This window comes from Hypanus sabinus, chromosome 16 (genome assembly GCF_030144855.1).
Source record: "Hypanus sabinus isolate sHypSab1 chromosome 16, sHypSab1.hap1, whole genome shotgun sequence".
Lineage (NCBI taxonomy): Eukaryota > Metazoa > Chordata > Chondrichthyes > Myliobatiformes > Dasyatidae > Hypanus > Hypanus sabinus.
This window is the reverse complement of record NC_082721.1, coordinates 55,863,067-56,366,648: the sequence shown is the minus strand read 5'-3', so window position 1 is coordinate 56,366,648 and position 503,582 is coordinate 55,863,067. Positions and strand designations below refer to the sequence as shown.

General features: G+C 44.0%; 4 protein-coding genes across 5 annotated transcripts; 1 reads left to right on the top strand and 3 right to left on the bottom strand.

The window, feature by feature from the left end:
* Positions 1-49,325: 49,325 nt before the first annotated feature.
* Positions 49,326-117,528, bottom strand: LOC132406318 (adhesion G protein-coupled receptor E2-like). 2 transcript variants are annotated; one of them, XM_059991820.1, is made up of 16 exons: positions 117,359-117,528; positions 87,505-87,585; positions 82,277-82,420; positions 81,157-81,267; positions 79,135-79,202; positions 75,597-75,771; positions 73,359-73,463; positions 71,846-72,021; positions 69,904-70,068; positions 67,701-67,904; positions 66,605-66,825; positions 65,918-65,984; positions 65,086-65,165; positions 63,951-64,119; positions 55,146-55,238; positions 49,326-50,215 (listed from the first exon to the last, which is right to left on the bottom strand). In XM_059991820.1, the coding sequence occupies exons 1-16, from the start codon at positions 117,387-117,389 to the stop codon at positions 50,165-50,167; spliced, it is 1,941 nt and encodes a 646-aa protein (XP_059847803.1). In that variant the 5' UTR covers positions 117,390-117,528; the 3' UTR covers positions 49,326-50,164. The 2 variants fall into 2 exon arrangements, with proteins under 2 accessions (XP_059847803.1, XP_059847805.1); XM_059991822.1 differs by having other exon boundaries at positions 82,361-82,420.
* Positions 117,529-133,876: 16,348 nt separating this feature from the next.
* LOC132406319 (uncharacterized) lies at positions 133,877-238,221 on the top strand. The gene is made up of 3 exons (XM_059991823.1): positions 133,877-136,866; positions 159,030-164,096; positions 237,673-238,221. The coding sequence occupies exon 1, from the start codon at positions 134,158-134,160 to the stop codon at positions 135,844-135,846; it is 1,689 nt and encodes a 562-aa protein (XP_059847806.1). The 5' UTR covers positions 133,877-134,157; the 3' UTR covers positions 135,847-136,866; positions 159,030-164,096; positions 237,673-238,221.
* Positions 194,413-472,064, bottom strand: LOC132406317 (adhesion G protein-coupled receptor E1-like). Its single transcript, XM_059991819.1, has 21 exons — positions 472,019-472,064; positions 418,332-418,421; positions 411,098-411,241; positions 410,426-410,572; positions 401,246-401,392; positions 399,620-399,769; positions 391,839-391,979; positions 391,321-391,388; positions 384,888-385,022; positions 373,875-374,052; positions 372,818-372,937; positions 371,563-371,735; positions 245,352-245,522; positions 238,767-238,970; positions 231,048-231,268; positions 218,712-218,778; positions 217,562-217,653; positions 215,327-215,495; positions 206,676-206,804; positions 201,669-201,720; positions 194,413-200,714 (listed from the first exon to the last, which is right to left on the bottom strand). Exons 1-21 carry the CDS (start codon positions 472,041-472,043, stop codon positions 200,701-200,703), a joined length of 2,637 nt encoding a protein of 878 aa, XP_059847802.1. The 5' UTR covers positions 472,044-472,064; the 3' UTR covers positions 194,413-200,700.
* Positions 374,007-384,532, bottom strand: LOC132406320 (uncharacterized). The gene is made up of 2 exons (XM_059991824.1): positions 376,455-384,532; positions 374,007-375,141 (listed from the first exon to the last, which is right to left on the bottom strand). The coding sequence occupies exon 1, from the start codon at positions 379,028-379,030 to the stop codon at positions 377,897-377,899; it is 1,134 nt and encodes a 377-aa protein (XP_059847807.1). The 5' UTR covers positions 379,031-384,532; the 3' UTR covers positions 374,007-375,141; positions 376,455-377,896.
* Positions 472,065-503,582: the final 31,518 nt, after the last annotated feature.

Genomic DNA, 503,582 nt, shown 5'->3' with positions numbered 1-503,582 from the left:
GAGAGGGAGAGGGAGAAGGAGGGAAGGAGGGAGGGAGGGAGAGAGAGAGAGAGAGAGAGATATGGGTGTGTTCTGCTGCTCTTTTGTGTTGTTGTCAATGTTACTTGTATTGATCTGCTGAACATGGTAAATATTATATTGGTGTCAGAATGTATGGCAACATTTGTGTGCTTCCTGCAGCACCTTCTTGGGTTGTTTTGGTTGTTAATGCAAATAATACATTTCACTGTATATTTCAATGTAACTGTGATAATAAATTAATCTGAAATCTATAAAATATGATATAAGAACTATGATTATCTGAAGTCTGGAATGTGGAATCTGAAATGTGCTGTGGGACTGAGTTACCCCAAAGGCAAATCCACTTGTGCTCAAGATGACTGAACATATTTGGCTGTTTGTTGTGTCTAACACAAACAGTGGGCTTTCACCTTACTCTCCCAGAGAATAAATCACTTTACGTACCTTTAAATCTTTCCTTGGCAAGTGGATGGTTATGTAATTCGATCCAACATTCAACAGGTTGTCCAGGAATGTCTTTGTTCTACCAAAGGTTATAGACAGCACTCTCTAATCCAGATGCAGAAAGGTGACTGTGATTGCCATCACGTTCGAAGGTGTGACATGTCTCCCTAGTTCTGTGGTTGTCATAAATTTTAGTTCTGAGAGACATTTGTAACTGGGTCACAACGGCTGCTTTAATCCACTTACACTACTCCAAAGTGCTGGTACCATTGGATGTGAGGCTGTGCATCCACAGGGTGCTTGAAAAATCTGGGACTGCAACAATATTCCAGAGTGAGGAGGAGGCCACTGAATCTGTGTAACATTAGTGGGCTCAGGAGCACACTTAAACACACCCAACTTCAGAGTTTGTTTGAAGGCTGGCTTACCAGCAGTGGTTTGAAAATACAGCACCTGCTACTCAGAGGCGAAGGATCTGTGGCCTCTCTCCCCACTAACCCTGCCCACATCCTCCTCTAGTTTGGAAAACAGCAGCCGGCCCACCAGCCAGCTGCATCAAATAGTCACCTTACAGCTAATCTAGTCAGCAATGCTGCTGCTTGAGGCAATGGGGTGGTGCTAGGTTGCCTGCAGAAGTTTGCACAGGGTGCTGAGGGATGATCAGGGGTTCTGAGTAGGGCCAATAGGTGTTGATTGGCGCCGCTGGGTGTTGAGGTGCTGAAGGGTGCTGATGTATACCAATTGGTGTTGAGGGGTATAGAGGAGTGCTGATGTGCGCTGAGAGCTGCTAAAAGGTGCTGATGGGTGCTCATGGTGCTGATGGTTATTGAGGGGTTCTGAGGGGTAAAGTGGTGTTCCCTTGAACAGCTTTCCATAAATGTGCCCCTCTGGCATGCTCCTACACAAAGCATTTGCATTATGTATGATATTTCACTCTCTCTCTTCACCCGCATATCTACACTGCCTCTGCTTCCATATTAACCTGATCTCATTCAGCTCTTCTTGGCAGCTTCAGTTGGATCTCATCTCCCAGCACTCTTGGGAGGGAGCTCCTACTTTCCAAAAACCTTTGTGTAATGCTCATTCCTCTTCAGAATGGTCTGGCTCGAGGTTTAGTCGGATGTGTTTTACTGGATCAGTTTGACTTGCCATCACAGAGTTCGTGATTTCTGCTGACCAGGGGCAAATAATGAAGAATGTAGAGAAGGCAATGAATTTCTGGGTGGAAACTGGTACAGAGAGGGTATATCTTTAACCTCAGAGGTTGAAGGGTTAGGAAGCAAATGGGGAGAACAGAGCTAGATGAATTCAATGTCAGATTAGAGACAGAAAGAGAAAAGAAGAGAGGGAATGAAATGTGGGAGCATGGAGAGAGAGAAAAATACAGAAAAAAGAACAAAGATTGAATTAAAAAACAAGTCTTGATGAAGGGTCTCGGCCAGAAACATTGACTCTTTTTTCCTCTCCATTGATGCCGCCTGACCTATTGAGTTCCTCCAGCATTTTGTGTATGTTGCTCTGGAAAAATATTACATTTTGCATTTTTAAAACTTCCTAAAACAATCACAGCATCAAGACCTAAGATTCTGCATTTATAACCACTGTGGAGTGTGGTATGAAGTCATGGACAGTTAGCATTGTGTGTTACAGTAGTTACAACACCAATTACACATTTGAATGGGAGCTGTTGCACAAGAGGAAACTGATGAAGCTCAAGGTGGATTCTTTGTGAGCAGTCATCTTTGTGAAGCTAACTTCCTCTTCAATGCTAATACGTTCAGATAATCCCTCTTCCTGAAGGACAACACTGGTCCATAAAATGACCCTGAGGATCAGAGGGACACAGGTTTGCAAGGACACAGAGGGGTCTTTGCACTCCTGGAAGTGGTCCAGCGAGATCTTCAGTGGTAGGTTCCTGTGGGCCCCAGCACTCTCTAACACCGTGACATGAAGGGTTACTGTTGCAAAGACAAGGTGGAAGCTGTTCTGATTTTTAACTCACATATTGTTTTCCTTCCTCTTTTCTTCCACTATTTCAAAATATTATCAGAAGTTTTGTGGTTTTTCTTACCAGGTCTGTGTCATAGAGTCACAAAGTCATACATTATGGAAACAGTCCCTTTGGCCCAGCTGGTCCATGCTGACTAAAATGCTCCATTCAAGCTAGTCCCATTTGCCAGTGTTTAGAAATTAGAACATAGGACAGTACAGCACAGTACAGGTCCTTCTGCCCATAATGTTGTGTCAAGCTTATAACCTAATTAGAGATCGATCTGTTTGGTCCATAACTTTCAAAATCCTTTCTAATACATGTACCAATTCAAGAGTCTTTCAAAAGATGTTAACATACCTTCATCAGTCTCTTCCTCTGGCAAATGATTCTACCATTAGTGTCAAAAACTCTGCCCCTCTTAAATCTTATTAAATCCCTCCCTTCTCACCTTGAACCTATGCCCCCAGTTCTTGATTCATTAATCTTGGGCAAAAAGCTAAGTGCTTCCACCCTATCAATGCCCCTCATGATTTTATACACCTCTAGAAGGTCACTTTGTGTTTGAAGGAATAAAGTCTTAGCCTATCCCGCCTCGCTCTATAACTCACTCTTTCAATAATATTGATACCTTTTCTGTAGGTAGGTGACCAGAATTGCACACACTTCTCCAAGCTCAGCCTCACCAACATCTTATACAATTTCAACATAGCATCCCAACTCCTGTGCTCTGTCTCCTAATTTATGAAGGCCGGTATGTCAAATGTTTTCTTTACCACCCTATCTACTTGTGGTGCTGCTGACAAAGAATTATAGACCTGTATACCCAGGTCACTTTATTCTGCTGCACTTTTCTGTGCTCTACCGTTCACTGTGTAAACCAAAGTGCAACACCTCACACTTGTCTGCATTACGGGAGTAGTAGAGATTCAAAAGAAGGACATTGTGTTCCTTTCTAACCTTGCCGAGAAGCAGAACCACAGTAGGATTCTGTGACCAGGAAAGGAGCTTATGTGGCACAGTGGATGAGGAAGACGTAGTGGTGAAATGAAGGTGACTAAGTGATCCTGAGCTGCTGAACTGTTGTGTTGCCAGGGAGTAGGAAATGAAGAATCTTGTTGTGCAGGAACTTCCAGCGGTTGGGTTAGGGAGCCTTAGAGGCAGCTACAGGTTCTCCTGAGTTTGGGTTTAGAGGTTTGGGGTTTGTTGTCCTTTAACCCTTACCAGGGTCCAGTCCACATGAGGCCCAAATGCAGACTGCAACTGCCAGTTTCTGATATTTGCCTCTGTGCCCATACATAGTTCTGCTAATCAGGCGCAGGCCAACGGGATGTTAGCCTCAAGTCCCTCAATGAGGTAGCTATATCTGAACTTGATGGGACCTGCTGTGGTGGATTGAGTGCCATCAGGGCTCTGACTTGGAACCATTGTCCTACCTACATTGCATCCAACTCCAGGATGTCCTTGGGTATCCCAAAGGTAATTTATGGGGAGGGGTTAGATCAGGAGATGTATGGAAGTTAATGGACAGATTAAATCAAGGGACAAGTAGAAATTAAGGGAGAGGTTGTCGGAAGTATGTGGAGTCTTGAAGGGAATTAGTAGAACGTTTATTCTCAGGTGGGTTTCTGTGTGAGGGCAGATTGCTGTAAAATTAGTGTTGGGCTATGTGAGGGGAAATTTAGGAAATGTTCACTCACTGAATGAATGGTCATCAAAAGGCATGTTCTTTTTGACAAAGCAGCAGAAAGCAACCAGGTAGGTGAACAACACTGAGGTACATTCCTGACAGGTTACTTGCATTATGCTCTCTTCAGTTACCCGATGAGGTAACCGTAGTCTTTGGCCAGGCGCAGATTTTGTCAAGTGGTGCCCAGCCTTCATTGAGTGTTTCAACCCTTAACCACTACACTCTCCAGTTAGTGGGTCAACAGTGGTGGCCAAGCCTCTGTCTATCTGCTCCTGATTTCCAGCTCAACTTCTCTCACCTGCTCTATGTCTAGAAAGAGCCTCTTTCTGCTTCCTTCCCCTGCTTGGTTCTTGCTCTTTTCATCAAGGCCCAGCACAAACAGCAACCTCCATGCTGACCTTGCTGGGAACCCTCAACAACTGATTTCTATGGGGAATAGCCAGGTCTGCCATCCTTTGTCCCTGCACTTCTGGACTAAGGACTGGTACTTCAGGGTCTTCCTCTAGTGAGATTCCTCATATCCTTCCTCCCATGGTACTGTGTGCTCAACCAGGATGATTTTCTTGTCTTTGATAGACTACAGTACAATGTCTGGTCAAAGTGTGGTTTGCTCCGCCTCTGGGAACTGCAGCTTCCTCCCCACATTGACCCTCATCTCCCATGATTTGGCAGTTTGCAGCAGATTGGATTTCAGCCTCTTTGATATGACTGGCGTGGCCCTCTCCTTGATGAATGTGACTGCCCTGTTTGCATCTCTGCCAGCTGGTCTCTTTTTACACCTCTCCCACTCCATTGTGTCAGTAAGAGACACCAGGTCCTTGCTGTGGTGCCATCTATACTGTCCTTGTGTTAAAGCTGTTTTGCATCCTGACAGTACGTGTGCCAGTGAACCCTGCTGACCACAAACCTTGCAGATGGAATCCGCTCAGCCTCCGTGTGTGCAACTATGATGATGTAGGTTATACACGGACCACAAGAGGAAAGAAATGTGGAAGGGCTTCGGTCTCCAAACCTCTGCCCAAGTGATCTTGTGCTTGGGATGATCCCATTTTGTCTAGGCGCCGTCACCCCATCTCCACTTCTTTCAATACCTGCCTTTCATCCTCGCAGTTCTGTACCTTTGCTTGGACCATGCCCCGCCTACCCCTTGCACACGCACTCCCCCATCATTGGAAATGTGCAGCGCTGTCCCAGGCATAGGTTGCCAATGATTTCTCTCAATTGCAGGGAGCTCACTGCCTGGTCTATGGCCAAGTTGGTTGCCCACTTTCGGCCCAATCGTGTTGTGACCCCTACTTGGTTTGTTAGCTTGTCATCAGAGACCCTCAGTGTTAATATAACTCTACACTTCCTCAACTTGAACTCCTCCACTACCAATGACAATGGGAGCTGTAGCTGTCCTAAACTTACATATAGCCCCAATGAGGAAAAACTTGGAGGGATCCTCAGCCACCTCTGCAGGTGCTTGATTTTCCTCTCAATGCTTTCTACAGTGGTCATGGGGAACTTGTACACTGTGAAAAGCCAGAATAGCCTTGGTAGACTATATAGGTACAGACATGTCTTAAATTTACCAGTGAGTTCAGTTTTGTTGATCTTTGTCAGCCACCCTTCAGTCTGCTTTACAGTGTCGGTGATGTTGGCGCTGTCTGTCATTGCTTCATTAAACCACTTTCCAAGACCCTTTACGGGTTGACCTCTATGGATTGAATGAGCTCCCCCTGTACTTGAAGACTAAACTTGCTAGTAACCTTACCCTTTCTGATCACCGTGGATCCGGACTTCCTGGCCTTGGAGGTCATCCTAGCCCAGCTGGCTACATTGTCCAGGGTTTCTAATACCCATCTTGCTTGAACATGCATTACAGTGGTTACTGTGATATCATCCATGAACCCCCATATTGCAGATTGTCAGATGCCGAGCTCCAACACTGGGCCCCGGGTTACGTCTGCTGCTGCTGACATGGGGGGTTTCATACCATGATGAACAAGATGGGGGAGATGCTACACCAGTTAGAATCACTTTTTGGAGGTCTTGCCTCCTGGTTGTAAAGTGAGTGGAAGTGAAGTGTAGTTTGGATCCTCTTTGGTAGCTGTGATCATGTCCTGCATTACTGGTGGGATATGGTAGTGGTCCAGGCCAACCTGGATAAGGACTCGTGGAATTGATCTGCAGGTGTTGGCTAGATCTAACCAGACAACTATCAGGTCACCTTTCTTCTGCCTGGCCTTGCAGAGCAACTGGCTGATTGTTGAGCTGTGTTCAAGACACCCAGAAAAGCCCAGGATGCCAATTGGTTTCAACACAGACTCCTGTGGAACACCACTTGTCACTGGCAGCCAGCCAGAAAGAACTCCCTTTATTACCACTCTTTGCCTCCTACCAATTAGCCACTGCTTTATCCATGCTAGAATATTTCCTATAATATCCTATCTCTTCTTTGTTTCTAGCATTCTCAATGTGTCTGGTCTCAGGACCCACCCCCACACCCCCAGCCTCCGGTTCTACAACTGAGTCCTGACGACTGGGATCCCAGCAACAACCCCAGAGTCTTGTTTGGTATCCTTAGACTTTTGTAATGAACAGAATTCCTCCTCCTCACACCCTTATTCATCAGACGCCCACCTCCTGAATCAGATGCATCACTCACTGGCTGTAATTCCAGCTCACATATCTCCCTGGGCACAAGGACAAATCTTGCCACTAAACGAGCAAAGACATACAAACTTTGGTCATTATCAGAAGGAAGGAAGGGTGTGTGAATGGATCACATCATGATGTAGGTGTGTGATGGCAGATGGAGGTGGAGCCAATAGGAGGTGGGGATTGCAAGTGATGAAAGGGCAGAGGATGGAACATTGGAAAGAGGGGCTAGTATAGTAGTGATGGGCTGAAACCCCTTGCTGTACAGCTCTGAGACTGTGGTATACAGTATTATACTGAGAAGTTGCAATAATGCTGTTAAGTGAAACACATTCAGATGAACAACAAGATCTGTGACAATTGAAGAAGCTCCACTGTGGTGCCGGATCTTGAGGAGGGGGAAGGGTGTCCTGTTTGAGGTTACCAGGTGGAGGAGGAGGGGGTCCTTGGTAGGATGGGCTGATGGAAAGAAGGGATGGGGATGGGGGACAGTGGGGAGAGGGGAGAATAGTGTTGTGTGAGGGTGGGAGGAGGGAGTGAGGGAGTGGGGTCCTGAGTGAGGTAGGAGGGAAGGAAGTGAGAGAGAGAGAGAGGGAAGTGGGTGGGAGGGGGCATGAGAGAGCTCCTATGAGAAGTTGGGATGTGGGAGGAGGTAGTGAAGGGGGGAAAGATGGTCCCGTCTGCGGTTGGAAGGTGGGATTGGAAGCAGGAAGCTCTGTGGTGAACGCCATTGAGAGATGACAGTGATTCTGGGGAATAGTTGCTTTGAGTAGTGGAATGGGTGAAGGTTCAGACTCAGGAGTCCGATCACATCCTCTGCAATATCAGTACCATTTCAACAGCTCGGAGTTCTCGGGGAACTCAGTGCAGTTGGAAGGACAGGACACTGGACGCAGCTGTGAATGCACCGCCAACGATAATGGACAGAGCAAAATGAAACTGGGATCAGTGAAACCTATTGACATTAAGCGAGAACACATTCTGAGGACCGGTTTTATTTGCATTATTTATCTTCATTTGCACATTAGTGGTTTGTCAGTCTTTATTTATAATCAGAATCAAGTTTATTATCACCAGTATTTGTCATGAAATTTGTTAACTTGGCAGCAGAAGTACAATGCAATACATGATAATATAGAAAAAAATTAGAAAATCTATTATAGTACTTATATACTGTATGTTAAAGAGTTAAGTTGAAAATAGTGCAAAACAAATATAATAAAACTGAGGTAGAGTTCATAGATTCAACGTCCATTTAGGAGTTGGATGACAGAGGTGAAGAAACTGTTCCTGAGTGTGTGCCTTCAGACATCTGTACATCCTTCCTGACAGTAACAACAGAAGTTGGCATAACCTGGGTGATGGGCGTCCTTAATAATGGATGATGCCTTTCTGAGACATCACTTGTTGAAGATGTCTTGGATACTATGGAGGCTAGTACCCAAGATGGAGCTGACTAATTTTGCAACTTTCTGTAGCTTCTTTCAATCCTGTGCTGTGGCCCCCCACCCCCAAACCAGACAGTGATGCAGGCTGTCAGAATTCTCTGTGGTACATCTGTAGAAATTTTCGAGTGTTTCAAGTGTCAAACCAAATTTCCTCAAACTCCTAATAGAAACATAGAAACCCTACAGCACAATATAGGCCCTTCGGCCCACCATGCTGTGTGAAACGTACTTACTTTAGAAATTACCTAGGGTTACCCATAGCCCCCTATTTTTCTAAGCTCCATCTACCTATCCAGGAGTCTCTTTAAAAACCCTATTGTATCCGACTCCACCTTCATCACCAGCTGCCCATTCCACGCACTCACCACTCCCTGCGTAAAAAACTTACTCCTGACATCTCCTCTGTACCCACTTCCAAGCACCTTAAAACTGTGCCCTCTCATGCTAACCATTTCAGCCCTAGGAAAAAACCTCTGACTATCCACACGATCAATACCTCTCATCATCTTATACACCTTTATCAGGTCACCTCTCATCCTCCATTGCTCCAAGGAGAAACGGCCAAGTTCACTCAACCTATTCTCATAAGGTATGCTTCCCAATCCAGGCAACATCCTTGTAAATCTCCTCTGTACCCTTCCACATGGCTTCCACATCCTTTCTGTAGTGAGGCGACCAGTACTGAGCACAATACTCCAAGTGGGGTCTGACCAGGGTCCTATATAGCTGTAACATTACCTCTCGGCTCTTAAGCTCAATCCCACGGTTGATGAAGGCCAATGCACTGTATGCCTTCTTAACCACAGAGTCAACCTGCGCAGCAGCTTGGAGTGTCCTATGGACTCAGACCCCAAGATCCCTCTGATCCTCCACACTGCCAAGTCTTACTACTAATACTATATTTTGCTATCATATTTGACCTACCAAAATGAACCACCTCACACTTATCTGGGTTGAACTCCATCTGCCACTTCTCAGCCCAGTTTTGCATCCTATCAATGTCCTGCTGTAACCTCTAACAACCCTCTACATGATCCACAACACCCGCCAACCTTTGTGTCATCATCAAATTTACGAATCCATCCCTCCGCCTTGCTGAAATCCATATATACTACATCTAGTGCTCTACCTTCATCAGCGTGTTTAGTCACATTGTCAAAAATTTCAATCTGGCTTGTAAGGCATGACCTGCATTTGATAAAACCATGCTGACTCTTCCTAATCATATTATGCCTCTCCAAATGTTCGTAAGTTCTGCCTCTCAGGATCTTTTCTGTCAACTTACCAACCACTGAACTAAGACTCACTGGTCTATCATTTCTTGGGCTATCTCTACTCCCTTTCATGAATAAGGGAAGAACATCTGCAACCCTCCAAACCTCTGGAACCTCCCCTGTCCCAATTGATAATGCAAAGATCATTGCCAGAGGCTCAGCAATCTCCTCCCTTGCCTCCCATGGTAGCCTGGGGTATATCTCGTCTGGTCCTGGAGACTTATTCTTGATGGTTTCCAAAAGCTCCAGCACATCCTCTTTCTTAATGTCTGTATGCTCAAGCTTTTCAATCCACTTTAAGTCATGCCTACAATGGCCAAGATCCTTTTCTGTAGTGAATACTGAAGCAAAATATTTATTAAATACCTCAGCTATCTCCTCTGGTTTCATACCCACTTTTCCACTGTCACACTTGATTGGTCCTATTCTGACACGTCTTCTCCTCTTGCTCTTCACATACTTGTAGAATGCCTTGGGGTTTTCCTTAATCCTACTCGCCAAGGTCTTCTCATGGCCCACTCTGGCTCTCCTAATTTTCTTCTTAAACTCCTTCCTGCTGGCCTTGTAATCTTCTAGATCATAACCTAGCTTTTTGAACTTTTTATAAGCTTTTCTTTTCTTCTTGACTAGATGAAATAGCTATTGAAATCTAGCCACTGTCTTGCATTCTTTATAGCTGCATCAATAAGTTGGGACCAGGTTAGATCCTCAGAGATCTTGACACACAGGTACCTGAAATTGCTCACTCACACCACTTCTGATCCCGCTATGAGGATTGGTTTGTGTTCCCTTGTCCTATCCTTTCTGAAATCCACAATCAGCTCTTTGGTCTTACTGACTTTGAGTGCAAGGTTGTTGCTATGACATCACTCAGCTAGCTGGTATACCTTGCTCCAATATGCCCTCTTGTCTCCATCTGAGATTCTGCCAACAATATTTGTATCATCATTGGCTATGCTTAACCACACAGTTATGGGTGTAGAGAGAGTAGAGCAGTGGGCTAAGCACTCATTCCTGAAGTGTGAAGTGTGTCTGTGTTGATCGTCAGCAAGGAGGAGATGTTACCACCAATCCACACAGATTGTGGTCTTCCAGTTAGGATCTAATTGTAGAGGGAGGTACAGAGACCCAGACTCTGTAGCTTATCAATCAGGACTGTAGGAATGATGGTGTTATATGCTGAGATATAGTCAATGAAGAGCATCCTGCCATAGGTGTTTGTATTGTGCAGGTGATCTAAGACCATGTGAAGAGCCATTGAGATTGTGCCTGCCATTGACCTATTGTGGCAAGAGGTAAATTGCATGGGTCCAGGTCCTTGCTGAGGCAGGAGTTGATTCTAGATATGACCAACCTCTCAAAGCATTTCATCACCATAGCCATGAGTGCTACTAGGTGATAGTTATTAAGGCAGTTCACACTATTCTTGGGCATTAGTATAATTTTCTGTCTTTTTGAAGTGAGTGGGAATTTCCAAACGTAGCAAAGAGATGTCGAAAAATTCCTTTGAATGTATTGACAGCTGGTTGGCACAAGTTTTCAGAACATTACCAGGTACTCCATCAGGGCCTGCTGCCTTGTGAGGGTTCATCCTCCTGAAAGACAACCTGTTATTGGCCTCCAAGACAGATGCCACAGGGTCACTGGGTACAGCAGGGATCTTCATAGTTGTAGTTACATCCACCCTTTCCAAGCAGGCATAAGAGGCGTTGAGTTCATCCATTCATCCAAAGCCATTCAGGCTTTGTAATTCTGCTTTGTATTAAGTAATGTCCTGCAAACCCTGCTAGAGTTGACGTGCATCCGATGTCACCTCCAATCTCACTTGGAATTATAACCATATAACCATATAACAATCACAGCATGGAAACAGGCCATCTTGGCCCTCCTAGTCTGTGCCGAACTCTTAATCTCACCTAGTCCCACCTACCCGCACTCAGCCCATAACCCTCCACTTCTTTCCTGTCCATATACCTGTCCAATTTTACCTTAAATGACACAACTGAACTGGCTTCTACTACTTCTACAGGAAGCTCATTCCACACAGCTATCACTCTCTGAGTAAATTCATACCCCTTCGTGTTTCCCTTAAACTTTTGCCCCCTAACTCTCAAATCATGTCCTCTCGTTTGAATCTCCCCTACTCTCAATGGAAACAGCCTATTCACGTCAACTCTATCTGTCCCTCTCAAAATTATAAATACCTCGATCAAATCCCCCCTCAACCTTCTACGCTCCAATGAATAGAGACCTAACTTATTTAACCTTTCTCTGTAACTTAAGTGCTGAAACCCAGGTAACATCCTAGTAAATCGTTTCTGCACTCTCTCTAATTTATTGATATCTTTCCTATAATTCGGTGACCAGAACTGTACACAATATTCCAAATTTGGCCTTACCAATGCCTTGTACAATTTTAACATTACATCCCAACTTCTGTACTCAATGCTCTGATTTATAAAGGCCAGCGTTCCAAAAGCCTTCTTCACCACCCTATCTACATGAGACTCCACCTTCAGGGAACTATGCACTGTTATTCCTAGATCTCTCTGTTTCACTGCATTCCTCAATGCCCTACCATTTACCCTGTATGTTCTATTTGGATTATTCCTGCCAAAATGTAGAACCTTACACTTCTCAGCATTAAACTCCATCTGCCAACGTTCAGCCCATTCTTCTAACTGGCATAAATCTCCCTGCAAGCTTTGAAAACCCACCTCATTATCCACAACACCTCTTACCTTAGTATCATTGGCATACTTACTAATCCAATTTACCACCCCATCATCCAGATCATTTATGTATATTACAAACAACACTGGGCCCAAAACAGATCCCTGAGGCACCCCGCTAGTCACCGGCCTCCATCCCGATAAACAATTATCCACCACTACTCTCTGGCATCTCCCATCTAGCCACTGTTGAATCCACTTTATTACTCCAGCATTAATACCTAACGACTGAACCTTCTTAACTAACCTTCCATGTGGAACTTTGTCAAAGGCCTTGCTGAAGTCCATATAGACTACATCCACTGCCTTACCTTCGTCAACATTCCTCGTAACTTCTTCAAAAAATTCAATAAGGTTTGTCAAACATGACCTTCCATGCACAAATCCATGCTGGCTACTCCTAATCAGATCCTGTCTATCCAGATAATTATAAATACTATCTCTAAGAATAGTTTCCATTAATTTACCCACCACTGATGTCAAACTGACAGGTCTATAATTGCTAGGCTTACTTCTAGAACCCTTTTTAAACAATGGAACCACATGAGCAATACGCCAATCCTCCAGCACAATCCCCGTTTCTAATGACATCTGAAAATTCTCCGTCAAAGCTCCTGCTAGCACTACACAAACTTCCCTCAAGGTCCTGGGGAATATCCTGTCAGGACCCTGAGATTTATCCACTTTTAAATTTCTTAAAAGCGCCAGTACTTCCACCTCTTTAATTGTCATAGGTTCCATAACTTCCTTACTTGTTTCCCACACCTTACACAATTCAATATCCTTCTCCTTAGTGAATACTGAAGAGAAGAAATCATTCAAAATCTCTCCCATCTCCCTCGGCTCCACAGATAGCTGACCACCCTGATTCTCTAAGGGACCAATTTTGTCCCTCACTATCCTCTTGCTTTTAATATAACTGTAGAAACCTTTCAGATTTCTTTCACCTTATTTGCCAAACCAACCTCGTATCTTCTTTTAGCTTTTCTAATCTCTTTCTTATGATTCCTTTTACATTCTTTATACTCCTCGAGCAATTCCTTTACTCCATGCTGCCTATATCTATTGTAGACATCCCTCTTTTTCCGAAACAAGTTTCTAATATCCCTTGAAAACCATGGTGCTTTCAAACCTTTAACCTTTCCTTTCAACCTAACAGGAACATAAAGATTCTGTACCCTCATAATTTCACCCTTAAATGACTTCCATTTCTCTATTACATCCTTCCCATAAAACAACTTGACCCAATCCACTCTCTCTAAATCCCTTCGCATCTCCTCAAAGTTAGCCTTTCTCCAATCAAAAATCTCAACTCTAGGTCCAGTCCTGTCCTTCTCCATAATTATATTGAAGCTAATGCTATTGTGATCACTGGACCCGAAGTGCTCCCCAACACATACATCTGTCAGATGACCTATCGCATTCCCTTACAGGAGATCCAACACTGCCCCATCTCTAGTCAGTATTTCTATGTATTGTTGCAAAAAACTATCCTGCACACATTTCACAAACTCTAAACCATCCAGCCCTTTTACAGAATGAGCTTCCCAATCTACGTGTGGAAAATTAAAATCTCCCACAATCACCACCTTGTGTTTACTACAAATATCTGCTATCTCCTTACACACTTGCTCTTCCAACTCACACTCCCCATTAGGTGGCCTATAATACACTCCTATCAGTGTTACTACACCTTTCCCATTCCTCAATTCCACCCAAATGGCCCCCCTAGAGGAGCTCTCTAATCTATCCTTCCAAAGCACCGCCGTAAGGTTTTCTCAGACAAGCAATGCAACACAAAGGCCCCTCCTACTCTATCACACCTGAAGCAACTAAATCCAGGAATAGTTAGTTGCCAATCACACCCTTCCTGCAACCATGTTTCACGAATAGCTGCTACATCATAATTCCAGGCAGCAATCCATGCTTTAAGCTCATCCACCTTTCTTACAATGCTCCTAGCATTAAAATAGATACATTTAAGATACTCTCCACCTCCTCCTCTCTTTTCATCCCTAACAATGCATTCAAATTTATTATCCTTTTCTTTCTTCTCCCCTACATCTTCGGGCTGAGCGCATCCCTTCTCCATCACCTGCCTTTCCTCCCTCACACACTGTCTACTTACTTGCTCTACTGGTGAACCAACCTCCTCTCCCATAGTTTCCTCAAATTGATTCCCGCCCCCCCCCCTTACTAGTTTAAAGTCTGCCCTGTAGCCCTAGCAAACCTCCCCACTAGGATATTGGTCCCCCCAAGATTCAAGTGTAACCCGTCCTTCTTGAACAGGTCACGCCTGCCCCAGAAGAGGTCCCAATGATCCAGAAACTTGAATCCCTGCCCCCTGCTCCGATCCCTCAGCCACGCATTCATCCTCCACCTAATTCCATTCCTACTCTCACTGTCGCATGGCACAGGCAGTAATCCCGAGATTACTACCTTTGCGGTCCTTCTTCTTAACTGCCTTCCTAACTCCCTATACTCACGTTTCAGGACCTCTTCCTCTTTCCTACCTATGTCATTGGTACCTACATGTACCACGACCTCTGGCTCCTCACCCTCCCACTTCAGGATATCTTGGACGCGATCAGAAACGTCCCGAACCCTGGCACCAGGGAGGCAAACTACCATCCGGGACTCCCGATCACCTCCACAGAACCGCCTGTCTGAACCCCTGACTATCGAGTCCCCTATTACTATGGTCCTCTTTCTTCTATCCCTACCCTTCTGAGCTACAGGGCCGTCCTCTGTGCCGGAGGCCTGGCCGCTGTCACTTTCTCCAGGTAGGCTGTCCCCTCCCAACAGTACTCAAACATGAGCACTTATTGTCAAGGGGTACAGCCACTGGGGTACTCTGTAGTACCTGCCTCTTCCCCTTCCTGACCGTGACCCACCTATCTGCCTCCCATGGCCACGGAGTGACCACCTGCCTGTAACTCCTCTCTATCACCTCCTCACTCTCCCTGACCAGGCGAAGGTCATCAAGCTGCAGCTCCAGTTCCCTAACTCAGTCCCTCAGGAGCTGCAGTTTGGCGCACCTGGCGCAGATGTGGACGTCCGGGAGGCTCGGAGACCCCAAGATCTCCCACATCTGACACCGAGAACAACAAGCTGCCCTCACACTCATACTTCCCGAATAACTGAAAATAACAAGGAGAACTAAAATATAAGCCTACTGTGCCCTCTTCCGCCTAAGCCCTTTGAGCCCAAGCCCTACACTCTGCTCCCGGCTCACTCCGCTGCCCGCAAACGAAGCTGCCCGCTGCTTAAGGCTGCATTCTTTTTATATCTTCCCTCCTTCCCAGGCCTCCTTCACGCGCCTGCACAGTCCCGCCTCTCAGAACTCCGATCTGAGAAGCAATTTGAAAATAGCCGCTGCCGCACTTCCTCTCAAAGCCTCGCTGTCTTCTTCCAATTATTTCTTCACTCTTGAAATAGCCCTCCACATATCATGCCTGGTTTTCTGTCTAGGTCGCCAGACTTAAATGTGACAGATCTAGCCCTCAGCAAATTACAAATCTCCTGGTTCATCCTGGTTTTTGGTTTGAGAATGTATAGCAAATTTTCATAGGCACACACTCATCTGCACAGGTTTCAATGAAGTCGGAAACAAATGCAGCATACTCATCCATATTCAAAGATGAATTCCTGAACACAGTCCAGTCCACTGATTCAAAGCAGTCCTCTAGGTGCTACTGTGCTTCCCTTGTCCATACCTTCTTGGTCCTCACTACTGGTGCTGCAGACTTCAGTCTCTGCCTATACTCAGGGAGTAGAAGTACAGCCAGGTGATCAGACTTTCCAAAGTGTGAGGTGCGATAGTCTAAAAGTGATCCAGAGTGTTAGATCCTCTGGTATTACAAGTAATTTGTTGATGATAATTATTTAGTGACTTTTTCAAGCTGGATATTCATAAATAGCTAGTTATTCATAAATTAAATTGTATCATTTTATTTTCATATAAAAGCCTCCAAGAAAATGAATTTCAAGGTGATCTGTGGTAACATACTTTGTTAATAAATTTACCTTGACTTTGATTTTGACCAAGCGCATCCTAGGATGACATGGGAAACCATGAAAGAAATTACTGGGGCCCTGGCAGTAGTTTCTGTATCTCCTAGCCACAGGCCGCAGGGTAGCTAATGTCATGCCTTTACTTAAGAATGGCTGTAAGGACAGTGAGTTCAACAGTGGGTTAGGTTAAAGGCAACATCAAAATCAAATTCATTGTCATGTGCACAAGTATGTGTGTGCACATGTGCAATGAAAGACTTGCTTGCAGCAGCACCACCGATTCATGAGAAAAACATAAATTATTCACAGTCTTTACAAGAAGGAGCACAATTACAAAGCAACACAAAATCAGAAAAAATCAATGTCAATTGTAATGTAAAACTTTAAAAAGGTATAGTACTGCTATACTGAGTTTGTGATTTGTTATTGAAGGGGTTTCTGAGAGACAAAATCTCTCATTTGGGAAGGCAAGTACTGATTAGAGATAGCCAGCATGGCTTTTTGTGTGGAAGATTATGCCCTACAAATCTGAGGTTTTTCCGGAGGTGACCAAGAAAATTGACAAGGGCAGGGTGGTAGAAGTTGTCTACATGGACTTTAGCAAGGCTGCTGACAAGGTTCTGAATGGTATCGCATGGGATCCCAGGTGAATTAGCTAAGTAGATGCAAAACTAGATTAGCGGAAGGAGACAGAGGGCAGAGCAGGGGTTGTTTATCCCCCCCCACCCCCACCCCCCCCCCGTGCCTGGATATAGGTTGGACTGACTATACAGGGTCAGATGACCGGCCTTCCAATTCCATCCCAGACCCAGACATGAATGGAGAAGTGCTGGATCCCAGCTGTTAGGCAACCACTTGTAATGATCCAAGGATCTGGAACTTTGAATGCTGTGTCATTGTTCACCCTTTACCTTGTCTTTAATCACCCACTCCACACTTCTCTCCACACACTAATGTTTAGTCTCCCAAACACCCCTGGAGACATCCAAGAGACATAGATTTGGCTTTAAACATTGAACACATGAACCCTAATCACAAGAGGCGGGCAATACTATGACCACTTTGAACTAATTTGGACTTTGATTTTTCTTCTAATATGTATAGTTTATATTTAAATTATATTTTTTCTTGCTAATGCTGCTTATGCTATGTGCTTGTGATGCTGCTTTTTCATTGTATCTGTGGACACACATATTTGTGCTTATGCCAATAAATTCAGCTTTCACTTTGACCTGTGTGTGTTTCAGCAGTCTGCACTTTACACTGAATGAGCTATGGTAACCTCAGTTTTTGTCATTACCCTGTGGCACTGCAGGGTACGTACCTGTATAGCTGCATTGGAGCTAATGCAGAAAGTGACCAGGAGACAGTCTGTGCCTTCTTCCAGGACATTTACAATTTACCATGTGAAACCAGGATCCAGTAATGTAAACCCAATGTTACGCAAACAAAACAGGAAACTCTCTGCAGCCAAATAACAAGCATAACAACTAGGCTATTAATCACCACGTATCTTGGCCAACACCTTACTGTCGCACAAAGAAACAAACAACAAACAAATAACTAGGCGTGGCACACAAATGCAATGAAAACACATTAGGTTGTTGGAAGCAGTTGATTAAAAATTAAAAAGTGTACATTGAAACATTCAGTGAAATGCAGTAGAGGGCAGCACTGGGTTGTCTGGGAGATTCTCTCTCTCTCTCTCTCTCTCTCTCTCTCTCTCTCTCTCTCTCTCTCTCCCCCCCCCTCTTTCTTTCTCTCTCTCGCTCTCCCACTCCCTCTCCAGCACACAGTGATTGCAAACATCACTCCCTGTTGTGATATTCTATTCCAACATAACCCCTGGCCAATTTCATCTGTATTCTGTCAAAATTAACAATTTTTTGAACACCTTGCATTTAAATGCTTGAACCTGTGCAAGTTAACAGGTCTTGTCATTGTGTAACTTTTTTTTCCTGTGTTTTTCACCTCGGCCCCAGAGTAAAGCTGTTTTGTTTGGCCCTATACGTGGGTATTCATGTATTGTTGAATGACAATTAAACTTGAACTTGAACGAAGGGTCTTGGCCTGAAACGTCGACTGTTTATTCCTCTCCATAGATTCTGCCTGACCTGCTCAATTCCATCAGCATTTTGTGTGTGTTGCTCTGGATTTCCAGAATCTGCCAAATTCCTTGTATTTATCATTCCTTGCCTTCTATGCATTTCAAACAAAGACTCAGTGATTAAATGCACCTTGTTGCAAAAAAAATCACGTGAGCCTGATCTTAGATATGGGTGGCATACTGTACATACTTTCATGAGAACAGTTTAGTAGATGGGTGGGTTACTATCTGTTCAAAGATGAATGTTAGCCTTTATCCCAGGGAAACAGCTCAGTGATAAAAGGGTAAACTCCAAAGGTTGTTGGCAACCTGGAGTGTTCAGCTGGTCAGTTAGGACAGGACCATGGGTGGAGGCATGAGGTGGCTTGGCCAGGAAGCCTGGCATTCTCTGTGGGCAGAACAAAAACAACTAATGGAACAAGGTGCCCAAAGGGGAAGCTAATATAGAGTGGTGAAAGGTCAGAGGAAGCACAAGGGGGAACTAATGGCAAGTAGAATCAGTGACCGAGGTCATTATCAGGGTAGGAAAGTCACAAGGTCACGAAGAGGTGGCGATCTTTCCAAAGCTGTTAGTGAGCAGATGGACTCAGCAGAGACAGATTCAGAATGGCTCAGCTTGTATGGGCTTCTTGGAACAGTTTGGCTGCAGTGCCTCTATCTGTGTTGATTTACTCTGACTCAACTCAATAACTGTTCCATCATCTCTGTGACCTTTTCTACAATGTGCCATTATTATGAGGTGCTAAACAAATTTTGTTGCTGTAGTGAACTGGCTGGGGTTAGCTGTGTAATTCCTCACTGATCATTAATGATTCCTTTGCCTCCCATGTTTAACTGCAAATATCCCCTTGATGAGAATAGATCTCAAAATCTGGGAAAATGAATGGAATCACCTTCCAAATGTACTGTTGTAATGGACAGGAGGATGAGGGCAGCAGCTCTGCAGAGGGGAGAAACTCACACGCTAACTGGAAATACAGCACCATACCGTTTCCCCTCACTGGGTCTAAATCTCTCTCACTAGCATCACTGAGCAACCACTTCCTCTCAGTGGTCCAAGAAGGACTACCAACATCTTCTGGGTGGAGTTAGGGATGGGCAATAGATGTCGCTCTTCCAGATTACCAACAAAACCATGAAACGGATGAGGTCCTCTGTGACTACTTTGAATCAGTGGACTGGTTAGTATTCAAGGACTCGGCAGCTAACCTCGATGAGTATGCCTCAGCTGTCATGGACTTTATCTGGAACTGCACAGAGGACTGTGTGTCTTGCAAGATGATCCAGGTATTCCTAAACCGGAAACCTTGGATGAATTATGAGGTCCAGTCCCTTTTGAAGGCTAGAGCTGCGGCTTTTAGGTCCGGGGATACCAGTAGCTACACGGAATCCAGGCGTGAACTCCGGAAAGCCATTAAGGGTAGCAAGAGGCAATATCGAGCCAAGTTGGAAGCCCAGGCTAACCAGAGGGATGCCAGTAGACTATGGCAAGGTCTAAATGAGATCACTGGGCACAAAGGAAAGGCTGGGAATATCAATAACTGTAGCGCTTTTCTTCCTGAAGAACTTAACATATTCTACGCAAGATTCGAACAGAAGAGGAGCGTCCCACCCCCTCCGGATGAACCGGACCTGATGGCATCGAGATTCATCATCACCGAGAAGGACGTTAGAAGGGCCTTCCTGAAGGTAAATCCAAGAAAGGCGACGGGCCCAGATGGCGTCCCAGGACGGGTTCTCTGGGCCTGTGTAAGCGAGCTAGCTGGAGTGTTTGGTGACATCTTCAACTGCTCCTTGCTTCAGTCTAAGATCCCTTTGTGATTTAAGAAGGCAATGATAATCCTGGTGCCGAAGAAGAGTAAGGTGGCATGCCTGAATGACTATCGACCTGTGGCTCTGACATCAATTGCTATAAAGTGCTTCGAGCGATTGGTTATGGCACACATCAACCATAGCCTACCGGTCAACCTCGACGCTTTGCAATTCGCCTTCTGAAGCAACAGGTCAACTGCAGATGCCATTTCTCTGGAACTACATTCTTCCTTGGAACACCTGGAGAATAAAGATGCATATGTAAGGCTCCTTTTCATTGACTACAGCTCTGCCTTTAGTACCATCATTCCAAATAAACTGATACCTAACCCCTTGAACCTGGGTCTTAGCACTCAGACCTGCAGCTGGATCTTCAACTTCCTCACAGACAGGATGCAGGCTGTAAAAATAGGGACAAGCTCTCCTCTACAATCACTCTGAGCACCAGTGCCCCACAAGGCTGTGTACTCAGCCCCCTGCTGTGCTCTCTGTGCACCCATGATTGTGTAGCCAAGTTTCCATCGAACTCAATATATAAGTTTGCTGATGTCACCACAATTGTAGGCCATATCTTGGGTAATGATGAGTTTGAGTACAGAAAGGAAATTAAGAACCTGGTGGTATGGTGTGAAGACAATAATCTACCCCTCAACGTCAGCAAGATGAAGGACTTGGTTGTTGACTTCAGAAGTAGTAGTGGACCGCGCGACCCCATCGACATCTACATTGGTGGTGCACAGGTGGAACAGATCAAATGCTTTAAGTTCCTCAGGGTCAATATCACAAATGATGTGACTTGGTCTAACCAAGCAGAGTCCACTGCCAAGAAGGCCCGCCAGCGCCTTTACTTCCTGAAAAAGCTGAAGAAGTTTGGCTTGTCCCCTAAAACCCTCACTAATTTTTATAGATGCACCATAGAAAGCATTCTTCTAGGGTGCATCATAAACTGGTATGGAAGTTGTCCTGTCCAATTCTGGAAGAAGCTGCAGAAGATCATGAACACAACAAGCACATCACACAAAGCAATCTTCTGTCCTTGGACTCACTTTACACCGCAGTAAATTATCCTGTTGGAACAGTGCTGCTAGGATAATCAAGGACACGACCCACCAACACACATTTTGTCACTCTTCCCTCCGGGGGAAGGTTCAGGAGCTTGAAAACTCATACGGCTAGATTTGGGAACAGCTTCTTTCCAACTGTGATAGGACTGCTGAACAGATCCTGACCCGGATCTGGGCCATACCTTCCAAATATCCGGACCTGCCTCTCGGTTTTATTTATGATTTATAATTTAAATTTTTATTATATTTACTATTGATTTGTACTCCAGGGAGCGCAAAACACAGAATCAAGTATTGCTGTGATGATTATATGCTCTAGTATCAATTGTTTGGTGACAATAAAGTAGTAGTAATAATAATAGCTGTCTATTAAATGTCATTTTAGTTAGGTTTAGACCATAAGACTGCAAGACATAGGAGCAGAATTGGGTTATTCTGTATTTCATGTTTACTCCACTATTCCATCATGGCTAATTTAATATGCCTCTCAACCCCCATTCTCCTGCCTTCTGCTCATAAGCTTGATGCCCTGACTATTTAAGAACATATCAGATATTAAATATTAATATACCCAATGATATGGCCTCCCTGCCATCCGTGCCAATGAATTCTACAGATTTGCCAACCTCTGGCTAAGTAAATTCCCCTTTCTAAATAGATGTCCCTGTATTCTGAGGGTATGTCCTCTGGCCCTACTGTAGGAAACATCCTCTCCAAATCCACTCTATCTAGGTCTTTCAATATTCCATGGGATTCAATGAAATTCTCCCTCATTCTTCTAAACTCTGGTGAGATACACCCAGAGCCATCAAATGCTCCTCATATATAAACTCTTTATTTCCCAGAATCATTCTCATGAGCATCCTTTGGGCCCTTTCCAATGCCAGCATGTCTTTTCTTAGATAAGGGGCCCAAAACTGCTCACAATATTATAAATGCAGTATGACCAATATTTTACAAAGCCTCAACATTACATCCTTGCTCTTATATTCTAAATCTCATGAAATGAATGCTCAACATTACATTTGCCTTCCTTACCATCAACTCAACTTTCAAGTTAACTTTTAGGGATTCCTGCACAAGGACTTCAAGCTCCATTTGCACCTCTGATTTTTTAATTTTCTCCCTGTTTCTACGCCTTTATTCCTTCTACCAAAACATATGACCATTCACTAACCTATACTAAATTCCATCTGCCACTTCTTTGCCCATTTTCCCAATCTAAGTCCTTCTACAGAGTACCTGTTATTTCAACACTACCTACCCCTCTGTCTATCTTCGTGTTGTCTGCAAACTAAGCCACAAAGCCATCAATTCCATTATCAAAATCATTGACATATAACATGAAAAGAAGTGGTCTGACCCCTGCAGAACACCACTAGGCATTTTCAGCCAACCTTTATTCCTGTTCTTTGGCTTGTGCCAATCAGCCATGCTATTATCTTTCCTGTAATACCATGGGCTCTCATCTTGTTAAGTAGTCTCCTGTATCGCACTTTGCAAACAGCCTTCTGAAACCCAAGTAAACATCATCCACTGACTCTCCTTTGTCTATTTTGTCTGTTATTTCCTCAAGGAATTCTAACAGATCTCCCCTTAAGGAAACCATGCTGACTTTAGCCTATTTTATGATGTGCCTTCAAGTACCCTGAAACCTCATAGTTTATAATGGACTGCAACATTTTCCCAGCTATTGAAGTCAGGCTAATTGGCCTATAATTTCCTTTCTTCTTCCTCCTTCCCTTCTTAAAGAGTGGAGTGACATTTGCAATTTTCCAGACCCTCGGAATCATTCGAACCTGGGATGTAGTCCTTGTTGAAAGACCGTTGCTAATTCCTCCACAATATCTTCACCTACCTCTTTCAGAACCCTGGGATGTAGTCCATCTGGCTCAGATGACTTACTTACCTTCAGACCTTTCAGCTTGTCTATTAGTAACAACAGCTACACTCACTTCTGCCCCCTGACACTCTCAAATTTCTGCTAGTGTCTTCCGCAATGAAGTCTGAGGCAAAATACTTATTATATTCATCTGCCATTTTTTTGTCTCCCTTTACTCTGTGGTCTAATATCCACTCATGGCTCTATTTTATTGTTTTATATCTGAGAAACACTAGGAGTCATTGTCATATTGACTTAACTGAAGTTGGCTCGCAATGTTGCGAGCACTCAGGGGTTAATTGATTTTCCCATCAGATTATTAAAAGTCAAAAACACCTGGATCTTTCCAAGCTTCACTCACTTGCAGTCTCCTTTCGTGTAGATAATAATTCACCTTTTGGTTCCTCTTACCAAAGTGCACGATCTCACACTTCTCCATCTGCCATGCTTTTGCCCAGTCACATTCAGTCTATGTTCTGTTGCTGAATCACGATAACTCCAACACAACATACCCTTTCATCTATTTTCATATCACTATTAAACTTACAAAACTTACATTTTGTTTTCTCCTCTGGGTTATTAATGTAAAAGGTAAACAACTGTGGACCACGAACCGATCCCCAGGGCACTCCTACTCTTCTGCCTGAAGAGGACCCATTTATTTAAGTTCTCTGTTTTCCATGAGACAGTCAGTTTTCAGTCTGTCCTACCACACTTCCCCTCAATATCCTGGGCCCTCAGTTGTTCATCAGTCTTGTAAGTAACAGCTTGTCAAATGCCCTGTGGAAATCTAAATATACATCTGCAGGTTCCCCTCTGTGAGCTCTCCCTGTCACATCCTCAAACAATTCAAGGGAACTTTTAAATGTGATTTTCATTCTATTCTGCTTATTTCAATGATTACTTATTTCCTCTGTGACTATTCCTTTGCAGCATCTTGTCAATGGTAAATGTTAAACTACCTGACTTGTAGTTCCTCACCTTTTGTCTTCCTGCCATTTTCAACCAGGGAGTCACATTGGCTGTTTCCACTCTTCTGGAACCTTCTGAAATTTAGAGAGTTTTGAGAATTCCCAAATATTGGGTTCACCATCTCTGCAGCCAGTTCCTAAAAACAGGATATTGCCTGGATTGGGGAGCATGCCTTATGAGAATAGGCTGAGTGAACTTAGCCTTTTCTCCTTGGAGCGACGGAGGATGAGAGATGACCTGATAGAGGTGTATAAAATGATGGGAGGCATCGATCGTGTGGATAGTCAGAGGCTTTTTCCCAGGGCTGAAATGGATAACATGAGAAGGCACAGTTTTAAGGTGCTTGGAAGTAGGTACAGAGGAGATGTCAGGGTTAAGTTTTTTCACACAGAGAGTGGTGAGTGCATGAAATGGGCTGCCGGCGGTGGTGGAGGGTCTTTTAAGAGACTCCTGGATAGGTACATGGAGCTTAGAAAAATAGAGGGCTATCGGTAATGGTAGGTAATTTCTAAAGTAAGGACATGTTCGGTGCAGCTTTGTGGGCTGAAGGGCCTGTATTGTGCTATAGATTTTCTATGATTCTGTGTTTCTAAAAACCCCTTAGGCACAGGCCATTGGGTCCTGGTGACTTGTTTGCCTTTGTCATCAGTTTCTCTAGTACTTCCTCCCTCATGACTGGGATCCCTGCTAATTGAAATTAACCCATCTGTTACCTGAGGGATATTTGCAATGCTTTCCTCTGTGAAGTCTGGTGCAAATGTTGATATTTTTTGTTAGCTGTTGTGGATTCACTAACCTCATTCTCCTTATGTTCCACACTTGCTTGAGTGGCCATCTTCCTATTTACATACCCATGGAAACACGCAGAAACTCTTGCTATTTGTAGAATATACACACATTCTCTCTCAAAATCATTTTTTTCCCTTTCTTAAGGCATTTTCAGCCTTAAGAACTCCCAAGTCCTTTGACCCACCACCATCTCGGGGCACTTTGCATGCCCTATTTTTCATTTTAATATTATCCTTGACCTCCTTTGTTGCCCATCGGTTGTGCCTCTTTCACATGGAATCCCTCATTCTGATTGGGATATATTCCTGCTGAGTGTGGTGGGCCAACAGTTTGTTCATCTACTGATCTGTCTTTTTACTCATTTTCAAAATGTATGCCAGACATCCCACATTCGCACCATTACAACTAGTCTTATTAAAGTGAAAACATCGGTTATGGATCTCTGATGTTCTCACGCAGACGCAGACTGCATGAGGTATTGTGTCATCCTGAAGGTATCTTTAACTACAAGTTGTCTGATTAATCCTTTCTTGTCATGCAAGACCAAATCTAAAATAGCCTCTTCTTGTGCAAATTTCTCAACATACTCCCCTTAGAAGGAACCTTAATGCATACCACAAATTCTTCTATAACAAAACCCTTGTCTGAAAGGTTTATCCAATCAATCCAGCAAGTAATATCTCCCATAATAATTGCTGTTACCTTCAAACAAGACCTGGATATTTTCTCATTAATGTTCCAACGTGCTGAGTGGTCAGAATCAGAATCAGAATCAGAATCAGGTTTATTATCACCGGCATGTGACGTGAAATTTGTTAACTTAGCAGCAGCAGTTCAATGCAATACATAATCTAGCAGAGAGAAAAATAGAAAATAATAATAATAAAACATAAAAAATAAATGAACAAGTAAATCAATTATAGTATACGTATATTGAATAGATTTAAAAAACGTGCAAAAACAGAAATACTGTATTTTACAAAAAAGTGAGGTAGAGTCCAAAGATTCAATGCCCATTTAGGAATCGGATGGCAGAGGGGAAGAAGCTGTTCCTAAATCACTGGATGTGTGCCTTCAGGCTTTTATACCTCCTACCTGATGGTACCAGTGAGAAAAGGGCACGCCCTAGGTGCTGGAGCTCCTTAATTATGCCTTTCTGAGACACCGCTCCCTGAAGTTGTCCTGGGTACTTTGTAGGCTAGTACCCAAGATAGAGCTGACTAGATTTATAACCCTCTGCAGCTTCTTTTGGCCTTCTCCTCCACCCCCCATACCAGACAGTGATGCAGCCTGTCAGAATGCTCTCCACAGTACATCTATAGAAGTTTTTGAGTGTATGACATGCCAAATCTCTTCAAACTCCTGATGAAGTATAGCCATTGCCCTGCCTTCTTTATAACTACATTGATATGTTGGGACAAGGTTAGATCTTCAGAGATCTTGGCACCCAAGAATTCGAAACTGCTCACTCTCTCCGCTTCTGATCCCTCTATGACAATTGGTATGTGTTCACATATCAATTGTTATTGAACCTGACTTTTTCATAGGCTTACCAGTCTACACCCACTCTTTGCCTTCTGTGGGCAAGCCAGTTCTGGATTCACAAAGAAATGTTCCTTTGGATCCCATGCCTCCTTACTTTCTCAATAAGACTTGCATGGGGTACCTTATCAAATGCCTTGCTGAAATCCATATGCCCTCCATCTACTGCTCTACCTTCATCAATGTGTTTAGTCACATCCTCAAAAAATTCAATCAGGCTCATAAGGCATGACCTGCCTTTCACAAAGCCATGCTGACTATTCCTAATCATATCATGCCTCTCCAAATTTTCACAAATTCTGCCTCTCAGTATCTTCTTACCAACTGCTGAAGTAAGATTCACTGGTCTATAATTTCCTGGGCTATCTCTACTCCCTTTCTTGAATAAGAGAAGAATATCCGCAGCCCTCCAATCCTCCCTGTCCTCATTGATGATGCAAAGAACATCTCCAGAAGCTCAGCAATCTCCTCCCTCACTTCCCACAGTAGCCTGTGGTACGTCTCGTCCAGTCCTGGTGACTTATCCAACTTGATGCTTTCCAAAAGCTCCAGCACATCCTCTTCCTTAATATCTACATGCTCAAGCTTTTCGGTCTGCTGTAAGTCATTCCTACAATCGCCAAGATCCTTTTCCGTAGTGAATACTGAAGCAAAGTATTCATTAAGTACCTCTGTTATCTCCTCTGGTTCCATACACACTTTTCCACTGTCACTCTTGATTGGTCCTATTCTCTCACATCTTGTCTTCTTGCTCTTCACATGCTTGTAAAATGCCTTGAGGTTTTCCTTAATCCTGTCTGCCAAGGCCTTCTCATGGCCCCTTCTGGCTCTCCTAATTCCATTCTTAAGCTCCATCCTGCTAGCCTTATAATCTTCTAGATCTCTATCATTACCTCATTTCTTGGAACCTTTCGTAAGCTTTTCTTCTTGACCAGATTTACAACAGCCTTTATGTACCACAGTTCCTGTACCCTACCACCCTTTCCATGTCTCATTGGAATGCATCTACGCAGAACCCCATGCAAATATCCCCTGAGCATTTGTCACATTTCTTCTGTACTTTTCCCTGAGAACATCTGTTTCCAATTTATGCTTCCAGTTCCTGCCTGATAGCTTCATATTTCCCCTTACTCCAATTAATCATTTCCCTAAGTTGTCTTTTCCTATCCCCCTCCAATGCTGTGGTAAAGGAGATAGAATTGTGATCACTGTCTCCAAAATTCTCTCCCACTGAGATCCTGACACCTGCCCAGGTTCATTTCCCAATACCAGATCAAGTACAGCCTCTCCTCTTATAGATTTATCTACATATTTGGCACAGCTTTGTGGGCTGAAGGGCTTGTATTGTGCTGTAGGTTTTCTATGTTACTATTTTGTATTACTGGAACCTGCTTTATCCCTCTAATCTGAGCTAGATTGTAGTATAAGGCAACCACCACTTCTTTGCTATTTTCCTTTGTTCTCCCTCTCCCTCTCTCTCTCTCTCTCACACACACACACACACACACACACACACACACACACACACACACACACACCCTTTCTCTTATAGTTAAGGGAGTTGATTACTGCCAGTTTTATTGTTATGAACACCTGACAAAATGCCTACAATTACAAGTCTTTCACTTCATTTTTGATTTCTGAAGAACGTGATGGATCAAGACTTCTTCAAGGAAAAACTTCTTCACACAGAGGAAAAGCTTCTTCACACAGAGAGTGGTGAATCTGTGGAATTCTCTGCCACAGGAAACAGTTGAGGCCGGTTCATTGGCTATATTTAAGAGGAAGTTAGATATGGCCCTTGTAGCTAAAGGGATCAGAGGGTATGGAGAGAAAGCAGATACAGGGTTCTGAGTTGGATAATCATACTGATCATACTGAATGGTAGTGCAGGCTCGAAGGGCCAAATGGCCTACTCCTGCACCTATTTTCTATGTTTCTAAGACATCTCCATATCCAACAGGGACATCTAGGTCACTCCCACCCATGCTTTCCTTCCTCTCCTGTCATGATTTTAACCCAAACCAACAGTACATTCCCAGTCACTGCCTCAGTATCATAGATCCAACACCACCAACACTTTCTTTGATTCGCAAGGCTATCCCACCTTGGGTTCTGACTCAGGTCTGAGAAATTTTCATTAATGGACCTCAGGCTGTAATTGCTTGTTGAATTTCATGGGAGGGCTCCTCACCAAAGAGATGTCATCGAAGAAGTAGGAATTGTGGTCAGGGATGTTGTTGGACATGTGTCTGGAGTCAGGGTTGGGAATATGTGCATCTGAAGCAAGGGGTGCGGCACATAGTTAGATTGGTGGCTAAGGCTCAAAGACCAGGGATGTGGTTTTCATTGAGTGGCTGAAACCAGTGACGTGATATAGACCCTTTCCTTTCTGGATGTCTAGTCAGTAGTTCCCTGTTATCTCTCTTTCCTTTCATAAAAGTGGGTTATATTTACTATGCTGCAACCTCAGCAACTGTTTCAGAATCTATAGACTTGAAAGGGCCCACACAACAAGATTATTAATAAACGCTTTCACTGAACGTTAGTGGCTCTAGGAGTTCTTGTTCTAGGCTGCTCAACATTTTGGTCTAACATCTCATCCATTCTCATTCCAGGGATTCCTCCTCTACAGTGTTATTACATGCCTGCTGGACATATTGATGGAAGGAGACATTGCACTAAAATGCTAATCTGCCATCCAACTATTTAAAATCCTACCATTCAATAACTGGTTCGTCAGGTACCATGTGCCCCACATCCTTTCAACTCTCTGAGATCCACGTCTTAAAAGTCATTTAAATTCACTTTGTTTTGTTTTCCACACTGCCTTAAATTCATCAGGCCAGCCAGCAACTATGGAAGAAAAAGTACAGTTGACTTTTCAGGCCGAGACTCCAGCAGGAGCAAGGTACATGACAGCTTGAGAAAAGGAAATGAGGAGCAGATGGAGCAAGGAGGAAGGAAGAAGTGTGACTGGGGGGACCCACTGGAGGGAGAGAAGCAGGAAGACAAAGAGGTGTACTCTGATATGTAAAGGAGCTGCAACTGGGGACCACTGGCTGGGGGTGGTGGGAAGGCATATGGCAAATAGAACCAGAATGAGGTCAGGGTGTGGGAGAGGGAGGGGGTGAGTGAGGGGGAGGGGTAGAGGGAGAGGGAGAGGGATGGGGACGGAGACTGAAGGGCCTGTGTCCATACTATACAGTTCCAACTGTGACTCAGTAACCCAGAGGAGATGAACGTTGTTGTGATGCTTCCACAATTGAATAGTTTATTCATGTTCCTGACAAGTCCTCTTTGTGATGCTGTGGAGAGTTCATCCTTATCACCAGCAGGATCTTCTGGATAGACGGACCTGGTTTAGCACCTGGCAATGTCCCATCCTGACCCTGCCTGTATTTTGTTGTTTCACAGGACACGGACCTTCAAGGCCATTCCCCAGTTCACTCTGTTGGGTTGCTCTTGGGTCCAGCTGAGGAAGGAGGCGGTTGTTCACCATACTGAACATCTCCAGGGTGTGTTCATTTTCCTCAGTCTCTGCTTGCTGAACTTCCAGGTAACCGGCTTTGCAGTACACATTCACATACAGTTCTCTGTCAGCAAAATGCAGTTCACGTCTGACTAGAAGTATTCTGTGACAACATACCTCGGTGTCAAGCAGTGTGTGAACTGCATGTGTACATTGTATGAGAGTTTTCTCCATCTCCTTCATGCTGTCATGATCTAATAATTCTACATGTGAATGTGTTGTTTTTGGTGTGCGTGAGTGATTGCATACTGTACAATTCTATCTCCTTTGAAAGTATGTATGTGTGTCTGTGCTTGTTGAGTATGTGTTTTGCATCTGTCTATTACAGTGTCTGTGTGCGTGTGTCTGTGAGTGTGTTTCTGTGTGAGTGTGTTTGGGAATGTGCATGTGTGTGCATGCGTGTGTAAGGTCTGTGAAGTGTATGTGCATGGTGTGTATCAATGTGCATGTGTGTAAATATAAGTGTGCGTGTGCGCGTGTGCAAATCTGCCTGCCAGGCCTGATGGAATAAATAACACAGCTTAATTTAAGTAACACCAAAGCATCTGCTTGTATCTGTTTGAGGCTTCCTATTGTGTCACATTATTTCCTGAAGTTATTACTTTTCACAGTCAGTACAAACTGACCACCACAGCTTTGTACACTAACAAAGGGTTTGAATGATATTTCTTGCCTGCTTCTTTGCCCTGGGCACATACAGAGTCCTGCAGTGATGGTAGACTGCAACTAATGACCATAATGCATACCCAATGAATGATGTTGTTTGGTGGAGAGATTCCCACTCAGTGTTGTGTGTTAAATTTACATTACTCTCGACATTTCCTTCTGCCTCCAGGTGAGGAGGGAACATTGCAGATGGTCCAACCAGATGTGCTGGCATAAGAAAGCAGAGTCAGTGGATACCATGTCCTCTCTTGTTGTCATTTCCCAGGTGATGGTCAGTGTCCAAGGAGTCTAAATTGTCTGTAGCAGACATGGGCAATGAACCCATGAACACATTCCTCCATCCTTTTCTTCTAACTCATCCAACTTCTTCGATGGTCTGAGTGTAGATGTTAGTTGTACCCAAGGCCAGGCAAGCCTTTACTGTGAAGCAGTTGAAGCATAAATATTTGGAATTCTTGCTGGAATTACATTGGGCTTCGCACATACCACTCTGGGAGTTCTGGGCTCTTCTGCAAAGCTATGGACTGTATTCTTGGATAAGATAACTGTTTGATTTGGAGAGAATGTGAAGAGTAGGTCTGGATCACAAATCCTCGAAGCTCAGGGGGATGAAAGGAAATCACTTTCTTCTTTTTCTATCAAGATGGACCAACTCTGCAATGTCTGTCGAGGTCATGGCTCAGTCTTAGTTTTTTAGGGTTGTAGGGCTGGCAAGCACTGTGGTTGAAGGTCAGTGAGTATGAGGGCTTGTGACATCTCAGACTGACAGGCCCCGGGATTGGACAACCCAGACAGGAGGGTCCTGGGATTAGACATCTCAGAATAGAGGGTCCTGGGATCAGACTGGGGGTTTGGGGTCCTGGGCTCGATACCATAGATTGAAGACTGAAGTTGGCCAGTCTGGAAGTTGAGGCCCGATGGCTGAAGCCTGCCATCTGTGAGTCTGTGTTCACTGGAAAATTTGGAGGCCCAACGTCCGTGAATCCGCAACTTCACTGGAGGTGGTGTGACCTGTGGTTGACGCCTATCTGTATATATGTGAGTGAACAGGGAGAAAAGAGGCTTGTTTTGTTCTTTCGTCCATTGTTCTGCCAAGCTCTGTGGGCATGCTGTGTTGGTGGATGCCCTAAGCACATCCTTAGGTTGTGCTGGCTGTTAATGGCACATTTCACTGTATGCTTACAAGAACATGTGATAAATAAATTAATCTAAATCTTAGTCTGAATCCCTCTGAATTAAAAAAAAAGACAAACAAAGCTAATCTTTAAATCTTTAAATCATTATGATTTTGGTGTCTCAGTCTGGAATGGGAAGAGGGCATTCTGACTGAGATCACAGAGGACTGAGATCCACTAAAGCTTCTTCATTGTGGATCCTTGGGTGGCACCTGGTTAATTGGGGTATATCCATTACTCACAGATTTCATTACAGGAGTGGTCTCTTCAGATGGTGAGTAGCAGGAAAGCTGACAAAGTGGAAGGCAGACAAAAGAACCTGTGGATGCTACAAACAGCCCCAGATAGAGTCTTGGCCCAAAACATCAATAGTTCCTTTCCTGTCATTGATGCTGCTTGAGTCATCGAGCCTGTGTGTGGCCTGCGGGAGGTAAATTTAATACAGCAGGCGGAACAAGGAATATGGAAAGGGAAGGCAGGGAAAGTGTATGGTCGCCTGATTGGCCCATGGCAGCAAGAGGCAAAAACAAAAAAAGGAAGACATAAATTAAGTTGTTGGGTTGCTAACGCTAAGCGAAGAGGGAAGATGTATGTGACAAAAGAGTCAATCCTAGAAGTTGGCAAGGATTGAGAGCGATTTGTGAAGAATGGGATAAGGGACCGAAACAGACAAAGGAGACTGAAAGAAATTGTATCAGAGACAAAACATACTGGCCATGGAAGAACAACTAAAGGAAAAAGGGAAACAAAAAATAAAAATAATTCTGGGGTACCCTGCCTCTATCCAGACATACCAACTGCTTTCCCCAAACTGATGATGATTGGGAATGAGTAGGGTGACCTAATAATCCCTCCATACTATCCACAGCTGCGTCAGCGCCTGTTTTACTGTGGTCAGGTTCCCCACCCCCATATGGTCCTCGCCCTGGTGCCTCAGTCACCAACTCGACAGTCATTGCATCGCCACAGACCGATGTAGTTCCCCCAGAGCAGTTGGGAAGCCCAATGCCTGTATGTGCAGTCAGATTGGATCTCTCCCGGATTGGACCCAGAACAAGGGCCAGTGGTTTACCGGTACCAATACAGACTTAGTATCAATCGCCACTGACCAATGTAGTTCCTCCAGAATGGTTGGGAAACCCAATACCCGTTTCTTTCCACATGCATAGTCAGACTGGATCTATCACAGATTGGACTCCTGAACAAGGGCCTTTGGTTTTATTGGGACTCAGTATCAGTTGCCCATGAGGACCGTTCCTAACCCAGAAGCTGGAGTGGCGGGACAAGCACCTACTATGCAAATCCATAAGCCCGGGACCCATTTTCAACTCTGTGGTATACTGAATGCCGCCCCTGACAAAAAGGTCAGCCCCCTAGGGTTCTGTAACTATTTAAGAGATGTCTTGACTATTAATTCCGCTAACTCCCAATATTTGTTCCCTCTGGCTATAGCTGCCCTTACTCTTACTGATCACCACTTAGCTCGTGACCGGGCAGATGATTGAAAATATATCGGATGCCTTGTCTCACATTCTTGGCCCCTCTATAGATGTAACTAAGGTCTTTACACTCTTAAACCCAGGAAAGGTGATGATTTCCTAGAATGCTTGAATGCCATTTATTCTGCATGATCGGGAGATCTGCTGTACGCAGCAGGGAACCAGTACCCACTGTACTGTGCTCTCCTCTTCTAAGCCTTGCCCAGCAAGGTGGCTGATAAGATTGAAGTCAGCAATATGAACTGGTCAGAATCCACTCAAATGCAGTTTAATCGAGGCTGCGAAGATCTTTGGTATAGTTCTGAAAATCCACCCCCCCAACCAGAGTTAAGATGGAGTTCATGCAACTGATGCACCATCAATAACTCTCCGAGACGTGAGGCGAGATATTGGCTTTTATTGACTGGAAGAAAGAACAAGCAGCAATTGACTACATCCGGGAAACTGAGGGCTGGGCTCAGGCCTCAATCGCCTTTATACCGGGGTCTGTGGGAGGAGCCACAGGAGCAGTCAGCAGGGGGCGTGTCCAGACAGGTATATGTAGTTCACCACATTCACCCCCCCCCCCCTTTGTTTTAAAAGAGATTCCCCATGGGGCGAAGTTTCTGACAAGTATATTTACAGGTTAAGTCTTTCAGGTCGTAGAATCTGTCGCTGCAATCTATGTAGCACTGGCTGTGATTGCACAGGTGCCGGTGGTGCTTGCACCGGAGATGGTGGTTGTGCTGGTACCGGCCTGACTGGAGGTGTCAGCACACTAGGTGTCAGTGATCCCTCATGCGTGGTATATGCGCGTGCGAGACGCCCTGTATAGGAGTGTCGTGAGGAGTCTGTGTAGGGCTTGGCATGCACGGTGTCACCTCGGGTACAGGGTTCATAGTTCCCGTGGAGTGTTCAGGGTAGTGGTCTGCTGCTCCTGTGGGCGCCAGGTCATGGACGGAGACCGTGTCCTCCCGCCCATCAGGTAAGACTACGTAGGCATACTGGGGGTTCGCATGTAGAAGGTGAACCCTCTCGACCAGTGGGGAGTATTTATTGCTCCTCACATGTTTCCAGCACTGGCCCTGGGGATGTTAGCCAAGCTGGTAGGGTGGTCCCAGTGGCAGACTTCCTGGGAAAAGAGAATAGGCGCTCGTGAAGGGTGGCATTGGTGGACGTACATAACAGGGAGTGGATAGAGTGGAGTGCCTCGGGGAGGACCTCCTGCCATCGAGAGACCGGCAACCCTTTTGAATTAAGGGCTAAAAGTGTGGCCTTCCACACTGTGGCATTCTCCCTCTCCACCTGTCCATTTCCCCGGGGATTATAGCTCGTGGTCCTACGATGCCAATGCCCCTAGCCTGCAGGTACTGGCGCAGCTCATCACTCATAAAGGAGGACCCTCTATCACTGTGGATATAGCAGGGATAACTGAACAGAGTGAAGAGCTGGCGCAGGGCTTTTATGACGGACCTGGCAGTGGTGTCAGGGCAGGGGATGGCAAAGAGGAACCGCGAGTACTCGTCGATAACGTTGAGAAAGTAGACATTGCGGTCAGTGGAGGGAAGAAGGCCCTTAAAGTCAACACTCAGTTGCTCAAAGGGTTTTTGCCTTTTCAGGATGGTAGAAGTGTGGTTTGCACTCAGCACAGACTTGGCAGTCCCTGGTCATTGTCCTGATGTCCTCAAGGGAGTACAGCAGGTTCCGGGCTTTCACGAAATGGTAAAGCCAGGTGACACCCGGGTGGCAAAGATCTGCATGGAGGTTGTATAGCTGGTCGAGCTGCGCACTGGCACATGCTCCCCGGGATAGGGCATCAGGGGGCTCATTGAGCCTTCCAGGCCGGTACAGGATATTATAGTTGTAGGTGGAGAGTTCTATTCTCCACCGCAAAATTTTATCATTTTTGATTTTGCCCTGCTGTTGGTTGCTGAACATGAATGCAACCGAGCGCTGGTCGGTCAGCAAGGTGAACCTTTTGCCGGTGAGATAGTGCCTCCAGTGCCTAATAGCTTCCACTGTGGCCTGGGCTTCTTTCTCCACCACAGAGTGCCGAATTTCAGAGCCTTGAAGGGTACGAGAAAAGAATGCTACTGGCCTGCCTGCCTGATTGAGGGTACCAGCCAGCACGAAATCGGAGACGTCACTCTCTACTTGAAGGGAATGGTCTCGTCCACCGCTTGCATCGTTGCTTTGGCAATGTCCCCTTTAATGCGGCTGAAGGCCGCGCAGGCCTAGACAGAGAGGGGAAATGTGGTAGACTTGACCAGGGGACGGGCCTTGTCTGCGTAATGGGGGACCCATTGGGCGTAATAGGAAAAGAAGCCCAGGCACCGTCTGAGGGCTTTGAGAGTGGTGGGAAGAGAGAGTTCTAACAGGGGCGCATACGGTCGGGATCAGGGCCAATGACCCCGTTCTCCACGACATACCTAAGGGTAGCGAGTCAGGTGGTTCTGAACACACACTTGTCCCTGTTATAAGTAAGGTTCAGGGCTTTGGCCACTTGGAAAAATCGTTGGAGGTTGGCGTTGTGATCCGACCAGTCGTGACCACAGATGGTGATATTATCCAGATAGGGAAATGTGGCCTTCAGTTGGCACTGGTCCACCATCTGGTCCATTTCCCTCTGGAAGACAGAGACACCATTAGTGACACTGAAGGGGACGTGCAAGAAGTGATAGAGCCTGCCGCCCGCCTTGAAGGCAGTGTAGGGGCAGTCCTCTGGGCAAATGGGGAGCTGGTGATAAGTGGATTTCAGATCTATTGTCGAGTACACCTTGTACTGAGCTATCTGGTTGACCATATCCACGATGCGGGGTAGGGGGTACGCATCAAGCTGCGTGAACCTATTGATGGTCTGGCTATAGTCCACGACCATCCTATTTTTTCTGCCCGGTCCGAACAACAACCACCTGGGCCCTCCAAGGACTTGAGCTTGGCTCAATGATCCCCTCCCTGAGCAGCCGCTGCACCTCTGACTGAATGAAGGCCCTGTCCCCTGCGCTGTACCTCCTGCTTTTAGTTGCCACAGGTTTACAGTTGGGGGTCAGGTTGGCGAACAGCGGTGGGGGAGGGATCTTGAGGGTGGAGAGGCTGCAAGTGGTGTCAGTAGCGCAGCTGTCAGCATGGTGCTGGGTGGGATGTGCGGGTCGGTGTGTGTGTGTGGTCAGTAGCGGGGTATATGATGAAGTCTCACAAAACTGAGGATTCCTGACAGGGAGTGGTGGGAGGGGCCCGTCAGATGCCATAGTCACACTTTCGAGGTGGCTCTGGAAGTCCAGCCCCAATAGCACAGGCGCGCACAGTTGAGGCATGACCAGTAACGCAAAGTTCCGATATTCTGTGCGCTGCACCACTGATGTCGCTACACAACCCACCCGGATGTCTGTGGAATGCGACCCAGAAGCCATGGTAACTCTCTGGCTTACCGGCCATGTCACGAGTCCGCAGTGTTGCACTGTGTCTGGGTCAATAAAACTCTCAGTGCTGCCCGTGTCAAACAGGCAGCTAGTCCTGTGCCCCTCCACCAGGATGTCCATCATTGACCTTGCAAGCTGGTGTGGGGCGCTTTGGTCGAGGGTTACGGAGGCCAGAGTTGAACTGCCATTTTGGTGCCCGGTAAGCACCGGTGGGTCGGGGGCGGGGTGAGGTGGCGCCAACAAAGATGGCTGCCCCCATGTCTCACACGAGGTGGGCAGGCAAGATGGCGTTCCCCGTGCCTCACACGCAGCGCTGCCCAACCCCGCTTGTGGTTCAGACTTACAGACCTTGGTGAAATGGCCCTTCTTCCCGCAGCTGGAGCAGGTCGCTTCTCGGGCCGGGCAGCGTTTTTGGGGGTGCTTTTCGAGTCCGCAGAAGTAACACATTGTGGACTTGCGACAGGCAGCAGCTGTGGTCGGTTTCAGGGAGTTAGTGGACTCGCGACTGGCAGCGGCGGTGGTGAATTCGCTTGCAGGTGGCGGGGTCTGAGGTGTCCACGGGACCAGTGGGGGATCGCGCGGCTGGAAAGCGTCAGCGTTGTGCAGAGCAGCCTCCAGCGTTTCAGCCGTCTTGATCACTGAGCGTAAGGTAAGATCGGTATTTTCCAGCAGCCACTGGCGCACGTACACTGACCTGATCCCTGTAATGAAGGCGTTTCATACTAGCAGCTCCGCATGTTGTTCCAGCGTCAGACCTTTGCAGTCGCAAGTTCACACGAGTGTCTGTAGGGCTCAGAGAAACTCCCCGCTCGACTCATCGGGTCGCTGTCGCCACATCGCTAAGAGATGTCTTGCGTAGATGGTGTTCACCAGCCACAGGTACTGTCTTTTGAGGGCGTCCAGTGCCCCTTCATAGGTCGGCAGGTCCCTGATAAGTGAGTAAACTTTTGGGGTGACCCTTGAGAGGAGAATTCAGTGCATAATAGCGGGCTCAGTCACACGAACTTCCTCCAAGTATGATTGGAAGCATGCAAGCCAGAGTTCAAAGGCAAGAGCTGCTTCTGAGTTTTGAGGGTCCAAGTCTAATTTTTCCGGACGTAAAATACTATCCATGTTTTAAAACTTCCAGTCAATAAAATTGATGCACCATCAATAACTCTCCGAGACGTGAGGCGAGATATTGGCTTTTATTGACCGGAAGAAAGAACAAGCAGCAATTGACCACCATGCTACATCCTGGAGACTGAGAGGCTGGGCTCAGGCCCCAATTGCCTTTATACCGGGGTCCGTGGGAGGAGCCACGGGAGCAGTCAGCAGTGGGGGGGGGGGGGGGGGAACGTGTCCAGACAGGTATATGTAGTTCACCACAGCAACGAAGGGACCTACTTCGTGTATTCTGCCAGGAGGAAGACAGAGACCCCCCCACCCCCCATGGGATCTTCACTCACAACCTCCTAATGCCCCATTCGTGCCACCTCCCTGTCTCTCGGGATGAATAGTACAATTGTGGCTGAAGGGGACACTGTAGTGGGATTGTTAGAAATCAATGAAACTTTTCTGAAACTTTAAAAATTTTTTATCCTGAATTGTATCAATCAGAATCATAAAATGATATTGTTGAGATAGAAAGGTTTTTATCACAAATAACTCTCCCAAAATTGAATTTGGAAGAACAGAAGGGATTAGATGTGCCTTTTACATTAAAAGAAGTTGAAGAATCTCTGGGATCACTTCTGAGTAACAAATCTCCAGGAGAAGATGGTTTCCCGCCTGAATTTTATAAAAAGTTTAAAGATTTATCAATTCCTCCTTTTATGGAGCTAATACACCAAGCAGAAAGAACGCATAAACTTCCAGAATCTTTTTCAACAGCTATTTTAATAGTATTGCCAAAAAAAGACAGAGATCTTTTCAAACCAACATCATATAGATGTTTGTTCTTTGTTGAACACAGATTATAAAATAATAGCAAAGATTTTATCTAACAGATTATCTAAATACTTACCAAAATTAATACACATGGACCAAACAGGATTTATTAAAAATAGACAATCGGCAGATAATGTAACTCAGTTACTTAGCATAATTCATTTGGCACAGAAGAGGGAAGAAATGAGTGTAGCAGTTGCTTTGGATGCAGAAAAAGCATTTGATAGATTGGAATGGGATTTTTTATTTAAGGTATTGGAAAAATATGGATTAGGAGTATCTTTTATAAAATGGATTAAAAACTTAAATACCAAAGCTAAAGTGGTGACAAATGGCCAAATTTCAACATCATTTCAGTTAACATGGTCAACTAGACAAGGTTGTCCATTATCGCCTGCTTTATTTGTGTTGGCGATAGAACCATTAGCTGAATTAATTAGAACTGACTCAGATATTATGGGTTTCAGAGTTAATCAGGAGGAATATAAGATTAACTTATTTGTTGATGATGTTCTGATTTATCTAACTAACCCATTACAATCGTTGTGTAAATTATCTTCTAGATTGGAAGAATATGGGAAAATATCAGGGTGCAAAATAAATTGGGATAAAAGTGAAATTCTATCCCTTACTAAAGGAGATTATAGTCAATGTCGATTAATAACTCAATTTAGATGGCCGATAAAAGGTATAAAGTATTTAGGTATAAGAGTTGATAATGATATAAAGAATTTATATAAACTAAATTATTTGCCATTATTGAAAAAAATTCAAGAGGATCTTGATAAATGGATGATGTTACCAATAACATTAATAGGTAGAGTCAATGCTGTAAAAATGAATATATTCCCTAGATTACAATATTTATTCCAAACATTACCAATACAATTACCGCAGAAATTTTTTCAAGAGTTAAATAAATGTGAGGAAATTCCTTTGGTAAGGTAAGATGTCAAGAATATCGTTGGAAAAATTGACATGGAAGTTTGACCTTGGAGGGTTACAATTACCAAATTTTAAGAATTATTACAAAGCAAATCAACTTACATTTATTGCATTTTTTTTGATGAAGATAAACCGGCATGGATTAGAATAGAATTAGACAAAATAGGAGAAGATATACCAGAAGAGTTTATATATAAATGGGAATCCAAATGGATACAGGAAAAGAAAGAATCTCTTATACTAAAACATTTGATTGATTTATGGAATAAGATAAATGTTGATGAGATAAAGAAATCTTTATTAGCAAAGAGACCTTTAATTCAAAATAAACTTATCCCTTTTACAATGGATAATCAACTTTTATATAACTGGTTTCACAAAGGGATTAGATATATAGGAGACTGTTTTGAAGGAGGTATATTAATGTCATTTGACCAATTAAAGAATAAATATAAAATATCAAATAACACTCTTTTCTGTTATTTCCAATTAAGGGCTTATTTAAGAGATAAACTGGGTCAAACAATGTTATTGCTGAAACCTAATGAAATAGAAACTTTAATTCATAAAGGAAAAATTAAAAACATTATTTCTGGTATATATAATTTGATTCAAAAGCAGGCAATTAAACAAGGAATTCGTAAGTCAAGACAAAAATGGGAAACTGATTTGAATATTAAAATTGATGAAACAAGTTGGTCAAGATTATGTCTTGACAATATGACAAATACAATAAATGTCCGACTAAGATTAGTACAATATAACTTTTTACATCAAATATATATTACACCACAAAAAATAAATAGATTAAACTCAAATTTATCTGATCAATGTTTTTGATGTAATCAAGAAATTGGTACTTTTTTACACTTGTAACCCCCTGGGTCGCCTCAGGCTCGCTCAGCTCATTTCGTCTAGGGGGAGCAGCCTTCGTCCCCGCCAAACTGGGTAATCAGCTGGTGTGGATGCTGTGTGATGTCCCCGCCTCACCCAAAAACAGACAGTACACCATATGTGATTAAATGAGTACAATTTATAAAGGTTACTATAACTAAGTGATTAATAACGATACGGTATATATGAAGAGAAAATTAAAGAAAAGGCGCCAAACTTATCAAAGTCCAAACCACTTTGTGCACAGCCGTTGGAGCTCAATTTCTGAAGTCTTCTGGCCACCATTCGATCCCCTCCGAACTCCTCGACTTGCAGCTCAGGACCCTCCGAACTCCTCGGACTCTCCAAACAGCTCAGGACCCTCCGAGTGGTCAACCAAGCACATCTAGCTTCATCCCCCCCCCTCCTCGGAGAATCTCCCGGCCTCGGACCCCCCTTTGGGGTCCGATCCTCGCCCAGCTTAGAGCATTGCGTCCTCTCTCTCGACCCCCTCGCGCCGATCTGCCCAAAAGCCCATCAACAAAAGCTTACAGACTCAGAAGAAAGAACATTAATCCCCATTTGGTTTACAAAGGAATACCATTCTCGTTATCAGTAAATTAGCATTCCTGCTAGTTAACAAAAGGAAACCCTTTCCCAACAGTAACAAAGAAAAAAAAGAAACCCCCCTTTACACACTCTACTTGGTCTTGTTCTAAAATTCAACTTTTTTGGACAAATTTAAGAGTTTCATTGGAACAAATTATTGGAATACAACTTCCACACAATCCAATATTATTTTTACTAGGCGATATTGAAGGGATAAAATTAAAATCCAATTTGAATAAATATCAGAAAGAATTCATAAAAATTGCATTGGCAGTAGCCAAAAAGGCTATTGCAGTTACTTGGAAATTGGATTCATACTTAAGTATAGATCGTTGGAAGAATGAAATTTTTAGCTGCATTCCACTTGAAAAAATTACTTATAATTTAAGAGATAAATATGAAATATTTCTGAAAATTTGGCGCCCTTATTTACAAAAAATAGGATTAAATATATAGGTGCTCTGAAGATAAAATTATTGGTTATCTGGGGAAAGAAATAAATAGACATATTAAAGCTATTATGAACTTCATGGAGCATGTGAGGATCTTCTGAAATCCAGGCATTCTTTCTTTCTTTCTTTCTTTCTTTCTTTCTTTTTTCTCTCTTCCTTTCTTTTTTCTTCTTTTTTTTTCTAGAGGGATATGTTAGAGGGGAGGGGTTAGGGGGGGGGGAGGGCCGATAATTGTCTTTTTTCTTTCTGCAACCTATTTGAAAATTCAATAAAATTTTTTTTAAAAAACTGTAGTGGGATTGGCTTGATCGCCAGAGAAACACACCTCAGTCTGTGCCTCGCCAAGCCCCTTTTTCCATTCATAGTCCCTTTTGCATGACAGACTGCTCTGGAGATGCCCATCCTCACCACCAGTTCAGCTGATCAACCCCTCTTCACCCTCACTGTCAGTGGACATCCTTTACAGTAGTGGTCGCCAACCCGTCAATCGCGATCGACTAGTCGATCTTTGAGACTTTCCCAGTTGATCCCGAAAAGAAAAGAAAAATAAATACACAAATACTGTTGAGAGATTGTTTCCGGGTTGCGGGGTTTTAGTTCCGTTCTTTCTGCCCAGTGCACATGTGTGTAGCTCTCCCGCACTACACAGAGTAATTCACTGGTTCCCAACCGCGGGGAAACAATATGAGTCAGCTGCACTTTTCCTCATTCCCTGTCAGACCACTGTTGAACTTGAACCCATGCGAAGTCATCAGGCGACTAAACGCAGTGATACCCTCACGCCAGGGATCACTGGTTGCCCTTGGGCGGCCGGTGGGAAGTGCTGTCGCTACTGGCCTGGACCTGTTTAGCACACCGAATGTTCGTGGGGAACCTGGTGCTAAAATATTCGCAGACAACCTAATTTGGACTCAGCGTTTCATAAGTATCAGAGGAGCTACCGCACTGCGATCTACTGAAACAAACATTTGTCGGCCGATAGATCCTACAAGGGGGGCGGGCAGCCCTCTGTCGCACACCCCGCTCAGTCGGCCGCGCTCTCTGGACTGTGACCGCGGCGGCCCCGGTACAAGGACCTCCAGCCCTGACCTTGTCCTCTCACCCCACCCAAGGCGTCTGGCGGCGGGTGGGCGGGAGGCTGAGTTCAGGCTCAGAGGCTGTCTAATGAGGCAATGTCTCAAAACTGCTTCAGTACCCTGAGTCCAAGCACCCAGCACTTAAAGACGAACCCGCTGAGTTTTCTCAGAGGGAAAAACGTGAGCAAGCGGGACAGAAGCCAAGAGCCACGAAAACTAGAATAGACTGGACGTAAGGAACCTGCTTTGAGTATCGCTGTATCCTGGTTGTGTTTAACAACCCCCCCTCCCCCCCCCCGCCGCTGCTGGCTGGTCTGTAAGAATATTATCAATATTAAGGCAATCCGTGGTGCAAAAAAAAGGGTGGGTACCCCCGGTGTTTATATATTATTTCTACTTCTAGGTTGCGGGGCTTTATTCCTGTTCCCTTCTGCCTTGGTGCGTATGTGTGTAAGTAATCGATCTGGGGTCGATCTTGCCTTTTACTAAGGCCAAGGTAGGGGATCTTGGGCTTAAAAAGGTTGGTGACCACTGCTTTACAGTTTATAGTCCTTGCTCCTCCATATAACAGTCAGTTGTCCATCTACCCTTTTCTGATAAGACCGTCTCCCTCCAAGGACTTGACGGTTCTGTAATTAGGTACACGCTTCCAAGCCCCTTCCCACTTCCTATAACCTAGCTTCCCCAAAGGAGGTTGAGTTCGCTGTCTGTGGCAATATTCAGGTGAATGTAGCCGCAAGGGATGTACTGTGTGGTCTGGGGTTGCAAATTGAATGTGCCAAAGAGGGCATATCAGTCTCTGGTCCAATTACAATGCGACAGTGTCCTAATATTGCCATCCCACAATGATGGGCGCTCAACCTAGATCCCTCAGTAATCCCATCTCCAGCTCCTTGAGTTCCTCATGTTACTTTGGCCTGCAATTCTTCCGGTAATGATTCAGAATCAGAATACTTCTGCTCCTCTCTATTGCAGCAGACTTTCTCTGTGCCAGTGATGGAAGGCACCCGGAGGAACTGCTCTTTTGGTAGCAATAGATCCCACCTTGTGCAAACAGCTTTTCCACATATCACCCTTACTGTTGCGCCTAATCACAAATCAAAGGATCTAGGTTTTCTAGCCTGCATCTTTGTGGACCAGGCTAACCCTCATCGCTTTACCATCCAAATTTTTCCAGAAGGAATCATTTACTACTACCTCGAACCATAATACCTTGACTGGCATACTTACTCACCATTGGTCCACTACTCCAAAGAGTGATGCAGAACCCGAACTACAGGCCTCTACTAAAATGGAGGTGGGAAGGGTCAACATCAACTCTGTCCATATTGCCATTAGGGAAGGGGGAAAGTTATCCACTATTCCAAATATCCACTCAAACCTGAGGCCATATCTGGTATTGAACCCATGATCTGTACTTTCTTACTACAGGGGATCCTAGTCCCGTGCAACTTGCCCTGAAACATGCCCATTTTCCCAGTGCCAAAGACCACTTAGTCGGAATATCATTTAGTGCAAGACCTTTAACAATGTGGTTGCACCTGTAGTGTTCAACCCAGCCACCATACTGAGTTACCTTCCATTTGATGCCTGATTCTTTTCCCTTGTGGATTTGCAAGACACTTTTATCTCCATTCCAGTAACCGAAATGTGGCAATATCTCTTTACCTTTACCTACAAAGGGCAGGAGTATACATGGAACCGCTTACCCCAGTTCTTCATTCACTCTTGGACAATTTTCTCTCAGGCCTGGTGACTCAGCTGACCATTTTCATGCCCTCTGTGGGCTCGACAATAGTCCAATATATTGATGACCTTCTGATGGCCAGCTCCAGTGAGGAAGCATGTTGGAAGGATACCACAGCCCTTGTGAATTTCCTACATCACTGTGGCTGCATTGTTCCTTCCTCCAAAGTTCACATCGCTCAGATTTCGGTGAGGCTCCTGGGTATGGTCATCTCTGCTTCTGACAGATCCCTCACCTCAGAATGCATAACCCCCATTGTTAATACCTCATCCCCCACTACACTGACCCAGTTGCGTAACTTCTTGGGCCTCGTCAACTTCTGCCGCACTTGGATTCCTGCTGTTGCCCTGCTCACCAATACCCTCATCCCTTATTCTGTGCCCAAATGTGAGACTCCCTTTCAACTCTCAGAGCAGGTCCAACAGGATTTTGCTTCCCTCAAGCAAGCCCTAATATCGCACCCCTCCTTGAGCCGGCCCCTGTATGATCGCTGTTTTGCACTCCATGTGACAATCAAGAACGGGTTAGCTGCCGCTGTCCTTTCCCAGAGCCATGGGGTTCGACAATGACCTGTCGCCTACTTCTCTAAGAAACTCGATCTGGTACTTTATCAACAACCACACTTCTATCTGATTAACATATTCCTCCACCATTCTCATTATTCCACTCAATTAGCTGACTAACTTGCTCCCCCATTGGATTTATTTATTTATTTATTGGATTCTTTATTTGCTTTTCCTCACTGTCTTATTTTACTTGTGAATTTGCCATTTTCTTATCATCCTTCTTCCTGTTTTCTTCATGAATCACAAAAGGCTGGTTTTCAGGTGCAGCAGGTTATCAAGAAGACAAATTGAGTGTTGGCCTTCTTTGCTAGAGGGATTGAATTTAAGAGCAGGTGGTTATACTGCAACAGTATAGGGTACTAATGAAGCTGCACCTGGAGTATTGTGTGCAGTTCTGGTCTCCTTGCTTAAGGAAAGATACACTGGCTTTGGAGGTAGAGCGGAGGAGGTTCACCAGGTTGATTCTGGATATGAGTGTGTTTGCCTATAAAGAGAGATTGAGTCACTTGGGAATATACTCATCGGAATTCAGAAAAATGAGAGGAGCTCTTATAGGAACATATAAAATGATGGAAGACCATAATAAGACCATAAGACATAGGAGCAGAATTAGGCCATTTGGCCTATCGAGTCTGCTCCACCGTTCAATCATGGCTGATCCCTTTCTCTCCTCCTCAGTCCCACTCCTAGACTTCTCCCCATAACCTTTGAAGCTGTGACCAATCAGGAGCTTATCAAGTTCTCTCTTAAATACACCCAATGACATGACCTCCACAGCTGCCTGCAATTGCAAATTCCACAAATTCACCACCCTCTGGCTAAAGAAACTTCTCTGCATCTCCTTTTTAAATGAGTGCCCCTCTATCCTGAAATTGTGCCCTCTTGTCTTAGACTCCCCACTATGGGAAACATCTCTTCACATCTACTCTGTCCAAGGCCTTTCAACATTCGAAAGGTTTCAATGTGATCACCCCTTATCCTTCTAAATTCTAGCAAGTATAGACCCAGAGCCATCAACCGTTCATCATATAATAACCCTTTTATTCCCAGAAATATTCTAGTGAACCTTACTTCATCCTTGTGAATCTTTCTTCTTACTTCAGTGGTTGGTAAGTTGATGGAGAAGATCCTGAGAGGCAGGATTTATGAACATTTGGAGAGACATAATATGATTAGGAATAGCCATCATGGTTTTGTCAAAGGCAGGTCGTGCCTTATGAACCTGATTGAATTTTTTGAGGATGTGGAACACATTGATGGAGGTAGGGCAGTAGATGTCTGCAAGGCATTTGATAAGATACCCCATGCAAGGGTTATTGAGAAAGTAAGGTGACATGGAATCGAAGGGGATATTGCTTTGTGGATCCAGAATTGGCTTGTCCACAGAAGGCAAAGAGTGTTTGTAGATAGGTCATATTCTACATGGAGGTCGGTGGCCAGTGATGTGCCTCAGGGATCTGTTCTGGGCCCCTACTCTTCATAAATGACCTATCTCTTTGCCACCGTTCTCATTCGCTCTCATAGAACACCACAGAACATAGAACAATGCTGCACAGTACAGGCCCTTTGGCCCACAATGTTGTGCTGATCTTTTACCCTACTCTAACATCGATCTAACCCTTCCCTCCCACATAGTCTTCTATTTTCCTATCATCCATCTGCCATATTTAAATGTCCCTAATGTATCTGCCTCTGCAACCATCTCTGGCCACGCATGCACCACTCTTTGTGTAAAAAAAAACCTTCCTTCTAATATTACCCCCTATACTTCCCTCCAATCACCTTAAATTATGTCCACTTTTATTATCCATTTCTGCCCTGTGAAAAGCTGTCTGGCTGTCCACTTTATCTATGTCTCTTATTATCTTGTACACCTCTGTCAAATCTCCTATCATTCTCCTTTGTTCTGAAAAGAAAAGCTTTAGCTCGCTCAGCCTATTCTCATAATACATTCCCTTCTGTGTTGAGGCTTTTTGTTCCTCATCTTCTGTGCCCTCAGTAGGTTGGATCACTAAGACATAGGTCCATGAAGCTGGCATTGTATATTTCTGGGAAAGATGCACGGTTCATTTCCTCCAGCTCAGAACCATTGTCTAAACAGGGAGTGCTTGTATTGCTGTAGCACACACTAAAACCTCAGTTCCCTGCAGGAATAACACAGCGAACAAAATCTAGCAGAGGCACGTAGGAGGTGTGAGGATTTGTTAAAGAGGATCTTTTAAAGAGAGATGGAAACAAGGGCGTCAGCTTATGAGGACAAACTAAGGTAGGACTTGTATTGCGGAATGCGGTATAACAGAGGGATCTGGTAATACAGATCCATAATTCCTTGAAGGGGATGACACAGGTAGATAGGGTTGTAAAGCGAGCTTTTGAAACTTTGGCCCTCATAAGTCAAAGTGTTGAGTACGGAAGTTGGGATGTTATGTTGAAGCTCTATAAGACTTGGGTGAGGCCAAATTTAGATTATTGTGTGCAGTTCTGGTTCTCAACCTACAGGAAAGAGTTTGAAAGAGTTCAGAGGAAAATCTACTGCCTGGATTTGAGGGCCTGAGTTAAAGGGAAAGGTTGAAAATGTTAGGACTTTATTGCCTAGAGCATACAAGAATAAAAGGAGATTTGATAGAGGTGTACAAAATTATGAGGGGTATAGAGAGGGTAAATGCAATCAAGTTTTTCCAGAGGTTGAGTGAGACTAGAACGAGAGGTCATGGGTTAAGAGTAAAGGTGAAATGTTTAAGGGGTTTAATGCATGTTTAATGAAATGTTTAATGCATGAGGGGGAACCTCTTCAGTCTAAGGGGTGTTAGAGTATGGAACAAGCTGTCAGCAAAAGAGGTGGATGTCAGTTGGATTTCAACATTTAAAAGAAATTTGCATGGAGGGTAAGGTATGGATGGCTGTGGTCTGGGTGCAGAACAACAGGACTAGACAAAATAATAGTTTGGCATGGATTAAGTGGGCTGAAGGACTTGTTTCTGTGCTGTAGTGCTCTATGCCTCTATAAATGCTAGTGTTCTGGGTAGCTGAAACACATCAGCAAAGTGGCAGTTTTGTTCAGAAACAGAGGGAGCAATGCGAGAGCAAACAGCCCAGACCATATGAATTAACTTATATAACCCCAATAGGCAGATGTTACTTTTTATACAACGGTGATATCCCAGTGCAGAAAATAATAAAGAAATAATGCAATAATAGTTGTATGGTTGCCTTTGACCCCATTTTGCAGTGCACTGTGTAATACAATAATTAACAGATGTTTATATAGAAATATTTATTTAATTCTGCAAGCATTTTTAAAATGATCAATGTTTCAGTGATATTAGAACTGAATCTTCAACCACATAAATATACCTCAATAATAACATCTATTCTTATTCTACTTGTACCAGATTATTTCAGTCTTTTAGTTCTAGTTCCATTATCCTTTACTGACAAATATAATTTTTATTTCTCTATACTACTGACTTATTCTGTTTTGAAGTCTGACTCATATCTGTTTCTCTATTGCCAAGTGTCAGATCCTACTTCTTTTATTGTGTCTGTTCTCTTTGTGTCACTCATGGACTCATATTAAGCGTACACCTTTAATCTGCTTACAAAGAATTAGAAGTGAATTCATAATTACACCTCATTTGAGCACTTGTTATTAAACATGGATTTACTCTAAACGGAAGGATATCAATCATACAAGTTTGACCAGTGCTGATTTATTTCAGGCCAACCCACTGGAAAATATGATTGGATCTCCTGTTGATGTCATTTATGGACCAGCACCAGATGAAGGGAGGATTGGCCTCCATCTCTGGTGTCATCTGTAGTTAAATGGCCTCTGGACAGGCATCTTCGTTACAGTGGAATAGAAGAGATTAAGCTACAAAATGAAGATATCCATTGTCAAGGAGGTTTCAGGGATTGTAGGTTCCCTGTACTTCAGGGCTTGATGAAGACTGTACCATGTCCATCAGCTACAGACCTGGTGCCCTGCCTTAGTAAAGGATTTAGCTGCTGTAGAGGCAGTACACTGAATGTAAAGCAGAATGGTTCCAGGGAAGCTGGACTTTGTTTCTTAGTTTGAAAGAATGGGAAGATATCATTGAAACTTACCAAATCCATAAAGAGTTGGACAAGGCGGTGGTAGGGAAGGTATCTCTATGGGAGAGCAGGTAGGCTAGTAAAGACTGAGAGATAGAGAAGATGGTGGTGGACCTTTGGGACTCAACCCTGCGAGCTGTGGAGTGTAAGTTCAGATCAATAGATTTCTGGATATTATGGGAATCAAGGACAGAGAATAGAGCAGGGAAATGGCACTCAGATCAGCAGTGATCCAAAGGATAGCAGGGAAGGGCTGAATGGTCCATTTCCATTTGTATTTTGATATCTTCATGACCATTCAAGGCTGCATGGACACAAATCGACAGCTTAAGCAATGAGTGTGATGAATGAGTTTATTAATTCTGGGGGTGTACACTATAGTTGGCCTGTGGTTACCCTGAGGAAGCAGTAGTGTGCTCCCTTCTCCAGATACCATGGACCATATATCCACTAGATGGGTGATGGATGCAAGATTCCTTCTCCATTGGATACTGTTGAACCAGCTGGGTATTTATGAGAAGTGACAGCACCAACCAGACTCCTGAACTCAGTGAAATTTCTCAAAACTCTCTAAAGCAGGGAGTACATTTGTGGAATCTTGAGGAATTGGATCTCCTGGTTAGTCTCACAATCCCAGACATATGAACTCCTCCAGCCACAGCAGATGTAAAACTGTAAGGCAGCAGCAACACCAAACTCCTGCACTTGAGTTTCCCCTCTGAGCTCGGAACGATTCTCCAGTTCTACCTAATCATGTACAGAGCAAAATGATGCACACTGCAATTTCTTTTGTGGGCCTGAGCATTAGGAACTGTATCTGGTGACATATGTCTGAAGTCTGGTCAATACTACAATGCTGAATATGTGGCAAGATCCTGTACACAGCAAACTCTCACAAATAACAGGTGAATAACTTGGCATGATGGGAGTGGTATCTGCTAGCTGGTGCACTTGGAGTGAATTCACTTTGAGGGGACAGATTTCAGTTCTTCCTGGGACTTGCCCGTGTCTGAAATTTAAAGGTGCAATGTAGCAGCAGCACAAAACAACCCTGTTCGACTTGAACAGTCACGAGTCAGGAAACCCAGAGGCAGGAAACCTAGAGCCAGGAAATCAGAGCACAGTGAGGGTGAGGGAGCAGTTGGCGATTGGTTTTCCTCACATATATCCTTCACTGCTCACTGTATGGCTCCTGAAGTTGATTCTGTCTCTTGGACACTTCTCCTCACCTGAGGAAAAGGAAACAAGCACTTCATTAGAGATAGAGAATCATTCACATTTTCCAAACTAATGGTCACAAAGTTGGATTACACTAAAGTTGGATGCAGTAAAAGCTGTCTTCAGCAGCTACTTCAAATTGTTGGTTTATTATTGTTGACCCTACCAAGGTGTTGGGGTAACACACACAAAATGCTGGAGGAACTCAGCAGGTCAGGCAGCGTCCATGGAAATGAATAAAGGGTTGATGTTTCGGGCTGAGACCCTTTATCGGATCTGGAAATGATGGGTTAAGAAGCTAGAGTAAGAAGGAGGCAGGAAGGGAAGGAGTGTAAGTCAGAAGGTGATAGATGAGACCAGGTGAGGGGGATGTAGATGGGTGGGTAGGGAGAGGAGATGAAGTGAGAAGCTGGCTGGGTATAAGGGGAAAAGGCAAAAGGCTGGAAAAGGAGGAATCTGATAGGAGAGGAGAGTGGACCATGGAAGGTGGAAAGGCACCAGGGGGAGGTGATAGGCAGGTAAGGAAAAGAGAAAAAGTAAGAGGGGAGCCAGAATGGGGAATGAAAAAAAAAGAGAAGTGGGAGGAGGAGTGATGGACAGTCCTTGAATTGATACTCAGGAGCTTAACCCTTACACAGTGAGCAGTTGAGCACTGAGGTGTGTAATAGAACAAAAGGATCTGGGAAAACAGATCCATAATTCTTTGAAAATTTCCTCACATGTCTACAAGGTCATAAAGAAAGTTTTTGGCACATTGGCCTTCATAAGTCAGTGCATTGAGTATAGTAGTTGGGATGCCATGTTGAAGTTTTTTAAGATGTTGGTGAGACCAAATTTGGAGCATCATGTGCAATTCTGGTCATCTATCTACAGGAAGGATATGAATAAGATTGAAAAAGGTGCAGAGAAAATTTACAAGGATGTTTCTGGGACTTAAGGACCTGAATTATAGAGAAAGGCTGAATGGGTTAAGACTTTATGACTAGAAAACAGGAGAATGACGGGAGATTTGTTAGAGGTATAGAAAATTATGAGGGGTATTGAAAGTGTAAATGCAAGCAAGCTTTTTCCACTGAGGTTTTGGTGAGACTAGAACCAGAGGTCGTAGATTAAGGGTGAGAAGTGAAATACTTAAGGGAATTTGAGAGGGAGCTTCATCACTCGATGATGGTGCATCCCCTGGATGGCAGGGTAAGTCACATATCCCATGGATTTGCTGTATCAGTGTAACCCACCTAGAATAGAGGCAGTCACTAAGCATACAGTTGTGACAGTGATTTTGCAGATTAAAAGAGAATTATTAGCTCCTGACAAACTTATATCGATGCACAGTGGAGAGAATCCCAACTGGTTCTATCATGGCCTGGTATGGAAGCATCAATGTCCAGGAATGGAAAATCCTACAGATAGTAGTGGACACAGCCCAGTCCATCACAGTCAAAGTCCTCCCCACCACAGAGCACACTTACCTGAAGCACTGCCACATGAAAGCACAATCCAGGCAATGGCCTCCTCTCACTAATGCATAGGGCAGAGGGTACAGAAGACTGAGGGACCACCACCAGTTTCAGATACAGAAGTACCAGGCTCCTGACCCAGCGCGGATAGCTTCAATCACCACTTTTCTGAACTGATTCTACCACCTACAGATTCAACCTCAAGGACTCTCCACAACTCATGCTCGTAGTATTATTTTTCATTTGCACAATTTGTCTTCTTTTGGCATTGATTGTTTGTCGGTCTTTGTTTATGTGTATTTTTTCATAAATTCTATTGTATTCAAGAACCTATCAATCTTTGTTTTAAATATACTCAATGGCTTGGCCTCCACGGCCCTCTATGGCAATGAATTCTTCAGATTTTCCACCCTCTGGCTTAAGAAATTCCTCCTCATCTTTGTTCTAAATGGAGGTCATTCTATTCTGAGGCTATTCCTTCTGGTCCTAGACACCCCACCGTAAGAAATATTATCTTGTCATCCACTCTTTTATATTCTAGTCCTTTCAAAATTAATGCTAACATTGCATTTGTCTTCCTTACCACTGACTCAACCTGCATGACTAAATCCCTTTCCACCTGAACTTTCAATTTTCTCCTCACTTATAAAATAGTCTATACCTTTATTCCTTCACCAAAGCATATGACTTCACACTTCCCTACACTACATTCCATCTGCCACTTCTTTGCCCATTCTCCCAATATGTCTAAGTCCTTCTGCAGACTCCCTTCTTTTCAACACTACCTACCCCTCCAATTACCTTTGTATCATCCACAAACCTGGACACCAAGCCATCACTTCCACCATCCAAATCATTGATGTATAACATGAAAAGAGGTAGTCCCAACACTGATCCCTGTGGAACACCATTATAAACTGGCTGCCATCCAGAAAAGGTCCCCTTTATTCCTACTCTTTGCCTCCTGCCAGTCTAGTATTTTTCCTGTTTAAGTATAGTTTTTCATAAATTCTATTGTACTTCTCCATTTTCCTGTGAATATTTGCAAGAAAACGATTCTCAAGGTAGTGTATAAGACCATAAGACAGGAGCAGAATTAGGTCATTCAGCTCGTTGATTCTGCTCCCCATTCCATTATGTATGATTTATTTTCCCTCTCAAACACATTCTCCTGCCTTCTCCCTGTAACATTTGATGCACTGACTAACCAAGAACCTATCAACCTTCATTTTAAATATACCCCATACTCTGCCTCTGCAGTTGTCATTCAGATCATTGAAACTATGTATAATGTAAAAAGAAGTGGTCCCAACATCAGCCCCTGCAGAACACCACTAGTCCCTGGCAGGTAACAAGAAGAGGTCTCCTTTATTCAATTCTTTGCTTCCTGCCAGTCAGCCAAACTTCTACGCATGCTGGTACCTTTTCTGTAATACCATGGGTGCTTATCTTGTTAAGCAGCCTCACGTGTGGCACCATGTCAAAGGCTTTTTGAACATCCAAGTAAACAAGATGCACACAAAATGCTGGTGGAACACAGCAGGCCAGGCAGCATTTTGTGTGTGTTGTTGATGCACCATCAATAACTCTCGGAGACGGGAGGCAAATGATTGGCTTTTATTAGTTGCAAGAGACCACGATTAGTAGCAAGAGACCACCACACAGCATCCTGGAGACTGAGAGAGGAGCAGTGCCTCCAACCGCCTTTATACAGGGGTCTGTGGGAGGAGCCACAGGAGCAGGCAGCAGAGGGGCGTGTCCAGACAGGTATATGTAGCTCACCACAGTTGTTGTTTGAATTTCCAGCATCTGCAGATTTCCTCGTGTTTGCTAAACAAGATCCACTATCCTTTGTTGTTCCTGTCTATTATTTCTTCAAAGAATTCCAACAGATTTGTCAGGCAAGGTTTCTCTTTAAGGGAACCATGCTGAATTTGGCCTTCTTTATATTATGTGCTTCCAGGTACCCTGAAACCTCATCCAGAATAATAGTTTACAATATTTTCCCATCCACTGAAGTTAGTCTAAGTGGCCTATAATTTCCTTTCTGCCTCTTTCCCTTCTTAAAGAGTGGAGTGACATTTTCCAGTCCCCCGCAACCATTTTAGAATCTCGTGATTCTTGAAGGATCCTCACCAATGTCTTCACAATCTCTATAGCTAGCACTTTCAGAAACCTAGACTGTAATTCATTTAGTCTGGGTGATTTATTTACCATTAGAACTTTCAGCTTCCCAAACATCATCTGCCTAGTAATAACAACTTCACTCATTTCTGCCCTCCCTGATACTCTCAAATTTCTGGCCTACTGCTAGTGTCTTCCACAGTGCTTATTAAATTCACCCAACAGTTCTTTGTCTCTCATTACCTGTTGTCCAATGTCATTTTCCAGCAGTTTGATATACACTTCCATCTCTTTTCTCGAAACTTTTTACATATCTAAAAAAAACTTTTTGTATCCTGTTTTACATGATTGGCTATCTTACCTTCATATTTTATCTTTTCTCTTCTTATATGGCTTTTTCGATGCCTTCTGTTGGTTTTTAAAAGCTTCCCAATCCTCTAACTTCCCATTAATATTTGCTATTTATGTGCCCTCTCTTTTGCTTTTATGCCTTTTTTTTTACTTCCCTTGTGAGCCACATTTGTATCATCCTCCCTTTAGAATACCTCTGCTTTCTTGGGACGTATCTGTACTGCACCTACTGAATTGCATCCAGAAACTTCAACTGTTGCTGTTCTGTCATCATTTCTGCTTGTGTCCCCTTCCAATTAAATTTGGCTAGCTCTGCTCTCATGTCTGTGTAATTTCCTTTACTCCGCTGTATTGCTAATACATCTGACTTTATCTTCTCTCTCAAAAACTGCAAGGTGAGTTCTATCATATTATGATCCCCTAAAGTGTTCCTTTACCTTCATCAAGTCTGGTTCATTACACACCAAAATTAAAACTGCTGTTATATGGCGACATATGTACTTTTCATAATAAGTTCACTTTGAATTTTGATATTGGAGGATTACTGTGGGATGGATGTTGACCTTGGTCATGATTTACTTCCTGAGCCAAAAGAAGGCACTTCAGCTTGTTCAACTACCCTTAGCCCAACATCATAGGCTAAAGGGCCTGCATTGTGCTATAGTGTTCTATGTTCTTCATTGTACTGTGTCCTCACTGTTGAGTTTATATTTGTATACAGCCTGTGAGCCATGGTGACTGGTTTCATGTGAAGTCTGACTGAGGAATAAAGCAACAAGCAATGCTGTGATCCTGACTAACCTTGTGTGGGCAGTGTGTGATTGTGATGAAGGACTTATTTTTAGAGAGGCTGCTATCTCACTGCCAAGCCAGGTGTTTAATTCCATCCTGTTACTGGCTTGATTACATGAAAGGGTTGGACAAATCTGTTGGATTGTAGGGAATGTATACTGGTGTAATACATGGACTGGCATTGCAGGGATGCGGCGAGGAGTTAAGAAGTTTTTACCTGATTTGAGCTGGAGAAGGTGGTGGAGACTGGAGACCATATAAACGGCCTACTGAAGCATTTTTTGAATTTACTCTGATAGAAGTCCCTCACCTGTGAAAGTCAAAGACAAACAATGTTTGCAGTTTAAACAAAATTTGGCTATCAAGCCCAGGCAAGACCCCGGTGCGAGTACTGCATACACACAGACTGAACGGCATAGACTTTGAATCCAAATGTCAAAAAGGGAGTAGATTTTGTAAATTATCAGCTTGGTAATTATAGGGATATTTCAATTGTTTAACAGGCCTCATAGACTTGATCAAGATTTCTGAGGAGGTGACAAAGGAGCTTGAGGAGGGTAAGGTCATACAAACTTGGGTTGTTCTCCCTGGAGTGTCAGAGGCTAAGGGGAGACAAGTCAGTGCTACTGGGTCTCTGGCACTGAGTCTGGCTCTATGGCTCAGAATGGAAGTTGGGGGGGATGTGGAAGTGGAGTGCAGTTGTGATAGGGGATTCCATAATAGACAGCAAATTCTGTGGACATGAAAGAAACACTCCCAGGTACTAGGTCAAAGAAGTCTCAGATCGGGTCCACAGCACTCTAAAGGGGGAAAGTGAAGCAGTGGCCGCTATGGTAGCATAGCGGTCAGCACGACGCTATTACAGCTTGGGGTATCAGAGTTCACTGTTGAATTCTGGCATCCTCTGAAAGAAAATTTGTACATTCTTTCTGTGTGCATGTGGGCTTCCTCCGGGTACTCTGGTTTCCTCTCACAGTCCAAAGATGCACCGGTTGGTAGGTTAATTGGTTATTGTAAATTGTCCTGTGATTAGGTTAGGGTTAAATTGGTTGGTTTATTCGGTGGCGTGGCTCGAAAGCTCAGAAGTGTTTGTTCTGTGCTGCATCACCAAATAAATAAGTAATAAAAAGAGAGCAGCTGGAAGTCATGGTAGGAAAACATAGATAAGAAAAGGCAGGAACTCCTGAAGAGAGAACTTAGGGAATTAGGCAGAAAGCTGAAAAGCAGGACCTCCAGGGTAGTAATCTCCGAATATCAGCCTGTGCCATGTGCCAGTGAGGGTAAGGATAGAATGATTTGGGAGATGATTGTGTAGCTGAGGAACTGCTGCAGGGGCTAGGGTTCAGAATCAGAATCAGATTCAGGTTTAATATCATCGGCATATGTTGCGAAAATTGTTGTCTTTGTGGCGGCTGGGCAATGCAACACATAATCATAGAAAAAACATGAATTACAGTAAATATATATATTTAATGTTCACAGGTTCAATGTCCATTGGATGGCAGAGGGGAAGAAGCCATTCCTGACTTATTAAATGCATGCCTTCAAGATTCTTATAGGAAAGATATCAACAAAATAGAGAGAGTACAGAGAAGATTTACTAGAATGTTACCTGGGTTTCAGCACCTAAGTTACAGAGAAAGGTTGAACAAGTTAGGTCTTTATTCTTTGGAGCGTAGAAGGTTGAGGGGGGACTTGATAGAGGTATTTAAAATTATGAGGGGGAAAGGCTTTTTCCATTGAGAGTAGGGGAGATTCAAACAAGAGGACATGAGTTGAGAGTTGGGGGCAAATATTTAGGGATAACATGAGGGGGAATTTCTTTAGAGAATGGTAGCTGTGTGGAACGAGCTTCGAGTAGAAGTGGTAGAGGCAGGTTTAGTATTGTCATTTAAAGTAAAATTGGTTAAGTATATGGACAGGAAAGGAATGGAGGGTTATGGGCTGAGTGCAGGTCGGTGGGACTAGGTGAGAGTAAGCGTTGGGCATGGACTAGAAGGGCTGAGATGGCCTATTTCCGTGCTGTAATTGTTATATGGTTATATGGTTCTGTACCTCCTTCCTGAAGGTAGCAATGAAACAAGGCATCTCCTGGGTGATGGGGGTCCTTAATGATGGATGCCACTTTTTTGAGGCATTGCTCCTTGATGTCCTGGACACTGTGGCGCCTAGTACCCATGGTGGAGCTGACTAAGTTAACATCTCTCTGCAGCTTGTTTTGTCCTGTGCAGTAGTTTCCCCCCACCCCTCACCCCATTCTAGATGTTGATACAACCAGTTAGAATGCTCTTCATGGTACATCTGCAGAAATTCCTCAGTGTCTTTGGTGATATACCAAATCTAATGAAACAATACCACTGTCATGCCTTCTTTGTAGTTGCAACAATATGTTCCAGGATATATCCTCAGGGATATTGACATCCAGGAATTTGAAGATGCTCACTCTTTCCATTACCTACCCCTCTATGAGGACAGGTGCGCGTTTCCTCATTTTTACCCTTTCTGAAGTCCACCATCAGTTCCTTGGTCTTACTGACATTTAGAGTAAATTTGTTGCTGTGACACCACTCAACTAGCTGATATATCTCACTCCTGTATGCCCTCTCGTCACCATCTGAAATTCTGCCAACAATTGTTGTATCATCAGCAAATTTATAGATGTCATTTGAGCTGTGCCTAGCCACACAGTCATGGGTGTAGAGAGAGTAGAGCAGTGAGCTAAGCACACATCCTTGAGGTGTGCCTGTGTCGATTGTCAGTGATGTGGAGACGTTAGTTCTGATCTGCGCAGATTGTGGTCTGTTGGGTAGGAAGCCGCAGAGGGAGGTACAGAGGGAGAAAAGTTCTGGATCTTTTTGATCAGAACTGTAGGAATGATTGTGTTAAACACTGAGTCGTAGTCAATAAACATAGGTACTTGTATTGTCGAGGTGATCTAAAGCCGCATGAAGAGCCAATGAGATTGCACCGGCCATCAACTTATTGTGGTGATAGGCATAATGCGCTGGGTTCAGGTCCTTGCTGAGACAGGAGTTAATTGTAGCCATAACCAACCTCTCAGAGCACTTCATCATCATAGATGTGAGTGCTATTGCACAATAGTTGTTGAGGCAGCTCACTCTACTCTTCTCGGGCACGGGCATGATTGTTGTCCTTTTGAAGCAGGTGGGAACTTCTGATTAGTAATGAGAGATTGAAAATGTCTTAGAACGCTCTTGCCTGTTGGTTGGCACGGGTTTTCAGAGCCCTATCAGATACTACAATGGGGCCTGTCACTTTGTAAGGGTTTACTTTCTTGAAAGACAGCCTAATGTCAGCCTCTGAAACAGAGGTCACAGGATTACTGGGTGCTGCAGGGATCCTCATAGCTGTAGTTTTATTCTCTTTCAAAGTGAGCATAAAAGGCATTCAGCTCATCTGGGAATGAAGCATTACTGCCATTCATGAAGTTAGCTTTCACTTTGTAGGAAGTAATGGCCTGCAAATCCTGTCAAGGTTGACATGCATCTGATTTCGCCTCCAACCTCATTCAATTTGTTCCTTTGCTCTTGAGATGGCCCTTTTCAAGTCATACCTGTTTTCTTGTACAGACCTGGGTCGCTAGACTTGAATGCCCTCAGCAGGCTATGAATCTGGATCATCCATAGCTTTTGATCTGGGCGTGTACAGTATGTTCTTGTACGCACACACTGATCCACACAGGTGTTAATGAAGTCAGTGACAGCTGTGGCATACTCGTTCAGAGTCGAAGATGCATCCCAGAAGACAGTCCAATCCACTGACTCAAAGCAATCCTGTAAGTGCTCCTACACCTCCCTTGTCCACGCCTTCTTGGTTCTCAGCACTTTCTTTTGAACTTACAGTCCTTTATCATCTTTGGACTATTTTTACTGTGCCCATGGTCTGTTTTTTTTTTTATCAATTATGCTATTGTTTGCATTGTTGTAACTATATGTTGTAATTATGTGTTTTTGTGCAGGTCTTGTAGCTTTAGTTTTTGGTCTTGTTTGTCTGGTAGATTTGGAGCTCCTTTCCAGGGAACGCGCTAAGATGGTAGCACAATATTAATATGCAGCAGCCTCTCCGGACTCTGGATTGGGGATTGCCAAATGTATTGTGGATTTTCTGGTGTAGTCTGTTTTGTCATATGCTTTTGTGATATCATTCTGGAGGAACGTTGTCTCATTTTTTAACTGAATTGTGTTTGTGGTTTCTAAATGACAATGAATCTGAATCTGAATCTGATACTGCAGTCTTCAGTCTCTGCCTATACTCAGGAGTGGAAGTACAGCCAGGTGATCAGACTAACTGAAGTGTGAGTGTGGGATAGCACAGTAAGTGTTCTTGATGGTGGTATAACAGTGGTCCAATGTGTTGGGTCCTCTGGTACCTCAAGTGATTTGTGGGTAATAATTATTTAGCGACTTTTTCCAGTTAAAATCCACCAAAATGATAGGGAAGGCATCAGGATGTGCGATTTAAAGCCTGCTTATTACGTCGTTCATTTTGTCAAGAGACTGTTTTACACTGGCCTGAGGTGGGAATTCAGATTCTGAATCTGAAAGTAGTGTACAGAATAAAGTAGATGATCTAGTATGATGTGGGTCAAAAAAGATCATAATAACTGACACAAAATGCTGGAGGAACTCAGCAGGCTTGGCAGCATCTATGAAAAAAGTACAGTCGACATTTTGGGCTGAGACTGTTTGACAGTACTGGAGAAAAAAAGATGAGTAGTGGATTGAAAAGGTGGAGGAGGGGAGAGAGATAAACAAGGTGATAGGTGAAACCAGGAGGGGGAGGGATGAAGTAAAGTACTGGGAAGTTGATAGGTGAAAGAGATACAGGTCTGGAGAAGGGGGGAGTCTGATAGGAAGGAACAAAAAGCTATAAAAGAAAGAAAAGGGACAAGTGCTACAGCTGTCTGTACACTTCCTCCCTCACTACCATTCAGGGTCCCAAATAGTCCTTACAGGTGAGTTGACAGTGCACCTGTCAGTCTGTTGGGGTCATATATTGCGTTTGGTGCTCTCGGTGTGGCCTCTTGTATATTAGTGAGACCTGACATAGATTGGGAGACCATTTTGCAGAGCCTATGCTCTGACTGCAAGAAGCGGGATCTCCCAATGGCACCTATTTTAATTCCACTTCCCATTCCCATTCCCATATGTCAATCCCTGGCCTCCCCTACTGTCACGATGAGGCTACACTCAGGTTGGAGGAACAACACCTTATATTCTGTCTGGGTAGCCTCCAACCTGATGGCATGAATATCAATTTCTCGAACTTCTGGTAATGCCCCTCCTTTACCATTCCCCATCCCTTCTTTCCTCTCTCATCTTATCTCCTTACTTGCCCATCACCTCCCTCTGGTGTTCCTCCCACTTTTCTTTCTTCCATGGCCTTCTCGCCTATTGGACTTCCCTTTCTCTAGCCCTGTATCTCTTTCACCTATCAACTTTCCAGCTCTTTACTTCATCCTTCCCCCTCCCGGTTTCACCTATCACCTTGTGCTTCTCTCTCCCCTCTCCCAGCTTTTAAATCCACTCCTCATCTTTTTTTCTCCAGTCCTGCTGAAGGGTCTCAGCCCGAAACATCAGCTGTACTTTTTCCATTGATGCTGCTTGGCCTGCTGAGTTCCTCCAGCACTTTGTGTGTGTTGAAAGATCATAGTTGGGAACTTAACATCCAAGGATACACATTGTATTGAAAGGACAAGCAGGTAGTCTGAGGGGGTGGGGTGGATCTATTAGTAGATAATGAAATCAAATCCTTAGAAAGAGGTGACACAGGATAAGAAGATGTAGAATCCTTGTGGGTAGATTTAAGAAGCTACAATGGTAAAAATATCCTAATGGGAGTTACAGTAGCCAGTAACATTAGCCAGCATACAAATTATAATGGGAGATACAAAGGGAATGTAAAAAGAGTAATGCTACAATTGCCGTGGAACTTTTCGATATGTAGGTAGATTAGGTTCGTGCTGAATCCCAAGAGAAGGAATTTCTAGAATGCCTCCAAGATGGCTTTTTAGAGCAGCTTGTAGTAGAGCCAACTAGGGAAAATGCAATTCTGGATTAGGTGTTGTGTAATGAAACAGATTTAATTAGGTAGTTTAAAGTAAAGGAACCCTTAAGATCAAGATGTGATAGAACATTAGCATTACAGTGGAGTAAATGGAATGAGAAAGGAGCTGGTCAAAGATGACTGGAAAGGGTAACTCGCAGGGATGGTGGAAGAGCAGCGATGGTTGGAGTAACTGCGGATCACAAGGGAAATCAAAGACTGCATGAAAAGAAAGAGCAGATAATATAGCAAAACTTCATGGAAGGTCAGAGGGTTGTGGAGCTTTAAAAACCAACAGAAGGCAACTAAAAATGCCATAAAGGAGAAAAAAGATTAAAAATGACACTAGAGAGGTAGTAAGGGGCAAGAAATTACAGATAAAGTTAATACTAATTTTGTCTCAGTTTTCACTGTGGAAGACACTAAAAGTTTGCCAGAAATGTGACAGTGTCAGGGGCCAGAAGTGAGTGTAGTTGCCATTATTAATGACAGGATCGTTGGGAAGCTGAAAGGTCAGAACATAAGTAAGTCATCTGGATGAGATGGTCTACACCACAAGGATCTGAAAGAGGTAGCTTAAGTGATTGTGGAGGCATAATTAATGATCTTTCAAGGATCACTAGTTTCTGGAATGGTTCTAGACGACTGGAAAATTGCAAATGTCACTCCACTCTTTAAGGAGATAGGGTGGTAGAAGAAAGGAAATTATACGCCAGTTATCCTGACTTCAGTGGTTGGGAGGATGTTATAGTCCATTAATGATGAGGTTTCAGAGTACTTGGAGGCACATGATAAAATGGGCCAAAGTCAGCAAAGTTTTATTAAGGGAAAATCTTGGCTGACATATCTGTTAGAGTTCTTTGAGGTAGTAACAAGCAGGATAGACAAAGGAGAGTCAGTGGATGATGTTTTCTTGGATTTTCATAAAGCCTTTGACAAGGTACTGCCTATGAGGCTGCTTCACAAGACATGGTATTTAGGAAAATAAGCTAGCATGGATAGAGGATTGGCTGACTGGCAAGAGGCATAGCGTGGGAATAATTCTGGTTGGATGCTAGTGACTAGTGGTGTTTGTAGGGGTTGGAATTGGGACTGGTTCTTTTCATGTAACACTGTATGTCTGTGATTTGGATGATGGAATTGATGGCTTTGTGGCTGTTCGTGAATGATACGAAGAAGAATGCACTTTGGCATTAGGAATAAAATGTCACGGTGCGGTCTGTGAAGTCCGCATTCTGGTTCACAGTCTGGTCCGTGGATTCTGTACTTCGGTTATTCCTTTTTCCCTTTGTTCCATTGGGCGTCTTGATTGAGGCAGCTGATCCTCGTTTCGGCTTGCAACATAAATAGTTCAGGGGTCCAGCCATTCCTTTGCTGGACTGTCCCCGTCAGAATCCCACACCAAGAAGCTTGGCATCAGAAACCCACACCAAGAAGCTCATTACAAGAAACACGTGACCCCAGCCAGTGCAGTAAGTCTGGACCATTATCGGACCTACTGAGTATCATGGACTCTTGGTTGGCCCTGTGTCCTGTGTCCAAGGAGGTTGAGCCAGCCCTGTGTCCAAGAAGGGTCCAAGTCTAGTCATGTCTGAGTCTGAGCTTAAGCCCGAGTTCCTGGTCAAGTCAAGCCTGCGTTCTAAGTCAAGAGCCAAGTCAAGACCCAGGTACTTAGTCCCTGCCAAGACCTGAGTTCTCAGTCAAGTCCAAGTCCCAACTCCTAGTCCAGGTTTTCTGGTTTGTTATTCTATGTTCACGTCCCAGGTTGAGACGTTGTTCTCGCTTCTTGGCTTCCCTAGTATTCTTAATAAACATAGTCTTATTCAGACTACTATAGTGAATGTGTCTTGCATTTGGGTCTGCTCCCAATGCCCCCTTGCGACATAAAGGGGTGGACTATTTTCTAAATGGGGAGAAAATATAAAATTCTGAGGTGCAAAGGGACTTGTGAGCCCTCATGCAGAATTCTCTAAGGTTAACTTACAGATTGAGTCGGTGGTGAGGAAGGCAAATGCAATGTTAGCAGTTATTTTGAGAGGGCTCGAATATAAAAGCAAGGATGTAGTGTTAAGGCTTTATAAGGCATTCTTCAGACCACACTTGGAATATTTTGAGCAATTTTGGGCCCCTTATCTATGAAAAGATGTGTTGTCATTTGGGAGGGTCCAGAGGAGGTTCACTAGAACGATTCAGCGAATGAAATGGTTAATGTATAAGGAGTGTTTGATGGCTCTAGGACTGTAATAACTGGAGTTTAGAAGAATGAGGGAGGATCACAACGAAACCTATTGAATATTGAAAGATAGAGTGAAGTAGAGAGGATGTTTCTTATAGTGGCGAGTCTAGAATCTAAGGCCTCAGCCTCAGAATAGAGGGATGTCTATTTAGAACAGAGATGAGGAGTAATTTCTTTGGCCAGAGTGTAATGTCCATGTAAAACTCATTGCCACCAGATGGCTGTGTCATTGGGTATATTTAAAGTGGAGGTTGATAAGTACTTGATTAGTCAGGGTGACAATTGTGGGAGATGGGAGGAGAATAGGGTTGAGAGGGTTAATAAATTAGCCATGATTGAATAGCAGAATAGACTTGATAGGCCAATTGACCTAATTCTGCACCTATATCTTATGGCCTTATGGTCAAGCCCTTCGACCCAGATTCTACAGAAAATCTGCCGATGATAGCTATGTGTCTACAACTCCATGGTTACCTCAAGCCTCAAGAGGAGAGGTGTATGTGAAATACTGGGGGATGCAGGGTTGTTGGGGAAGAATGGACCTAGACCAGAAAGACCAGTTCAGCAGGTGGATCTGAGGGATCCGAATCAGGAGCAATCTTCCAATGACAACCTCCTTTTGAGACAATTCTGCACCTTAGGAGAGGAGCCAATCACTGAAGGTTCCTCACAGTTTGAATACAACAACGTGAGAGTTAAATGAAGAAATTAAGACCAAACCTTCTTGCGCATCAGACAGTGCATGATGTAGATGAACATCCCCTGGAAACTGTTTAAGATGGTGAAGATGTACATCATTGGAACAGTTGCATTTTGGATGAAGAACCCTCCAGATATCCAGGTACAGCCCAGGATCACCAACTGACCAATTGCAGTCAGCGTAAACACTCTGTGAATGAATAGAGATTTATTGAATTATTTCCCATCTGTAATGAAGTTAATCCGAAGTGAAGTGTTGACGGACTGGTGAGTGCTCAAGTTACACTGCGATTGTCAGCCCGACAGTTATTCCAGGATTCTGGCTGACTTCTGGAGCTGTGGGGTGGGGCTTACTTCAGCTATTTGTAAGCTGGTGTGATGCACACCTACCCACAATCGCATCACTGACCTGCACGAGACTTCACTGCGTGTGGCATGCTCTCCTCTGAAGCCTCACACTTGGAGATACACAAGGGAAGGCCATGATTTAGAGGCATCAAAGAAGATGGCCATCTCAATGTTGGCAACAGATCACCTTATGTATGCAGACGCTTCTGCATGCTCACCCATGCACAAATACACGCAGTAACACACACACAAGCGGTCACATAGTCATTTCTGCACACTCACCCATGCTTGCACACATACATTCACTCACACTCATGTGCATAGTTACACCCTCACACTGATGCTTGCGTGCACACACACACACGTTCATACAATCGCTCCCCCAAACTAACTCTTGCACCTGAGCATGCATGCATACACACACAGAGTGAGGAGATGTGTTTATACAGAGCATGGATAACAGATATAACACTTGTTTCTGTGGAGATACAGGAGCAGGGGGTAAATAAAGGCCAGGGAGTGTGCCCCTGCTCCTCTCCAGCTCAGTATTATCTTCAGCTGAGAGGTCAGGAGGACCAGTCTGGCTTATCTGACAGTACAGCTGTTCCTTGCACAGATGAATCTGAACTGCACACACAGATAATGATGGATACAGTATGGACCTGAAGGATTGGTAGCAGCCAACCCTGCAAACCAAGCCTCTGTTACAATGGGGATTGTCACTGGGAGCAAGACCCTGGAAGTTTCAGTTTGTGGAAAACCGAGCAGAAGGGGGTGAAATCAGCTGGATGGGATCCGGATAACTCACCTGTTCTTGTTCAGATGAATCTGGTCAGGGATCACGCGCGATAACTTCATCAATGTTTTGAAAAGGATGTAAAAGTTAACCTGCAATTAAAGTGAAAACTAAATTGTAATCTGAGATACCCCAAAGCAGCGGCTTAAATCACCCTCGGTCTCCATCTGGCTCTGTGGGGTGACCCACTCACCAGACCACAGACCACTATTGGTCTTTACTGGGAGGGGTGACCCTCGCCACTGGCTTGATATTGTCACCTCCTCTCCCACTGAATGGTGGTGGAGTTGGTTTTTTAGCTGCTAGGCTCCTGTTCATTCTACATTCTCCTTCTGTGTCAGTGTGGCCTATCAGTACTGGGTGGGTGGCCAGTGAGGGGATGTAATACCCTGCCCTCCCACGTCCTGCTCCAGCTACTGGTCAATGCAGCCCCACCTCCCTCCCCACCCACCACCCTTGGACTCCCCTGCCTCCTACCATCCTCCATCTCCCTCATCACCCACCACCCACCTACTACCAAGCACTCTCCCTCCCCAATCAAAACCCTCCCACCAACCCCACTCCCCCCCCGATCTACCACCCTCCTTCACCTCCCACCAATCTCACTCCACACATCACCCTCCCCTCTCATTGACTACTGTCCACCCCCTTTTTTAACTCCATTTCACCTGCTCTCTCTCGGCATCTTCTCTCCCGCCCTTCACTAATTCACTCCCTCCTCCTATTTGCCCCCTCCAGCTCCATCCAGCTAACCTACCACTCCTACACCCCTGCCCTCTGTCAAGGATCACCAGGTGCCCTCTGGCTGAGGGTACTGGGAATCGCAAGCTCTGATCAAACTTACGATGCAGATAAAGATGGCGGGCACAAAGAAGCTACAGGTGAAGTAATGCTTTGGTGAGAGCCAGCACCTGGAATTGAAGATTCAGACGGTTATTACATCAGGCACTCCCATCGCGACCTCTGTCGTCCCCTCCTTGAGTGTGTCCTGGCTGAGACTGGAATGGTCAGTGAAATACTGGACAGGTACTGACCGAGGTGGGCAGGTCCAGACTTCCATGTGGACAACATCCATGCAATGAAGAGCCAACACCCCATGAGGCAGGCGATGAACCATGTAACTACAAGACCATATGACATAGGAGCAGACTTAGGCTAATCGGTCCATCAAGTCTGCTCCATTGTTCAATCACAGCTGAAATTTTTCCCTCTTTACCCATTCTCCCCATAATCTTTCACACCCTTACTAATTAAGAACCAGCTTTAAATATACCCAATGACTTGGTTTCCACAACTGTCTGGATATCCTTCCGTTCTGAAGTTGTGCTCTCCATAGGAAACACCTCGTCCACTCTATCTCGGCCTTTCAAGATTTCTATGAGATTCCTCCCACCCCCCACATTTTTCTAAACTCCACTGGGTACAGGCCCACAGCCACAAAATGTTCCTCATAGGTTATGTGATGGAGAGCAGCAACAGCGGTAATGACAGAGCCAAAGAATGTTCACAAGAGTTAGTAGAACAAACTCACGCTGTTGGGGTGCCGTATCCTTTGTGGTTGGCCGCTGCAGAAATGGCCACGATCATAAATGGAAGTCCATAGCCAGCCCAGTGCATGTATCTCGCCAGGGGAGTCTTGGTCTGAAAGACCACTTGCACCAGCAGATAGAGCTGCACACCTTCCAAGAGCATCCAGATGAATACGGCCAGGAAGAGGTAGTGGAGCACCACAGCAACAAGTCCACACAAGATCTGGAGAATAGTTACTGTCAGTGCACCAGTGAACTGCAGCTTCATACCAGTACCATGCCCTTCACAAGTCGGGGCATCCCAAAACCTCACACAGCCAGCAAAGCATTTTTGTACATAGTTATTACTCTACTGTAAGAACGCAACAGTTAAACTACACACAAGAAGGACCACAAGGCTTTCATAAGGCTGAGGTATTGCTGATCATGGATGGGGACAACTCCATTGGTGTTGAACTTGCTCTGTCTGGGGATAGATAGAATTTTCATGAACTCTCCCGATGGAAAGTGGTCAGTGTGACACAACATCTCTCTCTTGGTCTGGCACTGGACTTTAGTTGGGAACTGGCCAAAATTATGGCTGAGCCTGACATTTGGCAGCTGATGGCTTTTGATGTTGTGGAGATGCAGCTGCTTTTGTCACTCCAAAGGTGACTGGGGACCACACAGAATGACCAGGTCTTAGGGCACTCTGACCAAATGCAATGTGCTAGAGTCAGTTGTGGAGTCATAGGTTCCTACAGCACAGAGACAGACTCTTCAGCCCATCTGATTCGTAGGGATATGGCTCGATAAAAAATAGCTCCTTTTAAGAGTGTGGCTGGTGTGTGTGTGCACCCAGCACTCTCTGTGTGAAAGTTTGCCACTAAGCTCCCCTTTGAGCAATGGACACACATGCTGCTTCTGGAGACCTCAGTGACAATCAGGCATTGGAGAGTGTGGTATTAGTGTCATCATGGACCGTGCTTTAGAAGTAGAGGTGATCCCAAAGCCATCACTAGAACACTTTGTGTGTTATAGCTGGGGATAATTTCCTGGAATTTCACTCATTATACTGGGTGCCTTTAGTGTGCTGACATATTGGATAAACCTCCTTACCTTGTTGCTTGTTTGTGAAATTCCCACAAGGAAGATGAAATCAGCCATGACCAAGGAGAGGCAGAGGTGCCGGTGGATGGCACACCGTGTGTCCTTCAGGGATTGACAAGTATAAAATGTAATGATTGCCAGAAACAGACACAGTAATGAGATGCTTAACCCAATGTACGTGATGAGTTCCACCTCAAAAACCTCAGGAAGATCCTGTAGGGACAAACAGGTTAAGTGACCTCGGGTCATTTAACAATCACATTCAGATGTTTTGCCTGACAACACAAGTACTGGTAGGAAAATACTTAAACCATATCAATTAACAGGGTCTTGGCTGTCTCTACCTTCTTCATGTCTTTTTACGACCTTGAAGCTGCCTTTAAAAAGGAATCTGGTGTGTTGGTCTTCATAAGTTGGGGGATTGAGTTCAAGAGCCATGAGGTAATGTTGCACCTCTATAAAACCCCAGTTAGACCACATTTGGAATATTATGTTCAGTTCTGTTTGCCTTATTCTAAGAAGGATGTGGAAGCTTTAGAGAGGGTGTAAGGAAGAACTTACCAGGATGTTGCCTGAGGAGCATGTCCTATGAGGATAGGATGAGTGAGCCAGAGCTTTTCCTTTGGAGCAAAGGAGGGTGAAAGGTGACAATAGAGGTGTACAAAATATTAAGTGGCATAGATCAAGTGGATAGCCAGAGGCTTATTCCTAGGGTGGAAATTACAAATAAGTGAGGGCTTAAGGTGATTGGAGGGAAGTACAGCAGGGATATCAGAGGTAGGTTTTCTACATAGAAAGTTGTGGGTGAATGGAATGCACGTCCAGGGATGGTGATACATTAAGAATGTATCTACCTCTACATTAACATATAAATTAAGACAGGCACATGGATGAAAGACAATTGGAGTCTATTTGGGAGGGAAGAGTTATATTGATCTTAGATTTGGTTAAAAGGTAGGTAAATTATTGTGGGCTGAAGGGCCTATACTGTTCTATATTCTAAGTCCAAAGGTCCTGGAAGTCACTCAAAGGAGCAGGACTGGAACAGTTGATGTAAATAACCCCTGATTCATTCTTCTTAAACGAAGAAATTGTTTCTCAGTCTGGTGGCTGACTCCTAACAGTCACACTGCTGTGGCCTTTGATGCTATCAGGTAAAACAGGTTTTTGAATCTGGTTCACATTGTCTGTGGAATGAACCCACCCAAAAGGAATTCATGGACATTAAACTTCACTTCCTGACAGCTTATGAATATCTGACTGGATCTTTATCTATTTGAACCAGGTGAGTTCTCTCTCAGGTACAGGACAATTAGAACGATAGAACATTACAGCACAGAAACAGGCCTTTCGGCCCTTCTGGGCTGTGCCGAACCCTTTTAGTGCCATCTCCCACTGACCTGCACCTGGGCCATCTCATCCATATACCTGTCCAAGTTTTTCTTAAATGTCAAAGTGAGCCCACATTCACCACTTCATCTGGCAGCTCATTCCACACTCCCTCCACTCTCTGCGTGAAGAAGCCCCACCTAAAGTTCCCTTTAAACTTTTCCCCCTTCACCCTTAACCCATGACCTCTGTTTTTTTTATCCTGGCCTCAGTGGAAAAAGCCTGCTTGCATTCACTCTATCTATACCCATCATAATTTTATACACCTCTATCAAATCACCCCTCATTCACCTACGCTCCAAGGAATAAAGTCCTAACCTATTCAACCTTTCTCTGCAACTCAGTTTCTCAAGTCCCGGCAACATCCTTGTAACCCTTCTCTGCACTCTTTCAACCTGATTTGATCAAACTGGTTGTATTCCAGTCCTACAGATGATACACCACTGAGTGACGGGACTGATCTAAGGTTGGGACAGGAGACATGCCTGATCTCACTGCTATTGTCAAGGAAACAATGAACCATTATGTGACCATTTGAACTTTATTTGACCATTTCTGTTTTATTTTCTCACTCACACTCTTTCCCCTCTCTGCTCTCACTCCACAGTCACTGAGCATCGTCTTGTGTTCCCACATCATCAATGCTCGCTGCTTGTACATCAAATGACCATCACCAGTGTTGCTGCCTGTAACTCCATGACCATCACCGACACTGCCTGCACCTCCACCGACCGACACTGTTGTTCTCTACCTGACCACCACCAGTGCTCCCTGCTTGTGCCTCCACTGATCAGCTCTGCTGGCTGAGGTCCCACATTCCTACCTTTAGAGCCATTAGGACAGCAAAGCTGGATAGGTGATGGGCTTTGCAGACGGTATGTGTGTTGTTGTATTCCACCAGCTCACAGCCCTCAGGAGACCAGAAGTTTTTTGATGATGAAGTGGGATCCCAGTAGACACAGGTTATTATAAAATCATCCTTGTTTTCCTGTAGGAAGTGAAGTAAACCCATTAACAATGATTCCCATTATTTGGTATCCCGTGAGGACTTGGTGGTGTTTTTTTAAACTTTATATTTTTTTTACTTTATTAGACAAACACATAGCTACAAACAAGCATCGGCTATCGGTCCACAATTCACTGTGCCTAAATTAACAATACCAGTGGTGGAAGAGAGTAGGAGCAAGAGAAAGAAGAAATAAAAAGCACATACCTACAATTACATATATACACAAACATACACATGATCTACACACTTTACATCACCCCTCAATGTAGATTTACATCAATTTTAAATAAAATCACAGTCCTCAGTTAATCAACTCAACCCACGTTTTTCCAGGTCCTTGTATGGGCCCTTCACTGTGCTGGGTACACTATAACAGAGTTCCATCTTTCCAAGTGGGAATCCATTTTCAGCTGTAAACTTCCAGTGATATTTTCCATACAGTTCAGTTCTTTCAGTCTCTGTATCCATTGTTCCAAAGCAGGTAGGTGAGATTTAAGCCAATTAACAGTTATCATTTTATGGGCAATCAGAATCAAAACTCTTAACATATATAGTTTATTCTTCTCTATTGCAGATTGCAGGAGGTTGCCTAAAATTAAATGACTAGGTTCAAAGGGTATATTTATGTCTAAAATCCTTCTTATTTCCTCAGTGACCTTGTACCAAAATTCCTTTAATTTGGGACAGTCCCAGAATATATGTGCAAAATCTCCCACTAGGCCACATCCTCTCCAGCAAAGTCTGCTGTTTTTTTCTGCGTATAATGATATTACAAACAGGGTTTTAAAGTACCTCATACTTATTTTACAAGCAAATTCCCTCCAATTAGGAGTATTCAAGCATTTATGTCATGACTCCCAAGACCTCTCCCACTCGTCCTTTTCTACTATGGTGCTTGCCTCCAATTCCCACTTATGTTTAACATCTAACGTGTTATCCATTGTATCCAGGTGTATTTTTTTACATATACAAGATACAATTTTCTGGGATTGTGACCTACCCATGATGATCTCTATCCAAGATTTTTCCAAGTTATATGGCTGTATTTTAAGATTGTTCCATTCTTTGTGTGATGTAAGGTCATGTCTAATTTGGAGGAATCTATAAAAGTCATTGTTTTTATCCTGAGTAAAATATCCCATCAAGTCTGCCGATCTTGTGTCCCAAATGAGCATGTACTCATTTCCCATTTCCCTTGGATTCCAAGGGGTCTGTCAGGTGAATTCCCAGAAGCTTCCTCAACTGGATAGGGAGGTGGTCCAGAGAAAGGAGCCTGCAATTTGGTACTGAGATTGAGAGGCAGGATCTGTGGATGGAAATGAGCAGTCAATGTTTTGGGCTGAGACCCTTCATTTGGGCACTGAGTTGACTGTCCATTTTGCTCCACAGATGCTGCCTGACCTGCTGAGTTCCTCCAGCATTTTGTGTGCGTTGGGAGGTCAGGAGTTCATTCTATTGTCCCACCTTCCTTAATGTGGCACTCTTTGGCAGGTAGTGTTGCCAGGCTGCCAGTAGTGGGATTGGGTGTCCACAGTGTGTGTGCAGGGAAAGCTGATCTCACCCACGCCCTGACAGGAAGCCAGCCTCGTCATACTGGATCCTTTGAGCAGAAGCCACTTTGAGCTGCGTGAACCAGTCCACATCATTTGGACGAACTCTCACCAAATTACTCCCTGCTGGAGAAAGCTCTCTGTCCCTACTTGCTGCTGCCTGCTGCAGGGCATGAAGCAGAAGGACTGGATGGATATGCACTAACCTCATTGTGGGGAAAGGTGAAGATGAGGGGCTGGATGAGGGAACTGTTCTTCCTGTTGCCAATCACAATGGTTACCACCATGGAGCTCAGCTTCAATCCAGGACCAGTCTCATTATTGTTGCTCAGAAATGCAAACAGGTCCTTGTGGACAATCAGACCAGCAGTAGGCACCCTTCCTGGAGGGTGGGGGGGTGGGGAGAAAAAAAAGGAGGGAGAGGGAGAGGGAGAGGGGGAGGGGGAGGGGGAGGGGGAGGGGGAGGGGGAGGGGGAGGGGGAGGGGGAGGGGGAGGGGGAGGGGGAGGGGGGAGGGGGGAGGGGGGAGGGGGAGGGGGAGGGGGAGGGGGAGGGGGAGGGGGGAGGGGGAGGGGGAGGGGGAGGGGGAGGGGAGGGGAGGGGAGGGGGAGAGGGAGAGGGAGAGGGAGAGGGAGAGGGAGGGGGAGAGGGAGGGGGAGAGGGAGGGGGAGAGGGAGGGGGAGAGGGAGGGGGAGAGAGAGAGAGAGAGAGAGAGAGAGAGAGAATTAGCCCAGACCTTACCTCAGCAAGTTCTGTTTAGTCCCTTCACTCCCACAAAGTGGGACAGCAGATTGTCACTTCCTGCACTGTCCCAGATGCACCTGAACACCAGTACTTCATGGCTGGAGTCACGCACAGAAAGAATGGAGGTGATAGAGCAGATATCAATCCCTTCTCCCCCCCACCCCAAGACACAATTTAGCAGTTTTGAGGTCACTTTCATTTAGAGAGTCACACACCACAGACAGTCTCTTCAGCCCATCAAGCTCATGCTGACCAACACATACTTGCTACTTGTCCTACTATTTCTCCTTTATATTCCTGAACTGTTTAATTCCCAAAGTGCCAGGGTGAGATTTGAACCCCAGTCTCCAAGTCCTATCCGAGTCTCTGGGCTTTAGTGTTGGAGTTTAACTGCTTTGGGCTGAGATCCCAGGGTCTTCTGACCACTCATGACCTTTGAGCTTAGCAGAGGGGGTTCCATCAGCCAACCATAGTAGGTGTTGCTGGCTTCTGGCTGAAATTGGGAGAGTTTCACTGTGGTCAATGGAAATAAAAGGAAGCAAAATTTAGTTTGGGATTTGGGGATGGGGACTGGCAGGGAATATCACCAGCATTTGTCTCCAATTACTTGGGCAGCTGGCAGTGATGAATCAGAGTTCCGTGCACTGGTCAATCAGAGGTCCCCACACTGGTCATTTAGAGGACCCCACACTGGTCAATCAGAGGTCCGTACACTGGGTGAACTAGAGGGATTGTATGCTGCCTGGTCTCCTACATGTAAAGGGAAAGCTTGCAGGGCAGAACCAGGGGGTTTTGCTCAGAGGTTCCAGAGCCTTCTGCCCACTAGTCTGGGGCAAGGGTATTTCCACAAAATCCTTCATAAATTACACAAAGAGCCCAGCATAAATCTCTATCTAAATGAGTTTGTTTTCACAACTGGAAGAGCCCCCTGATAATCTACAAGTTACCCACTGAAACTGTTAGTGTTGCACTTTACCAGGGGTCACTTCCTTCAGAATGGCTGGGTCCACATCAACGGTGTGTCCCAATACCGATATCGTCAATGGATCAGAGGCATTTGTTTGTCGCTTTATTCCAATTTCTACAAAATGAAGATTTGGTAAGTTAATAAACTTTAACTTTATTATTCTGCAATATTAAGTGCTTAGTTAATAAAGTTCTTCTTTCTTTCTCAAGTTGTCATTTACATCAGAGTTCCTGCCATGGTGCCACTGTGACCACCAACAGTTTTAGCTCAGAGTATGTCCTTGTGAGCCTAGGGTGTCAGTCTTGGGGACACAACCTCCCTGCTCACAGTCATGGAAACAAGTAAATGGGACAGAAAAACTGTAAATGTTGCAAGTCTGAGATAAAACAGGGATTTCAGTTTGGCTTGTTCACCAGATCAGGTAGCTTCTCTCGAGACAGGAACAGAATAATGTTTCTGGGTGATGGCCAACTCTCAGACCATCAAGCTGAAGGGTTATGCCTTTGTTGGGTGAACAGTGCAAATGTGTGTCTTAAACATTTTTCTTCTGATTGCAAGACCATGTTGGATATTGAAAATACAAAATACTGCAAGTCTGCTTTGTTGGCAGGAGAGCTGTATGGCCTGAGGTTGCTTGGCTAGTCCCTCAAGCTGTTACAGTTACCAATGGCAGAAGACACTGGAGACAGTGTGGGAGAAAACAGCAGCAAATGAGTTGGAATCTGTGCCAAGTTGGGGGCTGGCTCTCCTATCGGTGCTGCTCTCCAGTGTTTGCTCTGTGGGAGACAAGCAGGATTGCTTTCATCTGTGGATGACCCAGCACGGGACAAGCTGGATTACCTTTATCTGTGGTCTACCCACTATGAGATGAGGAACTGCAATGTGTTTGTACTTGCAGAAACATGGCTCCAGAATAACATCCCTTGCACCATCAATATTCAGGCCATGTCATTCAGGAACTGTGCTAATATTATTTTTGTGTCTGTATGTGCTATTGTAATTATATGTGTTTTGTGTGACTCTCCGTATTGTGTTTTGCATCTGCACTCCTAAAATCACTGTTTAGTTTAGCTGTATACATGTGTATAGTTGAATGACAATTAAATTTGAACTTGAACTTGATGTGCAGTCTTGGTCTCCTTCCTTGAGGAAGGGTATTAGTGCAATGTCAGTGCATATGTACTGAGTATACAGTAGCTGGATGGGGTGATTGATTTCTGAGGAAGGATCAGACACAGCAGCTTTGTATCCCCTGGAGATTAGGAGTGAGAGGGTTACAGGAAGCCCCCCTTCACATTCACATCCTCACTTCATTCCACACCTTCAGCCAGCTTGGGACTTACTTTTGGTCCCTTCTGCTCAATCACTGATACAGGTCATGAATATCGAAGGCAATGTGTAGACTTCAAATTAGTGTGAAGTGTGAAACAAGAGATCTGTTTACATCTCTGTTCAGTCTTCTGTCCATCTTACAGAGAGGGGTATAATTCGACTGTTGTTGGAGACTGGACTCATTAGCTTATGGGAGATACCACTACCTGTCATGATGAAGCCACTCTCAAGTTGATGGTCACCTCATATTCTGTCTGGGTAGCCTCCAACCTGAAGGTACAAACATCAATTTCTCTAATTTCTGGTTATTTCTCCCTCCTTTTCCTTCTTTCTTTTTCCATTTCACATTCTGGCTCCCCATTTACTCTTCTCTTTTCTTCACCTGTCTTTCTTTTTTTCTCTGGTTCTCCCCCTCCTTCCCTTCATCTTTCCTCTTCCATCAGATTACTTCTTCTTCAGACCTTCAACTCTTCCAGTAATCATCCCCCAGCTTCTCACTTCATCCCCCACCCCAGTCATCCACCTTCTCCCTCACCTGGTCTCAACTTTCATCTGCCAGCTTGTGTTCCTTCCCCTCCCCCCACTTTCTTATTCTGACTTCTGTCTCCTTCATTTCCAGTCCTGATAAAGGGTCTCGGCCCAAAATGCCAACTGTTTATTCCCTTCCATAGATGCTGCCTGACCTGCTGAGTTCCTTCAGCATTTTGTGTGTGTGGCTGTTATTGCGAGTGTTTTGGATTACTGATACCTGATGGAGAAGTGAGTGAGATTCCTGTACATCCAGTCACAGAGCCCAGTGGAGCCAAGTACATTGAGTGAGATCACTGGCCAGTGAGATTGTTTGGGCCTGGTGACGGAGTTCAGGCTCATGTCACTTGTACAGACAGTGGGATTTGTGATTCATTAACACTTTACCAAATGCTTCCATTGACTGATGCTCTTCATGCTGATTTGATGGAGCTTCAACCAAAGACCTCATCATGCTTTCCGTCTTGTCCAGGAGCTGGAATACATTCCTGAGCTGGGCTGGTCGACTTCTGACTGTGGACACGCTCAGGTAGAAAGTCTGTATTTCACACGCACTAATGCACTGTAACCAGATTGAGGAAACAAGTGGTTGTTTTAAGCTTCCTGACTCCACTGGCATCTGTCACTCAATAAAATGTCAAATGTCCCCAGTGCACTGAGTTGAGTGTCATCATGGACTATTACAAATGTGGTGACTGAGCTTTCTCATCAACACTCCCACGTTTGGACTTCCCAAACCAACACGTCAGTAGTTCCCCGGGGAAGAAGTTTCTCACACAACTACACAATGCCCAAAATGACTGAACTAGTTTTGAAGAGCGACTCTTCCTGGATTCCTGCCCAAGCCCAAAATCAGCAAACCAGATTGTCTGATCATTTTCACATCTTAGATTGTGGGGTCACACTGTGCATAAACTGTGTGCCTATGAACTCTGCCTTACAACTTTTCAGATGGTCCTTTGTAAATGTTTCATAATTGTTCCTTAATCAATCTTTCTAATTCAAAACATTGAATTTTTAGGTAATCTTCAAAAAGGAAGTTTTTAAGATGCACTTGTTATTAAACCGGAGGCATTGTTCCAATCCAAATCTCATAAAACCCAGAGGGGATTTGGAATAGATCTCCTACAACACTAGAGAGTTAAGATTCAAGATTCAAGGTTGTTTAATGTAATTTCTAGTATACAAGTGTAAAGGAGAACAAAATAATTGTTACTCAGAATCTGATGCAGCACAAAAAATACAATAAGACAAAGAACAGAACATTAATAACAAAACAACTTATATACATAGATTGATTGTAAATCCATAAAGTGACGCTAGGCACAGAAGTGTCTGTACCTAATGTGACTGACAGGAAATAATAAAATAGTGGTAACAGTCTGGGACATCACGTTATAAATCATGTTTAACAAGCCTGATAGAATTCTTTGAGGAGGAGACCCGGCATATAGATAAGGGTAGTATAGTGGATGTGATCTACATGGATTTTAGTAAGGCATTTGACAAGGTACCACACGGTAGGCTCATTCAGAAAGTCAGAAAGCATGGGATCCAGGGAAGTTTGGCCAGGTGGATTCAGAATTGGCGCCTGCAGAAAGCAGAGGGATGTGGTGGAGGGAGAACATTTGGATTGTAGGGTTGTGATTAGTGGTGTCCCACAAGGATCTGTTCTGGGACCTCTACTTTTCGTGATTTTTATTAACGACCTGGATGTGGGGGTAGAAGGCTAGTTTGGCAAGTTTGCAGACGACACAAAAGTTGGTGGTGTTGTGGATAGTGTTGAGGATTGTTGAAGATTGCAGGAAGACATTGATAGGATGCAGAAGTGGGTTGAGAAGTGGCAGATGGAGTTCAACCCAGAGAAGTGTGAGGTGGTACACTTTGGAAGGACAAATTCCAAGGCAGAGTACAAAGTAAATGGCAGGATACTTGGGAGTGTGGAGGAGCAGAGGGATCTGGGGGTACATGTCCACAGATTCCTGAAAGTTGCCTCACAGGTAGATAGGGTAGTTAAGAAAGTTTATGGAGTGTTAGCTTTCATAAGTCAAGGGATAGAGTTTAAGAGACGCGGGGTAATGGTGCAGCTCTATAAAACTCTGGTTAGGCCGCACTTGGAGTATTGTGTCCAGTTTTGGTCGCCTCAGTATAGGAAGGATGTGGAAACTTTTGAAAGGGTACAGAGATTTACCAGGATGCTGCATGGTTAAAAGAGTATGCATTATGATCAGAGATTAAGGGAGCTAGGGCTTTACTCTCTGGAGAGAAGGAGGATGAGAGGAGACATGATAGAGGTATACAAGATAAATAGATAGAGTGGACAGCCAGCGCCTCTTCCCCAGGGCACCACTGCTCAATACAAGAGGACATGGCTTTAAGGTAAGGGGAGGGAAGTTCAAGGGGGATATTAGAGGAAGGATTTTCAGTCAGAGAGTGGTTGGTGCGTGGAATGCACTGCCTGAGTCTGTGGTGGAGGCAGATACACTAGTGAAATTTAAGAGACTACTAGATATAGGTATACGGAGGAATTTAAAGTGAGGGGTTATATGGGAGGCAGGGTTTAAGGGTCGGCACAACATTGTGGGCCGAAGGGCCTGTACTGTACTGTGCTGTACTATTCTATGTTCTATGTTCTATGTAGATGTACAGAGCATTGGTTAGATTTCACTTGAAGCATTGTGTTCAGATCTGGTTACCAGACTACAGGAGGGATGTGGTAACAATAGACAGAGTTTAGAAGAGGTTCACCAGAATGTGGCCTGGGATGGAGGGCTGTGGTTGTGAGAGATTGGAGAGGCTGGGTTTGATCTCACTGGAATGTAGAGGGCTGAAGGGAGACTTTGTTGAGGTTTATAAAGTTATGACAGGCATAGATATACAGGATCGTTTTCTCAGGGAGGTCTTAGAAGCGGAGGCACAGATTTAGAATGACAGGGAAGACATTGAATGTGGACCTGAGGGGTAAATGTTTCACTTAGAAGGTAGTGAATATGTGGAATGAAATGCCAGTAGAGGTACTGGAGGCAATAGACTGTAATTATGTTTAGAAGGCATTTAGTCAGGAGCTTGGATAGAAACTGTGCAGATAGATACAGGAGCAATCCAAGTAAATGGGATTAGTGTAGAGAGGGAGGAGTTGCTCGGGCAAAGGGGACATTTTTCTAAACATAAGAGATTATGCAGATACTAATAACCTGGAGCAACAGTCACAAAATATTGGAAGAACTCAGCAGGTCAGGCGCATCTTCAGAGGGAAATAAACAATTGATGCTTTCGGTCAAGATGTGGCGATGGGGTTGGATGCTGTAGGGACAAACAATGATGTCGCAGCCTCTGAGTCCACCTTCATCCTCTCCTCTTCTCACCTGCTTCCATATGCTTTTCCTCAGACCACCTATATCCTAATGTCCACTGTTACATCCTTCACCATCCCCTCCTCCCACCTAGTTCTATCTGCCCCTCATCAGTCCACCTATCTCCTACTGGCTCCAGTCTATCCTTCACCCTCCCCTACTCCCACCTGATTCCATCTGCCTCTCCTCAGTCCACCCATCTTCTACTGGCTACAGTTACATCCTTCACCCTCCCCTCTTAACACCAGACATCTCCCCTCTTCACTCTCAGCCCTGATGCAGGGTCTTGACATTGACAATTCCTCTCACCCTCAGATGCTGCTCAAACCATTGTGTTCCTCCAGTAAGTTGTGATTTGCTATAGATTTCAGTATTGACAGTCTACAGTGTCTCCAAACATTGTCCAGATGTGCTGGTACACCCTACTGGTATTTGTGGTATCTTGCTGTGTACAAACTTTAACTGTGGCTGATGTGACTACAGTTCCAAAATCTTCAAAGCATTCAAACATCTGGAAATTATTTTAGCGACCATAAAATGCAATTTCTTTGTTTATTGCCTGTGACACTTACCACTTGGTCAGATTCTGTGGAATTTTTATCAATTCTTGTCCGGTTCATAAAGCAGGATTGTTCACAATCTGTGATGAGCAAGTCACCAGTTAATGTCGCAAGTTGGGCCCCAGCAATTTCCATAATACATTCCACCAGCAGTGATATTCTCAACCATTCATTGTTACAGGTTCACTAAGTGAAGATTGGACTTTCTGTAATGAATTTCCTGGGACTGATCCATCTCTGTTCTTCCGTTAACAGCATTGGGCACAGTTCGTACATGTTAATCATGAGGCAGCTGACAGGCACGTCAATAAACTCTAGTCACAGTGTACAACATTTAGAATGAGAAAACAGAAAGGTAGACAACAGGGAAGCAATGTCCTGGAGGCTGATGCAGTCCTCATCTACTTGAACTGCAATCAATGTGCACAGCTGGGTGGATGTCACTGAGGATTCATGTGGGTGGAGATTGGTGTGGAAGGGGATTACTGTGGGTGAGGATTGGTGTGGGTGGTGATTGGTGTGGGTGGGGTTGGTGTGGGAAAGGATTTGTGTGGGAAGGGATAGGTGTGGGTGAGGATTGGTGAGGGTGGAGATTAGTGTGGGTGGAGCTTGGCATTGAAGTGAGGACTCTGGGTAGGACCTCACTAGGAAGCACTCCAGAATTCCCTTTGGTGGAAAGTTGGAGACAGGTAATGGGCATCCGAGGAACAGGAATATCCTGTTCCAGTCCAGGGTCCTGGAGGAACTTGTTGTCGGGAGATCGGGTCCTGACTCAGAATGTGAAATGAATTGTGTCCTAAGCTGCGACTGTGAAGGGCAGGAATAAACCCAGACATTGAGCCACTGGCCTGGTCAAAAGGGATAAGGAGTCAGGCAGACTGGGAATGTCTCCCTTACTCATTGTCCCAGCCTTTGGCCATTTGATCTTGAGGTCTGTTTGTCCCAAATTCCTCTCCCTTGTGCTTCATGGCAGAGTTCAGAAAACAATAAACAGACCTGCCAGACACAAAATGCTGGAGGGACTCAACAGGCCAGGCAGCATCTATGGAAAAGATTACAGTCGACACTTCGGACTGAGAACCTTCAGCAGGACCCTGTTGAAACTAACGGAATCTTATATTTAAAGTGCAAACACGAGGAAATCTGCAGATGCTGGAAATTCAAACAACACACACAAAATGCTGGTGGAACACAGCAGGCTAGGCAGCATCTATAGGGAGAAGTGATGTTGACATTTCGGGCCGAGACCCTTCATCAGGACTAACCGAAATGAAAGATAGTAAGAGATTTGAAAGTAGAGGGGGGAGGGGGAAATGCAAAATGATAGGAGTAGACCGGAGGGGGTGAGATGAAGCTAAGAGCAGGAAAGGTGATTGGCGAAAGTGACACAGAGCTGGAGAAGGGAAAGGATCATGGGACGGGAGGCCTCAGGAGAAAGAAGGGGGGGGGGGGAAACACCAGAGGGAGATGGAGAACAGGCAAACAACTAAATATGTCAGGGAGGGGGTAAGGAGGAGGGGCATTAATGGAAGTTAGAGAACATTGACTTCTCTAACTTCCGTTAATGCCCCTCCTCCTTACCCCCTCCCTGACATATTTAGTTGTTTGCCTGTTCTCCATCTCCCTCTGGTGTTCCCCCGCCTCCTTTCTTTCTCCTGAGGCCTCCCGTCCCATGATCCTTTCCCTTCTCCAGCTCTGTATCACTTTCGCCAATCACCTTTCCTGCTCTTAGCTTCATCTCACCCCCTCCGGTCAACTCCTATCATTTCGCATTTCCCCCTCCCCCCTGTACTTTCAGATCTCTTATTATCTTTCTTTTCGGTTAGTCCTGACGAAGGGTCTGGGCCCGAAACGTCGACATCACTTCTCCCTATAGATGCTGCCTAGCCTGCTGTGTTCTACCAGAATTTTGTGTGTGTTGTTGCTTATATTTAAAGTGTTTGTTTAGAGATTAATTTTACTTTCAAACATTAAGAATGTTTTAAACTAATGTATGTCTGCTTTGTGTGAAGTACAATGACCGTCATCCCTCACCTGTACAATTGGAGTGACCTCCTCCGGTCAGACAGCAGTAGTTTCCGATCGTATTTAAGCAGCTTTCCCTCTTGTTACATTTCATTGACTTTAATGTGCACTCATCGACATCTGGGAATAAATTGAAATATTAACGTAAACTTTTGGTTTAGTTCCTCACTGGCTCAGGTTGTGTGTTAGATGAGAAGAAGGATATTTGACCCAGAGACAGTGAGCTCGAGGTCTGAGACTCGACCTCACTGATTCATCGGTAGGGCAGCAGATTGCATCAGCTCTCTAATGAAGCTGTGGTCTCTAAACCGGCTTCACTGGTTGACAGGGGCCCAGAATGCAGACAACCAGGGATGGAACGTAGGGAAAGATGAAGAGGAGCCTTCAGCCACACAATCAGCTGCCTGACTCAGACACTGAGCCAACCCCTCCCAGATTCTGAGGGAATAGAATCACGTTTGTATACTCTAGTGATACTGTTAAGAGGGTAGCTGCTTTCTTTCCCCGGTGGAAAGAAGTGAATCAGTTAGGATTTCACAACTATCGCAAAGCCTTGCTAATCTGAAATTTGCTCAGATTCAAACCATTAACCAAAGTTAAGCTTCCGAACAATCATGGTGATATTGGAGTTCTCACATCCATATTGTTACTGATAACACCAGCTATAGCTCAACCATCGCATCCATCTGAGAGTGAGCTCCTGACCCCTTGGAATCATGCAGCGTGAGGCTTCATGGAATGATGAAGTCTATACAATAGAATACAATCAATATGATGGAAATCAATAATTAATACAGAAAACAATCAAACTCTCAGCAAGTTAAGCAGCATCTGTGGAGGATGAACAAAGTCAATAACCTAACACCTGTGTCACTGACGTGAAAAACTGACAATTTCTTCCTCTGCAGATGCTGCTCAGCTTGCTGAACATTTCTAGCATTGTTAGAACTTTGTTTTGGATCGTGGGAGACTCCTCACTACACATAGATGAGCACAGGAACAATGAAGATCCAATGTGATCTAGCCTGATTACTGCAATCTTCTCCAGGTAACCAAATTGCACTGCTTGCCAATGAAACTGGTGGATACTGGGACAAGCAGTGAAGTTACTGAAACAGAGAAGATTTACCTTTGCAGTAGGGACGCCCAGTTGTACAGTTATGAATCTCCAGGCACAGTCCAAACCCTTTCTTGCAGCGGCAGGTATACTCACTGCGATTGGCCACACAGACTGAGCCATAAGGACACGTGTGTGAACGACAAGCATCAGATTCTGAAATATACAATGGTGAACATTCATTGGCTGCTGACAACTTCTACCCAGCTATTATCAGACTACTTAATGGTTCCTTAGTATGATAAGATGGACTCTTGAACTCAAAATCTACTTTGTTATGATCTTGCACTTTATTGCTTGCTTGTAGCTTTAGAGGACTTCAGTTTTGGGAAGAGATTGGAAAGCTAATGCTTGGAACCTGTTCAATGTAACTGACATTAATTCAATCCCTCTGGAAGATCAGAATGGTAATCTACACTTGGAGATAAAAGAGGTGGGAAGAGATCTTAAATGGATTTTTTGCATCTGTATTTACCCGGGAAATGAATGCAGAGTCTTTAGAAGGGAGGCAAAGCAGCAGCAAGGTCATGAAAGTTATGCAGATTACAAATGAGATATATGATGTGTTGAGGCAAATTAGGGTGGATAAATCTCCAGAGCCTGACAAGGTGTTCCCTTGAGCCCTGTGGGAGGCAGGTGCAGAAATTGCAGAATCCCTAGCAGAGATATTTATACATTGTATTGGAGGGATAGGAAGGTAGGCAGAGGGGGTGATGTGGCTCTACTGGTAAAGAATGGCATCAAATCAGTAGGAAGATGTGACATAGGATTGGAAGGTGTTGAGTCCTTGTGGGTTGAGTTAAGAAACTGCAAGGATAAAAGGACGTTGATGGCAGTTATATACAGGCTTCCCAACTGTGGCTGGGAGGTGGATCACAGGTTACAACAGGAAATAGAAAAGGCGAGTCAAAAGGGCAATGTTATGGTAGTCATGGGAGATTTTAACATGCACGCCGATTGGAAAAATCAGATTGGTAATGGATCTCAAGAGAGTGAATATGTTGAATGCCTAACAGATAGATTTTTAGAGCAGTTTGTTGTTGAGCCTACTAGGGGATCAGCTATACTGGATTGGGTGTTATGTAATGAACCAGAAGCGATTAGGGACTTTAAGGTAAAAGAACCTTTAGGAACCAGTGATCACAATATTGATTGTGTTCAACTTGAAATTTGATAGGGAGAAAGTAAAGTCTGATTTAGCAGTATTTCAGTGGAGTAAGGGAAATTACAATGGTATGAGAGAGGTGTTGGTCAAAGTAAATTGGAAGGGATGTCAGCCGAGTATGTGTTTCTGGAAAAAATGAGGAAGGTTCCGGACATGTGTATTCCAAAAATGAAGAAATACTCAAATGGCAAAATAGTGCAACTGTGGCTGACAAGGGAAGTCAAAGCCATTGTAAAGGCAAAAGAAAGGGCTTACAACAAAGCAAAAATTAGTGGGAAGATGGAGGATTGGGAAGTTTTTAAAAACCTACAGAGAGCAAATAAAAAAATCTTTAGAAGGGAAAAGATGAAATGAAAGAAAACTGGAATAATATCAAAGTAGATAATAAAAGTTTTTTGAAGTATACTAAAAATAAAAGAGAAATGGGAGTGAATATAGGACCTCTAGACAATGAGGCAGGAGAAATAATAATGGGGGACAAGGAGATGGCTGCTGAACTAAATGAATATTTTGTGTCAGGCTTCACTGTGGAAGACACTAGCAGTATGCCTGATGTTGCGTGTGAAGGAAGAGAAGTGGGTACAGTTACTGTTTCAAGAGAGAAGATGCTCAAAAAGCTGAAAGACCTAAAGGTACATAAGTCGTCCGGACAAAATGAATTGCACCCTAGGGTTCTGAAAGAGGTATTATTCGAGATTGTGGTGGCATTAGAAATGATCTTTTAAAAGTCATTGGACTCTGGTATGGTGCCAGAGGACTGGAAACTTGCAAATGTCATTCCACTCTTTAAGAAAGGAGGAAGGCAGCAGAAAGGAAATTATAGACCAGTTAGCCTGACCTCAGTGGTTGGGAAGATGTTAGAGTCAATTGTTAAGGATGAGGTGATGGAGTACTTGGTGACACAGGACAAGATAGGACAAAGTCAGCATGGTTTCTTTCAGAGAAAATCCTGCCTGATGAACCTGTTGGAATTCTTTGAGGAGATTACAAGTAGGATAGATAAAGGGGATGCAGTGGATGTTGTGTATTTGGACTATCAGAAGGCCTTTGACAAGGTGCCACACATGAGGCTGCTTACCAGGTTAAGAGCCCATGGTATTACAGGAAAGTTACTGACATGGTTAGAGCATTGGCTGATTGGTAGGAGGCAGTGAGTGGGAATAAAAGGATCCTTGTCTAGTTGGCTGCCAGTGACTAGTGGTGTTCCGTAGGGGTTGGTGTCGGGACCACTTCTTTTTATGCTGTATATAAATGATTTATTTTATGAAATAGATGGCTTTGTTGTCAAGTTAGCAGGTGATATGAAGATTGGTGGAGGGGCAGGTAGTATTGAAGAAATAGGTAGGATGCAGAAGGACTTTGACAGATTAGGAGAATGGGCAAGAAAGTGGCAAATGAAATACAATGTTGGAAAATGCACTTTGGTAGTAGAAATAAATGTGCAAACTATTTTCTAAATGGGGAGAAAATCCAGGAATCTGAGATGCAGAGGGACTTAGGAGTCCTTGTGCAGAATACCCTGAAGGTAAACTTGCAGTTTGAGTCAGTGGTGAGGAAGGCAAATGCCAAGTTGGAATTTATTTCAAGATATCCTGAATACAAGAGCAGGGATGTGATGCTGAGACTTTATAAGGCACTGGTGAGGCCTCACCTTGAGTATTGTGCAGTTTTGGGCCCATCATCTTAGAAAAGATGTGCTGGCAAGGTTAAGAGGGATGATTCCTGGAATGAAAGGGTCATCATACATGGAATGTTCAGGTCTGTACCCACTGGAATTCAGAGGGATGAGGGGGGAGGATCTCATTGAAGCCTTTCAAATGTTGAAAGGCCTAAACAGAGTAGATGTGGAAAGGATGGTTCCCATGGTGGGAGAGTCTAGAACAAGAGAGCACAGCTTCAGAGTAGAGGGGTGTCCTTTCAAAACAGAGATGTGGAGAAATTTCTTTAACCAAAGGGTGGTGAATTTGTGGAATTTGTTGCCACATGCAGCTGTGGAGGCCAGATTGTTGGGTGTATTTAATGCAGAGATTGATAGGTTCTTGATTGGACATCAAAGGTTATGGGGAGAAGGCTGGGAACTGGGGTTGAGGAGGATAGAAAAAAGGATCAGCCATGATTGAATGGTGGAGCAGACTCGATGAGCCAGATGGCCTAATTCTGCTCCTATCTTGTATGGTCTTATATTTAAATCATTCTTAGCAACTGGTGAGGAACCAGAGGACTGAAATGTTGTTCCCGTTGTTCAAGAAAGGCTCTAAAAATAAATCAGAAAATTATAGGCTAGTGAGCTTGACATCAGTAGTGGGAAAGTTAATGGAAGGTATTCCAAGGGACCGGATCCATGGTAGTGGAGGTTGTCTATATGGCCTTCAGCAAGGCATTTGACAAGTCCTGCTTGGGAGGTTGGTCAGGAAAGTTCAGCTGCTTGGAATTTACATTGGCATTGTGGGAGAAGCTAGAGATGGTAGTAGATGGTTGCCTCTGTGACTGGAGGCCTGTGCTGCAGGGATCAGTGCTGGGTCTGTTGTTGTTTGTCATGTGTATCAATGATTTGAATGATAATGTGGTTAATTGGATCACAATTTTGTAGATGACACCAAGATTGGGGGTGAAGTGGACAATGAGGAAGACTGTCAGAACTTGCAGCAGGATCTGGATCAGCTAGAAAAATGGGCTGAAAAATGGCAGATGGAATTTAATGCAGACAAGTAGGAGGTGATGTACTTTGGTAGAAACAACCAGAGTGGGCCTTACACAGTAAATGGTAGGGCACTAAGGTACAGTATGCAGCAGAACAAAGGGATCAGGGAATAAATACGGGTCCATAATTCATTGAAAGTGGCAGTACATGTAGATAGAGTCATACAGAAAGCTTTTGGCACATTGGCCTTCATAAATCGTACTGGAGATGGGATGTTATGTTGAAGTTGTATAAAGACATTGGTGTGGCCTAATTTGGAGTATTGAGTGCAGTTTTAGTCATCTACTTACAGGAAAAATGTACACATTTGTAAATAAGATTGTAAGAGTATAGAGAAAATTTACAAGGATGTTGCTGGGTCTGGAGGACCTGATTTATAAATAGTGATTGAATAGGTTAGGATTCATTCCTTGGAATGTGGAAGATTGAGTATACAAAATTAAGAGGGGTATTGATAGGGTAAATGCAAACAGGCTTTTACCACTGAGGTTGGGTGGGACTACAGCTAGAGGTCTTGTGTTAGGCGAAAGGTGAAAAGTTTAAGGGGAACATGAGGGGAAACGTCTTCACCCAGAGGGTTGCAAGAGTGTGGAATAAGTTGTCAACACAAGTGGTACATGTGAGTTAAATATCAAAGTTTAAGAGAAGTTTGGATAGGTACATGGATAGTAGGAGTATGGCTGGCTATGGTTTGGTTGCAGGTCGGTGGGAGTAGGCAGTTTAAATGGTTTGGCATGGACTAGATGGGCCAAAGGGCTTGGTTTCTGTGCTATGTTTTTCTATGACTTGATGACGCTGACATTTGATTAGCCCCAGATTTTGATATTCCTGTCCGCACTGTCTACGCTATCCACCCACACTGTCCACACCATCTATACCACCCACACTGTTTACTCTGTCCACACAGTTCACACCACTCCAGGTATCTGTCAGTTCCACAAACTCCTACATTATGTTTGGGATGTCACACATTCTGCTCCTGGTCCAATGACCAGCATGGCCTCAGGAGGTCAAAGGGCCTGATTCTGTGCCCTATGAAACCATATAGTGATGATCAGGAACCAAGATTCTAAGGATGCAGTGCTGGAGAGGGCCATTCTAAACAGGATGAGGTACTCTTGCAACCCTCTGAGTGAAGACGTTTCCCCTCATGTTCCTCTTAAACTTTTCACCTTTCGCCTAACACAAGACCTCTAGCTGTAGTCCCACCCAACCTCAGTGGTAAATTTAGAACCATGCATCCGGGGCGGTAGGCAGGTTTCCATTTACCTTCAGACACAACCAGTATACTCCCTTACTGAATTAAGTTAGTCCTAACACTACAGAAGCAAGAGAGGGTAGTTCCGAAGCTGGTGATGAAGGTTTGTCACTTACCCTTACACTTGGCTCTGTTTTGGGGTGAGCAGGAATCAGAGGAAACAGAGTTCAGTGCCTGCAGGTCATGGAGAAATAACACTGCACATGAAGAGAGAAGCATGTTAGAAGCAGCAGGCAGGAACCCTTCTTTGAAAGCAAAGCAGCCAGTTGTCCAGCTTATTTCACTTTGCATCTGATTACCAAGAGAAGCTACATCAATGCTGCAGAGTATTTTGCCCTGTTTATTTCCAGGTCTGAGTGTGTGTTCATTTGGTCATAGGTTCCTTCAGCTCTACATAGCTAATGTTGATTCACTGTGTCACTTCAGTCCCACTCACGAATTTCTGTGTTCCTAACAGGAGGTGGTCTGACAGTAGCTGGGAGCTGACTTCACTGGGCTAACACTGGGCTTCACTGGGCTAAAGAATGGCAGGATTAATATTTCAGGTCTGGATCCTTATTGCAAACCTGACCCAAATGACAGTCTTTTCCTGCAGATGCTGCTGAGTGTTTCCAGGGTTTCTGTTCTTTGTTGTGTGAGTGAGGGAAGTGTTTCACTGGTGGCAGTGAACTATGATAACCACCAGAGGGCAGCACTTCAGTGGAGCTGGGATCCCAGTCTGAGCCTGACTGCACCCTTGGGCTGTGTGTGTCAGTGAGAGCAGAAACCCAACAGTCCTGGAGCCTGATCTCAGTCAGAAATGGGTTGCACAAGAACTAGAGATCAGGAGCAGATGGAGGTCACAGCTTCTTGAGTCTGCAAGCAGTACCCTCCTAGCTGATTATCCATCAACAGTTCCATTCACTTCAATCTGCAGCTCCTCAGCAAGTGAAACCGCAGGGGCAGTCTGAGCAATACCCTGCAACCATCAGGCTCCTGAACCAGCATGGGTAACTTCACTCACCTCAACACTGAACTGATTCCACAACCATTGGACTTACTTTCGAACTCAGTATTATTTATTTATTTTTATTTACATGATTTGTCTTCTTTTGGATATTGGTTGTTGGCTTATCTTTGTTTATGCTTAGTTTTTCATAAAATCTATTGGTTTTCTTTATTTTCCTGTAAATGCCTGCCAGAAAATGAATCTCAGGGTAGCATATAGCGACATGCACTCAGTGGCCATTTTATTAGGTACATGGGTTTGTTAATGCAACTATCTAATCAAAGTTCAAAGTAAATTTATTATCAAAATACAGTGGTGCTAGAAAGTTAGTGAACCCTGTATAAATTGTCTATTTCTGCATAAATATGACCTAAAATGTGATCAGATCTTCACGTGTCCTAAAACTAGATGAAGAGCCCAATATCTATAAAAGCTGTCAACGTTTTAGATGCCATGCCATATCTTTGCAAAAAGAAGCATTGCTGTGCTTTCTTCATAATTGCACTTACATGCTGAGCCCAGGACAGATCCTCTGAAGTGATAAACCAAGGTATTTAAAGTTGCTAACCCTTTCCACCGCCATTCCCCAATGAGATTTGGCTCCAATCGTCCAATTATCTGGCAGCAACTCAGTGCATAAAAGTTGTAGCACGAAGTTGCTGAGAAGGTAATGGTTAAGTATTCTTCTTTTGTGTCACATTCCTCATTGATCTTAAGTATTGTCCATAATGAAACAAAATCTAAAAGGCTTTTAAAGATGCTGAGATGTCTGAGCATTCACAGCAACCTTAATGTTCAAAGTCAAAGTCAAATTTATTAACAAATTTCTGTACGTATACATTCAGTTACCACTTTATTCGTTACACCTGTGCACCTACTCGTTAATGGAAATATTTAATCAGTCAATCATGTGGCAGCAACTCAATCCATAAAACATTGCTGACATGGTCAAGAGGTGCAGTTGCTCAGAATGGGGAAGAAATGAGATCTAAATTACTTTGATTGTGGAATGATTGTTGGTGCCAGATGGGGCAGTTTTAGTATCTCAGAAACTGCTGATCTGGGATTTTCGCACCGAGCAGGATTTAAAAAGAGTGGTGCGACAAAACAACATCCAGTGAGCAACAGTTCTGTGATGAAAATGGCTTGTTAATGAGAGAAGTCAGATTGGTTCAAAGTGACAAGAAGGCAATAGTAACTCAAATAACCACACATTATAACAGTACCAATGGTGTACAGAAGAGCATCTCTGAATACACAACATGCTGAACCTGGAAACAGATGTGCTACAGAAGCAGAAGTACACAAATATATGTTCAATAGCCACTTTATTAGGTACAATATATAGATGTTTATTTATTTAGAGATACAAGCCCTTCCAGCCCAATGAGTTGAACTGCCCCACAACCCACCTACTTAATCTTAGCCTAATCATGGGACTATCTACAATGGCCAATTAATCTATTAAGCAGCATGCTTGTGGGAGGAAACCAGAGCAAACTTGTGCTCATGGGAAGGATGTACAAATATCTTTCACACAACATCAGATTTGAACTCAGAACTCTGGAACACCCCAAGCTGTAATAGTGTCATGTGGGACACTCTGTGTCACACAGCTCTGTTCCTGTGGGAGCCTCCCTGTGGAATATGTGGGTTTTCACCAGGTCTTCTGATTTCCTCCCACAATCCAAAGACTTACCAGGTAGGCTAATTGGTCCATGTAAGTTATCCTGTGATTAGGTTAGGGTTAATTGTGGTTGTGAGGTTGCTGGGGAGGTGTGGCCTGCAGGGCCAAAAAGGCCTATTCAGATTGCCTGTTTGCTACTGATAGCAGATCACTGGGTTTTCACAGATCGCCCGTCAAGTACCGACATCAGATCACTGTGTGAAGTGGCTTCCCGAATCTCCAGAACACAATAAGCATGAAACTGTGAGGCATCAGTCCATTCTGAACATGCTTGTTTAGGCTATAACAGGGCAGTGTGGAGGGGGAGGCAGACTAATCAATACCTCAGGGATGTAAGTAACAGACACTTAAACCATTTCCAAACTGTGTGACCTGATCACTACAGCAAGTAATGAAAAGCATGTTTAGTTGTATAAGCATGCAAGACAGCCTGCCACAGTGATGCATAAAGAATACATGTGCAAAATGCTGGAGATACTCAGCAGGTCAGGCAGCTTCTATGGAAAAGAGTGCAGTTGATGTTTTGGCCTGAGGTCATTGTCAGGTACAACATGTCTGCCTGACAACAGCATCAGTGTCAGGTATAACACCTGTCTGCATAATAACAGCATCAGTATCAGGTACAACACCTGTCTGCCTCACAACAGAATCATTGGCAACAGTATCGGTGTCAGGTTCAACACATATTAACCCGTGCCACGTGCTAATGAGCGCAAGAATAGGATGATCAGGCATATTAATGTGTGGCTGAGAGACTGGTGTAGGGGACAGGGCTTCGGGTTCCTGGATCACTGGTGCATTTTCTGGGGGAGGTACGACCTGTACAAAAAGGATGGGTTACACCTGAACCCAAAGGTGTCTAATATCCTAGCAGGCAGGTTTAATAGAGCTGTTAGGGAGGATTCAAACTAATTTGGCAGGGTGGTGGGAATCGGAATGATAGGGCTGAGGGAGGGGAACACAGAAATAAATCAAAGATTGAGAGCAACAGAGATAATAGAAAGGACAAGCAGGAGATGAAGCAGAATCACAGCCAGTGGAATGAGTTACAGGGAAATAGAGGCATGGAGCAGTTAAAACAGAAAGCAACAAATACTAGATTGAAAGTGTTGTATTTGAATGCACGCAGCATAAGGATAAAATGGCTGATCTTGAAATTCAGCTGCAGATTGGCAAGTATATTGTTGTGGCCATCTCTGAAACTTGGTTAAAGGATGGCTGCCATTGGGAGTTGAATGTCCAAGGGTATATGGTGTATCAGAAAGATAGGTTAGTAGGCAGAGGGGGTGGTGTGGTATTAAACCATTAGAAAGGGATGACAGAGGATCGGAAGGTGTAGAGTCTCTATGGGTTGAGTTAAGAAATGGCAAGGGTAAAAGGACACTAATGGCAGTTGTATACAGGCCTCCAAACAGCAGCAGGGATGTGGAATACAAATTACAGCTGGAGACAGAAAAGGCATGTCAGAAAGGCAATGTCATGATAATCAGGGGGAGTGGATTGGGAAAACCAGGCCAGTACTGGACCTCAAGAGAGAGAATTTGTAGAATGTCTAAGGCAGGGGTCAGCAACCTTTACCACTGAAAGAGCCACTTGGACCCGTTTCCCACAGAAAAGAAAACACTGGGAGCCGCAAAACCCGTTTGACATTTAAAATGAAATAACACTGCATACAACGTTTTGTTTTGCCTTTATGCTATGTATAAACAAACTATAATGTGTTGCATTTATGAAATTGATGAACTCCTGCAGAGAAAACGAAATTACATTTCTGCATGCAACAGAAACATTTTGAACTCCGAAAAAAAGACGTTAGGTTAAAGGTTACTTTTAAGTAAAATACTCAACGTCTATTTGAGTCCTTCTTGTATTTATGAAAAACGCCAAACTTAAATTTGCCGCCAGCAGCAAATCAAAAATAACATCAGCCAGCTGTCAGCCTGAAAAATAAAAGGACTATTTCACTGAACAATGAAAACATATGAATATACGTAAAATAATAGGCAATTAAAATATTTATCATACTTGTTCAGGTTGACACACACCTGACAATGCAGTCGTATTCAGTAGGGATGGATCGATGCTTAGGGGAGTGACTGGGAAGGATAATGTGTTTTTTTCCTCTCCGAACTCACAGAAGCGTTTCCCAAACGATGTTTGCATTGCGATGATTGCAGAATGTAAATACTCCGAATTTATCATGTCGTGACATTGTTTGAACTCTCTCAAATTGGGCAAGTGAGACAATGTGCCTTTCTGTAAATCTCTGGCAAGCACTGTCAACTTGCGCTCGAATGCCAAAACATCCTCCAACATGTGCAGGGCTGTACGTCCTTACCCCGTTGAAGAGCTGTGTTCAGCGTGTTCAGGTGCGCTGTCATGTCTACCATGAAGTGTAGCTTTTCCAGCCACTCTGGCTGTTCCAGCTCAGGAAAGTTGAGCCCTTTGCTGCCCAGGAAAGTTTTCACTTCTTCCAGACACGCGACAAAGCGTTTCAGCACCTCCCCTCTGGACAGCCAGCGATAAAAACACGTAGCGGTTGCTACACGCAGTCAGTAAACTGCAGTCAAAGATAGCTTTATTCGAACTAAACAGCCTTGCTTTTAAGCCTCCCTCAACCCGCCCCCCATGGGCGCGGATGCTGCAAAAGACACGTACTCACAAACCCCCGTAGGCTATCTCCCTTAGCCTGAACGCTGGCTAATTGTGAGCCGGTTCGGATGTGTCAGGAAATGGGTCGCCACAACATCTTATTTAGATTGTACAAGATCACCATAATCTTCAAATTTAGATTTACATTTCAAAAACTAACAAACTAACATAAAATACATTTTAATTAAATACTGACCATGTAGCGGTGTGCTACACGCAGCGCTAAAATTACGACACGGAGTCGGTAACTGCAGTCGAAGGAAAAAACCTTATTCGAAATCTTCAGCCTCACTTTTAAGCCTCCCTCAACCTGCCCCCCATGGCGCAGAGGCTCCAAAGCTCTGTGCTCGCAAACCCCCGTAGGCTATCTAATTGTGAGTCGGTTCGGATGTGCCAGGAAAAGGGTCGCCACAACCAATTATTTCCCAAAGTAACAGGGAGCCGCAGCACAGACGTAAAAGAGCCACATGTGGCTCCGGAGCCGCGGGTTGCCGACCCCCGGTCTAAGGGGATGCCTTCTTAGAGTAACTTGTTGTTGAGCCCACTAGGCAGACAGGTGTTGTACCTGATACTGATGGTATTATTATGCAGACAGGTGTTATACCTGACACTGGGACTGTTGTTGAGCACAATAGTGGGAAGATAGAGGATTGGGAAGCTTTTAAGAACTTGCAGAAGAGAACTAAGAAGGTCATTAGGAAGGAAAAGATGAATTATGAAAGGAAGCTGCTGACGAATATCAAAACAGATACTAAAAGCATATAAAGCATAAGAGAGAGTTGAGGGTAGATACAGGACCAATACAAAATGACACTGGAGATATTGTAATGAGAGACTCAGAGATGGTAGATGAACTGAATGTATATTTTACATCAGTCTTCATAGTGGAAGATGTCTACAGTATACCGGACATTCAAGAGTGACAGGGAAGTGAAGTATCTGCAGTAATAATTACAATTGAGAAGGTGCTCAGGAAACTTAATGGTCTGAGGGTGGATAAATCTCCTAGACCTGATGGAATGCACCCTCAGGTTCTGAAGGAAGTAGCTGGAGAGATTGTGGAGGCATAACGATGATCTTTCAAGAATCAATAGATTCCGGCATTGTACCGGATGACTGGAAAATTGCAAATGTTATTCCGCTATTTAAGAAGGGTGGGAGGTAGCAGAAAGGAAACCATAGACCTGTTAGCCTGACATCAGTGGTTGGGAAGTTGTTGGAATTGATTATTTGGGATGAGATTATGGAATACCTGGAGGCACATGACAAGATAGGCCAAAGCCAGCATGGTTTCCTGAAAGGAAATTCTTGCCTGACTAACCTACTGTAATTCTTTGAGGAAATTACAAACAGGGTAGACAAAGGAGATGAATAGATATGCTGTACTTGGATTTTCAGAAGGCCTTTGACAAGGAGCTGCACATGAGGCTGCTTATCAAGATAAAAGCCAACAGAATCACAGGAGAGTTACTAGCATGGGTGGAACATTGGCTGATCGGCAGAAAACAGAGAGTAGGAATAAACGTATCCTGTTCTGGCTGGCTGCCAGTGGAGTTCCACAGGGGCCAGTGTTGGGGACTGCTGCATTTTACGATGCATGCCAATGATTTGGACTATGGTATTAATGGATTTGCAGCTAAATTTGCTGATGATACAAAGAAGATAGAGGAGTGGGTGGTGTTGAGGAAACAGAGAGCCTGCAGATAGATTTAGATAGTTTAGGGGAATGGGCAAAGAAGTGGCAAATGAAATACAATGTTGGAAAGTGTATGGTTATGCACTTCGGTGGAAGAAGTAAACAGGCAGACCATTATTTAGAAAGAATTCAAAATGCAGAGATGTAAAGGGACTTGGGAGTCCTTGTACAGGATATCCTAAAGTTAACCTCCAGGCTCAGTTGGTGGTGAAGAAGGTGAATTCATTTCTAGAGGTATAGAATAAAAGAGTACGGATGTGATGTTGAGGCTCTATAAGGCACTCGTGAGATCACACTTGGAGTATTGTGTTTAGTTTTGGGCTCTTTATTTTGGAAAGGATATATTGACATTGCAGAGGATTCAGAGAAAGTTCATGAGAATGATTCCAGGAATGAAAGGGTTACTGTATGAGAAATGTTTGGCAGCTCTTGGGCTGTATTCCCTAGAGTTCAGGAGAATGAGGGGGAATCTCATTGAAACATTCCAAATGTTAAAAGACCTGAACAGATTAGATATGGCAAAGTTATTTCCCATGGTAGGGGATTCTAGGACAAGAGGGCACGACTTCAGGATTGAAGGATGTCCACTTAGAACAGAGATGTGGAGAAATTACTTTAGTCAGAGAGTGTTAAATCTGTGGAATTTGTTGCCACGCACGGCTGTGGAGGCCAAGTCATTAGGTGCATCTAAGGCAGAGATAGATAAATTCTTGATTAGCCAGGGCATCAAAGGGTGTGGGGATGACTGGAAGAATTGGATCAGCCCATGAATGAATGACGGAGCAGAATCTATGAGCTGAATGGCCTACTTCTGCTCCTGTATCTTGGTATTATTTCTGCCAGACAACAGTCAGGTACAACATCTGTCTGCCTGTCAACAATATCAGTGTTAGGTACAACACCTGTCTGCCTGACAACAGGATACATCTCAGGTACAACACATGTCTGCCTGGCAACAGTACCAGTTTCAGGTACAATGTGTGTGTCTGATACCAGTATCAGAGTCAGGTACAACATATCTATATAACAATAGTATCATTGTCAGGTACAACACCTGTCTGTCTGACAACATTGTCAGTGTCAGGTACAATATATCTGCCTGCCAATACTATCAGTGTCAGGTGCAACATGTCTGCCTGACAACGATATCAGTGTCAGGTACAGCACATGTCAGCCTGACAAAAGTATCAGTGTCAGGTTCAAGGTGTCTGCCTGACAACAGCATCAGTGTCAGGTACAACACATGTTTGTCTAATAACAGTATCAGTGTCAGGTACCACATGTGTGTCTGACAACAGTTGTGTATTGTGGAGCCAGTTTGCCCAGCAGAAACGGCAGCTGTTAGCTGCACACCCCCAAGAGCATTTTAGTCCCACCCTGTTTATATATGGTCATCCAGTAAGGAAGGGGGCATGGAGGGATGAGGATGTCCTAGTCAACTTGCTCCTGGGGCTGGCGAAATCCGCCATCCGAGGGTCTTGGAAACGGGTGGCGGGAGGATCTCCCCGGGCAGACTGCCTGGCAATGTTTAGGGGGTATGTTCGTGCTCGGGTAACTATTGAAAAGGAACACGCGCAGTCCACAGTGGCCTTGGAGGAGTTTGGGCTCCGTGGGGTGTAAATGCCATCGTGGATAGAGATGGCAACATTCTGGTGTAATGTCTATTGTCTATTTGTAGTGCAGTAATTGTGTTTGCCACTGTTTTGTATATATTGTATAGCACCGAAATTTGTAATAAAGGATTTTGTAATAAAAAAAAGAGAATGGAGAGAGCAGCCTGATGCATGCTAGTCCACAGCTGAGTGGCACAACAGACTGAAGGGAGTCGGAGAGGAGAGGGGAACAGACTGCCATTGACCTAATCACCCTTCTGTACCTACTCCAGTGCATCTGCTGTTTGTGACCTTAGGAGGAGAGCTCCACTGGACAATATGACTCACCCTACATGCTGGGAATCTGAAATTAAATCTAAGATTTCTGGGAAGACTCAGCAGGTCAGGCAGCATCTGTGGAGGAGGAGCAGATATAATGTTTCAGGTTAAAGAGTCTTCAGCAGAACCAGGAAGTCAGAATTGCATTGTGTTTATTGAAGCAAAATAAAGAGGAATCCTTCAAAGAGACTGCCCTGCAACCGATCACACCAGTGCAGGCGTCTGGCCCTGATTCTGTGAGTGCAATTTGTGCGACACCCATCAAGGTGTTGCAGTGGGAATCAGAACCCAACAGGACTGGAGAATGGAGGTCCCTGCAGAATTTGAACACACGAGAAAAATCTTAAATTTGATCAGGAGCCAGTCAGGCGATAGGAAATTGCATCCAGGTTTATATCAGAACGCAGGGAGTAATATTTGAGCATCCAGCAAAACACAGTACAAAACTATTGAAATGTGCTAATCGCCAGACTTGCATCTATTTAATCAAATCTTGGGATCTTGGAGTATAGATCCACAATTCCTTGAAAGTGGCTGCAAAGGTAGATAGGGTGAGCTTTTGGTGCACAGATCTTCATAAGTCAATGTACTGGAGATGGGACGTTATATTGAAGTTGTAGAAGATGTTGGTGAAGCTTAGTTTGGAGAATTGTGTACAGTCTGGCCAACTACCTACAGGAAAGATATCAATAAGATTTAAAGAATGCAGAGAAAATTTACAAGGATGCTGCCAGGGCTTGAGGACCTGAGTTATAGAGAAAGTTAGTATAGGTTAGGACTTTATTTCATGGAGTGTCAGAGAATGAGGGGAGATTTGATAGAGGTATACAAAATTATGAGACGTATTGATAGGGTAAATGCAACAGGCATTTTCCACTGAGTTTAGGTGAGACCAGAATTAGAGTTTCACATAATCTCAGTGGAAAAAGTCGTGGGTTGAGGGTGAAAGGTGAAATGTTTCTGTGCTGTACTGTTCTATGACTCTATCTCCTCCCTTCAGAAACTGCCAGAGCTTATGTCCATAAAGCTATCTTGAAATGTACTTGATATGATGTTAGAAACCCTGCTGAAAGCTTACAAGCAACTGGAATAAAAACAGAAAACTCTGGTAATCAGATAAGACAGTTTGCTATTTCTGCTTCATTCTGGTTTATTGCACGGCCCACTGTCTAAATCAAATTAATCTGCACCGAGGTTTGAATGTGAAAGGTGCAAAACCTTCATCTAAACTTTACCATTTTCCTACGCAAGGAACTGTGTGACTGCATTGTTAAAATAATGAAACAGCACAGTCCCTCAACACCATATCTGGTGCTTGAGTGAGTAGAGGAAACAATTGTTGCCAAACAGATTAAGGAATTCATAGGGACCAGAATAAGTTCAAAGATAAACTTAATTCTGATACCGAAACAGAAATAAAATGAGAGTGGATTGGATTTTGAAACGACAAAGAGACGGAGGGAAAGAAGGAATGGATTGTGCAATGAACGGTGTAGATCAGTGGGACCAAATGGATTGGTGTTGGGTACACCAGGGTACTGAGGTTGAAAGGGTTGAGAGTTTCAGATTCATAGACGTGGTCCAAGCACATTGATGTCACTGACAGGAAAGCTCACCAATGCTACTACTTCCTCAGAATACTAAAGAAATTTGGTACGTTCTCTTTGTTCTATTGATTTTCAATCAATGTGTCATAGAAAGCATGTTATCTGATGCGTGGCATCTGATCTGCATGTGGCTGTAAGAATGCAGAGTTGTGGTCACAAATAAGTGCATCACAGAAAACCAGCATCTCCTCTATGGACTTTGCTGAGACTTCACTGCCTCAGTAAAACAGCCAAATTAATTAAAATCCTAGCCAGCCCAGACATTCTCTCCTCTTCTCTCTTCAAAAGCAGAAGATATGCGTTTAAGAGTTGGAATGTTATGGTGAGGTTGTATAAGGCATTGGTGAGGCCGAATTTGGAGTATTGTGTTCAGTTTTGGTCACCGAATTACAGGAAGGATATTAGTAAGGTTGAAAGAGTGCAGAGAAGGTTTACAAGGATGTTGCCGGGACTTGAGAAACTGAGTTACGGAGAAAGGTTGAATAGGTTAGGACTTTATTCCCTGGAGCGTAAAAGAATGAGGGAGACTTGATAGAGGTATATAAAATTATGAAGGGTATAGATAGAGTGAATGCAAGCTGGCTTTTTCCACTGAGGCTAGGGGAGAAAAAACAGAGATCATGGGTTAAGGGTGAAGGGAGAAAAATTTAAAGGGAACATTGGGGGGGCTTCTTCACACAGAGAGTGGTGGGAGTGTGGAATGAGCTGCTAGATGAAGTAGTAAATGCGGGCTCACTTTTAACATTTAAGAAGAACTTGGACAGGTACATGGATGAGAGGTGTATGGAGGGATATGGGCCAGGTGCAGGTCAGTAGGACTAGGCAGTAAAATGGTTCGGCACAGCCAAGAAGGGCCAAAAAGCCTGTTTCTGTGCTGTAATGTTCTATGGTTCTTATATACATCAGTTCAAAGTAAATTTATTGTCAAAGTGCATAGATGTCACCCTTTGCAACTTTGAGATATATTTACTTGCGGACATGCACAGTAAATCCAAGAAACACTACATAATCATTGAAAGGCAACATTCAATAGGACAGACAAACAACCAATGTGCAAAGGACAACAAACTGAAAATATGAAAACAAAAGCAATAAATATTGAGAATGTGAAAATGAGTCTATAGATTGTGGGAACAGTTCAGTGATGGAGCAAGTGAAGTTGAGTGAAAATATCCTCTCTTGTTTAAGAGATTGATGCCTGAGGGGTAATAACTGTTCTTGAACTTGGTGGTGAGGGTCCTGAGGCTCCTGTACCTTCCTCCTGATGCCAGCAGTGAGAAATGAGCATACCTGAGTGGAGGTGTTCCTTGATGATGAATGTTGCTTCCCTGAAACAGCATTCTGTGTAGACATTGCTCAATGGTGAGGAGGGATTTACTCATGATGGACTAGGCCAAATCCACTACATTTTGTAGGATATTCTGTTTGAGAGTATTGGTATTTTCATTCCAGGCCATGATGCAACCAATCAACTCCACCACACAACTATATAATCTGTCAAAGTTTTAGATGTCATGCCAAATCTTTGCAAATGTATAAGGAAATACAGGCACTCCTATACTTTCTTTGTAATTGCACATGCTCTGGTCCAGGGCAGATCCTCTGAAATGATTACACTGTGAAATTTAAAGTTGCAGACCCTGTCCTCCATTGAACTTCCTATGAGACTGGCTCATGGACTCCCAGCTTCCTTTTCCTGGTCAATAATCAGCTCTTCAGTCTTGCTGACATTGAGTGAGGGGTTTTTGTTGTGGTAATAACAATGTATAGAAACCAGATTTTCAGTTTCCCTCCTACATGCTGATTCATCACCACATTTGATTTGGCCCATGCCAGTGGTGTCGTCAGCAAACTTAAATATGGCATTGGAGCTGTGCTTAACCTCAAAGCCTGAAAGAACATACCAACTGGTTCAGGAACAGCTTCTGGCCTGTTGTTATAAGACAATAGAATAGTCCTCAAGTAGGACACAATGGAGTCCTGACCTTGCATCTTTCTGTCTCCTGGTGCTGCATTTTCTCTGTAAGTATAACACTTTATTCTGCACCTTGTTAATGTTTAACCTTTTACTACCTGTACTGTTGTAATGATTTGATCTGTATGGACGGTATACAAGACAGGTTTTCACTGTACAAGTTCCTATAATAAACCGATTTTTCAATTTACCAGAAGACACAAACTCAGTGGATTGATCAATCTTCTTCTGTGCTGTAAAATATGAAAAGTAAACGCGAGGAAGTACTATTTTGCTGTTGATGATGTAACTAAACCACTTGCAGGAGGGAAGATTAATGAAAGATTTCACAATTTATGAACTGCTCTGCTTCTGTGCTCAGGTGAGTAGGGATATCTGGAAGCCCTATTCCCTGACTGTCAGTGAGCTGACACCTGATTCTGTTTGTCATTATATCTGGTCACAATGGTGTGAGTACAATTGAATTGAGGTCATTCTGTTTGATATGTGCCCTAACTTGAGCAGCCTCTGTCAGTTAACAATATACTAGGGTTAGACTTAAAATTAAGTGTTGTCCTTCAGAACTTGATCTTGGGGAAAGAATTTCAAACTTTTCTTAATTTGTGTGGTGAGTGTTTCCCATATCCCTTCCTGCTTCTGATTGTCAGCTACGGCTTTGGTCCCAGGTTTCCTGGCGAGGGACTGAGTTCTCAGTTAAGGCTGTGAGTATCTTTCCTCAGCACTTCATCCTCCTCACTTTCACCACATAACTCCTTTACATTTCTTGGCCTTCACTTCATCTCCACTGACAGCCTGCACCAGGGTCTTATGTCTGGCTCATGGTGATGTATTATTCACAAGAGATAATATGGACTTGCACCAGCAAGTTTGTACATTCTCCATGTAACCTCGTGGGTTTCCTTCAGCTGTTGCCATTTCCTTCACATCCTAAAGATGAATGGGTAGGGTTAGTAAATATGGAAAACTAGTGACATTTGCAGGCTGCCCAGCTCATTCCTTGCTGATTTGATTTGATACAAATGATACATTCTACTGCACGTTTCAATGTACATGTGACAAATAAAACTAAGCTTTTTATCTTTACATTCAGATTCTGATAGTTATATTTGAAGGCCATTTGTCTCTATTGCAGCTCCAGAAAATTCAAGAATATATTCAAATTTCTTCTACTTCTTCAAGTTACTTCCTTTTTTATCCTTGAGCTATCTCTTCAAGATTTTCCCACATCTACAGAGATTAACTGAAGCGAATGCTGCTACTCCTGAGGTTGGGTAAACCCAGTTTTACACCCTGTTCCATATGGCAAAACTTGGCATCAAGGTCTTTGGGGAAGTTCACAAGGAGGGGGCAGTTCCACTTATGGAAAAGTCAAGAGAAAGTTGGATTGTACTCCTCAGGATGACAGAGGGAAAAGAATAGGTTTAAAATCGGACAGGATGTAACAGAACAAATTGTTTGTTGTGGCATAGAAAATTCAAAATCAGCTGCAGAAGAACAAAAGGCAGTCACACAAACAGTCTTTTGTGCAAATTTAGTTGCCTTCAGTGGTTGGAAAGATATTGAAGTCCATTATTAAGGATAGGGATTCAGGCACTTTGTAAAATAGGCTGAAGTCAGCATAGTTTCTTTAAGGAAAATCTTGCCTGACAAGCTGTTGGGAGTTTTTGAGGAAATAACAGGCAGGATTGACCAAGGAGAGTCGATGGATGTTGTTCACTTGGATTTTCAGAAGGCTTTTGACAAGGTGCCATTCATGAGGCTACTAAAGATGATAAGTGTTCAAGTTCTTGGGTGTCAAGATCTCTGTGGACCTAACCTGGTCCCAATATATTGATGCAGCTATAAAGGAGGCAAGACAGTGACTATACTTCATTAGGAGTTTGAAGAGATTTGGTATGTCAACAAAGACACTCAAAAACTTCAATAGATGTACCGTGGAGAGCATTCTGACAGGCTGCATTCTGGTATGGGGGTGGGGCTACTGCACAGGACCAAAAGAAGCAGCAGAGGGTCAGCTCCATTTTGGGTACTAGCCCACAAAGTATCCAGGACACCTTTAAGGAGCGGTGTCTCAGAAAGGCAACATCCATTATTGAGGACCCCCAGCACCCAGGGCATGCCCTTTTCTCATTGTTACTGTCAGGGAGGATGTACAGAAGCCTGAGAGCACCCACTTAGCAATTCAGGAACAGCTTCTTCCCCTCTGCCATCTGATTCCTAAATGGACATTGAACCCTTGAACACTACCACATATATTTCTGTTTTTGCACAATTTTGTCTATTCAATATACATAGACAGTATTGTAATTGATTTGCTATTTATTTATTATTATTTTTCTTCTTCTATATTACGTATTGCATTGAACTGCTGCTGGCAAGTAAACAAATTTCTGTGAAAATAAACCTGATTCTAATTCTAACTCTGGTATTATAGGAAAGGCACTAGCATGGATAGAAGATTGGCTGACTGGCAGAAGACAGAGTGGGAATGGGGGGGGGGGGGTGCTCTTTCTGGTTAGCTTCTGTTGGCTAGTGGTGTTCCACAGGGACTGGTGTTGGATCTGCCACATCTTTAATGTAGTATATTAATTATTTGAATTATAGAATTAACAGCTTTGTGGCCGTATTTACAGATGACAGGGAAGTGTATGGTCTCACTCTAGTGCTACGTTGTATGGTCTTATGGGAAGGCAGCAAGGATAAAGTCACAGAGCATAATAGGCTTAGTCTTAGAGTCATAGAGTCAATACTTTTCAGAAGGGTATTAGATAAATAATTGAAAATGAAAGCTTGTAGGAATTGGAGAGCAGCACACAAGTACTACATTTAGTATCATTGTGGTACTCTGACAGTGACTGGTGAAATACAGAAACTTCAAACCTGGTGTTGCACTTTTTATACAGAATATTAAAGATTAGCTTCATCTGTCACATGTATATCAAAATGGTGAAATATGTTTTGTGCCAATGATCAACACAGTTTGATAATGTGCTGCAGGCTGAAAGAGTCACCATCCTCTGTGAAGCAACATGGCAATCACACAACTCACTAACCCTAACCCATTCATCTTTGGAAAGTAGGAGGAAACTAGCGTACCTGGAGGAAACTCCAGTCATGGGTGAATGCAGGTAACAGTGGGAATTGAAACCTGATCAATAATCGCTATAATTGCATTATGCTGACAACTACACTACCATGTTGCCCAATCAGAATGCAAGCCATCCCACGGCCTTCAAATGCTATGAACTTTAGCCTACCCATTCAAAAGACTGCTTCCTTTTCTTATAAATGTCATATTTATATGACAAAGATAAGAATTGAGGTTGATGGTGACAGACATTCTGGCCCAGAGGGACAGCCATAAGCATGAGCTGAGGCTGCCTGTCTCTGATAAGAAAAGTGAGGCTGAATTTGTTATCAAGCCCAAAAAAAACAGTCAGGCTTGTGAATAAGAGGCTCTATCAGTGGAGTGCAGTTTTTCACTCTGTCCCACTAATTAGATCTTATAGAGCCATGAGGAGGGATGAAGTAACCTTGGCCTTGGCTTGGAACACAGCTGGTTGTTAAGATCCATTGCTCCAGGGCTTCGGATTGCAGATGGTGATACCTTACTATGTAGAAGTAGCTTCTACGGGACACATGGAAATAGGCTAGAAGATTTTAGAACTTTACATTATTTTAAAGTTCAAAGTCTGAAGTAAATTTAATATCAAAGTACATATAAGCCACAATTTAATAATGTTCATTTTCTTGCAGGCATTTGTAAAAAAGTAGAACAAAGAAATACAATAGAATCAAAAAAACTAAAAAAAAGACTGACATCCAATGTGCAAAAGAAGGCAATCTGTGCAAATGCAAACATAATAATAAATAAACAACAAAGAAATAAGTAAATGAGTAAAAAAAGAAGTAAAACTGAAAAGGAATTATAAGATTTTTGTACTACCTCGGTCTTGAACTAAAGAGCAGTAAGTTACTAGCTCTGGCACCTTGGCCCCAGAGCAACGCTTTTAGTTTTGCTGTTTTTATTTGCTGTTTTGATTGACTATATGGATAATGACAATTAAGTTTGAACTTGTACTTGAGTCCATTCCAAAGAGAAGAGTTGAGAGAAGAGGGCTGAGGTACAATTAAGACCTCAAGAAGGAGAATTAGGGCATTTGGCCCATTGAGTCTGCTCCTCCATATGATCATTCTGATATTTTTTCAACCCAAGCCTTCCCGTCATCCTTAACCCCAGACCCCTTACCAAACGAGAACTAGTCAATCTCTATCTTAAATATACCCAATGCCTTGACTTCCACAGCTGTCTGTGGAATTCATTTCTAGCTAAAGAAATTCTTCCTCATGTAGACATATATCCTCAAGGGTTGTCTTTCCGATGAGAGTATATGCAACAGTTGATTTCTGAGGTCAGAGACCAGTTGCTAGAAAGGGTGATGGAAGTAGATCTATCAGGAATGTTCGGAACAGAATTGGATAAAAGGAAGTTCTTCAGGATGTGGGGAAGGATGTGCTGGATTGATTGGTCTCATTTGTTGTTGCACAAACACACAGAACGAGGGATCCATTATAAACATACAGAACGAGGGGCCCATTATAAACACATGAACGAGGGGCCCATTATAAACACATGAACGAGGGGCCCATTATAAACACATGAACGAGGGGCCCATTATAAACACATGAACGAGGGGCCCATTATAAACACATGAACGAGGGGCCCATTATAAACACATGAACGAGGGGCCCATTATAAACACACAGAACGAGGGGCCCATTATAAACACACAGAACGAGGGGCCCATTATAAAAACACAGAACGAGAGGTCCATTAGAAACACACAGAATGAAGGGCCCATTATAAACATACAGAGCAAGTGGCTTATTATAAACACACGGAACAAAGGGCCCATTAAAAACATACAGAGCAAGTGGCTTATTATAAACACACGGAACAAAGGGCCCATTAAAAACACATACAGAACGAAGGGCTCATTATAAACACACAGAATGAGGGCCCTGTTATGAACACAGAGAATAAAGGGCTCATTATAAACACAAAGAACAAAGCACAGAGAAGGCCTTGGTGAACAGGATTAAGGAAAACCCCAAGGCATTCTACAAGTATGTGAAGAGCACGAGGATAAGACGTGAAAGAAAAGGACTAATCAAGTGTGACAGTAGAAAAGTGAGGATGGAACTGGAGGAAATACCAGAGGTACTTATTGAATACTTTGCTTCAGTATTCACTACGGGATAGGATCTAGGGATGACTTACAGTGCACTGAAAAGCTTGAGCATTTAGATATTAAGGAAGAGGATGTGCTGGAGCTTTAAGAAAGTGTCAAGTTAGATAAGTCACTGAGTCCGGACGGGATGTACCTCAGGCTACTGTAGGAGGCAAGGGAAAAGATTACTGAGCCTCTGGTGATGATCTTTGCGTCATCAATGGGGATGGGGAGAGGTTCCGGAGGATTGGAGGGTTGTGGATATTGTTCCCTTATTTAAGAAAGGTAGTAGAAGGCTGTGGAGGCCAATTCATCCATCCAATTCTCTGGATGCTTTCAAGAAGGAGATAGATAGGTGTCTTATGGATAGGGGAATCAAAGGATATGGGGACAAGGCAGGAACCGGGTATTGATAGTAGATGTTCAGCCATGATCTCAGAATGGCGGTGCAGGCTCGAAGGGCCAAATGGTCTACTTCTGCACCTATTGTCTATTGTCTAGAGATAGCCCAGGAAATTATAGACCAGTGAGTCTTACTTCAGTGGTTGGTAAGCTGATGGAGAAGATCCTGAGAAGCAGGATTTATGAACATTTGGAGAGGTATAATATGATTAATAGTAATCAGCATTGCTTTGTAAAGGACAAAGATCATACCTTACGAGCCTGATTGAATTTTTCTGTGGATGTGACTAAATGCATTGATGAAGGTAGAGCAGTAGAGGTAGTGTGTATGAATTTCAGCAAGGCATTTGATACGGTACTCCATGCAAGGCTTATTGAGAAAGTAAGGAGGCATGGGATTCGGGGGACATTGCTTTGTGGATCCAGAACTGGCTTGTCCACAGAAAGCAAAGAGTGGTTGTAGACGGGTCATATTCGGCATGGAGGTTGATCACCAGTGGTGTACCTCAGGGATCTGTTCTGGGACCCTTACACTTTGTGATTTTTATAAATGACCTGGATGAGGAAGTGGACGGATGGGTTAGTAAATTTGCTGATGACACAAAGTTTAGGGGTGTTGTGGATACAGTGGGACATCGATAGGATGCAAAACTGGGCTGAGAAGTGGCAGATGGAGTTAAACCCAGATAAGTGTGAGGTGGTTCATTTTGTAGGTCAAATATGATGGCAGAATATAGTATTAATGGTAAGACTGTTGGCAGTGTGGAGGATCAGAGGGATCTTGGGGTCTAAGCCCATAGGAAATTCAAAGCTGCTACACAGGTTGACTCTGTGGTTAAGAAAGCATATGATGCATTGCCTTCATCAATCATGGGATTGAGTTTAGGAGCTGAGAGGTAATGTTGCAGCTATATTGTCAAGGTCCAGTCTGTAAAGTCCGCATTCCGGTTCACAGTCCGGTCCATTGTTCCTTATTCCATTGACCTTCATGAACCATGGGATTGAATTTAAGGTAATGTAACAGCTATATAGGACCCTGGTCAGACCCCACTTGGAGTATTGTGCTCAGTTCTGATCACCTCACTATGGGAAGGATGTGGGAGGGCGCTGAGTAGGCTACGGTCAATCATGGAAAATCCTGAACATCCTCTGCACAGCACCATCCAGAGACAGAGAAGCAGCTTCAGCGGCAGGTTGCTGTCAATGCAATGCTCCTCAGACAGGATGAAGAGATCATTACTCCCCAACGCCATTCGGCTCTACAATTCAACCACCAGGGGCAAGACATGTTAAAGTGCCGGGGTTAGGACTGAGCTTAAGTTACCACTCAATGCACTTTAGTAAACTATTTAAGAACTTTTTAAAAGCTATTTATTAATGCTTTTTGATTTTAGATGCATATCATATTTATACTGAGTTAAATACTGTATGTAATTAGTTTTGCTACAATAAGTGTATGGGACACTGGAAAAATGTTGAATTTCCCCTTGGGGATGAATAAAGTATCTATCTATCTATCTGAGGAGATTTACAAGGATATTGCCTGGATTGGGGAGCATGCCTTATGAGAATAGATTGAGTGAAGTCAGCCTTTTCTCCTTGGACCAACAGGGGATGAGAGGTGACCAGATAGAGGTGCATAAGATGATAAGCATTGATCATGTGGATAGTCAGAGGCTTTTTATAACCATATACCAATTACAGCACAGAAACAGGCCATCTCAGCCCTTCTAGTCCATGCTGAATGCTTACTCTCACCTAGTCCCACTGACCAGCACTCAGCCCATAACCCTCCATTCCTTTCCTGTCCATATACCTATACAATTTTACTTTAAGTGACAATATCTAACCTGCCTCTACCACTTCTACTGGAAGCTCATTCCACACAGCTGCCACTCTCTGAGTAAAGAAGATCCCCCTCGTGTTACCTCTAAACTTATGCCCCCTAACTCACAACTCATGTCCTCTTGTTTGAATTTCCCCATCTCTCAATGGAAAAAGCCTATCCATGTCAACTCTATCTATCCCCCTCATAATTTTAAATACCTCTATCAAGTCCCACCTCAACCTTCTAAGCTCCAACGAATAAAGACCTAACTTGTTCAACGTTTCTCTGTAACTTAGATTCTGAAACCCAGGTAACATTCTAGTAAATCTTCTCTGTATCTATTTTGTAGACATCTTTCCTATAAGTAGGCAACCAGAACTGTACTCAATACTCCAAATAAGTTTTCCTAGGGCTTAAATGGCTAACACGAGAAGGCACAGTTTTACAGTAGGTTCAGAGGAGATGTCAGGGGCAAGTGTTTTTACATAGAGTGGTGAGTGCATGGAATGGGCTACCAGCGACAGTGGTGGAGGTGGATACGCTAGGGTCTTTTAACAGATTTCTGGATAGGTACATGGAGCTTAGAAAAATAGAGGGCTAGACACTAGACACTGGAATACTACAGCACAGTACAGGCCCTTCAGCTCTCGATGTTGTGCCGACCCATAAAAATAAAATACTGAACCCACACTATCCCATAACCCTCTATTTTTCTTTCATCTATGTGCCTGTTCAAGAGGCTCTTAAATACCCCTAATGTTTTAGCCTCCACCACCATCCCTGGGAAGTCATCCACAACCCTCTGTGGGGGGAGAAAAAGCTTGCCCCTGATGTCTCCCCTAAACTTCCCTTACTTTCTACATATGCCCTCTGGTGTTTGCTTTTTGTGCCCTGGGAAACAGATACTGGCTATCCACCCTATGTATGCCTCTCATAATCTTGTAGACCTCTATCAAGTCCCCTCTCAACATTCTACACTCTAAAGAGAAAAGTCCCAGCTCCGCTAACCTTGCCTCATAAGACTTGTTTTCCAATCCAGGCAACATCCTGCTAAATCTCCTCTGCACCATCTCCATAGCTTCCACGTCCTTCGTATAATGAGATGACCAGAACTGAACACAGTACTCAGTACAGTACACAGTGTGGTCTCACCAGAGATTTGTAGAGTTGCAACATGACCTCTCTACTCTTGAACTCAATCCCCTATGAGTATGGGTAATCCTAGATAAAATCTAAGGCAAGAACATGTTTGGCACATCTTTGTGGGTTGAAAGGCCTGTATTGTGCTGTAGTTTTTCTATGTTTTTAGAATGAGGGCCCATTATAAACACACAAAGAGGGGCCCATTATAAACACACAGAATGAGGGGCCCATTATAAACAGAGAGAATGAGGGGCCCATTACAAAGCACAGAAGGAGGAGACCCATGACCAATTGCTGCTGGTCTTTGCCTATGACACCAGATTTACCTACCCACACTTACATCACAATCGGAAGTCTGTCAACATTCATCAAGGACTCACAGGAAGCAGAAAGCGAAGCTGGCGGGGTGCAGACACCTGGTTTACTGTAAAAATGAAACTTTCATTGTGCTAACTTTGCTTTTCAGATCTGGTGTAGAAAATTACAACATACAAAGTTCTGGAGGAACTCAACAGATCAGGTACCATCTGTGAAGGGAAATGGACAGGCGATCTTTTGGATTGAGACTCTTCATCGGAAACAAGGCTGGCATGGACTAAATTGGTCAAAGGGCTTGGGTTTCTGCTGTAGTGCTCTATGACTATGACTTTGAACCATCGATGATAGCTTCACACATAGATTCCTGCAGATGCTGAAAATCTGAAAGTGCTGTTGATTTTCAACAGATCAGGCAGCATCAGTGGAGGAAGAAACAGAGTTAATGTTTCTGATGAAGCATTAACTCTTTCTCTCTCTCCTTAGATGCTACCTGACCTTCGGGACATGTCCACCGGTCTTTGTTGTAGGTCAATGACTCATTTCAAGGACTTTGTCACATCAGAGGAAATGGGCTGTCAGTGGTTTGACATTACCTGTATGACAGTGACTGTCAGCTGTGCATTAGGTTCATAAACAAGGTTGATGGATTTCTTCCACACAACACTCTGCAGATCTACTTCAAAATGGTGAGAAATATTCAACAGAAGACATCTTCCTGGACTCACTGGGTGTTACAGTGTAGGAAATATTGTCAAAGGCAGGATTGCAACGTTAGCAAAAGAAGCTAACATGAGACGAGTGGTAATATTAAGTTGATTGGGAGAAGTTATTGGGGGAAGTCAAAGGTAAGTTCTTTTACACAGAGTGGTGGGAGCATAGAACACACTACCAGAAGCAAATACATTAGGGGCACTTAAACTTGTAGATAGGCACATGTATATTAAAAAATAAAGGATTATCTTTGATTGAAGGGCTGGATTAATCTTAGAATAGGCTAAGAGAATGTCACAGTATCATGGGCCAAAGGGCCTGTACTGTGCTGCAAAATTCTACTTTCTAATCTGAATCTATATGACACCTCTTACATTTGGTCCTTCAGAGCACTTTACAAGCCAGTATCTCACAAATGACAACTCCTCTGTAATATAGACACCACTTAATATAGAACACCTGTCCTCTGCACTTCTGAGAGGCATTTGAACTCCGAGCCTTTAGAAATGAGACTGCCTTGGGTGAGTGCATGTACTCCGTCTCAGATGCTTTCCAGCATTTTTCATTCCTAGTTTAGTTTTCTTGAGATTTTATTTTTCCACTCCTTTCATTTACATGTGAACCATAAGCTGACCTGAGCTGTTTGTGTGTAGACTGCAATGTGAAAACACTTATCATATTTAATTCACAGTCTCTGTGGTTAGTCAATTGTTAACTCTTACTTGGTTCAGAAGGGGACACACAAGGTGCTGGTAGTTTTAAAGTCTGAACACATGCTTAATATTTTACAGAGATGAACACACTGACTGCTGGCTGTGAGCCATGGGCAGGAACTCATTCCAACCTTAGGTGACGCCACAGTGACAGAGGGGAGATTGTAGTCTGCTGCCTGTTCACCACTCCCATCGATTGTTCTAGCTTTTTGGCCAGGGTTCCATTTCCGTCTTCCCATTGGTGACTGCAGACGCATCAAACAATAGGAGAACAATGGAGGAGACCCAGCACAGAACTGCCTCCAGTATCAAAATGCACTGTACTTCCAAGAAATGCAAAACTTAATGTTTTTAGTTTCACTGAGTTCTCTATTAGTCTAGTTCAGTCTGACTAATCTAACTTCCATTCAAACTATTTCATTCTACTTCCACCTTTGAGCTATCTTTCCTTTTCTCAGTGCGATGATGGAACAACAACAAATTAGGGACTGGAACAACTGGATGCCTGAGTTCAAATCCCAGTGGAACTGCTGAATTTAAATGCAGCTAATAAACTTGAACTTAAAAGGAAAAGCTAATCATAATGATCAGAGATGGTTGTGAAGACTGATCTGGCCCTTCTGTGGCCTTCAGGAGAAGAGATCTGTTGCCTCTAATTGTCCATAAGAATCATGCTGCTGTTTCATTACAAAGAAGAAAAAAAGGATTTAAATAAAAACAGACTAATTAACTGAACTTGGACAAAATCCTCCACAACACATTCTGAGAAAGATGTCATACATATGATGTCTCTGCAATCTCCTTGTCTCAGTTTTGGACAGTATCAGGCAGAAGAGGTGGTGACGTGGTATACAGGCAGAAGCGAGGGAGTCTTCATCATCACCCCAGGCCCTAGGGTGAAATATGGTGGAGGATCCTCTCCCTGGTCATATTCTCCCTTTCTCCCTCAACTGACAAATCTGTCCTCCTGTTTAACCACAACCAGAAGGAGCACTGAGAACAGCAAGGGTACAGAAAATGCTCTGGTTGAGGATCTTGAATACCTCTCAGAAGCATGGATCAATACACCATATCAGACTGAATCCTGAAGGACAGAGCTACTAAGTTGGGGGTGTGGAAGGTAGTGAGCGAGCAGGAGGAAGCTCACAGCTCTTGACCTTATCCTCACCAACATATCTCAAGCGACGGAATAGTATTAATAGAAGTTGACCATTGCACAACCCTTGTGGAAACAAAAGTCACGTCATAAGACAGAGGAACCTATCTACCACTGCGTTTTGTGCAGCCACAAATGTACTGAACAGTAGAGATTCAGAACAGAAGTGGTAATTTGGCACTGGATCCATGACACACTGTGAGGAAATGGTCACAATTCTAGCACATCCCTCACCTTACCAGAACTATCGATCTAGTAGATCAACACTAGGTATGTGGACCATGTAACAAAGGACAGTGTGTGAGCCAAGCTGCAGGCATTGGGTGGAGCTAAACCTTTCACATCAACACAAGCTTTATGAGGCATTGGTCAGACCACATTTGGAGTATTGTGAGCAGATTTGGGACTCGTATTTAAGAAAGAATGTTCTGGCATTGGGCAGGATCCAGAGGAGATTCATGAGAATGATCCCAGGAATGATAGGGTTAATGTATGAGGAGTGTTTGATGGCTTTGGAACTATACTCCCTGGGGTTAGCAAAATGAAGAAGGACCTAATTGAAAATTACCAAATATTGAAAGGTTTAGACAGAGTAGACTTGGAAAGGAAGTTTCTCAATAGTTGGAGAGCCTAGGACCAGAGGGTACAGTCTCAGAGAGAAGGACATCTCTTTAGAACAGATATGCGAAGGAATTTCTTTAGCCAGAGGGTTGGGAATTTTTTAAGATGAAGTTTATTTATCACATTGTCACTGAAACGTACTGCAAAATGCATCACGTGTCAAATCAAATCAGCGAGGATGGAGCTGGTGGCAGTCCATGAGAGTCGCTATGCTTCTGGCGCCTACAGCTTACTAACTCTAACCCACGTCTTTGGAATGCGATCAAGGAGGAGGATGCACAAACTCTTTACAAATAGTGGTGGGAATTGAACCCCAATCTTACAGCTGGTGCAGTGATAGTGTTATGCTAACTGGTATGCTACCATACCACCAAATGCCCGTACGCAGCAAGATCAGATAACATTCAGCATCGGCTGAGAAGTGGCAAGTAATGTTTGATCCTAGAAAGGGTTATAAGACAACTATCCATAATGACAGTGTCTAATCATCTACTCCTGGCATGGAATGGCATTGCAATCACCGAGTTTCCCACCATCAGTACATTGAGGAACACCAATACCCAGAAGCTGAACGGGAGCATCGTATAAACACCGTGGCTGAATATGACTCAACTGCTCACTCCTTCCAAGTGTAATGACTTGACAAGCTCCAAAAACACTTAGGAATCTGACACCACCCAGAATCTGGCATTGGAACCTTAATCCCAACCCCAGATGTTCACTGCCTTCAACCCTGGTGTACAGTTACTCTCTGAGCTACTCTGACAGCACCTTCCAGCCCAGTACAGAGGAAAAGGGAAGGAGGTGCATGGGAACACCACCTCCTGTAGGTTCCCCATGATTCACAACCCCTCTTTGTATAGAACTGTACCTCTGGTTTCCATCATTTGTTCTAAATCCTAGAACTTCTGTACTGTAGGAACATTGTCACCAGAGGAACTATAATGTCTCAAGAAAGGAGTTCACCAATACTTCCTCATGGCCATTTGTGAATGGGTGATAAATTAGGCCTTGTTCATGATGACTAGATCCTGATTAACCAAGAAAAGTCCGCTGTCTAGTTTAACATGCTCTTTGTGTTCCAGATCAATTTTGCTTGAAGGTGTTAAACCTAACCTGCTTACCACTGACTGAGTCCTCTGTTCCAACTCTTGTCTACATACATCGTTATATCCAGCCGCAAAGATTTTATTCAGAGGAAGCACGTATTCCAAGATGAGCTGCCTTTGCTCATGGATTGAATGCAATCCTAATATGGAACAGCTGGTTTGCAGACATAGATAATGGGGAAAGTTGCAATCACGTGTCAGGGCCACAGTAACAGTTGTGTTTCTGCTCAAGTGTATCTCTTGGCACAATTGGTGCTGAAATGGAGCACATAATTAGCCTGTTCAAAATTTCAGGAGAAGCCTGTTGGATACATCAGGTGGGCTTATCATTGTGATCTTCCATAGAGCCTTTGATAATGTAGACTGTGGACAGAGGAAGGGCAGATGGCCTGAACAGGGCTGTGGTCTGGGTTGGTGAGGGAAGTGAGGCAGACAGGCAGTACAGACCATGTCTGTTTGATGGGTTTGTGGAGGGGTGGTGGGGGAAGAAGGTGGTACTGGTGCATTAAGGAATTTATTTTAGTCAGTCCCAGACTTACATTGTGATGGGATACACCCTTTCGCTCAGCCCCATAATCCAAGGTCACCCTGAAGGCTGAGCCACCTTGAACAAGATCCTTGCTGTGGTTACAGTTTAATTATTGAACAATATTCCAGACTAAAGAATGTTGTAAATTCAACAAACAGGTTAGAGAACATTCAGAGGCAAGTAGGCCACTCAGAGGATCTATGTGTGAAATAGATTAGAGAAAGCTTTAATCAATAAACATTAAACTTGACAAGAATTTGTAGTTATTTACTTTTGACAATCTGGTCCACTTTTTCTAAACAGAATGTTTCAATCTCTGCATGTCCAACTGAGAAATCACACAGGCATGCTAGTATGAGCTATAGCTGGAAGAATCTATCGGTGTGAGTTTTCTGACTACACATTTGCGTGAGCTCCTTTTTGCTGTATGGCACCAATGACTGCATCAGCTGGATTCCATTCATCCCTGCCTGAGCCCTACTTCCATTTCATACAAGGCTTATTTCAGCCTTCTACCTTGTCATCCAATTTCTCTCGATCCACGAACTTATCTAGCTCCTGCTTAGAAACACCTGTTTGTTGAGCTCCACCACTGGAAGGGGCAAAGAATTCCTCTTTAATATGTGGAGGGTTCTTCTCATTGTTGACTTCAGAAGGGGCAAGGAGAGTGAAAATGCCTCTCAAAATGAATCTCAAGGTAGTATATGGTAACATATATGTATTGAACTCCCAGCCACCACCCAAGTGTCATTGTGCATGAAGCACCAGTAGTGTTATTCTGCTTACTTTTAACTTTGCACCTTATCGTTTGTGAATTTGCAGAATATGACTTTATTTGTTATGTTGTGAGTTGTACAAACTGTCTCATTTGGTGGTATACATGCGTACGGTTGAATATCAATAAACTAAACTTGAACTTTAATAATACATTTAGTTTGAACATGTGCCAGTTGACACAAGTAGATCTGCAGTGGAAAGGGTCAGAAACTTTCAACTCCTGAGGATAGCATATTGGATGAACTGTCTTGAGTGCAGAACATAGATGCAAGCACAAGGAAAGTGCTCCTGTGTCTTCCTTAAAAGGTTAAGGAGGGTCGGCTTGTCACCAAAACTGATGAACTTCTGCAGGTGTGCTGTTGCAAGTGTCTTGAGTGATTGCATCACAATTTGGTATGGTAATTCAAATGCACAAAATGTTACAGTCATAGATAATGCACCTACAAGTAGAGGGTGTCTAACAACTTCACCATGATATTCAGTGTCATTACCACCCCCAAAATCATTTGTCCCACCACTAACATCTAGAACCTCAAGAGGATTGGCAAGACATGAGCTTGATTTTCAGAGCAAGTCAGGAGCTGCATATTCCATGCTGAGTGACACACCAGGTGTGCAGAACCCTTCCACCATTACAGTGCAAGGAATTAGCTGAGCTGTGAACCTCCAACAGTAACCACAACGTTCCGTACCATCCAGCTGTGCCACAGTGACACTGAACATCTTACTTGCCTCAGAACTTCAGCACCCCAGGTTCAATCCCAACTTCCGGTGCTGTCTGTATGAAGTTTGCACATTCTCCCTGTGATCATGTGGGGTCCACTGGGTATTCTAGTTCTTGACCATATTCCAAAGTTGAGTGGGGTCAGTGGGTTTGTTAGTCACAGTAAGCTACCCCTGATGTAGGCAAGGTGTGGGGGAAGCAGGCAGGTGGGGGAGTGACGTGCATAGAAAGATCCAGTAATGTGGGGGAAGGGAATGACAATACTGCTCTGAACCAGCAAAGACAAGGTGGACCAAATGGCCTCCTATATCACAATGAAATAAGACTGTATACTGGGCATCACTGTGATCTCGTACAGGCATGTGGCTGCAGTCTGCATTATGTACATGGAAACTGGTGTATGCGGGGAGACTACCATGTGTACAGGGAGATCGCACCGTGTACAGGGAGACTGCTCTGTGTACAAGATCACACCGGGGAGACCAGTGTGTACAGGGAGACGGCACTCTGTACAGGTAGATTGCACCGTGTACAGGGAGGCTGTTCTGTGTACAAGGAGATCACACCGAGTAGAAATAGATCGCACCAGGTACAGGGAGACTGCGCCGTGTACAGGGGAGACCACGCAGAGTACAGAGATTGCAGAGTTTACAGGGAGTTTTGCACCGTGTATTGGGCAAAACAACCTCACATGGATAGTAACCCTTGCAGAAAGTGTCTCACCGTGAACGTGTGAGAACAAGCACCTTCAGTGGATGGTCAGCTGGTGGTCAAGATCGCATGGTAAGAGCGAACGGTTTACAGAAAACGAGATAAATATACAAACTGATGGAGTGGCAGCGCCGGTGAGAAGTTGATGAACAAAGAACAACCAACTACCCTGCTGCACTTCCATGGCAACGGGCTGTGAGCTACATTCCCAGTGGAATTCTAGTGAAGAACGGCAGAATGGGGATTCATTGGCTGTGAATTGCTCATAGCTTCACCAATAGTAGCTCAGGCTGAGGGTGACTACAGAGTAAGTCAGTCAGCCGGTCACTCTCACTGGGCAGGTTTAACCAGCCGCCGGGAACAAGACTGTCTTTGTGAACATTGTAGGATTGTAAAAGCGTTCCGTGCCCTGTGTTCTGATATCGAAACTCGTTGCCTGCCACACACTCCCTTTCCTGCCCATTTCCCAGAACAGCTTATTTGCTTATCAGCCACAGGCTGCAATGGTTCCTCGGTCTCCGAGACTTGCTGACTTTGGGCGGTTACCAAGCTTGTCGATGCCCTCGAGCTGCTTTCCCGTTAGATTTTCCTTCCTCCGGCCTCGTCTCGCGGATTCTCTATAAACCTGTAATCTCCCCATTCCCCTTCTTCTCTCTCACTGCCCTTTCACTTTTCCCGTCCATTAGGACCTTCCGGTGTGTCGTCCATTTCCCGCTGGGTGTTATATTCCAGCTGCCCTACCCTTACTACAATGAAAGACGTGAAAAGGTTCCCATGGGAAGTCATCTTGCTGGTAGTCGTATGACCCATTTCTGTTAGGCTGGAAACCGCAGGCACACTCTCCAATACCTCCTGTATGCCACTTCGGAGGGGAATTCCCCGTTGTTTGAGAGCTCTATCTAAACGACAAGAATACAGAGCGCACTGGCAAGTATAAATGTTGCTGAAATAAAACTTAAGAGTCTCAGAACTGTTATTGAACAGGAGGCTGTTTAGTCCACACTGACCCCTGTAAATATAATCCAGCTGGTAGCATCCCCAGCCCTCTCTCCATAACCCAGTGAATATCTGCCAGCTCCCGGCTGTCCCTCTGAGTTCAAAGGTTGCCCTCTCCTATTGCCAAGCCATCACTGGAGAACCGTCCCCATGTCACGTCTAGTCCTCCGCTGGTACTTTCACTGTGATTCTCATTCAGCTTCTCACTTTATCCACTCCTTAATTTATCCCAACCTTAAATCCCTCTGTCTGATCTCCTCGCTCAGTTCCTGTTTCTAGAGAAAATAATACAGGCGTCTGCAGACCAATCACATACTTTGCAGCCCCTGCTTCCTGAGATCTTTGCCCCCTCCTCAGGCCACAAGGTGAGAAGATTACATACACAAGCGACAAGTGTCAGAACAGATCGACAGATCGCAAGTTCTGAATGCAAAAGTTTAGCAGTGTCAAGTGACACAAACTCACCCAGCAGAAAAATGAATCTCTGAGAGTCCATGAGCGGGCTGTGCTGTTTTCTTTCTGCTAAGCTGCGAAGACCAGGCGGAGATGTGTGGAATTCCTCTGCACTGTAGGGTGAGTGCACTTTCTCCTCAGCCCCTCACCGTCTCGGAGAGCTCAGATCGCTCAGATCTTCAGCTGAAGAGCCAGGCCAACCAATGAGTGAGCTCGCGGGGTGGGGCCAGCATTTCAGAATGACAAAGAGCCCTGTTTCAATAGTATTCATGTGACAGAGGGAACTCCTCAGCTACTTTTGTAGAGAAATACTTCACTGGTAAGTCCAGCTCCAGGCCTTCTCGCGTGGTTTAGCTTCTCAGCCCAGCGGAAATGTTTCTACTGACAGGAGAAGGTGCAAAAGCGGGTTACTGGCGCCTTAAAACGAGTCGCTTTGGGCAGATGGGACTCCTTAGCCGTGGTTGATATTGGAGTATAAAAGTTGTATTATTTGCTGTGTAACCAAAACTATGTAGTCAGTTTGCTATGCATGTATCCAAGATGAAATCCTAGGAATGTAGAAGACAATGATGTGTTAATGAGAGGTAGCTAAGAGATGTAGTCAGCTTTGAAACTTGCTATTTGCTGTGCATGTACCCAATTTAGCAGGAGAATGAAATATTAAGAATGTTAATGAAAGGTAGCTAAGAGATGTAGATTAGAACATGATTAAGTCACGAAGTATTAAGAATGTAAACTTGCTATTTGCTAGAGAATGAAATCTTAGGAATGTAAAAGACAATGGTGTGTTAATGAGAGGTAGCCAAGAGATATAGATTAGAACTGTACCTGTGATACGCAACTATAGCAACTGGACCAGGAGATTGCTATAAAAAAATGCTGTGTCCATAGATCGGTGGGCAATCAGCGACTAGCTCAATGACTGTCTCAGCTTTGATTTGCAAATTAAAGTTTAACCCTTCTTGAAGAATCTTCTGCGTCTCCTGGTCATTTGTGAGGCACCAGAAACCACGACATTGACAGCTCATCTAGGAGAAGGAAAACTTTGATCTCAATCCTCCGCTGCCTTGTGGCTATGCCCAATCATGGGGAATGCTTCAGGAGTAAACCCCGAGGGAAAAAATACAGAGCTGGAGTCCTAAGGCAGTTCAGTGTTGACTGGCAACTCCTCCGATGCTGCTGGCACCAAATTGTATCATTCTTCACCTTAACTTTGGGTTAGAAACAGAAACATAGAAAACCTACAGCACAATACATGCCCTTCAGTGCACAATGTTGTGCCGAATGTGTACTTACTTTAGAAATTACCTAGGGTTAACCATAGCCCTCCATTTTTCTAAGCTGCATGTAAATATCTAGGAGTCTCTTAAAAGACCCTTTCCTATCCACCTCCACCACTGTCGCCGGCAGCCCATTCCACGCCCTCACCACTCTGTGAAAAAGGCTTGGGTTGATATCTTCTTTGTACCTACTGCCAAGCACCTTAAAGCTGTGTCCTCTCCTGCTAGCCATTTCAGCCCTGGATAAAAGCCTCTGACTATCCACATGATCAATGCCTCTCATCATCTTATATACCTTTATCAGGTCTCCTCTCATCCTCCACCGGTCCAAGGAGAAAAGGTTGATTTCACTCAACCTATTCTCATAAGGTATGCTCCCCAATCCAGGCAACACCCTTGTAAAACTCCTCTGCACCCTTTCTATAGTTTCCACATCCTTCTTGTAGTGAAGAGACCAGAACTGAGCACAGTATTCCAAGAGGGGTCTGACCAGGGTCCTATATTGTCATGGGGGGCATTGGGAACAGACCCACATGCAAGATACAGACACTGAAATACCAGGGATAGGACTTGGTGTGTCAAGAAAGTAAAGGAATAAACAACACTGGACAACTGTGTGGAATGAGCTTCCTGTAGAAGTAGTAGAGGCCAGTTCAGTTGTGTCATTTAAGGTAAAATTGGATAGGTATGTGGACAGGAAAGGAGTGGAGGGTTATGGGCTGAGTGCAGGTAGGTGGGACTAGGTGAGATTAAGGGTTCGGCATGGACTAGGAGGGCCAAGATGGCCTGTTTCCATGCTGTGATTGTTATATGGTTATATGGTAAGACACAGGCCCTGGATGAGTAGGTTACAGGGCCTGGGCAAGGACTTGACTAGGATAGCAGAACCAGGACAAGACAAGAATACAAAGCCATGGCTTGGACAGGACAAGGTGCTTGGACATGGCTAGGACTGGACAAGATCCCAAAGCCTTGGCTTGGTCAAGGAAGAGACAGGAACATGGACCACAGAGCTGGAGCCCCTCCCAGAAAACAGGACATGGGACCGGGTCTCATTACACAGCATGCAGAATATGACGAGACAGTTTCCAACACAAGGTAGCGGCAGATGGTTGGACCTACCTAGCAAAGGCAAGGACACAAAGATGATTCCCAACATTAGGTAGCAGCAAATGGCCAGACCTACCTAGTGAAGGCACGGACACAGAGGCAGTTCAAAACAAAAGAGTTCCTTATCTTGCTCCGTTGGTTGAACTTGACAGCAGTGAAGGCAAGGCACGAGGCAGGGGGGAGGGATACAGACAGAGGGTTTGGACAGGAACAATCCAGCAGCCAGAGGCTGAATCCTGAAGCTATTTATGAAGCCAGCCCAAACGAGAATCAGCTGCCTCAACAAAAACTGGGGAAAACCAGAAAACCTGGGAGAAGGAGCATGGACCGGACCATGAACCGGAATGTGGATCACAGACTGGACCATGACATATATAGCTGTTACATTACCTTAAACTCAATCCGATGGTTCATGAAGGCCAATGCACCATATGCCTTCATAACCACAGAGTCAGCCTGCACAGCAGCTTTGAGTGTCCTATGGATTTGGACCCCAAGATCCCTCTGATCCTCCACGCTGCCAAGAGTCTTACCATTAATACTATATTCTGCCATCATATTTGACCTACCAAAATGAACCACTTCGCACTTATCTGAGTTTAACTCCATCTGCCACTTCTCAACCAATTTTTTGCATCCTATTGCTGTCTCTCTGCAACTTCTGACAGTCCTCCACACTATCTACAACACCCCCAACTTATGTGTCATCAGCAACTTTACTAACCTATCCCTTCACTTCCTCATCCAGGTCATTTATAAAAATCACAAAGAGAAGGGGTCCCAGAACAGATCCCTCAGACACCATCCTCCATGTAGAATATGACCCATCTATGACCACTCTTTGCTTTCTGTGGGCAAGCCAGTTCTGGATCTACAAAGCAAGGTCCCTTTGGATAGCATGCCTCCTTACTTTCTCAATAAGCCTTGCATGGGATACCTTAGCAAATGCCTTGCTGAAATCCATATACACTACATCTACTGCTCTACCTTCATCAATGTGTTTAGTCACAAAGCCATGCTGACTATTCCTAATCACATTATGCCTCTCCAAATGTTCATAAATCCCGTCTTTCAAGATGTTTTCCATCAACTTACCAATCACTGAAGACTCACTGGTCTATAATTTCCTTGGCTATCTGTACTCCATTTCTTGAATAAAGGAACACCATCTGCAACCCTCTAATCCCCTGGAACCTCTCCCATTCCCATTGACGATGCAAAGATCATTGCCTGAGGCTCGGCAATCTCTTCCCTTGCCTTCCACAGTAGCCTGGGGTACATCTCATCTGGTCCTGGTGACTTATCCAACTTGATGCTTTCCAAAAGCACCCACACATCTTCTTTCTTAATGTCTATATGCTCAAGCTTTTCAATCCACTGTAAGTCATCCCTACAACTGCAAGATCCTTTTCTGTAGTGAATACTGAAGCAAAGTATTCATTAAGTATCTCTGCTATCTCCTCTGGTTCCATACACACTTTTCCTATTCTCTCACAGCTTCTTCACGCACTTGTAGAATGCCTTGGAGTTTTCCTTAATCCTGCTCGCCAAGGCCTTCTTATGGCCCCTTTTGGCTCTCCTAATTTCATTCTTAAGCTCCTTCTTGCTAGCCTTATAATCTTCCAGAACTCTATCATTACCTAGTTTTTTGAACCTTTCTTAAGCTTTTCCTTGACTAGATTTTGTACAGCCTTTGTATGCCATGGTTCCTGTACTCTACCATCCTTTCCCTATCTCATTGTAATGTACCTATGCAGAACGTCATGCAAATATCCCCTGAACATTTGCCACATTTCTGCTATACATTTCCCTGAGAACATCTATTCCCAATTTATGCCTCCAAGTTTCTGCCTGAGAGCTTTATATTTCCCCTTACTCCTATTAAATGCTTTCCTAACAGACGTTCCTATCCCTCTCCAATGCCAAGGGAAAGGAGATAGAATTGTGATCACTATCTCCAAAATGCTCTCCCACTGAGAGACCTGACATCTGACCAGGTTCATTTCCCAATGCCAGATCAAGAACAGCCTCTCCTCTTGTAGGCTTATCTATATATTGAGTCAGGAAACCTACCTGAACACACCTAACAAACTCCACCCCATGTAAACAACTTGCTCTAGGAAGTTTCCAATCAATATTTGGGAAATTAAAATCTCCCACCATGGCAACTCTTATTATTACACCTTTCCAGAATCTTGTCTCCCTATCTGCTCCCTTGATGTCCCTGTTACTATTGGATGGTCTATAAAAAACACTCAGTAGAGCTATTGACCCATTCCTGTTCCTAACCTCCACACACAGAGACTCTGTAGACAATCCCTTGATTACTTCCCCCTTTTCTGCTGCCGTGATACTATTTCAGATCAGCAGTGCTATGCCCCACCTTTTTTGCCTCCCTCCCTGTCCTTTCTGAAACATCTAAAGCATGGCATTCTAAGTAACCGTTCCTGTCCCTGAGCCATCCAAGTCACTGTTATGGCCACAATGTCATAGCTCCAAGTACTGATCCACACTCTAAGCTCATCCACTTTGTTCATGATGCTTCTTGCATTAAAATAGACACATTTCAAACCAACGGTCTGAGCGTATCCCTTCTCTATCACCTGCCTATCGTCCCTCTTGCACTGTCTCCAAGCTTTCTCTATTTGTGAGCCAACAGCACCTTCCTCTTTCTCTTCAGTTTGGTTCCCAACCCCCAAGCAATTCTAGTTTAAACTCTCCCCGATAGCCTTAGCAAACTTCCCTGTCAGGATATTGGTCCCCCTTGTATTCAAGTGCAGGTCCTTTTTGTGCAGGTCACGCCTGCCTCAAAAGAGGACCCAATAACCCAGAACTCAGAATCCCTGCCCTCTGTTCCAATCCCTCAGCCATGCATTTATCCTCCACCTCATTCTATTCCTATACTCACTGTCGCATGGCACAGGCAGTAATCGAGATTACTACCCTTGTGGTCCTGTTTCTCAACTTCCTTCCTAACTCCCTGTAAGCCTGTTTTCAGGACCTCCTCCCTTTTCCTACCTACTTCGTTGGTACCAATATTAGGTACGTCCTCTTGCTGTTCATCTTCCCACTTCAGGGTATTGTGGACACGATCAGAAACATCCTGCACCCTGTCACCTGGGAGGCAAACTACTATCCGTGTTTCTTTTCTGCGTCCACAGATTCACCTGCCTGACCCCCTAACTATAGAGTCCCCTATTACTGCTGCCTTCTTTTTTCCCCTACCCTTCTGAGCTGCAGGGCCAGACTCTGTGCCGGAGGTGTGGCCACTCTTGCTTCCCCCAGGTAGGCCACTCCCCCCACCAACAGTACTCAAACAGGAGTACGTATTATTAAGGGGGACAGCCACAGGGGTACTCCCTAGTATCTGACTCTTGCCCTTCCCTTTCCTGACTGTTACTCACTTATCTGTCTCTCGAGGGTTCATCAGATACGTGAAGGGGGGAGCAAAGGCTTGCTCTCCATATCGTACTGCCCAGGCTTGCATATCTGGATATCTAGGACACAATATCCATAGTCAACTCTGACCAACAGAGGCCTTAGACTGAGACCACATGCTAGCTCAGAGCAGAGCAATGCCATTGGTCATCCTTCCCTTTAACACAAGAGATTCTGCAAGTGGTAAAAATCTGGAGAAACACACAGCAAATGTTAGAGAAACTCAGCAGATTAGGCAGCATCTATGGAGAGAAAAAAAACAGTGAATGAATAAACAATGAACTCCCTTACTTCCTTTGACCACTGAGAGATCAACCTTAGTGACCAGTGAGCTTGTTCATCCAGACAGATTGTTGGTGCTAGACAGTGATGTTTGAATATCTCAGAAACTGCTGGTTTTCTGCACAACAGTCTCTAGGGATTATAGAGAATGGCGTGAAAATAAAAAAAAATCCAGTGAGCTGCAGTTCTGTGGATGAAGATGCTTGTTAAAGAGGAAGGTCAGAAAAGTATGGTCAGACTGGTTCAAACTAACAGAAAAATTACAGTAATTCAAAAACCACGTGTTGCAACGGTGATGTGCAGAAGAGCACCTGTGAATGCACAACATGTTGAATCTTGAAGTGGGTGGGCTGAAGCAGCCCTTGAACCTACACTAAATGGCCACTTTATTAGGTACAGGAGGTACCTAATAAAATGGCCACTAAATGTATATTCTCTGTCCATGTTCTATATGCTACATTCTGTGTTCTGGCATTAAACATAATCTCCTTCTTGTCTCCACTTACATAGGAACCTAGGGCTTGCTAACCTGGTACATTCCAAATCCACCCAGTTAGAGCATTAGAGGTCAGGGATGATAGTGTTAGGTAGTAACATGGTCAGGGGTGAAGGGTCAGCTAGTAACAGGATCAGTGGTGAAGGCATCAGGGGATGACAGGGTCAAGGGTGTTCCTGCACACGTACCAAGGATTCAGCTGACTGGTTTCAGCCTCCAGGACACTGCAGTCCAGAACTTGGACTGTAACCCCGTACAGGAAGAACAGGTTCAACTGATGAGAAGGAACTCCACAGGTTGAGCAGTGTCTGTGGAGTTAAAACAATGGCTGACATTGTGCTGATGCAGTGTGCCATTATGAAATCAATCATTTCACTTCTTCTAGCTGTTCATTTCTCACTGGATCCCAAATCTGCTGCCTTTCGTGTCCCCATTCAGTAATGTTACTTGAAAGAAAGCAATACACTCAAAATCTGGGATTGGGAATAAAGGCCAAAACATGGGTGGGATGCAGCCTACACTACACTGTCCCGTCCCATCCTTCTGGGGATGACAAAGGAGGTCCTGGAAGTGGGTAGTGGAGAATTCCACTCAGGTGAACTACCTGGTCTTGGACCAAGTAACCATGAAGAGGGAAAACACGTTGACTAGGAGTACCATGGACATGTTCTTAGACCATTGGGCAGGGGATAAATGTCATCCTAGATCAGGAAGGGGACATTTTCATTTAATTTATTTTTGTCTTAGTGATTGTGTTAGTTACTGTTATTGTCTCTGTGTTTGTTGTAATATTGTAGAATGTAATTTGTAATAAATATATCTTTGTAAAAGAAAAGGGATTAGGACAGGGTGGGTTAGACCAATATAATGCTCCATCTATGCACTGAGAGTGAGTTTGAAAGTGTAGCTCTAACCTCAGGAGAGGACATGCTTATACTTCTCATACTTCATGGTTTTCTATGTTAGAATCTTAATTCAGTTTAACAAGTTGGACTGTGAACCTATACACACACACTAGGAATTGAAATCAGTCAGTTTCTTTGCATACAATGAGACAATGTTATCAGAATATCTCAATATTTATGCCAAGCTGTGATAAGCAGCTCTCTATTTTCTCCATACTTTGTGACCTTCAGTCAGAAGGCAACTTCTCCGGAACCACACCACATCTTTTTTAAAGAAGTTTAAAGCACTTTACCAATATAAGCTCTTTGAAAAATAAGCTGCATTTAATTGCCAAATTTCATTGCTGGTTTGTTAGTGACAATCATAAGAAAATGCAGATGTTGGAAATCTAGAACAGAATTAGGAGGTGCTGGAAACACTCAGCGGGTCAGCCCGCATCTGTGGAAGTGAAACAGAAGCAACATTTCAAGCTGAAGGCCTTTCATCGGAACTGTGGAAGGGAGAAAAAGGAAGTTGTTTCTGTCAGGCTAAAGCTGAGGTGATCATAGGTATGAGCTGTAAATCTGGTGATCTGATCAATGCATGAATGGGGGCAGTTAGAGAGTGAGAACATGGCCAAATGGACATAGACAAAACAAGACCCAAAAGACTGTAGATGCTGGAATCTGGAGCAAAGTAGTCCAGATGCAGAGTCTGACCCAAAATGTTAATTAGTTTTCAGCTATGACTCAGTTTGGGCTTTTTTCTGTCCTTGATTATTGTTTATTGGTGTCTGTACAGCTGGATTTAAATTGGTCATATGCTCAAAGCTATATAAACTGACTAACCTTATCCAGTATCTACTAAGTCACCTCACTGCAACACAGAGTGATGTATCCTTGAAACAATGAATGTGTAGCCTATAATACATTCTGAAAACCATGAGAGTCTTTTAATAGCAGGAAGTTGGCTCCAGTTCCACTTCCATAGGCAAGAAAAATGAAACTGGTAATCCTGTTACTGTTACTGAAGGTTATTCAGTAAAATAATGGCATTTCAGAGTGTCTTCTCAATTGTAATTATTTGGCAGTGGAATGTTGTACCCCAATATTGCATCCAAACAGTGGACTGTCAGCAGTGTAGCACTCCCCACTGCTACACTGCTGAACCTTTGGAGTTGGAGTTCAATTGGGTTGGAGAAATTACAAGTGGCAGGCATAAACTTGTACCTTAAAGCTAAACAGGGTAAGAAAAAGAAAAATATGCCAAAGAATTTTTAAAAACTTTTTTTTATTTTTATTGAACACAAATAAAAACAGAAACACTAAATATATGCTAACAAAGCCAGGGGATCACACGTAAGCAGCAACAAATATATAACTGTTAACTTTAAACATGCAAACAAGAAAATCCACTCTAAATACTGTTGGACAGAAGGAACTATATCTAAATGGAGTCACAAAACAGAAACATTTACAGAGATAACCCAAAATGTTGACAGATTTGTACAGTCTTTATAGCTTTTTGGTTATGGGAAGTTTTCAGAGTATTAACGTATAGTTTGAAGTCTGATGTAAAAATATAAATGAAAGTTTTTTATTGCTGTATTTGCATTTATGGATATAAAATTTTGCTGTAAATTAACAAAAGATTTATGATAAAGAAATGATCCCTATGAGATTTGGTATTATTAGTAAACCCAAATAAGACATTTTCAAACCAAAAAGTAAAATCCACATTAATATATTGATCTACAAATTGACAAACGTCAATCCAAAATGTTTTAACATATTCACAATCCCAAAATGGATGAATTAAATCCTCTGGATTTAAACCACAAAAAGAACAGTTAGTTTCAATATCAGAATTAAACCTTTTCAAATATACATTGGTTGGATAATATCTATGTATAATTTTAAATAAAATTTCTTAAATTTTATTCCTCAATGAAAATTTATAAAATAAGCCCCAAATTCTCCTCCACCTCAGATTTCCCAAGCGACTATTCCAAAAACTAACAGCCGTAGGAATAGAAGTAATGTCTTTTTGAAACAAACTTCTAATACCTTTATTTTTTTTTAAAGATGGAGGGAAACACATCTTTCCTACAGCTGTACTGGATGGATCCAAGTTGGGTAATTCAACCACCAAATATGATGTATTTCTAAACAACATAATTACATCATTGCATCCATAACAACAGCAAATTCTTGTGGAGCCACAGGAAGTTCAAAGGTGGATAAAAACTCAGTGAGGGCAGAGGTGCGTGAAATACGGGAGATGCGATGAAGGACAGAGTTGATAGTGGATGAAGGGCAGCCTCTTTCTTTAACAAAGGAAGACATCTCCTTTGTCCTAGAATGAAAGGCCTCATCCTGAGAGCAGATGTGGAGGCGGAGGAATTGAGAGAAAGGCATAGCATTTTTGCAGGAGACAGGGTGGGAGGAGGAATAGTCTAGGTAGCTGTGAGAGTCTGCCCTCACCCCATCCCCCTGCCAGCCCACCAGGGATAGAGTCCCCCGGTCCTCACCTATCACCCTACCAGCCTACAGAATCAACGTATAGTCCTCTGTAACTTCTGCCACCTCCTACGGGATCCCCTCACCAGACAAATCTTTCCCTCCTCCCACTCTCAGCTTTCTGCAGGGATTGCTCCCTACGTGACTCCCTTGTCCATTCATCCCCCCCATCCCTCCCCACCGACCTCCCTCCAGGCACTTATCTTGAAGAAGTGCTACACCTGCCCCCATACTTCTTCCCTCACCACCATCCAAGCCCCAGACAGTCCTTTCAGGTGAGGCACCATTTCACCTGCGAGTCAACTGGAGTGATATATTGTATCCGGTGCTCCCGATGTGGCCATTTATACATTGGGAAGACCCGCCACTGGGAGACTATTTCGCCGAACACTGGCGCTCAGTCCTCCAGCAGTGGCGGGATCTCCCTGTGGCCACACACTTCAATTCCACAGACCACTCCCACTCCGATATGTCTGTCCATGGCCTCCTCTACCGTCAAGATGAGGCCACACGCAGGCTGATGGAGCAATATCTTATCTCCGGCCTAGGTAGCCTCCTACCTGCTGGCATGAACATCCAACTCACAGACCTCCGTTATTACCCCTGCCCCCCCTTACCCCATCCCTATCTATAATTTAAATCTGGTTCTCTTTCTCTCTCTTTCCCCCCTCACTATAATCTCCCCCAGCCCTACCTTTCTTTCTCTTTTATTTCCCTAATTCTCCACCTTGCCCCGAGCCCATTTCCCTTCAGCCTATCACTTCCCAGCTCTCTACTTCATCCCTCCCTCCACTTCTTATTCCCCCTTGACCATCCCATGTTACTTCACTCCTGATGAAGGGCTTCGGCCCGAAACATCGTCACTACCTCCTCCCACAGATGCTGTCTGGCCTGCTGAGTTGTGCCAGCATTTTGTGTTTTTATTGCTTGAATTAAATAACTGTTTAACCAACAAAATATTATTATCAAACCAAACTTTATAGAGCAAAGAATTATTCTTATAAGTTATGTTGTGGTTATTCCAGATAAAGTAACTATGTGGAGAAAAATTGAGTTTGTAAATCAAAGGCCAAGATAAAAGCATCTGTTTATGAAACTGAGATAAACGGAGAGGAACCTTGTCTATTTTGTAATTACATAAAAGAAAAAATTTCAATCCACCAACCTGGGAAAAGACAAAAGAAGGAATACAATTCCATATAGAAGTAGGATTATGTAAAAATTGTTTAATCCAATTAACTTTACAAGTATTATTAAGACTGTCAAAATCAAGTAAATTTAGACCCCGCTTGTCATAACTATTCATGACAGCAGATTTTTTTATATAATGAACTTTGTTTTTCCATAAAATGTTAAACAACATGGTGTCTATCAATTTACAGAGTTTTTTATTGACATATAAGGGGAGAGCTATATATATAATCCTGGAAAGACCTTCTGCTTTACAAAGCAAAACCTGGCCTTTCAAAGATAAGTCCCTTTGAAGCCACTGGTTAAAATATGCCAACGAATCACTCGAGGAAAATAATCAATCTGATAAAGTCAACACGTAATTAGTTCCTCAAATATACAGTAGAGTTTGTAATTATTCGTGACTTATTTATTTTTAAAGTTGGTAATTATGGTATCATGTTTAGTACGAGTTCCCATGTCTATAAATTTAAACATGACCAAAGACTAGTAGAAATGGAACTGGAGCCATCTCCCTGATATTGAAATAAATAATAACTTCCGATCAAAAACAAATTTTGCCCACAGAAACAAAGGTCAACAGCTCACTGATGAGGTCAGGTCCCCAGGGTAGGACCAACTAACTGAGGAAATACCCCAGTGTTTCATACCACTGCCCCAAGGGACACTGCACCTCCAGAAAATTGTTCAGACTGTATTGCAGGGGTTTTATCATTGCTTAGGGGCCTTGTGAAAAACAAAAAATACCTCCCAGAAATACCAGCAGAATTTACAAACCACTAAAACTGTCATCTATACTTGTTCATTTGCAAAGAGGAACTTTTCTTGTATTCAGTTGTGGGAACCATTGTAGCATGAAGCTGCTGAGAACGTGCCCATACTTGGTTAAACAATACACCTTCATCTCAAATATTGTCTCAAGTATGAAAAGAGGGTTTTAAAGATGTTGAGATGTTTGCATGTTCACAGCAACCTTAATGTTCAAAGTCCATGTAAATTTATTATCAGAGTACTTGTGTATAGGTCACCATATACTAGCTTGCGATTCATTTTCTTGCAGGCATTTACAGAAAATAAATGCATTAGAATTTATGAAAAACTATACATAAACAAAGACCGATAAACAACCAATTCAAAAGGAGATAAATTGTGCAAATAAAATAAGTAATACTGAGAACAGCAATCTTTGGAAGCGAGTCTAGGTTGTGGTTAATGAAGTTATCCACGTTAAGCTAATATCATGTTGTCACCAAACAGTGGAGACAACCAGAACTCCCCGTCTGGAAGTAGTGAAGAACTCCTAGGAAACTGGAGGTGATGGGGAAAGTGAGTCTGTCTTTAAACTCTTACACAGAGTAGTTTGAGAAGTTGGGTGTGATATTACAGTAATGTTAACACTGGTGACAAAGATGTGAAAGACACAGTTTTGAAGGAAGGAAGGAGGGAGAGTGAAGAGGTTTACAAAACATGGGTAGAAGGCCTGGTTCCGGAGGACTGGAAGATTGGAAATGTCACTTCACTATTTAAGAAGGGGGCAAGGAAGCAAAAAAGAAATCTGTTAGCTTGATATCGGTGGTTGGGAAGTTGTTGGAGTTGATTGTCAAGGATGAGGTTACGGAGTACCTGGAGGCAAGATAGGCAGAACTCAATATGGTTTCCTTAAAGGAAAATCCTGCCTGACAAACCTAGTGCAATTTTTTGACAAGATAGGCAGAACTCAATATGGTTTCCTTAAAGGAAAATCCTGCCTGACAAACCTAGTGCAATTTTTTGAGGAAATTATAAGTAGGCTAGACAAGGGAGATGCAGTGGATGTTGTGTACTTGGATTTTCAGAAGACCTTTGACAAGGTGCCGCACATGAGGCTGCTAAACAAGAAGAGAGCCCATGGAATTATGGGAAAGTTACATACGTGGATTGAACATTGGTTGATTGGCAGAAAACAGAGAGTGGGAATAAAGGGATCCCATTCTGGTTGGCTGCCGGTTATCAGTGGTGTTCCACAGGGGCCCGTTTCTTTTTACGTTGTATATCAATGATTTGGGTTATGGAATAGATGACTTTGTGGCTAAGCTTGCTGATGATACAAAGATAGGTGGAGGGGCCAGTAGTGATGAGGAAACAGAGGGGAATGGGCAAAGAAGTGGCAAATGAATTACGATGTTGGAAAGTGTACGGTCATGCACTTTGGTAGAAAAAATAAATGGACAGACTGTTATTTAAAGGGGGAGAGAATTCAAAGTTCTGAGATGTTCAAAGTTCGGAATCCTCGTGCAGGATACCCTTGAGGTTAATCTCCAGGTTGAGTCGGTGGTGAAGAAGACGAATGCAATGTTGGCATTCATTTCTAGAGGAATAGAGTATAGGAGCAGGGATGTGATGTTGAGGCTCTATAAGGCGCTGGTAAGACCTCACTTGGAATACTGCGTGCAGTTTTGGGCTCCTTATTTAAGAAAGGATGTACTGACATTGAAGAGGATTCAGAGAAGGTTCACTAGAATAATTCCGGGAATGAGAGGGTTAGCATATGAGGAACGTTTGACTGCTCTTGGACTGTACTCCTTGGAGCTTAGAAGAATGAGGGGGGACCTCATAGAAACATTTTGAATGTTGAAAGGCATGGACACAGTGGATGTGGCAAAGTTGTTTCCCATGGTGGGGGAGTCTAGTACAAGAGGACATGACTTGAGGATTGCAGGGAGCCCATTCAGAACAGAGATGTGAAAAAATTTTTTAGCCAGAGGGTGGTGAATCTATGAATTTGTTGCCATGGACGGCAGTGGAGGCCAAGTCATTGGGTGTACTTAAGGCAGAAATTGATAGGTATCTGAGTAGTCAGGGCATCAAAGGTTATGGTGAGAAGGAGGGGGAATGGGACTAAAGGGGAGATTGGATCAGCTCATGATGAAATGGCGGAGGAGACTTGATGGGCCGAATGGTCGACTTCTGCTCCTTTGTCTTATGGTCTTAAGGGAAGTAGGATATGGGTAGCAGCTCACTTGGGCTTGGGTTCTGGCAGATGTCACCCCTGGCCAATATCAGACAGGCACCGGAGGAGCTGAGCACTGTGATAGTAGTCACAACAACAGTACACCCTGACGTCTTCCCGATCACTGGAGGGGATTTCAACTGTGCCAGCTTGAAGCCTTTGCCCAACTACCACCAACATATCACCTGTGGAATCAGTGGCCAACACACTTGATCACTTTTACACCACCATCAAGAATGCTCACCATTCCATCTCATAGCCAGAGTTTGGCATGTTTCATCACTTGGCTGTACGTCTACTTCTGGTGTACAGGTTGTGCTGTCTTTACGACAGTTAGTTAGTTTATAATATTTTCGCTTAGTAATTCATTCGATAGTATTTTCTAGTTAGAATTAGAAGTGTTTAAAGTACATTCATTGCATGTAAAATATATCGGCATGCGATGACGTCACATCCGGTTTCGCCGCGTCTTGTGGGAAAGTACCGGTTTGAAATTAACGCGAGGGTGGGGGCTCACAACGAGGCACACCTGAGCAGAAGTTGTTTTGCAGGCATTAGAAATCACAGTGAGAGCAACGCTGTAAGTTAATAGATAATTGATATATTGAACTAAGATGTTAATGCCGATCCTGTTAAAAGTAACGACGGTCGATAATGTTTATGCTTTCGTTAGTTAAAGAGTTGCGGATAGTTTGCATTGAAGTGTATTTAAAGTAGTCAATGGAGCAGGTAAACTCTGCCTGTATACTGCACCTTAGTGTAATATAGTTATAGTCACCTTTGCAAGTATTTACAATTGAAATGTGACATTAAGGAAGGAACAAATACTGTATCAATCTTGTATTGTTTTATCAACAGTTTTCACCATATGTTAATGTGAAGAGTGAACAGTAAATGGTTAATCTTACTGCGATCTGGTTTCATTGACTGTGGTTTATCTCGACGTTGAATTCGGCGTTATTAGTACATGCAAAGGAGAACGTTACAGTGAAAAAGCGGCATTATCAGGTGTTTCAAGTGCTGCAATGTCAGCTCGATCCAGCATCAAGTTGACGCCGCCCAGCGACAAGGGCGGTAAACCGACACCAAGTAAGCCCACCCAGGCGTCATCAGGTGTTCCAAGTGCTGCAATGTCAGCTCGATCCGGGATCAAGTCGATGGCGCCCAGCGACAAGGGCAGTAGAGCGACATCAAGTAAGTCCACCCAGGCAAGAGCCAAGGCAGAAGCCGCCAAGGTGCGACTGCGTTACGCCAGACAAGAAGCAGTTTTGAAAATGAAACAGGCCACCAGAGAAGCCGAAATCCAGAAAGAAAAGGCTGCCAGAAAAGCCGAAATCCAGAAGGAATGGGACACCCGAGAAGCCAAAACCCAGTTGGAAATGGCAAAAATATCGACAGAGTTGCAAGTGCTGCAGCTAGAAAGAGAAGAAGAAGCTGCCATGGCGGAAGCAGAGTACATAGAAGAAGCTGAAGGGTCGCGTGATCTGACCGAAGTAAGATCTACTTTAGAAAGGACCAGACTGGAACACACAAGCGACTATGTACAATCTCAAATAGACAGGCAGGCTCGTCTCCCCTCTCCATACGTATTCGATAACTTCCCCAGCTACGAGGAACCTCAGAGAGTCATGATTGCATCACATCCATACGAGGAAGAAAATTTACCCTCGCGACTCCGTGATGAAGTCAAGAATGAAAGAGCTGACAACCGATACTTCTCGACACCAAACTTACAAAGTTTGATGCGAAGAGATGCAGAGGTCGAATCCAGGACGGCAAATTCCATGAGAAACGTACGCTCTCAGTCATATAGGCGTCAACGTACTTCTCCAGCCCGCATGCCGCTTACAGCCGATCCCACGATGCAGTATTTAGCACGACGGGATCTCGTCACTTCGGGACTGTACCAGTTTGATGATAAACCTGAAAATTACTGTGCATGGTACTCGACATTCACCAACGGGATCGACGGAGTCCAGCTTAGTGCAACCCAAAAGTTGGACCTTCTGGCGAAATGGCTGGGAAAAGAATCACGCGAACAGGTGAGACGCATGCGTTCAGTGTACATCAACAAACCCGAGCTAGCTTTAAGCAAAGCGTGGGAGAGACTTCGGGAGGGCTATGGGGCCCCCGAAGTTATTGAAGCGGCGCTATATCTGGAAAACTTTCCTAAGGTGTCAGCCAAAGATCATATTAAGTTAAGAGAATTCGGAGATTTACTCATGGAGATCCAAGGCGCCAAAGAAGATGGCTACTCAGCTGGTCTAGTATACCTAGATACTCCATCCGGGATTAGACAAGTCGTGGACAAACTTCTTTTTGGGCTGCAGGACAGGTGGCTGTCCGTTGCTTTAGATTACAAGGAAGAGCACGATGATCGATTTCCTCCCTTTGAGCTCCTCACTAGGTTTGTGTGCAGGGAGGCGAAGAAGCGAAACGACCCTAGCCTCGCGGGTCCAGGAAGCAGTACGATTTACACCAAGCCAAGTAGATCCTCTTCGAATGTTTTCAACATTGATAAACCCGTCTCAGTGCTCAAGACTGAAGCCCTTACAACTAACAACGACCCTAGCAAGTATTGTCCATTGCATAACAAACCTCACCCCCTCAAAGGATGCAGAATGTTTAGGGAAAAACCCCTTGCAGAGAGGACGGCCCTTCTCAAGGAGAAAAGAATATGTTTTAGATGCTGTTCCTCAACCTCTCACCTCACCAGAGAGTGTACGATCGCCGTGAAGTGTCCGGAATGTGATAGCCCAGATCACGTCGGGGCCATGCATCCTGACCTGTCACCGCAAACTGACGATGCTCCTTCACCCCCACAACAGGACGGCGGGGAGGGAGAGGCTCACCCCAGGACAACAGTTGTCAGCTCGAACTGTACAGAAGTTTGCGGTCAAGCTCAGTCAAGCCGTTCTTGTTCCAAGATCTGCCTCACTAGGGTGTACCCTAAAGGAGCCAAAGACAAGGCCATCAAAGCCTATGTGATTCTGGACGATCAGAGCAATCGCTCACTCGTCAGTCCAGAGTTCTTTAAATTGTTCAACATTGAGAGTGAGCAGTTCCCATACTACCTCAAAACTTGCTCAGGCAACATGGAAACCCAAGGAAGGAAGGCAGAAGGCATCCAGATCGAGTCCCTGGATGGTAAAGTCGTCATCTGTCTCCCTCCACTCTTAGAGTGCGATGGAATCATGAATAACCGCACTGAGATCCTGACACCAAGTGCGGCGCTACACCAGCCACATCTCCACCACATCGCCAAACACATCTCAGAACTGGATCCAAAAGCGGAAATACTCCTGCTATTAGGAAGAGATGTAATCCGGGTACACAAGGTTAGGCAGCAGGTCAATGGACCACACGACACCCCCTTTGCACAACGCTTGGATCTAGGCTGGGTGGTGATAGGAGGGGTGTGCCCTGAAGACGTACACAAACCGATGGTTAACACACTCAAGACCAATGTGCTAGAGAGTGGCCGCCATTCAATCTTTCAACCCTGCCCGAGTGTCCCGTGCATTAAGGAAGCACAACCAGATGTTAACAAGCGTAAAGTAACTGACGAGACGCTAGGTCAGTCAGTTTTCGTTCAAACCGAGCACGGAAATAAACTTGCACAATCAGCTCAAGATGCCATTTCTTTAAAAACAAAGGACACCAAGGTCTTCAGGGCTGAAGCAAATAATGGGGTTGCCCCATTGCCTTTCAGAGAACCACGCCAGCGCTCACCAGATAACAAAGAGCAGGCAGTCAAACGGTTCACGTCCTTACGGAAAACTCGGAAAAGGAAACCTGAGATGCAGCAACGCACCCGATTGACCCACGAGGTACCGTGCACCCTAATGGCAGAGGTCACAGCCATTATAAATGCACAATCACTCCTACCTGTGTCTTCTGACCCAGAAAACCCCTTCATACTTTCGCCACCAATGCTCCTTATGCAGAAGGCAGGAGCTCCCCCTCCACCAGGAGGCTTCTCAGACGAGGATTTGTACACAAAGCAATGGAGACGAGTCCAGGCTCTGGCAAATCAGCTCTGGTCTCGCTGGAGACAAAAATATCTACCCTTTTTGCAACAGAGACAAAAGTGGACAGAACCCTGCAGGAATCTTCAAGTTGGAGACTTAGTCCCGCTCAGGGACAAGCAAATCGCCCGCAACAGCTGGCCAATGGCCAGAATCACTGCTACATTCCCTAGCGGGGATGGACATGTCAGGAAGATCGAATTGAAGACTACCGACCAAGGCGATGTGAAAATTTACCAAAGGCCAGTTACAGAATTCTACTTCTACCTAATGATTGATTAAGAGACTAAGTTTTGTACTCTGTTCATTATGACCTTAAGAAGGTCAAGCGGGGAGTGTGCTGTCTTTACGACAGTTATTTAGTTTATAATATTTTCGCTTAGTAATTCATTCGATAGTATTTTCTAGTTAGAATTAGAAGTGTTTAAAGTATATTCATTGCATGTAAAATATATCGGCATGCGATGACGTCACATTCGGTTTCGCTGCGTCTTGTGGGAAAGTACCGGTTTGAAATTAACGCGAGGGTGGGGGCTCACCATGAGGCACACCTGAGCAGAAGTTGTTTTGCAGGCATTAGAAATCACAGTGAGAGCAACGCTGTAAGTTAATAGATAATCGATATATTGAACTAAGATGTTACTGCCGACCCTGTTAAAAGTAACGACGGTCGATAATGTTTATGCTTTCGTTAGTTAAAGAGTTGCAGATAGTTTGCATTGAAGTGTATTTAAAGTAGTCAATGGAGCAGGTAAACTCTGCCTGTATACTGCACCTTAGTGTAATGTAGTTATAGTCACCTTTGCAAGTATTTACAATTGAAATGTGACATTAAGGAAGGAACAAATACTGTATCAATCTTGTATTGTTTTATCAACAGTTTTCACCATATGTTAATGTGAAGAGTGAACAGTAAATGGTTAATCTTACTGCGATCTGGTTTCATTGACTGTGGTTTATCTCGACGTTGAATTCGGCGTTATTAGTACACGCGAAGGAGAACGTTACACAGGTAGAGACCGAGTACTGCAGCAGCAGCGGTGAGGACCACGAAAGTCAAAGGAGGAGAAGTGCTTACTGGACTGCTTTGCATTGGTGGCTGGACAACATACAGGAATTTATCTTTGAATATGAATGAATATGCACAGTTGCCACTGACTTCATCATGACGTGTGTGCCTTTGAGAACATACAAGGAATACCAAACCCAAAAGCTGTGGGTAAACCCGGAGATTCACAGCTTAGTGAGGGATAGATTTGTGGTGTTCAAGGCCGGTGCTGCAGAACTATACAAGAAGTCCAGGTATGACCTATGGAAGACCATTTTATGAGTGAAAAAAACAATGAAGTTAGAAACAGAATTGGATGCACAACAGCTTTGGCAGGGTTTGCAGGCACATCACAAGGTGAAATCTAACATTATCAATGGCTGTGATGCTTTATTCTTATGATAATGCTTTGGCAATTATAGAGACTTGGTTAAGAGAGGGACAGGAATAGGTGCTTAATGTCCCAGGGTTTTGATGTTTTCGAAAAGTTAGGGAAGGGGTAAAATAGTTAGGGGAGTTGCACTACCAATCAGGGACAATATCAATTGCACTCAGAGAGATCGTAGTAGAGGGCCCGTCCACTGAGTCGATAGGGGTAGAACTTCAAAACAAGAAGGGTAAATCACTGATGGGATTGTACTACAGACCCCTCAAGAGCCACCAGCACATTGAGGAACAAATATGCAGGCAGGTTAAAGAAAGGTGTAAAATCAAGAGTATTGTTGTCATGGGGGACTTAAGCTTCCCTAATATGAAGTGGGACTTTCTTAGTGCAAAAGGGGCAGAATTTATTAGATGCACCCAGGAGGGGTTCTTGAGAGCAAGGGCTGTACTGGATCTGGTTTGATAATGAGCCATGTTAGGTGACTGACCTCTCAGTGGGTGAGCAGCTAGGGAACAGCAATAACAACTTCTTAAGTTTTAATATATCTGTAGATAAGCATAAAATGGACTTTGCAGGAAAATATTAAATTGGAAAAGAGTAAATTATGAGAGGATTAGGCAGAAACTAAGGAGAGTTAGAAACATAGAAAACATAAAGCACAATACAGGCCCTGCAGCCCACAAAGCTGTCCCAAACATGTCCCTACCTTAGAACTACCTAGGCTTTGCCCATAGCCCTCTATTTTTCTAAGCTCCATGTAGCCATCCAGGAGTCTCTTAAAATACCCTTTTGTTTCCACCTCCACCACCACCGCCGACAGCCCATTCCACATTCTCACCACTCTCTGCGTAAAAAAAGCTTACCCTGACATCTCCTCTGTACCTACTTCCAAAAGTTGATTGGGAAGGGTTGTTTTTCAGTTTTTTAAAGAGTATTAAAGTGGTTACAGCCCCAGTTCCTGATAGGATATACCTCAGGATGTTGAGAAAAGCAAGAGAAGATATTTCTGGCATTCTCCATAAAGGAGAATGTGTTGATCCAGAATCAGCCTCTACAATCACCTGAGGACACACCAATATACACCTCTTTAGGGGGACATCAAAGTTGACTAGAATGATTACTCTACCAGACTTTATATTTAGTGGAGTTGTTACCCCATGAACTTGTGCCCACCTTCATGCTCCTTTCTGGGATGTAGTGTCTCTCTCTCTTTCTCTCTTTTGTTCTCTCATATACCTTCTAGGAAAAGATACAGGAGTCTGGAAATCCAGCTGTTTGGACTCACGAACGGCTTCTACTCCACCTCAGTCAGACTCCTGAATCAGGCCCTTCTCTCATGTCTCCTTCCCGGTGAGGCTGCTACTTTTAAAATAATGTGAGGGAGAACCCATTGAAACCTACAGACGTTGAAAGGGTGGATGTGCAGAGGTTATTTCCTATGGTGGGGGTAATTAGAACTAGAGACTTTAGAACAGGGGTAAAAAGGAATTTTTTTAGCCAGAGAGTACTGAATCTGTGGAGTGCTCTGCCACAGACTGAAGTGGAGGCCAAGTCCATGGGTATATTTAAGGCAGGTATATGGGGTTGAGTGGGATCTGGGATCAGCTATGAATGATGTGTTACGAATTCCCGTAACTGGATCACTTACCAGCAAAGATAGAGAGGTCTGTTGAAGTCTGATGGTACTATTTTAAAAAGTATTTATTGATAAAGGGGCACAAAAATAAGATTAATGCAAACATACAGATAATATACGTCGTCAATACTAAATCTAAAGCGCAGGTATGATCATAACCAATAAAACGTAACTCTAACATTGTCTAGGGGATAATGTATTGTCCGATGGAAATATAAAAGTCATTAGCTTGTTCAGGCTGCAGCGTTTTGGGTTTAAGAGAGGGAGGCGTTTAAATTTGCCCAAATCTTTTATGATGCTAATCCGTTGAGTCAGGGGAGCGGGTTTCCCCGTTGTTACTAAAAAGCCGTTTTCCGTGGTTTCAGCCACCAATTCCAGCCACGGAATTGAACGCACGTGGCTTGGTTTCCGATGACCATCTGCTGTTACGTGGTCGCTTAACGTTTCTTCTGGTGCGTCTGAGGGGTTGTTCCTACAGCCCCTCTTTTATTCTGACTCGCAGGGTCGTAGATGTCAATTAGGTTGGGGGTGATGCAATCTCTCCCTCAACCAGCCCACTTTGCCCGAGGGCATTCACGTAGCAGAGCATCTCAATCCACAAATCTGTCTCCAAGAGACAATGGCCATATGGCCATGTCCCGTAGCTTTACATCGCTAGCCTGCACGTCTCTTTTCCCAACCCAACAAGTGATCTTGCGATTCTCACAAAGGAGGGGGCTACGGATGTAACAGATGGAACAGACTTATGGGTTGAATGGCCTAATTCTGCTCCGATGGCTTATGGTCTTATGGTTCTCGAATTCTTAACTTTAACTGTCGCTCTCTCAGTTACTGCATGTGGATACAATAGGGACTTTTAAGAGGCTCCTGAACAAGTACATGGAGCTTAGAAAAATAGAGGGCTCTGGATAACTCTAGGTAATTTCCAAAGTTCATGTTCAGCACAGCATTGTGGGCTGAAAGGCCTGTATTGTGCTGTAGGTTTTTCTATGTTTCTATTATTGCCACTTTAGTGTTTGTGATTACACTAAGTCAGACTTTTCTCTTTTTACAGCATTTCTCTTTCTGCTGTATTACTTGTATTTGAACAAATAATTTGATTTCATGCTGGTGTATATGATAATAAACCGACTTAAATCTGAAACTGAATCTTGCAGTTTGGTTTAGCTTTGGGTTTCCACTGGGAACTTGTGCTGAGCAGATCTGGGTGGGGTAATGCTTGGGTTGAGCAAGACGTGGGCAGCCAATCATGTGAAAATTAATATGGGAAGTAACTTCTGTGGGAATGTGCTTTGCCTTGAATGCAGAAGAGGAGAGGGTACCGTAGCAGGAGTCCATGTGCAAAGAAATGTGCTTTCCATTGTAGCTCCCATTGTTGCCCTCAGCTCAGGGCCCTTTGGACCACTCCCTGTCACTCTCCTTCTCTACAGGTGTCACAGTAGCATAGCTGTTAGCACAACTCTGTAACAGCTTGGGGCATTGGAGTTTGGAGTTCATTTCCAACGTCATCTGTAAGGTGTCTGTATGTTATTTGCAAGGAGACTTCCATGTGCAATGGGTGGGTTTTCTCCAGTTACTCCCACAGTCCACAGACATACCGGCTGCTAGTTATTTAGTCATTGTAAATTGTCCTGTGATTAGTCTAGGGTTGAATCAGGTGTTCTGGGGTAGTGGCTCACAGGGCAACAGGTGTCCACTCTGTGCTTGAAATAAAATTTATGAGTCATTTTTTGCAGAATGTATTCCTTACAAGTTTCCTCTATGACCAAAGTTTGCTTGCCTCTCTTAATATCTTCCCAAATGGTTAGTGTTAAATACTGTGGGATATTTTGCTATGCTTGGGAGAATTAACATAGAACAGAATACACAGACCACAGAATATAGAATTTAAAACAATGAATACAAAACTTGAAACTTAGAATAGTACAATAATAAATGCAGGGGATGGGGTGAGGGCAGACTCTCACAGCTACCTAGACTATTCCTCCTCCCACCCTATCTCCTGCAAAAATGCCATCCCCTTCTCACAATTCCTCCGCCTCTGCCGCAGCTGCTCTCAGGATGAAGCCTTTCATTCTAGGAAAAAGGAGATTTCTCCCTTTTTTAAAGAAAGGGGCTTCCCTTCATCCACTATCAACTCTGCCCTCCATCGCATCTCCCGTATTTCACGCACCTCTGCCCTCACCCCATTCCCCTGCCAGCCCACCAGGGATAGAGCACCCTGGTCCTCACATATCACCCTACCAGCCTACAGATCCAACGTATAATCCTCCGTAACTTCCGCCACCTCCTACGGGATCCCACTACCAGACACATCTTCCCCTCCCCCCCACTCTCAGCTTTCCACAGGGATTGCTCCCTACGCGACTCCCTTGTCCATTCATCCCCCCCATCCCTCCCCACCGACCTCCCTCCAGGCACTTATCCCTGCCATTTAGAGCAGCCCTCTTTACTTTCTGTACACTCTCGACCATGCGTGCCCAATTCTGCACTAACTCTACTTAAATTATGCAAATGATATCACGATTGTGGGTTGTCTCCAAATAATAGACAATAGACAATAGACAATAGGTGCAGAAGTAGACCATTCGGCCCCTCGAGTCTGCACCGCCATTCTGAGATCATGGCTGATCATTCACTATCAATACCCAGTCCCTGCCTTGTCCCCATATCCCTTGATTCCCCTATCCATCAGATATCTATCCAGCTCCTTCTTGAAAGCATCCAGAGAATTGGCCTCCACCGTCTTCCGAGGCAGTGCATTCCACACCTCCACAACTCTCTGGGAGAAGAAGCTCTTCCTCAACTCTGTTTTAAATAACTGACCTCTTATTCTCAATCCATGCCCTCTGGTACTGGACTCTCCCAACATCTGGAACATATTTCCTGCCTCAATCCTATCAAATCCTTTAATTATCTTAAACGTTTCAATCAGATCCCCTCTCAATCTCCTCAATTCCAGCGTGTACAAGCCCAATCTCTTCAATCTCTCTGCGTAAGACAGCCCTGCCATCCCAGGAATCAACCTAGTGAATCTACGCTGCACTTCCTCAATTGCCAGAATGTCCTTCCTTAAACCTGGAGACCAAAACTGTACACAATATTCCAGGTGTGGTCTCACCAGGGCCCTGTACAAATGCAAAAGAACATCCTTGCTCTTGTATTCAATTCCCCTTGTAACAAAGGCCAACATTCCATTTGCCCTCTTCACTGCCTGTTGCACTTGCTCATTCACCTTCATTGACTGGTGAACTAGGACTCCTAGGTCTCTTTGCATTTCTCCCTTACCTAACTCGACATCGTTCAGACAATACTCTGCCCTCTTGTTCCTGCTTCCAAAGTGGATAACTTCACATTTATTCACATTGAATGACATCTGCCAAGTATCTGCCCACTCACTCAGCCTATCCAAGTCTCCCTGTATTCTCCTAACGTCCTCTTCGCATGTCACACTGCCACCCGGTTTAGTATCGTCAGCAAACTTGCTGATATAGTTTTCAATGCCCTCATCTAAATCATTGACATAAATCGTAAAGAGCTGTGGTCCCAATACAGAGCCCTGTGGTACCCCACTAGTCACCTCCAGCCAGTCCGAGAAACACCCATTCACTGCTACCCTTTGCTTTCTATCTGCCAACCAGTTTTCTATCCATGTTGAAACCCTGCCCCCAATGCCATGAGCTCTGATTTTACTCACCAATCTCCTATGTGGGACCTTATCGAATGCCTTTTGAAAATCTAGGTACACAACATCTACTGGCTTACCCTCATCTAACATCCTTGTTACACCCTCAAAAAACTCCAACAGATTAGTCAAGCATGATTTGCCCTTGGTAAATCCATGCTGGCTCGGCCTAATCCTATTTCTGCCATCTAGATGTGCCACTATTTCGTCCTTAATAATGGACTCAAGCATCTTCCCCACGACTGACGTTAGTTCTCCGTTTTCTCCTTCTCTCCCTTCTTGAAAAGTGGGACAACATTAGCCACTCTCCAATCTTCAGGAACTGATCCTGAATTGGAGAACAGGAAGGAGCACTTAGTGACATGGTGTCATGACAACAACCTTTCGCTCATTGTTTGTCAAAAGAGGTAATGATTGACTTCAAGAAGGAAATGGTGCATTGAATTTCAATGCCATTTTTCAGCTCATCTTTCCCACCGGTCCAGATCCTGCAAGCTTTGACAGCCTTCCTTGCTGTCACAAATCTTGGTGTCATTCACAAATCATTAATACAGATAGAACATAGAACATAGAATAGTACAGCACAGTACAGGCCTTTTGGCCCACAATGTTGTGCTGACCCTTAAACCCTGCCTCCCATATATCGCCCCACCTTAAATTCCTCCATATCCCTGTCTAGTAGTCTCTTAAATTTCACTAGTGTATCTGCCTCCACCACAGACTCAGGCAGTGCATTCCACGCACCAACCACTCTCTGAGTAAAAAAACTTTCCTTTTAACTTCCCACCCCTTACCTTAAAGCCATGACCTCTTGTATTGAGCAGTGGTGCTCTGGGGAAGAGGTGCTGGCTGTCCACTCTATCTATTCTTCTTAATACCTTGTATACCTCTATCATGTCTCCTCTCATCATCCTTCTCTCCAAAGTGTAAAGCCCTAGCTCCCTTAATCTCTGATCATAATGCATACTCTCTAAACCAGGCAGCATCCTGGTAAATCTCCTCTATACCCTTTCCAGTGCTTCCACATCCTTCTTATAATGAGCTGACCAGAACCGGTCACAGTACTCCAAGTGTGGCCTAACCAGAGTTTTATAGAGCTGCATCATTACCTCGCGACTCTTAAACTCTATCCCTCGACTTATGAAAGCTAACACTCCATAAGCTTTCTTAACTATCCTATTTACCTGTGAGGCAACTTTCAGGGATCTGTGGACATGTACCCCCAGATCCCTCTGCTCCTCCACACACCCAACTATCCTGCCACTTACTTTGTACTCTGCCTTGGAATTTGTCCTTCCAAAGTGTAACACCTCACACTTCTCTGGGTTGAACTCCATCTGCCACTTCTCAGCCCACTTCTGCATCCTGTTGCACTCACTCTTAATGCACTCAATCTATAGAGGTCTTTGGGATTTTCACTGCCTTGGTGAAGCAACTAGCATAATCAAAGACCCTACCTCCCTCTCTTTCACCCTTTCCCAATGGGAAGAAGCCTGAACTCATGTACCGCCAGCCTCATGAACAATGTTGACCTCATTGCTATAAGACTATTGAATGGTCTATGTAGGAGATGCGGGTGGGGGCAGCATCGGTAGTGGTGGAAGGGAAACCCTGTTCACTGAAGGAAGATATCTCAGCTGTTCTCGGATGTGTGAGGTTAGGATCCTGAGAATGTGTGACAGAGATGGAGAAACTGAGACATGGGAATAGCATTTTTACAAGTGACAGGGGAGGAGAGGTACAGTCAAGATAGCTGTGCGAGTCAGTAGGTTTATAAAAGATTTCAACAGACAGTTTGTCAACAGAGATGGAGACAGAGAGACTGAGAAAGGGGGAAGAGGAAAGAAGAAAGAGGTGTTAGAGATGGGCCAAGTATATTGGAGGACATGGTGAAGTTGATGAAATTGATGAGAGCATGTGTGCAGGAAGCAGCACCAATGCAGTTGTCAATGTAGGGTAGAACGAGTTTGGGAGCATTACCCAGAAGCTTGGAACACGGACTCTTCCATGAAGCCAACAAAAGAGCAAGCATAGCTGGGGCCCTTGAAGGTGCCCATTGCTACACCTTGGATTTGGAAGAAGTGGAAGAACCTGAAAGAGAAATTATTGAGGGTGAGAACTATTTCTGCCAGAGTAAAGTGGTGGTGAAGTGGAACTGGTTAGGTCTGTTGTCTAAAAAGAAGTAGAGAGCTTTAAGGCTTCTCTGATGTGACAATAGACAATAGACAATAGGTGTAGAAGTAGACCATTTGGCCCTTCGAGCCTGCACCACCATTTTGAGATCATGGCTGATCATCTACTATCAATACCCGGTTCCTACCTTGTCCCCATATCCCTTGATTCCCCTATCCATAAGATACCTATCTAGCTCCTTCTTGAAAGCATCCAGAGAATTGGCCTCCACTACCTTCTGAGGCAGTGCATTCCAGACCCCCACAACTCTCTGGGAGAAGAAGTTTTTCCTTAACTCTGTCCTAAATGACCTACCCCTTATTCTCAAACCATGCCCTCTGGCACTGGACTCTCCCAGCATCTGGAACATATTTCCTGCCTCTATCTCATCCAATCCCTTAATAATCTTATATGTTTCAATCAGATCCCCTCTCAATCTCCTGAATTCCAGTGTGTACAAGCCCAGTCTCTCTAACCTCTCTGCGTAAGACAGTCCAGACATCCCAGGAATTAACCTCGTGAATCTACGCTGCACTTCCTCTACAGCCAGGATGTCCTTCCTTAACCCTGGAGACCAAAACTGTACACAATACTTCAGGTGTGGTCTCACCAGGGCTCTGTACAAATGCAAGAGGATTTCCTTGCTCTTGTACTCAATTCCCTTTGTAATAATTCCATTAGCCTTCTTCACTGCCTGCTGCACTTGCTCATTCACCTTCAGTGACTGATGAACAAGGACTCCTAGACCTCTTTGTATTTCTCCCTTACCTAACTCTACTCTGTTCAGATAATAACCTGCCTTCCTGTTCTTACTCCCAAAGTGGATAACCTCACACTTATTCACATTAAACGTCATCTGCCAAGTATCTGCCCATTCACCCAGCCTATCCAAGTCACCCTGAATTCTCCTAACATCCTCATCACATGTCACACTGCCAGCCAGCTTAGTATTATCAGCAAATTTGCTGATGTTATTCTCAATGCCTTCATCTAAATCGTTAATGTAAATCATAAACAGCTGTGGTCCCAATACCGAACTCTGTGGCACCCCACTAGTCACCACCTGCCATTCGGAGAAACACCCATTCACCGCTACCCTTTGCTTTCTATCTGCCAACCAGTTTTCTATCCATGTCAATGTCTTCCCCCCCAGTGCCATGAGCTTAGATTTTACCCACCAATCTCCTATGTGGGACCTTATCAAATGCCTTCTGAAAATTGAGGTACACTACATCCACTGGATCTCCCCCGTCTAACTTCCTGGTTACATCCTCGAAAAACTCCAACAGATTAGTCAAGCATGATTTACCCTTGGTAAATCCATGCTGGCTCGGCCCAATCCTATCACTGCTATCTAGATATGCCACTATTTCATCTTTAATAATGGACTCTAGCATCTTCCCCACCACCAATGTCAGGCTGACAGGTTGATAGTTCTCTGTTTTCTCCCTCCCTCCTTTCTTAAAAAGTGGGATAACATTAGCCATTCTCCAATCCTCAGGAATTGATCCTGAATCTGAGACAGATTTGTCAAGAAAGAAGCAGAGAGCAAAATTTTTCTGCACCCTCCCCAACTGCCCCCACATCCTTCCTGTGTTGGGGTGTCCAGAAATGTACACAATACTCCAAGTGTAGCTTTATACAACTGCACCCACATTCAGTGCCCTGCTCAATGAAGGCAAAAAGCTTCTACTATCCTATCTACTTATAGAATCATAGAGTCACATAGTCACACAGGCCCTTTTGCTCAACTGGTCAACGTGCTGACCAAGATTTCTACCTAAGCTCATCTCGTTTGTCTGAGTTTGGCCCATATTTCTCTAACCCTTTCCTATTCATGTACTTGTCCAAGTACCTCTTTGTTGTTAATGTGCTTGCTTTAACCACTTCCTCTGACAGCTCATTCTATATACATACTGACCATTTTTTGGGTGAAAAAGTTGCTTCTTTGCTTTCTTGTTAAATCTCCTCCCTCTCCATAAAAGTATTTCCTCTAGTTTTTGCTTCCCAACTCTGGAAAAAATGCTGCACATCCACTTACAGGGAATTGTATGCTTGGACTTCCAAATTCTTCTGAACATCATAAAGATAAAATTCAAGCTATTGTTTTTGTAATGGGACAAAGGATTGTTGTGGATCATGGTGGATGGTGTACAGAGACTGGCTTGTGTGTGAGGAGTTTGTGAATTTGTGCCCTTTCTCCCAGTCCTGGGGATAATATGTACATGGTTTCTCCCTGTTGGTGGAGAAACCCTTTTGTCCAGACATTAAAGTCAGGCATCACCATATCTCAATGGCCAGTGTAAAGGTTTTGTTGATGTGCCTCTCAGCATCTGTCACACTGGATTCCTTTCCAGGGTAAGATGAAGGGACACATGCCAGTCCTCATAGAGGGATCAGAAGTGGAGAGAGTGAGCAGCTTCAAGTATCTGGGTGTCAAGATCTCTGAGGATCTAACCTGTAGTTATAAAGAAGGCAAGACAACAGCTATACTTTATTAAGAGTTTGAAGAGACTTCGCATGTCAACAAGTACACTCAAAAACTTCTATAGATGTATCGTGGAGAGCATTCTGAAAGGCTGCTCACTGTTTGGTATTGAGGGGCTACTGCACAGGACTGAAAGAAGCTGTAGAAGATTGTAAATCCAGTCAGCTCCATCTTGGGTACTAGCCTACAAATTACCCAGGACATCTTTAGGGAGCGGTGTCTCAGAAAGGCAGCATCCATTATTAAGGACCTCAGGCACCCAGAGCATGCTCTCTTCTCACTGTTACCATCAGGTAGGAGGTACAGAGGCCTGAAAGCACACACTCAGTGATTCAGTAACAGCTTCTTCCCTTCTGCCATCTGATTCCTAAATCGATATTGAATCTTTGGGCACTACCTCACTTTTTTAATATACAGTATTTCTGTTTTTGCATGATTTTTAAATCTATTCACTATACGTAATTGATTTACTTGTTTATTTATTATTATTATTTTTATTTTATTTATTATAATATTTTTTCTCTCTGCTAGATTATGTATTGCATTCAATTGCTGCTGCCAAGTTAACAGCTTTCACATCACATGCTGGTGATAATAAACTTGATTCTGCTTCTGATTCTGGTTTTTCAAAAATCTTCTAAGCAACTTTCCGTTGGCTTCCCCCTCTGCTGCTCAGGACAATTCTCAGCCCAGGATATTCCTGGTCACTGTGTAATACTATACCATATTGTCGGGGTTAGGGGCACGGATTCAGTGCTATTGCTGTGTGATTGTGCATGGAGGACTGTCTCAGAGGAATGACTAACTCTGGGCCACGTGTTGCACAGCACAACCTCTGCTAAGTCCTTTAGAAAATTCCAATGTTACTCAGCCTGTTCTTGCATCTCTATTAAATTACTTCTTTATGCAACATGTATAAAAATAGGGTTCAGAAGGAAACACAAATCTCCACAAAGTATTTATCTGAGGTATACACTTATAGAAAAGACCTCTTTATAAAGTGTCAACATTACATCCTGGCTTTTATATTCTAGTCCTCTCAAAATGAATGCAAACAGCACATTTTCCTTCCTCACCACCAACACAACCTGCAAATTAACCTTAAGGGAAACCTGCACAAGGACTCCCAAGTTTCTTTACCATTTGTTGTGGTGGTCCTACCCTTATCAGTCCTCCCAAAGCACATTGCCTCATACCCATCAGGATTAAATTCCACTCACATTGTCCTGCCCACGTTACCCACAGATCAACTTCACCCTGTGACCCACAATTGCCTTCCTTCCCATCAACAACACCACTGATACTGTTTCGTATCTCACTCTACAGTTGACGGTAGCATAAGTTAGTTAGTGGGTCATGTTGCATCACTGTCAATCTGCTCAGCAAATCTGCATTGTGCAATCACCATTACATTCACTCTCTGATAAAGTGAATTGTGACACCAGAGTCAGAGAGGAAATGAGTTCAAAGGAAAAATGGGTTGAAAAATTGCAGATTGAATTTAATGTGGACAAGTGTGAAGTTTTGCACTTCAGTAGGACCACCCAGGGTAGGTCTTACACAGTGAACAGTAGAGCACTAAGATGTGTGTGAAAACAAAGGGATCTGGGAATACAGGCCCATAATTCATTGAAAGGGTAGATAAGGTTGTAAAGAAAGCTTTTGGCACTTTGGCCTTCATAAGTCAATGTATTGAGTTCAGTAGATGGGATGTTATGTTGAAGTTGTATAAGGTGTTGGTGAGACCTAATTTGGAGTACTATGTGCAGTTTTGGCACCTACCTACAGGAAAGACGTAAACAAGTTTGAAAGAGTGCAGAGAAAATTTACAAGGATATTGCTGGGTGTGGAAGACTTGAGTTATAAGGAAAGATTGAATATCTTAGAGCTGTATTCTTTAGAACGTAGAAAATTTAAAGGAGATTTTATAGAGGTATACAAAATTATAGATAAATGCAAGCAGACTTTTTCCACTGAGGTTGGGTAGGACTACAACCAGAGGTCGTGGGTTAAGGATGAAAGGTTAGAAATTTAAGAGGAACATGAGGGGAATCTTTTTCATTCAGAAGGCAGTGAGAGTGTGGAATGAGTGGTCCATGCGGGCTCGATTTCAATGTTTTAGAGAAGTTTGGATAAATACATGGATAATAGGGATATGAAGGATTATGATCCCAGGGCAGGTCGATGTGAGGAGACAGTTTAAGTGGTTTTGGCATGGACTAGATGGGTCAAAGGGCCTGTTTCTGTATTATGCTTCTCTAGGACTTTATGACTGTATGACCAAGAGACATTCAATAACAGCTGGCGAGCAATCACACTGAACATCGAACACAGCAGAACTAGGTTTGGAAAGCACTTTTCATATTATCATCAGGGTTGGCCTTTGCACGTTGTAGGTGTTAAATAAACGCCTTTCAGTTATTTATTTTTGGAAGCTTTGAGGTTGATATAAAAACCTAAGAACCATATTGGACAAGAACGTCAGATCAGTTGTTGACTTAAGGTTAACAAACATCTGACAAAGATTGAGCAAGAGGTTAGTGGAATTTATAGTTGCAGTAAAGTAAGTGAAGTGATTAGACAGATCATTACATTAGTGCATGAGACCTGAGAACAGGAGAGAACCTTTAGGTTTGCTCCAGCATTCATCAGGTTCATGACTGATCTCACGTTTCATGGCCATTTTCCTGTCTTGTCCCCTACAAATATCCAGAAGTTATTTCTATTCTGAATGAACTCTGACCAAGCTTCAGGTAGAGAATTTCAAAGATTTACCAGCCTTTGACTGAAGGAATTTCTCCTAAAGAGCCCAACCCTTACTCTACAACTGGTTCTCAACTTGTCAGTGGAGGAAAACTGAAGCACCTTAAGAAAATTTAAGTTTCAATGAGTTCACTTCTGATTCTCTTAAAGCAGGTCTCAATCTCTCTGACAGCAAATCTGGCTCTCTCTCTTCAGCAAGCATATTCTTTCTTGGGTAAGGAGGCTAAAACTGGGCACAAGGTTCCAGGCTTGGTCTCATCCTGGCCCAGGTGCATCTTTCCTCCTGCACCAAAACAAAAGGCAATATGATATTAGGTCTTCTGAATTGCTTTCAATCTTGCAGTAGCTTTTGCACAGACACGCCTCGGTTCTTGTGAACATCTGCATTATCTAATCTCTCACCATATAATTAAATACTGTGATATTCTGTTTCATGCATCCACACTTTGGTCAGGTCAGGAGTAATGTGTGCAGTGTACAATATACAGATGGGCTTATGATATGATGTGATGGGAAGCTACACCCAAGGAAATGTGGAACACTGGCCAAGTCTCAGGAGGCTCTTCATTTGTGATTGTGTTTGTTTCTGTCTTTGCTTTCTGCACTCATGTTTTGCTTTGCAAAGTATTTTTCTTCAATCTCATTCTTATGTATTCTAAGTTATGATTTTTTTGCCTCTAATGTTGCTGCAAGTTTACCTGTGGCTCACCATACCTGTGCACATGACAATGAACTTGACTTGACCTGATTAAAATGTAGTTTCATGGTGAAATTCAGCATCACCTTCAATGAGGCAGTGAGAAATGGAGTGAAGTTCAAGATGGCATGACCCATAAGCTCTGCCCTCCTGTAGAATTCTGAGGAGCCTGTTGCTTACATTTACTGTGTGCTGCCAAATGAATTCCAAAAGAGCATAAGACATAGGAGCAAAATTAGGCCTTCTCCTCTGCCATTTCTTCATGGCTGATCCATTTTTCCCCTCAGCCCCAGTCTCCTGTCTTCTCCTCGTATCCCTTCATGCCCTGACCAATTTCAACTGACTGCAGAGATCCCATAGGATTGTCAGTAAATGACCAAATAAAATTCTCTCTTTGGTTGTGAAATGCCTTCAACAAAGATTACAATAGTCTCTGTGTAACAGCAGAGACCAGAAAATCCTTTTCTTGCTCCCCATTAGCTGAACCCTGTGTCTTCTCACCACCCTTCTGTGAAAACATCGGATCATTCCAACAGGACAACACCCACGACAGCAGGTTACCCTCCCATGAGGGCAATACTGTTAGTTTTAAGGCAAAACCTCACTTACATGGAAGATTTTAATTGTGATTTCCTTTTGGTTTAAGGCAAAATTTCATAATGACCCTCCTGAAAAAGCAGATTCCAGCTCCCTGTATCTCTCCTTTTTTTGAGTGTTGGTACAGACTTTAAAACATTACTGAGTCAAAATTTCTGAGCTTGATTCCAAAACTCTGATAGTGTCTGGGATTAAAAAGTACTCAAGCACCTGTTCTCTCCTGTTGGACCAGGCCAACCATATGTTGACATGAACGGCTGGATATATGCGATGAACACTCAGCCAACTTCTCAGGGCTCTTATCTAACTCAGAAGTTTCTAGTTATTAGCACTCCTTCAGTTAGAAGTTGTAAAAATTATATCTCTCTAGGCACTCAGATACCACAGGGGTTTAAGCATATGGCCCCCTCAAGAGTCTCAAGAGTATGATCAGGCAGTTGTCAGGAGGTACATGCTGTATTTGTACTATTTCTGATGAATCACCAACTTTCCTCTCCCACACAGTTACTGAAGTTTGATTAACCACTCTTCCCTGGATATTGTTAAACTTATTACCTGCAGAAACTACAATGCTCCAGAAATCACCAACAAGTCACTACAGAAGCCTTTGACTTGAGTCTACAAATCATGAATGATTGTTTGGGTCCTTGTCCAGGCACTGAGGTCAAGTTCGACTCAGTTAGTTCTGGTTTGAAGGTGTTCTACCCTAAACAGCATCACAGCAAGAAATGTCCACATGGGCCAAGAAATCACATAACTTCAAACAGGAACCATGTTCTTCAGTCCACCATGTCCACCAGCAGAAAGCAGCTGATTGGGCAATCGAGGTCAGGGGACCATGCAGTTTGAAAAGTTCAAACAAATAAATAGAGGGTTACCTCAAGCGGAGCAGCCTGTGGAAAGCGGCCAGTGAAGGAGTGGGGATTTGAGGCTTTGACTCAAGAGGCTTCAATGAGAAGAAGCAGAGGACGAGCTTCACTCCAAGTGAGGTGAGGCCGGGTAAGTTCCTTTCAAAGGAGAAAGTTTCAAAAGTTGAGGCAAGTATTGGGTAGGTCATAGCAGCTGAGATTCTTTGTTCAGCCTGCAGCATGTAGGAAATCAGGGATACTTCCAGTGTCCCTGACGACTATGTGTGCAGGAAGTCTGTCCAACTGCAGCTTCTGGCAGACCGCATTGAGTGTCTGGAGCTGCGATTGGATTCATACTGGAACATCCGTGATGCTGAGAAAGTCGTGAATAGCACGTTCAGTGAGTTGGCCACACCGCAGGTAAAAGCTACACAGGCAGAAAGGGAAGGGGTGGCCACTAGACAGCATAGCAGTAGGCAGGTAGTGCAGGAGTCCCCTGAGGTCATCTCCCTCCTAAACAGATATACTGTTTTGGATACTGTTGGGGGAGATGTCTCATCAGGGGAAGGCAGCAGCAGCCGAGTTCATTGCACCATGGGTGGCTCTGCGGCACAGGAGGGAAGGAAAAGGAGTGGGAGAGCTATAGTGATAGGGGATTTGATTGTAAGGGGAATAGATAGGCATTTCGGCGGCCGCAAACGAGACTCCAGGATGGTATGTTGCCTCCCTGGTGCAAGGGTCAAGGATGTCTCTGAGCGGCTGCAGGACATTCTGGAATGGAAGGGTGAACAGCCAGAGGTCGTGGTGCACATAGGTACTAACGATATAGGTAAAAAATGGGATGAGGTCCTACAGGGTGAATTTAGGGAGTTAGGAGATAAACTAAAAAGTAGGACCACAAAGGTAATAATCTCTGGATTACTACCAGTGCCACGTGCTAGTCAGAGTAGAAATAGGAGGATATTTCAGATGAATACGTAGCTTGAAAATTGGTGGAAGGGGGAGGGATTCAAATTTCTGGGGCATTGGAACCAGTTCTGGGGGAGGTGGGACTGGTATAAACAGGACGGTCTGCACCTGGGCTAGACTGGAACCAATGTCCTAGGGGGAGCGTTTGCTACTGCTGTTCAGGAGGCTTTAAACTAATGTGGCAGGGGGATGGGAACAAGTGCAGAGAGACAGAGGGGTGTAAAATGAGGGTTGAAGCAAAAAGTAGTAAGGTGAAAAGTAAAAGTGGCAGGCAGGCAAATCCAGAGCAAAAAGCAAAAAGAGCCACTTTTCAACATAATTGTATAAGAGCTAAGAGTGTTGTAAAAACAAGCCTGAAGGCTTTGTGTGTCAATGCGAGGAGCATTCGTAACAAGGTAGATGAATTGAATGTGCAGATAGTAATTAATGAATATGATATAGTTGGGATCACAGAGACATGGCTCCAGGGTGACCAAGGATGGGAGCTCAACATCCAGGGATATTCAATATTCAGGAGGGATAGACAGGAAAGAAAAGGAGGTGGGGTAGCATTGCTGGTTAGAGAGGAGATTAACGCAATAGAAAGGAAGGACATTAGCCTGGAGGATGTGGAATCGATATGGGTAGAGCTGCATAGCACTAAGGGGCAGAAAATGCTGGTGGGAGTTGTGTACAGGCCACCTAACAGTAGTAGTGAGGTTGAGGATGGCATTAAACAGGAAATTAGAAATGCGTGCAATAAAGGAACAGTAGTTATAATGGGTGACTTCAATCTACATATAGATTGGATGAACCAAATTGGTAAGGGTGCTGAGGAAGAGGATTTCTTGGAATGTATGCGGGATGGTTTTCTGAACCGACATGTCGAGGAACCAACTAGAGAGCAGGCCATTCTAGATTGGGCATTGAGCAATGAGGAAGGGTTAGTTAGCAATCTTGTCGTGCGAGGCCCCTTGGGTAAGAGTGACCATAATATGGTGGAATTCTTCATTAAGATGGAGAGTGACATAGTTAATTCAGAAACAAAGGTTCTGAACTTAAAGAAGGGTAACTTTGAAGGTATGAGACATGAATTAGCTAAGGTAGACTGGCAAATGATACTTAAAGGGTTGACGGTGGATATGCAATGGCAAGCATTTAAAAATCGCATGGATGAACTACAACAATTGTTCATCCCAGTTTGGCAAAAGAATAAACCAGGGAAGGTAGAGCACCCGTGGTTGACAAGGGATATTAGGGATAGTATCAAGTCCAAAGAAGAAACATATAAATTAGCAAAAAAAAAATGCGGCACCCCTGAGGACTGGGAGAAATTCAGAGATCAGCAGAGGAGGACAAGGGGCTTAATTAGGAAAGGGAAAAAAGATTATGAGAGAAAGCTGGCAGGGAACATAAAAACTGACTGTAAAAGCTTTTATAGATATGTGAAAAGAAAAAGATTGGTCAAGACAAATGTAGGACCTTTACAGTCAGAAACAGGTGAATTGATCATAGGGAACAAAGACATGGCAGACCAATTGAATAACTACTTTGGTTCTGTCTTCACTAAGGAGGGCATAAATAATCTTCCGGAAATAGTAAGGGACCAAGGATCTAGTGAGATGGAGGAACTGAGGGAAATAAATGTTAGTAGGGAAGTGGTTTTAGGTAAATTGAAGGGATTAAAGGCAGATAAATCCCCAGGGCCAGATAGTCTGCATCCCAGAGTGCTTAAGGAAGTAGCCCAAGAAATAGTGGATGCATTAGTGATAATTTTTCAAAACTCCTTAGATTCTAGATTAGTTCCTGAGGATTGGAGGGTGGCTAATGTAACCCCACTTTTTAAAAAAGGAGGGAGAGAGAAACCGGGGAATTATAGACTGGTTAGTCTGACATCGGTGGTGGGGAAAATGCTCGAGTCAGTTATCAAAGATGTGATAACAGCACATTTGGAAAGAGGTGAAATCATCGGACAAAGTCAGCATGTATTTGTGAAAGGAAAATCATGTCTGACGAACCTTATAGAATTTTTTGAAGATGTAACTAGTAGAGAGGATAGCAGAGAACCAGTGGATGTGGTATATTTAGATTTTCAAAAGGCTTTTGACAAGGTCCCACACAGGAAATGAGTGTGCAAACTTAAAGCACATGGTATTGGGGGTATGGTATTGATGTGGATAGAGAATTGGTTGGCAGACAGGAAGCAAAGAGTGGGAGTAAATGGGACCTTTTCAGAATGGCAGGCAGTGACTAGTGGGGTACCGCAAGGCTCAGTGCTGGGACCCCAGTTGTTTACAATAACGATTTAGACGAGGGAATTAAATGCAGCATCTCCAAGTTTGCGGATGACATGAAGTTGGGCGGCGGTGTTAGCTGTGAGGAGGATGCTAAGAAGATGCAGGGTGACTTGGATAGGTTAGGTGAGTGGGCAAATTCATGGCAGATGCAATTTAATGTGGATAAATGTGAGGTTATCCACTTTAGTTGCAAGAACAGGAAAACAGATTATTATCTGAACGGTGGCCAATTAGGAAAAGGGGAGGTGCAACGAGACCTGGGTGTCATTGTACACCAGTCATTGAAGGTGGGCATGCAGGTACAGCAGGCGGTGAAAAAGGCAAATGGTATGTTGGCATTCATAACAAAAGGATTTGAGTAAAGGAGCAGGGAGGTTCTACTGCAGTTGTACAAGGCCTTGGTGAGACCGCATCTACAATATTTGGTCCCCTAATCTGAGGAAAGACATTCTTGCCATAGAGGGAGTACAGAGAAGATTCACCAGATTGATTCCTGGGATGTCAGGACTTTCATGTGAAGAAAGACTGGATCGACTAGGCTTATACTCACTGGAATTTAGAAGATTGAGGGGGAATCTTACTGAAAAGTATAAAATTCTAAAGGGATTGGACAGGCTAGATGCAGGAAGATTGTTTCTGATGTTGGGGAAGTCCAGAACGAGGGGTCACAGTTTAAGGATAAAGGGGAATCCTCTTAGGACAGAGATGAGGAAAAACTTCTTCACACAGAGAGTGGAGAATCTGTGGAATTCTCTGCCACAGGAAACAGTTGAGGCCGGTTCATTGGCTATATTTAAGAGTAAGTTAGATATGACCCTTGTGGCTAAAGGGATCAGGAGGTATGGAGAGAAAGCATGTACATGGTTCTGAGTTGGATGATCAGCCATGATCATATTGAATGGTGGTACAGGCTCAAAGGGCCGAATGGCCTACTCCTGCACCTATTTTCTATGTTTTTATGTTTCTCTGTCAGTGCCAACCCTAATCCCATCTGCTTGTACACGATCCATATCACTCCATTCTCTGCTTATTTTTGTGTCTGCTTCCACCACCTTCTCTGGCAGCCCACTTTATAAAATGTAACTCCATAAATCTCCTTTAAACTTTCCCACTTCACCTTAAACATCTTCCCTCTGGTTTTTGAGAGTTATGCCCTGTGAAACAGACACTGATCATTGAAGAATATGACAACCCCCTGAAAACATGCAATACCCCTGATCCACTCTCTCAACCACACCTCCTCAACCAACTCATGGAAATTCATGACCCCAGCCAGCTTCTAGAGCCAGAATGGAGAACAGGTCACAGAATCACAGAGAATAGAAACAGGCCCTTTGGCCCAACTGCTCCTTGTCCGCCGCAGCATCCTTCCAGCCAGATACAGCTGCTCGTGTTCAGCCCTAATTATCCAAGCTCTTCCCCTCCATGTACCTCTCTAAATGTTGCTTAAATGTTCCAATTGCACCTGCCTCGACCTTTTCCTCTGGCAGCTCATTCCTGGTATTCAGTGTAAAGAAGTTACCTCTTAGGTCTCTTTAAATCTCTCCCCTCTATCCTGTATCGGTGTCTTCTAGTTTTGGAGTCCCCCAATCCTAGAGAAAAAGCTATGACTATCCATCTTATCCAAGGAAGAGTCTTGAGCGAGAGCTGGGAATTTAAAATTGATGAGGTGAATCCCTAGAATTCTCTGTTCCGGGGTATGGCAGCTGGAACATTGGGTCTGAGGATAGGGAAATATTTGATCAATTGGGAACAGAGGGGAGAATGGAAAGCTGGCACAAAAGAGTGGTTCAGGCTGGTGGAGATAATTGATCATCACCTTGAAGGCAGGGCAGGCTAGAAGGGCTGAGTGGCCTCCACCAGTTCCTATTTCCTTGTTTTCTTGACCCAGTTCCATGTGCTGACAACAACACACACAAAATACTGGTGGAACACAACAGGCCAGGCAGCATCTATAGAGAGAAGTTTCGACGTTTCGACGTTTCGGGCTGAGACCCTTCGTCAGGACTAACCGAAAGGAAAGATAGTAAGAGATTTGAAAGTAGTGGGGGGAGGGGGAAATGCGAAATGATAGGAGAAGACTGGGGGGGGGGGGCTGGGATGAAGCTAAGAGCTGGAAAGGTGATTGGCGAAAGTGATACAGAGCTGGAGAAGGGAAAGGATCATGGGACGGGAGGCCTCAGGAGAAAGAAATGAGTGGGGGAACACCAGAGGGAGATGGAGAACAGGCAAACAACTAAATATGTCAGGGATGGCGTAAGAAGGGGAGGAGGGGAATTAACGGAAGTTAGAGAAGTCAATGTTCATGCCATCAGGTTGGAGGCTACTCAACCGGTATATAAGGTGTTATTCCTCCAACCTGAGTTTGGATTCATTTTGACAGTAGAGGAGGTCATGGATAGACATATCAGAATGGGAATGGGATGTGGAATTAAAATGTGTGGCCACTGGAAGATCCTGCTTTTTCTGGTGGACCGAGCGTAGGTGTTCAGCGAAACGGTCTCCCGGTCTGCGTCGGGTCTCACCAATATATAAAAGGCCACACCGGGAGCACCGGACGCAGTATACCACACCAGCCGACTCACAGGTGAAGTGTCACCTCACCTGGAAGGACTGTCTGGGGTCCTGAATGGTGGTGAGGGAAGAAGTGTAAGGGCAGGTGTAGCACTTGTTCCATTTACAAGGATAAGTGCCAGGAGGGAGATCGGTGGGAAGGGATGGGGGCGACGAGTGGACAAGGGAGTCACGTAGGGAGCGATCCCTGCGAAAAGCAGAAAGGGGGGAGGGAAAAATGTGCTTGGTAGTGGGATCCTGATGGAGGTGGCGGAAGTTACGGAGAATTATAAGTTGGACCTGGAGGCTGGTGGGGTAGTAGGTAAGGACAAAGGGAACCCTATCCTGAGTGAGGTGGCAGGTGGATGGGGTGAGGGCAGATGTGCGGGGAATAGGAGAGATGCGTTTGAGAGCAGAGTTGATGGTGGACGAAGGGAAGCCCCTTTGTTTAAAAAAGGAAGACATCTCCTTCATCCTGGAATGAAAAACCCATGATATTGTGGCCATTACAGAGACTTGGATGGCTCAGGGTCAGAAATGGTTACTTAGAGTGCCTGGCTTTAGATGTTTCAGAAAGGACAGGGAGGGAGGCAAAAGAGGTGGGGGCATGGCACTGTTGATCAGAAATAGTGTCACGGCTGCAAGAAAGGAGGAAGTCATGGAGGGATTGTCTCTGTGGATGGAAGTTAGAAACAAAAAGGAGTCAATAACTCTACTGAGTGTCTTCTATAGATCACCCAATAGTAACAGGGACATCAAGGAGCAGATAGGCAGACAGATCCTGGAAAGGTGTAATAATAACAGGGTTGTCATGGTGGGAGATTTTAATTTCCCAGATATTGGTTGGCATCTTCCTAGACCGGGGATCGGCAACCCGCGGCTCTGGAGCCGCATGCAGCTCTTTCACCTCTGTGCTGCGGCTCCCTGTGGCTTTGGAAAATAAATGGTCAGTATTTAATTAAAATGTATTTTATGTTAGTTTGTTAGTTTTTGAAATGTAATTCTAAATTTGAAGATTATGGTGATCTTGTACAATCTAAATAAAACGTTGTGGCGACCCATTTCCTGGCACATTGGAACCGGCTCACAATTAGCCAGCGTTCAGGCTAAGGGAGATAGCCTACGGGGGTTTGTGAGTACGTGTCTTTTGGAGCATCCGCACCCATGGGGGCCGGGTTGAGGGAGGCTTAAAAGCAAGGCTGTTTAGTTCGAATAAAGTTATTCGATTGCAGTTTACTGACTGCGTGTAGCACACCGCTACAACGTGTTTTTATCGCTATTAATATACGCACCACTGCCAATACCTGACACCTGTCAGTGCGCAATTTCTTTAATTTTTCGATCCAAGGTAGGCTAACTATGGAGAATTCTAAAAAAAGAAAAGTGACTGAAGAAAACAGAACGTTTAATGATACGTGGACAGATTCATTTGCTTTCACTGTTGACGAGACTGGTTTACCGGTATGCTTAATGTGCAATGAGAAACTAGCAAACAACAAAAAGTCAAATGTCGCAAGGCATTTCCAGAATAAACACGCAGCCTTTGCTCAAAAATATCTGGATGGAGATGAGAGAAAAAAAGCCGTTTCGGAACTGATGCGTAAGGTTGATCTGAGCAAAAATCATTTCAAGAAATGGATGAAGTCTGGAAAATCAACTACATATGCTAGTTATATTGCCGCTCAGGAAATAGACAGGCACGGGAAGCAGTTTACAGATGGTGAATATATAAAAGAATCTTTCATTAAGATTTCAGAACATCTATTCACGGACTTTAAAAACAAGAGTGAAATTGTGCAGAAAATCAGGGATATGCCCCTCTCTGCAAAGACTGTCAAAGACACAACCATAAAAATGGCAGAAGACATCACAAGACAGCAAATTAAAGACATCAATTCAGCTGTGGCCTACTCGATTGCCTGTGACGAGTCTAAAGACAAAGGTGATATTGAACAAATAGCGCTGTTCTGCCGGTATGTAAACTCGCCTGGCCACAGGAAGAACTGATTGAGTTGATACCTCTAAAAGGGGGGAGGACATCTGTGAGGCTGTCTTGAATTGTTTAAGAGCCAAAGGAATAAAGACCACCCACCTGGTGTCAGTAGCTACTGATGGGGCACCGAGTATGACAGGAGCGCACAAGGGATTTGTGGCTTTACTGCAGAAGTCGCTGGACAGAAAGCTGCTGACTTTTCACTGCATCTTGCACCAAGAGGCACTGTGCGCTCAAACATTTCCTCCGGAATGCACAGAAGTAATGGATGTTGTCATTCAGATTGTCAATAAAATAATGGCAAAAAGTTTAAATCACCGTCAATTCCGTTTGTTACTGGACGAGGTGGAAAGCGCATATTCTGATCTCCTGCTGCACAACAAAGTCCGGTGGCTGTCCAGAGGGGAGGTGCTGAAACGCTTTGTCACGTGTCTGGAAGAAGTGAAAACTTTCCTGGGCAGCAAAGGGCTCACTTTTCCTGAGCTGGAACAGCCAGAGTGGCTGGAAAAGCTACACTTCATGGTAGACATGACAGCGCACCTGAACACGCTGAACACAGCTCTTCAGGGGAAAGGACGTACAGCCCTACACATGTTGGAGGATGTTTTGGCATTCGAGCGCAAGTTGACAGTGCTTGCCAGAGATTTACAGAAAGGCACTTTGTCTCACTTCCCCAATTTGAGAGAGTTCAAACAAGGTCACGACATGATAAATTCGGAGTATTTACATTCTGCAATCATCGCAATGCAAACATCGTTTGGGAAACGCTTCTGTGAGTTCAGAGAGGAAAAAAAACACATTATCCTTCTCAGTCACTCCCCTACTGAATACGACTGCATTGGCAGGTGTGAGTCAACCTGATCTTGAGATGGAACTGGCCGACATAGCCGACAAAGACATATGGGTGTCCAAGTTTAGACACTTGACAGCAGACCTTGAAGATGTTGCCCGTCAGAAGGCCGTTCTTGCTCAGAATCACAAATGGAGTGATATTGAAAACCTCCCCAAACCGGACAAACTTGTGTTCGAAACATGGAATGCTATCCCCGACATTTATGTAAACATTAAAAAGTATGCGCTTGGAGTCCTGTCGATCTTTGGATCCACATATGTGTGTGAGCAGATGTTCTCCAACATGAACTTTATTAAAAACAAACATCATGCACGCCTCACAGATGACAGCTTGCAATCCTGTGTAAAGATGAAGGTGACGTCATACAGCCCTGATGTGCAGATGCTGTGCGCTGAGGTCCAGGAGCAGAAATCCCATTAACCAAGTATGATAAATATTTTAATTGCCTATTATTTTACGTATATTCATATTTTTTCATTGTTCAGTGAAATAGTCCTTTTATTTTTCAGGTTGACAGCTGGCTGACGTTATTTTTGGTTTGCTGCTGGCGGAAAATTTAAGTTCGGTGTTTTTCATAAATACAAGAAGGACTCAAATAGACATTGAGTATTTTACTTAAAAGTAACCTTCAACCCAATGTCTTTTTTTCGGAGTTCAAAATGTTTTTGTTGCATGCAGAAATGTAATTTCGTTTTCTCTGCAGGAGTTCATCAATTTCATAAATGCAACACATTATAGTTTGTTTATACATAGCATAAAGGCAAAAAAAACGTTGTATGCAGTGTTATTTCATTTTATATGTCAAACGGGTTTTGTGGCTCCCAGTGTTTTCTTTTCTGTGGGAAACGGGTCCAAGTGGCTCTTTCAGTGGTAAAGGTTGCTGACCCCTGCCCTAGAGCAAGGTGTTTAGATGGGGTGGAGTTTGTTAGGTGTGTTCAGGAAGGTTTCTTGACAATATGTAGATACACCTACAAGAGAAGAGGCTGTACTTGATCTGGTATTGGGAAACGAACTTGGTTAGGTATCAGGTCTTTCACTGGGAGAGCTTTTTGGAGATAGTGATCACAACTCTATCTCCTTTAACATAGCATTGGAGAGGGATAGGAACAGATAAGTTAGGAAAGTGTTTAATTGGTGTAAAAGGAGATATTAAGCTGTCAGGCAGGAAATTGGAAGCACAAATTGGAAACCGATGTTCTAGGGAAATGTACAGCAGAAATGTGGCAAATAGTCAGGGGCTATTTGCGTAGTGTTCTGCATAGGTACATTCCAATGAGACAGGGAAAATAGGGTAGTGTACAGGAACTTTGGTGTATAAAGGCTGTTGAAAATCTAGTCAAGAAGAAAAGAAAAGCTTACAAAAGTTTCAAAAAAATAGGTAATGATAGAGATCTAGAAGATTATAAGGCTAGCAGGAAGGAGCTTAAAAATAGAATTAGGAGAGCCAGAAGGGGCCATGAGAAAGTCTTGACGAGCAGGATTAAGGAAAACCACAACGTATTCTACAAGTATATGAAGAGCATGAGGATAAGACATGAGAGAATAAGACCAATCAAGTGTGACAGTGGAAAAGTGTGTATGGAACCAGAGGAGATAGCAGAGTTACTTAATGAATACTTTGCTTCAGTATTCACTACAGAAAAGGATCTTAGTGATTATAAGGATGAGTTAAAGCAGATTGAAAAGCTTGAGCATATAGACTTTAAGAAAGTGGATGTGCTGGAGATTTTGGAAAGCATCAAGTTGGATAAGTCTCCAGGACCGGATGAGATGTACCCCAGGCTACTGTGGGAGGCGAGGGAGGACATTGCTGAGCCTTTGGCAACGACCTTTGCATCATCAATGGGAACAGGAGAGGTTCCAGAAGATTGGAGGGTTGCAGATGTTGTTCCTTCTTTCAAGAAAGGGAGTGGGATAGCCCAGGAAATTATAGACCAATGAGTCTTACTTTAGTGGTTTGTAAGTTGATGGAGAAGATCCTGAGAGGCAGGATATCTGAATATTTGGAGAGGCATAGTATGATTAGGAATAGTCGCAAGGCTTTGTCAAAGGCGGGTCATGCCTTACGAGCCTGATTGAAATTTTTTTGAGGATGTGACTAAACACATTGATGAAGGAGGAGCAGTAGATATAGTGTATGTGGATTTCAGCAAGACATTTGATAAGGTACCCCATGCAAGACTTATTGAGAAAGTAAAGAGGCATGGGATCCAAGGGACCTTGCTTTGTGGATTCAGAACTGGCTTGCCCACAGAAGGCAAAGAGTGGTTGTAGACGGGCCATATTCTGCATGGTCGGTGACCAGTGGTGTGCCTTAGGGATCTGTTCTGGGACCCCTACTCTTTCTGATTTTTATAAATGACTTGAATGAGGAAGGGGAGGGATTGGTTAGTAAATTTGCTGATGACACAAAAGTTGGGGGTGTTGTGGATAGTGTGGAGGGCTGTTGGAGTTTACAGTGGGACATTGATAGGATGCAAACAGGTCTGAGGTACCTCAAGAGATCCAGTAAAGAAGAGTTGGTTAATTTCAGATGTCTATCTGCATCCTTCTCCTCTCACAGCCAGGAGGTTTGCTATGCTCTTGATTGTCTTGTGATATCCTGCAGTACTAAATTTTAGTCATTTCCTCATTCTGGGCCTTTGGTGATGGATGCTGCTTTCCAGTGGGAGCGCTCCATGTAAATATGTGAGGTGACCGATATAGCCTGGGGAGGGGCCAGTAAGAGTGTGGACAGCATGGTTACGGGTGAAAGGGTACAGGCTTGCTCTGTGGACTGGTATAGTCTTGATGGGCTGCATGGTCTTGTCTGTTGTATGGAACTATTCACCTTTTGTCCTGTGAACCAAGCATTGCCTTGCTCACTGGGGAGATGAGTAAACACATCACCAGCTGGATCAACACGACAGCTTGTTGCAATCCATGGCTTGTAGTGACTTTCATGAGAACTGGATCTGGGTTCTGCTTAGAACAAAATACAAAAACACTTCTCTATTTAACATAACTTTCCTACTTCCTGGAGCTGTATTTACTGTTCGTACATTTCTTCTTTTACTTGTGTTTTCATGTGTGGTCACTTGACAAATTTTAGAAATAAGAAACAGCTCAGCAGAGAAGGGGTAATGTTGCTTGAGATACTCAATTGCAACTGCACTGAAGAAAGAATTCTTTTCAGTTCCAGATTGCTGAGCCATGTTTACATTGCAAGTCAAATAGATCATTCATAATTTATTGGTTTGTTGTTTTGCATTGTCATATGTACCAAGGTACAGTGAAAAGCTTGTCTTGCATACTGTTCATACAGATCAACTCATTATACAGTGTGACAAGATAAAACAATAACAATGCAAAAAAAGTGTTAGTTACAGAGAAAGCGCAATGCAAGTAAACCATAAAATGCAAGATCATAATGAAGTAGATTGTGAGGTCAAGAGTCCACTTGATTTACTATCCCAACTAATCACTTCTTATATTAAATCACAAGATTCACACTTTGGACTTAAACACCTCCTGTATCAGGTGAGACTGGACTGCAGAGAAAAAACTCTTGGCCTTCCAGCTGTTTACAGGTATTGATTATGTAAAGGGGGTTTCTTCTTTTTCTTTGTTACTGCATATGTTAATCAAAATGGCTTCTTTGTTTTGTTAAAAGTAGGAATGCTTCTTTGTTATGAGAGAGAGTGCTGGGAGATTGTTTGGGTTAAAATTTACTGATAACAAGAATTGTATTCCTTTTTAAGCCAATTGGGATTAATGTTGTTCTTTCTTCCGAATCTGTAAGCTATTGTTGGCGGGCTTTTGGGGAGATCGGCGCGAAGGGGTGAGAGAGAGAGGATGCAATGCTGTAAACTGGGTGAGGAACGGACCCCAGGCAGGGGTCCGAGGCTGGGAGGTACCTTGAGGAGAGGAGAGGAGACAAAGATTGATGTGCTTGGTTGACCACTTCGGGTGGTCCTGAGCTGTGAGTCGAGGAGTTTGGAGGGTATCAAATGGTGGCCAGAAGACTTCAGTAATTGAGCTCCAGTGGTCGTGCACGAAGTGGTTTGTACTTTGATGTTTAGCGCCTTTTCTTTATTTTCTTTTCCTTCATGTATACTGTATTGTTATTAATTACTTAGTTATAGTAATCGTTATAAACTGTAATCATTTTATCGCATATGGTGTCCTGTCTGTTTTTTGGTGAGGCTGGGACATCACACAGCATCCACACCAGCTGATTACCCAGTTTGCCGGGGCCGAAAGCTGCTCCCCCTAGACGAGAATGAGCTGAGCGAGCCTGAGGTGTACCGGAAGGGATGTATTGTGGGGGCTCGTCCAGGATTGCTTTCTGTGGAAGCTGTGTGATCACCCTCTTTAAATTATGTCTGTGGCGAAGAGCTGGTGTGCCTTTGTGGGTGTGCGATTGCTGGTTATCGCTGCACGTGTGTTGGGTGGGCTGGCTGCTGTTGGTAGCCCGGAGGTTGTTGTTCGAGTTCAGACTAGTGCTGACGAAATGGTGGTGGGACTATGGGTTGTCCATACTGTTAGGAGAGTGAGGAATGACAGGTTGGGATGTTTCAGCAGTGGTGGACTCCACCCGGTTGTGGGAATAATGTCCAGCCCCAAAGGGGCAGAGCGGACCTCTCAGTTGTTGGATGAGTGGCAGTGCTTGGCTGAGGGAAAGCAACAGGGATTGGTTGAAAGTTTGAGTAGGCGGGCTGGTGGCATTGTTAGAACTGTCTGGTACAATTACCTCAGAGTGACAGCTGCCAGTTTGTTTTACAACTGTTATTAGAAGCATTTACCCTTGATGACATTGAGGGCATTGGAAATTTGGGGTACCAGTGCCAATGATTATTCAGACGACGGTTATTGGTCAGAGAAAATGGAGTTCTCAGAGGCCAACGTGGGGGTACGTGAGGTTCGTGGATCGTTAATTCTGATGTGTCCAGACACTGTTGAGACGGGAAGCGTTTCGGTTCTGGAGAGGGCCAATACCCTGCTGATGCACTTGAGGGCCTGCCTAGAGGAGGCGGCTGAGCGCTGTTTGGAGGCATTGTCGATGCACCCAGAGTTTTGAGCTGCTTGTGCGGATGTGTGTAGCAGCATTGAGCTGGTACTGAATTTAAACAAGAGCCAGTGGTGGTACGGCCTGGGAGAAGAATCTAAGGGTGGGACCCTCTTAGTGGATGCTGTGAAATACCATGAGGGAGGGTAGTTGACCGCTGAAGACACTTCAGTGAGAGAGAGGTTGCAGCGACTAGCCCCTACAGCCGTGGGAGGTGTAGGCATGTGTATAGATTATATTTCGCTGAAGAGCCGCACTGTCAATGATCAGAATACGGCCCTGAGGGCCAAAGAGGCGATGGCCTGTCTGAGTGGTGTGAAGTGGTTTAAGGTGCTGGATCTGAGGAGTGGATGGTGCCAGATCCCGATAAGTTGGGCCGACAAGGAGAAGACGGCCGTTATAAGTTCCCTAGGATTCTTCTGGTCCGAAAAGATGCCACAGGGCATATCTGGAGCCCTTGCAACCTTCCCGCGGGACATGTGGAAGACCATGGGGGATGTGGAGGAGTTTGGAGTTTTGGCGTATATGGATGATCTCCTGGTATTTGGATTTGCCTCAGGAGAATATGAAGTGAGGTCGTTGCAGGAGCGGCTGAGAACTACAGAGTTAAAGTGTTTTCTGGACATGTGCCAGGGCTGGCAAAGGTCACAGCTCATGAGTGACTGTCTCTAAGGAATCAAGTTTGAAATGAAGATGGAGAGACTGGAGAGAGTGATCTGGAACCAGTGGGAAGACTTACAAATTGGAGAAAACGAAGAAAGTTGTCTGACTGATGGCAACAGCAAACTGAGAGCCTGGAGAGGGGAGTTTGTGGAGGTGAAGCAATTGTGGACAAATCTCGGAAGCGGAAGCTTGAAGGGAACCTGAAGATGACCATCGACAGTTCAAATGAAGTGCAAAGCCTGAAAGTCGATCTGGAAGAAGTCATGAGGAAGAAAAAGCTGGAGAGAAGTGCAGTGAATACTGAACAGGAGGCTGACCAATCTTTAACTGCTGCTTTTCAGGTCGGGGTGGAAGTAGCTGTTGGAGTAACTGCGTCCCAGGTTGAGGTGGCAGGGACACGTGAGTCAGAACTGCTGAGCCTGTGGCGAGAGTTGGAGGGGCTAGAAAAGAAGCTGATATCTCGATTGCAGGAGGCTGAAGAGACTTCAGGAGCAGAGCAGGCCATGTGTTTCCGTTTGGAGAAGATCAAACAGCAGCTACCGATCGCAGAAATGAGGAAGGTCGACAGGTCCACAACCTGTAATGTTTGGATCTATTTCTTTTAGCGCAAAGACTCCCCTTAACACTAATTATTGACTGATAACTTATGCATGCACATTGATTTGTTGCGCTCTCTGGAAAGAGAATATACATATTAACTTCACCCCTGAGTGTGTGCCTTTATTTATTTGATATGTATTTGTACAGACACAACAATACCAAGCTGTTTTCAAATTTCAAAGGGTTAAATTCTCCATACCCAGGATTGTTCCAGTGAAGTTTCTCTGAATCACATCCAAAATAGGGAAGAGGGAGGAGGAATAGGAGGGGTAGGAGAGACATGGGGTATGAGGAAGAAGAAGAATCACAGAATATAAGTCCCTTTACTCTAGCTCACTGCACACTCCCATGGCAGGATGGTTAAGCACAAAGTCAGTCTCCATCTACATTGATTCTTTAAGGAAAGGTTGTCCAGGTTGGACCCAATCTCTTTGGATTTTAAAAGAATATTGTCATGGTCCGGATCGGTTCCCCTTTAAATTTAGTTAGGTTGCGTTATGATCCGGACCATTGACTCTTTGTTCCCTTCTAATTCCGTTTCACATGTCCCTTGAGCTTGGCAATTAAGGTGATCCACTCTTGACCTGAACCAGCAGCTTATAAGCTCCTGGATTTAGCCGTTCAGAGAGTTAAAAAGCCTTCGCAAGTCGCTGTTGCTACGACAAGCCAAGAGTGACCCAGCCCGCATCGGAGTACCAGCAATTCGCCTTCTGTTACCAGAGTGGGTCCGGGCAAGGTTAATCTACTGGGGTGAGTTAAAGACAGAGTCCTGACTCGACGTTCATGCCCCTTGTCTGTGTCTACCTCTCGAAGAGTCCCGGCTCGGTGCCTGAGTGGAAGGCAGAGTCCTGGCTCGACGTTCATGCCATTGTCATGCCCTCGAAGAAGAGTCCTGAGTTGAAGGTGGAGTTCCAGCTCGATGTTCATGCCCAGTGTCTGTGTCTATCCCCTTGAAGAAGAGTCCCGGCTCGATGCCTGATCTGAAGGAGGAGTCCTGGTTCAAGGTTCCTTGTCCTGTGTTTTGGAGTCTACGTTCCTGGCTGCGGCAATCCATGGTGTCTACGTTCCTGGCTGCGGCGATCCAAGTTCCCTGATCCCGGCTGGAGCGATCCATGGTTCCCAGTCTCCAAGTCCAAGGGCCGCGGCAGTCCATGTTCCCAGTCTCCAAGTCCCAGGTCCATGGCAATCCAAGTCCCTAGTCCCCTAGTCCAAGGTTCGTGTTCCTCTTTGTCCTCCTTGATTTCCCAATCTTCTGTGTAGCGAGTAATAAATACTATTTTATTGTACCTAAGAAAGCCGTGTTTGTGTCCTGCTTGTGGGTTCTCTCCCAGCACCCTTGTCCCCACCTTGTGACAAATATACCAAAATAATATTCTTATAGGATTGACTAGGTGAATGGCATGAGAAGTCTTCCCAAGTGGGAATATCCAAAATAAGGGATTTATTCCCAGAATAAAGGATCATCTGAGGTGAAATGGAATTTCTTCTATAGCAGTTGTGAATTTTTGGAAGTCTCGATCCCAGAGGTAATGGAGAAGGAATCATGAGAACCTTCTCAACAGGTCTTTGATTTATGGGGAACAATTGTTATATGGCCAGGCATGAAGAGTGGTCAAGGCCATTGAGAGATCAGCTGCTGGCTTAAGGACTCATTGCCTTTCTGGTGAAGAGAGGAGAAAATGAGAGCAAAGATAAAGAGAGACACATCACCACATTTGCAGGAATAATGTATGATAGTGAGGCTCAGTGGCTGCACAATGATGGCTGTTTGTGGTCCTATATTCCGGACCTGACTAAAGTTTAATACCACAGCATATCACAAGGCAATCAAGGGCAACTATCTCAGCTGTAAGAGGAGAGGGACATGGTCAGACAAGCAGACCTGTGAAATTAACCAATTCTTCCTCCCCAGACAACACACACAAAATGCTGGAGAAACTCAGCAGGTCAGGCAACATCTCTGGAGAAAAATAAACAGCTGACTTTTTGGGCCAGGACCCTTTCACTCCAGAGAAAACATGCTAGTTTGTCCAAATAGTCCTTCTAGCTCATGGCTGCTGATCCAGGTAAAACCTTAGTCAACATCAATGCAGTTAAGGGCTCTGCCATTAACCTTCAGTTTACATTTGACCTCCCAAAGTGCAATATCTCTCAGATGTCCAGATTAAACTTAGTCTGCAATTTCTCAATGCTTATCTTTAACTGAACTATATCCTACTGAATACCTTTGGGCAGCCCTCTAACTGTCTACAAATCTATCTATCTTTGTGTCATCTGCAAGTGTACTAACCAACCCATCTAAATTTTCATCCATGTCATTGATATATTGACAACATTGGTGGCGTGGAGAGGGGAGACTTGCAGCTTGGGCAACTGCCGGCCTTCCAAAAAAAAAACCTTGCCTAGGCTTGCACCCTGGAAACTTTCCAAGGTGTAAATCCATGGTCTATCGAGACTAATGGAGGCCTACTACAAATCCATGGTCTATCAAGACTAACAGAGGCCTACTACTACATATATAACAAGCAACAGAGGTCCAAAGACCAATCCTCACAGAACCACAACTGGCCAGAATAACATCCTCACAACACTACCCATGCTAGTCTAATATATGCTCAGAGAGCAGTCAAGGTCAGAGCCAGGAATGTGCAGCAGAGTCAGGAGAATGGGAATAAAAGGTAGGGTGAAGGTTTGAGGAGCAGATGAAGTTACACAGGGAGGAAGAAGGTAATAGACAAGAATCAGTATGGACCAGAGCTCAGCTCCTAGAGGTGGTGGTGGATCCAAATATGATCATAAGATCATACGAGTCTTCTCCACCATTCCATCAGGGATGATTTATTATCCCTTTTTACCCCATTCTCCTGTCTTCTCCCTGTAATCTTTGATGCCCTGATTAATCAACCACCTATTAACCTCTGCCTTAAATATACCCTATGACTTAGTTTGCATAGCTATCCATGGCAATGAATTCACAGATTCACCACCTTCTGGTTAAAGAGATATTTCCTCAACTCTGTTCTAAATGGACATCCCTCAATTCCAAGGCTCTGGTCCTAGACTCCTCCACTACAGGAAACGACCTCTGAACATCTACTCTATCTAGGCCTTTCAATATTCGATAGATTTCAATGAGATCTCTCTCCATTCCTCTAAATTCCTGCAAGTACAGGCACAGAGCCATCAAATGCTCCTTATATGTTAACCCTTTCATTCCTGGGATAATTCTCATGAACCTCCTCTAGATTCTCTTCAATGCCAGCTCATCCTTTCTGAGATAAGAGGCTCCAAACTGTTCACAATACTCCAAGTGCAGTCTGACCAATGTCTTATAAAGCCTCAGCATTACATTCTTGTTTTTGTACTCCAGTCCTTGCAAAATGAATGCAAACATTGTATTTTCCTTCCTTACCACCAACTCAACCTGTAAGCTAACCTTTAGGGAATCCTGCACAAGGACTCCCAAGTCCCTTTGCACCTCTGATTTTTGAATTTTCTCCTCTTTTAGAAAATAATCCTCATCTTTATTCTTTCTACACAATATTCCATCTGCCACCTCTTTGGCCATTCTCCCAATCTGTCTAAGTTCTTCTGCAGATTCTCTGCTTCCTCAACACTACCTTCTTCTCCATCTATCTTCATATCATTTGCAAACTTGGCTTCAGCCATAAATTCCTTCATTACATTGACATATAATGTGAAAAGAAGTGGTTCCCACACAGACCCCTGCACCACACTACTAGTTAACAGCTGCCAGACAGAAAAGGCCCCTTTTAATACCACTCTTTATCTCCTGCCAGTCAGCTAATTTTTTAATCATGCCAATACCTTTCCTGTAATGTCATGGGGTCTTATCTTGTTAAGCAGCCTTATGTGGAGCACCTTGTTGAAGGCTTTCTGAAAATTGAAATGAACAACATCCACTGACACTCCTTTGTCAATTCTGCCTGTTATTTCCTCAAAGAGGTCCAACAGATTTGTCAGGTAAGATTTCCCCTTTAGAAAACCATGCTGACTTTGTCTTATTTTATTATATACCTTCCAGTATTGCGAACAATACTATTATTATTAATAATAATACTATTATTATATTATATTAATTATTATAATATTATTATATACCTTCAAGTATTGCAATCCTTAAGAATTGACTCCAACATCCTTCCAACCACTAAGGTCAGATTAACTGATTTATAATTTTCTTTCTTCTACCTCCCTCCCCTTTGAAAGAGTGGAGTGACATTTGCAGTTTTCCAGTCCTTAAGAGCCATTCCAGAGCCTAATGATTCTTGAAAAATCATTTTTATTGCCTCCACAATCTCTTCAGCTACCTCTCTCAGATCCCTGGGGTGTAGTACATCTGATCCAGGTGACTAATCCACCAACAAATTTTTGGCTTCCCAAGCACCTTCTCCTTAGTAATAGCAATGAAATTCACTTCTGTCCCCTGAGATGCTAGCATTTTTGGCATTTTGCTACTGTCTTCCACAGTGAAGACTGATACAAAGTACTTATTCAGTTCGTCCACCATTTCTTTGTCCCTATTTCTATCTCTCCAGTGCCATTTTCCAGTGGTCAGATGTTCATTCTCATCTCTCGTTTACTCTTTATATATCTGAAAAAAACGCTTGTGTCTTCTTTTATATTATTAGTTAGCTTCATCTTTTTGCTCCTTATTGTTTTTCTAGGTTTTTAGCTTCTGTTGGTTTTTAAAAGCTTCCCAATCCTCCACCTTCCCATTAATTTTTGTTATATTATACGCCTTTTCTTTTCCTTTTATGCTGTCTTTGGATAGCATTTATCCCTTTTATCCCTTTAGGATGTCTCTTTCCTGCACCTACCAATTTTCCCCCATAAACACACACCATTGCTGTTCCAACATCAACCCTGCTAGTGGCCAGCTCTTTTCCCATGCCTCTGTAATTCTTTTTATTTCATTGTAATACTGATAGACTTGATTTTATCTTCTCCTTCTCAAACCGCAGGAAGAATCCGATCATATTATGATCACAGCCTCTTAAGAGTTCATAATTAAATCCTTGCAATTATACAACACCCAAACCAGAATTGACATTCCCCTAGTGGGCATTGTCACTGGTTACAAACTGCTTTAAAATCTACTTGTATATTGAAATCCTCCATTGTCTTTTTTACATGCCTTTTCTATCTCCCATTGTGATTGCAGCCTGCATCCTGGCCTCTTCGGAGGCCTGTACATAACTCCTATCATGGTTTTTTTACCCTTGCAGTTTTTTAACTCCACCCACAAGGATTCTACATTTTATGATCTTATGCCACCTCTTTCTAAGGATTTCATTTTACTCTTTACCAACAGAGCCACCCTTCCCCCTTTGCCTACCTGCCTGTTCTTTCAATACAATGTGTATCCTTGGATGTTAAACTCCCAACTATGATTTTCTTTCAACCATGACTCAGAGATATCCACAAGATCATACTTACCAATCTCTAACTATGCTACAAGATTATTTACCTTATTCTGCTGATAGAGGCATCTAAGAGGCTATTAGCCACGCAAATCAGTAGGGAATGGAAGGAAAGATAGAAGATATTAGTTTAATTAGCTGTCATTAGATGAATTAGTTCAGTACACTGTGAGCAAAGGGCCTGCTTCTGTGCTGTACGCTTCTATATTCTTTGTTCTAATTTCCATTGTCCAGGATTCCACTAAAATCTCAGAACTGATCTATCTTTACCTTCTCATCTCTTTGGGGAGAGAATTTCAGATATCCTCAGCCCTCTGAGAGAAGAAACTGCTGCTCATCATCTTCAATGGGTGATCCCTTGTCCTGAATTTAAATCCCTTTGTCCACTAGGTGAAACATCATCTCAGTATCTACCCTGTCTAACCCTCTGAGAAAAACTGTACATTTCAATTAAACTGAATAAAATCCAGTAACAAGCAGCATTGCTACAAGAAAGCTGCATCCATCATCAAGGTCCCCACCATCTGGGCCATGCTGTTCTCTTGGGAAGAAAGTACAGGAGCCTTAGGTCCCATATCACTAAGTTCCAGTATGATGGTGGTACATTTGAATACAGCTGCCTCTTGGGACCTAACCAAAGGTGCACTTTTCTTTTTAAAATGCATTTTATGTGATTGTAAGACTCTAAGGCTATAAGACCATTGAGCTCATCGAATCTGCTCTGCCATTCCATCATGGCTGATCCTGGATTGTACTATATTCTAAAATCAATGAGTACCGCAGGTCTACTGCATCAGTGATCCATTCATTATTCAGTGCCACTGGCTGGGATGTCGAAGGAGCCAGTGGACAAGTCAGAGAAAGAGAAGCTGGTGGTCAGTCAGGAGAAGGAGAAGCCGGTGGTCAGCCAGGAGAAGAAGACAGTGGGTGGTCAGGTGATAGAGAAGCCAAAGAGTGGCAGGGAGGAGAAGATGATGGACAGACCAGGAGAAGGAGAAGCTGGTGGTTGGCTGGGAGAGGAAGAAGCCAGCACTTGGCCAGGAGAAAGAGAAGCTGGCGTTGGGCCAGAGAAGAAGAAGTTGGTGATTGGCCGGGGGGAGGGAAGCCAGTAGTCAGCTGGGAGAAGATGAAGCTGGCGGATGGGCTGGAGAAGCTTTGGAGGAACTGACCTGGATGTAAACTGTGCTGCTGCCTACCACTCAAAGATACCAGAGTCGGTGTGTGAAAGCAGTGTGCAGTGTAACCATTAGTTCTGGATATTTCTTTTGTGATTGCAAGGCCCTGTTGGACATTGATAATGTGAGATGTTGCAGGCCTGTTTCCCTTGCTTCCTGACAAGGGAGGCCATGAGTGGCAACAATGTGGTTGTAATGAGAATAAAGCCTCATGCAGGCTTTCCTGGTCCTGCAGCCCAGGTGAGACAACACTGGAGGCAGAGCTGTGTGGAGTCTGTGCTGAGTAGAGACTTTGTTTTTGCTTGCTTTTTTTGAGGAATAGAGAGCATGTCTGTAGGGTTAGTACTTTGCTCTGGGTGTACGATGTGGGAATTTTGGGAATCTTCCAGTTTTCCAGATGGCCACATCTGAACCAGGTGCATCGAGATGCAGCTTCTGAGACATCCTGTTCGGTGCAGCCCGATGACCTACAGCTTATTAGGAAAAGTGAGCAGGAGATAGGTTGGAGCTACAGGAAGTTAGTCATCCCAAGGCTGCAGGAGTTAGCTAACTGGGTGACTGTCAGGGAAGGGAAGGGAAGAGCTCAGTTAGTAGAGAGCATTCCCGTGGCCACCCCCCTCAGTAATCGTTATCTTGTCTTGGATGCTGTTGGGGTAGGGGGAGAATGACCTGACAGAGGACAACCATGGCGATCGAGTCTCTGGCACTGAGGCTGGTTCTGTGGTGCAGAAGGGAAAGAGGAAGATGAGGACTACGGTAGTCATAGGGGAACAGTGAGGGGAACAGACAGGAGGTTCTGTCAGCCTGATAGAGCTACCCGCATGGTGTGTTGCCTCCCAGGTGCCAGGGTACTCGGATTGGGTGCAGAGTATTCTGAAGGGAGAGGGTGAACAGCTAGAAGTCTTGGTACATGCTAGTACCAATGATATAGGTAGAAAAAAGGAGGAGGTCCTGAAGAGAATTCAGGGAGTTAGGTAGGAAGCTGAAAAGTAGGACCTCTGAGGTAGTAGTAGGATTACTGCCTGTGCCACATGCTAACAAGTGCAAGAATAGCCTGATCAGGCTTATTAATGTGTGGCTGAGAGACTGGTGTAGGAGGCAGGGCTTCAGATTCCTGGATCACTGGGGCATCTTCTGGGCATGACCTGTACAAAAAGGATGGGTTACACCTGAACCCAATGGGGTCTAATATCCTAGCAGGCAGGTTTAATAGAGCTGTTAAACTAATTAGGAGGGGCGGGGGGGGGGGGATGGGAATTGGATTGATAGGGCTGAGTGAGGGGAAAACAGAAATAAATCAAAGATAGAGTGCAACAGAGATGATAGAAAGGACGAGCAGGAGATGAAGCAGAATCACAGCCAGTGAGATGACTTACAGGGCAATAGAGGTGTCAGAAGTTAAAACAGAAATCAACAAATACTGGACTGAAAGTGTTGTATTTGAATGCACACAGCATAAGAAATAAAATAAACTTGTATGGTTTCTTGAAAGGAAAATCCTGCTTGACAAACCCACTGCAATTTTTTTGAGGAAATTAAAAGCAGGGTAGACAAAGGAGATGTAGTGGAAGTGGTGTACTTGGATTTTCAGGATGTCTTTGACAAGGTGCCACACATGAGGCTGCTTAGCAAGATAAGAGCCCATGGAATGACAGGGAAGTTACTAGCATGCGTGGAGCATTGGCTGATTGGCAGAAAACAGGGAGTGGGAATAAAAGGCTCCTATTCTGGCTGGCTGCCAGTTACTAGTGGAGTTCCACAGGGGTCAGAGTTGGGACTGCTGCAGATTATGATGTATGTCAATGATTTGGACTATGGGATTAATGGATTTGTGGCTAAATTTGCTAATGATATGAAGATAGATGGAGGAAGTAGGTAGTGTTGAGGAAACAGAGTCTTCAGAGAGACTTAATTTAGGAGAATGGGCAAAGAAAGAAGTGGCAAATGAAATACAATGTTGGAAAGTGTATGGTCATGCACTTCGAAGGAAGAAATAAATGGGCAGACTATAATTTAGATGGTGAGAGAGTTCAAAATGCAGAGATGCAAAGGGACTTGGGAGTCCTTGTGCAGGATACCTTAAAGGTTGACCTCTTGGTTGAGTCGGTGGTGAAGAAGGCAAATGCAATGTTGGCATTCATTTCTAGAGGTATAGACTATAAGAGCAGGGATGTGACGTTGAGGCTCTGTAAGGCACCCATGAGACCACATGGGTATTGTTTGTTGGGTTGGGCTCCTTACTTTAGAAAGGATATACTGACATTGGAGAGGGTTCAGAGAAGATTCACAAGAATGATTTCAGGAATGGAAGGGTTACCATGTGAGGAATGTCCGGCAGCTCTTGGGCTGTATTCCTTGGAACTCAGGAGATTGAGGGGCGATCTCATAGAATCATTCCAAATGTTAAAAGGTCTGAACAGATTAGATATGGCAAAGTTATTTCCCATGGTAGCGGAGTCTAGGACAAGTGGGCATGACTTCAGGATTGAAGGATATCCATTTAGAACAGAGATACAGAAAATTTACTTTAGTCAGAGAGTGGTAAATCTGTGGAATTTGTTGCCATGAGCGGCTGTGGAGGCCAAGTCATTGGGTGTACTTAAGGCAAAGATAGATAGGTTCTTGATTAGCCAGGGATTCAAAGGGTATGGGGAGAAGGCAGAAGAGTGGGGATAACTGGAAGAAGTGGATCGGCCCATGACTGAATAGCGGAGCAGACTCGATGTGCCAAATGGCCTACTTCTGTTCCTATATCTTGTGGCCTTATGGTAGGATTCTGTTCTCTCCTGACAGTGCTGCCCTCCAGTGTTCAACTGGTGGAAAGACTGGCTGGATTACTAGTAGCTATGCCGTCAAATTGCATGTCTCTCAGTTTTCATATGTTTTCTTGTGTGATGATATGTATGTGGACCCAGAGGAATGCCCTTGTTCAACTGTATCCATGTATGGTCTGAATGATAATTAAACTTGATTTGATTTGATTCAGGAACTGTTAGTACCCTTCAGCCACCAGGCTCCTTGAACCAATGAGGATAACTTCACCCAGCTCAATATTGAACAGATTCCATACCCTATAGATTCACTTACAAGAACTCCACAACTTTTGTTCTCAGTATCAATTATTCATTAGCTGTGATTTGTCTTCTTTTTGTATTTGTGCAGTTTGTCTTTTACACATTGGTTTTTGTCAGTTTTTGACTGTGTCCAGCATTTTGTGTGTGTTGCTTTGATGTGTGTAGTTTTTCACTGATTTTACTATATTTCTCTGTCCTACTGTGAATGCCTGCAAGAAAATGAAACTCAAGGTAGTATACGGTGACTTTGATAATAAATTTACTTTGAACTTTGTATTTGTGTAATGAGATGAGAAAAAACTTCTCAAATTTTCCTGGTAAAATAACTCTACCTCAGGAATGAACTAATGAACCACCTCTGAATCATCTGCTCTGCAAGGACACTCTTCTTAAATGAGGAGACCAAAGCTGTTTAGTCCAGGTATGGCCACACCAGTGTCACCCTATCACAGGTATGGCCACACCTCCGAAAAGGCTGGAAGTCCATTTCCCTCCTTCACTCCACTCATTGTACCTGCTCACCAAGATTCTGTGCCAGGGCTGGGGCACAACTCTCTGGTGATTACAGCATTGAAACAATGTTCTATGGTGTTTCTGTGAGCTGAAACCACCAAATGGAAGGGAACAGATTCAATAGTAACTGTCAAAATGATTTGGAGAAAGATTTGGCCCACAGGACAGGTTGGAATAGGAGTAATTGGTATTTCGCCATGATCAGCTGCAATGTGATTGTGAAAAGATGATTTAACCAACAGGAACTGGTGACTGGGAGAGATAACATCACTCCATTCTAGTTGAAGAGCTTATTGGATGTGTGGATGTGGTTTAATTATTTATGTACTTATTGAGATACAATGTGGAAAAGGCTTTTCCGGCCCCTGAGCCGCACCACCCAGCAACCTTCTAGACCAACCACAAGGTAATTTACTATAACCAATTAACCTACTAGAATGTGGGTGGAAACCTGAGAACCCAGAGGAAACCCATACATTCTATGGGCTTGACGTACAGGCACCTTCCAGGTGACACTGGATTTGAACTCTAGAAGATTATAAAGCTAGCAGGAAGGGGCTTAAGAATGAAATTAGGAGAGCCAGAAGGGCTGTGAGAAGGCCTTGGCAGACAGGATTAAGGAAAACCCTAAGGCATTCTACAAGTATGTGAAGATCAAGAGGATAAGACGTGAAAGAACAGGACCATTCAAGTGTGACAGTGCAAAAGTGAGTATGGAATTGGAGGAAATAGTGGAGGTACTTAATGAATACTTTGGTTCAGTAATCACTATGGGAAATGATCTTAGCAATTGTAGTGATGACTTGCAGTGGATTGAAAAGCTTGAGCATCTAGATATTAAGGAAGAGGATGCAATGGAGCTTTTGGAAAGAATCAAGTTGGTTAAGTCACCAGAACCGGATGAGATGTACCCCAGGCTACTGTGGGAAGTGAGAGAGGAGATTGCTGAGTCTCTGGCAATGATCATCAATGAGGACAAGAGAGGTTTCAGAGGATTGGAGGGTTGCAGATGTTGTACCTTTATTTAAGAAAGTGAGTAGGGATAGCCCAGGAAATTATAGGCCAGTGAGTCTTACTTCAGTGGTTGGCAAGTTGATGGAGAAGATCCTGAGAAGCAGGATTTATGAACATTTGGAGAGGTATAATATGATTAGGAATAGTCAGTATGGCTTTGTCAAAGGCAGGTAGTACCTTACGAGCCTTTTTTTTTGAATTTTTTGAAGATGTGGCTAAACACATTGATGAATGTAGAGCCGTAAATGTACTGTACATGGATTTCAGCAAGGCATTTGATAAGGTACCTCATGCAAGGCTTATTGAGAAAGTAAGGAAGCATAGGATCCAAGGGCAAATTGCTTTGTGGATCCAGAACTGGCTTGCCCATAGAAGGCAAAGAGTGGTTGTAGACGGGCCATATTCTGCATGGAGGTCAGTGACCAGTGGTGTGCCTCAGGGATCTGTTCTGGGACCCCTATTCTTTGTGATTTTTATAAATGACCTGGATGAGGAAGTGGAAGGATGGGTTAATAAATATGATGATGACACAAAGGTTGGAGGTGTTGTGGATAGTGTGGAGGGCAATCAGAAGTTACAACGGGTTATCGGTAGGATGCAAAACAGAGCTGAGAGGTGGCAGATGGAGTCCAACCCAGATAAGTGTGAAGTGGTTCATTTTGATAGGTTAAATATAATGGCAGAATATAGCATTAATGGTAAGACTCTTGGCAGTATGAAGGATCAGAGTGATCTTGGGGTCCAAGTCCATAGGATGGTAATCATTCAGACAGGCTACAACTGATTTCTTTGCTACAGGGATGATTATGGAAGTTTTGAAGCATCTGGGGACAATGGTTCTCAGGATCTTCTCCATCAACTTACCAACCTCTGAGGTAAGACTCACCGGTCTATAATTTCCTGGGCTATCTCTACTCCCTTTCTTGAATAAAGGATCAACATTCATAACCCTCCAATCCTCCGGAACCTCTTCTGCCCCCATTGATGATGCAAAGATCATCGGCAGAAGCTCAGCAATCTCCTCTCTCACCTCCCACAGTAGCCTGGGATACACCTCGTCTGGTGTTGGCGACTTATCCAACTTGATTCTTTCCAAAAGCTCCAGCACTTCCTCTTTCTTAATATCTACATGCTCAAGCTTTTCAGTCTGTTGCAAGTCATCACTACTATCACTAAGATCCTTTTCCATAGTGAATACTGAAGCTAAGTATTCATTAAGTATCTCTGTTATTTCCTCCTGTTCCATACACACTTCTGTACTGTCATACTTGATTGGTCCTATTCTTTCACGTCTTATCTTCCTGCTCTTCACATACTTGTAGAATGCCTTGGGGTTTTCCTTAATACTGCCCACCAGGGCCTTCTCATGGCCCCTTTTGGCTCTCCTAATTTCCTTCTTAAGCTCCTTTCTGTTCGCCTTATAATCTTCTAGATCTCTAACATTATCTAGCTCTCTGATCCTTTTGTAAGCTTTTCTTATCTTCTTGACTAGATTTATTACAGCCTTTGTACACCACAATTCCTGTACCCTATCATAACTTCCCTGTCTCATTGGAGCATGCCTATGCAGAACTCCAGACACAGATCCCTTGAACATTTGCCATATTTCTTCTGTATTTATCCCCGTTTCCAATTTAAGCTTCCAATTTAATTCTCCTTATTCCAATTAAACGCTTTTCTAACTTGTCACTTCCAATCTCTCTCCAATGCTATTGTAAAGGAGATAGAATTATGATTACTATCTCCAAAAATGCTCTCCCACTGAAAGATCTGACACTTGACCAGGTTCATTTCCCAATACTAAATCAAGTACAGTCTCTCCTCTTGTAGGCTTATCTACATATTGTGTCAAGTAACCTCCCTGAACACACCTAACAAACTCCACCCCATCTAAACCCCTTGCTCTGGGGAGATGCCAATCAATATTTGGGAATTTAAAATCTCCCATCATGACAACTCTGTTATTATTACACCTTCCAGGATCTGTTTCCTTATCTGCTTCTCAATTTCCCTGTTACTATTGGGCGGCATATAAAAAACCCCCAGTAAAGTTATTGACCCCTTCCTGTTCCTAACCTCTACCCACAGAGACTCTGTAGACAACCCCTCCATGGTGTCCACTTTTTCTGCAGTCGTGACACTATCTTTGATCAACAGTGCCACGCCCCCACCTCTCTTGCCTCCCTTCCTGTCCTTTCTGAAACATCTGAAACCTGGCACTTGAAGTAACCATTCCTGTCCCTGAGCCATCCAAGTCTCTGTAATTCTTGAATGGGGATCTGCCGAATATCAAGGGCTCATCTCAGGAATATCTGAGTGGTGAATCAGCCCTCATTTATCCCACCTGAGTAAGGAACATGGCAAAAGTGGGAATGCAATATTCACATGCAAACTCTAGGAACATGCATAAATTGGGGTAGGGTGAGTTGGAATTTTTGGATGGGCTAGAATGGGACAGGATAGGACAGGATGGGTCTGAGTGGGATTGGGTGGGATGAGACCAGGGTAGTGTCAGACAGAAAAGGGTAGGACAGGGTGTGATGGGGTGGGATGGAGTGAGATGGGTTGGAGGTGGACAGGAAGGGAAGGGACAGTACAGGACATGGTGGGGTGGGTTGGGGTGTGAGTCAGATGAGTTGAAACCAAGACAGCTGGGACATGGTGGGATGTCAGACGAGGTGGAGTGGGCTGGGATGGAGTTGATATGGATAGGAAGGGATGGGACAGGACCTGATGGGATGTCAGGGATGGATTTCCCTTCTGTTTACATGTCAGACTCCTCCTCAGCTGTTGGTTGCAATAAAGTGTTTGGTGATGGAAACATTTCCATCCTTCTTCAAAGGTGCGGTTTTTTTCTCTGTGATGTGAATTTTGGTTTCCTTTAATCCACCTTCTCACACCACTAATGCAACCATCCTCAAACCATGAGGCAGGTCATGACAAAGATGTTACTTAGAATGATGCTGATCAGTTAATGACAAAGAGCTCAGCAATGACCAATGTTGCATTCTGGTGAATATTGAGATCACAAAGCATGGGCCTTTTGTTTGCATAACAATCATCTGAGAAGCATCTTAATTTTCATTAAAATCCTGAAAATATCAAGATAGGCAGAATTAAAGATTTTAGCCTCTGAGCTGTTGGTGACAAATGCACCTGCTGAATTGATATCCTTTGATTTGTTCTGCACATTTCACGTGATGAGCAACCCTCTTCTCCAGCCCCCTCTACTCACAATCTCCTGGTAAGAGGCAGAAAGAGTGACGTGCAGACTGCACCCAAAGAGCATTCAGTCCCTGTGTTAGTACCAACTGTCCATCAAACTTTGCCCCTCACAGATATTCACCCAGTCGAAGGCAAAGTCCAGCACCCATTGTGGACACCCTGAATTTCTCCTTGAAGCAGTTCCCACTACTGATGTCACTTGAGGTACAGGTGCAGCACTGGAGAAGTCATTTTGTCCATGGATTCTTAATCCCACTTCTCACCAATGGGTCTGCAGGCCAAAGCTCATCACACACATGCAGTTGCTCCTATTTAAGGGTGAGAAGGGTGTATCTCTCCGTCACCCTTTCAGGTAGTGAGTTACAGACCCCTACCCCTACCACCCTCTGGGTGAAACCATAATACAGGCAGTCCATCATAGGAAATGCCTGCTCTACCATTGAGCAGTTCTACAAGGAGGGCTGTCTCAAGAAGGCAGCATCCATTATCAAGGACGTCCCATTATCCAGGATATACTCTCTTCTTGCTGCTGCCATTGGGAAGGAGGTACGGGAGTTTTAGGTCCCATGTCACCAGGTTCTGGAACAGTTATTACACTTCAACTATCAGCTCCTGAATCAATGTGGATGACTTCTCTCACCTCAACACTGAAATGATTTCACAACTGGTGAGCTCATTTTCAAGGACTCTACAACTCATGCTCTTAGAGTATTATTTATTTATTATTATTATTTTGTATTTGCATGTTTTTTGTCTTTTGGATGTCTGTCAGTCTTTGTGTGTAGTTTGTCATAGATTCCATTGTATTTCTATGTTATACTATGAATGCCTGCAAGAGAATGAATCTCAGGGTAGTATATGGTGGCATATACATACTTTGATAACAATCTTACATTGAACTTTGAACTTCAAATGGCAAGAACTTACATAGCTGTGAGAAGCATGGATGGGGATGCCTGACTGTGGTAATTTAACTGAAGTTGGCATTAAATTTGGATAAATGTGAATTGTTGCATTTTTTGGAAGACAAATAAGGTTTAGGAGTTTCACATAGCGGCCTGGGGAGTGTTGTAGAACAAAGGGACCTAGTGGGACAAGTAGCTGGTTCCCAAAAATGGTGCTGCTGATATACAAGGATACAGTTCTACAAGACATTGGTGAGGCTACTGTATTTAGCATTTAGAACGGGTGAACCCAAACACAGAGCACTGGCACAGAGATAGAGTTAGGATGCAGATGAGAGTGCGAGCATGGCTGGAGCTGAATGGCAAACTGGAGGGTGAACAGAAAAGTAGGAGGCAGGCAAAACTTATCTTAGCACAGGGTGTAGCTGGAGCTGAACGGCAAATGGCAGGCAATCCTTGTCTTGACACGGAAAGACAGATTTACACAGGTAAATTTACTTCGGTACTGAAGTAAAACTTAGAATACACAGTCCTAAGTGGCCTGGAATATGAATTACCACACTGGCTAAAACAATGATCTAGTGATAAGAGGATGCAAAGCTGGGATATTTATGCTGCCAGTTTAGGTGAGAATCAGGTGTGCTGTAATCAAAGGGAATTAGGAGAATATGAGGAACTTATGGTTGGGACCGTGACAATAACCACCGCCCCTCAATGGGAGCCACCAGGCGAATCACCAGGCTTGCCTGGATTGTTGTGATGGAAGTCTCGGATGAGGGAAGGGTCTGAGATGAAGGAGTAGGGGATCCAGTTGTGCTCCTCAGGACTGTATCCCTCCTAATTGACCAGGTTTTGGAGATGCCTGCTGTGGCGGTCCACATTCAGTATTTGCCGGACGGTGTAAGCTGGGTGACTGTCGAAGACCCGGGCAGGTGGAGGGGGTTCAGCAGGAGGGCACAAAGGGCTGACAGACACAGGTTTCAGTTGGGAGACTGGAACGTGGGATGAATGCGCATGGATCTGGGTAGTTTGAGTTTGACTGCCAAGGGGTTGATGATGCTCTCGATTTTGAATGGTCCAATGTAACAAGAGGTGAGTTTCTTGGATTCAGTTTTGAGGGAGAGCCAAACCTACTGACCAGGCTCATAGTTGCGTCCTGGAATCCGGTGGCGATTGCGATCAGCGGAGACAAGCAGGGCCGAGTGTGCATCCTTCCAGACCTTGCGGCTCTGGCGGAGATGGGCCTGAACTGAAGACTGACAGACAGACATACTTTATTGATCCTGAGGGAAATTGGGTTCAAGGCACAGCAATGTCATCTTCGTGGGCAGGAAACAGAGGGGGTTGATAGCCTAGAGAACATTCAAAAGGTGACATTCCGGTAGGGCGCCGACCAGGGAGTTGTGGGCATATTCAACCCAAGTGAGATGGGTGTTCTAGGACGACGGGTTACTGGCAGAAATGCAGCGCCGTGCTGCTTCCAAATCCAGATTTTCTCACTCTGTTTGACCGATAGTCTGTGGATGGAAACTGGAAGACAGACTTACTGAAGCTCCAAGGGCTTGACAGAAGGATTTCCTGACTTGGGAGATGAATTGGGGGCCCCGGTCAGAAACAATGTTGGAGGAAATTCCATGAAGAGGGAAGACGTGTTGAACAAGGAGGTCGGCTGTTTCACGGGCTGTAGGGAGTTTGGGAAGGGCTATGAAGTACATGGCTTTGGAAACACGGTCCACCAAGGTGAGTATAGCTGTGTAACCATGTGAAGGGGGTAGTCCAGTGATGAAGTCCAGTGACGAAATCCAGTGCAATGTGGGACCAAGGGTGACCAGGAACAGCTAGCAGGTGGCCAATGGGAGGCTTTTCCGTGGGCACACACAGTACAGGCAGAGACGAAGGAGCGTCAGTATCCATGGTGGGCAACCAAAAATGTCGCTTTAAAAGAGACAGTGTTCGACCGATTCCAGGATGGCAGGTGAACTGGGAAGTATGCCCCCAGTGGAGAACCTAAGAACAGACCGAGTCAGGCACAAAGAGGTGTCTGGGGGGTGGGGTGTGGGGGGTCCATCACCTGGGTCAGGTTGAGTCCGTTGGGCCTCTTTGACTATGGATTCGGTCTCCCAGGTAAGGGCAGCCACAACACAGGATGGTGGAAGGATGGTATCAGGATTGGAAGAGTCTTCCTCGGAGACATACTGATCAGAGAGACAGCATCTGTCCTACCAGGACAGTAGGTGAGGGTGAAATTAAAGCGGCCAAAAAACAGTGCCCAACAGGCTTGGTGGGAGTTAAGGTATTCAGCTGTCTGAATGTATGCCAGGTTCTTATGTTCTGTCCAGATGATGAATAAGTGCTCTGCTTGCTCAAGCCAGTGCCTCCACTTTTTCGAGGCAAGTTTGACGGGTAACCAGTTCCCAGCGTTGTAGTTCCGTTCAGCAGAGGGGATAGACGGTGAGAGAAGAAGGCGCAGGGATGGAGATTTTGGTCTGGGACGGAGCGTTGAGAGAGGACTGCTGCAGCCCCAGAGTCGGAGGCGTAGACTTCCACAATGAACTGGTGAGATGGGTCAGGTTGGGCCAGGAGATGAAACACCTCTTTAGCTCAGGGAAGGCTAAGTATGCTTCAGTGGAAGGGGGTTGCAGGAGAGGTGAGCTGAGTAAGGGGTGCTGCCACCCGGTTGTAATCCCTGATGAAGCAATGGTAGAAATTGGCAAATCCCAGAAATCGCTGGAGCTGTTTAAGTGTCTTGGGTTTGGGCCACTCTGCCACCGCCTGATCTTTTCAGGATCCGCCCTTACCTGCCCGCTCTCAATGATGTACTCTAGGAAACTGACGGAATGGGCATGGAATTCGCACTTCTCTGCCTTAACAAATAGCTTGTTCTCCAAAAGCCTCTGAAGAACCTGGCGGACATGGTGGGTGTGCTCCTGGAGATTACGGGAGAAGATTTCGTCCAGATAAACGAAAACAAAATGGTTAAAAAAATCCCTAAGGACGTCGTTGACCAGAGCCTGGAACACCGCGGGAGTATTGGTCAGGCTGAAAGGCATCACTAGGTATTCAAAATGATTGAGGGGGTTGTTAAAAGCTGTCTTCCATTCATCTCCCTCCCGTCTCCTGACCAGATGATAGGCACTCTGCTAGTCCAATTTAGGGAAAACTGTGGCTCCATGTAGGGGCTTGAATGTTGAATTGATAAGGGGCAGGTGATACTTATTCTTTATGGTAATGTTGTTTAGGCCACGGTACTTGATGCAAGGGCACAGTGAGCCGTCTTTCTGCCCCACAAAGAAGAAACCAGCACCGGTTTCCATTAAGCCGGATAGAGTGCAGAGACTTATGAGGATGTTGACAAGACTTCAGGGACTGAGTTATGGAGAGTTTAAAAAAAAACAAGTTATTTTTTCATTTCATTTCATTTGAATGTAGGAGACTTAGGAATGATCTTTTAGAGATGCATAAAATGATGAAGACATAGATAATGTGATTGGTCGCTGTTTTTTTGCCCTCCAGGATTGGGAATGAAAAACTAGAGGACGTAAGTTCAGGTTGAAGGGGAAGAGTAGGAAGCTGAGGGGCAACTTTTTCACCTTGTGCATGGTCAGTATATGGAATGAGCTGCCGGAGAAGCATCAGGTACATTAAAAGTGGTACTTCTGTAAGTGCCAACTGATAACCAGTATTTTATGGTTCTTAGTTTTCCCTTTCAATATTTTTATTAATTTCTACAAAGAAGAATGCAGAGTACAAGAAGATATATGTCAAAAAAAGGATAAAATATTATCAAATACATTATATTTGAGTCACACTTGGAATCTTATTACCCTATATTTACGTAAATTAACTTAAATAGTAATATTGAAATGTGATAGTTTTATTATACAAAAAAGAACTAAGAATGGCTCTTAGTTTTAAATCGGATAGAAAATCACTCAGAGCAAACACAGACTTCAACCTTCACAGACCTGCTTGTAATATCTAATCAACAAACGCCTCACAAATAACTTCTTATTTGGAAATGATCTCTAGTCGAACATTTTACCTGGAGCATCATTGTGTTGATTTTAAAATACCGAAAACCAAGCAACTCCAGTTCAAAAAATGGAGGATGTAGAGCAGATTCAGAAAATGGCTACCTCCTTTCCTTTGACTTGTTCTTGATCCATTTGAGTTTGATGTTTTCTTCCATATTTTACATTTGTAATTCCACCATGTCCAACATTCCGAAGACCATTCATCAGACATTTCTGAATACAAAATCAACACGAGAACAAACACAAGGAAATCTGCAGATGCTGGAAATTCAAACAACACACACAAATGGCTGGTGGAACACAGCAGGCCAGGCAGCATCTATAGGGAGAAGCACTGTTGATGTTTCGGGCCGAGACCCTTCGGCCTGAAACATCGACAGCGCTTCTCCCTTTAGATGCTGCCTGGCCTGCTGTGTTCCACCAGCATTTTGTGTGTGTTGTTGTTTCAACATGAGAACCATGTTGAAATGCTAAAACTTATTATATTTGGGACAATGAACCCAAATGAGGAACTTCTATTTAAGAGTATATCCGAACATGAAGTGGAACATGATATAATTTTTTACCTTCATCCCTGGTATCATCCTTTGCCCATGAACACAGATACAAAGTGAAGTTATTTTGTCACCCAGTTGATCAGGGGACAATATGAAAGAAACTGATATTTGTGCCATCAACGTGATCAGGAAACTGAAAGCACCTACAACTACTGAAGCAGTGCTGAAGTGTGGTCACTACATTGTGGGTATCGTTGGCTACCTTTTGAATTTCAGGTGGGACAATTATTTTCTGTCTGCAGCTGAAGTCTTGTAACTCATTCAATTGTGTAGCCATGCAGAAGGGGAAGTGGAGAGTTTGCCTGAACCAGAACATCTGCAAGTGGCGAAGCTTGAACCTTTGAAAAAACAGCCAAGTTTGAGGTATACATAACTTAAGCTTCATACTTCACACCTAGCCAATGATGAAAAGGACTGGACAAATGGTGCAGAGTTTGCTTGTTCACTTTGCAAAGCAACAACCAGCAAAACCCACAAGAAAGGAGATCAGTGTTTATGATTAGATCTAGACCAGAGGAAGAGGTTAAAGAAATTGCAAATAATTCAGAATCATCAATCTTATATCACTCTAATTAGGTCAGATTGTGTTTTAAAGTGAAAGAACAAAGGTCTATTTGAGTTTGATTTCAAAGTTTAAGAGGTTTATGGATAATATGGATAATAGGGCTATAGAGGGTCCAGGTGCAGGTCATGGGAGTGGGCAGTTTTAATGGTTTCAGCCTGGACTAGATGGGACTAGATGTATCTGTGCTGTACTTCTCTATGATTCTATGTGTATGTTAATGTCAGAATCAGAATCAGATTTATTATTACTGACATTTGTTGTATTATTGCAGTGCGCAATGCAAGGCTTAAAAATACTGTACTAAAATAAAAATATTAAAAAATAAATTAGTTGTGCAAAATGAGAGCAAAATGCGAGATAGCATTTATGGTTCATTCAGAAATTGAATGGTGGAGGAGAAGAAACTGTTCCTAAAACATTGACTGTTTGTCTTCAGACTCCCACATCACCTCCCTGATGAAAAAGTCATGTCCTGAATGGTAAGGGCTGTTAATGATGGAGCTGGCTTCTTGAGACGTCCATTGAGTTTTGCAGACATCATCAATGGTGGGGAGGCTAGTTGACTGAAACCCCATCATGGGTGGATGTTTAACTGAGCAGAAAATACCCTGCTCCTCCACAGTGGCCTAGTCTAAATAATCTTTCTCCAGTCTGCCCTGCTTGTCCATATCAGATGTGTGATCAAGGGGTGGACTAAGTTGGAAGCTGCACCTGAGGTTTCTCTGTAGATTTTCACCAGGTTGTGGCAGGCAGAAGCAGAAATCAGGAGTGCGTCACCAACAGGATGAGGGTCGTTGTTCATCCCTCACTGTTGTAAGATTCAGGAGTCTGAAAAACACTGGTGGGTCCTGCTGTGCTGGAGATCAAGATCAACTCGTGAAATGGAAACCATCACTTGATCAGTGTTTATCTTCCATCTGTGCTGAGGTCTTGGAGGAAGTAACTGATTTTGTAGATACTGTTAGATGAGCTTTAATCAGACTGCTTCAATGCCACCTTTATAGATAACAATCTTAAATGAAAGGGATAGCACAGTTATTTTCATGAAAACCTTAATATCTAACATTGTACATGTCAGTCAAGAGAGTAAGTGTGTACCTTTACTGAAGCTGGTGAGACTTTTGTCAGTTATTAGGAGACAGGTGGACACTCCATCCTTTGAGTTCACAGTAGTCTCAGCAGCACAGATCCATATGTCCCAGGGCTTTGGATGCTGATTTGGGAATGTTGTAAGTCAGTCACCAATCTGTTACATTGACTTTTGTAACTCCAGCTCAACCGATGTCTCACACTGAGACTGGCAGCACAGAGCAGTGATTGTCTACATTTCCAGCTCCCATTAGGACATTTCCCTTCTTGTTTTCTAGAGTATTTTCATCCTCCTTCACAGCTTTGTACTACAGTAAAAATTTTCATCCGATTGTATCTGTTAATTGTTTTTGAGAGTAGATGAAGCCTAAAGAAGTTTTAAACAAAAAGTGGGAGACCAAGATTGAGTCTTCTGGTGACTCCTACTTTCCCAGGGAGGTCACATTATTATTCCATGCCTGTCCAAAGGGGATGGGTACTGTGCATGACTGGGAGTGAGGGATTTGGTCCTTGCTGTCCTGCAACTACCTCTGATCATCTTGTCCAGACTAACAAACATACAAAAGGCGGATGAGCAGAAAGACCAAAATGAGTTAGCCTACTGCTCTACTCTCTCCACACCCATGATTGTTAGGCTAGGCCTAGCTCAAATGTATTCTATAAATTTGCTGATGATACAACCATTGTTTGCAGAATCTCAGATGGTGGTGATAAATACCAGCTAGTTGAGTGATGTTGCAGCAATAATCTTAGAAGGATCAAAGAGCTGATTGTGGACTTCAGAAAGGACAGAATGAGGGAACACAAATCAATCCTCATAGAGGTATCAGAAGTGGAGAGAGTGAGTACTTTCGATCTCCTGGGTGTTGATATCTCTGAAACCTAACCTGGTCGCCACACATTGATGCAGCTATAAAGAAGGCAAGACAGCGGCTATATTTCATTAGAAGTTTGGAGAGATTTGTTTTGTCACCTAAAAGACTTGAAAATTTTTATAGATGTACAGTGGAGAGCGTTCTGACTGGATGCATCACCATCTGATTGGTGGGGGGGGGGTGGCTATTGTACAGCATTGAAGTAAGTTACACAAAGTTGCCATTAAGGACCCCCACCACCATTACCATCAGGAAGGAGGGACAGAAGCATGAAGGCACACAGTCGTTGATTCAGGAACAGTACCTTCCTCTTTGCTATCTGATTCCTAAATAGACATTGAACCCATGAACACCACCTCACAACTTTTTAAAAATTAATTTCTATTTTTGCACTACTTATTTTAACTCAACTATTTAATATACATACAGTATATATACTTAAAATAATTCAGTTTTTACTATATTTATCATATACTGCTGATGCTAAGTTAACAAATTTTGCAACATATGCCTGATTCTGAGTTAACAGAGGAGCAAGTATTTCTTGGCTAGACTTTTCACTGTTGGAGTGCAGGTTAAGAATGAAAGTAGGAGAGCCAGAAGGGGCCATCAGAAGGACTTGTCGAGCAGGATTAAGGAAAACCCTAAGGCATTCTACAAGTATGTGAAGAGCAAAGAGATAAAATGTGAGAGAATAGGACCAATCAAGTGTGACAGTGGAAACGTGTATATGGAAGCAGAGGAGATAGCTGAGATACTTAATGAATACTTGGCTAAAGTATTCACTATGGAAAAGGATCTTAGCGATTGTATGAATGACTTAAAGCGAATTGAAAAGCTTGAGCATACAGACATTAAGAAAGAGAATATGCCAGAGCAAATTGGATAATTCTCCAGGACTGGTTGAGATGTACCCCAGGCTACTGTGGGAGGTGAGGGAGGAGATTGCTGAGCCTCTAGCAATGATCTTTGCATCATCAATGGGGACGGGAGATATTCCGGAGGATTGGAGGGTTGCGGATGTTATTCCCTTATTCAGGAAAGGGAGTAGAGATAGCCCAGGAAATTATAGACCAGTGATTCTTACTTCAGTGGTTGGTTAGTTGATGGAAAAGTTCCTGAGAGGCAGGATTTATGAACATTTGGAGAGGCATAATATGATTAGGAATATTCAGCATGGCTTTGTCAAAGGCAGGTTGTGCATTATGAGCCTGATTGAAATTTTTGAGGATGTGACTAAACATATTGATGAGGGTAGAGCAGTAGATGTAGTGAATATGGATTTTAGCAAGGCATTTGATAAGGCACCCATTCAAGGCTTATTGAGAAAGTAAGGAGGCATGGGAACTAAGGGGATCTTGATTTGTGGATCCAGAATTGGCTTGCTCACAGGGAACCAAGGGGACCTTGCTTTGTGGATTCAGAATTGGCTGGTTCACAGAAGGCAAAGTGTGTTTGTAAACAGGACATATTCTGCATGGAGGTTGGTGACTAGTGGTGTAACTTAGGAATCTGTTCTGGGACACCCCCTTCTCTTCGTGATTTTTATAAATGACCTGGTTGAGGAAGTAGAGGGATGGGTTAGTAAATTTGCTGATGACACAAAGTTTGGGAGTGTTGTGGATAGTGTGAAGGGCTGTCAGAGATTATGGCAAGACATTGATATGATACAAAACAGGGCTGAGAAGTGGCAGATGGAGTTCAACTCAGATAAGTGTGAGGTGGTTCATTTTGGCAGGTCAAATATGATGGCAGAATATAATTTTAATGGTAAGACTCTTGGCAGTGTGGAGGATCAGAGAGATCTCGGGGTCCGAGTCCATAGGACACTGAAAGCTGCTGTGCAGATTGACTCTGCAGTTAAGAAGACATACGATGCTTGAGCCTTCATCAACCATGGGACTGAGTTTAAGAACCAAGAGGTAATGTTACAGCTATATAGGGCCCTGGTCAGACCCTACTTGGAGTACTGTGCTCAGTTCTAGTCATCTCACTACAAGAAGGATGTGCAAACTATAGAAAGGGTGCAGGGGAGATTTGCAGGGATGTTGGGGATTGGGGAGCATGCCTAATGTGAATAGGTTGAGCGAACTCGGCTTTTCTCCTTGAAGTGGAGGAGGATGAGAGGTGACCTGATAGATGTATAAGATGATGAGAGGCATTGATCATGTGGATAGTCAGAGGCTTTTTCCCAGTGCTGAAATGGTTAACAGGAGAGGGCATATTTTTAAGGTGCTTGGAAGTAGGTACAGAGGAAATGTCAGGGGTAAGTTTTTTATGCAGAGAGTGGTGAGTGCATGGAATGGGCTGCTGACGAAGCTGGTGGAAGCAGATACCATAGGGTCTTTTAAGAGGCTCCTGGATAGGTACATGAAGCTTAGAAAAATAGAGGGCTATGGGTAATCCTAGATAATTTCTAAAGTAAGCACATGTTCAGCACAGCATTGTGAGCCAAAGGGCCTGTATTGTGCTGCAGGTTTTCTATGTTATGCTTAAAGTAAGACCACACACACACTATTTCAGAGTTTATTACTTTCTGTGCAAGTTGGAGTTACCTATTTCCTCTGGGAGTTCATCTGCTGTCAAAAATGAGCCAGATGTTTTCAATGTCACTAGCAAGTCCCTGCTTTTGCTTGTTAAACCAAACCCCAGGGATAGGTTAGGGACAGGGATGTACTTAATCATGGCTTCTGTTTCAGGTATGGACAGGGAATACAGGCAGCCCCTTGGGGGAGATATGCCAGGGAAGAGGTCAATGGCGCAATCATATGGACGATGAGGTGGTAGGAAAGCAGCTCGGGACTTGCTGAACACAGCCTTGAGGTCCATGTATTCAAGAGGGTCGGCACTGAGGTCCAGAAATTCCTCAGGGGGTACCTGGGCTTGGAGACAAGGGCATCTGAGCATGGCAGAGACAGTGGGAGTGACAGAATGGGCTCCAGCCTACAAATCTTGTGACTGAGCCACTCAATGTGGGGGCTGTGTTTAACTAACCAGGGATGGCCCAGGACAATGGGAGCTTGAGGAGAGTCAGTGACATAAAGTGTTAACTGTTCATGATGGTTGCCGGATAAACTGAGACTCACTGGGGCCGTGACATGGTGATGTTAGCTAGTCTCTGACCATTCAAGGTGTTGGCCATTAATGGTGACTGGACAGCAGATGTGGGTAATCCCCACTGGGAAGCCAATCTGGAATCGATAAAACACCCCTCCGCACCAGAATCGACCAAAACGGAGACTGCTCGCCGTTGGACGCCCCACTCCATGGAAGCAGGTATGACAGTGAGTGGTGTCAAGGAAGGCTGGACAGATCACGCTCACCAGTACTCCGCATCCTATTGGTGAGCGCTTGGCTTTTGCTGGGCCAGTGGAGACGAAATGGTCTGTTTGGTCACAGTACAGACAGGACCAGGTGCTGATTCTCCTTTGTCTTTCAGTAGGCATCATGCGGGTACAGTCAACCTTCATAGCTTTGGGCTCTGGAACGGGAATTGTATTTGGGGGCAAACAGCAGGGCAATGTAGACTGATGAGGAGCTTGGAACTCACCTAGTGCCCTCAGGGACCCTCTGGAACCCCTCCCTCTGCAGCACTGCTGAAGGCGAATATCAATACAGATGGCCAAATTCACCAGGGCTTCAAAAGTGGCAGGAAGGTCCTGGGTGACCAGCTTATCTCTATGTCTTCGGAGAGGGCATTCAGGAAGGTGTTGTACTGTCCCTCTGAGTTCCAGCCACTGGAGGTGGCTAGGGTCTGGAACTCGAACATAGATTTGTGCCCCTGGTGCATGTGCAGCATTTCACAGGCATGTTTGGAGTGATTAAATTCTTTTCTCATCTCCTCAGAAAATAACAAAAAACTGATGCAGAAAGGTAAGCCTGCCTCCCAGATGGCTGTTCCCCATTCTTTCACCCAACCTGACAGTTGAGTGATGATGTAGGCCACCTTGGCTTTATCAGTCAGAAATGTTGTTGGTTGTAATTCAAAAATGAGGTTGTACTGGGAAAGAAAAGAGCGGCAGGTACCGGGCTCACCTGAGTACTTTTCTGGAGGAGGCAGGCGGGGCTCTTGGACAGAAGGAGCATGCAAGGATGAGGAGGGCAGGGCAGAAGATGCAGTCACAAAATGTTGATGGGCACTCTGGGACAGTTGGAGTGACTGAGTCTGGGCCACAAGGTCGGCTACATTGGCAGAAAGCGACTCCACTGCCCTGAACACGGAGTCCAGCTGGTTTTGCTGTCTCCCCAGCATCACTCCCGGTTGTTCCAGGCAGCTCTCAGATGACCGGGGTCTGCTGGATCGATGGCCAGATTACACTGTCAGGGCGCTGGAGCACTGATCCAATTGCAGACCCAGTACTGTACATACTGTGATATTAATTGAGTAACAAATCCAAAGGTGCGAACAAAGTCGGCATCAAAGTTCAGGCAGAGGTCAAACCATCCAGAGAAATCCAAAAACAGAATCGGGAAACAAGCAGAGTTGATATTCAGACAGACAGGGTACAGATACGAATGCTGGAAAGGCTCAGGAAAATTCACTGGCACAATCTGGCAACAAACATGTAAAACACAGGATTAAAATGCACTGAGCAATAAACAGAGAGGCAAATGATAGGTGGAGCACAATGAGACAGAAGTGGCAGCAAAACAGGTAATAATGAGAAACAGGTGAGAGACGGAGTACTCACTAATAAAGGGGTTGGAGTAGAGTAGAAGTGGGGACAGGAGCACATGGGGTATGAAAACAAACAAGAGCACATGGTAATACAAAACCACAGACTGACAGCTAGGGGGAAAACACACAAAAAGACAAAGTTCAACTGCAGGTACTGACAGTACCCCTGCCCCCACAGGTGCCTCCTGGTGTCACAACACGTAGAGCTGGGTGCTAGTGATGAGAGAGGGGTCCAGGTTGTTACAGGCAGGGTCCCAGCACCTCTCCTCAGGACCATAGCCCTCCCAGTCCACAAAGTACCAGAGGCCACGGCTCCGGCGACGAATATCCATCGATGAACCGTGAAGGTGGGGGGGGGGGGGGGGGGGTTGGGGACAGGACATGGGGTGGCTCTTGATGCGGGACACATGGAAGGTGGGATTAATGTGGCAGAGAGAGGAGTGGAGCCTGAGGAGGAAGTATTGACATCCTCAAATGTTACTTAATTATTAAATGCACAACAATTATTATTTCTTTTTGTATTTGCACAATTTGTTTTCTTCAGCACACTAGTTGAACACCCAAGTTGGGTGGTCTTTCATTGATTCTATAAGGTTATTATTTCTATAGATTTATTGAGTATGCCTACAAAAAATGAATCTCAGGGTAGTATAAATGCACTTTGATAATAAATTTACTTTGAACATTGGACCTTCTTCACCACCCTAACTACCTCTAGCCTTGGATCTTTCTGTTCTGCCAGAGACTCCAAGGCCCAACCATTAACTGTAAAAGCCCTGCTCTTATTTAACAATGCAACAACTCACACTTATCTGAATTAAATTCTATCTGCTATTATTGTGCCCACACCCCCAGTTCATATAGATCTAGTTGGAATCCGATATTATCTTTTTTGTGATGACAGGTGCTGGTTCAAGGACAGAGTATCTAATCTGATCTCTCGACATCCTTGTTACTGTTCAGACACCCATATATAACTCCCATCGGTGTCTCTTTAACTCTACCAGTAAGGAATCTACATCTTCAAATCCATTGTCATCTCATTCTAAGGATATGATTTGATTTTGTTTACCAACAGAGCCAACACACTCCCTCTCCCTACCTTTTGAAAAAATGTGTATCTATGTCTTCTTTCAGCCATGACTCAGTGATACCCACAATGTCATACTTGTCATTCCTTTAACTGCACTACAAGATCACCTACCTTATCCTGTGCACTGTGTGCATTCAAATGTAACACATTTGGTCATGTATTCATCACCCTTTTCAATTTTGTCTCCATATTGCAGTTCAACTCAACCCACTGACTGCAATTTTGCCTCATTATCTGCTTGTCCTTATAGTCCCATTACACGCTACATCTTTTTGTATACCAATTGGCTCACCCTCAGCCCCTATCACTCAAGGGCTGCCAAATTAGTTTAAACCCTCCAACGGCTCTAGCAAATGTACCTGCAAGAATATTGATCCCCCTTGAGTTCATCTGTAACATATCCTTTTAGTACAGGTCATACCATCTAGGAAAATTTCTCAATGATCCAGAAATCTGAAACCCTGTCCCTTGCACCAATTCATCAGCCATTCTTTCATCTGCCAAATCATTCTATTCTTACCCTCACTGATGCATTGCACAGCTTATAATTCATAGATTACTTTCTTTGAATTCCCTATGTTCTCCTTTCAGGACCTCATCCCTTTTTCTACCTACTGTATGTCATTGGTACTAATATGTGCCATGACTTACAGCAGCTCATCAGCTCCACTTAGAACGCTGTGGGCCCCATCCAAGCATCCCTGACCTTGAGACCTGAGAGACAACATAGCATCTGGGTGTCTCTTTCACTCCCACGGAATCTTCTGTCTGCTCCTCTAATTATAGAATTCCCTATCACTACTGCACTTCTCCCCTCTTCTCTTCTGAGCCACAGAACCACACTTGGTGCCAGAGACTCTGTCATTGTGGCTTCCCCGGTTGGTCATCCCTCTCAACAGTATCTAAAGTGATATACATTATTGAGTGGACAGCAACAGGGGTACTCTTCACTGGCTCCCTTTCCCTCTCCTGATGGTCACCAGGTACCTGCCTCCTGTAACTTAGGGTCGACTACCTCTCTGTAGTTCCTATCTATCACTTACTCAATCTGCCCTATGAGCTAACACGATTGCTAGGAACTGCAGCTCAATGCACATCATGCATCTGCAGTTATCAGGGGGGCTGGAGTCCCAAACTCTCACATGCTACTAACCCTGTATCAAGTCTCAGTTCACTAGTTAGGTACTAATTGGCAGAGAGAAAATAACTTACTAGAAACTTACTTCAGAGCTTCCCTCCGACTGTTCTCATTGAAGTCTGCTAAGCTAAAGCCTCCCGCTCTAACCCTGGCCAATGGATTTAAAGTTACTGACACTTTCCGTCTCCAATCCCCCAGTGAGGACTGACTCATGAACTTCAGCTTCTTCCTCTTATAGTTGATAATCAGCTCTTTGGTTTTGCTGTCATTAAGTGAAAGGTTGTTATTGTAACACCAGTCAACCAGATTTTCAATCTCCCTCCAATATGCTAATTTTCACCATCTTTAATATGCCCAAGAGTAGGAGACTCATCAGCAAACATAAATACAGAATTAGGGCTATGCTTTGCAATACAGTCATAGATATACAGGAAGCTAGATACTGTACAGTCATCAAGGATGGAGTGACTAATGTGTAACAGACTGACACAAGTCTGTACAGGTTCAATGATCAAACATGAATCACTTTTCTTTCCTACTTTTTAAATAACTTCTAACAATGTCACCCTGTTCTGTTTTGAATAATTACTGGAGTTGGCCTCATTTGTAACTTATTTTATTCTGAACAGTAATCTCAACAAACTCTAACAGATTGAGGATTTCCTTTCTAATATTATCCTTACACCTAACTCATGGTGCTCACTGTTCACCATTCAATGTATGTCCCTTTAATAATCAGAACAGAGCAAAATAATCTGGTTTATAGATCCTTCACATACTTCAATTTGTCTTTAACTTTCACAGCTGGGTCTGCTTTTTCAGAAGTGCACCATTCTCAGCTCTCAGTCCCATGGTTTTAGAAGTGGTTTCAGTGGAACCCAGACACCAAGAGCAGCACCTGGTGATGTGAGATGGTGGGTCTGAGTAACTGAAGAAAGTTGCACCTGAGCTGAGGCACAGCTCTCACACACCCACCCTTTGCTCTCCCCCACCCCTGCTAGGCACGGTTACAACTGAGTTCCCTGAGAAATGTTATTTGGTGCTTTTGTTCATTAGAGTTGATTTAACACCAGTATAAACTTCATAGCACAAACAGCCAAGGCAGGAAATCCCACTGCAGATGTATAACACAGATCTTCCTGTTCTCTATCCTGCTGGCCTTGCTGCCCCTCCACAACCTATGTGAACTTTACATCAGTGGTTGGGATGTTGTCGGAGATTCTGCTGGATAGGATTTATGTTGACTTTGACAGACAGGGGCTGATTAGAGCACAGCATAGTTTTGAGCAGGAGAGATCATTCCACAAATCTGAATGATTTTTTTTGGAGGAGGAAACAAAGGATGAAGGCAGGGCAGTAGATGTTGTCTATATGGAGCTCCCTGATCTGGAATTCCCTCCTTGAATTTCCTTGCCTCATTCTCTTCCTTTAAGGTATTTCTACAAACCCTGCTCTTTGAAAAGCTTTTGGTCACTGAGTGTGGGTATGTTGCAGCTATCTCACCTCAATACTTGATATACCTTCCTCCAGTTTTGGTAACTTCTTTTCTTGGTTAGAATTGGAACTAGCAATTTCTGCTATCATCTACCCTTGCCAGTAGCTGACGTTTTCTCTGTAAGTCACCCTGAACAATTGTTGTGTCCACAGTCCTGCAATAAACATGCAATACACACAGATAGAAAACCACCCTGAGTCATTAATCCATTTGTCCAGACTATATTCGGACTGCAACAGAGACCTCACCTGTTTACAGCTACTCCCTTTGACCTAAGCACCTCTCCCTCTGCTGTCTCTGCAACCACCTCCCAGATTTGACAAAAGGCCTTCACCTTATGGAATAACTTGGCACATTTTACAATTCAAAAGATTCTTCAAAGCTTGTTGTGTCTGCACTGACTCAACCTTTTTGCATGTATGAGAGGTTGGAAAGATCCCTTCATATTTTATAATTCTGGCATAGGTTTGTACTAACTATTGCCTAGATAAATGGTGTTGGAAACATTATTCAATGTTATGATTAACTAAAATGCACTTTGAAAGCATTTTGTACATAGTATGGCTTACCTGAAGCCACAAAATCCCCCATTTCCAAGAATGAAATGGGGTTGGTTGGATTTTGACCTCAGCAGTGTTTACCTTCAATTCATACGTAGATCAAGGGTTTCTCTCATAAAGTTCATACTTCATGTCCTCACTTGTGGGGATATGGACCTCAGCAGAGAGGGCAGCATACATTGCTTACCTCTAACTGCCCTTGAAAAGCTGGGGTTGAGTATTCAATCACGTTCCTTATAGTGCCTTGTGGAAAGATCTGGGGATTCACTCACCCCAGGATACCCAGTCTCTGTCTTGGCCTTGTAGCCACCATATGTGTGTGTAATTGTCCAGTGAATTTCTAATTTAAAAAATCACTGGCCTTTCCAATGTGATCTGAAGAGTAAGATGTTGGCGAGTCTCTATGTGTGAGTAGGTGTCTGGGAGGGAGAGAGGAAAGGGGTTCGCTTTTTGTTGCTCTGTTGTAATTGCTGTTGTTTCTTGCTTTGTTCTGCTGAACATTGTGGAAATACCATATTGGCTATTGTGTGTTGATAGTTAATGCAAATGACATATTTCACTGTATATGATAAATAAATGAATCTGAAAGGCCCTCATGATATCTGTAGATTGTGATGGTCTCAGCAAAAGTAAAACAGGCAAGCAAGTACTGCAAGCCAAGCAATGGTTGCACGTTACAGGGGTTTACACACCTGAAATCTCATGCCTGAAGCAGCAATGAGTGACAGTGCGGTTGGGACAGGATACACTTCACCCTGACACCTGCTGATGTGGCTCTAACAAACTTCCTCAGCAAGCAAAGCAAAATTCTCACCAGTGGTCTGAAGTTCTGAACTTTCAATTTACTTTAGGGAAGGGTATTAAGAGTACTCTTGGACCAAGAGCTCTATTGCTCTCTGTGCAGAGAGTGAATATCATTGGAAAGGCCAGTGATTTCCCTAACTGACCCAAAAGTGAGTGGGCTTTAGGGCCATTTCAAAGGGTCTGTAGGCACCACACAGCTGATTGACCCTCGCAAGCGAGGTTAGGTGGTGTTCTGCAACAACCTGTCTGTTCGGAGTCACGAACCTGTGATTCTGTATTTACTTTCATCTTTATATTCTGCTGATTTCCGTTGACAATTATCACAGCTGTATATGATTTTAGTTATTTTAAATGTCCTTGATATTCACAGAGGTTTCAAAGGCAGTAAAATTTAAATATATTTTGAAATTTTTTAAATTAAAAAAAACTTGAAGTTCATAATTAAGTTACTCATTACACTAAAGAGAACTCATTAATGAAAACCATCACCTTTTCTTACCTCCTGACCAGTGCAACTGGGGTTCAGATCCTGCACCATGTTCCAGCACAACAGTGTGACTGTGGGGAAACTTAACTCTGTCCTCAGTCCTCATCAAGTCTCATTGTAAACCCCTTCTCCCCCACTCCCACAACCAACCCCACCCACCACTGGCCCATTCTCCTGGATCCTGAACCTGGCAATCTGGGAAGTTGGGAAGAATGTTGGGTGTGTTCCACTAGTGAATCCTGAGCATGCCTGATTCCTAATTACTAATAGTTAAAAAACGTGATTAACTGCATATTTAATCAGTTTTATTAATTCAACTAGGGTGGGCTTTGAACACATTTATACCAGGATCATGTACCCATTTTGTTTGTGCATGGCTGGAGGTGTCCAGCTACAGCTCCATAAGGAGGAGAGAACTTCTAGTGATGGGTCTGGGTGTTATTGTCAAATCTGAGTACTCCTTATGTCCAATCTGTGGGGGAGACTACCTCCCAAGGACTGGGCCAGATCTGCCCTTGACCTTTCAGCACTAGATACTGGCATGAGCTTTAATTAATCTCCAGGTATTGTCATCACTGCAAAGAAAATAGCAGATCTCCACAATGGCCAGAGCATGTTGTACTGGTTCAGCTTTGGATGCAAAGTTGCAACAAGCAGTGCCAGAAACTAAACACAAAAGGTCTGGACAACATTGGTAAAACTGCCTTCAACAGCACAGAACTTGTTGGGTTCAAGCAATTAGGTGTTGTTGATTTTTTTTGGAAGAGCCATTAACTTTCTGTTGGTCTTGAACTGTTACAGTACAGCATTTGACTGTCTGTGACACAGGGGAACAGCAGCAGAACATCCTTGAGGAAAGTACTTTAAGGCACAGTGGAAACATCTCCAGATTTGAACTAACACCTTCTTATCATTCAGAACTGCCTCAAGCCATATTGCAGTTCATCCAGAAAGCCCAGAACTGAGTCCAGTGTGTGTCTGCAATGCTCCTGGCCATTAGGAACAAACATAAAACAGAGTCTCTGGCAGCTTCCAGCCGAGGTTCCTCATGGTGGTCTGTGCAGATTCCTCCGTTCACACAATGATCACAATGTCCTGTCCTGGCAGAAGATTGTCAGTTTAGCTCTCTGTGATAAGGTTATTGTTTGGCTTCTGAAACAAGTGAGAGAGAGTTTTAGAAGTTAGAGAACACAGTGAAGGTTTTCAGCTCAAACTCTTTTTTATCCTTGTTTAAAATTCGGATCTTAATCACAACCAGAACAGCAAGAGCTGTGATCGCTGGGGGAATGGGTGTTTGGGGTGTGGAATATGATGGGTGCAGGTGAGGGAGGTGGGGTATGAGGGATGTGGAACATTTGGGGGGTGGGGTATTGTGGGTGGAGGGGTATGAAGGATTAGATATCAGAAGGAAGGATGTGGGGACTGAGGGAGGTTGGATATGAAGGCCAAGGGTGAGTGGTGCTGCAGGGGAGTAGGGGTGTGAGGGGTTTTAGGGACTGGGTATCAGTGGGGTGGACTGTAGAGAGGTTGGCAATCTTTTTACTCAGGCATAGAACTGGGATTCACACCAAGTCCACAAAGTGTGAAGATTCCCAACGTGCTGGAACACTGCAGAGACAGTGTAGCTCACTGAGGTGGAATTGCCAGTGTTCCAGGAACAAAAAGAACCACATACAACATTCAAACTAGCTACAGCCACAATAAAATCACCGTGAGACCATTCAGCCCATGAATTCTGTCAGCATTGGCTCCCTAGCCCTGCAGATCACAGCACCTCAGGACACACCAGCACTGTTTCAATGAGGAAGGGTTTCAATCTCCCCATCTCTCAGATAGTGAGTTCCAGAGCCCCATCTCAACCTTCCCCTTCCAATGCTTCTTTTCATTTCCTTCTGCTCACTACAATAAAATCCAAAAATGTTGGAAATGCTCATCAGATCGGGCAGCGACTACTGAGTGGTAATCAAAGTTAGTGTGCCAGGAAGCAGGCATCACATGTTGATTTTATCATTTATACCCAGTATTTTAACATTTATTTGATAGTTTCAACGTGCTTCACTTTAAATGCTCACCACTACAGGAAACAGGTCAGTACATGGTACACACTTTGCTGATAGTCAAGGAGCCCCATGATCCAGGCCATGCTCTCTTCTTGCTCCTGCCATCATGAAAGAGATACAGAAGCCTCAGGTTCAGGAATAGTTATTACCCCTCAATCATTAGGCTCTTGAACTGGAGGGGATAACTTCACTCACCCTAACACTGAAATAATTCCACAACCTATGGACCCACATTCCAGGACTCTACAACTCATGTTTTTGATATTTCACAGTTTGTTGTCTTTTGCACATTGATTGTTTGTTAATCATTGTTGCATACAGTTCTTCATAGACTCTGTTGAGCTTCTTTGTTTTTACTGTGAATGCCCTCAGGAAAATGAATTCCAGGGTAGTATATGAGGACCTATATGTGCTTTGATAATAATTTTACTTTGAACTTTGAATTTTGGTTTTTCTTAAATTTAGAGATACAGCCCTTATTTTTCTCTGTCCTAAGTATACCCCTCATGATTTAGCTTCAACCTGCCTATAGAAATCCCAGGGATTCACTACTCTTGAAGAGGAGAAATTTCTTTCTACCAGTTTTAAATGGCCCCGCTCTTGTAGCTTATGCTTCCGTCATGGAAACTACATGCCTTTTAAACACCAAGAGATGCGTATTACTCTCTGAGTATCTGTGGGCATACTTTCCAGCGTCCCTCTCTGATCAAAAGTCCCTGTAATCCATGATCCAGAGCTCAGGAGGAAATCAACTGCACCCTCCTCAGAGGGAAAACAGTGTAAACCATGAATCAAACACCATCGCTGCTCTGTATGACAGAGTTACACAGTACAGAAACGTGCCCTGTGGTCCATTTCATCCTCAGAGGGGTGTGGTGTAGACCATGACTCAAACCCTGTCACTGTTCAGTCTTTCAGAGTTACATAGAACAGAAACATGCTCCTTGGCCCATCTGGCCCATGCTGACCAAAGTATCTTTCTGAGCTGGATCAATGTGCCTGCATTTGGCCTGTGTCCCTCCAAACCTTTCCTGTTCGTCTACCTGTCCAACTGTCTTTTAAACATTGTCATTTTCCTCTGGCAGCTCATTCCCTGATGACTGCCTGGGTGCATCTCCCAATAAATGCCATGGTTCTGGTTCTGGTGACAAAGCTCACATTCAGTGAAATCAAACCCACGCATGTACCATGCTGTGTATATTCCTTTTGTTTGTTGCATACCCCAAGTATCTCATACCAAATTCATGTAGAAAACCTCATCTCCAACCTGCCTCAGCCATTTGCGTGCATTGGATGTGCCAAGAACAGTACACAGGACTGTGGGAATATGAACACGATTCATGACTGTGGAAATACTGCATGTCTTCAGTTGAGAGCCACTTCCTTGGTCTTGAGGGGATTTCTGACACTGTAGTTACTCACCAGCCGGAGTTCCAACCAGGAGCAGTATGACATGAGCAGAAGTAAACTCAACATACAACTCACATCTGCCCAGTAGATGTCACTAACACACTAAGAACCACTAGGAATATTAGGTTAATTCCCGGCATTCAGAATTGGGATCCTGGCATTGGATAGGGATTCACTCCCGGAGAAAGGTTCTGATCCAGGTGTGAACTGGTATGGCCAATCTCCAATCTCCTACTAGCAGATCCCTGGTGTGCATCCACATCCCTGAATGGCAGTCAAGTAGCAAAACCTTTTGCGTTTCTGTAGCACTTTTCACGCCAATAAAACAGTTTTGCAGTACTGCCACCATGGTGAGAGAAATGTGCTGTCACTTCACAAGCAGCAAGATATTGGCTCAAGCAGCTTTTCCAAATATTACATAGTACATTGGGTAGGACAAAGAAGTGGAACAATGACATGGGTAGGAAGAGTGTAGAGGTGCTTCAATGAGTTCAGGGAGTTAGGTACAAAGTTAAAGGGCAGGGCCTCCAGGGTTGTGATCTCAGGATTACTACCCGTGGCACGTGCTAGTGAGGCCAGAACTAGGAAGATTATACAGCTTAATTTGTGTTTAAGGAGTGTGTGTGGGAGGGAGGACATAAGATTTTTGGATTATTGGGGTCTCTTCCAGGGAAGGTAAGACCAATACAGGAGAGGATGTCTGACACGGCAGTTACTCACCAGCCAGAGTTCCAACCAGGGCAGTATGACACAAGCATGATGATCTTTGCATCATCAATAGGGATGGGAGAGCTTCCAGAGGATTGGAGGGTTGTGGATGTTGTTCAAGGAAGGGAGTAGAGATAGCCCAGGAAATTATAGACAGGTGAGTCTTACCTCAGTGGTTTGTAAGTTGATGGAGAAGATCCTGAGAGGCAGGATTTATGAACATATGGAGAGGTATAATATGATTAGGAATAGTCAGCATGGCTGGTCATGCCTTATGAGCCTGATCAAATTTTTTGAGGATGTGACTAAACACATTGATGAAGTAGATGTAGTGTATATGGATTTCAGCAAGGCATTTGATAAGGTACCCCATGAGAAAATATCCAAAAGTCTCTTAAAAGACACTATTGTATCCGCCTCTACCACCGTTGCCAGCAGCCCATTCCACCTGTGTCCTCTTCTGGCAACTATTCCAGCCCTGAGAAAAAGCCTCTGACTATCAACGGCTTATTGAGAAAGTAATGAGGCATGGGATCCAAGGGGACATTGCTTTGTAGATCCAGAACTGGCTTGCCCACAGAAGGCGAAGAGTGGTTGTAGACAGGTCATATTCTGTATGGAGGTCGGTCACCAGTGGATTGCTTTAGGGATCTGTTCTGGGACCCTTATTCTTCGTGATTTTTATAAATGACCTGGATGAGGAAGTGGAGGGATGGGTTAGTAAGTTTGCTGATGACAGAAAGGTTGGAGGTGTTGTGGATAGTGTGGAGGGCTGTCAGAGGTTACAGTGGGACATTGATAGGATGCAAAACTGGGCTGAGGAGTGGGAGATGGAGTTCAACCCAGAAGTGGTTCATTTTGGTAGGTCAAATATGATGGCAGAATATAGTATTAATGTTAAGACTCTTGGCAGTGTGGAGGATCAGAAGGTTCTTGGGGTCCGAGTCCATAGGACGCTCAAAGCAGCTGCACAGGCTGACTCTGTGATTAAGAAGGCATACAGTGTATTGGCCTTAATTAATTGTGGAATTGAATTTAGGAGCTGAGAGGTAATGTTACAGCTATATAGGTCCCTGGTCAGACCCCACCTGGAGTATTGTGCTCAGTTCTGGTCACCTCACTACAGGAAGGATGTAGAAACCATACAAAGGGTGCAGAGGAGATTTAAAAGGATGTTGCCTGGATTGGGGAGCATGCCTTATGAGAATAGGTTGAGTGATCTTGCCCTTTTCTCCTTGGAGCATTGGAGGATGAGAAGTGACCTGATAGAGGTGTATAAGATGATGAGAGACATTGATTGTGTGGATAGTCAGAGGCTTTTTCTCAGGGCTGAAATGGTTGCCACAAGAGGACACAGATGGAATGGGCTGCTGGCAACGGTGGTGGAGGTGGATAAGATAGGGTCTTTTAAGAGACTTTTGGATAGGTACATGGAGCTTAGAAAAGTAGAGGGCTATAGGTAAGCCTAGTAATTTCTAAGATAGGGACATGTTCAGCACAACTTTGTGGGCTGAAGGGCCTGTATTGTGCTGTAGGTTTTCTATACTTCTATGTTTTGGTGCTTGGCCAAGTGGTTAAAGCATTGGTCTAGTGAGCTAAGGGTCGCTAGTTTGAGCCTCAGCTAAGGCAGCGTGAGCAAGGCATGTAACCACACATTGCTCTGCGATGACTGCCGGTCTCCCATACAACCTTGCCCAGGCCTGCGCCCTGGAAACTTTCCAAGGTGCCAATCCATGGTCACTTGAGACTAACCGATGCTTATTATGTTTCTAAACTCAACATACCGCTCACATCTTTCCAGTAGGTGTCATTGAAACACTAAGAACCACTAAGAATGTCAGATTAACTCCTGAACTGGAAGGGGACTAATATCCTAGCAGGAAGGTTTGTTAATGCTGCACGGTGGGGTTTAAACTACAGTTGCAGAGGATTGGAACCAGAGTGCCAGGACAGCTAGTGGAAAGGATGTGGAGGCAGAATACCTCAGACAAAGTTAAGAATCAAAAGGTTGAGCATTGTGCAACTGGTATCCTAAGCTGTGTGTATTTTAATGCAGGAAGTATCATAGGAAAGGTGGATAACAGTGCTGAGATGAGGTCTACATAGAGCATTGTGTAGTGAGGAACGGCTGTTGATAGGGCAAAATTGCAGTCAACAGGATAAATTGCAACGTAAAAGACAGACTAAACTGAAAAGGGTGTGGACAGCACAGACAAGGCTAATATCCCACAACTTACCTGTGTTAAGAAAGAGACTTGGTTTACTTATTTAGAGATACACATGAAATAGGCCCTTCTAGTTTTTGAACCATGTTGTCAGTAGCAACCAGTTTAGCCCTAGGCTAATCATAGGAGAAATTACAATCAGCAATTAACCTATTCACCATTCATATTTAGAATGTGTGAGGAAACCAGAGCACCCAGAGAAAATTCTCACTTTCCACAGGGAGGACGTACAGACTCCTACAGAGGACGCCGGGACTGAACTCCGAACTCCACGAGATGTAATAGCATTGTGCTAACCGCTCTGTCACCATGGCAACCCTGCTGGAGGTTTTTTAAAACATTAGGATAAACATTGCTAAGAATTTGTTTTATTTTCATCTGGCAATACAGATGTAATTGAGCACATCACCCAACATCAGCACCCCAGAACCTGTAATACTCCGTCTGTCCCTCTCCACAGCATCAGCCCAAACTCAGGAGTAGGAAACTGAACATTCAATTTTCTACTCAGAGACCAGAAGACCATAAGACAAAGGAGCAGAGACCATGGCAAGGCTAACACTGAGGACTGGTTTGGAATACAGTTGAACAATGACCCATGATGCAGAACTCAGAGAAACCCTCCAGTACCTTCAGGGCAGGAAGTGCTGTGCGGGTCCTTGCCTTAAACATATAGTGTAGACCTGCCATGTTAGAACCAAGAAACTGACCTGCTTGGTGGAGAGGTGTCTCTGTTGCAAACTGGTCATTGGCACAGTGGAACTGGCTGCAAACTCTGAGTACCACGGGCCCATTAGGCTGAGGTTTCCGTTGAAACATTTCCTGTATTCCTCCCTCACCTTTAAAATCAAAATACAAAGTATTGTACATATACTGTCAAAAGGTCAGGATTTGCATTTTCCTTCCTTCCTTGTGTTTAGTTATGTGTCTGAAACAATGTGGGGGGGTTAGTTCACAACAGAGGCCATAACAAGGAGGACATTCAGCCTGTGTACTGACTTTCCAGAACTTCCCAATCATACTTGATCCAAACTTCAGGCTTTTACCTTTTTAAAATTATGATTTAACCTGTTTCAGAGACTCTATGGGCCAGCATAGACTTGACAGGCAGAATATCTGCAGTTACTGTCAGAAGGAAATGTGAAAACAAGCAGAAGGGTGTGGATCAAAAGCTTGATCATACCAGGAAAATGCAGCCTTGGCAACTGCAGAACAGGAAAGGGAAAAGGTTTGGGGATACTGCAGATCAATTCCTGGGAGAGGCACGAATGATGAATTTCGCTGGTGCAGAAGGGGAGGGAGTGGGCAGAGTAAGGAAAGGGGTGAGGGGCAACTGGCAGAACAGAGCAAGGGAAGCTGAGAAAAAGGGATTGGACAATTCAGACAAACTAGGCCCTGGTCTTCAGATGAGTTCATCAGATATAGATAGAGTGTTGGGAAGTGTATGGTCATACAGTTTGGTAGGAGGCATAGAGTAATTCTAAATGTGAAGAACATTCAGAAATCACAGGTGCATTAGGACTTGGGGTCCCTGTGCAGGATTTCCTAAAGGTGAACTTCCAGGTTGAGTCAGTGGTATGGAAGGCAAATTAAATATTAGAATTCATTTTGAGAACACTAGAATAAAAAAAAACAAAGAAATAGTGCTAAACTTTATAAGACATTGGTCAGATGCACCTAGAGAATTGTGAGCAGTTTTGGGCCCCCTATGTCAGAAACAATTTGCTGGCATTGAAGAGAGTCCAGAGGAGGTTCATGAGGAAGATTCCATGAATGAAAGGGTTAATGCATGAGAAAAGTGTTTCATTTCTCTTTGTCTAAACTTGTTGGAGTTTAGAAGAATGGGGGGTGGGGGAGATGTCATTGAAACCTATTGATTATTGAAAGGCCTAGATAAAGTGGATTGAAGAGGATGTTTCCTATAGTGGATGAGTCCAGGACCAGAAGGCACAGCTTCAGAACAAAAGGACGCCCCTTTAGAATAGAAATGGGAAGGAATTGCTTTAGCCAGAGGGTGATGAATTTGTGGGATTCATTGTCACAGATGACTATGGAGGCTAAGACATTGGATATATTTAAAGTGGAGGTTGATAGTTTCTTGATTAGTAAGGGCATCAAAGGTCAGGAGAGAAGGCAGGAGAATGGGCTTTAGAGGGATAACAAATCAGTCTTGATGGAATGGTAGAGTAGATCCGATGGGCCAAATGGCCGAATTCCACTCCTATTGTCTTATAGCCATATGCATCATGACCAGGTTTGGAATAACTCAAACATGACAACCATGGACAATGGATGGAGTTAGAGGAAACCAAAGAAATATTGCTTGTTGTTTATTCTGATACATATCTTTTTAAATCAATTTGATACTTTGATAAAAAAAATTACTTTGAACTTTGAACTATATGCAGTAAAGTCATGGCAGAAGGGGAAAGTACAAGAAAGTTAGAGTAATGGGCTTGTGGTGTGTGAGTGTTAAAATGAAGGCAGGAGGGTGTTGATGTTAAAGTGAGGGTGTGGGGTGAGTTGGCAATACAATGACGGTATGGGGTGAGTTGGTATTACAGTGAGGGAGTCAGGTGAGTTGGTATTACAGTGATGGTGTGGAGTGAGTCGGTGTCGCAGGGAGGGAAGGATGAGTCAGTATTACAGTGAGGGTACTAGGTTAATCGGTGTTACTGTGAGGGTGTGGGGTGTGTCAGCATTGCATTGAGGACGTTGGTATTCCAGTGTGGGCGTGGGGTAAGTCAGCCTTACAGTGAAGATCTATGTTGAGGCATTATTACAGTAGAGGAGGGGTGAGTCGGTATTACGGTGAGAGAGTTGGGTGAGTAGGTATTACAGTGAGGGTGTAGGGTAAATTGGTATTACAGTGCAGGTCTGTGGTGAGGCATTATTACAGTGAGGATGTGGGGTGTGACCATATTACAGTGAAGAGTAGAGTGAGTTGGAATTAACGTGAGGGTGTGGGGTGAGTCAGTTTTACAGTGCATGTATGGGGTAAATTGGTATTACAGAGAGGCTCTGTGGTGAGGTGTTATTACAGTGAGGGTGTGGGGTGAGTTGGGATTACAAGGAGTTTATGGGGTGAGTTGGAATTATAGTGAAGGGGGGTGAGTCAGTATTACAGTGAGGGGGTTGGGTGATTTGGTATTACAGTGCGGGTGTGGGGTGAGTTGGGATTACAGGGGGAGTTTGTGGGGTGAGTCGGAATTACAGTGAAAGGGGGGTTAGTCAGTATTATAGTGAGGGGGTTGGGTGATTTGGTATTACAGTGCGGGTGTGGGGTGGGTCGGTATTACAGTGAGGCTATGGGGTGGGTCGGTATTAGAATGAGGGTGTGGGGTGGGTCAGTATTACAGTGTGGGTGTGGGGTGAGTCTGTATTACAGTGAGGGTGTGGGGTAATTTGGTATTACAGTGCGGGTGTGGGGTGGGCCGGTATTACAGTGAGGGTGTGGGGTAGGTCTGTATTACAGTGCAGGTGTGGGGTGGGTCGGTATTAGAATGAGGGTGTGGGGTGATTTGGTATTACAGTGCGGGTGTGGGGTGGGTCGGTATTAGAATGAGGGTGTGGGGTGGGTCGGTATTACAGTGTGGGTGTGGGGTGAGTCTGTATTACAGTGAGGGTGTGGGGTGGGCCGGTATTACAGTGAGGGTGTGGGGTGGGTCTGTATTACAGTGCGGGTGTGGGGTGGGTCGGTATTAGAATGAGGGTGTGGGGTGGGTCGGTATTACAGTGCGGGTGTGGGGTGGGTTGGTATTACAGTGAGGGTGTGGGGGGGTCGGTATTACAGTGAGGGTGTGGGGGGGTCGGTATTACAGTGCGGGTGTGGGGTGGGTCGGTATTAGAATGAGGGTGTGGGGTGATTTGGTATTACAGTGCGGGTGTGGGGTGGGTCGGTATTACAGTGAGGGTATGGAGTGATTTGGTATTACAGTGAGGGTGTGGGGGGGTCGGTATTACAGTGCGGGTGTGAGGTGGGTCTGTATTACAGTGAGGGTGTGGGGGGGTCGGTATTACAGTGCGGGTGTGGGGTGGGTGGGTATTACAGTGCGGGTGTGGGGTGGGTCGGTATTAGAATGAGGGTGTGGGGTGATTTGGTATTACAGTGAGGGTGTGGGGTGGGTCTGTATTACAGTGAGGGTGTGGGGGGGTCGGTATTACAGTGCGGGTGTGAGGTGGGTCTGTATTACAGTGAGGGTGTGGGGGGGTCGGTATTACAGTGCGGGTGTGGGGTGGGTCGGTATTACAGTGAGGGTGTGAGGTGGGTCTGTATTACAGTGAGGGTGTGGGGGGGTCGGTATTACAGTGCGGGTGTGAGGTGGGTCTGTATTACAGTGAGGGTGTGGGGGGGTCGGTATTACAGTGCGGGTGTGGGGTGGGTCGGTATTAGAATGAGGGTGTGGGGTGGGTCTGTATTACAGTGAGGGTGTGGGGGGGTCGGTATTACAGTGCGGGTGTGGGGTGGGTCGGTATTAGAATGAGGGTGTGGGGGGGTCGGTATTACAGTGCGGGTGTGAGGTGGGTCTGTATTACAGTGAGGGTGTGGGGGGGTCGGTATTACAGTGCGGGTGTGGGGTGGGTCGGTATTACAGTGAGGGTGTGGGGGGGTCGGTATTACAGTGAGGGTGTGGGGGGGTCGGTATTACAGTGCGGGTGTGGGGTGGGTCGGTATTAGAATGAGGGTGTGGGGTGATTTGGTATTACAGTGCGGGTGTGGGGTGGGTCGGTATTACAGTGAGGGTATGGAGTGATTTGGTATTACAGTGAGGGTGTGGGGGGGTCGGTATTACAGTGCGGGTGTGAGGTGGGTCTGTATTACATTGAGGGTGTGGGGGGGTCGGTATTACAGTGCGGGTGTGGGGTGGGTGGGTATTACAGTGAGGGTATGGGGTGATTTGGTATTACAGTGAGGGTGTGGGGTGGGTCTGTATTACAGTGAGGGTGTGGGGGGGTCGGTATTACAGTGCGGGTGTGAGGTGGGTCTGTATTACAGTGAGGGTGTGGGGGGGTCGGTATTACAGTGCGGGTGTGGGGTGGGTCGGTATTACAGTGAGGGTGTGAGGTGGGTCTGTATTACAGTGAGGGTGTGGGGGGGTCGGTATTACAGTGCGGGTGTGGGGTGGGTCGGTATTACAGTGAGGGTGTGAGGTGGGTCTGTATTACAGTGAGGGTGTGGGGGGGTCGGTATTACAGTGAGGGTGTGGGGGGGTCGGTATTACAGTGCAGGTGTGGGGTGGGTCGGTATTAGAATGAGGGTGTGGGGTGGGTCTGTATTACAGTGAGGGTGTGGGGGGGTCGGTATTACAGTGCGGGTGTGAGGTGGGTCTGTATTACAGTGAGGGTGTGGGGGGGTCGGTATTACAGTGCGGGTGTGGGGTGGGTCGGTATTAGAATGAGGGTGTGGGGGGGTCGGTATTACAGTGCGGGTGTGAGGTGGGTCTGTATTACAGTGAGGGTGTGGGGGGGTCGGTATTACAGTGCGGGTGTGAGGTGGGTCTGTATTACAGTGAGGGTGTGGGGGGGTCGGTATTACAGTGCGGGTGTGAGGTGGGTCGGTATTACAGTGAGGGTGTGGGGGGGTCGGTATTACAGTGCGGGTGTGAGGTGGGTCTGTATTACAGTGAGGGTGTGGGGGGGTCGGTATTACAGTGAGGGTGTGGGGTGGGTCGGTATTACAGTGTGGGTGTGGGGTGAGTCTGTATTACAGTGAGGGTGTGGGGGGGGTCGGTATTACAGTGAGGGTGTGGGGGGGTCGGTATTACAGTGCGGGTGTGAGGTGGGTCGGTATTAGAATGAGGGTGTGGGGTGATTTGGTATTACAGTGCGGGTGTGGGGTGGGTCGGTATTACAGTGAGGGTGTGGGGGGGTCTGTATTACAGTGAGGGTGTGGGGGGGTCGGTATTACAGTGCGGGTGTGGGGTGGGTCGGTATTACAGTGAGGGTATGGGGTGATTTGGTATTACAGTGAGGGTGTGGGGTGGGTCTGTATTACAGTGAGGGTGTGGGGGGGTCGGTATTACAGTGCGGGTGTGGGGTGGGTCGGTATTAGAATGAGGGTGTGGGGTGGGTCGGTATTACAGTGCGGGTGTGGGGTGGGTCGGTATTACAGTGCGGGTGTGAGGTGGGTCTGTATTACAGTGAGGGTGTGGGGGGGTCGGTATTACAGTGCAGGTGTGGGGTGGGTCGGTATTAGAATGAGGGTGTGGGGTGATTTGGTATTACAGTGAGGGTGTGGGGGGGTCGGTATTACAGCGCGGGTGTGAGGTGGGTCTGTATTACAGTGAGGGTGTGGGGGGGTCGGTATTAGAATGAGGGTGTGGGGTGATTTGGTATTACAGTGCGGGTGTGGGGTGGGTCGGTATTACAGAGAGAGTGTGGGGGGGGGTCAGTATTACAGTGCGGGTGTGGAGTGGGTCGATATTACAGTGAGGGTGTGGGGTGGGTCGGTATTAGAATGAGGATGTGTGGTGGGTCAGTATTACACTGAGGGTGTGGGGTAGGTCAGTATTACAGTGAGGGTGTGGGGGGGTCGGTATTACAGTGAGGGTGTGGGGGGGTCGGTATTACAGTGCGGGTGTGGGGTGGGTCGGTATTAGAATGAGGGTGTGGGGTGATTTGGTATTACAGTGCGGGTGTGGGGTGGGTCGGTATTACAGTGAGGGTATGGAGTGATTTGGTATTACAGTGAGGGTGTGGGCGGGTCGGTATTACAGTGCGGGTGTGAGGTGGGTCTGTATTACAGTGAGGGTGTGGGGGGGTCGGTATTACAGTGCGGGTGTGGGGTGGGTCGGTATTACAGTGAGGGTATGGAGTGATTTGGTATTACAGTGAGGGTGTGGGGGGGTCGGTATTACAGTGCGGGTGTGAGGTGGGTCTGTATTACAGTGAGGGTGTGGGGGGGTCGGTATTACAGTGCGGGTGTGGGGTGGGTGGGTATTACAGTGAGGGTATGGGGTGATTTGGTATTACAGTGAGGGTGTGGGGTGGGTCTGTATTACAGTGAGGGTGTGGGGGGGTCGGTATTACAGTGCGGGTGTGAGGTGGGTCTGTATTACAGTGAGGGTGTGGGGGGGTCGGTATTACAGTGCGGGTGTGGGGTGGGTCGGTATTACAGTGAGGGTGTGAGGTGGGTCTGTATTACAGTGAGGGTGTGGGGGGGGTCGGTATTACAGTGCGGGTGTGAGGTGTGTCTGTATTACAGTGAGGGTGTGGGGGGGTCGGTATTACAGTGCGGGTGTGGGGTGGGTCGGTATTACAGTGAGGGTGTGAGGTGGGTCTGTATTACAGTGAGGGTGTGGGGGGGTCGGTATTACAGTGAGGGTGTGGGGGGGTCGGTATTACAGTGCGGGTGTGGGGTGGGTCGGTATTAGAATGAGGGTGTGGGGTGGGTCTGTATTACAGTGAGGGTGTGGGGGGGTCGGTATTACAGTGCGGGTGTGAGGTGGGTCGGTATTACAGTGAGGGTGTGGGGGGGGTCTGTATTACAGTGAGGGTGTGGGGGGGTCGGTATTACAGTGCAGGTGTGGGGTGGGTCGGTATTACAGTGCGGGTGTGGGGTGGGTCGGTATTACAGTGAGTGTGTGGGGGGGGTCTGTATTACAGTGAGGGTGTGGGGGGGTCGGTATTACAGTGCAGGTGTGGGGTGGGTCGGTATTAGAATGAGGGTGTGGGGTGATTTGGTATTACAGTGAGGGTGTGGGGGGGTCGGTATTACAGTGCGGGTGTGAGGTGGGTCTGTATTACAGTGAGGGTGTGGGGGGGTCGGTATTACAGTGCGGGTGTGGGGTGGGTGGGTATTACAGTGAGGGTATGGGGTGATTTGGTATTACAGTGAGGGTGTGGGGGGGTCGGTATTACAGTGAGGGTGTGGGGGGGTCGGTATTACAGTGCGGGTGTGGGGTGGGTCGGTATTAGAATGAGGGTGTGGGGTGGGTCTGTATTACAGTGAGGGTGTGGGGGGGTCGGTATTACAGTGCGGGTGTGAGGTGGGTCGGTATTACAGTGAGGGTGTGGGGGGGGTCTGTATTACAGTGAGGGTGTGGGGGGGGTCGGTATTACAGTGCGGGTGTGAGGTGTGTCTGTATTACAGTGAGGGTGTGGGGGGGTCGGTATTACAGTGCGGGTGTGAGGTGGGTCTGCATTACAGTGAGGGTGTGGGGGGGTCGGTATTACAGTGCGGGTGTGAGGTGTGTCTGTATTACAGTGAGGGTGTGGGGGGGTCGATATTACAGTGCGGGTGTGAGGTGGGTCTGTATTACAGTGAGGGTGTGGGGGGGTCGGTATTACAGTGCGGGTGTGGGGTGGGTCGGTATTAGAATGAGGGTGTGGGGTGATTTGGTATTACAGTGAGGGTGTGGGGGGGTCGGTATTACAGTGCGGGTGTGAGGTGGGTCTGTATTACAGTGAGGGTGTGGGGGGGTCGGTATTACAGTGCGGGTGTGGGGTGGGTGGGTATTACAGTGAGGGTATGGGGTGATTTGGTATTACAGTGAGGGTGTGGGGTGGGTCTGTATTACAGTGAGGGTGTGGGGGGGTCGGTATTACAGTGCGGGTGTGAGGTGGGTCGGTATTAGAATGAGGGTGTGGGGTGATTTGGTATTACAGTGCGGGTGTGGGGTGGGTCGGTATTACAGAGAGGGTGTGGGGGGGGTCAGTATTACAGTGCGGGTGTGGAGTGGGTCGATATTACAGTGAGGGTGTGGGGTGGGTCGGTATTAGAATGAGGATGTGGGGTGTGTCAGTATTACACTGAGGGTGTGGGGTAGGTCGATATTACAGTGAAGATGGGGAGTGATTCTGTGTTACAGTGAGGATGGGGGGTGATGCTCTATTACAGTGGACATAGGGGTTGTGTCGGTATTTAGTGATGAGGGGGGTGTGTTGGTATTACAACGAGGATTGGGGTTGTTCGGTATTACAGGGAGGACGCGGGCGTGATTCTGTATTACCGTGAGGGTGGGGGTTGGGTGAGTATTAAGTGGGGGGGTGTGTCGGTATTACAGTGAGGATGGGGGTGATTCTGTATTAATGTGAGGATGGGGGTAGATCGATATTACAGTGAGGATGGGGTGTGATTCAGTATCACAGTGAGGATAGGGGTTGGGTCAGTATTACAGTGAAGATGTGGGGTGATTCAGTATTACAGTATGGGGCGTGATTCAATATTACAGTGAGGATGGGGGGTGATTCGGTATTACAGTCAGGATGGGGCATGATTCTGTTTTACAGTGTGGATGGCGGTGATTTGTTTTACATTGAGGAAGTGGGATGGGTCAGTATTACAGTGAGGATCGGTTGTGGGTCAGTATTACAGTGGGTACACAAAGTATGTGAATGCCTGGGTGTATATAGCCCATACCTGTTTGTTCAGGAGGCAATGCAGGATAAAGATGAACATTCCTTGAAAGCTGTTGATAATGGCGAATATATAAGCCATGGCAATCATTTCCTTTCGAAAATGAAAAATCCCAAATATCCACGTGCATCCCAGGAGGATCAGCTGAGCGAATGCTGCCAGTGTGAATGATCTGGTCGCATGTAGGGAAAGGAAAATGTTCATGAATGAGCCTGTCTGAAGCACATCATGGAGTACCAGAGAGTTAACTGTAGAGCTGATAAGCAGCAATGCAGTTAGTGGTTAGTGGACTCAGGTGTTTTCCAACATTGCATCTTGGAATCTAAGCAGCAAATATGATAGGGCTGTAGGCGTGCCTGGTCGTCTGCAGATGGGGACCTTGGCAGGAGGTGTTTCACAGGGCAGCTCTGTGTCATTGATTTCTGAGCAGGTTCTCTGTCTTTCCTGTGTTGGGAGTAGTCAGTGTACCATGCCTACATGGAGTGTGAGAGGCTGCAGTCCCTGTTCAAGTATCTGATGGGGATGTTTCTCAAGTTCTGGCTGCACTTCCACCCCATGCTCCTGGCTTTGCGGGGTATGTGGTTTGGTTGCTCAGAAGATATCCTAAGTGGGCTTTCTCTTGGGCCTGGCCAAGATGGCCATTCACGAGTCCAGGCAGTGAGCTGTCAAGGGCTCTGCCTGTGCTGAATGCCTGCCCCTCTTCTGGAGCTATATCTGTGTGAGGGTTTCCTTCAGAGGGAACAGGTTATCATTATGTGTTCAGTGGGGGATTTCTGGGAGTAGTGCCCCCTCTCCGCAGTAAAACGAGTGCATTACAAATGCCAATAACTATATTTTAATTTTAATTTAGTAACTGTATTGTAGCACCTAACTTTTACAGGTCTTTTGCATTTGAATTAATTTTTGTATGTTTATAAAATAAACAAAAGCGCGCACCTGACCGAACTAAGGGCATCAAAAACAGGAGAAAATCTGCAGATGCTGGAAGTCCAAGCAATACACACAAAATGCTGCAGGAACTCAGCAGACCAGACAGCATCAATGGGAAAGAGTAAACAGTTGATGTTTTAGGCTGCGACCCTTCGTCAGGACTAAGGACATGTCTGATAGGGCTAAGGGCATACCTGACAGGGCAACAGTATGCTTCACAGGGCTAAGGACGTCTGACAGGTCTAACGACATGTCTCACAGGGCTAAGAGTGTATCTGACAGAGTCAGTGGTGTGCCTTACAGGGCATGTCTAACGACATGTCTGACAGGGTTAACAGCTCCAGGAGAGAGGGACACTGACGACCTGGAAAAGAATTTAGCTCATTAACAGACAACAGAGGTTGCTTCCCCAAATAGAGGAGGATGAATCAGAGTCTGTAATCAGTATTGGGCCCATCTTTTTATTGATCCAAATTAATGACCAAAGCTCGGGGTGCTTGACATAATTTCTAACAAAGTTTGGGAGTGCAGTGATAGATTGCAGCAGGCTATAAACCCACTGGTGGAATGGACATATGCAGCAGACAACATTAAGTGCAATGCTATGTGAGCTGATACATTTTAGTAAGAACAATAACAAAAGGCAGTAGTGAATAAAGGATAGTGTTGTAAAGGATTTCAAGCGAGCATGGACCTGGGATTGTTTTATGTACAGGTCAGTGAAAATGGTTATTCTGGGTTGTATCAACAAATACAAAGGTAGGGAATTTATGCTAAATCTTTATAAAACATCTTGGCCAGGCCCAAGAGAAAGCCCACTAGGATATCTTCTGAGCAACCAAACCACACACCCCGCGAACTGTTACAGCTTCAACTCGAGTACTGTGTTCAATGACAGTCACTGCATTATTGGAAGGATTTGAAAGCATTGGAGAGAGTTCTGAATAAACTTACAGGATCAATGAGGGAGGACATGACAGGTATAGATCAGAGAGACTGGGATTATTATCTGCACAATATGAAGTGAAAAACTGTCCCTGTCATTGGAGGATCATGGATTAGGGGGTCACAAAAGAGATGAACATTAAGCCATTTGCGGGTAGAATCTGAACACACTGCCCGCTGTATCACTGGAGGCAGGCTTCACTACGACCTTCAAGAAGGAATTAGATAAAGTACATGTTGAGGAAAAATATACAAGGTTACAGAGATAAGACCAGGGATGAAACTTTCAAGTTGCTGTGCTTGCGAGTTAAATGGCCTCTGATTTTACAAGAGAATGCAATGTTCTTTGCTGGAATGTCATACCTAATCTTCTTCAGTGCAGGCTTATTTTTCTTCAGAGTTGACATCCTCTTTGCCAGTTTACCCAGAGTTATGCAATAAAACACGATGTTGATCTGAAGATGGAGAGGTTTTGTTACATTCAATCCGAGATGATATCAGACATTTGAAGTACAGTATCAGGATCCTGGGGCACACTGTGCAAACATTTAATGTCTCCCAGACCAGATACACTGCAGACAAGACAAAGCTTGGCTTCCCATATTTGGTGCAGCTTAAAACCGATTGGAAGGAGTGTTCATTTTGCGTGCGTAGACTTGCACTGTTTGTCAACAAACTTTTCCATGCATGAAATTTTAATTCTTTCAGAAATATTGCTCTGCTCTCAACTAACACCAGTCTAATTATTATGGGGTACAATTTGCACATGTATATTTCAATTATCACAATATTAAGGAAAGGAGTAGTTATACTCTGAAATATATCTTGCCTTTTCCAAGTCTATGATGCTGCTTCTCCATACACATCAGATTGATGAATTAGATCCCGCAACAGGACAAATACTGGAAAGTGCTAGGGCACTTTAGCTAGACTTACCCATGCTGAATTTCAATTCTTAATAGCAATTATCATCCATCATCTTTCATTCTCATTCCATTCCCCTATCCCCTTGAAACACATTTAACACTGTATTTGCTATAATGAACACATGACAAAAATATCACAAAGACTGTTAACATGCTGAACAACCAAAGCCTATAATTCTGCCTTTTTTTCATTTATTTAGCACACTAGCTTGATCTGATCTGAATTTTGTTGTCAGTGGGAAGTACCTCGCCACACCTGTCCCAAACACTAAGTAGAACAGGAACAAAACAGAATAGGAACACTCCATCACATGTAATCTGGATGGATCATCAATGGTGAAACACAATATGGAACAGGAAAAGTGCTCCTGTTTTCAGAACTCACCAGTGAATATGCTGCTTGATCCAGAGAACCCCCACAACCCTTTTCCTGGTAAGTTACACCACACTCATATACTCACATTCCTAGTTGAAATATTTTCTCAGTTCTACTCATTTTTCACTTATGATTCTGATGAATCCAACATCTCAATACCATATAACTTCACTATTCCCCAAAGGCATATGGTGCCCCACAGGGTCCTCACCAGGATAATGGCACACACTGGCCCCAGGAAACTCCATAGGAAGTGTTTTTCCAGAGAGAGCCAGCAACTGCAAGTGGAAGGAAACAGATAGTTAGCAGGTCCGGAGAGCCAGGTCATACTGTGGAGAGTTCATTAGGAAAGTGCCTGTATATACTGAATGGTAAAATAGGCACAAGGGGCTGAGTAACTTATGGATTTTTTGTAGCTATGCAAGCATACCTGAAGTTATGGTGTCAAGGTTTACCTGTGCTTCTGGTAGCTGAGGGGAAGGATCTAGATGCACTCAAAACTTTATCTCCCAACAAGGACACAAAGATCGGTCAGATGCCTGACTTCTAGAGAGCGGTGAATCAGACTAGGAATCTACTCAGTTCCCACCATTCCATTCTACAGTGAGAAACCAACTACTCAGCTCCACTGCCAGATTTAGTATGTTTGCCATGACTTCCAGCAGAAACACACCACTGAAAAGAAGAGATTCTGGAGGATAGTAGGAGGTGAATGACCTTACCATGGCTAAGGAGGGCATTAAATTGGAAAACATACAGAAGTTGATAACAGTGATGAACCTAAAGGCTGGCAGAGATGCAAAATCAACAGAAGAGGACTAAAAAGTAATGAAGGCAAATATAAATTTGAAGGGCAAAGAGAAAACATAGAAACTGACAGTAACACACACAAAATGCTGGAGGAACTGAGCAGGCCAGGCAGCATCTATGGAAAAGAGTACAGTCGACGTTTTGGGCTGAGACTCTGCTCAGGATATTTACTCCATATCTCTCTGTGTCCTGTTCATATGTGTAAATGCCTCATAAATCTTGTTCCCATCTCTGACTCCACCACTTCCTCTAGCAGCTCATTCCAGACACCGAACACTCTTTGTAAAGAAATTAGTCCTTCGTTTCCCTCTGAACCATTCAAGACATTCTTCTTCACATTGCTATCATCAGGAAGGAGGTACAGGAATTTGAAATCCACGCTAAAAGTTTTAAGAACAGCTACATCCTAGAGGAGATTTACCAGGATGCTGTATGGATTACAGAGTATGTATTATGAGGAATGGTTGAGAAAGCTAGGGCTTTTCTCTTTGGAGCGAAGGAAGATGAGAGGTGACTTGGTAGAGATGTGTAAAATGATAAGAGGGATTAATCAAGTGGACATAGAGGCTTTTTTCCAAGTTTCCCAGGGTAGAAATGGCAAATATGAAAGGGAAAAATATTTAAGATGATTGGAGGAAAGTGTAGGGAGATGTCAGTGGCAACTTGTTTAACACAGAGAGTGCTGGGTGCATGGAACACCCTGCCAGGACTGGTGGTAGAGGAAGATTCAGTAAGAGCATTTAAGAAACTCTTAGTTAGGCAGATGGAAGACAGAAGAATGAAAGGCTATGTGGGAGGTACGGGTTAGATTGATATTGGAGTAGATTAATAGGTAAACACAACATCATGGGTCAAAGGGTCTGTTGCTGTTCTAATTTTAAAAGCAGTTCAAGGTAGCTGATTGTAAATAAAATAGTTCAGAACATGCTGAGGCCACATCTGTTGCTAAAAGTAAAACACAGATAAACAATGATCAAAGCACCAGTTTTGAATGAATTGAAAAACAGCCAAGTTGTATTTATAGTCTTCAGTTAGAACACAATATGCAAAGTCACACAGTGGCAGAAAGGACATATAGGCAATTTAATAAATGCACAAAAGATTGACCATAACCCTAAAATTAAATATGATTTTCATCACCAGGAAAGATCATTCTGGGGCTATGTCAGGGGATGGCCTGATGTCAGGGCTGATTAGGGCCTAACTTCAAATATGAGTGTCATTGGAGAAGCATCTCACAATCTGTGAGTGAGGTAATCACAGCATAAAATCGCAGCTAAATCCAATGAGGAATTCAGTAAAAATATTATATAGAGAGGAAAGAGAGTCACTCGCATCCCCCCCCCCCCCCCCCCCCCCACAGTTCCATTGCCATATCGGAAATGACAAAGACACAAAGACAAAAGGAAAATGATGATGTGGTGAGTGAAGAGGTTGTTGGGAGGAAGTGTGTCTTGAGGCTAAATCACAGAACATATTCTGGAATGAGTTGGACATATTCAGACTCCTGAGTGCCTGGAGCCATGTAGAACAGACAGGAAGTGAAGCCAAGGCCAAGATCTCATCAGCCTCTAATTGAGGAGATGGTGGAGCAGAATCGAGTGGTGCTGGGGCTAACTCCAACTCCTGATTGTCATACTATTAGCAACATCAGTAATGGTCTCTCAGCCTGACTATGTGCTTAACATGCAACATTTCTACCTAATATAAATGGAACAACACAAATCAGCACACAACTGAGAGATGAGTGAGCTGGGTTTGCTACATCTGGATGAACAACCCACAAGCACAGGTCACACATTTGTGTTAGGGTGACATGTCTTGGCACAGGAATAGCCAAGGAACTGAAGACTTGTGCACTCATTGCCGTGTAGTTCACTTACAACCTGCTAGAAAGGAGGTGTTGACAGCAAGAGCAAACATGCGAGCCATTGACCCCTTCTAACCCCAAGTTGTTTCTCCCTCAGGTTTTGACATCTGAAAACTCTGACATTATGCTCTATGCCTTTTCTCTCACTGATATTGCAGATGGTTGGTTACAAGGATATTGGACCCTTTGGGCTCAGGTGTAAAATCTCCTTTTTGTACAGGTTGTAACTTCCCCAAAAGTGATCCCAATGATCTAGAAATCTGAAACCCTGCCCCCTGCACCAATTCCTTAGCCATGCATTCATCTGCCATACTAGCCTATCCTTATTCTTACTGGCATGTGGAAATAGTAATCCAGAGATTACTAAATGGATGTTCTGCTTTGTAGCTTTCTACCTAACTCCCTATATTCTCTCTTCAGCATTTCCTCCCTTTTCTTACATGTAGGACGTTGTTGGTACCAATATGTACAATGACTTCTGGCAGCTCACCCTCTCCCTTTAGAATGCTTTGGACCCGACCCAAGACACCCTGACCCTGGCATTTGGGAGTCAAAGTATCTGGATTTCTTTTCAGGTCCACCGAATCTCCTGTTGATTCCTCTTACTATGGACTTCTCTCTCAGTACTGCACTCCTCTTTTCCACCCTTCCCTCTGAGCCACAGAGCCAGGGAATCTCCTACATTCTACGGATTGAAGTCCTAAGCTATTTGACCTTTCCCTATAACTCGGGTCCTAAAAATCCTGGTGAAATCCTTGTAAATTCCCTCTGCACTCTTTTAATCTTATTGATATCTTCCCTTTAGTTAGATAAGCAAAAATACACACAACACTCCAACTTAAATCTCACTATAGAAACATAGAAAACCTACAGCACAATACAGGCCCTTTGGCCCACAAAGTTGTGCCGAACATGTCCCTACCTTAGAAATTACCAGGCTTACTATTACATAGCCCTCTATTTTTCTAAGCTCCATGTACCTATCCAAAAGTCTCTTAAAAGAACCTATCATATCTGCCTCCACCACCGTTGCTGTCAGACCATTCCACACACTCACCACTCTCTGTGTAAAAAACTTACCACTGACATCTCCTCTGTACCTACTCCCCAGCACCTTAAACCTGTGTCCTCTTGTGGAAACCATTTCAGCCCTGGGGAAAAACCTCTGACTATCCATACGATCAATGCCTCTCATCACCTTGTACACCTCTATCAGGTCACCTCTCATCCTCTGTCGCTCCAAGAAAAAAAGAGAGTTCACTCAATCTATTCGCATAAGGCATGCTCCCCAATCCAGGCAACATCCTTGTAAATCTCCTCTGCACTCTTTCTATGGTTTCCACATCCTTTCTGTAGTGAGGCGACCAGAACTGAGCACAGTACTCCAAGTGGGGTCTGACCAGGGTCCTATATAGCTGTAACATTACCTCTCAGCTCCTAAACTCAATTCCACAATTGATGAAGGCCAATACACCGTACGCCTTCTTAATCACAGAGTCAACCTGCGCAGCTGCTTTGAACGTCCTATGGACCTTGACCCCAAGATACCTCTGATCTTGCACACTGCCAAGAGTCTTACCATTAATACTATATTCTGCCATCTATTTGACCTACCAAAATGAACCAATTCACACTTATCTGGGTTGAACTCCATCTCCCACTTCTCAGCCCAGTTTTGCATCCTATCAATGTCCTTCCGCAACCTCTGACAGCCTTCCACACTATCCACAACACCTCTAACATTTGTGTCATCATCAAACTTACTAACCCATCTTTCCACTTCCTCATCCAGGTCATTTATAAAAATCACAAAGAGTAAGGGTCCCAGAACAGATCCCTGAGGCACTCCACTGGTGACCGACCTTCATGCAGAACATGACCCGTCTACAACCACTCTTCGCTTTCTGTGGGCAAACCAGTTTTGGATCCACAAAGCAATGTCCCCTTGGATCCCATGCCTCCTTACTTTCTCAATAAGCCTTGCTTGGGGTACTTTATCAAATGCCTTGCTGATGGGGACTTCTGGTTATGGCGCCGTGTTGAGCGGACGTGTGTGAGAGCCCCTACGAAAAGTTTTGAAATTACGCAACTAAACAACTTTGAAATACCTGAACAGTTCCAGCTTGACCTGATTGGAAATCGAAGGAAAGCCAAAATGCCACTGAAGGCAACAAAGCAAACGCAAAAGTCTCCGAAATTGGGCTCCTCTTGTAGCTACACAGTGCAGACCATTGACAATACCGGCGAGGAGGAGGCTTTAACAGGTCAAAGCCAATTCCTAAATGCCATTCAAGTAATGAAGGATGACTTTGTGTTGAGATTTGAAGGGCTACTGAGTGCAATACAAGGAATACAAGTGAATTTGAAAGCTGTTACAGGAGGACATCCTGACGAAGGGTCTTGGCCCAAAACGTCGACAGTGCTTCTCCCTATAGATGCTGCCTGGCCTGCTGTGTTCTACCAGCATTTTGTGTGTGTTGTTGTTTGACTACTTTGAAAGCAGCTTTGTTAGTGCTTAAACTGGACGACCGTAGCCGCCGTTCGAACCTTCGCTTGGTGGGACTTCCAGAGAGGGCGGAAGGGTCGAATATGGTCTATTTTTTGGAAAAATGGATTCCCGAGGTTCTGGGTGCTGAAAATTTCCCTGGGCCCTTGCTAATTGAAAGAGCACACAGAATAGGCAGGGCAAACAAAACTGAAACAAAGTTGGTCAAGTGACCCAGGGTAGTGATAATGAAGTTTTTAAACTACACTGATAAAATTCGGGTTATGAAGGCAGCCAAACTGAAAGAATCTGTACTTTTCGATAATCAAAGAATCAGGTTTTTCCCCGACGTCTCTGCCGAATTACTTAAGCGAAGGCGTGTATTCGACTCGGTGAAGAAAAAGTTGGTCTCATTCTCGATTTTGGACTTACGATATGGTCTGATTTATCCTGCTACACTGCTGGTAACTCATAAAAGAAAACGCTACACCTTTGACAATGCACTGGCAGCAGAAAAATTTGTGCAGGAATTGAAGAACTATAACTTGGAGGCTGTGGACAAATAAGACAATATAGCAGGTTTCTCTTTAACTTTTTGCTTAAATAGGCATGTTCATAGTGCCTAAGGGACATAAATGAAAGCTAACGAATATTAGCAGTGTGTTTATCAATGCATTATTTAGGCTAATGAATTTGCATCGGTTCTCACCTTCTACAGTGGCAATGTAACTACGATGAAGTTAAATCTGATAAAGTCTCTTGGTATAATATAGTTGTAAGATTTTCTACTACTGTTAGCGTGGGGGCTCTGACTTGGTTGCCAGTTATGCAGTTCCTCAACATGATAACATGGAAGGACCAGTTAAGCTCCATAATTAGGCCCTCCCTCGGGGCCGTCAGGAAGCTTTCATTATGGGGTGGGTAGGTGTAGTTCAGTTTGGGAAATACACTCAGTTATGTTCACATTTTTTTGTTTATTTTTCACGGTTTTTAAAAAATTTTCCTTTTTTGTCACGTTGTTATCCCAATTAGCAGTCATTCTAAACCAATTCAGCTCAACATGATTGAAATTATAACTAATAGTCTATGTCCTGTGGACTTCAGTTTACCTCTTGGAATGTAAGAGGATTAAATAAACTTGTCAAGTTAAAGCAAGTAATGAGAAGGATAAGACAGTTAAAAGCCAAAATAGTTTTTTTGCAGGAGACCCATTTAACCCCTGAAGATATAGTTAGAGTAGGGAAGAGATGGCCGGGACAGGTTTTTTCAGCATCTTTTAACTCCCACTTGGGGGGGGGGGGGTAATTACCCTTATACATAAGTTGGTGCCTTTTCACCTTGTTAATGTTACTGAAGATCAATCTGGCAGATACCTTATTATTCAATGTGGAATTTTCTCAACCAGGCTTAATTTGGTCAATGTGTATGGGAAAAATGATGACAATCCAGCTTTTCTCAGACACCTGTTTTTATCATTAGCTGCTCTGCCAGGCTACCTTATTATAGGTGGTGATTTTAATTGTGCACTTCAACCTGAACTAGACAGATCTAAGGGGAAAGGTACCTCTCACAATCAAACAAGAAAAGCATTTTTGCAATGTGTTAAAGACTTTAATTTAGTTGATGTGTGGAGAAGGAAGTACCCAGATAAACTAGCTTTTTCTTGCTATTCTAGCACTTGCCAGACCTTTTCCAGAATTGATTACTTAGTTTCAGCTACCTTAATATCTACAGTTTCAAGCTGCTGGTATGACAGCATATTAATTTTGAATCATGCTCCAGTTTCATTTACTTGGAACCAGCCTAACGCTTTACATTACTCCTCAAGGTAGAGGCTTCAAAATATATGGCTTAGGGATCCAGAATTTATAAAGTTTATTGGAGAACAGATAGACTACTATTTTGGAATTAATACAGACCAGACATCTGCAGCTATAAGATGGGAAGCCTTTAAAGCTTTTCTTAGAGATCAGATGATTAGCTTCACCTGCTTTGAGGAGAGATCTTTTAGATTTGAAATAGAACAGCTCAAGAAAAGAATAAAAGAGACTGAACCTGAAATTTTTCAAAATCCCTCTCAGCAGCTATTTGCAGAACTTAACAAACTGAGAGCTAGATATAATGATAAGGCGACAACAAGTTTGATGAGATTGAAGCAATCCTATTATGAGCAGGGTGAAAAGGCTGGTAAACTCTTGGCCTGGCGTATCAAACAGATACAAACAGAAAGGACAATAAACTCCCTACAATCAGATGAGGGGGTGACAACTGCTGACCCAAAAGAAATAAATAATACCCTTTTGCGATTTAACCAAAATTTGTATACATCAGAATATTTGGATTCAATTCCACAAGTACAAAAGGAATTTCTGGATTTGCTAGAATTTACGCCACTGGATGAAATGTCCTTGACCTCGCTGGAGTATAACTTAGAGGATAAAGAATTGTCTGAAGCCATAACCAATATGAAGGGAGGGAAAAGTCCTGGGCCTGATGGCATTCCGATTGAAATATATAAAATCTTTAAAACTAAATTAATACCACCTCTGCTTGATATGTGTTAGGAGTCATTTGATACTGGATCCCTTCTCCCCTCTCTTAATATGGCAGTAATTACACTACTACTAAAACCTGGAAAATCACCGTCCCTATGTGGATCTTATAGACCAATTTCACTTCTGAATAATGATCTCAAAATTCTTTGTAAGGTATGAGCTAGGAGGCTGGAGCCACTCTTGCCAAAGATGGTCCACCCTGACCAAAATGGTTTTGTTAAGGGAAGACAGGGCTTCAACAACATCCGAAGAGTGCTTAATATACTCTACGAAAAGTCTGGAAGCTCTGATAGTGCTATTCTGTCACTGGATGCCGGGAAAGCTTTTGACAGAGTGGAATGGTAATATTTGTTTAAAGTTTTAGAAAGATTCGGTATAGGGGGAAATTTTTATGATGGATACAGCTTCTTTATTCTAACCCACAGGCTGAAATTTTAACTAATGGGCTTTTTTCGGCATCTTTCAAACTCCAAAGGAGAACAAGACAGGGCTGTCCCTTATCTCCCCTAATGTTTATCCTGGCCATTGAGCCAGTTGCTATGACAATTCGAAAAGAGGCTACAATAGGAGGAATAACTATAGGAGATATAGAAAATAGGCTACAAAATAAACAACAATAAATCTGTAATATAATGGATAAAGATGAGAGACTCAATCCCTCATTTCAAACTCCATTCATGGTGTCAGTACAGGGTTTTACTTATTTGGGTGTTAAAATCACTCCTACTATTGATGAAATTATCCCAACTAATTATAATCCTCTCACAGACTCAGTTATTCAACTTATAAACAGATGGTCGAAATTATCCATATCTCTGATTAGACGCATAAACATTCTAAAAATGTCAATTTTACCGAAGTTCCTATACCTTTTTCAATTTATCCCACTTTCTCCTCCATCATCTTTCTTTTATTTATTAAAGAAAGTTTTTTCTAACTTTATCTGGAATAATAGACGTCCAAGACTCAGACTCTCCCTATTATATTTGCCGTATGATAGAGGCGGCCAACAGCTACCAAATCTTATATGGTATTTTTGGGCGGCCCAAATTAGAGCAGGAATGTTCTACTTTGTTAAGGATCACCCCCCTACTTGGATCTCAATGGAATCCCAGTCGATCAATATCCGTCTAGATCTTTATTTGTATTCAGCAGATAAGAAAAAACTGATTAAGCAAACTAAAAATCCTTTTTGAAAATATATAGTGATGATTTGGCATGATGCTGTTGCATTTTTGGGAGAGACATCACAGTTATCCCAGTTTACCCCCATCTTTGGTAATGATGGCTTTAGGCCTGGCAGAGCAGACCCTGGTTTTAAAACCTGGTCGACCCGAGGCATAGTAAAAGTGTTTGATCTTTATAAGGGCAATACAGTTATGTCATTTGAAGAACTCAAGGCGTCATATGGAATTCCATCAAAACACTTTTTTAAATACCTTCAGTTGCGAAGCTTTATTATGTCCAGGCAAGGCAACAGTTTGAAATTCCCTCCTTTATCTACCCTAGAAGACATCACTCTGAACTTATCTGAAGCTAGGGGACATGTTTGTGTATTATACAATTTATTTGCAAGCAAATGCAAAGAGTCATCGAACAACATACTTCAAGCATGGAGAATTGACTTGAACGAGAATCTATCTCAAAAAGAATGGTCAGAAGCTTGTTCCTTAGCTGAAACCCAATCAGTGAACACTCACTCTAAATTATTACAATATAAATGGATAAGCAGACAGTACGTTACTCCAGTCAGATTGCATCATTTTAACCCCAACATTCCAGACACTTGCATTAAATGTAACCATCAAAAGGGGTCTTTGTTTCATTGTATGTGGGAGTGCCCCTGGATAATCTGTTTCTGGAAGAAGGTGCTGGATTTGATTGGTCAGATTATTGAGAAAAAGGTGCCCCTCAATCCTAAATTATGTATTCTGAATATTTATCCAAATAACTTTGTAACCTCCAAAAATGTAAGGTCTCTGCTTAACATTTGTTTTTTGGAAGCTAAATGCTGCATAGCCTATTCATGGAAGAAACCATCAACCAGTGGACTCTCACAATGATTGAAAGAAGTGACTTCTTATCTTGCTCTGGAAAAGATAAGCTACATTACAAAAAACAAACTTGACAAATTTTGAGAAACATGGAAGTTTCCTGGAGTTCCTGGAGAATAATGTTCAAGATGATGAAAGTAATGAACTGAATTGACTGCCTTTTTTTTATCCACGGTGGGATGGTTGCGTCTTTTTTTTGATATATATTTTTCTCTCTTTTGTTTTTCAATATTTTTTTTCTTCTTAAACTTTGTTATATTTTCAACTTATGAATGATACATATTGTGTTTTTTCTTTTTATTCCTTAAAAACAATAAAGAAATGTTTAAAAAAATGCCTTGCTGAAATCCATATACACTACATCTACTGCTCTTCCTTCGTCAATGTGTTTAGTCACATCCTCAAAAAATTCAGTCAGGTTCGTAAGGCACGACCTGCCTAGGATAGATAAAGGGGGTGTAGTGGACGTTGTATAGTTGGACTTTCAGAAGGTCATTGATAACCATTGAAGGCCATTGCTTACCAGGTTAAGAGCCCATGGTATTACAGAAAATTACTAACATGGTTAGAGCATTAGCTGATTGGTAGGAGGCAGTGAGTGGGAATAAAAGGATGCTTTTCTGGTTGACTGCCAGGAACTAGTGGTGTTACACAGAGGTCAGTGTGGGGACTGATTCTTTTTATGCTGCATACCAATAATTTAGATGATGGACTAGATGGCTTTGTTGCCAAGTTTGCAGATGATATGAAGATTGGTGGAGGGGCAGACAGGGTTGAGGAAAGAAGTAGGATGCAGAAGGACTGAGAAGGATTAAGAGAATGGGTAAGAAAGTGGCAAATGAAATACAATGTTGGTCATGCACTTTAGTAGTAGAAAATAAAACTATCTTCTAAATGGGGAGAAAATCCGGGAATCTGGGATGCAGAGGGACCTGGGAGTTCTTGTGCAGAACATCCCGAAGGTTAACTTGCAGGTTGAGTCGGTAGTGAGGAAGGCAAATGCCATGTTAGCATTCATTTCAAGAGGTCTAGAATACAAGAGCAAGGATGTGATACTGAGGCTTTATAAGGTACTGGTGAGGCCTCATCTTGAGTATTGTGAACAGTTTTGGGCTCCTCATCTTAGAAGAGATATGCTGGCATTGGAGAGGGTCCAGAGGAAATTTGCAGGGATGATTCCAGGAATGAAAGGTTTATCATATGAGGAACGTTTGATGGCTCTGGGTCTGTACTCACTAGAATTCAGAAGGATGAGGGAGGACCTCATTGAAACCTTTTGAATATTGAAAGGCCTAGACACAGTAGATGTGGAAAGGACGCTTCCCAAGGTGGGAGAGTCTAGTAACAAGAGGGCATGACTTCAAGATAGAGGGGCACCCTTTCGAAACAGAGATGCAGAAAAATTTCTTTAGCCAAATAGTGGTGAATTTGTGGAATTTGTTGCCACATGCAGGTGTGGAAGTCAGGTTGTTTGGTGTATTTAAGGCAGAGATTGATAGGTTTTTGATTGGACATGGCATCAAAAATTACTGGGAGAAGGCCAAGAACCGGGATTGAGGAGGAGAAGTAAAAAGGATCAGCTATGAGTGAATGGTGGAGCAGATTCAAAGGGCTAGATGGCCTAATTCTGCTCCCATGTCTTATGGTCTTTTGATGGAAAATGATGTGTTCTTTCCCCCTTGAATTCTACAACTTCTGATAACTTAAATTTGTTTGGTATTAGTTGCCTGTCTGTGATATTGACTCACCTTGTTTGTGGTTTTCCTCTCTCATGTGGAGTATGTACCCAGCCAGATCTTCCAGGCATGACCACATACTCTGCATTTTGCAATTCTTTTCCAACCCTTCTTTCTCTGCTATAACTCTGGGCCTGCTGCCACTTGCAAAGGGCTTGCTCTGAACTGGAAATATTGACATACACATTTTGCATCCATGGGATACTGTTTGCCCCACTGTCTCCTCCCAATGTTTTGTTATTTATTCCAGATTCCAGCATCTGCTTTTGTCTTCACATAACTGTGTTTACAGTTTATCCCCATGGTCACCCTTGCTTTCCTCTTTTTTCCCTACCCCCACCCTCCCATTACACACTGCTCCTTTCTCCTTCATGAAATGTTGCCTCGTCCCACATCTGCTGAGGATTCCAGCATCTCCTGTTATTATATATTTCCAGCATCAGCAATGATTTTGATTTTCACATACATTTGTTACCTGTATAGTAATGTTTTAAATGCTAGACACTGCTCATTTATTGTCACCCTTTCTAACGCAGTTTCACATTGTACCAGTGTATAATGAACATTGATTGGTTTGGCCTGATCATTTACTTTGTACCTTCCCCCTACTGGTGAACTGCTCAAATGAATCACTGCAATCCCAGAGGGAATATGTCAGCCCTATTTGCACTCAAACTACATGAACTGTGACATATCATTAAGCAGGATAACTGGATCATATGATCTCAGGAACTAATGCCACATGGTATATGGAGACAAGCTGATGTCCTATTTAAAGTCAGCCCAACAACACCATTTGTCCTCAGCACTACATGCGCTGGCCTCAACTTCTGACACAGCTTACTGCTGTGAGACTTGCCTCAGGTCAGTGTGCTGATAGCACAGAGCTCTGACAGCTGCCTGCTGACATCTGACATACGCAAGGGACTGCTTAAGGGAATAAAACTGGGTGGGGCTGGTGCCTGGGAGGAGAGAGGTAGGACTAGCGCACTTGTAAATACTGTTGCTCAGCCCTACATCAGGGCTATGGTACTCACTATTTGGGTGTCCCATAGCCCTTCCTGAACACAGCAGCCGAGATTCCAACGATGAGAAGTGGAAGGCCATAGCCAACTGGGAACATATGGCGTTTCCCCAGACAGCCCATGTGAAAAACCTTCACCACCATGAGGTACAGCTGGATGCCTTCCAGACACATCCAGGCGAACACAGTCAGGAAGAAGTAATGCAGAAACCCAGCGATGACGGCACAAACAACCTGGAAGGCAGAGTGTCACATTACTGGAACGTCCTGAACGTGGAGTGATAGTGTGAACAGAGCATCCCATCTGTGGAACATCGCCATGAGTGAAATGCCCCATGTAGAGAGCGTCACCGTGAGTGGAATTTCCCAAATACAGAGCGTCACTGTGAGTGGGAAGTCCTGAATACAGAGAGTCACAGTGAGTGGGAAGTCCTGAATACAGAGAGTCACGGTGAGTGGGAAGTCCTGAATACACAGAGTCACTGTGAGTGGGAAGTCCTGAATACAGAGAGTCACGGTGAGTGGGAAGTCCTGAATGCAGAGAGTCACGGTGAGTGGGAAGTCCTGAATACAGAGAGCCACGGTGAGTGGGAAGTCCTGAATACAGAGAGTCACGGTGAGTGGGAAGTCCTGAATACAGAGAGTCACAGTGAGTGGGAAGTCCTGAATACAGAGAGCCACAGTGAGTGGGAAGTCCTGAATACAGAGAGTCACTGTGAGTGGGAAGACCTGAATACAGAGAGTCACAGTGAGTGGGAAGTCCTGAATACAGAGAGTCATGGTGAGTGGGAAGTCCTGAATACAGAGAGTCACTGTGAGTGGGAAGTCCTGAATACAGAGAGTCACGGTGAGTGGTAAGTCCTGAATGCAGAGAGTCACGGTGAGTGGGAAGTCCTGAATACACAGAGTCACTGTGAGTGGGAAGTCCTGAATACAGAGAGTCACGGTGAGTGGTAAGTCCTGAATGCAGAGAGTCACTGTGAGTGGGAAGTCCTGAATACACAGAGTCACTGTGAGTGGGAAGTCCTGAATACACAGAGTCACTGTGAGTGGGAAGTCCTGAATACAGAGAGTCACGGTGAGTGGGAAGTCCTGAATGCAGAGAGTCACTGTGAGTGGGAAGTCCTGAATACAGAGAGTCACTGTGAGTGGGAAGTCCTGAATACACAGAGTCACTGTGAGTGGGAAGTCCTGAATACACAGAGTCACAGTGAGTGGGAAGTCCTGAATACACAGAGTCACGGTGAGTGGGAAGTCCTGAATACAGAGAGTCACTGTGAGTGGGAAGTCCTGAATACAGAGAGTCACTGTGAGTGGGAAGTCCTGAATACAGAGAGTCACAGTGAGTGGGAAGTCCTGAATACAGAGAGTCACTGTGAGTGGGAAGTCCTGAATACAGAGAGTCACTGTGAGTGGGAAGTCCTGAATACACAGAGTCACGGTGAGTGGGAAGTCCTGAATACACAGAGTCACGGTGAGTGGTAAGTCCTGAATACACAGAGTCACGGTGAGTGGGAAGTCCTGAATACACAGAGTCACAGTGAGTGGGAAGTCCTGAATACACAGAGTCACTGTGAGTGGGAAGTCCTGAATACAGAGAGTCACGGTGAGTGGGAAGTCCTGAATACACAGAGTCACTGTGAGTGGGAAGTCCTGAATACAGAGAGTCACGGTGAGTGGGAAATCCTGAATACACAGAGTCACGGTGAGTGGGAGGTCCTGAATACACAGAGTCACGGTGAGTGGGAAGTCCTGAATACACAGAGTCACGCTGAGTGGGAGGTCCTGAATACACAGAGTCACGGTGAGTGGGAAGTCCTGAATACACAGAGTCACTGTGAGTGGGAAGTCCTGAATACACAGAGTCACGGTGAGTGGGAAGTCCTGAATACACAGAGTCACGGTGAGTGGGAGGTCCTGAATACAGAGAGTCACGGTGAGTGGGAAGTCCTGAATACACAGAGTCACGGTGAGTGGGAGGTCCTGAATACACAGAGTCACGGTGAGTGGGAAGTCCTGAATACACAGAGTCACTGTGAGTGGGAAGTCCTGAATACAGAGAGTCACTGTGAGTGGGAAGTCCTGAATACAGAGAGTCCCGGTGAGTGGGAAGTCCTGAATACAGAGAGTCACTGTGAGTGGGAAGTCCTGAATACACAGAGTCACTGTGAGTGGGAAGTCCTGAATACAGAGTCATGGTGAGTGGGAAGTCCTGAATACACAGAGTCACTGTGAGTGGGAAGTCCTGAATACACAGAGTCACTGTGAGTGGGCAGTCCTGAATACACAGAGTCACGGTGAGTGGGAAGTTCTGAATACAGAGTCACGGTGAGTGGGAAGTCCTGAATACACAGAGTCACAGTGAGTGGGAAGTCCTGAATACACAGAGTCACTGTGAGTGGGAAGTCCTGAATACAGAGAGTCACGGTGAGTGGGAAGTCCTGAATACACAGAGTCACTGTGAGTGGGAAGTCCTGAATACAGAGAGTCACGGTGAGTGGGAAGTCCTGAATACACAGAGTCACGGTGAGTGGGAGGTCCTGAATACACAGAGTCACGGTGAGTGGGAAGTCCTGAATACACAGAGTCACTGTGAGTGGGAGGTCCTGAATACACAGAGTCACGGTGAGTGGGAAGTCCTGAATACACAGAGTCACTGTGAGTGGGAAGTCCTGAATACAGAGAGTCACTGTGAGTGGGAAGTCCTGAATACACAGAGTCACTGTGAGTGGGAAGTCCTGAATACAGAGAGTCACGGTGAGTGGGAAGTCCTGAATACACAGAGTCACGGTGAGTGGGAGGTCCTGAATACAGAGAGTCACGGTGAGTGGGAAGTCCTGAATACACAGAGTCACGGTGAGTGGGAGGTCCTGAATACACAGAGTCACGGTGAGTGGGAAGTCCTGAATACACAGAGTCACGGTGAGTGGGAAGTCCTGAATACAGAGAGTCACTGTGAGTGGGAAGTCCTGAATACAGAGAGTCCTGGTGAGTGGGAAGTCCTGAATACACAGAGTCACGGTGAGTGGGAAGTCCTGAATACACAGAGTCACTGTGAGTGGGAAGTCCTGAATACACAGAGTCACGGTGAGTGGGAAGTCCTGAATACACAGAGTCACTGTGAGTGGGAAGTCCTGAATACACAGAGTCACGGTGAGTGGGAAGTCCTGAATACACAGAGTCACGGTGAGTGGGAAGTCCTGAATACACAGAGTCACTGTGAGTGGGAAGTCCTGAATACAGAGAGTCACGGTGAGTGGGAAGTCCTGAATACACAGAGTCACGGTGAGTGGGAGGTCCTGAATACAGAGAGTCACGGTGAGTGGGAAGTCCTGAATACACAGAGTCACGGTGAGTGGGAGGTCCTGAATACACAGAGTCACGGTGAGTGGGAAGTCCTGAATACACAGAGTCACGGTGAGTGGGAAGTCCTGAATACAGAGAGTCACTGTGAGTGGGAAGTCCTGAATACAGAGAGTCCTGGTGAGTGGGAAGTCCTGAATACAGAGAGTCACTGTGAGTGGGAAGTCCTGAATACACAGAGTCACGGTGAGTGGGAGGTCCTGAATACACAGAGTCACGGTGAGTGGGAAGTCCTGAATACACAGAGTCACGGTGAGTGGGAGGTCCTGAATACACAGAGTCACGGTGAGTGGGAAGTCCTGAATACACAGAGTCACGGTGAGTGGGAAGTCCTGAATACAGAGAGTCACTGTGAGTGGGAAGTCCTGAATACAGAGAGTCCTGGTGAGTGGGAAGTCCTGAATACACAGAGTCACGGTGAGTGGGAAGTCTTGAATACAGAGTCACAGTGAGTGGGAAGTCCTGAATACACAGAGTCACAGTGAGTGGGAAGTCCTGAATACAGAGTCACAGTGAGTGGGAAGTCCTGAATACACAGAGTCACAGTGAGTGGGAAGTCCTGAATACACAGTGTCACTGTGAGTGGGAAGTCCTGAATACAGAGAGTTACTGTGAGTGGGAAGTCCTGAATACACAGAGTCACTGTGAGTGGGAAGTCCTGAATACAGAGAGTCACTGTGAGTGGGAAGTCCTGAATACACAGAGTCACTGTGAGTGGGAAGTCCTGAATACACAGAGTCACGGTGAGTGGGAAGTCCTGAATACACAGAGTCACTGTGAGTGGGAAGTCCTGAATACACAGAGTCACTGTGAGTGGGAAGTCCTGAATACACAGAGTCACGGTGAGTGGGAAGTCCTGAATACAGAGTCACTGTGAGTGGGAAGTCCTGAATACACAGAGTCACGGTGAGTGGAAAGTCCTGAATTTTTCCTTCACTCTTTCCAGTTTAATGGGATTCTTTCTATAAATGGGTACAGTTTCATCAATGACTTTTACAGTTGCAACATGATGTTTCAACTCCTGTACTCATAGCTCTGACTAATGAAGGCTGTGTGCATACATCTACTGATGCTTCTGGACACGTCTTCAGTGATGTTCCTGGAATCATTGGGTGTTTCGGGTCTTTCAACAGCATACATCCTTCTCCAGTTGACCCAGCTGGGGCTGATCAGACCCCAGCTTGTGTCCAGATGGCTAGCTACACATGACTCCATGGCTCCCCTCTCTTGAGCTACAGCCACCCTGAGGCCCTCTCTGCCGCATCGGTGGTACTGCGGATGGCTCTCCTCTTCCTCTCTCCCTCAATGCTCAAATTGCTGTAGGCTCTGGCTAAGGAATGGGCTGCAAATCCCCTACAACCAACTTCTACTGGGAGACACCTCGCTCTCCATCCAGCCTGCTGGCAGTTGCTGACCAGTCCTGCATACTTCGATAGCTTCCTTTCAAAGGCCTCTTCCAAGTGATCGTCCCATGGGACTGTCAGCTCCAGCATCACCACCTGCTTCGTACACTCAGACACAAGGACAATGTCTGGTCACAGGGTGGTGGCTGCGATATGGTCAGGGAACCTCAGCTGCATTTCCAGGGCCACCAACAGCTGCCAGTCTCTTGCAGAAGTCAGGATACCTGCAGATGTTCTTTTGGGGGGTATTGGCTGCTCCCCAGTTCTGACAAAGGCAATGGTCTGCTTGGAGGGTCAAGACTGCTTCGCCCACTCCACTCCTGCGGTGATAGCTTCAGCGATGGTCTTCAGGACTTGATCATGCCTCCATTGGTACCGTCCCTCACCAAGTGCCTTGTGCAGCTGCTGAGGATGTGCTCCAGGGTTCCTTGCTTGGATGCAGGACTCTGCCTTGCCCCATGTGTGCAGGTTTGATGGGCTTGGAAGCACATCGTAGACCGCCTGGATGAGAAATTGGATGCGGTGTGGCTTGTCTTTCCAAAGCTCAGCCCAGGTCACTTTCCTCTCCACCACATTCTCCCATCTTGTCCAAGCTCCCTGTTGCTTCATTCTCACCAACTTGCAGATTCTCCTCTCCTCCACTGCTGTTCTCACCTCCTCCTGAACTAGATAGCACCTTTCCTTCCCCCTGATGGTGTCCATTTGGGGAGTTGGAAAGGATCCTAGCCCAGCTCTGCCTCGTGTGACCCCTCCCACCGGCCTCCTGTGACGCAGCCTTTCCTCTGCATCCTGAACAGCTTCCTCTGCCCTCCACTTTCTGCCTGTCCTCAGTTGGATGCCTGCTCTAGCCACCTTTGGATCACTTGAGTCCCTGTACTGTATCACTTCTCTGGCTCTTGTAACTTTGAATTCCTCCTCCAGGGATTTGAAGGGCAGTTGCAGTTTATGGTGGTGTCCATAGAGTGCGATGCTGCTCAGGCTCCTTGGCAGCCCCAGCCATCTTCTGAGGTGCTTGCTGACCCTCCTCTCTAAGGTTTCGACTGTCGAGATCGGAACTGCATAGACGAGGAGAGGCCACAGGATCCTGGGAAGAATGCCATGCTGATACACCCAGGCTTTGAACTTCCCAAGTAGGCCAGACGTCCACAGATTTCAGCCAGCCATCCAACTTGGTGCAGGTCACCTGAATGGATGCCTTGTCCCTTAGAGAGTTGTCAAAAACCTTACATAAGCTCTTGACTGGCTTTTCTGTGATGGTTGGAAGGCTGAACCTGCAATGCTGAACTGGAACTTGTTTTCCACCTTGCCTTTCCGCAGCCATTGATCTTGATTTGGCTGGTTTGAAACTTACCAAAGGCCTTCTTCACCCTATCGCCATGTGATGCCACTTTCAGTAAATGATTGATCTGCATCCTTTGCTCTCTTAGTTCTACAGTACTCTGTAAGACCCTACCATTTACTGTGAAAAACCTGCTCTAGTTTAATGTGCCAACTTGCAGCACTTCTCCAAGTTAAATTCCATCTGCCATTCCTTGGTCATTTCCCCAGTTAATCTAGATCTTGTTGTAATCTTTTCCACCATTTACTACACCAACAATTTTGGTGTTATCCACCAAATGTGTCATTTAGCACTGTTAACATTATCATTCAAATCATTAATATTGATGACAAACACTAAACCCAGCACTGAGCCCTGAGGTATTCCATTGGTCAAATCTGAAAAACAACCCTTCACTACCATCACATCTCCATCAACCAAGCCAATTTTATCCTCACCTTAGGAGGACGATGGTGCCTAACAGCGACTCCTTTGCTTGCATCTTTGGAAACAGCTTTATTTCTGTCTTTAATATCTCTATTTTTCCCTTTCAGAGTTCTTTTGAAGACCCTAACCTGGAGATACACTCTGACTTCAGTTCTTTGCGGGAACGGGACCCGCTCTCAGGGTCTCATGACTGGCTGCTATTCAATTTACCAACTATACAGCCTCGAAGACCAGCATGCCTTCAGGATTCCAGGATTTCATGGGTTTGGAGGCGGGCAAACTGGTGGTCAATGTCTCCACAGGAAATTGGTGTGTCGTGAGAGTCGGATGATCGAAAGGAACAAGCTGGCTGCTGGCTCTGTGCCCAAAGACCTGAGTTCATTGGGCACTGAGTTCAGAAAAAGTGATGCAACAGACTTTTAACATAGTAAATCACCGAGTTGTTTTTGATATGTTCCCCTCTCGCTGTGAAATGTGGACACTTCTTTTTCCTTTACTAGGGAGAGAGAGCCTTTAGTATATTGAATTATCGGGTGAATGGGTAGTCCTTGAGGTACTGCAAGTCTGTGTCTTTATTGATGTTTTGCTAAGCACTTGAGTGCTTGGTGGGGGGCGCCGACGTTTTTTTTGCTGGTGGTGGAGGGGGGGATCGTTGTTTTGCTGCTGCTTATGCATGGGGGGGAGGTGGTGTGTCTTTGAGGTTCTAACATTTAACTGTCATTCATTCATTGGGGCACTCCTTTGTTTTTGTGGATGGTTGCAAAGAAAAAGAATTTCAGCATTTATATTGTATACATTTCTCTGACATTAAATGTACCTTTGAAACCTTGGAATCTCAGGTAATATAAATATTCAGATCATGGAACCTTGTCAAAGGCCTTGTTAAAATCCACTTAGACAATGTCTAGTGTTTTGCCTTATCAGTATTCTTCAAAAAATTCTAAGATGTGAAAGCCATGCTGACTAAACCTTACCAGACCTTGCCTTTCCAAATGCAGGCAGATCTATCCCTTGGAACCCTTTACCGACACTACGGTTTGTTTCTGTAGTTCCTTGGATGGTTCTTGCTCTAGTCTTGCTCTTGTCTAGTCTTTGCTCAGGAACTCTATCTTGCCATTGCAGTGACATTTGTTCTGACACTGGCATTTTATTCATACACCGTACAACTCAAGTGAGATGGTGAGGCAATGCATTGGCTTACCTTGTTACTGGTCTGAGAAATGCCAATGAGGAACAAGAGTTCCGCCAGGAACAAGCACAGGCACAAGTGGGTGTGGATGGTAGTCCGAGTGCCTTGAATTGCCCGACACACCAAGAAGGTGACAAATGAAATGAAAAGGCACACCAGTGAGATACTGATTCCAATGTATGAAATCAGGTTCAGGTTCAGGAGGTGCCAGGGATCCTGAAGGAACAGTAGGTGAAAATGTTAACCACTGATGATTAAAACTTAACATTAAAACAAAATAGATAATAGAAACCTGAAATAAAAACAGAAAATACTGGCGCAGCAGGTCAGGAAACACACATGAAGAGAGATGAAGTTTCAAGATGAAGACTTCTTGTCAGAATAATTCTGAACAAGCTTCTTTGACCTAACACGGATTCCTTTGTATGTAGGTAGTCTGATCTGTGTGCATTTCCAGCAATTTTTTCCATAAAAATAGCAAAGGCTGGAATTACTTACAGGTTAGGCTGCACCTTTGGGAAAACAGCCAGGTTTAATGGTTCAGACTGAAGACCTTGCATCAGAACGGCTTTTTCAAAAGCAGTCCTTGATCTAACTTTGTTCTCTTCTTACTCCTGGTCAGACCTGCTGAGTGCTTCCAACATTTTGTGCTTTTTATTTCAGATTTTCAGCATCTGATCTCTAGATTTTTATTAACAGTAGGAAGCTTGGCAAAAAGCTCTTTGGCCCATTGAGTCCATGTCAGCCATTAGCTACTCAACACTAATCTCATTTTATTTTATTCTATTCACATTCCTATCAACTTCCTCCAGCTTATCTGCTGAGGTGGTCTATGTGCCTACCTCAGTAACTACTGGTGTGTCAACCCCTCAGTAATAACGGCCCAATGCTCACCACATATGGAGCTGTTAATGATAAAATGCCAGCCTTTCTACTTACTGAGGGAGCTCAGTGCCATAGTGGTTATTACTGCTTACATCACCCCCAATGCTAGCGCTGGGGCAACACTATGGAACCATCTGCAAACTCAAAGCCGCTCACCCCATATTGCTAGTGACTTCAATAAAAACAGCTCTGCCAAAGTTCTACCAGCATGTCACCTTCACAACCAGGGGAGAGAGTATACTTGGTTTATACCAATGTTTATGGACCCTACAAGGCTGTGCCCTGCCCTCACTTCAGATACCTATCCATTTTGCTAATCCCTGCATGCAGACCACTGTTTAAATGAATCAAACCAGTTCACAGGGGGTCAGGATGTGACCAGATTCTGCCATCTCAGTGCTGCAGGACTGCTTTGAAAGCACGGACTGGTGCATATTAAGGGAGGCAGTTGCCTATGATCATCACATAAGCATTGATGAGAGTGGTTAAATAGGGATGTGCATTGAGGAAATTACCACTGAGGACATTATACTGCTATGGCAGACCAGAAACTATGGCTGACTGCAAAGGTTCATGCATTGGCTTAGGGATTAGGATGTTGCTTTCAGAGCAGGGGGGACAGGATGATTCTAAAGTCAGCAAGATCCACGCTCTCGCATGCCATCAGGATGGCAAAGCATGAAGACACACAGAAAATCCACAGACCCTTTGTGACACCAGGGGCATCTGGCAAATGCACGTCAATAGAAAGTGACACCTTCCTTCCTGCCTTCAATGCACAATTTGATTAATTGAATGATGTGACATTGAGGAAAATCCCTCGTCCTGAGGAACAGGCATCCTGTCTGGACATAGCTGAAGTGAGGAGGATCCTAGCCAGGGTAAACACACACAAAGCTGCAGAGCCAGCCAACATACCTGGTCAGATGCTGAGGGACTGTGAGGCACAGCTAACGGAGTCTTATCAGATATCTTTAATATCTCTCCAAAACAATCCACTGTTCCTGCCCAAGAGAGCGACAGTAACTGGTCCAAAGAATTACTGCCCAGTGACACTCACTTAAACAATCACAAAGGGTTTTTAGCAGCTGTAAAGGATCATATTAAGTCCCACCTTCCATCTACATTGGATCCTTTCCAGTGCACCTACCGCTCAAATTAATCCTCTGAGGATACCACAGCCTCGGCTCTCCACTCTGTCCTGCCTCATACACCAGGATGCTGTTCACCTACTTCAGCTTGGCATTTAACATGATCATTCCTCAGAGGTTGCTCAGTAAACTGTTCTCATTGGGATTCAACATCCCTCTCTTTAACTGGATAATTGACTTCCTGATGGAAAATCCCCAGTCAGTTCAAATTGACAGCATCATAGAACCATAGAACATTACAGCACAGAAACAGGCCTTTTGGCCCTTCTTGGCTGTGCCGAACCATTTTTCTGCCTAATCCCACTGATCTGCACCTGGGCCATATCCCTCCAAACCCCTCTCATCCATATACCTGTCCAAGTTTTTCTTAAATGTCAAAAGTGAGCCCGCATTCACCATTTCATCTGGCAGCTCATTCCACACTCCCACCACTCTCTGCGTGAAGAAGCCCCCCAATGTTCCTTTAAACTTTTCCCCCTTCACCCTTAACCCATGACCTCTGTTTTTTTTCTCCCCTGGCCTCAGCGGAAAAAGCCTGCTTGCATTCACTCTATCTATACCCATCATAATTTTATACACCTCTATGAAATTACCCCTCATTTTTCTACGCTCCAGGGAAAAAAGTCCTATTCAACCTTTCTCTGTAACTCAGTTTCTCAAGTCCAGGCAACATCCTTGTAAACCTTCTCTGCACTCTTTCAACCTTATTAATATCCTTCCTGTAATTAGGTGACCAAAACTGCACACAATACTCCAAATTTGGTCTCACCAATGTCTTATACGACCTCACCATAACATTCCAACTCTTATACTCCAGACTTTGATTTATAAAGGCCAATGTACCAAAAGCTCTCTTTACGACCCTATCTATTTGTGACACCACTTTTAGGGAATTTTGTATCTATATTCCCAGATCCCTCTGTTCTATGGCACTCCTCAGTGCCCTACCATTTACCTTGTATGTTCTACCTTGGTTTGACCTCACACTTCTCCGCATTAAACTCCATCTGCCATTTTTCAGCCCATTCCTCCAACTGGTCCAAATCCCTCTGCAAGCTTTGAAAACCTTCCTCACTGTCTACTACACCTCCAATCTTTGTATCATCAGCAAATTTACTGATCCAATTGGCCACATTATCATCCAGATCATTGATATAGATGACAAATAACAATGGACCCAGCACTAATCGTTGCGGCACACCACTAGTCACAGGCCTCCACTCAGAGTAACAATCCTCCACTACCACTCTCTGGCTTGAGCCAATGTCTAATCCAATTTACTACCTCTCCATGTATACCTAGTGATTGAATCTTCCTAACTAACCTCCCATGAGGGACCTTGTCAAAGGCCTTACTGAAGTCCATGTATACAACATCCACTGCCTTCTCTTCATCCACTTTCCTCATAACTTCCTTCCAATAATTTACCTACTAACGATGTCAAACTTACCGGCCTGTAATTTCCCGGCTTACTTTTGAAGCCTTTTTTAAACAATGGAACTACATGAGCTATCCTCCAATCCTCCGGCACCTGACCTGTGGATATCGACATTTTAAATATTTCTGCCAGGGCCCCTGCAATTTCAACACTAGTCTCTTTCAAGGTCTGAGGGAATACCCTGTCAAGTCCTGGGGATCTATCTACTCTGATTTGCCTCAAGACAGCAAGCAGCTCCTCCTCTTCAATCTGTATAAGTTCCATGACCTCCCTACTTGTTTGCCTTGTTTCCATAGACTCCATTCCTATTTTCTTAGTAAATACAGATACAAAAAACCCATTTAATATCTTTCCCATTTCTTTTGGTTCCATACATAGCCGACCACTCTGATCTTCATAGGACCAATTTTATCCCTTACTATCCTTTTGCTCTCAACATACCTGTAGAAGCTCTTAGGATTATCCTTCACCCTGACTGCCAAAGCAACCTCATGTCTTCTTTTAGCCCTCCTGATTTCCTTCTTAAGTATTTTCTTACTCTTGTGCATCTTATTTCCTCCCTGTTGCCTATACATGTAATACATCTCTCTCTTCTTCTTTATCAGAGTTCCAATATCCCTCGAGAACCGAGGTTCCTTATTCTCATTCATTTTGCCTTAAACCCTGACAGGACCATATAGACTCTGCACTCTCAAAATTTCTCCTTTGAAGGCTTCCCACTTATCAATCACATCTTTGCCATAGAACAACCTGTCCCAATCTACGCTTTTTAGAACCTTTCTCATTTCTTCAAATTTGGCCTTTTTCCAGTTTAGAACTTCAACCAGAGGACCAGATCTATCTTTATCCATGATCAAGTTGAAACTAATGACGCTATGACCACTAGAACCAAAGTGTTCCCCTACACATACTTCCATCACATGCCCTAACTCATTTCCTAATAGGAGATCTAATATTGCATCCTTCCTATTTGGTACATCTGTATATTGATTTAGAAAACTTTCCTGAACACATTTCATAAACTCTAACCCATCTAGATCTTTAACAGTATGGGAGTCCCAATCAATGTTGGAAAATTAAAATCCCCTACAGTCACAACTTTCTGTTTCCTGCAGTTGTCTGCTATCTCTCTGCAGATTTGCTCCTCCAATTCTCGCTGACTATTGGGTGGTCTATAATACAACCCTATTAATGTGGTCATACTTTCCTGTTTCTCAGCTCCACCCATATGGCCTCAGTAGACAAGCCCTCTAATCTGTCCTGCCAAATCACTGCTGTAATATTTTCCCTGACTAGCAAAGCCACCCACCCCCACCCTTCATCCCTCTGCCTCTATCACGTCTGAAACATCGGAACCCTGGAACATTGAGCTGCCAGTCCTGCCCCTCCTTTAGCCAAGTTTCAGTAATGCTATGATGTCATAATTCCATGTGTCAATCCAGGCCCTCAGCTCTTCTGCCTTTCCCACAATACTCCTCACATTGAAATGTACACACCTCAGAAGATTATTACCACCACACACAACCTTACTATTTGTGACTCTGCATGAACTACTAACATCATTTATTTTTACTCCCGTTCCACTATCTACTCTGGCACTCTGGTTCCCATCTCCTGCAAACCTAGTTTAAACCCTCCCCAATAACACTAGTATCAATAACACTATCACCAACCATCATGTTGAGAATTGGTTCTCCCCAGGGCTCTGTGCTCATCTGACTCTTGGCTCACAACTGCACTGCCAGATCCAGCTTATAGGGCATCATCACGTTTTCTGATGATACTACTGAGGCTGGTCTCATCAGGAACAATGATGAGTTAGCATACAGAGGTAGGTAGGAGAGGATTGTCAAATGGTATGCGATCAACAACCTAAGTCTCAAAGTGGAAAAACAAAAGATATGATTGTGGAATTCAAGAAGGCGCATGTTGGCCACTCTCAATTGCACATCAATGGCTCTGGCCTGGACAGAGTGAAGAGCACGATGTTTCTTGGTGTGCGCATAATGGATGATTTAACCTGGACCCATAACACCTCCTCACTAGACAAGAAGGCACAGCTGTATCTATACATTCAGAGGAGACTGAAGCATGTAAGGTGTCCTTGTCCCATTCTATCAACTTTCGGCATGAGCACTTTTGAGTGTGGCTTGGTCTGGCTGCAGTGTAGAAGCTGCAAGGCATCAGACCCACAGAGGACAGTAAAACTGCTGAGAGGATCATTAGGGTCTCCCTCACCTCTATTTGTTATACTTAGTGGAAATGTTGAGGGTGAAGAGTACAAAGCATTGTTGAGGATCTCTGCCACCCATCCCCCAATCTCTTTGATGCACTACCATCAGGAAGGAAGTACAGAAGCATCAGAAAGGGTAACAGCTGTGAGACTATTGAATATCCTGACACCACTGAGGTCTTGTCACATGGCCAGTGAGCTGTTTACTGTGCCATTTACCTATGCTGTGCACTGCATGCATTTTGAATTGTATTTTAGTGACCTATTTATGGTAACACTTTGGTTTATGTACTGTATATGTGTTATGTGGGCGCACTGTGGTCTGGAGAAACATTGTTTCATTCATTTGTATACATGTACAGTCAAAGGACAGTAAATGTGCACTTAAGTTTGAACTTCAATCACTGACCTACAAGCTTGGGGCAACTTACAGCAGCCAGTTAACCCATCAAACCACTTGCCATTGATATGTGTGAGGAAACCGGCACGTGGAAATCCAGGGTAATGTATCCAGGTCTGGAATTGACAGAAAGTTAGGTGACCAAGTGGGCACATGAAGAGGAGGATATGGGCAGGAGAAATGAATTGGTATGGATTCAGCAGATGCATGTGATGTGGAAAATAAGAGGTCATTCACTTCGGTAAACAAAACTACTATGCCACTCGATATTCAAGGTTGGACGAAGAGGCAAGAGACGGGTGCAGAGGACCAGTTGGCTCAGTTGTTCACTGAATGAGTTGATTCAAGGAGTTAAATGGTGGGAATACTTCTAACAAGTTTGTTGTTGCTTAGATACTAAATAAGTATCAACACTTGAGGACAATCTGCAGGCAGCTTTATTCCCATTGGTGGCGCGTGGACCTCTCCACTTGGATGCAGTGCATTGTACCTCCGTTTCGTAGAGTGCCATCAACACAGCGAAGCTGGTTAGGTGTTTACACTGGCATATGGTGTGTGTGGTGTTAGCCTTCAACAAAGTACAGTCTTGATGTGACCAGTGGCTCCGACCCACTGAGTGATTTAAGGCGATACATAGCACCTGAACTTGGGGTTTCTTCGCCTGGAGAAGGAGACAACAGCAAACATTACTGACAGGTTTCAGCCAACAGAGAACTTCAGCACTTTTCCACCCTTATAAGAAAACAGGAAATGATAATGGATGGGGTTATTAACATCTCAGATACAAAGGCACAGCGAAAAAATATAGTGCATCTCTCAACAAACAATTAAAAACACACTGGAGCACCCACCACACAGTGAAAAACACACTGCAACTCGGTCCACACAATGAAAAACACACTGTAACTCCCTCCACACATTGAAAAACAACTGTAACTCCCACCACACAGTGAATAACACACTGGAACTCCCTCCACAGAGTAAAAAAAGCACACTGTAACTCCCTCCACACAGTGAACAACACATTGTAACTCATTCCACACAGTGAAAAACACACGATAACTCACTCCACACAGTGAAAAACACACTGCAAATCCCTCCACACAGTGAAAACACACTGTAACTCCCTCCACAAAATGAAAAACATGGCAACTCCTTCCACAGAGTGGAAAAACACATGGTAACTCACTCCTCACAGTGAAAACACACCATACCTCGCTCCACACAGTGAGAACACACTGTAACTCCCACCACACAGTGCAAAACACACTGTAATTCCCTCCACACAGTGAAAAACACTGGAATTCCCTACACACAGTGAAAAACACACTGTAACTCCCTCAACACAGTGAGAAACACACTGCAACTCCCTCCACACAGTGAAAAACACACTGCAAAGCCCTCCACACAGTAAAAGCACACTGTAACTACTTCCACACAGTGAACAACACAGTGTAACTCCTGCCACACAGTGAAAAACACTGCAACTCCCTCCACACAGCGGAAAAACACACAGTAACACCTTCCACACAGTGAGAAACACTGCAAACCCCTCCACACAGTGCAAAACACACTGTAACTCCCACCACAGTGAAAACACACTGCACATCACTCCACACTGTGAAAAACACACTGCAAATCCCTCCACACTGTGAAAAACACACTAGAAATCCCTCCACACAGTGAAAAACACACTGTAACTCCTTCCACACAGTGAAAACACACTGTAACTCTCCCCACACAGTGCAAAACACACTGTAACTCCCTCCGCAAACTGAAAAACATCGCAACTCCCTCCACACAGTGGAAAAACACACTGTAACTCACTCACAGTGAAAAACTCTGTAAATCCCTCCACACAGTGAAAAACACACTGCAAAGCTCACCACACAGTGAAAACACACTGTAACTCCTTCCACACAGTGAAAACACACTGTAACTCCCTCCACACAGTGGAAATACACTGCAAATCCCTCCACACAATGAAAACACACCATAACTCCCCCCACACAGTGAGAAACACACAGTTACTCCCTACACACAGTGAGAAACACGCTGTATCTCCCTCCACATAGAGAAAACACTGGAACTCCCTCCACACAGTGAGACACGCACTGTAGCTCCCTGTACACAGTGAAAAACACACTGTGACTCCCTCAACACAGTGAAAAACGCACAGTAACTTCTTCCACACTGTGAAAGGCACACTGTAACTCCCTCCACACAGTGAAAAACAAACTGTAACTCCCTCCACACAGTGAAAACACACCATAACTCCCTCCACACAGTGAAAAACACACTGTAACTCCCTCCACACAGTGAAAACACACCGTAACTCCCTCCACACAGTGAAAAACACACCGTAACTCCCTCCACACAGTGAAAACACACCGTAACTCCCTCCACACAGTGAAAACACACTGCAACTCCTTCCACACAGTGAAAACACACTGTAACTCCCTCCACACAGTGGAAATACACTGCAAATCCCTCCACACAATGAAAACACACCGTAACTCCTTCCACACAGTGAAAAACACACAGTAACTCCTTCCACACAGTGAAAAACACACTGTGACTCCCTCCACACAGTGAAAAACACACAGTAACTCCTTCCACACTGTGAAAAACACAATGTAACTCCCTCCGCAAACTGAAAAACACTGCAACTCCATCCACACAGTAGAAAAACACACTGTAACTCACTCCTCACAGTGAAAAACTCTGTAAATCCCTCCACACAGTGAAAAACACACTGCAAAGCTCTCCACACAGTGAAAACACACAGCAACTCCTTCCACACAGTGAAAACACACTGAAACTCCCTCCACACAGTGGAAATACACTGCAAATCCCTCCACACAATGAAAACACACCGTAATTCCCTCCACACAGTGAGAAACACATAGTTACTCCCTCCACACAGTGAGAAACACATAGTTACTCCCTACACACAGTGAGAAACACAATGTATCTCCCTCCACATAGAGAAAAACACTGGAACTTCCTCCACACAGTGAGAAACGCACTGTAACTCCCTGTACACAGTGAAAAACACACTGTGACTCCCTCAACACAGTGAAAAACACACAGTAACTCCTTCCACACTGTGAAAGACACACTGTAACTCCCTCCACACAGTGAAAAACAAACTGTAACTCCTTCCACACAGTGAAAACACACTGTAACTCTCTCCACACAGTGCAAAACACACTGTAACTCCCTCCGCAAACTGAAAAACACTGCAACACCCTCCACACAGTGGAAAAACACACTGTAACACACTCCTCACAGTGAAAAACTCTGTAAATCCCTCCACACAGTGAAAAACACACTGCAAAGCTCTCCACACAGAGAAAACACACCGTAATTCCCTCCACACAGCGAGAAACACATAGTTACTCCCTCCACACAGTGAGAAACACATAGTTACTCCCTACACACAGTGAGAAACACGCTGTATCTCCCTCCACATAGAGAAAAACACTGGAACTCCCTCCACACAGTGAGAAACGCACTGTAACTCCCTGTACACAGTGAAAAACACACTGTGACTCCCTCAACACAGTGATAAACACACAGTAACTCCTTCCACACTGTGAAAGACACACTGTAACTCCCTCCACACAGTGAAAAACAAACTGTAACTCCTTCCACACAGTGAAAACACACTGTAACTCTCTCCACACAGTGCAAAACACACTGTAACTCCCTCCGCAAACTGAAAAACACTGCAACTCCCTCCACACAGTGGAAAAACACACTGTAACTCACTCCTCACAGTGAAAAACTCTGTAAATCCCTCCACACAGTGAAAAACACACTGCAAAGCTCACCACACAGTGAAAACACACTGTAACTCCTTCCACACAGTGAAAACACACTGTAACTCCCTCCACACAGTGGAAATACACTGCAAATCCCTCCACACAATGAAAACACACCGCAACTCCCTCCACACAGTGAGAAACACACAGTTACTCCCTACACACAGTGAGAAACACGCTGTATCTCCCTCCACATAGAGAAAAACACTGGAACTCCCTCCACACAGTGAGAAACGCACTGTAACTCCCTGTACACAGTGAAAAACACACTGTGACTCCCTCCACACAGTGAAAAACACACAGTAACTCCTTCAACACAGTGAAAAACACACTGTGACTCCCTCCACACAGTGAAAAACACACAGTAACTCCTTCCACACTGTGAAAAACACACTGTAACTCCCTCCGCAAACTGAAAAACATTGCAACTCCATCCACACAGTGGAAAAACACACTGTAACTCACTCCTCACAGTGAAAAACTCTGTAAATCCCTCCACACAGTGAAAAACACACTGCAAAGCTCTCCACACAGTGAAAACACACTGCAACTCCTTCCACACAGTGAAAACACACTGTAACTCCCTCCACACAGTGGAAATACACTGCAAATCCCTCCACACAATGAAAACACACCGTAACTCCTTCCACACAGTGAAAAACACACAGTAACTCCTTCCACACAGTGAAAAACACACTGTGACTCCCTCCACACAGTGAAAAACACACAGTAACTCCTTCCACACTGTGAAAAACACACTGTAACTCCCTCCGCAAACTGAAAAACACTGCAACTCCATCCACACAGTAGAAAAACACACTGTAACTCACTCCTCACAGTGAAAAACTCTGTAAATCCCTCCACACAGTGAAAAACACACTGCAAAGCTCTCCACACAATGAAAACACACAGCAACTCCTTCCACACAGTGAAAACACACTGAAACTCCCTCCACACAGTGGAAATACACTGCAAATCCCTCCACACAATGAAAACACACCGTAATTCCCTCCACACAGTGAGAAACACATAGTTACTCCCTCCACACAGTGAGAAACACATAGTTACTCCCTACACACAGTGAGAAACACGCTGTATCTCCCTCCACATAGAGAAAAACACTGGAACTTCCTCCACACAGTGAGAAACGCACTGTAACTCCCTGTACACAGTGAAAAACACACTGTGACTCCCTCAACACAGTGAAAAACACACAGTAACTCCTTCCACACTGTGAAAGACACACTGTAACTCCTTCCACACAGTGAAAACACACTGTAACTCTCTCCACACAGTGCAAAACACACTGTAACTCCCTCCGCAAACTGAAAAACACTGCAACTCCCTCCACACAGTGGAAAAACACACTGTAACACACTCCTCACAGTGAAAAACTCTGTAAATCCCTCCACACAGTGAAAAACACACTGCAAAGCTCTCCACACAGTGAAAACACACCGTAATTCCCTCCACACAGCGAGAAACACATAGTTACTCCCTCCACACAGTGAGAAACACATAGTTACTCCCTACACACAGTGAGAAACACGCTGTATCTCCCTCCACATAGAGAAAAACACTGGAACTCCCTCCACACAGTGAGAAACGCACTGTAACTCCCTGTACACAGTGAAAAACACACTGTGACTCCCTCAACACAGTGATAAACACACAGTAACTCCTTCCACACTGTGAAAGACACACTGTAACTCCCTCCACACAGTGAAAACAAACTGTAACTCCTTCCACACAGTGAAAACACACTGTAACTCTCTCCACACAGTGCAAAACACACTGTAACTCCCTCCACAAACTGAAAAACACTGCAACTCCCTCCACACAGTGGAAAAACACACTGTAACTCACTCCTCACAGTGAAAAACTCTGTAAATCCCTCCACACAGTGAAAAACACACTGCAAAGCTCTCCACACAGTGAAAACACACAGCAACTCCTTCCACACAGTGGAAATACACTGCAAATCCCTCCACACAATGAAAACACACCATAACTCCCCCCACACAGTGAGAAACACACAGTTACTCCCTACACACAGTGAGAAACACGCTGTATCTCCCTCCACATAGAGAAAAACACTGGAACTCCCTCCACACAGTGAGAAACGCTCTGTAACTCCCTGTACACAGTGAAAAACACACTGTGACTCCCTCCACACAGTGAAAAACACACAGTAACTCCTTCCACACAGTGAAAAACACACTGTGACTCCCTCAACACAGTGAAAAACACACAGTAACTCCTTCCACACTGTGAAAGACACACTGTAACTCCCTCCACACAGTGAAAAACAAACTGTAACTCCTTCCACACAGTGAAAACACACTGTAACTCTCTCCACACAGTGCAAAACACACTGTAACTCCCTCCGCAAACTGAAAAACACTGCAACTCCCTCCACACAGTGGGAAAACACACTGTAAATCACTCCTCACAGTGAAAAACTCTGTAAATCCCTCCACACAGTGAAAAACACACTGCAAAGCTCTCCACACAGTGAAAACACACAGCAACTCCTTCCACACAGTGGAAATACACTGCAAATCCCTCCACACAATGAAAACACACCATAACTACCCCCACACAGTGAGAAACACACAGTTACTCCCTACACACAGTGAGAAACACGCTGTATCTCCCTCCACATAGAGAAAAACACTGGAACTCCCTCCACACAGTGAGAAACGCTCTGTAACTCCCTGTACACAGTGAAAAACACACTGTGACTCCCTCCACACAGTGAAAAACACACAGTAACTCCTTCCACACAGTGAAAAACACACTGTGACTCCCTCAACACAGTGAAAAACACACAGTAACTCCTTCCACACTGTGAAAGACACACTGTAACTCCCTCCACACAGTGAAAAACAAACTGTAACTCCTTCCACACAGTGAAAACACACTGTAACTCTCTCCACACAGTGCAAAACACACTGTAACTCCCTCCGCAAACTGAAAAACACTGCAACTCCCTCCACACAGTGGGAAAACACACTGTAAATCACTCCTCACAGTGAAAAACTCTGTAAATCCCTCCACACAGTGAAAAACACACTGCAAAGCTCTCCACACAGTAAAAACACACAGCAACTCCTTCCACACAGTGGAAATACACTGCAAATCCCTCCACACAATGAAAACACACCATAACTCCCCTCACACAGTGAGAAACACACAGTTACTCCCTACACACAGTGAGAAACACGCTGTATCTCCCTCCACATAGAGAAAAAGACTGGAACTCCCTCCACACAGTGAGAAACGCACTGTAACTCACTCCTCACAGTGAAAAACTCTGTAAATCCCTCCACACAGTGAAAAACACACTGCAAAGCTCTCCACACAGTGAAAACACACAGCAACTCCTTCCACACAGTGAAAACACACTGAAACTCCCTCCACACAGTGGAAATACACTGCAAATCCCTCCACACAATGAAAACACACCGTAATTCCCTCCACACAGTGAGAAACACATAGTTACTCCCTCCACACAGTGAGAAACACATAGTTACTCCCTACACACAGTGAGAAACACAATGTATCTCCCTCCACATAGAGAAAAACACTGGAACTTCCTCCACACAGTGAGAAACGCACTGTAACTCCCTGTACACAGTGAAAAACACACTGTGACTCCCTCAACACAGTGAAAAACACACAGTAACTCCTTCCACACTGTGAAAGACACACTGTAACTCCCTCCACACAGTGAAAAACAAACTGTAACTCCTTCCACACAGTGAAAACACACTGTAACTCTCTCCACACAGTGCAAAACACACTGTAACTCCCTCCGCAAACTGAAAAACACTGCAACACCCTCCACACAGTGGAAAAACACACTGTAACACACTCCTCACAGTGAAAAACTCTGTAAATCCCTCCACACAGTGAAAAACACACTGCAAAGCTCTCCACACAGAGAAAACACACCGTAATTCCCTCCACACAGCGAGAAACACATAGTTACTCCCTCCACACAGTGAGAAACACATAGTTACTCCCTACACACAGTGAGAAACACGCTGTATCTCCCTCCACATAGAGAAAAACACTGGAACTCCCTCCACACAGTGAGAAACGCACTGTAACTCCCTGTACACAGTGAAAAACACACTGTGACTCCCTCAACACAGTGATAAACACACAGTAACTCCTTCCACACTGTGAAAGACACACTGTAACTCCCTCCACACAGTGAAAAACAAACTGTAACTCCTTCCACACAGTGAAAACACACTGTAACTCTCTCCACACAGTGCAAAACACACTGTAACTCCCTCCGCAAACTGAAAAACACTGCAACTCCCTCCACACAGTGGAAAAACACACTGTAACTCACTCCTCACAGTGAAAAACTCTGTAAATCCCTCCACACAGTGAAAAACACACTGCAAAGCTCACCACACAGTGAAAACACACTGTAACTCCTTCCACACAGTGAAAACACACTGTAACTCCCTCCACACAGTGGAAATACACTGCAAATCCCTCCACACAATGAAAACACACCGTAACTCCCTCCACACAGTGAGAAACACACAGTTACTCCCTACACACAGTGAGAAACACGCTGTATCTCCCTCCACATAGAGAAAAACACTGGAACTCCCTCCACACAGTGAGAAACGCACTGTAACTCCCTGTACACAGTGAAAAACACACTGTGACTCCCTCCACACAGTGAAAAACACACAGTAACTCCTTCAACACAGTGAAAAACACACTGTGACTCCCTCCACACAGTGAAAAACACACAGTAACTCCTTCCACACTGTGAAAAACACACTGTAACTCCCTCCGCAAACTGAAAAACATTGCAACTCCATCCACACAGTGGAAAAACACACTGTAACTCACTCCTCACAGTGAAAAACTCTGTAAATCCCTCCACACAGTGAAAAACACACTGCAAAGCTCTCCACACAGTGAAAACACACTGCAACTCCTTCCACACAGTGAAAACACACTGTAACTCCCTCCACACAGTGGAAATACACTGCAAATCCCTCCACACAATGAAAACACACCGTAACTCCTTCCACACAGTGAAAAACACACAGTAACTCCTTCCACACAGTGAAAAACACACTGTGACTCCCTCCACACAGTGAAAAACACACAGTAACTCCTTCCACACTGTGAAAAACACACTGTAACTCCCTCCGCAAACTGAAAAACACTGCAACTCCATCCACACAGTAGAAAAACACACTGTAACTCACTCCTCACAGTGAAAAACTCTGTAAATCCCTCCACACAGTGAAAAACACACTGCAAAGCTCTCCACACAATGAAAACACACAGCAACTCCTTCCACACAGTGAAAACACACTGAAACTCCCTCCACACAGTGGAAATACACTGCAAATCCCTCCACACAATGAAAACACACCGTAATTCCCTCCACACAGTGAGAAACACATAGTTACTCCCTCCACACAGTGAGAAACACATAGTTACTCCCTACACACAGTGAGAAACACGCTGTATCTCCCTCCACATAGAGAAAAACACTGGAACTTCCTCCACACAGTGAGAAACGCACTGTAACTCCCTGTACACAGTGAAAAACACACTGTGACTCCCTCAACACAGTGAAAAACACACAGTAACTCCTTCCACACTGTGAAAGACACTCTGTAACTCCCTCCACACAGTGAAAAACAAACTGTAACTCCTTCCACACAGTGAAAACACACTGTAACTCTCTCCACACAGTGCAAAACACACTGTAACTCCCTCCGCAAACTGAAAAACACTGCAACTCCCTCCACACAGTGGAAAAACACACTGTAACACACTCCTCACAGTGAAAAACTCTGTAAATCCCTCCACACAGTGAAAAACACACTGCAAAGCTCTCCACACAGTGAAAACACACCGTAATTCCCTCCACACAGCGAGAAACACATAGTTACTCCCTCCACACAGTGAGAAACACATAGTTACTCCCTACACACAGTGAGAAACACGCTGTATCTCCCTCCACATAGAGAAAAACACTGGAACTCCCTCCACACAGTGAGAAACGCACTGTAACTCCCTGTACACAGTGAAAAACACACTGTGACTCCCTCAACACAGTGATAAACACACAGTAACTCCTTCCACACTGTGAAAGACACACTGTAACTCCCTCCACACAGTGAAAAACAAACTGTAACTCCTTCCACACAGTGAAAACACACTGTAACTCTCTCCACACAGTGCAAAACACACTGTAACTCCCTCCACAAACTGAAAAACACTGCAACTCCCTCCACACAGTGGAAAAACACACTGTAACTCACTCCTCACAGTGAAAAACTCTGTAAATCCCTCCACACAGTGAAAAACACACTGCAAAGCTCTCCACACAGTGAAAACACACAGCAACTCCTTCCACACAGTGGAAATACACTGCAAATCCCTCCACACAATGAAAACACACCATAACTCCCCCCACACAGTGAGAAACACACAGTTACTCCCTACACACAGTGAGAAACACGCTGTATCTCCCTCCACATAGAGAAAAACACTGGAACTCCCTCCACACAGTGAGAAACGCTCTGTAACTCCCTGTACACAGTGAAAAACACACTGTGACTCTCTCCACACAGTGAAAAACACACAGTAACTCCTTCCACACAGTGAAAAACACACTGTGACTCCCTCAACACAGTGAAAAACACACAGTAACTCCTTCCACACTGTGAAAGACACACTGTAACTCCCTCCACACAGTGAAAAACAAACTGTAACTCCTTCCACACAGTGAAAACACACTGTAACTCTCTCCACACAGTGCAAAACACACTGTAACTCCCTCCGCAAACTGAAAAACACTGCAACTCCCTCCACACAGTGGGAAAACACACTGTAAATCACTCCTCACAGTGAAAAACTCTGTAAATCCCTCCACACAGTGAAAAACACACTGCAAAGCTCTCCACACAGTAAAAACACACAGCAACTCCTTCCACACAGTGGAAATACACTGCAAATCCCTCCACACAATGAAAACACACCATAACTCCCCCCACACAGTGAGAAACACACAGTTACTCCCTACACACAGTGAGAAACACGCTGTATCTCCCTCCACATAGAGAAAAAGACTGGAACTCCCTCCACACAGTGAGAAACGCACTGTAACTCACTCCTCACAGTGAAAAACTCTGTAAATCCCTCCACACAGTGAAAAACACACTGCAAAGCTCTCCACACAGTGAAAACACACAGCAACTCCTTCCACACAGTGAAAACACACTGAAACTCCCTCCACACAGTGGAAATACACTGCAAATCCCTCCACACAATGAAAACACACCGTAATTCCCTCCACACAGTGAGAAACACATAGTTACTCCCTCCACACAGTGAGAAACACATAGTTACTCCCTACACACAGTGAGAAACACAATGTATCTCCCTCCACATAGAGAAAAACACTGGAACTTCCTCCACACAGTGAGAAACGCACTGTAACTCCCTGTACACAGTGAAAAACACACTGTGACTCCCTCAACACAGTGAAAAACACACAGTAACTCCTTCCACACTGTGAAAGACACACTGTAACTCCCTCCACACAGTGAAAAACAAACTGTAACTCCTTCCACACAGTGAAAACACACTGTAACTCTCTCCACACAGTGCAAAACACACTGTAACTCCCTCCGCAAACTGAAAAACACTGCAACACCCTCCACACAGTGGAAAAACACACTGTAACACACTCCTCACAGTGAAAAACTCTGTAAATCCCTCCACACAGTGAAAAACACACTGCAAAGCTCTCCACACAGAGAAAACACACCGTAATTCCCTCCACACAGCGAGAAACACATAGTTACTCCCTCCACACAGTGAGAAACACATAGTTACTCCCTACACACAGTGAGAAACACGCTGTATCTCCCTCCACATAGAGAAAAACACTGGAACTCCCTCCACACAGTGAGAAACGCACTGTAACTCCCTGTACACAGTGAAAAACACACTGTGACTCCCTCAACACAGTGATAAACACACAGTAACTCCTTCCACACTGTGAAAGACACACTGTAACTCCCTCCACACAGTGAAAAACAAACTGTAACTCCTTCCACACAGTGAAAACACACTGTAACTCTCTCCACACAGTGCAAAACACACTGTAACTCCCTCCGCAAACTGAAAAACACTGCAACTCCCTCCACACAGTGGAAAAACACACTGTAACTCACTCCTCACAGTGAAAAACTCTGTAAATCCCTCCACACAGTGAAAAACACACTGCAAAGCTCACCACACAGTGAAAACACACTGTAACTCCTTCCACACAGTGAAAACACACTGTAACTCCCTCCACACAGTGGAAATACACTGCGAATCCCTCCACACAATGAAAACACACCGTAACTCCCTCCACACAGTGAGAAACACACAGTTACTCCCTACACACAGTGAGAAACACGCTGTATCTCCCTCCACATAGAGAAAAACACTGGAACTCCCTCCACACAGTGAGAAACGCACTGTAACTCCCTGTACACAGTGAAAAACACACTGTGACTCCCTCCACACAGTGAAAAACACACAGTAACTCCTTCAACACAGTGAAAAACACACTGTGACTCCCTCCACACAGTGAAAAACACACAGTAACTCCTTCCACACTGTGAAAAACACACTGTAACTCCCTCCGCAAACTGAAAAACATTGCAACTCCATCCACACAGTGGAAAAACACACTGTAACTCACTCCTCACAGTGAAAAACTCTGTAAATCCCTCCACACAGTGAAAAACACACTGCAAAGCTCTCCACACAGTGAAAACACACTGCAACTCCTTCCACACAGTGAAAACACACTGTAACTCCCTCCACACAGTGGAAATACACTGCAAATCCCTCCACACAATGAAAACACACCGTAACTCCTTCCACACAGTGAAAAACACACAGTAACTCCTTCCACACAGTGAAAAACACACTGTGACTCCCTCCACACAGTGAAAAACACACAGTAACTCCTTCCACACTGTGAAAAACACACTGTAACTCCCTCCGCAAACTGAAAAACACTGCAACTCCATCCACACAGTAGAAAAACACACTGTAACTCACTCCTCACAGTGAAAAACTCTGTAAATCCCTCCACACAGTGAAAAACACACTGCAAAGCTCTCCACACAATGAAAACACACAGCAACTCCTTCCACACAGTGAAAACACACTGAAACTCCCTCCACACAGTGGAAATACACTGCAAATCCCTCCACACAATGAAAACACACCGTAATTCCCTCCACACAGTGAGAAACACATAGTTACTCCCTCCACACAGTGAGAAACACATAGTTACTCCCTACACACAGTGAGAAACACGCTGTATCTCCCTCCACATAGAGAAAAACACTGGAACTTCCTCCACACAGTGAGAAACGCACTGTAACTCCCTGTACACAGTGAAAAACACACTGTGACTCCCTCAACACAGTGAAAAACACACAGTAACTCCTTCCACACTGTGAAAGACACACTGTAACTCCCTCCACACAGTGAAAAACAAACTGTAACTCCTTCCACACAGTGAAAACACACTGTAACTCTCTCCACACAGTGCAAAACACACTGTAACTCCCTCCGCAAACTGAAAAACACTGCAACTCCCTCCACACAGTGGAAAAACACACTGTAACACACTCCTCACAGTGAAAAACTCTGTAAATCCCTCCACACAGTGAAAAACACACTGCAAAGCTCTCCACACAGTGAAAACACACCGTAATTCCCTCCACACAGCGAGAAACACATAGTTACTCCCTCCACACAGTGAGAAACACATAGTTACTCCCTACACACAGTGAGAAACACGCCGTATCTCCCTCCACATAGAGAAAAACACTGGAACTCCCTCCACACAGTGAGAAACGCACTGTAACTCCCTGTACACAGTGAAAAACACACTGTGACTCCCTCAACACAGTGATAAACACACAGTAACTCCTTCCACACTGTGAAAGACACACTGTAACTCCCTCCACACAGTGAAAAACAAACTGTAACTCCTTCCACACAGTGAAAACACACTGTAACTCTCTCCACACAGTGCAAAACACACTGTAACTCCCTCCACAAACTGAAAAACACTGCAACTCCCTCCACACAGTGGAAAAACACACTGTAACTCACTCCTCACAGTGAAAAACTCTGTAAATCCCTCCACACAGTGAAAAACACACTGCAAAGCTCTCCACACAGTGAAAACACACAGCAACTCCTTCCACACAGTGGAAATACACTGCAAATCCCTCCACACAATGAAAACACACCATAACTACCCCCACACAGTGAGAAACACACAGTTACTCCCTACACACAGTGAGAAACACGCTGTATCTCCCTCCACATAGAGAAAAACACTGGAACTCCCTCCACACAGTGAGAAACGCTCTGTAACTCCCTGTACACAGTGAAAAACACACTGTGACTCCCTCCACACAGTGAAAAACACACAGTAACTCCTTCCACACAGTGAAAAACACACTGTGACTCCCTCAACACAGTGAAAAACACACAGTAACTCCTTCCACACTGTGAAAGACACACTGTAACTCCCTCCACACAGTGAAAAACAAACTGTAACTCCTTCCACACAGTGAAAACACACTGTAACTCTCTCCACACAGTGCAAAACACACTGTAACTCCCTCCGCAAACTGAAAAACACTGCAACTCCCTCCACACAGTGGGAAAACACACTGTAAATCACTCCTCACAGTGAAAAACTCTGTAAATCCCTCCACACAGTGAAAAACACACTGCAAAGCTCTCCACACCGTAAAAACACACAGCAACTCCTTCCACACAGTGGAAATACACTGCAAATCCCTCCACACAATGAAAACACACCATAACTCCCCCCACACAGTGAGAAACACACAGTTACTCCCTACACACAGTGAGAAACACGCTGTATCTCCCTCCACATAGAGAAAAAGACTGGAACTCCCTCCACACAGTGAGAAACGCACTGTAACTCCCTCCACACAGTGAAAAACACACTGTGACTCCCTCCACACAGTGAAAAACACACTGTAACTCCCTCCACACAGTGAAAACACACCGTAACTCCCTCCACACAGTGAAAACACACCGTAACTCCCTCCACACAGTGAAAACACACCGTAACTCCCTCCACACAGTGAGAAACACACTGTAACTCCCAACACACAGTGAAAAACACTGGAACTCACACTACACAGTGAAAAACACACTGTAACACATTCCACACAGTGAAAAACACACTGTATCTCCCTTCATACAGTGAAAAGCACACCGTAACTCCCTCAAAACAGTGAAAAACACCGTGGAACTCCCTCCACACAGTGAAAACACACTGTAACTCCCTCCACACAGTGAAAAGCTCACTGGAACTCCCTCCACACAGTGAAAAACACTGGAACTCCCTCCACACAGTGAAAACACACTGAAACTCCCTCCACACAGTGGAAATACACTGCAAATCCCTCCACACAATGAAAACACACCGTAATTCCCTCCACACAGTGAGAAACACATAGTTACTCCCTCCACACAGTGAGAAACACATAGTTACTCCCTACACACAGTGAGAAACACAATGTATCTCCCTCCACATAGAGAAAAACACTGGAACTTCCTCCACACAGTGAGAAACGCACTGTAACTCCCTGTACACAGTGAAAAACACACTGTGACTCCCTCAACACAGTGAAAAACAAACTGTAACTCCTTCCACACAGTGAAAACACACTGTAACTCTCTCCACACAGTGCAAAACACACTGTAACTCCCTCCGCAAACTGAAAAACACTGCAACTCCCTCCACACAGTGGAAAAACACACTGTAACACACTCCTCACAGTGAAAAACTCTGTAAATCCCTCCACACAGTGAAAAACACACTGCAAAGCTCTCCACACAGAGAAAACACACCGTAATTCCCTCCACACAGCGAGAAACACATAGTTACTCCCTCCACACAGTGAGAAACACATAGTTACTCCCTACACACAGTGAGAAACACGCTGTATCTCCCTCCACATAGAGAAAAACACTGGAACTCCCTCCACACAGTGAGAAACGCACTGTAACTCCCTGTACACAGTGAAAAATACACTGTGACTCCCTCAACACAGTGATAAACACACAGTAACTCCTTCCACACTGTGAAAGACACACTGTAACTCCCTCCACACAGTGAAAAACAAACTGTAACTCCTTCCACACAGTGAATACACACTGTAACTCTCTCCACACAGTGCAAAACACACTGTAACTCCCTCCGCAAACTGAAAAACACTGCAACTCCCTCCACACAGTGGAAAAACACACTGTAACTCACTCCTCACAGTGAAAAACTCTGTAAATCCCTCCACACAGTGAAAAACACACTGCAAAGCTCACCACACAGTGAAAACACACTGTAACTCCTTCCACACAGTGAAAACACACTGTAACTCCCTCCACACAGTGGAAATACACTGCGAATCCCTCCACACAATGAAAACACACCGTAACTCCCTCCACACAGTGAGAAACACACAGTTACTCCCTACACACAGTGAGAAACACGCTGTATCTCCCTCCACATAGAGAAAAACACTGGAACTCCCTCCACACAGTGAGAAACGCACTGTAACTCCCTGTACACAGTGAAAAACACACTGTGACTCCCTCCACACAGTGAAAAACACACAGTAACTCCTTCAACACAGTGAAAAACACACTGTGACTCCCTCCACACAGTGAAAAACACACAGTAACTCCTTCCACACTGTGAAAAACACACTGTAACTCCCTCCGCAAACTGAAAAACATTGCAACTCCATCCACACAGTGGAAAAACACACTGTAACTCACTCCTCACAGTGAAAAACTCTGTAACTCCCTCCACACAGTGGAAATACACTGCAAATCCCTCCACACAATGAAAACACACCGTAACTCCTTCCACACAGTGAAAAACACACAGTAACTCCTTCCACACAGTGAAAAACACACTGTGACTCCCTCCACACAGTGAAAAACACACAGTAACTCCTTCCACACTGTGAAAAACACACTGTAACTCCCTCCGCAAACTGAAAAACACTGCAACTCCATCCACACAGTAGAAAAACACACTGTAACTCACTCCTCACAGTGAAAAACTCTGTAAATCCCTCCACACAGTGAAAAACACACTGCAAAGCTCTCCACACAGTGAAAACACACAGCAACTCCTTCCACACAGTGAAAACACACTGAAACTCCCTCCACACAGTGGAAATACACTGCAAATCCCTCCACACAATGAAAACACACCGTAATTCCCTCCACACAGTGAGAAACACATAGTTACTCCCTCCACACAGTGAGAAACACGTAGTTACTCCCTACACACAGTGAGAAACACGCTGTATCTCCCTCCACATAGAGAAAAACACTGGAACTTCCTCCACACAGTGAGAAACGCACTGTAACTCCCTGTACACAGTGAAAAACACACTGTGACTCCCTCAACACAGTGAAAAACACACAGTAACTCCTTCCACACTGTGAAAGACACACTGTAACTCCCTCCACACAGTGAAAAACAAACTGTAACTCCTTCCACACAGTGAAAACACACTGTAACTCCCTCCGCAAACTGAAAAACACTGCAACTCCCTCCACACAGTGGAAAAACACACTGTAACACACTCCTCACAGTGAAAAACTCTGTAAATCCCTCCACACAGTGAAAAACACACTGCAAAGCTCTCCACACAGTGAAAACACACCGTAATTCCCTCCACACAGCGAGAAACACATAGTTACTCCCTCCACACAGTGAGAAACACATAGTTACTCCCTACACACAGTGAGAAACACGCTGTATCTCCCTCCACATAGAGAAAAACACTGGAACTCCCTCCACACAGTGAGAAACGCACTGTAACTCCCTGTACACAGTGAAAAACACACTGTGACTCCCTCAACACAGTGATAAACACACAGTAACTCCTTCCACACTGTGAAAGACACACTGTAACTCCCTCCACACAGTGAAAAACAAACTGTAACTCCTTCCACACAGTGAAAACACACTGTAACTCTCTCCACACAGTGCAAAACACACTGTAACTCCCTCCACAAACTGAAAAACACTGCAACTCCCTCCACACAGTGGAAAAACACACTGTAACTCACTCCTCACAGTGAAAAACTCTGTAAATCCCTCCACACAGTGAAAAACACACTGCAAAGCTCTCCACACAGTGAAAACACACAGCAACTCCTTCCACACAGTGGAAATACACTGCAAATCCCTCCACACAATGAAAACACACCATAACTCCCCCCACACAGTGAGAAACACACAGTTACTCCCTACACACAGTGAGAAACACGCTGTATCTCCCTCCACATAGAGAAAAACACTGGAACTCCCTCCACACAGTGAGAAACGCTCTGTAACTCCCTGTACACAGTGAAAAACACACTGTGACTCCCTCCACACAGTGAAAAACACACAGTAACTCCTTCCACACAGTGAAAAACACACTGTGACTCCCTCAACACAGTGAAAAACACACAGTAACTCCTTCCACACTGTGAAAGACACACTGTAACTCCCTCCACACAGTGAAAAACAAACTGTAACTCCTTCCACACAGTGAAAACACACTGTAACTCTCTCCACACAGTGCAAAACACACTGTAACTCCCTCCGCAAACTGAAAAACACTGCAACTCCCTCCACACAGTGGGAAAACACACTGTAAAGCACTCCTCACAGTGAAAAACTCTGTAAATCCCTCCACACAGTGAAAAACACACTGCAAAGCTCTCCACACAGTAAAAACACACAGCAACTCCTTCCACACAGTGGAAATACACTGCAAATCCCTCCACACAATGAAAACACACCATAACTCCCCCCACACAGTGAGAAACACACAGTTACTCCCTACACACAGTGAGAAACACGCTGTATCTCCCTCCACATAGAGAAAAAGACTGGAACTCCCTCCACACAGTGAGAAACGCACTGTAACTCCCTCCACACAGTGAAAAACACACTGTGACTCCCTCCACACAGTGAAAAACACACTGTAACTCCCTCCACACAGTGAAAACACACCGTAACTCCCTCCACACAGTGAAAACACACCGTAACTCCCTCCACACAGTGAAAACACACCGTAACTCCCTCCACACAGTGAGAAACACACTGTAACTCCCAACACACAGTGAAAAACACTGGAACTCACACTACACAGTGAAAAACACACTGTAACACATTCCACACAGTGAAAAACACACTGTATCTCCCTTCATACAGTGAAAAGCACACCGTAACTCCCTCAAAACAGTGAAAAACACCGTGGAACTCCCTCCACACAGTGAAAACACACTGTAACTCCCTCCACACAGTGAAAAGCTCACTGGAACTCCCTCCACACAGTGAAAAACACTGGAACTCCCTCCACACAGTGAGAAACGCACTGTAACTCCCTGTACACAGTGATAAACACACCGTGACTCCCTCCACACATTGAAAAACACACTGTAACTCCCTGCACACAGTGAAAAACACACGGTAACTCCATCCACACAGTGAAAACACACCGTAACTCCATCAACACTGTGAAAAACACCGTGGAACTTCCTCCACACAGTGCAAAACACACTGTAACTGTTCCGCACAGTGAAAGCACACTGTAACTCCCTCTGGAATCTGAAAAACACACTGTAACTCCCTCCACACAGTGAAAACACACCGTAACTCCCTCCACACAGTGAAAAACTCTGTAAATCCCTCCACACAGTGAAAAACACACTGCAAAGCTCTCCACACAGTGAAAACACACTGTAACTCCTTCCACACAGTGAAAACACACTGTAACTCCCTCCACACAGTGGAAATACACTGCAAATCCCTCCACACAATGAAAACACACCATAACTCCCCCCACACAGTGAGAAACACACAGTTACTCCCTACACACAGTGAGAAACACGCTGAATCTCCCTCCACAGAGAGAAAAACACTGGAACTCCCTCCACACAGTGAGAAACGCACTGTAACTCCCTGTACACAGTGAAAAACACACTGTGACTCCCTCCACACAGTGAAAAACACACAGTAACTCCTTCCACACAGTGAAAAACACACTGTGACTCCCTCCACACAGTGAAAAACACACAGAAACTCCTTCCACACTGTGAAAAACACACTGTAACTCCCTCCGCAAACTGAAAAACACAGCAACTCCATCCACACAGTGGAAAAACACACTGTAACTCACTCCTCACAGTGAAAAACTCTGTAAATCCCTCCACGCAGTGAAAAACACACTGCAAAGCTCTCCACACAGTGAAAACACACTGCAGCTCCTTCCACACAGTGAAACCACACTGTAACTCCCTCCACACAGTGGAAATACACTGCAAATCCCTCCACACAATGAAAACACACCGTAACTCCCTCCACACAGTGAGAAACACATAGTTACTCCCTACACACTGTGAGAAACACGCTGTATCTCCCTCCACATAGAGAAATACACTGGAACTCCCTCCACATAGTGAGAAACGCACTGTAACTCCCTGTACACAGTGAAAAACACACTGTGACTCCCTCAACACAGTGAAAAACACACAGTAACTCCTTCCACACTGTGAAAGACACAGTGTAACTCCTTCCACACAGTGAAAACACACTGTAACTCTCTCCACACAGTGCAAAACACACTGTAACTCCCTCCGCAAACTGAAAAACACTGCAACTCCCTCCACACAGTGGAAAAACACACTGTAACACACTTCCCACAGTGAAAAACTCTGTAAATCCCTCCACACAGTGAAAAACAGACTGCAAAGCTCTCCACACAGTGAAAACACACTGAAACTCCCTCCACACAGTGGAAATACACTGCAAATCCCTCCACACAATGAAAACACACCGTAATTCCCTCCACACAGCGAGAAACACATAGTTACTCCGTCCACACAGTGAGAAACACTTAGTTACTCCCTACACACAGTGAGAAACACGCTGTATCTCCCTCCACATAGAGAAAAACACTGGAACTCCCTCCACACAGTGAGAAACGCACTGTAACTCCCTGTACACAGTGAAAAACACACTGTGACTCCCTCAACACAGTGAAAAACACACAGTAACTCCTTCTACACTGTGAAAGACACACTGTAACTCCCTCCACACAGTGAAAAACAAACTGTAACTCCTTCCACACAGTGAAAACACACTGTAACTCCCTCGGCAAACTGAAAAACACTGCAACTCCCTCCACACAGTGGAAAAACACACTGTAACACACTCCTCACAGTGAAAAACTCTGTAAATCCCTCCACACAGTGAAAAACACACTGCAAAGCTCTCCACACAGTGAAAACACACCGTAATTCCCTCGACACAGCGAGAAACACATAGTTACTCCCTCCACACAGTGAGAAACACATAGTTACTCCCTACACACAGTGAGAAACACGCTGTATCTCCCTCCACATAGAGAAAAACACTGGAACTCCCTCCACACAGTGAGAAACACACAGTAACTCCCTGTACACAGTGAAAAACACACTGTGACTCCCTCAACACAGTGATAAACACACAGTAACTCCTTCCACACTGTGAAAGACACACTGTAACTCCCTCCACACAGTGAAAAACAAACTGTAACTCCTTCCACACAGTGAAAACACACTGTAACTCCCTCCGCAAACTGAAAAACACTGCAACTCCCTCCACACAGTGGAAAAACACACTGTAACACACTCCTCACAGTGAAAAACTCTGTAAATCCCTCCACACAGTGAAAAACACACTGCAAAGCTCTCCACACAGTGAAAACACACCGTAATTCCCTCCACACAGCGAGAAACACATAGTTACTCCCTCCACACAGTGAGAAACACATAGTTACTCCCTACACACAGTGAGAAACACGCTGTATCTCCCTCCACATAGAGAAAAACACTGGAACTCCCTCCACACAGTGAGAAACGCACTGTAACTCCCTGTACACAGTGAAAAACACACTGTGACTCCCTCCACACAGTGAAAAACACACAGTAACTCCTTCCACACAGTGAAAGGCACACTGTAACTCCCTCCACACAGTGAAAACACACCATAACTCCTTCCACACAGTGAAAACACACCATAACTCCCTCCACACAGTGAAAAACACACTGTAACTCCCTCCATACAGTGAAAAACACACTGTAACTCCCTCCAAACAGTGGAAATACACTGCAAATCCCTCCACACAATGAAAACACACCATAACTCCCTCCACACAGTGAGAAACACATAGTTACTCCCTACACACAGTGAGAAACACGCTGTATCTCCCTCCACATAGAGAAAACACTGGAACTCCCTCCACACAGTGAGAAACGCACTGTAGCTCCCTGTACACAGTGAAAAACACACTGTGACTCCCTCAACACAGTGAAAAACGCACAGTAACTTCTTCCACACTGTGAAAGGCACACTGTAACTCCCTCCACACAGTGAAAAACAAACTGTAACTCCCTCCACACAGTGAAAACACACCATAACTCCCTCCACACAGTGAAAAACACACTGTAACTCCCTCCACACAGTGAAAAACACACTGTAACTCCCTCCACACAGTGAAAACACACCGTAACACCCTCCACACAGTGAAAAACACACCGTAACACCCTCCACACAATGAAAACACACCGTAACTCCCTCCACACAGTGAGAAACACACTGTAACTCCCAACACACAGTGAAAAACACTGGAACTCACACTACACAGTGAAAAACACACTGTAACACATTCCACACAGTGAAAACACACCATAACTCCCTCCACACAGTGAAAACACACCATAACTCCCTCCACACAGTGAAAAACACACTGTAACTCCCTCCACACAGTGAAAAACACACTGTAACTCCCTCCACACAGTGAAAACACACCGTAACTCCCTCCACACAGTGAAAAACACACCGTAACTCCCTCCACACAGTGAAAACACACCGTAACTCCCTCCACACAGTGAGAAACACACTGTAACTCCCAACACACAGTGAAAAACACTGGAACTCACACTACACAGTGAAAAACACACTGTAACACATTCCACACAGTGAAAAACACACTGTATCTCCCTTCATACAGTGAAAAGCACACCGTAACTCCCTCAAAACAGTGAAAAACACCGTGGAACTCCCTCCACACAGTGAAAAGCTCACTGGAACTCCCTCCACACAGTGAAAAACAAACTGTAACTCCTTCCACACAGTGAAAACACACTGTAACTCTCTCCACACAGTGCAAAACACACTGTAACTCCCTCCGCAAACTGAAAAACACTGCAACTCCCTCCACACAGTGGAAAAACACACTGTAACTCACTCCTCACAGTGAAAAACTCTGTAAGTCCCTCCACACAGTGAAAAACACACTGCAAATCTCTCCACACAGTGAAAACACACAGCAACTCCTTCCACACAGTGAAAATACACTGCAAATCCCTCCACACAATGAAAACACACCATAACTCCCCCACACAGTGAGAAACACACAGTTACTCCCTACACACAGTGAGAAACACGCTATATCTCCCTCCACATAGAGAAAAACACTGGAACTCCCTCCACACAGTGAGAAACGCACTGTAACTCCCTGTACACAGTGAAAAACACACTGTGACTCCCTCCACACAGTGAAAAACACACAGTAACTCCTTCCACACAGTGAAAAACACACTGTGACTCCCTCCACACAGTGAAAAACACACAGAAACTCCTTCCACACTGTGAAAAACACACTGTAACTCCCTCCGCAAACTGAAAAAACACTGCAACTCCATCCACACAGTGGAAAAACACACTGTAACTCACTCCTCACAGTGAAAAACTCTGTAAATCCCTCCACGCAGTGAAAAACACACAGAAACTCCTTCCACACTGTGAAAAACACACTGTAACTCCCTCCGCAAACTGAAAAACACTGCAACTCCATCCACACAGTGGAAAAACACACTGTAACTCACTCCTCACAGTGAAAAACTCTGTAAATCCCTCCACACAGTGAAAAACACACTGCAAAGCTCTCCACACAGTGAAAACACACTGCAACTCCTTCCACACAGTGAAACCACACTGTAACTCCCTCCACACAGTGGAAATACACTGCAAATCCCTCCACACAATGAAAACACACCGTAACTCCCTCCACACAGTGAGAAACACATAGTTACTCCCTCCACACAGTGAGAAACACATAGTTACTCCCTACACACAGTGAGAAACACGCTGTATCTCCCTCCACATAGAGAAAAACACTGGAACTTCCTCCACACAGTGAGAAACGCACTGTAACTCCCTGTACACAGTGAAAAACACACTGTGACTCCCTCAACACAGTGAAAAACACACAGTAACTCCTTCCACACTGTGAAAGACACACTGTAACTCCCTCCACACAGTGAAAAACAAACTGTAACTCCTTCCACACAGTGAAAACACACTGTAACTCTCTCCACACAGTGCAAAACACACTGTAACTCCCTCCGCAAACTGAAAAACACTGCAACTCCCTCCACACAGTGGAAAAACACACTGTAACTCACTCCTCACAGTGAAAAACTCTGTAAATCCCTCCACACAGTGAAAAACACACTGCAAAGCTCTCCACACAGTGAAAACACACAGCAACTCCTTCCACACAGTGGAAATACACTGCAAATCCCTCCACACAATGAAAACACACCATAACTCCCCCCACACAGTGAGAAACACACAGTTACTCCCTACACACAGTGAGAAACACGCTATATCTCCCTCCACATAGAGAAAAACACTGGAACTCCCTCCACACAGTGAGAAACGCACTGTAATTCCCTGTACACAGTGAAAAACACACTGTGACTCCCTCCACACAGTGAAAAACACACAGTAACTCCTTCCACACAGTGAAAAACACACTGTGACTCCCTCCACACAGTGAAAAACACACAGAAACTCCTTCCACACTGTGAAAAACACACTGTAACTCCCTCCGCAAACTGAAAAACACTGCAACTCCATCCACACAGTGAAAAACACACTGCAAAGCTCTCCACACAGTGAAAACACACTGCAACTCCTTCCACACAGTGAAACCACACTGTAACTCCCTCCACACAGTGGAAATACACTGCAAATCCCTCCACACAATGAAAACACACCGTAATTCCCTCCACACAGTGAGAAACACATAGTTACTCCCTCCACACAGTGAGAAACACATAGTTACTCCCTACACACAGTGAGAAACACACTGTAACTCCCTCCAAACAGTGGAAATACACTGCAAATCCCTCCACACAATGAAAACACACCATAACTCCCTCCACACAGTGAGAAACACATAGTTACTCCCTCCACACAGTGAAAAACACACTGTAACTCCCTCCACACAGTGAAAACACACCGTAACTCCCTCCACACAGTGAAAAACACACCGTAACTCCCTCCACACAGTGAAAACACACCGTAACTCCCTCCACACAGTGAGAAACGCACTGTAGCTCCCTGTACACAGTGAAAAACACACTGTGACTCCCTCAACACAGTGAAAAACGCACAGTAACTTCTTCCACACTGTGAAAGGCACACTGTAACTCCCTCCACACAGTGAAAAACAAACTGTAACTCCCTCCACACAGTGAAAACACACCATAACTCTCTCCACACAGTGAAAAACACACTGTAACTCCCTCCACACAGTGAAAAACACACTGTAACTCCCTCCACACAGTGAAAAACACACTGTAACTCCCTCCACACAGTGAAAACACACCGTAACTCCCTCCACACAGTGAAAAACACACCGTAACTCCCTCCACACAGTGAAAACACACCGTAACTCCCTCCACACAGTGAGAAACACACTGTAACTCCCAACACACAGTGAAAAACACTGGAACTCACACTACACAGTGAAAAACACACTGTAACACATTCCACACAGTGAAAAACACACTGTATCTCCCTTCATACAGTGAAAAGCACACCGTAACTCCCTCAAAACAGTGAAAAACACGGTGGAACTCCCTCCACACAGTGAAAACACACTGTATCTCCCTTCATACAGTGAAAAGCACACCGTAACTCCCTCAAAACAGTGAAAAACACGGTGGAACTCCCTCCACACAGTGAAAACACACTGTAACTCCCTCCACACAGTGAAAAGCTCACTGGAACTCCCTCAACACAGTGAAAAACACTGGAACTCCCTCCACACAGTGAGAAACGCACTTTAACTCCCTGTACACAGTGATAAACACACCGTGACTCCCTCCACACATTGAAAAACACACTGTAACTCCCTGCACACAGCGAAAAACACAGCAACTCCATCCACACAGTGGAAAAACACACTGTAACTCACTCCTCACAGTGAAAAACTCTGTAAATCCTTCCACACAGTGAAACCACACTGTAACTCCCTCCACACAGTGGAAATACACTGCAAATCCCTCCACACAGTGAGAAACACATAGTTACTCCCTACACACAGTGAGAAACACACTGTAACTCCCTCCAAACAGTGGAAATACACTGCAAATCCCTCCACACAATGAAAACACACCATAACTCCCTCCACACAGTGAGAAACACATAGTTACTCCCTACACACAGTGAGAAACACGCTGTATCTCCCTCCACATAGAGAAAACACTGGAACTCCCTCCACACAGTGAGAAACGCACTGTAGCTCCCTGTACACAGTGAAAAACACACTGTGACTCCCTCAACACAGTGAAAAACGCACAGTAACTTCTTCCACACTGTGAAAGGCACACTGTAACTCCCTCCACACAGTGAAAAACAAACTGTAACTCCCTCCACACAGTGAAAACACACCATAACTCTCTCCACACAGTGAAAAACACACTGTAACTCCCTCCACACAGTGAAAAACACACTGTAACTCCCTCCACACAGTGAAAAACACACTGTAACTCCCTCCACACAGTGAAAACACACCGTAACTCCCTCCACACAGTGAAAAACACACCGTAACTCCCTCCACACAGTGAAAACACACCGTAACTCCCTCCACACAGTGAGAAACACACTGTAACTCCCAACACACAGTGAAAAACACTGGAACTCACACTACACAGTGAAAAACACACTGTAACACATTCCACACAGTGAAAAACACACTGTATCTCCCTTCATACAGTGAAAAGCACACCGTAACTCCCTCAAAACAGTGAAAAACACGGTGGAACTCCCTCCACACAGTGAAAACACACTGTAACTCCCTCCACACAGTGAAAAGCTCACTGGAACTCCCTCAACACAGTGAAAAACACTGGAACTCCCTCCACACAGTGAGAAACGCACTGTAACTCCCTGTACACAGTGATAAACACACCGTGACTCCCTCCACACATTGAAAAACACACTGTAACTCCCTGCACACAGTGAAAAACACAGCAACTCCATCCACACAGTGGAAAAACACACTGTAACTCACTCCTCACAGTGAAAAACTCTGTAAATCCTTCCACACAGTGAAACCACACTGTAACTCCCTCCACACAGTGGAAATACACTGCAAATCCCTCCACACAATGAAAACACACCGTAACTCCCTCCACACAGTGAGAAACACATAGTTACTCCCTCCACACAGTGAGAAACACATAGTTACTCCCTACACACAGTGAGAAACACGCTGTATCTCCCTCCACATAGAGAAAAACACTGGAACTTCCTCCACACAGTGAGAAACGCACTGTAACTCCCTGTACACAGTGAAAAACACACTGTGACTCCCTCCACACAGTGAAAAACAAACTGTAACTCCTTCCACACAGTGAAAACACACTGTAACTCTCTCCACACAGTGCAAAACACACTGTAACTCCCTCCGCAAAATGAAAAACACTGCAACTCCCTCCACACAGTGGAAAAACACACTGTAACTCACTCCTCACAGTGAAAAACTCTGTAAATCCCTCCACACAGTGAAAAACACACTGCAAAGCTCTCCACACAGTGAAAACACACAGCAACTCCTTCCACACAGTGGAAATACACTGCAAATCCCTCCACACAATGAAAACACACCATAACTCCCTCCACACAGTGAGAAACACATAGTTACTCCCTACACACAGTGAGAAACACGCTGTATCTCCCTCCACATAGAGAAAACACTGGAACTCCCTCCACACAGTGAGAAACGCACTGTAGCTCCCTGTACACAGTGAAAAACACACTGTGACTCCCTCAACACAGTGAAAAACGCACAGTAACTTCTTCCACACTGTGAAAGGCACACTGTAACTCCCTCCACACAGTGAAAAACAAACTGTAACTCCCTCCACACAGTGAAAACACACCATAACTCTCTCCACACAGTGAAAAACACACTGTAACTCCCTCCACACAGTGAAAAACACACTGTAACTCCCTCCACACAGTGAAAACACACCGTAACTCCCTCCACACAGTGAAAAACACACCGTAACTCCCTCCACACAGTGAAAACACACCGTAACTCCCTCCACACAGTGAGAAACACAATGTAACTCCCAACACACAGTGAAAAACACTGGAACTCACACTACACAGTGAAAAACACACTGTAACACATTCCACACAGTGAAAAACACACTGTATCTCCCTTCATACAGTGAAAAGCACACCGTAACTCCCTCAAAACAGTGAAAAACACGGTGGAACTCCCTCCACACAGTGAAAACACACTGTAACTCCCTCCACACAGTGAAAAGCTCACTGGAACTCCCTCAACACAGTGAAAAACACTGGAACTCCCTCCACACAGTGAGAAACGCACTGTAGCTCCCTGTACACAGTGAAAAACACACTGTGACTCCCTCAAAACAGTGAAAAACACGGTGGAACTCCCTCCACACAGTGAAAACACACTGTAACTCCCTCCACACAGTGAAAAGCTCACTGGAACTCCCTCAACACTGTGAAAAACACTGGAACTCCCTCCACACAGTGAGAAACGCACTGTAACTCCCTGTACACAGTGATAAACACACCGTGACTCCCTCCACACATTGAAAAACACACTGTAACTCCCTGCACACAGTGAAAAACACAGCAACTCCATCCACACAGTGGAAAAACACACTGTAACTCACTCCTCACAGTGAAAAACTCTGTAAATCCCTCCACGCAGTGAAAAACACACTGCAAAGCTCTCCACACAGTGAAAACACACTGCAGCTCCTTCCACACAGTGAAACCACACTGTAACTCCCTCCACACAGTGGAAATACACTGCAAATCCCTCCACACAATGAAAACACACCGTAACTCCCTCCACACAGTGAGAAACACATAGTTACTCCCTCCACACAGTGAGAAACACATAGTTACTCCCTACACACAGTGAGAAACACGCTGTATCTCCCTCCACATAGAGAAAAACACTGGAACTTCCTCCACACAGTGGAAAAACACACTGTAACTCCCTGTACACAGTGAAAAACAAACTGTGACTCCCTCCACACAGTGAAAAACAAACTGTAACTCCTTCCACACAGTGAAAACACACTGTAACTCTCTCCACACAGTGCAAAACACATTGTAACTCCCTCCGCAAACTGAAAAACACTGCAACTCCCTCCACACAGTGGAAAAACACACTGTAACTCACTCCTCACAGTGAAAAACTCTGTAAATCCCTCCACACAGTGAAAAACACACTGCAAAGCTCTCCACACAGTGAAAACACACAGCAACCCCTTCCACACAGTGGAAATACACTGCAAATCCCTCCACACAATGAAAACACACCATAACTCCCCCTACACAGTGAGAAACACACAGTTACTCCCTACACACAGTGAGAAACACGCTATATCTCCCTCCACATAGAGAAAAACACTGGAACTCCCTCCACACAGTGAGAAACGCACTGTAACTCCCTGTACACAGTGAAAAACACACTGTGACTCCCTCCACACAGTGAAAAACACACAGTAACTCCTTCCACACAGTGAAAAACACACTGTGACTCCCTCCACACAGTGAAAAACACACAGAAACTCCTTCCACACTGTGAAAAACACACTGTAACTCCCTCCGCAAACTGAAAAACACTGCAACTCCATCCACACAGTGGAAAAACACACTGTAACTCACTCCTCACAGTTAAAAACTCTGTAAATCCCTCCACACAGTGAAAAACACACTGCAAAGCTCTCCACACAGTGAAAACACACTGCAACTCCTTCCACACAGTGAAACCACACTGTAACTCCCTCCACACTGTGGAAATACACTGCAAATCCCTCCACACAATGAAAACACACCGTAACTCCCTCCACACAGTGAGAAACACATAGTTACTCCCTACACACAGTGAGAAACACGCTGTATCTCCCTCCACATAGAGAAAAACACTGGAACTCCCTCCACACAGTGAGAAACGCACTGTAACTCCCTGTACACAGTGAAAAACACACTGTGACTCCCTCAACACAGTGAAAAACACACAGTAACTCCTTCCACACTGTGAAAGGCACACTGTAACTCCCTCCACACAGTGAAAAGCAAACTGTAACTCCCTCCACACAGTGAAAACACACCATAACTCCCTCCACACAGTGAAAACACACCATAACTCCCTCCACACAGTGAAAAACACACTGTAACTCCCTCCACACAGTGAAAAACACACTGTAACTCCCTCCAAACAGTGGAAATACACTGCAAATCCCTCCACACAATGAAAACACACTGCAAATCCCTCCACACAGTGAGAAACACATAGTTACTCCCTACACACAGTGAGAAACACGCTGTATCTCCCTCCACATAGAGAAAACACTGGAACTTCCTCCACACAGTGAGAAACGCACTGTAGCTCCCTGTACACAGTGAAAAACACACCATAACTCCCTCCACACAGTGAAAGACACACTGTAACTCCCTCCACACAGTGAAAAACACACTGTAACTCCCTTCATACAGTGAAAAGCACACCGTAACTCCCTCAAAACAGTGAAAAACACGGTGGAACTCCCTCCACACAGTGAAAAACACACTGTAACTCCCTCCACACAGTGAAAAACACACTGTAACTCCCTCAACACAGTGAAAACACACCGTAACTCCCTCCACACAGTGAAAAACACACTGTAACTCCCTCCACACAGTGAAAAACACACTGTAACTCCCTCCAAACAGTGGAAATACACTGCAAATCCCTCCACACAATGAAAACACACCATAACTCCCTCCACACAGTGAGAAACACATAGTTACTCCCTACACACAGTGAGAAACACGCTGTATCTCCCTCCACATAGAGAAAACACTGGAACTCCCTCCACACAGTGAGAAACGCACTGTAGCTCCCTGTACACAGTGAAAAACACACTGTGACTCCCTCAAAACAGTGAAAAACACGGTGGAACTCCCTCCACACAGTGAAAAGCTCACTGGAACTCCCTCAACACAGTGAAAAACACTGGAACTCCCTCCACACAGTGAGAAACGCACTGTAACTCCCTGTACACAGTGATAAACACACCGTGACTCCCTCCACACATTGAAAAACACAATGTAACTCCCTGCACACAGTGAAAAACACAGCAACTCCATCCACACAGTGGAAAAACACACTGTAACTCACTCCTCACAGTGAAAAACTCTGTAAATCCCTCCACGCAGTGAAAAACACACTGCAAAGCTCTCCACACAGTGAAAACACACTGCAGCTCCTTCCACACAGTGAAACCACACTGTAACTCCCTCCACACAGTGGAAATACACTGCAAATCCCTCCACACAATGAAAACACACCGTAACTCCCTCCACACAGTGAGAAACACATAGTTACTCCCTCCACACAGCGAGAAACACATAGTTACTCCCTACACACAGTGAGAAACACGCTGTATCTCCCTCCACATAGAGAAAAACACTGGAACTTCCTCCACACAGTGGAAAAACACACTGTAACTCCCTGTACACAGTGAAAAACAAACTGTGACTCCCTCCACACAGTGAAAAACAAACTGTAACTCCTTCCACACAGTGAAAACACACTGTAACTCTCTCCACACAGTGCAAAACACACTATAACTCCCTCCGCAAACTGAAAAACACTGCAACTCCCTCCACACAGTGGAAAAACACACTGTAACTCACTCCTCACAGTGAAAAACTCTGTAAATCCCTCCACACAGTGAAAAACACACTGCAAAGCTCTCCACACAGTGAAAACACACAGCAACCCCTTCCACACAGTGGAAATACACTGCAAATCCCTCCACACAATGAAAACACACCATAACTCCCCCTACACAGTGAGAAACACACAGTTACTCCCTACACACAGTGAGAAACACGCTATATCTCCCTCCACATAGAGAAAAACACTGGAACTCCCTCCACACAGTGAGAAACGCACTGTAACTCCCTGTACACAGTGAAAAACACACTGTGACTCCCTCCACACAGTGAAAAACACACAGTAACTCCTTCCACACAGTGAAAAACACACTGTGACTCCCTCCACACAGTGAAAAACACACAGAAACTCCTTCCACACTGTGAAAAACACACTGTAACTCCCTCCGCAAACTGAAAAACACTGCAACTCCATCCACACAGTGGAAAAACACACTGTAACTCACTCCTCACAGTTAAAAACTCTGTAAATCCCTCCACACAGTGAAAAACACACTGCAAAGCTCTCCACACAGTGAAAACACACTGCAACTCCTTCCACACAGTGAAACCACACTGTAACTCCCTCCACACAGTGGAAATACACTGCAAATCCCTCCACACAATGAAAACACACCATAACTCCCTCCACACAGTGAAAACACACCATAACTCCCTCCACACAGTGAAAAACACACTGTAACTCCCTCCACACAGTGAAAAACACACTGTAACTCCCTCCAAACAGTGGAAATACACTGCAAATCCCTCCACACAATGAAAACACACCATAACTCCCTCCACACAGTGAGAAACACATAGTTACTCCCTACACACAGTGAGAAACACGCTGTATCTCCCTCCACATAGAGAAAACACTGGAACTCCCTCCACACAGTGAGAAACGCACTGTAGCTCCCTGTACACAGTGAAAAACACACTGTGACTCCCTCAACACAGTGAAAAACGCACAGTAACTTCTTCCACACTGTGAAAGGCACACTGTAACTCCCTCCACACAGTGAAAACAAACTGTAACTCCCTCCACACAGTGAAAACACACCATAACTCCCTCCACACAGTGAAAAACACACTGTAACTCCCTCCACACAGTGAAAAACACACTGTAACTCCCTCAACACAGTGAAAACACACCGTAACTCCCTCCACACAGTGAAAAACACACTGTAACTCCCTCCACACAGTGAAAAACACACTGTAACTCCCTCCAAACAGTGGAAATACACTGCAAATCCCTCCACACAATGAAAACACACCATAACTCCCTCCACACAGTGAGAAACACATAGTTACTCCCTACACACAGTGAGAAACACGCTGTATCTCCCTCCACATAGAGAAAACACTGGAACTCCCTCCACACAGTGAGAAACGCACTGTAGCTCCCTGTACACAGTGAAAAACACACTGTGACTCCCTCAAAACAGTGAAAAACACGGTGGAACTCCCTCCACACAGTGAAAAGCTCACTGGAACTCCCTCAACACAGTGAAAAACACTGGAACTCCCTCCACACAGTGAGAAACGCACTGTAACTCCCTGTACACAGTGATAAACACACCGTGACTCCCTCCACACATTGAAAAACACACTGTAACTCCCTGCACACAGTGAAAAACACAGCAACTCCATCCACACAGTGGAAAAACACACTGTAACTCACTCCTCACAGTGAAAAACTCTGTAAATCCCTCCACGCAGTGAAAAACACACTGCAAAGCTCTCCACACAGTGAAAACACACTGCAGCTCCTTCCACACAGTGAAACCACACTGTAACTCCCTCCACACAGTGGAAATACACTGCAAATCCCTCCACACAATGAAAACACACCGTAACTCCCTCCACACAGTGAGAAACACATAGTTACTCCCTCCACACAGTGAGAAACACATAGTTACTCCCTACACACAGTGAGAAACACGCTGTATCTCCCTCCACATAGAGAAAAACACTGGAACTTCCTCCACACAGTGAGAAACGCACTGTAACTCCCTGTACACAGTGAAAAACAAACTGTGACTCCCTCCACACAGTGAAAAACAAACTGTAACTCCTTCCACACAGTGAAAACACACTGTAACTCTCTCCACACAGTGCAAAACACACTGTAACTCCCTCCGCAAACTGAAAAACACTGCAACTCCCTCCACACAGTGGAAAAACACACTGTAACTCACTCCTCACAGTGAAAAACTCTGTAAATCCCTCCACACAGTGAAAAACACACTGCAAAGCTCTCCACACAGTGAAAACACACAGCAACCCCTTCCACACAGTGGAAATACACTGCAAATCCCTCCACACAATGAAAACACACCATAACTCCCCCTACACAGTGAGAAACACACAGTTACTCCCTACACACAGTGAGAAACACGCTATATCTCCCTCCACATAGAGAAAAACACTGGAACTCCCTCCACACAGTGAGAAACGCACTGTAACTCCCTGTACACAGTGAAAAACACACTGTGACTCCCTCCACACAGTGAAAAACACACAGTAACTCCTTCCACACAGTGAAAAACACACTGTGACTCCCTCCACACAGTGAAAAACACACAGAAACTCCTTCCACACTGTGAAAAACACACTGTAACTCCCTCCGCAAACTGAAAAACACTGCAACTCCATCCACACAGTGGAAAAACACACTGTAACTCACTCCTCACAGTTAAAAACAATGTAAATCCCTCCACACAGTGAAAAACACACTGCAAAGCTCTCCACACAGTGAAAACACACTGCAACTCCTTCCACACAGTGAAACCACACTGTAACTCCCTCCACACAGTGGAAATACACTGCAAATCCCTCCACACAATGAAAACACACCGTAACTCCCTCCACACAGTGAGAAACACATAGTTACTCCCTACACACAGTGAGAAACACGCTGTATCTCCCTCCACATAGAGAAAAACACTGGAACTCCCTCCACACAGTGAGAAACGCACTGTAACTCCCTGTACACAGTGAAAAACACACTGTGACTCCCTCAACACAGTGAAAAACACACAGTAACTCCTTCCACACTGTGAAAGGCACACTGTAACTCCCTCCACACAGTGAAAAGCAAACTGTAACTCCCTCCACACAGTGAAAACACACCATAACTCCCTCCACACAGTGAAAACACACCATAACTCCCTCCACACAGTGAAAAACACACTGTAACTCCCTCCACACAGTGAAAAACACACTGTAACTCCCTCCAAACAGTGGAAATACACTGCAAATCCCTCCACACAATGAAAACACACCATAACTCCCTCCACACAGTGAGAAACACATAGTTACTCCCTACACACAGTGAGAAACACGCTGTATCTCCCTCCACATAGAGAAAACACTGGAACTCCCTCCACACAGTGAGAAACGCACTGTAGCTCCCTGTACACAGTGAAAAACACACTGTGACTCCCTCCACACAGTGAAAACACACCATAACTCCCTCCACACAGTGAAAAACACACTGTAACTCCCTCCACACAGTGAAAAACACACTGTAACTCCCTTCATACAGTGAAAAGCACAACGTAACTCCCTCAAAACAGTGAAAAACACGGTGGAACTCCCTCCACACAGTGAAAACACACTGTAACTCCCTCCACACAGTGAAAAGCTCACTGGAACTCCCTCAACACAGTGAAAAACACTGGAACTCCCTCCACACAGTGAGAAACGCACTGTAACTCCCTGTACACAGTGATAAACACACCGTGACTCCCTCCACACATTGAAAAACACACTGTAACTCCCTGCACACAGTGAAAAACACACGGTAACTCCATCCACACAGTGAAAACACACCGTAACTCCATCAACACTGTGAAAAACACCGTGGAACTTCCTCCACACAGTGCAAAACACACTGTAACTGTTCCGCACAGTGAAAGCACAGTGTAACTCCCTCCACACAGTGAAAACACACCGTAACTCCCTCCACACAGTGAAAAACTCTGTAAATCCCTGCACACAGTGAAAAACACACTGCAAAGCTCTCCACACAGTGAAAACACACTGTAACTCCTTCCACACAGTGAAAACACACAGAAACTCCTTCCACACTGTGAAAAACACACTGTAACTCCCTCCGCAAACTGAAAAACACTGCAACTCCATCCACACAGTGGAAAAACACACTGTAACTCACTCCTCACAGTGAAAAACTCTGTAAATCCCTCCACACAGTGAAAAACACACTGCAAAGCTCTCCACACAGTGAAAACACACTGCAACTCCTTCCACACAGTGAAACCACACTGTAACTCCCTCCACACAGTGGAAATACACTGCAAATCCCTCCACACAATGAAAACACACCGTAACTCCCTCCACACAGTGAGAAACACACAGTTACTCCCTACACACAGTGAGAAACACACTGTATCTCCCTCCACATAGAGAAAAACACTGGAACTTCCTCCACACAGTGAGAAACGCACTGTAACTCCCTGTACACAGTGAAAAACACACTGTGACTCCCTCCACACAGTGAAAAACAAACTGTAACTCCTTCCACACAGTGAAAACACACTGTAACTCTCACCACACAGTGCAAAACACACTGTAACTCCCTCCGCAAACTGAAAAACACTGCAACTCCCTCCACACAGTGGAAAAACACACTGTAACTCACTCCTCACAGTGAAAAACTCTGTAAATCCCTCCACACAGTGAAAAACACACTGCAAAGCTCTCCACACAGTGAAAACACACAGCAACTCCTTCCACACAGTGGAAATACACTGCAAATCCCTCCACACAATGAAAACACACCATAACTCCCCCCACACAGTGAGAAACACACAGTTACTCCCTACACACAGTGAGAAACACGCTATATCTCCCTCCACATAGAGAAAAACACTGGAACTCCCTCCACACAGTGAGAAACGCACTGTAACTCCCTGTACACAGTGAAAAACACACTGTGACTCCCTCCACACAGTGAAAAACACACTGTGACTCCCTCCACACAGTGAAAAACACACAGAAACTCCTTCCACACAGTGAAAAACACACTGTAACTCCCTCCGCAAACTGAAAAACACTGCAACTCCATCCACACAGTGGAAAAACACACTGTAACTCACTCCTCACAGTGAAAAACTCTGTAAATCCCTCCACACAGTGAAAAACACACTGCAAAGCTCTCCACACAGTGAAAACACACTGCAACTCCTTCCACACAGTGAAACCACACTGTAACTCACTCCACACAGTGGAAATACACTGCAAATCCCTCCACACAATGAAAACACACCGTAACTCCCTCCACACAGTGAGAAACACACAGTTACTCCCTACACACAGTGAGAAACACGCTGTATCTCCCTCCACATAGAGAAAAACACTGGAACTTCCTCCACACAGTGAGAAACGCACTGTAACTCCCTGTACACAGTGAAAAACACACTGTGACTCCCTCCACACAGTGAAAAACAAACTGTAACTCCTTCCACACAGTGAAAACACACTGTAACTCTCACCACACAGTGCAAAACACACTGTAACTCCCTCCGCAAACTGAAAAACACTGCAACTCCCTCCACACAGTGGAAAAACACACTGTAACTCACTCCTCACAGTGAAAAACTCTGTAAATCCCTCCACACAGTGAAAAACACACTGCAAAGCTCTCCACACAGTGAAAACACACAGCAACTCCTTCCACACAGTGGAAATACACTGCAAATCCCTCCACACAATGAAAACACACCATAACTCCCCCCACACAGTGAGAAACACACAGTTACTCCCTACACACAGTGAGAAACACGCTGTATCTCCCTCCACATAGAGAAAAACACTGGAACTCCCTCCACACAGTGAGAAACGCACTGTAACTCCCTGTACACAGTGAAAAACACACTGTGACTCCCTACACACAGTGAGAAACACGCTGTATCTCCCTCCACATAGAGAAAAACACTGGAACTCCCTCCACACAGTGAGAAACGCACTGTAACTCCCTGTACACAGTGAAAAACACACTGTGACTCCCTCCACACAGTGAAAAATACACAGTAACTCCTTCCACACTGTGAAAGACACACTGTAACTCCCTCCACACAGTGAAAAACAAACTGTAACTCCCTCCACACAGTGAAAACACACCATAACTCTCTCCACACAGTGAAAAACACACTGTAACTCCCTCCACACAGTGAAAAACACACTGTAACTCCCTCCACACAGTGAAAACACACCGTAACTCCCTCCACACAGTGAAAAACACACCGTAACTCCCTCCACACAGTGAAAACACACCGTAACTCCCTCCACACAGTGAGAAACACACTGTAACTCCCAACACACAGTGAAAAACACTGGAACTCACACTACACAGTGAAAAACACACTGTAACACATTCCACACAGTGAAAAACACACTGTATCTCCCTTCATACAGTGAAAAGCACACCGTAACTCCCTCAAAACAGTGAAAAACACGGTGGAACTCCCTCCACACAGTGAAAACACACTGTAACTCCCTCCACACAGTGAAAAGCTCACTGGAACTCCCTCCACACAGTGAAAAACACTGGAACTCCCTCCACACAGTGAGAAACGCACTGTAACTCCCTGTACACAGTGATAAACACACCGTGACTCCCTCCACACATTGAAAAACACACTGTAACTCCCTGCACACAGTGAAAAACACACGGTAACTCCATCCACACAGTGAAAACACACCGTAACTCCATCAACACTGTGAAAAACACCGTGGAACTTCCTCCACACAGTGCAAAACACACTGTAACTGTTCCGCACAGTGAAAGCACAGTGTAACTCCCTCCACACAGTGAAAACACACCGTAACTCCCTCCACACAGTGAAAAACTCTGTAAATCCCTGCACACAGTGAAAAACACACTGCAAAGCTCTCCACACAGTGAAAACACACTGTAACTCCTTCCACACAGTGAAAACACACAGAAACTCCTTCCACACTGTGAAAAACACACTGTAACTCCCTCCGCAAACTGAAAAACACTGCAACTCCATCCACACAGTGGAAAAACACACTGTAACTCACTCCTCACAGTGAAAAACACACTGTAACTCCCTCCACACAGTGAAAAACACACTGTAACTCCCTCCAAACAGTGGAAATACACTGCAAATCCCTCCACACAATGAAAACACACCATAACTCCCTCCACACAGTGAGAAACACATAGTTACTCCCTACACACAGTGAGAAACACGCTGTATCTCCCTCCACATAGAGAAAACACTGGAACTCCCTCCACACAGTGAGAAACGCACTGTAGCTCCCTGTACACAGTGAAAAACACACTGTGACTCCCTCAAAACAGTGAAAAACACGGTGGAACTCCCTCCACACAGTGAAAAGCTCACTGGAACTCCTTCCACACAGTGAAAAACACACAGTAACTCCTTCCACACAGTGAAAAACACACTGTGACTCCCTCCACACAGTGAAAAACACACAGTAACTCCTTCCACACTGTGAAAAACACACTGTAACTCCCTCCGCAAACTGAAAAACACTGCAACTCCATCCACACAGTAGAAAAACACACTGTAACTCACTCCTCACAGTGAAAAACTCTGTAAATCCCTCCACACAGTGAAAAACACACTGCAAAGCTCTCCACACAATGAAAACACACAGCAACTCCTTCCACACAGTGAAAACACACTGAAACTCCCTCCACACAGTGGAAATACACTGCAAATCCCTCCACACAATGAAAACACACCGTAATTCCCTCCACACAGTGAGAAACACATAGTTACTCCCTCCACACAGTGAGAAACACATAGTTACTCCCTACACACAGTGAGAAACACGCTGTATCTCCCTCCACATAGAGAAAAACACTGGAACTTCCTCCACACAGTGAGAAACGCACTGTAACTCCCTGTACACAGTGAAAAACACACTGTGACTCCCTCAACACAGTGAAAAACACACAGTAACTCCTTCCACACTGTGAAAGACACACTGTAACTCCCTCCACACAGTGAAAAACAAACTGTAACTCCTTCCACACAGTGAAAACACACTGTAACTCTCTCCACACAGTGCAAAACACACTGTAACTCCCTCCGCAAACTGAAAAACACTGCAACTCCCTCCACACAGTGGAAAAACACACTGTAACACACTCCTCACAGTGAAAAACTCTGTAAATCCCTCCACACAGTGAAAAACACACTGCAAAGCTCTCCACACAGTGAAAACACACCGTAATTCCCTCCACACAGCGAGAAACACATAGTTACTCCCTCCACACAGTGAGAAACACATAGTTACTCCCTACACACAGTGAGAAACACGCCGTATCTCCCTCCACATAGAGAAAAACACTGGAACTCCCTCCACACAGTGAGAAACGCACTGTAACTCCCTGTACACAGTGAAAAACACACTGTGACTCCCTCAACACAGTGATAAACACACAGTAACTCCTTCCACACTGTGAAAGACACACTGTAACTCCCTCCACACAGTGAAAAACAAACTGTAACTCCTTCCACACAGTGAAAACACACTGTAACTCTCTCCACACAGTGCAAAACACACTGTAACTCCCTCCACAAACTGAAAAACACTGCAACTCCCTCCACACAGTGGAAAAACACACTGTAACTCACTCCTCACAGTGAAAAACTCTGTAAATCCCTCCACACAGTGAAAAACACACTGCAAAGCTCTCCACACAGTGAAAACACACAGCAACTCCTTCCACACAGTGGAAATACACTGCAAATCCCTCCACACAATGAAAACACACCATAACTACCCCCACACAGTGAGAAACACACAGTTACTCCCTACACACAGTGAGAAACACGCTGTATCTCCCTCCACATAGAGAAAAACACTGGAACTCCCTCCACACAGTGAGAAACGCTCTGTAACTCCCTGTACACAGTGAAAAACACACTGTGACTCCCTCCACACAGTGAAAAACACACAGTAACTCCTTCCACACAGTGAAAAACACACTGTGACTCCCTCAACACAGTGAAAAACACACAGTAACTCCTTCCACACTGTGAAAGACACACTGTAACTCCCTCCACACAGTGAAAAACAAACTGTAACTCCTTCCACACAGTGAAAACACACTGTAACTCTCTCCACACAGTGCAAAACACACTGTAACTCCCTCCGCAAACTGAAAAACACTGCAACTCCCTCCACACAGTGGGAAAACACACTGTAAATCACTCCTCACAGTGAAAAACTCTGTAAATCCCTCCACACAGTGAAAAACACACTGCAAAGCTCTCCACACCGTAAAAACACACAGCAACTCCTTCCACACAGTGGAAATACACTGCAAATCCCTCCACACAATGAAAACACACCATAACTCCCCCCACACAGTGAGAAACACACAGTTACTCCCTACACACAGTGAGAAACACGCTGTATCTCCCTCCACATAGAGAAAAAGACTGGAACTCCCTCCACACAGTGAGAAACGCACTGTAACTCCCTCCACACAGTGAAAAACACACTGTGACTCCCTCCACACAGTGAAAAACACACTGTAACTCCCTCCACACAGTGAAAACACACCGTAACTCCCTCCACACAGTGAAAACACACCGTAACTCCCTCCACACAGTGAAAACACACCGTAACTCCCTCCACACAGTGAGAAACACACTGTAACTCCCAACACACAGTGAAAAACACTGGAACTCACACTACACAGTGAAAAACACACTGTAACACATTCCACACAGTGAAAAACACACTGTATCTCCCTTCATACAGTGAAAAGCACACCGTAACTCCCTCAAAACAGTGAAAAACACCGTGGAACTCCCTCCACACAGTGAAAACACACTGTAACTCCATCCACACAGTGAAAAGCTCACTGGAACTCCCTCCACACAGTGAAAAACACTGGAACTCCCTCCACACAGTGAAAACACACTGAAACTCCCTCCACACAGTGGAAATACACTGCAAATCCCTCCACACAATGAAAACACACCGTAATTCCCTCCACACAGTGAGAAACACATAGTTACTCCCTCCACACAGTGAGAAACACATAGTTACTCCCTACACACAGTGAGAAACACAATGTATCTCCCTCCACATAGAGAAAAACACTGGAACTTCCTCCACACAGTGAGAAACGCACTGTAACTCCCTGTACACAGTGAAAAACACACTGTGACTCCCTCAACACAGTGAAAAACAAACTGTAACTCCTTCCACACAGTGAAAACACACTGTAACTCTCTCCACACAGTGCAAAACACACTGTAACTCCCTCCGCAAACTGAAAAACACTGCAACTCCCTCCACACAGTGGAAAAACACACTGTAACACACTCCTCACAGTGAAAAACTCTGTAAATCCCTCCACACAGTGAAAAACACACTGCAAAGCTCTCCACACAGAGAAAACACACCGTAATTCCCTCCACACAGCGAGAAACACATAGTTACTCCCTCCACACAGTGAGAAACACATAGTTACTCCCTACACACAGTGAGAAACACGCTGTATCTCCCTCCACATAGAGAAAAACACTGGAACTCCCTCCACACAGTGAGAAACGCACTGTAACTCCCTGTACACAGTGAAAAACACACTGTGACTCCCTCAACACAGTGATAAACACACAGTAACTCCTTCCACACTGTGAAAGACACACTGTAACTCCCTCCACACAGTGAAAAACAAACTGTAACTCCTTCCACACAGTGAATACACACTGTAACTCTCTCCACACAGTGCAAAACACACTGTAACTCCCTCCGCAAACTGAAAAACACTGCAACTCCCTCCACACAGTGGAAAAACACACTGTAACTCACTCCTCACAGTGAAAAACTCTGTAAATCCCTCCACACAGTGAAAAACACACTGCAAAGCTCACCACACAGTGAAAACACACTGTAACTCCTTCCACACAGTGAAAACACACTGTAACTCCCTCCACACAGTGGAAATACACTGCGAATCCCTCCACACAATGAAAACACACCGTAACTCCCTCCACACAGTGAGAAACACACAGTTACTCCCTACACACAGTGAGAAACACGCTGTATCTCCCTCCACATAGAGAAAAACACTGGAACTCCCTCCACACAGTGAGAAACGCACTGTAACTCCCTGTACACAGTGAAAAACACACTGTGACTCCCTCCACACAGTGAAAAACACACAGTAACTCCTTCAACACAGTGAAAAACACACTGTGACTCCCTCCACACAGTGAAAAACACACAGTAACTCCTTCCACACTGTGAAAAACACACTGTAACTCCCTCCGCAAACTGAAAAACATTGCAACTCCATCCACACAGTGGAAAAACACACTGTAACTCACTCCTCACAGTGAAAAACTCTGTAACTCCCTCCACACAGTGGAAATACACTGCAAATCCCTCCACACAATGAAAACACACCGTAACTCCTTCCACACAGTGAAAAACACACAGTAACTCCTTCCACACAGTGAAAAACACACTGTGACTCCCTCCACACAGTGAAAAACACACAGTAACTCCTTCCACACTGTGAAAAACACACTGTAACTCCCTCCGCAAACTGAAAAACACTGCAACTCCATCCACACAGTAGAAAAACACACTGTAACTCACTCCTCACAGTGAAAAACTCTGTAAATCCCTCCACACAGTGAAAAACACACTGCAAAGCTCTCCACACAGTGAAAACACACAGCAACTCCTTCCACACAGTGAAAACACACTGAAACTCCCTCCACACAGTGGAAATACACTGCAAATCCCTCCACACAATGAAAACACACCGTAATTCCCTCCACACAGTGAGAAACACATAGTTACTCCCTCCACACAGTGAGAAACACGTAGTTACTCCCTACACACAGTGAGAAACACGCTGTATCTCCCTCCACATAGAGAAAAACACTGGAACTTCCTCCACACAGTGAGAAACGCACTGTAACTCCCTGTACACAGTGAAAAACACACTGTGACTCCCTCAACACAGTGAAAAACACACAGTAACTCCTTCCACACTGTGAAAGACACACTGTAACTCCCTCCACACAGTGAAAAACAAACTGTAACTCCTTCCACACAGTGAAAACACACTGTAACTCCCTCCGCAAACTGAAAAACACTGCAACTCCCTCCACACAGTGGAAAAACACACTGTAACACACTCCTCACAGTGAAAAACTCTGTAAATCCCTCCACACAGTGAAAAACACACTGCAAAGCTCTCCACACAGTGAAAACACACCGTAATTCCCTCCACACAGCGAGAAACACATAGTTACTCCCTCCACACAGTGAGAAACACATAGTTACTCCCTACACACAGTGAGAAACACGCTGTATCTCCCTCCACATAGAGAAAAACACTGGAACTCCCTCCACACAGTGAGAAACGCACTGTAACTCCCTGTACACAGTGAAAAACACACTGTGACTCCCTCAACACAGTGATAAACACACAGTAACTCCTTCCACACTGTGAAAGACACACTGTAACTCCCTCCACACAGTGAAAAACAAACTGTAACTCCTTCCACACAGTGAAAACACACTGTAACTCTCTCCACACAGTGCAAAACACACTGTAACTCCCTCCACAAACTGAAAAACACTGCAACTCCCTCCACACAGTGGAAAAACACACTGTAACTCACTCCTCACAGTGAAAAACTCTGTAAATCCCTCCACACAGTGAAAAACACACTGCAAAGCTCTCCACACAGTGAAAACACACAGCAACTCCTTCCACACAGTGGAAATACACTGCAAATCCCTCCACACAATGAAAACACACCATAACTCCCCCCACACAGTGAGAAACACACAGTTACTCCCTACACACAGTGAGAAACACGCTGTATCTCCCTCCACATAGAGAAAAACACTGGAACTCCCTCCACACAGTGAGAAACGCTCTGTAACTCCCTGTACACAGTGAAAAACACACTGTGACTCCCTCCACACAGTGAAAAACACACAGTAACTCCTTCCACACAGTGAAAAACACACTGTGACTCCCTCAACACAGTGAAAAACACACAGTAACTCCTTCCACACTGTGAAAGACACACTGTAACTCCCTCCACACAGTGAAAAACAAACTGTAACTCCTTCCACACAGTGAAAACACACTGTAACTCTCTCCACACAGTGCAAAACACACTGTAACTCCCTCCGCAAACTGAAAAACACTGCAACTCCCTCCACACAGTGGGAAAACACACTGTAAAGCACTCCTCACAGTGAAAAACTCTGTAAATCCCTCCACACAGTGAAAAACACACTGCAAAGCTCTCCACACAGTAAAAACACACAGCAACTCCTTCCACACAGTGGAAATACACTGCAAATCCCTCCACACAATGAAAACACACCATAACTCCCCCCACACAGTGAGAAACACACAGTTACTCCCTACACACAGTGAGAAACACGCTGTATCTCCCTCCACATAGAGAAAAAGACTGGAACTCCCTCCACACAGTGAGAAACGCACTGTAACTCCCTCCACACAGTGAAAAACACACTGTGACTCCCTCCACACAGTGAAAAACACACTGTAACTCCCTCCACACAGTGAAAACACACCGTAACTCCCTCCACACAGTGAAAACACACCGTAACTCCCTCCACACAGTGAAAACACACCGTAACTCCCTCCACACAGTGAGAAACACACTGTAACTCCCAACACACAGTGAAAAACACTGGAACTCACACTACACAGTGAAAAACACACTGTAACACATTCCACACAGTGAAAAACACACTGTATCTCCCTTCATACAGTGAAAAGCACACCGTAACTCCCTCAAAACAGTGAAAAACACCGTGGAACTCCCTCCACACAGTGAAAACACACTGTAACTCCCTCCACACAGTGAAAAGCTCACTGGAACTCCCTCCACACAGTGAAAAACACTGGAACTCCCTCCACACAGTGAGAAACGCACTGTAACTCCCTGTACACAGTGATAAACACACCGTGACTCCCTCCACACATTGAAAAACACACTGTCACTCCCTGCACACAGTGAAAAACACACGGTAACTCCATCCACACAGTGAAAACACACCGTAACTCCATCAACACTGTGAAAAACACCGTGGAACTTCCTCCACACAGTGCAAAACACACTGTAACTGTTCCGCACAGTGAAAGCACACTGTAACTCCCTCTGGAATCTGAAAAACACACTGTAACTCCCTCCACACAGTGAAAACACACCGTAACTCCCTCCACACAGTGAAAAACTCTGTAAATCCCTCCACACAGTGAAAAACACACTGCAAAGCTCTCCACACAGTGAAAACACACTGTAACTCCTTCCACACAGTGAAAACACACTGTAACTCCCTCCACACAGTGGAAATACACTGCAAATCCCTCCACACAATGAAAACACACCATAACTCCCCCCACACAGTGAGAAACACACAGTTACTCCCTACACACAGTGAGAAACACGCTGAATCTCCCTCCACAGAGAGAAAAACACTGGAACTCCCTCCACACAGTGAGAAACGCACTGTAACTCCCTGTACACAGTGAAAAACACACTGTGACTCCCTCCACACAGTGAAAAACACACAGTAACTCCTTCCACACAGTGAAAAACACACTGTGACTCCCTCCACACAGTGAAAAACACACAGAAACTCCTTCCACACTGTGAAAAACACACTGTAACTCCCTCCGCAAACTGAAAAACACAGCAACTCCATCCACACAGTGGAAAAACACACTGTAACTCACTCCTCACAGTGAAAAACTCTGTAAATCCCTCCACGCAGTGAAAAACACACTGCAAAGCTCTCCACACAGTGAAAACACACTGCAGCTCCTTCCACACAGTGAAACCACACTGTAACTCCCTCCACACAGTGGAAATACACTGCAAATCCCTCCACACAATGAAAACACACCGTAACTCCCTCCACACAGTGAGAAACACATAGTTACTCCCTACACACTGTGAGAAACACGCTGTATCTCCCTCCACATAGAGAAATACACTGGAACTCCCTCCACATAGTGAGAAACGCACTGTAACTCCCTGTACACAGTGAAAAACACACTGTGACTCCCTCAACACAGTGAAAAACACACAGTAACTCCTTCCACACTGTGAAAGACACAGTGTAACTCCTTCCACACAGTGAAAACACACTGTAACTCTCTCCACACAGTGCAAAACACACTGTAACTCCCTCCGCAAACTGAAAAACACTGCAACTCCCTCCACACAGTGGAAAAACACACTGTAACACACTTCCCACAGTGAAAAACTCTGTAAATCCCTCCACACAGTGAAAAACAGACTGCAAAGCTCTCCACACAGTGAAAACACACTGAAACTCCCTCCACACAGTGGAAATACACTGCAAATCCCTCCACACAATGAAAACACACCGTAATTCCCTCCACACAGCGAGAAACACATAGTTACTCCGTCCACACAGTGAGAAACACTTAGTTACTCCCTACACACAGTGAGAAACACGCTGTATCTCCCTCCACATAGAGAAAAACACTGGAACTCCCTCCACACAGTGAGAAACGCACTGTAACTCCCTGTACACAGTGAAAAACACACTGTGACTCCCTCAACACAGTGAAAAACACACAGTAACTCCTTCTACACTGTGAAAGACACACTGTAACTCCCTCCACACAGTGAAAAACAAACTGTAACTCCTTCCACACAGTGAAAACACACTGTAACTCCCTCGGCAAACTGAAAAACACTGCAACTCCCTCCACACAGTGGAAAAACACACTGTAACACACTCCTCACAGTGAAAAACTCTGTAAATCCCTCCACACAGTGAAAAACACACTGCAAAGCTCTCCACACAGTGAAAACACACCGTAATTCCCTCGACACAGCGAGAAACACATAGTTACTCCCTCCACACAGTGAGAAACACATAGTTACTCCCTACACACAGTGAGAAACACGCTGTATCTCCCTCCACATAGAGAAAAACACTGGAACTCCCTCCACACAGTGAGAAACACACAGTAACTCCCTGTACACAGTGAAAAACACACTGTGACTCCCTCAACACAGTGATAAACACACAGTAACTCCTTCCACACTGTGAAAGACACACTGTAACTCCCTCCACACAGTGAAAAACAAACTGTAACTCCTTCCACACAGTGAAAACACACTGTAACTCCCTCCGCAAACTGAAAAACACTGCAACTCCCTCCACACAGTGGAAAAACACACTGTAACACACTCCTCACAGTGAAAAACTCTGTAAATCCCTCCACACAGTGAAAAACACACTGCAAAGCTCTCCACACAGTGAAAACACACCGTAATTCCCTCCACACAGCGAGAAACACATAGTTACTCCCTCCACACAGTGAGAAACACATAGTTACTCCCTACACACAGTGAGAAACACGCTGTATCTCCCTCCACATAGAGAAAAACACTGGAACTCCCTCCACACAGTGAGAAACGCACTGTAACTCCCTGTACACAGTGAAAAACACACTGTGACTCCCTCCACACAGTGAAAAACACACAGTAACTCCTTCCACACAGTGAAAGGCACACTGTAACTCCCTCCACACAGTGAAAACACACCATAACTCCTTCCACACAGTGAAAACACACCATAACTCCCTCCACACAGTGAAAAACACACTGTAACTCCCTCCATACAGTGAAAAACACACTGTAACTCCCTCCAAACAGTGGAAATACACTGCAAATCCCTCCACACAATGAAAACACACCATAACTCCCTCCACACAGTGAGAAACACATAGTTACTCCCTACACACAGTGAGAAACACGCTGTATCTCCCTCCACATAGAGAAAACACTGGAACTCCCTCCACACAGTGAGAAACGCACTGTAGCTCCCTGTACACAGTGAAAAACACACTGTGACTCCCTCAACACAGTGAAAAACGCACAGTAACTTCTTCCACACTGTGAAAGGCACACTGTAACTCCCTCCACACAGTGAAAAACAAACTGTAACTCCCTCCACACAGTGAAAACACACCATAACTCCCTCCACACAGTGAAAAACACACTGTAACTCCCTCCACACAGTGAAAAACACACTGTAACTCCCTCCACACAGTGAAAACACACCGTAACACCCTCCACACAGTGAAAAACACACCGTAACACCCTCCACACAATGAAAACACACCGTAACTCCCTCCACACAGTGAGAAACACACTGTAACTCCCAACACACAGTGAAAAACACTGGAACTCACACTACACAGTGAAAAACACACTGTAACACATTCCACACAGTGAAAACACACCATAACTCCCTCCACACAGTGAAAACACACCATAACTCCCTCCACACAGTGAAAAACACACTGTAACTCCCTCCACACAGTGAAAAACACACTGTAACTCCCTCCACACAGTGAAAACACACCGTAACTCCCTCCACACAGTGAAAAACACACCGTAACTCCCTCCACACAGTGAAAACACACCGTAACTCCCTCCACACAGTGAGAAACACACTGTAACTCCCAACACACAGTGAAAAACACTGGAACTCACACTACACAGTGAAAAACACACTGTAACACATTCCACACAGTGAAAAACACACTGTATCTCCCTTCATACAGTGAAAAGCACACCGTAACTCCCTCAAAACAGTGAAAAACACCGTGGAACTCCCTCCACACAGTGAAAACACACTGTAACTCCCTCCACACAGTGAAAAGCTCACTGGAACTCCCTCCACACAGTGAAAAACAAACTGTAACTCCTTCCACACAGTGAAAACACACTGTAACTCTCTCCACACAGTGCAAAACACACTGTAACTCCCTCCGCAAACTGAAAAACACTGCAACTCCCTCCACACAGTGGAAAAACACACTGTAACTCACTCCTCACAGTGAAAAACTCTGTAAGTCCCTCCACACAGTGAAAAACACACTGCAAATCTCTCCACACAGTGAAAACACACAGCAACTCCTTCCACACAGTGAAAATACACTGCAAATCCCTCCACACAATGAAAACACACCATAACTCCCCCACACAGTGAGAAACACACAGTTACTCCCTACACACAGTGAGAAACACGCTATATCTCCCTCCACATAGAGAAAAACACTGGAACTCCCTCCACACAGTGAGAAACGCACTGTAACTCCCTGTACACAGTGAAAAACACACTGTGACTCCCTCCACACAGTGAAAAACACACAGTAACTCCTTCCACACAGTGAAAAACACACTGTGACTCCCTCCACACAGTGAAAAACACACAGAAACTCCTTCCACACTGTGAAAAACACACTGTAACTCCCTCCGCAAACTGAAAAAACACTGCAACTCCATCCACACAGTGGAAAAACACACTGTAACTCACTCCTCACAGTGAAAAACTCTGTAAATCCCTCCACGCAGTGAAAAACACACAGAAACTCCTTCCACACTGTGAAAAACACACTGTAACTCCCTCCGCAAACTGAAAAACACTGCAACTCCATCCACACAGTGGAAAAACACACTGTAACTCACTCCTCACAGTGAAAAACTCTGTAAATCCCTCCACACAGTGAAAAACACACTGCAAAGCTCTCCACACAGTGAAAACACACTGCAACTCCTTCCACACAGTGAAACCACACTGTAACTCCCTCCACACAGTGAGAAACACATAGTTACTCCCTCCACACAGTGAGAAACACATAGTTACTCCCTACACACAGTGAGAAACACGCTGTATCTCCCTCCACATAGAGAAAAACACTGGAACTTCCTCCACACAGTGAGAAACGCACTGTAACTCCCTGTACACAGTGAAAAACACACTGTGACTCCCTCAACACAGTGAAAAACACACAGTAACTCCTTCCACACTGTGAAAGACACACTGTAACTCCCTCCACACAGTGAAAAACAAACTGTAACTCCTTCCACACAGTGAAAACACACTGTAACTCTCTCCACACAGTGCAAAACACACTGTAACTCCCTCCGCAAACTGAAAAACACTGCAACTCCCTCCACACAGTGGAAAAACACACTGTAACTCACTCCTCACAGTGAAAAACTCTGTAAATCCCTCCACACAGTGAAAAACACACTGCAAAGCTCTCCACACAGTGAAAACACACAGCAACTCCTTCCACACAGTGGAAATACACTGCAAATCCCTCCACACAATGAAAACACACCATAACTCCCCCCACACAGTGAGAAACACACAGTTACTCCCTACACACAGTGAGAAACACGCTATATCTCCCTCCACATAGAGAAAAACACTGGAACTCCCTCCACACAGTGAGAAACGCACTGTAATTCCCTGTACACAGTGAAAAACACACTGTGACTCCCTCCACACAGTGAAAAACACACAGTAACTCCTTCCACACAGTGAAAAACACACTGTGACTCCCTCCACACAGTGAAAAACACACAGAAACTCCTTCCACACTGTGAAAAACACACTGTAACTCCCTCCGCAAACTGAAAAACACTGCAACTCCATCCACACAGTGAAAAACACACTGCAAAGCTCTCCACACAGTGAAAACACACTGCAACTCCTTCCACACAGTGAAACCACACTGTAACTCCCTCCACACAGTGGAAATACACTGCAAATCCCTCCACACAATGAAAACACACCGTAATTCCCTCCACACAGTGAGAAACACATAGTTACTCCCTCCACACAGTGAGAAACACATAGTTACTCCCTACACACAGTGAGAAACACACTGTAACTCCCTCCAAACAGTGGAAATACACTGCAAATCCCTCCACACAATGAAAACACACCATAACTCCCTCCACACAGTGAGAAACACATAGTTACTCCCTACACACAGTGAGAAACACGCTGTATCTCCCTCCACATAGAGAAAACACTGGAACTCCCTCCACACAGTGAGAAACGCACTGTAGCTCCCTGTACACAGTGAAAAACACACTGTGACTCCCTCAACACAGTGAAAAACGCACAGTAACTTCTTCCACACTGTGAAAGGCACACTGTAACTCCCTCCACACAGTGAAAAACAAACTGTAACTCCCTCCACACAGTGAAAACACACCATAACTCTCTCCACACAGTGAAAAACACACTGTAACTCCCTCCACACAGTGAAAAACACACTGTAACTCCCTCCACACAGTGAAAAACACACTGTAACTCCCTCCACACAGTGAAAACACACCGTAACTCCCTCCACACAGTGAAAAACACACCGTAACTCCCTCCACACAGTGAAAACACACCGTAACTCCCTCCACACAGTGAGAAACACACTGTAACTCCCAACACACAGTGAAAAACACTGGAACTCACACTACACAGTGAAAAACACACTGTAACACATTCCACACAGTGAAAAACACACTGTATCTCCCTTCATACAGTGAAAAGCACACCGTAACTCCCTCAAAACAGTGAAAAACACGGTGGAACTCCCTCCACACAGTGAAAACACACTGTATCTCCCTTCATACAGTGAAAAGCACACCGTAACTCCCTCAAAACAGTGAAAAACACGGTGGAACTCCCTCCACACAGTGAAAACACACTGTAACTCCCTCCACACAGTGAAAAGCTCACTGGAACTCCCTCAACACAGTGAAAAACACTGGAACTCCCTCCACACAGTGAGAAACGCACTTTAACTCCCTGTACACAGTGATAAACACACCGTGACTCCCTCCACACATTGAAAAACACACTGTAACTCCCTGCACACAGTGAAAAACACAGCAACTCCATCCACACAGTGGAAAAACACACTGTAACTCACTCCTCACAGTGAAAAACTCTGTAAATCCTTCCACACAGTGAAACCACACTGTAACTCCCTCCACACAGTGGAAATACACTGCAAATCCCTCCACACAGTGAGAAACACATAGTTACTCCCTACACACAGTGAGAAACACACTGTAACTCCCTCCAAACAGTGGAAATACACTGCAAATCCCTCCACACAATGAAAACACACCATAACTCCCTCCACACAGTGAGAAACACATAGTTACTCCCTACACACAGTGAGAAACACGCTGTATCTCCCTCCACATAGAGAAAACACTGGAACTCCCTCCACACAGTGAGAAACGCACTGTAGCTCCCTGTACACAGTGAAAAACACACTGTGACTCCCTCAACACAGTGAAAAACACACAGTAACTCCTTCCACACTGTGAAAGACACACTGTAACTCCCTCCACACAGTGAAAAACAAACTGTAACTCCTTCCACACAGTGAAAACACACTGTAACTCTCTCCACACAGTGCAAAACACACTGTAACTCCCTCCGCAAACTGAAAAACACTGCAACTCCCTCCACACAGTGGAAAAACACACTGTAACTCACTCCTCACAGTGAAAAACTCTGTAAATCCCTCCACACAGTGAAAAACACACTGCAAAGCTCTCCACACAGTGAAAACACACAGCAACTCCTTCCACACAGTGGAAATACACTGCAAATCCCTCCACACAATGAAAACACACCATAACTCCCCCCACACAGTGAGAAACACACAGTTACTCCCTACACACAGTGAGAAACACGCTATATCTCCCTCCACATAGAGAAAAACACTGGAACTCCCTCCACACAGTGAGAAACGCACTGTAATTCCCTGTACACAGTGAAAAACACACTGTGACTCCCTCCACACAGTGAAAAACACACAGTAACTCCTTCCACACAGTGAAAAACACACTGTGACTCCCTCCACACAGTGAAAAACACACAGAAACTCCTTCCACACTGTGAAAAACACACTGTAACTCCCTCCGCAAACTGAAAAACACTGCAACTCCATCCACACAGTGAAAAACACACTGCAAAGCTCTCCACACAGTGAAAACACACTGCAACTCCTTCCACACAGTGAAACCACACTGTAACTCCCTCCACACAGTGGAAATACACTGCAAATCCCTCCACACAATGAAAACACACCGTAATTCCCTCCACACAGTGAGAAACACATAGTTACTCCCTCCACACAGTGAGAAACACATAGTTACTCCCTACACACAGTGAGAAACACACTGTAACTCCCTCCAAACAGTGGAAATACACTGCAAATCCCTCCACACAATGAAAACACACCATAACTCCCTCCACACAGTGAGAAACACATAGTTACTCCCTACACACAGTGAGAAACACGCTGTATCTCCCTCCACATAGAGAAAACACTGGAACTCCCTCCACACAGTGAGAAACGCACTGTAGCTCCCTGTACACAGTGAAAAACACACTGTGACTCCCTCAACACAGTGAAAAACGCACAGTAACTTCTTCCACACTGTGAAAGGCACACTGTAACTCCCTCCACACAGTGAAAAACAAACTGTAACTCCCTCCACACAGTGAAAACACACCATAACTCTCTCCACACAGTGAAAAACACACTGTAACTCCCTCCACACAGTGAAAAACACACTGTAACTCCCTCCACACAGTGAAAAACACACTGTAACTCCCTCCACACAGTGAAAACACACCGTAACTCCCTCCACACAGTGAAAAACACACCGTAACTCCCTCCACACAGTGAAAACACACCGTAACTCCCTCCACACAGTGAGAAACACACTGTAACTCCCAACACACAGTGAAAAACACTGGAACTCACACTACACAGTGAAAAACACACTGTAACACATTCCACACAGTGAAAAACACACTGTATCTCCCTTCATACAGTGAAAAGCACACCGTAACTCCCTCAAAACAGTGAAAAACACGGTGGAACTCCCTCCACACAGTGAAAACACACTGTATCTCCCTTCATACAGTGAAAAGCACACCGTAACTCCCTCAAAACAGTGAAAAACACGGTGGAACTCCCTCCACACAGTGAAAACACACTGTAACTCCCTCCACACAGTGAAAAGCTCACTGGAACTCCCTCAACACAGTGAAAAACACTGGAACTCCCTCCACACAGTGAGAAACGCACTTTAACTCCCTGTACACAGTGATAAACACACCGTGACTCCCTCCACACATTGAAAAACACACTGTAACTCCCTGCACACAGTGAAAAACACAGCAACTCCATCCACACAGTGGAAAAACACACTGTAACTCACTCCTCACAGTGAAAAACTCTGTAAATCCTTCCACACAGTGAAACCACACTGTAACTCCCTCCACACAGTGGAAATACACTGCAAATCCCTCCACACAGTGAGAAACACATAGTTACTCCCTACACACAGTGAGAAACACACTGTAACTCCCTCCAAACAGTGGAAATACACTGCAAATCCCTCCACACAATGAAAACACACCATAACTCCCTCCACACAGTGAGAAACACATAGTTACTCCCTACACACAGTGAGAAACACGCTGTATCTCCCTCCACATAGAGAAAACACTGGAACTCCCTCCACACAGTGAGAAACGCACTGTAGCTCCCTGTACACAGTGAAAAACACACTGTGACTCCCTCAACACAGTGAAAAACGCACAGTAACTTCTTCCACACTGTGAAAGGCACACTGTAACTCCCTCCACACAGTGAAAAACAAACTGTAACTCCCTCCACACAGTGAAAACACACCATAACTCTCTCCACACAGTGAAAAACACACTGTAACTCCCTCCACACAGTGAAAAACACACTGTAACTCCCTCCACACAGTGAAAAACACACTGTAACTCCCTCCACACAGTGAAAACACACCGTAACTCCCTCCACACAGTGAAAAACACACCGTAACTCCCTCCACACAGTGAAAACACACCGTAACTCCCTCCACACAGTGAGAAACACACTGTAACTCCCTCCACACAGTGAAAAACACACTGTAACTCCCTCCACACAGTGAAAAACACACTGTAACTCCCTCCACACAGTGAAAACACACCGTAACTCCTTCCACACAGTGAAAACACACTGTAACTCTCTCCACACAGTGCAAAACACACTGTAACTCCCTCCGCAAACTGAAAAACACTGCAACTCCCTCCACACAGTGGAAAAACACACTGTAACTCACTCCTCACAGTGAAAAACTCTGTAAATCCCTCCACACAGTGAAAAACACACTGCAAAGCTCTCCACACAGTGAAAACACACAGCAACTCCTTCCACACAGTGGAAATACACTGCAAATCCCTCCACACAATGAAAACACACCATAACTCCCCCCACACAGTGAGAAACACACAGTTACTCCCTACACACAGTGAGAAACACGCTATATCTCCCTCCACATAGAGAAAAACACTGGAACTCCCTCCACACAGTGAGAAACGCACTGTAATTCCCTGTACACAGTGAAAAACACACTGTGACTCCCTCCACACAGTGAAAAACACACAGTAACTCCTTCCACACAGTGAAAAACACACTGTGACTCCCTCCACACAGTGAAAAACACACAGAAACTCCTTCCACACTGTGAAAAACACACTGTAACTCCCTCCGCAAACTGAAAAACACTGCAACTCCATCCACACAGTGAAAAACACACTGCAAAGCTCTCCACACAGTGAAAACACACTGCAACTCCTTCCACACAGTGAAACCACACTGTAACTCCCTCCACACAGTGGAAATACACTGCAAATCCCTCCACACAATGAAAACACACCGTAATTCCCTCCACACAGTGAGAAACACATAGTTACTCCCTCCACACAGTGAGAAACACATAGTTACTCCCTACACACAGTGAGAAACACACTGTAACTCCCTCCAAACAGTGGAAATACACTGCAAATCCCTCCACACAATGAAAACACACCATAACTCCCTCCACACAGTGAGAAACACATAGTTACTCCCTACACACAGTGAGAAACACGCTGTATCTCCCTCCACATAGAGAAAACACTGGAACTCCCTCCACACAGTGAGAAACGCACTGTAGCTCCCTGTACACAGTGAAAAACACACTGTGACTCCCTCAACACAGTGAAAAACGCACAGTAACTTCTTCCACACTGTGAAAGGCACACTGTAACTCCCTCCACACAGTGAAAAACAAACTGTAACTCCCTCCACACAGTGAAAACACACCATAACTCTCTCCACACAGTGAAAAACACACTGTAACTCCCTCCACACAGTGAAAAACACACTGTAACTCCCTCCACACAGTGAAAAACACACTGTAACTCCCTCCACACAGTGAAAACACACCGTAACTCCCTCCACACAGTGAAAAACACACCGTAACTCCCTCCACACAGTGAAAACACACCGTAACTCCCTCCACACAGTGAGAAACACACTGTAACTCCCAACACACAGTGAAAAACACTGGAACTCACACTACACAGTGAAAAACACACTGTAACACATTCCACACAGTGAAAAACACACTGTATCTCCCTTCATACAGTGAAAAGCACACCGTAACTCCCTCAAAACAGTGAAAAACACGGTGGAACTCCCTCCACACAGTGAAAACACACTGTATCTCCCTTCATACAGTGAAAAGCACACCGTAACTCCCTCAAAACAGTGAAAAACACGGTGGAACTCCCTCCACACAGTGAAAACACACTGTAACTCCCTCCACACAGTGAAAAGCTCACTGGAACTCCCTCAACACAGTGAAAAACACTGGAACTCCCTCCACACAGTGAGAAACGCACTTTAACTCCCTGTACACAGTGATAAACACACCGTGACTCCCTCCACACATTGAAAAACACACTGTAACTCCCTGCACACAGTGAAAAACACAGCAACTCCATCCACACAGTGGAAAAACACACTGTAACTCACTCCTCACAGTGAAAAACTCTGTAAATCCTTCCACACAGTGAAACCACACTGTAACTCCCTCCACACAGTGGAAATACACTGCAAATCCCTCCACACAGTGAGAAACACATAGTTACTCCCTACACACAGTGAGAAACACACTGTAACTCCCTCCAAACAGTGGAAATACACTGCAAATCCCTCCACACAATGAAAACACACCATAACTCCCTCCACACAGTGAGAAACACATAGTTACTCCCTACACACAGTGAGAAACACGCTGTATCTCCCTCCACATAGAGAAAACACTGGAACTCCCTCCACACAGTGAGAAACGCACTGTAGCTCCCTGTACACAGTGAAAAACACACTGTGACTCCCTCAACACAGTGAAAAACGCACAGTAACTTCTTCCACACTGTGAAAGGCACACTGTAACTCCCTCCACACAGTGAAAAACAAACTGTAACTCCCTCCACACAGTGAAAACACACCATAACTCTCTCCACACAGTGAAAAACACACTGTAACTCCCTCCACACAGTGAAAAACACACTGTAACTCCCTCCACACAGTGAAAAACACACTGTAACTCCCTCCACACAGTGAAAACACACCGTAACTCCCTCCACACAGTGAAAAACACACCGTAACTCCCTCCACACAGTGAAAACACACCGTAACTCCCTCCACACAGTGAGAAACACACTGTAACTCCCAACACACAGTGAAAAACACTGGAACTCACACTACACAGTGAAAAACACACTGTAACACATTCCACACAGTGAAAAACACACTGTATCTCCCTTCATACAGTGAAAAGCACACCGTAACTCCCTCAAAACAGTGAAAAACACGGTGGAACTCCCTCCACACAGTGAAAACACACTGTAACTCCCTCCACACAGTGAAAAGCTCACTGGAACTCCCTCAACACAGTGAAAAACACTGGAACTCCCTCCACACAGTGAGAAACGCACTGTAACTCCCTGTACACAGTGATAAACACACCGTGACTCCCTCCACACATTGAAAAACACACTGTAACTCCCTGCACACAGTGAAAAACACAGCAACTCCATCCACACAGTGGAAAAACACACTGTAACTCACTCCTCACAGTGAAAAACTCTGTAAATCCTTCCACACAGTGAAACCACACTGTAACTCCCTCCACACAGTGGAAATACACTGCAAATCCCTCCACACAATGAAAACACACCGTAACTCCCTCCACACAGTGAGAAACACATAGTTACTCCCTCCACACAGTGAGAAACACATAGTTACTCCCTACACACAGTGAGAAACACGCTGTATCTCCCTCCACATAGAGAAAAACACTGGAACTTCCTCCACACAGTGAGAAACGCACTGTAACTCCCTGTACACAGTGAAAAACACACTGTGACTCCCTCCACACAGTGAAAAACAAACTGTAACTCCTTCCACACAGTGAAAACACACTGTAACTCTCTCCACACAGTGCAAAACACACTGTAACTCCCTCCGCAAACTGAAAAACACTGCAACTCCCTCCACACAGTGGAAAAACACACTGTAACTCACTCCTCACAGTGAAAAACTCTGTAAATCCCTCCACACAGTGAAAAACACACTGCAAAGCTCTCCACACAGTGAAAACACACAGCAACTCCTTCCACACAGTGGAAATACACTGCAAATCCCTCCACACAATGAAAACACACCATAACTCCCTCCACACAGTGAGAAACACATAGTTACTCCCTACACACAGTGAGAAACACGCTGTATCTCCCTCCACATAGAGAAAACACTGGAACTCCCTCCACACAGTGAGAAACGCACTGTAGCTCCCTGTACACAGTGAAAAACACACTGTGACTCCCTCAACACAGTGAAAAACGCACAGTAACTTCTTCCACACTGTGAAAGGCACACTGTAACTCCCTCCACACAGTGAAAAACAAACTGTAACTCCCTCCACACAGTGAAAACACACCATAACTCTCTCCACACAGTGAAAAACACACTGTAACTCCCTCCACACAGTGAAAAACACACTGTAACTCCCTCCACACAGTGAAAACACACCGTAACTCCCTCCACACAGTGAAAAACACACCGTAACTCCCTCCACACAGTGAAAACACACCGTAACTCCCTCCACACAGTGAGAAACACAATGTAACTCCCAACACACAGTGAAAAACACTGGAACTCACACTACACAGTGAAAAACACACTGTAACACATTCCACACAGTGAAAAACACACTGTATCTCCCTTCATACAGTGAAAAGCACACCGTAACTCCCTCAAAACAGTGAAAAACACGGTGGAACTCCCTCCACACAGTGAAAACACACTGTAACTCCCTCCACACAGTGAAAAGCTCACTGGAACTCCCTCAACACAGTGAAAAACACTGGAACTCCCTCCACACAGTGAGAAACGCACTGTAGCTCCCTGTACACAGTGAAAAACACACTGTGACTCCCTCAAAACAGTGAAAAACACGGTGGAACTCCCTCCACACAGTGAAAACACACTGTAACTCCCTCCACACAGTGAAAAGCTCACTGGAACTCCCTCAACACTGTGAAAAACACTGGAACTCCCTCCACACAGTGAGAAACGCACTGTAACTCCCTGTACACAGTGATAAACACACCGTGACTCCCTCCACACATTGAAAAACACACTGTAACTCCCTGCACACAGTGAAAAACACAGCAACTCCATCCACACAGTGGAAAAACACACTGTAACTCACTCCTCACAGTGAAAAACTCTGTAAATCCCTCCACGCAGTGAAAAACACACTGCAAAGCTCTCCACACAGTGAAAACACACTGCAGCTCCTTCCACACAGTGAAACCACACTGTAACTCCCTCCACACAGTGGAAATACACTGCAAATCCCTCCACACAATGAAAACACACCGTAACTCCCTCCACACAGTGAGAAACACATAGTTACTCCCTCCACACAGTGAGAAACACATAGTTACTCCCTACACACAGTGAGAAACACGCTGTATCTCCCTCCACATAGAGAAAAACACTGGAACTTCCTCCACACAGTGGAAAAACACACTGTAACTCCCTGTACACAGTGAAAAACAAACTGTGACTCCCTCCACACAGTGAAAAACAAACTGTAACTCCTTCCACACAGTGAAAACACACTGTAACTCTCTCCACACAGTGCAAAACACACTGTAACTCCCTCCGCAAACTGAAAAACACTGCAACTCCCTCCACACAGTGGAAAAACACACTGTAACTCACTCCTCACAGTGAAAAACTCTGTAAATCCCTCCACACAGTGAAAAACACACTGCAAAGCTCTCCACACAGTGAAAACACACAGCAACCCCTTCCACACAGTGGAAATACACTGCAAATCCCTCCACACAATGAAAACACACCATAACTCCCCCTACACAGTGAGAAACACACAGTTACTCCCTACACACAGTGAGAAACACGCTATATCTCCCTCCACATAGAGAAAAACACTGGAACTCCCTCCACACAGTGAGAAACGCACTGTAACTCCCTGTACACAGTGAAAAACACACTGTGACTCCCTCCACACAGTGAAAAACACACAGTAACTCCTTCCACACAGTGAAAAACACACTGTGACTCCCTCCACACAGTGAAAAACACACAGAAACTCCTTCCACACTGTGAAAAACACACTGTAACTCCCTCCGCAAACTGAAAAACACTGCAACTCCATCCACACAGTGGAAAAACACACTGTAACTCACTCCTCACAGTTAAAAACTCTGTAAATCCCTCCACACAGTGAAAAACACACTGCAAAGCTCTCCACACAGTGAAAACACACTGCAACTCCTTCCACACAGTGAAACCACACTGTAACTCCCTCCACACTGTGGAAATACACTGCAAATCCCTCCACACAATGAAAACACACCGTAACTCCCTCCACACAGTGAGAAACACATAGTTACTCCCTACACACAGTGAGAAACACGCTGTATCTCCCTCCACATAGAGAAAAACACTGGAACTTCCTCCACACAGTGGAAAAACACACTGTAACTCCCTGTACACAGTGAAAAACAAACTGTGACTCCCTCCACACAGTGAAAAACAAACTGTAACTCCTTCCACACAGTGAAAACACACTGTAACTCTCTCCACACAGTGCAAAACACACTGTAACTCCCTCCGCAAACTGAAAAACACTGCAACTCCCTCCACACAGTGGAAAAACACACTGTAACTCACTCCTCACAGTGAAAAACTCTGTAAATCCCTCCACACAGTGAAAAACACACTGCAAAGCTCTCCACACAGTGAAAACACACAGCAACCCCTTCCACACAGTGGAAATACACTGCAAATCCCTCCACACAATGAAAACACACCATAACTCCCCCTACACAGTGAGAAACACACAGTTACTCCCTACACACAGTGAGAAACACGCTATATCTCCCTCCACATAGAGAAAAACACTGGAACTCCCTCCACACAGTGAGAAACGCACTGTAACTCCCTGTACACAGTGAAAAACACACTGTGACTCCCTCCACACAGTGAAAAACACACAGTAACTCCTTCCACACAGTGAAAAACACACTGTGACTCCCTCCACACAGTGAAAAACACACAGAAACTCCTTCCACACTGTGAAAAACACACTGTAACTCCCTCCGCAAACTGAAAAACACTGCAACTCCATCCACACAGTGGAAAAACACACTGTAACTCACTCCTCACAGTTAAAAACTCTGTAAATCCCTCCACACAGTGAAAAACACACTGCAAAGCTCTCCACACAGTGAAAACACACTGCAACTCCTTCCACACAGTGAAACCACACTGTAACTCCCTCCACACTGTGGAAATACACTGCAAATCCCTCCACACAATGAAAACACACCGTAACTCCCTCCACACAGTGAGAAACACATAGTTACTCCCTACACACAGTGAGAAACACGCTGTATCTCCCTCCACATAGAGAAAAACACTGGAACTCCCTCCACACAGTGAGAAACGCACTGTAACTCCCTGTACACAGTGAAAAACACACTGTGACTCCCTCAACACAGTGAAAAACACACAGTAACTCCTTCCACACTGTGAAAGGCACACTGTAACTCCCTCCACACAGTGAAAAGCAAACTGTAACTCCCTCCACACAGTGAAAACACACCATAACTCCCTCCACACAGTGAAAACACACCATAACTCCCTCCACACAGTGAAAAACACACTGTAACTCCCTCCACACAGTGAAAAACACACTGTAACTCCCTCCAAACAGTGGAAATACACTGCAAATCCCTCCACACAATGAAAACACACTGCAAATCCCTCCACACAGTGAGAAACACATAGTTACTCCCTACACACAGTGAGAAACACGCTGTATCTCCCTCCACATAGAGAAAACACTGGAACTTCCTCCACACAGTGAGAAACGCACTGTAGCTCCCTGTACACAGTGAAAAACACACCATAACTCCCTCCACACAGTGAAAGACACACTGTAACTCCCTCCACACAGTGAAAAACACACTGTAACTCCCTTCATACAGTGAAAAGCACACCGTAACTCCCTCAAAACAGTGAAAAACACGGTGGAACTCCCTCCACACAGTGAAAAACACACTGTAACTCCCTCCACACAGTGAAAAACACACTGTAACTCCCTCAACACAGTGAAAACACACCGTAACTCCCTCCACACAGTGAAAAACACACTGTAACTCCCTCCACACAGTGAAAAACACACTGTAACTCCCTCCAAACAGTGGAAATACACTGCAAATCCCTCCACACAATGAAAACACACCATAACTCCCTCCACACAGTGAGAAACACATAGTTACTCCCTACACACAGTGAGAAACACGCTGTATCTCCCTCCACATAGAGAAAACACTGGAACTCCCTCCACACAGTGAGAAACGCACTGTAGCTCCCTGTACACAGTGAAAAACACACTGTGACTCCCTCAAAACAGTGAAAAACACGGTGGAACTCCCTCCACACAGTGAAAAGCTCACTGGAACTCCCTCAACACAGTGAAAAACACTGGAACTCCCTCCACACAGTGAGAAACGCACTGTAACTCCCTGTACACAGTGAAAAACACACTGTGACTCCCTCCACACAGTGAAAAACACACAGAAACTCCTTCCACACTGTGAAAAACACACTGTAACTCCCTCCGCAAACTGAAAAACACTGCAACTCCATCCACACAGTGGAAAAACACACTGTAACTCACTCCTCACAGTTAAAAACTCTGTAAATCCCTCCACACAGTGAAAAACACACTGCAAAGCTCTCCACACAGTGAAAACACACTGCAACTCCTTCCACACAGTGAAACCACACTGTAACTCCCTCCACACTGTGGAAATACACTGCAAATCCCTCCACACAATGAAAACACACCGTAACTCCCTCCACACAGTGAGAAACACATAGTTACTCCCTACACACAGTGAGAAACACGCTGTATCTCCCTCCACATAGAGAAAAACACTGGAACTCCCTCCACACAGTGAGAAACGCACTGTAACTCCCTGTACACAGTGAAAAACACACTGTGACTCCCTCAACACAGTGAAAAACACACAGTAACTCCTTCCACACTGTGAAAGGCACACTGTAACTCCCTCCACACAGTGAAAAGCAAACTGTAACTCCCTCCACACAGTGAAAACACACCATAACTCCCTCCACACAGTGAAAACACACCATAACTCCCTCCACACAGTGAAAAACACACTGTAACTCCCTCCACACAGTGAAAAACACACTGTAACTCCCTCCAAACAGTGGAAATACACTGCAAATCCCTCCACACAATGAAAACACACCATAACTCCCTCCACACAGTGAGAAACACATAGTTACTCCCTACACACAGTGAGAAACACGCTGTATCTCCCTCCACATAGAGAAAACACTGGAACTCCCTCCACACAGTGAGAAACGCACTGTAGCTCCCTGTACACAGTGAAAAACACACTGTGACTCCCTCAACACAGTGAAAAACGCACAGTAACTTCTTCCACACTGTGAAAGGCACACTGTAACTCCCTCCACACAGTGAAAAACAAACTGTAACTCCCTCCACACAGTGAAAACACACCATAACTCCCTCCACACAGTGAAAAACACACTGTAACTCCCTCCACACAGTGAAAAACACACTGTAACTCCCTCCAAACAGTGGAAATACACTGCAAATCCCTCCACACAATGAAAACACACCATAACTCCCTCCACACAGTGAGAAACACATAGTTACTCCCTACACACAGTGAGAAACACGCTGTATCTCCCTCCACATAGAGAAAACACTGGAACTCCCTCCACACAGTGAGAAACGCACTGTAGCTCCCTGTACACAGTGAAAAACACACTGTGACTCCCTCAAAACAGTGAAAAACACGGTGGAACTCCCTCCACACAGTGAAAAGCTCACTGGAACTCCCTCAACACAGTGAAAAACACTGGAACTCCCTCCACACAGTGAGAAACGCACTGTAACTCCCTGTACACAGTGATAAACACACCGTGACTCCCTCCACACATTGAAAAACACACTGTAACTCCCTGCACACAGTGAAAAACACAGCAACTCCATCCACACAGTGGAAAAACACACTGTAACTCACTCCTCACAGTGAAAAACTCTGTAAATCCCTCCACGCAGTGAAAAACACACTGCAAAGCTCTCCACACAGTGAAAACACACTGCAGCTCCTTCCACACAGTGAAACCACACTGTAACTCCCTCCACACAGTGGAAATACACTGCAAATCCCTCCACACAATGAAAACACACCGTAACTCCCTCCACACAGTGAGAAACACATAGTTACTCCCTCCACACAGTGAGAAACACATAGTTACTCCCTACACATAGAGAAAAACACTGGAACTCCCTCCACACAGTGAGAAACGCACTGTAACTCCCTGTACACAGTGAAAAACACACTGTGACTCCCTCAACACAGTGAAAAACACACAGTAACTCCTTCCACACTGTGAAAGGCACACTGTAACTCCCTCCACACAGTGAAAAGCAAACTGTAACTCCCTCCACACAGTGAAAACACACCATAACTCCCTCCACACAGTGAAAACACACCATAACTCCCTCCACACAGTGAAAAACACACTGTAACTCCCTCCACACAGTGAAAAACACACTGTAACTCCCTCCAAACAGTGGAAATACACTGCAAATCCCTCCACACAATGAAAACACACCATAACTCCCTCCACACAGTGAGAAACACATAGTTACTCCCTACACACAGTGAGAAACACGCTGTATCTCCCTCCACATAGAGAAAACACTGGAACTCCCTCCACACAGTGAGAAACGCACTGTAGCTCCCTGTACACAGTGAAAAACACACTGTGACTCCCTCAACACAGTGAAAAACGCACAGTAACTTCTTCCACACTGTGAAAGGCACACTGTAACTCCCTCCACACAGTGAAAAACAAACTGTAACTCCCTCCACACAGTGAAAACACACCATAACTCCCTCCACACAGTGAAAAACACACTGTAACTCCCTCCACACAGTGAAAAACACACTGTAACTCCCTCAACACAGTGAAAACACACCGTAACTCCCTCCACACAGTGAAAAACACACTGTAACTCCCTCCACACAGTGAAAAACACACTGTAACTCCCTCCAAACAGTGGAAATACACTGCAAATCCCTCCACACAATGAAAACACACCATAACTCCCTCCACACAGTGAGAAACACATAGTTACTCCCTACACACAGTGAGAAACACGCTGTATCTCCCTCCACATAGAGAAAACACTGGAACTCCCTCCACACAGTGAGAAACGCACTGTAGCTCCCTGTACACAGTGAAAAACACACTGTGACTCCCTCAAAACAGTGAAAAACACGGTGGAACTCCCTCCACACAGTGAAAAGCTCACTGGAACTCCCTCAACACAGTGAAAAACACTGGAACTCCCTCCACACAGTGAGAAACGCACTGTAACTCCCTGTACACAGTGATAAACACACCGTGACTCCCTCCACACATTGAAAAACACACTGTAACTCCCTGCACACAGTGAAAAACACAGCAACTCCATCCACACAGTGGAAAAACACACTGTAACTCACTCCTCACAGTGAAAAACTCTGTAAATCCCTCCACGCAGTGAAAAACACACTGCAAAGCTCTCCACACAGTGAAAACACACTGCAGCTCCTTCCACACAGTGAAACCACACTGTAACTCCCTCCACACAGTGGAAATACACTGCAAATCCCTCCACACAATGAAAACACACCGTAACTCCCTCCACACAGTGAGAAACACATAGTTACTCCCTCCACACAGTGAGAAACACATAGTTACTCCCTACACACAGTGAGAAACACGCTGTATCTCCCTCCACATAGAGAAAAACACTGGAACTTCCTCCACACAGTGAGAAACGCACTGTAACTCCCTGTACACAGTGAAAAACAAACTGTGACTCCCTCCACACAGTGAAAAACAAACTGTAACTCCTTCCACACAGTGAAAACACACTGTAACTCTCTCCACACAGTGCAAAACACACTGTAACTCCCTCCGCAAACTGAAAAACACTGCAACTCCCTCCACACAGTGGAAAAACACACTGTAACTCACTCCTCACAGTGAAAAACTCTGTAAATCCCTCCACACAGTGAAAAACACACTGCAAAGCTCTCCACACAGTGAAAACACACAGCAACCCCTTCCACACAGTGGAAATACACTGCAAATCCCTCCACACAATGAAAACACACCATAACTCCCCCTACACAGTGAGAAACACACAGTTACTCCCTACACACAGTGAGAAACACGCTATATCTCCCTCCACATAGAGAAAAACACTGGAACTCCCTCCACACAGTGAGAAACGCACTGTAACTCCCTGTACACAGTGAAAAACACACTGTGACTCCCTCCACACAGTGAAAAACACACAGTAACTCCTTCCACACAGTGAAAAACACACTGTGACTCCCTCCACACAGTGAAAAACACACAGAAACTCCTTCCACACTGTGAAAAACACACTGTAACTCCCTCCGCAAACTGAAAAACACTGCAACTCCATCCACACAGTGGAAAAACACACTGTAACTCACTCCTCACAGTTAAAAACAATGTAAATCCCTCCACACAGTGAAAAACACACTGCAAAGCTCTCCACACAGTGAAAACACACTGCAACTCCTTCCACACAGTGAAACCACACTGTAACTCCCTCCACACAGTGGAAATACACTGCAAATCCCTCCACACAATGAAAACACACCGTAACTCCCTCCACACAGTGAGAAACACATAGTTACTCCCTACACACAGTGAGAAACACGCTGTATCTCCCTCCACATAGAGAAAAACACTGGAACTCCCTCCACACAGTGAGAAACGCACTGTAACTCCCTGTACACAGTGAAAAACACACTGTGACTCCCTCAACACAGTGAAAAACACACAGTAACTCCTTCCACACTGTGAAAGGCACACTGTAACTCCCTCCACACAGTGAAAAGCAAACTGTAACTCCCTCCACACAGTGAAAACACACCATAACTCCCTCCACACAGTGAAAACACACCATAACTCCCTCCACACAGTGAAAAACACACTGTAACTCCCTCCACACAGTGAAAAACACACTGTAACTCCCTCCAAACAGTGGAAATACACTGCAAATCCCTCCACACAATGAAAACACACCATAACTCCCTCCACACAGTGAGAAACACATAGTTACTCCCTACACACAGTGAGAAACACGCTGTATCTCCCTCCACATAGAGAAAACACTGGAACTCCCTCCACACAGTGAGAAACGCACTGTAGCTCCCTGTACACAGTGAAAAACACACTGTGACTCCCTCCACACAGTGAAAACACACCATAACTCCCTCCACACAGTGAAAAACACACTGTAACTCCCTCCACACAGTGAAAAACACACTGTAACTCCCTTCATACAGTGAAAAGCACAACGTAACTCCCTCAAAACAGTGAAAAACACGGTGGAACTCCCTCCACACAGTGAAAACACACTGTAACTCCCTCCACACAGTGAAAAGCTCACTGGAACTCCCTCAACACAGTGAAAAACACTGGAACTCCCTCCACACAGTGAGAAACGCACTGTAACTCCCTGTACACAGTGATAAACACACCGTGACTCCCTCCACACATTGAAAAACACACTGTAACTCCCTGCACACAGTGAAAAACACACGGTAACTCCATCCACACAGTGAAAACACACCGTAACTCCATCAACACTGTGAAAAACACCGTGGAACTTCCTCCACACAGTGCAAAACACACTGTAACTGTTCCGCACAGTGAAAGCACAGTGTAACTCCCTCCACACAGTGAAAACACACCGTAACTCCCTCCACACAGTGAAAAACTCTGTAAATCCCTGCACACAGTGAAAAACACACTGCAAAGCTCTCCACACAGTGAAAACACACTGTAACTCCTTCCACACAGTGAAAACACACAGAAACTCCTTCCACACTGTGAAAAACACACTGTAACTCCCTCCGCAAACTGAAAAACACTGCAACTCCATCCACACAGTGGAAAAACACACTGTAACTCACTCCTCACAGTGAAAAACTCTGTAAATCCCTCCACACAGTGAAAAACACACTGCAAAGCTCTCCACACAGTGAAAACACACTGCAACTCCTTCCACACAGTGAAACCACACTGTAACTCCCTCCACACAGTGGAAATACACTGCAAATCCCTCCACACAATGAAAACACACCGTAACTCCCTCCACACAGTGAGAAACACACAGTTACTCCCTACACACAGTGAGAAACACACTGTATCTCCCTCCACATAGAGAAAAACACTGGAACTTCCTCCACACAGTGAGAAACGCACTGTAACTCCCTGTACACAGTGAAAAACACACTGTGACTCCCTCCACACAGTGAAAAACAAACTGTAACTCCTTCCACACAGTGAAAACACACTGTAACTCTCACCACACAGTGCAAAACACACTGTAACTCCCTCCGCAAACTGAAAAACACTGCAACTCCCTCCACACAGTGGAAAAACACACTGTAACTCACTCCTCACAGTGAAAAACTCTGTAAATCCCTCCACACAGTGAAAAACACACTGCAAAGCTCTCCACACAGTGAAAACACACAGCAACTCCTTCCACACAGTGGAAATACACTGCAAATCCCTCCACACAATGAAAACACACCATAACTCCCCCCACACAGTGAGAAACACACAGTTACTCCCTACACACAGTGAGAAACACGCTATATCTCCCTCCACATAGAGAAAAACACTGGAACTCCCTCCACACAGTGAGAAACGCACTGTAACTCCCTGTACACAGTGAAAAACACACTGTGACTCCCTCCACACAGTGAAAAACACACTGTGACTCCCTCCACACAGTGAAAAACACACAGAAACTCCTTCCACACAGTGAAAAACACACTGTAACTCCCTCCGCAAACTGAAAAACACTGCAACTCCATCCACACAGTGGAAAAACACACTGTAACTCACTCCTCACAGTGAAAAACTCTGTAAATCCCTCCACACAGTGAAAAACACACTGCAAAGCTCTCCACACAGTGAAAACACACTGCAACTCCTTCCACACAGTGAAACCACACTGTAACTCACTCCACACAGTGGAAATACACTGCAAATCCCTCCACACAATGAAAACACACCGTAACTCCCTCCACACAGTGAGAAACACACAGTTACTCCCTACACACAGTGAGAAACACGCTGTATCTCCCTCCACATAGAGAAAAACACTGGAACTTCCTCCACACAGTGAGAAACGCACTGTAACTCCCTGTACACAGTGAAAAACACACTGTGACTCCCTCCACACAGTGAAAAACAAACTGTAACTCCTTCCACACAGTGAAAACACACTGTAACTCTCACCACACAGTGCAAAACACACTGTAACTCCCTCCGCAAACTGAAAAACACTGCAACTCCCTCCACACAGTGGAAAAACACACTGTAACTCACTCCTCACAGTGAAAAACTCTGTAAATCCCTCCACACAGTGAAAAACACACTGCAAAGCTCTCCACACAGTGAAAACACACAGCAACTCCTTCCACACAGTGGAAATACACTGCAAATCCCTCCACACAATGAAAACACACCATAACTCCCCCCACACAGTGAGAAACACACAGTTACTCCCTACACACAGTGAGAAACACGCTGTATCTCCCTCCACATAGAGAAAAACACTGGAACTCCCTCCACACAGTGAGAAACGCACTGTAACTCCCTGTACACAGTGAAAAACACACTGTGACTCCCTACACACAGTGAGAAACACGCTGTATCTCCCTCCACATAGAGAAAAACACTGGAACTCCCTCCACACAGTGAGAAACGCACTGTAACTCCCTGTACACAGTGAAAAACACACTGTGACTCCCTCCACACAGTGAAAAATACACAGTAACTCCTTCCACACTGTGAAAGACACACTGTAACTCCCTCCACACAGTGAAAAACAAACTGTAACTCCCTCCACACAGTGAAAACACACCATAACTCTCTCCACACAGTGAAAAACACACTGTAACTCCCTCCACACAGTGAAAAACACACTGTAACTCCCTCCACACAGTGAAAACACACCGTAACTCCCTCCACACAGTGAAAAACACACCGTAACTCCCTCCACACAGTGAAAACACACCGTAACTCCCTCCACACAGTGAGAAACACACTGTAACTCCCAACACACAGTGAAAAACACTGGAACTCACACTACACAGTGAAAAACACACTGTAACACATTCCACACAGTGAAAAACACACTGTATCTCCCTTCATACAGTGAAAAGCACACCGTAACTCCCTCAAAACAGTGAAAAACACGGTGGAACTCCCTCCACACAGTGAAAACACACTGTAACTCCCTCCACACAGTGAAAAGCTCACTGGAACTCCCTCCACACAGTGAAAAACACTGGAACTCCCTCCACACAGTGAGAAACGCACTGTAACTCCCTGTACACAGTGATAAACACACCGTGACTCCCTCCACACATTGAAAAACACACTGTAACTCACTGCACACAGTGAAAAACACACGGTAACTCCATCCACACAGTGAAAACACACCGTAACTCCATCAACACTGTGAAAAACACCGTGGAACTTCCTCCACACAGTGCAAAACACACTGTAACTGTTCCGCACAGTGAAAGCACAGTGTAACTCCCTCCACACAGTGAAAACACACCGTAACTCCCTCCACACAGTGAAAAACTCTGTAAATCCCTGCACACAGTGAAAAACACACTGCAAAGCTCTCCACACAGTGAAAACACACTGTAACTCCTTCCACACAGTGAAAACACACAGAAACTCCTTCCACACTGTGAAAAACACACTGTAACTCCCTCCGCAAACTGAAAAACACTGCAACTCCATCCACACAGTGGAAAAACACACTGTAACTCACTCCTCACAGTGAAAAACTCTGTAAATCCCTCCACACAGTGAAAAACACACTGCAAAGCTCTCCACACAGTGAAAACACACTGCAACTCCTTCCACACAGTGAAACCACACTGTAACTCCCACCACACAGTGGAAATACACTGCAAATCCCTCCACACAATGAAAACACACCGTAACTCCCTCCACACAGTGAGAAACACACAGTTACTCCCTACACACAGTGAGAAACACGCTGTATCTCCCTCCACATAGAGAAAAACACTGGAACTTCCTCCACACAGTGAGAAACGCACTGTAACTCCCTGTACACAGTGAAAAACACACTGTGACTCCCTCCACACAGTGAAAAACAAACTGTAACTCCTTCCACACAGTGAAAACACACTGTAACTCTCACCACACAGTGCAAAACACACTGTAACTCCCTCCGCAAAATGAAAAACACTGCAACTCCCTCCACACAGTGGAAAAACACACTGTAACTCACTCCTCACAGTGAAAAACTCTGTAAATCCCTCCACACAGTGAAAAACACACTGCAAAGCTCTCCACACAGTGAAAACACACAGCAACTCCTTCCACATAGTGGAAATACACTGCAAATCCCTCCACACAATGAAAACACACCATAACTCCCCCCACACAGTGAGAAACACACAGTTACTCCCTACACACAGTGAGAAACACGCTGTATCTCCCTCCACATAGAGAAAAACACTGGAACTCCCTCCACACAGTGAGAAACGCACTGTAACTCCCTGTACACAGTGAAAAACACACGGTGACTCCCTCCACACAGTGAAAAACACACAGTAACTCCTTCCACACAGTGAAAAACACACTGTGACTCCCTCCACACAGTGAAAAACACACAGAAACTCCTTCCACACAGTGAAAAACACACTGTAACTCCCTCCGCAAACTGAAAAACACTGCAACTCCATCCACACAGTGGAAAAACACACTGTAACTCACTCCTCACAGTGAAAAACTCTGTAAATCCCTCCACACAGTGAAAAACACACTGCAAAGCTCTCCACACTGTGAAAACACACTGCAACTCCTTCCACACAGTGAAACCACACTGTAACTCCCACCACACAGTGGAAATACACTGCAAATCCCTCCACACAATGAAAACACACCGTAACTCCCTCCACACAGTGAGAAACACATAGTTACTCCCTACACACAGTGAGAAACACGCTGTATCTCCCTCCACATAGAGAAAAACACTGGAACTCCCTCCACACAGTGAGAAACGCACTGTAACTCCCTGTACACAGTGAAAAACACACTGACTCCCTCAACACAGTGAAAAACACACAGTAACTCCTTCCACACTGTGAAAGGCACACTGTAACTCCCTCCACACAGTGAAAAACAAACTGTAACTCCCTCCACACAGTGAAAACACACCATAACTCCCTCCACACAGTGAAAACACACCATAACTCCCTCCACACAGTGAAAAACACACTGTAACTCACTCCACACAGTGAAAAACACACTGTAACTCCCTCCAAACAGTGGAAATACACTGCAAATCCCTCCACACAATGAAAACACACCATAACTCCCTCCACACAGTGAGAAACACATAGTTACTCCCTACACACAGTGAGAAACACGCTGTATCTCCCTCCACATAGAGAAAACACTGGAACTCCCTCCACACAGTGAGAAACGCACTGTAGCTCCCTGTACACAGTGATAAACACACCGTGACTCCCTCCACACATTGAAAAACACACTGTAACTCCCTGCACACAGTGAAAAACACACGGTAACTCCATCCACACAGTGAAAACACAACGTAACTCCATCAACACTGTGAAAAACACCGTGGAACTTCCTCCACACAGTGCAAAACACACTGTAACTGTTCCGCACAGTGAAAGCACAGTGTACCTCCCTCCACACAGTGAAAACACACCGTAACTCCCTCCACACAGTGAAAAACTCTGTATATCCCTCCACACAGTGAAAAACACACTGCAAAGCTCTCCACACAGTGAAAACACACTGTAACTCCTTCCACACAGTGAAACCACACTGTAACTCCCTCCACACAGTGGAAATACACTGCAAATCCCTCCACACAATGAAAACACACCGTAACTCCCTCCACACAGTGAGAAACACATAGTTACTCCCTCCACACAGTGAGAAACACGCTGTATCTCCCTCCACATAGAGAAAAACACTGGAAATCCCTCCACACAGTGAGAAACGCACTGTAACTCCCTGTACACAGTGAAAAACACACTGTGACTCCCTCAACACAGTGAAAAACACACAGTAACTCCTTCCACACTGTGAAAGGCACACTGTAACTCCCTCCACACAGTGAAAAACAAACTGTAACTCCCTCCACACAGTGAAAACACACCATAACTCCCTCCACACAGTGAAAACACACCATAACTCCCTCCACACAGTGAAAAACACACTGTAACTCCCTCCACACAGTGAAAAACACACTGTAACTCCCTCCAAACAGTGGAAATACACTGCAAATCCCTCCACACAATGAAAACACACCATAACTCCCTCCACACAGTGAGAAACACATAGTTACTCCCTACACACAGTGAGAAACACGCTGTATCTCCCTCCACATAGAGAAAACACTGGAACTCCCTCCACACAGTGAGAAACGCACTGTAGCTCCCTGTACACAGTGAAAAACACACTGTGACTCCCTCCACACAGTGAAAAACGCACAGTAACTTCTTCCACACTGTGAAAGGCACATTGTAACTCCCTCCACACAGTGAAAAACAAACTGTAACTCCCTCCACACAGTGAAAACACACCATAACTCTCTCCACACAGTGAAAAACACACTGTAACTCCCTCCACACAGTGAAAAACACACTGTAACTCCCTCCACACAGTGAAAACACACCGTAACTCCCTCCACACAGTGAAAAACACACCGTAACTCCCTCCACACAGTGAAAACACACCGTAACTCCCTCCACACAGTGAGAAACACACTGTAACTCCCAACACACAGTGAAAAACACTGGAACTCACACTACACAGTGATAAACACACTGTAACACATTCCACACAGTGAAAAACACACTGTATCTCCCTTCATACAGTGAAAAGCACACCGTAACTCCCTCAAAACAGTGAAAAACACCGTGGAACTCCCTCCACACAGTGAAAACACACTGTAACTCCCTCCACACAGTGAAAAGCTCACTGGAACTCCCTCAACACAGTGAAAAACACAGGAACTCCCTCCACACAGTGAGAAACGCACTGTAACTCCCTGTACACAGTGATAAACACACCGTGACTCCCTCCACACATTGAAAAACACACTGTAACTCCCTGCACACAGTGAAAAACACACGGTAACTCCATCCACACAGTGAAAACACACCGTAACTCCATCAACACTGTGAAAAACACCGTGGAACTTCCTCCACACAGTGCAAAACACACTGTAACTGTTCCGCACAGTAAAAGCACACTGCAACTCCCTCTGGAATCTGAAAAACACACTGTAACTCCCTCCACACAGTGAAAACACACCGTAACTCCCTCCACACAGTGAAAAACTCTGTAAATCCCTCCACACAGTGAAAAACACACTGCAAAGCTCTCCACACAGTGAAAACACACTGTAACTCCTTCCACACAGTGAAAACACACTATAACTCCCTCCACACAGTGGAAATACACTGCAAATCCCTCCACACAATGAAAACACACCATAACTCCCCCCACACAGTGAGAAACACACAGTTACTCCCTACACACAGTGAGAAACACGCTGTATCTCCCTCCACATAGAGAAAAACACTGGAACTCCCTCCACACAGTGAGAAACGCACTGTAACTCCCTGTACACAGTGAAAAACACACTGTGACTCCCTCCACACAGTGAAAAACACACAGTAACTCCTTCCACACAGTGAAAAACACACTGTGACTCCCTCCACACAGTGAAAAACACACAGAAACTCCTTCCACACTGTGAAAAACACACTGTAACTCCCTCCGCAAACTGAAAAACACTGCAACTCCATCCACACAGTGGAAAAACACACTGTAACTCACTCCTCACAGTGAAAAACTCTGTAAATCCCACCACGCAGTGAAAAACACACTGCAAAGCTCTCCACACAGTGAAAACACACTGCAGCTCCTTCCACACAGTGAAACCACACTGTAACTCCCTCCACATTGTGGAAATACACTGCAAATCCCTCCACACAATGAAAACACACCGTAACTCCCTCCACACAGTGAGAAACACATAGTTACTCCCTACACACACTGAGAAACACGCTGTATCTCCCACCACATAGAGAAAAACACTGGAACTCCCTCCACACAGTGAAAAACAAACTGTAACTCCCTCCACACAGTGAAAAACAAACTGTAACTCCCTCCACACAGTGAAAACACACCATAACTCCCTCCACACAGTGAAAAACAAACTGTAACTCCCTCCACACAGTGAAAACACACCATAACTCGCTCCACACAGTGAAAAACAAACTGTAACTCCCTCCACACAGTGAAAAACACACCGTAACTCCCTCCACACAGTGAAAACACACCGTAACTCCCTCCACACAGTGAAAAACACACCGTAACTCCCTCCACACAGTGAAAACACACCGTAACTCCCTCCACACAGTGAGAAACACACTGTAACTCCCAACACACAGTGAAAAACACTGGAACTCACACTACACAGTGAAAAACACACTGTAACACATTCCACACAGTGAAAAACACACTGTATCTCCCTTCATACAGTGAAAAGCACACCGTAACTCCCTCAAAACAGTGAAAAACACCGTGGAACTCCCTCCACACAGTGAAAACACACTGTAACTCCCTCCACACAGTGAAAAGCTCACTGGAACTCCCTCCACACAGTGAGAAACGCACTGTAACTCCCTGTACACAGTGATAAACACACCGTGACTCCCTCCACACATTAAAAAACACACTTTAACTCCCTGCACAGAGTGAAAAACACACGGTAACTCCATCCACACAGTGAAAACACACCGTAACTCCATCAACACTGTGAAAAACACCGTGGAACTTCCTCCACACAGTGCAAAACACACTGTAACTGTTCCGCACAGTGAAAGCACACTGTAACTCCCTCTGGAATCTGAAAAACACACTGTAACTCCCTCCACTCAGTGAAAACACACCGTAACTCCCTCCACACAATGAAAAACTCTGTAAATCCCTCCACACAGTGAAAAACACACTGCAAAGCTCTCCACACAGTGAAAACACACTGTAACTCCTTCCACACAGTGAAAACACACTGTAACTCCCTCCACACAGTGGAAATACACTGCAAATCCCTCCACACAATGAAAACACACCATAACTCCCCCCACACAGTGAGAAACACACAGTTACTCCCTACACACAGTGAGAAACACGCTGCATCTCCCTCCACATAGAGAAAAACACTGGAACTCCCTCCACACAGTGAGAAACGCACAGTAACTCCCTGTACACAGTGAAAAACACACTGTGACTCCCTCCACACAGTGAAAAACACACAGTAACTCCTTCCACACAGTGAAAAACACACTGTGACTCCCTCCACACAGTGAAAAACACACAGAAACGCCTTCCACACTGTGAAAAACACACTGTAACTCCCTCCGCAAACTGAAAAACACTGCAACTCCATCCACACAGTGGAAAAACACACTGTAACTCACTCCTCACAGTGAAAAACTCTGTAAATCCCTCCACGCAGTGAAAAACACACTGCAAAGCTCTCCACACAGTGAAAACACACTGCAACTCCTTCCACACAGTGAAACCACACTGTAACTCCCTCCACACAGTGGAAATACACTGCAAATCCCTCCACACAATGAAAACACACCGTAACTCCCTCCACACAGTGAGAAACACATAGTTACTCCCTACACACAGTGAGAAACACGCTGTATCTCCCTCCACATAGAGAAAACACTGGAACTCCCTCCACACAGTGAGAAACGCACTGTAACTCCCTGTACACAGTGAAAAACGCACTGTAACTCCCTGTACACAGTGAAAAACACACAGTAACTCCTTCCACACTGTGAAAGACACACTGTAACTCCCTCCACAGAGTGAAAAACAAACTGTAACTCCTTCCACACAGTGAAAACACACTGTAACTCTCTCCACACAGTGCAAAACACACTGTAACTCCCTCCGCAAACTGAAAAACACTGCAACTCCCTCCACACAGTGGAAAAACACACTGTAACACACTCCTCACAGTGAAAAACTCTGTAAATCCCTCCACACAGTGAAAAACACACTGCAAAGCTCTCCACACAGTGAAAACACACTGTATCTCCCTCCACATAGAGAAAAACACTGTGACTCCCTCCACACAGTGAAAAACACATAGTTACTCCCTACACGCAGTGAGAAACACGCTGTATCTCCCTCCACATAGAGAAAAACACTGGAACTCCCTCCACACAGTGAAAAACAAACTGTAACTCCCTCCACACAGTGAAAAACAAACTGTAACTCCCTCCACACAGTGAAAACACACCATAACTCCCTCCACACAGTGAAAAACAAACTGTAACTCTCTCCACACAGTGAAAACACACCATAACTCCCTCCACACAGTGAAAAACAAACTGTAACTCCCTCCACACAGTGAAAAACACACTGTAACTCCCTCCACACAGTGAAAACACACCGTAACTCCCTCCACACAGTGAAAAACACACCGTAACTCCCTCCACACAGTGAAAACACACCGTAACTCCCTCCACACAGTGAGAAACACACTGCAACTCCCAACACACAGTGAAAAACACTGGAACTCACACTACACAGTGAAAAACACACTGTAACACATTCCACACAGTGAAAAACACACTGTATCTCCCTTCATACAGTGAAAAGCACACCGTAACTCCCTCAAAACAGTGAAAAACACGGTGGAACTCCCTCCACACAGTGAAAACACACTGTAACTCCCTCCACACAGTGAAAAGCTCACTGGAACTCCCTCCACACAGTGAAAAACACTGGAACTCCCTCCACACAGTGCGAAACGCACTGTAACTCCCTGTACACAGTGATAAACACACCGTGACTCCCTCCACACATTAAAAAACACACTTTAACTCCCTGCACAGAGTGAAAAACACACGGTAACTCCATCCACACAGTGAAAACACACCGTAACTCCATCAACACTGTGAAAAACACCGTGGAACTTCCTCCACACAGTGCAAAACACACTGTAACTGTTCCGCACAGTGAAAGCACACTGTAACTCCCTCTGGAATCTGAAAAACACACTGTAACTCCCTCCACACAGTGAAAACACACCGTAACTCACTCCACACAGTGAAAAACACACTGTAACTCCCTCCACACAGTGAAAAACACACTGTAACTCCCTCCACACAGTGAAAACACACCGTAACTCCCTCAACACAGTGAAAAACACTGGAACTCCCAACACACAGTGGAAAAACACACTGCAAATCCATCCACACAGTGAAAAACACACTGCAAAGCCCTCCACACAGTGAAAGCACACTGTAACTCCCTCCACACAGTGGAAATACACTGCAAATCCCTCCACACAATGAAAACACACCGTAACTCCCTCCACACAGTGAGAAACACACAGTTACTCCCTCCACACTGTGAAAAACACACTGCAATCCCTCCACACAGTGAAAAACACACTGTAACTCCCTCAACACAGTGAAAAACACTGGAACTCCCACTACACAGTGAAAAACACACTGTTACACCTTCCACACAGTGAAAAACACACTGTATCTCCCTTCATACAGTGAAAAGCACACCGTAACTCCCTCAACACAGTGAAAAACACCGTGGAACTCCCTCCACACAGTGAAAACACACTGTATCTTCCTCCACACAGTGAAAAACACACTGGAACTCCTCCACACAGTGAAAAACACTGGAACTCCCTCCACACAGTGAAAGCGCACTGTAACTCCCTCCGCAAACTGAAAAACACTGCAACTCCCTCCACACAGTGGAAAAACACACTGTAACTCACTCCTCACAGTGAAAAACTCTGTAAATCCCTCCACACAGTGAAAAACACACTGCAAAGCTCTCCACACAGTGAAAACACACAGCAACTCCTTCCACACAGTGGAAATACACTGCAAATCCCTCCACACAATGAAAACACACCATAACTCCCCCCACACAGTGAGAAACACACAGTTACTCCCTACACACAGTGAGAAACACGCTGTATCTCCCTCCACATAGAGAAAAACACTGGAACTCCCTCCACACAGTGAGAAACGCACTGTAACTCCCTGTACACAGTGAAAAACACACTGTGACTCCCTCAACACAGTGAAAAACACACAGTAACTCCTTCCACACTGTGAAAGACACACTGTAACTCCCTCCACACAGTGAAAAACAAACTGTAACTCCTTCCACACAGTGAAAACACACTGTAACTCTCTCCACACAGTGCAAAACACACTGTAACTCCCTCCGCAAACGGAAAAACACTGCAACTCCCTCCACACAGTGGAAAAACACACTGTAACTCACTCCTCACAGTGAAAAACTCTGTAAATCCCTCCACACAGTGAAAAACACACTGCAAAGCTCTCCACACAGTGAAAACACACAGCAACTCCTTCCACACAGTGGAAATACACTGCAAATCCCTCCACACAATGAAAACACACCATAACTCCCCCCACACAGTGAGAAACACACAGTTACTCCCTACACACAGTGAGAAACACGCTGTATCTCCCTCCACATAGAGAAAAACACTGGAACTCCCTCCACACAGTGAGAAACGCACTGTAACTCCCTGTACACAGTGAAAAACACACTGTGACTCCCTACACACAGTGAGAAACACGCTGTATCTCCCTCCACATAGAGAAAAACACTGGAACTCCCTCCACACAGTGAGAAACGCAATGTAACTCCCTGTACACAGTGAAAAACACACTGTGACTCCCTCCACACAGTGAAAAATACACAGTAACTCCTTCCACGCTGTGAAAGACACACTGTAACTCCCTCCACACAGTGAAAAACAAACTGTAACTCCTTCCACACAGTGAAAACACACCATAACTCTCTCCACACAGTGCAAAACACACTGTAACTCCCTCCGCAAACTGAAAAACACTGCAACTCCCTCCACACAGTGGAAAAACACACTGTAACTCACTCCTCACAGTGAAAAACTCTGTAAATCCCTCCACACAGTGAAAAACACACTGCAAAGCTCTCCACACAGTGAAAACACACAGCAACTCCTTCCACACAGTGGAAATACACTGCAAATCCCTCCGCACAATGAAAACACACCATAACTACCCCCACACAGTGAGAAACACACAGATACTCCCTACACACAGTGAGAAACACGCTGCATCTCCCTCCACATAGAGAAAAACACTGGAACTCCCTCCACACAGTGAGAAACGCACTGTAACTCCCTGTACACAGTGAAAAACACACTGTGACTCCCTCCACACAGTGAAAAACACACAGTAACTCCTTCCACACAGTGAAAAACACACTGTGACTCCCTCCACACAGTGGAAAACACACAGAAACTCCTTCCACACTGTGAAAAACACACTGTAACTCCCTCCGCAAACTGAAAAACACTGCAACTCCATCCACACAGTGGAAAAACACACTGTAACTCACTCCTCACAGTGAAAAACTCTGTAAATCCCTCCACACAGTGAAAAACACACTGCAAAGCTCTCCACACAGTGAAAACACACTGCAACTCCTTCCACACAGTGAAACCACACTGTAACTCCCTCCACACAGTGGAAATACACTGCAAATCCCTCCACACAATGAAAACACACCGTAACTCCCTCCACACAGTGAGAAACACATAGTTACTCCCTACACACAGTGAGAAACACGCTGTATCTCCCTCCACATAGAGAAAAACACTGGAACTCCCTCCACACAGTGAGAAACGCACTGTAACTCCCTGTACACAGTGAAAAACACACTGTGACTCCCTCAACACAGTGAAAAACACACAGTAACTCCTTCCACACTGTGAAAGGCACACTGTAACTCCCTCCACACAGTGAAAAACAAACTGTAACTCCCTCCACACAGTGAAAACACACCATAACTCCCTCCACACAGTGAAAACACACCATAACTCCCTCCACACAGTGAAAAACACACTGTAACTCCCTCCACACAGTGAAAAACACACTGTAACTCCCTCCAAACAGTGGAAATACACTGCAAATCCCTCCACACAATGAAAACACACCATAACTCCCTCCACACAGTGAGAAACACATAGTTACTCCCTACACACAGTGAGAAACACGCTGTATCTCCCTCCACATAGAGAAAACACTGGAACTCCCTCCACACAGTGAGAAACGCACTGTAGCTCCCTGTACACAGTGAAAAACACACTGTGACTCCCTCAACACAGTGAAAAACGCACAGTAACTTCTTCCACACTGTGAAAGGCACACTGTAACTCCCTCCACACAGTGAAAAACAAACTGTAACTCCCTCCACACAGTGAAAACACACCATAACTCCCTCCACACAGTGAAAACACACCATAACTCCCTCCACACAGTGAAAAACACACTGTAACTCCCTCCACACAGTGAAAAACACACTGTAACTCCCTCCAAACAGTGGAAATACACTGCAAATCCCTCCACACAATGAAAACACACCATAACTCCCTCCACACAGTGAGAAACACGCTGTATCTCCCTCCACATAGAGAAAAACACTGGAACTCCCTCCACACAGTGAGAAACGCACTGTAGCTCCCTGTACACAGTGAAAAACACACTGTGACTCCCTCAACACAGTGAAAAACACACTGTGACTCCCTCAACACAGTGAAAAACGCACAGTAACTTCTTCCACACTGTGAAAGGCACACTGTAACTCCTTCCACACAGTGAAAAACAAACTGTAACTCCCTCCACACAGTGAAAACACACCATAACTCCCTCCACACAGTGAAAAACAAACTGTAACTCCCTCCACACAGTGAAAAACACACTGTAACTCCCTCCACACAGTGAAAACACACCGTAACTCCCTCCACACAGTGAAAAACACACCGTAACTCCCTCCACACAGTGAAAACACACTGTAACTCCCTCCAAACAGTGGAAATACACTGCAAATCCCTCCACACAATGAAAACACACCATAACTCCCTCCACACAGTGAGAAACACATAGTTACTCCCTACACACAGTGAGAAACACTCTGTATCTCCCTCCACATAGAGAAAACACTGGAACTCCCTCCACACAGTGAGAAACGCACTGTAGCTCCCTGTACACAGTGAAAAACACACTGTGACTCCCTCAACACAGTTGAAAACGCACAGTAACTTCTTCCACACTGTGAAAGGCACACTGTAACTCCCTCCACACAGTGAAAAACAAACTGTAACTCCCTCCACACAGTGAAGACACACCATAACTCCCTCCACACAGTGAAAACACACCATAACTCCCTCCACACAGTGAAAAACACACTGTAACTCCCTCCACACAGTGAAAAACACACTGTAACTCCCTCCAAACAGTGGAAATACACTGCAAATCCCTCCACACAATGAAAACACACTATAAATCCCTCCACACAGTGAGAAACACATAGTTACTCCCTACACACAGTGAGAAACACGCTGTATCTCCCTCCACATAGAGAAAAACACTGGAACTCCCTCCACACAGTGAGAAACGCACTGTAGCTCCCTGTACACAGTGAAAAACACACTGTGACTCCCTCAACACAGTGAAAAACGCACAGTAACTTCTTCCACACTGTGAAAGGCACACTGTAACTCCTTCCACACAGTGAAAAACAAACTGTAACTCCCTCCACACAGTGAAAACACACCATAACTCCCTCCACACAGTTAAAAACAAACTGTAACTCCCTCCACACAGTGAAAAACACACTGTAACTCCCTCCACACAGTGAAAACACACCGTACCTCCCTCCACACAGTGAAAAACACACCGTAACTCCCTCCACACAGTGAAAACACACCGTAACTCCCTCCACACAGTGAGAAACACACTGTAACTCCCAACACACAGTGAAAAACACTGGAACTCACACTACACAGTGAAAAACACACTGTAACACATTCCACACAGTGAAAAACACACTGTATCTCCCTTCATACAGTGAAAAGCACACCGTAACTCCCTCAAAACAATGAAAAACACCGTGGAACTCCCTCCACACAGTGAAAACACACTGTAACTCCCTCCACACAGTGAAAAGCTCACTGGAACTCCCTCCACACAGTGAAAAACACTGGAACTCCCTCCACACAGTGAGAAACGCACTGTAACTCCCTCCACACAATGAAAACACACCATAACTCCCTCCACACAGTGAGAAACACATAGTTACTCCCTACACACAGTGAAAAACACACGGTAACTCCCTCAACACAGTGAAAAACGCACAGTAACTTCTTCCACACTGTGAAAGGCACATTGTAACTCCCTCCACACAGTGAAAAACAAACTGTAACTCCCTCCACACAGTGAAAACACACCATAACTCTCTCCACACAGTGAAAAACACACTGTAACTCCCTCCACACAGTGAAAAACACACTGTAACTCCCTCCACACAGTGAAAACACACCGTAACTCCCTCCACACAGTGAAAAACACACCGTAACTCCCTCCACACAGTGAAAACACACCGTAACTCCCTCCACACAGTGAGAAACACACTGTAACTCCCAACACACATTGAAAAACACTGGAACTCACACTACACAGTGATAAACACACTGTAACACATTCCACACAGTGAAAAACACACTGTATCTCCCTTCATACAGTGAAAAGCACACCGTAACTCCCTCAAAACAGTGAAAAACACCGTGGAACTCCCTCCACACAGTGAAAACACACTGTAACTCCCTCCACACAGTGAAAAGCTCACTGGAACTCCCTCCACACAGTGAAAAACACTGGAACTCCCTCCACACAGTGAGAAACGCACTGTAACTCCCTGTACACAGTGATAAACACACCGTGACTCCCTCCACACATTGAAAAACACACTGTAACTCCCTGCACACAGTGAAAAACACACGGTAACTCCATCCACACAGTGAAAACACACCGTAACTCCATCAACACTGTGAAAAACACCGTGGAACTTCCTCCACACAGTGCAAAACACACTGTAACTGTTCCGCACAGTGAAAGCACACTGTAACTCCCTCTGGAATCTGAAAAACACACTGTAACTCCCTCCACACAGTGAAAACACACCGTAACTCCCTCCACACAGTGAAAAACTCTGTAAATCCCTCCACACAGTGAAAAACACACTGCAAAGCTCTCCACACAGTGAAAACACACTGTAACTCCTTCCACACAGTGAAAACACACTGTAACTCCCTCCACACAGTGGAAATACACTGCAAATCCCTCCACACAATGAAAACACACCATAACTCCCCCCACACAGTGAGAAACACACAGTTACTCCCTACACACAGTGAGAAACACGCTGCATCTCCCTCCACATAGAGAAAAACACTGGAACTCCCTCCACACAGTGAGAAACGCACTGTAACTCCCTGTACACAGTGAAAAACACACTGTGACTCCCTCCATACAGTGAAAAACAAACTGTAACTCCCTCCACACAGTGAAAACACACCGTAACTCCCTCCACACAGTGAAAAACACACTGTAACTCCCTCCACACAGTGAAAAACACACTGTAACTCCCTCCACACAGTGAAAACACACCGTAACTCCCTCAACACAGTGAAAAACACTGGAACTCCCAACACACCGTGGAAAAACACACTGCCAATCCATCCACACAGTGAAAAACACACTGCAAAGCCCTCCACACAGTGAAAGCACACTGTAACTCCCTCCACACAGTGGAAATACACTGCAAATCCCTCCACACAATGAAAACACACCGTAACTCCCTCCACACAGTGAGAAACACACAGTTACTCCCTCCACTCTGTGAAAAACACACTGCAATCCCTCCACACAGTGAAAAACACACTGTAACTCCCTCAACACAGTGAAAAACACTGGAACTCCCACTACACAGTGAAAAACACACTGTTACACCTTCCACACAGTGAAAAACACACTGTATCTCCCTTCATACAGTGAAAAGCACACCGTAACTCCCTCAACACAGTGAAAAACACCGTGGAACTCCCTCCACACAGTGAAAACACACTGTATCTTCCTCCACACAGTGAAAAGCACACTGGAACTCCCTCCACACAGTGAAAAACACTGGAACTCCCTCCACACAGTGAAAGCGCACTGTAACTCCCTCCACACAGTGAACAACACTGCAACTCCCTCCACACAGTGGAAAAACACACAGTAACTCCCTCCGCAATGTGAGAAACTCTCTGTAACTCCCTCCACAAAGTGAAAAACACATTGTAACTCCCTCCACACAGTGAAAAACAGAATGTAACTCCCTCCACACGGTGAAAAACACACTGTAAGTCCTTCCACACAGTAAAAAAAAGCACACTGTAACTCCCTCCACACTGTGAAAAACACACTGCAAGTCCCTCCACACAGTGCAAAACTCTCTGTAACTCCCTCTACAGAGTGAAAAACAGACTGTAACTCACTCCACACAGTTAAAAACACACTGTAACTCCTTCCACACAGTGAAAACACACCGTAACTCCCTCCACACAGTGAAAACACACCGTAACTCCCTCCACACAGTGAAAACACACTGCAAATCCCTCCACACTGTGAAAAACACACTGTATCTCCCTCCACACTTTGAAAAACAGTGTAGCCTCCTCCACACAATGAAAAACAGACTTTAACTCCCTCCACACAGCGAAAACACACCGTAACTCCCTCCACACAGTGAAAAACACACTGTATCTCCCTGCACACATTGAAAAACAGTGTAACTTCTTCCACACAGTGAAAAACACACTGTATCTCCCTCCACACTTTGAAAAACAGTGTAACTTCCTCCACACAGTGAAAAACACACTGTAACTCCTTCCACAGTGAAAACACACAGCACATCACATCCACACTGTGAAAAACACACTGAAAATCCCTCCACACAGTGAAAAACACACTGTAACTCCTTCCACAGTGAAAACACACAGCACATCACATTCACACTGTGAAAAACACACTGAAAATCCCTCCACACAGTGAAAAACACACTGTAATTCCCTCCACACAGTGAAAAACACACTGGAACGCCCTCCACACAGTGAAAGCACACTGTAACTCCCTCCACACAGTCGAAAAACACACAGTAACTCCCTCCGCAATGTGAAAAACACTCTGTAACTCCCTCCACAAAGTGAAAAACACACTGTATCTCCCTCCACATAGAGAAAAACACTGGAACTCCCTCCACGCAGTGAGAAACGCACTGTAACTCCCTGTACACAGTGAAAAACACACTGTGACTCCCTCAACACAGTGAAAAACACACAGTAACTCCTTCCACACTGTGAAAGACACACTGTAACTCCTTCCACACAGTGAAAACACACTGTAACTCTCTCCACACAGTGCAAAACACACTGTAACTCCCTCCGCAAACTGAAAAACACTGCAACTCCCTCCACACAGTGGAAAAACACACTGTAACTCACTCCTCACAGTGAAAAACTCTGTAAATCCCTCCACACAGTGAAAAACACACTGCAAAGCTCTCCACACAGTGAAAACACACAGCAACTCCTTCCACACAGTGGAAATACACTGCAAATCCCTCCACACAATGAAAACACACCATAACTCCCCCCACACAGTGAGAAACACACAGTTACTCCCTACACACAGTGAGAAACACGCTGTATCTCCCTCCACATAGAGAAAAACACTGGAACTCCCTCCACACAGTGAGAAACGCACTGTAACTCCCTGTACACAGTGAAAAACACACTGTGACTCCCTCAACACAGTGAAAAACACACAGTAACTCCTTCCACACTGTGAAAGACACACTGTAACTCCCTCCACACAGTGAAAAACAAACTGTAACTCCTTCCACACAGTGAAAACACACTGTAACTCTCTCCACACAGTGCAAAACACACTGTAACTCCCTCCGCAAACTGAAAAACACTGCAACTCCCTCCACACAGTGGAAAAACACACTGTAACTCACTCCTCACAGTGAAAAACTCTGTAAATCCCTCCACACAGTGAAAAACACACTGCAAAGCTCTCCACACAGTGAAAACACACAGCAACTCCTTCCACACAGTGGAAATACACTGCAAATCCCTCCACACAATGAAAACACACCATAACTCCCCCCACACAGTGAGAAACACACAGTTACTCCCTACACACAGTGAGAAACACGCTGTATCTCCCTCCACATAGAGAAAAACACTGGAACTCCCTCCACACAGTGAGAAACGCACTGTAACTCTCTGTACACAGTGAAAAACACACTGTGACTCCCTACACACAGTGAGAAACACGCTGTATCTCCCTCCACATAGAGAAAAACACTGGAACTCCCTCCACACAGTGAGAAACGCACTGTAACTCCCTGTACACAGTGAAAAACACACTGTGACTCCCTCCACACAGTGAAAAATACACAGTAACTCCTTCCACGCTGTGAAAGACACACTGTAACTCCCTCCACACAGTGAAAAACAAACTGTAACTCCTTCCACACAGTGAAAACACACCGTAACTCTCTCCACACAGTGCAAAACACACTGTAACTCCCTCCGCAAACTGAAAAACACTGCAACTCCCTCCACACAGTGGAAAAACACACTGTAACTCACTCCTCACAGTGAAAAACTCTGTAAATCCCTCCACACAGTGAAAAACACACTGCAAAGCTCTCCACACAGTGAAAACACACAGCAACTCCTTCCACACAGTGGAAATACACTGCAAATCCCTCCACACAATGAAAACACACCATAACTACCCCCACACAGTGAGAAACACACAGTTACTCCCTACACACAGTGAGAAACACGCTGCATCTCCCTCCACATAGAGAAAAACACTGGAACTCCCTCCACACAGTGAAAAACGCACTGTAACTCCCTGTACACAGTGAAAAACACACTGTGACTCCCTCCACACAGTGAAAAACACACAGTAACTCCTTCCACACAGTGAAAAACACACTGTGACTCACTCCACACAGTGGAATACACACAGAAACTCCTTCCACACTGTGAAAAACACACTGTAACTCCCTCCGCAAACTGAAAAACACTGCAACTCCATCCACACAGTGGAAAAACACACTGTAACTCACTCCTCACAGTGAAAAACTCTGTAAATCCCTCCACACAGTGAAAAACACACTGCAAAGCTCTCCACACAGTGAAAACACACTGCAACTCCTTCCACACAGTGAAACCACACTGTAACTCCCTCCACACAGTGGAAATACACTGCAAATCCCTCCACACAATGAAAACACACCGTAACTCCCTCCACACAGTGAGAAACACATAGTTACTCCCTACACACAGTGAGAAACACGCTGTATCTCCCTCCACATAGAGAAAAACACTGGAACTCCCTCCACACAGTGAGAAACGCACTGTAACTCCCTGTACACAGTGAAAAACACACTGTGACTCCCTCAACACAGTGAAAAACACACAGTAACTCCTTCCACACTGTGAAAGGCACACTGTAACTCCCTCCACACAGTGAAAAACAAACTGTAACTCCCTCCACACAGTGAAAGCACACCATAACTCCCTCCACACAGTGAAAACACACCATAACTCCCTCCACACAGTGAAAAACACACTGTAACTCCCTCCACACAGTGAAAAACACACTGTAACTCCCTCCAAACAGTGGAAATACACTGCAAATCCCTCCACACAATGAAAACACACCATAACTCCCTCCACACAGTGAGAAACACATAGTTACTCCCTACACACAGTGAGAAACACGCTGTATCTCCCTCCACATAGAGAAAACACTGGAACTCCCTCCACACAGTGAGAAACGCACTGTAGCTCCCTGTACACAGTGAAAAACACACTGTGACTCCCTCAACACAGTGAAAAACGCACAGTAACTTCTTCCACACTGTGAAAGGCACACTGTAACTCCCTCCACACAGTGAAAAACAAACTGTAACTCCCTCCACACAGTGAAAACACACCATAACTCCCTCCACACAGTGAAAACACAACATAACTCCCTCCACACAGTGAAAAACACACTGTAACTCCCTCCACACAGTGAAAAACACACTGTAACTCCCTCCAAACAGTGGAAATACACTGCAAATCCCTCCACACAATGAAAACACAACATAACTCCCTCCACACAGTGAGAAACACGCTGTATCTCCCTCCACATAGAGAAAAACACTGGAACTCCCTCCACACAGTGAGAAACGCACTGTAGCTCCCTGTACACAGTGAAAAACACACTGTGACTCCCTCAACACAGTGAAAAACACACTGTGACTCCCTCAACACAGTGAAAAACGCACAGTAACTTCTTCCACACTGTGAAAGGCACACTGTAACTCCTTCCACACAGTGAAAAACAAACTGTAACTCCCTCCACACAGTGAAAACACACCATAACTCCCTCCACACAGTGAAAAACAAACTGTAACTCCCTCCACACAATGAAAAACACACTGTAACTCCCTCCACACAGTGAAAACACACCGTAACTCCCTCCACACAGTGAAAAACACACCGTAACTCCCTCCACACAGTGAAAACACACTGTAACTCCCTCCAAACAGTGGAAATACACTGCAAATCCCTCCACACAATGAAAACACACCATAACTCCCTCCACACAGTGAGAAACACATAGTTACTCCCTACACACAGTGAGAAACACTCTGTATCTCCCTCCACATAGAGAAAACACTGGAACTCCCTCCACACAGTGAGAAACGCACTGTAGCTCCCTGTACACAGTGAAAAACACACTGTGACTCCCTCAACACAGTGAAAAACGCACAGTAACTTCTTCCACACTGTGAAAGGCACACTGTAACTCCCTCCACACAGTGAAAAACAAACTGTAACTCCCTCCACACAGTGAAGACACACCATAACTCCCTCCACACAGTGAAAACACACCATAACTCCCTCCACACAGTGAAAAACACACTGTAACTCCCTCCACACAGTGAAAAACACACTGTAACTCCCTCCAAACAGTGGAAATACACTGCAAATCCCTCCACACAATGAAAACACACTATAACTCCCTCCACACAGTGAGAAACACATAGTTACTCCCTACACACAGTGAGAAACACGCTGTATCTCCCTCCACATAGAGAAAAACACTGGAACTCCCTCCACACAGTGAGAAACGCACTGTAGCTCCCTGTACACAGTGAAAAACACACTGTGACTCCCTCAACACAGTGAAAAACGCACAGTAACTTCTTCCACACTGTGAAAGGCACACTGTAACTCCTTCCACACAGTGAAAAACAAACTGTAACTCCCTCCACACAGTGAAAACACACCATAACTCCCTCCACACAGTTAAAAACAAACTGTAACTCCCTCCACACAGTGAAAAACACACTGTAACTCCCTCCACACAGTGAAAACACACCGTACCTCCCTCCACACAGTGAAAAACACACCGTAACTCCCTCCACACAGTGAAAACACACCGTAACTCCCTCCACACAGTGAGAAACACACTGTAACTCCCAACACACAGTGAAAAACACTGGAACTCACACTACACAGTGAAAAACACACTGTAACACATTCCACACAGTGAAAAACACACTGTATCTCCCTTCATACAGTGAAAAGCACACCGTAACTCCCTCAAAACAATGAAAAACACCGTGGAACTCCCTCCACACAGTGAAAACACACTGTAACTCCCTCCACACAGTGAAAAGCTCACTGGAACTCCCTCCACACAGTGAAAAACACTGGAACTCCCTCCACACAGTGAGAAACGCACTGTAACTCCCTGTACACAGTGATAAACACACAGTGACTCCCTCCACACATTAAAAAACACACTGTAACTCCCTGCACACAGTGAAAAACACACGGTAACTCCATCCACACAGTGAAAACACACCGTAACTCCATCAACACTGTGAAAAACACCGTGGAACTTCCTCCACACAGTGCAAAACACACTGTAACTGTTCCGCACAGTGAAAGCACACTGTAACTCCCTCTGGAATCTGAAAAACACACTGTAACTCCCTCCACACAGTGAAAACACACCGTAACTCCCTCCACACAGTGAAAAACTCTGTAAATCCCTCCACACAGTGAAAAACACACTGCAAAGCTCTCCACACAGTGAAAACACACTGTAACTCCTTCCACACAGTGAAAACACACTGTAACTCCCTCCACACAGTGGAAATACACTGCAAATCCTTCCACACAATGAAAACACACCATAACTCCCCCCACACAGTGAGAAACACACAGTTACTCCCTACACACAGTGAGAAACACGCTGTATCTCCCTCCACATAGAGAAAAACACTGGAACTCCCTCCACACAGTGAGAAACGCACTGTAACTCCCTGTACACAGTGAAAAACACACTGTGACTCCCTCAACACAGTGAAAAACACACAGTAACTCCTTCCACACTGTGAAAGACACACTGTAACTCCCTCCACACAGTGAAAAACAAACTGTAACTCCTTCCACACATGAAAACACACTGTAACTCTCTCCACACAGTGCAAAACACACTGTAACTCCCTCCGCAAACTGAAAAACACTGCAACTCCCTCCACACAGTGGAAAAACACACTGTAACTCACTCCTCACAGTGAAAAACTCTGTAAATCCCTCCACACAGTGAAAAACACACTGCAAAGCTCTCCACACAGTGAAAACACACAGCAACTCCTTCCACACAGTGGAAATACACTGCAAATCCCTCCACACAATGAAAACACACCATAACTCCCCCCACACAGTGAGAAACACACAGTTACTCCCTACACACAGTGAGAAACACGCTGTATCTCCCTCCACATAGAGAAAAACACTGGAACTCCCTCCACACAGTGAGAAACGCACTGTAACTCCCTGTACACAGTGAAAAACACACTGTGACTCCCTACACACAGTGAGAAACACGCTGTATCTCCCTCCACATAGAGAAAAACACTGGAACTCCCTCCACACAGTGAGAAACGCACTGTAACTCCCTGTACACAGTGAAAAACACACTGTGACTCCCTCCACACAGTGAAAAATACACAGTAACTCCTTCCACACTGTGAAAGACACACTGTAACTCCCTCCACACAGTGAAAAACAAACTGTAACTCCTTCCACACAGTGAAAACACACCGTAACTCTCTCCACACAGTGCAAAACACACTGTAACTCCCTCCGCAAACTGAAAAACACTGCAACTCCCTCCACACAGTGGAAAAACACACTGTAACTCACTCCTCACAGTGAAAAACTCTGTAAATCCCTCCACACAGTGAAAAACACACTGCAAAGCTCTCCACACAGTGAAAACACACAGCAACTCCTTCCACACAGTGGAAATACACTGCAAATCCCTCCACACAATGAAAACACACCATAACTACCCCCACACAGTGAGAAACACACAGTTACTCCCTACACACAGTGAGAAACACGCTGCATCTCCCTCCACATAGAGAAAAACACTGGAACTCCCTCCACACAGTGAAAAACAAACTGTAACTCCCTCCACACAGTGAAAACACACCATAACTCCCTCCACACAGTGAAAACACACCATAACTCCCTCCACACAGTGAAAAACACACTGTAACTCCCTCCACACAGTGAAAAACACACTGTAACTCCCTCCAAACAGTGGAAATACACTGCAAATCCCTCCACACAATGAAAACACACCATAACTCCCTCCACACAGTGAGAAACACATAGTTACTCCCTACACACAGTGAGAAACACGCTGTATCTCCCTCCACATAGAGAAAACACTGGAACTCCCTCCACACAGTGAGAAACGCACTGTAGCTCCCTGTACACAGTGAAAAACACACTGTGACTCCCTCAACACAGTGAAAAACGCACAGTAACTTCTTCCACACTGTGAAAGGCACACTGTAACTCCCTCCACACAGTGAAAAACAAACTGTAACTCCCTCCACACAGTGAAAACACACCATAACTCCCTCCACACAGTGAAAACACACCATAACTCCCTCCACACAGTGAAAAACACACTGTAACTCCCTCCACACAGTGAAAAACACACTGTAACTCCCTCCAAACAGTGGAAATACACTGCAAATCCCTCCACACAATGAAAACACACCATAACTCCCTCCACACAGTGAGAAACACATAGTTACTCCCTACACACAGTGAGAAACATGCTGTATCTCCCTCCACATAGAGAAAAACACTGGAACTCCCTCCACACAGTGAGAAACGCACTGTAGCTCCCTGTACACAGTGAAAAACACACTGTGACTCCCTCAAAACAGTGAAAAACGCACAGTAACTTCTTCCACACTGTGAAAGGCACACTGTAACTCCTTCCACACAGTGAAAGACAAACTGTAACTCCCTCCACACAGTGAAAACACACCATAACTCCCTCCACACAGTGATAAACAAACTGTAACTCCCTCCACACAGTGAAAACACACCGTAACTCCCTCCACACAGTGAAAAACACACCGTAACTCCCTCCACACAGTGAAAACACACTGTAACTCCCTCCAAACAGTGGAAATACACTGCAAATCCCTCCACACAATGAAAACACACCATAACTCCCTCCACACAGTGAGAAACACATAGTTACTCCCTACACACAGTGAGAAACACTCTGTATCTCCCTCCACATAGAGAAAACACTGGAACTCCCTCCACACAGTGAGAAACGCACTGTAGCTCCCTGTACACAGTGAAAAACACACTGTGACTCCCTCAACACAGTGAAAAACGCACAGTAACTTCTTCCACACTGTGAAAGGCACACTGTAACTCCCTCCACACAGTGAAAAACAAACTGTAACTCCCTCCACACAGTGAAAACACACCATAACTCCCTCCACACAGTGAAAAACACACTGTAACTCCCTCCACACAGTGAAAAACACACTGTAACTCCCTCCAAACAGTGGAAATACACTGCAAATCCCTCCACACAATGAAAACACACCATAACTCCCTCCACACAGTGAGAAACATGCTGTATCTCCCTCCACATAGAGAAAAACACTGGAACTCCCTCCACACAGTGAGAAACGCACTGTAGCTCCCTGTACACAGTGAAAAACACACTGTGACTCCCTCAACACAGTGAAAAACACACTGTGACTCCCTCAACACAGTGAAAAACGCACAGTAACTTCTTCCACACTGTGAAAGGCACACTGTAACTCCTTCCACACAGTGAAAAACAAACTGTAACTCCCTCCACACAGTGAAAACACACCATAACTCCCTCCACACAGTGAAAAACAAACTGTAACTCCCTCCACACAATGAAAAACACACTGTAACTCCCTCCACACAGTGAAAACACACCGTAACTCCCTCCACACAGTGAAAAACACACCGTAACTCCCTCCACACAGTGAAAACACACTGTAACTCCCTCCAAACAGTGGAAATACACTGCAAATCCCTCCACACAATGAAAACACACCATAACTCCCTCCACACAGTGAGAAACACATAGTTACTCCCTACACACAGTGAGAAACACTCTGTATCTCCCTCCACATAGAGTAAACACTGGAACTCCCTCCACACAGTGAGAAACGCACTGTAGCTCCCTGTATACAGTGAAAAACACACTGTGACTCCCTCAACACAGTGAAAAACGCACAGTAACTTCTTCCACACTGTGAAAGGCACACTGTAACTCCTTCCACACAGTGAAAAACAAACTGTAACTCCCTCCACACAGTGAAAACACACCATAACTCCCTCCACACAGTTAAAAACAAACTGTAACTCCCTCCACACAGTGAAAAACACACTGTAACTCCCTCCACACAGTGAAAACACACCGTACCTCCCTCCACACAGTGAAAAACACACCGTAACTCCCTCCACACAGTGAAAACACACCGTAACTCCCTCCACACAGTGAGAAACACACTGTAACTCCCAACACACAGTGAAAAACACTGGAACTCACACTACACAGTGAAAAACACACTGTAACACATTCCACACAGTGAAAAACACACTGTATCTCCCTTCATACAGTGAAAAGCACACCGTAACTCCCTCAAAACAATGAAAAACACCGTGGAACTCCCTCCACACAGTGAAAACACACTGTAACTCCCTCCACACAGTGAAAAGCTCACTGGAACTCCCTCCACACAGTGAAAAACACTGGAACTCCCTCCACACAGTGAGAAACGCACTGTAACTCCCTGTACACAGTGATAAACACACAGTGACTCCCTCCACACATTAAAAAACACACTGTAACTCCCTGCACACAGTGAAAAACACACGGTAACTCCATCCACACAGTGAAAACACACCGTAACTCCATCAACACTGTGAAAAACACCGTGGAACTTCCTCCACACAGTGCAAAACACACTGTAACTGTTCCGCACAGTGAAAGCACACTGTAACTCCCTCTGGAATCTGAAAAACACACTGTAACTCCCTCCACACAGTGAAAACACACCGTAACTCCCTCCACACAGTGAAAAACTCTGTAAATCCCTCCACACAGTGAAAAACACACTGCAAAGCTCTCCACACAATGAAAACACACCATAACTCCCTCCACACAGTGAGAAACACATAGTTACTCCCTACACACAGTGAGAAACACTCTGTATCTCCCTCCACATAGAGAAAACACTGGAACTCCCTCCACACAGTGAGAAACGCACTGTAGCTCCCTGTACACAGTGAAAAACACACTGTGACTCCCTCAACACAGTGAAAAACGCACAGTAACTTCTTCCACACTGTGAAAGGCACACTGTAACTCCCTCCACACAGTGAAAAACAAACTGTAACTCCCTCCACACAGTGAAAACACACCATAACTCCCTCCACACAGTGAAAACACACCATAACTCCCTCCACACAGTGAAAAACACACTGTAACTCCCTCCACACAGTGAAAAACACACCGTAACTCCCTCCACACAGTGAAAAACACACCGTAACTCCCTCCACACAGTGAAAACACACCGTAACTCCCTCCACACAGTGAGAAACACACTGTAACTCCCAACACACAGTGAAAAACACTGGAACTCACACTACACAGTGAAAAACACACTGTAACACATTCCACACAGTGAAAAACACACTGTATCTCCCTTCATACAGTGAAAAGCACACCGTAACTCCCTCAAAACAATGAAAAACACCGTGGAACTCCCTCCACACAGTGAAAACACACTGTAACTCCCTCCACACAGTGAAAAGCTCACTGGAACTCCCTCCACACAGTGAAAAACACTGGAACTCCCTCCACACAGTGAGAAACGCACTGTAACTCCCTGTACACAGTGATAAACACACAGTGACTCCCTCCACACATTAAAAAACACACTGTAACTCCCTGCACACAGTGAAAAACACACGGTAACTCCATCCACACAGTGAAAACACACCGTAACTCCATCAACACTGTGAAAAACACCGTGGAACTTCCTCCACACAGTGCAAAACACACTGTAACTGTTCCGCACAGTGAAAGCACACTGTAACTCCCTCTGGAATCTGAAAAACACACTGTAACTCCCTCCACACAGTGAAAAACTCTGTAAATCCCTCCACACAGTGAAAAACACACTGCAAAGCTCTCCACACAGTGAAAACACACTGTAACTCCTTCCACACAGTGAAAACACACTGTAACTCCCTCCACACAGTGGAAATACACTGCAAATCCCTCCACACAATGAAAACACACCATAACTCCCCCCACACAGTGAGAAACACACAGTTACTCCCTACACACAGTGAGAAACATGCTGTATCTCCCTCCACATAGAGAAAAACACTGGAACTCCCTCCACACAGTGAGAAACGCACTGTAACTCCCTGTACACAGTGAAAAACACACTGTGACTCCCTCAACACAGTGAAAAACACACAGTAACTCCTTCCACACTGTGAAAGACACACTGTAACTCCCTCCACACAGTGAAAAACAAACTGTAACTCCTTCCACACAGTGAAAACACACTGTAACTCTCTCCACACAGTGCAAAACACACTGTAACTCCCTCCGCAAACTGAAAAACACTGCAACTCCATCCACACAGTGGAAAAACACACTGTAACTCACTCCTCACAGTGAAAAACTCTGTAAATCCCTCCACACAGTGAAAAACACACTGCAAAGCTCTCCACACAGTGAAAACACACAGCAACTCCTTCCACACAGTGGAAATACACTGCAAATCCCTCCACACAATGAAAACACACCATAACTCCCCCCACACAGTGAGAAACACACAGTTACTCCCTACACACAGTGAGAAACACTCTGTATCTCCCTCCACATAGAGAAAAACACTGGAACTCCCTCCACACAGTGAGAAACGCACTGTAACTCCCTGTACACAGTGAAAAACACACTGTGACTCCCTACACACAGTGAGAAACACGCTGTATCTCCCTCCACATAGAGAAAAACACTGGAACTCCCTCCACACAGTGAGAAACGCACTGTAACTCCCTGTACACAGTGAAAAACACACTGTGACTCCCTCCACACAGTGAAAAATACACAGTAACTCCTTCCACACTGTGAAAGACACACTGTAACTCCCTCCACACAGTGAAAAACAAACTGTAACTCCTTCCACACAGTGAAAACACACCGTAACTCTCTCCACACAGTGCAAAACACACTGTAACTCCCTCCGCAAACTGAAAAACACTGCAACTCCCTCCACACAGTGGAAAAACACACTGTAACTCACTCCTCACAGTGAAAAACTCTGTAAATCCCTCCACACAGTGAAAAACACACTGCAAAGCTCTCCACACAGTGAAAACACACAGCAACTCCTTCCACACAGTGGAAATACACTGCAAATCCCTCCACACAATGAAAACACAACATAACTACCCCCACACAGTGAGAAACACACAGTTACTCCCTACACACAGTGAGAAACACGCTGCATCTCCCTCCACATAGAGAAAAACACTGGAACTCCCTCCACACAGTGAAAAACAAACTGTAACTCCCTCCACACAGTGAAAACACACCATAACTCCCTCCGCACAGTGAAAACACACCATAACTCCCTCCACACAGTGAAAAACACACTGTAACTCCCTCCACACAGTGAAAAACACACTGTAACTCCCTCCAAACAGTGGAAATACACTGCAAATCCCTACACACAATGAAAACACACCATAACTCCCTCCACACAGTGAGAAACACATAGTTACTCCCTACACACAGTGAGAAACACGCTGTATCTCCCTCCACATAGAGAAAACACTGGAACTCCCTCCACATAGTGAGAAACACACTGTAGCTCCCTGTACACAGTGAAAAACACACTGTGACTCCCTCAACACAGTGAAAAACGCACAGTAACTTCTTCCACACTGTGAAAGGCACACTGTAACTCCCTCCACACAGTGAAAAACAAACTGTAACTCCCTCCACACAGTGAAAACACACCATAACTCCCTCCACACAGTGAAAACACACCATAACTCCCTCCACACAGTGAAAAACACACTGTAACTCCCTCCACACAGTGAAAAACACACTGTAACTCCCTCCAAACAGTGGAAATACACTGCAAATCCCTCCACACAATGAAAACACACCATAACTCCCTCCACACAGTGAGAAACACATAGTTACTCCCTACACACAGTGAGAAACACGCTGTATCTCCCTCCACATAGAGAAAACACTGGAACTCCCTCCACACAGTGAGAAACGCACTGTAGCTCCCTGTACACAGTGAAAAACACAGTGTGACTCCCTCAACACAGTGAAAAACGCACAGTAACTTCTTCCACACTGTGAAAGGCACACTGTAACTCCCTCCACACAGTGAAAAACAAACTGTAACTCCCTCCACACAGTGAAAACACACCATAACTCCCTCCACACAGTGAAAACACACCATAACTCCCTCCACACAGTGAAAAACACACTGTAACTCCCTCCACACAGTGAAAAACACACTGTAACTCCCTCCAAACAGTGGAAATACACTGCAAATCCCTCCACACAATGAAAACACACCATAACTACCCCCACACAGTGAGAAACACACAGTTACTCCCTACACACAGTGAGAAACACGCTGCATCTCCCTCCACATAGAGAAAAACACTGGAACTCACTCCACACAGTGAGAAACGCACTGTAACTCCCTGTACACAGTGAAAAACACACTGTGACTCCCTCCACACAGTGAAAAACACACTGCAACTCCCTCCACACAGTGGAAAAACACACAGTAACTCCCTCCGCAATGTGAGAAACTCTCTGTAACTCCCTCCACAAAGTGAAAAACACATTGTAACTCCCTCCACACAGTGAAAAACAGAATGTAACTCCCTCCACACGGTGAAAAACACACTGTAAGTCCTTCCACACAGTAAAAAAAAGCACACAGTAACTCCCTCCACACTGTGAAAAACACACTGCAAGTCCCTCCACACAGTGCAAAACTCTCTGTAACTCCCTCTACAGAGTGAAAAACAGACTGTAACTCACTCCACACAGTGAAAACACAACGTAACTCCCTCCACACAGTGAAAACACACCGTAACTCCCTCCACACAGTGAAAACACACTGCAAATCCCTCCACACTGTGAAAAGTCACTGTATCTCCCTCCACACTTTGAAAAACAGTGTAGCCTCCTCCACACAATGAAAAACAGACTTTAACTCCCTCCACACAGTGAAAACACACCGTAACTCCCTCCACACAGTGAAAAACACACTGTATCTCCCTGCACACATTGAAAAACAGTGTAACTTCTTCCACACAGTGAAAAACACACTGTATCTCCCTCCACACTTTGAAAAACAGTGTAACTTCCTCCACACAGTGAAAAACACACTGTAACTCCTTCCACAGTGAAAACACACAGCACATCACATCCACACTGTGAAAAACACACTGAAAATCCCTCCACACAGTGAAAAACACACTGTAACTCCTTCCACAGTGAAAACACACAGCACATCACATCCACACTGTGAAAAACACACTGAAAATCCCTCCACACAGTGAAAAACACACTGTAATTCCCTCCACACAGTGAAAAACACACTGGAACGCCCTCCACACAGTGAAAGCACACTGTAACTCCCTCCACACAGTCGAAAAACACACAGTAACTCCCTCCGCAATGTGAAAAACACTCTGTAACTCCCTCCACAAAGTGAAAAACACACTGTATCTCCCTCCACATAGAGAAAAACACTGGAACTCCCTCCACACAGTGAGAAACGCACTGTAACTCCCTGTACACAGTGAAAAACACACTGTGACTCCCTCAACACAGTGAAAAACACACAGTAACTCCTTCCACACTGTGAAAGACACACTGTAACTCCCTCCACACAGTGAAAAACAAACTGTAACTCCTTCCACACAGTGAAAACACACTGTAACTCTCTCCACACAGTGCAAAACACACTGTAACTCCCTCCGCAAACTGAAAAACACTGCAACTCCCTCCACACAGTGGAAAAACACACTGTAACTCACTCCTCACAGTGAAAAACTCTGTAAATCCCTCCACACAGTGAAAAACACACTGCAAAGCTCTCCACACAGTGAAAACACACAGCAACTCCTTCCACACAGTGGAAATACACTGCAAATCCCTCCACACAATGAAAACACACCATAACTCCCCCCACACAGTGAGAAACACACAGTTACTCCCTACACACAGTGAGAAACACGCTGTATCTCCCTCCACATAGAGAAAAACACTGGAACTCCCTCCACACAGTGAGAAACGCACTGTAACTCCCTGTACACAGTGAAAAACACACTGTGACTCCCTACACACAGTGAGAAACACGCTGTATCTCCCTCCACATAGAGAAAAACACTGGAACTCCCTCCACACAGTGAGAAACGCACTGTAACTCCCTGTACACAGTGAAAAACACACTGTGACTCCCTCCACACAGTGGAAAATACACAGTAACTCCTTCCACGCTGTGAAAGACACACTGTAACTCCCTCCACACAGTGAAAAACAAACTGTAACTCCTTCCACACAGTGAAAACACACCGTAACTCTCTCCACACAGTGCAAAACACACTGTAACTCCCTCCGCAAACTGAAAAACACTGCAACTCCCTCCACACAGTGGAAAAACACACTGTAACTCACTCCTCACAGTGAAAAACTCTGTAAATCCCTCCACACAGTGAAAAACACACTGCAAAGCTCTCCACACAGTGAAAACACACAGCAACTCCTTCCACACAGTGGAAATACACTGCAAATCCCTCCACACAATGAAAACACACCATAACTACCCCCACACAGTGAGAAACACACAGTTACTCCCTACACACAGTGAGAAACACGCTGCATCTCCCTCCACATAGAGAAAAACACTGGAACTCCCTCCACACAGTGAGAAACGCACTGTAACTCCCTGTACACAGTGAAAAACACACTGTGACTCCCTCCACACAGTGAAAAACACACAGTAACTCCTTCCACACAGTGAAAAACACACTGTGACTCCCTCCACACAGTGGAAAACACACAGAAACTCCTTCCACACTGTGAAAAACACACTGTAACTCCCTCCGCAAACTGAAAAACACTGCAACTCCATCCACACAGTGGAAAAACACACTGTAACTCACTCCTCACAGTGAAAAACTCTGTAAATCCCTCCACACAGTGAAAAACACACTGCAAAGCTCTCCACACAGTGAAAACACACTGCAACTCCTTCCACACAGTGAAACCACACTGTAACTCCCTCCACACAGTGGAAATACACTGCAAATCCCTCCACACAATGAAAACACACCGTAACTCCCTCCACACAGTGAGAAACACATAGTTACTCCCTACACACAGTGAGAAACACGCTGTATCTCCCTCCACATAGAGAAAAACACTGGAACTCCCTCCACACAGTGAGAAACACACTGTAACTCCCTGTACACAGTGAAAAACACACTGTGACTCCCTCAACACAGTGAAAAACACACAGAAACTCCTTCCACACTGTGAAAAACACACTGTAACTCCCTCCGCAAACTGAAAAACACTGCAACTCCATCCACACAGTGGAAAAACACACTGTAACTCACTCCTCACAGTGAAAAACTCTGTAAATCCCTCCACACAGTGAAAAACACACTGCAAAGCTCTCCACACAGTGAAAACACACTGCAACTCCTTCCACACAGTGAAACCACACTGTAACTCCCTCCACACAGTGGAAATACACTGCAAATCCCTCCACACAATGAAAACACACCGTAACTCCCTCCACACAGTGAGAAACACATAGTTACTCCCTACACACAGTGAGAAACACGCTGTATCTCCCTCCACATAGAGAAAAACACTGGAACTCCCTCCACACAGTGAGAAACACACTGTAACTCCCTGTACACAGTGAAAAACACACTGTGGCTCCCTCAACACAGTGAAAAACACACAGTAACTCATTCCACACTGTGAAAGGCACACTGTAACTCCCTCCACACAGTGAAAAACAAACTGTAACTCCCTCCACACAGTGAAAACACACCATAACTCCCTCCACACAGTGAAAACACACCATAACTCCCTCCACACAGTGAAAAACACACTGTAACTCCCTCCACACAGTGAAAAACACACTGTAACTCCCTCCAAACAGTGGAAATACACTGCAAATCCCTCCACACAATGAAAACACACCATAACTCCCTCCACACAGTGAGAAACACATAGTTACTCCCTACACACAGTGAGAAACACGCTGTATCTCCCTCCACATAGAGAAAACACTGGAACTCCCTCCACACAGTGAGAAACGCACTGTAGCTCCCTGTACACAGTGAAAAACACACTGTGACTCCCTCAACACAGTGAAAAACGCACAGTAACTTCTTCCACACTGTGAAAGGCACACTGTAACTCCCTCCACACATTGAAAAAAAAACTGTAACTCCCTCCACACAGTGAAAACACACCATAACTCCCTCCACACAGTGAAAACACACCATAACTCCCTCCACACAGTGAAAAACACACTGTAACTCCCTCCACACAGTGAAAAACACACTGTAACTCCCTCCAAACAGTGGAAATACACTGCAAATCCCTCCACACAATGAAAACACACCATAACTCCCTCCACACAGTGAGAAACACATAGTTACTCCCTACACACAGTGAGAAACACGCTGTATCTCCCTCCACATAGAGAAAAACACTGGAACTCCCTCCACACAGTGAGAAACGCACTGTAGCTCCCTGTACACAGTGAAAAACACACTGTGACTCCCTCAACACAGTGAAAAACGCACAGTAACTTCTTCCACACTGTGAAAGGCACACTGTAACTCCTTCCACACAGTGAAAAACAAACTGAAACTCCCTCCACACAGTGAAAACACACCATAACTCCCTCCACACAGTGAAAAACAAACTGTAACTCCCTCCACACAGTGAAAAACACACTGTAACTCCCTCCACACAGTGAAAACACACCGTAACTCCCTCCACACAGTGAAAAACACACCGTAACTCCCTCCACACAGTGGAAATACACTGCAAATCCCTCCACACAATGAAAACACACCATAACTCCCTCCACACAGTGAGAAACACATAGTTACTCCCTACACACAGTGAGAAACACTCTGTATCTCCCTCCACATAGAGAAAACACTGGAACTCCCTCCACACAGTGAGAAACGCACTGTAGCTCCCTGTACACAGTGAAAAACACACTGTGACTCCCTCAACACAGTGAAAAACACACAGTAACTCCTTCCACACTGTGAAAGGCACACTGTAACTCCCTCCACACAGTGAAAAGCAAACTGTAACTCCCTCCACACAGTGAAAACACACCATAACTCCCTCCACACAGTGAAAACACACCATAACTCCCTCCACACAGTGAAAAACACACTGTAACTCCCTCCACACAGTGAAAAACACACTGTAACTCCCTCCAAACAGTGGAAATACACTGCAAATCCCTCCACACAATGAAAACACACTATAACTCCCTCCACACAGTGAGAAACACATAGTTACTCCCTACACACAGTGAGAAACACGCTGTATCTCCCTCCACATAGAGAAAAACACTGGAACTCCCTCCACACAGTGAGAAACGCACTGTAGCTCCCTGTACACAGTGAAAAACACACTGTGACTCCCTCAAAACAGTGAAAAACGCACAGTAACTTCTTCCACACTGTGAAAGGCACACTGTAACTCCTTCCACACAGTGAAAAACAAACTGTAACTCCCTCCACACAGTGAAAACACACCATAACTCCCTCCACACAGTGAAAAACAAACTGTAACTCCCTCCACACAGTGAAAAACACACTGTAACTCCCTCCACACAGTGAAAACACACCGTAACTCCCTCCACACAGTGAAAAACACACCGTAACTCCCTCCACACAGTGAAAACACACCGTAACTCCCTCCACACAGTGAGAAACACACTGTAACTCCCAACACACAGTGAAAAACACTGGAACTCACACTACACAGTGAAAAACACACTGTAACACATTCCACACAGTGAAAAACACACTGTAACTCCCTCCACACAGTGAAAAGCTCACTGGAACTCCCTCCACACAGTGAAAAACACTGGAACTCCCTCCACACAGTGAGAAACGCACTGTAACTCCCTGTACACAGTGATAAACACACAGTGACTCCCTCCACACATTAAAAAACACACTGTAACTCCCTGCACACAGTGAAAAACACACGGTAACTCCATCCACACAGTGAAAACACACCGTAACTCCATCAACACTGTGAAAAACACCGTGGAACTTCCTCCACACAGTGCAAAACACACTGTAACTGTTCCGCACAGTGAAAGCACACTGTAACTCCCTCTGGAATCTGAAAAACACACTGTAACTCCCTCCACACAGTGAAAAACTCTGTAAATCCCTCCACACAGTGAAAAACACACTGCAAAGCTCTCCACACAGTGAAAACACACTGTAACTCCTTCCACACAGTGAAAACACACTGTAACTCCCTCCACACAGTGGAAATACACTGCAAATCCCTCCACACAATGAAAACACACCATAACTCCCCCCACACAGTGAGAAACACACAGTTACTCCCTACACACAGTGAGAAACACGCTGTATCTCCCTCCACATAGAGAAAAACACTGGAACTCCCTCCACACAGTGAGAAACGCACTGTAACTCCTTGTACACAGTGAAAAACACACTGTGACTCCCTCAACACAGTGAAAAACACACAGTAACTCCTTCCACACTGTGAAAGACACACTGTAACTCCCTCCACACAGTGAAAAACAAACTGTAACTCCTTCCACACAGTGAAAACACACTGTAACTCTCTCCACACAGTGCAAAACACACTGTAACTCCCTCCGCAAACTGAAAAACACTGCAACTCCATCCACACAGTGGAAAAACACACTGTAACTCACTCCTCACAGTGAAAAACTCTGTAAATCCCTCCACACAGTGAAAAACACACTGCAAAGCTCTCCACACAGTGAAAACACACAGCAACTCCTTCCACACAGTGGAAATACACTGCAAATCCCTCCACACAATGAAAACACACCATAACTCCCCCCACACAGTGAGAAACACACAGTTACTCCCTACACACAGTGAGAAACACGCTGTATCTCCCTCCACATAGAGAAAAACACTGGAACTCCCTCCACACAGTGAGAAACGCACTGTAACTCCCTGTACACAGTGAAAAACACACTGTGACTCCCTACACACAGTGAGAAACACGCTGTATCTCCCTCCACATAGAGAAAAACACTGGAACTCCCTCCACACAGTGAGAAACGCACTGTAGCTCCCTGTACACAGTGAAAAACACACTGTGACTCCCTCAAAACAGTGAAAAACGCACAGTAACTTCTTCCACACTGTGAAAGGCACACTGTAACTCCTTCCACACAGTGAAAAACAAACTGTAACTCCCTCCACACAGTGAAAACACACCATAACTCCCTCCACACAGTGAAAAACAAACTGTAACTCCCTCCACACAGTGAAAAACACACTGTAACTCCCTCCACACAGTGAAAACACACCGTAACTCCCTCCACACAGTGAAAAACACACCGTAACTCCCTCCACACAGTGAAAACACACCGTAACTCCCTCCACACAGTGAGAAACACACTGTAACTCCCAACACACAGTGAAAAACACTGGAACTCACACTACACAGTGAAAAACACACTGTAACACATTCCACACAGTGAAAAACACACTGTAACTCCCTCCACACAGTGAAAAGCTCACTGGAACTCCCTCCACACAGTGAAAAACACTGGAACTCCCTCCACACAGTGAGAAACGCACTGTAACTCCCTGTACACAGTGATAAACACACAGTGACTCCCTCCACACATTAAAAAACACACTGTAACTCCCTGCACACAGTGAAAAACACACGGTAACTCCATCCACACAGTGAAAACACACCGTAACTCCATCAACACTGTGAAAAACACCGTGGAACTTCCTCCACACAGTGCAAAACACACTGTAACTGTTCCGCACAGTGAAAGCACACTGTAACTCCCTCTGGAATCTGAAAAACACACTGTAACTCCCTCCACACAGTGAAAAACTCTGTAAATCCCTCCACACAGTGAAAAACACACTGCAAAGCTCTCCACACAGTGAAAACACACTGTAACTCCTTCCACACAGTGAAAACACACTGTAACTCCCTCCACACAGTGGAAATACACTGCAAATCCCTCCACACAATGAAAACACACCATAACTCCCCCCACACAGTGAGAAACACACAGTTACTCCCTACACACAGTGAGAAACACGCTGTATCTCCCTCCACATAGAGAAAAACACTGGAACTCCCTCCACACAGTGAGAAACGCACTGTAACTCCCTGTACACAGTGAAAAACACACTGTGACTCCCTCAACACAGTGAAAAACACACAGTAACTCCTTCCACACTGTGAAAGACACACTGTAACTCCCTCCACACAGTGAAAAACAAACTGTAACTCCTTCCACACAGTGAAAACACACTGTAACTCTCTCCACACAGTGCAAAACACACTGTAACTCCCTCCGCAAACTGAAAAACACTGCAACTCCATCCACACAGTGGAAAAACACACTGTAACTCACTCCTCACAGTGAAAAACTCTGTAAATCCCTCCACACAGTGAAAAACACACTGCAAAGCTCTCCACACAGTGAAAACACACAGCAACTCCTTCCACACAGTGGAAATACACTGCAAATCCCTCCACACAATGAAAACACACCATAACTCCCCCCACACAGTGAGAAACACACAGTTACTCCCTACACACAGTGAGAAACACGCTGTATCTCCCTCCACATAGAGAAAAACACTGGAACTCCCTCCACACAGTGAGAAACGCACTGTAACTCCCTGTACACAGTGAAAAACACACTGTGACTCCCTACACACAGTGAGAAACACGCTGTATCTCCCTCCACATAGAGAAAAACACTGGAACTCCCTCCACACAGTGAGAAACGCACTGTAACTCCCTGTACACAGTGAAAAACACACTGTGACTCCCTCCACACAGTGAAAAATACACAGTAACTCCTTCCACACTGTGAAAGACACACTGTAACTCCCTCCACACAGTGAAAAACAAACTGTAACTCCTTCCACACAGTGAAAACACACCGTAACTCTCTCCACACAGTGCAAAACACACTGTAACTACCTCCGCAAACTGAAAAACACTGCAACTCCCTCCACACAGTGGAAAAACACACTGTAACTCACTCCTCACAGTGAAAAACTCTGTAAATCCCTCCACACAGTGAAAAACACACTGCAAAGCTCTCCACACAGTGAAAACACACAGCAACTCCTTCCACACAGTGGAAATACACTGCAAATCCCTCCACACAATGAAAACACACCATAACTACCCCCACACAGTGAGAAACACACAGTTACTCCCTACACACAGTGAGAAACACGCTGCATCTCCCTCCACATAGAGAAAAACACTGGAACTCCATCCACACAGTGAAAAACAAACTGTAACTCCCTCCACACAGTGAAAACACACCATAACTCCCTCCACACAGTGAAAACACACCATAACTCCCTCCACACAGTGAAAAACACACTGTAACTCCCTCCACACAGTGAAAAACACACTGTAACTCCCTCCAAACAGTGGAAATACACTGCAAATCCCTCCACACAATGAAAACACACCATAACTCCCTCCACACAGTGAGAAACACATAGTTACTCCCTACACTCAGTGAGAAACACGCTGTATCTCCCTCCACATAGAGAAAACACTGGAACTCCCTCCACACAGTGAGAAACGCACTGTAGCTCCCTGTACACAGTGAAAAACACACTGTGACTCCCTCAACACAGTGAAAAACGCACAGTAACTTCTTCCACACTGTGAAAGGCACACTGTAACTCCCTCCACACAGTGAAAAACAAACTGTAACTCCCTCCACACAGTGAAAACACACCATAACTCCCTCCACACAGTGAAAACACACCATAACTCCCTCCACACAGTGAAAAACACACTGTAACTCCCTCCACACAGTGAAAAACACACTGTAACTCCCTCCAAACAGTGGAAATACACTGCAAATCCCTCCACACAATGAAAACACACCATAACTCCCTCCACACAGTGAGAAACACATAGTTACTCCCTACACACAGTGAGAAACACGCTGTATCTCCCTCCACATAGAGAAAACACTGGAACTCCCTCCACACAGTGAGAAACGCACTGTAGCTCCCTGTACACAGTGAAAAACACACTGTGACTCCCTCAACACAGTGAAAAACGCACAGTAACTTCTTCCACACTGTGAAAGGCACACTGTAACTCCCTCCACACAGTGAAAAACAAACTGTAACTCCCTCCACACAGTGAAAACACACCATAACTCCCTCCACACAGTGAAAACACACCATAACTCCCTCCACACAGTGAAAAACACACTTTAACTCCCTCCACACAGTGAAAAACACACTGTAACTCCCTCCAAACAGTGGAAATACACTGCAAATCCCTCCACACAATGAAAACACACCATAACTCCCCCCACACAGTGAGAAACACACAGTTACTCCCTACACACAGTGAGAAACACGCTGCATCTCCCTCCACATAGAGAAAAACACTGGAACTCACTCCACACAGTGAGAAACGCACTGTAACTCCCTGTACACAGTGAAAAACACACTGTGACTCCCTACACACAGTGAGAAACACGCTGTATCTCCCTCCACATAGAGAAAAACACTGGAACTCCCTCCACACAGTGAGAAACGCACTGTAGCTCCCTGTACACAGTGAAAAACACACTGTGACTCCCTCAAAACAGTGAAAAACGCACAGTAACTTCTTCCACACTGTGAAAGGCACACTGTAACTCCTTCCACACAGTGAAAAACAAACTGTAACTCCCTCCACACAGTGAAAACACACCATAACTCCCTCCACACAGTGAAAAACAAACTGTAACTCCCTCCACACAGTGAAAAACACACTGTAACTCCCTCCACACAGTGAAAACACACCGTAACTCCCTCCACACAGTGAAAAACACACCGTAACTCCCTCCACACAGTGAAAACACACCGTAACTCCCTCCACACAGTGAGAAACACACTGTAACTCCCAACACACAGTGAAAAACACTGGAACTCACACTACACAGTGAAAAACACACTGTAACACATTCCACACAGTGAAAAACACACTGTAACTCCCTCCACACAGTGAAAAGCTCACTGGAACTCCCTCCACACAGTGAAAAACACTGGAACTCCCTCCACACAGTGAGAAACGCACTGTAACTCCCTGTACACAGTGATAAACACACAGTGACTCCCTCCACACATTAAAAAACACACTGTAACTCCCTGCACACAGTGAAAAACACACGGTAACTCCATCCACACAGTGAAAACACACCGTAACTCCATCAACACTGTGAAAAACACCGTGGAACTTCCTCCACACAGTGCAAAACACACTGTAACTGTTCCGCACAGTGAAAGCACACTGTAACTCCCTCTGGAATCTGAAAAACACACTGTAACTCCCTCCACACAGTGAAAAACTCTGTAAATCCCTCCACACAGTGAAAAACACACTGCAAAGCTCTCCACACAGTGAAAACACACTGTAACTCCTTCCACACAGTGAAAACACACTGTAACTCCCTCCACACAGTGGAAATACACTGCAAATCCCTCCACACAATGAAAACACACCATAACTCCCCCCACACAGTGAGAAACACACAGTTACTCCCTACACACAGTGAGAAACACGCTGTATCTCCCTCCACATAGAGAAAAACACTGGAACTCCCTCCACACAGTGAGAAACGCACTGTAACTCCCTGTACACAGTGAAAAACACACTGTGACTCCCTCAACACAGTGAAAAACACACAGTAACTCCTTCCACACTGTGAAAGACACACTGTAACTCCCTCCACACAGTGAAAAACAAACTGTAACTCCTTCCACACAGTGAAAACACACTGTAACTCTCTCCACACAGTGCAAAACACACTGTAACTCCCTCCGCAAACTGAAAAACACTGCAACTCCATCCACACAGTGGAAAAACACACTGTAACTCACTCCTCACAGTGAAAAACTCTGTAAATCCCTCCACACAGTGAAAAACACACTGCAAAGCTCTCCACACAGTGAAAACACACAGCAACTCCTTCCACACAGTGGAAATACACTGCAAATCCCTCCACACAATGAAAACACACCATAACTCCCCCCACACAGTGAGAAACACACAGTTACTCCCTACACACAGTGAGAAACACGCTGTATCTCCCTCCACATAGAGAAAAACACTGGAACTCCCTCCACACAGTGAGAAACGCACTGTAACTCCCTGTACACAGTGAAAAACACACTGTGACTCCCTACACACAGTGAGAAACACGCTGTATCTCCCTCCACATAGAGAAAAACACTGGAACTCCCTCCACACAGTGAGAAACGCACTGTAACTCCCTGTACACAGTGAAAAACACACTGTGACTCCCTCCACACAGTGAAAAATACACAGTAACTCCTTCCACACTGTGAAAGACACACTGTAACTCCCTCCACACAGTGAAAAACAAACTGTAACTCCTTCCACACAGTGAAAACACACCGTAACTCTCTCCACACAGTGCAAAACACACTGTAACTACCTCCGCAAACTGAAAAACACTGCAACTCCCTCCACACAGTGGAAAAACACACTGTAACTCACTCCTCACAGTGAAAAACTCTGTAAATCCCTCCACACAGTGAAAAACACACTGCAAAGCTCTCCACACAGTGAAAACACACAGCAACTCCTTCCACACAGTGGAAATACACTGCAAATCCCTCCACACAATGAAAACACACCATAACTACCCCCACACAGTGAGAAACACACAGTTACTCCCTACACACAGTGAGAAACACGCTGCATCTCCCTCCACATAGAGAAAAACACTGGAACTCCCTCCACACAGTGAAAAACAAACTGTAACTCCCTCCACACAGTGAAAACACACCATAACTCCCTCCACACAGTGAAAACACACCATAACTCCCTCCACACAGTGAAAAACACACTGTAACTCCCTCCACACAGTGAAAAACACACTGTAACTCCCTCCAAACAGTGGAAATACACTGCAAATCCCTCCACACAATGAAAACACACCATAACTCCCTCCACACAGTGAGAAACACATAGTTACTCCCTACACTCAGTGAGAAACACGCTGTATCTCCCTCCACATAGAGAAAACACTGGAACTCCCTCCACACAGTGAGAAACGCACTGTAGCTCCCTGTACACAGTGAAAAACACACTGTGACTCCCTCAACACAGTGAAAAACGCACAGTAACTTCTTCCACACTGTGAAAGGCACACTGTAACTCCCTCCACACAGTGAAAAACAAACTGTAACTCCCTCCACACAGTGAAAACACACCATAACTCCCTCCACACAGTGAAAACACACCATAACTCCCTCCACACAGTGAAAAACACACTGTAACTCCCTCCACACAGTGAAAAACACACTGTAACTCCCTCCAAACAGTGGAAATACACTGCAAATCCCTCCACACAATGAAAACACACCATAACTCCCCCCACACAGTGAGAAACACACAGTTACTCCCTACACACAGTGAGAAACACGCTGCATCTCCCTCCACATAGAGAAAAACACTGGAACTCACTCCACACAGTGAGAAACGCACTGTAACTCCCTGTACACAGTGAAAAACACACTGTGACTCCCTCCACACAGTGAAAAACACACTGCAACTCCCTCCACACAGTGGAAAAACACACAGTAACTCCCTCCGCAATGTGAGAAACTCTCTGTAACTCCCTCCACAAAGTGAAAAACACATTGTAACTCCCTCCACACAGTGAAAAACAGAATGTAACTCCCTCCACACGGTGAAAAACACACTGTAAGTCCTTCCACACAGTAAAAAAAAGCACACTGTAACTCCCTCCACACTGTGAAAAACACACTGCAAGTCCCTCCACACAGTGCAAAACTCTCTGTAACTCCCTCTACAGAGTGAAAAACAGACTGTAACTCACTCCACACAGTTAAAAACACACTGTAACTCCTTCCACACAGTGAAAACACAACGTAACTCCCTCCACACAGTGAAAACACACCGTAACTCCCTCCACACAGTGAAAACACACTGCAAATCCCTCCACACTGTGAAAAGTCACTGTATCTCCCTCCACACTTTGAAAAACAGTGTAGCCTCCTCCACACAATGAAAAACAGACTTTAACTCCCTCCACACAGCGAAAACACACCGTAACTCCCTCCACACAGTGAAAAACACACTGTATCTCCCTGCACACATTGAAAAACAGTGTAACTTCTTCCACACAGTGAAAAACACACTGTATCTCCCTCCACACTTTGAAAAACAGTGTAACTTCCTCCACACAGTGAAAAACACACTGTAACTCCTTCCACAGTGAAAACACACAGCACATCACATCCACACTGTGAAAAACACACTGAAAATCCCTCCACACAGTGAAAAACACACTGTAACTCCTTCCACAGTGAAAACACACAGCACATCACATCCACACTGTGAAAAACACACTGAAAATCCCTCCACACAGTGAAAAACACACTGTAATTCCCTCCACACAGTGAAAAACACACTGGAACGCCCTCCACACAGTGAAAGCACACTGTAACTCCCTCCACACAGTCGAAAAACACACAGTAACTCCCTCCACAAAGTGAAAAACACACTGTATCTCCCTCCACATAGAGAAAAACACTGGAACTCCCTCCACACAGTGAGAAACGCACTGTAACTCCCTGTACACAGTGAAAAACACACTGTGACTCCCTCAACACAGTGAAAAACACACAGTAACTCCTTCCACACTGTGAAAGACACACTGTAACTCCCTCCACACAGTGAAAAACAAACTGTAACTCCTTCCACACAGTGAAAACACACTGTAACTCTCTCCACACAGTGCAAAACACACTGTAACTCCCTCCGCAAACTGAAAAACACTGCAACTCCCTCCACACAGTGGAAAAACACACTGTAACTCACTCCTCACAGTGAAAATCTCTGTAAATCCCTCCACACAGTGAAAAACACACTGCAAAGCTCTCCACACAGTGAAAACACACAGCAACTCCTTCCACACAGTGGAAATACACTGCAAATCCCTCCACACAATGAAAACACACCATAACTCCCCCCACACAGTGAGAAACACACAGTTACTCCCTACACACAGTGAGAAACACGCTGTATCTCCCTCCACATAGAGAAAAACACTGGAACTCCCTCCACACAGTGAGAAACGCACTGTAACTCCCTGTACACAGTGAAAAACACACTGTGACTCCCTACACACAGTGAGAAACACGCTGTATCTCCCTCCACATAGAGAAAAACACTGGAACTCCCTCCACACAGTGAGAAACGCACTGTAACTCCCTGTACACAGTGAAAAACACACTGTGACTCCCTCCACACAGTGAAAAATACACAGTAACTCCTTCCACACTGTGAAAGACACACTGTAACTCCCTCCACACAGTGAAAAACAAACTGTAACTCCTTCCACACAGTGAAAACACACCGTAACTCTCTCCACACAGTGCAAAACACACTGTAACTCCCTCCGCAAACTGAAAAACACTGCAACTCCCTCCACACAGTGGAAAAACACACTGTAACTCACTCCTCACAGTGAAAAACTCTGTAAATCCCTCCACACAGTGAAAAACACACTGCAAAGCTCTCCACACAGTGAAAACACACAGCAACTCCTTCCACACAGTGGAAATACACTGCAAATCCCTCCACACAATGAAAACACACCATAACTACCCCCACACAGTGAGAAACACACAGTTACTCCCTACACACAGTGAGAAACACGCTGTATCTCCCTCCACATAGAGAAAAACACTGGAACTCCCTCCACACAGTGAGAAACGCACTGTAACTCCCTGTACACAGTGAAAAACACACTGTGACTCCCTCAATACAGTGAAAAACACACAGTAACTCCTTCCACACTGTGAAAGGCACACTGTAACTCCCTCCACACAGTGAAAAACAAACTGTAACTCCCTCCACACAGTGAAAACACACCATAACTCCCTCCACACAGTGAAAAGCAAACTGTAACTCCCTCCACACAGTGAAAAACACACTGTAACTCCCTCCACACAGTGAAAACACACCGTAACTCCCTCCAAACAGTGAAAAACACACCGTAACTCCCTCCACACAGTGAAAACACACCGTAACTCCCTCCACACAGTGAGAAACACACTGTAACTCCCAACACACAGTGAAAAACACTGGAACTCACACTACACAGTGAAAAACACACTGTAACACATTCCACACTGTGAAAAACACACTGTATCTCCCTTCATACAGTGAAAAGCACACCGTAACTCCCTCAAAACAGTGAAAAACACCGTGGAACTCCCTCCACACAGTGAAAACACACTGTAACTCCCTCCACACAGTGAAAAGCTCACTGGAACTCCCTCCACACAGTGAAAAACACTGGAACTCCCTCCACACAGTGAGAAACGCACTGTAACTCCCTGTACACAGTGATAAACACACCGTGACTCCCTCCACACATTAAAAAACACACTGTAACTCCCTGCACACAGTGAAAAACACACGGTAACTCCATCCACACAGTGAAAACACACCGTAACTCCATCAACACTGTGAAAAACACCGTGGAACTTCCTCCACACAGTGCAAAACACACTGTAACTGTTCCGCACAGTGAAAGCACACTGTAACTCCCTCTGGAATCTGAAAAACACACTGTAACTCCCTCCACACAGTGAAAACACACCGTAACTCCCTCCACACAGTGAAAAACTCTGTAAATCCCTCCACACAGTGAAAAACACACTGCAAAGCTCTCCACACAGTGAAAACACACTGTAACTCCTTCCACACAGTGAAAACACACTGTAACTCCCTCCACACAGTGGAAATACACTGCAAATCCCTCCACACAATGAAAACACACCATAACTCCCCCCACACAGTGAGAAACACACAGTTACTCCCTACACACAGTGAGAAACACGCTGTATCTCCCTCCACATAGAGAAAAACACTGGAACTCCCTCCACACAGTGAGAAACGCACTGTAACTCCCTGTACACAGTGAAAAACACACTGTGACTCCTTCCACACAGTGAAAAACACAGTAACTCCTTCCACACAGTGAAAAACTCACTGTGACTCCCTCCACACAGTGAAAAACACACAGAAACTCCTTCCACACTGTGAAAAACACACTGTAACTCCCTCCGCAAACTGAAAAACACTGCAACTCCATCCACACAGTGGAAAAACACACTGTAACTCACTCCTCACAGTGAAAAACTCTGTAAATCCCTCCACGCAGTGAAAAACACACTGCAAAGCTCTCCACACAGTGAAAACACACTGCAACTCCTTCCACACAGTGGAAATACACTGCAAATCCCTCCACACAATGAAAACACACCATAACTACCCCCACACAGTGAGAAACACACAGTTACTCCCTACACACAGTGAGAAACACGCTGTATCTCCCTCCACATAGAGAAAAACACTGGAACTCCCTCCACACAGTGAGAAACGCACTGTAACTCCCTGTACACAGTGAAAAACACACTGTGACTCCCTCAACACAGTGAAAAACACACAGTAACTCCTTCCACACTGTGAAAGGCACACTGTAACTCCCTCCACACAGTGAAAAACAAACTGTAACTCCCTCCACACAGTGAAAACACACCATAACTCCCTCCACACAGTGAAAAGCAAACTGTAACTCCCTCCACACAGTGAAAAACACACTGTAACTCCCTCCACACAGTGAAAACACACCGTAACTCCCTCCAAACAGTGAAAAACACACCGTAACTCCCTCCACACAGTGAAAACACACCGTAACTCCCTCCACACAGTGAGAAACACACTGTAACTCCCAACACACAGTGAAAAACACTGGAACTCACACTACACAGTGAAAAACACACTGTAACACATTCCACACTGTGAAAAACACACTGTATCTCCCTTCATACAGTGAAAAGCACACCGTAACTCCCTCAAAACAGTGAAAAACACCGTGGAACTCCCTCCACACAGTGAAAACACACTGTAACTCCCTCCACACAGTGAAAAGCTCACTGGAACTCCCTCCACACAGTGAAAAACACTGGAACTCCCTCCACACAGTGAGAAACGCACTGTAACTCCCTGTACACAGTGATAAACACACCGTGACTCCCTCCACACATTAAAAAACACACTGTAACTCCCTGCACACAGTGAAAAACACACGGTAACTCCATCCACACAGTGAAAACACACCGTAACTCCATCAACACTGTGAAAAACACCGTGGAACTTCCTCCACACAGTGCAAAACACACTGTAACTGTTCCGCACAGTGAAAGCACACTGTAACTCCCTCTGGAATCTGAAAAACACACTGTAACTCCCTCCACACAGTGAAAACACACCGTAACTCCCTCCACACAGTGAAAAACTCTGTAAATCCCTCCACACAGTGAAAAACACACTGCAAAGCTCTCCACACAGTGAAAACACACTGTAACTCCTTCCACACAGTGAAAACACACTGTAACTCCCTCCACACAGTGGAAATACACTGCAAATCCCTCCACACAATGAAAACACACCATAACTCCCCCCACACAGTGAGAAACACACAGTTACTCCCTACACACAGTGAGAAACACGCTGTATCTCCCTCCACATAGAGAAAAACACTGGAACTCCCTCCACACAGTGAGAAACGCACTGTAACTCCCTGTACACAGTGAAAAACACACTGTGACTCCTTCCACACAGTGAAAAACACACAGTAACTCCTTCCACACAGTGAAAAACTCACTGTGACTCCCTCCACACAGTGAAAAACACACAGAAACTCCTTCCACACTGTGAAAAACACACTGTAACTCCCTCCGCAAACTGAAAAACACTGCAACTCCATCCACACAGTGGAAAAACACACTGTAACTCACTCCTCACAGTGAAAAACTCTGTAAATCCCTCCACGCAGTGAAAAACACACTGCAAAGCTCTCCACACAGTGAAAACACACTGCAACTCCTTCCACACAGTGAAACCACACTGTAACTCCCTCCACACAGTGGAAATACACTGCAAATCCCTCCACACAATGAAAACACACCGTAACTCCCTCCACACAGTGAGAAACACATAGTTACTCCCTACACACAGTGAGAAACACGCTGTATCTCCCTCCACATAGAGAAAAACACTGGAACTCCCTCCACACAGTGAAAAACAAACTGTAACTCCCTCCACACAGTGAAAAACACACTGTAACTCCCTCCACACAGTGAAAAACAAACTGTAACTCCCTCCACACAGTGAAAACACACCGTAACTCCCTCCACACAGTGAAAAACACACTGTAACTCCCTCCACACAGTGAAAAACACACTGTAACTCCCTCCACACAGTGAAAACACACCGTAACTCCCTCAACACAGTGAAAAACACTGGAACTCCCAACACACAGTGGAAAAACACACTGCAAATCCATCCACACAGTGAAAAACACACTGCAAAGCCCTCCACACAGTTAAAGCACACTGTAACTCCCTCCACACAGTGGAAATACACTGCAAATCCCTCCACACAATGAAAACACACCGTAACTCCCTCCACACAGTGAGAAACACACAGTTACTCCCTCCACACTGTGAAAAACACACTGCAATCCCTCCACACAGTGAAAAACACACTGTAACTCCCTCAACACAGTGAAAAACACTGGAACTCCCACTACACAGTGAAAAACACACTGTTACACCTTCCGCACAGTGAAAAACACACTGTATCTCCCTTCATACAGTGAAAAGCACACCGTAACTCCCTCAACACAGTGAAAAACACCGTGGAACTCCCTCCACACAGTGAAAACACACTGTATCTTCCTCCACACAGTGAAAAGCACACAGTAACTCCCTCCGCAATGTGAGAAACTCTCTGTAACTCCCTCCACAAAGTGAAAAACGCATTGTAACTCCCTCCACACAGTGAAAAACAGAATGTAACTCCCTCCACACGGTGAAAAACACACTGTAAGTCCTTCCACACAGTAAAAAAAAGCACACTGTAACTCCCTCCACACTGTGAAAAACACACTGCAAGTCCCTCCACACAGTGCAAAACTCTCTGTAACTCCCTCTACAGAGTGAAAAACAGACTGTAACTCACTCCACACAGTTAAAAACACACTGTAACTCCTTCCACACAGTGAAAACACACCGTAACTCCCTCCACACAGTGAAAACACACCGTAACTCCCTCCACACAGTGAAAACACACTGCAAATCCCTCCACACTGTGAAAAACACACTGTATCTCCCTCCACACTTTGAAAAACAGTGTAGCCTCCTCCACACAATGAAAAACAGACTTTAACTCCCTCCACACAGCGAAAACACACCGTAACTCCCTCCACACAGTGAAAAACACACTGTATCTCCCTGCACACATTGAAAAACAGTGTAACTTCTTCCACACAGTGAAAAACACACTGTATCTCCCTCCACACTTTGAAAAACAGTGTAACTTCCTCCACACAGTGAAAAACACACTGTAACTCCTTCCACAGTGAAAACACACAGCACATCACATCCACACTGTGAAAAACACACTGAAAATCCCTCCACACAGTGAAAAACACACTGTAACTCCTTCCACAGTGAAAACACACAGCACATCACATCCACACTGTGAAAAACACACTGAAAATCCCTCCACACAGTGAAAAACACACTGTAATTCCCTCCACACAGTGAAAAACACACTGGAACGCCCTCCACACAGTGAAAGCACACTGTAACTCCCTCCACACAGTCGAAAAACACACAGTAACTCCCTCCGCAATGTGAAAAACACTCTGTAACTCCCTCCACAAAGTGAAAAACACACTGTAACTCCCTCCACACAGTGAAAAACACACTGTATCTCCCTCCACACATTGAAAAACAGTGTAACTTCCTCCACACAGTCGAAAAACACACTGTAACTCCCTCCACACTGTGAAAGACACACTGCAAGTCCCCCCACACAGTGAAAGACAGTGGTACTCCTTCCACACAGTGCAAAACACTCTATAACTCCCTTCACACAGTGAAAAACAGACTTTGACTCCCTCCACACAGTGAAAACACACCGTAACTCCCTCCAAACAGTGAAAAACACACCGTAACTCCCTCCACACAGTGAAAACACACCGTAACTCCCTCCACACAGTGAGAAACACACTGTAACTCCCAACACACAGTGAAAAACACTGGAACTCACACTACACAGTGAAAAACACACTGTAACACATTCCACACTGTGAAAAACACACTGTATCTCCCTTCATACAGTGAAAAGCACACCGTAACTCCCTCAAAACAGTGAAAAACACCGTGGAACTCCCTCCACACAGTGAAAACACACTGTAACTCCCTCCACACAGTGAAAAGCTCACTGGAACTCCCTCCACACAGTGAAAAACACTGGAACTCCCTCCACACAGTGAGAAACGCACTGTAACTCCCTGTACACAGTGATAAACACACCGTGACTCCCTCCACACATTAAAAAACACACTGTAACTCCCTGCACACAGTGAAAAACACACGGTAACTCCATCCACACAGTGAAAACACACCGTAACTCCATCAACACTGTGAAAAACACCGTGGAACTTCCTCCACACAGTGCAAAACACACTGTAACTGTTCCGCACAGTGAAAGCACACTGTAACTCCCTCTGGAATCTGAAAAACACACTGTAACTCCCTCCACACAGTGAAAACACACCGTAACTCCCTCCACACAGTGAAAAACTCTGTAAATCCCTCCACACAGTGAAAAACACACTGCAAAGCTCTCCACACAGTGAAAACACACTGTAACTCCTTCCACACAGTGAAAACACACTGTAACTCCCTCCACACAGTGGAAATACACTGCAAATCCCTCCACACAATGAAAACACACCATAACTCCCCCCACACAGTGAGAAACACACAGTTACTCCCTACACACAGTGAGAAACACGCTGTATCTCCCTCCACATAGAGAAAAACACTGGAACTCCCTCCACACAGTGAGAAACGCACTGTAACTCCCTGTACACAGTGAAAAACACACTGTGACTCCTTCCACACAGTGAAAAACACACAGTAACTCCTTCCACACAGTGAAAAACTCACTGTGACTCCCTCCACACAGTGAAAAACACACAGAAACTCCTTCCACACTGTGAAAAACACACTGTAACTCCCTCCGCAAACTGAAAAACACTGCAACTCCATCCACACAGTGGAAAAACACACTGTAACTCACTCCTCACAGTGAAAAACTCTGTAAATCCCTCCACGCAGTGAAAAACACACTGCAAAGCTCTCCACACAGTGAAAACACACTGCAACTCCTTCCACACAGTGAAACCACACTGTAACTCCCTCCACACAGTGGAAATACACTGCAAATCCCTCCACACAATGAAAACACACCGTAACTCCCTCCACACAGTGAGAAACACATAGTTACTCCCTACACACAGTGAGAAACACGCTGTATCTCCCTCCACATAGAGAAAAACACTGGAACTCCCTCCACACAGTGAAAAACAAACTGTAACTCCCTCCACACAGTGAAAAACACACTGTAACTCCCTCCACACAGTGAAAAACAAACTGTAACTCCCTCCACACAGTGAAAACACACCGTAACTCCCTCCACACAGTGAAAAACACACTGTAACTCCCTCCACACAGTGAAAAACACACTGTAACTCCCTCCACACAGTGAAAACACACCGTAACTCCCTCAACACAGTGAAAAACACTGGAACTCCCAACACACAGTGGAAAAACACACTGCAAATCCATCCACACAGTGAAAAACACACTGCAAAGCCCTCCACACAGTTAAAGCACACTGTAACTCCCTCCACACAGTGGAAATACACTGCAAATCCCTCCACACAATGAAAACACACCGTAACTCCCTCCACACAGTGAGAAACACACAGTTACTCCCTCCACACTGTGAAAAACACACTGCAATCCCTCCACACAGTGAAAAACACACTGTAACTCCCTCAACACAGTGAAAAACACTGGAACTCCCACTACACAGTGAAAAACACACTGTTACACCTTCCGCACAGTGAAAAACACACTGTATCTCCCTTCATACAGTGAAAAGCACACCGTAACTCCCTCAACACAGTGAAAAACACCGTGGAACTCCCTCCACACAGTGAAAACACACTGTATCTTCCTCCACACAGTGAAAAGCACACTGGAACTCCCTCCACACAGTGAAAAACACTGGAACTCCCTCCACACAGTGAAAGCGCACTGTAACTCCCTCCACACAGTGAACAACACTGCAACTCCCTCCACACAGTGGAAAAACACACAGTAACTCCCTCCGCAATGTGAGAAACTCTCTGTAACTCCCTCCACAAAGTGAAAAACGCATTGTAACTCCCTCCACACAGTGAAAAACAGAATGTAACTCCCTCCACACGGTGAAAAACACACTGTAAGTCCTTCCACACAGTAAAAAAAAGCACACTGTAACTCCCTCCACACTGTGAAAAACACACTGCAAGTCCCTCCACACAGTGCAAAACTCTCTGTAACTCCCTCTACAGAGTGAAAAACAGACTGTAACTCACTCCACACAGTTAAAAACACACTGTAACTCCTTCCACACAGTGAAAACACACCGTAACTCCCTCCACACAGTGAAAACACACCGTAACTCCCTCCACACAGTGAAAACACACTGCAAATCCCTCCACACTGTGAAAAACACACTGTATCTCCCTCCACACTTTGAAAAACAGTGTAGCCTCCTCCACACAATGAAAAACAGACTTTAACTCCCTCCACACAGCGAAAACACACCGTAACTCCCTCCACACAGTGAAAAACACACTGTATCTCCCTGCACACATTGAAAAACAGTGTAACTTCTTCCACACAGTGAAAAACACACTGTATCTCCCTCCACACTTTGAAAAACAGTGTAACTTCCTCCACACAGTGAAAAACACACTGTAACTCCTTCCACAGTGAAAACACACAGCACATCACATCCACACTGTGAAAAACACACTGAAAATCCCTCCACACAGTGAAAAACACACTGTAACTCCTTCCACAGTGAAAACACACAGCACATCACATCCACACTGTGAAAAACACACTGAAAATCCCTCCACACAGTGAAAAACATACTGTAATTCCCTCCACACAGTGAAAAACACACTGGAACGCCCTCCACACAGTGAAAGCACACTGTAACTCCCTCCACACAGTCGAAAAACACACAGTAACTCCCTCCGCAATGTGAAAAACACTCTGTAACTCCCTCCACAAAGTGAAAAACACACTGTAACTCCCTCCACACAGTGAAAAACACACTGTATCTCCCTCCACACATTGAAAAACAGTGTAACTTCCTCCACACAGTCGAAAAACACACTGTAACTCCCTCCACACTGTGAAAGACACACTGCAAGTCCCCCCACACAGTGAAAGACAGTGGTACTCCTTCCACACAGTGCAAAACACTCTATAACTCCCTTCACACAGTGAAAAACAGACTTTGACTCCCTCCACACAGTGAAAAACACACTGTAACTCCTTCCACACAGTGAAAACACACTGTAAATCCCTCCACACAGTGAGAAACACACTGTAACTCCCTCCACACAGTAAGAAACACACTGTAACTCCCTCCACAAAGTGAAAAACACACTGTAACTCCCTCCACACAGTGAAAACACACTGCAAATCCCTCCACACAGTGAAAACACACCGTAAATCCCTCCACACAGTGAAAACACACTGCAAATCCCTCCACACAGTGAAAACACACTGTAAATCCCTCCACCCAGTGAGAAACACACTGTAACTCCCTCCACACAGTGAAAAACACACTGTAACTCCTCCACATAGTGCAAAGCACTGGTATTCCCTCAGACAGTGAAAAACGCACTGTAACTCCCTCCACACAGTGAAAAACAGTGGAAATCCCTCCACACAGTAAAAAACACTCTGTAACTCCCTTTACACAGTGAAAACTCTGTGTAACACCCTCCACACAGTGAAAAACACAGTGTATCTTCCCCCCACTGCATCTTCCATCATTTAGATTCAGATTTCTGGATAACTGAGACCTCTTCTGGTGAAGGTGGTGTCTCTACAAAAGGGATAATTTGTACTTGTCTCTGAGGGGGACTAATATTCTTGTGGGTGAATTTACTAGAGCTGTTGTCAACGTCAGCATGGTGTCTGTAAAGGGAAATCTTGCAGGTGGAATACCATTTTGGGATAATGGTATAAAGAACAATAGTACAGAGTATTATCTAACTGGAGAGAAGTTTCAAACATCAGATGTACAGAGGGACTTAAGAGTCTTTGTGCAATGCTCCCAGAAGGTCAATTTACAGGTTGTGGCTGTGTACAGAAGGCAAATGTAATGTCGGCATTTATTTCAAAGGGAATAGAATAAAAAAGCAAGGAGATAATGCTGAGCCTTCATAAGACACTAGTCAGACTGCACTGAGAGCATTGTCAAGAGTTTTGGGCCCCATTTCTCAGAAAGGATTGTGCTGTCATTGGATAGAGTCCACAGGAGGTTTACGAGGATGATTTTGTGAATGAAGCGCTAACATATGAGGAGTATTTGGCAGTTCTGGGCCTGTACTCACTGGAATTAAGGAGAATGCATGGGGATCTCATTGAAACCTACCGAATGTTGAAAGGACTAGACTGGGTGGTTGTGGAGAAGATGCTTCCTATAGTCAGGGTTATCCAGATTTAGAGGGGACAGCCTCAAAATTGAGGGGTGACCCTTTAGAACAGAGGGAAGGAGGTAAGAGAGTAGTAAACCTGTGGAATGCTCTGCCACAGACTACGGTGGAGGCTAAGTCTGCATGTATACTTAAGGCAGAAGTTGGTAGTTTCCTGATTGGTTAGGGCATCAAAGGTTATAGCAAGAAGGCAGGTGTATGGGGTTGAGTGGGATCTGGGATCTGGGATCAGCTACGATGGAATGGCAGAGCAGACTCGATGGGCTGAATGGCCGAGTTCTGCTCCTAAGTCTTATAGTCTTATGCACTGATGTTACAGATCCAACTATGCAGCCACTGTTCTGCACCCAGTTCATCTGTATCTCCCACCTCTCTGCATCTCTCAATGCTACACAGATTGTGCTGTGTCTCCACCAGGCTGTAACAGTACTATGCACTATGTGGTGACTGTGCTACACTATAACTGCACCTTCTGACACTCAGTGCAGGGTGCAGAATGCAACCTGAGGATCTTCTGGGAGGTCCTGACCTGTGATAAGTTCCTTGGCATGGCACTTGCTTGGGAAACTTCACTGACCTTTTTGTTCTGGAAGGTGATGTTGATAGGTTGGTCCAGTGCCTGATTGCTCTGACGGGTTGATGTTGCAGTCAAGACATGTGAGTTAAGCAGCAGTTCTTCTCCATGATTCACAGAGTTGTTCAACACAACATCCATCTGGGAGAAGGCAATTAAAGCTACACCAACAACATCTGCCAAGAGAAACCCCGTAGTTTAGAACTGGGCACCACAGCAGACTGGAATTCTCAGCCTCCTCAGCCAGGGAAACCGACTGGACAGCATATGTCTCAGCCTCTTTTGCCACAGAAACCTACAGCCACAGGGAAGTAGAGGTCTAAAGTTCCTTTCTACCACTGAGATGGTGCTGATTTGTCTCAGGGAACGTTTAAACATGTCAGAGCTATGATTTCGCTGAGAGAGGGGACATAATTTCCAGTATTTTAATTAACATTGATTTCTGCTTCTACAAGACCCTTTGGCCCACAATGTTGTGCTGAACCAATTAAATTAATAATCAAATGACCAACTAAGCTAATCTCTTCTGCCTACACAATGTTTATATCCTTTCATTTTCTTCACATTAATGTGCCTATCTAAATGTCTTTTAAAAATCTCAAATGTACCAGCCTCTATCATTACCCCAGGCAATGCATTTCAGGCCAGCAGTTTCTGTGTAAAAAACTTGCCCCTCACAAGTCCTTTGAAATTACTCCATCTCACCTTAAATGCATAACCTCTGATATGAGACATTTCAACCCTGAGAAAAATATATTGTCTGTCTATACTATCTATGCTTCTGATAATCTTATAAACCTCTATCAGATCTGCCCTCAGCCTCTGCCGCTCCAGAGAAAACAATCCAAGTTTGTTCAACCTCTAATCCAGACAGCATCCTCTTCTGCATCCTTTTCCAAAACTTCAAGATTCTTCATATAATGCCTGACCAGAACTCTATGCAATACTTCAGATGTGGCCTAACTAGAATTTTATAAAGCTACGACATAACTTCATGACTTTTGAATTCAGTGCTTCAACTAATAAAGGCCTTCTCAACCACCCTATCAACATGTCTAGCCACTTATAGGGAACTATAAATTTTGACCCCAAGATCCCTCTGCTCATCAACACTGTTAAGGGTCCTGCCATCTTGACATCTCTTTGTAAACGTTGGCTCTGTCTGAGGAATGAGGGAAGCTGATGATAAAGGTTGTTCTCAATGTCACCTGTCTTAGCTGTGCATCATACTGTGAGCAGCAGTTGATGTGGGTCTTACCAGGATCTCCTCTGTCAGTGACTGACTGCCAGTGAATGTCCAGCTGGTTCCCTTTTGCTGACAGTGTCACTGTTTCTGCAGCTGAAACATTGTGATTCCGCAGAACTTCCATTTCAACTTCTGGTGAGACAGAGAGAATAGATGATAAAGATGGGGAGAAATCACAGAATGAGGTGCGACGCCGTAGACACCAATCGAGGCCAGGGACATAGTGGCATGACACTGAGCTTCACATGCATTCGGGTTCTTTCTTGTCTGGGAATATCCACTTTTTATGCTGGTGTTTGAGACAAATAATGTTAATTCAGTCAGGTATTCCAGCTTTCCTCACTTCTGAATTGGCCCCCGGGAAACATGAATTAGTTGCTAAATATTCTTTGACCTGTGGAGACCTGATTGGGTGTGAAATTAAAGCATAATCTGTTTCCATCACATAGGTCCCAGCACAGTATGTCTCTATCACCTTGGCCCCACAGTCAGGGCTCTCTGTTTCCTTTCACCCTGACCCCACAGTCAGGGCTTTCTGTCCCCTTTCACACCACAGTCAGGGCTCCCTGTTCCCTTTCACCCTGACCCCACAGTCAGGGTTCTCTGTCCCCTTTCACCCCACAGTCAGGGCTCCCTGTTCCCTTTCACCCTGACCCCACAGTCAGGGTTCTCTGTTCTCTTTTACTCCACAGTCAGGGTTCTCTGTCCCTTTTCACCTTGGCCCCACGGTCAAGGTTCTCTGTCCCCTTTCACCTTTCATTTAGGGTTCCTTGTCCCCTTTCACCTTGGCCCCACATTCAGGGCTCTCTGTCCCTTTTCACCTTGGCCCCACACCTTGGCTGTCTGTTCCCTTTCATCTTTGATCTTGGCCTCACGGTCAGGACTTCCTGACCATTTCAACACTGGCCCCATGATCAGGGCTCTCTGACCCCTTTCATTCTGACCCCATGGTCAGAGCTCTCTGTCCCTTTTCATCCTGGCCGCATGGTCAGGGCCCTCTGTCCCCTTTCACTGTGGCTTCAATGCCTGGGCTCTGAGGTGGTATACTCTATTCTCCTACTTTGTTTACCTATGTTGCCGAAGGACATGTTCCTCTTTTCATGATCCATCAGTGTGAAAACCACAGCCATCACTGACTTCTCCAGCAATTGCAGAGATAAGGCCAGCATTTCCTGTTGTGCACGAGATTCCATTTCCTCCAACAGTGAACTGTTTCCCAGGAGCTGGTTTGTGATCTTTGAGATACTCTATGGGATTTAAACAAACTGATCAGTTCTTTCTGTACCTTCTAAGATTTATTCACTCACCAAGATCCGCCACCTTTCCTCATGGTGACTCACCTTTCAGCCTCAGGACCATTCTGTGAAATTCTGTTGAAGCGAAGTGCAACTGAAGTGAAGTTCCTATCCTTCCACATTTAGTCCTACATTCCTAGCCTACCACATTCAATCCAACATTTCTCTTCTCCCTTTCACTGATGTCCCAGCTAATCAGCTGATGGTATTGACCTCAGACCTCAAATACTTCAAATATCTTCCTTCTCCTTTGAGATCTACAGTCTCAATTCACCAACATATAGCACCTAGTCAATGTTATTTTGCAAAGGAAAAATGTTCTGCAATGTTATTTTACAATTTGAGCAACTTTCTCCTTAGGTCATAGCATCACCATTGAACCCTCACAACCAGTGAGCAGATGGTTGTGGGTTACTAACCAAAAGTAATTGACATCTGGTTGTATAACAACAAATAAAAATAGAACACAGACCCTGATATTTTTGGTGCCAGGAATGTGACAGATATCTGACCTCAGAACAGTGGGGCTTTAGCTTTGTGCTGCACTCAGACTTCAGGGCCTTGTCCCACTTTAGGCACAGCACACTAACCATGCTTTTGATCTAGTGCACTGAAAGATGAGGTTGAAATATTTAACATGAAATATTAAACCTCTTTTCTTAGGAGTGCAAAGTTTCTGTGATCAGCAGCCCATGGTACAAGTCTAAAGATCTGGGGAGATCTACTCAGTGTCATGTTCAGGATTTGTTCTTTACAAAGATTAATTACAGTGGTCTTAGTAGGATTTTGCTCTGTAGGGTGGGATGCAACACAGCAGTGGTGGTAAAGATGTTATTGGAAACACAGCCATGGCTTCAGTAAATGCTTTGAACTCACCCCTCACTGGCTGCTGACTGATGGAGTCTGTGGTGTATGAGGATCCTGTGCACAGGCACGATCTCCCCTCTCAGTCCCCAGTCTTGATGGAGTCAAGGGTCCCTGGCAGTCAGAGCTTGTGGAAAAGACTGTTTTAACAGTTTTAACCTCCTGAAGTGGTTGATCCTGTTCGACATTCCATTGGAAGCAGTATTAAAATTTTGATGAAGTTTAGTGACATTAGTACTTGAGCTCACATACAGGAATGAATGAGGTGCAGGAGCTTTAGGTCTCACATCACCAGGTTCAAGAACAGTTATTACCCTTTAACTATTAGGCTGTAGAACCAGTGTGGATAACGTTGCTTGCCTCAACTCTGAGCTGATTCCACAACCTGCAGACTCACTTTCAAGGACTCAGCAACTCATTACCTCAGTATTATTTACTATTATTTGTTTTTATTTGTATTTTAATGGTTTGACTTCATTTGCACAGTAGTTGTTTGTCAGTCCTTGTGCGTAGTTTTTCATTGATTCTATTGTATTTCTTTGTTGTACTGTGAATATCCGCAAGACAATGAATCTCATAGGGTGACATCTGCATACTTTGATAATAAATTTACTTTGAACTTTGAAAGCTGATGAATGGAAAGACCTGAGGGACTTGTGGAATTATTAGAGATAAACATTGTGCAGAGGCGAGAGGGTCACTAATAAAACTAAATTGAAAACTGCAGGAAATCTGAAATTAAAAACAGTAAATGCAGAAATTGTTCAAGCTAGGCAGCTTCAGCACAGTTAGGATTTCAATTCCTAAATCCTTCATTAGAGGTGCGAAAGCAGTAAAATGATTAAGTTTTAGAGAAAATGGGAAGAGAGAAATTGGACAAAGAGATCATCTCCGCTAGGGCGAGGACAGGCTAAAAGGGTATTTAGTGAGTGAGTTGATATGCATGGGTAGAGAGAGCAAACAAGGGTCAGAAGATATAAGATGAGTGCAATTTGAGAGTGAAAACACAAACAAGAAGACCTGGGATGCTGTAAAATGGAGAGATATGGGATCTGTGCAGCAGGACAGTCAGGTTATGCTGGTGCAAAGAGAAAACCTGATCCATATTGGATGAACATAGGTAGTGTTTGATCATAAGACCATAGAATATTATCCAGTACTCATCCAGTGAGGCCACCTGGTAGAACTCAGGAATAAGAAAGATGTAATCATTATGATGGGATTATGTTATAAACTCTCCAATAGGCAGGGACAGATATGCAGGCAGATCATACCAAGCTGTTAAAACAAGGTTGTTGAGTGGGTGATTTTAACTTCCCCAGTGGCAAAGACTCCGTAGTACCAGGTGTTTAAATGGGGCAAAATTCAAAGTTCGAAGTAAATTTTTACAACACTGAGGTTCATTTTATCGTATACTTAATAAATCCATAATAGAATAAATGAAAGACTGCACCTACTAGTGTTAAGTATCCCGTAACTGGATAACTTACCAGCAAAGATAGAGACGTCTGTCGAAGTCTGTTGTCACTATTTTCAAACGTTTTTATTTATAAAGGGACACAAAAGTAGGGTTAATACATACGTTCAGATAGTGCACATCGTCAACATTCAATCTAAAGTGCGGGTATAGTAATAATCATCATTAAGAAGTGAGCTCTGCTGGTGTCTAGGGGTTAATAGATTGTCCGTTGGAAATATAAAAGTCACTCTGAAAGTCTGCAGGCCTCAGCCCTTTGAAAATCGTTGGGTTTTGCGTGGGGCGACCGAGACAGAGAGATTGGGGGAGAAGAGAAAGAACTTGCCGAGTCTCGATGAATCTTCGGTGAAATCGGGGGAGCGTTGGTTTCCTCTCCCCGATGTTAGTTAAAGCGTTTTTCTGTGATTCCAGCCACAGATTCCAATCCCGGAATCTAACGCACGTGGCTTCCTTCAGAATGGCTTCCCGCTGCTGCGGGAACACTCTCTCGTGTCTTCTGGGTGCGTCTGAGGGGCTGTCCCCGAGACTCTCCTTTATACCTCCTCACGGGGTCGCAGGTGTCAATTAGGTTGGGATAATGCAATCTCTCTCTCAACCAGCCCACCTTGCCCAAGGGCTTTTCACGTGGTCTCCATGAGACAATAGTCGTTGTTGTCTTTATTCTGTATCCCTGGCTTAGGACCTGCAATTTGGCACGTTTCTCTCTCTCTCTCTCCTACTGAGTCTACTGACCCCCCCCCCCCCCTTTCGACGGGTGCTCTTGCGATTCTCACAAAGGAGGGGGCTGGGATCATAACACCTGCCCTCTTAAAAAACGTTTTTACCAGTGGTTAAAATGGAGTGGTCCACAGTCTTACAGGAGTTTTGAATCTAACACAATACACAAGTTTTTCTTTTCACAAAATACTACCATTATACATTCAAGTCAGTATCTAAATAGTTAACGATTACAGTGTCCCTTTCTTTAATATCTTAACATTGCGAACCATACATCAGACTTCAATTCAATAACCACCTATTTAATTTTTTTTTTCTTAAGCAACAAAACTAAGGAGGTGTGACCTTAGCTTAGGTGCATTTACAAAAGTTTACGCGAATACTAATCATTTCAGTCGTTTAACTTAACCGGCAGGTCTCCATAGGGGCTGTCTTTATTATTCACAGGCTTTGGCGCAAACCCGTTCAACCTGCCTGGCTGTCTAACAATGGCATCTCCATTAACCGACGCCTCTTTTTTGGCGAGCCCCCCGTGGGGAACTTGAGTAATTTTTCGTGGTAAAGTCCCGCCAGCCTCGTTCATCGAGGTTATTTTTGCGACACCATGCCCCAAACTTAGACCCTTTTCACCCAATTCTTCGATTTTACCCAGGTGGCTGGCCCTTTTATCAGTCCCCTTCAGGCTATTGGTGTTTGATTCGAACTCTTCGCTCAAGTAGTCTGTCGAAGGCAGCCTTTTCACACCCCATCCTGGCATAACAATAGAGTGGGGGGGGCCCCGCTATTCCCCGGCTCACTCTGTGAGCGATCTGCCAGGTTTAAGATTTCTTCCTTCGATTTGGAAACTACAGGCTTTTCGTTTCCTTCGCCAACAATCCTCATCCCCCCATTCTTAAATTCTGCATTAACTTTGAACACTCCTTTGAGTACAGACGCCGGGGAACTCACACTTTCCCCGGTTACCAAGGTTAACCCTTTTCCCACTGAATCGAGTCCATCTGACCCACAAGGACGGCCGCCCCGTTCCACTGGGTCAGATACCTCAGACTTCTGAGCTCCGTTACTAGGTTCAGCACCTCGGGCATCCCCATCTCGGACACACTCAAACGGGACATTGGCCTCTTCCAGGCTTTCAACACCCGTACCTTTTTCAAATTCTAACTTCCCCCGATCCTCCCAGTCACTCTCTGGGCAGCTCCCACCCGGGAAAGGTGCAACCCTGCGAGCTGAAACAACCTCCTCGGCCCTTTCAGCAGACCCCTTCGAGGCAAGGGTATCCTTTCCATCTAGGACTGCCCTCCTCTCATTATCGGGAACACCTTTAGAACTCTCAAGTTCTTCAAACAATTCTGCCAAACCAGACAGATCATCCATGTCCAACTCTGGACCTTTCAACAGCTTTATCTGTTTCTCATCTTTATCTCCTACCTTTAGGATCTTTCTCTTCGCTAAAGGCAGATCTATCTCCTCTCTCTTACCCCCTTTCATTCTACTACTCTTCGTCTTACCACCCTCGAAACCCTCATGGCACAGGGTCAGCAAAGACGTCTCGGCCAAATCAAAACTGGCCAGATTTAAACTGCTCTCGTTCACAGCTCTCTCTCTCGACAGGCTGCGAGTGACCGCGCCGGCGAGATGGTCCTTGGGCGCTAGGGACGGGGCCACCGTACTCGCCGGTTGCCAGGTCGGCAGCATGGCTGACCAAACCTTACCCCCTGCTAAGTCGTTTCCCAGCAGCATGTCCATGTCAGCTCTCGGGAATTCTGAGGGCACCCCTATTTCAACTGATCCATACACCAGCTCACAATCCAGAATGACCTTATATAAGGGCACCATTTCTATCCATTTATTTATTCCTTCCACCTTTACCATGCCCGTTTCCCAACCAAATTCTAGTACCTTACGGCTAACCAGGGATAATTCAGAGCCGATATCCCTCCAGATTCGTACGGAAACTGGTGTGTCTCCCTCCGTCACAGACACGGTTCCATGTGACAGATAACTCCCAGAGCCCTCTCATACTCTGTCTACCCTCGGCTCTCTGGTCGATTTGCTGATTACCGCGGCACACCCAATAGGGACTGTGGTTTTCCCTCTTCCTATCTCCTTCCTCGGAGCAAAGCATTGAGATGCAATGTGCCCCTCCTTTCCACAATTAAAACAGGTCAAACCCGGAGCCCTCTGGCCGTCTTGCTTTTCCCCTTCAACCTTACCGCTAGCTCCCGGTGGGACCTCTGCCTCACTCGTCGGACTTTCTCGATCATTCCCACGGTCTCTCTGGGGACCTTTATTCGAGGGAGTTTTTTTCTTGTGGGTTAGGACATATTCATTCGCCAACCTGGCAAATTCTGAATTGGACTTATCCGACTTCTCATTCAAATACACCTGGATCTCCTCCGGAACACAACTTTTGAATTCCTCAATCAAAAATAACTCCCTGAGACGCCCATAATCCTCGCCCACTCTTTCCGCGGTGCACCAACGGTCCAAGAGCTCATGGGCTAGCTCGGTATACGTTTGATTCCACCCTTTCCTTAAATTTCTAAACTTTTGTCTATAGGCCTCAGGTACCAATTCGTAAGTCCGAAGAATTACCTTTTTTACCTCATCATAATTCTCCGCTCCTCCTCCCTCCAGGGACAAGGCCGCATATGCTCGTTGGGCCTTCCCCTTTAACACACTTTGTAACAACGCCACCCACTGCTCTTTTGGCCACTTCTGATTTACTGCCACCTTTTCAAAAAGCAGGAAATAACTATCGACATCTGTCTCCTCGAACGGGGGCACCAATCTCAACTCCCTACTAACATTAAACCGCTCTGCTTGGTCTAACCCTTGATCTCTTCGCTCGTTCTTCATCTTCTCAATTTCCCAGTCATGTTGCCTCTGTTTCTCTTTCTCAGCCCGTTCCTTCTCTTTCTCGGCCCATTCCTTCTCTTTCTCTTCTGCTTCTAGCTTCTTTAGGTGAATTTCATGCTGTCTTTGCCTTTCCCTCTCTCTCTCTTGCCTTTCCCTCTCTCTCTCTCTCTCTCTCTCTCAGCCACTTCCAGCTCTTTTAATTTAAGTTCACATTCCAACTTTAATTTCTCCACCTCTAACTGAACCGTCCCACTTGATGGTACTTTGTCAGGGATATCTTCCAATACCTCATCTTCAAACGCATTCTTCCCAATGTAATACTGAGTTATCGTCCTTCGTACCTCCCGCTTTTTCATGGACGACCTCACTTCTGTGAGGTTCAACCCCTTCGCCAAATTTAACAAGTCTGATTTGGTGGCCGCCTCTAGCGCCCCCACCATCGGGTTTTTCATAAATTCCCCCACGTCCATCTTTGCTGGTTTCCCGTCTGGCTACCCGCGTAACCAGATTCAAGTTTTTTGATTTACAAGCCCTATTCACTGGCCTCCCAATTTGGTGTCAAATCCCGGACGAGCAACCCAATTGTTACGTATCCCGTAACTGGATAACTTACCAGCAAAGATAGAGACGTCTGTTGAAGTCTGTTGTCACTATTTTCAAACGTTTTTATTTATAAAGGGACACAAAAGTAGGGTTAATACATACGTTCAGATAGTGCACATCGTCAACATTCAATCTAAAGCGCGGGTATAGTAATAATCATCATTAAGAAGTGAGCTCTGCTGGTGTCTAGGGGTTAATAGATTATCCGTTGGAAACATAAAAGTCACTCTGAAAGTCTGCAGGCCTCAGCCCTTTGAAAATCGTTGGGTTTTGTGTGGGGCGACCGAGAGAGAGAGATTGGGGGAGAAGAGAAAGAACTTGCCGAGTCTCGATGAATCTTCCGTGAAATCGGGGGAGCATTGGTTTCCTCTCCCCGATGTTAGTTAAAGCGTTTTTCTGTGATTCCAGCCACAGATTCCAATCCCGGAATCTAACGCACGTGGCTTACTTCAGAATGGCTTCCCGCTGCTGCGGGAACACTCTCTCGTGTCTTCTGGGTGCGTCTGAGGGGCTGTCCCCCGAGACTCTCCTTTATACTTCCTCATGGGGTCGCAGGTGTCAATCAGGTTGGGATGATGCAATCTCTCTCTCAACCAGCCCACCTTGCCCAAGGGCTTTTCACATGGTCTCCATGAGACAATAGTCGCTGTTGTCTTTATTCTGTATCCCTGGCTTAGGACCTGCAATTTGGCACGTTTCTCTCTCTCTCTCCTACTGGGTCTACTGACCCCCCCCCCCCCCCTTTCGACGGGTGCTCTTGCGATTCTCACAAAGGAGGGGGCTGGGATCATAACACTAGGCATTCAACCAGTGTGCAAATACAAACAAAAGTAAGAATAATGATAAATAAAAAGCAATAAATAGCAAGAACATGTGATGAAGAGTCCTTGAAAGTGGGAACATCTCCTTTGGTTTGAGTCTGATGGTTGAAGAGTAACAACTGTTTCTGACTCTGGTGGTGTCCGTCTTGATTCACCTGTACCTTCTTCCAGATGGTAGCAGTGAGAAGAAAGCATGATCTAGGTGGCGGGGGTTCTTGATGATAGATGCTACTTTCCTGCAACAATGCTCTTTTAAAGGTGCTCAATGGTGGGGAGGGCTTTGCCCATGATGGACTGGGCCATATCCACTACTATTCATAGGATTTTCTGTTCAAGTACTTTGGTGCTTCCATACCAGGCTGTGATGCAGTCCATCAATATAGTCTCCACAAATCTATAGAAGTTTGTCAAAAGTATAGTTGTCATGTCGAATCTTTGCAAACTTCTACGGAAGTAGAGGTGCTGCTATGCTTTCTTCATAGTTGCCCTTATGTGCTTGGCCCAGGGCAGGTCCTCTGAAATGATAGCACCAAGGAATTTGAAGTTACTGACCCTGTCCAGCTTCTATCCTCTGATAAGGACTGGCTCATGGATCTCTGGTTTCTTCCTTCTGAAGTTAATTATCAGCTCCTTAGTGTTGGAAGAGGTTGTTGTTGTGGCACCATTCAGACAAACTTTTAGTCTCCCTCTTATATGTTGATTTGACCTTCAACAATGGTGTCATTGGAGCCACATAGTCAGAAGTGTAAAACGAGTAGAGCAGGGAGCTAAGCACATAGCCTTGTGGTGCACCTGTGCTGATGGAGATTGTGGAGGAGATATTGCTATCAATCCATATAACCATATAATAGTTACAGCACGGAAACAGGCCATCTTGGCCCTTCTAGACTGTGCCGAACACTTACTCTCACCTAGTCCCACCGACCTGCACTCAGCCCATAACCCTCCATTCCTTTCCTGTCCATATACCTATCCAATTTTACTTTAAATGACAATATCGAACCTGCCCCTACCACTTCTACTGGAAGCTCGTCCCACACAGCTACCACTCTCTGAGTAAAGAAATTCCCCCTCGTGTTACTATGTTCTATGTTACCCCTAAATTTTTGCCCCATAACTCTCAACTCATGTCCTCTTGTTTGAATCTCCCCTACTCTCAATGGAAAAAGTCTATCCACGTCAACTTTATCTATCCCCCTGATAATTTTAAATACCTCTATCAAGTCCCCCCTCAACCTTCTATGCTTCAAAGAATACTGTACTCTCTCTATTTTGTTGACATCTTTCCTATAATTCGGTGACCAGAACTGCACACAATACTCCAAATTTGGCCTTACCAATGCCTTGTACAATTTTAACATTACATCCCAACTCTTATACTCAATGCTCTGATTTATAAAGGCCAGCATACCAAAAGCTTCCTTCACCACCCTATCCACATGAGATTCCACCCTCAGGGAACTATGCACCATTATTCCTAGATCACTCTGTTCTAATACATTCCTCAATGCCCTACCATTTACTATGTATGTCCTATTTTGATTAGTCCTTCCAAAATGTAGCACCTCAAACTTATCAGCATTAAACTCCATGAGCCATCTTTCAGCCCACTCTTCTGACTTAAATCTCTCTGCAAGCTTTGAAAACCTATTTCATTATCCACAACACCACCTATCTTAGTATCATCTGCATACTTACTAATCCAATTTACCACCCCATCATCCAGAGCATTAATGTATATGACAAACAACATTGGACTCAGTACAGATCCCTGAGGCACACCGCTAATCCAAACTGACTGAAACCTGCAGGTGAGAAATCAAGGATCCAGTTGCATAATGAGGTGTTGAGACCAATGTCTTGAAGCTTATTGATTAGTCTTGAAGGGATGATGGTAATGAATGCCAAGCTGTAGTAGATAAAAAGCATTCTGATGTATGTATCTTTGCTGTCCAGATGTTTCAGGATAGAGTGAAAAGCCAATAGGATGGCATCTGCTGTGGACCTGTTGCTTTGGTAGACAAATTGGAGTGGATCCAAATCTCTTCTCAGGCAGTTGATAGGTTTCATCACCAACCTCTCAAAACACTTCAACACTACATGATTGTCATTGGGGGAGGTTACCATGTTCTTTTTAGGGTCTGGTTAAAGTGAAGCCTACTTGAAGCAGATGGGTACTTCAGACTGCTGAAGCAAGAGGTTAGAGATCTCACTCTCGCCTCTCTTTTACACTTTATGTATCCGAAGTAACTTTTGGTATCCTCTTTAATATTATTGGCTTGCTTACTTTTGTATTCCATCTTTTCCTTCTTAATGACTTTTTTAGTTGCCTTCTGTTGGTATTGCTGCTCTACTGTCATCCCTGCCAGTGTTCTTTTCCATTCAATTCTAGCCAACTCCTCTCTCATGCCTTTGTAATTACCTTTACTCCACTGTAATACCGATACATGTGACTTCAGTGTCTCTTTCTCAAAATTCAGGGTGAATTTGATCATATTATGATCACTTTCCCCTAAGGGTTATTTTACCTGAAGCTCTCTAACTAAATCCGGATCAATGCACAACACCCAATCCAGAATAACTGATCCCCTAGTGGGCTCAGCCATGAACTGTTCCAAAAAGCCATCTCATTGGAATTCCAGAAACAGCCCCTCCTGGAATCCAGACCAATCTACCTGCATATCGAAGTTCTCCATGACCATTTGTAACATTGCCTTTCTGGCATGCATTTTCTACCTCCCATTGTAATTTGTGGACCACATCCTTACTACAGTTTGGGAGGGGTGGTGGTCTGCACATAACTCCCATCAAGGTCCATTTACCCTTGAAGTTCCTTAGCTCTATCCACAATGATTAAACACCTCTTTCTAATTACTTGCTTTCATTTTTTACTAACAGAGCAATGCCACTCCATGTGCCTTCCTGCCTGTCGATACAATGTGTATCCTTGAATATTAAACTCCTAGCTATAATCTTCTTTCAGCCACAATTCAATGATGCCTACAACATCATATATGCCAATCTATAACTGTGCTACAAGTCCATCTACCTTATTCCATATACTAAATACATTCAAAAATAACACATTCAGTCCTGCATTCACCCTTTACAATGTTGTCCACCCTTTTACATTGCAACTTGTCCTGTTGACTGCAATTTTGACTGTCATCAGCCTCTCCTTGCACTACAGATTGCCTTTGTTTGTAAAACTAACTAACTCATCCTCAGTACTAATACTCTGGTTCCTATCTCTGTGGCTGGTTTGAATAGATTACCTCCCCCTGTGTTACATATACAGTCTAATACATAATGGTGACCAGGTTTCATTGATGCATTGGAACACAAAAGAAAGTTTAAAAAAATGAATCAAGATGACCAGGGCACATAATGCAAGAAATGAAGCTATTTCTCCCTCAACAACATTGAATGTGCCCCATACTTCTCACCTGGAGATGCTGCTCAGGGTCAAAGCTCTCGTTGTTGTGTAACATTTCACACACATTGTGGTTATGGAGAAAGTTTATGATCCTGCAAACTGGATCAACTGCTTCCTGCCTTGTGTCAGGTCTGGAATCACCCACCTGCAGAGAAAAGTTTGACATGTCACCCATCTTCCACAGGTTTTGGCTACTTGTGACATACAACAACAACAGCATATTGGCAGCAGCATTATACAGGTACTACATTTCTGTCATGTTCCAACGTGCTTCAAGGCTGCCACCATCGTCCCCATGCCGAAGAAGTCTTCAGTGTCCTGCCTAAATGACTACCGTCCCGTTGCACTTACATCCATCATCATGAAGTGTTTCAAGAGGCTTGTCATGAGGCATATCAAGACCCTGCTGCCCCCCTTACTGGACCCTCTGCAGTTTGCGTACCGTCCCAACCGCTCAACAGATGATGCCATTGCCACCACCCTTCACCTGGCCCTAACCCACCTGGACAAAAAAGACACATACGTTCGGATGCTGTTCATAGACTTCAGTTCAGCATTCAACACAATCATCCCTCAGAAACTGATTGGAAAGCTGAGCCTACTGGGCCTGAACACCACCCTCTGCAACTGGATCCTAGACTTCCTGACTGGGAGACCTCAGTCAGTCTGGATCGTGAGCAGCATCTCCAAAACCATCACACTGAGCACGGGGGCTCCCCAGGGCTGCATGCTCAGTCTACTGCTGTTCACTCTGCTGACCCACGACTGTCATGCAACACACAGCTCGAACCATATCATCAAGTTTATCGATGACACCACCGTGGTGGGTCTCATCAGCAAGAACGATGAGTCAGCTTACAGAGGGGAGGTGCAGTGGCTAATGGACTGGTGCAGAGCCAACAACCTGTCTCTTAATGTGAACAAAACAAAAGAGATGGTTGTTGACTTCAGGAGGGTACAGAGCGACCACTCCCCGCTGAACATCAACGGCTCCTCGGTAGAGATTGTAAAGAACACCAAATTTCTTGCTATTCACCTGACAGAGGATCTCACCTGGTCCCTCAACACCAGCTCCGTAGCAAAAAAAACCCAGCAGTGTCTCTACTTTCTGCAAAGGCTGACGAAAGTCCGTCTCCCACCCCCCATCCTCATCACATTCTACAGGGGTTGTATTGAGAGTATCCTGAGCAGCTGCATCACTGCCTGGTTTGGAAATTGCACCATCTTGGATCGCAAGACCCTGCAGCGGATAGTGAAGTCAGCTGAGAAGATCATCTTGGCGGGTCTCTCTTCCCGCCATCACGGACATTTACACTACACGCTGCATCCACAAAGGAAACAGCATTATGAAGGACCCCATGCACCCCTCATACAATCTCTTCTCCCTCCTGCCGTCTCTCACGACCAGACTATGTAACAGTTTCTTCCCACAAGCTATCAGACTCCTCAATACCCAAAGCCTGGACTGACACCTTGCCCTATTGTCCTGTTTATTATTTATTGCAATGCCTGCACTGTTTTTGTGCACTTTATATAGTCCTGTGTAGGTCTGTAGACTAGTGTAGCTTTCTCTGTGTTGTTTTTTTTACGTGGTTCAGTCTAGCTTTTGTACTGTGTACTGTGTCATGTAACACCATGGTCCTGAAAAAATATGTACTGTACCAGCAGTTATGGTCGAAATGACAATAAAAGTGGCGACTTGACTTGACTTGATGTGTAATGGTGAAGATCCCTGCAGCAGATGGAAGAATCAGGGGGTTTGCAAAGTATGAATGTTGAGAGGGTCAGAGTCAGACCTACATCTTTCCATTCAATCATTTTGTTGTGGAAATTATATCCCATGGTTTGTTGATGCTAAGTTGGGGTAGTACTGGTAGGATGAGGTGGTGGACAGGAGAGAAGAGATGGGTGGGAGGCGGTAATACTGCTATGAGGAGCAAGTAGGAAAGGAGACTAGATGAAATGTTTTGGAAAGACATTTGTGGAGGAAGAAATGAAGGAAGATTTTGGTCATGCACTTTGGTAGAAGGAATAAAGGCATAGACTATTTTCTAAATGGGGAGAAAATTCAAAAGTCAGAGGTGCAAAGGGACTTGGGAGTCCTCGTGAAGGATTCCCTAAAGGTTAATCTACAGGTTGAGTCAGTGATAATTAAGGCAAATGCAATGTCAGCATTCACTTCAAGAAGACTAGAGTATAAAGGTAAAGGTGTAATGCTGAGGCTTTATAAGGCATTAGTCAGATTGCACTTGGAGTATTGTAAGCAGTTTTGGGTCCCTTATCTATGGAAAGATGTGCTGGCATTGGAAAAGATCCAGATGAGGTTCATGAGAATAATTCCACAAATGAAAGGATTAATGTACCAGAAGTGTTGATGGCTCTCGGCTTGTATTCACTGGAGTTTAGAAGAATGAGGGGGAATCTCATTGAAACCTTTCGAATATTGAAAGACCTACGTAGAGATGATGTGGAGAGGATGTTTCATATAACGGGAGTCTTGGACCAGAGGCCACAGCATCAGAATAGAATGCCATCCATTCAGAACAGAGGATTTTTTTTTTTAGCCAGAGGGTGGTGAGACTGTGGAATTCATTGCCACAGACAGCTGTGGAAGCCGGATCATTGGGTATAATTAAAGTGGAAGTCGATAGTTTCTTGATTAGTCAGGGTGTCAAATATTATGGGGAGAAGGTAAAAGAATGGGGTTGAGGGACATAATAAATCAGCCATGATGAAATGGCAGATCAGATTTGATGGGCTGAATGGTCTACTTCTGCTCCTTTGTCTTATGGTTTTATGAGTTTCTGACAGGTTTCTGGACAACATTAATACATGAATTTGGTTGTGTTTACTCTCAATAGGCAGAGAAGCTAGTTGACAAAAGTTTAATAAAAATCCTGCATAGAATGAGCTTCTTTTTACATGCTAGGACTTCCTGCAGTTAAAGTTTCCTGATTAAACAGTGTTCTTCTGTGAAAAGCCAAGTATTACAACAGAACATGAGCTCCCATGGCCATGCAGACTACCAACTACTTATCATACTATTTACAATTACTAACACTTGACCTGTGGACTTGTGTTTCCATGCAACTGAAGTGCTTGCCTAGAAACTTGTTAAATGTGAGAGCCTCATCCTCCGATTCCCTTCAGGCAGTGTATTCCAGGTCTCAAACACTCTCTTTTAGTTAAACCTTCAAATCATTTACCCCTTACATGAGATCTACATCTTGTAGTTTCGTATCGCAGCTGTAGGGAAAAGTTTCCGCTTCTATCTGATCCTCCTCAATGGTATATATCTATCTGGCTCTCTCTTAAATAAAAACAAACTCAGTTTCTTCAATGTCACCTCTGAACTGGGACACTCCAGCCCAGGCTACCTTCACGATCTGTCCTGCCCCCTTTGGGGAATCTTTGGATTTGTTCCACAAGACCCTATGTTTAGGTCCTTAGAACTTAAATAGAGCTCTGTCACAAGAAATCAGCATCCATCATCAAAGATCCTCACCATCCAGGGCATACCTTCTTCTCACTACTACCATCAGGCAAGAGGTGCAGAAGCCTTTGATTCCACAACACCAGGTTCAGATACAGTTATTACCCTTCAACCATCAGGCTCCAGAAGCAGTGTGGATAACTTCTCGTACCACTACTCTGAATTAATTCTATGACCTACAGACTCACTTTTAAAGACTCTCTACAATTCATGTTCTCAGTATTATTTTTATTTGTCTTCTTTTGGACATTTGTTATCTGGTCATCTCTGTCTGTTTATGTATAGTTTCCTTAAAATGCTATTATATTTATTTATTCTTGGGATTACCTGTAAGGAATTGAATCGAAGATAGTATGGCAACATACAGTTTATATACTTTGATAATAAATTTGCTTTGTTATTTTCTAATGCTCCGTCCATCTTATAACTAATCGTTTTGTGTCATTCTAAGTGTTTATCTAAATGTCATACTATTGTATCCAAATATCTTCCTATTAATGATACTACTTCCACGTCATTTGCAGACTTCCTGAAAATAATTTTTCCATTTACATTCACGTCTGAACAGTAAAACACCCCTAGCCACAAGCTTCCCGACAAACTTCCCTCCACTCTCACCACCACTCTTATTACCAATTTTGGATCCAATTTGCCATGGGTTCCAGCATTTTGGATCAGCCTGCCATGGGGATTTTATCAAAGGCCTTACTGACATCCATGTGGATTAGATCAACATCACTGGCCTCATCAATATATCCTGTTAAACTTTTTGAAAAATTTAGTCAAACTTATCAGGCTGAATTTGTTCCCAACAAGTACATGATGACAAACTTTGATTAATCCTGGTCTTTTCGAGTGATTATGAATTCTGAACATTGCAATGTTTTCCAAGATATTCCCTATCTTCCTGGGATTGCTTAACACTGCCAGACATTTACCACTCAGTCAGTGGCTGATGACGGGAAGCCAATCAACATGGAACTTGAATCCCAAGGGCTCTTCTTCTATTAACATTGATGACCCAGTTGGCCTTTGAGAGAGCAAATAGCCTCTGGTGCAACTTTCACTGCCTATGCCACACACCACTTGATGGATAGCCTTGAAGGTAGCTTTTACTGCCTGTTGCCGTTTGGATACTGGCCTGCTTCCTGAACTTATCAATCACGCAGGACTCAGTCACCCTTTTCAGTGCAGCTCAAACCAGACAGTACACAAAGAAAATGCCAAACAGCAGTGCTGGGTTTCTGCAACAGGTTGGTGTACTCAGACCATGTGGTGAACTACATATACCTGTCTGGACACACACCCCTCCCCCCCCCCCCCCCCCCCCCCCGCTGACTGCTCCTGTGGCTCCTCCCACAGACCTCGGTATAAAGGTGATTGGAGGCACAGCCCCTTCCTCAGTCTCCAGGATGTTGTGTGGTGGTCACTTGCTGCTTGTGCTTTCTTCCAGCGAATAAAAGCCTACCTTAACCCACGTCTCAGAGTTATTGATGGTGCATCAGACCAGTTACATTGTAACTCAGTGTACACTGAGTGAGAGCTCAAGGGTGTTCATCCAAAACACACCCAGGAAATTATAGTATTCATGCTGCAATACTTAGATGTAGATTTTACAATTTCACACTAATACATCAGTAATCTATTTTTCTTTGTATCTTTTGAATTTCAGGTTATTTCTCGAATAAACAAGTCCTATACCATGGAAGCAGTCCTTTAGGTCCAATTCATCTATGCTGACTGTGTTGTCCCATCTACCTGTGCTTGGGCACCTGACAGAGTTAGCTATTGCTGCTGGACATTTATATCTCTCCATTCTCACAGGTGCTGGTTGCTATAATTTATCGTTTTGTCTTTCTGTTGTGGACTTTGTTTATCCAATGATCAATGATTCTGTATTTAGTCTGAATTCCAACTTCCTTTGTTTATTTCTGCTCCAGCTGGCTACGCCTTGCTACCACTTTCCTCACTTTGCCCTCCCAATGTGATTGTTTAACTACCTCCCCATTGATCTATTTTTCATAATCCTTTTCCACTGTTCTTAAGCTGAACATTTCAAAGTTCAAAGTAAATTCATTATCAGAATACATACATGTCACTGCATACAACCCTGAGATTCTTTTTCTGAGGGGTATACTTATCAAAACTATAGAACAGTAACTGTAAACTGTTACATTAGGAACTGTTAAACAAACTGTGCAAATGCAGATATGATTAAATAGCAATAAATAACAATACAGAAGAGTCCTTAAATGAGTGTAGCAATCCCCTTTTGTTCAAGAGCTCGATGGTTCAAGGATAGTAACTATTCCTGAACCAGTGGTGTGAGTCTTGAGGCATCCGTACTTTCTACCTGACGTCAGCACTCACAGACCATATTACAGACTTTCTCAATTTTCTGTTTTCACTGTCTTTCCTTGACAACTCTCCTGCAACTCTCCATGTTTGGGAATGTGTCACTACAGTTGAGTCTTCCACTACCTATGCTGCAGGGATCATCTGGATAAATGCCTCAGTGCTCAGGATTTTGAGGCTTTGAGGAAATGACAATAGATCTCTCAGTCAGGGTGGTGCAAGGTTTGGATGGAGCCTTGGACTGGTTGGTAATGCCATGTATCTGTAGTTATTTTTCTATTTGGTAGTAACTGTCAGTTGTGGAAGAGCTCGACGAGTTTCAGCAATGCACCACACAGTGGCACAGACTGTTGCAGAAGGAGGGAGGGAATGTCTGAGAACTGGAAGAGACTGAGGGAGGAAAGTGATATCATTCATTAAGCAATTCCTGCTGCTCTCCTTCTATGAGGAAAACCAAAGAGCTGCTTGGAGACTCAGTCCCATCACAACAGTAGCATACTTTCTCCTTCTCAGGGTGAATGAGAGAAAGGATAAATGACACTGTTAACGTTAAGTGGTTCAAAATAAAGAACAGTTTTAAAACCTATTAGCCTACCTCTACCGATCCCATATTCACAGTTACAGGTGAACATTTGTGAGCAACAGCATCTGGGCAGTCAAATTCTAGAGAGAAGCACAGCAAAGTGAGAATGTTTGCAGTTCTCTGCAATCAAAATATTCATAACAAAAACTTCACACCCCAAAATGGTAAGATGTCATTAGAATTGATCCTGAGGTAGTGGTGCATATAATAAAGGTAACAAAATAATCTGAGGAACAAAAAGGCAAGTAATATTGCGGAGAATGAGAGAGAGGTGGTTTCTAGATCAGAGAGCTGAGGAAACAACTGGGGATAGGCTACTGTGTAATGACAGCAACCTTCAACAGGCCTGATGACAAGGAATATTTCAGAACCAGCCAAGGAGCAATAGGGCACTGTTCAGGGAAGGAAGGTAGAATACAACAGTTGTATAGCAAGACAGATGAAGCAGAGTCAAAAATATGCTACTTGCTTTACAAAAGGCAAAAGAGCATCCAGGTTAATGTAGGAGGAGTGAATTGTGAAGTGCTTACCAATGCAAACATCTCCGTGCTGCAGTCTACTGCCTCCTGACGATGAAATGAAGCCAGGGTTGCAGATGCAGGTATAACTTCCCGCTGTATTGTAGCAGGTTGCATTGGAGCCACATGGTTTCAAAAGGCATTCATCAACATCTGTAGCAAAGAGACGAAGCTGATCACACATGGATCTTCAGCACACTGAACCACTGGGCACCTAACAAACAACTCCACAAACATAGGAATCTGTTTAAATCTCAATCTCTGCTTTCAACATCTGTTTCCTTATTTTTTGACAGATTCCTATCTATTTTGCATCTTGGAAGAGGCTGAATCAGCAACAGTCTTGTAGTAAATTGGGTAAAAATGCAGTTTTCAAAGCCCAACCAGGTGGGAAAAACAGTGGCAGAACCCATTCCAAACTTTTCATTGAAGTACTATTGTAGTTTTGAAGGAGTTCTTCACTATGGGAGGTGCAGTACTAAAGGAGGGTCACACTGTGGGAGGCGTACTTCCAAGGGAGCTACTCACTATGGGAGGGCAGTACTAACGGAGAATCACATGATGAGAGAGACAATACTAAAGGAGGGTTACACTGAGGTAGGGATGGTATAGAGAGAGAGTCGCACTGTGGGAGGGGTGTTACTGAGGGAGTGTCACCCTACCACAGGAAGGGCCAGTGATCCTTGTCATCCAAGACTTGGGAATGCATTGCCTCTGAGAACATCACTTAAAGTAGGACTGGAGGGAACAATGTGATTCCCAGTGCACTCTTGGGGAAGGAGTCATTAACCTAAAACCTCCTCTTCCTCCTCTCAAATTCCAAGACAAGTTTGTCTGCTGTTGCTCTCTGTTCTGATACACCAACCCTCTCAGCCTCCACAATGGTACTCCTCCAAGGAAGTGTGGAGAAATGACTTAGTCTTTCATGCAGAAGTTGCATCCTCTCCAGTCTGAGGACACTTTGCAGGGCACCCTGCAGAAGAACCAATTGCTGAGTGGAACCAGACACTTCTGGAAAGCATACTGAGGACACAGCAGATGGAATGTAATGTGGAAAAGTTTGAGATCATTCATAAAAAAAAACAGAAGGATGGAGGGTTTATAAATGGTGAGAGTCTGAAATGCTATGTTGACTATACCTCTTACACCCTCTCTCATGTAAATATGCCTTCCTTTTTTCAGTTCCTTTGTCTCTGCCTCATCTGTTTCAAGGATGAGGCTTTCCTTTCAGGACTTCAGAGCAGCCCTCCAAAGTACAGGGTTTCCTTTCCCCCACATGCCATGCTGCCTGCACCTGCATCACCTCCATTTCCTGAACAACCACCCTCAACTCATCTTCGAAACACCTTAACAGAGATCAAGTTTCTCTTGTCCTCACTTACCATGCTCTGAGCCTTTAGATCTGGCACCTCATTCTCCATAACATGTGATATCTTCAATGGGGTTCTACCACCAAGCACATCTTTACCTCCTCACCTTCACTTCCCACGGGGATTGTGCCTCTATGATTCCCTTCTCCATTCATCCCATCTCAGTAAGCTTCCTCCTGGCATATTCACCTGCAAATGGAAGAAGTGTTGTACCTTCCCATTCATTTCCTCTCTCAATTCCATTTAGGGCCCTAAACATTCCTTCCAAGTGAGCAACACTTCACTTGAGGACTTTGGGACTAACTACTTATTTTGGTTCTCCCAATGCGACCTCTTTAACACCGTTGAAACCTGAAATAGACTGAGGGGACTATTTGTCGAGAACCTTCGCTACGTTTGCAAAAATCAGGATTTCCTGGTGGCTAACCATTTTAATTCCAATCCCCATTCCAATTCGGTGGTGGGCAGGTGGAACAGGTCAAAAGCTTTAAGTTCCTTGGTGTGAATATCACAAATGACCTGACTTGGTCTAACCAAGCAGAGTCCACTGCCAAGAAGGCCCACCAGCACCTTTACTTCCTGAGAAAGCTGAAGAAATTTGGCCTGTCCCCTAAAACCCTAACTAACTTTTATAGGTGTATCATAGAAAGCATTCTTCTAGGGTGCATCACAACCTGGTATGGAAATTTTCCTGTCCAAGACCGGAAGAAGCTGAAGAAGACAATGAACATAGCCCAGCACATCACACAAACCAATCTTTCATCCTTGGACTCACTTTACACCACATGCTGTTGGAGCAGTGCTGCCAGGATAATCAAGGACACAACCCACTCAGCCAACACACTTTTTATCCCTCTTCCCTCTGAGAGAAGGTTCAGGAGCCTGAAGATTCATACAGCCAGATTTGGGAACAGCTTCTTTCCAACTGTGATAAGACTGCTGAATGGATCCTGACCCAAATCTGGGCCGAACCTTCCAAATATCCGAACCTAACTTGCACTACCTTACTTTCCCTTTTCTATTTTCTAATTATGATTTATAATTTAAAATTTTTTATTATATTTACTTGGATTTGTACTTAAGGAGCACGAAGCGCAGAATTAAATACTGCAGTGATAATTGTATGCTCTAGTATCAACTGTTTGGTGACAATAAAGTAAAGAAAAATTCCCACATGGCAATCCATGGCCTCCTCTGCAGCCAAAACGAGGCTATGCTCACGATGGAGGAGCAACACCTCATATTCTGTCTGGGTAGCTTCCAACCTGATGGCATGTACCTCAGTCACTCTAACTCCTGTTAATTTTATCCCTTCCTCTTCTTATATTCCTCACTCTGGCTCCTCTCTTACCTCTTCTCTTTGCCTCAGCATTTCATCAATTCCTTGTGGTGCCCCACCCTATTCCCTTTCTTCCATGGTCCACTCTCTTTTCATCTCAGATTCTTTATTCTTCAGCTTTTCTGCCTTTCAACTCCCAGCTTCTTAGTTCATCCCCTTCCCCCACCTACCTGGCTTTATCTACCACCTTTGGGCTTGTACTCCTTTCCCTTTCCCCACCTTCTTATTAAGGCTTCTTCCCCTTTCCTTTCCAGTCCCAAGGAAAGATCTCGGCCCGAAACATGGACTGTTTATTCATTTCTATAAGTGCTGCCTGACCTGTTGAATTTCTGCAGCATTTTGTATATGAAAGTCCTAAATGTGTTGTTGTTTGGAGGGAGTTGGAGTCCCTGTACATGAATCAATACAAACAAACACCTTTTTCAAGACACCATTCTTTTACTACAGTTCTGTGTTTAACACCATCATTCCTACAGTCTTGATCGATAAGTTGTGGGAACCTGGGTCTCTGTATCTCCCTCTGCAGTTGGATTTTTGAATTCCTCTCCGGAAGACCACAAGCTGGGTGGATTGGTAATAATACCTCCTCCTTGTTGATGATTAACACTGGCATACCTCAGGGATGTGCTGCTGCTCTGCTCTCTCTATAGCTGTGACTGTGTGGTTAGGTATAGCTCAAATGCCATCTATAAATTTGCCGTTGATACAACCATTGTTATCAGAATCTTAGATGGGCGTACAAGAGCAAGACATACCAGCTCGCTGAGTGGTGTCGCAGCAACAACCTTGCAGTCAATATCAGTAAGAGCTGATTGTAGACCTCAGAAAGGGTAGACAAGGGAATATGAACCAATCCTCATAGAGAGATCAGATGTGAAGAGAATGAACAATTTCAAGTTCCTGGGTGTCAAGATCTCTGAGGATCTAACTTTGTCCCAAAATATTGATGCAGCAGCCATATTTCATTAAGAGTTTGAAGAGATTTGGTTTGTCACCTAAAACTCTCAAAAACTTCTACAGATGTACTGTGTCTGGTATGGTGGGCTGAGATGAAGGGATCTACTGAACAGGATTGAAAGAAGCTACAGAAAGTTGTAAAATTAGTCAGTTCTTTCTTGGGCACTAGCTCCTCAAGGAGCGATGCCTCAGGAAAGCGATGCCCATCATTCAGGTCCCTCATCACCCAGGGCATGCCCTCTGCTCATTGTTACCATCAGGTAGGAGGTACAGAAGCCTAAAGGCACACACTTAGTGTTTCTTCCCCTCTGCCACCCGATTTCTAAATGGACATGGAATCTATGAACACTACCTCATTTTTATTATTTCTGTTTTTGCATTATTTTAACTTAACTATTTTATATATATAGTTTTTTTACTATAATTGACCTACTTATTTTTTCTATATTATCATGTATTGCATTGTACTGCTCTGTGAAGGTAACAAACTTCACGGCACATCCTGATTCCATTTCTGACCACTGCATGTTAAGTGCAAGAAAGAGTCAGTAATTCAGAGAGGAAACACTGTGTTAGCCATTATTGCAAGGAGGTTTCAATACAGAAGTGAAGGTGCCTTACTTCAATTACAGAAGACCTGGAATATTTTGTACAAGTAGTCTTCCAAGTGTGACAGAGTACAATGAAGATCTACCCTACCCTCTCCTGGGACGTATGCTTGAAGAGGTTGAATGAAATGGGTCGATATTTCATTGGGAGGAGCCTCTGATTCAATCCTGACCTCTGATGTTGTATGTGTTGGGGGTGGGGGGGGGGAGTCATTTTCTCACTGTGACCATGAGGACGTCCCAGGGAGCCAGGCTGACTTTCATATCCCAGGTACATGCTGGTCACTGTGGAAGGAGAATCATGGGGTGTTGAGGGGTTTGGGAGAGAGAATAGACAATAGACTACAAACAAGACTTATAGATTGTCTTGAGTAGGATTGATGGGATTGCCTCAAGTGGTGTATAAGCTTGGGTTCCTTCAATGTTGTGGCAAAAATGAGAAACACAATGAAATTGGAGGGTTAAATAGAATGAGGGGGCTCTCACTGAAACATACAACATTCTTATAGTCCAACAAATTAGATGCTGCAGTGATATTTCTCCTCATTCCCTGTCTAGAAATGGATCACTGTCTCAAAGTGCAGTTTTCATCAATCCAGATTTTCAACACTGTGTCCAAAATTCAATTCAATATTGCTACAATGACACAATATTATGCAACCAACAACTTGTTAGATAATCTTTCTACACAGGATTCATCTGAAGGAGATCTTTAGCTGACATCAGTTTCTAAAGCAGCTTTTTTCACCATTGCGTGCTGTCTCTGTCATTTAAAACACCCTGTGAGGTTGTGGGGAGGGTTGTCGATTATTTTGCAACAACCCACATCAGCTGTGGTTGCACACTGCTCCTGAGTCAGGAGGCTGTGGTTTTGAGTTCCACAAGCACTTGTGCTGTGGGGCAAGTTGCTGCTCTTTGCACAAGATGCAAACATGCTGCCCACAGTGTTCTGTAAATTAAGAACTATAGAAACCAGAAACATGAAATAAAAACAGAAAACACTGGAAACACTCAGCACATCAGACAGCATCTGTGGACTGAGAAACAGGGTTAAGGTTTTAGGTCAAAGAAACTTTGAAAGAGAGAACAACAAGTTAGTTTTACGCTGACAGGGGTGTGGAGGACAGATGGAGACACTTCTGCCAGTATTTTGTTCCAGTTATGTAAATCTTATTAACAAAGTGTTATATGTTCCCATTTCCCTTGAAGATGGAATCATCAAGTCACCTCTCATATTTCCATTTCTCTGGAGGATGAATAGAGATTTGATAGATATGTACAAGATGATTAGAGGCACAGATGGAGTAGACAAAGATTTTTTCCCAGGATGGAAATGGTGCATAATACGAGGGTGCATAATTTTAAGGTGACTGGAAGAAAATATAAAGGGGATTTCAGAGGTCAGTTCTTTAAGAGTGGTGAGTGCATGTAATGCCGTGTCATGGATGGTGGTAGTGGCAAATAGATTAGGGGCATTTAAGAAACTTAAACAGGTACTTGGATGATAGGAAAATAGAGGGTTATGTGCTGTGTAGGAGGAAGAGATTAGATTGATCTCAGAATAGATTAAAAAGTTGGCATAACATTGTGGGCCGAAGAGCCTGCACTATGCTGTAATGTTTTGTGTTCCTGCTTGTGAGCAGCTGCTGGTTACAAATGAGCAATCTGGCAATTTCCAAGGCAATTGGACATTAACTGCACCCACAGAAAGGAAGGTTGGTTAAGTTCAGCAGACACCAGTGAAAACCAGAAAAATGTTCACAGGCTGTGTGTGTCACACTCACAATCACTGAGATCAGATTTCTTTTGATAATTTAAATTAACTTCATGAACTAAGTCAGTTCTGTAATCAGATGAGAACTGATACACAGGGGTCATAGAACAAAGTACAAAGTACAGGCCCTTCGGCACACTACGTTGTGCCGATCCTTTAGCCTACTCTAAGATCAATTTAACCCTTCCCTCCTAAATAGCCCTTCATTTTTCTATCATCCAAGTGTCTATCTAAGACTCTCTTATATGTCCCTAATACATCTGCCTTTCCTGGCAGTGCGTTCCAAGCATCCTCCACTATCTGTATAAAACAAACTTACCTCTGACATCCCCCTTATTCTACACACCAATCACCTTAAAATGATGCCCCCTTATATTAGCCATTTCTACTCTGGGAAAAGATCTCTGGTTGTTCACTCTATCAATGACTCTTATCTGGTCAGTTGTCCAGATCTTCAGAACCATTTCCACATCACAACTCCCCACGGAACCCAGTGTTTCAAACTGACTGTGGCATGAGCTCCCCCAACCCCTCAGCCACTCACCATTGACCAGCCAGAGTCTACAACCTAATAGCATTTGTTAGAATTTCATAGGCAGTCTGTAGGATCTTGCTGTGGATAGCTTGGGTACCCAGATGTCATACGTATTAACAATCAGCGTGTACTCGACTGCACCTTACCGTGAGTTGCTCTGAAAGCACAGAAAATGCTTCTGAAATGCATTTCTCCACAGTCAGCCCAACTCTGGGAATCTAAAGCACAGACGAGTGAGATGAGGCAAGAATTGAAGGAAAGAAAAAGTCAAAAAGACAAAGAAAAAAAGTGCTGCTTGGCATCACTGGTAGTAGTTGGTTGGATGCAGGGCAGATTGTAAGTGTTAGTCAGTGCAGGAAATAGGCTGGACTGTCAGAGTATTGCATTCAGGTCTGCTCACCGCATTATTTAAGATTCAAGTTTGCTTAATGGCATTTCCTGTACATATTATGTGTATAAAAGAGAATGGAATAATTGATACTCCAGATCTGATGCAGCATAAAAATACACAAAAGATACAATAATAGTAAAAAACACAATAAATATAAATAAATAAAATAGCTTGCTGAATTTGCATAGAATGATTGTATATTCATAAAGAGACACTAGGCTGTACATAAGGTGACTGGGATGGAATTATAAAGTAGTGGTGGAGTTAGTAGGTGGAGGTGTTGATCAGCCTTACTGCTTGGGGAAAGTAATTGTTTTTGAGTCTGGTGTGGATGCTACGTACCCTCCTCCCTGATGGAAGTGGAACAAACAGTTCATAATCAGGGTGGATCCTTCATGATGTCACTGGTCCTTTTCCAGCATCTTTCTGTATATATGTCCTTGATGGTGAGTATGCTGGTACTGGTGATTATAGGAAGGATGTAGAGGTTTCGGAGAGGGTGCAGAAGAGATTCACCAGAGTACTGCCTGGAATAGAGGGTATGTGCTGTAAGGAGAGGTCAGAAAAACTTGAGAGTTGTTTTTTTTGGAGTGGCAGAGGCTGAGGGGAATTCTCATAGATGTTTAGGCTGCCATTTTTGGTCTGATTAGACACCAGACAACAAGAACATAAAATATCGGCAACACTAGCACCTGGTTACAGTTAAGAGTTGGTGATGCACTTTATTGAAGGACAGATACAGTTCTGATCAAGTTGTCTTCATTTTTCACAATACTTTTCCATTGCACTGTTCATCAGCACCTGCAATGAGACACTTACCTTCACATCGACTCCCATAGCCGGTAAAATTTCTTTCTCCAGATGGCTGAACAAACCCTTTCTGACAGAGACAGTAAAAGCTTCCCTTGGTGTTGTAACAGTTGGCGTGTTTGCCACAAATTGTTGGACTGGTGTAACATTCATTGTAATCTGCAGCAACAAACAGAAACAGGAAGCAACCTTCAAAAGCCACTTTCATTGAATAGTTTATTGTGTATGACTGTTGGGTGGATGTGATTTCAACATGTCAAACATTGAACAGTTTATTGAGTATGACTGTTGGAGAGGCTGAGATGACAATATGTCAAACATTGAACAGTTTATTGAGTATGACTGTTGGGTGGATGTGATTTCAACATGTCAAATATTGAACAGTTTATTGGGTATGACTATTGGGTATCAAACAGAAGGTTTCAGACAATGGCAGGAATAAACTAGGAAGTCTAGCCAGTATAGATCCCTGCTACCAAAGCCACAAGCACACTACCATCCTAGTTAGCAGAAGACACTCGACAGGTTAGTGCGGGTGGAACACAGTTTAGGTCTGCTGGGGTCAGAGTGGGACACGGTGGTCTGTCAGTGTGGGACACAGCATAAGTTGTGAAACAGGTTTGAACAAAGGTGTTCACAGGGGTTGGTGCAGGGACTGCTTCTTTTCAGGTTATATGCCAATAATTTGGATGATGGAGTTGATGGCTTTGTGGCCAATTTTCAGACAATTCAAAGATAGTGGAGGGACAGGTAGTGTTGAGGAAGCAGGGATTGGTCAGAAGGACTTACACATATTAGAATGAATAAAGAATTTGCAAATGGAATACAATGTAGGGAAGAGTATAGTCATGTGCTTCAGTAGACTGAATAAAAGCATAGACTATTTTCTAAATAGGGAGCAAATTCAGAAATCAGAGGTGTAATGAGACTGGAGAGTCCTTGTGCAGGATTCCCTAAAGGTGAACTTGAAGGTGAATCAATGGTAAAGAAGTCAAATGTGTTCATTTTGATAGTCTAGAATATAAAAGCAAAGATGTAATGCTGAGGTTTTAGAAGGTGTTGGTCAGACCACTCTTGGAGCAGTTTGTGTCCCTTACATAAGAAAAGCTGTGCTGGCATTTGACATGGTCCAGAGGAGGTTCCTGAAAATGATACTGGAAATACAAGGATTGACTTCTGATGGCTCAGCCACATCTGCCCACAATGTCTGAATACATTCCCAAACACTTCCGTCGTGTGCCATCCCCAACAATTAGTCATGAATGTGCAGAGGGAAGGGCTGTGAGTCAATAAGGGTTTGCCAGAACAGTTGGTCATGACCCATGATGACCCATGGCCATCTGTTTTGGCAAACCAATATTGAGTCACAGCCCTTCCCTTTGCACATTCGAAGAGTTGAGAAGCAGAAGTTGTTGAAGCTGAGGTGATGGTTGTGGAATCACCTCGGACATCAGGCTGAAGTGATTGCAGGATGGATGGAGAATGCAGACTTCTGCCATGGAGCTAGATGCTCAAATTACTTCACAATTGAAAAGATTGGAAGAAAAATTGGGTGATGGGGGATAAAGTCCCCTAACAGAAGGTGGCCCCACATTGTGACTGAGAGGGCAGAAGTCAGTTTACAGCTGCACTCACCTTTACAGATAGACTGAGACTGATCAGTGAACTCGTGATCACCAGATTCAGAGTAAAATCCTTTATCACAAACACAGTAAAAGCTTCCATTGGTGTTATGACAGACGGCATTGTCCCCACAGGGATTAGAAAGACATTCATCCTTATCTGCAACGCACAGACAACAATAACCAGAATGGGGGAATAGGTTACCTGATTAAAAGTAAAAGAAAGATGAGAGTGGATATAGGACCGCTAGAAAATGAGGCAGGAGAAATAATAATGGGGGCAAAGAGATGACTGATGAAGTAAATGACTATTTTGCATCATTCTTCTTTGTAGAAGACACTAGCAGCATGCTAGATGTTGTAGTGTGTGAGGGAAGAGAAATGAGTGCAGTTACTATTAAAAGAGAGAAGGAGCTCAAAAAGCTTAAAGACCTAAAGGTACATAAGTCACCCAGACCAGAGGAACTGCACTCTGGGATTCTGAAAGAGGTAGTGTTAGAGATTGCTGTGGCATTAGTGATAATCTTTCAAAAATCTTTGGACTTCGGCATGATAACTGGAAAAATACAAAAAATATCACTCCACTCTATAAGAAAGAAGGAAGGCAGCAGATAGGAAATTATAGACCAGTTAGCCTGACCTCAGTGGCTGGGAAGAATTTCGAGTAAATTGTTCAGGATGAGGTGATGGAGTACTTGGTGATGCAGGACAAGATAGTGTAAATTCAGCATGGTTTCCTTCAGGAAAATCTTGCCTGATGGAAATCTTTGAGGAGATTACAAGTAGGATAGATAAAGGGGATTCAGTGGATGTTGTATATTTGGACTTTCAGAAGACCTTTGAAAAGTGCCAAATATGTGGCTGCTTACCAAGTTAAGAGCCCAACGTATTACAGGAAAGTTACTAACAGGGTAAGAGCATTGGGTGATAGGTAGGAGGCAGCAAGTGGATCCTTTTCTGATTGGCTGCCAGAGACTAGTGATGTTCTGTAGGGGACCACTTCTTTTTCTGCTGTATATAAATGATTTAGATGATGGAATAGATGGCTTTGTTGCCAAGTTTGCAGTAGCTACAAAGATTAGTGGAGGGACAAGTAGTGTTGTGGAAACAGGTAGGATGCAGAAGGGCTTATACAGATTAGGAGAATGGGCAAGAAAGTTGCAAATGAAATGCAATGTTGGAAAATGCACAGTCAGGCACTTTGTTAGTAGATATAAATGTATGGACTATTTTCTAAATGGGGAGAAAATCCGGGAAACTGAGATGCAGAGGGACTTGGGAATCCTTGTGCAGTACACCCTGAAGGCTAGCTTTCAGGCTGAGTTGATGGTGAGGAAGACAAATGCCATGTTAGCATTAATTTCAAGAGGTCTAGAATACAAAAGCAAGGATGTGATGCTGAGGCTTTGTAAGACAGTGATGAGGTTTCACCTTAAGTACTGTGAACAGTTTTTGAGCCCCTCATCTTAGAAAAGATGTGCTGGCATTGGAGAGGGTCCAGAGGAGGTTCACAAGGATGATTTCAGAAATGAAAGGTTTATCATACAAGGAACGTTTGATGGCTCTGAGTCTGTACTCGCTGGAATTCAGAAGGATTAGGGGAGAACTCACTGAAACTTTTCGAAAATTGAAAGACGGAGGCAGAGTAGATGTGGAAAGGATGTTTCTCATGGCGGGAGAGTCTAGGACAAGAGGGAACAGCCTCAGGATAGAGAGCCTTCCTTTCAAAACAGAGATGCAGAGATATTTCTTTAGTCAAAGGGTGGTGAATTTGTGAAATTTGTTGCCATATGCAGCTGTGGAGGCCAGGTTATTAGTTACTTAAGGCAGAGGTTGATAGGTTCCTGACTGGACATGGCTTCAAAGCTCATAGGGAGAAGGCTGGGAACTGGTGTTGAGGAGGAGAGAAAAAAAAGGATCAGCCATGATTGAATGGCGGAGCAGACTCGATGGGACAGATGGCCTCATTCTGCTCCTATGTCTTATGGTCTTAGGATTTCAATCCTTGCCATTCTAAGTGCAACCTTGCACTTCTGGTTAAAATTCTTAATGCTTCATGAATAACATTCTTCATGAATATTAAACTTCAGTAAAAATGAGGGTGTATTCTTAATTAAACCAATAATCGGCAAACTACTACTGAATTGTACCATTAAAGTGACTCCACAATTGGAGTATCGTGAGCAGCTTTGGTCTTAGTTTCTGAGAAAGGACATGCTGGCCTTGAAGAGCGTGCTGAGGAGGTCCGTGAGAATGATCCCAGGAACAGGAAGGTTAACATATGAGGAACATTTGATAACTCTGGAAATTTAGAAGAATAAGAGGGCACCTTACTGAAACCTACCAGATATTGAAAAGCCTAGATAGAGTGACTGTGGGGAGGATGTTTCCTGAAGTGTGAAATCTAGGTCTAGAGGGAGCAGCCTCAGAATAGTATGATGTCCCTTTAGAATAGAGATGAGGAGTATTTTTTTTTAACCAGAGGACAATGTATCTATGGAATTCAATGCTACCAATAGTTGTGGAGGCCAAGTTGTTGGGTATACTTAAAGTGAAGTTTGATAGGTTCTTAATCAGTGAGGGCAGAAGGCTGGAGAATGGGATTGAGAGGTATAATAAATCAGCCATGATTAAATGGTAAAACAAACTCAATGGACTGAATTGCTTAATTCTGTTCCTATATCTCATGGTCTTATGGTCTTTCAAATACCAAATTGAATGAAAACTCAAAACTCTTTAATGTCAAAAATTATAAAAGCTGTTAAAATAAATTAAAAATTATCAACCATTAACGGCCATTTTGATTACTTAACTGCATAAATTTAACTTGTGTTAGAATTAACATTGTCAAATAACAACAGTCAGCAGTATTGACAGTGGTTAGACATAAATGACATCAGTAAAGCTTTTCAAGATGGTGAAAATGTAAGGAATGAAGTGTCAAGGCCAATAATGTGAACATCCTTGCTGATGACAACTGGGAGGAAAACAGCTGGAAAGATGCAGGGCTAAAGTTGAAGGATTCGTGCCAAAGATTTCAGAACAGATGGGATTTGAAAACTCACGCTGCTGGTGCAGATAACCAAGCAGACAGCACTAGGCACTCGGTCCAGCTTTGGCTGAAGTGAGGCTGAAGGCAGTCAGGGAAGACATGCGGAGATTTAACTCAAATAATATTTCTATTGTGATTAAAGATAAAAAGATGCAGAACAGCCATGAGATCCTGATTCCTCAGTCTGAACACCTTCAACGCATTTCCACCTGAAAACGTTAGACAATCTGAATATGTTGGACAATCTCCATATTTATCTAATTCACATTTCCTGCCTGTACCAGAACTGGTCACTTCTACTTGTTTGTAATTTTGGCGCAGATTTTCCTTCTCCATTAATACAGCATGGTGTACTGGACAGGCCCCACAATGCTGCATGTACCATCCTCAATACTGCCTGCATCTATTCATCACCAACTTACAAGAGATTTACAAGGATGTTGCCTGGTTTGGGGAGTGTGCCTTATGAGAATAGAACTATAGAACCATAGAACATTACAGCACAGAAACAGGCCTGTTGGCCTTTCTTGGCTGTGCCAAACCATCTTTCTGCCTAATCCCACTGACCTGCACCTGGACAATATCCCTCCAAACCCCTCTCATCCATATACCTGTCCAAGATTTTCTTAAATGTCAAAAGTGAGCCCGCATTCACCACTTCATCTGGCAGCTCATTCCACACTCCCACCACTCTCTGTGTGAAGAAGCCCCTCCTTAATGTTCCCTTTAAACTTTTCCCCCTTAACCCATGACCTCTGTTTTTTTTTATCCCCTAGCCTCAGTGGAAAAAGCCTGCTTGCATTCACTCTATCTATACCCATCATAATTTTATACACCTCTATTAAATCACCCCTCATTCTCCTACGCTCCAGGGAAAAAAGTCCTAACCCATTCAACCTTTCTCTGTAACTCAGTTTCTCAAGTCCCGGCAACACCCTTGTAAACCTTCTCTACACTCTTTCAACCTTATTAATATCCTTCTTGTAATTAGGTGACCAAAACTGCACACAATACTCCAAATTTGGTCTCACCAATGTCTTATACAACCTCACCATTACATTCCAATTCTTATACTCAATACTTTGATTTATAAAGGCCAATGTACCAAAACTTCTCTTTATGATCCTATCTACTTGTTACACCACTTTTAGGCAATTATGTATCTGCACTCCCAGATCCCTCTGTTCTATGGCACTCCTCAGTGTCCTACCATTTACCTTGTATGTTCTACCTCAGTTTGACCTTCCGAAGTGCAATACCTCTCACTTGTCCGCATTAAACTCCATCTGCCATTTTTCAGCCCATTCCTCCAACTGGTCCAAATCCCTCTGCAAGCTTTGAAAACCTTCCTCACTGTCTACTACACCTCCAATCTTTGTATCATCAGCAAATTTACTGATCCAATTTGCCACATTATCATCCAGATCACTGATATAGATGACAAATAACAATGGACCCAGCACTGATCCCTGTGGCACACCACTAGTCACAGGCCTCCACTCAGAGTAGCAATCCTCCACTACCACTCTCTGGCTTCATTCATTGAACCAATGTCTAATCCAATTTACTACCTCTCCATGTATACCTAGCGACTGAATCTTCCTAACTAACCTTCCATGTGGGACCTTGTCAAAGGCTTTACTGAAATCCATGTATACAACATCCACTGCCTTCTCTTCATCTGCTTTCCTGGTAACTTCCTCAAAAAACTCTAATAGATTGGTTAAACATGGTCTACCATGCACTAAGCCATGCTGACTTTTTCTAAAAAGTCCCTGTCTATCCAAATACTTGTAGATCCTATCTATTAGTATTCCTTCCAATAATTTACCTACTACTGATGTCAAACTTAACTGGCCTATAATTTCCTGGCTTACTTTTTGAGCCTTTTTTAAACAATGGAACTACATAAGCTATCCTCCAATCCTCCGGCACAAGACCTGTGGATATCGACATTTTAAATATTTCTGCCTGGCCCCTGCAATTTCAACTCTAGTCTCCTTCAAGGTCCAAGGGAATACCCTGTCAAGTCCTGGGGATTTATCCACTCTGATTTCCTCAAGACAGCAAGCACCTCCTCCTCTTTAATCCGTATAAGTTCCATGACCTCCCTACTTGTTTGCCTTGTTTCCATAGACTCCATTCCAGTTTCTTTAGTAAATACAGATGCAAAAAACCCATTTAATATCTTTCCCATTTGTTTTGGTTCCATATATAGCCGACCACTCTGATCTTCAAGAGGACCAATTTTATCCCTTACAATCCTTTTACTCTGAACATACCTGTAGAAGCTCTTAGGATTATCCTTCACCCTGACTGCCAAAGCAACCTCATGTCTTCTTTTAGCCCTCCTGATTTCTTTCTTAAGTATTTTCTTACTCTTTTTATACTCCTCAAGCATCTTATTTCCTCCCTGTTGCCTATACATGTAATACATCTCTCTCTTCTGCTTTATCAGAGTTCCAATATCCCTCGAGAACCAAGGTTCCTTATTCTTATTCATTTTACCTTTAACCCTGACAGGAATATACAGACTCTGCACTCTCAAAATTTCTCCTTTGAAGGCCTCCCACTTACCAATCACATCTTTGCCAGAGAGCAACCTGTCCCAATCTACGCTTTTTAGAACCTTTCTCATTTCTTCAAATTTGGCCTTTTTCCAGTTTAGAACTTCAACCAGAGGACCAGATCTAACTTTATCCATGATCAAATTGAAACTAATGATGTTATGACCACTAGAACCAAAGTGTTCCTCTGCACACACTTCCATCACCTGCCCTAACTCATTTTCTAATAGGAGATCTAATATTGCATCCTTCCTATTTGGTACATCTATTTGGTACATTTAGAAAACTTTCCTGAACACATTTTACATACTCTAACCCATCTAGACCTTTAACAGTATGGGAGTCCCAATCACTGACTATTGGGTGGTCTATAATGCAACCCTATTAATGTGGTCATACCTTTCCTGTTTCTCAGCTCCACCCATATGTCCTCAGTAGACAAGCCCTCTAATCTGTCCTGCCGAAGCACTACTGTAATATTTTCCCTGACTAGCAAATAGGTTGAGTGAACTCAGCCTTTTCTCCTTGGAGCAACAGAGGATGAAAAGTGACCTGATAGAGATGTATAAGATAGAACTCTACAGCACAGTACAGGCCCTTCAGCTCTCCATGTTGTGCTGACCCATATAATCCTTAAAAAAAAGTACTAAACCCACACTGCCCCATAACCCTCCATTTTTCTTTCATCCATGTGCCTGTCCAAGAGGCTCTTAAATACCCCTAATGTTTTAGCCTCCACCACCATCCCTGGCAAGACATTCCAGGCACTCACAACCCTCTGTGTAAAAAACTTACCCCTGATGTCTCCCCTCAACTTCCCTCCCTTAATTTTGTACATATGCCCTCTGGTGTTTGCTATTGGTGCCCTGGGAAACAGGTACTTACTATCCACCCTATCTATGCCTATAATCTTGTAGACCTCTATCAAGTCCCCTCTCATTCTTCTATGCTCCAAAGCAAAAAGTCCCAGCTCTGCTAACCTTGCTCAATATGACTTGTTCTCCAATCCAGGCAACATCCTGGTAAATCTCCTCTGCACCCTCTCCACATCCTTCCTATAATGAAGTGACTAGAAATGAACACAATACTCTAAGTGCGGTACTCTAAGATGATGAGAGGCATTGTGATTGTGTGGATAGTCAGAGACTTTTTCCCAGGGCTGAAATGATTGCCACAAGAGGACACAGGTTTAAGGTGTTGGGGAGTAGGTACAGAGGAGATGTCAAGGGTAGGTTTTTTACTCAGAGAGTGTTGAGTGCATGGAATGGGCTGCCGGCAATGGTGGTGGAGGTGGATACGATAGGGTCTTTTAAGAGACTTTTAGATAGGTACATGGAGCTTAGTAAAATAGAAGGCTATAGGTAAGCCTCATAATTTCTAAGGTTGGGACATGTTCGGCACAACTTTGTGGGCTGAAGGGCCTGTATTGTGCTGTCTATGCACAAGGACCTGTCTATGTTTCTGTGTCTATCTAGACACTTTATACCACCAATGAAAACAGGGGAAGCCAATGCTGAGAATACCAGCATGCAGGCTACTCTTCTCGAGGACTTGCAAGTTTCTGGGGGTGTACCTGGATGACAGTCTTGAGTGGAGCACAGATACAGAGGCTGTGTACCTGGAGGGCCAGAGTCTCCTCTACTTCCCGAAGAGACTGATATCCTTTGGGGTATGCAGCTCTCTCCTTCACATGTTCTACAGACTGTTGTCACCAGTACAATTTTCTATGCAGTGGTATGCTGGGGCAATGACATCAACATAAGTGATCCTAACAGGCTCAATAAACTGATTAGAAAGGCTGGCTCTGTTATAGGAGTCAAACTGGACACACTGGAGGTTGTGGTAGAACAAAGAGCCCTACGTATATTCCTGGAAATTCTGGACAATGTTTTTCACCCTCCATATGCCACCTTGGCTAAATGGAAGAGCACTTGTAGTAATAGTGTAAGACAACTGTGCTGCTCCAAAGAGCACTATATGAGGTCATTCTTACCCTCAGCCAATAGGCACCTATAGCTAACAGTCTCCTGTTAGACTGTTTAAGGTAAATTGTTTTTTATTTATTCTTCTTACTTTTCTAATATTTGTATATCTGTGCACTTATAATGCTACTGTGACACTAATTTCCTTTGGGATCAATAAAGAATCTATTTATCTATCTATGAGGCACAACATTTTCCTTTCCACCAGAGATTTATGAATAGTCCATGAACTCAAGAATACTAAATCACCATTCACCATGAAAGCATAGCTGTTAGCTATGCTCTATTACAGCTCAGGGCATTACCAAATTTTGTGTTCAATTCCAGTGCCAACTGTAAGGAGTTTGTACATTATTCCTGTGAACCACATGAGTTTCTTCTGGGTGCTCTGGTTTCCTCCCAAAAAGTTAATTGGCCATTGTAAATTGTCCTGTGATTAGACTATTGTTAAACAGATAGTTCCTGGGTGGTGCAGCTTGTTGGGCCCGAAGGGTCTGTTCCGCACTGTATCTCTAAATAAAATAAATAATAAAATAGTCCTCTTTTGCACCATTTGTTTTTTACTGTAATTTATCGTACTTTTTTTCTGTATGGCACTGTACAGCTGCCACAAAACAACAAATGTCATGAAATATGTCAGTGATGTTTGAACTGACTTGGAAATAGATCTCTGGTCCAAAAGAAACAGACCAGATCAAAATCCTGAAACTCCATCCACAGTCATCACATTCACTAGTGACTCAAGAAGGCACTTCATCACCACCTTCACAGGGCAATTACAAATGAGCAACAAGTATTGTCATTGGAAGTGATGCACAAATCCTGGCTCACTGCTAACCTTCTGAATGATCTGGCAAGACAAGTTTAGAAAATTTTCTCTTTGCTATTTTCATTGCTATTCTTCTGTTGTCATTCCACAGATACACTTCTAATATGGTGAGATGTACAGGCGTCTTACCTTATGTGGCTGCCTTGGGTTAACCTGCTTATAACTTCATCTTTAAGGCCAGAAAAATCTATCATCCCAAATCCAACTAAGTCTGTCCAGTTAAATGGATTACTGTCTAATGATAAATAAACTGCACACACCTGTTCTTGCATCTTCAATCACTCAATCGATTGGAAGCAATGGCAATATTCACATTTTGCCTAAGAAAAGGGTCTTCTCTGGGGAGTATGAGCAAAGAAACTGATTGAGTGTGGGGAGGAGATTGGCCAGTGAGCTGTGTCTTAGCCAGCATCTTAAAGGAGAAAGAGGTGGGGAGGAGAGTGACTCATTCTATACCATTTATGAAGATAAGACTGAGCTGGACAATCTTACAACAAGCTTTAAGGATAGAATTTCTCAGGGAAGGGTGTGGATAACAGATACCACAGAGGGGAGAGTGGTGAGGTGAGGTGAGGAAATAAGCACTCCTGAGGTGGAACCATCACATTCCAGATGAGTTGAGATAAAACTGGTGAGATTTACTGAACAAATGCAGCAAGTAAGATCCAAAAAGCTGATAAAAAAAAGGCATACAGTCAGGAAGCAGAGGACAAAGAGAAAAGTACTCCATGAGACTGACGGCCAAAGGTGCATTTGCACTCACCTCTACAGTAGGACTCAGTGAAGCCAGCAAATTTGTAATTTCCAGAATTCGAGTAAAATCCTTTACTACAAGTGCAGTAGAAACTGCCCTGAGTGTTGTGGCAGGCAGCACTGGGCCCACATGGGCTAGAGAGACATTCGTTTGCATCTGCAGAATAAAGGTGATAAACTGGGAGAGCTGCTGGTGCTACAGTCGGTACTGGCCCTTCATACTCCTGAGCAAATGATAGGTAGTAAATGACAAACTTGCCTGGCAAATGATAAAGTGTTACTAGAGTACTATAAGGCCTTGCCTTATGATCCAGAAAGTAATGATTTCAAATCCACCCAGGAATCTAAACTTCATTTAATAAATATTAAAATAAAACATTGATGGTGTGAAACATCAAACCCTGCAATTCACCAGAGGAATTCATTGTCCTTCTTTATCTGTCATATTAAGACCCACACTCAGGTGAAGGGTCAGTACAAAGGGCAGCTGATGCTGGTTTCCTCAGAAACATGCATCCTGAGACTGAAGATAACCTACCTGCTACCCTCCTTCCCAGCTGATCTATGTTAGCTCAGGGCTCCAAGGAACTCATACTTCATTCTCTGCCATGGCTTGCTATATCACAGTTTTAGCACAGTTCCTGCCTGACCAAGAAACAGTGAGGGTGGTAATTCGACTTACCTACACAGAAGGTCACGGTCTCGTTATTGATCTTCTGATCAGATACCGCATCAAATCCTTCATTGCAGTTACAGCGAAAGCTTCCTTCTGTGTTTTTGCAGACTTCAAAGGGGCCACATGGGATAGCCAGGCATTCATCCTCATCTGAAACAGAGACACAATCTCATGAGCAGGGGGTCAGGCTGCTGTGATCTTGTATATCTAGTTCTCATCTACACAGCAATTAAGTTGTAACCTAACCATAATGAATGTGCTTGCTTGATGATTGAGTTTAGTAGATCAAATACAGAAATTCAAAGCCAGATATAGACTAAAGCCACACGGGGCATTCAGCTCACTGTGTCCACCCACCCCATCACATACCCATCTAACCACAACCTATATACCAGCATTTGGTGCATTCTTTCCTCTGCCTTGTTGATACTTACAAGGTACTTTCTGAATACTGTGAAAGAACTTGTCTCCACCACCTTGCTTGCATTGGTGCAGGTGCAAATTGATGGGACTAGGTTGAATAATAGTTTGGCACAGACTAGGTTGATTGAAGGGCATATTTCTCTGCTGTAGTGCTCTAAGACACCTTCTTTGGTAGCACTATCCAGACTGCAAGCAGGATTCTGAGTGAAAGGATTTCTTTCTCATATCTTCTCTAATTCCTCTCCTTGAGCCTATGCCCTCTGATTTTAGTCATCTCCATTACTACACCAAGTTTTTCATTATTCATTCTATTTGCTCAACACTCTACAAGTTCTCACTCAAACAAATCCAATCTGATTCACTGATATCCTTTACGGAGGGAGATCTGTTCCTTCTAGGGCAAACATTTCCATTCTACACCATTCATTCTGAACTATACAACTGCATTTGGTAGGTGCACACTTGTTAACAGGGAATTAGCAGCGGACCAATCGATTCACAGAGAGAACTTCACATGGGTCAGGGAGGAAAGTTTATAACAAGAGCGCTTTTCGCAGGGCTTAGTACATTAATGGCAGGCCAATCAATTTGCAGAGAGAGAGAGAGAGAGCCTTGCACAGTCAAGGAGAAGAGCTTAAAAAGAAACATTGCATGGGGCTCAGTGCATTAACGGTGGACCAATTGATTCACAGTTAATTAGCAGGAGCAAATAAAAGTAAAGCGGTCAAAGCAGAATGGCCATTGTGTGAGTGGACCAGTATAGGAGTGGGAACTTGAGGCTTAGGCTCATGTGGCTTCGGTGAGGAGGCACAAGTAAGTAGCGGGTAAGGCTTTTGTAGTGGTTGAATAAAATGTCACTAAATTACAACTAATTAAATAAAGGGATGATGCAAGATCAGGTGATGTGCTGAGGCTGCATGATGTGGGAACTGGTGGACCCCATTGTAGTTCCTGGGATCAAATTCTGTCTGTGGTCAAGGACAAGAGGGTGTGACTGCAAGTGAGGCAGGTAGTGAGATCCAAGAGACAGTACTGGAGAAGCCTCAGCCCTTGAGCTTGTCCAACAGGTCTGAGATTCTTGGTCCCTGTGAGGATGAGAGTGTGGGGCTATAGGAAGTATGAACAACCTAACTGTTGCACCATAGTTCAGGAAGCCATTCAAGAGGGGGGAGAGAAGAGAAATGAAGTGGTAGTCAGGGATAGTATAGTCAAGGGAATAGACAGAGTTCTCTGATGTGAGTATAGAAGCATCATGGAGGCTATGTGCCTGCATGATGCCTGGGTTCGGGACATCATAACTGACTTGCTGAGGAATTTGCAGTGAGAGGGGAAAGATCTAATGGTCATGGCCCATGTGGGTACCAACAACAAAGGTAAAAGGTGGAAAGAGGTTCTGCTGAGGGAATTTGAACAGCTAGGGACTAAATTAAAAAGTAGAACCAAAAAGGTGATAATCTCTGGATTTCTATCTGAGCCACATGCAGACTGATCAAGAAGATTAAAGAGTTAAATGCATGGCTAGAGGATTGGTGTGGGAGAAGTGGGTTTGAATTAATGGGAAATTGGCACCAGTATTGTGAAAGGAGTCAGCTGTACTAAAGGGATGGGCTCCACCTGAACCATGATAGGACCTAGATCCTGGCAAATTGCACAACTAGGGCTGTGGATAGGGCTTTAATTTAAATTGTAGGGGAGTGGGTTCAACAAATTGGAGAACTATGGATAAGGTAAAATAGAAAAGTGTGGATAAGATAAAGTAAAAGCATAAGATGAAAAAGAGAAAATTAAGAGTGGAGTGAAGAAAGGTCAAGTGGAAAAGAGAAAGAGATTACAAGAATTTAAAAACACAATGAGTGTAAGGGCACTTTATCTGGATGTCCGTAGTATTCGAAACAAGGTCAGTGAACTTGTGGCACAAATCTGTACAAAGGTGTATGATTTAGTGGCCATTACAGAAATGTGGCTGCAGGATGGAGAGGTTTGGGAATTAAATATCCAAGGATATCTGGTAATACGGAAGGATAGGCAGGAAGGTAAGGAAGGTGGGGCAGCTCTCTAAATTAAAGATAAGATCAGGGTGATCGTGAGAGACAATATAAGATTTAAGGAGCAGAATGTTGAATCCATTTGGATAGAGATTAGGAATAGTAAAAGGAAAAAAATCACTGGTGGGAGTTGTCTATCAGCCATGAAATAATAGCATTACAGTGGCACAGGTAATAAACAGATAAATATCTGTGGCATGTAAGAATGGAACAGCAGTTACGGGACTTTAACTTGCACGTAGATTGGGTGGATCAAGTTGGCTGAGGCGGTCTTGAGGAGCACTTCATAGAATGCACCTGTGATGGCTTTCTTGGACAGCATATTCCTGAACCTACAAGGGAATATGCTATTTTAGATCTGGTCCTGTGCAATGAGACAGGTAAAATTAGTGATCTCGTAGTTATGGAACCTTTTGGAAAGAGTGATCTCACTATGATTGAGTTTCTCATAGGAATGAAGGGTGCAATAGTTTGATCTAAAACCAATGTATTATGTCTATACAATGGAGAGTACCATGGGATGAAGGAGGATTTGGCTAGTGTAGATTGGGAACATGGGCTATATGGTGGGACGGTTGAAGAACAGTGGTAGACTTTCAAAGAGGTTTTTCATGTGGCTCGTCAAAAGTATATTCCAGTTAGAAGCAAAACAGTAAGGACGGGGAGAGCCAGCCTTGGATAACTAAGGAAGTAAAAGAAGGCATTAAACTAAAAGATTGTGCGTACAAAGTTGCCAAGTATAGTGGAAGATTGGGAAAACTGGAAGATTGGGAAAACTTTAAAAAGCAACAAAGAATCACTAAGTGAGTAATAAAGAAAGGGAAGATAGATTATGAAAATAAACCAGCACAGAAGTCTAAAAATGGATAGTATAAGTTTATTTAATTATATAAAGCAGAAAATGGTGGCTAAAGTGAATGTAGGCCCCTTGGAGGATGAGAAGAGGGAATTGATATAGGGTAATGAGGAAATGGCCGAGGCTTTGCGTAACTATTTTGTGTCAATCTTCACAGTGGAGGACACAACTAACATGCCAAAGAGAGATGTTATGAATGCAGTGGGAGGTGAGGACCTTGATACAATAGATATCACTAAAGACATAATGCTGAGCAAACTTCAAGATCTGAAGATAGACAAGTCCCCTGATCCTGATGGAATGCATCCTAGGGTACTGAAAGAAATGGCAGAAGTTATAGTAGAGGCTTTGGTGATAATTTACCAAAATTCTCTGGACTCTGGGCAGGTCCCGATGGATTGGAACTCAGCAAACGTCATACTACTGTTCAAAAAAGGATGTAGGCAAAAGGCAGGTAACTATAGGCCAGCTAGATTGACATCTGTAGTTGGGAAAATGCTTGAAGCTATCATTAAAGAAGAAATAGAGAGGCATCTGGGAAGAATTGGATCCATCAGGCAGACACAGCACGGATTCAGCAAAGACAGGTCCTGCTTTACAAACTTACTGGAGTTCTTTGAGGATATAACGAGTGCAGTGGATAGAGGGGACATTATTTACATAGATTTCCAGAAGGGGTTTGATAAGGTGCTACATAAAAGGCTTACTCATAGGATAAGGATGCATAGAGTTGGAGGTGATGAATTAGCATGGATAGAGGACTGGTTAACTAATAGAAAGCAGGGAGTTGATATACATGGGTGTTACTCTGCTTGGCAATCAATGGTGAGTGCTGTGCCACAGGGGTCAGTGCTGTCCCTGCAATTGTTCATGATATATACTAATGATCTGGACATGGGGACCAAGTGTAGTATATTTAAGTCTGCTGATGGCACTAAATTGAGTGGAAAAGTAAATTGGGCAGAAGATATGGACAGTCACCTCAGGTCAGATTTGACAAGGTACCCCATGCAAGGTTTATTGAAGAGGTAAGGAGGCTTGGGATCCAAGGGGATATTGTTTTGTGGATCCAGACTAGCTTGCCCACAGAAGGCAAAGAATGGTTGTAGATGTTGGTGACCTGTAGTGTGCCTCTGGGATCTGTTCTGCGATCCCAACTCCTCGTGATTTTTATAAACAACCTGGATGAAGAATTGGAGGGATGGGTTAGTAAATTTGCTGATGACACAAAGGTTGAAGGTGTTGTAGATAGTGTAGAGGGCTGTCAGAGGTTACCGTGGGACATTGATAGGATGCAAAAATGGGCTGAGAAGTGGCAGATGGAGTTCAACCCAGATAAGTGTGAGGTGGTTCATTTTGGTAGGTCAAATGTGATGACAGAATATAGTATTAATGGTAAGACTCCTGGCAGTGTGGAGAATCAGAGGGATCTTGAGGTCTGAGTCCATAGGACACTCGAAGCTGCTAATGCAGGTTGACTCTGTGGTTAAGAAGGCATACTGTGCATTGGCCTTCATCAATCGTCGGATTGAGTTTAAGTGTGAGAGGTAATGTGGCAGCTATATAGGACCCTGGTCAGACCCCACTTGGAGTACTGTGCTCAATTCTGGTTGCCTCACTATAAGAAGGATGTGGAAACCATAGAAAGGGTGCAGAGGAGACTTACAAGGATGTTGCCTGGATTGGGGAGTATGCCTTATGAGAATAGGTTGAGTGAACTTGGCCTTTTATCCTTGGAGCAACGGAGGATGAGAGGTGATCTGATAGAAGTGTATAAGATGATGAGAGGCATTGATCATATGGATAGTCAGAGGCATTTTCCCAGGGCTGAAATAGCTAGCACAAGAGGACACAGTTTTACAGTGCTTGGAAGTAGGTACAGAATAGATGTCAGGGGTAAGTTCTTTTACTTAGAGATTGGTGAGTGTGTGGAATAGGCTGCTGGCGACGCTGGTGGAGGTGGATATGATAGGATCATTTAAGAAACCTCTGGAAGGTACATGGAGCTCAGTAAAATAGAAAGCCTAGGTAATTTCTGAGGAAAGGACATGTTCAGCACAACTTTGTGGGCCAAATGGCCTGTATTGTGCTGTGGGTTTTCTATGTTAGTCTGCAAAGAGATATAGCTAGGTTGATTGAGTGGGCAAGTGTCTGGCAGATAGAGTATAATGTTGGTAAATGTGAGCTCATCCTCTTTGGAAAGAAAAATGGAAGATCAGATTATTTTTTAAATGGTAATAAATTGCAGCATGCTGCTATGCTGTGGGACTTTGGAGTGTTTGTGTATGATTTACAAAATGCAGGTTTGCAAGTAAGAACATACAAATATCAGAAATAGGAGCAGGAGTAGGCCATTTGGCCTGTTGAGCCTACTCTGCCATTCAGTAAGTCCATAACGGATCTGGCATGGTCTCATCTCCACCTACCTGCCTTTTCCCCATAACCCTTAATTACCTGACAATACAAATATTTATCCAACCTTGTTTTAAATACATTTACTGAGGTTGCCTCCACTGCTTCATTGGGCAAAGAATTTCACAGGTTCATCACTCTTTGGGAAAAACAGTTCCTCATCTCTGTCTTTAAGAGCAGGGAGGTTATGCTGCAACTCTACAGGGTACTAGTGAGGCCGCACCTGGAGTACTGCGTGCATTTCTGGTCTCCTTACTTAAGGAAGGATACACTAGTTTGGAGGCGGTGCAGAGGAGCTTCATCAGGTTGATTCCAGTTAGACCATGAGTTGCCTGGGACTGTACTCTCTGGAATTTAGAAGAATGAGGGGAGATCTTATAGAAACATATAAAATTATATGCGATAGATAAGATAGAGGTAGTAAAGTTGTTTCCACTGGTAGGTGAGACTAGAAATAGGGACATAGCCTCAGGATTCAGGGAGTAGATTTAGGATGGAGATAAGGAGGATCTGCTTTTCTCAGAAAGTGGTGAATCTGTGGAATTCTCTGCCCAATGAAGCAGTGGATCCTTCCTCTGTACATATATTTAAGACAAGGTTAGATAAATTTTGGCATGGTAGGGTTATGGGAAAAGTCAGGTAGGTGGAGATGAGTCCATGGCCAGATCAGCCATGATCTTATATGGTGGAGCCAGGCTCGATGGGCCAGATGACCTACTCCTGCTCCTATTTCTTAGGTCCTTATGTTCTTATGGAATGGTTTCCATACATTAGCTTTGTCAAAGGCCTTTAACTATTTACTGGGTTTACCCAAAGTCTCCTTCCTATAAAAACTAAGCAACATCTTCCTTACGTTTTTCTTTATAACTCATTTCAACCCTGTTCATGGCCATCATTTTCCTGTCTCTTTTCAGAGTTCCTACTCTGCTCTCCTAATGCCACTTGTGTCTTTACTCTCCTTTGGTACAGGGATAATGGGATGATTGACACAGGAATTCAAATACCCTGGTGGATTTAATGAGATTAGCATGTATTGCTTTCCCAGGAAGCACCTAATTCTGGATGATCAAGTTTGCAAATAACTGTCTATGGCAGAGACAACAGGTGGTGGATTCAGGACAGCTGGATGGTTGAAGAGACAAATCTCTTATCTAACATCCATCACATCTAGCCTGCCCCATTTCTGGTGCCAATATCTTTTGCCTGTTTCCATGAGAAGAGCAGAAACCATTTTTTGGTCAATCAGAGATGCATTAGATTAGAACCGTGAACAGAGAGAACACCATATAATTGTGGCTCTGGAGTTAAAGAGCAGTCTGGCTAATTTCTATTATATTTATTTTGAATAATAAGTTAAAGTCCAGATCTCAGCTCAAACAAAGTTTAACAACAAGTTAACAAAAATGGGACAAGGGGATGTAGACTTCAAATCTAAAACATGAATATTAAACAGAACAAAATTAAGTTTTAGGATATCATATATCTTAAAATGCTTATAACTCACCAACACATGTCCCATTTTCGTGTAGTGTGTATCCCTGTGGACACTTCAAACAAGTGACATATTGATTCCAAGTGGAACCAACATAAAGCACTAGAGAGCAAAATAAACAATCAGAAATGAATGAGGATTATTGCAAACTTTTCTTAATTGTGTTATTTGAGAATAAACTCCTCTTAAATCAGTCACTGAAGCCAAAATTGCAAGCAGGTTAAGATGGGAAGTAGATGGAATGTAAACATTGATGTGGACCTGGTGGGTTTGCTGCTACACATGCCAGATAATTAATTACCAATTAAATGCAACTCCTACAAAGGAAAAGCCAATAATAAAATGCAGAATATACTGTTACAGTTATGGAGAAAGTTCAGTGATCGAAAGATCAAGAGTTCACATTTATCATACAAAAGGTCAGTTCAATTGACAAAAATTAAATCTTGTTAAAGGTGATCTCATGGAATCCATGAGCCACATTTCTATTCTCCCAGAAACTTAATCTGGTTACCCATACCAGTAAACTCAATTTCTCCTGAACCTTTCAGCATTGATATCTTAATGTCTGAAATGTTTTTCTGCAGGGAAACTGCTCAAACTGCTGAGCATTTCCTGCCTTGGTTGTAGATTTTCTTTTTGCTTCTTTATCAGTTCTACAATCTTTGCCTTCAGCTGACAGAAGGAACCACATAAGACACTTGTCAACCAAGAGACCTTGTGGAGGTAATTCTGGTTGATGTCCTATAATGTCGCATAATCAATAACAGGATCACATCCCAATAAAACAGGTGTTCCCAATCTTTTATATGCCATGGACCAATACCATTAAGCAAGGGGTCCATATTGAATAGAGAAACATCTGTGATTAATGACTAACACCAGTGGCAAAATGAACCTCCATATATAAAAATAGCATCTCTGAGAAATCTTACCACATTTTGGTCTAGACATGTGTCTGAGTTTCTTTTTAATAGTATTATCACCTGTGACCTGGGATGGGACGTGTACTGGTGTCATTTCTTTTGTTCAGTTTTGAATGCCTGTCCCTAGTTTGTTTGGTTCCTCTGATGCACATTAGCTAATGTGAATGATGCTGAGGGGGGTCTCATAGACCTCACACTGCATACTAATCATAAGACAGAAATTAGCTGAAAGAGTCCTTTAAAAAAGTATCTGAGGAGTGAAAAACAGTGTCAGTGCTTCAGGTCAAAGACCCTTCACTGGAACCAGGAGAATTCTAAGCTGCAATGAGAGAGGAATGGAAAGGATAGAGGTATATAAGAGTGATGAGAGGCATTGATCATGTGGATAGTCAGGGGCTTTTTCCCCAGGGCTGAAACGGTTGCCACAAGAGGACACAGGTCTAAGGTGCTGGGGAGTAGGTACAGAGGAGATGTCAAGGGTAAGTTTTTTACTCAGAGAGTGGTGAGTGTGTGGAATGGACTGCCGGCAATGGTGGTGGAGGCAGATACGATAGGGTCTTTTAAGAGACTTTTGGATAGGTACATGGAGCTTAAAAAATACAGGGCTATGGGTAAGCATAGTAATTTCGAAAGTAGGGACATGTTCGGATCAACTTTATGGGCCAAAGGGCCTGTATTGTGCTGTAGGTTTTCTATGTTTCTAATATTTTAGACAAGGTGAGGTCAGAGTTGTCCAACTTACTCCAGAGTTATAGGAGTTGCCTGATTAATGGACTGAGGGAATTAGAAAGCGAGAGAAAGAAAAGGTCAGTATTAAAGCTGAGAAGTGCATGCTAGAGTTGTTATCTAAACCTGTAACCAAATGGAGAATGTGGGAAATGGCCAACAGGTCAGGCAGTGCTTGAGGAGAGATAAAAATGACTAATATCACAGATGGATAACTGTCTATTTTTAATTTCAAAAGTCAGGCGATTTCAAATTGTTGGATTCAGTCAAGTCCTCTGTGCTTCCCTAACCCCCATTCCCAGCTGGCCGGTGCCTCAGTCACTATATTTGGGAAATGGGGGACTATATTGCCAAACACTCCCACACGTGCCTGTGGAAGGGAGGTCGCTGGTGCTAGGTGGCAAGCAGGACTTGGACCAGATAATGGTGTCCTGGCTACACCCCAGTACTTGGGGCTGGTGGAAATCAGATCAGGGAGGGAAGTGACCAGCTACCTCAGACCAGCATCCAGCAGCTGCCTTCAGTTACTTGGCATAGGGCTGCAGTGGGAAGAGCCAAGCGAAGGTGGCGAGAAACAGTCCTCTCAGCCCACCAAGCCCCTCGCCACCCTTTGTACATCTGGCTGAGGGAGCCCAGTGAGAGGCAAAGCCCTGGAAGGAAGGAATTAAATATAACCATCAACATTGGAGAAACTATCAGACAAACGAGTGGGGCCAAGGGCTGATGCTTCCGTGTTGAGCAGCTACCATCAGAGGGCCACATAAAAAGTGGTCACTGAGACACAACTTTCAAAAAATCCATACATCCTCCAGAAATTCCAGGGAACTGGAAAACTGCCAGAGTGGAAACCCGATTCAGGCTGGGAGGGAGGAATAAAGAGGAATGAGGAATGGGTGGGTGTAACACAGTTGTTTCCAAACTTTTTTGGGCTTACTGTCCCCTTGGCTCCCAGGAAGTTAGACGGGGAAGATTCAGTGGATGTAGTGTACCTCGATTTTCAGAGGGCATTTGATAAGGTCCCACATAGGAGATTGGTGGGTAAGCTCAAAGCTCATGGCTTTGGGGAGAAGATATTGACATGGATAGAAAACTGGTTGGCAGATAGAAAGCAAAGTGGTGACTAGTGGGGTGCCACAGGGCTCGGTATTGGGACCACAGCTGTTTACGATTTACGTCAACGATTTAGATGAAGGCATTGAGAATAACATCAGCAAATTTGCTGATGATACGAAGCTGGGTGGCAGTGTGACATGTGATGAGGATGTTAGGAGAATTCAGGGTGACTTGGATAGGCTGGGTGAGTGGGCAGATACTTGGCAGATGACGTTTAATGTGAATAAGTGTGAGGTTATCCACTTTGGGAGTAAGAACAGGAAGGCAGATTATTACCTGAACAGAGTAGAGTTAGGTAAGGGAGAAATACAAAGCGATCTAGGAGTCCTTGTTCATCAGTCACTGAAGGTGAATGAGCAAGTGCAGCAGGCAGTGAAGAAGGCTAATGGAATGTTGGCCTTTATTACAAAGGGAATTGAGTACAAAAGCAAGGAAATCCTTTTGCATTTGTACAGGGTCCTGGTGAGACCACACCTGGAGTATTGTGTACAGTCTTGGTCTCCAGGGTTAAGGAAGGACATCCTGGCTGTAGAGGAAGTGCAGCGTAGATTCACGAGGTTAATTCCTGGGATGGCAGGACTATCTTACGCAGAGAGGTTAGAGAGACTGGGCTTGTACACGCTGGAATTAAGGAGATTGAGAGGGGATCTGATTGAAACATAAGATTATTAAGGGATATTCAAGATAGAGGCAGGAAATATGTTCCAGATGCTGGGAGAGTCCAGTACCAGAGGGCATGGTTTGAGAATAAGGGGTAGGTCATTTAGGACAGAGTTAAGGAAAAACTTCTTCTCCCAGAGAGTTGTGGGGGTCTGGAATGCACTGCCTTGGAAGGTAGTGGAGGCCAATTCTCTGGATGCTTTCAAGAAGGAGCTAGATAGGTATCTTATGGATAGGGGAATCAAGGGATATGGGGACAAGGCAGGAACCAGGTATTGATAGTAGATGATCAGCCATGATCTCAAAGTGGCGGTGCAGGCTCAAAGGGCTGAATGGTCTACTTCTGCATCTATTGTCTATCACATCCCAGGCACCCCCTCCCTTTCCAGTCATTGCTTAAACACTAAAAAAAATAGGAACTGCAAAATTCAAAGCAGTGACAAATAAATGCAAACATTATTCAAATATATTTAAAACTACTATTAAAATTATTTTAATGAATTACAGTAAAACAATTTTCATCAACAAGAGCAGACATTAGTAGTCCAACTATTCACTATTTCATTGCTTTTTTATCTTTCAATGAGATGGATGGACTTGTTGCAGAATCAGAATCAGAATCAAAATCTGATTTATTATCACCGGCATGTGATGTGAAATTTGTTACCTTAGCAGCAGCAGTTCAATGTAATACATAATCTAGCAGAGAGAGAAAAAAGTTAAATAAAATAAAACATAACAATAAATAAACAAGTAACTAAATTACACATATTGAATAGATTATTTAAAAATGTGCAAAAACAAAAAAATACTGTATATTAAAAAAGTGAGGTGGTGTCCAAAGCTTCAAACTCCATTTAGGAATCTGATGGCAGAGGGGAAGAAGCTGTTCCTAAATCACTGAGTGTGTGCCTTCAGGCTTCTGTATCTCTTACCTGATAGTAACAGTGAGAAAAGCGCATGCCCTGGGTGCTAGAGGTCTTTAATAATGGACCCTGCCTTTCTGAGACACCGCTTCCTAAAGATGTCCTGGGTACTTTGTAGGCTAGTGCCCAAGATGGAGCTGACTTGATTTATAACCTTCTGCAGTTTCTTTCAGTCCTGTGCAGTAGCCCTTCCATACCAGACAGACAGACAGATAGACAGACATACTTTATTGATCCCGAGGGGAAATTGAGTTTCGTTACAGCCGCACCAACCAAGAATAGTGAAGAAATATAAAACCATAAATAATTAAATAATAATAATAAGTTAATAATGCCATAATAAGTGGAAATAAGTCCAGGACCAGCCTATTGGCTCAGGGTGTTTGGCACTCCGAGGGAGGAGTTGTAAATTTTGATGGCCACAGGTAGGAATGACTTCCTGTGATGCTCAGTGTTACATCTCGGTGGAATGAGTCTCTGGCTGAATGTACTCCTGTGCCTAACCAGTACATTATGGAGTGGATGGGAGTCATTGTCCAAGATGGCATGCAACTTGGACAGCATCCTCTTTTCAGACACCACCGTCAGAGAGTCCAGTTCCACCCCCACAACATCACTGGTCTTACGAATGAGTTTGTTGATTCTGTTGGTGTCTGCTACCCTCAGATATCCCCAGATATTTGTAATCCTCCACCATGTCCACACTGACCCCTTGGATGGAAACAGGGGTCACCGGTGCCTTAGCTCTCCTCAGGTCCACCACCAGCTGCTTAGTCTTTTTAGCTTAGTTTAACTAAGGCTTAGTCCTTAACCTGTCAGAATGCTCTCTACGGTACAACTATAGAAGTTTTTGAGCATATTTGTTGACATGCCAAATCTCTTCAAACTCCTAATAAAGTATAGCCGCTGTCTTGCCTTCTTTATGACTACATCAATATGTTGGGACCAGGTTAGATCCTCAGAAATCTTGACACCCAGGAACTTGAAGCTGCTCACCCTCTCCACTTCTGATCCCTCTATAAGGATTGGTATGTGTTCCTTCATCTTACCCTTCCTGAAGTCCACAATCAGCTCTTTTGTCTTACTGATGTTGAGTGCCAGGTTGTTGCTGTGGCACCATTCCACTAGTTGGCATATCTCAGCCCTGTACACTCTCTCATCACCACCTGAGATTCTACCAACAATGATTGTATTGTCAGCAAATTTGTAGATGGTATTTGAGCTATGCCTAGCCACACAGTCATGTGTATTCAAAGAGTAGAGCAGTGGGCTAAGCATACACCCCTGAGGTGCGCCAGTGTTGATCGTCAGTAAAGAGGATATGTTATCACCAATCAACACAGACTGTGATCTTCCAGTTAGGAAGTTGAGGATCCAATTACAGAGGGAGGTACAGGGGCCCAGGTTTTGCAACTTCGCAATCATGATTGTGGGAATGATAGTATTAACTGCTGAACTATAGTCGATGAACGTAGGTATTTGTGTTGTCTAGGTGGTCTAAAGCCATGTGAAGAGCCATGGAGATTGCATAGAGATTGTGATGATAGGTAAATTGTAATGGGTCCAGGTCCTTGCTGAGGCAGTTCAGTCTAGTCATAACCAACCTCTCAAAACATTTCATCACTGTTGATGTGAGTGCTACTGGGTGATAGTCGTTAAGGCAGCCCACGTTATTCTTCTTTGGCACTGGTGTAATTGTTGCCTTTTTAAAGCGAGTGGGAACTTCTGCCTGTAGTGATATCAGTTTCTCAACATCAGGCTGAATGCCACTCCGAAGGACTCTCAGACCCTCTCGTGCAGTAATTTTCAGTGTTTTGAAAGAAGTTTGGTGCTTTATTCAATATGATATGAGAGCAATAAAGAAATTCTTGACATTTTTTCCACTGTGCAGGATAGTGATCAGAGATTTCTTTCTGCGACACTTCAGGGGAAGGGGAGACTTGTACAAGAGAGACATATTGCTCCTGAGCTGGAGTGGAACCAATACCCTGGTGTTTGCTGATGATACTCAGGAGAGTTTAAACTAGTTTTGCAGAGGGCTGGGAATGGTTCCCTTGGTCAGTCAGGGAAGGATTGCACTGTAAGGTTGCTGTCAGGAAAAGTATTGAAAGGGAAAATAAAAATAACAGGTCTGATGGGCAGATAGTTTCAAGTGTGTATATTTTAATGCTAGGAGTATTATGGGTAAAGGTGATGAACTTAGAACATAGATCAGAACATGGAACTACAGTGTTGTAGCCATTACTGAAACTTGGTTGAGAGAGGGGCCGGTATGAGTGATTAATGTACTGGGTTTTTTGTAGGTTTAGAAAAGATAGAGAAGGAGGTATAAAAGGGTTTGGAGTTGCACTACTAATCAGCGACAATATCACAACTTCACTCTGAGGAGAAATAATGGAGGGGTCAGACACTAAGTCCATTTGTGTGGAACTCAGGAATAGGAAAGGTGCAATCGCACTGATGGGATTGTACAACAGACCCCCTAATAGGTACTGGGATGTTGAAGAACAGATATGTAATCAGATTTAGGAAATGTATAAAAATAATAGGGTTGTTGTCATGGGGGATTTCAACATCCTAGATACAAACTGGGATCTTCTTAGTGCAAGGGCTTTAGATGGAGTTGAATTTGTTAAGTCTATCCAGGAAGGCTTCTTAAATCAATATGTGGATTGTTCAACAAAAGGAAGAGTCACACTGGACCTGGGGTTGAGTATTGAACCTGACTGGGTGACTGACCTTTCAGTGGGTGAACAGTTAGGGAACTCCTTACCTTTCAGGATAGCTATAGGTAAGGATTGGTATGGTCCTTGTGGGAGAGCTTTAAATTGGAGCAGGACAAATTGTGAGGGTATTAGGCAGGAACTAAGAAGCATCAATTGGGTACAACTTTTCTCTGACAAGTCCACAACAGACATGTGGAAGGTGTTTAAAGATCAATTGCACACGGTACAGGAAAGGTATATTCCTGTTAGAAGGAAGGATGGGGATGGAAAGATAAGAGAACCTTGAGTGCCCAGAGAGGTGATGAATTTAATCAAGAAGAAAAAGGAAAAGTACATAAAGCTTTAGAAGTCAGGATCAATCGAAGCACTCAAAGACCATAAGGAAGTCAGAAAAGAACTAAAGAAGGGAATTAGGAAACCCAGGAGAGGGCCATGACAAGTCATTGGCAAGTAGCACTAAGGTCAACCTGAAGGCATTCTATATACAGGTATACATCAAGAGCAAGAGGACAACTAGGGAGAGGGTAGGACTTCTTAGGCATAAAGAGGGAAGCATTTGCTTGGATCCAGATAATGCGAGTGAGGTATGTATGAGTACTTTGCTTCAGTATTTAACAAGGAAAAGGATATGAAGGCCCAGGAGATCAGTGTTGAGTGTTTAACTACTTTAGGCCATTCAGAGTTCAAGGAGGAGGTAGTGTTGGTCCTCCTAATGAGTATTAAGGTGAGTATGTCCCCAGGGCCTGATGTGATTTACCCCACATTATTGAAGGAGAGCAACTGATAAATTGCTAGGAACTTGACCAGTACCTCTGTGTCCTTTCTATCCATAGGCAGGGTCCCAGAGGACTGGCGAGTGGTGAATGTTGTATCTCTATTTAACAAGGGAACAAAAATAAAACTATAGATCACATCTGTTGCAAGGAAATTGCCGGAAAAATTCTCATGGATAGGATATATGAGCATTTAGAAACACGTATCCTAATTAGGGAGAGCCAGCATGGCTTTGTATGTGGCAGGTCATGCCTTACCATTTGATTGAGCTTTTTGACAAGGTGACGAGAGAGATTTATGAGGGTAAGATAGTGGATTTTGTCAACATGGATTTTAGTAAGGCGTTTGAAGTTCCTCATGGGAGGCCAACCCAGAAGATTAAAATGCATGGAATCTGTGGTGAATTGGCTGTTTGGATTCAGGACTGCCTTGCACAGAGAAGACAGAGAATAGTGGTTGAAGGGACCTATTCAAGTTGGATGTTTGTAATTAGTGGTGTTCCAAAGGGATCTGTGCTGGGACTTCAGCTGTTTGTGATGTATATAAATAACCTGGATGAAAATGTAGACGGATCGGTTAATATGATTGCAGATGATACCATGGTTGGTGGAATTGTGTATAGACAATAGGTGCAGAAGTAGACCATTCGGCCCTTCGAGCCTGCATAGCCAGTCTGAGATCATGGCTGATCATCTTCTATCAATACCCGGTTCCTGCCTTGTCCCCATATCCCTTGATTCCCCTATCCATAAGATACCTATCTAGCTCCTTCTTGAAAGCATCCAGAGAATTGGCCTCCACTGCCTTCTGAGCCAGTGCATTCCACACCCCCACAACTCTCTGGGAGAAGGAGTTTTTCCTTAACTCTGTCCTAAATGACCTACCCCTTATTCTTAATCCATGCCCTCTGGTACTGGACTCTCCCAGCATCTGGAACATATTTCCTGCCTCTATCTTGTCCAATCCCTTAATAATCTTATATGTTGCAATCAGATCCCCTCTCAATCTCCTTAATTCCAGAGTGTACAAGCCCAGTTTCTCTAACCTCTCTGCGTAAGACAGTCCGGACATCCCAGGAATTAACCTTGTGAATCTACGCTGCACTTCCTCTACAGCCAGGATGTCCTTCCTTAACCCTGGGGACCAAGACTGTACACAATACTCCAGGTGTGGTCTCACCAGGGCCCTGTACAAATGCAAGAGGATTTCCTTGCTCTTGTACTCAATTCCCTTTGTAATAAAGGCCAACATTCCATTAGCCTTCCTCACTGCCTGCTGCACTTGCTCATTCACCTTCAGTGTCTGATGAACAAGGACTCCTAGATCAATTTGTATTCCTCCCTTACCTAACTCTACACCATTCAGATAATAATCTGCCTTCCTGTTCTTACTCCCAAAGTGGATAACCTCACACTTATTCACATTAAACGTCATCTGCCAAGTATCTGCTCACTCACTCAGCCTATCCAAGTCACCCTGAATTCTCCTAACATCCTCATCACATGTCACACTGTCACCCAGCTTAGTATCATCAGCAAACTTGCTGATGTTATTCTCAATGCCTTCATCTAAATCATTGATGTAAATCATAAACAGTTGTGGTCCCAATACCGAACCCTGCGGCACCCCACTAGTCACCACCAGCCATTCCAAAAAACACCTATTCACCGTTACCCTTTGCTTTCTATCTGCCAACAAGTTTTCTATCCATGTCAATATCTTCCCCCCAATGCCATGAGCTCTGATTTTACCCACCAATCTCCTATGTGGGACCTTATCAAATGCTTCTGAAAATCGAGGTACACTACATCCACTGGATCTCCCTTGTCTAACTTCCTGGTTACATCCTCGAAAAACTCCAATAGATTAGTCAAGCATTATTTGCCCTTGGTAAATCCATGCTGGCTCGGCCCAATCCTATCACTGCTATCTAGATATGCCACTATTTCATCTTTAATAATGGACTCTAGCATCTTTCCCACTACTGATGTTAGGCTGACAGGACGATAGTTCTCTGTTTTCTCCTTCCCTCCTTTCTTAAAAAGTGGGATAACATTAGCCATTCTCCAATCCTCAGGAACTGATCCTGAATCTAAGGAACATTGGAAGATGATTACCAATGCATCCGCAATTTCCAGAGTCACCTCCTTTAGTACCCTCGGATGCAGACCATCTGGACCTGGGGATTTGTTAGCCTTCAGTCCCATCAGTCTACTCAACACTGATTCCTTCCTAATGTAAATCTGTTTCATTTCCTCTGTTACCCTATGTCCTTGGTCCATCCATACATCTGGGAGATTGCTTGTGTCTTCCCTAGAGAAGACAGATCTAAAGTACTTATTAAATTCTTCTGCCATTTCTCTGTTTCCCTTAACAATTTCACCCAATTCATTCTTCAAGGGCCCAACATTGTTCTTAACTATCTTCTTTCTCTTCACATACCTAAAAAAGCTTTTGCTATCCTCCTTTATATTCCTGTCTAGCTTGCATTCGTACCTCAGTTTTTCTTCCCGTATTGCCTTTTTAGTTAAGTTCTGTTGTTCCTTAAAAATTTCCCAATCATCTGTCTTCCCACTCACCTTAGCTCTGTCATACTTTTTTTTAATGCTATGCAATCTCTGACTTCCTTTGTCAACCACTGTAGCCCCTTTCCCCCCTTTGAATCCTTCCTTCTCCGGGGGATGAACTGATTTTGCACCTTGTATAGTGTAGAAGACTGGCAAGGAATACAGCACAATACAGAAAATTTGCAGATATGGGCTGAGGAATGGTAGATGAAGTTTTTGTGGATGCCTGGAATGGGCTGCCTTGTATGGTAATAAAGGCTTTTAAGAGACATTTGGATAGGCACATGGATATAAGGAGGATAGCGGGATATAGATATGGTGTAGGCAGGAGGGATTAGTGTTTGTGTGGTTTTGATTTGATTTTTAGCTGGTTTGGCATGACATTGTGGGCAAAATGACCTGTTCTTCTGCCATACTCTTATATAACCAGAAGTCTTGATATGATTTTTCTGAATCTTGTCTTCAGCTGAAAGTCATTTTGTAGATTAACTCTTCCTCCATCTTGTTAATTCCTCATTAGAAGTTCACAGGAGTGGATTTATTACCCAATCTGGATCGAGGGAAGATCCTGAAATCTCTCTGACATGTCTTTACACATCTCACTGAAGTGGGCACAGTATACATGAAAATCATCATCTGGTATTCTTTCTTTCTCTTCCAACTCATAGAGGCTCAGCAATTGAAAAGCTTGCAACAGCAAATGTTGCATTTAAAGAAGGTTGCTTTGGATGCAAATGTGGAGACGACTGATTGGACTTCAATAAAATTCACTGTGTTTCTTTGACATTGAAGGATGATATAATTAAACTTTGTGAATAATTCCCACAAATAAGCAATGTCTTGCCGAATATTCTTGAGTTGACTAGTAAGTAAAGCATTTGAGTCTTCAAAGAACATTACCACAGTTTCAAAAAGCATTTAAGCACCTCAGGCACTTTCCTTCTGAGAGCCATCTGACTTCTGTGTGCAACAGCAAGCAATCAAACTGTTCATCATTCTCAATAGAAAGCTCTGAAAATAGTTGAGAATTGAGAACATGGAACTTGATTTATTTACCGTTGTGATTAACAATAATTAATGATTTGTGCAGCCAATCACTTAGGTTTTTTGCAACAAGACATCTGTGAATTACACAGTGAAGGGTAAATATGGTACAGCTTTTTTCAAGAACATAATAACCTGTGGCATCCTGCATTTGATAGCCACACCTGTTGCACAATCCAGAATATTGATGAGAAAATGTCCTTCTCTTTGAAAAGTTGCTCAATAGCCTGAAATATTGACTCTGCCCCTTTATATCTATTTCTTGTCCTTTTGAAAATAGCAACTCTTAAACTATTCTTTTGTCTTTTATTAAGCAAACATAACCAAGCAGCAAAGATTCATTGCTGGGAAAAGTTGACTCATCCAAACACAGAGCAAATTCTGTTGTCCTAAGTATATTGCACAATATGTCTTCCACATTCTCAGATATTTCAGCAGAATTGATTTAATTATTTGGTTGGATGACTTATGCAAAACCTTCTTACTGCTGGCAGAATAATTTCTCTCTAATATTCTATTGTATGGAGTTTTCTATATTCAGCAATGAGCACTGAAATGTTGTATGAAGAAACATTTTTGTTGTGCAGTGCTGGTAAACATGTTTTGAAGTGATTTCCATTTCTAAATGTTTTCAACAAGTGAATGAAAATAAGCCAAGTTCGTGTTTGCTTTATCAGAGTGTATTCTCTTCAAATGTTCAAGGAGCATGGATGGTTTCATTGTCTCTCTTGAAAATATCTTTTCACATAACAGACACATTGGCTGCTATTAGTTTGCTTGGTGTTGGTATAAATCTTTATTTCAGAAACTGTCTGCTCTGATTTTTTATTTGGTTTGTTATGGATTAATGACCATGGTCTATCACCTATTGTTTGTCCAACCTCTAGAACCGCCATCAATAAAGGGAAAATTGATGATGTCAACATCGCTCAGGCAAAATCTGACTCTCTATCTGAAAGTACCTAAAGTGGGATACAGAAATCATGTATAGCTGTAGGCTAGGGAAATGTAGTCAAGATGGATTTTGAAGGGGCAGATTCTGAAGTTTAACATATTGAATGCCAAACCCTTATTCACAGAAATTGTGCCACAGTGTGATTAGAATATGGGAATCATACTAGCTAACACTGTACTACAGTAGTGAATGACAATACTGTGGAGAAGCTGGCCTGAAAGTAACATGATTTCTTCTGTCCAGATTTCTATGATATGCCAGATATGCCAGTTTCACATTGCCTTTCAACTATAACATGCCTTGAGTAAAATACAAGAGAACAATGGATTCATTTAACAAAAATTCACACGAAAGGTTAAGGCATAATCTCAGAGCCCATGGTGTTGGAGGTCACATATTCAGATAGCTAGCAAGAAACAGCAGGTTGGGATAAGGGTATCATTTTTCGGGTTGGTAACCTACAACTAATGGGTAACCACAGATGCAGTGCTGGGACCACAACTGTGCATTGAGTTTATTATCATGTGCCAAATTCAGTGAGTTAAGATACAGTGAAAAACTTACAGTAACATAGGATCAGACAACATACAAAGTATGAAGTGCAGTATGTACAAACTATACTTCAGTTATACCATATAACAATTACAACACAGAAACAGGCCATCTCGGCCCTTCTAGTCCGTGCTGAACGCTTACTCTCACCTAGTTCCACTGACCTTAACTCAGCTCATAACCCTCCATTCCTTTCCTGTCCATATACCTATCCAATTATTTTGAATGACAATATCGAACCTGCCTCTACCACTTCTACTGGAAACTTGTTCCACACAGCTACCACTTTCTGAGTAAAGAAGATCCCCCTCGTGTTACCCCTAAAATTTGCCGCTTAACTCTCAACTCATGTCCTCTTGTTTGAATCTTCCCTACTCTCAATGGAAAAAACCTATCCACGTCAACTCTATCTATCCCCCTCATAATTTTAAGTCCCCCAAATCCCCCCTCGACCTTCTAGGCTCCAAAGAATAAAGACTTAACTTGTTCAACCTTTCTCTGTAACTTAGGTGCTGAAACTCAGGTAACATTCTAGTAAATCTCCTCTGTACTCTCTCTATTTTGTTGACATCTTTCCTATAATTCGGTGACCAGAACTGTAGACAATACTCCAAATTTGGCCTTACCAATGCCTTGTACAATTTTAACATTACATCCCAACTCCTATACTCAATGCTCTGATTTATAAAGGTCAGCATACCAAAAGCTTTCTTCACCACCCTATCCACATGAGATTCAACCTTCAGGGAATCACCATTATTCCTAGACCATTCTGTTCTAATGCATTCCTCAATGCCCTACCATTTACCATGTATGTACTATTTTGATTGGTCCTACCAAAATGTAGCACCTCACACTTATCAGCATTAAACTCCATCTGCCATCTTTCAGCCCACTCTTCTACCTGGCTTAAATCTCTCTGCAAGCTTTGAAAACCTACTTCATTATCCACAATGCCACCTATCTTACTATTATCTGCATAGTTACTAATCCAATTTACCACCCCATCATCCAGATCATTAATGTATATGACAAACAACATTGGACCCAGTATAGATCCCTGAGGCACACCTCCAGTCACCAGCCTCCAATCTGACAAACAGTTATCCACCACTACTCTCTGGCATCTCCCATTCAGCCACCGTTGAATCCTTTTTACTACTTCTATATTAATACCTAACGATTGAACCTTCTTAACTAACGTTCTGTGTTGAACCTTGTCAAAGGCCTTAATGAAGTCCATATAAACAACATTCACTGCTTTACCCTCGTCAACTTTCCTAGTAACCTCTTCAAAAAATTCAATAAGATTTGTCAAACATGACCTTCCACGCACAAATCCATGTTGACTGTTCCTAATCAGACCCTGTCTATCCAGATAATTATATATACCATCACTAAGAATACTTTCCATTAATTTACCCACCACTGATGTCAAACTTACAGGTCGATAATTGCTAGGTTTACTCTTAGAACCCTATTTAAACAATGGAACCACATGAGCAATAAGCCAGTCCTCCGGCACCATCCCCATTTCTAATGATGTTAGATTTTACTAGATGGGAAGTTGAGTTGGGGAAGAATATAAACAGTTTACAGAGAGATATTGATGGGTTTGGTGAGTAGGCATAAAGTTATCAAATGCAGTACTGTCTGTAAAAAATGTGAAGTTGTCAAGTAAGAAAGAAGAACAAGACCATTGTTTAAATGGAGAAACAGTGCAGAAAGTTATGAGTCTTTGAAATTCCTTACCACAGAGAGGTTGGGCAGAGTCCTTGGGTATATTTAGAGTTGAGATACATTACAAATCAAAAGGAATTGGGGGTTATGAGGAAGGGTAGGCAAGTAGAATGCTGAAAAGCCATAAACCTATTGAATAGCAAAACGGGCTCAAGGGGACTGAACAACATACACTTATTCCTACTTTTATGTGCTTAAGCTTGCCTTGTCTACAACCATTCATACAATTTGTATTTATTTCCTTGAAACCCCAGACTAGAAATTAATTATGTATCACTTCAATAAATGATGAGCAACTTTTAAGGGCACCAAGCTGTGGTGTGAAAATCCCATTTTAAGTTGGTGGTATTACTCAGAAAAGCTCAGTATGTAGTTTCACTGATGATGCGTGGGCAAACTGCAGTCATAGTGCAACCACAGTGCTGTAGATGGATGAACAGATGGCTGACTTTCAGAAAAGCGCACTGATGCTTGGAAAACTCAACACTGTACAGCATTGCAAAACTAGCTGTGCCTCTCCTGTGTGATCCAGCCCAACACTTGGTCTACAATGAAATTTACATGGAAATAGGCCCCTCAACTCAATTAGTCCATGCTGACCAAGATGCCGATCTAAGTTAATCCCACTTGCCTGTGTTTGTCCATTTCCCACTCAACCTTTCCAATCCATAAACCTACAAATGTTTATAAATGTAATTGACTCTTCCCCTACCACTTCCTCTGGAAGCTTGGTTCATATACCCACCCATCTGTGTGAAAAGCTTACCACTGAGATCTCCTTTGAATTGTTTCCTTCTCACATACAGGGGGCATTTAATACAATTGCTTTACAATACCGGGGATCACTAATTAGGTTTCAATTCCTGCTGCTGTCTGTAAAGAGTTTGTATGTTCTCTCTGTGACCCACATGAGTTTCTTTTGGGTGCCCCAGTTTCTTCCCACATTCCAAAGACATATAGGTTAGGCATATTGAGGTGAGGGCATGCAATATTGGTGTCCATAAGACCATAAGACATAGGTGCAGAATTAGGCCATTCAGCTTATTAATTCTGCTCCACCATTCAATCATGTCTGATCTTTTCTCCCCCTCCTCAGTCCCACTCCCTCTCCTTCTCCCTCTAACATTTGACGCTGTGCCCAATCAAGAATCTATCAAGCTCTGTCTTAAGTGCACCCAATGACCTGGCCTCCACATTAGCCTGTGGTAATACATTCCACAAATTCACCACGCTCTGGTTAAAGAAATTTCTCTGCATCTCTGTTTTAAATGTACGCTTCTCAATACTGAGGCTGTGCCCTCTTTTCCTACCATGGGAACACTCCCAACATGGGAAACATCCTTTCTATATCTACTCTGTCTAGGCTTTTCAATATGCGAAAGGTTTTAATGAGATCCCCCCTCATCTTTCAAAATTCCAGCAAGTACAGACCCAGAGCTATCAAGCTTTCCTTGTATGATAATCCTTTATCATCCTTATGAATCTCCTTTGAAACCTCTCCAATGCCAGCATTTCTTCTCTTTGATGAGAAGCCCAAACCTGTTCACAACACTCAAGGTGAAGCCTCACCAGTGCCTTATAAAGCCTCAGCATCACATCCCTGCTCTTGTATTCTGGACCTATTGAAATGAATGCTAACATTGCATTTGCCTTCCTCACCATGGACCCTAAGTTAACCTAAGTCTAAGTCTAACTGCAAGTTAAACTTTAGGGTGTTCTGAACAGAGACACCCAAGTCCCTTTGTATTTCTGATTTTGCGATTTTCTCCCTATTTAAGAAATAGTCTGCACATTTATTTCTCTTACCAAAGTGCTTAACTATGAAGTTTCCAAGATTGTATTTAATTTGCCAATCTCTTGCCCATCCTCCTAATTAATCTAAGTCCTTCTGCAGCCTACCAGTTTCCTCAATCCTACCTGCCCCTCCCCCAACAAAGCTATCTATTCCATCATCCAAGTCATTGATATACAGCATAAAAAGATGTGGTCCAAACTCCGACTCCTGTGGAACATCACTAGGGACTGGCAGCCAACCAGACAAGGATCCTTGTATTGTGACACTTGCAGTCTGTCCCTAGCAGATCCTTGGACTGAGTTGTCTTTATCACAAAATGGTGCATTTCACTGTGTTTGGATGTTTCAATGCACATGTGGCAATAAAGTTAATTTTTAATCTTTCTTACTTTAAACCTAGGCTCTCTGCCTTTGTAAAAAGACTGTGGCTGTCAATTTCAGATTTATTTTCAATGACATATCCATGTTATAAATCTTTATTGGTTGACCCCTCAGCATTCAGTCAGAATTAGTAATCTGCATCATTAGCACAGTTGTGTGTAATGTATGCAACAAGTTGCAGTGTGTGAGATTTACAAATGAACAAACCCAGGGCTATACCATGTATGTTACCTATTCTACTTTCAGTTGACTTCTCTTCCATACTCAGCTCAGCACTCACATTCCAAACAGCAAAATCTGAAACCTATGACGAACAAAACTGAACACAGCACTTTCAGGGGCCAGTCTGCTGCCATTCCATTGCATACAAGTGGCACCAATAAAGAATGCAAGAAAGAAGAGAAGGGGTCAGTCATACAGAGCCTTAAGCCTGCTCTGCCATTCAGTAAGGCTGTGACTGACCTGAACTTGGCCTCAACTCCACTTTCCTGCCTGTTCTCAAAACTAATTGTTCGCCAGTCTCGGACTTGAATTTGTTCGGTGATGAAGTCTCCGCAGTTCTGGCATAAGGAGTTTGAAAGACATATAGTCATAGAGTAATACAGGATAGATACAGGCCTTCAGCCCAACCATTCTATGCTGACCAAACTCCCATCTAACTAGTCTCTATTTCTTGCCTTCAGCCCATATCCCTCCAAGCTCCACCCCTCCATGTATAAGTGCTTCTTAAATAATGTTTTTATACCTGGCTCAAACACTTTCTCTGACAGCTTGTCCATATAAGAAGGTGAATGTCAAGCCTGTATAAAGTAGTCATGTTTTGATAATTAATAAACTTTGCCCTGACTTTGATTTTGAACACTTCTTCTATATACAGGATGTATATATCCTGTCTCTTCCAAACTGCTTCCAGAAATACCAGCCATTGCTGCTCTGCCATCCTGGCCAGTGTTCTTTTCCAATCAATTCTGGTCAATTCCTCTCTCGTGCCTCTTTAATTTCCTTTACTCCATTGCTATGCTTATACATCTGACTTTAGCTTCTCCTTCAGGATAAATTTGATCAAATTGTGATCACTGGATTAATCTATTATCAAAGTATGTATATGCCACCATATATGAGATTCATTTTTTGTAGGCATTTGCAAGAAAATAAAGAAATACAATAATATTTCCAAGCCCAGGCCACTACCTCTTTATGTAGCATCCTTCTCAATTCTCCTCCTTAAACTGGTTTCATTTCTCTATTTCTGTCTCACTTGTGACAAAAGATGTCACACTGACTGTTTTTTTTTGATCCTGGGGACTGTGTTCAGTAGGTGCCAGCCTTTGTCTAATTTACCTATACATGGAAAGATAATTGTAAAGCATCTGCTTTCCCATTGCACTACACTACCAAGAAGAGCTGGTGATCCACAGCTGTTGCTTTAGCATTGTTGCTATTTTGCTGTGCTGGGCACTAAGGAAGTCATTTGCAAATGACAGTATGAAATGCCACTGGTACCTATGGTTAGTTGGGTATTCTTGTGGCATGCAAAGTTATGAAGTAAGCAAGTGTGACATGAATATAAGATAACTTCCGTCCAACCAGTCTAGTTTAACATTAAAGTGCATATACTGGACTCAGCTGTAGGGAGGATTTTAGCATCATTGACTAGATCTGTCAGCAACTTATGTTGTTTTCAGAACTGACTGGTTATGTCCACTGTCATGGAATCATAGGGGATCTTTGTTGCAAAGGGAGACCACTTGGCCCATCATGTCTGTGCTAGTCAAAAAAGAACCATGAAGCCTAATCGGAGGAACTAGGTCTGTAGCCCTTAAAGTCATATGCCCACCCAAGACTGTTCAAGTATGCTGAGAATTTTAGTTAGTAAGTTTAAGACCCTGTTATGCTCCTTTTGTGATCCCTAATCAAAGCACAAGAAGACCTCCTTATTTACTATATATACTTCCATAATTTATTCTTTTCAACCTAGACTTCTCTCAGCATCCATTTTTCCATATTCCGTCCTTTCCATGTTTCTGATCGAGTGAGTCTTTTTAAGTCTACACTATCTCTGTTCAATCACAACCTTTATGTAATGTGGCGACCAGAACAGTATGCTGTGGTCTAACCAGCGTTGTATCAGTGATTCTGCTTTCACTACTCTCTCCTGCAGTGTGTTCCATGTATCTACCACTCTCTTGTTGAAAAAGACTCCTCATATATCCACTCTAAATCTCATTCTCCTTTTCTAAATTCCATATTAACTAGTCTTACCTCCCTGTGATATGGAGAACTGTCCGCATAGATTGAACTGTAGTTTACCTTCATAAATTTAAGTACCTACCTCATGTCCCCTCTTAATCACTTTACTGCAGGGAGAACAGACACTGCCTCTCCAGTTTTTCTGCATAATTGAACTGCCCCAAAACAGGCAACATCATGGTGAATCTCCTCCAAACCCTCTCCAATTTGGTCATACCCTTTCTATACCTGGTTGACAAGAAAATCTTGAAGTTCTCCAGCTGGGATTTGACCAAGGTTTCATAAGTTTGAAGTATCCATCCTGTTTTCAAGGCCTGACTAACAAAGGCCTGTATCCCACACACCTTCCTATCTTTGCCATCCATCTGTGATGCTACTTTCTAGGATTGATGGGCTTATAGTGTAAAGTTCCTCTGTTCCTCAAAATCCTCTTAGAGTCAATATTCAGCATTATGTCCTCGCCTCATTAGTGTTTTCAAAATGTGTCACCTTACATTTGTCTGGATTAAATTATACCTGCCAATTTTTAGCCCATTCCACTAACACCTTGATATATCTCTGCAGATTAAGACTAGCTTCTATTCTATCATCAACTCATCAATCCTCACATCATTCAAGAACTTACTGGTATTACCTCCAGTCCATGTCATTCATGTATTTTACAAACCACAAGTGTCTCAGTATAGATCCTTGTGGGAATGGGGAATGGTGAAGTGAGGGGGGGGGGGCATTACCGGAAGTTCAGGAAGATGATGTTCATGCCATCAGGTTGGAGGCTACCCAGACGGAATATAAGGTGTTGTTCCTCCAACCTGAGTGTCGCCTCTAGAGGAGGCCATGGGTTAACATATCAGAATGGGAATGGGAAATGGAATTAAACTGGGTGGCCACTGAGAGATCTTCCATTTTAATTTCACTTCCCATTTCCATTCCGATATGTCGATCTCTCAGTGGCACTTCTTTTAATTGCACTTCCTATTTCCATTCCAATATGTTGAACTCCCAGTGGATCCATATTTTGATTCTTCTTCCCATTCCCATTCCATTATGTCTATCCATGGCCTCTTCTACTGTCACAATGAGGCCACACTCAGATTGGAGGAACAGCACTTTATATTCCAGTATTCCATCTGGGCAGTCTTCAACCTGATGGCACGAAAATTGATTTCTCAAATTTCTGGTAACACCCCTCCCCCACCTTCACCACGTGGGACCCTTTTCCCTCTCTCAACCTTATTTCCTTGCCTGCCCATTGCCTCCCTCTGGTTTTCCTCCCTCTTTTCTTTCTTCCATGGCCTTCTGTCCTCTCCTCTCCTATCTTCTGTCCCTTCTCCAGTCCTGTATCTCTTTCACCATTCAACTTCCCAGCTCTTTACCTTTCTCTTCCCAGTTTCACCTATTACCTTGTGTTTCATCCACCTCTCCACCACCCCCACCCCACCTTTTAAATCCACTCCTCATCTTTTTTTTTTCTCCAGTCCTACTGAAGAGTCCTGACCCGAAAGAGTCCCGGCCATATAACAATTACAGCACGGAAACAGGCCAGCTCAGCCCTTCTAGTCTGTGCTGAATGCTTACTCTCACCTAGACCCACTGACCTGCACTCAGCCCATAACCCTTCATTCCTTTCAAGTCCATATACCTATCAAATTTTTTTCTAAATGACAATATCGAACCTGTCTCTACCACTTCTACTGGAAGCTTGTTCCACACAGCTACCACTCTCTGAGTAAAGAAATTCCCCCTCGTGTTACCCTTAAACTTTTGCCCCCTAACTCTCAAATCATGTCCTCTTGTTTGAATCTCCCCTACTCTCAATGGGAAAAGCCCATCCACGTCAACTGTATCTATCCCCCTCATAATTTCAAATACCTCTATCAAGTCCCCCTGTCATCCTTCTGTGCTCCAAAGAATAAAGACCTAATTTGTTCAACCTTTCCCTGTAACTTAGGTGCTGAAACCCAGGTAACATTCTAGTAAATAAATAAGATTCTAGTAACATTCTAGTAAATAAGGCCCTGATGAGTTCTTCCAGCATTTGTGTGTGTTGCTCTGATTTTGAGCATCTGCAGATTTTCTCTTGTTTATGGTGGCAGTGGTGTTACTTGCTGGCTGCCCTAAACATATCCTTAGGTTGTGTTAGAGTCAGAACAAAAATAGGTGCTTTGATTCATCTAGTCCATGCCGAACTATTAATCTGCATAGTCCAGACCTGCACTTGGACCAGAGCCCTGCATGTCCCTCTCATCCATGTACCTATCCAAATTTCTCTTGAATGTTGAAATTGAACCTGCATTCACCACTTCCACTGACAATTCATTCCACATTCTCACTGCCCTCTGAGTGAAGAAATTCCACCTCTTGTTCCCATAAACATTTCATCTTTTTACATTTAACCCCTGACTTCTAGCTCTAGTTTCAGCCAACCTCAATGGAAAAAGCCTATTTGCATTTACCCTATCTATATCTCTCAATATTTTGTACACATCTGTCAAATCTCCCCTCATTCTCTTACACTTTAGGGAAAAAAGTCATAACTATTCAATCTTTCCCCGTAACTCAGGTCCTCGATTTCTGGCAGCATCCTTGTAAATTTTCTCTGCGTTCTTTTAATCTTATTGATATCTTTCCTGTATGTAGGTGATCAGAACTGCAGACAATATTCCAAATTAGTCCTCACCAATGTCTCAAACAACATCAAAATAACGTCCCAATTCCTGCACTCCGTACTTAAATTTATGAAGGCCAATGTGCCAAAAGCTTTCTTTACAACCATATCCTCCTGTGATATTAATTTCAAGGAATTATGGACCTGTATTCCCAGATCAGTTTGTACTACGACACTCCTCAGTGCCCTACCCATCACCATATAAGTCCTATCTTGACTTATCCACCAAAGCACAACACCTCACACTTGTCTGGATTAAATTCTATCTGCCGTTTTTAAGTCTTATTTTCCAGCTGGTCCAGATACCACTACCAGCTTTGACAGCTACCATGCCCCAGATCTTGGTGTCATTGCAAATTTGCTGATCCAGTTTACCTCATTTTCTTCCAGATCAGTGATATAGATGACAAACAACAATGGACCCAGCACCGATCCCTGTGACATACCACTAGTCATAGGCTGTAGTCAGAGAGGCAAATATTTACTACCACTGTCTGGCTTCTTTCACAAAGCCAATGCCTAATCCAATTTACTGCATTATCTTGAATGCCAAGCAATGAAACCTTCTTGACCAACCTCCCATATGGGACCTTGTTGAAGGCCTTGCTAAAATCCACTGCCTTGCCTTCATCAACTTTCCTCTTAACTTCCTCTAAAAACATTATAATATTTGTTAGATGCTACCTTTCACACACAAAACCATATTGGTTATTCCTGTCAATCCAAATACTTATATAACTGGTCGCTTAGAATGCTCTCCAACAACTTTCCTACTACTGATGTCAGGCTCACCAGTCTATAATTTCCTGAATTATTCTTAGAACCTTTCTTAAACAACACAACAATATTAGCTATCCTCCAATCCTCTGGCACCTCACCTGTTGCTAAGGGCATTTTAAATATCTGTTCTAGAGCCCCTGCACTAGCCTCCCACAAGGTCCACTGAAGCAACTTGTCAAACCTTAGCGATTTATCTCCTCTAAATTGCCCCAAGACAGCAAACACTATATATGGTCCATGACTTCCACTGCTGCTATATCTCACGTCTATATACTCTGTGTCCATCTCCCAAGTAAATATAGATGCAAAACGGAGTTTAAAATCTCACCCAGCTGTTTTGGTTCTATGCATACATGAACATAGATGAACTTAAAGAGAACCAATTTTGTCTCTTGCTATCCTTTTGCTCTTAATATATCTGTGATTCTAGTGATTCTCTTTCTCCTTGTCTGCTAGAGCAACCTCATGCCTTCTTTTACTCCTCCTTATTTCCTACTTAAATTTTCTCTTGCATTTCTTATACTTCTCAAATTTCTCATTTGTTCCTTCCTGCTTGTACCTGCTATGTATCTCCTTCTTCTTACCTCTCCAAAACCAGTTTCCTACACCTGTTATCCTTGCCTTTTAATCTGACAGGAACATGCAAGCTCTGTGCTCTTAAATTTTCACCTCTGAAGACCTCCCACTAACCAAGCACACCTTTGCCAAAAAAACAAATAGGTTAATGCAAATGACCTATTTCACTATGTTTCAATGTATATGTGATAAATAAAGCTGGATCTGAATTTGCGTACCTCCCGCTTACCATGGAGATTTGCATTCAAAAATTCATCTAGTTCACCGAATTCTCTAACTACAAATTCTGTTAGCTTTGAATTCTGATGAAATCTATTTCCTGTGACTCTTTTAACATTCTTAATTTCCTATTTAAACACCTCCCTACATTTTTAAAAATTATGTCAAGCCTTTGTCATTAGCTCCCTATTTGCTTCCTTTTTTATCCAACCTACAACGTCCCTCGATACCGTTTGTTACCCCTGGCTTTTTCCACTACAGAAAGTATTTGCCTTCAATTCTCATTAATTCTTCTTTGAAGGCTCTCCACTGTGCAGATGTAAAAGTATCGAAGATGCTCCTGATCTGCATTTGCCAGCTCCTCCCTTGTATTGATAAAATTGGCCTCACCTCAGTTTAAGACCAGTGTGTGATACCCACCACCCCACCACCCCCGTGCAATACCTTCCCTCCAGTGTGATAACACCTAGTACGATACCCACCCCTCGTGCAAAACCTTCCCTCCAGGCCAATACTCCTATTTTACTGGCATCTCTCAGATAGCTGCCTGCATACCTGTTTACCTGTTCCTCTATCTCCTGTTGAATGTTGGAAGGTCTGTATTATATCCCAGTAAAGTTATCACATCGTTTTCTAACCTCTACTCATATGACCTAATTTGAGGAGTCTTACAGGAGATTCTTTTACAGTATTGACCAAACACAGGCAAATAGGACAAGTTTAGATGAACATGTTTAATTGATCTAATTAGCTTAGAAGTAGGTAATGGAGGCAGCAGTTCGGGCAGTCGAGCGCTCCGTTTGCAGTATGTGGGAAGTCAGGTCGAGCACAATTGTCCCTGATGACTACACCTGTAAAAGGTGCATCCAGCTGCAGCTCCTGACAAACCATGTTAGGGAACTGGAGCTGGAGCTGGATGAACTTCAGAACATTCGGGAGGCAGAGGCAGAAACAGAAATAAACAGGAGTTACAGGGAGATAGTCACCCCTAAGAGTTAGGAGACTGGTAACTGGATGACTGTCAGGAGAGGGAAGGGGAATAGACAGAATGAGCAGAGCACCCCTGTGACTGTTCCCATCAGCAATAAGTATACCGTTTTGGATACTATTGATGGGGCAACCTACCAGGGACAAGATGCAGTGCTTGCGACTGAGACTGGACCCTCATCTCAGAAGGGAAGGAGGGAAAAGAGGAGAGCAGTAGTGATAGGGGATTCGATAGTTAGGGGGACAGATAAGAGGTACTGTGGAAGAGATCGAGAACCCCGGATGGTCTGTTGCCTCCCTGGTGCCAGGGTCCACGATATCTTGGATTGAGTTCTCAGTATTCTCAAGGAGGGTGAGCAGCCGGATATCGTGGTCCATGTAGGGACCAATGACTTGGGTACGAAGAGTGAGGAGGTCCTGAAAGGTGATCTTAGGGAGTTAGGTGCCAAGTTAAAGGACAGAACTTCCAGGATAGCAATCTCAGGATTGCTACCAGTGCCACGTGCAGGCGGGTTTAGAAATAGTAAGATAGTGCAGATCAACACATGGCTGAAAATATGGTGCAGGAGGGAGGGCTTCAGATTTATAGATAATTGGGCAGTTTTCCAGGGAAGGTGGGACCTATTCCGGTTTACATCTGAATTGGAGGGGGACAAATATTCTTGTAGGTAGGTTTGCTAGAGAGGCTCCAGTGGATACTATTAGATACAAGGGGGGAGGGGAAACAGAGTGTAGGAACAGATGTATGGGAGAAGAGAGAAAAAGAAGATAGTAACGTTGTTTGCTCCATTAGAGATAAACAGAGAGTAAGAGGTGGAAATTTCTTAAATGCATTTATTTTAATGCTAGGAGCATTATAAAAAAGGTGGATGAGCTTAGAGCATGGGTTGATACCTGGAAATATGATGTTGTAGCTATTAGTGAAACATGGTTGCAGGAGGGGTGTGATTGGCAACTAAGTATTCCTGGATTTTGTTGCTTCAGGTGTGATAGAATCAGAGGGACAAGAGGGGGAGGTGTTGCACAGCTTGTCAGAGAAAATATTACAGTGGTGCTCTGGCAGGATAGATTAGAGGGAGCGAAAATTAGAGGAGCAAATTTGTACAAATTTGTAGCAGATATTTGTACAAACTTTGTAGTAAGCACAGGGTTGTGAATGTGGGAGATTTTAGTTTACCATACATAGACTGGGAAGCCCATACTGTAAAAGGGCTGGATGATTTGGAGTTTGTAAAATGTGTGCAGGATAGTTTTTTGCAGCAATACATAGATACCAACCAGGGAAGGGGCAGTGTTGGATCTCCTGTTAGGGAATGAGATAGTTCAGGTGACAGAGGTATGTATTGGGGAGCACTTCGGGTCCAGTGATCACAAAGCCATTAGTTTCAATATAACTATGGAGAAGGATAGGACTGGAGCCAGGGTTGAGATTTTTGATTGGAGAAAGGCTAACTTTGAGGCCATTTAGAAGGAGTGGATTGGGACAATTTATTTTATGGGAAGGATGTAACAGAGAAATGGAGGTCATTTAAAGGTGAAATTTTGAGGGTATCCTTATGTTCCTGTTATGTTGAAAGGAAAGGTTAAAAGTTTGAGAGAGGCATGCTTTTCAAGGGATATTGGAAACTTGGTTCGGAAGAAGAGAGATATCTACAATAAATATCGGAAGCATGGAGTAAATGAGGTGCTCGAGGAATATAAAGAATGTAAAAAGCATCTTAAGAAAGAAATTAGAAAAGCTAAAAGAAGATACAAGGTTGCTTTGGCAAGTAAGGTGAAAATAAATCCAAAGGGTTTCTACAGTTATATTAATAGCAAAAGAATTGTGAGGGATAAAATTGGTCCCTTAGAGAATCAGATTGGACAGCTTTGTGTGGAGCCAAAAGAGATGGGGGAGATATTGAACTATTTCTTTTCTTCAGTATTCACTAAGGAGAAGGATATTGAATTGTATAAGGTAAGGGAAACAAGTAGGGAAGTTATGGAAACTATGACAATTAAAGAGGAGGAAGTACTGGTGCTTTTAAAGAATATAAAAGTGGATAAATCTCCAGATCCTGACTGGATATTCCCTAGGACCTTGAGGGAAGTTAGTGTAGAAATAGCAGAGGCTCTGACAGAAATATTTCAAACGTCATTAGAAACGGGGATGGTTCGGGAGGACTGGTGTATTGCTCATGTGGTTCCATTGTTTAAAAAGGGTTCTAAGAGTAAACCTAGCAATTATCGACCTGTAAGTTTGATGTTAGTGGTGGGTAAATTAATGGAAAGTATTCTTAGAGATGGTATATATAATTATCTGGATAGACAGGGTCTGATTAGGAACAGTCAACATGGATTTGAGCGTGGAAGGTTATGTTTGACAAATCTTATTGAATTTTTTGAAGAGATTACTAAGAAAGTTGATGAGGGTAAGGCAGAGAATGTTGTCTATATGGACTTCAGTAAGGCCTTTGACAAGGTTCCACATGGAAGGTTATTTAGGGAGGTTCAATCATTAGGTATTAATATTGAATTAGTAAAATGGATTCAACAGTGGCTGGATGGGAGATGCCAGAGAGTAGTGGTGGATAATTGTTTGTCAGGTTGGAGGCCGGTGACTAGTGGTGTGCCTCAGGGATCTGTACTGAGTCCAATGTTGTTTGTCATATACACTAATGATCTGGATGATGGGGTGGTAAATTGGTGGTAACTATGTAGATGATACTAAGATAAGTGGGGTCGTGGATAATGAAGTAGGTTTTCAAAGCTTGCAGAGAGATTTAGGCCAGTTAGAACAGTGGGCTGAAAGATGGCAGATGGAGTTTAATGCTGATAAGTTTGAGGTGCTACATTTTGGAAGGACTAATCAAAATAGGACATACATGGTAAATGGTAGGGCATTGAGGAATGTATTAGAACAGAGTGATCTAGGAATAATGGTGCATAGTTCCCTGAGGATGGAATCTCATGTGGATAGGGTGGTGAAGGAAGCTTTTGGTATGCTGGCCTTAATAAATCAGAGCACTGAGTGTAGGAGTTGGGATGTAATGTTAAAATTGTACAAGGCATTGGTAAGGCCAAATTTGGAGTATTGTGTACAGTTCTGGTCACCAAATTATAGGAAAGATGTCAACTAAATAGAGAGAGTACAGAGAAGATTTACTGGAATGTTACCTGGGTTTCAGCACCTAAGTTACAGAGAAAGGTTGAACAAATTAGGCCTTTATTCTTTGGAGCATAGAAGGTTGAGGGGGGACTTGATAGAGGTATTTAAAGTTATGAGGGGGATAAATAGAGTTGACGTGGATAGGCTTTTTCCATTGAGAGTAGGGCAGATTCAAACAAGAGGACATGAGTTGAGACCTAAGAGGTAAAAGTTTAGGAGTAACATGAGGGGGAACTTCTTTACTTCGAGAGTGGTAGCTGTGTGGAATGAGCTTCCAGCAGAAGTGGTAGAGGCAGGTTTGATCTTGTCATTCAAAAAAAATTGGATAGGTATATGGACAGGAAAGGAATGGAGGGTTATGTGCTGAGTGCTGATCGGTGGGACTAGGTGAGAGTAAGTGTTTGGCACGGGCTAGAAGGGCCGAGATGGCCTGCTTCTGTGCTGTAACTGTTACATAGTTATATGTTGGTTGATACTTTACTTAGCCACTTATGAATCCAATTTGTCACTGGTTGAGTGCTAGAGAATTTTCTTTTCTTAGAAACTTAGAAAATCTACAGCACAGTACAATCCCTTTGGTCTACAACGTTGTGCCAAACACATACTTACTTAGAAATTACCTAGTGTTACCCATAGTCTATCTTTCTAAGCTCCATGTACCTATTCAGGGGTCTCTTAAACTACTCTTTCGTATCTTCCTCCATCACCGTTGCCAGCAGTCCATTCCATGCACTCATCACTTTGAATAAAAAACTTACCCCTGACATCTCCTCTGTACCTACTTTCAAGCACCTTAAATCTGTGCCCTCTTGTTCACTCTTCCCTCATAAAATGTAGGTTTATATTCCTTCTCAGAATTGTTTAGTATACATCTTGGAATTGTGTAGTCTGTCATTATCTGGTCTATTTTTGTCTTTATTTAAACAACAAGCCTTCCACTCCTCTGCATCACTCCTAGAGCCAGGGAGCATTGGGGCTAGTTCCATTTGCTTATGTTTGGCTCATTTCCCTCTATGACTCTTTGCTATCCATGTATGTATCAAAGGTCTTTCAAATGTTGTTATTGTACCTGTCTAAACTATTTCCACTGGCAGCTCTTCCCAAATACTCACCACGCTCTGCTCGAAGATGCTCCTCAGGTCCCTTTTAAATCTTTCCTCTCAAGCCTGTGCCTTCCAGTTTTTGGTTCCCTTTCCCTAGGAACAAGACTGTGTGAATTCACCCTAACGTTGTCCTTCATAATTTTATGCCTATCTGTGATGTTGTACAGTCACTCAGTGATAAAACCAGTGGAACAAGTGAGGCGACTCAGCATCCTGGATTCACAGCTCTACAAGATCACTGCAGCTCTCCTGACACTGGAATTTCTTGTTGATACTGTGTACTGTCCTTTCTTCACCATCATGTTACAGCTGACAAAGTCTACCTTATGGGCTTGGATTTCACTGCATGACTCTACTCCATCTGTACTCAGAACTAAATATCATTCACGGAACTTGGTGCATGCAGGGATCTCTCCACCTGTCCTTTCATCTGTCCAGAAATCCTCTAGCATGCAATCTCTTTAGGTGTGGGATGCAACACACTGAAGTGTGCTATTCGCAAGACACATAGCCTCTGGAATTGACCACTGTATTACCCATTGCTCAAGGTCCAAAACCCAAAAGGTTTACATAGCTGCACTGACCTCATGAAATACAGTAACTTCCCACTTCTGTAGGAATTCAATCAATATTTTAACACCGCAAATTGTGTCCAAAGAGTGCAGTATCTATAGACCTGAGTCAGTGTGGGAGTAGTTTCATTTTAAATAGGTAAATATTTAATTCAGTTTAATTGTAAATTTTCATAAGCTTGTAGTTTGTATTTGCAAAGATAAACAGTGGTATAAAGTGATAAACAATGGGGGCAGTGACCTGCCACGTAATCAGATAACCAGTTAGAACTGAAAGTGGCATCTCAGGTACACAGGATGGTAAAGAAAGCTTTTGGCGTACTAGCCTTCATCACTAAGAGTTGAGTGTTGTCATGTGTGCTGTTTTGGTCATCCCTCCACAGGAATTAAGTTGGAAAGAATGCAGAGGGGTTTTACAAAAGATGTTGCCAGGACTCGAGGGATAGGTTTACAGAGAGGGATTGATCAAGTTGGGACTCTATTCATTGGAGTGGAAGAGAGTGAGGGATGATATTATAGAGGTGTGTAAAATCGTGAAAAGTATAGCTAGGGTGAATACACATATTCTATTTCCCAAGAACTAGAGGACATACACTCAATGGCCACCTTATTGTAAAACTTGTAAAATTTAATGCAAATATCTAACCAGCTAATCATGTGCCAGCACCTCAATACATAAAAGCATGCAGACATGGTCAAAAGCAGGGGATTTCAAACTTTTTTATGCCATAGACCAATACCATTAAGCAAGGCATCCATGAACCCTGATCAAGAGGTTCAGTTGTTTTTCAGACCGAACAACATTATGGGAAAGAAACATGATCTAAGTTACTTTGATCGTGAAATAACTGTTGGTGCTAAACTAGGTGGTTTGAGCATCTCAGATACTACTGATTTTCTGGGGTTTTCATGCATAACAATCTCTAGAATTTACAGAGAATGATGTGAAAAGCAAAAAAAAAACATCTAGTGAATGGCAGTTCTGTGGATGAAATGCCTCATTAATGAGAGAGGTCAGAGGTGAATAGCCAGACTGGTTCAAGCTGACAGGAAGATGACAGTAATTCAAATAACCATGCACTGTAATAGAAGAATACAGAAGAGCATGCCTGAATGCTCAACACATCAAACCTTGAAGTGGATAGACTTCAGCTGCAGAAGACCACAAACATACACTTTATTAGGTACAGGAGATACCTAATAAAGTGGCCATTATGTTCAAGTTTACAGTGAAATTGGGATCTGAGGGGTAACATTCTCACTCAGAAAGTGTCAGTATATAATAATGAGCTGACAGAAAGAGAGATTGGAGCTAGTACATTGACAAAATTTAAAAGGCACTTGGACAGGTATTATGAAAAGGAAAGATATAGAGGGATATGGGCTAAATACAGGCAGGATAAACATTCAACACAGGCTAGATGGGCTAACAAGCTTGTCTCTGCGCTGTAGTGCTCTGTGTCTAAACGGGCAGCCTAGATGGGAACTTTGATCAGCATGGACCAGTTGGACCAAAGGGCCTGTTTTCATGGTATGTGCCTCTAACTGGTTAACATAAGTCAGCTGACTGAGAACCAGTGGACCCTGGGAATAAACAACCCTGGATTTTAGCAGTGTACAGTGCCTGCTGAGTTCATACTGTGGTGAAATAAGGTCAATGTAGTAACTAAGTGAAATTATTTACACAAGCAAGTTATATTTGGGCAGATAAAAGGGTATAATGTATTGAAGCTGTAATACTTGGAGCAGAAAGAAACCATTGTGAGACATGTCACATTTTACACTAAGAGTCTGCACCTTGAAGTTTGATTCAAAGTCAATGAAATGGATTCTGAGATTTGGGTGCTATAACACCAAAGAAGGACGTGGGTGCTACCTAAGTACTTTGTTCCATGGGGCAGTCACACTCTTTACTGTAGAACTGATCAATCAAGAGAGACCGGAGAGTGTGTGGCTATGAGTAAGGTAGTAATGGGCTTGTGTTGGAGTATCTGCAGCAACGGTTCTGAACCTTTACAGCCTGTGTGGACCACTGTTGAAACTGTAAGGTGGACGACAAAACTGACCATAGGTTGATCAGGAGTGCAGAGGAAAAGAGTGGTAAAGGGACAGTATAATTTAGGGGGAGATGGTTTAAATTAAATAGTGGGGAGCGGGAGGGTTTTGGTGAAGGGATGTTCAGAGAACTATTGAGAAAAGACAGGTCATAATTCAGGACAGAAAATTGGGTGAGCTAGGACACAGTCCAGAAATATGCCTCCAGAGTGCAGAAAAATTGAAAACTCTTTACATAAACATACGTATCATTAGTGACGGTAGATGAATTAATGATGTAAATGGAAATAAATGAATTCAATGTAATAGATATTAAGGGCAAAAGTGCATATAATACTCTAAATTTACTTGTTTGTTTCTTGTTTTTCCAAATGTCTCTCAGAATCCCCTCCAGTAACTCTCTCACTACTGATATTCACTGGCCTATAGTTCCTTCATTTGTCTTTGCAGCCCATCTTAAGTTAAGGCACAACATTTTATCCTCCAGTTTACTGGTACCATATCCACGGCTAACAAAGATACAAAAATCATTGCCAGAGCCTTAGTAATTTTTTCTTTTACTTTCCAAGGTCACATATGGTCACACCCCTGGGGTTTATTCACCTTTTTGCCCCTCAACACCACCAGCACCTTCTCTTTTGTTATGTCAAGATGATTTTGCACATCACTATTTTCTTCCCTGAATTCCACAGCCTCCACGATCATCTCCACAATAGGTACAAATAGGAATCATTTAAAACCTTGTCCACTTCCTGTGGCTCCACCCATTGACAACCTTGCTTATTCTTAAGGGAAGCTATTCTCCACATAGTTACCCTTTTGCCCTTAATATACCTATTGTTCCTTCAAGGGTTTTTTTTTGCCTTCAACTGCCAAGTGTATCTCAGGTTTTTGGCTTCCTGATTTCTTTAACTTTACTCCTACATCCTTCATACACCACAAGAAATCAGTTTGATCCTGGATTCCCATCCTTGAATGTCTTGCTTTTGTCTGTATATTCCATGTACTTCTGCAAATCTTTGGAATTCCAAACAATTACAGTAACTATGGTTTTACTGCCAACAGTTACTGCTGCTTGAGAGTCAAAAGATCCCACAAGCAAACATTAAGGAAAGATGGTTTCTTCACCTTTTTGGTATAATGAAACTAAGTTCTCATTCATAAAGATACTCCGACCAATGCTTTGAGATGATTAATAGTGCTTAAAATTCACGCTGGCTTTATGTCTTGCAGCCTTAGCAGGCTTCACTGGATCAAAGGTTTGTCAGCAGTTAATTCAAGATGTCCAACTCTATGTGGAATGTGGGAAGTCTGGGTGATGTCCAGTCTCCCAGATAAACATATCTGTACCAGGTGCACCGGGCTGCTCCAAGCTGCAGCTCCTGAGAGAATGTACTAAGGAATTGAAGCTGCAGCTCGGTGACCAGGAAAATGAGGAGGTAATAGACAGGAGCTACAGGGAGGTACTTAACCCTAGGTGACTGGAGACAACTGGATGACTGCCAGGAGAAGGAGGAGAAATACAATGCCAGTGCAGAGTACACCTGTGGCTGTTCCCCTCAATAATAAGTACACAACTTTAGATACTATTGAAGGATATGATCTACTGGGGGTGGAGGGGAGCAGTGACCAGGTCTCTGGCACTAAATCCAGTGCTGTGGCTCAGAAGAGCAGAGAGGTGAAGAGGACTGCAGTGTGGATTGGAGATTCCTTACTCAGAGGAACAGAGACGAGGTTCTATGAGACATCCAGATAGAGACATCCAGATGGTATGTTGCCTCCTTGGTGCCAGGATTAGGGATGTCTCAGATTCTGTCCATGGCATTCTGAAGAATAAGAGTGAGCAGCCAGAAGTATTAGCACCACTGACATAGGTAGACAAGGTGAGGAGGTCCTGAAGAGAGATTTTAGGAACCTAGGTAGAACGCTGAGAAATAGGGCCTCCAGGGTAGTAATCTCTAGATTGTTGCCAGTGGGGCTAAGAATAGGATGATTTGGCAGGTGAAACCGAAGCTGAGGAACTGGTGCAGAAAGTAGGGGTTCAGATTTATGATTATCAGGATCTCTTCTATGACCTGAACAAAAGGGATGGGTTACACCTGAACCAGAGTGATAGTGCTCAAGATGAGATAGTTGGTTTACAAACAGAGGCAATGTGCAATGAGACTCTTAGTACGGAGAGGCTGATAATAGGGCAAAACTGCAGCTAACAGGATGAGTTGCAATGTAAAAGGTGTACAAAATTGAAAAGGGTGAATACTGAACTGAAGGTGCTTTATGAATGTTGAATGTAATGTAGTATATGATATAATGTTAATGAACTTGTAGTACAATTACAGGTTGGCATGTACGATGTTGTAGAAATCACTGAATTATGGCTGAAAGAAAATTATAGCGCATTGTATCGAAAGGGCAGGCAGGAAAGTGTGGGGTGGGGTTGGTATAGCTCTGTTGGTAAAAAATGAAATTAAATCACTAAAAAGAGATGACTTAGGGTTGGGTGATGTTGAATCATTGTGGATAGAGCTAAGAAACTTCCAAGGTAAGAAGATCCTGTGGGAGATATCTATAGATCTCCAGACAATAGTAAGGATGTAGTCTACAAATTACGTTATGAGATAGAAAATGCATACCTAAAGGGCATTGTTACAATAGTTATGGGGTCTTTGTATATGCAGGTAGATTAGGGAAATCAGGTTGGTACTAGATTCCAAGAGGAGGAACTTCTAGAAAGCCTACAGGATGGCTTTTTAGAGCAGCTCAAGGTTGAGGCCACTTGGGGATCAGTTAATCTAGATTGGATGTTGTGCAATGAACCAGAATTGATTAGAGAGCTTAAGGTAAAGGAATTTTTAGGGTGATTATAATATGATTGAATTCACTCTGAAATTTGAGAAGAAGACGTTGAAGTTAGATGTACCACTATTACAGTGGAGTAAAGGGAATTACAGAGGCATGAGACAGGAGTTTGGGAAAAAACATTGGCAGGGATGTTGCTAAGACAGCAATAGCTGGAATATATCGAAGCAATTCGGAAGTCACAAGATATACACAGCCCAAAGAGGAAGAGGTATTCTAAAGGCAAGATGACACAATCATGGCTAACAAGGAAAGTCAAAGCCAACGTAAAAGGCAAAGAGCAAAAATAATGCAAAAACTTATGGGAAGTTAGAGGATTGGGAAGCCTTTAAATACTAACATAAGGCAACTAAAGAAAACATTAAGAAGATAAAGATGGAATACCTAAGTAAGCTAGCCAATAATATTCAAGGGGATACCAAAAGTTTCTTCAGAGACATAAAGTGTAAAAGAGATGTGAGAGTGAATATTGGACTGCTGGAAAACGATGCTGGAAATGTAGCAGTGGGGTTAGGGAAATGGTGGATGATCTGAATAAGTATTTTGGATCAGTCTTCACTGTGGAAGACTCTGGCAGTTCCAGGCATCAGGAGTCATGAGGAGTGTGAAGTTACTATTACTAGGGAGAAAGTTCTTGGGAAACTGAAAGGTCTGAAGGTACGTAAATCACCTAGACCAGATGGTGTAACCCCAAGGTTCTGAAAGAGGTTGAAGGGGGGATTGTGGAAGCATTGGTAATGATCTCGCAAGAATCACTAAATTCTGAAATGGTTCAGGAAGACTGGAAAATTGCAAATGTCACTCCACTCTTCAAGAAAGGAGTGAAGCAGAAGAAAAGGAATTTTATGCCAGTTAGACTGACCTTTGCAGTTGGGAAGATGTTGGAATTGATTTTTAAGGATGTGGTTTTTGGGGTACTTGAAGGCATGTGATAAAATAGGCTGTTATCAGCATGATTTCCTCCAGGTAAAATCTTGCCTAACAAATCTGATGGAATTCTTTGAATAAATGACAAGCAGGATAGTCAAAAGAGAATCAGATGACATTGTGTGCTTGGATTTTCAGAAAGTCTTTGACAAGGTGCCAAATGTGAGGCTGCTTTAACAAGCTATGAGCCCATGATATTCCAAGAAAGATTCTAGCATGGATAAAGCAGCAGCTGATTGGCAGGAGACAAAAACTGGGAATAAAGTGAGCCTTTTCTGGTAGGCTCCCAGTGACTAGTGGTGTTCTACAGGGTTCTGTGTTGGGACCAATCCTTTTCATACTATACGTCAATAATTTGGATGATGGAATTAATGGCTTTTTTGCAAAGTTTGCAGACATTGTGATGAGGTGGAGGGGTGGGTAGTTTTGAGTAAGTAGAAAGGCAACAGAAGGATTTAGACAGATTAGGAGAATGGGCAAAGAAATGGTAGATGGAATACAGTGTAGGGTAATGCACTTTGATAGAAGAAATGAAAGTTGACTATTTTGTAACTGGAGAGAAAATACAAAAACCTGAGGTGCAGAGGGACTTGGGAGTCCCTGTGCAGAATTCCCTGCAGGTTAATTTGCAGGTTGAGTCTGTGGTGAAGGCGGCAAATGCATTGTTGGCATTCATTTCAAGAGAACTAGAATATAAAAAGAAGGATGTAATGTAGAGACTTTATAAAGCAATGGTGAGGCCTCACTTGGAATGTTCTTATCATAGAAAGGATTTGCTGAAACTGGAGAGGGTTCAAAGAAGATTCATGAAAATGATTCCAGGATTGAATGGCTTGTCATATGAATAACGTTTCACCTGTCTTCACTGGTGTTCAGAAGAATGGTGGGTGACCTAATTGAAACCTATCAAATGATGAAAGGCCTTGATAGAGTGGATGTGGAGAGGATGTTTCCTATGGTGGGAGTGTCTAAGACCAGAGGACACAGCCTCAGAATAGAGGAGCATCCTTTTAGAATGGAAATGAGGAGGAATTTCTTTAACCAAACAGCGATGAATCTGTGGAATTTGTTGCACAGGCAGCTGTGGAAGCTAAGTCTTTATGTACAATATATTTAAAACAGAGGTTGATAGATTCTTGTTTTGTTATGGCATGAAGGGATATGGAGGCAAGGCAGGAGACTGAGGCTGAGGAAAAATGGATCAGCCATGATGAAATGGCAGAGCAGATCTGATGGGTGAAATGGCCTATTTCTGCTCCTATATCTTATGATCTTATGGCCTTAACAAAGTTTGTAAGCAGATGGATATTGCAGTCCAAGTCTTAACTCCCTATAAGTGGCTATGTATATGGATTGGTTGGTAAAGAGGCATGCTTGCCTTTATTAAACAAGGCTCTCAGACAGTACTGAATGTGCAGGGAATGGAGTGATATGGACTTTGTGTAGGCAGAAGACTTTACTTTAGATGGGCATATGATTACTAATTTAACTAACATGGTGAACTGTAGGTCCTGTTCGTATGCTGTGCTATTCTCTATTCTAAATGAAACTGTGGGGACTTCATTAGATAATCACAGTCTCCCTGTTTATTTGGCTATATTCAATTTTTATTGCCAGTTTAAACAACTCCATTATTTGTAGCTGAACTTCAAGTTGTTTGGAGCTTCCATTTTGGAGTCCTCTGACTCTCTCTCTCTTTCGTCTTTCAACATGCTCTTTAAAACTTGTTCAAATTCTCTCTTTTTGTGATTCAATGGTTAACCATTCTTGACCATTGATTACAGTTGTATAAAGTATGTTATGATCAAAGAAGTGGTCTAAATATAAATTGTTGAAAACAATCGTGAGTTCTCCATAAAACAGTCACTGGGATTCCATTAGATTTTGCTCATTGTGTGCAAGATAATGTAGAATTCTCTCCCTTATTTTTCAGCATTATTATAAATAGGAGCCAACTTGGTGTGATTAAGTTCTGGGTCAGCAGCTGGAGTTCTAGACCATTGATCTGTACACAGAATCTCTGTGGCAGCTGGAGATTGAATCCATCTAAACACATCTAGTAATTTAGAGCTGAATTGGTTTCAGATGACCATGAAGCCGGTTACTCAGGCCCTAATTGTATTCCCGTGTTTTTTATAAAAAAGTTATTTTTGATAAAACTTTATAGTATGTTTAAGTGGCTCTGAGTTAAGGTTGAGAAGCATTAATAGTTTTTCCATGCCTGAAGTTACACAGTGATTTCTTCACTTGACTGTCTTGATGCGGTCTTCTTAGCTCTTCATACTTCACAGATTCCCATGGGAAACAAGACTTGTTCCTGTCTGTTCATCAGTTCATTACCACAGGAAGGCCTCACTGATTTATTGATGTTCCTGACAACATACTACAGGAATATATCAGCCATTGTATTGTCTGTTTTCTTTTTGACTCTGCTTCCTTTCCGATGTTGTCATTTTTGTTCCCTTGTTTGTTATTCATTGCTCTTTTAGCTTTTACCACTTTACACCAACTCTGTTGGGCATGAAACTTAACACAGGAAACAAAAGGAGCAGGACACTCTGCCCCTTTAGCCTAACATGCTACTCAGGTACATCAGGGTTGAATCTGCTCCACAGGAATTAGCTCCATCCCCTTTGACATCCTCACTCAACAAGCATCCCCCCATCAGAAACTTGACAGTTCCTGTTGTTCTGCTGATCTCAACCATTTTCAGAACATTTCCAGCTTTCCACTGCTCTTCAGGACTTCAGAACCTCATTCTAATCCAATGCAGCCTAACTCTAATTTGAAATGAATGTGCTGTAATCCCAGCACATTCCCAGCAGAGGAAATAGTTACTCTGTTTCTACCCAATAGAATCCTGTTAAACACTGAAATACTTTGAAAATCTACATTTTCTAAAGATGAATGCAAAATGTGGAATAAAACAGAGAAGTGGCAAAACTTGAAATTCCATATTTGAGAAAAATTGATACTTTTTTTCTTAAGAACTCTCTCCCTTGGAGAAGAATCTAATCCAAGACCATGTCAATTGTATTATGTTAATTAAATAAATCCCAAGGAACAATTTATGGAAAATTAGAGCATGCTTTTGCTGAAAATCTTTGAGATTGTGACTTTCCTTTGGGACGAGGAAGTGGAGATGATGTTTCCTATGGTGGAGATATCCAGAACTAGAGGATAATCTTAAAATTGAGGGGTGACCTTTTAGAATATAGGAAGGGTGAATTTTTTTAGCCAGAGAATAGTAAATCTGTGGAATGCTCTGCCACAGGCTGCGGTGGAGGCCAAGTCCTTGGGTATATTTAAAGCGGAAATTGATCATTTCCTGATTGGTAAGAGCATCAAATGATATGGCTAGAAAGCAGATGGATGGGGTTGAGTGGGATAATAGACAATAGGTGCAGAAGTAGACCATTCGGCCCCTCGAGTCTGCACCGCCATTCTGAGATCATGGCTGATCATTCACTATCAATACCCAGTCCCTGCCTTGTCCCCATATCCCTTGATTCCCCTAACCATCAGATATCTATCTAGCTCCTTCTTGAAAGCATCCAGAGAATTGGCCTCCACCGTCTTCCGAGGCAGTGCATTCCACACCTCCACAACTCTCTGGGAGAAGTTTTTCCTCAACTCTGTTTTAAATAACTGACCTCTTATTCTCAATCCATGCCCTTTGGTACTGGACTCTCCCAACATCTGGAACATATTTCCTGCCTCAATCCTATCAAATCCTTTAATTATCTTAAATATTTCAATCAGATCCCCTCTCAATCTCCTCAATTCCAGTGTGTACAAGCCCAATCTCTCCAATCTCTCTGCGTAAGACAGCCCTGCCATCCCAGGAATCAACCTAGTGAATCTACGCTGCACTTCCTCAATTGCCAGAATGTCCTTCCTTAAACCTGGAGACCAAAACTGTACACAATATTCCAGGTGTGGTCTCACCAGGGCCCTGTACAAATGCAAAAGGACATCCTTGCTCTTGTACTCAATTCCCCTTGTAACAAAGGCCAACATTCCATTTGCCCTCTTCACTGCCTGTTGAACTTGCTCATTCACCTTCATTGACTGATGAACTAGGACTCCTAGGTCTCTTTGCATTTCTTACACCGTTCAGACAATACTCTGCCCTCTTGTTCCAGCTTCCAAAGTGGATAACTTCACATTTATTCACATTGAATGACATCTGCCAAGTATCTGCCCACTCACCCAGCCTATCCAAGTCTCCCTGTATTCTCCTAACGTCCTCTTCGCATGTCACACTGCCACCCAGTTTAGTATCGTCAGCAAACTTGCTGATATAGTTTTCAATTCCCTCATCTAAATCGTTGACATAAATCGTAAAGAGCTGTGGTCCCAATACAGAGCCCTGTGGTACCCCACTAGTCACCTCCAGCCAGTCCGAGAAACACCCATTCACTGCTGATCCGGGATCAGCCAGGATGGAATGGCAAAGCAGGCTCAATGGCTGAATGGCCTAATTCTGCTCCGATGTTTTATGGTCTTAATGTCTAATTAGTTGGAGAAAGAGAATCAGAATCACAATTATTATCACAAAAATTTTTATCAGCTCCCTGGGTAGACCATTTGTTGGGGTCCTTGATGAATTCACTCCTTTAGGTGGATAGTGGGTTAAATCCCAGGTCCTGATGGGATTTACTCCAAGTTATTGAAGGAGACAAGAGACAAGATTGCTAGGCCCCTCACCTGTATCTTCATGTCCTGTTCAGCCAAAGGCGAGGTTCCAGAGCACTGGCGAGTAGCTAAAGTTGTACCTCTAATTAAGAAGGGATCAAAGGAACTATAGACAGGTGAGTCTCACCAATTGTAGAGAAATTGCTGGAGAAAATTCTTAGGGAGAGGATATATGAGCATTTGGAAACCCATGTCCTAATTAGGGAGAGCCAACATGGCTTTGTGCATGGCAGGTCATGCCTTAACAACCTGATTGAACTTTTTAACAAGGTGACTGATGCGGGTAGGGCAGTTGATTTTGTCTGCATGGATTTTAGTAGGGTGTTTGACAAAGTCTCTTATTTGAGCTGAAGGTCTGTAATTAGTAGTGTTCTGCAGGGATCTGTGCTGGGATCTCTACTGCTTGTAACACATATAAATGACCTGGATGAAAATGTAGATGGGTTGGTTAGTAAATTTGAGGATGATACCAAGATTGGTGGAGTGGTGGATAGTGCAGAAGACCAGCAGTTGCAGATATGGACTGAGAAATGGCAGATGGGGTTTAACCCAGATAAATATGAAGTGCTGCTCCTCGGTAAGGCAAATGCAAGGAGAAAGTATGCTGTTAAGGTCAGGGTTGATAAGATGGTTAAGAAGGCTTATTGACTGCTTGCTTTTATTAGTCCTGGCACTGAGTTCAAAATTTATGTTGCAATTTTATAAATCTCTGGTTAGGCTACATCCAGAATATTGTGTGCAGTTCTGGTCACCGAATTACAGGAAGGATATTAATAAGATTGAAAGAGTGCAGAGAAGATTTACAAGGATGTTGCTGGAACTTGAGAAACTGAGTTACAGAGAAAGGTTGAATAGGTTAGGACTTTATTCCCTGTAGCGTAGCAGAATGAGGGGAGATTTGATAGAAGTATGTAAAATTATGATGGGTACAGATACAGTGAATGCAATGAAGCTTTTTCCACTGAGGCTAGGGGAGAAAAAAACCAGATAACATGGGTTAAGGGTGAAGGGGGAGAGTGGTGGGGGCTGCCAGATGAAGTTGTGAATGCAAGCTCACTTTTAACATTTAAGAAAAACTTGGACAGGTACATGGATGAGAGTTGTATGGAGGAATATGGTCCAGGTGCAGGTCAGTGGGACTAGGCAGAAAAATGGTTTGGCACAGCCAAGAAGGGCCAAAAGGCCTGTTTCTGTGCTGTAATGTTCTAGAGTTCTATGGTTAAGTGCCACTAACCACCTGCATTGCTATTTTTTTTCAGCTCAGTTCTGTTCTGCTCTTACTGTTAGTACTTTTCATGGTTATTTAGTATCTTCAGGTTTTTGATTTAATTCCCAGATCATTAGCTGTAGATTGGGAGTAATTTCGTGGAAGTACAATTCCACAGAAGACAGGGAGTGGGAATAAACTTGAGTGCATTACTGGAACACTGTGATCGGTAACTCCCCATGGACTCCAGGAGCCAGGCCAACATAAACAGGAAGAACTTCAGACCCTGACATATTATGTTTCATTTATTAAGGCTTCAGCTTGGAATGGAGCCAATACCAATAATGTTTGACTTCTTTACAATTTAGTTGACAATTTTGCAATTAAGCCATTTGCTTACAAGTCAGGACTTCAAAAACTTGTAGCACAAACAATCTACAGGAGGAACACAATAATTTGAACAGCGTCTGTGGGGTTTCGACCTGAAATGGTCCTGTCTTCCAATAGTTGTTGCTGTGCCCGCTGAGTTCCTCCAGCAGATTGTTTATTGCTCCAAATTCCAGCTTCTGCAGTCTCTTGTGTCTTCATGAATTTATTTTTAACTGTGCTCATAATCCAGCTGAGGGATTTTTCTACAGTGCAGATCTGCTTCTCAATTGGGCATAAAAATTCCCATTGCATCACTTTCAGTCATGTCCTGGCCAGTGTTTAACCTTTGTTTAGTTTGGTGATGTTTCTTACATCTTGACATGTGTAAATTGACTGAAGCATTTCTCATATTAATAATAGTGCCTATATTAACACATGGTGATACTTTGGGCTGGAATGATATATAATTACAGGTCCTCTCACATAGTTTGGTTGATTCTCCTGACTGGCATCACACTGTAACCTGTCAGAGACCACAGTAGCTTTCTTGCTCTGCAGCTGTTCAGTACATTCGGGACAGTGGTCCGAACACAGATACAGCTAACTCCAATGGTCAAATATACAGACTCTATACAGCCCAGCCCAGTCTGATTCTCATACATGCTCCCTGCAGGAAGCCTTTGTCTGGGCAGTGGGTGGGGAAAGCAGTACTTGCTTAGATTTTCATGTTGGCATGTGGGAATATAAGACATATGAGCAGAATTAAGCTATTTGGACATTGAGGCTGCTCCACCATTCCATCATGGCTCATGTATTTCCCTTGTCAACCCATTCTCCTGCCTTCTCCCTGAAATTATTGATGCCCTTTCTAATCAACCTCTGCTTTATATATACCCAATGGCTTGTCCTTCACGGTCATCTGTGGCAATAAATTCCACAAATTCACCACCCATTGGCTAAAGAAATTCCTCATCTCTAATTGGACATCTCTCTATTCTGAGATTGTGCCCTCAGGCCCTAGGAAGCATCCTTTCCACATTCACTCTATCCAGGCTTTTCATAGACACATAGAAAACCTACAGCACAATACAGGCCCTTTGGCCATAATGTAGTGCTGAACATGTCCTTACTTTAGAAATTACCTAGGGCTACCAATAGCCCTTTCAATATTTGATAGGTTTCAATGAGAACCCCTCATTCTTCTAAACTCCAGGAAGTACAGTCATCAAATGTTCCTCATATGTTAATCCTTCCATTCCTGGGGTCATTCTTGTGAATATTCTCTGGACCCTCTCCAATGCCAGCACATCTTCTTTTAGATAAGGAGTCCAAAATTGCTCAGAATACTCCAAATATGGTCTGAACAATGCCTTATGAAGTCTCAGTTATATCCCACTGCAATAAATGGACAATAGGGAAGATGGACAACGGGGAACAATAGGGACAATAGGGAAACAATTGTGAAGAGCAAGTCTTCTGAGAAGTTTCAGAATCTGGAAAATGTTTTTGAAGCATAATCACTATTGCAACAAACAGGAACATAGCATTATTCCTGCTCAGCTGCCAAGAATGGCCAAGCCCGGGAAAACTCTTCTATTCCTTCAACTGTGGTTCCTTCAAGCTGGATATAACTTTTCATTATATAGTCATTTAAAATTCCTTAACAACAGACATTAATCATTTTAATGATTACCATGTTAAGATGACGGTTGAGATGGCGCAACTGAAATTTGGCAATCAAAGAAATAGGATTTCTGACTAAAAACATCACTAAACATACTTTTTCTGTGGGAAATTGTATTAAGTTATTACCACAAACAGTGAAGGGGTGAGTGATGGTGAGGTGAGTCGGGGGATGATCAGAGATGGTGTGTTGCAGAATCATTACTGTTGGAGTTTTGATGCCCATACAGCCAGCCCGGGAGTGAGGCTCGATTACTCTGGGTGTCGAAAAGAGACGTCTGGGCTCTGGCAAGGAAGCTTTGATGCTCGTTCAACTGGCCTGGATATGAGGTTGGATCTCACTGGGTGCTGAGCTGGTCTGAAGAACATGAGAGCTGCTTCAGGCTGGGTGACTAAATCTGGCCCAGAGTGAGTCACTGGGCAGTGTGGTCCAGGTCCAGAGCGTTTTGCAGCAGCAGTGCCTGGGTCCTAGTGTGAGGTACGATAAACTGTTTTAGGCTATTTAAATGCCGGCCCAGGTCGGAGGCGAGAGCTGATTTCACTCGTTCTCTGCAAACTTCACTCCTCTCTCCAGGGTGCTGGAGCCTTTCGCTGTTTCATTGTTGGGTCAATTTAAATGCTGGCCCAGATAGACTGAAAACACAGGGTGTCGGTCAGGGCAAGAGCCAATTTCGCTAGTTCTCCGTAATGGTCATCTCCATGGCACTGAGGTTATGAACTCTGCCCTGGTTGCTGTGCTTCATTCCTGCTAATATGATGAACTGATAAGCGAGGCTTTGGGCCTACTCCAGAGTGCTCTGGGGTTTGGATCTGAGTATTCAATGTTCGTTTGGAATGCTGTTGTTCACTTCAATTGTTTGCATGATTTGTGTCTTTTTTCTCTCTTTTGTGCATCAAGCATTGGTCTTAGATTTTTGTATTTATTCTTTTTTTTCTTTAAATGTACTCTTTTGGGTTTCTTGCTTTGTGGCTACCCATGAGCAAGCACAACTCAATGTTATATAATTTGTATATTCTTTGATAATAAATGAATTTTGAACCTTAATATAGATTGGAAATTTTGTTCAGTTTTGAACTGTGTAAATTACTGTTGTGCATTTGACCTCTTAAGGTGTCCAATCAAAGTCAATATCCCAAAACTTCATTCACATCCAGAGTATAATTCTAGTCTTCTTCGGTTGTCCATCGCAATCCAATGACGACGTCCACTCCTTTAACAGTGAGATCTTTGATGACTATACAGTCCTATCCTGGACCCACAAGTTCTATTGCAGGTGGGACATGTATATGCGGTAGTGGCTGCATTTCTCCTGGCTCTCTTCTGCTGTCTTCTGGTTGTTCTTTCCATCTCCAGAATATGAACCCTGTCCCTACACAGCTGTCACTAAGTGTTACGGCCAGCAGCAACATCCTCCAGGTCCTCGGGTCTGATCTTGCTCTTCCTTAAAGTATTCTTCATCTGATCCTTTTTGCGCTTCTTCAGCCCTCCAGCTGAGTGTCGACCATGATGTAGCTGGCTGTATAACACTCTGCAGGGTAGCTGACACGGGGACATCCTTATCACGTGCCCCAGTCACTGCAGCTGACGCTGGGTGATCATGGCCTCAATACTTCTGCAGTTGGTCTTTACAAGTATTTCAGAGTGAGGCATCCGCTCACAGCAAGTAATTCCCAGGATGCGCTGAAGGCAGCTTATGTGGAAGCGCTCCAAGAACGATGTGACGGCTGTAGGTTACCCAAGCTTCACAGCCATAAAGGAGGGTGGTGACACAGACCGCTTGATATACGACGTCCTTTGTGGAGGGACGAAGGCTCCTGTTCTGAAAGACTCTACTTCGAAGTCTCCCAAAGGCGGCTGATGCCTGTTTAATGCGGCTCTGGATGTCATTGTCAATGCTGCCATCCTCAGAGAGAATGCTCCCCAGATATTTGAAAGATGGCATTACTGACAGCTTTTCATCACCAACAGTGAAGGCAGGTATTGTGGGTGGGACACCAGTACTCCATTGGCAAACCACTTCTGTCTTGGTGGTATTGACAGTCAGCCCCATCCTGCTGTACACTCTCACCGCCACAGCAAGGACAGTCTGAAGATCTCCGGAGTGTGGGCCACAAGAGCACAGTCATCTGCATACTGCAGCTCCGGGACCCGTTCTCTACAGAGTTTGGTGGGTGCATGGAGCCTCCTGATGTTAAAGATGTTGCCATCTAATCTGACATTCACTGCCACACTGCTGCTATCCTCAATCTCGTTGTGGAGAAGCTTGGTAACACACGAGGAAGATGTTAAAGAGCACTGGTGCTAGCACACCCCTGCCTCACCCCTGTGCGTACAAGGAAGGGCTTGGACTCTTGTCCTCCTATGGTCCCCCGAGCAGTCATCCCATTGTGGAACTGATGGAGGATGTTAACAAATTTATTGGGACAGCCCAATAAATTGGGCTGAGGAGAACATCCCATAAGAGCTCTCTTTGCATAGTTTCAAATGCTTTGGAGAGGTCAACAAAGGCCATAAACAGGTCTTGATGTTGCTCCCGGCACTTTTCCTGAAGCTGCCGGGCTGTGAAGATCATGTTGATCGTGCTCCTGTTCTTCCTAAATCCACACTGCAATTCAGGCAGCATTGACTCGGTGATGTTGCTGATGAGCCTCTGAAGCATTACCTTAGCCAGGACCTTTCCAGCAACAGAAAGGAGTGGTATGCCCCTACTATTGCCACAGATGGCCTTGTCACCCTTATTCTTATAAATGACAACGATGTTTGCATTTCTCTATTGCTGTGGGATGTCACTCCAGGTGTTGGTGATGTACTGGTAGAGGGTGTGCTTACATATGTACCCTCCATTCATCAGTAACTCAGCAGGGATATTGTCAGTGCCAGGGGACTTATTGTCCTTAAGGGAATGGACAGCTGATAGAACCTCCTGGAAGGTTGGTGGTAGACTGAGGTCATGGATAGGAGGAAGTTCAGGCAGTTCATCCAGGATGGTGGGATCTGCATCAGAATCCTGATTAATCAGGGTGTTAAAATGCTCAGCCCACCTCAGCAGAATGGTATTCTGATTCTTCAGAAGTGTTTGACCATCTGCTGTTTTCAGGGGAGTAACGCATCGATTTATTGGACCATAGATGGTTTTGACAGTATAGTAAAAATTATGCATGTCATTATTATTGGCAAAGGACTGGATTTTATGGGGCTTTTCAGTCCACCACTCATTTTGTATGGTCTGTATTGCCTTTTGCACTTTCCTCCGAGCTGCCTGCCAGTGCTGCCTGATGCTGATGGATGATGGTTATCTCAAGTTGCCCAGTGTGCTTTGTGTATGTCCTTAAGCAAGTTGTGGATGGTATCTGAGTTATTGTTAAACCAGTCTTGGTGGTTTCTGCTCTTATGGCCCATGGATTGGGCTGCTGCCTTATAGAGTGCAGAGCTGATATAGGTCCACTGTTGTTCCATGGTTTTTTCTGAACTCAGACAAGGTTCCAGCTCCCTTAGTTTCTCAGCTAGGATGCATTGAAACTCAACTTTTACTTCTGTGTTTCTCAGGCGGTTGCAATTTAGCCGCATTTTATTGGGTTTTTCCAGCCGCGAGGGGGGAAGAACTTTCATATAGAGCTTGGCCACAATCATACGATGGTCAGTCCAGCACTCTGCACCTCTTATGGTATGGGTGATGAGAACATCCTTGATGACACTACATCTCACAATGATGAAGTCGATCATGTGCCAATGTTCAGAGCGAGGGTGCATTCATGAGGTCTTATATTTTGCCTTCTGCTGGAAAATGGTGTTGGTTATGGTAAGGTTATGCTCAGAGCAAAGTGTAAGTAGCCTCACGTCATTTGTATTGACCTTGCCAATACCATGCCTACCTAGCACTCCACTCCATATCTTGTTGTTCTGTCTCAACCTCACGTTGAAGTCCCCAAGCAAAAGGATCTTATCATTCTTAGGGATCCGGCAAAAAACTTCACCCGATGTCTGATAAAAGCATTCCTTGGCCTCATTCTCATGTCCACCTGGGGGGAAACCTTTCTAGAAGGTGTAACCCATCCCTTCCTCTGTTAACAAGTCTTCATCCAGTAGGCTGGTCTCACTTAGGGCAGCAATGTTGATGCTGTAGCACCTCAGCTCAGCAGCAATCAAGGCTGTTCTCCGGTGAGGTTTGTCAAAGATGCTATACGAGTCCAGGAGAGTCCTTGCATTCCACGTTGCCAGTTTTAGACAATAGACAATAGGTGCAGAAGTAGACCATTCAGCCCCTCAAGTCTGCACCGCCATTCTGAGATCATGGCTGATCATTCACTATCAATACCCAGTCCCTGCCTTGTCCCCATATCCCTTGATTCCCCTATTCATCAGATATCTATCTAGCTCCTTCTTGAAAACATCCAGAGAACTGGCCTCCACCGTCTTCTAAGGCAGTGCATTCCACACCTCCACAACTCTCTGGGAGAAGAAGCTCTTCCTCAACTCTGTTTTAAATAACTGACCTCTTATTCTCAATCCATGCCTCTGGTACTGGACTCTCCCAACATCTGGAACATATTTCCTGCCTCAATCCTATCAAATCCTTTAATTATCTTAAACGTTTCAATCAGATCCCCTCTCAATCTCCTCAATTCCAGTGTGTACAAGCCCAATCTCTCCAATCTCTCTGCGTAAGACAGCCCTGCCATCCCAGGAATCAACCTAGTGAATCTACGCTGCACTTCCTCAATTGCCAGAATGTCCTTCCTTAAACCTAGAGACCAAAGCTGTACACAATATTCCAGGTGTGGTCTCACCAGGGCCCTGTACAAATGCAAAAGGACATCCTTGCTGTTGTACTCATTTCCCCTTGTAACAAAGGCCATCATTCCATTTGCCCTCTTCACTGCCTGTTGCACTTGCTCATTCACCTTCATTGACTGGTGAACTAGGACTCCTAGGTCTCTTTGCATTTCTCCCTTACCTAACTCGACACCGTTCAGACAATACTCTGCCCTCTTGTTCCAGCTTCCAAAGTGGATAACTTCACATTTATTCACATTGAATGACATCTGCCAAGTATCTGCCCACTCACTCAGCCTATCCAAGTCTCCCTGTAATCTCCTAACGTCCTCTTCGCATGTCACACTGCCACCCAGTTTAGTATCGTCAGCAAACTTGCTGATATAGCTTTCAATGCCCTCATCTAAATCATTTGCATAAATCGTAAAGAGCTGTGGTCCCAATACAGAGCCCTGTGGTACCCCACTAGTCACCTCCAGCCAGTCTGAGAAACACCCATTCACTGCTACCCTTTGCTTTCTATCTGCCAACCAGTTTTCTATCCATGTTGAAACCCTGCCCCCAATGCCATGAGCTCTGATTTTACTCACCAATCTCCTATGTGGCACCTTATCGAATGCCTTCTGAAAATCTAGGTACACAACATCTACTGGCTTACCCTCATCTAACATCCTTGTTACACCCTCAAAAAACTCCAACAGATTAGTCAAGCATGATTTGCCCTTGGTAAATCCATGCTGGCTCGGCCTAATCCTATTTCTGCCATCTAGATGTTCTAGATGATCTAGATGCCATCTATTTCGTCCTTAATAATGGACTCAAGCATCTTCCCCACGACTGACGTTATGTGTTTTATTGATTTTGAGAAGGCATTTGACAGCCTGGACAGAAAGTCAATGTGGAGCATCTTACGACACTATGGTGTACCGGAAGAGATGGTGAATATCATCAAGCAGCTTTATTATAAATTCTCATGCAGGGTCATCCACGATGGGAGACTGTCTGAAGAGTTCCTGGTCACTACTGGAGTCAGACCGGGATGCCTGCTGTCGCCTCTACTTTTACTTGTGGTACTCAACTGGGCTACAAGAACAGCCTATGCTGGCTCAGAGAAAGGCATCCAGTGGACGTTAACAGGGAAATTGGAAGACCTGGCATTTGCAGATGATCTCGCTCTTCTCTCACACCAGCTTCAAGATATGCAGAAGAAAGTAGATTCCTTGGGTGAGACCTCACAGCGAGTAGGCCTTAAGATCAGTCAGGAGAAGACCAAAGTTCTACGCATTAATAACAAACAAGGGGAGCCATTACGGATTGAAGGACAAATATTTGAAGATGTAGACAAATTCACCTACCTCGGAAGCAAAATCAGTAAATCAGGAGGTACAGATGAGGACATCAGAGCAAGGATCAGAAAAGCCCAACATGCCTTCACAACCCTGTGACCTGTTTGGAGATCTACGGCCATCTCTGTCAAAACCAAACTCCGTATATTCAGCTCCAATGTGAAAGCCATCCTGCTATATGGATCCAAAACACGGAGAATCACTAACACCAGCTGCATCAAGATCCAGACCTTTCTCAACAAATGCCTCCGGCAGATCCTCCGCCTCAAGTGGTATGACAGAGTGTCAAACCTAGACCTATGGAAGAGAGCAAACCAAGAGTCCATTGTATTCCAGATAAGGAGGAGGAAGTGGAGATGGGTCGGCCACACCTTGAGGAAGAGCCAGTCGAATGTTACTCGACAATCACTCGAATGGAATCTACAAGGGAAGAGAAGAAGAGGTCGCCCAAAGCAAACCTGGAGGCGTAGGCTTTTGGATGAGCTGAAAGCCGCCGGCCAAACTTGGGAGACTGCAAAAACATCTGCTGGAGATCACAGACAGTGGAGGACTTTTGTTGAGGCCCTATGCTCCATAAGGAGCGAAAAGGATCAAAGAAGACTCGCTTATATGCGTTACTCGCTTAGCTATTCACAGTAACAGAAATTTTGACTTTTGCATGCCACTGTAAAAGCCCCAAGATTCTTCTTTCCACCTATACACCAGGGGTAAATTACATTGAAATGTAGACAAAAACTGGAGAATCCTAGCGGAAATCTATGTAGTCATGGGGAGAGTGTGCAAACACCCCCAAGGTCAGGATTTTACCCAGGTGAATGGAGATATGAGGCCATCAAGTTTTAGCTGCTGATAATGTCTTATCCATAAAGATTCAGGGATGTTTACAAAATAATTTGCTTTTCCTATTGATGACATTTACATTCAATGGTAATTGTACAAATCTCTAATGACAAAAGAGAAGCACTTAGTGGCTTTATTACTGTCTGCTTTACAAGGACACAGAGAGGGGAGCCAACAATGAGGAGAGATGGTCTTAAAGTCCATGTGAAAAAATAAATATGTGGTTCAGGGAGTAAATAAATGCCACATTTTGGGAGTACCACATGTTGAAGATAGGATTAACACTAAAGGACAAGACCAATATAGTGACTGGGAACAACAAATGAGGAAAAGTGCAGTGCTCAGGGTAATGAGTAGACAGTCAGGGTCAGCTCAAAATCTAGCTAGTGACTGGGATTCAATTCCCACCACTGTCTGTAAGATGTTTGTACATTCTCTCCATGGCCGTTTTGCCCCAGCACTTTACAGACTGTATTGCTGTTGATGCAAATATTTGAATGCATATGTGACATAAGACTAGGCTTTTGTCTTGTTATGCTAGCAAATAAGTTATGTGTCATGTTTGCCTTTGTTAGTTAGTGTGATAAAGAGTTAGTTTTCTAATGGCATAGAAGGCCATTTGACCCATTGAGTGTGTTACCTCTCAGAGTAGTCGTATCAATCCCATCCTCTCTCTTATCCCTGTGACTTTCTTTCTTACATGTCCATTACTCCGATTCTTCCAGCACCATCTACAACTGGGTAAATTACGAGGGGTGATTGATAAGTTCGTGGCCTAAGGTAGACGTAGTCAATTTTAGAAAACCTAGCACATTTATTTTTCCTACATTTATACACTTAGTCCAGCGGTCGTGGAGCACACAGATCCCTTCCTTGTAGAAGTCGCTGTCTTAGACTTCCAGAAGTGGTCCACAGCATGGGGTGATTGATAAGTTAATGGCCTAAGGTAGAAGATGAGTTATTAACTTCAAACTTTCTGCATTTTCATTCAGAGTTGAAGTGCACGTGCATGTAACTGTAGCTGTATAATACTTCTCATTCTACCTTAGGCCATGAACTTATCAATCACCCCTGCTGTGGACCACCTGGAGGTCCAAGATGCTCTTGTTACATGCATGTGCAGTTCAGCTCTTCGAGTGATGATGCAAAACACACAAAATGCTGCCTTGCCTGCTGCGTTCCACCAGCATTTTGTGTGTGTTGCTTGAATTTCCAGCATCTGCAGACTTCCTTGTGTTTAAGTGATAATGCAGAAAGTTTATGTTAATAACTCATCTCATTCTACCATAGGCCACAAACTTTTCAATCTCCCCTGCTGTGGACCACTTTTACAAAGAAGGGATCCGTATGCTCCATGACTGCTGGACTAAGTTGTGTACATGTAGGAGGGGACTATGTTGAAAAATAAATGTGCTAGGTTTTCTGAAATTGATTCCTTCTACCTTAGGTAGGCCATGAACTTATCAATCACTCCTCGTACACTGGCAAATTCACCTGCAAATCAGCACATCATTGGGAATGCTGTAGGAAAGTGAAAAATGTGGAAATTGCACCCAGGACCTCAGGGCAGCATGTATTCTGGAATAATGAGGCAGTGAGTTATCTGCACTACCCACCGCAACACCTGTGTCTCAGAATGATTAACTAATGCAGCTAAGCAACCACACCAGCACTGACCCCTCTCCCTGCATTATTGATATGACAACCAAAATCTAGGACCGTGAAAACAGGACAGAACTTGACCAAATGATTGTTGGAAACTAGCCTTTGTAGGCTCATTTGCCCTTTGACCTGGATGGAAAGAAATATGGGGAATTATCTGTTGTGGATGAATGTTTCAGAGAGCCCTATGGTCAAAGTCAATTCTACAATGGAGCCTTGGTTAAAGTTTGGCAGAAGCCTGGTGTTTCTGTCGGATTCAGAGACCAGCTCAGCCTGCGGTTCCTGTTGTAGACAGTAAGTGGTGTTTTTCTATAAGAAATACTGAGAGACCAGCAAGTTCAGAGTGAGAGGGAACAACATTCCACACAGTCATGGCATGTTGATCATTACAGTTCCAACAATTCTTTGTCTCTTCTTCCTCCTCTCTTTCCCTTGTGAAGGTACTGACATGCTGGGATGAGACTGCACTCAAAGAAATAGAGCTTTAGGTTACTCATTCATGAGATGTGAGTGTCATTGGATACATCAGACCAAAGGAATGCCTTGTGTAGAATGTTGTCAGCCTTCTCCAAAGCTGGAGCTGGACTGGTCCATAACAATACTGATCTGTACCCGTGGATCATGTTTGTGTGGGTCATGAGTGAACCACTGCCTGAGAAGACCCACCATCTTGTATGTAAGTCCTTGTGAGGCTCCCATTTAATGAGAGCTCACAGCTGAGAAGTCCTTCCCATTGACAACTCCATGATCCCAGATAACGGACAGGCATTTCATCTGATAGTCTTTCCTAGCACTGAGATACTGACAGGGAGGCCATTTAACCAATTGGAGTGATCCATTGTTTCAGGTTTGTGCTCACCTGACTGAGATAGAGTGGATATTGGATTTTGGATATCTAGTAATTTGATGTTATTTGTGTGGATGTATGGATTCATTGATCTATCTGTCAGCTCACAGTTGTCATAGGTATTTGTACTAGCTCTCTTCAACTTGCCTGGGTTTCTTGGGGCTGTAGAGCCTTCACAGGAAATCCCTGCAGTCATTATTCTTGTCAGTTTAAGATCACCAGAACCCATATCACTTACTGATGTGTAGTTTGTATCTGCAAACCTTATGTGAGATTAAAGAACACACCTAAGGCCTATGTTATTACCCAAAAGTTTAGTTTTTGGTAGCTAGTTGTCTCAGTAAGCTGTAAGTCACCACATGTAATCTATGTCGGTAGCTACTCTGAAGTGCCCTTCTGAATATCAGTGGATGTGCTGAAATGGAGCACAACACCTGTAAAATATTTACCACAGAACCTTCTGATATAGAAGCAGCCCCATTCTGAAAAAGCTGTTCAATTAACTCCTTCCCTTTTCTTTCTCTTCAGCTCTTGTTTTTTCCTTGTATTAATATCCTGCTGGAATCCATTTCCACCATTTTTTCAACATAGAACGTAGAATGTAGAACATAGTACAGCACAGTATAGCCCTTCATCCCATAACGCTGTGCTACATAATCCTACTCCACAATCAATTTAACCCTGCCCTCCTACACAAACTATTTTCGTACATGCTTCTGCTTATCTATGTCTATTAAATGTCCCCTTTGTATCAGCAATGAATTTCAGTTATTGAATTCCAGATCTTAACAAGTTGCTGTATTCAACCAAAGGAAGTCTCTGCCACTGCACCCAAGTTCTGTTGTCAACTATCCTGAAGTTGTGTAGCCCAGTTACTGGCCCTCTACCACTGGAAACTTTCTCCCTATCTAGAATATCAAAATGTATGTGCTGTCTGAGCAATAACTCAGCTGGTCCAATTTACAAACAAGTTGCTGTTTCTTTAAATGCTTATCTATCTGAAAGAATTTCAATATAATTTCAAATCAGAGCAGTTGTTAATGTGTGAAATAGTGAATCAACTTTGATGTGGTAATTACCATATATAGATATTAACACAGAAAAGAAGCAAATAAAGACGCTCAGTGGAACTTGTCTTATTAAAGTAAAGGTTGAAAACAGGAAAAAATTCTATTCTTCAAAATTGGCAGTAGATTATAGTAAATCTTACTGGTAGTCAAATGAATATCAGTTAAGTGTACTTACCCAGAAAGAACCACCCGTATGCCATGTTGTGTGCAGTATGCTCAGAGTAATCTGCTGTAAAACTGCACTGAATGTGAATGAATCTCACCACATCCTCTTGCAATAACTACGACAAAGCCAGGAAGCTACTTGTAACAAGGACAGAGCCTGAAGATATTTTTAAAATCATCCTTTGAATCATGGCTTGTGGTCAAGTAATGAATAATCAATATGATATCATTCTGGATTCTCTCTGCCAACATTAAGGATTAATGATCAGTTTGTAGAAGGGGATGAAGAGTCTACAGTTAGTCCAGCTGTGTATATACTGCAGTGCCCAGAGCACTGGCTCTAAACGACTGACTTGTCTGATAAAACTAACAAGTGATGTTTTCATGTGTAATTGAGTTTGTGTTTTTGATGGCATTGTGATTGGATTATGAGAATTTTAAACAATTTTGCATTCAGCTGCTGACTAATGGATCTCATCTTTCAGCTCTGGAGGGAAACTGAACTTGTTAGTTACCCAAGTACAGGACGTCCACTATTACAGAGAACCTTCAACGAAACCCTCTCCTCAAAGACTGACAGGCAGGGTACAACAGTGTACTTGCATTCTGTACAGTTTCTATCCTCAAACACAGTTGACCCTTTTCATGAGTTAGGTTAAAGTAATCCCTCGCAAAGGATTTATAAACACCTACTCAGGCGAAGCAAATTGTTTAATAACTGATGGGACATGAGCAAGATGCAATATAAACCAGCGCAGGAGAATCTGCACATGCTGGAAATCCAGAGCAATACACACAAAATACTAGTGGAACTCAACAGATTGGGCAGCATCAATGGAAATGAATAACCAGTTGACATATTGAGCTAAGATATCTACTGTTTATTAATTTCCATAGCTTGACCTGCTGAGTTCTTCCAGTATTTATGCAAATCAATGATTGACAGAGATATTTTCTGTGGAAAAAATCTTCCCCATATTCTGGTTAACCTTGTGCACAGTTCAAGATGAGCTGGGTACTCCCAGTACTCTACTGAGGGGGTACTGAACTGTCTTGAACAAGGTTCCCATTTATCAGAAATGGAAATAGAAACATAGAAAAACTACAGCACAATCCAGGCCCTTCAGCCCACAAAGCTGTGCTGAACATGTCCTTAGCAGAGAAATTACCTAGGGTTACCCATATTTTTTTGAGCACCATACCAGTCCAGGAGTCTCTTAAAAGACCCTATGGTATTTGCCTCCACCACCGTTGCCGGCAGCCCTTTCCATGCATTCACCACTCTCTGCGTAAAAAACTTATCCCGAAAGCTCCTTTGTACCTACTTCTAAGCACCTTAAAACTGTGCCCTCTCCTGCTAGCCATTTTAGCCCTGGGAAAAAGCCTCTGACTATCCACAGGATCAATGCCTCTCATCCTCCGTTGCCCCAAGGGAAAAAGGCTGAGTTCTCTCAACCTATTCTCATAAAGCATGCTCCCCAATTCAGGTTACATCATTGTAAATCTTCTTTGCACCCTTTCTATGGTTTCCACATCTTTCCTATAGTGAGGGGATCAGAATTGAGCACAGTACTCCAAGTGGAGTCTGACCAGGGTCCTATTTAGCTGCAACATTACCTCTTGACTCCTAAACTCAATCCCATGATTGATGAAGGCCAATGCACCGTATGCCTTCTTAACCATAGAGTCAACCGGCTCAGCAGCTTTGTTCTATGGACTCGGATGCCAAAATCCCTCTGATCTTCCACACTGCCAAGAGTCTTACCATTATTACTATATTCTGCCATCATACTGCCATCATACCAAAATGAACCACTCACACTTATCTGGGTTAAACTCCATCTGCCACTTCTCAGCCCATTTTTGCATCTTAGCAATGTCCTGCTGTAACCTCTGACAGCCCTCCACAGCATCCACAACACCTCCAACCTTCATGTCATCAGCAAATTTACTAACCCACCCCTCCACTTCCTCATCCAGTTCATTTATAAAAATCACAAGGAGAAGGGGTGCCAGAAGTGGAGTGACTGTCTACACAATGTGACTTCTAGAGCAGATCAGAGGCTGGGAATCCTGTGATGTGTAACTCACCTCCTATACCCCCAAATATATCTACAAGGCTACAAGTCTTCCCATGACTACAAGGCTTGGGTCAGAGTAGGAAAGAACGGTCTCTACTTGCCTGGGTGAGTGCAGCTTCAATAACACAAGGAGCTTGATTGACACCACACAGGACACAACTGATCACTCGACAGGCTCCCCATCCACAACTGTTTACTCACTCTATCACTAATGCACAGCAGCAGCAGTCTATCTCATCTACAGGATGCACTGCAACAACTCACCAAGACCCCTAATCAGGGACAATATCACAGCTGCACTCAGGGGGAGACATAATGGAGGGGTCAGTCACTTGCACAGAACTCAGGAACAGAAAGGGTGCATTGATGGGATTGACCTACAGTCCTCCTAATAGCCACTGGGACATTGAGGAACAGATTAAGGAAATGTGTAAAAATAATAAGGGATTGTCATGGGGGATTTCAGTTTCTCTAATATAAACTGGAACTTTCGCAGTGTAAGGGGTTTAGATGATGCAGAATTTGTTAAGTATATCCAGGAAGCTTCTTAAATTAATATGTGGACAGCCCAACGAAAGAAGGGGCCATGCTGGACCTGGTAATGAGCCTGGCCAGGTGACTGACCTTTCAGTGGCAGGGCAGTTGAGGAACAGTGACCACAACTTCTTATCTTTCAGAATAGGTATAGATAAGGATTGGTATGGTCCTTGTGGGAGAGTTTTAAATTAGAGTAGGCCAAATTATGAGGACATTAGGCAGAAACTAGGAAGCATCAATTTCTCGGTTAAGTCCACATCAGACATGTAGAAGGTGTTTAAAGGACAATTACACAGAGTACAAAAAGGTATGCTCCTGTTAGAAGGAAGGGCAGGGACAGAAAGATAAGAGAATCTTAGGTATCCAGAGAGGTGGTGAATTTGGTCAAGACGAAAACGTAAAAGCATGTGAAGCTTTGGAAATCAGGATCAAACAAAGCACATGAGAAGTATAAAGAAGCAAGAAAAGAACTAAAGAAGGGAATTCGGAAAGCCAGGATGGACCATGAACAGTCCTTGGCAAATAGGATTAAGGTGAATCCTAAGACTTTCTATACATGCATCAAGAACAAGAGGATAACTAGGGAAAGGGTGGGACTACCCAAGGATAAAGGAGGGGAAACTTGCTTGGATGCAAAGAATGTGAGTGAGATACTTAGTGAATACTTTGTTTCAGTATTTACCAAAGAAAAGGATATGGAGGACTAAGAGATCAGTGTTGAGTATATAAATACATTAGAATGTTTTGGTTATCAAGCCAAAGGAAGTGTTGAGCCTCTTAAATGAGTATTAGGGTACATAAGTACCTAGGGCCTAATGGGATTTACCCCAGGTTATTGAAGGAGGCAAGAGACAAGATTGCTGGGCCCTTGACCAGTATCTTTGTGTCCTCTTTAGCCACAGGCAAGGTCCTGGAGGACTGGTGAGTGGCTAACATTGAACCTCTATTTAAGAAGGGAGCAAGGAGGAATCCAGGTATTTAAAGACCAGCATAAATAGAGAAATTGCTGGAAAAAATTCTTTGGGATGGGATATATGAGCATTTGGAAATGCATGGCCTAAATAGGGAGAACCAATATGGTGTTGTGGAAGGGAGGTTGTGTCTTACCAACTTGATTGGGATTTTTGACAACATGATGAGAGATTGATGAGGGTAGGGCAGTGGATGTTGCCTACATGGATTTTAGTGAAGTGTTTGACAAAGTTCTTCATGGGAGGCTAATCCAGAAGATTAAGATGCATGGGGTCTGGGGTGAATTGATTGTTTGAATTCAGAACTGGATTGTGGATAGAAGTCAGAGGGTGGTGGTTGAAGGGACTTACTTAAACTGGAGGTCTGTAATTTGTGGTGTTCCACAGGGATCTATGCTGGGATCTCTGCTGTTTGTGATGTACATAAATGACCTGGATGAAAATGTAGATGGATGGGTTAATATGATTGCAGATGATACCATGATTGCTGGAGTGGTGTGTAGTGTAGAAAACTGGCAAAGCACAATATAAGTAATTTGCAGATATGAACTGAGAAATGGCAGATTGAGTTTAACCCAGATAAGTGTGAGGTGTTGCAATTTGGTAGGGCAAATGCAAGGTGACAGTACACTGTTAGCTACAAGAAGTGAGCAGAAAGGTCATTAAAACCTTAAGACTAAAATACATGACCAATCAAGAATCTATCATCCCCTGCCTTAAGTATACATATAGACCTGGTCTCCACAACTGCCTGTGGCAAAGAATTACACATATTCACCACCATAGAACCATAGAACATTACAGCATAGAAACAGGCCTTTTGGCCCTTTTTGGCTGTGCCGAACCGTTTTTCTGCCTAGTCCCACCGACCCGCACCTGGACCATATCCCTTCATACACCTCTCATCCATGTACCTGTCCAAGTTTATTTTAAATGTTAAAAGTGAGCCCACATTTGCCACTTCATCTGGCAGCTCATTCCACACTCCCAGCACTCTCTGTGTGAAGAAGCCCCTCCTTATGTTCCCTTTAATCTTTACTCCCTTCACCCTGAACCCATGTCGTCTATTTTTTTTTCTCCCCTAGCCTCAGTGGAAAAAGCCTGCTTGCATTCACTCTATCTATACCCATCATTAGCCCTCTGACTAAAGAAATTCCTCCTCTTCTTCATTCCAAAGGACACCCCTCTATACTAAGGCTGTGTCTTCTGGTCTTAGGCTCTCCCACCACAGGAAACGATCTCTCCATATTTACTCTATCAAGACCTATCACCATTTGATAGGTTCCGATGATGTCACCCCTCATAGTTCTGAATTCTAGTGAATACAGGCCCAGAGCTATCTAACACTCTTCATATGATGTCGTTTAATCCTGGAAGTATTTTTGTGGGCCTCCTTTGAAGCCTCTCCAGTTTCAGCACATCCTTTCCAAGATAAGGAACACAAAACTGCTCACAATACTCCAAGTGAGGCATCTCCAGTGCTTTATAAAGTCTTGAAATTTCATCCTTACTTTTATATTCTAGTCCTCTTGACATTAATGCTAACATTGCATTTCCCTTTCTCACCACGGACTCAAATTTAAGGAATCCTGCAGAAGAACTCCCAATTCCGCGTGCACCTCAGTTCTTGTATTTTCTCTCCGTTTAGAAAATACTCAACCTTTTCATTTCTTCTATTAAAGTGCATGACCAGACACTTCCCAACACTGTATTCTATCTGTCATTTCTTTGCCCATTCGCTTCATCTGTCTAAGTCCTTTTGTAGCCTCTCTACTCCCTCAAAACTACCTGCTCCTTCACCTATCTTCACATCATCTGCAAACTTTGCAACAAAACCATTAATTCCATCATCCAAATTATTAACATATAATGTAAAATGAATCAATCCCTACACAGACCCCTGTGAAACACAACTAGACACTGGCTGCCAACTAGACAAGGCTTCCTTTACTCCCACTCTTGGCCTCCTGTCAATCAGCCATTGCTTTATCCATGCTAGGGTCTGCCCTGTAATACCATGGTTTCATAGCTTGTTAAGCAGCATCATGTGTGGCACCTTATAAAAGGCCTTCTGAACCTCTAAATACATAACATCAACCTTTGTCTATCCTGCTTGTTATTTCTTCAAATAATTCCGACAGATTTGTCAGGCAATATTTTCGAGTAAACCATGCTGAATATGGCCTATTTTATCATGTGCCTCCAGGTACCCTGAAAACAATTAACAATTGACAATTGACTTCAACATCTTCCCAACTACTGAGGTCAGACTAATTGGACTGTAATTTCTTTTCTCCTGTCTCTCTCCCATATTGAAGAATGGAGTGACATTTGCTATTTTCCAGTTAATAGACAATAGACAATAGGTGCAGAAGTAGACCATTCGGCCCCTCGAGTCTGCACCACCATTCTGAGATCATGGCTGATCATTCACTATCAATACCCAGTCCCTGCCTTGTCCCCATATCCCTTGATTCCCCTATCCATCAGATATCTATCCAGCTCCTTCTTGAAAGCATCCAGAGAATTGGCCTCCACCGTCTTCCGAGGCAGTGCATTCCACACCTCCACAACTCTCTGGGAGAAGTTTTTCCTCAACTGTTTTAAATAACTGACCTCTTATTCTCAATCCATGCCCTCTGGTACTGGACTCTCCCAACATCTGGAACATATTTCCTGCCTCAATCCTATCAAATCCTTTAATTATCTTAACCGTTTCAATCAGATCCCCTCTCAATCTCCTCAATTCCAGCGTGTACAAGCCCAATCTCTCCAATCTCTCTGCGTAAGACAGCCCTGCCATCCCAGGAATCAACCTAGTGAATCTACGCTGCACTTCCTCAATTGCCAGAATGTCCTTCCTTAAACCTGGAGACCAAAACTGTACACAATATTCCAGGTGTGGTCTCACCAGGGCCCTGTACAAATGCAAAAGAACATCCTTGCTCTTGTATTCAATTCCCCTTGTAACAAAGGCCAACATTCCATTTGCCCTCTTCACTGCCTGTTGCACTTGCTCATTCACCTTCATTGACTGGTGAACTAGGACTCCTAGGTCTCTTTGCATTTCTCCCTTACCTAACTCGACACCGTTCAGACAATACTCTGCCCTCTTGTTCCTGCTTCCAAAGTGGATAACTTCACATTTATTCACATTGAATGACATCTGCCAAGTATCTGCCCACTCACCCAGCCTATCCAAGTCTCCCTGTATTCTCCTAACGTCCTCTTCGCATGTCACACTGCCACCCAGTTTAGTATCGTCAGCAAACTTGCTGATATAGTTTTCAATGCCCTCATCTAAAAGTTGTCCTGAAACATTCCAGAATTTAGTGGTTCTCGGAAGATCATTACCAATGTCTCCACAATTTCATCTGCCACCTCTTTCAGAACTCTGGGGTGTACACCATCTGGTCCAGGTGACTTATCTACCTTCAGAGCTTATAGTTTCCCAAGAACCTTTTTCCTAGTAACGGTAACTTCACACACTTCACGATTCCACCATGCTTCCACAGTGAAGACTAATTCAAAATACTTATTCAGTTCATCTGCCATTTCATTGTCCCCCATCACTACCTCTCCAGCATCATTTTCCAGTGGTCTAATATCCATTCTTAAGTCTCTTTTACACATTATAGAAACATAGAAACATTGAAAACCTACAGAATAATTCAGGTGTTTCAGCCCACAATGCTGTGCCAAACATACACGAACATTTTGAAATTACCTAGAGTTACCAATAGCCATCTATTTTTCCAAGCTCATGTTCCTATCTAGGAGTCTCTTAAAAGACCCTATCCGCCTCCACCACTGTTGCTGGCAGCCCATTCCACACACTCACCACTCTCTGTGTAAAAAACTTACCCCTGACATCTCCCCTGTACCTACTTCCAAGCACCTTAAAACTGCCCTCTCATGTTAGCCACTTCAGCCCTGGGAAAAAGCCTCTGACTATCCACATGATCAATGCCTCTCATCATCTTATGCCCATCTATCAAGTCACCTCTCATCCTCTGCCGCTCCAAGGAGAAAAGGCCGAGTTCACTCAACCTATTCTCATAAGGCATGCTCCCCAATCCAGGCAACATCCTTGTTAATCTCCTCTACATCCTTTCTATATTTTCCACATCCTTCCTGACCAGAACTCAAAGTGGGGTCTGACCAGGGTCCTACTGTATATAGCTGTAACATGAAATTATGTATCTGAAAAATCTTCTGGTATCCTTTTTAATATAATTGGCTAGCTTGCTTTCAAGTTCCATGTTTACCTTCTTAGTGCTTTTTTTGTTGCCTTCTGTTGGTTTTTGAAAGTTTCCCAATCCTCTAACTTCCCATTTATTTCCGCTCTTTGTCCTCTCTTTGGCTTATACGTTGGCTTTGACTTCTCTTGTCAACTATGGTTGTGTCATCTTGCCTTTAGAATACTTCTTCTTCTTTGAGATGTATATATCCATAATTATATTATGTATAATTGCTTTCAGAACTCCAGCCATTGATGCTCTGCCATCATCCCTGACAGCATTCTTTTCCAATCAATTCTGGACAACTTTTCTGTCATGCTTCTGTAATTCCATTTACTCCACTGCAATACTGATACATCTGACTTTAGCTTCTCCTTATCAAAATTCAGGGTGAATTTGATTATATTATGATCACTGGCCTCTAAGGGTTCTTTTACCATAAGCTCTTTAATCAATTCTGGTTCATGCACAACGCACAATCCAGAATAGCTGATATCCTAGTAGGCTCAAACACTAACTGCTCTAAAAAGACATCTCGTAGCCACTCTAGAAATTCCTCCTTTTGGAATGCAACACAAACCTAATTTTCCCAATCTACCTGCATATTTAAATCTCCCATCATTATTGTATCATTGCCTGTTTGGCTTGCATTTACTATTTCTTATTGCAATTTGTAGACCACATCATAAACTCATCCTTAGGGGTCTGAATACAACTTCCATCAGGGTCTTTTTACCCTTCAGTTTATTAGCTTTATCCACAGTGATTCAACACCTTCTGACTCTATATCACCTCTTTCTAATGGTTTGATTTAATCTTTTACCAACAGAGCAATGCCATCCCCTTTGCTTTCCTGCCTGTCCTTTCAATACGATTTGTATCCTTGGACATTAAGCTCCCCGTTAAACATAGAAACATAGATACATAGAAAACCTACAGCACAATACTGCACAAAGTTGTGCCAAACTTGTCCCTACCTTAGAAATTACTAGGCTTACCCATAGCCCTCTATTTTTCTAAGCTCCATGTACCTATCCAAAAGTCTTTTAAAATACCCTATCATATCCACCTCCACCACCGTTGCTGGCAGCCCATTCCACGCACTCACCTCTCCCTGAGTAAAAAACATAATGACAACCCTGATGTCTCCTCTGTACCTACTCCCCAGCACCTTAAACCTGTGTCCTCTTGTGGCAACCATTCCAGCCCTGGGAAAAAGCCTCTGACTATCCACACAATCAATGCCTCTCATCATCTTATACAACTCTATCAGGTCACCTCTCATCCTCTGTCATTCCAAGGAGAAAAGGCCAAATTCACTCAACCTATTCTCATAAGGCACGCTCCCTAATCCAGGCAATCCAGGCAATATCCTTGTAAATCTCCTCTGCACCCTTACTGTGGCTTCCGCATCCTTCCTGTACTGAGGCGACCAGAACTGAGCAGAGTACTCTAAATGGGGTCTGACCAGGGTCCTATACAGCAACAACATTACCTCTCGGCTCCTAAACTCAATCCCACGATTGATGAAGGCCAATGCACCATATGCCTTCTTAACCACAGAGTCAACTTACACAGCTGCTTTGAGTATCCTATGGACTCGGACCCCAGGATCGCTCTGATCATCCACACTGCCAAAAGTCTTACCATTAATACTGTATTCTGCCATCATATTCGACCTACCAAAATGAACCACTTCACACTTATCTGGGTTGAACCCTATCTGCCACTTCTCAGCCCAGTTTTGCTTCCTATCAATGTCCCGCTGTAACCTCTGACAGCCCTCCACACTATCCACAACACCTCCAACCTTTGTGTCATCAGCAATCTTACTAACCCATCCCTCCACTTCCTCATCCAGATCATTTATAAAAATCACGAAGACAGCCACGATTCAGTGAAGCCTACAATCATACATCCCAATCTGTAACTGTGCTATCTCTACCTTATTCTGTATACAGTGTGCATTCAAATATAACAAGTTCAGTTCTGTATTCACACTTCTCTATTTTGTTCACATTTTATGTTGCAACTCATTCTGTTGACAATTTTATCCCTATCACTGGGATCCAAGTTCATAGCTCCTTGAAAGTGGATAGGATGATTAAGGATGCTTATGGAATGAATGCATTAGTAGAGGCACTGAGTTCAAAAGTCAAGAGATTATGTTGCAACTTTATAAATTAGACCACATCTGGAGGACTGCATACAATTCCAGTCAACCACTATATGAAGGATGTTGTGGCTTCGGAGAGGGTGCAGAAGTTTACCAGGATGCTACCTAGTTTAGAGAGAATGTGCTATCATGAGAGACTGGATAAACTTGGGTTGTTTTCTCTGGAGTGGCGGAGGCTGACGGGAGATCTAATAGAGGTTTTTAAGTCAGAGAGTCATGGATGTTTGGAATGCACTGCCTGGTATGCTAATAGAGGCAAACACATTGGAGGCTTTTAAGAGTTGTTTGGATGAGCACATGGATGCAAGGAAAATGGAAGGATATGGTCATGGTGTAGATTGGATGGATGTTTTTGATTTGCTTTTTACCTGGTTCAGCACAACTTTGTGGGTCTAGTGGTCTGGTCCTGTACCGTACTGTTCTATGTTTTAAAGTCCTAGAACTCCCTCCTTGACAACACTTTGAGTGTACCCATAGATGAGGAACTGTAGTGGTTCGAGAAGGCAACTCACCACCACCTTCTCAAGAGGAAGTACCTTCTCCAGTACCAGAGGGCATGGATTGAGAATAAGAGGTCAGTTATTTAAAACAGAGTTGAGGAAGAGCTTCTTCTCCCAGAGAGTTGTGGAGGTGTGGAATGCACTGCCTCGGAAGACGGTGGAGGCCAATTCTCTGGATGCTTTCAAGAAGGAGCTGGATAGATATCTGATGGATAGGGGAATCAAGGGATATGGGGACAAGGCAGGGACTGGGTATTGATAGTGAATGATCAGCCATGATCTCAGAATGGCGGTGCAGACTTGAGGGGCCGAATGGTCTACTTCTGCACCTATTGTCTATTGTCTAAGTAGGAATGGGTGAATAAATGCTGGACTTTCTGATTGAATAAAAGAAGAGGCAACACTACCTTCTGCCACAGGGAGCCTGAAAACAAAGCTTGGAGAACCTCTCTGGTGGTTGAAGTCTAGAAAATTGGACAGCAGCAGTGTTGGGATAAACATGACTACAGAGTATTCTATTTACTTCTAGAGACAATAGACAGGGACAGAATTAGTAGTTACTTAGACAAGTGCAAATTGTTTAGAGAAAGCCAGCATGCAAATATCAAGAACAAATTGTGCTTATCTAACCTGTCCACATTTCCCCTGCTGAGACTGTTCAGTTCCAGATGATGGTTTGTTTCACTAACAAAGAGATTGACTGTAAGCTTGTATGATTAAGCACCAAAAAGATTGAAGAGGAAATTGACTCTGATGTATGAATAGATTTCCATAAGGACTATGATGGAATGTAACATTATAGATTAGAGACCATCAGTAAATGAGGTCGCAACAGCACAAACACAAAAATGGTTCAGTAGCAAAAATGGAGGTCTCCCTGGGATCAGCAAAAATAACCCAAGACTAAATTTAAGAATATATTAATGACTTGCACTGTATACAGGGCAGGTGGCAGTGTATTTGGGTGAATAGTAACAGACAACAAGAGATTGCAAGTAGGCAGGTGGAATGAGTAAGTAACATGAGAATTGTGGCATAACATTTAGTAGTAATAAACTAGAAGTCACAGTTCCACAGGAATATGTGGGGGCATGATTGATAAAGATTAAAATTAACTGTATTTGTCATATGTAAACCGAAGCTTTGAAACTTACAGTAACATGCATCATTTGTGTCAATGGCCAACACAGTCCAAAGATTGTCCTGGATGGCCTGCAAGTGTCACTATGCTTCTGGCGATACAGCCATGACTCGCTAAACCAACCTGCATGTCTTTTAGGATGTGGCAGGAAACTGGAACACCCAAAGTAAACCCACATGGTCATGATGAGAATGTACAACCTCCTCACAGAGAGTGGCGGGTATTAAACCCAGGTCACCATTGCTGAAAACATTATGCTAACCACTACACTACCATGCTGTTTACATCAGTTGTTGAAAGTGGGAAGTGAAGGAGGCAATGAGAAAGTAAATAAATACAAGAAAGGGAGAAAATCATGATGCGCCTTTATGAAACCCTTGATCAAACATAAGGATAAGAGGGGCTTTAGAGACTGTGCACTCAAGATATCTAAAAAATAATTCCTGAGATGAACAACTATGGATAAACTGGTGAGATAGGGAGTTAGTTACTTTGAAATAGAGGGTCTGCAAGGGGACATGGCAAAAGTATTGGAAATCATGGCGATTTGGATATTCAGACACAGGAATGGCAGGATTGTACTGGATATTTACCATATTGTCTAGATTAGAACATTTCCATTAGGAGGTGAGACCGGAATGGGCTAGAGCTGTTTTCTCTGGAGTGGAGGATGGTGGGGGTTGCTGATAGAGAGGCACAGCTATGAAGGGCAAGATCAGGCGGATGGTAAGAAACGTCTCCTCATAGAAAAGGTGCATATAACCAGAGGGAATAGGTTTAAGACAATGGGTAAGCGGCTTAGGGCGATTTGAGAAGGATTGTTTCATTTCAAGTTCAAGGAAATGAAACAATATTCCTCTGGACTGCAGTGCAGCCAAACATATATCACATACAGCACATAAAGCAAAATATTACCATAAATAAGTTAATAAAATATAATTCAGAATGCATGTAGTGCACAGCACAGGTAAATAGTAAACCATACAGTAAACAGCAAACAGCTCATTATCTTAATGACATGACCTTGTCATGAGTTGTGGCAGTGTATTCATTAGTCTCACAGCCTGAGGGAAGAAGTTGTTACTCAGTCGGGCAGTCCTAATCCTGAAGCTTCTGTACCTCTGTCCTAATAGAAGTGGGTCAAAGAGATTGTTGGATGAGTGGCAAGGACCCTCTACAATGCGTCAGGCCCCTCGTCTCAATGTTCCCAGTAAATGTCACAAATAAGAGGGAGGGAGATCCAGTGATCCTCTCTGCAGTTTTTATGATCTTCTGTAGGGTTTTATCTCACCTTACTGCCTGAATGTCTGGTGGAGGCAATTATTCTGTCAAGGTTTATGAAGTATTTTGACAAGTACTCACATCACTAAGAATTTGAAGGGTGCAGACCATGTTCTGGGAAATGGGATTTGTCTCAATGGGTGTTTGATGGTCAATATGATCTAGCTGTCCTGTTGTTTCTATGCTCTAAGACTCAAGGCAGAGTAGGGAGAAACTATTGTTCATCTAAAGAAGATAGAATGTAGGTACGGAGAGAAGAAACAAATTTTCATGTGGACGGAATTTCAAAAAAGTGATGTCCAGGATCTGGAACACAATACCATGGGAAGTCATTACTGTTCCTCTCCACGTCTTCTGGTGCATCAGATGCCAACCATACCATTTCTTTATCTTTTTTTTAAAATCATTTGTCTATTTTTACACGGCCAAGATGCTAGCTTGATGCTCAATCCAGCATAGATGGTAAGTGTGCAAGGACAACTCCCCTCCAAGTCTGGTGCAAGTGCCACTGCATCACTGGCCATTCACGTAGAATTGGATAAGGATCTGAAAGGAAAGAATTTGTAGGCTGTGCGGAGAAGGAGTGAGAGAATAGAACATGCATAGTCTTAATGGTTTTAGAGCAGAATAGAGGATTTCTCTGTGGCCAATCAACATTACCTAACAAAAATCCATCTCATGTTGCCTTGGTGTGTGCACAAAAGATTCTTCCTTTGATTTCTTATGTGGAAATAATTGGCTGGTGGTCTTCCTCTAGTTTAATCCTGCCAGTAGGAATGGCAGATAATTCTTCAGCATTATAGGGCCTCCTCCAATTTTGAAATGTTCTGCATTCTCTATTGGAGGCCAGATATCATTCTAGAAGGACCAAGTTACTCACAAAGGTTCTAGAATAAATGGGGCATGGAGGTTTAAAGTGGGTAAACTCTGTTAGGAAATACATCCAGACAAAATTCTTTGATATCTTGTTAAATGTATCCTAAACATGATAGAGTGCAGTTTATGTTCCCTTTTACTCAAATTTCCTTACAGCAGAGAAAGAGGCCATTAAGGTCACAGTAAATACCTTTCCCTCCTACATGTTGATCAAGTCTTCCCAGTTGATCTTCCCTCCCCTTACGTTGGAGGGAACATACAACAAGTCAATTAAGCTATAGGGCAGTTCATTGTTTGAGATGTGAGAGAGCCGTATGAGGTCACAGGAGAACATAAAAACTCTCTACAGCCATCACTGGAGTTCAGGATCAAACCCAAGCCTTTAGAACTGTGAAACTGCAGGTCTACAGCAGATGCTAACTTATTGACTCTTCACACAGCCCTGGAACATCCGGACTGCAAAGCTGCATAAATCAGGGTGCTCTTTATCAATTACAGCTCAGCATTTAACACCATCATCCCCTCAAAACTAATCAGTAAATTCCAAGACAACGCTGTTGTGGGCTCTATCAAAATCAGCATACGGGAGGGAGATAGAAAACTTGGCTTAGTAATGTAATAATAATCTTAATAAGACCAAGGAACTGATGGTAGACTTCCTGAGAAGGAAAGCAGAGATCCATTACCCAGTAATCATTGGAGGATCAGAGGTGGAGAGGGTTAGTAACATTAAATTCCTGGGTGCCACTATCTTAGAGGACCTGTCCTGGATCTATCATATACATATTATTACTAAAAAAGCGTGACTGCACCTCTACTTCCTCAGGATTCTGCAGAGATTTGGTATGTCAACAAAAACCTTGGAAAACTTCTTTAGCTTTGTGGTGGAAAGTGTGCTAATTGGTTGCATTACAGCCTGGTATGGGAACACCAATACCTTTGAGCAGAAAAACCTACAAAAGATAATGGACTTGTCCCAGTACATCCCAAACATTGAGCACATCTACATGAAACATTATTGTAGAAAAGCAGCATCCATCATCAAAGATTCTTACCACTCTGGCCATGCTCTTTTCTCACTGCTGCCAACAGGTAGAAGGTACAAGTGCCTCAGGACTCACAGCACCAGGTTCAAGAATGGTTGTTGCCCTTCAACTATCAGGCTTTGAACAAAAGAGGGCAGCTATATAGGACCCTGTTCAGACATCACTTGGAGTACTGTGTTCAGTTCTGTTCACTTCACTACAGGAAGGATGTGAAAGTCATAGAAAGGGTGCAAAGGAAATCTGCAAGGATGTTGCCTGGATTGGGGAGCATGCCTCATGAGAATAGGTTGAGTGAATTTGACCTTTCCTCCTTGGAGCAAAGGAGGATGAGAGGTGACTTGATAGAGGTGTAAAAGATGATGAGGGATATTGATCGTGTGGATAGTCAGAGGCTTTTTCCCAGGGCTAAAGTGGTTGCTACAAGAGGGCACAGGTTAAAGGTGCTGGGGAGTAGGTACAGAGGAGATCTCGGGGGTAAGTTTGTTTACTCAGAGAGTGGTGATTGCGTGGAATGGGCTGCCGGCAATGGTGGTGGATGCGGATACAATAGGGTCATTAAGAGGCTTTTAGATAGGTGCATAGAGCTTCGTAAAGAGACTTTTGGATAGGTACATGGAGCTTAGAAAAATAGAGGGCTATAGGAAAGCCTAGTAATTTCTAAGGTAAGGACACGTTCGACACCCCTTTGTGGGCTGAAGGGCCTGTATTGTGCTGTAGGTTTTCTATGTTTTCTAATTGACTCTGTTATATTGTTATTTCATATAACCATATACCAAGCACAGCACGGAAACAAGTCATTTCGGCCCTCCTAGTCTGTGCCGAACTCTTAATCTCACCTAGTCCCACCTACCCGCACTCAGCCCATAACCCTCCACTCCTTTCCTGTCCATATACCTATCCAATTTTACCTTAAATGACACAACTGAACTGGCCTCTACTACTTCTACAGGAAGCTCATTCCACACAGCTATCACTGTCTGAGTAAAGAAATACCCCCTCGTGTTTCCCTTCTGCCCCCTAACTCTCAAATCATGTCCTCTCATTTGAATCTCCCCTACTCTCAATGGAAACAGCCTATTCACGTCAACTCTATCTATCCCTCTCAAAATTTTAAATACCTCGATCAAATCCCCCCTCAACCTTCTACGCTCCAATGAATAGAGACCTAACTTGTTCAACCTTTCTCTTTAACTTAAGTGCTGAAACCCAGGTAACATCCTAGTAAATCGTCTCTGCACTCTCTCTAATTTATTGATATCTTTCCTATAATTCGGTGACCAGAACTGTACACAATATTCCAAATTTGGCCTTACCAATGCCTTGTACAATTTTAACATTACATCCCAACTTCTGTACTCAATGCTCTGATTTACAAAGGCCAGCATTCCAAAAACCTTCTTCACCACCCTATCTACATGAGACTCCACCTTCAGGGAACTATGCACTGTTATTCCTAGATCTCTCTGTTCCACTGCATTACTCAATGCCCTACCATTTACCCTGTATGTCCTATTTGGATTATTCCTGCCAAAATGTAGAACCTCACACTTCTCAGCATTAAACTCCATCTGCCAACATTCAGTCCATTCTTCTAAACAGCATAAATCTCTCTGCAAGCTTTGAAAACCCACCTCATTATCCACAACACCTCCTACCTTAGTATCATCGGCATACTTACTAATCCAATTTACCACACCATCATCCAGATCATTTATGTATATTACAAACAACATTGGGCCCAAAACAGATCCCTGAGGCACCCCGCTAGTCGCCGGCCTCCATCCCGATAAACAATTATCCATCACTACTCTCTGGCATCTCCCATCTAGCCACTGTTGAATCCATTTTATTACTCCAGCATTAATACCTAACGACTGAACCTTCTTAACTAACCTTCCATGTGGAACTTTGTCAAAGGCCTTGCTGAAGTCCATATAGACTGCATCCACTGCCTTACCCTCGTCAACATTCCTTGTAACTTCTTCAAAAAATTCAATAAGGTTTGTCAAACATGATCTTCCACACACAAATCCATGTTGACTGTTCCTAATCAGACCCTGTCTATCCAGATAATTATATATACCATCTCTAAGAATATTTTCCATTAATTTACCCACCACTGATGTCAAACTGACAAGTCTATAATTGCTAGGCTTACTTCTAGAACCCTTTTTAAACAATGGAACCACATGAGCAATACGACAATCCTCCGGCACAATCCCCGTTTCTAATGACATCTGAAAGATCTCCATCAGAGCTCCTGCTATCTCTACAGAAACTTCCGTCAAGGTCCTGGGGAATATCCTGTCAGAACCCGGAGATTTATCGACTTTTAAATTTCTTAAAAGCACCAGTACCTCCACCTCTTTAATTGTCATAGGTTCCATTACTTCCTTACTTGTTTCCCACACCTTACACAATTCAATATCCTTCTCCTTAGTGAATACCGAAGAGAAGAAATCGTTCAAAATCTCTCCCATCTCCCTCGGCTCCACACGTAGCTGACCACCCTGATTCTCTAAGCGACCAATTTTATCCCTCACTATCCTCTTGCTTTTAATATAACTGTAGAAACCTTTCAGATTTACTTTCACCTTATTTGCCAAACCAACCTCGTATCTTCTTTTAGCTGTTCTAATCTCTTTCTTAAGATTCCTTTTACATTCTTTATCTTCCTCGAGCAATTCCTTTACTCCAGGCTGCCTACATCTATTGTAGACATCCCTCTTTTTCCGAACCAAGTTTCTAGCATCCCTTGAAAACCATGGTGCTTTCAAACCTTTAACCTTTCCTTTCAACCTAACAAGAACATAAAAATTCTGTACCCTCATAATTTCACCCTTAAATGACCTCCATTTCTCTATTACATCCTTCCCATAAAACAACTTGACCCAATCCACTCTCGCTAAATCCCTTCGTATCTCCTCAAAGTTAGCCTTTCTCCAATCAAAAATCTCAACTCTAGGTCCAGTCCTGTCCTTCTCCATAATTATATTGAAGCTAATGCTATTGTGATCACTGGACCTGAAGTGCTCCCCAACACATACATCTGTCAGCTGACCTATCGCATTCCCTTACAGGAGATCCAAAACTGCCCCATCTCTAGTCAGTACTTCTATGTATTGTTGCAAAAATCTATCCTGCACACATTTCACAAACTCTAAACCATCCAGCCCTTTTACAGAATGAGCTTCCCAATCTACGTGTGGAAAATTAAAATCTTCCACAATCACCACCTTGTGTTTACTACAAATATCTACTATCTCCTTACACATTTGCTCTTCCAACTCACGCTCCCCATTAGGTGGCCTATAATACACTCCTATCAGTGTTACTACACCTTTCCCATTCCTCAATTCCACCCAAATAGTCTCCCTAGAGGAGCTCTCTAATCTATCCTTCCAAAGCACCGCCATAAGATTTTCTCGGACAAGCAATGCAACACCTCCTCCTCTGGCCCCTCCTACTCTATCACACCTGAAGCAACTAAATCCAGGAATAGTTAGTTGCCAATCACACCCTTCCTGCAACCATGTTTCACTAATAGCTACAACATCATAATTCCAGGTATCAATCCACGCTTTAAGCTCATCCACCTTTCTTACAATGCTCCTAGCACTAAAATAGATACATTTAAGATACTCTCCACCTCCTCCTCTCTTTTCATCCCTAACAATGCATTCAAAATTATTATCCTTTTCTTTCTTCTCCCCTACATCTTCGGGCTGAGCGCATCCCTTCTCCATCACCTGCCTTTCCTCCCTCACACACTGTCTACTTACTTGCTCTACTGGTGAACTAACCTCCTCTCCCATAGTTTCCTCAAATTGATTCCTGCCCCCCCATCTTACTAGTTTAAAGTCTGCCCTGTAGCCCTAGCAAACCTCCCTGCTAGGATATTGGATCTCCCAGGATTCAAGTGTAACCTGTCCTTCTTGAACAGGTCACGCCTGCCCCAGAAGAGGTCCCAATGATCCAGAAACTTGAATCCCTGCCCCCTGCTCCAATCCCTCAGCCACGCATTCATCCTCCACCTAATCCCATTCTGACTCTCACTGTCGCGTGGCACAGGCAGTAATCCCGAGATTACTACCTTTGCGGTCCTTCTTCTTAACTGCCTTCCTAACTCTCTATACTCTCATTTCAGGACCTCTTCCCCTTTCCTACCTATGTCATTGGTACCTACATGTACCACGACCTCTGGCTCCTCACCCTCCCACTTCAGGATATCTTGGACACGGTCAGAAATGTCCTGAACCCTGGCACCAGGGAGGCAAACTACCATTCGGGACCCGATCACCTCCACATGTCTGAACCCCTGACTATTGAGTCCCCTATTACTATGGTCCTCTTTCTTCTATCCCTACCCTTCTGAGCTACAGGGCCGTCCTCTGTGCCAGAGGCCCGGCCACTGTCACTTCCTCCAGCTAGGCTGTCCCCCACAACAGTACTCAAACATGAGTACTTATTGTCAAGGGGTACAGCCACTGGGGTACTCTGTAGTACCTGCCTCTTCCCCTTCCTGACCGTGACCCACCTATCTGCCTCCCGTGGCCCCGGAGTGACCACCTGCCTGTAACTCCTCTCTATCACCTCCTCACTCTCCCTGACCAGGCGAAGGTCATCGAGCTGCAGCTCCAGTTCCCTAACTCGGTCCCTCAGGAGCTGCAGTTTGGCACACCTGACGCAGATGTGGACGTCTGGGAGGCTTGGAGACTCCAGGATCTCCCACATCCGACACCGAGAACAACAAGCTGCCCTCACACTCATACTTCCCAAATAACTGAAAATAACAAGGAGAACTAAAAGATAAGCCTACTGTGCCCTCTTCCGGCTAAGCCCTCTGAGCCCAAGCCCTACACTCTGCTCCCGGCTCACTCCGGGAGCATATATTTAACAAAATGAGAATTGGGCTTGCAAACATGCAGTATGAATTTATAAATTAGAACCAGGAGTAGGAAACCAGCCTTCAGTTAATTCTGCTGTATAACAATATCATGTCCCATCCTATTATAATCTCTTTGTTGCAATTATGCCTACCCTGCTCACCATTTGCAGATTGAGCATGTATCTGCCTCAATCTTAGACATGTCAAAAGTTTGTGATTGCATGGCTCAGAGGGAAAGGGAATTGTAACATATGCTCTGATATTTAGAGTCATGCTCTGGTCAGCTCCCACTCAGTTCAAGCAGAAAGCCTGTACAGAGCAGCAAATGCAGTGTATTTCCTGTGATCACTGGGGAGTGATTCAGTACATTGGCAGTGATTTGTAGCAGCTACAGTAGGAAAGAAAACCATAAATCTGAAATAAAAATTCTGGAAACACTCAGCTGTCGGGCAGAAAGTTAGGCAAAGTCAATAAAACTAAGAAACAGAGCTGTCCCAGAATTTCAGAACAGCCCTTTCTGACATCACTGTCCTCCATGCCCTTCTCTTTGGTGAATACTGATGTGAAGTATTCATTTAGTACCTCACCCATGTCCTCTGTTCCAGTCATTAGTTCCCTCCTTCATCCTTGAATGGTTCTATCCTCTCTCTTGTTGCTGCCTTGTCATTAATGTATACATAAAAAGTCTTGATTTTCTCTTTAGTTCTGCTCTGCAAGGGAATTTCATGGCCCCTTTAACCCTCCTAATTCCCTGTGTAACCTCTCTCTTGCTTCATTTATATTCTTCAAAAACCTCTGTCCAATTTCAGCTTCTGAACCTTGCATGCTCCCTTTTAACTTTTAGCTAACTTTTCAACATCTTTGACCATCCAGGGGTCCTGAACCTTGCCATCCTCATCTTTCTTCCTCACAGGAACATGTTGGACCTGATTTCTGACCAACTAGCCTTTGAAATAATGCCCACATGTCTTATGTGGACTTGCCCAATTCAAGCCGCACCCATTTTTCTATCCTAGGCTCTTGCCTAATACTGTTGTGATGAGTCCTTTCCCAATTTAGCAACTTCACTCTTATCCAGAATTTACAGACTTATGATCACTGTTTCCAAAATCTTCCCCACTGTTTCTGATCACTCATTATGGTTTAGTAAGGCCCTTTACCTGAAAGGATAATGTACATCCTATCTCAAGAAACCCACCTATTATTTCTTGTCCCATCTAAGCCTCTTGCACTAAGAAGTTGCAGTCAATATTGGGGAAGTTAAATTAGTCTCCTATCTTGTTGCTTTTACATCTACCCATGATCTGCCAATGTATCTGTTCCTCTGTCTCCTGCTGGCTATTGGCAATCTCATCACAGTGATTAGACCGTATTTATTCTTGAGCTCTAGCTATATTGTCTCATCAGATGAACCTTCAAGGATATCCTCTCTAAGTATCACTGTGCCATTCTTACTGATCGTTACTGGAACTCTCCCTCCTCTCTCACATCCTTCTCTATTGCACCTGAAACATCTGAGTCCTGGAGTACTGAACTGTCAGTTCTGCCCTACTCCCGGTTCCTCCCCTTGCAGTCCTCTCACTCTCACAATACTTTAAACCCTCTTGAGTGGCACCAGTGAACCTCCGTGGGAGGATATCTGGTTTAGGAGTAAAATACTTTCATGTGCTTCTTTCTTTCCCTGGAAGAGAGTCCAGTAAAACATGCATCTGAAACCCTCCCTTTTGTACCAGCTCCTTAGCTCCATTTTACAATACTATTTTTATATTTCTTTCCCAGGATGTCATCCTTATCTTAGAAGTTCTGTGTTCTAATGTATTTATTTTAGAGACACAGCAAGGCCCTTCCAGCTCAATGAGTCCATTCCACTCAAGGAACCTACTAACCAATATGGTTTTGTAATGTGAGAATAAATAGAGCATCCAGAGGTCATGCGTGCATTCATGGGGAAAATGTACAAACATCATGGGGGAAATGAACCCAGGTTGCAGGCACTATAATAATGTTATGCTAACTAACTATTATGTTAGTGTGTCATCTGCACACTCTTTAAATTTTGTTTGCACAATTTCAGCTCTAAGTCACTTGAGCCAATATGCAGAATTTGCCTGCTCACCCCGTTATATCTGTGCACAACTATGTATCAATTAAATAAAAGCACGTATGCACGAGATGACTTTAACTGGTGTGGTAACATTGTAGTGAGAGAGAGAACAATGCATATGGGCAGACAATAGATCAACACAGAGTACTGGGGTGGGTCATTGCTCTAAAAGGAACAGATCCATACATTACACTTTCTCCCCCTTTTAGATTAATGTAACATAAAACTATATATACAAAACATTCAATTTCCCTTTCATAAACCCATATTCCAAATAAACAAACTTTCACAATAACAGTCCATAACTAACCTCAGTTCTAAAGGTTCAGTCTTTTTCTTTCAATATAGCACCTCTGAACCTATGCAGAGGCATCGTGTTTGGTAGGTGTCTTATCTAAGACAGCATTCTTGGCTTCTGGTGTCATGTTGTTGTCAGTGACATTGCTTCACTGAGTGATATGTCCAGTGACTGTAATGTATCTGTCTTGTTGGATGTAATCGACTCAGGCATATTCTTCGGTTGAGCATCCAGTAGCTGGTCTACATGACGTCTCCACGTCTGATCTCCAACATCCACTGTGTACATCAGTGGTCCAATTCTTGCAGCTATCCTACCAGGTGTCCACTTGTCTTCTTGGTAATCATGCACAGACTTCCTGTCCAATCTTAAAGCTCCTTGCTGCTTCACTTGGCAACTGGCTGAACTCTTTATTCTGTACTTCCCTGTAGAGGTCTGATTTCAGGAGGTCTGTGCAAAATCTCAGATTCCTGCTCAAGAACAGCATTGCAGGTGTTTGATTTGATGTCGCATGAACAGAGTTCTGATACATGTAAAGTAAGTTGTTCACCTTGTGTTGTAGAGAAATATTTTCCTTGTCCATTGCTTTAATGGACTTCTTGAAGGTTTGGATAAACCTTTCAGCTAACCCTTTTACTGTGAGTGGTAAGGAGCTGACTTGAAATGTCTGAAGCCATTTGTCTCATCAACAATCTGAATTCTACTGACAAGTATTGTGGTCTCTTGTCACTCACAATTTGTTCAGGTAAGCAGTTTCTGGCAAAGATAGTCCTCAGAACAGAGACTTCCCTTTTTGAGGTGGTTGACTTCATTGGTATTACCTCTGACCACTTCGAACGAGCATCCACAGCAATCAGAAACATGGAGTTCATGAATGGCCCAGCAAAGTCAATATGCACTCTTTGTCATGGTGACAATGGTCACTCCCATTGTTGTAACAGTGCCTGGGGGAGGGATCTATTGTGATCAAGATGATTTTGTGATATGATACTATGTAGAACTAGGTATGACAGTTCACCTTTGTCAGACTCTATGCTATTTTACTCTGTTTTACATTTGGCAACTTTATGCATTTGCTTATTTTTGTGTTTGAATCTTTTCACTTTCTGCAGACTTTTTCTTTGAACCAAAAGTTATTTGCATCATGGGAGGGTTTGCCATATCAGTAACATCTTTGGCTTTTTGCACCATTCAGGGATATTTTGTGCATTTCACATTCCAGCCTTTTCTGTAGTTCTGATGCAGTCTCAAGCTATATTGCAATGGTCAATGCCCGTTCTAAGGTCAGGTCTCTTTCCAATAGTAGCCTCTTTTGAGTGCTTTGACTATGCATGCTAAATACATGTCTGTCTGTCCCTTAATGCACCAGTAAGTCCATCTCTACAGTCACAATACTGGGTAAGTTTGTACAGTTCTGCAATGTATTCAGAAAGGCTTTCATCTTTTGACTAGTTCCTTTTGTAAAATCTAATTCTCTTAGCTGTTACCAGTGGCTTAGGGATCAAGTGATTTTGTAAAATTGTAACAATTTTGTCGAATGTCTCACTCACTGACTATGCAGGGGTTGCTAAGTTGTGTAGTAGTCTATATATTCTTAGGTCAATTAAGTTAAGTAGTGTAGGAGCTTTCTTTAGCACCATCACATTGTTCACATTACAATGCAGTTCAACCCTCTCAATATACGTTTCCCAGCCTTTGATAGCGCTATTAAATTCAGCAACTTTCCCAGCTGAAGCCATCAGCATGTTATACTTAAGATTCAGCATGTCTTTCACTGTTACTCACAGGTCCTTTGGAGTTCTTGTTTTGTTTAACTCTTGTTGTTTCATCCCATAGCTGTCAGTGCAATTTGTGATATTTCCTGACATTCAGGTTTCTAGCACTGAGGTGAAGTGGGGGGGGGGGGGCTGTCTTAGCTCCAAAAGAAACAGACCCATACATTACACACCCTTCCCTTTCAGAATTTCCTATGCCCGTTCAAGACATTTTTGACCTCAGTGTGGCAACACATCATCCTGGAGACTTACTCTTTCTGTGCCTCTGACTAAAGAGCCCACTATCACTGCTGCTAATGCAGATCCTGATGCACCCTGCTGTAGTGTTGCCCTGATCTGTCTGCTGCTACTATTCTCTGAAGAGAGGTTATTCTCCTCAATCCAAAGCAATATGAATGTTTGAGAGAGGGTCGGCCACAGAAGATTGCCGCACTCACTCTCTGCCTCTCCTGGAGGCCACCAATCTTTCTGACTGAACCATTGCTATGACCACCTTCCTGAATCTCCTATTATAAAACCCTGCCTCTTCAGTGAGTTCAATTGCTGCTCCCACTGATCCTTAGAGTCAGAGACGGACTGGAGCTGTAGCTGGACTCACCTCAGGAAGACACAGTTGTCAGGAACACCTAAAAGGTCCCTAATCTCCCATATCTCACAGGAGGAGCACACCATTACACTGTCTGCCATTCTATCTGCATAACAACTAGTGAAATCAAGGCAAGGAAAAGGAATCAGCAAGAAAACCTTATTTTATCTCAAGGTGCTCACCAACAGCAAGTGTTCACTGATACCCCATGTTCACCTGACGCTTGGTATTTACTGAAGCCACTCTTTAACCACAGCAGCAACACTTCTACCTCAGGGCTACCCTTCTCAGAATGGCTGCTCCACCAGATGGTGCTTCCTCCTTTATCAGTGCAGGATCTCAGAGTGAGTGATTCCACAATTCCACAGCTGTTCACATTCCATTGTGAACAGTTTCTGCTCCTTTCTGTGCCTCTCTCCAAGCAATTCACTGGAACAAGATCAAATACATTTGACTTCAAACACAATAACATGAAATTTATAAAAATGATAGGATGCAGAACGTAGAACACAACAACAGAGTACAGGTCCTTTGGCCCACAGTATTGTACCAAGTTATTAACCTATTCTAAGATCAATCTAACCCTTCCTTTCAACATTGCCCTCCATTTCATTTCATCCATGAACCAATCTAAGAGTCTCTAAATGTCCCTAATGCATCTGCCTCTACCATCACTCCTATCAATCTGTGTAAAGAAAACCTATCTCTGACATTCCCCCCAATACTTCCCTCCAATTGCCTAAAATTTATGCCCTCTTATATTAACCATTTTCACCCTAGGACAAGGTCTCTGGTTATCCAATCTATCATCTTACACACCTCTACCAAATCACTTCTCTTCCCTCCTTCACTCCAAACTCTCTGCACACAGTCTCAACACACATAACAAACGTATATTATTACACATAGTGTAATAATGTCACACTAACTGCTATGCTACAGTGGTCTTAATGTAGTTTGTTACTATCTCTGTGTTTGTTGTAATATTCTAGAAATATAAAGTTGCAATAAACATAAGTTTGTAATAAAACAAAGGGGAGAGGCAGTACAGAATCAATGTTCAAAGCATATATTTATCAAAATATACCACCCTGAGATTTATTTTCTTGCTGGTATTCACAATAAATACAAAGAAACACAATAGAGACATTAAAGTATGTCTCGGAGTCAATAAAGTATGTCTGAAAAACTGTGTGCAACAAAGTTGGGCAAGTAACCAATGTACAACATTCAACAAGCAGTGCAAATACAAATATAAGAAGAAATGATAATAAATAATGAGCAATAAATTGAGTTGAAGAGTCTTTGAAACTGAGTCCATAGGTTGAAAGAATAGCTTTGAGTTGGGGTGACTAAAGTTGAGGGAAGTTATCCCTACTACCTCCCAGTTCTAGAGCCTGATGTTTGATGTAGTGTAGCAGTCAGCATGACATTATTACAGCTTGGACTGTTCCAGAGTTTGCAGTGTAATTCCGATGCTATTGTGTAAGGAGTCTCTATTCATTCCCCCCACGGAATGTGTGGATTTTCCCTAGGTGCTCCAATTTCCTCCTACTGTCCAAAGACATATCGAGTGGGTCATTGTAAACTGTCCTGTAATTAAGTTTGGATTAATTGGGGTTGTGGAGTTGCTGGGACAGCGGCTTACTGTTTACTGTTTCACTGAATAAGTAAAAACTGTTTCCGAGCCTGGAGTATGGGACCTGTGACTCTTGTATCTCCATCCTGATGGCAGCAGAGAGAAGAGAGCTGTGAAAGTGCTGCTTTAGATGTGTTCAGTAGTGGGGAGGACTTTACCCCTGGTGGACTGGGCTGCATCCATTAATTTTTGCAGGCTGCTCTGATCATGGGCATTATGTCAGATGCTTGGACTCCACTCCCTACGTCAGGGTCAGTACTGGTTCGATATGTGATCTTCTGAGTCCAAAGACTCGTATCTGAGCCAGTGTCCAGGTTCAGCAATAAATTCTGCTGATTAAATCATCATTGCTAGATTAGAAAACTAAAGATTGCAATTGCTTCAGAGGGCAGCTGTTGATTAAATAAACAGAGACCAGGCAGGAAGCAGGCTTCATAAAAAAAGAGAAATGACTAAGGAGAAAAACTTAGACAGGATGAGTACTCAGTGCTGGAAGATAAGTGGAAATAATAATGATCTTTGAATGTCAAAGCTCGAATTTGGATACATTATTATTAAAGTTATTCTGTATTATTATTATAAACTACCCAAAGGCAATGACTTCTCCTTTGGTTTCTAATTTGCTCTTGTTCTCATCTCTGAATGGAACAAACTCTGGGTAATCTTGCAACTAATCACCTTGTCGAAGTTGAGCATGAAACTCACCTGGGTGGAGCTCATACTGATTGTTTCTCTTCTGCCCATTTTTTCAGGATTTATAGAAGTCAGTGTTTCCAGTCTGGGGAAGAGAAAGAAGATGATAATCAAGCACCAACTCTGTACGAACATTCTGTGTCAGATTTAATTTGTGCAGCTTAACCCTTTGAGTATCAAATTAAATCTTGAACTTGCCAATTCAATAAATTGTTCCTTAAATTCTTGAAAAACATTATAGTAATATATTCTTTTAACATTAAAATAAAACATTTAAATTTAAAGAGTGCTTTTAACACAATTTTCAGGAATTCTAAAGTACTTGACAAACCTTCCAGTAAGATGGTGGTGCACTCAGTTGCAGAGGCTTCTATGGAGCTAACCAAATATGTTATAGTCTTTTTTAACCTGTTTTTTTTATATCACAAGTCCTTGCTGGATATTAAGAACAAAGTATTACAGGTCTACCCTCGAAGCAAATTGTTTGTTGGTGGAGAAACTGAAGGAGCTGGACGGTGCAACTTGTACTGGTGTCTGCATCATGCACCAAGGTGGTGTGCAGTCCAACAGCAAGTGATCATCTCAGTTGCTTTTCTTGGAATCACAAGACCCTGTTGGGCATTGTTAATGTGGAATGTGGGAAGTCCAATTCACAAATTTATTGGAGGACAGCAGGGGTGAATGGTGGGCAAGCTGCATGGCCCAGATTGTAGTGAGTACAAGGTCTCAAACTGTGGTGTTTCCTGTTTACAGCTGCCCAGAAGAGAGGCGTTGGAGTTGATAGGCTCCACTGGGTTTCTGCAGGCGGTGTGAAGTGATACCCAAGCTGGAGTCGGTGCTAAACCTCCAGTGTTTGCTTGGCAGAAGACAAGCCATATTGCATTTGACTGCAGACTTTTATAACATTCATGAGCTCAGTGTCTTGTATAGTTTTTGTGGGACTATATTCCACTGACATCTTTATATTGTATGGGTTTGCTATCTTATATGCTATATGTGCCTTGTGTATGACTGTTGGTAGTGTATTTTGCATCTTGGGCCAGAGTAACATTGTTTCATTTGACTTCATTTGTATTCATGGGGAATCAAATGGGGAGTCCATTTGAGTTAATGCAGATGAACTTAAGAGATTGTCTGAGCATTGCCAATTCAGTAATAGACTCAATGATGCATTGAGGGATCATTTAGTTTGTGGAATCTTTCAAGAAAGCATGCAGGAATGGCTCATAATGTCATGTCAGGTGTTGAATCAGGGCATAGACATTGGAGTCCCAGAAACAGGATTAGATGGAATCCAAGGACAGAACAGGATGCAGTCGAGGCAAGGGAAGCAGGACCAGGATGAGAGACTGGGAACAAGGAGCCTGGGGTGGACGCCAAGCCAGAGACTGGACCAGGACCCAGAACCTGGGTTTTGCCTTGGGCTTGGACCCCCAAACTCAGGCGAGGACATGACGAGGTTTGGCTAGGGACTTGGGGTTCGGGCTTGGGTCAGGGCTTGGCTGGAGACTTGGTCTTGAAGCTTGGCTGGAGGCTGCAGTCCTGGAGCTTGGGGAACACGGAGGCTGAAGCTAGGGGCAGACTAGGAACTGTACATCAACATGGAGTCAGGGCTTATCCACCAACAAGCTAGGACTCATCTATAACTCCACACCAAGGTGGGGCAGGACCATCCATCAGGTAACAGCAGAACAGCCTAACCTACCCGACAGAGGCAAAGACAAGACAGATTCCCCCCCCCCCAGGGCAACAGCAGAACAGCCTGACTTACCCCACAGACGTAAGGACAGGAAGAGACAAACACCAAAGAACAACAGACAGTTCCACCTCTGCATTGGGGTAGCTCCAAGTAGCCATTACAGTCAGCAGCCTTGGCTGGCTACAGAAACAACCAGATCCCCGCCTAACACGGAGTGGCTGACAGCCACCCATCTGGCCTAGGAAACAGCTGAATCCCTACCACAATGGCAGCTCCAACTATTGCCACCAAGGCTCCCAGAAGCCATGGTTCTCCAACACAGCCCCCAAGGATGGCAATAGCCCATTCTAGCCTTCCACCAGCCACTTATGCCATGAGTATCTTAACCAACCAACCACACTCAATGCCAGGGCCACTTATATTCCCAGTTCCAATATGAGCCTCAGGTGTTTCTGGTTAAGTCCAACCACAGCAAGGGACCACCGGAAAACCCGGAGTCCACGGACTGGACCACAGACTTCGGACTGAACCACAGACTTCGGACTGAACCACCACACCTAACTGAAGCACACTTAGATTTAAAAGAGCAGGTGAAATTGCTGTGAAAATGGAAATGAAATGGAAACAACAGACTGCAGCCAAGAATGAAAGTGAGCATGAATAAAATTAAGGCATCTAGATGTTTGCCTGCCTGTTTGAACAAATTGTGTTACTGTTATGGCAGGGGCTCTTATACAGCAGACCAGTGCAGGTTTAAGGTCATAAGAGATAGGAGCAGAATCAGGACATTTAGCCCATTAAGTCTGATCTCAATTTTATCACAGATGATCCATTTTCCTTCTCAGCCCCCTTCTCCCCATATCCCTTCATGCTCTGACCAATGAGGAATCTATCAATCTTTACCTTAAATATATTGTACCTATTGTGGCAACAGATTCCACAGATTCACCACTGACTTGCTAAAGAAATTCCTCCTCATCTCCATTCTAAAAGGACCCCTCTCCATTCTGAAACTGTGTCCTCTGATCCTAGATTTTCTCGCGATTGGAAACATCCTCTCCACATCCAGTCTATCAAGGCCTTTCACCATTCAATAGGTTTTTAATGAGGTCACCCTTTATACTTCTGAATTGTAGTGAATACAAGCCCAGAACTATCAAGCACTCTTCATATGACAAGCCGTTCAATCCTGGAATCACTTTCATGAATTTCCTTTGAACCATCTCCAGTGCCAGCACATCCTTTTTTAGATACAGGGGCCCAAAATTGCTCACAATACTCTAAGTGAGGCCTCACCAAACCTTTACACCATGTGAGGCATTTAGAATACTTCTTCCTCTTTGGGCTGTATATATCCTGTGCCTTCCGAACTGCTTCTAAAAATTTCAGCTATTGCTGCTCTGTCTTCATCCTTGCCAGTGTTCTTTTCCAGTCAATATTGGCTAACTCCTCTCTCATGCCTCTGTAATTCCCTTTACTCCACTATAATACTGATACATTTGACTTTAGATTCTCTTTCTCAAATTTCATGGTGAATTCCGTCATATTATGACATATTATGATCACTTCCCTAGTGGTTCTTTTACCTTAAGCTCTTTAATCAATTCCGATTACTGCACAACACCCAATCCAGAATAGCTGACCCTCTAGTGCACTCACACAGGAACTGCTCTAAAAAGCCATCTCACAGGGTTCTAGAAATTCCCCCTCTTGGCATCCAGCTAACCTGATTTTTCCAATCTACCTGCATATTAAAATCCCCATGATTATTGCAACATTGCCGTTTTGGCAAGCATTTTCTATGTCCCTTTGTAATTTGTAGATCACATCTTTACTACTGTCGGGGGTCTGCATACAACTCACATCAAGTCATTTTACTCTTGAGGTTCCTTAGCTCTACCCATAACAATTCCGACTCTCTGTCACCTCTTTCTAATGATTTGATTTCATATTTTTTACCAACAGAACTACTCCTCTATTTACTTGCCTGTCCTTTTGATACAATGGACATTAAGCTCCCAGCTATAATGTGCTTTCAGGCATGATTCAGTGACGCTTATGACACCATGCATCTGTAATTGTGCTCCAAGTTCTGTATACTGCATGCATTATAACATCTTCAGTGCTGCATTCACTCATTTCAATTTTGTCTGCATTTTACATTGCTTCTCATCCTGTTGACTGCAATTCAGCCCTATCATCAGCCTCTCATTACCGAAAGTATCATATTGTCTTTGTTTATGTGTTGCCTTGGTTCATATTTTTACATTTATGCTGTATGTATTTCATTTAGCAGTTCTGTAAGAGCAGTCTGTTCTGCTTTCAGCCTGTTTGGGTTATTGTTGAAGATAAGGGATGATGAGGACTGTGATCAATCCAATTAAGATGGTGGAACTGGCGGGAGGTTTTTCTGGTGAGGAACATCAAGGTTAGTCTTGGGGCTTTTGTTCAATGGGGGATGAAGAGAGAAGATGCTGGAGAGAACAGGTAGTAGGATTCTGCCCAGTGCAGGACAGTGATTTGATGAAGCTAGGTTGATTGAGAATCAGTGAATATGGTGAAATGTTGAGCTTCAATGTACACATTTGACTGTTTAATTAAAATGGGCCCTTTTTTTGTTTTTCATTACTAACTCAAAAGGTTGATTCCAGGAATGAAAGGACTATCATATGAGGAACATTTGGTAGCTTTGGGTCTGTACTCACTGGAGTTTAGAAGGAGGGGGGGATCTTGTTGAAACCTTTTGAAAGATGAAAAGCATAGACAGAGTACTTTAAAACACAGAAAGCAAAACAACAATCTTACAAAATGGAGTATATAAAACAGTTCCACAAAATGGCAGCCTCCATCTCCAAATACATAGCAGGAATAAAGACAATTGAACTGTCTGCTTTTATCTGTCCTGGACCCATTTGAGTCTGACAATTTTTCCATATTTTAAATCCACCATGGCCAACAATACTCAAATGGAGAGAGAGAATACCTTACCAGATACTTCACCTCACCCAAGCCTGATCTCGCTTAAGCCTGATGAGCCAAAGC

Excerpts from the sequence above, each read along its gene's own strand:
- LOC132406319 (XM_059991823.1), top strand. The coding sequence starts at position 134,158 with ATGTTTAGGGAAAAACCCCTTGCAGAGAGGACGGCCCTTCTCAAGGAG.
- LOC132406320 (XM_059991824.1), bottom strand. The coding sequence starts at position 379,030 with ATGGTAAAGGTGGAAGGAATAAATAAATGGATAGAAATGGTGCCCTTA.
- LOC132406317 (XM_059991819.1), bottom strand. The coding sequence starts at position 472,043 with ATGGCATACGGGTGGTTCTTTCTGG. Across the intron at positions 218,779-231,047 it reads GGCTATGGGACACCCAAATA|TTGCTGGCTCTCTCTGGAAA; the intron begins GTGAGTACCATA and ends TTCCACTTGCAG. Across the intron at positions 215,496-217,561 it reads CCTGCACTGAAGAAGATTAG|ATCATTCACACTGGCAGCAT; the intron begins GTATGACATTCC and ends ACATGCGACCAG.
- LOC132406318 (XM_059991820.1), bottom strand. The coding sequence starts at position 117,389 with ATGGACTCTCAGAGATTCATTTTTCTGCTGG. Across the intron at positions 82,421-87,504 it reads AAACAGAGCCAAGTGTAAGG|AATCTGATGCTTGTCGTTCA; the intron begins GTAAGTGACAAA and ends TGTATATTTCAG. Across the intron at positions 70,069-71,845 it reads TCACCTTTCCCCACAATGAG|GAAAACAAGGATGATTTTAT; the intron begins GTTAGTGCATAT and ends CACTTCCTACAG.